Raw genomic sequence first — 435,360 nt, 5'->3', positions numbered from 1 at the left:
AGGGAGGGTGGTTGGGAACGTGTTCAAGACCCAGAAAACCTGGAGGAGGGAAGGAGGCCTGAACGCCAGGGAGAGCTCCTCTCCGTGCACGGGACTCCACGCACAGTCCGGGGTATGATGTGAGGCCAGAGAGAAGGGCAAGTACCAGTGGGGACAGGCCTGCGCTCGCCCCAAGGAGCTGGGCCTCTGCGATTTAAGCAAGGAGGTAACAGGGTCAGATATGCTTTCTCTGCTTCTCTGGCCTCAGTGTGGAGGGGCGCTCTGGTCAGGAGCTGCGGCCCAGACCAGTGGCCAGGGCTCCACCTGGATGGACAGAGGCAAGGGATGGGGGGTGGGGTAAGTTTATGGTGAGGGAGAGAGTCTACGTGGGCTTCCAGGGCCACCCCATCTACAATGTGAACATGTTGGGACCTCTTCTGTCCCCTTCCCCAGCTTTATCTTTTTTCTCTTTAGCAACTATCACAGATCTTTTTTTTTAATTTAATTTTATTTATTTTTTTATACAGCAGGTTCTTATTAGTCATCAATTTTATACACATCAGTGTATACATGTCAATCCCAATCGCCCAATTCATCACAGCACCATCCCCACCCCCCTGCGGCTTTCCCCCCTTGGTGTCCATACGTTTGTTCTCTACATCTGTGTCTCAACTTGTGCCCTGCAAACCGGTTCATCTGTACCATTTTTCTAGGTTCCACATACATGCGTTAATAAATGATATTTGTTTTTCTCTTTCTGACTTACTTCACTCTGTATGACAGTCTCTAGATCCAACCACGTCTCAACAAATGACCCAATTTCGTTCCTTTTTATGGCTGAGTAATATTCCACTGTATAGATGTACCACAACTTCTTTATCCATTCATCTGTCGATGGGCATTTAGGTTGCTTCCATGTCCTGGCTATTGTAAATAGTGCTGCAACGAACACTGGGGTGCATGTGTCTTTTTGAATTACGGTTTTCACCCACTTCAGACCTAGGGACACATACAGACTGAAAGTGAGGGGATGGAAAAAGGTATTCCATGCAAAGGAAATCAAAAGGAAGCTGGAGTAGCAATACTCATATCAGATAAAATAGACTTTAAAATAAAGAATGTTACAAGAGACAAGGAAGGACACTACATAATGATCAAGGGATCAATCCAAAAAGAAGATATAACAATTATAAATATATATGCACCCAACATAGGAGCACCTTAATACATAAGGCAACTGCTAAAAGCTATAAAAGAGGAAATCAACAGTAACACAATAATAGTGGGGGACTTTAACACCTCACTTACGCCAATGGACAGATCATCCAAAATGGAAATAAATAAGGAAACAGAATCTTTAAATGACACAATAGACCAGATAGATTTAATTGATATTTACAGGACATTCCACCCAAAAACAACAGATTACACTTTCTTCTCAAGTGCGCACTGAACATTCTCCAGGATAGATCACATCTTGGGTCACAAATCAAGCCTCAGTAAATTTAAGAAAATTGAAATCATATCAAGCATCTTTTCCGACCACAACGCTATGAGATTAGAAATCAATTACAGGGAAAAAACCGTAAAAAACACAAACACATGGTGCCTAAACAAAACACTACTAAATAACCAAGAGATCACTGAAGAAATCAAAGAGGAAATCAAAAAATACCTAGAGACAAATGACAACGAAAACACTACGATCCAAAACCCATGGGATGCAGCAAAAGCAGTTCTAAGAGGGAAGTTTATAGCTATACAAGCCTACCTCAAGAAACAAGAAAAATCTCAAATAAATAATATATCCTTACACCTAAATGAACTAGAGAAAGAGGAACAAACAATATCACAGATTTCATTAGCAGATTTTTTCATTGTGTTTTGCTGTCTCCTCAGCTAGAGTATGAGCCTCCCGAGGGCAGGGATTCTTTCTTATTTGTAGTTGTATTTCCAGCACCTAGAAGGCACCTGACTTGCAGTGGCCACTCAGCAAACCTCTGTAAATGAGTGAAGGGCTGAGGGCGGAAGGACACCGGTGCTGGGGGCCTGGGGGTGGACAGAGCATGGCAGGAAGAGGCCACCCTCCTCAGGGCTGCAGGGATGGGGTGGTGGGCAGGGTGTCTTTTTGTCCCCACTTTGGCACAGTGTTTAGACCTCAGGGGATCAGGGAAGCCCGAAGGAACGGGGGAAACAGAAACCCTGCCTCTCAACCCCAGATGCCTCCTCCTCCAGACACGCCCCATTCCAGCCTTTCTCCTGAAGGCCTTGCCTGGTCGAGGCCCCGGCCCCAGGAAGCCTTCAGAGAGGGGTACACTTGCTGGCCTGCTAGAGCTCATTCTGTCAACAAAGTGAGGAGGGTACAGACCCCAAAAGCTGGGCCCACAGTTGGAGGGACCTGGTTTAAACTTGGGAACAGGATGTCCCAACCATGAGGACTGGCTAGGAATGGACAGTAGGGAGGGACCCGCGGTGAGGGGTTTAGAGCTGGCCAGCCCAGCCTGAGTATCCTGAGGAGGGGGAGCCAGCAAGGGGACCAAGGCCTAGTTGGGACGACAGTGACAGCGGTAGCAATTAAAGCCCTAAATCCACGTGCTCCTCCTGTATTTCTTGCCCACTGTCTACATGCCAGGCACTGTGCTGAGTACTGGGGACACCACCGTGACCAACGTGGTCCATTTCCTCAGGGACCTCCCCCTCCCCTGTCTGCCCCACATTGGTCCCCAAATCACACTGGTGACAAACTCCACGAAAAGATGTGAACCATACACAGAAACTCCTGTGGGGGCAGGGAGTTTCCTGCGGGCTTCACAGATTCACTCTGTCATTCAGCAAGTATTTACTGAGCACCTACTATGTGCCGGGCCTGCAGGATAGAGACAAAACTCCTGCTGTTGTGGAGTGTACAGTTAATGAGGGCAGAGTGAAATAAACATAAACAAAATTCATGAGTAAAATATATAATGTCAGAGGTGAAATATAACAATAAGGCAGGGAAGGTGGATGGCAAGTGCTGGGGTGGGAGCTGTGAGATGTTTACTGGCAGGGAGCCCTCACTGAAGAGGTGCTATTTGAACAAGGACCTGAAGGAGGGGGATGCCCTGCAGTGGAGCCTGGTGGCCTGTGTGTGGCCTGGAAGGGGCGCAGCAAGGTGGGGCTTAGAGAGTGAGGCAGAGATGGGAGATGAGGTCAGACTCAGGGATCTGTTGGTACTTAGCCGGATCCCTGGGCTGCTGCACACTGACTCCAGGCAGGTGGGGTGGAAACAGGGGCCCTTGGGAGGTCACAGCACCATCAGCTGGGGCGGTGGTGGCCGGGTCCAGTGTGGCAGCGAGGACGTAGAGAGAACTGGTTAGACTCGGTTATATTTTGAAGGCAGAGACGGCAGGATACCTGAATGGATTGGGTAGGGGTGTGAGACAAAGAAAGAAGGGAATCAAGGCCAAGGATTTTGACCTGAGCCACTGGGAGAATGGTTTCCATTTGCCACCGTGCGGAGTGGCCAGGTTTGCAGACGGAAAGAGCAGGAGTCCAGCTCTGGATGTGTGAGGTATGGGAGGCTTATTAGACATCCAAGTGGAGATGCCGAAGAGGCAGGTGACACAGGCGCCTGGAGTTCACGGACAGGTCCAGGCTGCAGGGGTCAGCTGGGGGGTCATCCTGGCAGAGATGGAATTGAAAACCCTGCAACGGGATAAGGTCACTAAGGGAATGTATAGATATATAGGAGCTGGTCGGGCAAGGCTGGGCAGAGTGTTCCGGGCCCCCATGACGTGGGGAGAGCATGTGGGAAGGTGCTGGGACTTGGGGCCAGCCTTACCCTCTTTCCTGACCTGGATTTCAGCCCAAAGGGTCCCTGCCAACATCCAAATACCTTATCCCGAGCCACCCCGGACTAAGCGCTCAGATCCACTCTCTGATACCCGCGTCGTTCTGAGAGCACTGGTTCTGGGTCTTTCTGCCACAAGAATTTGGTGTTTTACGGTGAAGAAAAATGTGCAGCCAGGCTTCAAGCCAGGGTTTCACGACCAGATTCCCACTTTCAGAGGCTCCTTCTGGCTGCTGTGGATTGGAGGGGACAGAGTCAAAGCCCAGAGGCCGGTGAAGAGCCAGGGAGTTTGAGTGACAACTGATTAGATGGGGGTTGGGGGGATGAGAGAGAGGAAGGGACCGAATGGATCCCTGGTGGAGGGGGTGGAGGGGGAGGGAGAGCCTGGCAAGGAGCAGGTCATAAACCAGTGCGCACAGAATAATTGAATTAGCTCCATATACCTATGTGGAAAGCAGTCTGAAGGGTACACCTCCAGGGTGTTACAGCAATCGCTACCAGTATATGTGGGATTATAGGTCACTTTATTTTCTTCTCTCATCTGTATTTTTCCTCGTGTTTTAAAAAATTGGGATGGGACTTCCTTGGCGGTCCTATGGTTAGGAGTCAGTGCTTTCACTGCTGTGGCCCCGGGTTCAATCCCTGGTCGGAGAACTAAGATCCAGCAAGCCACTCAGCGGAAAAAAAAAAAAGGGATGTAATTCACATAATATAAATTTACCATTTTAAAGTATATAATTCAGTAGTTTTAGTATATTCACTATGTTCTTCAGCCATTCTCACTACCTAACTCGAGAATCTCCTCTGTGTCTTATATAGACTGTTTTCTACAACTAAATGCATTGCTTTTGAATAAGAAAAGTATTTGACAAATCATTTTGCTCAGCTGCCGGTAGCCCCAGGAATACGCCTTCCTGAGTCAGCTGCTAGGGCTTGTGGATGACCTGGATGCCCAGCCCCCTTCCAGACGTGGTGAATCTGAAGGAGGTGGCATCAGGCCTGGGAATCTGCATTTTAACCCAGCATCTGGTCTCCATCTCTCGCCTTTCAGCTGAGAGTCCCATCCCTTGTGTTATAAGCTCACCTGGGAGAGTGACCCCAGATGCTTGCTTGGTAGTTCTTTCAGAAAGCTTTGTGGGGGGGAGGGAGAAATGACACACATGTGGTGGGCAGAGTCAGGATTAAAGATTCCCCCAGGTCACTGCATCCTGGGTGTCGGTTACGTCTTCTGCCTGATCAACAGCTCCATCCTGATCTCTTCCAGGTCTCAGTCCACATATCCAGTGCCTTACGGGGTGTGTCCATTTGGACGTCTCGCTAGCATCTCAGACTCATCACGACAGAAACATAACTTATCTCCTCCCTCCCAAAAAGAATCTTCTCCCCTTGGGCACATGGAGCCCCCCATACTCAGTGGCTCCATCCAGAAATCTGAAACATCTTAGGCTCCTCCCTCTCCCCAGGAACCCCCTCTCTAGATCCATCAACCTGGTCCATGGGATTTCACTGCCTAAAGAGCCCTCAAGGCATAAGGCTTTCCTCCACTCCTCCCCAACCCACAACCGGTCTAAGCCAGCCACTGCCCTTTCTCAAAGCCACCGTCTCCTGCCTCATCTCTTGGTCCCCCTAACAAGTTGTTACCCCGCCGGGGCTGCCCTCCCACCCCCTCCCATATTGCAGTGACTGCCTAGACCTTCAAGCTCCAACATGGAAACCCCTCCCACAGTCTGGGAGCACCTGAGACGTGGCCGATCCAATGGAGACGTGCTCTCTGCACAAAGTACACATTGGATTTCGAAGGGTCATACAAAATAAAAATAATGAAAACTATCTCATTCATATATTTTAAAAATTTGATTACACATTGAACCGATAATATTTTGGCTATAACGGGTGAAATATATTATTAAAATTAATTCCATCTGTTTCTTTTAGTTTTTTTTAAATGAGCCTACTAGAAAATATAAACTTCCACCAGTGGCCACATTCTATTCCTAACAGACAGTGCTGTCTTGGACGTCCCTTCTAGTCTCCATTTAAGCATCGCCTCCACAGAGCCTTCCCGAGGTCCCACAGGTGACCTCATGCCCCTGTAGTGTGCACCTACGCCCCACGGCACCTGGTCCTGGGCTTTGCAGCACTTTATGTGATTTAAGGAGGTGTGTCCCGAGGAAGACCTTTCCGTTCCGTCGTTCCATCGGTCAGGTGGGTGCAAATGGGGGCTGCCCAGGTACAGCCAGCTGCTAGGAGTGGGGGGAGGGGTGTGCTGGAATTTGGCCCAGTGGTGGGAGGGGGAGGAGGGGACCCACTGAATCCCCAGCGTGGAGCATGCATCCTGAGGCCCAGGTTCAGGCCTGGTTCTGTTCCTCTTGCACTGTGTGGCTTTGGGCAAATCATTTCCCATCTCATGGACGAATCTGATCTTCTCATGAGGGGAGGGTTTATAAGCATCAAAGAGGCTGGGCACAAACGCACGGCAAACTGTTAACATCTTTAACCTATTAAGAACTTTCAAAGCTAAGAAGCAAACGGTGAGCCCTCAATAGAAACGGGGAAAGGACTCAAGGAGGTGATACCGGAGCAAATGCAAGCCTCCCGTCAGCACAAAAGCTGTCCCTGACAACTCATCAGAGGAGCACAAAACAAACTGGAAAGAAAAAGAGTCAGTGACCATAACCCAGTGTTGGCAAAGAAGTGAGAAAACGGGCAACCAGCCACTGCCAGGCAGGTTGAGTTGGTACAACCTTTCTGAAGAACATTTTGACAGTAAATACCCATATTCTCTGACTCAGCAATTCCACTTCTAGGAAATTATCCGAAGCCAACAATTGGAGCTCTATACAAGTGTTTAGCTTCAAGGATGTTACTGTAGCGGCACTTATAACAACAACAACAAAAATGGAAACAACCTACATATCCAAAACCGAGGGATTCCATTATCCATACCATGGAATGCTGTCCAACAGTATTAAATTACAGCATGGACAGAAATCTACCTACATGAGACAGATCCGTTAACAGCACAAAAAAGTTTCAAAAATCCTAGGATGATGCCAACTGTGGGATGAAAAAGAAATCTGTGCTCTTCATTGTGAGTGTGTGTGGGGTTTTTCTGGCCACACCAGGCGGCATGCAGGATCTTAGTTCCCAGACCAGGGATAGAACCCATGCCCCCTGCAGTGGAGGCACAGAGTCTTAACCACTGGACCGCCAGGGAAGTCCCTGTGTTTTTTAATTAAGTAGTTTTTAATCATATTTTTTCTCCAAGTTATAAAAAGATTATCAAAAGTATATAATCCAGTATCTCCTGAAGAAAAACCAGTCTCAGTGGTACACATGTCCTGTGGGGAAAAGGGTTCCCTGGTCAAATGCTTTAGGGGGATATCCCATCTAAGAGTCAGGCACATTTGCATACTAAAGGCTCTGAGAAATCCTGCGGGAAAGAAATTTGTTTTATTTCAGTATTTCTACTCTTATTTTTTCCTTAACTCCAGATAGCATTTGAAGAACTGATGTCCTGTGGAATACACAGACATGAGGAACCCACTGTTTTATGGGTTCTCCCGTGGGAGAAATGATGTAATGAAGAGGTGAAATGGATGGAGGCGAAGCACTGAGTCTTTAGTTGTCATATTCACAGGGTCGGCACTGCTAGAGAGAGCCCACCCAGCGGCCAGCTGCCTCCCCATCTCAGATGTCCTGCAGGTACCTGGCCCAAAGTGGGAGCTGCATGACCATAGGCTGGGTCCAGCTGAGCTGATTCACCCTGTCCCCAAAACATGCTGCAGTGGGCTGCCGACCCCAGCCCGTGGGCAGTGGCTGCTGTAGCGCTGTGTTGGGCAGGGGCTTGGCTGGAGAGAGACGCATGAACCACTGCGCTGTGGGTCATGGTCATCACGGAGGAAGAGGCAGCACTTGTATCTCCGTGTTCCCTTGGGAAGAATTCTGTGGTCTTTCCCATCCTTCTTTCCTGTGGGGCAGGCTACACCATTCAGCCCGAGTGAATTACCACCCAGTCAGGACAAATGGCGACTGGAGAGGACCAGGGGCTCTGGGGTCAGAGAGGACCAGGGGCTGGTCCTCCATCCATGATGTCAGAACTGCCCACCACAGTCACATCCTCACTAGGCCCTCTGGCCAGCAGCAGTTATAGGGGCCTGTGGAAGTGGCCAGTGGGACAGTGGTTAGCACAGGCCCTGGAGCCAGACTGTGCTTACTGGTTGTGTGGCCTTAGGTAAGTTACTTAAACTCCTTAAGCCTCAGTTTCCATATCTGGAAAGTGGACATAATAAAAATACTACCTCCCCACAGAATCGTTATGAGAATTAAGTGATGTATGGAAATACTTAGCACTCCTTAGTAAAGACTGGCTATTATTATTATTGATGAATAATAACATAGGTTTTAATAATATTATTGTTATTGACAAAGGAAAAGAGATCATTTAATGACATCATCTGGGGGGCGCCCAGGCATGTGACGACACGAGCACGTGATGTGGTCAGCGCCGAGATCCTCACGGGAGAAAAGAAGAACAAAAAGAAAAACAGCTGGGCAGGTCTTCAAGACGGCGGAGGAGTAAGACGTGGAGATCACCTTCCTCCCCACAAATACATCAAAACTACATCTACATGTGGAACAACTCCTACAGAACACCTACTGAACACTGGCAGAAGACCTCAGACTTCCCAAAAGATGCCTTCAGGTGACCTACACGCAGAGGCGGGGCCAAATCCGAAGCTGAACCCCAGAAGCTGTGCGAACAAAGAAGGGAAAGGGAAACCTCTCCCAGCAGCCTCAGGAGCAGCGGATTAAATCTCCACAATCAACTTGATGTACCTGCACCTGTGGATTACCTGAACAGACAACGAATCATCACAAAATTGAGGTGGTGGACTTTGGGAGCAACTAGAGACTTCGGGTTTGCTCTCTGCATCGAATTTGTTTCTGGTTATCTTAGTTTAGTATTTAGAGCTTATTATCATTGGTAGATTCATTTATCGATTTGGTTGCTCTCTTCCTTTTATATATATGTGTGTGTGTATGTGGCGTTTTTTTTTCCTTCTTTTCTTTTTGGGAGTGTGTATGTGTATGCTTCTTTGTGTGATTTTGTCTGTATAGCTTGGCTTTTGCCATTTGTTCTAGGGTTCTGACTGTCCGTTTCTGTTTTTTCTGTGTTTTTTTTTTTTTTCTGTAAGTGTAGTTTTTAGTGCTGGTTATCATTAGTGGATTTGTTGTTTGGTTTGGTTGCTCTCTTCTTTCTTTCTCTCTTTCTTTTTTCTTTATTACTTTTTAATTTTTTTATTTTTCATAATTTTTGCCTATTTTAATAACTTAATTTTTTTCTTTCTTTCTTTCTCTCTCTCTCTCTCTCTTTCTTTCATTCCCTTTTCTTCTGAGCTGTGTGGAAGACAGGGTCTTGGTGCTCTGGCCAGTTGTCAGACCTGAGCCTCTGAGGTGGTAGAGCCAAGTTCAGGACACTGGTCCACCAGAGACCTCCCGGCCCCACGTAATATCAAATGGCAAAAGCTCTCCCAGAGATCTCCATCTCAACGTAAGACCCAGCTCCACTCAACGACCAGCAAGCTACAGTGCTGGACACCCTATGCCAAACAACTAGCAAGACAGGAACACAACCCCACCCATTAGCAGAGAGGCTGCCTAAAATCATAATAAGGTCACAGACACCCCAAAGCACACCACCAGACGTGGTCCTGCAAACCAGAAAGACAAGATCCAGCCTCATCCACCAGAACACCAGTCCTCTCCACCAGGAATCCTACACAACCCACTGAACCAAACTTACCCATTGGGAGCAGACACCAAAAACAATGGGAACTACGAACCTGTAGCCTGTGAAAAGGAGACCCCAAACACAGTAAGTTAAGCAAAATGAGAAGACAGAGCAACACACAGCAGATGAAGGAGGTAAAAACCCACCAGACCTAACAAATGCAGAGGAAATAGGCAGTTTACCTGAAAAAGAATTCAGAGTAATGATAGTAAAGATGATCCAAAATCTTGGAAACAGAATGCAGAAAATACAAGAAACGTTTAACAATGACCTAGAAGAACTAAAGAGCAAACAAACAATGATGAACAACACAATAAATGAAATTAAAAATTCTCTAGAAGGAATCAATAGCAGAATAAACGAGACAGAAGAACGGATAAGTGACCTGGAAGATAAAATAGTGGAAATAACTACCGCAGAGTAGAATAAAGAAAAAAGAATGAAAAGAATTGAGGACAGTCTCAGAGACCTCTGGGACAACACTAAACGCACCAACATTCGAATTATAGGGGTCGCAGCAGAAGAAGAGAAAAAAAAGGGACTGAGAAAATATTTGAAGAGATTATAGTTGAAAACTTCCCTAATATGGGAAAGGAAATAGTCAATCAAGTCCAGGAAGCACAGAGAGTCCCATACAGGATAAATCCAAGGAGAAACACACCAAGACACATATTAATCAAACTATCAAAAATTAAATACAAAGAAAAAATATTAAAAGCAGCAAGGGAAAAGCAACAATTAACATACAAGGGAATCCCCATAAGGTTAACAGCTGATCTTTCAGCAGAAACTCTGCAAGCCAGAAGGGAGTGGCAGGACATATTTAAAGTGATGAAAGGGAAAAAACCGACAACCAAGATTACTCTACCGAGCAAGGATCTCATTCAGATTCGAGGGAGAAATTAAAACCTTTACAGACAAGCAAAAGCTAAGAGAATTCAATACCACCAAACCAGCTTTACAACAAATGCTAAAGGAACTTCTGTAGGCAGGAAACACAAGAGAAGGAAAAGACTTACAATAACAAATCCCAAGCAATTAAGAAAATGGTAATAGGAACATACATATCGATAACAACCTTAAATGTAAATGGATTAAATGCTCCAACCAAAACACAAACACTGGCTGAATGGATACCAAAACAAGACCTGTATATATGCTGTCTACAAGAGACCCACTTCAGACCTAGGGACACATACAGGCCAAAAGTGAGGGGATGGAAAAAATATTCCATGCAATGGAAATCAAAAGAAAGCTGGAGTAGCAATTCTTATATCAGACGAAATAGACTTTAAAATAAAGACTATTACAAGAGACAAAGAAGCACACTACATAATGATCAAGGGATCAATCCAAGAAGATATAACAATTGTGAATATTTATGCACCCAACATAGGAGCACCTCAGTACATAAGGCAAATGCTAACAGCCATAAAAGGGGAAATCGACAGTAACACAATCATAGTAGGGGACTTTAACACCCCACTTTCACCAATGGACAGATCATCCAAAATGAAAATAAATAAGGAAACACAAGCTTTAAATGATACATTAAACAAGATGGACTTAATTGATATTTATAGGACATTCCAACGAAAAACTACAGAATACACTTTCTTCTCAAGTGCTCATGGAACATTCTCCAGGATAGATCATATCTTGGGTCATAAGTCAAGCCTTGGTAAATTTAAGAAAATTGAAATCGTATCAAGTGTCTTTTCCGACTACAATGCTATGAGACTAGATATCAATTACAGAACAAAATCTGTAAAAACTACAAACACATGGAGGCTAAACAAAACACTACTAAATAACCAAGAGATCACTGAAAAAATCAAAGAGGAAATCAAAAAATACCTAGAAACAAATGACAATGTAAACACGACAACCCAAAACCTATGGGATGCAGCAAAAGCAGTTCTAAGAGGGAAGAATACTAGCAAACAGAATCCAACAGCACATTAAAAGCATCATACACCATGAACAAGTCGGGTTTATCCCAGGAATGCAAGGATTCTTCAATATATGCAAATCAATCAATGTGATAAACCATATTAACAAATTGGAGGAGAAAAACCATATGATCATCTCAATAGATGCAGAAAAAGTTTTTGACAAAATTCAACACCCATTTATGATAAAAACCCTCCAGAAAGTAGGAATAGAGGAAACTTACCTCAACATAATAAAGGTCATATATGACAAACCCACAGCCAACATCGTTCTCAATGATGAAAAACTGAAAGTATATCCACTAAGATCAGGAACAAGACTCTCACCACTCTCACCACTATTATTCAACATAGTTTTGGAACTTTTAGTCACAGCAATCAGAAAAGGAAAAGAAATAAAAGGAATCCAAATCAGAAAAGAAGAAGTAAAACTGTCACTGTTTGCAGATGACATGATACTATACATAGAGAATCCTAAAGATGCTACCAGAAAACTACTAGAGCTAATCAATGAAATTGGTAAAGTAGCAGGATACAAAATTAATGCACAGAAAATCTCTTGCATTCCTATCCACTAATGATGAAAAACCTGAAAGAGAAATTAAGGAAACATTCACATTTACCACTGCAACAAAAATAATAAAATACCTAGGAATAAACCTACCTAAGGAGACAAAAGACCTGTATGCCGAAAACTATAAGACTCTCATGAAAGAAATTAAAGATGATACAAACAGATGGAGAGATATACCATGTTCCTGGCTTGGAAGAATCAACATTGTGAAAATGACTATACTACCCAAAGCAATCTACAGATTCAATGCGATCCCTATCAAACTACCAATGCCATTTTTCACAGAACTAGAACAAAAAGTTTCACAATTTGTATGGAAACACAAAAGATCCCAAATAGCCAAAGCAATCTTGAGAAAGAAAAACAGAGCCGGAGGAATCAGGTTCCCTGACTTCAGACTATACTACAAAGCTACCATCATCAAGACAGTATGGTACTGGCACAAACAGAAATACAGATCAATGGAACAGGATAGAAAGCCCAGAGATAAACCCACGCACATATGGTCCACTTACCTTTGATAAAGGAGGCAAGAATATACAATGGAGAAAAGACAGCCTCTTCAATAAATGGTGATGGGAAAACTGGACAGCTACATGTAAAAGAATGAAATTGGAGCACTCTCTAACACCATACACAAAAATAAACTCAAAATGGATTAAAGACCTAAATGTAAGGCCAGACACTATCAAACTCTTAGAGGGAAACATAGGCAGAACACTCCATGACATAAATCACAGCAAGATCCTTTTTGACCCACCTCCTAGAGAAATGGAAATAAAAACAAAAATAAACAAATGGGACCTAATGAAACTTAAAAGCTTTTGCAGCGCAAAGGAAACCATAAACAAGATGAAAAGACAACCCTCAGAATGGGAGAAAATATTTGCAAACGAAGCAACTGACAAAGGATTAATCTCCAAAATATACAAGCAGCTCATGCAGCTCAATATCAAAAAAAAAACCCAACACAATCCAAAACTGGGCAGAAGACCTAAATAGACATTTCTCCAAAGAAGATACACAGACTGCCAACAAACACATGAAAGGACGCTCAACATCACTAATCACTAGAGAAACGCAAATCAAACCTACAGTGAGGTGTCACCTCACACCAGTCAGAATGGCCATCATCAAAAAATCTACAAACAATAAATGCTGGAGAGGGTGTGGAGAAAAGAACCCTCTTGCACTGTTGGTGGGAATGTAAATTGATACAGCCACTATGGAGAACAGTATGGAGGTTCCTTAAAAAACTAAAAATAGAACTACCATACGACCTAGCAACCCCACTACTGGGCATATACCCTGAGAAAACCATAATTCAAAAAGAGTCATGTACCACAATGTTCACTGCAGCTCTATTTACAATAACCAGGACATGGAAGCAACCTAAGTGTCCATCAACAGATGAATGGACAAAGAAGATGTGGCACATATATACAATGGAATATTACTCAGCCATAAAAAGAAACGAAATTGAGTTATTTGTAGTGAGGTGGATGGACCTAGACTCTGTGTCATACAGAGTGACGTAAGTCAGAAGGAGAAAAACAAATACCGTACACTAACACATATACATGGAAGAACATAGGGGCAGGACAGGAATAAAGATTCAGACATAGAGAATGGACTTGAGGACACAGAGAGGGGGAAGGGTAAGCTGGGACGAAGCGAGAGAGTGGCATGGACATATATACACTACCAAATGTAAAATAGATAGCTAGTGGGAAGCAGCCACATAGCACAGGGAGATCAGCTCGGTGCTTTGTGACCACCTAGAGGGGTGGGATAGGGAGGGTGGGAGGGAGATGCAAGAGGGAGGAGATCTGGGGATATATGTACATGTATAGCTGATTCTTTTTTTTTTTTTTGCGGTACGCAGGTCTCTCACTGTTGTGGCCTTTCCCGTTGTGGAGCGCAGGCTCAGCGGCCATGGCTCACGGACCCAGGCGCTCCGCGGCATGTGGGATCTTTCCGGACCGGGGCACAAACCCGTGTCCCCTGCATCGGCAGGCGGACTCTCAATCACTGCGCCACCAGGGAAGTCCTGATTCATTTTTTTATACAGCAGAAACTAACACACCATTGTAAAGCAATTATACTCTAAAAAAAAAGAAAAAAATGACATCATCTGTGGAAAGGATCCTGAACCAATATTGTGAGGGCTGGTCCTAGGGTCAGGCATGGGGCCTCCTGAGCCTCCGTCTCCTCACTTGTAAGTTGGGATCGTGGTGCCCTGGGGAGCCTGCTGCCTCACAGGGCTGCTTATGGGCCTTGACAGTGGGGCTTCCCCATCGCAGAAGGAGCAGATATCCCAGGGAGCCGCTGAGCGAGTTGGTCTGTGAATGAGAAGCAGGTGGAAACCCCATCGGCCTGGGGACACACGCTTCCCTCCTTCGTTCTCTCGGGCACCTGGGGAAGTGAGAAGGGATCTCTTTGCTCCTGAGTCCATGACCATCACGGCCACCCACCATTAACAGGCAGTGTTCTGGTCCTCAAAGTCTCTCTGCCCGGTGCGCTTGCGAGATGTACCGTCTCTGAACCTCACCTTCCCAGGAAGCCTTTCACGAGGGTCTCGAGTGAGCTGGAGCTGGCCACACACACACACACACACACACACACACACACACACACACTCCTGCTGCCCCAAGCCCCACACAGGAGCAAAGGGGAACGGGCTGTCGGCTAGTGTTCCCCTGTCCTTGCCAACCCCACTAAGGCTTATTCTCTGGGTCTGGGGAAGGGTCAGGGAACCATGCTTGCCCCTGGCCCAGCTGAAGCGAAAGGGAGATTTATTAGAAGGTCAGGAGGAGCAAGGGGGCAGCCCTGGGACAGTGCCTGTTCCTCCCTGACATCCCGGCTCCCGGTGGCCCGCAAAAGAGAGACCAAAGCTGGCTAACGGTAGCAGAACTGGCAATGTTTGTACGCACAGAACTGCTCAGGGGACTGATGGAACAGCCGGAGGACGGGCTGAGGAGGGGCAGGACCCAGGAATCTCTGGAATGTGGAATCTACTGGCAGAGGCAAGGAGACAGTGTCTTCAGGATGAGATGGGCTCTGGCCTCTTCCTCCTTCTCTGCAGCCCTTTGCCCAAAATCCAGTCCCGAGAGAGACTGTGTGATGGGCCACGCCACACTGGGGTCTGAGGACTACACCGGATGGGGACAGGGCAGCTCGGTGGACAGCTTCCCCAAGGTTGATCCCAGTGGAGGAGTTGGAGGAGTCTCCCTCCAAAGTAAACTGCATGTTCTTTTCCAGAAGAATGGGGAATGAATGTTGGGGAGGAACGGGGTGCAGCGGGGCAAAATCTAGTACATGATGCCCAGGACCCTGCTTCTTGGGGGCAGTTTCTGCCTTTGCAGACAGCTTCCCCTGTGCCTCCTGCCCCAGCTCCGCCTTACAGTCCCTCCAGGTCACCTGCCCACCAGACCGGCCGGTGAGTCACAAAGCCCAATCCTGGGGAAGAGGATCTGATTGGCTCACATGAGTCAGGTGTTTGCCTGGTCCAATCAGCCCCGGCCAACGAGGTTAGGTCACACAATGCCAGCTTCAGAGGTCCACCCTCTGGAAACGGGAGCTGGACAGACACCCCGAATACCGATGACCACAGAATTTGAGAATCCTCAAAGCTGGTAGCCAGTATTTGAAGGCCCCAAGTCCAACGTGCCCGACTTGCAGACAGGAGAAAGGAAGACAGAGGCTTGCTTCTCTCTGAGGGGCGGGTGCTGGACCCCCTCCCTAGGGACCAGTGGGCTCTCCCAGGGTCAAGCTCAGACATGCTCAGGAGTGGGGAAAAGGAGCAGCTTTCTTGGAGGCCCAAGCCCTGGAGCCCATGACCACCCTGGGTGCTGGGGAGCTGCACACCACCCGCCCCCCAGCTCATCACAGAGATGTCTGTTGGTTTCCAAGCCAGGCCCAGCCCCTCCTCATCCCAGGGAGTGCCAGAACCAGAGTTAGGGGCCAGAATACAGTCTCTTCCGGGCAGATGCAAGGGTTGGCTCCTAGGAGAGGTCCTGACGGCTGCTGGGGCCCAGATCAGCTCTCCCAGGCTCCCGGGCCCCATATGTCTGTTATCTCTGAGCCAACCCAGCAGCCCCATGAGGGCAGGACTCCATGTGTCTTGTCACTGCTGCCTGGCCAGGGCCCAACCCAGAGTGGAAGCTCAGACAACACTGATGAATATGGGTGGTGACCCTTCAGCCCCTTGACTCCTCTCTGACCATGACCTTAAGTCTGTCTCCTTGAGGTCAGCCATGCAGTGAATACAATAACGCCCAGGCCACTGTCCTGGACTCCAGGCCCACTAACCTCCTTCTGGTACAGACTTGGACAACTGCTCTCACCCTCTGGACCTCAGTTTCGCCGTCTGTACAATGAGGGGCTTCAATGTTCCTTCCAGTTCGGACATTGTATGCTGTAACAGTTCCAAGCTGGGGTTCAGTCTTGAAGCAGTCAGAGCTGACCAGCATTCAGGTGGGACGCCTTGCCTTCTCTTGGAGTCCTTCAGCTTCTCTTGCTTTCAGACTTGAACTTGGTAAAGAGCAAGTCCACAGTAACAGCAGCAGCTACCACTCTGCACCCTTGCTGTGTGCCAGGCAGTGCGCCAAGCGCTTCCTGAGCCCCAGCTCACTGAGCCTTTGCAGGATGCTATGAATTAGGCAGCCAGGCCCAGAGAGGTTGAGGAGCTGGGCCTGGGTCACACAGCTGCTGACCAGCCATAGGGATTCAAGTCAGGCTTGCCTGATCCCCAGCCTGTGAGTTCACTGTATGGTGCAAAAGCATCCTGAAATCTGAGTACAAAGAGATGTGTGGTCTGCTGAGACCCATCTTCATGTAACCGCTTGGTTTCACAGCTCACCAACGCTGGCAGAAGGCAGGGTATCCACATGATTTGGGGCTACTTACTGCTGCATGGATAGGTCTGCAAAGCCCCTTCCTCCTAACAGCTCTGGGGAGCCTGAAGGGCTGCACCTGCTTGGCCTCTGAAGTTTTGCGGAGGGAGCCTGACAGCACCCCCTGGGTCCAGCAAACAGTGGACAGCCATCAACTGTGCATCTTTAAAGCCCTCACTGTCGGGACTTCCCTGGTGGTCCAGTGGTTAAGACTCCGAACTCCCAATGCAGGGGGCCCGGGTTCGACCCCCGGTCAGGGAACTAGATCCCACATGCCGCAACTAAAGATCCCACATGCCGCAACGAAGACCCGGCGCAGCCAAATAAATAAATAAATATTAAAAAATAAAATAAAGCCCTCATTCTCAACGGCCGCTGGGCCATCACTAACATACTGATGTGCAGACCTCACACCCACTCCCCCAGCCCAGGGAAATTCACGCTCCCTCACTGACTGCTGGCCAAGGATGCCTGACCCAGGGCTCCATGCCCAGTGTGGGATCCCTGCCCGCCCTACGAAGCCCAACCCACTGCAGGGGACTCAGACGGGGTCTTCGTGTAGATTCTGGGAATACAGAGGCAGAATGCTGCAAAGTAGGGTGTAGGAAAAGCTCCTCTGGTAGGTGAGGGCACAGGGCTGAGAGTTTGGAAGAGGAGTTCTAGAAGTGTCTTTCCTGGAGTCCCCAGCCCCCATCTCTCTGCCCCTTCATTTATAAAAGAATGGCCTCTGCTCCTCCTGTGAAATGCTTCTAGAGCTAGCACAGCCACATGCCCCCTCTCGCCCCACAACAGGTTAAGTATGGGCTGGGGGCTGGAGAGGGGACGTCCTTCCCCCCCTCACTCCCACTCTGAGAGCCCATCCAGCAGCACACCTGACCCAAGTCCCAAGTCGCTCCCAGGCTGGGGGCGGGAAGGGCAGATAGGACCTGAGAGTCCGTGGAACTCGGCCTCTCTCGCCTTCCTGCCCAGCCCACCAGTTCCTGCTCCTCGTGGCTCTCTGCCCCACTCCATCTGAAGGACACCTGCCAAACAGCAAGCTGACAACAGGGCCCTGCAGGTGACAGAGTGCCCCTTGGGGCCTGGGGCCAGACTGAAAACAACAAACCAGAGGGAGAGACAGGCATAGCTTTTGGCTCCTTCCAAACAGGCTGGTGGCTCAGGGGTGATTTAAGGGCCAGCTTGTCTCCAGGGGTGAGGATGGGCTCTGAGCCTGGAAGGCCGTGGGAGGCAGTGCAGGCAGTGGGGTGGGGGAGGCCCTGTGATGACTTGGCCCCTTATTGCCCGTGTGACCCTAGGTTCTCCCCTGTTCTGCTGCATGGCCAGGTTTCCCGGCAGTTCCCTCCGGAGAAGTAAATACAGCCTTGTTAATAATTCTGTCTGAATCACCCGGCCTCTGGCTGCTCTGTGCTAAGTGGTTCATAGGGGCCTGGAGAGACTCATAACGGGGAGGTTAAACACGACTGAAAATCAATGAGGCCACCCTCTAATGGGTTTTATGAGGCCTGGACCAGGAAAAGGCAGGAGCCACCATAGTCGGGGCCACCAATATGCAGGGCGGGCAAAGGAGCCCGCATGCGAATTCCAGAAGGGGTAAACAAGTTTTCTCTCAAAACCAACAAAATCAGCTTTCATCCCAGGCTCAGCCCTGGAAGGCTTGTTGCTTCCAGTCAAAACGCAGAGCGGTGGGTAGGAAGGACTCGCCCCAGGATACAGCACAGCTGGGCTCCAAGTCCGGCACTTGCTGTGTGGCCGTGCGCAGGTCAGTTGCCCCCTGGGACCTCACCTTGGCTGCCTGGTCTATGGAACTGGGCGGGCCCCCTTTCGTGCTCAGTGTTGGGTCTGGGGTCAGGGTTGCTGAAATCCCACCTGGCTGCCTGCCCTCAGGGCACCGGTGACGAATGAATGTCATTAGCAGATTCTCAGGAAGGACACTGTATAAACCATCCCCTCCCTTCCCATGACAGCCCTTCCACCTCTGCTAACTATCCCCTTCTCGTCTCAGAATTCTGCCCCAACATTTTCCAGGGAGCCTTCCAGAACCCTCCAAGGAGACCGCAAAGGTTCCTCAGGGCTTCCTGATCCCTTGTGCGTCCCTTCTGTCAGAGTGTCTCCCTGCTGGAACACTGCAGAGTAACAGAAAACCTGACCTAACCTGGCTAGAGCATAAAGGGAAATCTGACGCATGTAACTCAGGAATCCAGCAGTACCTGCCTTCAGGCAAGGCTTGATCCCGGCTTACAGGTTATGAGAGGATCTGGGTTTCCTCTCTCCATTTCTGGCTCTGCATCCTCAGCGTTAGGGCCATTCTCAGGAAGGCTCTCCAGCTTGCTGCAGGCGGCAGTTTAGGTGTCCCACCTGGTGTTCACATCTTGCTGAAAGTGACCCACTTCCTCCCCACCCTCATCCTGCCAACCATCAATGTAGTGGGGTGAGGAGACAAGCGATGTGCTGATCAGTTTCAATCACTTGAGGTTCAAGCCTAGAGCTAGGAGTATGGGGTCAGTCTCCTCCAAAACACAAGCCTGAGAAATCTGAGGTCCAGTTTGGGATAGAGAAGAAGAGATAAAAGTGCGAGAGGCAGCCAGGCCATGTCCCCCACATCACTCCTTTGTGCTGTAATTACCAGTGTGCTGGATGCTCAGGGTGCAGTCTGACCACATCACTTCCCTGTTAAAACTTGCCAGTGCCTTCCCACTGCCTTCATGGTAAAGGCCAGCCTCCTTAGCAGAGGGCCTCTTGACACAGCCCACATCTGCTTTTCTAGTCTCATCCCTCTCTGCTCCCGACTTCCCACTCATGATTCCAGCTCTACAGGATCCATCCCAATGTGCCAGGATCTCATCACTGGCCTTAGCACATGCCATTCCCCCCATCCAAACACCTTTCCATCGCTGCCTGCTTCATTGAGCTAATCCATACAAAATGGTACTTCCTCCATGAAGCCCTCCTTGACCTACCCAGGGTTGGGTGCACAGGCTCTGTGTTCCCACAGACACCTCTCAGTTTGGATCACTATTTTTTTAACAGCTTTTGTCAGCTATGATTCACATACCATACAATTCACACATGTAAACTGTACATTTAATGGTTTTTAGTATATTCATAGTGTTGTACAACCATCACCAAAATTTTAGAACATTTTCATCAGTTCAAACAAAAAACACCTCTTCTAAAAAAAAAAAGTGGATATATGTATAACTGATTCACTTTGCTGTACACCTGAAACTAACACAACACTGCAAATCAACTGTACCCCAATAAAAATTAAAAACAGCAGCAGCAAAACTCACTCTTTAGCAGTCACCCCTTGTGAGCCCCCTCCCCCTGCCCCTGGCAACCACTAATCTATTTTCAGTCTCTTCAGACTTACCTATTCTGGACATATTATATACATGGAATCGTACGATATGCGGCCTTTGTGTTTTCTTTCATTTAGCAAAATGTTGTCAAGTTTCATCCATGTCGTAACATGTATCAGTACTTCACGCTTTTTTTATTGCTGAATAATATTCCTTTGTATAGATAGGCCACTTTTATTTATCCATTCATCAGTGATGGACATTTGGGTTATTTCCAATTTTAGGCTATCAGGAGTAATGTTTCTATGGATATTTGTATCCAAGTTTTTATGTGGACCTGTGTCTTCATTTCTCTTGGCTGTGTACCTAAGAGCGGAATTGCTGAGTCACATGGTAACTCTACACGTCGTCTTTGGAGGAACCGCCAAACTTTTCCAAAGCAGCTGCAGCATTTTATACATTCCCATCAGCAAGTGTGTAAGGATTTCAATTTCTCCACAACCTCACCAACACTTGTTATTATATATTTTTTATGATAGCCACCCTAGTAGTGTGAAGTAGTATCTCACTAATTTTGATTCACTTTTCTCTGGATGTTGAGAGTCTTTTCAGGTGCTTGCTGGCCATCTGTCTATCTTCTTTATAGAAATGGCTATTCAGATGCCAAGACCATTTCAGTGGGGTAAGGACAGTCTTATCAACTAACGGTACTGGGAAAACTGGGTATCCACACGCAAGAGAATGAAGCTGGACCCTCATCCTTACACTATACACAAAAATGAACTCAAAGTGGGTCAAACTAAACCTAAGACCTAAAACTCTTAGAAAAAAAAAAAAAAAGCTTCATGGCATTGGATTTGGCAGTGATTTCTTGGCAACAACAAAATAAATAAATTGGACTTAATCAAAATTTTAAAATTTTGTGCAAAGGACACTATCAAGAGTGAAAATTCATTTGTTATAAAGCAGAAACTAACACACCATTGTAAAGCAATTATACCCCAATAAAGATGTTAAAAAAAAAAAAGACAAAAATAGGGCTAATTCCTTGGTTCTGGAGCCAAAGAAGAGATAAATCCAAGAGGAACTGGTGAAAGCCATACTCCCATCACATAGTCCCATGTGTATTCTAGTATCATAACCTTTGTTACTGTGTATGTAATCACCAGTTTACTTGTCAGTCTCCTAGATTGTCAGCAACTTCAGAGCAGGGACCACACTTTATTGTCATTATTATTCCTGTGCCTGACATAGTGGCTAATATTTACTAGGTATTTAATAAATGTTTGCTGAATAAAAAAAAAAAAGAGTGAAAATTCAACCCACAGAGTGGGAGAAAATACTGCAAACCATATATCTGATAAAAGATTAGTATCCAGGGTATATAAAGAACTCCTACAACTCAACAACAAAAAAACCCAATCCAAAAATGGGCAAAGAGAACTTTGAGGACACGACGCTAAGTGAAATAGGCCAGTCACAATAGACAAATACTGTGTGATTCCATTTATACGAGGTGTCTAGAGTAGTCAGATTCATAGACAAAGTAGAATGGGGGCGGTGCCAGGGATTTGTGGGGTAGGGGAGAATAAGGAGTTGTGGTTTAGTGGGTGTAGAGTTTCAGCTTTGCAAGATGAAAAGAGTTCCGGAGATTGGTTGCAGAACAACGTGAATGTATTTAACGCGACTGAACCGTACACTTAAAAATGGTTGAGATGATAAATTTATGTATATTTTACCATAATTAAAACTAAACTAAAACTGAAATGAGCTAAGGACTTGAATGGACATTTCTCTGAAGAAGATAAACAAATGGCCAAGAAACACAGAAAAGATGCTCAACATCACTATTCATGAGGGACAAGGAAATCAAGACCACAATGAGATACCAAATCACAGCCACTATGATGGCTATGATAAAAACAAAATAACCTACAAAATAACAAGTGTTGGCAAAGAACGCTTGTGGAGAAACTGGAATCCTTGGGCACTGCTAGTGGGAATGTAAAATGGTACACCTGCTGTGGAAAATGGTATGGCAGTTCCTCCAAAATTTAAATACAAAACTACCATATGATCCAGCAATCCACTTCTGGGCATGTACTCAAAAGAGCTGAAAACAGAGACTTGAATAGATATTTGTACACCTACGTTTACAGCAGCACTACTCACAATAACCAAAAAGTGGAAGCAATCCAAGTATTCATCAATGGATGAATGGATAAACAAAATATGGTATGTCTACATATACATGAAATGGAATATTGTTCAGCCTTAAAAAGGAATGAAATTCTGATACATATCACAGATGAACCTTGAAATTATTATGCTAAGTGAAACACCTATTCAGATCCTTTGCCCATTTAAAAAATGGATTATCTTTTTATTGAGTTGTAAGAGTTCTTCATATATCCTGGAGACAAGACCATTCTCGGATATACAGTTTGCAAGTATTTGGGTTGTCTTTTCACTTTCCTGATGATGTCCTTTGAAGCACGGAAGTTTTAATTTTCATCAACTCCAGTTTATCTTTTTTCTTTATTGCTTGTCTTTGGTGTCTCATCTAAGAAACCACTGCCTAATAATACAAGGTCACAAAGATTTACTCCTGTGTTTTCTTCTAAGAGTTTTATAGCTTTAAGTGTATGGTTCATTTTGAGGTAGTTTTGGTATATGGTGTGAGGTAGGGCTACAAACTTACTTTTTGCATGTGGATGTCCAGTTGTCCTTAGCAGCGTTGGTTGGGAAAAAAAATTCTTTCCAGATTGCATGGTTTTGGAACACTTGCCGAAAATCAATTGACCATAGATGTATGGGCTTATTTCAGGACTTTCTATTTTATCTCATTGAGCTCTACATTTATGCTTCTATCACTACCACATTCTCTCCATCACTACAGTTTTTTAGTAAGTTCTGAAACTGAGAAGGGGGAATCCATCAGCTTTGTCCCTCTTTTTCAAGATTGTTCTGGCTACTCCGGATCCCTTGCATTTGCATATGAATTTTAAGATCAGCTTGTGAATTTCTGCAAAGAAACCAGCTGGGATTTGGGTAGGGATTACACTGAATTTGGAGATCAATTTGGGGAGTACTGTCATCTCTAACAATATTGTTTCCTGATCCATGAATATGAGATGGCTATTTATTTAGATGGTCTTTCAGTGTTTTTGTTTTCAGAATATTAATTTTACTCTTCTTCTGTTAAATGTTTTATTCTTTTTGATGCTATTTGTAAATGGAAATGCTTTAATTTCATTTTTTGGACTGTTCGTTGCAAGTACATAGAAATATTGATTTCTGTATATTGACCATGCATCCTCCTTGCTTGCTTCTGCACCTCTATGCTTAACACAGCAGGCAGGCACTCGGCCCAGGCATGGCAAAGGCTGGGAGTGGGGCAAGACTGGAGGTCAGGCCACCAGCTGCAAGGCGGCAGCTGTTGTTGTAATCCGGGTCACGGGTGAGTGCGGCTGGCCTGGCTAGTGGCAGTGGGGAGAGAGAAGTGGGTAGGCTTGAGCCACAGGACTGGGATGGGGTGAGGGAAAGGGAGTGTCAAGGATAAGGCCCAAGTTTTTGGCCTGGATCACATTTACTAGGATTGGGGAGGGGACGTGGTCATTTCATTTTGAAAGTGTAGCTTTGAAGTGCCTTTAAAACAGTCCAGGGACTTTCCTGGCGGGCCAGTGGTTAAGACTCCATGCTTCCACTGCAGGGGGCACGGGTTCGATCCCTGGTCAGGGAATTAAGATCCCGCGTGCCACGCGGCGCTGCCAAAAAAACAAAAAGCAAAACAGTCCAGGAGGCAGCTGGATAAACCGTAAGTAGCTCAGGACAGTTCTAGGCTGGGAATACGATCCTGGGTGTCAGAGAGCAGAAGAGAGCTGGGGCAGTGCCGAGGAGCCCAACACCGAAGGGCTGCGCGCAGGAAGCCGACTGTGGCCAAGCAGCTGGAGAGAGAAGGAAAACTACCGGAAGTCTAACCTGGCTGGCGTGGAATTCCGAGGAGGGAGGCAGTGGGTGCAAGGTGATGTGGCCAAGGGTGAAAGGGGAGGGGTCCCACCGTGCCACAGGCTGCTACAGTCACGACAGGTAATAACCAAGCCCCAGAGGCTGCAGGAGACTTTGGCCGGTGGAACCCAGACCGCAGTGAGTTGCGGGTGCTGGAGGGGAAAGAGGCAGACCAGAGAAGTTCGCCCTGTAAGTAGGGGGCGGGGGCTGCAGCTTGGCCTAGGGAGATTTGTTTTTTTAATGGGAAGAAAACTTGACCAAGCAGTACTGCTGATGCGAAGGGGACAGTTAAAATGGAAAGGGTGGGAGGAAGGAGGAGAGGAAGCGGGGGCAGCAGTCATGCGCTCAACCCTCCCCCACGCACCCCCCTTATTGCTCTCCCATCATGCGGTGGAAACCAGGCTCGCATCATTTTACGCTGTGGTCCTGCAAATACTAGTGCGTTGAGGAGTGCTTTCAGCCCTCGGTGAGGCTTGCAGCCTAGAGCCCGGGACCTGAATGAGACACGTGCTAAGCGCATAAACAAGACTTAAGCTCGGTTGGTTCTGCAGGTGTTTCCATGAGCAGATTCCTTGTTTTTTATGAAAGTCAGCAACCCTGGCAAACTGGGAAGGAGCAGTGCAGGGTGCAGCTCCTGCAAGGGGCACAATGACCCCCTAAAATCCAGCCCCCAAACCGCTGAGGCAGCTTCTCCCCACGTGGTGGGGGCCAGGCCAGCTCTAGGGCTGGATGGATGCTCGGAAACGCCTGTTGTGCACGCAGCTCGGGCGCAGATCTGCGGGAAGAAAGTCCAGCACTTTCTCACCCCACTTACCAGCCTCACTGTCGAGTAGCCTGAGGGACCGCGCAGCTCTCAACCTGCCGACCTGACAGATCCCTGGGGAAGGGCAGGGCGCCCGAAGGCGGCTGCCACAGGGAAGGAGCCCACGTGGGCGTCGGGAGGACTCCACAGGGTCCCAAGGGCGGTCGGCCGCTCTCAGCAGGTAGATCTGGGTCAGCTGTCTGCTGCCCACTTGGTCTGCTCTTCCGGCTCATTAGAGAAACCAGAAGGCGAGTGAGCTGTGGTCGGACCCACTGGCACAGGCCTTCCTGACCCTGAGCGGCACTGGAGGTGCAGGGTCCTCGGCCCGCGAAGTTCACAGGTTGTCAGCCCGGACGGCTGCATTTCTAACGGGGGAGGAGGAAGCCAAGGCTGATGGAGGGGAGCAGCTCAGCTGGCCCGCTGGCACCCCTCACCGGATTACCACTGCAACCCTGCCAGGCAGGCCCGGAGTCAGGACGCCGTCTCGCTGCTGTGTGACCAGCAGGAGTCTGCACGGGTGGGTGCTCGACGCACCCCCTGAATGACTGGGGCAAGTCTCAAGAAGGGAGCTGGGTTACACCAGCGGTTCTCAAGGTGTGACCTGGGACCAGCCGAGGTGGCATCACCTGGGAGCTTGTTAGCAACGCAACGTCTCAGGCCCCGCAAGAGACCTACTGAATCAGAAGCCCTGGGCCCTCCGGGGACTCTGATGCTTGCTCCAGTTTGTGAAGTACTGGATTAGACGGTCCCCAGGTCCTTCCCACACCTTCCTCAGCTGTCCCCTTCCTGGGTGGCCTCAGCGTCTCTCACCCTTGAGAGTCTCACCCGATTCCTGGGCTCTACTCTTGGAATGCCCTGTCCCCGCTCCTGAGGCTTCTCTCCATGGACACCCTGGGTAACCCAAGGCCTCTGCAGAGGCAGGAAGGAGCTGCGGGTGAGGCATGGCCGGTAACTGGAAAGCCCAGGGGAAACGACATGGACTCTGAGGCCCTTCATTCCGAGCTTCTGGGATGCTGTGAACTGAGGATCATTCTAACATTACTATAAACGCAGCAACAGTACCCGAAGAGCTCCAGGCCAGGCCCCTAACTTAATCCTCATCACCACACCAAGGCTGGAGTCAGGAGACCTGGGTTCTCACCTCAGCTCCGATACTTACTGGCTGGGGGAGGGGGAGGGTGGGGCACAACCCTCTCTACGCCCCCATTTTTTGCAGCTTTAAAGCCAGGGCTTTGGATGGACAAATCACAGACAGTCTCCTGAGTGGAAGAAGCCATACAAGGAAGTGTGATTCCACTCCCGTGAAGTTCTAGAATAAACTAACCTACAGCGTAGAAATCAGAGCAGCGGCTGTGGTAGTTCTGGACAGGGGGTGGTTTTGACTGAGAAGGGGCACAGGGGACTTTATGGGGTGATGGAAATGTTCCATCTCACTTATGGCAGAGGCTACAGAACGGTATATACACTTGTCAAAACTCATCCAACTATAGGCTTAAAGGGTACATTTTACTGTATGTGAGTTACACCTCAATTTAAAACATTCCTAGTAAAATAAGGGGCTTGGGATTGGATGACTTCCAAAAATGCTTTGAGTCTGAAATCTTGGATTTCTCTGATTCTGATGTGGGAACACCAGCAGGGTTATCTGATGACCAACATCATAAGAGGGTGAACCCGAGCCTGTCGCAGGGTGGGCTTTACCCCAAGCCTCCGCCGTCATCTCCCCTCAAATGGCAGCAGTGCCCAGGCCCTGACTCAGAGAGCAACCCCTGTCCCCAGTGGAGGCAGGACACCAGTCAACTACAACTGATCTTCAGTTTGTTCCAAAACAAAGCCTCTGGAGTTGAAGTCACGTCTGAGTTTCAATGGCAGCTGAGACACAGGGAGCTTCTCTAGTAGGTGTCACTCTTGCCAGTGGGAGCGAGTGGGAGGCAATTAACTAATTTAATGAACAAAAATCACAAAGGAAAGAATTATAAGGGGGGAGGGGGGTGGAGAGACAGCAGGCAGGAGTTGGCAACTCCCTCGGATTACAAACATACGTTCCTGTCACAGAATCTTTATTTTACATGTTTGCATCACAGCAGGAGAACCCGTCCCCTACATCACCCGGATCGGAACCTCCACCCGGCAGATGTTCACATAAACACTCTTCAGTGACCATCAGTGTTTAAAGAAAAAGTACTGAAAACTCCTGCTGCATCCCAATCTAACCTGGAAAGCAAAGAATATTTACAGACATTTTCTCCCCCAAATGAAACTTATTTCTGGGTTGGATGTGTCTGAGCTCTTCTGAGGTCACATGACTAGGCAAATCCAATTTATCATCTGGAAAAGCTGCTTAAGGCATCAAGAAACCCCCTTGTGTGGACAGGGTTTTTGGATCCTTTTGTAATAAGTGTCTTAAACGCTAAGAAGGCTGACCGCCTGGCCCCCTGACTGGTTTGGCTGCCCACCCCAAAGCCTCAAACCCCGCCCCAAGATAAGCTTGCTGTCTGGGGGCGAGCTAGCTCTTCTGTCTCACCTTGACCTTTACTGACTTTATCCGCACTCCTTCCCAAACGGCCCGCCTGCAGACTTCCTGCCAGTAGGTCCCAAAGGTCCTTGACACGACACAACCAAATCCTTGCTCCTGCACCTCCCCGCCCCGCCCCACCGAGTGCTTTCTGCACACAGTCTCTCACAGGATGTGCATGTCCATGTCCTAGCAACGAGCCACTGAAAAACATTATATTTCAAGCATAAGCCGTGCAGAGAGGGCAGATGCATCGCCAGGCGACAGAAGGGCCCTGGGGGGAATGTCCGGCTTGCCAATCAGTAACTACATTCCAGGTGGTAGTGACAAGTATTAGCATCAACTCAGGTGGAGCTCTTGTACGACCTCCTGCCAGAAACACCCTAGAGAAAACTGGAGTAAAGGGCAGACCTTCTAGAACGTCTGGTATGGTTTTTGATACACCAAGAGGTATCAAGTTAAAGTCTAACTTAACTTCTTCCATGGGGAATTCTGAAGAGAAAAGAAAGCAGCAGGCCACAGGCGTCCTGGGCTCAGCATGTTGGGAATCTGCTGAAGGTCAGGCGTGGGTCAGGGAAGCAAGGGTGAGGTGTGGAGTGCAGAGCAGGAGGAGGAGGGGGCGAGGACCCGTGTCCTCTGATCAAGCAGCAGGAAGCACCAACAGTCCCACTGCTCTCTACGGGGTGTACAGAGCAGGGCAAATAACCCATCAGACTGTCTCAGGTCCTAGAAGCCTCCCTCGAAGGAAATGCTCCAGGATGGCGGAGATGGCCAGAGCCACTCACAATTAAAACTGGCATCTTTGACACTGTTCCTTGGTCGGTACAGACTAAAATAAGACATACATCTCCGTGCAGGGGCAGAAGATCATATACGGTCCAAAGCAGTAATATGTGCTCTTGGGATAAAATTCTTAGCTTGGAAAATACATCCTTCACACAGCTGCTGGGAGAAAATGCTGCAATGCACCACAGGCTTCAGCCCGTATTCCCAGACTGAGCCCATGTGGAACTGATGGGCGAGGGCCAAGGCGAGGAAAGAGAAGGAGATGGGGGGGGAGGGGGAAGGGGGGGAGGAGGGGGGGGAAGGGGGGAAGAGGGAGGGGGAAGGGGGGAAGAGGGAGGGGGAAGGAGAGCATCCTGTGGTGAGATCACAATGAGGGAGTGGACGCCTTGCCGAGGCAGCCCCGTGGAGTGGACTTATGAAGAGACTGGGTGCCGCCTTGGCTGGCTGGACATGTCCAGGGGAAAAAAAAACTGGAAAATTTACTCTAAAGTGGTTTCTTGAAAGAAAACTGAACAGACTCAGGCTATGATCTGAGAAACCATCTTTTACACCAGAGCAAGCTTCTCTTTACAAGAGGAGCCAGCAGGAGTATTCAGCGGAGGCACTGCTGCTAAAACGTTGAAGTATTGCGGGACCAAGAAACAGGCTGATGGGAGTCTTTGGCCACTGTTAAGAGCCAGGATTAAGAGATCAGTGATTGTTCTTGTGGTCCCAGAAGTAATTTTCTAGCAAAACACACACACTCTATCAAAGGAAAACAGATCCTTTACTTGCTAAAGTTTCACAGCCAGCGGCACCTCCAGTCCACGGCAGGATTCTCAGAGGAAGTACGTATATTTCGCGTAGGCAGAAACAGGGAGCAGCACAAAGCGAAGCTATAAATACCACCGATCGTTCTATGATGTGCACCGATCCTTTCTGCCCAATCCCTGAAATACTGAGAGGGCTTAACCATTCAAACACTGCATCACCGTGAGCCCAAGGGGACTGTGAAAATCAGGCTGCAGGAAGCGGGCTGTCAGCTGGGGAAGCACCTTGGCTTTAGACCCCAATCAGTCATCTTTACTCAAGAGTAGAGCTAAGTGCTGCTTACTGCCATCAAGTCATAGAGAAAGAGAACAAATTTTTGCAGAACAGGATGAAGAGCTTAAATAGTTTTGTAAAAACGTGAACTACCACCTATTTTCCCAATCTTGGGCTGGGGGTTTGATTTCTCTTGATCAGCGGCCTGCCTTTAAATCTTCTGCCAGTTAAAATATAGGACGTGGGCAGACGACCCATTTGCTAGGAAGCCTGCGGCCTGCCTTTATTTCTAATCCACTACCTTATCTCATCTGTACCTTCCAGTTCCAGAAGGGTCAGCACTGTAAAACTGCAGCCTCTCAGCCATTCTGCGAGCCTAGAGGTGCCGCGTGGGATTTGAAGACCACCCGGTACCACAGAGAAGCCCAGCCCTCTGGGTCATGCCCTCCTGTGACCGCTGGGGCCCGGGGACCTCAGAGCAGGAAGGCTGAGCAGGGGCCGGTGCCAGCCCACATGCACACCCTCATCTTCATTTACTCGCTTCCCCGCTTCCAGCACATGAAGTGAGGACACCTCCGTGGAGACCCTTTCGTGTGTGTGTGTGTGTGTGTGTGTGTGTGTGTGTGTGTGTGTGTGTTTCCTCAAACCTTTGGTTCTTGCCAAGAGGTCTACGGCCTAGTCGAGAACATCTGCTTGCAGGACAAACAGCAAACACGTCCCTCGGAGGGAAGCACCAAAGGAAGTTTTGGCCACAGTATGCGACACATTTCTTAATCACTGGGATGGTGTTCACGTCAGGAAAACAAAGTCTGAAAAATACTCCCGTCCTCCCTGCCACTTCCTTCTCCTGTCACACAGCTTCCAGATTACTTAAAAGACAAAAAAAAGGCCCTTAGATGAATACTTGGGGCCTATTTCCTCGCTCCTGAAGATGGGAAGACACACGAACCCTTCCCTAAAATATCTGTGGAGAGGTGGGCAGCAGCAGCCTTGGAAGACGCTGGTCTTCCTCCTCACTCAGCCAGGATCGAGCCCCTGTGGAGGTGGCACTGGGCAGAGCACAGAGGGCTCATCGAAGCGCATAGAAAGGACACTTGCTTCCTCACTGGTCATTTAGGAAGTGACAATGGTACAGGAGAGGGAAAATAACTGTTTTCTGAGTAAAGACACTTCAGGTTCCCAAACCGGGCATACTGAGCGGCACCCCTAAATCTTGTGGTTTCTGATCGACCCTTCCAAGCCAGAGGTAAGAGAATAACCACCAGCCACAGTCACCATCCAGCACCCAGGAGGCAGGCCAGGAGGTCAGGGGGGGCTCGGGCTCCTGACGCACGTGGGCACTGGGAGCTACCCCGCCCGGCCGGGACCCCACGCTCCAGGGAGCTTGCCTGATGCAGTGTTTCAGTCCCCATCTCAGGCTCCGGCAGCCAAAGCCTTAGTAGGAAACGAGCGGAAAGCCCTGCTATGCCCTCTGTCACAGGGAACCTTCTGAGCTTGTCCCAATACTCAGATGGCTTGGCTACGAGCTGCAGTACTGTTCACTCAGGCAATGTATCCGTGCTCCTCTCCAAGCTCTGAAAGTTTGGAAGGGAACCTCACTGAGCTTCTGTGAAAGGTCTCATCATCCCCACACCCCAGAGTAAACCTGCTAATCACCCTCATCTTCTTTGCATACTTACTCTTGGAATACAGGGACAAGGTCTGCTGCATTCCTCCCTTTAGAAGTCCTACCTGGCTACAGGAAAAGCTCTGTCATGATGACGATGTGCCTTAAGGATCTGCTTCGACATGATCCTTTCTGCCCCCAGCTGCTCCTTAAGGAAAAGTCCTTCCCGTTTCCCCGTATTCTGATCACACAAAATAGATGCAGCTGCGAGAAGAGAGGGACGAGAGGGCCGCCAGAGACGGTGCTGCTCTGCGCCGTCGGGGGGACCAGATGTTCAGGGAAATCCTACAGGAGGCGGCTTTTCGAGCTTAAAAACACACTTCCGTCCATCCATTAGGTAACACAGAACACACTTCAGTCAAGAGAGCCATTTGCCACCACCAGGGCCTTGACTCTGACACCGTAGCCCTCGGACGACTGTCGTTCCTGGTCACTTTCAGAATCCGGGATGAAGGTCTGGGGCGACATTCAGGGCCGGAAATCCTGGGGCACTCTCTTAATACTAAATTGGGTTTTGACTTTGCTTTCTAAAATAACCTGATCTCACTCGTTTTTTGTCCCCAAGATGCAGCGATGCTCACCTCTCCCTTCTTTGTGAGCCCCCGTGCCCCACTCGACATCTGCTCGTTTCCTAAAGCCCCTTCCCGTGCCCTGAACGGCTGCAGACACACCACCACCCGCCATGCCCCATCCACCAACATTCCACTGCTACACACTGGGTCACAACTGCACCTACCTGAAGAGTTCCCAATTTAAAATAATAGAGATTAAAAACAAAGTCTTCCTTTTACCCTCCTCCTCTTACACCCCCTACCCAGCACTCCCACCTGAAGGAGAATTCTAGCTGCCTATCACCAGCCACAGATCCGGCTTCCAGAAAAGAGTGAAAAGTTAGGCTTCCGTGGCAATTGCTCACAGCCACATGCTCTGCGGTGTCACCGTCGGGAGGGCCGACCTCTCTCGCCGACCAACAGGACTACGAATAAACCGTTTCCTTTGACAGTGCCGCCTCGGAGCTCCTCCATCACGCGCTGCCTTCCCACTCACCCTGCGGCTCCACCGAGCCGTTGGTCACCTTCTTGACTTTCTTCATATTCTCCATCACCCCTGACGTGGTCACTCTGAATGAGGGAAAAAACGAGGAAAACTTCAGTCTTAAAGTAAAAGGCCGTCTTCACCACAGCACAGTGGCAGCCAGGGGTAAAGGGCGTTGGCTCTGGAATCAGACACACGTGGGTTCAAATCCTGACCCGCCCTTTGCTAGCTGTGTAAGCTTGCCCAAGTCACGTGACCTCCCTGTGCTGCAGGAGAAACACAGTCCCCACTTTCCAGAACTGTCGTGAGGGAAAAACGAGATTCTCTGTCCTGCCCAGTCACTACATACCAGCTGTTATCACAACCAGCATTCATCTCTTTTTGTCACAAATTTTTATGTTACGTATCTACGCTAGTCACAGTTATGACACCAGTATCTGTATCATAATTAACATTCTGAAAAAAGCTCATCAGCTGTAGACGTTTACACCAGCCAGCCTCAGTGGATCATTTCCGAGTCCTGGGACAGAACCACAGGTTTGGAGGAACTTTCTGGGCCCAAAGATTCTTTGACCGTTAGAGACACAGGGTGACTCACGACATCTCCTGAGAAGGTGGGGGTCTATGAGAAGACAGCCTCTTGCCTCACAAAATGTGAGCTAGACAGATTCTAAGGATCTGGGTATCCATGACGCAACTGAGCAGCTCCGTAGCAGGAAACACCAAGCCGATACTGACCTCCACCTGGTAGGCGGAGCACAGGGGATTTTCAGGGCAGCAAAATGACTCTGTATGATTCTATTATATAACGGTGGGCACACATCTGTCCAAACCCACACAGTGTACAGCACCAGGAGTGAGCCTTACTGTAAACTACGGGCTCTGGATGATAATACGTCCATACAGGCTCATCAATTGTAAGGAACGTACTACTGTGGACAGGGGATGCTGATAATGGAGGAAGCTATGCGTGTGTGGGGCGGGGGCATATGCGAAGTATCTGTACCCTCTGTTCAATTTTGTTCAATGTTATGAACCTAAAACTGTTCTACAAAATAAAGTGTTAGAAAAAAACACCCCTGGCCCAGCATCTCCTTAAGGACTCTAGGAAGCAAGGAGGAACCTATGTTCGTCCATCGCGGACAACAGGAATCTCCTAATCAGTAAAATAAATTCAATCACTCATTCCAACAGGCTCTCTCCAAGGACCCTACCTGTCCCCCGCACCAGCTCCCAAGTCCTGTTACTTACAAGTGGCAACTCAGTGGCCCGACATGTGACATCTAGAGTTTGTCCAGCTGGACCTAACAGTAGATAAATTATTTTATTTGAGTAAGGAAAGAAAATTTTTTCTCCCTTCTTTCCTGCCACCAGCTGCTGCTGTGACCAAGCCCCAAAGCCAACCAGTCCTCCCCAGAGTTGGGGCTTTTCTCAAACAAGAGTCCTTTGGACTCATGCGTTATCTGTACTTCTGGTAAAGCCAGGACAAAGTATGCTGCAGGTAGGTGGTTCTTGTGGGAACTGAGGGATCCCTGCAGAGGCTGTGGGTGAGTATAAATGCAGCCCCCAGACAAAGGGAACACCAACTGGGAGAATCTAGCATCACTTCCTGCCAGCCGGTGCCCGTCTCGGGACTGACCTCACCGGGAAGCGCTCACACTTCTCCCAGGAGAAATCCATGCACCCAGGGCGGCTTCTAAAGGGACCTTCTCCAGACTAGGACACGGGCACCACAAGCCTTTCCAGCCCCAGCAGAGCAACCCCTATGCGCCTCCAAACCTGTTGATGTAAGGGAAGAAGTACAACCTCGAGTCTTCCAGAAACACTCCTGGCAACAGCCAGCAGATCGTGTGGCTACTGCCCCAGGTTGAAAAGGACAAGGAGGAGGCCAACCCGCGCGGACGCGGAGGGCAGAGCACAGGCGCCGTGACCCGAGGACGGCTCGGAGAGCGGGCCTGGGAAAACCTTTGCTCCCTTTCCTTCCCTAAGGAAATACTCCTTGCCAGATGGTGGCCCAACTGAGAAAACAACATTCACTCTGTCAGGCCAGGCCTGGGGCAAGGACAGAGAGCTGGAACTGGTGCTCCCAGGGAGCCCACTGCCCAGCAGAAGGGACGGTCTTCCAGACGGACACGCAGAGCCACTTCACACAGACAGGATGGGCGTGCCAGGGTGCAGGTGTGACGATGGCTTGGGGTGAGAAGAGTCACCTCCTGTGTTGAAAGACAGGAGCAGCAGCGAGGTGGAGGAGAGGGGGGAGGGCAGGGGAGTTTCTGAAAAGAAATCTAACAAGAAAAGGCTTGGAGGAAACACAAGAAAGCTCCCCGACAGTCAGGGAGTGCTAAGAAGCTGCGGGTGAAGGAACGTGGCAGGAGAGTCGAGGGTGGGCACGCGGGGCTGTGGACGGCCTTCCGTGCTGTGTCACCGGGGTGGGCGTGACTCTTATACCTGGGTTCTTGGGCCTGGCTCCAGCAGGATCCAGGGGAGTCAAAAAAGCACAGAGACACCTGAACCCCCAACATTCAGAATCTAGTCTCCGGGGAGGAGCCAGGGTATCCTCTTAAAAAACAGTCTACAGGTGATTCGGGTAGCTGAGGAGAATGGACGGGAAGGGAAGAAGATGGGAGGTGAGGACATCGGCCACACGAGGGCAGGGCACCAGGATAAAGTGGGGAGAGGGCGGGAGACACGACGTTAAGCCTCCAAGAAGCGGTCACTCACCCCACACAGGCCGAGGGAGAGGGAGGCATTTAGGCCAAGACCCATATTCTGCTGACAGCGACTGGGTGGATGCCGAAGCCCACAGGGTATGCAGGGGAGAGGCAAGCTTGGGGTGACAGTGGACAGGTGGACAGAGGGACCCGAAGCTCAGGACAGGCAAGGGGGCTGGAGACTGGGAGTGGTGAGTGAGCGGAGTGGAGGCGCCCCGGCTGCGGGGTGAGGGGTGCGTGGGCACAGAAGGGCGGCACGGGCGGACCGGCGATGATGGGATGTGGTGTGAGGCTGGACGGGCGCTGTGCCCTGGCTCCCCAGTGAAACTTCTGGGAAGCGAGAGGGGTGCCAGGTGGAGGAGACAGAGGAGGAGGCCGTGGTCAGACTGACGCCCGGGAGCCTCCCAGGCAGGAGGTGGCGCTTTGGCAACTTCACAGCTCCACACACACCCCCCGCGTGCCCTGGTTTCAGTACAAACACTGAATGGGGACAACAGCCGAAGAGCCGTCCTCGGAGCAGCGCCCCGCACTACACACAACCTGCGCACAGGCCCTCCATGTGGCGCAGAAAGACACCGGACAAAGCTCAGGTCGAGCACCGAGCAGCGGTGATTTTCAGTCTAAACTCAAACCCCAGGGATGCGAATGCAGGCGCAGCCCCCGGAGCCGCCCAGGCGGGGAGAGCCCGGCCCCCAGAGGGCAAGGCCTGCCCTTCCTGCCTCTGCCCATCCCAGCCCTGCCTGACCTCTCGCCCCCACTGCTGAGATGCCTTTCTGTGGCTCCAGACACACACCTCTATCGCAGCGCTGTCTACACTCTGCCATGCTGTTCCCGTAGGAGACTGGGGCACCGGCTGGTGTCCGGAACCACCTGTAGGGCTGACAGAGCGCTCATACCACCACAAGTAGACTCGGTGCCCGGGCCAAGCCAGCCTCTCTGGCTGCCAAGTCCCACGCTGCTTCCAGCAGAAGCTGTCCTGCCCTCAGGGCCTGCTCAACTTTTTTGAGCTGAGGTGGCCACTCCTGACTTCAAGAGGACACTGGCCCAAGGGTCAGCAGCTCCTGAGCCGGTCTGAGGCAAGGGGCAACAGTGCTAAGCCGACAGAGGTGCTCCCGGGGGATGGGTCCAGGGGAGTGTGGAGGATAGAGAAGACAGTGGAGCAGAGAGGTGCCCAGAGGAGGGGAGCTCCAGCGGAGACGGGGGGAGCAGACGGACCCAGCTGCCTCTCGCTTTCCTTCTACCCCTATGTGGTGACGTCTCTTTTCCTTGTAGAGGCCTGAGTCTCGTGTTTGCAACCAACAGGGCCCTAATGAATAAGAGAAAGACGAGAAAGGGGGCTTCGGGTCCCCACTGCTCCTTCTGCCACACGAGACTGCCGTCAACTGTGGCCTGGGCCGAAGTGGCACACGGATGCATCTGTTTCTGTAACCAAACTAAATCTAAATGCTAACCATTTCTGGACTTGAAATGTGGAGAGGTTTGGTTAAGAGACAGTTCTATTAGTCTCCAACCTCTGTTTCTACATTTCCTGGTTACCCACTTGCACGAATGCAGGAAGTAGTAAAAGGTTGCCGGAGACCCTGAAGCCGGCACTTGGGAAGGGGAACTCCAGAGACACAGCTTCTGGAACCCAAACCAGATCTCTTCCCACTCCCGCTTCTCAAGATGGCAGAAATAATTCAGGCCATCGAGGAAACGCATAGCACGTGCGGTGGCTAAAAGTCCGATAACTGAAATTACATCCAATACTTAACTTGCTGATTTTGTTATGATAAATTCTGTTACCAAAATCAGTAAGCCACTCTGAGCTTGAGCCCAAAGAGAGATGTCAAAAGGAACAGAAGGAGAAAAAGATGGAAAGTCAGCATTACTTCTGAAGGCGCCCTCACCCCCCCAGGCCCAGGGGGCGCAGCTGCCTGGACTGCATGCAGGCCTAGGCTGGAGGCGGGGAGGACGCACTACCCTGGGCCAGACTCACTTCCCAATGCACCGCCCTCCCGCAGCTCAGCTTCAGACAGGAGGTAAGAAGAGGTGAATGAGAAGCTACCCAGAACCTCAGTCGGCAAGGTCACTGCGCGGCCCAGGTCAGAGTTCTGGTGCAGAGGGCATATTAGGAAGGGTGTGAATTCGTCTCAGGTGTGCGAGGCATAAACATTATTACTGATACTTTGCACAAAGAGGTGCTTAATGTCCTGGGTGGGGATCAGACCTAGTGCCCTCCTTCAGGAAACACCCTCCAGTGTGCATGACAGAGCACTCAAGACCTTCTAGAAAATACAGGCAAGGCTGTGCTGGTCTCTGGTTTGGGTTATTTCTGGAGGATTTAAGAAGGGCCCTCCAGGAATAGAACTTCCGAGCAGAAGAGGGAGATGACAGTCCGGGCTCGGCGGTCCCAGAAGCTGCTGAGCCTTGACCCTCACCTGCGGCTGAAGCCTCCCCCTCAGGCCTTTTCTGCTGTCACATCTTATAACTTCACAGAACTTTCCCAACAGTCGAGTTCTCAGCTAAAGAGAAATCCCAGCACAACTGCCTTGCTGACTAAAAGGCACCTGGCCTCAACTGGCTCCTCAACTTGTCTTTCACAGGCTCATCGGGGCTGGTGCTCCCGGGAACACCACCACCACTCCTGTAGGCAAACCTTCATTTGGGCCGTCTCCCTCTCTAGGCTGGTACATGTGCAGCCCTCCCGTCACGGAAGAGACGCTCACCTCACCATTACGGGAGGGCCCACACTCAGCCAACCCTGGAAAACAGAGCACAGAGCGCTCTTCCCCGGTAACAGGAGTAGAAGCTGAGGCAACCCAAGGGTCAACCTTGGCTCAAACTGCCCACCCTCCCCAAATCTTGCCAGAAGAAAGAAACACACTCCCCCTAGTCTCCAGCGAACTGCTGGTCTGTCTTCTTCCCTTCCCCCCCCCGATTTTAACACACACACAGGCCCTCTTGCGTTTTCGTTACCACTACCACCAAATACTGTCAGAGAGAAATAAAAACCAAAACAAATTTTTAAAATTTTGCCAAGGAGACAAACATAGCTTAACAAAGCGTCTGCGCTTCTAGATGCAACGGCTGATGGAAAGGATGTGGGGGCAGGAACGCCTGCCTTGCTGGGGAGAACATCAACTGACCACACTTCAGTCAAGCGGAAGATGCTAGGACCCAGCCATTCAGCTTCTCGCTATGACCCCAGAGCAACCCTGCCTCAAACGGTTACGGAATGCTGAGCCACAGGGCTCCCCGCAGGGGAAAGGAAAAATACACCACGTCTCAGGTTACTTTCCAAAGCTGCTGCTTACCAGATGGACTCTATTTTTTAATTTTTTTACCAACAGCTTAAGTATTCTAATTGTTTCCAACTAAGCTTGTTCATTATAAATATATAATAAAAATGTACAAAGAATAACGTTGCACTTTTTGGTTAGATTTAAGTCAAAGGCATTCATCAATAAGGAATCTTCGGATGTGAATATTCCAGAAATTTCTCTAAGCCATCTGATGAGGAAATTGTCTCTGAATATTACCTTACTTTGGAAGGTATTGGCGGACATTTAAATTGAACTCAGACTTCTTCAAAATAAACCTTAATTTAAAAACACTATTCTGGCCAGAGGGTCTGGCTTCCAATCTGCCTGAATCTCGGTGCTGCCTGAGATCCTTCCCTTCGGGACACTGATATTTCTAGGAAAACCCTCAACTACCAGGAGCCACTAAAAATAAAATAGGCCACTTGGATGATCACAAAGGTCTGAGAGACAACCAAGAGTCAGGGCAGGGTTGAAGGAGGAGGCTCATCTCCTCCATGAGGCCCGTCCTTCAAGATTGGGAGAGGGGGCTGTTTATCTAATGCATAGACACCAACACAGAGTCGAGCAAAATGAAGAAATCGAAGACTATGTTCCAAACAAAAGAAAAGCTAGAACCTCAGAAAAAGCCCCTAATGAAATGGAGAATTGACTAGAAAGCTTTTCTGAAAACTAAAATGACTAGTTTAAACAACTTGTATATGAACGTGAAGCATGAAAACAAATTTACACAAATGAGAGACCTAACGGAAGGAATGGCTACCTTGATTTAAGGCAGCCTGGGAGCATGTCTTAAAAAGCAGTTATGCAAGATGATTAAGTTCCATATATACGCTGTAAAACACTGTGGCTATAATTAGCAACACTGTATTATACACTTAAACATTTATTAAGAGGCCACGTGGCTGACAGGGTCTTGGTGCTCCAGCTGGGTGTCAGGCCTGTGCCTCTGAGGTGGGAGAGCCGAGTTCAAGACATTGATCCACCAGAGACCTCCTGGCTCCATGTAATATCAAACAGGAGAAGCTCTCCCAGAGATCTCCATCTCAATGCTAAGACCCAGCTCCACTCAACGACCAGCAAGCTACAGTGCTGGACACCCTATGCCGAACAACTAGCAAGACAGGAACACAACCCCACCCGTTAGCAGAGAGGCTGCCTAAAATCATAATAAGGTCACAGACACCCCAAAACACACCACTGGACGCAGACCTGCACACCAGAAAGACAAGATCCAGCCTCATCCACCAGAACACAGGCACCAGTCCCCTCTACCATGAAGCCTACACAAACCCCTGAACCAACCCCTTAGCCATTGGGAGGAGACACCAAAAACAACAGGAACTACGAACCTGCAGCCTGCGAAAAAGAGACCCCAAACACAGTAAGTTAAGGAAAATGAGAAGACAGAGAAACACACAGCAGATGAAGGAGCAAGGCAAAAACCCACCAGATCTAACAAATGAAGAAGAAGTAGGCAGTCTACCTGAAAAAGAATTCAGAGTAATGATAGTAAAGATGATCCAAAATCTTGGAAACAGAATGCAGAAAATACAAGAAACGTTTAACAATGACCTAGAAGAGCTAAAGAGCAAACAAACAATGATGAACAACACAATAAATGAAATTAAAAATTCTCTAGAAGGAATCAATAGCAGAATAACCGAGACAGAAGAACGGATAAGTGACCTGGAAGATAAAACAGTGGAAATAACTACCGCAGAGTAGAATAAAGAAAAAGGAATGAAGAGAATTGAGGACAATCTCAGAGACCTCTGGGACAACACTAAACGCACCAACATTCGAATTACAGGGGTTGCAGAAGAAGAGAAAAAAAAAGGGACTGAGAAAATATTTGGAGAGATTATAGTTGAAAACTTCCCTAATATGGGAAAGGAAATAGTCAATCAAGTCCAGGAAGCACAGAGAGTCCCATACAGGATAAATCCAAGGAGAAACATGCCAAGACACATATTAATCAAACTATCAAAAATTAAATACAAAGAAAAAATATTAAAAGCAGCAAGGGAAAAACAACAAATAATATACAAGGGAATCCCCGTAAGGTTAACAGCTGATCTTTCAGCAGAAACTCTGCAAGCCAGAAGGGAGTGGCAGGACATATCTAAAGTGATGAAAGGGAAAAACCTACAACCAAGATTACTCTACCAAGCAAGGATCTCATTCAGATTCAATGGAGAAATTAAAACCTATACAGACAAGCAAAAGCTAAGAGAATTCAGCACCCCCAAACAAGCTTTACAATGAATGCTAAAGGAACTTCTCTAGGCAGGAAACACAAGAGAAGGAAAAGACCTACAATAACAAACCCAAAACAATTAAGAAAATGGTAATAGGAACATACATATCAATAATTACCTTAAATGTAAATGGATTAATTGCTCCAACCAAAAGACACAGACTGGCTGAATGGAGACAAAAACAAGACCCGTATATGTGCTGTCTACAAGAGACCCACTTCAGACCTAGGGACACATACAGACTGAAAGTGAGGGGATGGAAAAAGATATTCCATGCAAATGGAAATCAAAAGAAAGCTAGAGTAGCAATTCTTACATCAGACAAAATAGACTTTAAAATAAAGACTATGGGCTTCCTGGTGGCGCAGTGGTTGAGAGTCCGCCTGCCGATGCAGGGGACACAGGTTTGTGCCCTGGTCCGGGAAGATCCCACCTGCCGTGGAGCGGCTGGGCCCGTGAGCCATGGCCGCTGAGCCTGCGCGTCTGGAGCCTGTGCTCCGCAACGGGAGAGGCCACAACAGTGAGAGGCCCGCATACCGCAAAAAAATAAAAATAAAATAAAGACTATTACAAGGGACAAAGAAGGACACTACATAATGATCAAGGGATCAAACCAAGAAGAAGATGTAACAACTGTAAATATTTATGCACCTAACAATGGAGCACCGCAACGCATAAGGCAAATGCTAACAGCCATAAAAGGGGAAATTAACAGTAACACAATAGTAGGGGACTTTAACACCCCACTTTCACCAAGGGACAGATCATCCAAAATGAAAATAAGGAAACACAAGCTTTAAATGATACATTAAACAAGATAGACTTAATTGATATTTATAGGACACTCCAACGAAAAACAACAGAATATACTTTCTTCCCAAGTGCTCATGGAACATTCTCCAGGACAGATCATATCTTGGGTCACAAATCAAGCCTTGGTAAATTTAAGAAAACTGAAATCTTATCAAGCAGCTTTTCCAACCACAACGCTATGAGACAAGGTATCAATTACAGGAAAAGATCTGTAAAAAACAGAAACACATGGAGGTTAAATAAACAAGAGATCACTGAAGAAATCAAAGAGGAAATGAAAAAATACCTAGAAACAAATGACAACGAAAACACGACAACCCAAAACCTATGGGATGCAGCAAAAGCAGTTCTAAGAGGGAAGTTAGCAATACAATCCTACCTCAAGAAACAAGAAACATCTCAAATACACAACCAAACCTTACACCTAAAGCAATCAGAGAAAGAAGAACCAAAAAACCCCAAAGTAAGCAGAAGGAGAGAAATAAAGATCAGATCAGAAATTAATGAAAAAGAAATGAAGGAAACAATAGCAAAGATCAATAAAACTAAAAGCTGATTCTTTGAGAAGATAAACAAAATTGATAAACCATTAGCCAGACTCATCAAGAAAAAAAGAGAGAAGACTCAAATCAACAGAAATAGAAATGAAAAAGAAGTAACAACTGACACTGAAGAAATACAGATGATCATGAGAGATTCTACAAGCAACTATATGTCAATAAAATGGACAACCTGGAAGAAATGGACAAATTCTTAGAAATGCACAACCTTCCGAGACTGAACCAGGAAGAAATAGAAAATATAAACAGACCTATCACAAGTAATGAAATTGAGACTGTGATTAAAAATCTTCCAACAAACAAAAGTCCAGGACCAGAAGGCTTCACAGGCGAATTCTATCAAACATTTAGAGAAGAGCTAACACCTATCCTTCTCAAACTCGTCCAAAATATAGCAGAGGGAGGAACACTCCCAAACTCATTCTATGAGGCCACCATCACCCTGATACCAAAACCAGACAAAGATGTCACAAAGAAAGAAAACTACAGGCCAATATCACTGATGAACATAGATGCAGAAATACTCAACAAAATACTAGGAAACAGAATCCAACAGCACATTAAAAGGATCACACACCATGATCAAGTGGGGTTTATCCCAGGAATGCAAGGATTCTTCAATATAGGCAAATCAACGTGATACACCATATTAACAAACCGAAGGAGAAAAACCATATGATCATCTCAATAGATGCAGAAAAAGCTTTCAACAAAATTCAACACCCATTTATGATAAAAACCCTCCAGAAAGTAGGCATAGAGGGAACTTACCTCAACATAATAAAGGCCATATATGACAAACCCACAGCCAACATTGGTCTCAATGGTGAAAAACTGAAACCATCTCCACTAAGATCAGGAAACAAGACAAGGTTGTCCACTCTCACCACTATTACTCAACATAGTTTTGGAAGTTTTAGTCACAGCAATCAGAAAATAAAAAGAAGTAAAAGGAATCCAAATCGGAAAAGAAGAAGTAAAACTGTCACTGTTTGTAGATGACATGATACTATACATAGAGCATCCTAAAGATGCTACCAGAAAACTACTAGAGCTAATCAATGAATTTGGTAAAGTAGCAGGATACAAAATTAATGCACAGAAAATCTCTTACATTCCTATCCACTAATGATGAAAAATCTGAAAGAGAAATTAAGAAAACACTCCTGTTTACCACTGCAACAAAAAGAATAAAATACCTAGGAATAAACCTACCTAAGGAGACAAAAGACCTGTATGCAGAAAACTGTAAGACACTGATGAAAGAAATTAAATTGGGAGATTGGGATTGATATATATACACTAATATGTATAAAATGGATAACTAATAAGAACCTGCTGTATAAAAAAATAAATAAAATTCAAAAAAAACACCATATGTAAAAAAAAAAAAAAGAAATGAAAGATTATACAAACAGATGGAGAGAGATACCATGTTCTTGGACGGGAAGAATCTACATTGTGAAAATGACTATATTACCCAAAGCAATCTACAGATTCAATGCAATCCCTATCAAACTACCAATGGCATTTTTCACAGAACTAGAACAAAAAGTTTCACAATTTGTATGGAAACACAAAAGAGCCCAAATAGCCAAAGCAATCTTGAGAAAGAAAAACGGAGCAGGAGGAATCAGGCTCCCTGACTTCAGACTATACTACAAAGCTACCATCATCAAGACAGTATGGTACTGGCACAAAAACAGAAATACATATCAATCAAACAGGATAGAAAGCCCAGAGATAAACCCATGCACATATGGTCATCTTATTTTTGATAAAGGAGGCAAAAATATACAATGGAGAAAAGACAGCCTCTTCAATAAGTGGTGCTGGGAAAACTGGACAGCTACATGTAAAAGAATGAAATTGGAGCACTCTCTAACACCATACACAAAAATAAACTCAAAATGGATTAAAGACCTAAATGTAAGGCCAGAAACTATCAAACTCTTAGAGGGAAATATAGGGAGAACACTCCATGACATACATCACAGCAAGATCCTTTTTGACCCACCTCCTAGAGAAATGGAAATAAAAACAAAAATAAACAAATGGGACCTAATGAAACTTAAAAGCTTTTGCACAGCAAAGGAAACCATAAACAACATGAAAAGACAACCCTCAGAATGGGAGAAAATATTTGCAAATGAAGCAACTGACAAAGGATTAATCTCCAAAATTTACAAGCAGCTCATGCAGCTCAATATCAAGAAAACAAACAGCCCAATCCAAAACTGGGCAGAAGACCTAAATAGACATTTCTCCAAAGATGATATACAGACTGCCAACAAACACATGAAAGGATGCTCAACATCACTAATCACTAGAGAAATGCAAATCAAAACTACAGTGAGGGGCTTCCCTGGTGGGCGCAGTGGTTGAGAGTCCGCATGCCAATGCAGGGGACAACGGGTTCGTGCCTCGGTCTGGGAAGATCCCACATGCCGTGGAGCGGCTGGGCCCGTGAGCCATGGCCGCTGAGCCTGCGCGTCCGGAGCGTGTGCTCCGCAACGGGAGAGGCTGCAACAGTGAGAGGTCCACGTACCGCAAAAAAATAAAAAAATAAGAGGGACAACCTCTGGAGCAACAAACTGTGGAGAGCAGCTGCTCCAGTTCATACCACGCTGCTCTTAGTTACGTGAGGGGCGAGGGAGGGAAGGGAAGAAAGGAGATTCTTACACAGATTCCATTTCCAAGTCATCTTCTTCCTGAGAAAGTTGTAGGTAGGGGTTATCTGAAGCTGGACGGAACTTATACCCCGTTAGAACAAAGAACACCAGCGTGGCCATTTCATCCAGGAGCTGCAAATTTTAAAACCACCCCCAAATAAAGGGATTAGAATACTGTTCTTCAGAAAGCAGTGGAACTAAACAAACTGACCCCCTCCCCCCGACCACTCGCAGATCAGTCACTCAAATGCCAGAGCTGACCGCTGGGGAGCACTTTCCTTAGAGGATTTGCTGAAGCCTTAGCTAGGAGCATTCTGCCCAGAGATGACATTTGAGACTCCTTGCTTTAAGTGTCTTCATTGGCACCTTTTAAGAGCTCATTACATACATACATTTTCCTACAGTGTCTAAAGTACCAAGTGAGAGCCTCCAGAAAAAAGTCTCGAAATCATATGGTGGCTACCCTAGTTCTAGTATATTGCAAAGATACTTTATTATTGAAATAGTAATAATGGGCAAGAAAAAGGGAGGTCTGGATTCCAAGCTATTCTAAGCCCTATAACTGACTTCATCTAGATTTTAATTATACAGGGCAAGTCTTTCTCGGCCTGAGGCTTTTCTCTGCAAAAACCTTTAAAATTGAAAACTAAAATCAATAATGCAATTACTTCCAGATTTCTCATGTAATCCAGCAGCTTTCCTGGACAAACATATCGTCTTAGTTGCAGACCGGAAGAGACAAAAAGTCTTAGTGGCCACTGCCAAATAAATTAGTAACGATCTTAAGTTACACCCTAAGACTTCATCCTCAGACACAAATTCTCTGGCACTGTCCCCTGTGAGCAGCATACCTGGTAGAGCCACTTCCACTGGAACGGAACAGCAAGTTTGAGGAGAAATGCAATAATCCTGGTGAAGTATATATAACATACGATCTATATGAGGGGCAAAGAAAACAAGAAATAAAATCAACATAGAAATTATGGCACCCCTTTCTTCCAATGACCTGCTTTCACAAATTAACTATAAAAGAGAAAACAGAATTACCTGAAGATTATTTGACACTTATAGTGCTAATTAGTAAACATGGCAGAGAGACAGATGCTCTGCTAGTTACATTAGAAAGGATTTCTTCTTTTTCTCTAGGTGACCAAGATATTGACTGATCACAGTCACACCCACTGGGAGGACACTTTGCTGTAGTTGCTCTTAATTCCTGAGTAACCCTTTCGTTGCCTAATTCTCATACATAACCCACTGATTTCAAGCCCCAAAGGGTAATAGTTTTTTATTCCCAGGATTTGAGAAATATTTTCCAGCAGTAATAGCGAAATAAAGCCACACAGGGAAAATACTGATTTTTAAGTCTCTTGAGCAGATGCTGCAAATGTTTGAGGTCCACGCTCAGGGGAAGCACCGATAATCCTAAGCATTCCATTAAGAGAGGACGTGAAAAGGATTCAACATGATGACCCCTCGAGAGTGGACGGCTCACTGGGACCGCACCCAGGGCAGACAGGCTTGCAGGGGACTGTGCAAAATGACAGTCAATGCCAAAACCACAGATGAAGATGACTCAGAAGCTTTTGTTTAGTAGTATGGAAGCAAATTCTAGAAGAAATCTATACCTTATATAGTCCAGAAAATTATGACTCTAATAACTTATAGTAAGTCCTGCCTTTGGTGCTACGTTTATATGGACTTTTCATGTTCATTCCAGTCCTGTTTGTAGATATGATCCCATTTTTGTAAATGAATTTTTTAAAAAGCAAGTCAAAGGAACAGCTATGCTTCTAGGCATATGCCTAGAAAGGAATCTAGCGAAATAACCATTGAACTGTTAACCATAATACCTGGGGGAGGAGGAAGAAAAGGGGAAGGGGTATAGAAGGTCGGGGTCATAAGGGGCTTTTGCTGTGTTCCTATAATCCTGCATTTTAAAAATATCAAGCATGTATTACTTTTCTGAGTATTTAAAGCCAAATTTAAAACTAAAATTTAAACAGAAGTAACTCAGATATTTAATTTCCCATGTCCACGGCCCCCATCTGGTTTTGTAAAACGAAGCCCACACACAGCTCCAGGTAGCACACTTCCTGTGCTTCTACCAATGTTTTGGAAGTTCATTAGCTCTACTCCATGAATTGACCTTATTTACAAATTTAGGAATTTTTTACTCACCAAGACGTAGTAATGTCTGAAAAGTTTCAGCTTTGCCAAGTTAATGGCAGCTGGGGAGAAGAAAAGAACAAAATGAGAGGCTACTTCTTTTCTCATTCTTAAAGCCCATCATATTCAGGTACCCTCTCAGTCAAGAGGCCAAGTCTAATGCACATGGGTACCGCCCAAGGGGTCGGGGGCACATCTGTATTTCTGGAAATGCAGTTTGGCAGGGTCTCCCCCAGTCACCAGGAAGAATTTGGGAGCTGTGGCGGCAACATGCTGGGACTCCCAGCTCCAGTAAACCAGTGCACCTCTCCACTCCACGTTCAGAAGCTTTAAACAGCCATGCTGAGAATACAGCGACACCACAGAAATCGGCAGACACTACCAATCAGGACTCTTCCCCCGCCACCCCCAAAGCCATCGTTAAACATTTCAGCTCTGCCACTGTGGCTACAGGGCTGCACCCCCCAATAGGAGCAGTCCCAGACGGGTCCCTGAGCCCCATCCAGGGGAGCCTCCAGCTAACTGAGGGTGTAAATTCAATTAACCCATGGGTGCGTCTTGCAAATTTCACTTAGGTTTTCACTAAGTGTCTTGTAACAGAGCCCTTTAAATACAACCTCCCCAGCTTTGCCCTACCTTCAAGATTGCTCAAGGTCAGGGAGCCAGGACAGCTAACTTCCTGCCACCGCCAACGGCCATGAAATATTGATGACCACAGAGGGTAGCCTGGCTCCCTCCCCGATTAGCAATCCTTTCATTCATCATAAACCTCCCTGCAGGAGGCAAATTAATTTTGCTCAGTAACATTTAATTACTGGTTCCCTTTAGGAATGGAACTGTGGGTGGTGAAGGAGCGACTTCCTTCTGTCTCCCTCCTCTGGCTCATGATTAGTCGGGGGGCAGTCAAGCTTAGGATTCCTGGAATCCTGAATTAATCTTCAAGGTGATTATCAACTAACAGTATCTGCAAGAATCCGCTCTGAGAAACTGAGTGTGTCAATGAGAGAAGGTTCAGAAAATCTGAGAAATTCTAACTCCCCAAATCGAGAGGCTATAATACCCACATATAGAGCTGTGATGGACTCATGCACTCAGGTAACACCTGAAGAAGCTAAATGAAGCAGGCAGATCAGCAAAAGCTTTCTTATCTAGCAACCCCTCTGGCAGTCTTGCTATTTTTTAAATTAAATCTCTCTGGTTCTCCGTCCTTCTTCATCTACTCTGACTCTGGGCCAGGCCCCTGGATGTAGCAGTGACCACGGCACCTGCCCCAGGGGTGGCTGCCATCCCTTAGGGAAGGAGAGGCACTGGATCACTGGCCATCCACTCACAATGCTAAACGCAGAGTACTGGGCGGTGCGGGTGTGGGGTCAGGTTCTCCTCCCCGCCTGGGGGACAGGAGAGGCTTCACGAGGTCAAGATGTTAAAACTGAGAAGTGTCGGATAACTACGTCACCAGATTTCAAACTCTGCACGTTTGCATGAACCAGCGTTCCTTCTGTGTTCCTCTCTGCGTTTGAGTCTCTGCTCACACTGGCGGCAGTCAGCGACATGGCCAGCTGCTCCTGCACTCTGCCCCATAAAACCAGGTGGCCTACGAGAACTGGGCCCCTTCCAAACAAGCAAATCGGTCTTGAATTTGCACGTTCAATCCTCTTCTTTGTGAATAACTGACAAAAAACAGCACCAACAACCAGACCATTTAGACAATAAAAATGCTTTCCAAGTCTCTTCTGAATTTTGCTTGCTGAAATAAATCCTGGCAAATGAATCTCCTGCCTTTGCTTCAACAAGGAACATCAGCCCAACAGAGAGAAGCAGCATGTTTCTATTCCTGGATTTCGTGGTGCTGTGCTGGGATATGCATGGTTGCCATGGCCATGCCCAACTGAAGGGCTCCCAACTCAGACTAAGGGGATAGTGAGGAAAGACAGGATTCCCAAAGGAGGTGGTGTCCAAGCAGAGGCCTGACGGGGGCTCAGGAGGGAGCGAGAGTGGAGAGGCCGAGCAGAGAGAACGTTGGGGAAGAGCAGATACCAAGGTTTGGAGATGCTGGTATCACGTCTCGGTGCAGAGAAAGCAGCTCAGCGCAGCTGGACTGCGGAGAGGCTAGGGACACGGCTGGGCTGAGGACAAAGCCCAAAACTCAGTCAGACGCAGACCACGAGCTGCTCTCCTCGTTGATGCCAAGGCCCCAGGGAGCCTCTGAAGCATCTCAAGCAGGGCAAAGCCTGAATCACATCTACATTTTGGAATAATCTCTCTGGAGAAAAGATGGAAGAGTCAAGAATAAGAGTCCAGGGACTTCCCTGGCGGTCCAGTGGTTAGGACTCGGCACTTCCACTGCCGAGGGCCGGGACTCAATCCCTGGTCGCGGAACTAAGATCCCACAAGCTGTGCAGTGTGGCCACAAAAAAAAAAAAAGAAGAAGAAGAAGAAGAAGAATGAGAGCCCCACTAAGGTCAAAAACCTTGAATTTGACACCTCATTATAGTTTTGATTTGCATTTCTCTAATGATTAGTGATGTTGAGCATCCTTTCATGTGTTTGTTGGCAGTCTGTGTTATCTTCTTTGGAGTAATGTCTATTTAGGTCTTCTGCCCATTTTTGGATCGGGTTGTTTGTTTTTTTGTTATTGAGCTGCATGTGCTGCTTGTAAATTTTGGAGATTAATCCTTTGTCAGTTGCTTCATTTGCAAATATTTTCTCCCATTCTGAGGGTTGTCTTTTCATGTTGTTTATGGTTTCCTTTGCTGTGCAAAAGCTTTAAAGTTTCATTAGGTCCCATTTGTTTATTTTTGTTTTTATTTCCATTTCTCTAGGAGGTGGGTCAGAAAGGATCTTGCTGTGATTTGTGTCAGAGTGTTCTGCCTATGTTTTCCTCTAAGAGTTTTATAGTTTCTGGCCTTACATTTAGGTCTTTAATCCATTTTGAGCTTATTTTTGTGTATGGTGTTAGGGAGTGATCTAATCTCATACTTTTACATGTACCTGTCCAGTTTTCCCAGCACCACTTACTGAAGAGGCTGTCCTTTCTCCACTGTACATTCCTGCCTGAATGGCCATCATCAAAAAATCTAGAAACAATAAACGCTGGAGAAGTTGTGGAGAAAAGGGAACACTCTTGCACTGCTGGTGGGAATGTGAATTGGTTCAGCCACTATGGAGAACAGTATGGAGGTTCCTTAAAAAACTACAAATAGAACTACCATACGACCCAGCAATCCCACTACTGGGCATCTACCCTGAGAAAACCATAATTCAAGAAGAGTCATGCACCACAATGTTCATTGCAGCTCTATTTACAATAGCCCGGAGATGGAAACAACCTAAGTGTCCATCATCGGATGAATGCATAAAGAAGATGTGGCACATATATACAATGGAATATTACTCAGCCATAAAAAGAAACGAAACTGAGCTATTTGTAATGAGGTGGATAGACCCAGAGTCTGTCATACAGAGTGAAGTAAGTCAGAAAGAGAAAGACAAATACCGTATGCTAACACGTATATATGGAATTTAAGAAAAAAAAATGTCATGAAGAACCTAGGGGTAAGACAGGGATAAAGACACAGACCTACTAGAGAATGGACTTGAGGATATGGGGAGGGGGAAGGGTAAGTTGTGACAAAGCGAGAGAGAGGCATGGACATATATACACTACCAAACGTAAGGTGGATAGCTAGTGGGAAGCAGCCGCATAGCACAGGGAGATCAGCTCGGTGCTTTGTGACCGCCTGGAGGGGTGGGACAGGGAGGGTGGGAGGGAGGGAGACTCAAGAGGGAAGAGATATGGGAACATATGTATAACTGATTCACTTTGTTATGAAGCAGAAACTAACACACCATTGTAAAGCAATTATACTCCAATAAAGATTAAAAAAAAAAAAACAACCTTGAATTTGTAGAGGTTCCTCGAAGTGGCAAGGGATCTGTCTGACAGGGCAGAGCGGTGGCGGGCCAGGGAACAAGGTGGATCCTGTCTTAGTGGCTGGGGGAGGGGTGGGATGAAGTTGAGAGTACCAGAGAGAATTCTTCAGGTGAAGTCTGAGCCCCCCGCCATCACAGGAAAGCAAATCAGGGGCAGAGGGAGGGCTGACTGAGAGGAAGCAGAGGGGTCAGGTCACCGCAGGTCTCCATGGGATCAGAGGAAGGCGGGGAGGCACTGCCTCTCCCATCCCCCTGCGATCTGCACCACCACGGCTGCCTGTCAGACACTCCGAGAAGTCAGGCAGGCCAGGAAGCACTCAAAAAACGAGCCTTCACATGACGTCCAGGCAACACGAGGAAACGTCAGCACGGGCACCGATGCTGCGCCATCCCAGGACACGTGCTAGAACAGATAAACGGACCTCGGGAACAACCGGTGTTGACTCTTAAGAAATGCAGCCACAATACGCAGGGCTCAGGGTTGATCCCGAAACCCACCAGTCACGACAGACATCATTTCCAGTCACAAGAAAGACATCCGTTTGCAAGTCTGCTGCTCGTGGGATCAGGCTCCCAGGTCCCACATGGGTGTTCCAGTCACAGCCACGGCTGTGAAGGCAAGAAGCAAGCTCACTTATTGTTGTGAGTGACAGCGTAGGCCCTGCACATCTGAACATCTTGGGTTCTAATTCCAACTGTGCTGTTTACTGGCTGTGTGACCTCAGATAATTCACCTAACTTCTCTGAGCCTCAGTTCCTTCATCTGTAAAACAAGAATAACACCACCTACCACTAGGGTTGGTTGGAGGAATTGACTGACACGGTACGTGGAAGACAAACAGCACACAGTAAGCACCAGATGAACGTCTGATGTTACAGCATTAGGACTGTATTAGGATTACAGCTGATCCTTGAACAACATGGATTTGAACTGCTCAGGTCCACCCTGACGTGGATTTTCTCCCCCAACTGTAAATACTACAGTACTAGGGGACCCGTGGTTTGTGGAATGCAGATACGGAAGAACAGCGGTGACTGTTATACTCACCGATTTTCGACTGCGCAGAGGGTTCGACTGCCCCAAGCCCCGCGCTGTTCAAGGGTCAACTGTTTATAGTTTTCCAATACCAAATGCGTTGTGGTGGCTGCCACATCTGGCAGGAGTCCAGGCTCTAGTAAGTGAAACGGGAACAAGTGGTGGCCCTGGGCTCTCCTGGAAGCAGGGCTGCCATGTGCACATGCTGAGTCAGCACGCTGAGCAGAGGAGGAACCAGCTCCGAGGGTGCAACCTCACCAGTGTCCTGCAATGGGCAGTGATGCAGCACGTCGCAGCCTGGAATCCCAAGCCTCCCCTTGCTTTTCTTCCAAAAAAGCTTTCCCTGCAGCTAAGAGCGCCGAAGGCCTGCGGCTTACTGGACCACGGCAGGGCTGGTCTCCCAAAGGAGTGAGGCTCACCACGTCTGGGCTGGCTATTTTTGACCCCACCACGAGGAACAGCAAATATGGTAAAAGAATGAGCAAGATGAGAGGAAAAATACCTCGGAAGGAGCCAGGAGACCCGAATTCTGGTCGCTGCACCATCGTAACTCAGTGTGCCCTAGCCTGGCCTGCAACTTCCTTCTCTGGGCATCAGTCTCCTTTAGAGGAGAATGTCTTAGTGGTGGGTTAGAATTTCTTTATGGCAATGGCTCTTAACCGGTGAGCACCAGAATCATCTGGAGAGCTTTATTTAAGGACAGATGCCCAGGTTGCCCCTGATTCTTCTGCAATTGGGCCTGGCTATAAGGATTTTGAAAAGCCTCCCAGGGAATGGGGAAGGGCAGGGATTGGGGGCAGGGAGGGAGCAGGGCCACCTGCTTCAGGAGCTCCTACAAGGCTGACCTCTCGTGGGTTCCTCTTCCTCCCACTCACTCAGGGAAACAGCCACGGCTCTGGGTTTTGGCAAAGTGCTTTTTACTGATGAGCCACAGAACAAGTGCCCACGAGGCAGGAAGAACCCAGGTTCTCACATACTTAACAAGTCAGTTCTCTGATGCAGTGGCAAAAGAGCAAACGCGCCCGACCTAGAGGAAACACCACACCTTCCCTAGACTTTCACCTTTCCTCTTTACACCAATGGGTAACTAAACAGGCTGGCAAGAAGGCAGGTCGTCCCCTTCCTCCCAGTGGTCTTCCCTGGGTGGTCTCGGAACTGTGACAATGAAAAGAACAATAGTGCTGGTGGTCACATCTATTGAGTGGTAACCACGCACCAGGCATCTGCCTGGGCACCCCTCATGCTTCATCTCATGTAATCCTCACAACATCCTCTATGAGGGAAGAGGCATTGTTACCACTGCCTCACAGATGAAGGACTCAGGCCTGAAGTTGTTTAGTAAATTACCAAGGTCACATAGCTTGTAAGTGGGGAGCCAGTGCTCAAACCCAAGTCCCTCCCTCCAAGGACCAAGCTCTTAACACCTACACTTTGTGCTAAGAGAAAGGCAATTCATAGCTTTGTAATCCACTGGCAGCTCAGGGATGTGATGGTGGCTCAGAGCGTGGGCAATGCCCAGGAGCTGCCAGCAATCCAGTATTGAGGAGTCAATACTGGATGATCCATGGGACACAGAGGCAAAGGCCCACGACAGCCACTTAAAGGGTGAAAATCCTTCCCGGGGAGTAAGGAAAGCCTCAGGGCTTAAAAACATCCTCATCTACCCATCACCTTTTTCTCCCGCTTCCTCCCTGCCACGCTTCAGAGGGAATTTTGAGTCAAGCACAAAAATTAAAGAAATGAGTGTGATGGCAAAGCCTGGACGGCAGGAGGCTCACTCTGACTCACCCTCAGTAGCACCATTTCCACAACCTGCTTCAGCATCGGGCTCAGGCCCACTCTGTACGGGGGACAGGGCTGCTTCCCCTGTTCACGGTCAAGCACAGACCTGAAAGCCAGGCCACACACTGACCTGGGACCCCACTGTTCTGAAAGGGTCTTTTCTGGGGAGTGATCAGCTCATGGGGTGCCCTATGGCCTCCACTAAGAAGAGATTCCACTAACGCATCTTGCAGAGAAGGTATCAGCAAGTACGAGGAAGGGTGCGCTAATACAAGAAGAACTACTTAGAGAAGGAAACTCTTTGACCTTCAAACTGTTGAGGGTTGTGTGAAAAGTGGTTCAAAATACATTTCCAATATATACTTAAATCAATGACCCAGGAGTGGTCAAAAGTCATGAACTGAACAGTTAATGCATCTTACTGTAAGCAAAGTTTTATCTTAAATGACTAATAAAAAGAAAGAAACAAGAATGGCCCAAGAGAGCGGCTGATGGCCATCCCACACGAGGAAAGTAATTCTATGAAGACGTGCACTGTCAAGTCAAGCAAATTTCTGCCTTTTGCTTCCCTTATACTCCAGAACCACACCAAAGGCCCCGCTAGAGGAGGGGTCCTCAGGGCCAAGCTGATCTCAGACTCGGCTCCTGTCAGCCCCTCCCATCACGTCCCGTCTCTGGAAGTCCGCAATGAGCTGAGCTGAGTAGAGTGTCTGGGACTCCCCCAGCCCCAGGGCCGCCCACTGCACAGATTCAGTCCGTGGCTGTGAGGAAGTCAGACATCCCACTGCTTAAAGACACAGCTGGTTAACAGCGGACAGCACCTTCTCAATAAGAGAACCGGACCTCCCTGAGTACTGCAGTGATGGAGAAGAGCTGGTTTCAACTGTGTCTGTCTCGAGACTCTCAGAGTCAAATGCATGCTGACACCCCTAGACAGAGAACCACGCCCGGAGCCAAGGTGGGCCGCCGACCCAGATTACTGACCAGGCCCGCTGGGTGGCCAAGGGAGGGACCCCTCAGGCAGTTAGGTTCCCAATGTTTTAAAGGCCTAATAAAAAACTGGTAATGTGACCATGATGAGGCTGGTTCTCAGCCTGAGGACATGAGGGGCCCCTTTGCTTTTGGTTGTAGATTATACGAACTCAGGGCGGTATCACTGGCTAAATGATTATTTCAAAATGTTGATTAGAAGCTGTGATTAGGTTCACGACATTGAAGGAATTTTGTGTGATCTGCGGAGGGCAAGTAATGAGAAGGTTTTGGTGTTTAAAGAAATTAAAAATCACTGGGCTTCCCTGGTGGCGCAGTGCTTAAGAATCCGCCTGCCAACGCAGGGGACATGGGTTCGAGCCCTGGTCCAGGAAGATCCCACATGCCGCAGAGCAACTAAGCCCGCAAGCCACAACTACTGAGCCCACGTGCCACAACTACTGAAGCCCACGCGCCTAGAGCCCGTGCTCCGCAGCAAGAGAAGACACCGCAGTGAGAAGCCTGCGCACCGCAACGAAGAGTAGTCCCCGCTTGCTGCAACTACAGAAAGCCCGCGCGCAGCAATGAAGACCCAACGCAGCCAAAAATAAACAAATAAATAAAATTTAAAAAAAAATTAAAAATCACTGTATTAAGCCAGTCTCATAAAATACACTTTTTTCCCTCATTCTCTCTTCATGACAGTCTACTTAGCTATGGTTTTCACTCTTCCTAGGGTCACAGATTTGTTTGAAAATTTGCTGAAGGCCATGCACCCCCTACCCGCACCTGAAGTGCCTAGTGGCACACGCCAGGGTAAGGCACTCCCGGATGCCATGGGAAGAACATCAGAGTCAGAGGGTCGCCACACACTTCAGTGAAGTGGCCCTGAGCACAGGACAGAATCCTTTTGAGAGCTCGACATATGCCCCCTCACCTCAAGCCTTAAGAGAGGTAGGAGGTTTCATGAGTACTTCTATCACACTGCGGGAGAGAAAGTGGTCTGCCTAACACTCCACCCTTCTGGAGCCGAGGACTGTTACAGTGCTCCCGTGGTATGCGTCAGACTGCTGGCACAGAGGTGGATTTACAAGTACATGCTCTAGCTACACACGGACAAAAGGAAGCATGAACATCTTCTGAGGGACCGGATAAAGGGAATCTCATTTCTTCTGCCTCTTCTCTCCTATCATCAGGAAACAGCACTCCACAGCCAGGAGCCCAACAGACTACACTCCACAGTGGGGCAGACACTAGCAGACGGCAGGCAGTTCTGGAGGAAATCAGCCTTGCCCAGGCCGCACCCCGTCCTAGAGCACCGCCCTCAACCCTCACCTCCCGCCCCAGCCCCATGCCGAGAGATGGAATCACGCCAGATGTGCAGCCGGGAGGCTCCCCCTTCTCCTGCCCTCCTTCTTCCCCTCCAGGCTTTTGACCCAGAGTCTCCAAGTTTAACCTAATCACAGTCCTCAGTGCCTAGAGCATCAGTGCATCTGGGGCTACCTTAGTTTCCACTTGGACAAACCTGGAATTATAACCAGGAACTGAAATCAGGAAAAGGTGCTTACTCACATGGGCCAGGCGGAAGGGTGCAACCCAAAGCCCTGCTGGTAAACAGAGGAGATCCATGCGAAAAGCCATCTTGCTAGTTAAAGAAAAGTACCAATTCCCATCAGAGTAAACAGGTCAGGTAAACACCAGAGCAGGTGAAGATGCAAAAGCTATTTTTCCAATCAAACAACAAAGAACACAGTGCTGGATACAAAAGTTGGAGTTCGGCAAATACGTAAAAGCAGTGATTTCTTACATCTATGTGAGCTTAATAGTTTTCAAAGTGCTCAGTATAAATGAAGTCAGTCAACAGCACTACACTGTAGGTACGGTTTTTAAAACGGTATCTCTTAAATGTCTACAACAGTACAACAGCCAGGAGCCGGCAAACTGTTTCTATGCAGGCCTGGAGAGCAGGCGTCTGGCCTTGCGGGCCGGGGAATCTCTGCCACCTCAGCGCAAAAGCAGCCACAAACCACAGGCATACACACTGCACAGCTGTGTTCCAATAAGGCTTTATCTATAAAAACAGACAGGGGTATTTCTCTTCCTTTCTCATCAGTGGGTTTTTCATTAGGCCTGTTTATATGAATACATCCAAATGAAACATTTTTTCCCCCCCTGTGAGTTGCCCAGAATGAACAGACATCTTAAATAGTCATAGAATATGGCCAAGTAAGTCTGAAACGGGCTCAGTAGGCACAGGAGAAGAGAACCAGGCAGGCTTTTCACTCCCCTTCACGGTCATCGTGACCACCAGACTCAAGAAGCCTTGTCCCTAACACACGTTTCTCAAACTTTCAATGTCAGGACCCTTTCACACTTTTTTTTTTTTTTTGTGGTACGCAGGCCTCTCACTGTTGTGGCCTCTCCCGTTGCGGAGCACAGGCTCTGGACGCGCAGGCTCAGCGGCCATGGCTCACAGGCCCAGCCGCTCCGCGGCATGTGGGATCCTCCCGGACCGGGGCACGAACCCACGTCCCCTGCATCGGCAGGCGGACTCTCAACCACTGTGCCACCAGGGAAGCCCAGGACCCCTTCACACTTTAAAAAAATTACTGAGGACCACAAAGAGCTTTTGTTGATGTGGGTAGAGCCTACCAATACTTACCATATTAGAAATTGAAAAAAATTTCAAAAACATTTAATAATTCATTTAAAAGTAACAAAAATAAATAATCCATTACATGTTAATATAAACAATGTTTTCCTTATTAAAAATAACTTTCAAAAGAATTTCACGAGAAGAGTGAAACCGTCCTCCACTTTTGTAAATCCCTGTAACGTCTGACTGAATAGGACACGACTAGATTCTTGTACCTGCTTCTGCCTTCAAATCTGGAGTGAGGGAGTGCTTTGGTTGAAGTCTATAAGGAAAATAGGGCCTAATCAGATGTCGGCCTTCTCAGAGAACTGTGAACAGTCGTCTTTGATTCTGCATTAAAGCTTGACAAATGGTAGCTTCTTAAAGATAGGTGAGGTAGGGAATCTGAAACTGTAGCAATGAACTTTCTTTTCTTTTTTAGATTACTGGGATTTTTAATTAAAAAAAATTTGTTTTTTAATTTTTGGCTGTGTTGGGTCTTCGTTGCTGCACACGGGCTTTCTCTAGCTGTGGTGAGCAGGGTCGCGGGCTTCTCATTGCAGTGGCCTCTCCTGCTGTGGAGCATGGGCCCTAGGTGCACAGGCTTCAGCAGCTGCAGCACACGGGCTCAGTAGTTGCGGCACGTGGGCTTCAGCAGTTGTGGCGCGTGGGCTTCAGCAGTTGTGGCTTGCCGGCTCCAGAGCGCAGGCTTGGTAGTTGTGGCACACGGGCTTAGTTGCTCTGTGGCACGTGGGATCTTCGCGGACCAGGGATCGGACCCATGTCCCCTGCATTGGCAGGCAGATTCTTAACCACTCCACCACCAGGTAAGTCTCTGTAGCAATGAACTTTCGCACTCTGTCACAGTAAAATCCACTGGTCCATCTTAGACTCTGAATGGATCTTTTATTCATGCATGACTGTGTAACATGCACTGATCAGGTAGAAAATATTGTTTCATTGAGTTAAGCAGATCTCTGAAATACTGAAACTTGTATCATAAAATATTTTTAAAGTCACATTTGTTTAATATCACCCCTGCTCACACCAGGTGTCTGTTAAGAACTGGGAAGCCGTCGAGCTTACAGTGGTAGATTATAAGTTTTCCTAAATTAAAATCTGTGCTTTCAAGTGAAAATTAGATCACTGACAGCAAATATTTTTAATTGTTTTCATGAAGTGACACATTCACTTCGTTCATTTTCAGGAAAATGTTTGTCAAAAGCCCAGGTCTGAGTAAACACAGTTCGACTGTCATCATTCTTTCAAATAAAAACAGTGTCCCGAGAGAAAGCAGAGAGTTCGCCTCACAACTCAAACAACTGCACACACGCTTTTCCTCAAGATGACCACCACAGCCCGGTACAATGCACAAGTGCTTCCTGGGTACGTCCCATCCCACACAGGATGGTAAAGACAAATATTCAAGGGTCGAGACTGAATAACATTAGTACTTTCTCCTAATTCATCAAGGTCATTCTTAAGTGAAGTGAGCCTTTTTCACCCCCAGGAAGTAGATGGTAATGAAGAATGCAGCGGCCACTAACAGTTTGGTGCTACCGTCCTGAATCATGCTAAGGCGCCAGCTGTTTTACCCACCTCTGCTTTTGCACCATCAGTGCAAACATCAACAGCAAAGAAGGCTGCTAAAGTCTTATTATGAAAAAAGTTCTGATCCTGAGGACCCTCTTGAGAACGGCTGCCCTCTCAAGGCCACAGCTACTTTCAGAACATAGCGGCAGCTGGGAATGAAGCCCTTCCTCCATAACCTCTTCAACGAGCCAATCACCATTTGTTTAAGTGCTTTTGAAGCTCACATGAAAGCTAAGATTCCGAAGAAGGCTTCCGCTGAAATTTCCTCAGAAACAAAAGGGGAAAAAAGAAGATGCTCAGAAGCAGAGGTTGTTAGTTAGATGTATGGTGTGTCTCCCCAATCCAGTCCTCTGAGGTAATGACACTGGAGGAAGAGAAGGGAACAAGGGTGCAGGCTCAAAGGCAGAAACAGCCAGTGACTCCTGGAAGGCAAAACACAGCGCAGCAGAGCTGGGCGTGCCTGTGAAGACTCAACGAAGCCTCCTCTCAGAGAAAGTGGCACGGCAGTGACGCTAAATGACAGAGCACCTGAGAGAAGCCACCACGTGTGACAGGAGAGACAAAGACACGACTTAAGGACAGTGGGCAGCTTCGCCCTTAATGTTTTCCTTTATACTTTCTCAGCTTCTGTCAAAAGGAATCTAGACACAAAGAAGTAAACAAGTCCAAACCCACATTCTTTGAAAGCTACCTGCCCCCAAATAGCTGGAACACACCTCCCACTCATTACCTATGAAATTATCCGCTCCTATAAAAACTGACAACCCCGTACCCTGGTGCCACTCTCGCCTTCTGAGATGGCCCACACTCTGTGGAGTGTGTTTCTCTCTAAATAAATCCACTTCTTACCTATCAAAAAAGAAAAAAGAAAAAAAGAAAAGAAAAGAAAGCAATATGAATCCCAAGTGCAGGGAGAACAACTGCAAACAGCCCTTCCCCACCTGCAATCAGTCAGCCTCAACTGCACTTAAACTGACATTCTCAAGCCCAAGCCGCGGTCAAGGTCATGTAATGAGTCAGTGGAATAATGAGACTAAGAAGAAAAACCATCCAGCCAAAAGCTTCCAAATCCCGCAGGAGACTTTACTGCCCACGGCCTTTGCTCTGTCAGCTGCCTCCAGGATGGGCTAGATCTCAGGCCGGGAGAACTGAGGAGCAGAGAGGGTCACCCGCAACACTCCAGGACCAGCAGGCGGTGGGCAGTGCGCTCACTCAAGGGCTCCCGTGCTGCCTCACCTCTGTCCTGGGGTAGCCGAGCAGGGCGTGGCCGCTCAGCAGCCGTGCCCGAGGATGGTGTGCCAGCACAGCGTGCTGTCCCTGAGTTCTCTGCGGGGGAGACTTCAACCGTGGGGACGTGGCTGCCCTGGTTCTGGAAGGGTCACAAGCATAACCACTCTTCAAAGTTCAGAGTGAAATATGCGTTCGTGGATTGGCTCCAAAGCACCCCACCGCCTAAACCAGTTCAGTGAAAGAGCACGAATCGAGAAGACACCCTATTCTAATCAACTCTGTCCCTCTTTCAGGGGCTTGTCATATCTGCTGACGACACATGGGTGCTTTCTTAATGGTATGTCCCCGAGAACGGTGGAACGAAAGCCCTGGTGTGCCTGCAGGACTTCCGGTTTTCATATTCGCTCTCTGCTGAAGAGGTCCCATGCTGTCACCTGGTGGAAAAAACAAGAAACTGCCTTGTATGCCCCAGGGGGTGACAAAAGCGTTCCTGTTCCATAAAGTTTCTCTTTACTACAGATGCTGGGGGACAACTGTGACCCCCCCCATCTTGGGCTTCACTTGCTGTGCTGTCCACCACAGGCAGGACACTTTACTAAACAACAATCAATGTCTCATGGAATAAATGGTCACAGAGACAGTTAATTACCACAGTCGCCCCCAAGCCCTCTAAAAGCAAAGTGGAGAAGGCAGAGAGGTGTCAGAGGATCAGAACAATGGAGAAGGGGAGAAGGGAGTGGTGAGGAAGGAATAGAGGAATTCACAAAGGGGTAAGGATGAGGCCAAGAAGAAAAGTACAGATAGGACTTCTCTGGCGGTCCAGCGGTTAAGAATCTACCTTCCAATGCAGCGTACGCGGGTTCGATCCCTGGTCGGGGAACTAAGATCTCATATGCTGCAGGGCAACTAAGCCCGCACACCGCAACTACTGAGCCCGCATGACACAACTAGAGAGCCCATGTGCCGCAACTACCGTGGGACAACTAAGCCTGCACACCACAACTACTGAGCCTGCGTGCTCTGGAGCCCACGCACCACAGCTAGAGAGAAACCCATGCGCCGCAACAAAGACCTGATGCAGCCAAATAAACTAATTAATAAAAAAAAGAAAAGTACAGATAAAACTTATCAACTGGAAAACGTTACCCTTGGGATTTTTGAACATTTTCAGTCAAACAGTCAGTAAAATGAACCCAGAACTACTGAAGTGTAAAAAGATGAAAAAGTTAAAATGTTTCATTTCAATATATTCAAATAAGAGAAAGACCTACTCATTAAGTTACAGAAATAATAAAACCAACTTTTTATATAACATGCACAGAAGAAGGAAAAAAAAAAAAAGGCAAGAACATGCCCAAACAATAAGTTCCCAGAAGGTGGGTTTTTACTTTCTGTTTGTGGCAGCGTCGTGCTTTATCAAGATTCGAATTCATGGTTTATTTTTTGCAGCTTTCCTTTATCCCACACTCCAAGGCAGAACGGCTCTCTGAGATCCGTGACTCAGAAAGCCAGGCTAAAAGCAAAAGATTTCTGCAGACCACGTTCCAGCTTAAACTCACTGAAAAGAATCTATCCCAGGAGTTCCCTGGTGGCACAGTGGTTAAGAATCCGCCTGCCAATGCAGGGGACATGGGTTTGAGCCCTTGTCCGGGAAGATCCCACATGCCGCGGAGCAACTAAGCCCGTGTGCCACAACTACTGAGCCTGTGCTCTAGGGCCCATGAGCCACAACTACTGAAGGCGCAGCGCCTAGAGCCCGTGCTCCGCAATAAGAGAAGCCACAGCAATACAGAGCCCGCACACCGCAACGAAGAGTAGCCCCTGCTCGCCGCAACTAGAGAAAGCCTGCGTGCAGCAGTGAAGACCCAACGCAGCCAAAAATAAATAATAAATAAATTTTTAAAAAAAGTAAAAAAGAATCTATCCCAGAGGGCATTCCAGAGCGAGAAGGGAATCCAGGGCCTTTGAAGGAAGAGAGAGAGAGAGAGAAAAAAAGCTATTTCCTGGGACTAGAAAGAGAGTTGGCACATTCTGCAAGTGGGGCCTTATGGCCACCTGGGAAGCGGGGGGCACCTTGGGAGCCTGGAATCTGAGTACCGGGGCTCCCAGCCTGGCATGACCCTCACACACCAGGCTTCTCACAGCAAGAGCACTTCATGGACCCAGACAGCAGGAATCCCGACAGCAACTACTGTGGACCCCAAACTGGAGATACCCCAGCGAGTACTGTGCTCTCAATAAGAACGCCGGGATCGTGCCTGACACTGGTATGAAGCCTTGAAGTCAGGTTAATTCAATTTAAAGAAAATCATGTGATATTAACTGTATAGCAAATGTGAAGGAAGATTTGTACCTACTATCTATTTTCCAAAATTTCCAAAATGAACCTACATTACTTTTACAATCAGAAAACAGGTCAGCAACAAAATTTTATTTAACAAGAACAAATGAATAATCTGCCTTAAAGAACATTACTACCAGCACTGGGTGTGGGATTTCATGGATCCAGAGGCAGACGGGACCTCTGAGAGAGCGTGCCTCCTCAACCAGCTGTGGCCTGAAATCCCCGCGTGGCCCAAGGCAGCCTGTCGTCATGGACATTATTCAAATAAGCCCAGAAATGCAAAACATTTTCTATGTGGTTTCTTTTCAGACTCAGGAGGCACGGTTCGAAAATCAAGAAGATGCAAAAGGGTTATAATGGCACAACCATTTAAAAATCAGAGAATTTCAGAGGTTCTTTCTGGCATGAGTCTCTTTTTGAATTAATACTGACACAACTATTTTGAAAGCGTGTTAAATCAGCAGGAAGGGATGCTTTACACATAGCCATTCCCAATCCATAACAGCCCCTGTTCTCACAGTGAAGTGTTATCTGGTCCTTCCAAGACAACATTTTCTCCTCCTGACTCAGTTCTGAGAAGGTGAAGATCACACTCACGAGTGGTGATAAGCAGTCACCTCCAGGCCTTACACAACCGCTCTCAGTAATGCTCCCCACCTGCCTCACCGGCAAACCCGGGGCTGCTCTTACAAAGCCCCTAGGGCTCTCCCTTGAGCACCGGCCTTCCTGCTCCACCCTCAGCAGTGCCCAGGCATGTGGCTTTAGGGAACGCTGTCCAGCACCAAAAGGAACTTGCCTTTTCCATCTGTTGCTGATGCTTCTTGTAAATGCCTGATTGACCTAAAAATAAACATTTGGAGAACAAAAAAGTTAGCTAACAAATTTGCATTCCTCTCTATTTTCAGCACTAGTAACTTGAGGCCTTGAATTTCTCGATTATAAACTTAAAAGGCTGGACTAGATGATTTTAGAGCACTCTCCCTAGACAACATGATTGTTGATAATCAACCCTTCAGCATGTATGGCGCCCAAGCCTGAGGGTTAAAGATGCCCTCTGCTGGCTCAAAAAAGCCTGGCAGAGACCTGGCTGTGAGGGGAAAGATCAAAACACAATAACACTCTTCATCTTCTACCTAATCTCTCAGTCCCACAGCTACGCCCCCGCCGCAACACAGCTAGGACAACGGAGCCTCAGTGAGTTCACCTGCTACCTGGAGAGAATGGACCCTATAAGAAGGTCACAGGCCGACTTCTGAAGTCTAGGTCTAGGAGCTGCGAGCACAAGGCTTCATGCAAACTCGATACTTCATCGACCTGAGATTTCTAACTTTGCTGAAAAAATGCCAACCTCCAGGGAATCTTTTCTGGCTGTGAGGTGCTGGTAACTAATTACCAGTCAGACAGGGGAACGTGAACGTTCTTAAAGAAGCTGTAGACCAGCAGTCTAGGCAGAGTTCTCAGGCACCGAGGGAAGGACTGTGTGGGAGGAAGGGCACAGCACAAGCAGACATGGCACAGGGGGAGGAGGGCTGGGGTCTCACAGACCCAGGCTGCAGTCCTGGCACAGCTGCCCACTCTCTACTCAACTGTAAGTAAGTCATTTCTCCTAAAACCTCTGCAGTTTGCCCACCTGTGAGAACTGAATGGCGCAACATGTGAAATTAAGTGGCACAAAGCTGACACTGAACCAAAGCTGGCTGAATCTGAATGTTTAAAAAAAACTTTGATACTGTTTCTTAAATTACCTCTCTAGTACTTGAGTTTTTCATTTTACAGCAATTTTCAGAGTGTTTACCTTGAAGAATCTTGCCATCTGGCATCTGCTCCTTAGTGCTGTAATTAACAAAGGGCAGGAGATGGCCCCTTGTAGCTCCAGAGTGCATCTGGGGCTTCCCCAATCCCCCAGGTCCTTTCTATGTTACTGTGCAAATGTGGCAGTGGGGGCTGAGGCTCTGTTCCCTAATAAGATGCTCTTTCTACCTGAAGACAATGCTGGCCATCCTGTTACAGAAGCCTGGGCAGGATGTGGGGAGGTTGTGGAGATTAAGAAACTCACTCGTGCTCTCTCTCCTATGCTGGCAGCTGTCTGCTCAATTTACCGAGCTGATGCATGTACACATGTGATGCATGACAGAGTTAGGGTTAAGAGTGAATCTAAACAACTGGCCCGAATGAGGATTACACTCCACTGGCACCATGTTCTAAATAATCAGAATAACTGAATGACCTGATCGACCCCAGGAGTCTAAAAATATTGAGTCACTGCAGAGTGGAGCACCTCACTTCTAATAAAAGGTAGGTACATCCGTATTTTTAAACTTTATTCTAAAAGAACTGATTGCTTTCAAGTGGCCACAGAACTAGGTCATTATGAAGGTGAGTGTTTGACTTTTGTTAGCCCTTCTTCCTCTAAGTGCTTCCTACTGAAGCAAGAATTTCCTTCACTTTGATAAGATCTCAAGAGGACATTCTTTCTCATCAACCACTGACTTGGCACTAATGTGTCTTCACACACAACCAAAGCACGACACATACACGCATCTAAAGCCTGCCACTTCCAGGAGTGAAGCAAACCATCCTGAAGGTACCTGCAATGTTTATGAGCTGAGAACTATCACTGGTTTTATGTTAGTAAACTTCCGCACTTTCTACCCAATCTGGCAAGATGAGGCTGTGTATGGGCTTTCTTCAACTCCCTTCCCTTTAAATTCATTCTGCTATTTTATGTTGCTACTAAGTTCTCATCTCAAGAATCTTCTCTAGTGTCTGAACTGCTAAAAGCCTGTGCCAGATGAGCGCTATCACAATCTACCCGGGAACCTGAAAGAGACACAAATTCCAAGGTCCTGCCCCTGGAGACTAATTCAGGTGAGTCTGGGGCCCAGGAAGTTGTCATTTTTAAACAGATGCCCTGTGTGATTCTGACCAGTTTGGGAACGGCGGGTTCAGCCATCGGGCTGGACAGACAAGCCCACGGTGCACACGCGGCCTCCCTCCCCGCAGGCACTCACCATACCACCGGGAAGAGGATGGCTCCACAGCACAGCAGGTCCACCAGAAACAGAGAATCCTTCCACAAGCCATACTCAGTCGTCCCCTCCTCGGTGGACTCTATGATGATATAGGCCACGTTTGCCAGGACCTGCAGGACACAGAAGTTGCTGAGGCCCCAAAGCATGGACAGATCTTTACAAGAGCAGCCCCGAGGCGGGGGGGGTGGGGGAGCACCGGGACCTAGAGGCCCCAACCTGGGACCACAGCGCGGTTTCCAGGTCCATGTGCTCTTGCAGAACATTGCTTCCCTCCAATCAAGAAGTAGTCTCCGTGCCTCGTCGAGCTTGCGACTGCTCTGACCAATAGAGGGTGGCCGTGACTGACACATATCACTTCCAAGGCAGGTCACACAAAGGACACTGCCCCTGCCTGGCTCTCACACACCTTTGGAGCCCCGGTCTTATTAAGAAGTCTGGCTACCCTGAAGCGGCCCTGCCGGAGAACCCAGGCAGAGAGAGAGAAGATGCCCGAGGCGTCCCCACAGTGGACGCGGCTTGGTTCTCCACACTGAGGTGCGTCTGCGTCCACGGCCTGCTTCAATCTCCAAAGTGAAGGACGTGCCTTGTACATTCGGTCCTGTCATTAAGCTCTTAGCATGTTATGAAAAGTCCCTCAGCTGGCTAAACAGAGAGAGCAATATTTTACAAACTGTGACACTACTGAGCATAAGGGAGACATAATTTATGAGATATTCTTTCGAAGATTATCACTAGGTATGAAAGCAGAGATCAGAATCCCACCTCTGTACTCCACGCGAAGTCCATGGTCCCAAATACTCTGCTTCACTGCTCTAAAGGGAATTCTCCACACTTCTACAAAAATGTGAAACCTGTCGTGCAATGACTTGGGAAGGGTAGTTTCTCTTTCCATCTAGGACTTATCAGTTAAATCATTACTGAAGCCATAATTCACTTAATACAAATGCAAAAATTAGCTTGAAATTTCAGTCTCCCACCGACACCCAGCCTCTGGGTCCCTCCTGCAGCCCAGTCCACCTAAACACCTGCATTCGTGGCTCTGTCCATGAAGACAAAGTGGGAAACTAACAGCTTAAACGCTTAAGCCCATTTTGTCCTTAGTTCACACTCTTGACACCAGACAAAATGTTCCCAGAGGTGCTGGTGTGGAACCAAGCGCCAATAATGTTCTCGAAACTCCATTTTTACATCATCACTCCCTACTCAGAAATGCACAGTGGCTCCCCGTGACCAAAAGGAAACAGTTTCAACTTTCCAAGGCTGATGCTCAAGGACTTCCCAGACGAGTCCTTACATTTAAATACTCGTAACTTCCTTACATTTAGTTTTTTAAATGGCCATCTTTCCTCCGAGTGACCTGCCACGTAACCTTGTGGGGAACAAAAGGGGGGAAGCTGGGAAGATGGTCCCTTATATCACAGTTTAGGCTATGTGAGGAAGAGTCAAACTGGAGGGGAAGGCAGCGGCTCCTAGAGGGAAGGCGAGGCGGGGCAGGATGGCAGGGGAGGAGCACCCCGGCTCACCGCCTCCGAGCTCTGAGACCTTGGCAGGCTGGAGAACTCAGCCCGGCAGAGAAGTGGCCCCAGTGGCTCAACAGCCAAGACCTGCCCAGCGCCTCAGCACCTCCTGTACACCAGACAGTCGTGTCATGTTTGCCTCCGTCATGTGTCTTACCTTAAAACCTAGGCAAGGCTCATCTCCACCATAGAGCTCTTCCAGATCATTCGAACTGGGGTGAATACTCTCTCGTTGGAAACCTACAGCAACTGGTCTGTACCATTCACTTGGCACTAGTGTGTGCCCCTTATTATTGACCGTGAAGATGGTTTTGCCGCAAGCATTGCCAAACCGCTAATCACCAGAGTGGAGCAGGCCGACCTGGGTGCCCAGAAAGTTGTCCCTCTCCCACCCTCACCTGCCACACTTACACTGTGCTCCAAAATGATTGGCTGACGAGAACAACTTTATCAGATAGAAGCTCCCTGGTCAAGCAGAGCTGAGGAGCTGTGCATCTCTGCTAGGACCTCTCTGTTTATTACGCGTCCCTTACGTCCAGGTTCTATATCCAATAAGACTGTTATACATAAGACAAGGTTCCTCTCCTGAGGGGCTCACAATTTTATAAAGTTGGCCTCAGTCCGGGGCCCCAAACATATAAAGCATTTAATAAATGTTTGCCCCAATGTCTCATATTCTACCGTGTGGAAACTCACTGATGTCATTCAGTTTTAAAATAATTTGTTGGGAATTCCCTGGCGGTCCAGTGGTTAGGACTTTGCGCTTTCACTGCCATGGGTGGGGAACTAAGATCCTGCAAGCCATGCGGCATGCCGGGGGGAAAAAAAAATTTGTTGGTCAAGTCACCGTGTACCCAAGCTTCTTTGCTAACAGGACCATCTTGTTACAAGGCAAACAGATTCCCTAATTTCTCAGCAGCTCCCTATTCACATGCTGGCTTAAAGACGGTTGATGGTGGAGCAACCCCCAGTGCAATGACCTGAGGTCCAGGTCTGTCAGAATTCAGAAAGAGAGGCCCAGTCTCCAACCCCAGAGGCAGAAGCGGGGGTTTCCAGAAGTGACTCCCTCTTCCCAGGCAGGCCTGGAGCTGAGCCCAGCTAAGTGTCAAGAGAGAACGAGGACAAGCAGGACTAGGGTTCCTTTACCTGAAGCGGGATGACAATCATGAAGATCTTTTTGTCTTTATCAGAAAGGATGTGCTTAATGAAAGCCCAGCCGGTGCCAATGAGTGCGATGGTGATGAACAGCAGGGCCCCTTTCAAGCTGCAAGGGAAAAAAATGAACAGACACCAACGGGTCTCTTTAGCGTCTCACTCTGAGAGTTGGAGTGTACAGCTCGTCCTATGATTTCACGCACTGCCGGCAAAAGACAGGTGGCCAGACTCAGGCAATTCACCGGAAGTGAGGAGCACTTTCAGGCACACGCTAGCTAGCTATGCGCCCCACTATCTGATCGGCAGGAGCACGTCGACAGCCCCGAGCTCTCAGGTCGGGACAGCCACTGCATGCCACACGCCTCAGGCCTGGCAGGAATCCGGCAGGCTGCCCTGGGAGGGCAGGGCCAGTCAGCGCGGGGCAGGTCTCGTCCTACCACGGCTTCCCCAACTTGTCTGGCAAGCCACTTGGCAGGATGGGTGCTTCCTGTGTCGCTCTGCATACTTACAGGTGAGTGATGTAGTACACCACAGCCCACCCTTCGATCGGGAAGCCCTGGGAGGAGATATAGTGGTAGTCGATCTGCAATCAAACAAGTGCATTTCAGGAAGATCATCTACTGCAAGCCTTACACACACAGCAGAACAGGAAATGCCACCAGAGGCCCTGGGGACGGGGGACACCCGCTGCCCGTCCGCAATGCTGAGCTTGCTGATGCACAGTGACGCCTGTAAGCGCGCTACAAATGTCAGGGAACCTGCGTCCTGGCAAGGGACTTGACGCAAGGGTTCCCTAGTCCGGGTCCCTCTCCTTCCGGCCGCGCCACACGGCCTGTGGGATCTTAGTCCCCGACCAGAGATCGCACCCGCACCCCCAGGACTTGAAGCTCAGAGTCTTAAGCACTGGGCCACCAGGGAAGTCCCAGGGCCCCTCTCTTGAGGCAGGTGATTCACTCTGGCAAATGGATGCCTATTCTTTTCTTTAAAATCTCCAAGGGAGTTCCCTCGTGGTTAGGATTCCAGGTTTTCACTGCCGTAGCCCAGGTAAAATAAAATAAGATAAAATGACGTATAAAACCACCAAAAAACAAATAAAAAAAAAAAGACCTCCAAATGCCACAGGTCTTTTCAATGCCCCAGTCAAGAGCTTTACCTTTCATAGCCTTGCTGCTTACATAATAAATCAGTCAGTAAAGTCAGTAAAAAAATCTACACGGGATCACCTAGCTTCAACTATGTTATCTTTGGAAAAAAATCTGTAAATTTAGAGCTACCTGAAATCACCAGTGCATTTTAACTAAAGTGACCAGTTTCAGTGGTGGCCCAAATGCTTCCGGGCAGGACTCCCAAAGCTGACATCAGTTTCTTTATACATCTTTCATTCTCCCACACGTGGCTGTCTAGATATGAAAGTGACTCGAGAACCTTATCATTCGTTATCTACATGGTTCCAGAAAGAATCTTTTACCTTACACCCAAATGGGAAATTATCCAAATAACTGTCATTTCTTGAGATTGTAACTGGCTATATTATTACTTTTTCTGTGACAATATTTTTAAGTGCAATAGGATCTTGTGCACATGTCTGGAGACTGTCACCCTCACGCATAACCCATGGATACCTCGTAGGCCTACAAATCAGGGAAGCTGTGGTCTTACTCCCATGGGCAGGCTCATTTCAATCTGCGTCAGTACTAAATATTCAAAGCTTAAGCTCAATTCTTACGCCTCAACCTTTAGAGCATCAGTTTTCTCTCAAATAAGTATCCTAACGCTGAACTTCATATCAAACGGGAACTGGAGGGAATATGTGGAAAAATAAAGGAAGTCATGGAAACAATTCAGCAGGTGGCACACTAATCTCAAGAAATGACTGGGAAAAAAAACCCAAAAAAACCCACCAACAAGTGTTCTGAGAAAACTCTGAGCCTGAAGGTAACGTCTGAAGATCTCAAGTCTAGTATTAGGGAGATTGTGATGATTTACCTCCGTGACCAGTCCCTCCCAGACCAAAGGAGGCTTCATGACAAAGGTATTCTTTCATCTCTTATTTGATGTGTCCTGTCTTCTACTTTATTTTTCCAGACAGCATAGGCATTGTACATCATTTCATAAATGACCCCAAAATACTAATACGTACTGCGTGGAACACCAAGGAAAGAGACTTGGTGAAAGGAAGGGCGGCCATCAACCAGTGAATTTTAAATACATCATTCCTATGTAAAAACAGAGAGAAAAGAATTAAAGGAATATTTCATACTCCCAAAGAACAGGTGACGCTCCAGGCATCATATACTTATAAGGAGGCAGTAAATATAATCTAAGCAAACCACAAACATGAAGCTTTTTAAACAAGTGGTTGCTGCCAGCAGAAAAGGCCTGGAATGGAGTCCCAAGTCACCTCTACTATATAATTCAATGCTGTGAATGGAGCCGAGTTATGCACAATGGGTTTCCAGGCCTGATAAGATGGAAATCTAAACAGGCTGCCAGCTGCTTCTCCAGAAACCACCTTGGAAAGCCCGCAGAGGCAAGAATGAGGCAGATGGATCTATGAAAATGGCGTGAAATCCCCAAGAAGGCAGAGGTGGTTAGGTACAGCTACAGGGGAAATCTGTAGCCAGGGGAGGAGGATTTGGAGCCAGGCAGCAGGGCTGGTCAAAGAGAAAGCGCTGGGGTTGTGCCCCTCTCTCCCCCCTCACAGCTGGAACCTGCCAAACATACCAGGACAGTGGCGCAAAGCACCCACTGCCCCACCTCCCGCTACGGGCACGAGTCCACCTTCAGGCTGCCAGGCATTCAACTCCTCTCTACCCCTTCCCTCCTCATCCTAGGAATTAACCTAATAAGACAAACAAAACCATGATGGAGAAAAGTCTTAAACTCTATTAAAGAAAGCAAACAACGACTTGAGTAAGAGCTACAGTGGGGACTCCCACTCTCGGATATCAAGACATTCTGCAAAGCCACAGCAGTGAAAAATGGGAAATGGGTGTCGCATCAGACAACTAAACCATCATAACAGACTAGAAGGCTTATAAATAGATTCGTGTGTGTACAGAAGCTTGATAGCTAAGGTGATACCAAGTCAGTGGGAAAAGAACAGCCTGCTTAATGACTGACATTGGGAAAAAATTAGCTCAAACCTATATAAGAAATAAGGAAAGCTGGATCTCTGCTTCACACTTACTTACAAACCAGGTGGAGTCTGCTGCTAAGCATAAAATACACATCTCGTAATCTTGGAGTGGGAATGGGCCTCTTAAGATCCAAGGAGCACTGCTCAAAAGACTAAAATTAGAGAGCTGTGACTCCATTAGTATGAAAGATTTTTACTCAACAATTCAACTGGGAGAAGAAATTCGCAATGTCTAAGACATGCAAGGGATTGAGATCCGAATGTGTGAGGAACTTATGCAAAGCAACAAGAAAAACACAGAAAATCCCACAGAAAAATATGCAAATACAGGCAGTCACAGAGGGAAAACCCAGAAGGTTAACATGTCTCTGCTAAGATAATTCATATCACTGATATTCAGAGAAATGCAGAAGAAAATGAGGTACCAGTTTATACCCGTCACACTGGCAAAACATAAGGTGTCAGTGTTGGCACACGTGTAGTAGGAGCATAAGCCGGCACAGGCACGCATCCTGGCGGGCAACCAGTGGCACTTAGCGAAATTAAAGGAGAGCTCCCTGACACCCAGGGCACCTCCTTCCGAGAATGTACTTCAGAGGCTGCAGACCCCTCCGGGGACAGGAAGGAGGGTGGATCATGACAGTATGGGGAAGCAGGGAAATGAAGGCAACCTAGGGGTCCACCATTAAGGGAGTGGGTGAGTGGAATGGGGACGCTCACTGTGGATGACATGGAGTAGCTGGACAGTGATGAACTGGATGTGCACGCAGCCATGTGACTAGATCTTAAAAGAGGATATTCTGAGTGAAAAATGTACAAAAACAATACCTACAGATGGAACAGTTTATATAAATTAAAAATACATGCAGGGCTTCCCTGGTGGCACAGTGGTTAAGAATCCGCCTGCCAATGCAGGGGACACGGGTTCGAGCCCTGGTCCAGGAAGATCCCACATGCCACGGAGCAACTAAGCCCGTGTGGCACAACTACTGAGCCTGCGCTCTAGAGCCTGCGCGCCATAACTACTGAAGCCCGTGCACCACAACTACTGAAGCCCGCGCACCTAGAGCCTATGCTCTGCAACGAGAGAAGCTACCGCAGTGAGAAGCCCGCGCACTGCAACAAAGAGTAGTCCCTGCTCGGTGCAACTAGAGAAAGCCCACGTGCTGCAACGAAGACCCAACACAGCCAAAAATAATAAATAAATTAAATAAATAAATTTATATAAAAAATACATGCAATACCAATAAACATTATTTGTTTACAAGAATACACAAATATCCCCAAAACACATACTAAACGCATCTGAGTGGCTGGCCGTGCGAGGAAGGAACAGGAGAGGGGACAGGAAATAAAACAGGAGAGGGCCTTGCACAGAACGATAAGGAGGGCGTGTCGTGAGCTGACGCACACCCAGTTTCCGGACTGGTTTCCTCCCTGGTACTTTCCTGCTCCAGTGCCTACCTACTTGAAGGTCGAAAGGGGAGTCAAGGCCAGAGTAGTCTGTCCCTCCTGAATAGTAATGAGATTTACCCAGAGTGCAGAACCGTCAAGGGCTGTGCTCACCACACACCCTGGCCACCAAGACTCGCAGTCCAAGTTACAGCACTGATGGCTGGGCCGTTATGTGAATGAAGGAAAGACCTCGGGAGCCACATCGACCTGGCTCACGTGCGGGTTCCACCCTGACGACCTTTATCTCTCTAGGCCTCAGAAACCTCTGCTGAAAATGGGCCAACAATGGCCTCAAGGAGCTATGACATTCAGTGCCTGGCTGGGCAGAGAGCAGGTACCAAACCGATCAGCTGCCCGCGTTCCCTTCCCACTTCCCCGTGCTCTGGGGCCCACAACAGAACCACAAAGGCACAGCAAGCCACTCTGGGTCCCAGGGCCAGCTCTGTTGGGGGATGCTAGCCATGTCTCTCACTTCCCCGCTCAAGGCCTCAATAAGACGAGGCAAAAAATCTCTCAGTTCCCTCCAGCACTAAGGGGCTACAAGTCTCTGAAATGTGCTGGCAGCCCTGGAGTCACATCTGTGACGTGACTCACATGGCTGTCTGTGAGACTCCTGGAAAAACACGGGGATGGGGGCTTCCCTGGTGGCGCAGTGGTTGGGAGTCCACCTGCTGGTGCAGGGGACACAGGTTCGTGCCCCAGTCTGGGAGGATCCCACGTGCCGCGGAGCGGCTGGGCCCGTGGGCCATGGCCGCTGGGCCTGTGCGTCCAGAGCCTGTGCTCCGCAAAGAAAGAGGCCACGGCAGTGGGAGGCCTGCGTACCGCAAAAAAAAAAAAAAAAAAAAAACACGGGGATGGGGCAGAGGGCTGAAATGATACGTTTCTGTATATACGCTATACTTCAACAAGAAGTTTAAAATACGTTGTACAAAGTAGGTCAGCCTCGTTTAATCACAGATTTTAAGCTGCTGCCACGATTTTATAAGTGAACCAGCGACAATGACTGCTGCATCGCTAACTAAAAGGAAATTAAAACACCACTGAACGTCTGGCTAAACTATTTTGTATGTCCCTCATCTTTGCATAGCACCCTGATCTGCAAAACACTCTCGTACACATCATTTCAGGGGGAATCACATAAGAAAACTAAGGATCTAAGACTTTGAGGGGAAGGCAGGGCAGTTATGACTGTCCCAGTTCTGTAGCCGAGGAGAAAGAGGCTTAGAGTGAAGGAAGGCACACAGGCAGTAAGAGTCACAGCATTTACACCTGAAATCAGGTCTCCGACTCCTAGTTCTTACTTTTCTAATAATGGCAAAAGCAAAACTTTCTTTAAAAGAAACAAAGCAGGGCTTCCCTGGTGGCGCAGTGGTTGAGAGTCCGCCTGCCGATGCAGGGGACGCGGGTTCGTGCCCCGGTCCGGGAAGGTCCCACGTGCCGCGGAGCGGCTGGGCCTGTGAGCCATGGCCGCTGAGCCTGCGCCTGTGGAGACTGTGCTCCGCAGCGGGAGAGGCCACAACAGTGAGAGGCCCGCGTACCGCAAAAACAAACAAACAAAAAAAACAAACCAAACACCGCCCCCCAACCACCTTTTATGGCCTGAATTTGTAGGATTCTTTTTTTCTTATTAATGGCTGCCTGACCTCCAGTCCAAACATGATTATGTCGGGTTCTTCACAAGTAAACAAGACACAGTTCCATCCAGCGGATGTAAAAGATTTATAACAAACAGGAACCAGCAACCACATCCAGCAGGGCCCAGTACCCGAGCTGAACATGTCCACTAGAAGACAATCTGGCCACCAGAGGTTAAAGAGATCTCAATCTGTCCCACTGCTCCAGAGAAAGAGGTATCTGGTACTTGGGGGTGCTTAATTATTGTCTGAATTTAAATCCATATTATAATACCATATTCACATACCATCACTTACACAGTTCATGGGCCTTACACTATAACAAACACTTCACACTATTTTCTAACTGAAAATTAGTATTGTTTTCCATTTAGGGGGAGGGACACAAACACTAGCCGCATACATACGCTGCTGCTACCCTCAAGTACCAAGAACAGGAAGTTAAAGCCTCAGGGATTTCAGAAGAAAGGCCAAGAGTCAGGCAGGTGGGCTCTGAAGAGCTTTTCTCGAGTGATGATCCCCTGGAGGTCAGTATCTACCCCGCCCAGGCTCTGCGCTGGGGCCTTCAGTGCTCAGCAGCAACTCCATGCTCCCACCAGGCACTGGGCTGTCGTCACTCATCTTTTAAGAACAAAGAGCCCCTGAATGGGACCAATGTGTTCACTCTGAGTCCTGGACTCCAGTGTCCTCGCTATGGAAATGTTTTGCTTATACATTTTATTTGGCTTGTGTATTACTGAAATATTTGGATTTGCTTTTTAAACAAAGCAATGGGAAGTGAACAAACACCAAGGCATGCAAAGGCCTCCCAGGCGGCAAGGCTCCTGCACGGTCTCCCTTTGTTTCGGGGAACATGCCCTTTGGAGAGAACAGGATCGCTAGTGCCAAGTCCTCTAGGTTCAGAAGACAGCAAAAGGTGAAATTATATAAATCCCCGAACACTCTTGGATGAAGGGCTCAAGGAGGTGATAATTTACCGTCGTTTTCGAAGGATGTGAATCCAGATGGTCCCAGAGAGCAAAAAGAAAAAGGCCATAGAAATGTATAATTTGGGGAGAGGAATTTCTCCTGCTGAGAGGTAGCTGTCAGGATTCTTCTCTGTGATCTCGATCTGAAACCAACATGACATTAATATTTACTTTTCAGAAACAGATCATCCCATATTCAGCAATCTGGAATCTTAGCTGTTTCATGGAAGTTCAAGAAAGTGAGTACCAGCAGATAACAACCACATTCTTAATGCATAGGCTGAAAGCGTAAACACACCCTAAATTGCTTTATATTTTCTTTTTTATGAACCCTCTGCTGAAGTATCCTGCCCACTGGCAGAAATGTTATTTTGACCACATGTTTCTCTTACTCTGGCTTAAGTGTTCTTAAAACTACTCTCCTAAAGAAATAACTGTCTCCCATTTTACACGGCTGACAACACCCACATGTGAGTTTATGTATGGTACTCACATCGAGGCTGAATGAAAACTTGTCGTTAGACCGTACTTCACTTCCAGGGCATTTATGAAAATAAAGACTGTAGAGGCCTTCTTGGTCTTCAGTGCTGATGTTAAAGAAAAACTGAAAGTGAAGAAGAAAAAAATTTAAGGGTACCCAAATCCTCGGCTAAATTTTTAAATCTTAGAAATAAATTGTGAATACCATGAACAGAAGAAAGCAGACTGCTTACTTAGATAATCAAACTCTCCCAGAGCAGTGTCTAAACAGACATTTTCTTATTCTGTGATACCCTCCTAATATTTTGTTATAACAATTTTCAAGCTAACAGAAAGGTTACCAGAATTATACCTATGTACCCCCTACCTAGATCCTACAATTAACAATTTACTACACTTGCTTTATCACATATCTATCCATCAGTGATGGGTTTTTGCAGAAGTCTGCAGAGCTAACCTAAGATACAGTTTTCTAGTTTTCAAGCCAACATATTGTTGTTTTGCTCTTTGGTAAAAAGTACTTCTGAGAAAGAAAGGAGGTTCATCTGATACTTGAAAAGGTAAAGGACCAGTATTCCCTCATCAAAATTTACCCCTATGATCTTAAACAACAGTAACAGAGGCTACATTTTCTACATTTAGACATTTTTCTTTGCTTTCAACATTATTTCATGTATTCAAATGAAGTTTAATGTAAATTTAAAAATGTATATATATAAAAAGATCACAGAATGTGACACTTTAATCAATTCCAGAGAACATTTTACTAAAAGCCTAAAATACACTGACTAGGGTTACATATATAGGTGGTAAACTATGAAGAAAAGTGAGGAAATGGTTATGATAACATCTTTCACGACAGGGGCTACTCTAGAGTTGAGAGGAGCACGAGGGCCACAAGGGGGCTCTGGGGTGTTGGCGCTGTTCTAGCTCTCGTCCCAAGTGATGGTTACAAAGGGGATTATTTACAATTACTTGCACTCAACCTAAGTACTATGCACTGTTCTGTAGGCACTATACCTCAAAATGTAAAAGAATGGGGGGAAGAAAGAGACATCTCACAAGAAGACGAAAAGAAAAGACCAAGAATTATTCAAGCTGAAATTATTAGCGTTAAACCATGTCCCAAACTCTGCACTGTAAAGTGAGAGCATGTATTCCCGTCCACCCAAGGTAGCCACAAAAAGAAAACTTTTCTAAACATGTAATTTTAATTACAAAAGTAAGACTCTCATGAAATTTCTAAAAAATATTTTTTAAAAAAATCAATAGGGGGCTTCCCTGGTGGCGCAGTGGTTGAGAGTCCACCTGCCGATGCAGGGAACACAAGTTCGTGCCCCGGTCCGGGAAGATCCCACATGCCGCGGAGTGGCTGGGCCCGTGAGCCATGGCCGCTGAACCTGCGCGTCCAGAGCCTGTGCTCCGCAACAGGAGAGGCCACAACAGAGAAAGGCCCGCGAACCGCAAAAAAAAAAAAAAAAATCAATAGAACCATCATGGTGGATCAGAGTAGACATCTGACACTTGAAGGGAAAAAAACAAAACAAAATAAAGCAAAAATGAAAATTTTAGGGTTGGGGTAAGCCCTGACAGTCCCTTTCCAGCTCTAGGTAGATAAACTATCAGACCTCCTCTGTGGATGGAGCAGAAAAGCTCAGAATGACTGTACTGTCCAAAACTGGGAGGACACTGGGTAGCAGAACACTAAGGAGCCACCTGCCGGCTTCTTTACAAGGAGAGGGGAAGCCAGGGAGAAAGCGAGCTGCCCATTCTGTGTGCTGCCTGTTCTATGCATCCCAAGAACCCTATGAACTGGCTGTTTGAAGCAATTGTTCTGAATCACCACAAATGCTGCTTTCCCCTTAGTACTCACCTTGACACAAAGCACTAGTAACTGACAAATGTGTATCCTATAAATGCTTTCCTTTTGTGACTTAAAAAAGAAACATTCAAAATACTTATTTTATTAACAAACATTTTAAAGTGAGGGAAAGAAGACAGAAAAGTACCTTTTGTATTTTCTTAAGAAGGTAGTAAAGCAAAGTGATTAAACACATGGGCCTTGGAGTCAGACAAACCTGGGTTTGAACCCTCCCATTGGGCAAGTTACTTAACCTCTCTGAGCCTCAGTTTCCTCATCTGTAAAAGGAGAATAATAACAGTACCTAATTCACAGACTGTTGGGAGGATGAACTGAGATAATGATGACATGTAAGTACTTAGCACGATGTTTGACTCACTCATTCATCTCCATAATGACTAATGCGCAGCCTGTTATGGGCCAGGCCCAAGATGAGGAATTTCATATACAGCAGCAATAAAGCAGATAGAGGGCTTCCCTGGTGGCACAGCGGTTGAGAGTCCGCCTGCCGATGCAGGGGACACGGGTTCGTGCCCCGGTCCGGGAGGATCCTGCATGCTGCAGAGCGGCTGGGCCCGTGAGCCATGGCCGCTGAGCCTGCGTGTCCGGGGCCTGTGCTCCACAACGGGAGAGGCCACAACAGTGAGAGGCCCGCATAATGCAAAAAAAAAGCAGATAGAAATCCCTGCCCTTATGGCTACCTTCTAAAGGGAGAGACAGATAATAAATACAGTAAATAAGTACAAGTATACCGTATGTTGGAAAGAAGCACTAAGGGAAAAAACAGAGCCAGGGGTGGGGCGGGGGGTGCTGCATTTAGAACAGGGCGATTGGAGGAAGCTTTGTTGAAAAGGTGACATTTGAGCAGAGACTTGAAGGAGGAAGAAATTGATCACACAGATTCTGAGGGATGAATGTCCCTCCAGCAGGTACAGCTAGAGCAAAGCCCAAGGCCTGATCTTTTCTAGGAGCAGCAAGGTGGCCTGTGTAGCTGGAAGAGAGTAATAAGCAGGGGGTGGGGAGGAAACAGGAGCTGAGGCAAAAAAGTTGACAGCAGCTGGACCATGTAGGTTTGCAGACCACGTGGAAGGACTTGGGATTTTACTCTGAGACAGAAGGGAAGCTGTTGAGGATTCAGAGCAGATGAGCACCCCAAAAGCTCTCAGTTAGCTGTTAATACCGACGGTCACTAAACTTAAAAGAACATATAAAAATTGTTAGATAGGCAAAAGAATCTATGGTGAAAGAACTCAGAATAGCAGAGGCAGGGGTGGGGGACTTTCGGAGATGGTAAAAATACAGAGAATCTTGAGAGTGGGTTATGTGGGTGCATGCAGTTGTCAGAATTGATTGAACCATACACGTAAGACCTGGGCATTTCCCTCTAAGCAAATTATACCTCAATTAATGAAAACTGGTTAGGAAAGAGACAGTGATCCTTACAAATTAATGATAAAAGATTATTTGTATAGTGCTTTACAAAGCACTTTTATTTTTGAAGAATGATACGCCTAACAACCCTATGAGACACGCGCCCTCATTTTCCATTTTCAGATCATTCAAGAGCGAGGTTCAGAAGGTGAGTGAGCTGTCCAAGGTCACCAGCTAGCACATGTGCTCTGAGATCCAGTCCAGTGTCCTCCCCCGGACCCCACACACGGGCTGTGATGCTGCCATAAACACTCATGTGCTGTTAACAATGGTGACAGCTGAGCAGCTCACTCAGGCCTCTAAGGCTCAGTGAACTCATCTCTGAAATGACAACATCACCCTAAAAGATCACAATGGTCCTTTCAGGTACAGAAGTTTGTGTTTCTGACACACTCTGAATGGGAGGCAGCATGGGATTGGAGAGGCAGAGGTGTGGGGACAGCCAGGGAGAACTGGGTTGGAATCCGGGCCTTCTCACTCACACTGAACATAGCACTCTGAGTTATTCTCTCTCAGAGATTTATGATTTGATAAGTGGTGGGTAACAATACCCACCTTGTAGGTTTGTTATGGAGAGAGCTACTGTATTCAAGTGACTGACACATAGCATACCTAAATTACTACTCCTAAATTCAAAATTTCTATAAAAATTCACCCTTTTACATGGTAGAGAGAAATTCTACGAAGCTTGACTGAAAGAGAATACATACCTGAAATGAAACTGCCCCATCATTATTACGAACAGAAAAGGATTTCTCTCCTGTTGCCTAAAAAAGACATTAACGACCTATTTTAGAATGAGACTGGTGGAAAAAGCATGCTAATAAAAATAAAAATTTTAAAACTCCAAAACATGCTTTTCTTAAACCCAAGCTTTCTTCAAAAGCTCACTGAAAAAGAAATTCACCATTTTTTCAAGATGTATGAAATTACCTTTCACAGAGAATGGTAATTCTTTACCCATTTCCTTTTCTCATCTACCTCTTGTCTCTTCAAGCTAGTCTTAAAGCTTCCGCTAGACAACGGATGCCAACCCAGGTCACACCCTGACACAGCACCTGGGCTCCATCCCCGACTTCAAATGATCTACAAACTGCCACCAGTATGACAGACTGAAGGTAAGTAACAAAAAGAAGGAACTACTGATCCACGGAACAGCATGGGCGAACCTAAAATAATTATGCTAAATGAGAGAAGACAAAAAAGAGCAGGTATTGCATAATTCATTTATAGCAGCTTCTGTAAAACTAATCTATAGTTACAGATCAGTTGTTACTTAGGGACAGGAAGGTGACAAAGGGACAGGAGAAACCTTTGGGGTGATGGACATGTTCACTCTCTTGTTGTGGTGGTGGTTTCATAGGTGTACACACAAGCCAAAACTTATCCAATTGTCACTTTAAATATATGCAGTTTATTATATATCAATTATACTTCAATAAAGCTGTTAAAATAAAACAAAATAAAATACCGCCATTTGGATGTCCCATCACTGAAAAATCAAGATATCCCAAACCAAAACTTTCCCGTTTTTCCTTCTGCTATTTCTACTTCCTACACCTCTGGGGGGGAAAAAAAAAATCTACCTCTTCTCCTACCCTCCCACCAGCCCCAAATGACCTCCCAGACTGATTGCAAAGCTCTGCTCTAGTTCAGATCCTCATCACCCTAAACCTGTATTATCACAACAGCATTCCTCCTGGTCCCTCTAGTTTCACTGTCTCCCTCTCCAAGGCTACCCTGCACATTCCTTCAGAACTATGACCTTCCCTTAACACCTTCTGCATCACATTCCATCCTTGTCAAGAACACACGATGACTTCCTGTTTTCTGTGCATCGATGCCTTCAACTTTCCAGCCCTCTGTTAACTAAGACACCTCTCTCTGCTCCCAAATAGGTAGCTTTTACTTCCAATAGGCCAGTGCCCAGCACCTGCCATGCTCATCTCCACTTCCGGTCTTTGCTCATGATGGCCTTCACCTCCTTCGCTCTCTTCTTCCCCAAACAATCTACCAAACTTCAAGCCCTGGTGACGCCTCCCTCCAGAGGGCTCTCCGAGAGCCCACTTCCCTCTCCTCTCACTATCTGAGCCTCTATCGTGTAAGTGCTGTATAGCTCAGCACTCAGTCTTACTTTGAAATTGTTTCCGAGTGCCTGAGTTATCTCCCCAAACAGAAAGCAACCCCCTGTAGATCAGGCATGCAGATGTATGTGTGCGCACCTGTGTGTGTACATATATACATATGTATATACATTCCTATATGCACACACATACACAGACATACATATTACACCCAGGAAAGCTGAGAGCTTAAGTCAGGTTATTTCTTACCTTTGAATCCACTGTACTTCTTTCAGACTTTCCACTGTCTAGAAGCAGAACCATTTAAGAGTTATTATTGCATGATTCAGCTCATATGTATATTACAGTATCATTTTATGAGACTCTAGCTCGTCTAATATCAAATAATTGCAACAATCAAAACGGTGAGGCCACGTGCCATCTTGTGAAATGCCATCTGCTTAGAACCCCAAACACTCCTGAGCTGTAGAAGCCGCAAATGGCAACCTGTTCTATTATAAATGCAATCTAATAAATGAGAATATTCAGTACAGACGAGGGAAATCATCTCTAAATAACCTAGTGCATGTTACTGTCAGAGATACCACGTGGAATGACTTCCTTATCTTCTAAGTAATTACATTTGAAAACAGATCATTGTTTAAAATACATATATAATATATAAGATTTATTTATATACATGGAAAAATAGGAAATAATATTAGCATAAAGCATACTATTTTTATTTCCACAGCAAGGAGTGTAGAAATTGCTAATGACTTCTTTCAATGAACAGAGAGGGCAGCTGTGTCTTATTTTTACTTAAGACCCTCTTCATGAGGAAGACAGCATCTCAAATTCCCTGCAGGAAGGGAGAGAGTTTCAGAAAAAAAAGAAGGAAAAGAAGATTTTCTGCCCAGGGAATGGTTATGTGAGCCTGAGGAACCTGGACGAGGAGGAGATGGTGCACATACGTGAAACTACATCATCACACAAATGTAACATTGCTGCACATCTTTTAATCTGGGTCAGAATTTTGACAAACCGAGAAAAAGACACATAAATAATACAATAAATAGTTATCTTTAAAGCACTCATATAAATTATTAGATAAACCTAACGGTTAATGAAAGAGGTGACAAATATAAATTGGTTAATCAACATATGGAGGAAAAGAGCAGCCTCAGTAATAAGAGTGACTTCAGGGCTTCCCTGGTGGCGCAGTGGTTGAGAATCTGCCTGCCAATGCAGGGGACACGGGTTCGAGCCCTGGTCTGGGAGGATCCCACATGCCGCGGAGCAACTAGGCCCGTGAGCCACAACTACTGAGCCTGCGCGTCTGGGGCCTGTGCTCTGCAACAAGAGAGGCCGCGACAGTGAGAGGCCTGTGCACCGCGATGAAGAATGGTCCCCGCTTGCCACAACTAGAGAAAGCCCTCACACAGAAACGAAGACCCAACACAGCCAAAAATTAATTAATTAAAAAAAAAAAAAGTGACTTCAAAATCAAGAATACCTTTTTGCCTTTCACTTTAGAATTTAAAAAACAAAACAAAACCAAAAACCCAGTATTGTCTAGGACATGGTGACGTGGGCACTATTCTTATATATTTCCCAATAGGAGTATAAATTCACACCACTCATGTGAAGAGGAATGAAAATATGTATCAATATTCTCAAAAGTATTCATATCCTTTGAACCAGAAATTCCAATTCTGGGAACCCATCCTAAAGAAAGTTCTACATATGAAAAAAAATCTACAAATAACAATGTCTGATGTAGCAATGTTTTAATATAATAGCATCAAGGTTGAAATATGTCTCTTTAAGGGGAAAGGCTGAGCAAATTACAGTATCCATTTAATGGGATATCTGATAAGTATGAAATAACTTAAAGTTGAGTGAACAGGGATGCTTATAAAATTATAAACGTGTATGAGTTTTAAAAATCAAATATTCTAGACTTAGGAAACAAGTTTAGAAGGAAATATAAATTACTAAAATTCTAACACAGGGAGTAAGGAGAAATGACATTTCTTCTCCCATATTTTCCACATTTTTCTTTGTTACATATTTTTATATCACCTCAAAAATAAAATAATGCTAAGATTGTATGTGTTTTTACTCAGGAACAAAACAGAATCTACAGATCAGGGTAGTGAAGAAAATGCTCGCTTCTACCTCACAGTTTACCTTGTTTTTTCTGAGTCTGGCTCCCTGCTGAAACAGCGTTAACACCAGGCTCCTGGCTCTGACCAAGGACTTTCTCATCCTTGCTGAAGATGATCTTTGGTAACTGGGTACCAGCTTCTGGTGGAGATCTTATTCGCACTCTGTATTCAAACAAGACAGAAGAAAAAGAGTTCAAAGTACTGCTTATGGCCAGTAAGTGTTGTAAGTTAGGTGTTATTTCCAGCTCTAAATCCATCATCTCATGCAGTCCCATGATGTCCTATGATGCAGATTCTATTATCCGCATTTTACAGGTGTTGAAATGAAAGCTCAGAAAGGTTAAAGAACCTGCCCAAGAGTAGTAAGCCAGTGAGCAGCTGGGTGAGGACCTGGGCAGTCTCACTCTAAAGCTTAAGTTCGTAGCAACCATACAATTCTGAGGTACACATTCCCCCCTAAGTATGTGCAATGTGTTCAACAAATTGGTGTACAAGGGAAAAGGAACAAGAGGTAAAAAAAACCCCAGTAAGATGTTAAGGTGAAGCCGTGGGGAGCACGCGAGGGGCAGTGAGCATTATTAGTAGCCCGCCTAATATGCATTTCCTCCCTTCTCCCTGCTTACCAGACCGCAATTTTGTTTGCCCCATCCCGCCTGAGGAGGAACCAGCAAGTTTCCATGCCTGAGTGGACACGCAACCTCAGCTGGCACCATCACTCGTACCAAGGGGCCCATGTCTAGCACTGAACGGGGAGGAGCCTTCCTCTCTTCCCCTTAGCTGGATGCAGACAACGCATTCACTTCACTGAACACACCATGTTATTTCACACCACTCTGCGTTTGTATATCACGTTCCCTTTGCCTAAAATGCTCTTCCCTTTCTTACTCATCTGTAAAGTCTATTCATGAGAAGGGTGGTCGCACCAACACTTCTCTGAAGCTTTCCCTTCTCTTCTGCAATCCTCAGTCTCTCTGCTCTACTACTTCTCTAGTTTGCTGTGGTCGTTTGTATTGCTCTTCTGTCTCCCTCATCCATCAAGAAGCTCCTCCAGGACTGGACCTCTGTCTTCCTCATCTTGTTTTTAATCTCCAGCACTCAGCAAAATATTTGGCATGTAGCAGACAATAAATGGTAACTTAACTACCAAATTCCCCCTAACTTTACTCTAGGATTGAACTGAAGGATTAGTAGAATTACTTACTCACTTCTGGAGATGTCTAGGATTAGAAGGGTGACAGAGGCAGACTGTTTCTTTAAAATACAGTAATTCACATCTTCATCCTGAGAAAGGAAGACCCAATTACACACCACCTTATTCATTCACACTGGAGTAAGAACAAAACGTTTTCAGGAACTAAGCAAATAAGTGGCCCAGACTCCATTCAAATAACACAACTGTGGGTGCTCAGAGATGCTTGCAAGTCAAAGCTGCTACCACCTCAAGAAAACAGCACTGACGGAAGCAGGGTGTTTCCACCCAGCCCAGCGTCTTGGGTTCGAGTGAAGGGAGTGATCAGGTCATGCATTTGATGCTCACCAGATAAGAAGAAAATCCATCATTCTTTGTGCGGTCTAGGCTGAATCCAATCTAAGAGGAGGTAAAAACAATGGAAGTAAAGAACCACATGATGCCCGGGCGCCCTTACCTTCATTACTCCAAGAGCAGAAAGGTGACTCTTTTGGCCTGGCCACCTCTTGGTTTCCTTAGCATTCATTTTGTAAGAAGGATCAGTTGTTACTAAAATTATTCAAGAATTACAACTTAACTGTTAAGAATAAAACTATCTGACGCCCGCTCACAAGTTTAATTTTCTCTACATTCTGATACTTCATATTTAAGTATGGGGTGAAGCTTTCACCTAAGCAACAGAAAAGATGTCCTGGAAAGGCACTTACAGTTGCGTCCTTGTCTGTGGCTCCTTCAGGCTCATTCACTGAAAGGCTACTGACATTCACCATCATGTACCCATTCTTGAAGAATCCAAAGGTGTTCAGATGAACCTTATGCCTCACATCATCCTAAAAGGATTTGCAGTGGTGGAATTAGTAACACGGAGAAGTTAACTTGATTAGTTAACCTATTCATTTGCTTGGAAAACTATGGTTACCTAGTTCCCTGCTACCTAACCAACGTTTCTATATATTCAGTAATACAGACAGCTGTGTTCTTGCTCCAAAAGCTGAAGAAGACTCATCAGATACGCATAATATAGCAACAATTTTGCAGAAGGAAACGCACAATAGATTCAATTCATTCCAGTGTATTTGTAAGGGTCCCGGGGGCAGACTCGATGGCCTGTGGAATGTGGATTCCAGGAAAGGAGGAACAGTGTTTTAGTCATCCTCCCATGCTCCCTTCAAGTACAAGGCCTGGCATCCAGTAGGCACTCAAAACATGGAGGCGGGGGAGAAGAGGCCAAAGCTGCTCCAAGAATACACTCATTTATATAAACCTTCTTAGGCGTTTTAGTGTAACCGGCTCCTCCCACTGCAGGACAACAGGAATATCTGAATGTTACTTGAACCTATCTCAAAATGGTGATTCCAATGTCAACTCAGTCAACAAATTTTAGGGCCAACGGAGCAATGATATTAGTGAGTACTTCTAAGTTGAGGTTCCACAAAGACGCTTCACATTGTGCAGTCATGAGTTTTATACTGAGAATTATTTGCCCAAATGTGCACAGTTATTAAGTAGCTCCTGAATGCAAGGCATTATGCTAAGCACTTTTCTAAAGCTCGGATTTGGTTCTTCCTCAAATCCGCAGAGCCATTAATGGTAGTGTTTGTTTCTTGCTCATGTTTTAGAACTCTATCCGTTGTTTCTTTCATTTTAAATATAGCTCTCTTACAACATATTGAGGAGCTCTGAAACCCCTAATTCTGTTCTTGGTCATCTCTGCTGACTTTCCTAGCAGTTTGTTTCTTTGTGTGAGGGGTAACTTTTTATTTCTAGACTTGGAGCTTCTGGACTTCAGAGGTAGTCTAATTGCAAACACCAAACGCCTGTGATGAGAGGCTAAGGATCAGATCTTCAGCAGAAAAATCAAACTGACTCCTCCCATAGCTAAGACACGTTTTACTGCCGTTAGGAGGGCTCTATTTCCTAGCCCACTCTTTCACTCGAGGAACAGAGCTTTGGAGAGGCTGCTGTTACCAGCCGAGCAGAGGGGCACAGTCCCGGCGGCCCTCCAGGCCTGGGTCTAGGGCTTTGGCTCCTGCTCTCCCTCACCGGCTGCTCAAAATCCAAGGCTCTGGGTCCAGATTTCTACGCCTTGGGGCAGCCCTGGCTTGTGTTATTTTGCCTCTGGGGTTTCAGCTCCTTCTTCTCCCTCTCCCCTTTATCTGGCCCTGGGACTTTCCCTCCTCTTTCTAGGAGCCCAGCTATGCATTTGCTAGACTTCCTTCCACCTCCAGGTGGGATGGAGGAGCTTGCAGCTAACCAGCACTCCCCGGGAGAAAAAAAAAAAAAAAGCCAGATAAGATAACTTAACTGCTATCTTCCGGAAGTCATCCGCTAGAAGACACTGGAGAGCTGCTAGACCACAAAAACCAGAAAAGCTGGGCTTCCCTGGTGGTGCAGTGGTTGAGAGTCCGCCGGTTCCTGCCCCGGTCTGGGAAGATCCCACATGCCACGGAGCGGCTGGGCCCGTGAGCCATGGCCGCTGAGCCTGCGCGTCCGCAACAGGAGAGGCCACAACAGTGAGAGGCCCGACCTCACTGTACCGGGGTGGGGGGTGGGGCGGTGCGGGGGGACAAAAAAACAGAAAAGCTAAAGCTCCCAGTCTTTCCTGGGACTCTAAGAGAGATGAACCTCCACGGAACATGATTTGAGCGGGCATCTTCTCAGTTCTCCCGAAGGTATTACAAGGCTACTACCATCCTAGACTCACAGGACAGAAATTAATTCAGCTACATATGATGGATCACTTTGGACTTTAGGGCTTAATACTCCGGCAAAATCCATAGATGAGAAGGGCTACAGAGGGACAATGAAGGAAAATGAAAAAATTCCTGCCCCATGCAACGTGGATGGATCTCACAGACATAACACTAAGCAAAACAAGCCATATGCCCCATAGGTATAACAAATTCAAATTCAAACGTTGGGGGAAATCCGCTAAAGGCAATAGAGCTCAGGACGGTGGTTGGTTATTCTTGGTAGGGAGAGGCTTTCCAGTCACTGGGGGGATGCGGCCTTTAGGAGCTTCTGGAAATGCTTGGTAACATTGTTGCTGGCTGCACAAGTATTCTTACACAGTGGAAATTCATTGAGTTGTATGCTTACGATGAGTATTTTCTTTAGCGTGTATATTATACTTCAATAAGTTTAAATTTTGAAAAGTATGTTTGTTCTAATTTATCACGCATTTAGATGCTGTGTAGCAAAAATGGAAGCCTGTTAATCGATTTTTATATTCACATAGTCCACCACAGTGTCTATTTTCTAGGTTTTGGGGGGAAAATGTTTCAATTGTAACCTTATAACAGTGATTTTTTTCCATACAAACTCTATTCCTTTACTGTTTTTTTTTCACTTTTGTATAGCATTTCACTTGATAATACAATGCCATTAAAAACATGTTTTTGAATATTTTAAACAATCACAACAGCATCACAACTCCCTGTTTTCAGCACTTACCAAGAACTGGGTTATGTGCCAAGGGCTTTCCTATGATGTCTAATCCTCACTCAGCCCAGTGTGGTTAAAAGCAGTATCCCCATGACAGGGATGAAGACACAAGTTCAGAGATGAAACGCTACCCAAGACTATGGACACTCTAAGTGGTAAAGCTGGGATTTCAACACAGATCTGACGTGAAAGCCATTTTCACACCACTATCCCCTAATATTGCAAAGTAGTAACAATATAATATTAAACGCAGGTTGGAGTACCTAGAAGAAATGGACAAATTCCTAGAAACATATAACTTACCAAGACTCAATCTGAAGAAACAGAAAAGCTGAATAAGGAGACTGAATCAGTATTCAAACAGTTAAGGAAAAATTAACACCAGTGTTTCTCAAACTCTTCCAAAAAATTGAAGAGGAGGGAACACTTCCAAACTTATTCTACAAGGCCAGAATCATCCTGATACCAAGCCTATAAGGACACTACAAGAAAAGAAAATTACAAGCCAATATCCCTGATGAACAAAGATGCAAAAATCCTCAACAAAATACTAGCAAACCAAATTCAACAGCACATTAAAAGCCTCATACACCATGATCAAGTAAAATTTATCCCTGGGATGCAAGGATGGTTCAACATACGTAAATCAATAAATGTGATACACCACATTAACAAAGTGAAGGAAAAAATCCTATGATTATCTCGGTAAATGCAGAAAAGGCATTTGACAAATACAACATCCTTTCATGATAAAGACGCTCAACAGATCAGGTATGGAAGGAATGTACCTCAGCATGATACAGGCTGTAATATGACAAGTCCACAGCTAACATCATACTCAACAGTGAAAAGGTGTAAACTTTCCCCCTAAGATCAGGAACAAGGCAAGGATGCCTACTCTCACTATTCAACACAGTACTAGAAGTTCTAGCCAGAGCAATCAGACAAGAAAAAGAAATAACAGGTATCCAAATTGGAAAGGGAAAAGTAAAATTGTCTCTGTTCAGAGATGACATGATGTTATATATAGAAAACACTAAAGACTCCTCCAAGAAACTATTAAAACTAATAAATTCATGGGACTTCCCTGGTGGTGCAGTGGTTAAGACTCCGCACTTCCAATGCAGGAGGCCCGGGTTCAAACCGTGGTCAGGGAACTAGACCCCACAAGCATGCCACAACTAAAGAGTTCCCATGCCACAACTAAGGAGCCCACCAGCCGCAACTAAGACCTGGCACAACCAAATAAATAAATAAATATTTTTTAAAACCTAATAAACAAATTCAGTAAAGTTGCAAGACAAAATCAACATACAAAAATTAGTGGCATTTCTTATACAATAACGAAATATCTGAAAGAGAAATAAAGAAAACAATTCTATTTTCAATAGCATAAAAAAAACAACAGGAACCTCCCTGGTAGTCCAGCAGATAAGACTCTGCACTCCCAATGCAGGGGGCCCAGGTCTGATCCCTGGTCAGGGAACTAGATCCCGCATGCATGCCGCAACTAAAAGTTCACATGCTGCAACTAAGAAGTCCACGCGCCACAACTAAAGATCCTGCATGCCGCAATGACGATCCCGCATGCTGCAACTAAGACCCAGTGTAGCCAAAATAAATAAATAAAAAATAAATAAATAAATATTTTTTAAACTTTGGAATAAATTTTACCAAGGAGAAGGAAGAACTATACAATGAAAACGACAAAAACACTGATGAAAGAAATTAAAGAAGACACAAATAAATGGAGAGATAAGCTGTATTCATGGATTGGAAGAATTAACATTGCTAAAATGTCCATTCTATCCATATCATTCAGTGTAATCCCTATCAAAATTCCAGTGGCATTTTTCACAGAACTAGAACAATCCTAAATTCACATGGTACCACAAAGACCTTAAAGCAATCTTGAGTAACAAGAACAATGCTGAAGGCATCACACTGACTGATTTCAAAATGTATTACAAAGTTATAGTAATCAAAATAGTATGGTACTAGCATAAAGATATATAGACCAATGGAACAGAATATAGAGCCCAGAAATAAATCCACTGATTTATGTTCAACTGATCTTTGACAAAGGTGCCAAGAACACACAGTGGGGAAAGGATAGTCTCTTCAATAAACGGTGTTGGGAAAACTGTATATCCACATGCAGAAGAATGAAACTGGACCCTTTTCTCACACCATATACAAAAATCAGCTCAAAATGGATTAATGACTTAAATGTGAGACCTGAAACTGTAAAACTACTACAAGAAAACATAGGAAAACAGCTTCTTAACAATGGTCTGGGCAATAACTTTTTGGATAGTAACCAAAAGCACAGGCAACAAAAGAAAAATAGACAAATGTGACTGCATCAAACAAAAAAGCTTCTGCACAGCAAAGAAAACAATCAACAGAGTGAAGAGACAACCTACAGAATTAAGAAAAATATTTGCAAACCATGTATCTGATAAGGGGTTAGTTAATATCCAAAATATACAGGGAACTAAAACAACTCAATAGCAAGAAAACAAATATCCTGATTTAAAAATGGATAAAGGGGCTTCCCTGGTGGCACAGTGCTTAAGAATCTGCCTGCCAATGCAGGGGACACGGGTTCAAGCCCTGGCCCGGGAAGATCCCATATGCCGTGGAGCAACTAAGCCCATGCTCCACAACTACTGAGCCTGAGCTCTAGAGCCCGTGAGCCACAACTACTGAAGCCCGCGTGCCACAACCACTGGAGCCTGCGTGCCACAACCACTGAAGCCTGTGCGCCTAGAGCCTGTGCTCCGCAACAAGAGAAGCCACGACAATGAGAAGCCCGCTCACTGCAACTAGAGAAAGCCCGCGCGCAGTAACAAGACACAACACAGCCAAAAATAAATAAATAATTTTTAAAAAAAGGATAAAGGATCTGAATAGACATTTCTCAAAAGAAGACATAAAAGGTGCTCAATATCACTAATCATCAGGGAAATGTAAATTAAAGCCACAATGAAATATCACCTCACACATGTTAGAATGGCTATTATCAAAAAGTCAAAGGACAACAAGCATTGATGAGGGAGTGGAGACAAGGGAACTCTTGTACACTGTTGGTGGGAATGTAAATTAGAAGAGTCATTATGGAAAACAGTATGAAGGTTCCTCAAAAAATTAAAATTAGAACTCTAGGGAATTCCCTGGCAGTCCAGTGGTTAGGACTCACTGCTTTCAAAGCCGTGGCCCGGGTTCAATCCCTGGTCAGGGAACTAAGATCCCATAAGATGCGGGCGCGGCCAAAAAAAAAACCTCTATATGATGCAGCAATCCCACTTCTGGGAATAAATCCAAAGGAAGTAAAATCACTATCTTGAAGAGATAGCTGTAACATTATTCACAATAGCCAAGATATGGAAACAATCTGAGTAGCTGTCAGCAGATAAATGGATAAAGAAAATGTGCGTTTATGTATGGACTATTTTTCAGCCTTAAAAAAGAAGGAAACCTTGTCATCTGCAACAACACAGATGAACCTGGAAGATATTACGCTAAGTTAAATAAGCCAGACACACAAAGACAAATACGGCACAGTCTCACTTATACGTGGAACCTAAAAAAGTTGAATTCTAAGAAGCAAAGAGCAGAATGGTGGTTACCAAGGCTGGGGGTAGAGGGAAATGGAAAGATGTTGGTCAAAGGGTACAAAGTTTCAGATACGCAGGATGAGTAAATTCTGCAGATTTAATGTACAACGTGGTGACTACAGTTAACAATACTGTATTCCTGGGGCTTCCCTGGTGACACAGTGGTTAAGAATCCGCCTGCCAATGCAGAGGACACGGGTTCAAGCCCTGGTCCGGGAAGATCCCACGTGCCACAGAGGAACTAAGCCCGCGAGCCACAACTACTGAGCCCGTGTGCCACAATTACTTAAGTCCGCACACTCTAGGGCCTGTGCTCCACAACAAGAAAAGCCACTGCAATGAGAGGCCCATGCACCACGACGAAGAGTAGCCCCCGCTCACCGGAACTAGAGAAAGCCCGCGCGCAGCAACAAAGACCCAACGCAGCCAAAATAAATAAATAAATTTATTTATTAAAAAAAACCAATACTGTATACTTGAAATCTGCTAAGAGAGTAAATCTTAACTATTCACAAACATACAATCAATTTTTTTTTTTTTTTTGCCTTACGCGGGCCTCTCACTGTTGTGGCCTCTCCCGTTGCGGAGCACAGGCTCCAGACGCGCAGGCTCAGCGGCCATGGCTCACGGGCCTAGCCGCTCCGCGCCATGTGGGATCTTCCTGGACCGGGGCACGAACCCGTGTCCCCTGCATCGGCAGGCGGACTCTTAACCACTGCGCCACCAGGGAAGCCCATATACATACAATTTTTATTTGTCAATTATATCTCAATAAAGCTAGAAAAAATATTAAATGCAAAGAACAGAAACAAACTATATACAGTTAAGAGCTAAATTTGTTTTTAAAAATTGAAAGGTATACATATTTACAATTATTTATAAAGGATTTGAAAGAAATTCATCAAACCATGAAAAGGTTAGTACCAGTGGGATGGTGGGTAGCAATATTTTCTTTATACTTTTCTATATTTTCTAAATTTCTAACAAAGACCGTGTGTTAATCTGTAATTACAAAAAAAAAAATCAATCGTTATTTCTAAGTATTACCATTTGCCAGTAATAACTGCAGGACCCTCGCCTAACCTAACCTCTGACACTCCATTTTAAGCTATTATGTCACCATATCAAATAAGATACGTATGGAAGTGACTCTGTAAACTGTATTTCACTATACAAATCATAGAGACACAAACTTTGAGATTGAAAGTAAACAGTAAGGTCAAACATTCTAACCACTCATTCAACTTTGATTTAATTCAATGTAATTAAACCAATATTTACAAAACACCCCTAAGGGCTGAGGCCCAAGAAGTGATAAACACTCAGTCTCAAAAAAAATCTCCAACAGCCAGGCCTAACTGTCCAGGAACAAGGAAACCTCTCCTTCTACCACAAGGAAGCCAGAGATCTGGGGGCCCTGGGATGAACATCCTGCCCACTGTAAGTGCTACAGCCAGAGTGCTACAGGCAACATCTGGGGATGGGGTGTGAGAGGGGAAGAGAGAAGCCTCAGCACTCACATCTGTCCCTCCAGATACTCTCCCAGGTAAGAGGCAGCAATGTCAGTGTCTTGGCAGAGTGACAGAGTAAAAGGAGGCAAGGCAAGGAGTTGCCAAAGTGGGGTAAAGATGACAATATCTGACACAAGCCATGAAGATTTAATTACATTTTCAAAGCCCACTCAAATCATTTCCATTAGCACTGAACCAGCAGTAAGGTTTGCCTGTTTCTCCAAGGATCACAGAGATCGCAAACATTTGACCTTGTACCCAGTACTGTGCTAGGAAGAACTCTATCACCATTCACTCTTATTACAACACTGTGAGACAGGTGTTGTTATGCCCATTTTACAGATGAGGCTCAGAGTGGTAAAACTTGCTTAAAATCGTAATGTTAGTAGGTGGCAAAGCCAGTATTCTAACTCAGGTTTGTTTAAAACCCAAACCTGTGCTCTTATCCATCTCATACTTTTTACAGGGACTCCCCTCGTGGTCCAGTGGTAAAGAATCTGTCTTCCAACGCAGGAGATGCGGGTTCAATCCCTAGTCGGGGAACTAAGATCCCACATGCCACATGGTGCAGCCAAAAAAGAAAATTAATACTTTTTACAACCAAATAAATGGTATATGTTTTGCTTGTTTTAAAATTTTTTTATTATAGAAAATTTCAAGCCATCAACTTGTGATCAATTTTGTTCCCTTACATTCCTCCCCATATAGGGGAGGAATAAAAAAATAACCATAAAAACAAGTTATATTCCTAATCACAGTAAACTGCTCATCAAGTTAATTAAATGAATTTGTTCACTCATGAGAAGTCAAGGCTACCAGAACATAAACAAAATAGAGGACTGTCCCCAGGTACATATTTATACGGTTGGTTGTAAAAACTTATATTTTTTCGTGGCCTTCCTTAGTAGATTTATATTATCTGAAGTTGGTGGAAACATAACTGGCCCACAGTTATAGTCTCAAAAGTACTAGTTCAAACCAAGACATGAGCATTAGTTTGATGATGACGGTGAAGCCATCTGAATTAATGTATACTTAACTTATCATAGAGGATCTCAGAAAAATGCAGCATCAGATTATTCTGGATTATTTCAGACTATTCTGAAAGGTTTTCTGGTAAACAAATAAATAAATTTATTTATTCATTTATGCAGGCATGCTGTGCCGGGTCTTAGTTGCAGCACGCCAGATCCTAGTTGCAGCATACATGCAGGATTTAGTTCCCCGACCAGGGATCCAACCTGGGCCCCTTGCATTGGGAGTGCAGAGTCTTACCCACTGGACCACCAAGGAAGTCCCCTGAAAGGTTTGTTCTTATTTGCAATAAACTACTTTGTAAAATTAAAACTTTAATATTATTGAAATTCTAAGCCAAAATTTTACCCAAAAAGTTTATTTAAAATGTGAAGTTTTGGGGCTTCCCTAGTGGCGCAGTGGTTAAGAATCCACCTGCCGGGCTTCCCTGGTGGCGCAGTGGTGGAGAGTCCGCCTGCCGATGCAGGGGACACGGGTTCGTGCCCCGGTCCGGGAGGATCCCACATGCCGCGGAGAGGCTGGGCCCGTGAGCCATGGCCGCTGAGCCTGCGCGTCCGGAGCCTGTGCTCCGCAACGGGAGAGGCCACAACAGTGAGAGGCCCGCGTACCGCAAAAAAACAAAGAACAAAAAAAAAGAATCCACCTGCCAATGCAGGGGACATGGGTTTGAGCCCTGGTCCAGGAAGATCCCACATGCTGCGGAGCAACTAAGCCCGTGTGCCACAACTACTGAGCCTGTGCTCTAGAGCCTGCAAGCCACAACTACTGAGCCCGCGTGCCACAACTGTTGAAGTCCATGCGCCTAGAGCCCGTGCTCTGCAACAAGAGAAGCCACCGCAACGAGAAGCCCGCGCACTGCAACTAAGAGTAGCTCCCGCTCGCCGCAACTAGAGAAAGCCCACGCGCAGTAATGAAGACACAACACAGCCAAAAATAAATTAAATTAATAAATTTATTTTTTAAAAAGTGAAGTTTTGGTTCTTAATTATGGGTGCAATTTTTTTTCTCTTTTTCATGTTTTCTGTTTGCATGCAACTTTATTTTTCCCACCACAAATGCTTTACCAGCATTTAAGAACATATATACACTGAAAAGTATACTCTTACTGAAATAAGTTTTCCTAAATTTTCTGGTCTACAGAGAAGATCTGAAATTAAAGGCCAGCAGGGGGCTAATAAACATGCTGAGATCCTGAACCTCACCAACAGTCAACTTAAAATAAGATGTCACCTTTTCCCTATCAGGTTGGCATAAGCTAAGACATAATGTGTTGTGGAGTATGTGGGTAAATGAACACCCTGAACATGCTCATACTCTACTGGTGGAGTGTCAATTGATAAAACCTTCATAGAGGGCTATTTGGTACCTTTCCTAGGAATCTACTCCATAGAAATACACAAAGATATATGACAAGAATATTCATAGCAGCTTTGTTTATAATAGCTAAAATCAAGCAATAAAAATACACTATAAATTTCCATCAACAAAAGAATGATTTTTAGAAATGGTGAGTCCCTCTTACAATGAAGTATTATTGCAGTAGTTAAATAGAAGGAAGTAGACCCATATATACACTAACATTTTTTAAATGTCCACAACTAATAAATGAAAAAGTTCATTCATTTGACAAGTATTTATTGCGTACCTACGGGCACTGCTCTAGGTTTTGAGAACAAAACACTGAAAAAATGAACAAAAAGGCCTCTCTCACTGAGCTTACATTCTAGTAGAGACAGACAGGTAAGAACAAATAAACAGTATGAACCATCGTCTGCTCAACGGTGATGAGCACGACAGAGAAACACAGCAGGGAAGGGAGAGGAGGAGGGCGTGCAGCACTGCCAGCTAAGCGAGGCTGGTCAGAGAAAACTTCACTCGGAAGGCATCTTTGAGCAGGGACTGAGAGGAGCTGGACATCAGCCTGCAGGCGTAAAGAGGAAGGGCACTTGGGCCTCGGCATCCAGGAGTACCACCCTCAGGTGAACCTCTGCTTTGTGGACGGAGGGCTGCAAGAGGCCAGGATGGCTGGACATTGGCTTAGAAGTCATCGAAGAGCTCTGCACACACCCTGACCTGACTTAGATGTTATAAAGTGATTACACCAAAAAAAGGAAAGAAGGAAACAGACGTGTGGGGAATGTGTATACAAAGACCTTAAACGTGGAAGGGACACACCAAATGGTACCAGTGGTCAACTCGGAAGAATCCAACTAAGGGGATGGGCAACAGGAAGGACTGGACTCATAATAGAAAAGCTCTTAGGTCACCAAAAAGCAAACTTACTTGTCATATAACAAATACTATTTGACTCCTTCAAATGTTTTACGAAAGGTAATTACAACTTCTGCTGTTCTAATCTACATTCTACCCAAGCAAAAACATTTTTGGTTGTCTGTAAACTACGCCTCTCAAAATGAAGTACTGTATTCAAAAAAGTCATTTTTATTTGACTTTAAGAGTGAATAGGATAGTTTTTGTAATCAAATTTAATTTTTAAAAATTACAAATGGGGAATTTCCTGGCAGTCCAGTGGATAGGACTCCGTGCTTCCACCACAGGGGGCACGGGTTAGATCCCTGGTCAGGGAACTAAGATTCCACATGCTGTGGCCAAAAAAAAAAAAAAAAAAAAGACAACTATATTAGGGAAAAAAGAATCAAAGCTCTCCCCTGCCCCCGAGTCACTACTATTTCACCACCTTGTGAATATTCAGAATTTGGAGATTTCCCTCTAATCTCTGTTTTATTTTAATATCATTTATTTTCAATTATAAAACTTGCACATGCTCACAGAAAATGTAATTGAAAAAGTACAGAAAAGTAGCTGCAACCTTACCACTCAGGTATAAACTAATAATAATAGGTTGGTGTTTTCCTTTTACATCTAAGAATATTTAAAACACATTTTTCAGTCATTGTAGCTTTTCAGTGGTACTAACCAAACAAAACAGAAAGGTACAGAGCCATAATTTATAATCTTGCTGTTTGGTGGCATCTATAACAAGATCAGCCACGTACTAAGCACTCACAAGCCCACCACCCAGGTGCAAAGAATTTCTATTTTTATAAACATTGGCAACCATACTTTTTCCAGTAGTAAGCGCTCATCCTAGAAAATCTGGAACACAGACACACATTCATTTCCTCATTCAACATACTCTTCCTGAATCCTCATGTGTGTCAGGCCCTGCGCAATCAATGGTCAGCGAGACAAGTGAGCCCTTGCCCTCATAAGACTCACAATACCCCTCACTGTAGAACAGTAAAAGGAATAGCGACAAATATCCAACTCCCCACTCCCCACAATTACCAAATGTCTGTATTGTAGTTGCTTCAGAGCCACAGGAAGGGAGGGCGGGAAGGAGGAAAAGAACAGAACTTCATTGACAAAGTTAAGCGCCTTTGTACCTCTACTGAATCCTATTCCCCTCCACCATCGCTTCCCAAGCTCATGAATTGGTTAAGTGCGCTTCTATTTTTCACTGGACGTATCCATAACCATAAACATCATATAGCATTGCTATGTTTTTAAAATTTGGATAAACTGTGTCACGATGTATGTGTATGTCTGGCAACTTGCATTTTCAGACAACACTGTATTCTCTGAGCACCTAACTGTGTTGATACATTGAATATGCTCTAGTTCCTCACTTTGTCTGCTTGTGTTCCATCATTATGTACATCACAGTATATCCATTTCCCCAAAGCATTACTTGTGCATTCAGGTTAATTCCCAATCTTCTGCTGTGACAATGCTGTTATGAACACTCCCTGCACATATCTTATGCATTATGTGTGTGGGGATTGAGGGTATATATATATATATCTAGATGGCACATTTTCAATTTTACTAGAAATTGCCAAATGGATCCCCAAAGTATATGAAAGTTTCCTTACATCCTTAATGAAACTTGATGTCATCAAACATTTCATTTTTCCCAGTTTGGGGGAAAATCAAGGCTGATGTTGACTGAATTTGCATTTCCTGGTACTTCATGAGTTTGAGCACCTCATCTAGGTTTATCAGCCATTTGGGTTTTTCCTCTGTGAAATGCTTTTTTTAAAATATCACATGTCCGGGCTTCCCTGGTGGCACAGTGGTTAAGAATCCGCCTGCCAATGCAGGGGACAAGGGTTCGAGCCCTGGTCCAGGGAAATCCCACATGCAACTAAGCCCATGTGCCACAACTACTGAGCCTGCGCTCTAGAGCCCGCGAGCCACAACTACTGAAGCCCGCGCGCCTAGAGCCTGTGCTCTGCAACAAGAGGAGCCACCGCAATGAGAAGCCCGTGCACCACAATGAAGAGTAGCCCCCACTCTGATTTTTCAAAAGTTTAAATCCATTTATGACCAATGGAAATTTGAACCTGATTTGGTATTTCATGATATTAAAGATTAACTTTTTTCTTTGTTATAATAGCATTGTAGTTACGTTTTTGAAAGAGTCCCTGTTTCTTAAAGGTACATACTGAAATATTTATGGATCAAACAACATGATGACTTTGATTCATTCTAAAATAACAACAGTGATAGGCCCGCGTACCGGGGGAAAAAAAAAAATCACCAAGCTTCACACACATGAACTAAGAAACTAAAGAAAGGAAGGGCAATGAGACTAGAGAGGAGGCTGGCTAACAGAAAGACTGGCAGTCTAAGAGTTGTGAGTTCCCCCTAAGGGGAACAGGGTGCCACTGATGGGCTTAAAAGGGGAGTGACATGACTGGCTTTGGCTTTTAGGAAGATCATTCCAGCTACAAAACAAAATACAAATTGGAGTAATGCTAGGGCACCAGGTATGAGGAGACCGCCCTGGTCCAAGAGATATAAGGATGGCCTAGACCCAACAGTCACAGTGGTGATGACAGAGAGCAGTGAATGGATTGGAGATCTATTTATTTAGAACACACATCTATGGAACTTGATGATGAGAAGATAAGAATAAAAGATTTCTGACTTGAGAAAATGAGCAGCTGGTGGTCCCAGATACTAAGAAAAGAAAAACTAGAGAAGGAGTACATACAGGTTGAGGGTGAAGGGAGTGGGAGGACAGGTTGGTTTCTAACATACAGAGGCGCTTATGAGCCATCTGAGTGGAAACAGGGGTTAAGAAATCCGATATACTTGTCCAGAGCTCAGAAGAAAGGTCAGATCTGGAGATGAAATAAGAAAAAAAATTCCCATAATTCCTAAAGACAACTACCATTTCGGTGTTTTTTTCTCCTTTTTTTAAAAAGTTGTTTTAAACTTTTCACTAAATACTAGAATACAATTCTGCTCTTTTCACTAAATATTAGAACACAAGTGTCTTATGTTCCTCAATAACTTCATATTTTAAACTGTTTTCAAATATAAAGCAAGTGGAGTAATGATACTTCAATTTAGTTTTTCTCACAAACTGAATTTAGAAAATAAATACAGTAACATTTAACTGAGCTAGCTGATGGTCACCTACCTAGCCACTTCTATATTTTAAACAGCTCTCCAACTGGCAGTCCGCTGACTAGACTGGCCCACAAATGTGTTACACTTGGCCAACACCGTGTTTTGTTTTCGTTTTTAAATTTGAGTTAGTTGCTGGCTAATTTCACATAAAAGCCTGAATTTCTAGCTTTTCTTAAACACACACACACACACACACACACACACACACACACACACACACACACACGATCCAGCATATCCAGGCCACATAGGATGAAGGATAGATGAACATACTAAATTACACCACAAGGAAATAATCAGCAAAATCCAGTACGGGGGTGCTTGGAGGAATGAGATCCCCTAGATCAAGAGAGACTTAAGAGACATATTGGGCTTCCCTGGTGGCGCAGTGGTTGAGAGTCCGCCTACTGATGCAGGGGACACGGGTTTGTGCCCCAGCCCGGGAGGATCCCACATGCCACGGAGCGGCTGGGCCGGGGAGCCATGGCCGCTGAGCCTGCGCGTCGGGAGCCTGTGCTCCACAACGGGAGAGGCCGCAACAGTGAGCGGCCCGTGTACCGCAAAAAAAAAAAAAAAAAGTAAGAGACATATTAACCAATCATAATGTAAGGACAATATTTAGATTCTGATTTTTAAAAAGTTTAAATCCATTTATGACCAATGGAAATTTGAACCTGATTTGGTATTTCATGATATTAAAGATTAACTTTTTTCTTTGTTATAATGGCATTGTAGTTATGTTTTTGAAAGAGTCCCTGTTTCTTATAGGTACATACTGAAATATTTATGGATCAAACAACATGGTGACTTTGATTCACTCTAAAATAACATAAGAAGTACTAATGTTGGCACAATATGTAGAAAGGAGAGCCCTCACAGTTTCTGGCGGGACTGGAAAATGGTACAGTCACTGTGAAAGTGCTTTGGCAGTTTCTTTAGAAGTTAAATACATATCTTCCATATGACCCAGCAATTCTACTCCACTCCTAGCTATCACCCCGCAAAATGAAAACATATGTCCCCACAAAGACCTGCATGTGAATGTCTGCAGCAATATTATTCACAATAGCCAAAAAAGGAAACCCAAATGTCCATCACTGGTGAATGGCTGAGCATAAGGTGGTATATGCATACAATGGAACAGTAGTCAGCCATTGAAAGGAATGAATTACTAATACACAGTACAACATCAACAACATAAATAAAAGAAGCCACACACAAAAGATCACATACTGTGTGATTCCATTTACATGAAATATCCAGAAAGGGCAAATCTACAGAGACAGAAAGTACATTAGTGGTTGTCTGGGGCTGGAGGTGGGAATAGGAGTTAACTGTAAACCAACACAAGGGATCTTACAGAGGTGATGGAAATGTTCTATGGCTGAACAGTGGTGATAGATGCACAACTCAGTAAATTTACTAACAAATCACTGAATTGTACACTTAAAATGGGTGAATTTTAATGTATATAAACTATGCCTCAATAAAGTTGTTTCAAAAAGTTAAGGAATCTAAAGAAAGAACAAAAGAGAAGAAATTTGAGAAGACTGAGAAAACCAGAAGAATGATGGAAAATGTAGCATGTGATGAGAAAACTGAATAAAAAATGAAAAGGCTTGTTTCTAATTAAAAAATAAAGAATCCAAGTGAGAAGTGATTTGTGTGGGGAAGGGGCAGAATTAGCCACTGGTTAATGGTTACTGAGGCTGGGTGACAGCTACATGGGAGTTCACTATACTATTCTGTCTATTTGGTGTATGGTTGAAATTCTCCTATTTCTCTCAGTCTCAAGCAAAAGAAGATAATCTAATGTTGCTGCTCTGACAGGCTCTCTTCAGGTGATTTCCATTTCCTTGGGCAAAACGCCATACTGTTTACTTTAAGGAAAAGGAGCAACTACAGTACTGACTATGGAAAGGGCACCACAGTACTTGAGAAACAATTACAAAGATGAAAAATATTAATTAATTTAGCACAATATGGAGAAATCAATCACCAGAATTACACCAACTCGGGTTGCTTCTACCACTGAGGATAGTATACTTTTTCCTCTATACCAATATGGTCAGTATTTATTTACCTACTGATGCTGGCCATCCGATACTTTAATTTTAGAAATGCCCAAAACCAAGAGACATGATCCAGTGTGTCCTAGTATTAGCTTTGTCTCTAATTTATAAACTACATAAGCTCAGTTGCATGACTTCATCTAAGACTCATGATCCCAAACTATAAAGTGAAAGAATTTTAGGAGTTCATCTCTTGGAGTCGTAAACCTGGGGACTAGGGCCTATGGATAAGCTTCTGCAGGATTATAAAGCCCTAGAAATTCCAAGAAAGTTTTGCCTACATTTCTACTTGCATTTTCTGGGGAGAGATTCAATACCTTTCAGCAGATTCTCAAAAGGAGCCAAGACTCACTTGGCTTCCTGCGGTTGAGAACAATTTTAATCAGGATACATTTTATTTACAAACAACTGGTAGCCAAGGTATGGAGTATGGGTCTGGGCAGGTTTTTTAATCCAGATTCTGTATTCTTTAAACTGTACATTCACAAAATACAATGCTTTGTTAAAGTACTGTTTTAATAAGGCAAACTTTCTACAATCCCACACTTCTAAGAAAATTGTATATTATGAAAACAATGCACAAGGTTTTGAGTCATAACGATTTAGTTTTCTACTTTCCAGATATATTAACCTGCTGAATCGCCTGGAGGCATGTTTTGAGTTATAAAGCAAGATCCAAGGGATCATTCTAGGCCTATCATAAATCCCTTCCCTAGACAGACAATGACAGGAGCGAGAGATAAAAAGGCAAACCCTCTAATTAGAAACATATTTTAAATGTTGGGTCTAAATTTCCGGTCACGTATTTCAAGCGAGATTTGAAATTCCTCCTGGAAATTCCCGCTTTGATCAGTCCAGAGTGCGCCCGAAGCCGAACCGGGAAATTGAGGCAAAGGTTCTGCCAAGTACAAGGGCATGGACAAGTGGAGACCGCGGACAAGCGAAGTGGGGCATAAAAGTTGGAGGTGAGAATAGAGGAGGAAAAGCAGGTTGCTGTCGGCAAGGAAGCTAGGGAAACCAGCAGGGACTGCAAGCGCGGCCTCCGGAGTCCTTCGGGGTTACGCCGCAGTTCAGCCCCTTCCCCTCTCTCAGCCCGAATCTTCCTGCCCCTTCCAGACAGACCGGGGACTCCCGCCATCCCCACAGTTCCCAACAGACCCCTCTCGGAGAGAGGCCGCGCCCGGGAAAAAGGGCGGGAACCCAAACGCTCACAGACAACCCCCCCTCCACTGGGCCAAAGTTGCCCCCAGCTCCCGGGAGCGGCCGCGGCCTCCGGCCCCCGGCCTGCTCCTACCCGGCCCCGGTCGGCCTTACCTTGAGCGCCAGGTGGTGGACGCGGCCCAGGCCAGGCTCGACCAGCAGCTGCAGCAGCCCCAGTAGTGGGAACAGCCGAAGGCCGGCGGCCAGCCGAGGACTGCGGGAGCCCGAAGGGCCGACGGGCGCCGGGGCGGCCATATTTGTTCCAGCATCACCAGCCGCTTCCTCTCCCGCCCACTTCCGGGGGTTAAAGGGCGGCGGCCGCCGGAAGGGCCTGGTAGGGGGGTCAGGGGCTCCGCGGCCAGCGGCGCAGGGTCTGTGGCTTTTTTCCTGGAGTGTGGGGCCCGGGAAGTCGCCGAGAGGCCTAAGCTGGCCACTTCGAGGCCGTTCAGTCGGCTTCCGCTGTGAGGACCTTAGGTTTAGCCAGAAGAGGTGGCGCCTCCAGTGGGGACCCTGTGGCGGTTGCCATGGCAGCAGTCGCTGGGCAGGACCAGCCCGGTCGTCGCCTCAGCCCGGCGGAGCTTGGAAAGCGACCTTGGGCCTGCGCGACCCGGCCCACCGAGTCACCCCGCTTTCCAAAGGGTGGGGGTACCGCCAGGGTGCCTGGCCGTTGATGGGACTGATTTCCCGAGCAGCGTTGACTCGGTGGAAAATGCCAAGTTCGTGGCTTGTCTTTAGTCCTTTGGTTTTTTTGAGGCTCTTCACACTGAAATTTTTGACGAAGTGGTTGTAGTGATAGGAATTTATTGAGCCCTTATTAGGGACTTCATTAGACCTTTTGTGTGCATTTTTGCATTTAATCCTTGGAACAATCTGATGAGATAGGAGGTAGGTATAAGCATTATCCCCCTTTACCGGTAAGCAAACTGAAGCTCTAAGAAATTAAGTCATTTGTTCCAGGTTGAACTGGGAATCACGTGGAAACTACTAAATACTATGTTATATTGCTTCATGCTAGTTTATCCGACCACTGGAGTATGAATCTTTTAATTCTGTGTGGAAACTTCCTTTGCCTCTTATCTTTGGAATTTGTAGGGAGACCTTTTTCCTTTATTATTTATTATTATTTTTTAAATTTATGTAAGGAGATCTTTAGGGGAAGGATTCAGTAGCTGGTTGCCTTCAACTCACTATTTTTTATCAAGGAGTTGTAGAGAGGAACGTGCTTATTAAAATTGCCAACAGACTAGCTAGGTTTATTTAGTTTTTAGTTTTTTGAGGTTTTTTTGGTTGTTTTTTGTTTTGTTTTGTTTTTCTTACCACACAAATAATGCATGCTCTTTGTGTGCAATCATTTAAGCAAAAGAGGAGAAAATAAAAACCACCAGGAATCGCAATACTGAGTGACTATCAATGTACTAATGTGTTTTATGACAGAATCAGATTCTTCGTTTTTAACTGGACCTAGAAACTGAAATTAACACGATGCATTTAAATGGAGCTAAAGTGCTGCGCTCAGGTTAGAAAGAATCAGTTGGGAAAGTACAGAATAGAGGAGGGAGAGTCCTAGATCTTTTAGCTGTGCAATCATAGTAGTAAAAGTCATGAATCTATGAATTCTTCCCTTGAGTCAAAAACCAGTACAGGTTCTGTCACACCCTCTGCAAGAACAAAAACAGGGTACTGAGGTGTAGCCGAGAAGCTAGAAAGGCAATGTTTACTATTTGGTGGTTTACTTCTTTCTCCAACCTCATATCCTTAGCCATCTATTGTGAATATGCAACCTTACTTCTTTGAACAGAATTCTCATCTGATCTTACTACCCCATCTTACAGGAAACTGAGAAGAAGAAACTTTATTGTTTTGGAAATCCACAAAGGAGATAATAGTTAATCTATTTATTGAGCAATTAAGTTTGCCAAATATTCTGCTAAGTACTTCATATGTACATTTTATAATTTAAGACCCAAATCTTTATAAGATCTATATTTTTGTTCCTTTTTTAAAGATAAGACTTGGTTAGATAAATTAATTTATTCAGGGTGGTCTGATCATTTATAAATGACTCTCATTCAGGCCTCTCCCATAAAGCCCAGCACTTAATCCCTGTCCTGCAATTGTTTCAAAAATTTCATTTCATATGAGGCTGGAAGGGTCCTTAGATAATCAACAGATCCTTTCACCTTATTTAACAGATGTGAAAACAAATCCAAGGAACTCAAGTGATTTGCTCAAGATCACACAATGAGTTGGGTAATTTTTGGCAAGCATCTTTAGAACCAGGACTGGAGCCTCATCTGCTTCAGAACAGGGTCTGCGCTTCTTGCACTATGCCGTACACGGCTTTCTAATTCTTATAATTTTATTATTATTCTTTTTAATTCTTATAATTTTAAATTTTCAAAAAAATAAAATCCCAGAATCTGAGTAACCAGTGTGTTATCAAGTGAAATGCAAGAGAAATTTTCAGAAAGTATTTTAACAATCAGCTGTATGAAAGAACATAGAAGAAATGTACAATAGTTGATACTTTCTTTTAGGTATCTAGAGGAAATACCAAAGGCAGTTAGCTGATTCTCACTTCACTATGAAACTAATTGTTAAAAGAAATGGGGATTTTCAAGTGCAGTTTCATTTTTAAGGGCAATTTACAGTGTTGGAGTATTATTATAGTTCACTTTTTAAAGTGAGGTACCATGTTTGAGAATCTCTGGTTTTAAATTTGAATATAATAGGCTTCTAAAAACGGATTGATCAGGAAGAATATTAATTTTATTTAATATTATAATAACTAGTTTATAAAGTAGAAGACGTTTGTCTTTTAGTCTCTGGAAAACAGTTTTACGAGGGCTCAAAGCTGGGTTCTTATTCCTTGCTCCTTTTCACTTGGGAATTATTATGTGACCTTCACAGGGTCACATACCAATGGCATCTGTCCAGACGTTTATGAGGAATAGTTTCTTCAGGTATTTGAGAACTATATTGTGCCAGTCATTAGCTTGGAATTGAGAGAAGTAAGAAAGGGAACACAAATTACAAAGACTTAAGTGAAGTATTGATTAGACAGTTACTTCTCAAATTCTGTGAAAACTGCTATCTTGGCAATTTTATATTTATTTATATATTTTTATATTTAAACACATGATTTCAGAGTTTCAAGAACAGATTATTTGCATAATCATGGTACTGTAACTGGGAACAGACCTGTTGAGTAACAGAACAAGTTAGGCCTGCCTCTCCCTGGCAACATTTTCAAAGGGGCATTAAACTTTGAGGTACTGACTGAAAAGGCCTGGAGGGGCTGGAAATACTATCTCCTAAACCTGACTTTCAGCCTTACCCTCTTAGTCAAGTGGATTTTATTTTTCTGTTTCCTCTAACCTTGCAAGATCCACTGAAGTTTGCCACTAGTAGCAGAATTGGTAGTTTGAACCTAGTGTGATTCATAATGTTTAGCAACAGTTTAGAAATTTCCAGAGATGTTTAATGTAATTATTGGGTTAATATTCTCCAGTTATGATTGCCATTTGTCTTTCTTATCAAAAGAGATGACATTTCAGACCAAAACCTTCTATAAACACAGTATAGCGAACCAAAAGTCAAATTGGGGTCTGGCAACACATTCAGAAGTCAAATGTCACTTTCGTTCTTCAGCTTGAAATGTCATTTCTTGGGGCATGGGGGAAGCCCACGGCCTCTCCTTGCAGAGTGATCTTGGAAAAGCTAGGCCCTGATCCATCTTGAATCCTGCAGGCTGCAGAAAAATTTCCAATTCACTACTCCTCAGTTTGGTGGCACAGTGTGTAACTTGCTCAGCCACATACAGCTGGTTTTTCCTGATTTTATGCACATCTTTCTAGAACTTCAGGGGAATTCCACTATCAGGTACAAAAATTGGTTTCAGTTTTAAGATTCTACTCACCACAGAGTTCCTACTTTTATCCCACTTTAGCTTTTTCCACTAGAGTTTGAATGATAAGCAAATGGAGAATTTAAAGCTAGAAACTGATGGAAGCTATTTTAACGGAAAAAAAGATCTTGAGAATTTCATTAGGAAGAGTACTTCACCAATAGACAACCGCCAATCAATTGTAGTTCAGGCAGTCTGTCTTGCTGCATCAGAAGTGCTTTAAAGGATTGCTTTACTTGATAGAGGAAGTAAAAATCCTCCAGAAAACAAGAGGAAAGGAAAGGGAACCAATACATGTGCCCTCACGTGCTAAGCATTTTACATGTATTCTTTTTTTTTTTTTTTTTTTTGCGGTACGCGGTCCTCTCACTGCTGTGGCCCCTCCCGTTGCGGAGCACAGGCTCCGGACGCGCAGGCTCAGCGGCCATGGCTCACGGGCCCAGCCGCTCCGCGGCATGTGGGATCCTCCCGTGCATGAACACGTGTCCCCTGCATCGGCAGGCGGACTCTCAACCACTGGGCCACCAGGGAAGCCCAAAAGGTTTCCTTTTAATATGGTCTCTCTCTTTTTTTTTCTGCCGTCCCTTCCTCTTTGTCCCTCTTCTTTCACTTCTTTAGAGCAGCAGGTTGCTTTTCCTCCTGATTAGCATCTTTTCACAAGTGGTCACTCTGGTTTTGAGAAGTCTTCTAGAAGGCAGTCAAGTGTACTTGAAAAAATATTAAACCTTGGCAGGAAGGGAAATTGAGGTGAATACTGAGGCAGGGTCTCGTTAGATGATCTGCATTTCACTTACCATTTCCAAATAGCCAACTAAACCGTGCAGTATTGTTTGCATTTCTAACCCCTCCAACTCACTCTGGCTATTAATCTACCTTGGGAGATAAGTGGATGGTAGTTCTGATGGTTACACATCTAGCAGGCTTGGGTAAAGAGTTCCCAGACCTGGTAACTGAGAACAAAATATTTAAATACACACACTAAAAACAAGGGGATGGAGGGAACTTGTAACTGAAGACAGACCAAAACAGTTTTGACAGTTTAAATTTATTGTAATTCTGTCCAACAAAGGAAGTAGAACTTGGTTTATCTGCAAGAGTAAAACACCACCCTTGCTCCACCCTCTCGTGGAGAGTAAGCTGGTTGAGGCTGGGTATAGTGGGACTGGAGAGATGCACCACTGTGAAATATTTCTAAAATGGAGCCCATTTTAGGAGTCCACAGTTATTCAGAAAAGTCAGTAACATTAGCTGAGGAAGAAAGAAAAGTTGGGGAGAAAAGGCCTAGTGATTCAGAGGAAGGAGTTGGAACTCAAGCAACTCTCCATTCCTGGAATGTTATTTGTGTAGACCCTCCAAATACAGAGAAAAAGGAGTCCGTATCTACTGAAAAATGAGCTCGGTTTACCAACAACAGGCCAGGTAACAGGTGCTCATTTCCTTGATCCTCGCCAGCACATGGCAAGATGGCTACGTTATTAAATAACTCCATTTGTCAGGCGAGGGCTCTGAGCTTCTAGAGGTGGAGGCATTGTCGGAGGCCACCCAGCTAGTAAGTGCGGGAGGCTGGATTGGAACCAAACGCGTTATCTGTGGACCCAGCGACTTTCCTTTTACCCACTAAGCGGCAACGTCATTTCACGTCTGAGAGTTTCTTGGCCGAACAAGTTGGAAATCACTGGTTTCAGAGATTAGAAATCACTGGTTGTGCGCCCCTGGATTCCTTCCCCAGGAATCAAACTCTAAGCTGTTTGGTCGCTCTTTGCCTCGACGTCCCTCTGTGTGCAGTACACACACAGCACCGTACCAGGCCCCACTCCTACCGCGCAAGGCTGCAAGGCTCCTCGGGCCTCCACGGTTCCCGAGCGGTGGGGAAACACCACGCGAGCGAACTCCTGTCGGTGTGAATGGCTGCCAGGGAAAAGTATGGTCCTGAAATTCAAAGCGGCGGTCGGCGCCGGGGAGCAACCTCAGGCCTCTGCAGAGCACCCGTAATAACAGGGGCCGGCTATGTTCAAAGGCGAGTGGTTGTCCTAAGAGCAGAGAGTGTGGTTGCTAATAAGTAATAAAAAAAACCGGGGGGCTGGGGGGGAAGGTCCGGGCCTCCAAGTCCCGGCGGTCCCCCCTCCTCCCTCCGGGTCCTTCCGGACCCCCGGGCCACGTGGGCGGGGCGGAGGGCGCCTAGGGGGAGGTGGGGCCGGGGCCGGGGGCGGGGCGCGCGCGTGCGCGAGCTGTCAGGCCGACCCCGCCCCCGGCGTGCAGTCCCGCCCCCTCCCGCCCCTCCCCCTCCCCTTGCTCTCCGGCTGTGGGGCGGGCGGGCTGGCGGGCGCTGCGGCGGCCGCGGCTGCTGCTTCCTCGGGCCATTTTGCTGAGGAGCGAAGGGGAGGAGGAGCCGCCGAGGAGACTCAAGGCGAAGAGCGGCGAGCCGGAGGAGGCGGCGACCGCGCGGGCACGGGCTTTCCTCGATCGCGGGGATCTCGAGGGGCGAAGGGATCGCTTGGGAGGGGACCGGAGAGCCGCGCCTGCCGCGCGGCGCGCCCCTTCCCGCCCCCTGCACCATGAGCTGGGGCACCGAGCTCTGGGTGAGTGAGGGGCTGGGCCCGCCGGGATGCTGGGGAAGGTGCCTGGCGCGCCTGGGCGCGGGGCGCGGGCCGGGCTGCCCGGGTGGAGGCGACCGCGCGCTGGTCGGGGTCCCGGCGGCCTGGGGGTAGGCGCTGGTCCGGGAGCCTCTCGTCGGCCTTGGCTTGAGCAGGAGGTGCGAGCCAGATTCGCCCTTCGGAGGTGAGGGGCGCTGGGGTGGGTCCCCGGCGGCCCGAGCAGGGGCTTCGGATCTGGGTCCCCCCCGCGGCCTGAGCCGGAGGCGCGGGCGGGACTCCCTCTCCTCGGCGCCCCGAGGCCAGCGGTGTGTGTTGGGAAGAGCCGTAATCCCCCGGAGCGAGTAACCGATGCGTCGCTGGCCGACCCAATGGGGGCGTGGAGGCCCGGGGATTTTCAGGGCTGCGTTCGGTGTTCGGCGCCCAGACCCGAGGTCCTAGGCTGCTTTCTCTTCGTGGAGGTGCGGGAGGGTCGGGCGCTCCTCCGGGGGGCGGGGCGGCCCAGGCGGGGCCGGTCCCGGGTCTTGGGTTTTGGAGCGCAGGGGCGAGAACTGGTGTCTTCCTCCTAGTGGCGAGGACGTTTGCCCTGTGGTGGTCTAGGGGTGCACTTGTGATTTTTTGAGGGGCAGCTCAGTTCCTCGATTTGATGTGGGGACTGCGGCGTTTGGCCTGGAGAGGAAAGTAGTCGGAGTTAGAGGGAGATCTGGTGTTATCACCTTCAGGAAGAGGCATTCGCGGGGTAGATTTTATATTTTTTAACTGCTCAGAGGAGAGAGTCTAAACTGGGGTAGGGAGCGCCCCGCCGGGATTCTTAACCTGGGGCGCGGATGGATAAACAAGTAGCGTGCCGTCTGGAAGCTCCTCTCCCCGGACCAAGGCGACAGGAGGATGCCAAGGCGGTGCACAGGCCGTCCTCGGGGAGGAGAGGCAGAGGCTTGTGGACTGGAGCTTGTTTCCCTGCCTTCCTCTGGATTCCTGAGGCAATCACTAGGCAAGGGATGGGCAGAGCAGAGTCCAGAGGGAGGAGTAGATGAAATCTCAATTATCGCCCTGAAGTATTCTCAAGATGAGCCGTTTCCCTTGATGAACTCGAAAGTGCCTCCCATCGGAATCCCATTTGTAAAGGGCGTGGAGGAGAAAGCGTGGGGTGGTGGCTGCTCTCTGAGCTGAGGCGAGGAAATCTCACGTCAAAATAAAACAAGGTTAGAGCAGCTATAGAAACAGCGCATCCTCCCTTAATTTTTTTTTTTTTGCTTTAATTGTTTTTACATAACCATTTCTTAGGCTCAGAAGCAGCCACTGGTATTAAAACCAAAATCCTGAAGGCAATAGCTCCCTTACATGAAGATAACTCATTTTATAAACATCCTCTATCAAAACGGACTCCAATTTTCGACTGATGTTTACAAATATTCATTTTAAAAATAAAGTAACAGATGGTTTTAAGTATTTACACACGGCCAATTAGGCGGAATCTACCATTTTAAGTGTTGAATTTCTTTCTTCTTCTATTCCTTCTCCACTCCCTTTGGCTCTTTTTACCTTTTCTGGGATGAGGGGAACAAATCAGAAGTAATTTTTCATCAAGAGAATAGAAAATTTGGCACGATTTTTTTTTCACTTGTTCAAACTAGAGAAAGGAATTATTGGGGTGGGGGGAATACAATATATTTCTGAGTGAAATAGGCTGTAGTTAAAGGAACTGAACACAATGGTGAGCACTTCACGGTGATGTTGGTGAACGTTATAGAAGGTGATCCAGAGGGGGGGGTAGCTAAGAGAAGAAAACCAGTTAAATAGCTACAATCACCTGTATTCTGTACACTTCTTTTTGGAGGTAGAGGGTGGGAAGGAAGGCAAAGACAGGGAGTTGTTGAAAATCAGTGGGAACTGGAATATATATGAATGAAAGGAAATCTTGGATTTGCTTCAAAAGAATTTGGGGTGGTAGTGGATGGGGATGTCGATGAAGGGAACTTGCTTGGGAGTTGGTCATTGTTGAAGCTGGGTGATGGGTACAGGAGGACTTGTGATACTATGCTTTCTACTGTCTATGCTTGAAATTTCCTACAGTGAAAATAATTGGAAAAGACTTTTAAGGGAGAAGTTGTGTAAGCTAATTGAGAATTTTTTTCACTTGTTTTTAAGTTTATGAGGAAGAATGACTCATCCGTTGTCTCTATACAAGTATATGTCAGCGAAGAGTTAAAAAAAAGAAAAAGGCATTCCAGTAGAGTATTGCCCTTTGCCCTTGAGTGGCTTGGAGGTTAATAGAGGGAAAAGAATGATCACATAATTTGTGCTAAGAGAAGTGCAAAATCTGAGTTTAAATTCCAAGAAGTAGAAGGGGAACGAAATGTCTGTTTCCAGTTGCCTTGTTTTATTAATATTTGAGATTTTTAAAAAATTAGAATAATGAAGGATTCTGAAAAATAAACCTCCAGTTCTCTGGTGGTGAGAGACTCAGTGTTGTGTGGTGTGTTGGGCAGCAATGGGCAGCCTGGCAGGGCTGTGATTGAGGGTTTTCCTTGAATGGTGGCTGTGGGGATCATGCACATAGGTAATGAGATAATGATGGGGCGCTCAGGCCTAACTTGGCAGAATGATGCTTCCATATGGAGAGAGAAGGAGCTCTGGTTCGGGTAGCCACGAGTTCTTTGTAATAGGTGTTTGCAGCTTTCATAGACCTTCACAAATGCCATCAAGTTTCACACACATTTTAGGATGCCAGCCAATGTGCATGCAGGCTTTTCAAAACGACAGGTTTCTAACATGCACTTTACATTAAAGGCCTGTTCTTAGCCACATCCTGCTTTGTAGACAGAGTAAAACCGTTCTCTTTTCTCCTTTTTTTTTTTTTTTTAACCTCTCCATAGGCATAAACTTTGATATCCTAGGACATTTTTGAGAAATCATGAAATGTCAGGAAGTTATCAGGCAATCATAAAAATGGACTCAAAACCCATAATTTGTAATAACTTTATTGGATTAGATTGTATTAAAATAGGGGCTTTCTGTTTTATATCAGAAGTTATAACAAAGTATAAACGGCTGATTTAAAGTGATTAGGGTAAAATTGTTTCTGTACCAAAATTAACCAAAATGCATTTACTCAAGACTTTGTTTAAAAAGTCATGTTAATAGGCTGAATAGTTTTCACTGACTTGTTGAAATTGTGACTGGTCATTAGAGAAATGGCAAAGCAAGAATTTCTTACATTTGAATTTTTTTTTTTTTTTTGGTTTTGTACCTACATGTTAGAAAGAAGTGAGAAGTTACTGAAGTGTCAGCTCAGCTTTTTTTAAGCTTGATCATTAATGTGAAGTAAGAAAAAGTCCATTGGAAATTTTAGCTTTCCTTATAACTGTTCTACTCTTTGTGGCTAAAAATTTACTCAGTGATATAATCTACCTTTATCTCCTAGTGTCCTCTCTGCCATCTTTCTTTTGGTGCTAATAAGAAATGGAGTAGCCCAAAATAATAACAGCAAGAAAGCAAACAGAGAGACCCGAATAATATATATTGGTTAACATATTACTATGTTAAGCCACCTGTGTTGATTGTACTTAATTTTTTTTCTTAAACCTATGTTTTTAGGACAGTGTCAGGCATATAATGTGCATTCCACAATTTGTTGAATATAATGACATTGATTGTGGTGTGCACCTTTAAGAGGCAGCAGTGAAAGAGTTGTCTACCAACTGGACCAGGAACAATGCCTGCCTCACAGTCGGGAGTTCAAGAAATATTTATTGAGGGACTGGAGCAACTAAGGGACTGGACCAATTGAGGGACTGGAGCAACTAAGCCCGTGCGCCACAACTACTGAGCCTGCAAGCCACAACTACTAAGCCCGCGTGCCACAACTACTGAAGCCCGCCTGCCACAACTACTGAAGCCTATGCGCCTAGAGCCCATGCTCCACAATAAGAAAAGCCACCATAATGAGAAGCCCGCGCACCACAACAAAGAGTAGCCCCCGCTCACTGCAGCTAGAGAAAGCCCGCGGGCAGCAACGAAGACCCAGCACAGCCAAAAATAAAAATATATATTAAAAAAAAAGAAAGAAAGAAATATTTATTGAATAAATGAATGAATCCTTTTTTTTTCATTTTGTTTTAACATTTGCTGTTTTAAAGTAATGGGAGCGTAGTTTTAATGCCTTTCTGCACTTTGGCAGTTGTAAACATTTTTTAAAAAATAATTCTAGGCACCGTTTTTTTTTAAATAGACTATTTTTTAGAGCAGTTATAGTTTCACAGCAAAATTGAGCAGAAGGTCCAGAGACTTATACTGCTTCCTCACAAATACACAGTCTAGATCTCTGTTTGGGGGGCAGAGGGGCACACTGCATGGCCTGTGGGATCTTAGTTCAGAAGTGAGGAGTCGTAACCACTGGACCGCCAGGGAAGTCCCTCTAGACCTTTTTTAAAAATAATTTTTAAAATTAATTAATTAATCTATTTATTTTTGGCTGTGTTGGGTCTTCGTTGCCCAGTTGCAGTGTGCGGGCTTCTCATTGCGGTGGCTTCTCTTGTTGCGGAGCGCGGACTCTAGGCGTGCAGGCTTCACTAGTTGTGGATCTCAGGCTTCAGTAGTTGTGTCCCGTGGGCTCTAGAGCACAGGCTCAGTAGTTGTGGCACACGGGCTTAGTTGCTCCGCAGCATGTGGGATCTTCCTGGACCAGGGCTCGAGCCTGTGTCCCCTACATTGGCAGGCGGATTCTTAACCAGTGCGCCACCAGGGAAGCCCTAATGGACTGTTAATAGTTGCAGGATTTGGAGAATTAGTACCTCTTCTTACTGCCCAGTACTAAATGGAGTAGAGTACTAACAACAGTTCATAGCTCTTCTTCTGCTCTTTCTTCTTTAATCCTTTAGAGATTTCTGTTTGGGATAAACATGGCAAGACCAACAGGGGAGACATCACTCTTGGAACTTCAGTGAGCAGAGCAGAACTGCCTCAAAAAATAGACCAAATCAAGTTTAATTCTGTCATCCCTGCCTCTCTATTAAAACAGGGTTTGCACAGTCTTTTCTGGTTAGTAGATTTTTTTTTAAATTAGTTTATTTTTTATCTTTATTTTCTGTAATCGAAGTGTAGTTGATTTATAATGTTTCAGGGGCTTCCCTGGTGGCGCAGTGGTTGAGAGTCCGCCTGCCGATGCAGGGGACGCGGGTTCGTGCCCCAGTCTGGGAGGATCCCACATGCCACGGAGCGGCTGGGCCCGTGAGCCATGGCCGCTGAGCCTGCGCGTCCGGAGCCTGTGCTCCGCAGCGGGAGAGGCCACAACAGTGAGAGGCCCGCATACCGCCAAAAAAAAAAAAACAAGCCCCAAAACAAACAAAAAATAATGTTTCAGGTGTACAGCAAAGTGATTCAGTCATATATATATATATATTGTTTTTCACATTTTTTTCATTATAAGTTATTACAAGATATTGAATATAGTTCCCTGTGCTATACAGTAGGTCCTTCTTGTTTATCTTTTTTGTGGATATATAGTGGTTTGTATCTGCTAATCCCAAACTCCTAATTTATCCCTCCCCGCCCCCCCTTTCCCTTTTGGTAACCAGAAGTTTGTCTTCTATGTCTGTGTCTGTTTTTGTTTGTCTTTATTTATTTATTGTGCCGTGCAGCTCGGGACATGCGTGATCTTCGTTCCCCGACCAGGGATTGAACCCGGGCCCACAGTATTGAAAGCACCAAGTCCTAACCACTGGACCACCAGGGAATCCCCAGTCTATTTCTGTTTTGTAAATAAGTTCATCTGTATCATTTTTTTAGATTCCACGTGTAAGCGATATGATATTTGTCTCTCTGGTTAGTAGATATTAAACAAAACAGGGGTGGTCAGGTGATTCTATGGTTGGAAATTTACCCATCAGCTTGTTGCCTTCACTTTATACATTAGATATCATCCTGAACATTGCATTTTTGGTAGGTAAAACTGTGTTTCAAGCACCGTAAGGGGTTTTGTCTGTGCTTACCATGTGACCACATTAGAACTCTTGCTTTACATTGGTGTGACATGGAAAGTGCCTCTTTGAAGGACTATTCAAATATCACCCACTTCCTTGCTAAAGCTAATATTGTGTTTCCTGCAAGTATTACTCATGCTTGTTTCATCAACACCACCCACATTTAAAAATAAGGCTTTATTTTGACACTTAAAAATTGCAAGCTACCAAGAATACACGTATGCCCTGGGAAATTAATCTAATTAGATTTTGGAATGTGGGTGTGAAGTCTTCTGGAATTAGTGTTTGTAATGCAATATTTGTTTCCTGATTTAGTAATACATAGTCATACTAGCTTGAGCCTGGTGATGTGTCTAGGTAAAAAAAATTAAAAAGTCATAAAGGGCCAAATATGTATATTGTATTAAAGGGTTAGTTGGGAATATAAAAGTTTTTAATATTGATTCTTTTTTTTTTTAATATTGATTCGTTTAACTCATAAGCCTCATCTGTAAAGTTTATGCTAAATTTATGTAACTCAGGACTTCCGTGGTGGCGCAGTGGTTAAGAATCTGCTTACCAATGCAGGAGACACGGGTTTGAGCCCTGGTCCGGGAAGATCCCACATGCCATGGAGCAGCTAAGCCTGTGTGCCAAAACTACTGAGCCTGTGCTCTAGAGCCTGTGTGCCACAACTACTGAAACCCTTGTGCCTAGAGCCCGTGCTCCACAACAAGAGAAGCCACTGCAATGGGAAACCCATGCACAGCAATGAAGACCCAACACAGCCATAAAAAAAAGAAAAAAAAATTTATGTAATTCTTTTTTTAATTTGAATTTTTAAAATTTATTTATTTTTATGCAGCAGGTTCTTATTAGTTATCTATTTTATACATATTAGTGTATATAGGTCAATCCCAATCTCCCAATTCATCCCACCACCAGCCCCCCGCCTTCCCCCCCTTGGTGTCTATACATTTGTTCTCTACATCTGTGTCTCTATTTCTGCCTTGCAAACCGGTTCGTCTGTACCATTTTTCTAGATTCCACATATATGCGTTAATATACAATATTTGTTTTTCTCTTTCTGACTTACTTCATTCTGTATGACAGTCTCTAGGTCCATCCATGTCTCTACCAATGACCCAATTTCATTCCTTTTTATGGCTGAGTAATATTCCATTGTATATATGTACCACATCTTCTTTATTCATTTGTCTGTCGATGGGCTATGTAAATCTTAACAACTTCAATTGTTTAATACTAGCACTGTATTCATACCACCACTGCCAATGGCAAAATAGATGAAACTTCCAATTTCTTCCTGCAAAAGTTATTAAAACCTGTTCACATTTAAGCTATAATATCACATTAGCTATATTGTGGTTTCTTTTTAAAACTTTGAACACACCATTCTAATCATTGGCATGAAGTTTTTAATAAGAATTATTTCTTAGGACTTCCCTGGTGGCACAGTGATTAAGAATCTGCCCTCCAGTGCAGGGGACATGGGTTCGATCCCTGGTCTGGGAAGATCCCACATGCCGTGGAGCAACTGAGCCCGTGCACCACAACTACTGAGTCTGCGTGACACAACTATGAAACCCGCGCACCCTAGAACCCGTGCTCCGCAACAAGAGAAGCCACTGCAGTGAGAAGCCCACGCACCACAATGAAGAGTAGCCCCTGCTCGCTGCAACTAGAGAAAGCCCGCGCGCAGCAATGAAAACCCAATGCAGCCAAAAATAAATAAATAAAATAAATAGCAGACCGTACCCTAAAGGAGGCTGTCCGCTAACTAGCTGGGCAGGGAGTCCTTTCTGGAAGAAGGATCTGAGCGGCACATCTCTGCACTGGCCACATCCTCATTATCCCCTTTTACAAGAGAGGAAATCGAAGCACAGAACGGTAAAATAACTTATCAAGTTCACAGAGTAGAAAGCAGAGATGCAATCCCATGTCTGGGACTCTAGAGCTCTCCTTCTCGTCCTTTTTTTTTAAGTTAATACCATCAAAATGTATTTTTATTGTTTGTAGTTTTTATTATAGGAATTTTCACACATACTTAGAATATGATGAACCCCTACGTACTCATCACCCAACTTCAATATTATCAATATCTTTGGCATTCTTGTTTCATCTTTTTGCCGCCACATGGTTTTTTAGAGCCCTCAGTCTCCCCCGCCACACACTGTAATAAATACTATTCTGCTCCCTCCCTTTCTGAGGAATCATGCATAGAACCCAAATTCTCCCTCCATCTTTTAAAGTATGAAAACGGAAGAGAACCAACTTGTTAAGTGCTTGACACACCTTGATTAGGGTATTTAAATGCATCCTTTCATAACCTAACAAGGACCCTGTGAGTTTATTTCCACTTTATAGACCAGACCCACCCAAACAATGAATGCTAGTGCTAGAATTTAAATATTTTTTTCCCAACACTAAACAAATGTTGTTTTAAAAAAATTCGTCTTCTGTATTAGTAGCTCACAATCCCTCTTCTCCCCATTACTCATATTTCCCCTATCACTGATGGAGGTTTTGCTTTCTAAAACATTTCATCTTACTCACACTGAGAATCATTAAGAACCAATGACTCACAGTACCGTGCTGTAAACGCAACAGAAACTATTATGAATGAAGCGTCTGTTCTAGCAGGTGTTTCATATATGTCTAGTGATTTCCCCCCCTTCCTTTAAGTCCGGAGTTTTTTTTTCTTTTTAATTTAAATAAATTAATTTGTAAAGGTATTAAATAGTAAGAGTAATATCAATTTTCTGATTTGGGGGTCTAACAAAATTATGTCTTGGTGAAAAGTATTTTTAATGAAATTGAGACGAAACAAAGAGAATTAGATATTGACCACTTTGGGGGTGCTCTGGCTGTCCCATGCAGGGCTTCAAACTTTCGGTTCTTGAGAAACAGGAAACTAAATATTTCCTTTCATATCAATAGCAAAAGAAAACTTGGCACGTTTACAGGAAGCTATTCCCCTTGTACTTCTATTTGCACAACCAAAACTGAGAGTGGGTTCCTGAAATGCATTAAAATACCTGACCGGTCCTTGGGAGAAATGGCGTGGGCCCACGCAGGTGGATGAGACAGCCTGGAAGGGCTAAGCCGGGGCCGTATGGCTTGCCTCATCCAGCATTTATTAGTGTCCCGCAAGTCTTCATTTCTGCTCCTCCTTTTTCCCGATCTATAAAGTGGTGTGGTGATGCTTGCCTTCGGCTCCACAGAAAGCATAAAGATCAGTGCTTGTTTGTGAAGTGCTTTGAGACTGTTGGATGAGAGGTGATGGGGAAGTACTTAGGAGAGTCTAGGGGAGGGTTCAAAGGAAAAAAAAAAATCCCGTTCCTTGAGAACAAATTGCAGAGCTCTCCTGCTGGAACTGGGACTTGTGAAAAATGAGCAATTCTAGTTTGCACAGTGCAGTCTGTCCTTTGATTTAAAATTCTGTTTTCATGTTAACCATAAAATAAAATAACATAATAGTAGGAAAGTGCCTGGAAATCAGTGCTTTGGAAAGGAAATCTGGATTATAGGACACTATGCATGTTTATCTCTTTTCTTTTTCCTTTTTTAAAAAATATAAAATGCACTGCAAAACCCTAACCATACTAATTTTTTAGCAATATACTTGGGTCTACTTAAGGGATAATTTAAATGTTATCCCTCAGAGGGAGATAGTTCTCTTTGGCTATTAATACCATTTAAAAAAAAAAAATCTACCGAAGTCACATTATTTCCCCCCAAAAGCTGGATATTTGCTGCTTGAGACAGCTAATGAATTATTCTACATATCAGCTTAGTTTGAGATTGTTTTCTTCTTAGCAAAGAGAACCAAGAAGTTTTAAAATATTTGTGTTAGGACAGATATATATGGAAATGCCTGGCAATGGTTGTTTGGGCAAAGACATTTGTATTTCATGAGTGTGTATATGTATGTAAACTGTATTTTTCAGCATGACTGAATTTTTTTTTTTAGTTTTTATTTTATTTATTTTATTTTTGGCTGCGTTGGGTCTTCATTGTTGCACGTGGGCTTCCTCTAGTTGTGGTGAGTGGGGGCTACTCTTCATTGAGGTGCGCGGGCTTCTCATTGCGGTGGCTTCTCTTGTGGAGCACGGCCTCTAGGCACGTGGGCTTCAGTAGTTGTGGCACACGGGCTCCGTAGTTGTGGCTCACGGGGCTATTTGCTCCGCGGCATGTGGGATCCTCCCGGACCAGGGCTCGAACCACTGAGCCACCAGGGAAGCCCAGCATGACTGAATTTTTAAATTTAAAATTTACTTATCTTTGGTGGTGCAGTGGTTAAGAATCCGCCTGCCAATGCAGGAGACATGGGTTCGAGCCCTGGTCCGGGAAGATCCCACATGCCGCGGAGCAACTAAGCCCGTGTGCCACAACTACTGAGACTGCGCTCCAGAGCCTGCGAGCCACAACTACTGAGCCCACGCGCCTAGAGCCCGTGCTCCGCAACAAAGAGAAGCCACCGTAATGAGAAGCCCACACACCACAACGAAGAGTAGCCCTAGCTCGCCACAACTAGAGAAAAGCCCAGTCACAGCAGCAAAGACCCAGTGCAGCCCAAAATAAATTAATAAATAAATAAATTTTAAAAAATAAAATAAAATTTACTTATTTTTAAAACTAGCAAGGCAATCTGCATTGTTCAATTTTCAAACAATACTAGAGTGTACATGAAAAGTCTCCCTATCATCTTAGGATAGATGTAATTTTTTGTTTTGTTTTGTTTTTTGGCTGCTCTGCTCAGCTTGTGGGATCTTATTAGTTCCCCGACCAGGAACTGAACCCCAGCCATGGCAGTGAAAGCATAGAGTCCTAACCACTGGACTGCAGGGAATTCCCAGGATACATGTAATTCTTAATTGCCATTACCGTTTTTGGCAGAGGGATAGGTGATGTTGGTGGCAAGTAATGTGACTTTAGTACATAAAAGAAGAGACCAAAATTATAAAAATTATATCAGACAAGAGAGATGAGAATGATTGAGATGTCCATATTTTTGTCCAAAGTATCTATTTATTCTTTGAGCATCTACTAAGTGCCCAGACATGGTTCTTGCCTACAAGTAGCTTATAGTCTAGTTGGGGGGGGGCAGAAACATAGATAGGAAATTGCAGTACAGTGTGACAAGGACTAAGGTAGGGTAACTACATGGAAACTTGTACACAGGAGTATAACTCAGTTGGGGAAGAAATGACATCTCTATGGTGTCCTGAAGGACTGATAAGTTACACAGGTGAAGGGAGGCGGTCAGGTTGGGAGGGTGATCTAGACGGTCTTTCTGGAGGAGGGAGTAGATGCCATGTCCAAAGGCTTATAAGTGTAACAGGACACAGAGCTCCAGAATGAGCCGAGCACGTGAAGAGGAGCCTGGAAAGGTAGACTGTAGCTGAAACCAGGTGACTATGGCTTTACCTTGAGGGCATACAAGGCACCCACGCTTGAACTGCTGAAAGCAGTTGCTATGGGGCTAGATTGTCAGTCTCCTTACTGCCGTGTGGAGAGGACTGGAAAGGAGGGAGATAGCTTTGGGCTAGACTAGGCTAATTGGCTGATTGGATTAATCCTGTGAGTTAGAGCAGAGAGTACCCCTCCACATTTTTACAAGGGTAGAATTGATGAAAATGAATTGCTAAGGAGTCTTGGATGCCGAGAGAAGACCTGGCAGTGTACATCGTGAGTGGTGAGCCAGGGCATCGGCAGGATGAGGTCAATTCACTGCTCTGGCTAGTGGGTTAAGTATAAGTAGTAAGTATATCAGCCTCGGGTTTTTTTGTTCTCCAGTTGGATACAAAACCAAAACCTACAGTCACTTCTTTCTTTCTTGCCCTCTCTTTGTTTCTGCTCAGTACAACCTTGATAGGGCTACCAGTGTCTGTTCCTCAGCTCTTCTAAGCTAACAGGGTTGGTATTGTCAGTATGCCTTGGAGGTGACTCACATTAACCGAACTCCCAAGACTGATGCACAAACCAGAATGCAAGTTTCAAATTTATAATGAGAAGTATATACATAAGGAGACTAGCTATTCATATTTGCTGAAGTGCACATTTTTTCCCTGAAGGCTAAATTCTATACACAGTTACTTGGAGAGCATAAAATGAAAATCGAGTTGGAGGAATTTAATGGATTGTGACACCAAGCTATGGAAGCCTGAGGCATCTATCTCTTCTAGAGGGATAGATCTACATTAAGGATAGAATAGAGTCTGTTTTTACAGATGCTATGTAGTGATTCCCTTTCCTTTTTTTTTTTTTTTTTTTTTTGCTGTACGCGGGCCTCTCACTCTTGTGGCCTCTCCCGTTGCGGAGCACAGGCTCCGGACGCACAGGCTCAGTGGCCACGTGGCTCCGCAGCATGTGGGATCCTCCCGGACCGGGGCACGAACCCATGTCCCCTGCATTGGCAGGCGGGCCCTCAACCACTGCGCCACCAGGGAAGCCCTCCCTTTCCTTTTAATCTATCCTTTCTTTAGACAGACTACGGGGTATTCGGTTATACAGCTAGATAGATAGATAGACAGACAGACAGACAGATAGTTTGACTGCATTGGGTCTTCGTTGCTGCGAACAGTCTTTCTCTAGTTGAGGCGAGTGGGGGCTACTCTCCTTGCGGTGCGGAGCTTCTCACTGTGGTGGCTTCTCTTGTTGTGGAGCATGGGCTCTAGGTGCACAGGCTTCAGTAGTTGCGGCACACGGGCTCTGTAGTTGTGGCTCGCAGGCTCTAGAGTGCAGGCTCAGTAGTTGTGGTGCACGGACTTCGTTGCTCTGCTGGCATGTGGGATCTTCCCAGACCAGGGATCAAACCCGTGTCCCCTGCAGGCGGATTCTTAACCACTGCGCCACCAGGGAGGTCCCTTTGGTTATGTTTAGACCTTCTAAATTCTAATCTCTATTCCATCTTGCATCCCTGAGATTCCATCCAACATTTCCCAAACTGGCAAGAATGAGCATCTATAAATTTAAAAGCTCTCCTCGGTAATTCTGATGTGGCTTAGGTAGCATGATTTAACACTAAGATTCCTAAGCATACATTCTCAGCTTTTGCTCATTTTTATTCTTTACAAAAAATTTAAAATCTAGCAATATTTTGGAGCTACTTTCTCACCCTGTCAACCACTTACAAGCATAATCGCTCTAAGGTACCCTTTATTCCTTTATCCCTTCATTCCTTGGTTCTCTCCTTGTGATTTACTCAGGGACCCAAATAAGTCATAATTCATTCAACAATATTATTGACCACCTGCTGTATGCCAGGCATATTTCCCTTTGCTCTAGGCGAAGGGAAAATGGCAGTAAACCACAGAAAAAAAATTTTTGCCTTAATATATGTGATCTAAAGGCAAGTATAAGGGTATAGCTAATGTATCCAATAATGATAAATGCTATGGAGAAAAATAAGGCTTTGAGAGACTGAAAACAGTAGGATTAGGGTTGATGGGGAAAAGAACAGAATTTTAGTGCTGGACATTTTGCAAGATGCCTATTAGCTATCTAAGTATCTTGTATCTAGTAGCTGGTTAAATGTATGCATCTGGAGCTCCGGGAACAGATCCAAGCTGTTTGGGTCTGTTTGGATCTGATTACCCAATGTAAGTAGGAAAAGCTAGAATTATAATGGTAAAGTTCTAAGCTCTTGCCATAGTTATATTCCTGCAAGCACTCTTATTTAACCTTAGAACTCTGTCACTTGGAAAAACTGTCATAATATGTTGCCCTTTTGGACAGTGGCTGTGCTCCCTGTTTGCCGAACTGTTTGCCTTACTGAGAATCATGATGGGAAACTTGGTTTAGGTTAGGAGGGGCATAGACTATTAAGAGTTGATTGGTTTTGTAAATTGGGATATGAGCATAATCAACAGATCTTGAAGCTTCGATAGGTGTAGAAATAACACTAATGTACCAACTTGTAAATGAAAAAATAAAAATAAATGGCCACTGATGGGTAGTGAGTTTTGGGTAATAATTAGAAATTAATGTCACACATGCATCATTTTAATAGGTTTTTGCAGACGGTCTAAGATTTTCAATTTTACTTCTTTGAAAGCTGCCTATTTGCTTTGGAGATGATTAGCAAATGTTTAGAATTATTCAGTTTACACCGCGTTGACTTAGATCTCTGTCGTACCTGATATATTGCTTACTTTTCCTCTTTACATTTCTCGGAGATAGTTTAAAACCGGCAATACTAGATCACCAAATTGATCTGATTTTGCGGGGAGCTCTACTTCATACGTGTGACAGATTCTGTTTTGCAAGGATGGCCACGGCAGTATCTCCAATTCCACGTGCTCTTCTAGTGTGACATTGAGACTCCTCCTACTGAGGGGAAGGGGAGGGCTTACATCCATTCCCCTTGAACCTAGGCAGATCTTTGTGACTTCCTTGACGGGTAGAATATGGTGAAATGGTGCCATGTGATGCCATGTGATCCTTTCTGAAGCAGGTTCATAAATAGGCCATGCACTTTTGCCTTGCTCTTTTGGGATGCTTCCGCTTAGAACTCAAGCACCATATTGTTAGGAAGCCCAAGCAGCCCACATAGAGAATCCATATGGAGAAGTCAACTGTAGGGGTTCCAGCTGACAACCCAATTGAGGTTTCGGCGAACAGATGTAATCAGTGGCCAGCCTGAGTGAAGGGTGTCCAGATGACCGTACCCCCTCGCAATCAAGCCCCCACAGCCTTCAAGCCTTTCCAGCTGGGGCCCCAGCCACGGAGGAGCAGAGACAAATTGTCCCTGTCAAATCGCTGACCTATAATTAAATGGTTCTCTCCAGCTAAGTTTTGGGGCTGATTTCTTATACAATAACAACTAGAGTAATATCTTTGGATGTCAGGCTAGATAATACTACTACTATCCTTGTTTATTTATTTAAGAATAGGGCTACCATGTGTCCTTTTCTTAAAAATAAAATAAAATCACTTTCTCTCTGAAGAAATCCCTTCAAATAAGAAATTGAAAAGTTGGGGAACATTCAAGAAGTATCTATATTTACTTTCTCTGAAGATGATAAGAATAGGAAAGTGAGAAGCTCTGACATGAAGACTTATAGGAGAAAGTAAACTCCTCAAACTAAGTTTGTCCTAAGCTCCTTGTCACAAGATTGTACACTTTGACTATGATGATGCTGTGTCATTCTTTACAAAATCTCAAGAATTTCTACATTATTGTCATAGCCGTTTACCCACAGAAGAGGACATTTCATTGCCCATCCTTTTTGTAAGAAATGGTTTTTCTAGTTTTTTCCCCCTAAAATTCATCTTCTCTCCTTTGAAATGTAAGCCATGCTGATCCACTAAAGAAGTGTTTTTTAAGAAATATCAAAGAAAACACAATAATTTCTGTAGCTTTAGTTGTGAAATAGGATCAATATTCTGGAGGCAGTGAATCTGTCAGACTAAAGCTAAGCATATGGATCTCGTTGTCTCTGCTACTCACTCTGTCTTCACTCTCTGAGTGGAACACTTGGGCTTCTAGTCTCTAATGGCTGCTTATTTTTAAATTCTTTTGTTTTATTCTTAGAAGATTTCTACAGTTTAGTCAGTGCCATATTGTTCAAGAGCATGGGTTTGGATGCCGACTGCTTGGTTCATAGTCTGATGAACCTAGCTGAGTAATTTGGGACAAGTCATCTAACCTCAGTTCCTTCATCTGTAAAATGGGGATAATAATAGTGCCTGCTTTACGGGATTATTGAGAACATTAAATGAGTTAATGAATACTTAGAGCTCTAAATGTCCGGCACAATAAGCTTTATGAGCATTGGCTATTGTTATCCACCTTCGTATGTTGCTGGTTGTGGTGATATTTGGGTTCACGTCTTGGGTTCCATGTTGAGAAGAAACTGAATGAATACTTCTTTGTTGGGGGTTTTGTAGACATGACCAGTGAATTGGGTGTAAATTAGACTGCATGACCTCAAGCCTCTTCAACTCAAGTGTTCTAGGGTAATCCGAGTTCCAGGATCAACTGACACTGGAAGTGGTTGTCCCGGGAGTACTGATTCATAATACACGGAGAATACATCAAGGTCAATTATGGTAGAGTAACTACTTCCAAGGCTAGAAATTCTATTTAGAAATTTTATGTAGAGTTCCCACACTGTAGCCCAAAGAAATGCCAATAATGTTAATAGGAGGTTTGTAAAAGTTTCAACAATTCAAGAAGTGACACAGAAATAGAATCATTAGGCACATTCCTTAAGTTGTCAGGCACTCTGTACATGGATTGAATGTCTTGGGTATGACACTATAAGCAGAAATATCAGGGACTGTTTTGCTGAACAAAAGCTTTTTGGCTGAGAAACCTGAAAGGCTTGATGTTTAATTTATTTTGTCACTTTGGTAGATCAGTAGGTAAATAAGGTAGATAAATAAGACCATTCCAGAAAAACTTTAGGCACGTGCTTCATTTCTAGATAAAAATATTCAAGCACATGATGGAAATGAAATGCAGGTTGATGACTTCTTTCTTTACTTTCTGGATTATTTTTGGATTATGAAGTGCTGGTAATTGAGAAAGTGGAAGGAAAAGCTAGTTAGATGAGAAGGAAACCCTCAGTTAGATGAAAGACATTGGAAACAGTTGGCTGGGATAAAGAATGTTTCTGATAATTTCAAGCAGATCTATACATTCTTTGATTATGACCAAAGAAGCAGAAGAAGAAGAAGATTAAAAACTTTAATCAATTGCAGAGTCAGTTGCAGAATTGGGCAAAGGATTACCTCTATCAGCAGTGCTCAGTTAGGTGTTACCCATGTCCGGTAGTCTGTAAAAAGATCTGTTTGTTTACAAATAAATCGTGTTTGTTTGAGGTATAGACCACACTCAGGTCACATGCTTGGAGTGTGGGGCTGGCTGTTAAATTATTGCAAATGTAGGCCAAGCTGAAGATTATACTTAACTTGGTTTTTCAATGTGGCAGAGACTAGGGTATCTCAAAGGGAGATTAAAGGATTTTCTACACTATTTGCTTGGTCATCTTTGAATTGTGGGCCCGTGCTAGGGACCAGGCAATCTCATATGGGATGAAAGTAAAGAAAGAAAGGGAGAAAAGAGAGACTAGCTAGGGGGAATGTAAGATTTGCTGATGTCAGTAGAAGGTTGAGCTCAGAGAAACTGAGTAAATGCTAAATGCCCAGATTTAAAAAGATGACCCATCCTTTGGATCCTGTAGGCAACTCCAAGGGGTACTGTGGGGAGAACATATAGGAACCTGGGTTACCTCCTATGCAGTGGGTGAAGGGCGGACCTGAGCCCAAACCTAAGGAGGCCTTTACCATCTCAGAGTAAAAGCTGAATTTAGACAGTCCTTTACCTTGTCTGCCTACCCGGTGCCCCTAGACACTCTCTTCCAGCCACATCTGCCTTTTCAGTCCATCCTGCGCACCAGCCTGCTTCTCCCCCAGGGCTCTGTACTGCTTTGTCCCAGCTTTGCCCTCCACCAGGAATACCCTTGCCCGGGGTAGCTTCGTGCCCCTTCACCTCCTCCCGCCAACCCTACTTGTGTGTCGTTTTGTCCCCGTAATATACTTCACGCATTTCCACACTTAAATGAACTCTGAGAGCTCAGCCATGAGAGAAGACTCTGTTAAAGCAGCCAAACTGGGGAGAAGTCATGATTTCAAAAGCACGATTTCTTTCTTATTTACGTCTTGAATTTATTTATGTATTTGAATAGACGATATACCTCTTTTCCTCCCTGGGGGCAACCACTGCTACCAGTTTTTTGTGAATTCTTCCAGAGAGCTATCAGGCATTTATAAACAGATGCCCCTCCCCCCACACAAATGTTAGTATACTATTCGCACGTTTTTTTAACCTTACGTTTATCGCTTATAGTATCTTGGTGTTTTGTTTTGTTTTGTTTTCCTTAGCTGCCTCATTCTTCTTCTTTTTTTCCCCTTTTTTCCTTTTTTAAAAAAAATTCAAGTATAGTTGATTTACAATGTTGTGTTAGTTTCAGGTGTACAGCAAAGTGATGTAGTTATACATATATGTATATAATATATATTTTTTCAGATTCTTTTCCCTTATAGGTTATTACAAAATATTGAGTATAATTTCCCATGCTATGCATGCCTCATTCTTCTTAATGTAACTTAATTCTTATTTAATAAATAAAATTCTATCCTATGGGTATATTGAAATTTGCTATGGTCACTAAATTGTCTTCAATATATTTTCCTATTAAACATAGTACAGATTAATAGTTTTATATGTGTTATTTTACATCCGTGTAAGTATATTTGGAGGATAAATACCAAGAACTTAGATAAGTATCACCAAACCACCCTCCAAAGAGGGTCTAACAATTGTGCTCTCCCAGCCATGTATTAGAGGTTTCCCTAACTGTGTAATCAAACGTTTTGATATCCACTCAACAATCGAGTGCTGTTAATTTTATGTTATGTGAATTTCACCTCAATTTAAAAGAAAAAAAGATAAAAAAACAGACTGGCACTGGGCATATTTGTTATCTCTAAGATGGCAAACAGCTCATCTGGGAAGCTCCTTGGTCTTTAAAATCCATTGTGAACACCGTATAAAACAATTGAGTTTAGGCTTCTCAGAAGGGTTCTAGAAATTTTTTCCAAATAATTAAAGGATTGCTGTGTCGTGTTTGAAGTCTCCTTAGTGACTAAGAACTCTTGTTGCAAAAAAGGTTCTAAGGGTATATTAGGTGCTATTTAAAAATACACCCACAACATCAGACTGAACTCAAAAAATTAATTGGTAACTGTTCTCTCTGCAAAATTAATTTTTCACCAAATCAGTTGTTAAGCTATCTACCCAAACCAGTATTTAGTGGCTTTCAGTTAAATTGGCTAATGATAGTGTTCTGAAGTAGAAGAGAATAGAACTGAGAGTGAGCTGTCAAGGTTGACTTTTTTACACCTTACTGTAATTGCAGCATGGGACCGAAAATAACTATTTGGTTCTCTCTTTTTCTAAAGCCACTGTAGCTAGATTGACTGTAAACACCATTCAGTTTACCTGTGTTATGACTCACTTCCACAAGCATGCATTGTGCAAGGCACCGAGCGAGGTGCCGAGGGGCTGGGTATGAAAAGACCTGACAGCTGTCCTTAAGTTGAATAGGTATGAGATTTCTAGAAATTGCTATCATAATTTTTCAACACCTAAAAACCCATCTGTTCTGAATGACCAGTTTTATGTTAGGTCAGAAGCACTTTGGAAAAGTAGCCAGCAATTTGAGATTATTTTGGAGAAGTCTTTTTTTTTTTTTTTTTTTAAACAGAGGTGGGAATCTATGGGTATCTATTTAACAGTGATTTTAATTCATCTCAGTAATAGAGGATGTTAGAACTAACTCTGGCTGTATGCTGACACCCATGATCTGCAGGGGCCAGTGGGTTTTATATTCTCTGTTGTTCCTGCAGTGGGAATGAAGGGCTGAAGGCTGCCTGCCACTTGAGAAAATGGCAGCTTTTCAAAGTTCTGGAGTGCTAACCTCCCTTGAATCTGTTAAGGCATTCAGAGCAGAGTACAAGAAACTTAAGGTTTGAATTGGACTCTATCTCTGCTGAGTTGGCATAGCATAGTAATGCTCTCTTCCTGTTGGTAATTTTTGGTGTTGTTACTAAATTCTTAGTACCCTTTGGTTTTATGTTGACGTGAGGTAGTTTGTGTTACAGAAACAGTCGTTTTAAAGTTATTATTGCACTAATAGTCTGAAATAGACAACACCTAGTAAACCAAAAAGGGGGAAAAATGCCTAACACAAGAAAAGTTAGAGGGCATTTCTAAAGTACCCCCGATTAAATGAGAAAATCTGTGTTCGTGTATATTGCTGATGTGAAAATAAGCACATGTGACATTGTCTCCTAGGCAGAATCACTGCTGTTCGTGGCATGTGTGTCATGCTAGGGTTTTGACAGCCAACGGGAATTTCCCCTTTAGTATCCACATGGAGAAATATGATTAAAACACAGTTCTGTTGCCTAAATGGCAAATCATCAGAACAGCTTTATAAGGGACTTGTAGTGGTTACTTTCAAGTTCTGTAGTCTTTTTTGTTTTGTTTTTAATCTAATGGGGTCCTGTTAAAATAGTGTAGTGTTTATAGAGATAAAATCAGCATTGTGCATTTGACCACTTGAAAAATTTGAGGTTCCTTCCTGGCCAGCCATCATTCAGAAAACCAAAACAAACAACAAAACAAGCAGGGGTGATATTGTTTATTTCTTTCCAGTTAATTACTGTCAGATTTGAATTTGTGTGGCAGTTTGGGCTCCAGATGGCGCAGTCATAATGATCTCTTTTGGAACTTTACTCATTGATTTTAGTAAACATCAGAGCAAATTAAAAAATTGGTATTCCAAAATATTTTCTTAAATCACTCCATGGGTGTATCTTTCATCCAAAATCACTATTAAACTCATAAAGACTTTTTATGAAACCAATGCAATCTGATTGTCAGTTCAATCCAAAAAATCAGCTTTTGTCTGGGGAAAAACAGGATGATTTGATTGTCTTTTTTAATGTATTATTTTACTATTTCTAGCTAGCAAAAGATGATTCTTACTTGCTTGAAATAAAGTCCGTACTTCAGATTTTCAGGGGGCAGAATTTTCAGTTAGTAGAAATTCTTCTGGTACAATTCAGCTACATTATGTTCTTCTTTACCTGAGCTTTATTGAAATATAATTGACATATAATATTGTATATGTTTAAGATGTACAACTTGTTGATTTGATACACATATATTACAGAGTGATTACCACCTTAGTGTTACCTAACACCTCCATCCTGTCACATAATTACCATCTCTTTTTTTGTGGTGAGAACATTTAAGATCTACTCTCTTAGCGACTTTTAAGTATATAATATAGCATTATTAACTATAATCACCACGCTGTACATTAGAACTTGTTCATCTTCTAACTGGAAGGTTGTACCCTTTCACCAACATCTTCCCAGTTCCATATTCTCCCCTGGTGCTTGTTAACCACCATTCTACTCTCTGTTTCTCTGGGTTTGGCTTTTTTAGATTCCACATATAAGTGATACCCTACAGAATTTGTCTTTCTCTGTCTGACTTCCTTCACTTAGCATAATACCCTCCAAGTCTATCCATGTGTCACAAATGGTGGTGTTTCCTTCTTTCTCTTGATGAATAGTATTCCATTGTTTATGCAGACCACATTTCTTTATTCATATATTCTTATTTTACTAAGCGGTAACTGTATATAAAAGTGGACTCTTGACTGCATTTGAAATAATCCAGGTATTCTCTATATGCTATATGGCAGGTCTAAAAACAAAATTTTGAGATAGTGAAAATTGCAGTGAACCTTAGTAATTCTTTTGTTTTTTCTTTCTACAATAATTTTTAATTAGCCATGAATGTGATGCCATTTAAATCTTCCCAAAACCAGAAATATGTTTTTAAGTTTAAGAAATTTCTCACTAACACTGGCTCTTTTGATATTATTAAAATAGTACTTTTGGGGCTTCCCTGGTGGCGCAGTGGTTGAGAGTCCGCCTGCTGATGCAGGGGACACGGGTTCGTGCCCCAGCCCGGGAAGATCCCACATGCGGCGGAGCGGCTGGGCCCGTGAGCCATGGCCGCTGAGCCTGCGCGTCCGGAGCCTGTGCTCCGCAGCGGGAGAGGCCACAACAGTGAGAGGCCCGCGTACCGCCAAAAAAAAAAAAAAAAAAAGTACTTTTGCCAAGATATTCATTCTGTTATGTCCTGCGGGAATACAGGGGTGAGCACCCAGAGGGTGTCTGCCCTCATAGAGCTTACTAATTAAATAACTTCCCAGGTAGATGTGGATTTATACTCTGATCAATGTCGCAAGAGAAAGGTACATAATATTATGAGACTGTGATTGGGGAGCCAGCTAAGTCCAGGTAATTTCAAGAGGCTTCCCTGGAGAAGTAAATATTGTCTTGCTAGTTTATGCTATCTTTACAAATACTGCCTGAAAAAAGAAATTGCACAGCATTCTTACAATTTGCCCCACCTTAAATTATTCATAATTCTTAAAGGCGCCATGTCCATTTTTGTTCATTAGAATTTCTTTTTTATTTTATTTTATTTTTGTTTATTATTTTTTTTAGAATTTCTTATAAATGCCTAATAGTGCTGAGAGAACCATCCAAGAGAAAGTTTTCTTAATTTGAGGAAATCCTGACTTTTCTGTGCAGTGGGCTTTTTAAATAATACTGTCATTCTTTTGTTATCCATGTTGCTTTTTAAAATAAAGAAATAAAGAGAACAACTCCAGAACAAAAAAGAATGTTTTTGGAAGGGAAAATATCAGTCAGACCGGCACACTGATGTTTATAGCTTTTTTCATAATTGCCAGAACTCAGAAACAACTGTGATGTCTTTCAGTAGGTGAATGGTAAAGCAAACTGGTACATCCAGACAATGGAATATTATTCAGCAATAAAGAGAAATGAACTATCAAGTCACAGAAAGACATGGAGGAACTTTTTTAAAAAAATCTTTTAATTGAAGTATAGTTGATTTACAAAATTGTGTAAGTTTCAGGTGTACAGCACAGGGATTCAGTTATACATACCCCATATATATATATATATATATATATATTTATATATATATATCCTTTTTCAGATTCTTTTCTCTTATAGGTTATTATATAATATTGAGTATAGTTCCCTGTGCTATACAGTAGGTCCTTGTAAGACATGGAGAAACTTTAAATGCACATTGCTAAGTGAAAGAGCTGGTCTGAAAAAGCTACCCACTGTCTGATTCCAACTGTATTACATTCTGGAAAAGGCAAAACTATGCAGAGAGTAAAAAAATCACAGGTTGCCAGGGTTTAGGATGGAGGGAGGGATGAATAGGTGGAGCATAGGGGGTTCTTTGGACAGTGAAACGATGCTGTATGATACTGTAATGGTGGATACGTGCCATTATTCATTTGGCGAAACCCATAAAATGTACAATACCAAGAGTGAACCCTAATGTAAACTATGGACTTTAGTTAATAATGTGTCAATATTGGCTAATGATTCATAGCAAGTGTACCACACTGATGCAAGATGTTAATAATAGTAGAAACTGGGATGGGGAGAGCAGTATATGGGAACTCTGTACATTCTGCTCAATTTTCCTGTAAACCTGAAACTGCTGGGGAAAAAAAAGTCTATTAATTAAAAAGTAAAAAAAAAAATCAGTGCAGTAAACCAAGATCATTAAATAATCTATTAACCTATTAGCTCTTGTGAAGGAAAAAAATTGTCAATTTTTATTTTAAACTTAAAAGCATCTGCATTGGTTCTTTCCTTTCCTTTTCTTTAAATTAATTTTTATTGGAGTATGGTTGCTTTACAATGTTGTTCCTTTCTTTTAAAAAGACATTTTCCGCCCCCAGAGGCTAATGTTTTAATTTAAAAAATAATAAATTTATTTATTTATTTATTTATTTTCGGCTATGTTGGGTCTTTGTTGCTGCGCGCGGGCTTTCTCTCTAGTTGCAGCGAGAGGGGGCTACTCTTTGTTGTGGTGTGCTGGCTTCTCACTGTGGAGACTTCTCTTGTTCGGGAGCACAGGCTCTAGGAGCACGGGCTTCAGTAGTTGTGGCATGCGGGCTCAGTAGTTGTGGCACACGGGTTTAGTTGTTGTGGCTCATGGGCTTAGTTGCTCCACGGCATGTGGGATCTTCCCAGACCACGGATCAAACCTGTGTCCCCTGCATTGGCAGGCAGATTCTTAACCACTGCACCACCAGGGAAGTCCCCTAATGTTTTATTGATGTATGATTTCATAGAATAAGATGTTTCTGAAGATTCCATTTTTAAAAAAAATTATTTTATTGAAGTATAGTTGATTTACAATGTTGTGTTAATTTCTGCTGTACAGAAAAGTGATTCAGTTTTATATACGTATGTACATATATATACGTACATATGTACATATATATACATATATATATATATTCTTTTTCATACTCTTTTCCATTATGGTTTATCACAGTATACTGAATACAGTTCCCTGTGCTATGCAGTAGGATCTTGTTGTTTATCCATCTTACATAGAGTAGTTTACATCTGCTAGTCCCAAACTCCCAATCCACCCCTCCCCCACCTCCCTACCCCTTGGCAACCACAAGTCTGTTCTCTATGTCTGTGAGTCTGTTTCTATTTCGTAGATAAGTTCAGTTGTGTCATATTTTAGATTCCACACATAACTGATATTATATGGTATTTGTCTTTCTCTTTCTGACTTACTTCAATTAGTGTGATAATCTCTAGGTCCATCCACGTTGCTGCAAATGGCATTATTTCATTCTTTTTTATGGCTGAATGGTATTCCATTGTATATATGTATCATATCTTCTTTATCCATTCATCGGTAGATGGATGACCATGCAGATTAACTTGAGTTGTTAACATCTTCTGCACCTTTGTGTTTGCATAATTCTTTGAAGAATTCCTGAAATATGGGCACTTCCCACTGAATTAGAGGTTTCCTATGGTCCTACCCCAAATCCCTGGAACACTGGGATTTCTGCTCTTAGACTCAGGATTACGGTCATAACCACTAGCAATGTTGGATTCCTTACTAGCTCACACTGTGAGTAACCCACGTGCAGAAAGTGGGAATGGAATCTAGTGTTAAAGATAGTTTTACCTAGTCTTTTAATTTTTTATTTTAATTTTTTATTTTTTGGCCACACTACTTGGCATGAGGTATCTTAGTTCCCTGACCGGGTATCCATCCCGTGCCCCCTGCAGTGGAAGCATGGATTCTTAACCACTGGATGGCCAGGGAAATCCCTTACCTGTCTTTTAGGGCACATAATTTAACCATTTGACCTGTGTTATTATATCGCTATGATGTTTAATTTGTCAGTAAGCTATTATTTAGCTACTTAATTACTTGGTGCCAATTCTCAGCACTTTACTCCATATTCACTCATTTTATGTCCCAACCACTTTACCAGGTTGGTACTTTTTTTCCACACTGCCTCATTTTCGCTTTTCAGATCTCATGAGCATTATCTCGCTTGTGAAACCTAAACACAGATCCCTACGTACAAGAGAGTCTGAGAAATGTAGTTTTTAGCCTTCTAGTCTTTATGGTAAAGTAGAAACTTTGAAGGGGTGAAAAATGAATACTGAAAGTCAATAAGCAATATCAGAACAAATTCACTATTCTCAAAGTATTTCAGTGACTCCCCAACCTACTCTAAAATTCCTTTGAATGGCCAGTGTGGCCCTATGTTGTCTAGTCTAATGTGATCTTTCTGACTTCTCTTAATAGTCTTTTTCATAAACTTTTTTATTGTAAAATATACATAATATAAAATTTGCCATTTTAGACACTTTTAAGTATACAGTTCAATGACTCTAAGTGTGGTATTATTATTTTCACTTACAGATGAGGAAACTGTAACACAGAAGTTATGCAACTTCACACTGCTAGTGCAGTGAGGCGCCGAGACTGGAGTCTCATGTCGCCGAGTCCACAAACATTCCCCCTGTCCTGCAATAAAACACTTAGCCTGGGCTTCCCTGGTGGCGCAGTGGTTGAGAGTCCGCCTGCCGATGCAGGGGACACGGGTTTGTGCCCCGGTCCGGGAAGATCCCACGTGCCGCGGAGCGGCTGGGTCCGTGAGCCATGGCCGCTGAGCCTGCGTGTTTGGAGCCTGTGCTCCGCAGCGGGGGAGGCCACAACAGTGAGAGGCCCGCGTACCTCAAAAAAACAAAACAAAACAAAAACTGAAACACTTAGCCTGACCAACAGCGCTGTATGTTTTTAGTTTACTCATTTTAGTTTGTTTTTAAAGCATTACTATAGTGTATTCGTTATATTAGCATTTGCCCAAAAGAAATCTGTAACACAGAAATAGCTCAAAAGAATGAAATAAGATGCAGCTAGAAATAATTTACAACCACTCAAAAACAGAACCAAACATGTGGGTTTTCTTTGAACCATCTATTCATGTTTATTTTTAAAACTTGAATAGCTTTTAAGAAAACTGACTATCCGTGTATAATTAATGAAAAGAAAACACTTGTGCCAGGATTATAGGTATCTAAACATTTAGCTGTCTCACATTCTTTGGCAACAGCTTAGGGAAAGCAGCCATGTACTAGAATTTTTTTTTTAAGCTTTTTTTTTGCATCCGAGCTCAGGGACTTAAGTGCTCCTAATGGTATGATTGGAGGTTTAAGAAACAAGGCCAAAAAAAAAGAAAGCAACCCTATATGTGTAAAATCTCAGGTTACTGCAGGCTCTTCAAAAGTAACGTTTTTAATAGCTTCATGAGAGCAGGGTACTTTTCTGTTCACAGTTGCATCCCTAGCTCTTGAGAGGCTGGCTCACATTATCCTGAAATCCAGGAAAATAAACGACATATGTGAACTAAACTGACTCTGATAATGGGCTTGAAGGAATTAAATAGCAGAAGAATTACAGTGATGGCTGAAGGAGTTTCCACTGACTCATTCATTCATTCCACAAATATTTAACAAGGGCCCGCAGGTGGTATGTGCCATGTTAGTCTTGACTGATGGTGCAAGATGTAGTGAGTCAGGCTCAGATGAGGTCGTGCTCAGTGAAAGAGGTAACTAGTGCTGGGATTACAGGTAAGAGTGCCTGGTGCACCTTCGGTAAACTGATTAGTATGGAGGTGGCAGCACTTGGCAGTAGATTTAGAAATTTAGAGGAAAAGACATTTGAAAGTGAACCCTGGATTTCTATTTAATGTTACATGATATGTCAGTAGAGATGTTTTTCCTTTTAGTAAAAGCATCAGACTTGAGTAAAATGGCAACATTTATGTTATTTTATCATGAATTACTACCTGGAAGGAAGTGGTAATACAATAAAGTGAAGGTAAAAGTTACTTCCAGAATAGATACTTCCTTATGTTATTTCCTTGGGTGTCTTTAAAATAATAACTTGTTAACTAAATTAGCATTGTACTATATTGATAATCAGGAAAAATGCTCATTGGAGAAAATTTGGAACGCACAGAGAAGTGGAAAATAGTCACAGTTCTAACCCCCTAGATAAACGTACATTTATATTTCTCTGTGTCAAAAATACATATCAAATTTTAAATCCAACATTTATACCAAATATGACACTCTAAGATATGATGAGCTTATGCAGAAAAATAAGATAATTTCAAAATTTCTAACAGAGAAGTGAATAAGGATTAAGAAGAGAACCATTATAAGAGGAAATTCCAAATGCTAATGAACATGTCTAAAAAAGGTTAATTCCACGAATAATCAAAGAAATTAATAATAAAGCACTTTCCTTACCAAATAAGCAAAATGGGTTTTTTGGTTTTGTTTTTGTTCATTTGTTCTTTGTTTTACAAATGGTAATATTCAATAGTCTTGGATTTTTTAAAAGTTTTTTCTTTCTAAGCGTGAAGTCTTTTTTTGCAATCAATAATCAGTCCATACTTGGGTACTAAATGATGCCCATCTTCTGAAGAACGTTTTATATTTTTTATGGGAACAAAATAAGCACATCAATCAAGGGAAAAAGTAATAGTTCAATACTTTATGTAATGTTTCTATTGACTTCATTTTTTTCTTTCATAAATGTATCTTCATTTTTGATCTCCAGTTGGCAGAGGTTCAAGTGATCTTAAGTCCCTCTTATACTGAAGATTTCCCTATCAATCCAACTGTAAACTAGCAGTTAAATATTAATTATGGTATATTACAAATGAATGTATGAAACTGTATAGATAGAATGATGTGTACAGAAATAGCAGTGAGATGAACATCCATGTGCATTTCACCCAGGGAAAGAAATAGAACTTTACTCCACTCCAGAAGCCCCCTATGAGCCTGATCACATCTCCACCTTCATACTCTCCTGCCCTAATTGAGTATTATTCAAAATTTTGTATTAAAAATATTATTTTGTTTTTCTTTGTAGTTTTTCATTACTTATGAATATATCGATAAACAATACATTGTTTAGTTTTGTCTCTTTTTATATAGACTTTATATAAATGGAATCAGATGGACAGTTGGGTTGTTTGCATTTTGCTGCTGTGAATTATGCTGCTGTAAACATTCCTTTGCATGTCCCTTGGTGCACATGAGCAAGAGTTTATTGTTTTGGTCCTAGACCTTAAGATACGTCTCCAGCAGAAGAATTGCTGGGTCATACAGGGGCAAATGCTCACCTTTACTAGGTAAACCAATCTGTGTACCAAGGTCCCCAGCGGTATATGAGCATTCACCTAGCAACACATCCTTGTTAACGCTTGGTGTTTTCCGAGTTAAAATTTTGCCAGGCAGGTGGGTATAATTTTAATATGCATTTTCTTGATTACTTATAAAGCTAAATATCATTTCATTCTTAAAATTATTATGATTTTTGCCCCCTTTCCTATTGGGTTATTTCCTCTTTTTGAGAAATGATTTAGTTCTCATCACAAGAAAAACATTTTTTTGTAACTGTGTATGGTGACTGATGTTAAATAGACTTACTGTGGCAATCATTTCACAATATAAATATCAAATAATTATTTTGTACACCTGAAACTAATATAATGTTATATGTCAATTATACCTCAGTTAAAAAAAGAAAATTGATTTAAAGGAGTTCCTTCTATATTCTAGATACTTACTAACCCTTTGGTGATCATGTGTTACAAATATCTTCTCCCAGTTTGTCCTGTATCGTTTCACTTTCCTCGTGGTATCTTTTCATGAACAGAAGTTTTTAGTTTTGTTTTGTTTTTTAAAATTTATTTATTTATTTATTTTTGGCTGTGTTGGGTCTTCACTGCGGTGAGCGGGCTTTTCATTGCAGTGGCCTCTCTTTGTTGCGGAACACGGGCTCCAGGCACGCGGGCTTCAGCAGTCGTGGCTTGCGGGCTCTAGAGCGCAGGCTCAGTAGTTGTGGCGCACGGGCTCAGTTGCTCCGCGGCACTTGGGATCTTCCCGGACCAGGGCTCGAACCCGTGTCCCCTGCATTGGCAGGCAGATTCTCAACCACTGCGCCACCAGGGAAGTCCCCTAGAAGTTTTTAGTTTTTATACAGTCAGGTTTATCAATCTATTTTTCTCTACAGTGAATGCTTTTTTGTATCTTTTTAAAAAATCCTTTCCTACAAGGTCAGAAGAGCATTCTCCTATATTGTCTCCTGAGAATGTTACAGTCTTGCCCTTTCCATTTAGGTCCTTAATCTACCTGGAATTAGTTTGTGTATGTATTGTAAGAGATAGAGTTTTGATTTCATTTTTTTCAACAGATGTACAATTATCCCAGCACCTTTATTTTATTTTATTTGAAGTTTTGAATTTTATTTATTTTTTTATACAGCAGGTTCTTATTAGTTATCCATTTTATATATATCAGTGTATATATGTCAATCCCAATCTCCCAGTTCATCCCACCAGCACCCACCCCCCGCCGCTTCCAGCACCTTTTATTGAACAGCTTGTTTTTTCCCCATTGGCCTTTGATGATGGTGGTGGTGGTGGTGGTGGTGATGTTGGTGGTGATGACGCCAGTATTCACACTTACTGAGGGCTTACCATGTACCAAGCAGCGTTCTAAGCATGAGATAACTTATTTAAACCTTACAGTAACCCTACAAATAGATCCTGCTATTATGCCCACGTTTTTAGACAAGAAGCAGAAACACAGAGAAGTTAAGTAACTTGCTCCATGTGACATAGCTGGTATGTCAAAGAGCCAGCGTTCAAACCAATTCATTCTAGCTCCAGACCCCAGGTCCTGCCATCAGGTTCGCTGTCTTTTCTATACGGCTACCTGTTTTCTATACAAAGTCTTTTTTGGCATGGGTCTGTTCCTGGCCTTTCTGTCCTTTGCATTCACCTATTTTTCTGTCCCTGGCCAATACCACACAGCCTCTTAATTAACTTCATAATAAGTCAATATCCGGTGTGGCTAGTACCCACCCCTGCCTTGTTCTTCAAGAGTGTTTTTGGCTATTGATTTACCTTTTCAACTCCTTTTTAAAAAAATTATTTATTTTTTACCTTTGGCTGCGTTGGGTCTTCGTTGCTGCACGTGGGCTTTCTCTAGTTGCGGGCGAGCGGGGTCTACTCTTTGTTGCGGTGCGCGGGCTTCTCACTGCAGTAGCTTCTCTTTGTTGTGGAACACAGGCTCTAGGCGAGCATGTTTCAGTAGTTGTGGCACTTGGGCTCCGTAGTTGTGGCTTGTGGGCTCTAGAGCGCAGGCTCAGTAGTTGTGGCACACGGGCTTAGTTGCTCTGTGGCATGTGGGATCTTCCCGGACCAGGGCTCGAACGCGTGTCCCCTGCATTGGCAGGAGGATTCTTAACCACTGCGCCACCAGGGAAGTCCCTCAACTCCTTTTAATCTTTGAATTATATTCTCCAAAAACTTGTTGAGATTTTAATTGAAACTGCATTGGATCTATAGATAGTTTGGGGGAGATTTGATACATTTACAGTATAGAGCCTTCCAATCCATGAACATGGCTTGTATCTCTCCACTTATTCTGGTTTTCTTTAATGTCTCTTAAGAAAGTTTTATCATTTTCTCCATGAGGATCTCACACATTTTCTATTAAGTTCATTTCTATCTACTTGCAACTTTTCATGCTATTGTAAATGAAATTGTTTCTAAAATTTCATGTTCTGTTTGTTGCTGGTTTATAGAAAAGCAATTGTGTCCTGTATGTTGATTTTATATCCAGCAATCATGTTAAACTCTTAATTCTAAAAAATTATCACTGGATTCTTTTGTCTATGCTGCATAGTTAATCGTATAATCTGTGAATGACATATTTCTTCCTTTCCAATCCTTGTACCTTTTATTTTTCCTATCTTGTCTTATTGAGCAACTGATTTCCCCAAATTACGTTCAACATCTATTGATATTATCCAAAACCTTTGGAGCCAGATGTGTTTGGAATTTCAGATTTTTTAGAATTTAGAAAGGGGACTTCCTGTAACCAGGAGGAGGAAGCATCACTGATGTGCTGGGAATGGCAGAAACAAGAGATGAAAAACATCTGGCTCTTTAATGAAATTACTGACCATCAACACCAATCCTGAAACATCCCTGCCCCTGGACTCTTTGTAATGTGAGATAGTATGTGTCCTTATCATCTAAGCCTCTTTGCTTTGTGTCTTTTGTTACTTTCAATCTAACCCACACCCCTTGTTTCTTTTCCAAAATTGCAAACATTCAACCATTTCTTACTGAGCGCTGACCATAGGCACTGGAATTATAGTGGAAACACTAGAGTTGTAGTGGGGGTTAAAATAAAAAGGCAGTGGGAGCCTGGAAGTATGGGACTCAATCTAGATGTGGGATTAGAGAAAGCCTTTCAGAGGAAGTGATGTTTAAACTGAAACAAGAAGGATCAGTAAAAGGCAGCTGGGCAAATCGGGGAGAGAGGGTGCAGTTCCAAGCACCACAGGCAGCTATGACCAAGTCAAGTCAAGAAGGGGAGGAGTTTAATAGGGAGGATAATCTTTCTCAGAAGCCACCTGTAGATATCCCATACACCTCACTAGCCAGGGTGATGTCACATGTTCATGTCCTAGCTGCAAGGGAGATGGGAAAAGTGATCTTGTATCAGGAGAGCTGCTCGACCCACAGAATGGGGAGCAGGCAACTGCTTCGTTGCCAGCCAAGAGGGTCTGTTCCAAGGGATATCTTACAGAACCAGGGGCTGGAAGAACAGGCCAGTCTCCCAAAGGACTTGAGTCAGCCAGTGGAAAGCTCGCCATACACCCATTTTGAGTGCCCAGAGTAATGTGGTCTGGCATCTCTGCTTTATTCTCCATCTCTGCAGACTCACGTTTTTGTCTCTAACTTCTCACAGGAACAATTTTCACCTCTTACCTCCAGCACCTATTTCCAGAGACTTTCTGATGGGTCCAACTAGCCTGTCATGTGGGTTCTTTGGGTCAGACACTGGGTTGTGGCAGCGGGATTGAGACTCGGTATCCCCTGTCTTGGAAAGGGACAGCCTGTATTTGCTTAACCTTCTTTACTTAAACTTGGAAGTGAGTAAATTGCTGTTTAGATAATCTTTTTCATCGACGCTAACTAAGTTTCAGGTGCCAGGGCTTAAAAAAATTTTTCCCTGTGATATTTCTATAATATTTTGCCCAACGCCCCACACACACCTGGAAATATTTTTATTGAGTTTAGAAATAAGTCAGACTCTTAAAATCTGGCTTTTCCTTTTCATTAAAAATTTACTTATATACTTTGCTCTTCATTAGTCTTTGGACTGCCTTCAAAGTTCTTCCTGGTATTTAGAGTGTGGTTTCCTCCTCTTCCTCTCCTTCTTTTCTTCTGCCCTTGGGTTGGTCTTGAACATGCTTCCTGGAGGAGAGAATCACCCGTGGAGGACAGTGTGGGATGTTTGAGAGGTACAGCGAGTTCTCCAGGGCTCAGAGGAATGCTGGACAGCTGGAGGAGGGGAAGAGGACTGAACTCTTGCACCTGCTGATGGAGCAGGCTCGGGAAAGGAACCAGGTCATATGTAGACAACCTTCAATATTCCAAGCTGATGCACAGAAACCAGGAAATGAATGAGGAGATTCCGTGCCAGGTCGAAGCCAGACAGTAACGATTCTGGGTGTTTGTGTTACAGATGTTCATCTTACAGTCATGAGCTGACTAAGCAAAGCCCCCCTTGTGTGCCGTCACAATGAGACAGAGCGCTTTATCTTACAAAGGGCAAGATTTTGTTCTCTGACTAGTTTCTATCTTCAATTAGCATTGATTCAGCCCACTACTTACAAGCTAGACCCAGCTTTCTGAAACTAGTTTTTATAGCTTCATCATCCTTTTTTCTTTCTTCCTTCCTTTCTTTCTTTCTTTCTTTGAAGTATAGCTGATTTACAATGTTGTGTTTCAGGTGTACAGCAAAGTGAATTGGTTGTACAGCAAAGTGAATCAGTTGTACATGTACATATATCCACTCGTTTTTAGATTCTTTTCCCATATACATCATTATGGAGTACCGAGTAGAGTTCCCTGTGCTATACAGTAGGTCCTTGTTGTTTATCTACTTTATATACAGTAGTGTGTATCTGTTAATCCGAAACTCCCTAATTTACCCCTCCCCCCTGACCCCATCATCCTTAATTCTTCACCTCCTCTGCTTAAGGTATTTGATACTGCCTATCTGGAAGAATACTGTTAAAAATATCATTTACAAAGTTAGTGGGTTTGTTTGTTTGTTTGTTTGTTTTAATGAAAGAAAGTAAGCGCTCTTTGAAATATTTTTTCCTTGAAAATCTTATCCTTTGCAGTCTCTTTCACTCAGTCTGTTTGGGACAGTTACAGATGTTTGTTTGTTGCTTTTACTGTATCCAAAGGAGCAGAGATGGGGGTGGAAAGTGACTAAGATGTTCTAAGAACATTGAAATAGACCAGAAGCTCATTGTGGCTTCTTTTTTTTTTTCTTTTAATTTTACTTTATTGATTTTTGGCTGCGTTGGGTCTTCGTTGCTGTGCGCAGGCTTTCTCTAGTTGCAGCAAGCGGGGGCTACTCTTCGTTGCAGTGTGTGGGCTTCTCATTGCGGTGGCTTCTCTTGTTGTGGAGCACGGGCTCTAGGCACGTGGGCTTCAGTAGTTGTGGCACTCGGGCTCCGTAGTTGTGGCTCACGGACTCTAGAGCGCAGGCTCAGTAGTTGTGACACACGGGCTTAGTTGCTCCGCGGCATGTGGGATCTTCCTGGACCGGGGCTCAAACCTGTGTCCCCTGTATTGACAGGCAGATTCTTAACCACTGCGCCACCAGGGAAGCCCCCATTGTGGCTTCTTAAAGGAATACGTTCCATAGCAATTTCCCCTCCAAATCTCATCTGCTTGGACTCTGGTAGAGTCAAAATTCTGGTGCTTTTTCTCCATGTTATAGTCGTTACCTTCTCTTTTCACTTCAGGATGCAATGTAAAATCACATCACGTTTGGCTGAGGGCACCCCCACATTCATTAGCCCCAAGTCTTCTGCTTTCTGGGGCCTCTCATTTGTTGTGCATCCAACATCAGCCTCTTTATTGCCCTTCTTACACAATATAATTATCGTTAGAAAAATTCCAAAATGCAGCTTTTCATGTTCTGTGTGCCTTTCCACATTCTTCACGTCGCTAACTTCATCCATATGCTGTTGCCTCAAACTTCAGCGAAAGTTTGTTTTTTTTTTTGACTCATACATGTATTTTCATCTTGTGTTTGTATATGTTCTTACCTCTCATGTTTCCAATGCAATGGCTGGAAAGAACCATGAACATGGACTAATTCTTTAGTATTTTCATTTTCACAACAGAAAGAGTGTTCGATGGTGACTGGTTACAGCAAATATACCTGAATTTGTATACCTATTTTTATGACATGTTGCAGACTTGCTTTTTAAAGAGATTCTGAGATCAGGAAAACCTTTCATTTTGCGTGCATTCCCTTCCTAATTAAAATCCATTGTACTAACTTGACTGTCCAGCCATGACCCTATGATATCAGAGCCCCTATTTTGTCAATTATGTCACAGGCTCTCGCTTGAGTAGGCATTTTCAACCCAAGGAGCACACCACACTAATTCACAGGACCCATTTCAGAATCAGTAGATGTATTGTGTATATGGTTTGACAGAATCTGCCTCTACTTGTATTGCCAAAACACAAGGATTTCTGGCTGCTTGAAAGAAACACTCTAATGCTGCCTTTCACATTTTATCTACTTTGGTCAAACATTGAAGTCACTTTGGGTAATGGTTTTTCATCACTTTTAAGGTTTGACAACTTTTATGTTGAACCTATATTTGGGGGTATTTCTGCTTTTAATGTAATGTATAAGGACAAGTCTTCTTTTGTCCATGAAAATGAATTGAAGTCTTTGTTAAACATTCAAGAAATAGAATTGCAGGTGCTATTTGGGATGACACATTTTTGTTTATTAAGTTTTTAAAAATTAATTAATTTGGCTGCGTCGGGTCTTAGTTGCAGCACATGGGATCTTCACTGTGGCGCACGGGCGTCTTGCTAGTTGTGGTGCGCGGGCTCAGTAGTTGCGGTGCGAGGGCTTAGTTGCCCTGCGGCATGTGGGATCTTCATTCCCTGACCAGGGATCGGACCGTGTCCCCTTCATCGGAAGGTGGATTCTTAACCACTGGACTACCAGGGAGGTCCCTTGTTTATAAAGTTTTATAAAACTTTTTTTGTTCCTGTAGATGCAGCCACTTGACTATTCAGACTCAAATGGATTTTTTTAAACTTTTTTTTTTTTTTTTTTTTTTTTGTGGTACGCAGGCCTCTCACTGTTGCGGCCTCTCCCGTTGCGGAGCACAGGCTCCGGACGCGCAGGCTCAGCGGCCATGGCTCACGGGCCCAGCTGCTCCACAGGAATGTGGGATCCTCCCGGCCTGGGACATGAACCCGCGTCCCCTGCATCGGCAGGCAGACTCTCAACCACGAGGGAAGCCCTTAAAACATTTTTTTAAAATTTATTTGGTTGCACCGGGTCTTAGTTGCAGCACGTGGGCTCCTTAGTTGTGGCATGTGAACTCTTAGTTGCGGCACGCATATGGGATCTCGTTCCCTGACCAGGGATTGAACCTGAGGCCCCTGCATTGCGAGTGTGGAGTCTTATCCACTGACTGCACCACCAGGGACGTCCCTAAAAACACTTTAAATGGAGGTTTTGTTCCATTTACTGAGGATAAATCTATGCCTTCTGACACTCTTATTTTTTAATTTTTATTTTACATTGAAGTATAGTTGATTAACAATGTTGTGTTAGTTTCAGGTGTACAGCAAAGTGATTCAGTTATACATATACCTGTATCTATTCTTTTTCAAATTCCTTCTGACACTCTTCCCGCAAAGAGAAGAGGAAGCCAACACCGGTAATTGCATTCCAAGTGATTCTGTTGAAATGGAGCCATTTAAGGTCTGCCACTTTATAAAGTGCCCAAGTCCTTAGGAAAGTGGATTTTTACAGAATTAGAGTATCCTAACATGGTGGTTTGATAGCACAGATGGAAGTGCCCCAGTGATATGGTGGGGATAATTCCCTTCCCTGAGTAACTTGCTGCAGAGGGACGGATTTAAGTGGAGAAGAGCTACCCTCAGTATACCCTTCCTCTGAGTCTGAGCCATTTACACAGAGGTAACTTTAGCAACTTAGTTTCTTACTAGATTGGCTTTTTCCAGGGATTTTGAATGTATCTGTTTAGCATACTTTATTTATTTGGTTGTGCTGGGTCTTAGTTGCAGCAGGCGGGCTCCTTAGTTGTGGCAGGCGGGCTCCTCAGTTTTGGCATGCATGTGGGATCTAGTTCCCTGACCAGGGATCGAACCCAAGCCCCCTGCATTGGGAGCACAGAGTATTAACCACTGCGCCACCAGGGAAGTCCCTAGAATACTTTTTGATTACAGGAAGTATTGTGTTAAAAATTGACGTACACTTTGGAGAAAACTTCCTTGTGGCTGATTTGGTCTCCTCATCTTAAAGTAAATAGCTTTTGTGCATGTAGTTCCTGTGTTAGTTCTTTTGCATCATTTGAAAAAAAAAAATAAGATTTCAGAAGTCTTCCTAAATAACCAAGAATAATCATTGTATGCTGACCTACAGAGACCAGTCTCAACCCTGACTGATGGGTTTATATTGTAGGTATATAGGAAGGCAAAATTTGTTTGTATTCAGCTTCATGATTTTTTAAAAAAATAAATTTATTTATTAGTTTATTTTGGCTTCATTGGGTCTTCGTTGCTGCGTGTGGGCTTTCTCTAGCTGCAGTGAGCAGGGGCTACTCTTCATTGCAGTGCAAGGGCTTCTCTTTGCGGTGGCTTCTCTTGTTGCTGAGCACGGGCTCTAGGCACGTGGGCTTCAGTAGTTGTGGCACGCGGGCTCAGTAGTTGTGGTGCACGGGCTTAGTTGCTCCGTGGCATGTGGGATCTTCGTGGACCAGGGATCTAACCAGTGTCCCCTGCACTGGCAGGCGGATTCTTAACCACTGTGCCACCAGGGAAGTCCCAGCTTCATGACTTTTTAGAAACTGATGGAGATATAATGAGCCAAACAAATGCCAGAGTTCATGCTTATTTCGGTTCAGTCTTCAGTGTATAAAGGAGCTTAGTCACAGTCTAGGACAGAAAACCACACCTGAAAAATAATACAGCAATTGTATGCTGATTAAAACAATTGCAACTCATTTGTCTCTTCAGCTTACTCAGCCCCTTACAGCTGAAAGCTCCTGGCAGGAGACTTTGGTTGGTTGGAATTCAGGGAGCAATGAGAATTCAAGAGGAGGCTCTGGGGGAGGGGGGAGATTCTGGAAAGGTACCTGTCAGGTTGTAACCAGCTACTTGGACACATCCATTTGCAGTCCTTTTGGCAATTTTGGAGTTACTTGTTGAGTATATATATAGTATGCTTTTATAAATTAAACATTTTCCATTAGGTCATACATTATCTGACTTTCTTCATCTTTGGCAATATGAAGCTTTCAAGGAGAAATTTTAGAGTATGTGTCATATGACAGCGGTTCCTAAAGTGTGGTCCCTGGACCTCTGGAGGTTCCAGAAACCCTCTCATGGAGTCCATGAGGTCAAAACTATTTTCATAATGATAGTAAGACATTGTCTTTTTCACTGTGTTGGCATTTTTACTGATGGTGCAAAAGCAGTGGTGGGTAAGATGGCTGGTGCCTTAGCAGGAATCAGGGTGGTGGCTCCAAACTGTAGTAGAAGTTACTGAATTCTTCACCATTCGTTGTTAAAAAAAAAAATCAGTTTTATTTTTAAATGTCCTTGATGAAACAGTAAAGATTATTAATTTTATTAAATCTCAACCTTTGAATATACATCATACATCTTTTTAATAGTGTGTGTGACAAGACAGACAGGAAGTATGCTTAAACCAAAATACTTAAGTGATTGTTTTGAGCTGGTCTAGCTGCTTTTATCATAGGACACCGTTTTTACTTCAAAGAACGATCGACAGACAAACACTTGAGCATTTGTCAAACATTTTCTCAAAAATGAATGAAGTGAGCCTGTTACCTCAAGGAAACAACTGACAACATTTGTTGCCAACGATAAAATTCCAGCTTTTAAGTGGAAATTAGAATTTTGGAAAATGTGTACATGGCACTGTGAGCTTGACAGTTTCCAGATATTTAAAGACTCATCAGATAAGATAGGTAGTGAAATAAACATGGAATTTTAAAATATTTTATACGGAAATGTGTCAACACTTGGAAGATCTGCATATATCAGTGAAATAATATTTTCCAAATGACCAATGCATAGCGCATTCATGCATAGGTGAAAGATCCATTCAAAGTGCAAGACAGACTAGTGCATTTTATTGTAACCAGTATGAAAAATTCATTGCCATGGTTTCAGATTTCACATTGCAGCTAACCTCTAAGAAACTACTATTTGTTAAGTTTGGGTGTGGTGTCAAATAAGAACATCTGCAATTACCTAGAAAAGGCATTGAAATACTCCTCCATTTTCTAACTACATATCTGTGTGAAGTTGTATTTTTTTGATGTACTTCCACCAAAGTAAAGACTCATAACAGACTAAATGTAAAAGAATATGAGAATCCAGCTGTCTTCTATTAAACCAGACATTAAAGAGATTTACAGAAATGTAAAACAGTGCCATTCTTCTCATTTTCTTTTTGTTTTGTTTTGGAAAGTAAATTCCTAAAAATAAACAAAAAATTTAAAAAAATATGCTAGTTACATTAATATATAATGGATTTATTATTGTCTTTTAAAATGAATTGATAGGTATTTAAAAAATCTTTTAGTTTTTAATTTCTGATAGAGTAAATATTGATAGCTATAAACCATGTAAACAAAAGCTCTTTGGGGTCCTCAACGATATTTAAAAAAATCTATTTATTTATTTATTTATGGCTGCGTTGGGTCTTCGTTGCTGTGCGCAGTCTCTAGTTGCGGCGAGTGAGGGCTACTCTTTGTTGTGTTGCGCGGGCTTCTCATTGTGGTGGCTTTTCTTGTTGCGGAGCACGGGCTCTAGGCACGCGGGCTTCAGTAGTTGTGGCTTGTGGGCTCAGGAGTTGTGGCGCGTGGGCTCTAGAGCACAGGCTCAGTAGTTGTGGCGCACGGGCTTAGTTGCTCCGCGGCATGTGGGATCTTCCCGGACCAGGGCTCGAACCCGTGTCCCCTGCATTGGCAGGCGAATTCTTAACCACTGCGCCACCAGGGAAGCCCTCCTCAACAATTTTTAAGAGGGCAAAGGAGTCTTCAAAAGTGTCATCATGTGACATTAAACAGGAAGGGATGCATTTCTCTGTCTCTTTCTCTCCCTCCCCATTCCTCCCTCCCTCCCTGTCTTTAATTGAGGTATAATTCACAGATAATGGATAGGACTCATTTTTGATAATGGTACCATCCCCAAAGTAGCAAAGGCTATTTTTAAAAACACCACTTAAAATATTTGCTTACAAAAGAGTCTTTTTAAGATTTGGAGGTTTTTTTCCATTAAGTTTTCCACATTTTAGTGAAGAATGTAAGTGGGTTGATTAGTTTTTCATCTGTTTTGAATTTTCTCGTAGCTGCTGTCAAGAAAGTCCATGTTGTGGCCATCCATGTGACAGCAGCAGTAGAGTCTGGCGTCACTGGAGATGTTTTAATGTAGCATAAAAAAGAACTATGCTATATCCACAAGCAAGTACTAGTTTATTTGTTACTGAGTCAGGTTTTTTATTATTAATATCTTCTATCTCACTTGGACCCTGTTATTTTAGTAAGTGCTTTATTATAGCTTGCAGAATGTTCTTGAATACAGATAACTTTATTGGAAACATATTGTTGGTTTGAGGCCTGTAATTTTTAAGGTGGACTCAATTCAAATGTAGAGTTTTTAAAAAAAGTGTTTTGATCTCAGAAGCTGTTGCTTTATATTATACATATTAGGGCTAAAAAGAATTGCAAAGTAATATAATAAGGAAAAATATGAACTTAGGTTGTTAGCAGGACAAGGGTGAAATCTAAGAGCAGACTATCTTAGTAAGTCTTCAAGGAAACATCTATAAACATCTGTAGATGTTTATAACATCTATAAACATCTATAACTGCTAAAAATAGTAAGGCTCTGGAGATAGGAAATTATGCAGAGAGAGGGCTCTCAAATGGAGGGAAGTGTGTGAAAAGGAATTTTAAATAAATAAGGTCAATATGAAACTATATTAACAAAGGGTTACTGATTAGCAGAGAGCTTTAAAGAAGACTTGCTCTAATTAACTAGGAATGATTGTAATCATTACTTGAACTGTTTGTATATTTGCTCTCTCAAGTAGTTTAAAGAGATCTACAGTCTTGTTTACACTATAAATTTGCCTGACAACCCTTGACCTTATAGGTAACATAAATAAATAACATTCTTGAGCAGTGTTTCCTGAAATGAAATCTCAGAGTTTGTGGAATATGTTATTGAGGACCAAGAATCAATGAAAATCTTAAATGGTCTCTGATTTTTTATGATAATATTAGAACTTATTAGGTATAAAGGTAAACATTGTACAGTGATTACTTTCAATTAGAAAATATATTTGTAAAAGAAAGCCTGAATTTCTTTTCTTTTTTTTTTTTTTTTTTCCGGTACGCGGGCCTCTCACTGCTGTGGCCTCTCCCGTTGCGGAGCACAGGCTCCGGACGCGCAGGCTCAGCGGCCATGGCTCATGGGCCCAGCCGCTCCGCGGCATGTGGGATCTTCCCGGACGGGGGCATGAACCCGCGTCCCCTGCATCGGCAGGCGGACTCTCAACCACTGCGCCACCAGGGAAGCCCCTGAATTTCTTAAGTTGAGGTTTCTCAAATTGTTCTGTGGGCCTGGGCGGGAGTAAGGTTGAGGAAATTATTTTTCTTCAGAAGAGGGTTTCTCTTGTGTAGCTTGCAGGATCTTAGTTCCCCGACCAGGGATGGAACCCATGCCCCCTGCAGTGGAAGCGCAGAATCCTAAGCAGTGGACCGCCAGGGAATTCCCAGGGTTTCTCAAGTTTGAGAAAAAAAGTGTCTTGACTCTGCCACCCTCCTGCTCTAAGTCAAGTATATGGAACGTTTTCTTATGTTACAGTTTGCACTGCTTTGAATGGAAAATAGAATCAAAGCACAATGATAGATTTAAAATTGAAGATGCTGGATCTAAAAAATAAGCTGAAGGACGATGCCGAATGTATATTGTAAGATTGCACGCGCCTGGGATAGGGTTACACGGTGGCTTTGTGTTTTTGTATTTGACTTGGCATTTTTCCATTTTACATGATCCTCACGACCGATTTCTCAAATTAGGCAGGGATTCTATCTTCATCTTGTAGGTGGATGACTAAAACCTTGAGATGTTCCATGGCCTTTCTCTGCGAAGTCCCAGAGCCTGGGCTAGAACCTCATCCTCTATTACTGTTACCTCTCATGAGCAGACTTTCACCTTTGCAAATTCTCTCTTCCCCAATGTTGTGCTAACACCCCACCTTCGTAGGTCTTTCTGGGCTCTCCTCCCTGGGTTTGGCCCTCTTTATGAATTCAGTGCAGAGCTGCAGCCGACTCTGGGGTTCTGATCCTTGGCTATTGTTTCAGATCTACCAGCTCCCTGGCCTCCGTACTTGAGCCCCGAATACATCTGCGTTTCCAACTCTCTTCTGGACATGTCAGTCCCTGACTCCACATGTCACTTCACCCCAAACTGCTGTCCCTCCGCCTGTGTACTCACAGGAAACAGAACCAAGGAGTCGCCTTAGAATCCTCCCCTTTCCAGCATATCCTTTCCAGCCTCCCCATCCAGTCACTAAGACTAGCTGATTCTTTGTTCATGGTCTATAAAATCCTCCCCTCTGCTCCCAGTTTCTCTGCTTTGGATATTGATGTCCCCTGACATCCAGCTCCTGGTGATGCTAAACATGTCTCTGGTGTGCCACTCCCTTTGCGAACCCTTCAGTGGCTCACTTGTGCCCACCAGAGAGTCTAGACACCTTAACTCGGCATTCAAGGCCCTGGGTGATCAGGCCCAGACCCTCTAGTTCCGTCACCCACCACCACTCATTCCCTTGTGCCCTACCCCCACCTTGAGCTCCAGCAGGACCGGTCCCCCTGATTCCTGGGCCTCTCCCTGCCTTTGCATTAGGGGTGGCTGGAATACCTACCCGCTCCCTTCCAGACTAGGAATCTTAAGGCAGCCTGTACATCGTGGCTATAATTCTCTTCTTTCTTGTTCCCCAGCCCCAAGCACCATTCCTGGCAAATAGTGTAGGCTTGATGCATGGTTGAATGTTGGAATGAAGTCCGCATGAGTCATTTGTTTGAAGAAAGCAAGTATTTTGTAACTCTTCTCCCTGCCATTTCCTTGCCCCAAATTTCAGTGAGCTTATCCTGAATGCTAACTCAGAGATAACAGTTAAGGTGCTAATAGTGTGACTGAGTTGACACGGGAGTGTGTTTCATCTCTCAGTTTTTGGTATCTGCAGAAGACACTTTGCTTTGCGCTAGGACATTAAATACATCCAAACACCATGTTTCTAACAGGAATAGGGGACGTGAACAGAGGGGTCAGAGTTCAATATCTCAGGCAGTTTTCAAACCAAATTTGGTAATGTTGATTTAAAATTTGCTCAGCGAAAAAGCACCCAAGTACAATCATGGAAAATGTTAGAACTGCTTTCTACGTACTGATTTATTGTTGAGAGAATTGTTCACTGAAGTTACGTTAATCACGGAGAAAGATTATAAGCTCTCCCTTTGTTTTTTATTAACAGGATCAATTTGACAACTTAGAAAAACACACACAGTGGGGAATTGATATTCTTGAGAAATACATCAAATTTGTAAAGGAAAGGACAGAGATTGAACTCAGCTATGCAAAGCAACTCAGGTAAGTTGATATTGAGAAAGGTTGTTTGTTAACTGCAGAATGGATGTAAAGATAATTTATATCCTCATTTTATACTATAAATGTATAATCCTTTAAATATTTATTTTCCCTTTTCATGTAAGCTTATATTTCAGTAGAAGCAGTTGTTTTTTTTAATATTGAAAATTATTTTTTAGAGGACAGTAAACATAAAAACCAAGTTATTGCTTTTAGGCTCTGTTTCTTTTCTTTAGAATTTTTAAATTTAATTTTATTTATTTTTTTATACAGTAGGTTCTTACTGGTCATCAATTTTATACACATCAGTGTATACATGTCAATCCCAGTCGTCCAATTCAGCACACCACCATCCCCACTCCCCCGTGGCTTTCCCCCCTTGGTGTCCATACATTTGTTCTCTACATCTGTGTCTCAACTTCTACCCTGCAAACCGGTTCATCTCTACCATTTTTCTAGGTTCCACATACATGCGTTAATATACGATATTTGTTTTTCTCTTTCTGACTTACTTCACTCTGTATGACAGTCTCTAGATCCATCCACGTCTCAACAAATGACTCAATTTCATTCCTTTTTATGGCTGAGTAATAGTCCATTGTATTTATGTACCACAACTTCTTTATCCATTCGTCTGTCGATGGGCATTTAGGTTGCTTCCATGACCTGGCTATTGTAAATAGTGCTGCAATGAACATTGGGGTGCGTGTGTCTTTTTGAATTATGGTTTTCTCAGGGTATGTGCCCAGTAGTGGGATTGCTGGATCATATGGTAATTCTATTTTTAGTTTTTTAAGGAACCCCCATACTATTCTCCATAGTGCCTGTATCAATCTACATTCCCACCAACAGTGCAAGAGGGTTCCCTTTTCTCCACACCCTCTCCAGCATTTGTTGTTTGTAGATTTTCTGATGATGCCCATTCTAACTGGTGTGAGGTGATACCTGATTGTAGTTTTGATTTGCATTTCTCTAATAATTAGGGATGTTGAGCAGCTTTTCATGTGCTTCTTGGCCATCTCTATGTCTTCTTTGGAGAAATGTCTGTTTAGGTCTTCTGCCCATTTTTGGATTGGGTTGTTTGTTTTTTTAATATTGAGCTGCATGAGCTGTTTATATATTTTGGAGATTAATCCTTTGTCTGTTGATTCGTTTGCAAATATTTTCTCCCATTCTGAGGGTTGTCTTTCCATCTTGTTTATGGTTTCCTTTGCTGTGCAAAAGCTTTTAAGTTTCATTAGGTCTCATTTGTTTATTTTTGTTTCTATTTCCATTATTCTAAGAGGTGGATCAAAAAAGATCTTGCTGTGATTTATGTCAAAGAGTGTTCCTCCTATCTTTTCCTCTAAGAGTTTTATAGTGTCTGGTCTTACATTTAGGTCTCGAATCCATTTTGAGTTTATTTTTGTGTGTGGTGTTAGGGAGTATTCTAATTTCATTCTTTTACATGTAGCTGTCCAGTTTTCCCAGCACCACTTATTGAAGAGACTGTCTTGTCTCCATTGTATATCCTTGCCTCCTTTGTCATAGATTAGTTGACCACAGGTGCGTGGGTTTATCTCTGGGCTTTCTATCTTGTTCCATTGATCTATGTTTCTGTTTTTGTGCATTCTTTTACATGTAGCTGTCCAGTTTTCCCAGCACCACTTATTGAAGAGACTGTCTTGTCTCCATTGTATATCCTTGCCTCCTTTGTCATAGATTAGTTGACCACAGGTGCGTGGGTTTATCTCTGGGCTTTCTATCTTGTTCCATTGATCTATGTTTCTGTTTTTGTGCCAGTACCATATTGTCTTGATTAATGTAGCTTTGTAGTATAGTCTGAAGTCAGGGAGTCTGATACCTCCAGCTCTGTTTTTTTCCCTCAAGACTGCTTTGGCTATTCGGAATCTTTTGTGTCTCCATACAAATTTTAAGATTTTTTGCTCTAGTTCCATAAAAAATGCCATTGGTAATTTGATAGGGATTGAATTGAATCTGTAGATTGCTTTGGGTAGTATAGTCATTTTCACAATATTGATTCTTCCAAGCTAAGAACATGGTATATCTCTCCATCTGTTGGTATCATCTTTAATTTCTTTCATCAGTGTCTTATAGTTTTCTGCATACAGGTCTTTTGTCTCCCTAGGTAGGTTTATTCCTAGGTATTTTATTCTTTTTGTTGCAGTGGTAAACGGGAGTGTTTCCTTAATTTCTCTTGCAGATTTTTCATCATTAGCGTATAGGAATGCAAGAGATTTCTGTGCATTAATTTTGTATCCTGCAACTTTACCAAATTCATTGATTAGCTCTAGCAGTTTTCTGTTGGCATCTTTAGGATTCTCTATGTATAGTATCATGTCATCTGCAAACAGTGACAGTTTTACTTCTTCTTTTCCAATTTGTATTCCTTTTATTTCTTTTTCTTCTCTGATTGCCATGACTAGGACTTCCAAAGCTATGGTGAGTAAGAGTGGTAAGAGTGGACATCCTTGTCTCTTTCCTGATCTTAGAGGAAATGCTTTCAGTTTTTCACCATTGAGAATGATGTTTACTGTGGGTTTGTCGTATATGGCCTTTATTATGTTGAGGTAGGTTCCCTCTATGACCACTGTCTTGAGAGTTTTTATCATAAATGGGTGTTGAATTTTGTCAGAAGCTTTTTCTTCATCTATTGAGATGATCATATAGTTTTTCTCCTTCAATTTGTTAATATGGTTTATCACATTGATTGATTTGCCTATATTGAAGAATCCTTGCATCCCTGGGATGAATCCCACTTGATCATGGTGTATGATCCTTTTAATGTGTTGTTGGATTCTGTTTGCTAGTATTTTGTTGAGGATTTTTGCATCTATATTCATAAGTGATATTGGTCTGTAATTTTCTTGTTTTGTAGTATCTTTGTCTGGTTTTGGTATCAGGGTGATGGTGGCCTCATAGAATGAGTTTGGGAGTGTTCTTCCTCTGCAGTTTTTTGGAAGAGCTTGAGAAGGATAGGTGTTAGCTCTTCTCTAAATGTTTGGTAGAATTCACCTGTGAAGCCATCTGGTCCTGGACTTTTGTTTGTTGGAAAATTTTTAATCACAGTTTCAATTTCAGTGCTTGTGATAGGTCTGTTTATATTTTCTATTTCTTCCTGGTTCAGTCTCGGAAGGTTGTGCATTTCTAAGAATTTGTCCATTTCTTCCAGGTTTTCCATTTTGTTGGCATAGAGTTGCTTGTAGTAGTCTCTTAGGATGCTTTGTATTTCTGCGGTGTCTGTTGTAAACTTCTCCTTTTTCATTTCTAATTGTATTGATTTGAGTCCTCTCCCTCTTTTTCTTGATGAGTCTGGCTAATGGTTTATCAATTTTGTTTATCTTCTTAAAGAACCAGTTTTTAGTTTTATTGATCTTTGCTGTTGTTTTCTTTGTTTCTATTTCATTTATTTCTGCTCTGATCTTTATGATTTCTTTTCTTCTGCTAACTTTGGGTTTTGTTTGTTCTTCTTTCTCTAGTTCCTTTAGGTGTAAGGATATATTGTTTATTTGAGATTTTTCTTGTTTCTTGAGGTAGGCTTGTATAGCTATAAACTTCCCTCTTAGAACTGCTTTTGCTGCATCCCACAGGTTTTGGATCATCATGTTTTCATTGTCATTTGTCTCTAGGTATTTTTTGATATCCTCTTTGATTTCTTCAATGATCTCTTGGTTATTTATTAACGTATTGTTTAGCCTCCATGTGTTTGTGTTTTTTATGTTTTTTTCCCTGCAGTTCATTTCTAATCTCATAGCACTGTGGTCAGAAAAGATGCTTGATATGATTTCAATTTTCTTAAATTTACCGAGGCTTGATTTGTGACCCAAGATGTGATCTATCCTGGCGAATGTCCCTTGTGCACTTGAGAAGAAAGTGTAATCTGCTGTTTTTGGATGGAATGTCCTACAAATATCAATTAAATCTATCTGGTCTATTGTGTCATTTAAAGCTTCTGTTTCCTTATTAATTTTCTGTTTGGATGATCTGTCCATTGGTGTAAGTGAGGTGTTAAAGTCCCCCACTATTATTGTGTTTCTGTCGATTTCCTCTTTTATAGCTGTTAGCAGTTGCCTTATGTATTGAGGTGCTCCTATGTTGGGTGCATATATATTTATAAGTGTTATATCTTCTTCTTGGATTGATCCCTGATCATTATGTAGTGTCCTTCCTTGTCTCTTGTAACATTCTTTATTTTAAAGTCTATTTTATCTGATACGAGTATTGCTACTCCAGCTTTCTTTTGATTTCCATTTGCATGGAATACCTTTTTCCATCCCCTCACTTTCAGTCTGTATGTGTCCCTAGGTCTGAAGTGGGTCTGTTGTAGACAGCATATATATGGGTCTTGTTTTTGTATCCATTCAGCAAGCCTGTGTCTTTTGGCTGGAGCATTTAATCCATTCACATTTAAGGTAATTATCGATATGTATGTTCCTATGACCATTTTCTTAATTGTTTTGGGTTTGTTTTTATAGGTCCTTTTCTTCTCTTGTGTTTCCCACTTAGAGAAGTTCCTTTAGCATTTGTAGAGCTGGTTTGGTGGTGCTGAATTCTCTTAGCTTTTGCTTGTCTGTAAAGCTTTTGATTTCTCCATTGAATCTGAATGAGATCCTTGCTGGGTAGAGTAATCTTGGTTTTAGGTTCTTCCCTTTCATCACTTGAAGTATATCATGGGACTCCCTTCTGGCTTGTAGAGTTTCTGATGAGAAATCAGCTGTTAACCTTATGGGAGTTCCCTTGTATGTTATTTGTCATTTTTCCCTTGCTGCTTTCAATAATTTTTCTTTGTCTTTAATTTTTTCCAATTTGATTACTATGTGTCTTGGTGTGTTTCTCCTTGGGTTTATCCTGTATGGGACTCGCTGTGTTTCCTGGACTTGGGTGGCTATTTCCTTTCCGATGTTAGGGAAGTTTTCAACTATAATCTCTTCAAATATTTTCTCTGGTCCTTTCTCTCTCTCTTCTTCTGGGACCCCTGTAATGCGAATGTTGTTGCGTTTAATGTTGTCCCAGAGGTCTCTTAGGCTGTCTTCATTTCTTTTCATTCTTGGTTCTTTATTCTGTTCCACAGCAGTGAATTCCACCATTCTGTCTTCCAGGTCACTTATCCGTTCTTCTGCCTCAGTTATTCTGCTATTGATTCCTTCTAGTGTAGTTTTCATTTCAGTTATTGTATTGCTCATCTCTGTTTGTTTGTTCTTCAGTTCTTCTAGGTCTTTGTTAAACATTTCTTACATCTTCTTGATCTTTGCCTTCATTCCTTTTCTGAGGTCCTGCATCATCTTCACTATCATTATTCTGAATTCTTTTTCTGGAAGGTTGCCTATCTCCACTTCATTTAGTTGTTTTTCTGAGGTTTTATCTTGTTCCTTCATCTGGTACATAGCCCTCTGCCTTTTCATCTTGTCTTTCTGTGAATGTGGTTTTTGTTCCACAGGCTGCAGGATGTAGTTCTTCTTGCTTCTGCTGTCTGCCCTCTAGGCTCTGTTTCTTAAAAGGATTCTGCTGAATTTTGGAGCACCATTTTTTTTTCCCCAGAAAACATTTTTGAAATATAATATATATACAGAAAAGTGCACAGATCATAAATGTAAAGCCCCGGAAATTTTCAGAGTGAATACCACTATGTGACCACACCCAGGTCAAGAAACAGGAAATTCCCAGCCTCAGAGGCCCCCCATCGCCCCAGCCCTTTCTGGTTCATCCCCCTCCCCCCCATAGTTGACCACCTTCCTGATCTCTGACAGCTTGGATTAGTCTTGCTTATTTTTGAACCTTATGCAAATGTAATAATTTATTATGCACTGTTTATATTTGGCTTCCTTTGTTCCTCATTATGTCTATGAGATTCAGTTGTGTTGTTGCATGTGGTGGTGCTTTTCTTTTGATTGGTGTTTAGTATTTTGGTATATGGATGTATCATAGTTTGTCCAGTCTACTGTCACTAGGCTATTGCTTGTTTCCAATTTGGGGATATAAAGTATATACCCAGGAGTGGAATTCCTGGGTCATAGGCTTCGTGTATGTTTAGCTTTAGTAGATGGAGTCAAACAATTTTCCAGACAGTTTGTCTGATTCACAATCCCTCCAGCAGCACGTGAGAGGTCCTGTGGAGGCCCTTCTTATAACAATTTAACAATGATGAAATTATCCAAGAAAGTTGTGTTTTTATGTAAAATGTTTAAAAGTGGCTGGTAAAACTAAGCTTGAACTTGAAGTGGCAAAATCTTTAATGATTTCTTTTTTTTAAAATTTATTTATTTATTTGTGTATTTATTCATTTTTGGCTGCATTGGGTCTTCGTTGCAGTGCGTGGGCTTCTCATTGTAGTGTCTTCTCTTGTTGAGGAGCACAGGCTATAGGCACGCGGGCTCTAGAGCGCAGTTGCTCTGCGGCATGTGGGATCTTCCCGGACCAGGGCTCGAACATGTGTCCCCTGCATTGGCAGGAGGATTCTTAGCCACTGTACCACCAGGGAAGTCCCTTTAATGATTTCTTGTTTGGCTGGTTTGCACAGATTGTGAAATGTCTAGATGACTTTTGGTTTAGAAATATTTCATTTTAATCCAAAGAGCATCTGGATAAGGTGTATGTCATGTATCTTTGAAAGAACGTGGCTTCTCAGAGGGCTGTTGTTGTTGTTTGTAAATAAGCACCTAAGTGGTAGTACATGTGGTATACTTTTATGGATGATAAGTTTTGTTTCCATTGAGTAAATAAAATGTAAAACAGATTGCTCAATGAAATAATTTTTATAAATAATTTATTTAATGTATTTAATAATAAATAAATTTATTTAAGAATAATTTAATAAATAAATTATTCTTAAAATTACTTAATAAGAATTTAATAAGTAAATTAATTTTATAAATAAATTTTATTCCAGATGAATTTCTGGTGCCCTGTATGTGTATCAGCCTCATTAGCACTTTAAGGCTTTTAAAACTGAAAGTGTGAATGGAGAATGAGCTGCTTTGTGTTGATTATTTAAACATTGCGCTGTCATAAAATGTTGTCTCTCATGTGGAAATGGGTTACCTAACAGCTTTAGGCGAAGTAAGGTCTCATCTAATGGATTTCCCTACATTTGTTGTATTCTTTTTCTCTTAGCCTATTCTTTTCTTTCCTGATGCCTTATCCACTGTCTTGTTTTGCTTTGGAGGTTTGTCATGGGATGTCATTAAGTCAGTTCTCAGCAAATTTCTCCATCAGTTCTATGTCATGAAGGGAAGGTGCTTTCTTTTTCCCTCTGGGAAGCACCTGGCTCCCTGCCCTTTCTCATCCCCCTCTATGAGGGAAGTGCTGATTTAGGTAACAAAATTGGAGGCTATTGGAAAAGACTCCAAATCCCAATAATAGGTTTGGGATAACATTTAATAGCTCTCCATCGACCGTTTTACCCTGTTCTGGATCATGTTTCATGACTTGAACTAGAGTAGCGGTATTACTGCTATGATGGTAATCTCTTAGGAAGTCCTTTTCCTGAGATTTAAATGTTAACATTTGTTTCATCACATCCCTGCAAAGTATCTAAATTTGTGCTTATTGGGAGAAGTTGATAAAAAAAGATTATGAGTAATTGGAGACAATTCAAGACAGTTACTGATCCTCTGGAGGTGTTCTCTAAGCCTTCGGACCGAGATCTGGGCCGGGCCCGTGAGGCTGATGGGCAATCCTACTACCTGCCCTCTGTTGGTTTGCTTTCCCGCCTGCCTGCGTCTTTCATAGCTTCTCTTTCCACAAACCCCAACACCTCCCTTCCCATCCTCACCACTTGCTTCCTACTTCACTGAGAAAATTGAAGCAGATAGAGGAAAACACCCTCAGGCTCTCAGGCCCTGTAACCCATCTGTTAGCATCTGTTCCCACACCTGGATGCCCCCTCCCTCTGATGCTCCTGGCTGAACCCAAGCCCTCCTCTTGCACACTAGATCTTCCCCCATCTCTCCGACTCTGGAGCTCTGTCCCCACTAGTTTTCCTCTGTCTCCTATGTTATCAAGGCTTTACTTTCTACTGGATTATTCCCATGGTCACAAAAATGTACCACTGTCTCCCATCATTAAAAAACAAACAAGAAAACAAAACTTCTCTTGAGCTCACTTCCCCCACCAGCTGCCACCATTTCTTTGCCTTCCTTTGCAGCAAACCTTCACAACAATGTCTCTCCAGTTCCCCTCCTCTCCCTATTTAGCTCACCTGCACCTGTGCACCAGAACAGCTCCTCGGGGCACCAGTGACCTTCATCCTGTCCCACCCAGTCGCCTGTCCTCAGTCCTCACCACCCTTGACCCCTCAGCATCTTTGAAGGGGTGGGTGCTCCCTCCTCGAAACACTTTCCTCGCTTGGCCTCTGAAACCCCAGTCTCTTGGCTTCATTCCTATCTCACCAGAAGCTCTTCAGAAGCTCTGCTCAACCCCCTTCGCGGTTCCTCCTCTCCTTCTGCCACTTCACCCCGATGTGCCCTGGTGCCCAGTCCTCCGTCATCTTCCCTTCTCTATTTATACTCTCCTGGTGATGGCTTTAAGTACGATCTCTACGGCAACAGATGTCTCCAAGCTTGACCTCTGTCCTGAACTCCAGAAACAGGTTACTCAGAATCTCCGTTTGGATGTCTGAAACAGAATATCCACTCAAAATCTGCATTTCCGGGGCCTCCCTGGTGGCGCAGTGGTTGTGAGTCCACCTGCCAATGCTAGGGACATGGGTTCGAGCCCTGGTCCAGGAAGATCCCACATGCCGTGGAGCAGTTGAGCCTGTGTGCCACAACTACTGAGCCTGCGTGCTACAATTACTGAAGCCTGTGCGCCTAGAGCCCGTGCTCCACAACAAGAGAAGCCACCACAATGAGAAGCCCGTGCACGGCAACGAAGAGTAGCCCCCACTCGCCGCAGCTAGAGAAAGCCTGCATGCAGCAACGAAGACCCAACGCAGCCAAAAAACAAACAAAAAAATCCCAACAAAATCTGCATCTCCACAGCCCGGCTCCCCGCAACCCCCCGGCTCGGCTCGAGGGCAGCTGCATCCTTCCTTGCTTGGGTCAAAAACTCCAGAGTCATCTTTGGCTTTTGTCTTTCTCCCACACTCCCCCGCCCCCATCGGGAAGTCCTGGTACCTCTGCTTTCCAGATTGATCCAGGATCCCTGCCCTTCTCAGCACCTCCACTGCTGGCACTGTGGTCCAAGCCCCCATCACCTCTTACCTGGCTTACTATGAGTCTTCTAACTGGTTTCTTATTCCTCCCTTATTTCCTACTGTCTGTCTTTTCCACAAGACAGCCAGATCACAGTACTCCTCATTCAAAACACCAACGTCTCCCCATTTCCCTCGAAGTTAATCAAATATCCTTACAGTGGATGTCCTACAAAGCCCTACATGAACGGGTCTCTCTACCTATCAGACGTTATATCTTTCTCTCTCTCCCTTCGTATCTCTGCTCTAACAGAATTGGCCTCCGTGCTGTATCTTGTACGTGCCAGGCATGCTCACCCCAGGGATGCTGCATTGGCCTTTCATATAGATGTCACCTAGAGGTCCATCCCCCAGGATCCACGTGGCCAACTCCCTCACCTCCTTCAAGTCTTTGCTCAGATGTCACCTCCTCAGTAAGGGCCTCCCTGCCTCCCTGCTGGACTTTTCGGTTTTTCCAAAGCGCTGATAACTTTCTAACATTATGTAATTTTCTTACATATTTTGTTGTTCGTTGTCTTCTGCTCCCTCCCTGCTAGAATATAAGCCTCTCAAGGGCAGAGGGCTCTTTGCGTTGTGTTCACTAATGAATCCCCGTAGTATGGAACAGTGCATAAAATAGGTGCTTAGTAAATAGCTGTAGAAAGAGTGAATCAACAGGGAACAGGTCTACAATATTTGGTCAGCACTGCTTCAAGGAGAATTATGTGTCTGCACAGGCCTATGGGAGCTGGTGAAGGTTTAAAAACAAACAGAACAACTAATAATGTGTCAACAGAGTTGGGGGCGGGGGGACTCTAGTGAATGAGACACAGGAAGTGCCTGAGCCTGAGGGACTCACCTTCTCACTATGGAAAAAAGACTGCATGCAAATAAGCAAGGCAGTAAATCATTTACAGATAGCATTTATCACCCCGAATAAGTAAAACCAGTGATGCATTAGAGCATGATGCGGGGGCAAGGCTTACTTAGCCTGACTGGCCAGGGAAATCCATTGCTTGAGAACTGACAGACAAGGAGAAAGCAGGCATGCAAAGATCTGAGAGCAGTTCTTCCAGGCCAAGGAATCAGCGAGTGCAAAGGTCCTGAGGTGGGGACATGTTCAAAGAATGGAAAGACCAGTGTGACTGGAGCATATTCAACAAAGACTTGCTTAAAACATCAATATGATATTGAAAAACCATCATGGTCTCTTTGGGGAGTTGTCTGTCGTTAAATAATTTCTTTTCTGCATTAGAGGAAAAAAGACTCTAACTTATCTTAGACATGGAAGATGATAATTAGGGCTTTGATTTCTGTAGGTCAGTGGTTAACAAACTACTGGCCATGGCCATGGCCAAACCCATCACTGCCTGGTTTTGTAAACAAAGCTTTACTGGAATACAGGTGGATCCATTCATTTATGTATTGTCCATGGCTGCTTTGGCAGCCCCGTGACCATGGGGCTGCAAGTCTAAAATATTTACAAGTCTAAAATATTTACTGTCTGGCCCTTTATAAATGTGCTTTTATGTATAAGCATATACATATATATGTGCTTATATATAAGTTTGCTGGCCCCTGCTATAGTTATTATCCATTCAAGGCAGCATAGGGAGGGTCAAATTCTTAATATAATCTTTTTTTTTAATAAAAAGATTTATTTATTATTTATTTTATTTATTTTTGGCTGCATCGGGTCTTAGTTGCAGCACACAGACTCTTCGTTGAAGCACGCGGGATCTTTCATTGTGGTGTGTGGGCTTCTCTCTAGTTGTGACGTGTGGGTTTTCTCTTCTCTAGTTGTGGCGCTCAGGCTCCAGGGCGCGTGTAATCTGTAGTTGTGGTGCGCAGGTTCTAGAGCACGTGGGCTCTGTAGTTTGGGCTCACGGGCTCTAGTTGAGGTGCATGAGCTCAGTAGTTGTGGCACCGGAGCCTAGTTGCCCCGTGGCCTGTGGGATCTTAGTTCCCTGACCAGGGACTGAACCCACGTTCCCTGCATTGGAAGGCGGACTCTTTACCACTGGACCACCAGGAAAGTCCCAAATTCTTAATATAATCTTTTAAAAAATTTTTATTTTCTATTTATGGCTGCATTGGGTCTTCGTTGCTGCGTGCAGGCTTTCTCTAGTTGTGGCGAGTGGGGGCTACTCTTCATTGCGGTGCATGGGCTTCTCATTGCGGTGGCTTCTCTTGTTGTGGAGCATGGGCTCTAGGTTCGCGGGCTTCAGTAGTTGTGGCTCACGGGCTCTAGAGCGCAGGCTCAGTAGTTGTGGCGCATGGGCTTAATTGCTCCGTGGCATGTGGGATCTTCCCGGACCAGGGCTTGAACCCATGTCCCCTACATTGGCAGGTGGCTTCTTAACCACTGTGCCGCCAGGGAAGTCCCCTTAATATAATCTTAAAACATCTTACATGACCTATATAAGAGAACCAACTATTGATTGCCCCTTAGCAAGTGTTTCTTTAAAAATAAACAAAAAGGACTTCTGTAGTGGCGCAGTGGCTAAAAATATGCCTGCCAATGCAGGGGGCATGAGTTCGATCCCTGGTCCAGGAAGATCCCACATGCCTCAGAGCAGCTAAGCCCGTGCACCACAACTACTGAGCCCACTCACCACAACTGCTGAAGGCCATGCACCCTAGAGCCTGTGCTCTGCAACAAGAGAAGCCACCGCAATGAGAAGCCCGCACACCGCAAGGAACAGTAGCCCCCGCTCACTGCAACTACAGAAAGCCTGCCCTCAGCAACGAAGACCCAACGCAGCCAAAACAAACAAAAACAAAACAAACTAAATTATTTGTTATGACCAGGTAATGAATTCATATGATTAAAACTTCTAAAGGTACAAAATGGTTTACAGTGGAGTGTCCCTTCTCTTACCCCTGTTCCCAGGGACAATAAATGTTATCTGTCTCTTACGTATCCTTCCAGAGAGATATTATGGATACACAGGCAAGGAAGTGTGTTTTCTTCCTTGCTTCCCCAGCAGTTCAGTGTGCCCTTGCCTTTCTGCATCCTGGAAATTATTCCGAGAGTTTATTTTTACTTTTTACAGCTATACAGTGTTGCATTGAATTGGTGGATATGTTGTTTCCAGTTGTTTGCAACTCTGAACAAAGTTGCACTGGATAACCTTGCATGATACACTTGGGCAAGCATATCTAGAGAATAAGTTCCTAAAAGCAGCACTTTGGTTCTGGTAGAATTTGCCAAGTTGCCCTTCTCGGAGGCTGTGACCCTCATCACCACTTCAGAGTTCGTGGCGGTGCTACTCACCTTGACCCTCAGTGCTTCTTGTTACCCATCTTTTTTATCTTTGCCGATTTGATAAGTAAAAATTGCTAAGTCTGAAAGGTAATTTGTCTCTTAGCATGAATGAGGTTGAGTATGTTTTTATACATTTGAGCCGTTTGTACTTTCTTCTTGATGAACCATTCTTGTCCTGGTCAATTTTTTTTTTTTTAATTGGATCTCATTGTAAATGAAAGGTAACTGTGTAAAAGTCATTTTATAAAATATGTTGCATATTGTATATGCAAGGTATTAAATTTAAATTTACTTGTACAATTAAAAAGATTTTATTAAAGTGAAACTGAAGGATTTAGCAAACTTGAAATATTAAATTCTTATAAGATTTAGCAAAAAGATTATGAAAAATGTGTAGGGTGTCATTCCTGTTTTTTGTTTGTTTTTGTTTTTGCTTTAACTCATGTTGTAATTTTAAACAGGCTCAATTGACTCACTGCTAGGAAAGATAAAGAAAATAGTATTTACCTGTTTTACTTCCTCTCCTAATTGAGTTATATAATTTAGTCTGTAACATGAGTCTCACAGTTAATTTGTCTTAATTATAGATTTATGCTCATCACCATTCCTTCTACCACAGCCTCTCTACTTGTTTGTTGGCCTCAAGAAAAATAGGGTTATTTTCCCCCTATAGGAGCCTGTGGCATAATCCTCCAGTTCTTTCTTGTTTGAGAATGCCACTATCCAGTCATCCCTCAGAATCCGTGGGGGATTGGTTCCAGGAACACCACCCCCTGCCCCCGCCCGCCTCGGATACCAAAATCTGAAGATGCTCAAGTCCCTTATATAACATGGCATAGTATTTGTGTATAATCTACACACATCCTTCTGTATACTTTAAATCATCTCTTGATTACTTATAATACCTAATACAATGTAAATGCTGTGTAAACAGTTGCCATCATGAAGTAATTCACGTGTTGCTTTTTGGAACTTTCTGGAATTTTCCCCCCAATATTTTTGATCACAGTTGGTTGACTCTGTGGATGTAGACCCCACAGATGTGGAAGGTAGACTGCACTTAACAACAATTTGACTTGATTATTCTCTGGTCATACTTTTCTCTCCAAACTTTGTTGCTGCATTGTCTTCTGGTTGAAAAGTCTGGGGCCAGCCAAATTTTTATTCTTTGTAGGTGACTTGCTTTTTTGACTCTGTATGTGAAGAATTTTTTGTTCCACTTTAGCAGTTTGATAACCTTACCAAGCAATGCCTTGTGGTTGATCACTCGTTGTCAATTTCCCTTTCATATGAAAAGTCAATAATTTATTTCAGGGGAACTTTCTTCAATTATATCTGAATTTTTTTCTGTTCTGCTTATTGGGTCATATGCTTCAGAGATCCATTTTCCTTACGTTACAGCATCTTGTTCTTCAGATCTTTTTTCTTTTTCTGATTATGAGAGTTGCTTTCCACGTTATGATTGTCTTAAAACTTTCCTCTCTTAAATTTGATATCCAGCCTAATTTATTTATTAGCTCTGGAGTTGTGTGTTTTAGTTCCTAGTTCATTTCCTTAGCTTTGCAGCCTCCCAGTTTCATCCCATTCTGTTTTATCCTGTAGGCTGGGGATTCTTGCTTTATTGGCTTTGTGTTTTTATTAAATTTGTTTATAGTGTAAGATATTCTGGAGGAGTTAGGATTTGCGTCATTTCCTTGTATGTTTTCTTCCAGATTTTGGGTTTTTCTCTGTCATTTTCTTCCTTCCTTTTCTTCTTCTTTTTTATTTTTATTTTTTTAAATTTTTGGCCACATTGGGTCTTCGTTGCCGTGCGCAGGCTTTCTCTAGTTGCAGTGAGTGGGGGCTACTCTTCGTTGCGGTGCGTGGGCTTCTCATTGCGGTGGCTTCTCTTGTTGCAGAGCGCGGGCTCAGTAGTTGTGGCGCACGGGTTTTGTTGCTCCACGGCATGTGGGATCTTCTCGGACCAGGGATCGAACCTGCGTCCCCTGCATTGACAGGCAGATGCTTAAGCACTGCGCCACCGGGGAAGTCCCTTCCTTTTCTTCCGTATTACATACTACATCCCTTCACCTTGCTTATATTTAATAGAGGCAGTTTAGTGAAGTGGTTACAAGTAACAGACTCTAAGAGTCCCAATGCCTGGGATGTTCTTCCACTTAATTGTAATATGATTTGGGACAAATTACCCTCTGTGCTTTGTCTTTTTCATCTGTAATATGTCAATAATAATGATGATGATAATTCTCACCTTATAAGGCTCTTGAGGGGACTTAATGAGATAAAACATGTAAACGTCTTAGGTTGATGCCTAAGCATGTTTTTGTTATTAACACAAGCAACACCAGTGCCCCTGTTTGATCTGATAGAATGTGAATGATCACTGCTGTGCTTCCGGTGCCATTGGTCTTTCCCTCTGAGCTCCCTTATAGGGTCAGCGTGGAGGAAAGTGTTACCAAACCAGGTTCGTTTGCCAACATGCAACAAGCCAAACACTGAGACGCCGAGGTTTGCAGGAGGGAAAGGGTTTATTCACAAGGCAGCCAAGCGAGGAGATAGGAGAACAAGTCTCAGATCCACCTCCCTGAAGGTGAGAGACTTGGGGTATTTATGGGATAAAGAAGCAGGGTAGTCTTAGGCGTGGGGAAAGGTGATTGCAGGTAGGGAAAAGGTGAGGTAATGAGTGTTCTGTGTGGCGTATCTGAGTTACTTGCTTCTTCATGGGATGCATGTTCAAAAATGGAGGCGCTTAGCATGAACTGAGGGTGGGGTTTTTGGCCCTCTGGTGTCAAAATGTCATTTACCAGACACCTGTGCAGGCCCTGTTTTAGGTAGTCCCGACCAGTCTTAGCTGGCTTGAGCTTGAGCTAGACACAGCTAGCTCTAAGTTCCTGGAAAACAACCCAGGCAAACATCTTATTGTGTCGGCTGTGTGATGCTTGGAGGACAGCTAAGCCTTTTGTAGCAACAATTACAGCATCGGCTTGATCGGTGAAGGCAGGTTACACGTGAAGGGGTTTTTAATATACTGGAAGGCAAGCTCAAGAATTTCTGTTAGTCACCAGTTTTTATTAACCCCATGGGGCATGGTCTCAAAAGCACTTGTTTTTGTACATCTTGTCTTTGAGGCTCTGAGTTTTGTTGTCTGTTCTGAAACTTTGTTAGAGGTTCTGTTTTAACATTCACTCCATTAGGTCAAAGGCGTTCACCCCTATTCCTTGGGAATCCCTAGGTTTTGTGGTAATCTTCCCCAGGCATTCAGCCTGCAGCCCTGGGAAGTAGAGACCCAGGTGGCCAGCCCCAGCTCCTGCCAAGTCCTGGCATCTGGGTGGTCAGCCTGCATGTCTTCCTCTCAGATCTTTTCTGTCACTGTTCCCTGAGTGCTTACTCACCCCTCAGTTTACTTCTGTCTGAATCGGTTTTCAGGGTTCTGTGGACTTGTTTCCCTCCCTGTGACTGTGAGGGTGGGGGTCAAGCATCTGTTCTACACTGTTCCAGAAATTTCTGTCCCTCACGCTGGTCACCACTCCTCAGAGTGTGTAGACTGGGGTGACGTGCCTTTCTTCATTGGTTTATTTTCTGCTGTTGAAAATTTCCTGGCTTTTATTTCGCCTCTTGTTGGAAAAGCACAGTCCTCTGATCAGCTTTTATTGTGCCATCTTTATCTGGCAGTCTGTGGTGAGCTTTTAAAATATAAAAGACAGATTAAAAAAAAAATAACAACACAAAACATTCCTGTGTCCAGCCTTGGACCTTCCATTTCAGAGGGTCTGGAATGAGGCCCAAGTTTTTCCTTTTTAGAAGCCTCACCGCAGTTCTTAGGACCAACCAAATTTAAATCCAGTATCTTTATTAAAAGATGTATATTTTCCTTTTACCTTTTAATTAGCCTATCTGAAGAGCAAGTGTATAAAACAATTTAAATTTCTCAGAAAGATGCCATAAATTTAAAGGTGCTTTTGGTGTTTATTTGCTTGCTCATTTTTAAAGTAACCTCATACAAATAGGGCGAGAAAGCCCACCTCCAGAGAATGGAAATGCAAGTTGCTCTTTTTTTTGTAGTGGTCCCTGAGAGAAATACCCTTATCCCTTCTAGACCTCTTAAGCTTTTAGTTTTCTGCTGGTGTCTATAGAGTGAATTATTCATTGATGGTTTTTGTTTTTTTTGTTTTGCCGTACGCGGGCCTCTCACTGCCGTGGCCTCTCCCGTTGCGGAGCACAGGCTCCGGATGCGCAGGCTCCGCGGCCACGGCCCACGGGCCCAGCCGCTCCGGGGCACGAACCCGCGTCCCCTGCATCGGCAGGCGGACTCTCAACCACTGCTCCACCAGGGAAGCCCCATTGATGCTTTTAAGAAGCATTTTGAATGCTATATATGCTAACATCATCAAAGTGATAATCATTCTTCAGTACTGGAGCGTCTTTACTGGAGATCACCCACAACAGGTCTTTAATCCTGGTTAGGATTTGACTGGTAAAATGGAACTATAAAAAGTACTGGTTTCACCTGGATCTCTTCAAGCTATGGTCCCTTCAACTAGATATAAAGTTTAAGTTATTTTTACATCTGCTAATGACTGAAAGCTAAAAAGAAAATGTAGATTTAAATCAACCTCTAAAATAACAGTTTTGAATGAGTTTTTATATAAGATGTGAATTTAGAAGTGACATTTTCCATTTGTAATTTATAGTTAGCAGAAGAAATGGTCAGTATTTAAAACCATGCACTAAAAATATCTCACATGCAACCTCTAGGCTTTTCAATACTGCAGGTCCCATATATGCTGCTTTAAATATATTTGGAAAATAACCTATTGATTAGTCATCTGCTTTCCATGGCTCCCCTTTTATTCCTGGTACATGTAAGTCGGAGCTATTGTTTTTATTAAATCTACCTTTTTAAGGACTAAATGTGGTAGGCAACTCAAAGAATTCTACCATGCTTTCAATATATAAGATTCATCTCTTTTAACAAAGTGAATCAGCTATGTATAGCTGATTCACTTTGTTATAAAGCAGAAACTAACACACCATTGTAAAGCAATTATACTCCAATAAAGATGTTAAAAAAATTAAATTAAAAACAAAAATTTCTCTCTTTTGCATTAATTTTTCTCTAAGGCACCTGCTTCAAGGAAGTACTGCTTTTTCACATTCTTTCAAATCTAGATCTATTAGATAATCTTTACTGTGTATCCAGAGTATCAGTAGAGAAAACACAATGTAGTTTGTTTAAGCATAGCTCACGTGATAGCAACCTCCAAGTCAGTAGATTTTTCTTTCATCAGTTTGTCTAATTATAATTTTTAAATTGTTATATACCCATGACTTCTTTTTTTTTTTTTTGTGGTACGCGGCCCTCTCTCTGTTGTGGCCTCTCCCGTTGTGGAGCACAGGCTCTGGACGCGCAGGCTCAGCGGCCATGGCTCACAGGCCCAGCCGCTCCACGGCACGTGGGATCTTCCCGGACCGGGGCACGAACCCGCATCCCCTGCATCGGCAGGCGGACTCTCAACCACTGTGCCACCAGGGAAACCCCATGACTTCTTTTTAAAGTAATTGCAACAATCACTATTCTATTGGGTGATATATATTCCCTGGGAATTTCCAAACTTTAAGGGACAATAGAGGTCATTTCACCCACCTGACTCAGGCTTACAGATGAGGAACTGGAAGCACAGGCTTGCCCATTGCTTTGTCTGAGGTTACACCATCTAGTCACATGGCCTCTGGGTTCCCAGAGCAACGTCCTTTTTACTAAAGTCCTCTGCCTCTCATGTCACCTAGTAACACCTGTTAGAGGTGAACTCACATTTCGCTTTGTCTGTAAAACGTACCATGATCAAAATTGTAAACTTATTATTGCACACTTTTCTAGGCATATCTGTAGATTCAGGGGAAATGAAAGAAATAGAATGTGAAATAATGAAAGTAGCTACTATGAAAGAGGAATAGCAACATGGAATAAACAGGGAAGTGAATACTGAGATGCTGTCATATGGAGTCCCACTGTGGACCACTAGTCCACTCCTAGGGCTGTTGTTCTGCTTCTTCTTTTTTTTTTTTTTTTTTTTTGCGGTACGCGGGCCTCTCACGGTTGTGGCTTTTCCCGCTGCGGAGCACAGGCTCCGGACGCGCAGGCTCAGCAGCCATGGCTCACGGGCCCCAGCCGCTCCGCGGCATGTGGGATCTTCCCAGACCGGGGCACGAACCCGCGTCCCTTGCATCGGCAGGCGGACTCTAAACCACTGTGCCACCAGGGAAGCCCTCTTTTTTTAAAAATTGAAGTATAGTTGATGTTAATTTCTGCTGTACAGCAAAGTGACTCAGCTCTCTCCCTCTCTCCCTCTCTCTCTCTCTCTCTCTCTCTCTCTCTCTCTCTCTCTCTCTATATATATATATATATATATACACACACACGCACACAGACACAGACACAGACACACACACACATTCTTTTTCATATTCTTTTCGATTATGGTTTATCCCAGGACATTGAATATAGTTCCCTGTGCTATATTGTAGGACCTTGTTGTCCATCCATTCTATATGTAATAGTTTGCATCTACTAACCCCAAACTCTCAGTCCATCCCTCCTCCAGCCCTCTCCCCCTTGGCAACCACAAGTCTGTTCTCTATGTCTGTGAGTCTGTTTCTGTTTTGTAGATAGGTTTATTTGTGCCATATTTTAGATTCCACATATAAGTGATATCATATGGTATTTGTCTTTCTCTTTCTGACTTACTTCACTTAGTAAGGTCCATCCTTACTCCAGGTCCATCCATGTTGCTGCAAATGGCATTATTTCATTCTTTTTAATGGCTGAGTAGTATTCCATTGTATATATGTACCACATCCTCTTTATCTATGGCTGTTCTTCTTCCTTTTTTCTTTTTCAATATTTATTTATTTATTTATTGGCTGCATCAGGTCTTAGTTGCAGCTCATGGGATCTTTCGTTGCATCGCGCAGGCTTCTCTCTAGTTGTGGCGCATGGGCTTAGTTGCCCTCCCGCATGTGGGATCTTAGTTCCCCGACCAGGGTTCGAACTGGTGTCCCCTGCATTGCAAGATGGATTCTTAACCACTGGACCGCCAGGGAAGTCCCTTTATGGCTGTTCTTCTAACTACAGAAGCCAAAATCAGGACCCAAAAGAAATCAATCAGTGGAACAAATGTTAGTGAGTTTTCTTTTTTCAAGATTACCTCTTAGTTTTTGTGTAACTTGAAGCATGCAGAATGTAGAGGGGAGTATCTGGATTCTTGACCTGGAGATGGGATTAGGAAGATAGATTAGAGCAATTTTGACTAATCTGAGTGTGTTCAGTGCAAGCCTGCTAGGCAGGTTAAAAGTTCTCCTTGCTAAATGTCTTAGCATAAACATCCCCCCAAATATTGTCTCTACCTCCTTCAAGAAGACTTATTCACAAGTAGTTTTCATTAGGTTTTGGGAGAGCGGCACACAGCCTTGAAAACCTGCCCTTGACACTTTGATTTTTCATTCAAACATCTGGACTCAGTCCATATGCTTGCCTTGGATTTAGAGCAATAATGGTTGCATAGAAACACATGGTCTGCCCTCTCCGGTTAAATAATGTCAGGTCTTCACATCCAGGTAAACGACCAGTTGGCGACCATTTCTGTTCTTATTTGCTCTACCTTTAGGTAAAAGAGTCAAAGCTATGCAAGCCTTTCACGCTGAAAGATGGAAGGAAACAAATGGATTTCAGCTGTGGACACTTTGTGACTTTTCTTTTTTTAACTTGTAAACAAAAGCACTGACTTCTTTCATTCCTGATTTCTCAGTTATCTTTCTGTGTAAGGTGACATGTCTGCCTTTTTGTTTTAGGAATCTTTCGAAGAAATACCAACCTAAAAAGAACTCGAAGGAGGAAGAAGAATACAGGTGTGTTTATCATTGATTGTTATGTGGTAATATCTATATGGCATTGGTGATGATTATAAAGGAAATCTACATATATTTTGTAGAGATAATACATCTACAGAAACAAGTTGCCTTCCTCATTCATATCTGTGCCAGTTTTTAAATTGGGGGAAAGACAATAAAAACCTACTCAAATAACTTATACTGAGTCACTAGACCCATTCCAGATTGTTTCAGTTAAGGTAATTAGGAAAAGCTTAGACTATAATCTAAGCAAATACAGGAAGTGTGGATTATGCACTCTACATCTTGATTTGGTTTTGTAATATCAGGTGTCTCATTCATCCAAGAAGTATGTCTGTTTCAGACAGCAGTTAAGACATCTTAACATGAAAAGTCCAAAAGTATTATCTATAATTTAGATCTAAATATCCATGATATTAGTACCTATAGTACGTATATGTATTTTGGGTTATATGTGGGCTATTAACAAAGCCAAATATTGCCTTATGTAGGGCAATTCGGCTTTACACAATGAAAAATGTTTCAGTTGTAATTTATTCTGCACCATTTTGATGAGAACCCTCTTATGTGTAATGAATTGTCAAGACCCTATGGGAGCTGTATGCAAATTAACCTGATTTTAATTACTATTTCGCTGGTGGGAAGCAACATGAGAGATGATGTGCCTTGTTTGAAAAGGAGTGGTGTGCGTTCTGTTCTGTAGGTATACAGCATGTAAAGCCTTCCTTTCCACCCTGAATGAGATGAACGATTATGCTGGACAGCATGAAGTCATCTCCGAGAACATGACCTCCCAGATCACCGTGGAGTTAGCACGCTACGTCCAGGAATTGAAGCAGGAGAGGAAATCGGTAACTAAAATTTGTTTTTTCTTCCTACGAGATGGACCAAAGATGATGGGAATATCCCTACAAGTTTTAAAATTATCAATAAATGGAATCATATGAGATGGTGGCTCTTAAATTGCCACCTTTGAGACACGTATAAACATTCCTGACCCTGTTCGTAGAAAGTGTTTCTATGAACACTGGAGTAATTTAATGAGTAAATTATATAGTAATTTAATGAGTAAATTCCTAGTCTTTACATCCGATTTCAAGCATCCCTCAGACTTTCTGAAACTCATTTGTGGATCCCAGAATACTAACCCCTTTGAGGAATTTAAATATATTTGCGGCTATCAGATATACAAGAGTAAGCAATACAATATGATGTATGCTGTGTGGAATAAACTGTGTTAAAATAAATGTTATAAGGAGTTCAAAAGAGCCAGAAGGATGACCTCAGTTACAGCCACTCCGTTCCGTGGCTCATTCATTGTCATCTAATGAAGAGGGCCTTTTTGTTCCTCTTGTCATCATTACAGTCTTTTCATAGCTTTTGTTGTTAACAAAAGGGAAAAATGTACCCTCAAGTAAAATATATTCATAGTCAAGATTTTGCCCTAAGAGATTTATCATTAAGCCATGGTGGTCTGTATCATTGTACTTTGATCGCCTATGAGGTGCATAATAATTTGTTAGTAATAAAGTACCAAAGTTGGCCAGTGATATGCTTTTCTATATAAATTTGAGTCCACAGTAATTCTTTTAGTGCTCTGGAGATACATGAGACAAGATTGATAGGTTTCTTGCTGAAATGGTGGAGATATTAAATAATAATGACCAAAATAATTATTTAATTGCAGTTGTGATAGTTTCAACAAAGTACGAGTACATATGTGAGAACATATAAAAAATGGGAACACCTAACATGCTTATGCTCTGGATCATGGGAAAGCTTCCTGGGGGGCTTGACAGTTAAGGCTTTAACAGGACTTGAGGGACAAGTAGGAGTTGCATGGGACAAACATTCAATAGAGGGAGCAGCTGTGCAAAGGCCCTGAGACAGGAAGGTGTTTGGAACATCTGAGGAGTTTAGTTCTTTCTGAACTATAAATATGTAGCAAATAGCTTTGGGTATGTTTAGAAGTTAGGAAGAGATATATGCCTTAGGATCAACCCATTGAATTACAAAAAGAGTTAATACACTGAGCTGATGTTTTTATCTATTCACATTAAAGCAGTGATTACCAAGCAGGCACAATTTTGCTCCCCGCCCCAGCAAACATTTGTCAATGTCTGGAGACATTTTTGGTTGTTAGGGGCATTATAGCTGGGGGGTTGCTACTGGCATCTAGTGGGTAGAACCCAAAGGTGCTGCTAAACATCCTATAACACAAAGAACAGCCTCCATGACAAAGAATTACCTGGTCCAAAATGTCCATAGGGGCTGAGAAACCCTGCACCAGAGCTCCAATTCAGTGACAGTATCTATAGACCGTGGAGATTGGTCTTTTATAAGAAAAGGAGAGCTTTTCTTTTATATGATGGAAAGGAAGAAGTGAAACAGAATATTAAGGTTTGGAATTAAGCAAAATACCTAATATAATCATAAAGTAAACACAGTAAATCTGAACACGATGCTGGACTACTTCCCTGGTTCCTGACTTTCCCTTGACCTTGCAAAGTTTATACCTTCTTCTTATTTGTTACTTTGGTCAGTGGCTTGTGTCTCTTGCTGACCTTCCTTCACTCATACAGTTTAGCATTTTAGCCAACACCCTAAACAAAAACTCTGTGTATTTACCTTAGTAGCAATCATTAATTGTATTTCTGGAGTGAATCATGAAATGTGAAGCCCACATAACTTGGCCTCCTCCTACTTTTTTTGAATTCTCCCCCTCCAACCACGTGGCCTTCTTACCCTGTGCGATCCTGCCCCAGGGCCTTTGCACTGGCCTTTCTCGCCTTGGTAAGCTTTTCCCCCAGGTATCTGCAGAACTCACTTCCTGACTTCTTTCTCAGGAATATCATCTCATGGAGGTCTATCTTGTTTACCTTATTTAAAATTACAAAGTCCCCCCACCTTCTCCACCCCATTTCTACCACGTCCCCCTGCTTTATTTTTCTTTAGTACTTAACCAGCATCTAACATTTTATGTATTTACTTGTTTGTTTTTCTTTCACCCCACGCTGTAAGCTCCACTAGGGCAAGAATTTTCTTGTCCACTGTTGTATTCTCAGTCCCTGGAACGGTGCCCAGTGTGGCACAAAGCAGGCTCTCGATCAATACTCTTGGAGTGAAAGAAAGAATTGAGAAGTAGAAGCAGCCTTCTTCGACATAGCTTAGCTCTCAGTTAGACTTTGTTTTACTAGTTGCAGAGCCTTGTATTTCTTTGCTGTGTTATGATTGTGTCCTTCTGTTTTATTTACTCACTGGTAATCATGTCTTTTTTACAGTCTGTCATGTCTGTACTTTGAATTCTTTTTCTTTTTTAATTAAAAATTATAGAAATTTAATGAGTAAATTATAGGTGGTGCAGACACAGGTTAAATAATACCTTGCGATGCATAGTGTTCCTTTTGTTTTAAGGGGAATTACACGTACACTTCTCTGAGTCAGATGTTCTGTTGAGAGGAGCTGTAAACAGTATGCTGTCTTAAAGCCTTTTGTAATTCTATTGAGATGAAAATTTAAGAAATTGTGAAACCTTTTAAAATTCTAGAAAGAATATCAGTAAGTACATTTGTGGTGATTTAATATCACGCATCATGAACATTTCTGCTTTGCTTATTATGTGGGTAATAGCTACCGTTATTTTGAATGACTGCATGATGTGGCGTTGTGTTGATGTTCTCTGATTTCTAAAATTACTCTCATAATATTGGATATTTAACTGTTTGGCCTCAAGTGTTCGTTTTTGTTTTTTTGTTTTTTTTTTGTGGTACGCGGGCCTCTCACTGTTGTGGCCTCTCCCGTTGCGGAGCACAGGCTCCGGACGTGCAGGCTCAGCGGCCATGGCTCACGGGCCCAGCCGCTCTGCGGCATGTGGGATCTTCCCGGACCGGGGCACAAACCCGTGTCCCCTGCATCGGCAGGCGGACTCTCAACCACTGCGCCACCAGGGAAGCCCCTCAAGTGTTCGTTTTTACAGGTTATAATAACTGACTTCTATCCTCACAGCATCCCTGGGGGAGGGGGAGGGCCGTTATCTTATACATTGTGCTCATTACCTTACATTTTGCTAGCAGGCAGCCCACGTCTCAGGGCAGCGCGCATTCACACACATGCTCTGGTTCCCACTGAGTTATTTTCTGGATCTTACACCCCAGGATGCTGGGCTGACTGGTGTGAAGGTCTCCATCAGCAGTCAGCTGTAGAAAGGGCTCCTTGAGATCATCTCATACTATGCAGTGTTTCTCCTTGCAACCTTTCACCTTTGGCTACCCTGACTTTTCTTAGTAAGTGATCTAATTTTCATAAGGATGATTGTCAAAACCACAGTAGAATGTGATGGCTTCCACTTTCTGGTGATGGTAATTATCAGCAGAAGTGCCACAACAGAGCGAGAGCCCAAATCCAGCTCTTCTGGGGTCAAATCCAGTTGCTGCTTCGATGCGGGACCATGAAGGGCTGACAGTGAACTTCAGATCTTCTTTAGAGGAGAGGAGAGCCTCAATCAGCAGTATGTCCAGAGAGCCGCAGCTCCCGGCCGTCAGGGAGGAGAGGAAAGGACCCAGGCTCTGCAGTCAACAAACCCACTCAGGACTCCGGCAGCCCCACCAGCTAGGAAACCTTAGGCAGGTTATATAACTCTCTGAGCATCCAGTTCTGCATCTGTAACTGAGGCTGATTATAATAAACCACCTTCCCGAGTTCAGGGGAGGATCGCAAGAAGCCAGGTGCAAACCGCCTAGCACCACATTCTGTGTATTGATGTATAGGCACTGCATATCTGGTACCTTCCATCAGGTCATTCTGTTTCTCAGTACAGAATCTCCTTTCTACTCCAGAAAGGGTTTGATCAGGGTTTATTACAGAAAACAGGAGCAGATACAGGTCTCCTTGTGACCATATGTCATAACAATATTGTCCATAACAGGACCAGTCTAAAAAATGTTGAATTGGCTGACGGCATTGAAAACAAGCCGCTTTTAAAATTTTAGGTCGAGTTACTGTTTCTCATGGCTGACTAGAAATAGTGTCTTGCTTAAGTACCATTCTTAACCATCAGCCTAATACATTTTGGGCCATTTGATACAGTGGCGAAATCCTCCCTGCCCAAAGGGACGATTTAGAATTTACAGGATTACTGCTGGATCTCGTTACTGCATATAGAGAGGATTTCCAAGTTCAGTTCAGAATACTAGTAGAAAATTATTTTTCATATAGATTTTGCGATATTTCGTTAGATGAATCTCTAACAAGAGTGCCTGGTGAGAAATAGCTCACCATGCAAAAGATGAGGTTTCCTTCCTTTTTTGAATGGATTTGAAAGGAAGTAGAAGACAGTGACATAGTGGGAGAGATGGATATTCTCCTTGCCTCAGAGGCCATATCATGCTCCTGGGCCAGCTGTTTGATCGTAAACAAAAGCTTAAAGTCTTAAAGGTATAACTGATTCACTTTCCTGTACAGCAGAAGCTAACACAAGATTGTAAATCAACTGTACTCCAATAAAAATTAATTTTAAAAACTCTTGAAGTCTTAAAAGTAAAGTAGGATAGTACTTGTTGTTCATGTTTTTGGGAGAAAGGATGATTTTTTAAATTTATTTTATTTTTTATTGAAGTGTAGTTGATTTACAATGTTATGCCAATCTCTGCTGTACAACAAAGTGACTCAGTTACACACACGTATATATACATTGCTTTTGGGACTTCCCTGGCGGTCCAGTGGTTAAGGCTCTGCGCTTCCGCAGCAGGGGGCACAGGTTTGACCCCTGGTCGGGGAACTAAGATCCCACATGCCGCGCGGTGAGGCCAAAAAAAAAAAGCATGAAAAGACTTTGTCAACATAAAAAAAAAATTCTTTTCCACTATGGTTTATCCCAGGAGATTGGATATAGTTCCCTGTGCTATACAGTAGGACCTTGTTGTTCATCCATTCTAAATGTAATAGTTTGCACCTACTAAACCCCAAACTCCCAGTCCATCCCTCTCCCTCCCCACCACACCACCCCTGCCCCCCCATCCCTGGCTTCATTCTCTATGTCTGTGAGTCTGTTTCTGTTTTGTAGATAGGTTCACTTGTGCCGTATTTTAGATTCTACACGTAAGTGATATCATATGGTATTTGTCTTTCTCTTTCTGACTTACTTCACATAGTACGATAATCTCTAGGTCCATCCATGCTGCTGCAGATGGCATTATTTCGTTCTTTTTTTATGGCTGAGTAGTATTCCATTGTATATATGTATCACATCTTCTTTATCCATTCATCTGCTGATGGACATTTAGGTTGTTTCCATGTTTTGGCTATTGTGAATAGTGTTGCTGTGAACATAGGGGTGCGTGTATCTTTTTGAATTACAGTTTTGTCCCGGTATATGCCCAGGAGTGGAATTGCTGGATCATATGGTAGTTCTATTTTTAGTTTTCTGAGGAACTTCCATACTGTTTTCCATAATGGCTGCACCAACTTACATTCCCACCAGCAGAGTAGGAGGGTTCCCTTTTCTCCACACCCTCTCCAGCGTTTGTTATTTGTAGACTTGAGAAAATATGACTTTTGTGCAGCAGTTTCCACATATGCTATGTTCTCCTATTACAATGCAGCTCACTCACATAATATTATAAATAACCAGTGTTGGTCCTGACACACAAAAATCCGTTTGCTCGTTTTGATGAGAATATGTTGATTTTGTAAAAGGAAATTCTTTAAAAGAGAGCTCTGACTTGCCATTTGCAAGAGCACAGCCGTTGAGGCTCTTTCCAAAGCCTGGTGTTCAAGCCAGCAGCAGTTCTCATTAGGAAACACCAACACTCCTGGAAGCCTGAGAGGAGGGGGGCTCTTAATTTCTTCACCTCATGGGCTCCACTTAAGGCAACTGTATTTTTGGCAAGATGCTCACCTTCTCTTTAGAGGTAATGGACTCAGTGGCCAGTCCTTGGGGTGAATATAAGTCAAAGTACACAGTGACCGTTCTTACAGGAAGTACAAGATTCCTCATCTCTTTAAGCTGACCACATACAATAAGAACGTCTGTTTCTTTTATTTACTTTCCCTTTTTAAGGGGAGTTGCTGTGATTCATTGATTAGTTACCAAAGTTTTTAAAGAATGTTACTAAAACTCTGAATTAAAGAACAAAAACTCACAATCCTTATCAGTCAAAAGCATCATTTTTCCAAGTTTCCTTCTGGATGTCATTTATAGATATATAGATAGTTATTTATATAGAGAAGTACTGATATCCTCTATATATGGATATAATACACATATAACATTTAAGAGTATTAGTCCTAGTATAGGTATAATCTGTTTTTCTTTATTCCCCATTCAATATCATAAACACTTTATATGTTTCTACATGAAAATATATAGTTTTCATAATTAGAATTTTAGTGGCTATGTATTATTCTAACACATAATTCACTTAACTAATTATTGTTTGATCATAGGCTATTAGTGGTTTCTGATTATTTATTTAGTTATTTAGTTGGTTATATAAATCATACTGCCATGAATTCTTTACTTCTGTAGCTGTTTTCTTTGTGTGTGGGGTGGGGATTATTTCTCCAAGCTAAATTCCCAGAAATGAGACTATGAGGTCAAAGCAGACCAGATTCATGGCTCTTGGTTAAACTTTGGCCATTTGTGAGATTGATGGTCTTTAAAAGAAGAAAAGATGAGATTCCCAAATTGCTGAAAGGATCAACGTGGGTGTGAATTGGCTTATCTGAGATGTGGGTAATTCAGAGTTGCTATCAGATAGATTCCTCTGAAAGAACTATTATAAATATGCTCTTACTAGCAATTTTTGCACTCTGAATCAAGTTATTAAAGAATTTTAGAGAGAGAGGTTCAGCTCCAACCTTTGAGTCTGTGTAGGGTTATCTGCAGTGGTCACCACTAACTACATATGAGGGGTTTATGGGGATTTATAGCTCCAGGAGGGGAATGCGGAGGTTCCAGCCAACATTTACTGGAACCTCCAACTACATATCTCCTGGCAGGTGGAAGGAACGCTTGATTACGAAATGTTGGCCAGGAGCAGAATCACTTTTTGGCAATGGTTATCTGAAGAGTTCTGGAGGAAATAATTATACCTTCAGTGACTCACTAAAAATTTTTATGAATCTCAGATAATGCTTGCAAGACCCCACATTACTGAGAATTCACAATATGAAAATTTCCCCCAAGGTTTTGGAAATGTTTAAAAGTGGATACTAAAAGCCACACATTTACACAGTGGTTAAGAATCTGCCTGCCAATGCAGGGGACCCGAGTTCGAGCCCTGGTCCCGGAAGATCCCACGTGCCGCGGAGCAACTAAGCCCGTGCGCCACAGCTACTGAGCCCGCGAGCCACAACTACTGAAGCCCGTGTGCCTAGCGCCCGTGCTCCACAACAAGAGAAGCCACTGCAATGAGAAGCCCGCGCACCGCAACGAAGAGTAGCCCCTGCTTGCTGCAACTAGAGAAGGCCCATGTGCAGCAACAAAGACCCAACTCAGCCACAAATAAATAAATAAATAAATAAATAAAATTTTTAAATAAATAAAATAAAAGCCACACATTTAAAAGTTTAGGTATTGGCTATATCCTATTTATGAAACTTACGAAGGGGCTTAATTTCCTACGAGGCAGTTCTGCGCCCAGACTGACTCTAATATGTTTAGAACATGTTTTGGTTTTTTGGTTGGTCTTTGTTGGTTTGTTTGTTTTTTGGCTGCACTGTGCCATGCAGCTTGTGGGATCTCAGTTTCCTGACCTGGGCCACGGCAGTGAAAGTGCTGAATCCTAACCACTGGACCACCAGGGCACTCCCTAGAACATGTTTTTATAAGAGATGATAGCAAAGAGACAAAACTTAGCATGAAGGAAAGCAAAAAGTAAAAGGAGCTTATCTATATGACCAAGCTAATTACAAATCTGTTTTTGATTTATTCAGTCCTATTGAGATTCAACTGTGGATACTCTGTTATAAAGCCAGAACCTGTAGGAAGAAAACACAGGAAAGCAAGGCAGATCTTAGATTTCATGATCTGGAAAAGAAGCAGCGGGTCTAAAGAGCTGTTCTTCCTTACTGGTGTTACAGCATTTATTTAAATAAATCAAAAAGCGGGAAACCCTATAAAAGTTGTTGGTCTTCTGTGTGTCACGCTTATACAGCACCCACTAATATCCCCTGGTTTAATGTATGTCTAGGAGGTGTATTTTGTTTTGTTCTGTTCTCTTTGTTTTCAAAGAACATGTGATAGCGGCAATCAATTAATTAACACCCTGTCCCCACTGTGGTTCTGTCACTGCAAAACCATTGGCCTGGTGAACCAAAGAAATTTTATTTTCTCATTTATGGGGTAACATACTTAATTATCAGGGTCCTTAAATTCTGTCCTTGATTTCATGGATTTGAAATGTGACTTTGGGTTTTGTATTTCCCCCTTGTAAGTTAGAATGAGACCTTCTTTTTCTTCTAAAAAGTATGAGAATTTCTTCACTACTGTGGTGTATCTCACCTGACTCTCCTATATCCAGTCATCTCCCCTTAAATGTCTGATATAGCATCACCCATCACCCATGTCTACACCGCTGTCAGCAGAGGCCCTGGAGCCCGGCAATAGTGTGAAAGATGCCCCAGAGTTGTGCAATGCGGTGGCCCTGTCAACCTGTCCAAAACAAACTTTGGATTCCCCAAAGTTTATCCTTTATCATGCCCCATTCCAAACTGCAATTCCTGCCATCTGTGAATGGCAGTCCTTTTTAACCCAGTTGGTCTGGTCAAAAACGTGGGGCACCCAGGACTTACTTTTCCCTTATGCCCCATCTTCTGTCTAATGTCAAGTCCTGTCGGCTCCCCCTTCAGTAATTGTTCTGAATCCAAATACTTCTCACCACATCTAGTCTCTCATCATCTCTCATCTGGAGGACTGTCCTAAGCCTTTTATTTTTAACTCATCTCTGCTTCCAGGCTTGCCCCATGGTCCATGATCCAGCCTCCCATCTCCATCTCCACCACCAGCTCATCCTTAGGCAGGTGGTCCCCATCCTCCTGCCTGGTCCCCCTGCACCTCCTGCCCCCATTCAGTCCATTCTCCATACAGCAGCCAGCGCAACCTTGTGATCGTGCAAATCAGACCATGTCCCTTCCCTTCTTAAAACTTCCAGTAGCTTTCCATTGTGCTCATGTGGCTTGGGAGGCTGTCCACGGTCTAGCCCTTGCCTTCTTCTGCCTTATCCTTCCTTTCAGTCTCATTGCACTGGCTTCTAGCTGTTCCTTGGATACACCAAGCCCTTTCCCACTTCAGAGCATCTGCATTAGCCGTTCCTGCTGCTTGGAAGGGTGTTTCCGAGAACTTTGCAATTTCACTCCTACACTTTATTCAAGTCTCTGCTCAAGCATCCTCCCAGACCGCCCTATCTAAATGCTGCCTGCACCCACCCATTCCTCTTTAGTTCCTTACCCTCTTTCTCTTACTGCTGTGTCCACTATGTCACTAGGAAAGGGGCTTTGTTTCATTCACAAGTAAAGCAACACCCTGCACACGTGGGTGTGGAATTAACACCTGTCGAGTGAACGATTTGAGTTAGATTTTAAGATCTTTCAGCCCAAGGAAGGATTACTGTCCCGAAAATTTCACCCATCAGCCTCGCACTCTACCTAAAATCCTTATTAAGGGCGATTTTCCTTGTTTTGGTTTAGAAGAACAGTTTCATACCCTTGGAAGAGGTCAAGGGAGGAACCTGAGTCATTTGCTGCTTAATACTGATCATTTGAAGATCCTTTCATCCTGAGTTAATCGGGATTCTTCAGAGGAATTAGAATTTTAAGGGATGTGAAAGAAGGGATCCTTTTGAAGAACAGTTTAAAAAAGACTACTGGAGTCTAGGTAAAAAGTGTGGATGTGGGGAATTCCCTGGCGGTCCAGTGGTTAGGACTCAGTGCTCTCACTGCCGAGGCCTGGGGTTCTGTCCCTGGTCGGGGAACTAAGATCCCACAAGCTGCACGGCAAAGCCAAGAAAAAAAAAAGTGTGGATGTGGGGAGAGTTCTGGGGACTAAAAGCCAGCATGAGAGTAAGAGGGTCGGTGGGGTAAGGGCACAGCAGGAGAGGGGATGAAGGAAACTTGGCCGGGGCTGCTGGACCTGGACCTGGACTCGGCGGGGGGGTGGGGGTGGGGGGGTGGGGGGGTTGCCCAGTGCCTGGATGGTCAGTGTTACGGGGGAAGTTAAATAACTGAAAACATGGCACGGGGAGACAGGCAGTTTTAGGAACTTTAAACAAGTTCATTGAGAAGATATTTTTATTATAAATGAATTTGGGGGAAACAGGCCTTACTGAAGAAAAGCAGAATGCAACTCCTGTCAGGAACGTTTCTGGGTTTATGGTTTGGGACTTCAGTGAGGTGACAGAATGCTCCCTTGAGGAGGTCTGAAGATGCTTCACAGCTTTCCTACACGGTCCACATAAAGATCTACACACACAGATTTATCGCTACGTTAATTAATCCTGAGTCAGGCTTAGAAGCTGCTAGTACTCAAACTCACCACATTGTAGGTTTTGAGGAAATTCTAATATTTGTCACAGACATATTTTCTGGAAGCTCCTTTTCTCTTGGCCTTTTCAAGTTTTTGTGTTCCTTTGTTTTCATCTGTGGAATCTGAGTTTTATTTAAAATTCCAGATGGCTGACTGTCCTTAGTTGAGTGTTTATTCTTTTTTTTTTTTCCACTTTTTTTTTTGAAGTGGCTGTTCTCGACATCAATGCCACATTTTGCTTTTTTAAATGTAGTTTTAAAAATTAATGATATATTATATAGTAAAATGAGCAGCTGTTGTACCTGATTGTAACATGTGAATAATAAACATTCTCACCGTTTGTCTATTCAGCCTAAATATGATTTCTTGCAGTGCAGAAAAATCTCCTTGGAAGCTTTGTCATTGTCATTTTACTTTAAGTTAATGCTTGCCTATTTTAGGTTCCCTGTGATTTTTTATCTCAGCTACCCCTGGTCCCCAGGAAATTTCTAAAGAATTTTTCAAGGCTGATTTTATTTGTATAGATTTTACCTGTATATTTTTAAGGTTCAACCAAAAAGTTGAAATGAAAGTAAGTTTAGCTGTCACCCCAGATATCATCAGGCATTTTTAAAAGGTCTATTATTATGTTTGAAGAGAAGCTAAAGTATCTTATTACAGGAGAAAGCAAAGAGCATTTTTCTGGGTCTCTAGAGATGGCATTTCCTGTCTCTCCTCTGATAGGAGAAAAGAGCTGTGATGACTTCACTCCGTGCCTCCGAAAGAAGTGCTTATTATCTTTTTCTAGAGGACAATTCCTCTTTATTTAGAGCTTGGAGACACACTTTTTAGATCCACACTTGCTATCTGCCCAGCGAAGAAATGTTTGACCATTGTTTGTTAATAAACAACAAACACATCTGGCAAGCTGGTTGGTTTGTTTAACTTTGTGACTGTTACGATAGCTTTTCCGATTAAAGGAGGGAAGATGGAGCTGGTTACAAAGGGCCGCTGCTATTTAGGTCACGGGATGCTCAGAACTGTCAGAAGGGCTTTTGTTCCATCCATTAGTTTCCTAAAGGATCAGGCAGTACAAGGTTGTTTTTGTGTGTTGTAGGCAAATCCATTTTGGAGGAACACATACTAGGCAAGAAAGACTGGAAGGAAAATCAGTGACATCTAGATTTTTTTTTTTTAACTACACGAAATGCAATCACAGGTGTAGTTCTCAGATAATTGTTTCGGTCCCACCGAATTGTGGTGTCATGGGGTGTGTTGTGACAGGAGTCCGTCCTGGCAAAAAGCTCACCAGTAACGTCAAGCAAGGTCCACACCGTGCTTGAAAAATAAATTCATATTTATTTTTGAACCTTGGAATGAAGAAGTGACAAGAGAGTTTACTATGCAGTAGATTTTCAATAAAAATATCCTTCATGCTTCCAAAAACATGACCTTTTTTGGAACGCTATTGTCTTCAGAGAAGATTCCTTTGCTAGTAAAGCCCAGTCCACCTTTCCTGTGCCGTGTCCGTCACTTCTCCATGTTCTTTGTGTGCGTTTCCTCTCCATCAGGACGGCCCTGGCTGTGAGGGAGCTTTCGTTTTGTGAAAACATTCATTTCAGAGTTGCTGTCGAGTTGGAGCGGAAGCTTAGAGCCCAGCTCTGAATTGGGTGCCGAGCTTTTCTTTTTCTTTTTGTGTCTGCCTTTGAATCTCTAAGTAAGATTTGGGGGAATGGAGGTATCTTTTCTGCAAACTGCAGAACACAGGGGACCTGCTTAGGAAATGGGGCTGGTCCTCTGGACTGTTTGGGACAATGACGAGGGACTCTCAGGGCCGAGGGGCACAGCTAAGCCTTGGTCTCCCTCCGGAGCCTCCTGCCCCCCTACCTCCCCAGGCCCTCCCTCCCTCCTTCCTTCCATCCTTCTTTAAAACGATACATGTGGCTTTCAGAAAACCTGTACTTCCTCCAAAGCTCCCTAACTCTGCTCTCAGCTTACCTTACTCCTCCCGAAGCCCAATCCTTTCTTGCTTGTTTATTCCTACCTTCGACTCCATTTCTTTTCGGTCCTATCCCTGTGTCTATTATGAGACTTGAAAAATGAAGCCCCATGGGGCTCCTCTAGACCAAAAAATTGCTAGATGGATAAACCTTGCTGTCAAGAGGTGCTTAAAATGGTGAAACATGACCTCAGAAGAGAGACAAGAAAACATTCCCTTATAAAGGAGCACTGTTCTTAAAAAAAAAAAAAATCTGATTTTGTCTCCTCCTCCCTGGCCTCCCAGGAGTCAGCTACCTTTTGTGACTCGGCTAAGCCATAGGCGCTGACGATTGAGAGAGAAGGCTCTGAGGCTGTACCGAGGGGACCCGTCTGTGCCTGTCCCCCTTTCACCGTGCACACCCTTCCCAGCCGTGCTTACCTCGGCGGCCAGAAAACAGACAGCACATTCAAGCCTAGTCATTGAGGGAAGGCCATTTATTAAAAGGAGCATTTACCACTTGTGGAAAGGGCTCAGGAAAAGCAGTGAGGGATGGAGCGGTACCCCCAGGCTAATCATTGGTGGGGAGCTGCCGTGGCCCTGGGTCTCAAAGGGCAAGGCAGCCTTGAAGGAACTTCAGAGATCAGCTGCAGAGGTGCTGCCTGACCGGAGCTGTGGCCTTTGGTCAAAGGACCTGGCCAGCCCCTGGCATCCTAGCAAGGGAAAGCTGCAGATAGAAATTCACGCCCTCTGATATGCCAGAATCCTCTCCGTGGCAAATCTAACAGAACCAGAGGGCAAGGGCTTCTGTCCACGTAGTCCGTGCAAGTCTGAACAACCTTGGAATCACTCGGACCCCTCCGTATCTCACAGCCCACCTCTGATCTGATTCGCCAGCAAATCCTAGTCGTTTTCCTGATCAAAGGACAGCCAGAATCTGAGCCTCTGTCACCACCTGCACTGCTACCCCATGGTCCAAATCTCCATCATTTCCAGGGTTGGAGAGAGACTCCCACCTGGAACCTTCCTTTACGGCATTTACGGATCCCCCGCTCATTCATACAAAAACCCTACGAGACCCTGCACAGGCTGCCCCTTTCTTCTCTGACCCCATCTCCTCATTCTTGAGGCTCACTTTGGTCTGGCCCTCTGGTGTCCTTGATGGTCAACACCAAGCGCATACCTGCCTCAGGGCCTTTGCAGATGGCAGGGAGATGAATTTTAAGCTTTAAGAAAATCTAAGTAATGGAAACATCTATCCACACAAAACTTATACAAATGTTTGCAGCTGCATTATTCATAATAGCCCCAAACTGGGAACAACCAAATGCCCATTAGCTGGTGAATGGACCAACAAAATGTGGTATAGTCACCCAAAGAAATATCACGCCGCAATAAAAAGGAATAAAGTACTGATGCATGTGATCACGTGGATAAACCTTGAAAACATTAGGCTAAGTGAACATTATGAAATAATGAAGGCGTGATGTCAGTCACAAAAGACATCATATTGTACAATTCCATTCATATGAAACTTCCAGAATAAGCGAATCTATACAGACAGGAAGTGGTGTGGTGGTTGCCTAGGGCTGGGGAGGATGGCGGGTGACAGCTAAGAGGCATGACGTTTCTTTTTGGTGGTTGATAAAAATGTTCTAAAATTGACTGGTGAGGGTTGCCTATTTTGTGACTATACTAAAATCCATTGAATTGAACAATGTCAATGGGTGAATCTTTTGGTATATGAATTACTTCTCAAAGCAATTAAAAATAAAGATCAAAGTGATTGCCGTCTTAATAAAGCATTCCTGTCATTTTTACAAGTGGTGTATGTAAGTCTTAGCATTCAGTATTATTATAGCTAAAGTTTGAAATTCAACTCTTGACTATTACTGTTTTCATTTCCCGTTTATTTTTTAACTCTTAAATTTCTCTGGCATGCACATGCTAGATATTCAATATTTAAATATCATTGAAGTTGGGCTTCCCTGGTGGCGCAGTGGTTGAGAGTCCGCCTGCCGATGCAGGGGACACGGGTTCGTGCCCCGGTCCGGGAAGATCCCACATGCCGCGGAGCGGCTGGGCCCGTGAGCCATGGCCGCTGAGCCTGCGCGTCCGGAGCCTGTGCTCTGCAGCGGGAGAGGCCACAGCAGTGAGAGGCCCGCGTACCGCAAAAAAAATAATAAAAATAAAAATAAATAAATAAATATCATTGAAGTGGATGAATTTTTCTTTTCTAAAGTGTTAATATGAGAAAGAGGGGGTACTAATTATGGGTGTGTTCCCCCCTCCAGCACTTTCATGACGGACGGAAGGCACAGCAGCACATAGAGACTTGCTGGAAGCAACTAGAATCGGTAAGTGAAAACCCAACCTCTCAAGAAATGTCTTTATAGATTTTCTCGTTTGAATTTAACTTAAGCTTGAATCAACCAGTAGTACAAAACAAACAGAGACACTATTTATTGTCTTGAGAGATTTTTATAATTTGAATTTAACTGGTTTCTAGAAATCATTACTGAAAGTAAAATGTTAAGCCCAAAGGAGTTCAAGCAGAGTCTTTTTCTAAAAATCATACGGAAAGAACAAAGATTAGACAGTTTGGATGGAAATAAATGTGGATTTTAAAATAACTTCCTGAAATGATGACACGGAACAAATCAGTTTGGAGAAGAAAGCTTTCGGTGGAGGGGGTGGGGGCGGGCGGATATCGATAAAATTACATCTTCTCATAAGACTCTCATGGTTTCATTAAAAATTACTTTCCCCGCAACCATCTTCCTCTGCTTTTAGAGTAAAAGACGTTTTGAGCGGGATTGCAAAGAGGCTGACCGAGCCCAGCAGTACTTTGAGAAAATGGATGCTGACATAAATGTTACAAAAGCAGATGTTGAAAAGGTAAGGTGAAAGCGAGGGTCTTTCTTTCATTTCCCTTTTTAACGTTCATCACGTATCCTCCCAGACTGCTGGTCCCCAAGTTCTCCTTTCTGCTGCAACCACAAAAGGCCACTTTACTTGGGATCATTTTCATTTTGTGTCAACGGAGGGATGTTGGCGGTGGGGTGGCAGGGGGAGAATCTAAAATTTGGGGAGTCTCCGGTGGTAATGATTTGAGCAGTTTGTTGATTTATTTAGTCATCAGGATGATAACACGGAGACTTAGACCATGAACATACCTTAGGGGGTGGTTTCCGCAGACCGTGGTTCTCTCTTAATGGCTTTTCAAAGAAAAAGTCAACCTCTTAAAAGCTGGAGCAGACTGTCCAGTGCCATCTGGAAGAGCTCGGCCACCTACAGTGCTTATGTTAAAAAGGTAAAGAGATTCACACGAGTGGCCTGTGTTCTAACGGATTCATTCAGGTTGATAACAGGTTGTACTTGAAGGCTTGCATTGGAAAGTCCTCCCAAAAGCTTTTCCCGAAATGGACTTGTATTGGCAATTAGGAATATTATTATAAAGCTTGTACTGTGTCTTCCTGTGGTTCCCTCTGTGTTTTTTCCCTGGAAGTTAAAGTTTCTTTTTATAAAAGTCATCAATGTTAGTGTAAACAAAACTGGGCTATTAAATAACAGTATTCATTCGTGACTGCCCAGGGCTACTTTGGCATTCACAGACTCATGCTTTAAGTGGGGTAAAACCCTGCTTTTTCACAGATTTCTTTCACTTTTGCCAGATTATTTGGAGTTGAATTTGCTCAGAAAATAGTGTGAATTAGTTATTCATTGCCCAATTCTGCCAGATTCCTTGCTTAAAGCCTAGGTATATATTAGCATGCCTTCCTCTAAAATTATCTAATATATTAGAAAACACATTCTTAATGTCTATATTTGATCTTGAGTGGAGACATTTACTTTACCAAAAGATATATTAATTTGCTGGTAAAGTTACCCATAAATTACCATAAATTTGTTATAAGTTCTCATAAAATATTAATTCCCTGAAGTATTTAATATGTTATTCCATTAAAATAGATTGACCCAAAGTTTATCAAAAAAACATTTGTGGTTAAAGGAGGTAAAATCAGTATATGTGTCCCAGAAACATGCCTGGCACAAAGGTATGCATTCTGTAGCAAATATTTTATTACCCTAAATGTAAAATTGGAGTGATTTTTATTTATTGAAAGACTTTTTTAAAGCCATTACTATTATGACCTTGTCTTAGAAAAAAAGCTATCTATCCTTGCTCATTGTAGAAATACCTGAAAATACAACCAAATGAAGTGGGAGAAAAAAATTAAAACACCCAACTATGGTTAATAAAATACCTTTCAGAGCCTCCACCATTCATTCCTGGTTTCTAAACAAAGGTACTTCACTTTTTTTTTTTTTTTTGGCCGCGCCGCGTGGCTTGCGAGATCTTAGTTCCCTGACCAGGGATCGAACCCGTGTCCCCTGAAGTGGAAGCACAGAGTCCTAACCACTAGACCACCAGGGAATTCCCTCAGAGCCTTTTCTTTAAAAAAGATTATGTATACTACACATGTACAGTGTAAAGAATAGTAACAAAGGGAACAGCTGCTAATCCACAGCCTATCTTAAGAAATAAAAATCTTATTGTTGCCTTTCAAGTCTCCCTTCCCAACTTCATCCTTCTCTTCGCTCTAGAGGTAAACTTTATCCTTAATTTGGTGTTAATCATCTCCTCGCTTCTTCATAGCTTTATCGTAGGTGTCTGTATCTCCAAAGAGTTTATTTCATAATTTTGTGCGCTTTTCACCTTTATAGAAAGAAAATCATACTTTCATTTCTTTTCTTGTGACTTGACTGTTTTTCATTTGATATTATGTTTTTCACTTAATTCATGTGGACTATAGAACACATAACTTTTATATATTAATTTTAGAGCCAGATGCTTGCTAAACTCTCTTTTGATTTCTCTTTTGGGGTTTTCCGTAGAGACAGTCATAACAGCAGCAAATAATGACAGTCTTATATCTTCTGTTTCAATCTTTATGTCTTTTATTTATTTCTCTTATCTTGCTCTGCTGGTTACGACCTCTTTTATGCTGGCAGTAGCAGTTATTGTGGACTTCCTTATCTCGTTCTAGATTATAAAGAGCGTGCTTCAAATGTTTCCCCATTAAGCATGATTATAATATACCCTTTATCGGGCTAAGGGATTTCCCTTCTTTTTCTATTTTGCCAATAAGTTTTTTTTTGTTTTTTGGGGGTTTTTTTTTTGCGGTACGCGGGCCTCTCACTGTTGTGGCCTCTCCCGTTGCGGAGCACAGCCTCCGGACGCTCAGGCTCAGCGGCCATGGCTCACGGGCCCAGCCGCTCCGCGGCATGTGGGATCTTCCCAGACCAGGGCACGAACCTGCGTCCCCTGCATCAGCAGACGGACTCTCAACCACTGCTCTACCAGGGAAGCCCCAACAAGTTTTTTTTTAAAGCTTGACTTAATATTGAACATCATCAAATACCTTTTCTGCTTCCTTTAATCCATTAACGGGTAGATTACATTATTAAATTTTCTTGTATTGAACCAAATTAGCGTTCCTCGGACGAATATAACTAGGTTATGATGTATTTTTTTTTTATACAGAGCTGAATTTATTTTGTTAACATTTTAAGATTTTGCATCTATAGTCATTGAAATTGATCTGTAATTTTTCTTTCTTGGCTGTTCTAGTTTGCTTTACTTCTTTTTTTTTTTTTTGCGGTACGCGGGCCTCTCACTGTTGTGGCCTCTCCCGTTGCGGAGGTCAGGCTCCGGACATGCAGGCTCAGCGGCCACAGCTTACGGCCGCCGGCCCCAGCCGCTCCACGGCATGTGGGATCTTCCCGGACCGGGGAACAAACCCGCGTCCCCTGCATCGGCAGGCGGACTCTCAACCACTGCGCCACCAGGGAAGCCCTGCTTTACATCTTTTTAGTTGTGGAGTGTTGCTCTTTATTCTCTGGATAATATATGTGAGATGAAATTAACTGTTCCTTAAATATTTTGTAATCCTTTATTGTGGGAGAGTTTCTAACTGCTGATCCAATTCCTTTATTGTCTTTTTCTTTGGTTGATCTTGGCATGTTATATTTTTCTAGAAATATACCCATCTCATCCCAGGTTTTCAAATTTAGTGGCCAAAAGTTGCCCATAATATTCTCACCTTAATTTTTTGCTGCATATATTGTGTGTCCCCCTTATTTATTCCTAATATTATTTATTTATACTTTTTGGGGAGGGCCTTTTTTTTAAAATCAATTCTTATTTATTTATTGATCTACTTGGCTGCATTTGGTCTTAAATGTGGCACCTGAGATCATCATTGTGGCATGCAGGATCTTTCAATGCGGCGTGGGCGTCTCTCTAGTTGTGGCACGTGGGCTCCAAAGTGCACAGGCTCAGTAGTTGTGGCGTGCAGGATTAGTTGCCCCACGGCGTGTGGGATCTTAATTCCCCGACCAGGAATCGAACCCACGTCCCCTGAATTGGAAGGCGATTCTTAACCACTGAACCACCAGCAAAGTACTGGGAAGGGTCTGTTTTGCTTTGATTTGTTTTAATAATGTATATATATTTTAATTTTATTTACTTATTTATTTTCGGCTGTGTTGGGTATTTGCTGCTGCGCGCGGTCCTTCTCTAGCTGCGGTGAGTGAGGGATACTCCTCTGCGATGCGCGGGCTTCTCACTGCGGTGGCTTCTCTTTGTTGCAGAGCACGGACTCTAGGCGCACGGGCTTCAGTAGTTGCGGCACATGGGCTCAGCAGCTGTGGCTCACGGGCTCCAGAGCACAGGCTCAGTAGCTGTGGCACACGGGCCTAGTCGCTCCACGGCATGTGGGATCTTCCCCGACCAGGGCTCGAACCCGTGTCCCCTGCACCAGCAAGCAGACTCCCAAACACTGTGCCACCAGGGAAGTCCGAGGGTCTGTTTGTTTTCTTTTAAAGGACATTAATGGTCTTCATCTTTTATTTATTTGTTTGTTTGTTTTTGGCCACGCCGTGCAACATGTGGGATCTTAGTTCCCCGACCAGGTATCGAACCGTGCTCCCTTCAGTGGAAGCGCAGAGTCTTAACCATTGGACCGCCAGGGAAGTCTCGAGGGTTTGTTTTTTAAAATCATTTTTTATTAGTATTTTACAAAAACCAAAAGTTATCTTTATGGAATTTCTTTTTACTTTCTATTTTATTTATTTTCTTTTTCTTCTTCTTCCTCCTCTTCCTCTTCTGTCAGTATCTTTGGATTTATTTTATTGCCCTTTTAAAAATTTCTTTCTTCAGATGCTTTCCTCATTTCAACTTTTCTTCTTTTCAAATATAAGCATTTAATGAACAAAGTTCTCATTTAACTACTGTTTTATTTGCAACCCATGGATTTTGGTATGCAGTAGTAGTATTATGGTTCATTTCCTGATATATTTCTTTTACTATTTAGTCTCTCCAGTAATTTATTTGGAAGCATATTTTTAAATTTCCAATTGTATGACTTTTTAAACTTATCTTTTTGTTAATGATTTCTAATTTAATTGCATTGTGGTTATAGAAAGTCTGAGTTTGAGACTTTTACATTTGTTGAGACTTGTCTTATAGCCTAGTACAGGGTCAGTTTTTATAAATGTTCTCTAAGTAATTGAAAAGAATGTGTATTTTCCATTTCTTGGTTGCAGAGCTCTACATTTTTTCATTAGAGCAAACTTGCTGATTACCCACACCTTCCCATCATTAAGGATTTTTTTGTCTGCTTGTTGTAATGTATTTTGATAGAGATATGTCACTTCTTTGTGCCTCACTTTCCTTGTCTGTAAAATGGGAACACAGAAGGAAACGATTGATGCGAGTGTTGGTTGAGATAATCTGTACAAGATACTCGAAGCCATTTATGGCAGTGGCCAGTGATCATTACATTAACTATTGCGATGATAACGATGGAAGATTTGTCATTTTCTGTCCATTTTGCTCTTCCATTGTAAAGCTGTTTTATTAAAGAATAAAGTTTAGAATTGTAATGTCTTCAATGTGATTTAATTTTTCACTGATTTCCACAGTCATGCTTTATGCCTTGAAGTCTATTTTACCCAACATAAACCAGCCTTTTCTTTGGGTCAGCATTTGCCTGGCAAGTCTTTCCCATAGTTTTAGTCTACATGTTTCTTTGTTCCCATATTTAGATGTGTCTTTTGTAAATGGCATATAGCTGGATTTCTTTTTAATACAGTCTGATGGCCTTTACCTTTCACCTGGAGAGTTTGGATGGATGTATACCATCTCATTTTATTTCTATTTGTTTCACTTTTTCTGTTTCCTTCCCCCTTTCCCTGACTCACTGTTTCTTGCCTTCTTGGATTTTTGAAAATTGTGTTTTGTTTTCCTCATTCCGTTTTCTCCTCTACTGCTTTGGACATTATGTATTCTATTTCTGTGCTTTATTTGGTAAACCTAGACTGTTGTTTTTTTTTTTTTTTTTTGTCTGCATTGGGTCTTTGTTGCTGTGCGTGGGCTTTCTCTAGTTGTGGCAAGTGGGGGCTACTCTTTGCTGCAGTGTGCGGGCTTCTCATTGTGGTAGCTTCTCTTGTTGCAGAGCACGGGCTCTAGGCACACGGGCTTCAGTTGCTGTGGCAAGTGGGCTCAGTAGTTGTGTCTCATGGGCTCTAGAACGCAGGCTCAGTAGTTGTGGCGCACGGGCTTAGTTGCTCCGTGGCATGTGGGATCTTCCTGGAGCAGGGCTCAAACCCGTGTCTCCTGCATTGGCAGGCGGATTCTTAACCACTGCGCCACCAGGGAAGTCCTAGACATTTTAACATATATGTTCAGCCTAACTATAAAGTAAATTAGGGTCTTTACTAATGTCCACCCAAACAACTTTAACTAAAACCAGCTCCCTCTTAACATTGCAATGTATTTGTGAATATTTTTGGTTCAACTGCATTATTTATTTATTTTTTTATAGTTCTGTAAGTATATTTTCTTTGTTCACCATTTCTTTTTGTAGATGGGGTCTTATTCCTTCTTCCCAAAGGACACCTTTAGAAGTTCCCTTAGCAGAGATTTATTACAGTAAAATCTCAGTTTTTGTTTGATTGGAACTTTTTTTCACTTTCATTCTTGAAACATGATTTCTCCATGTGTACAGCCCTAGGGTGATTGTATTGCACCTGGAGGGTCTTATGCTGCCATCTTTTGACTCCCGTTTGTAGTTGAGAAGTCACAGTGTGTGAGAAGCCAGTATAATTGTTAATCCTTTGAAGATAATGTCTCTTCTTTTTAATAACTATAAAGATCTATTTCTTGTCTTTTTGTCTTTAAAATAGGGGTGACTTTCTTTATCTTCCTTTTGATTCATTGGGCTTATTGCCTCCAGATTGGGATTTTCTGATGCTTGCCTATTCCTCATTCTATTGTTTCCATTGGAACTCTGATTATAAGGCATTAGTTAAAATATCTACTCTATCCTCCATGCCTATTAAGCTATATTTGTATTTTTCATCTGTTTGTCTCTCTCTTTCTCTGCTGTGTTCCATGTAATTCCTTTAGATATAACTTTCATTTCAGTAATTCTCTCTTAAGCTGTGTCTGATCTGTGGTTTAACATGTCCATTGAGTTTCTAATTTCAGTTGTTACATTTTCATTTCTAGAAGTTCTTTATAGTTCTCTTTAAAATCTATAGTCATTTGTTATTTTCTTGTTGCTTTGTCACACCCTTGTACCATATTTTACTTCTTTAAACATACCAAACACACTGACTTTATATTCTCTATTTGATTAATTTTAGTATCTACAATTTATGTGGGCCTGTTTCTTCAGTTTGTTGTGTCTGCTGACTTGTTTCCTCCTATATTTATGTCCTTTCTTCTATAATGCCATAAATGCGTTGCCGAAAAACTTTATGTTCTGCAAAAAAAAAAAGGTGCTAAAGATAATGAACAGGACTTAGGGGAAAATAGGCTTAGAAATAGATCACTCAGTACTTACAGAACTTTGTAACCAGAGAACCAACAAAACAACAATCCTAGTAAAACAACTAGCATTTGAATTGAGTATCACAGCCCTTGTCCTTTAAGATGTAGGTCCTTCTGAGTATTCGGGCCTTAAGACACGTAGGTCCTTGGAAGCATTCACGTTCAGCAAAATGAAAAATCTGATCCTGGATAAATACTTCCTGCACTTATCTGTTGTTCTGCCACAGGTGGAAATATCTTTCCAGATTTTGCGTACGTAGCTTTACCAGGTAGTTCAACAGAATGAGTATTGTAGCAGTTCTTGAAGCCACTGAAGCAGCCACTAGTTGCAATTCTGTAGATTTTTAGCCTTTTTTCTTTCTTTTTTTTTTTAAATTGAAGTATAATTGATGTACAATATTATATTAGTTTCAGGCGTACTTAGGCTTTTTCTTAAAATCTGCATGACGTTGCTAAGGCTTACCTGTGATTGCTTCCAAACATTAATTTACTGTGAAAAATTGCATATAGACTGGCAAGGCTTCTGTGTTATACCAACATCATTGCCTTGTATTTCAGTCACAGAAGAAAGTATGTCACAGCAGAAAAACATGTGAGATTCAAAACAGAGTGTGTGTGATTATAAATGTGCGTTTCTTGGAATTTCATCTCTGGCCTACATTTAAAGTGGGTTCTCCAGGGAGCTGGCATTACCTGGGGTCACTACCAGGCCAGGACTGCATCAGTCTGAATTTCCAACTTGGGGTTGGGGATCCACACACGCTGTGTGAGTTCTAGTCCTTTGTGATTGAAAAACTTCCAGGATGACTTTTTAATTTTCCTCCCTCAGGTCAGATCCAAGGTAGTTAACTTAACAAACGTGCAGTTGCTGGGTCCAGTTGCAGCTTTAGGACTTTTGGAAGGTACTACCAAATTGAACTGCTCTCCTCAACTATTTTAATATTTCCAAGGATGTATTATTATTTCTTATACATAGAGTCATTTTGTTATTTTTATGGAAGTACTATTTACCTCCTCCCTAAAGATGTGATAAATTACTGGATTTTAGCATCACAAATGTTGAAGCTCATAGAGCAATGTCTAAACATTGGAATTCTTAAGTTATTCTTAAGTTATTTTGCTTATGAGTATCACTTGAAGCACTGTAATTTCCCCAAAACAAACTGTGATTTGATTGTTATATCAGTTCTTGCATTATCAGCAGTGAAGCCTCTTGTCAGTAACAAGCTGAAAGGATGCAGTGTTTCAGTTCTTATGGATACTTAATGTAATTTCCCATTTTGACTTCTAATAGCCTTCAGATCTAATATAAATGTCTTTTCCTCCAGTTTCTGCCCATGATTAAATTATCCAATTGTATTCAAGATCACTCCCCCTCCTTTTTCCAGCAGTCAGCCCCACGACACTTGGAATGCCATGCCTGTGTTTATAAAGACATTGTAGCTGCTCCCACCATGAGTAGGATGGACTTTCCTAAACTACGCTTGTGTTTGATGACACAGCTCATGGGAACTATATGTGCATGCATCTTCTAAGCTGCGTAGGATCTGGGTAGGAGCCTGATTTTCTTCTTCTCCTTTTGGGAAGTTAAATGTTCCACAGAGGGATTGGCTCTGTGTGTTCAAATTGCCTAAATCTGCTCGAGTCCACGTTTTTGCTTTGTGTTCAGCATCAGTGTGTGGCCAGATGTTTAGTCATTTGCTTACAAGAGGGTATTTGTTAGCCTTGAGGCACCCAGTTTAACTAAATGTAAATTTATACGTTGAAAGTAGGCATAAGAAGAAAAACTGACAGTTTTACCTCTGGGCCAGTGAACATATTTGGATGTTGTGAGGATGCCATGTGCCTTAGAAGAACGATGGAGAAAGAAAATAAGTTCAATGGAATGGTTTTTATGCCACTGTCAGAAAGCTTTGGATTTGAAGACTTGGAATGAGTTGTAGTGATTTGAAATTAGTGAAGCTGGCTATGTCAAAGAACCAATAGAGGTTGGAATAGGTCATCTCATGGCTCGTGACCCATACGCTCAAGTTGAAGGTAAAACCAGACTTTTTTCCTCCTTTTTAAGGAGATGGAAAAGATAGTCCTTACTACCTGTCTTGTAATATTGAACAGTCGAAGGACTGCAAGGGAACATGGAAAAATCAAACCATATTATGTCTTACTCAAATATAGGAGTCTCTTGTAAAAAAATTAAAGCACTGAGGATAAGGTGGAAGTATTCTCTGCTGTCCAGCCCTCCACCTCCCAGACCCTCCTCAGAGGTGGTCACTCTCGCCATTGGTATGTGTCCTTATAGACCTTTTAAAATAGGTTTTTATTGAGGTGTAATATACATACCATAACGTGGCCACATGTTACGTGGACAACTCAATGAGTTTTTACATATATATGAAATCGTGTGCCACCACCCCAGATAAGGGACATTTCTAGGACCCCAGCAGGCTCCCTGGAACCCTCCCCCCACCCCAAAGTTATTGTAATAATAATAATAACTGTTATTCTGACCTCTGACATATATTCGTTTAGCCTATTTCTGTACTTCATACAAATTATATAATATGCATTCTTCTGTTTGACTTCTCTAACTCAATATGATGTCTGTGAGATTCATATTTTTGTCATGCGGGGGTGGTTTGTGTTGCCGTGTGGTGCCCATTGTGTGGATGTACCACAATTTAGCCATTCTCAGGTTGGTAGATGTTTGGACTGTTTCCATATTGAGACTAAATTAAGAATAAAGCTCCTAAAAAAGAATAAAACTCCTGTGAACATTTTTATACATGTCAGTTGGTGGCCATGGTCTCTCCACCATGGGCGTGTACCTGAGGTGAGGTGGAACCCTGGGTCACAGGTGCGAATTTGGCGCAGTGCACTGTCAGAGCTTTGACAAAGTGGCTGTACCAACCGACACACAGCAGCAGCTGCTCCTCGCCCTCATGGACGGTTGGTATTCTCAGTCCTTTTATTTTAGCCGAGAAGACGCCGCAATGAGAAGCCCGCGCACCACATCGAATAGCAGCTCCCGCTCGTGGCAACTAGAAGAAAGTCCGTGTACAGCAATGCAGCCAAAAATAAATAAATAAAAATAAAATAATAAAACATTTAAAAAAAAGAAAAAATAAAGTGCAGTGATTTAACTGCATTCAAGGTCAACATTAAAATTTATTTATTTGGCTGTGCCAGGTCTTAGTTGCGGTATGTGTGATTTTTAGTTGCGGCATGGGGGATCTTTAGTTGTGGCATGCGGGATCTAGTTCCCTGCCCAGGTATCGAACCCGGGCCCCTTGCATTGGGAATGTGGAGTCTTAACTGCTGGACCTCCAGGAAAGTCCTTTAGCTCATTTTAAAAGTAGATTTTCTTCTTTCTGGCATACAGGTGCTCTTTATACACTTCGTATATGAGTGTGTATGTATATATGTGTGTGTGTGTGTGTGTGTGTGAGAGAGTGTGTACATATATACATTTGTATGTATGTATATACTAATACAGTTATCTTTACTTACCCCCAATAAAGCCTTCTCTATGCCTTTAATCGATATGTGGGTCATCTTTTATTTAAAAATTTTCATCATTGCTATTAAAATATTGTTGTGTGATGGAAAAAGCCTAGACAACCAGGATATTATCATTTCCAAGTTACACATTTTTAAGGATCAGGCTTAGAAATACAGAGAACCCAGCTCTCTGTGGCCCCATCTCTCAGAAGACCAGTGCCATCAGATTGGACATGGTGCCAAAGGACCATTTGAACTCTTGACGTATTCTCGATTTGGGGGGCTGGGGGTAGAGTATAGTGTGTAAAGAGGTGAGCCAGAGACTACTTTTTAATGGAGTCAGTATTTCAAGCTTTATAGAGTTTGGAGATTACTTGTGGAGAATCAGAATGCTAAGTAGCCATTAATTTATTTTATTAAAATGTTTCTAGTAATTTTTTTCTTGCAGTTTGCTTCTGCTTGGTATAGCTTTTCATCCAACTGAATTCCAAATTTGTCTTTTTCTATTTAAACATGGGCCCCCAAATGAGTTACCGTAGATATATATTTTTTAATTTAAGGGAATTCTAATGGAATCATGATTTCATGGCCTTATTGTCATTTTTCAAAAGCATCTAACTTGTTGACAGAATTCCTGAGTTGTGAAGTGTTCCCATCCATTCATTCCCTCACCCATTATTTGTTGCCTGTGTGCCGGTGAAGTGTGGTGGTGGCATAGATACCGTCGTGGAATCACACAATCCTTGACTTTAAGGAATTTGCCTTTCATTTTCTTCCTAATACTTAGTGACTGTATGGTGAATTTTCCCACGTGCTCCCTACATACTTCTTGAATGCCATTTTGGTGACAAACACTTTAAAGTGGGGTTTGATCTGTCGCTGTGCTTTGGAATAATAACATGCTAGACAAATGGGTGAGAGGCAGCGCCTAATCTCTGCTTTTTTCTGATAATGCTGCAGCTGGCTAGTGCGGTGCTGGGATGAAAAAGGAAAAGGTTATCAAAATGAATGGAATGTGAACTAATATTTCCGAACAGAGAGAACAGTGTTTTCTAAATGCATGCATTAAACTGAGTTCATCCATGTCAGGCAATGAATAATTCCCTTTCTCTAATTCGCCCTTGCCTTGTGACTGTCGGCTCTTACATAATTTCTAAATGCAAAATAGGGTATTGTTTAACAGAAACTGCAGTTCGTGGTTACAAGTAGCCGCAGAAATTGTTAGTGAGCTCAAGTTATGGTTTTTAAACTCTGGCATTCATTTCTCCTTTTCTTACACGTCTAGTTTCATTTAACTTGTGTGATTCTTTGACTGCTAACGTCTTCATTTTCTGGGCAGTTGTTTGCCATCAAACGGTTAACTTGGATTCTTAATTCAAATTCAGTGCCGTTCTGAGTGTTGACTAACCAGAAGAATTCTCTGTACACTGTGAGAAGTTGCCCTATTTGGCCTAATCATGAGTTTTACTGTACAACCCGATTTAAGGAAATGTTTTAAAAGTTAAATTAATTTAAAATGCTGACCATGAGCCCTTAGAACTGTGTATCCATTTCTTAGGGAGTTTGCATTCCATTTTTGTGTGATATTACGGCTTCCAAACATATTTGGCTTTGAGCATTATTAGCTTTTAAATTCTACATAGATGCCCCTATCGTGAAGTAGAATAGGACATTCTGAGTCATTTATGAATTAAGGTAGAATTTTAAGAAGTATGTGATGAAACTTCACGTTTCTAATGACAATAAAATATGCATGCACTCTTTTTATGTGTCATATATTACATAATAGAATCTTTTAAAGAGAAAAATACAATTTTAGTAAAGAATCTATGTCAGTGTTAAGCAAGAATGAAGGAATTTACTTTGAGCGATTATCAGTTTGATAATTATCTTGATAAAACAAATGAAATTTACTAGTTTAGGAGGTTGTCCTCAGTTGGAATCAGGGATGCCTGCTCTGTGAAGCACAGGCAGGACAAACTTGGTTCTGTTCTAACTGAAGCCAGCTGAGTAGCAGAGTGTTAAATTTTTTTACCATTTGGGGAAACATTCTCTAGCAAGATGACTACTTTAGTTATTGTACGTATAAGGATTTGTACTATTAAGTTTTTTTCTCTGCCCTTGCTGTAACCACGAGGTTGACATCTTTATTAAACATGTTAATATCTTTGGGGCTTTCCCCAAATTTGATTCATATCAAATGTCTGACTGGTTATCTGAAGGAATTGTTCGCTGTAACAATTTAGAAAACAATTTTTTTTTTCAAAAGAGGAAGTGGTTTGTACGAATGCAGGAAGTAAATTTCTCAACGGCAGCTTGATCTTTTAGTTTAAAATTGCTTTTGTTTGCAACAAGAGAAAAATGTATAGAATAATGGATATCGTTGCTGCGACTACTCTTTAAAAGTGGATCGGTGTTCAAGTCAAAGATTCTAGAAAAGTCATCTTTGTTATCCTCTTGTTTATATCTGTCCTGTAAGCAGTCATATCTGTAGACTTTATGTTTTGTTTATTTTGCTCCTCAGCGTGCCTGTATTAAATGAACATCGTGAATGGTTTCAGTTGTTTTGATGCTTAATGTTTGTCCTGAGTAATACGGATATGTTTTCTTCTTTTTTGATGCTTCATATGGGAAATGGAATTTAATGGAAATTTTTCCCAATTATCAAATGTGGAATAAATGTATTTATATTTGGAAACAGGACACAACTTTGAATATTAGTAGGATGCGTTTGTTTTTTTTTAAGGCTGTGCCACTCGATATTTAAACAATGAATTTGTGATAGGAATGTTGAAACATAAAATTATTTACTCTGGGGCTTCTCTGGTGGCGCAGTCGTTGAGAGTCCGCCTGCTGATGCAGGGGACACGGGTTCGTGCCCCGGTCCGGGAGGGTCCCACATGCCGCGGAGCGGCTGGGCCCATGAGCCATGGCCACTGAGCCTGCGCGTCTGGAGCCTGTGCTCCGCAACGGGAGAGGCCACAGCAGGGAGAGGCCCACATAGCACCCAAAAAAAAAAAAATTATTTACTCTGGTTAGATGTTTCACATACACGTATTCTTAACGTTGCATTCAGCTCCCAGTTTTAGTTCATTTGCTAGCAATTACTACAGCCTCTATGTTGTTGGCCTTAATTTTTGCTTCTTTGCTTTGGAAATAAGTGGTTTTTACACAGCAAATGGGGTTTGGGTAAACAAACATTTAAAAAGTAACAAGGGGGCTTCCCTGGTGGGGCAGTGGTTGAGAGTCTGTCTGCCGATGCAGGGGACACGGGTTCGTGCCCCGGTCCGGGAGGGTCCCACATGCCGTGGAGCGGCTAGGCCCCTGAGCCATGGCCGCTGAGCCTGCGCGTCCAGAGCCTGTGCTCCGCAACGGGAGAGGCCGCAACGGTGAGAGGCCCGCGTACCGCAAAAAAAAGTAACAGGAATGTCAAAATCTCAGAGCATCAGAAATGTTGGGGGGTGGGGTGCTCCCCAAAGTGAATGTATATAAAGACCAAATACTTTTAAAAGCCTCTTCAGTGAACTATTTCCAGTACGCATTATGTTACTTACATGAAAATGCTAACGCGAGAATCTATCTTAGCTTTGCTTTAGTACTCCTACAACAAGCCTCTAAGTGAATGTTCAAGATAGCAACAGAATGAAATAAGATGATAGGTCATTCCCATACCCTAGATCTGAAAATAAAAGTGAACTGAATAAAACATGAATACAAATATTCATATTATATGAATATATGAACTTGAATATAAAATAAAATAAATAAATGATATTTACTTATTTGAGTGTGTGTGTTTGTGTTTGTGTGTGTGTGTGGCTTCAATACTTGGCATTTCCTTTGTGCCCCTCATTGTTCTAAAGGCTTTTGTACGGCAACTCATTTAATAAAATATTTTAATTTTTACTTATAGTAAATGGTCTATCTTGGCCAGGAGCTGGTTCTTAATATATTTTTTTAATTAATTCGTTTTAGTTTTTGGCTGCAGTGGGTCTTCGTTGCTACGCGTGGACTTTCTCTAGTTGCAGCGAGCAGGGGCTACTCTTTGTTGCAGTGCACGGGCTTCTCATTGCGGTGGCTTCTCTTGTTGCGGAGCACGGGCTCTAGGTGCGGGGGCTAGAATCGCGTGCCCCCTGCAGTGGAAGCCCAGAGTCTTAACCACTGGACCGCCAGGGAAGTCCCCGATTAAGTATATTTTAAACATCCTAGACATTCTATTAGAGTATTTATTGAGCAAATAGTTCAGAGCATCAGTAAGATTATAATGAATACCTTTCTCGAGGGCCTTGGTTAGCAGATAACAAAGAGACAGAGAGACAAGGAAAACTCGAGTCAATTGCAGAATCAGATAATGTGTATAACATGCTAAGCTGCGGGGTGAAGATATTCAGAGCAGCAGTAGTTTAAAAATGATTAATGAGGTACATCATATGTGAAATCACCTGGTCTTATGACCAGCAAATACTAGGAGCTTAAGAGTTGCTCATAGATTCTGCAGCTGAAAAAGCTCCATGTGGATTACAGGTTGTTGGGATAGGGCTGAAGGAAGAATCAGGACTTGAGTATGATGGATGGGTAGAAATTGAATGGATAGAGCAGAGAGGGAGCATCTGAGATGGAGAGAACTTCGTCCCAGGCATTGCGGGAAGCATGCTGCTGATGTTGACAGAACGGGGAGTTGAGTAGGATCTCCCAGAGAGGTGACATGAGAACGGATTGTGAAGGATATTAAGAGTGAAATGGGAGAATGAATGTGATCCGCATGAAATGGTATTGAACCTACTTCTCAAAAAACTTACACTGGGAACGTGTTTTATTTTTTTCGAAGAGGGTTTCAGTCCTTGCCATAATTCTTTTATCCCTTTATAGATAAAAAAAGGTAAGGCTATACAGTGTTAAATTTCCATTAACCTGGGACTTCCCTGGTGGTTCAGTGGTAAAGATTCCACTTTCCACTGCAGGGGATGCGGGTTCCACCCCTGGTCCGGGAACTAAGGTCCCACATGCCGCGGGGCAACTAAGCCCGTGCACCGCAACTACTGAGCTCGCGCACCGCAACTACTGAGCTCGCGCACCGCAACTAGAGAGCCTGCGTGCCCCAAACTGCGGAGCCCACGCTCTCTGGAGCCTGTGTGCCACAACTAGAGAAGAGAAAACCCGCACACCACAACTAGAGAAAAGCCTGCACTTCACAACTAGAGAGAAGCCTGCATGCCACAACGAAGAGCTTGCACACCTGAAAGAAAATCCCACGTGCCACAAATAAGACTTGACACAGCCATAAAAATAAAATTTAAAAAAATTTTAAAAATTACCATTAACCTAAAATGGCCATGCTGGATGTGGGAGAGCTAAGACTGAAGCACATTTCTATGAATTCTTTGTGAATTCAGTGTCCTTGCCAGTGTACCGTATGATTTCACTCCTGGTTTATATTAAACGAGCTCTTAATTGTTAGCCACTGCTCTTGCCTGCAGAACTAGGCTGGTGATAATGGGTTGGGATAAGGTGATAAATAGCAATTGACATGAAGCCTCAATATATACTAGGGGCCCAATAAGGAGAGGTGGGCCCAGGGACCATCTCAAGGGGGCAGCCATGTCTTCACCATCTATCCACACAGCCAGAGACATGTACTAAGGCAGGCCAAGTGTTGTTACTTCTTGCATATTCCTCCTTTCTGGGTTAAATTCCCTCCTTTCTGAATGATAGGTTGTTTTTATTTTCTTCCATAAGGGTTTGTGAGTAGTAAGTTCTTTATTTGTCTGAAATGTTTTTATTTTGTCCTCACTCGAATGTGATGGTTTAGTTAGGTATAGAATTCTAAGCTGACAATGATTTTCTCTAAACATTTTGAAAACCTCATTCCATTGTCTTTTATCATTGATTGTTCCTTTGGGAAGTTGGCTAATAACTTAACTGTGTTCCTTTTGTGGGTATTTGACTGTCCTCCCTAGCTCTTAAGACCTTATCATTGCCTTTGGTGTTCCGTGGCATCACTGTGATATTTCCAAGTACAGACTTTTTGTTTCTTATTTACTCTGCTTGGGGTTCACTGGGGATTTGTTCCTTTCATAAATGTAGGAAAACTCTCAGGTGTTAACTCTTCAAATATGCCTTTCTTTCATTCTCTTGAATTGTTGGTTCTGGGGCTCAGATATGTATGAAACTTCTCATTCTATTCCCCATGCTTCTTAACTTCTTTTTCCTTCATTTCATTTCTTTATCTCTATATATTACACTTTGTGTAACTTTCTCAGCTACTTCATGAGTCCTCTTCAATTATTCTATTATTTAACTGATTTATTAAGTTTTTAAATTTCAATGAGTGCATTTTTTATTTCTGGAAGTTCCATTTGCTTCTTTCTCAGATATACTTCATCTTTACAATGTCTTTCATTTTCTTGTGATTTCTGTTGCTTCTTTTATTTCTTTAACCCTTTTAAATGTTCTTGTTTTATATGTTCTTTAAATTTTTCTTTTAGCTCAGGTTTTTAAAAAATTAATTAATTAATTTGTTTGTTTATGGCTGCGTTGGGTCTTCTTTGTTGCACACGGGCTTTCTTTAGTTGTGGCGAGGGGGGCTACTCCTCAGTGCGGTGCGCGTGCTTCTCATTGCAGTGGTTTCTCTTGTTGCGGAGCATGGGCTCTAGGCACGTGGGCTTCATTAGTTGTGGCTCGCGGGCTCTAGGCACGCGGGCTTCAGTAGTTGTGGTGCACAGGCTTAGTTGCTCTGCAGCATGTGGGATCTTCCCAGACCAGGGCTTGAACCCATGTCGCCTGCATTGGCAGGCAGATTCTTAACCACTGTACCACGAGGGAAGTCCCTAGCTCAAGTTTTTATGGTGATAGTTTTTCTCTCTACTGTGTCAGCTCTCACAGTATTTTATTTCCTTGTGCATTTATGATTGTTAATATTGTTATTTTTTGTATGAGCATACCTTCAACAGGGATGGGTTTTTCCTCTGGGAATCCCTTAAAAGCAGGATTGTGGGTGTATCCCCACTACCATTAGGGTTTTGTATTTATTTTGGCCAGACAACCTGGGGCCGATTTTTATGTTAATTTCTTGTGGTGGAGATTCTTGCAACACCTTTATGTTATACACAGGCTTAAGGTTTTGTTTCTCAGAGGACACTCTTACCCCACTTCATCCCATAGCCTGATACCTAATCAAACTTCTTTGCTGTCTTCTTTGACCACTAGAAGTTTTGCTAGGTGTTGCCCAGCTTAAAGAATGCAGAGAAAAGTAGTACTGTGGTCAAAATTCAGGAAGGGCCTGTAATCTTTTATCTTGACCTATTAAGAATATATTACTGAAAATAACATCTGTAAGGTTTTTAGTATTAAACATTCCTGATTAAACATCTATTGTGACTTGGTACTAAGGATGAACAGCTTCTCACCAAAAACCTCAGATTTCTCTCTTTTTTTTAAAACTGAAGTGTAGTTTTTTTAATAATGTTTCATGTGTACAGCAAAGTGATTCAGCCATAAATATATATATATATATATATATATACTTTTTCAGATTCTTTTCCATTATAGGTTATTACAAGATATTGAATATAGTTCCCTGCGCTATCTAGTAGGTACTTGTTGTTTATTTTATATATAGTAGTGTGTATCTGTTAACCCCAAATTCCTAATTTATCCCCCTCCCCTTTCCCCCTTTTGTAACCATAAGTTTGTTTTGTGAGTCTATTTCTGTTTTGTAGATAAGTTCACGTCTCCTTTTTTTTTAGATTCCACATATAAGTGATATCATATGGTATTTGTCTTTCTCTGACTTACTTCATTTAATGTGATAATATCTAGGTCCATCCATGTTGCTGCAAACAGCATTATTTCATTATTTTTAATGGCTGAGTCATATTCCAGTGTGTGTGTGTGTGTGTGTGTACATATATATACCTCAGATTTCGTGGTATTTCATTTCTTTCTCTGGGGTATATAACATGATTAATTTTTTTTACTCTTCTAAGGAATATATATGTTTTGTAGAACTGCATTCCAGAGTGCTTTCAGTATTTTTGCTCTTCACAATAATGCCACAGCCGTAGAGAATGGTGATCATATAGGCATCAACTTTCCAGAATCCAGGCTGTTCTCTTCAACTGTGCATATATGGAACCTTGTGGTATTAACCTTGTGCATGTCATATTTTGGGGTGACGTTACTTATTAAGGGGAGAAAGGGAAGAGAAAGAGATCATCAATCTCAACCTACTATAACTAAAAACTCAAGACCCTCGCCAAGAATAATGTGTTAGAAGCCAGGGAGGAGGAGGGGGCAAGTCTTGGAGACCATGATTTATATTTTACCAAGATCTCTGAGCTCATACCAAGTTCGTTTTCACCAGCTTAACTTGGAGGTATGCCAGCATTAAGAGCAGCCATATCAGCAGTGGCTTCTGTTTCAGCAGAAATTGTCACTCACCTTCTAATTCTACTTTTTAAATAAGGCAACTAGGGTGTAGGGAAACAGAAGGCCTTTTCTTAAAACTGTTTAGCAAGTGAATGGCCCCTGAGGGATTGAGATGCTGGTCTCATTTGCTATCTTTCCATATTCTCTCCTTCTATTTCAGCACTAAAGTAACCTACAATGCTGGGGCTAGAAGTTGTAAGCCTGTTTCAAAAAAAAAAAGAAATCAGGAAATTGCTGGAATATTTCAAGCATATTTCTTTGGTTAACTTATTTTGAAGTTTTTCTGTGTTCTGTATTTTAGCTGCCCTTATAATTTATCAAAGACAGACTCATTGTTTTGGCAAGTCCCGGCCTGGAAGTCTCCAACAAAAACTCACGGTGCTCTGTCTGAATAGGAATTTTTAGATGCATTTTAGTCTTGAACTTGAAAATGTATTCTAGATGCAACAGTTTGCTGGGAAATTGAAACAATGCCATTTATCATACAACAACATTACTCCAGACAGAGAGCTTTTCCATCTCTTCCTTTGTTAATATCCCTCCTACTATATCTTTCAGAGCTGTGTGTGTGTGTGTGTGTGTGTGTGTGTGTGTGTGTGTGTGTGTGTGTACCTCAAAGGCAAGCCATAACTCTTCAATCTTTCACTGTTGTTTCTGGAATTCTACATTAGAATTTGTCTCTTTCACTAAGCTTTTTGGCAAAATAAACTAACTTCATCACTCTTTTCAGAAGTGATCATTATTAATGTTTTATTTTTATAATAATGAGATTATACTGTAAATATTGTTTTAGAAACTTGAAAAAAATTAAATTATATATAGCTTTCACTTTCCCTTATTAAATACTCTTTCACATTATTTTTCTTCCAGGCTACACAATAGCCCATCAAGGGTATGACATATAATTAACCAATCACATTACTGGACATTGTCTCAAATTATTAGCTATTATAAACAATATTGTGTGGATATCTTTTGTGAACACTGAAAATTATTTCATTAGGATAAATTCCCAGAAGTAGAATTGCTGGGTCAAAGACTAGGGTGAAATCAGTTTTACTCCTAATCATTGACAAATCATAGAGAAATTCAGTTTACCAGTTAGAAATTCAGGGATTCTCAATAGATTGCTGTTTTTCTGGTCTCAAAAATACGTAGAGGAGGACTTGGTGGCGCAATGGTTAAGAATCCGCCTGCCAATGCAGGGACACGGGTTCAATCCCTGGTCCGGGAAGATCCCACATGCCGCAGAGCAGCTTAACCCGCGCACCACAACTACTGAGCCTGCGCACCTGGAGCCCGTGATCCGCAACAAGAGAAGCCACCGCAATGAGAAGCCTGTGCGCAGCAACGAAGAGTAGCCCCCGCTCACTGCAACTGGAGAAAGCCCGCGCGCAGCAACGAAGACCCAACGCAGCCATAAATAAATAAATAAATTACTTAAAAAAAAAAAAAAAAGTACATCCTTTATTAAAAAAAAAAACAACAAACCTAGAGGGACTTCCCTGGTGGTCCAGTGGTTAAGATTTCATGCTTCTCCTGCAGGGGGTGTGGGTTTGATCCCTGGTCAGGGAACTAAGATCCCACATGCTGTGTGCTGCTGCATGGGGGGTGGGGGGGGGGACGACACACCTAGAGAATAGGTCACAATATCCAGTGGCCCCTACCTCTCTTGTATGCTGTGAAAATGTGTGCATTTCTTCTCTTTAAACTGGCCACGTCCAAAAGGAAAGGTGCTCCAATCGTTGGAGCTACTGGTGACTCTGAGACTCACCATCTTTGCCAGCTGTTGATTGGGGATCATTGTAATGTGGTGGTGTCATTTAATGATGTCCTTGCAGCTGTGTTCTTGGAACTTTCTGGTGAATTTCCCAAGGCTGCTCTACCTCCTCTCAGTGTTATCTCAGATCCCACTCCACCAGGGAAAGACACTAGGTTGTCACTATTACCAGTGTTTACCAGAGGGTGGGATGTGCAGGGACTTTTACTTTTTAACCTTACAATTCTGTAAATTTGAATTATTTACAGCAAGCATATTTTTGTAATTGGGTGAAAAAAGAACTAAGATGGAGAGAGGCCAGATAACCCAGGTTATTAAATTCGTAAGTTTGATTTTATGCACCATATTAAGTCTGCAGCTCAGGTAGTTGCAGAGGGGTGAATCGAGAGCCAGGGGCCCTGCTGGATTCTTGCTGTGTCTCCAGCCCAGGCTCTGTGCCCTTTTGGCTGGGTTTCGGGGCTGGTGGTCAGGCCATCTGCCCCCTAAGTGGAGCTGTTGCAGGTCACGGGCTATTGGATAATAAATATGGACAGCCTAGCTGTGGTTCAGAATAGTAAATTCAGAATAAGATCTCAATTTAGCCCTCCTTTCCCCTCTGGCCTAAAATACAATTGATCTCTTCTTATAATAATGATGAAATAAAATATTGAAAGTCCAGCTGCTCCAGAGAACATTTACTGCTGTTGGAACTACCAGTGATGAAACATTTTTCATTGTGCTCCCCCAATTTTTGGTAATCAAGCGGGGCCTTTCTAAGTTGTTATATTCACATACTTCTAATCAAGGAAAAATTTGACTTTCCAAGCGCTAGGAATGCTGCTGCAATAAATAGTTCATCATTTAAGGAACAGCAGTGTACACAGTCCTGAGAAGCCTGAGGTCATGTTCAAAAATTAATACATCTCGGGCTTCCCAGGTGGCGCAGTGGTTGAGAGTCCGCCTGCCGATGCAGGGGACGTGGGTTCGTGCCCCGGTCCGGGAAGATCCCACATGCCGCGGAGCGGCTGGGCCCGTGAGCCATGGCCGCTGAGCCTGCGCGTCCGGAGCCTGTGCTCTGCAACGGGAGAGGCCACAACAGCGAGAGGCCCGCGTACCGCAAAAAAAAAAAAAAAAAAAAAAATACATCTCATTATGTATTTAACAATAAATATATAAATAGAACCAGTCCATATTTGCTCATTTTGTTAAAAAGTCAAAAGCTATAAGCAGCCCTGATAAAAGATGTGAGGGTATAACCTAGTAAGTATAACCCCATTCCCTGTGTGAAAGTAAACACATTCCTTAGTATAGCTCATTTTCTCTGTTTATGACAATTGGGACTCAGCCAGCGGTGTTTTCTTCTTAATATTGGAAATATTAAGGAAAAAGTAATAGCGAATTGAACAGGAAATACACATTTTGGCCATGCTAATCATCTAAATTTAACTAACTAAATGGATTTTAGTATTTTTGTCTTTAAACCTGTGAGGATTTAGAAGCATTGGGCTGCAGCTCAGTTTCTAAAATCTTGTTTTCTTTATTTAGAAACTGTAACTCTGACGTTTTAGGCAGCACAACTTTATTTCCATAGGATGTTGAGTTAGAGGTGTTAAGAATTACTAAGCAGTGAAGTAGCGCTTAAGCAATACATACTTAGGCCTATTTGGATTTCTTTGGGGAGATTCCCAAGGATTTGTCAAAGAAATTCTAAAATTTAAATTCAGTCTTTCTGATTGACAGTGAAACTGGTGTAGTTCTTATTTAAAGATGTCTGTGAATTACAGCCTCAGGCAGTTGTGGTCATTCTGGACTTTTTTAGAATGTTATCTCTAAATTCTGTAACTCTGAGTCATTAAAAAAAAAAAAAATCCTCTGACCTTCTCTCTGCCCTACAGTAATATTGCTATAAGATGCTGTATCTTTTAGAATGAGAACATGAATGAAAAGAAATAGCTAATGGTCTGGCTGAGAATAGAAATACTATACCTCTTTAAGATAATAGTTGCTATTTTCAGATGGACTTAAAAAGGGAGGAGAAGTGATGCTTCTAATCTTCATGTAGCCTTAGTCATTAGGAGATACACTCTCGAAAATATCTAGTTACTTAGCGGTTACTCCAAATAAGTTTTTGAAAATACTTTTAAAGATATTTTTAAAAACATATTTGTAGTAATGAGTAACTGACTCAGCACTAGTTTTAGAGAGAGAGTCTTGAAGTTCCATCGCAAAATAAACACAGCAGCTTACGAAACAAAAATAGATTTCCATAGTAAATCTTGGTCAGAACAATGGCACATTCCTGGGCCTGGATTCAACAGTGGGTATTAATTCAAAGCAGCTGGATGCTGGGATTGAGAGTAAGATGGTCCCGTCTTCCTGCGGTGGCCTTGCAGAATCTGATGTGCGACAATATTTTGCTGCTTTTAAATGTTGCTTTATCCTTTTAGTGAGTCAGAGAGAATCTGCAGAGGTACAGCGGCTTTTGCAACCTCAGGTCCAAACTTTTCCTTTCAAGAAAACTCCCAGAGAGATCATGCTTCCTTTACAAAAGGTAGACCCATTCCCTCTGGAGTCTGTTTGTTTTCTTCTACTCAGCTCACTTTCCAGGCTGGATTTTATCCATGTTCTTCCTTATCTCAGTTTCTTCCATAGTTTACTGGTCACCTAGTTACATTTCAGGAATGCATTGTGCAGGGCACTGTGAAACTATTATGAATTAATTATTATGAATTAATATTAATAGTTTAATTAATATTAAACTATTATGAATTTATATTAATAAAAGCAGTTATATAGCCAAAGCAAAAACATGATTAGAGATTCTGGGGAGTTCAGAGGTTAGAGGATGACGACCACTTCCAGTCAGATGGTGCTGGGGTACCTCTGGCAGGCTCACCTGCAGTTCTCATGAGTAAAATATTCCATGGTCATTATGATGGCTTGATTGTCAGGAAACATTAATCTGCTTATGTGGGGTGTGTGTGTGTGTGTGTATACACACATAAGTGCATATTTAATGATGACATTCTGATCTCTGTTTCAGAACTAAGCTATTTTAAGTTTTCACCAAATTAGAATCATTTCTGCAAAATAAATAAGGAGACTGTCCATCTTGCTACTCTCCTTAGAAAAGAGATGACGGAACCTCCCTCCCCTGGGATTTCTCTGAGACTTGTTTTCTGAGGAAATTTTGTAAATGAAAGAGAGAATTTTTTAGAAGTGGGAGGTTACCTGGGAATTTCCTTGTATGTTTTTTTTTTTTTCCCCATCGTCATAATAGAATGAGAAATGATAAAATTCTAGGTAATTGAAAGAGTTAAAAGGATTTTTGAGTTGGTTGCATCAGGGGAACAGATGGAGTGCACGTAGGTGGGGAGGCTACTATTCAAGTGGAGGAGGGTTACTGTGTGTTGGAAAGGCACGGATTTTGCGGGGTAGCTGGGGACTAGCTTATGTATTTGCTAGTGAACATAGTAAAGCGGAAGCCAGAGTGCATGGTCAGGAAGGGAGTTAACAGTCCGCTGACAAAGAGGAAGAATGCGGCAGCTGAACTAACTGAGGGGAGGTGAGAAGTTGGTAAATTGGTTTTGAGGTACCTAAAGGTCTTAAGAAACTAAGAAGCCTCAGGTAATAAGGAAATCAGTTTGGAAATATTAATATTGTTCCCTGCATTTGGGAAGTGTTTACGTATGAACAGAGAAGAAAATAAAGGAAGCAGCTCTGAATGACCACCTCGGGCTTTCACGGATACACAGATGAGCGAAGCATATCAAGGAAGTGAAATCAGGTTAAGCCTTCAAGTCACAGAGGCAGGAAACCAACGAAGGACATGGAGGTGCGAAGAAACCGATCTGGTACCAGTGATCAGACAGAGTGGGACAAACGACTCCAGCCTTTCTTCTTCGTGTTGGCATTTGAACGGTTCTTTGTTTTTTCTTTTTCTTTTTTTAAGCAGTTAGGTTCAGTAAAACAAGACAAAACAACAAACAAAAGTTGCCTTGGGTATGTTGGAACAAGGCCCTTTTCCTGTTGTGTTCTTGGTTCAGTGTGGTAAGTTTGCCCAGTATACAGGCCAAGCCATCTCTTCATCTGGCAGGGGGTAGTTGTTGCCCTGCACGGACCTCAGATTGTCTTAGAGATTCATGAGATTGTATTTATCAAGGCGCCTCCAAGGTGCTGGAGGAATCTGAGGAGCTGTTACCAGCATAACAATCTGCTATTTGTGGAGGACTTTCGATGTTACAGACATTCTTGTTTGAACTTTCAAATCGATTCTGCAACTTGTCACTAAGAGCCCCTTTCTTGCCTGTGTGTAATTAGCCAAAAAATGAATGAGAAGAGAGAGACAAATGTATGAATTCTATTATTATTTAGGAGAAAAGCAATTCAGTAAAACACAAAATAGCATGCACGCGTGCACACACACACATAAAAAGCACAAAGAGAGCACCGTACTTACTGCTTCTTTAAAGTATATTCTGAAAATAAACATAGTGGAGAGTTTTAGAAAGGTCCCTTTAGATCAGTGGTTCATGTACCTTTTTTAAAAATATTTATTTATTTATTTTTAGCTGCTTTGGGTCTTCACTGCTGTGCACAGGCTTTCTCTAGTTGCGGTGAGCGGGGGCTACTCTTCGTTGCGGTGCGCGGGCTTCTCATTGCGGCGGGCTTCTCTTGTTGCAGAGCACGGGCTCTAGGCGCGCGGGCTTCAGTAGTTGTGGCTCGTGGGCTTAGTTGCTCCGCGATATGTGGGATCTTCCTGGACCAGGGATCACACTCGTGTCCCCTGCATTGGCAGGTGAATTCTCAACCACTGCACCACCAGGGAAGCCCCCGATATGCCTTTTTAATTCATGAACTCTGTTGAGAATTGGATTAAAAAATTTATAGATCGCCTGTCCCCTCCTCAGGATATAAAAAATATGATCAGCGGTTCCCATAAGGGAACCTAAATCTAGGTAACATAAATGTGCGAATTGGGCCAAGTGCAGACAATAAAGAATGTTGGCATATGTGTCAAACTAGAAAGTAATGCCAAGTTAAGACAATAGAGAATGTTGATGTTTGTGAAAAATTAGGGTGCACATCCTTGCCTAAAGTAAATTCAAATTCTAAATAATTTCTTTCTCCTTTTTCTTTTTTTTTTAAATTGAATTGCAGTTGATTTATAATATTATGTTAGTTTCAGGTGTACAGCATAGTGATTCAGTATTTTTGCAGACTATACTCCACTATAGGTTATTACAAGATAATGGCCATAATTCCCTGTGCTATACAGTATATCCTTGTTGCTTATCTATTATAAATATAGTAGCTTGTATCGTTAATCCCATACCCCTAATTTGTCCCTTTCCCCTTTGGTAACCACAAGTTTGTTTTCCAGCTGTGAGTCTGATATTCATTTGTACTATTTTTTTTAGATTCCACGTGTAAGTGATCTCATACAGTATTTGTCTTTCTCCGTCTGACTTATTTCACTAAGCATAATATTTTCTAGGGTCATCCATGTTGCCACAAATGTCAGTATTTCATTCTTTTTTATATCTTAGTAATATTCCATTGTGTGTGTATGTGTGTGTGTGTGTGTGTGTGCGTGTGTGTGTGTATGTCACATCTTCCTAATCCAGTCATCTGTTGATAGACACCTGGGTTGCTTCCATGTCTTGGCTATTGTAAATAGTGCTGCTATGAACATTGGGGTGCATGTATCTTTTCGAATTAATGTTTCCATTTTTTTTCTGGATATATACCCAAGAGTGGAATTGCTGGATCATATGGTAGTTTTATTTTTAGTTTTTTGAGGAACCTCTATATTGTTTTCCATAGGGGCTGCACCAATAGTGTACAAGGGTTCACTTTTCTCTACATCCTAACCAACATTTGTTATTTGTAGACTTTTTCCTGATAGCCATTTTGACAGATGCGAGGTGATATTTCACTGTTGTTTTGACTTGCATTTCTGTAATAATTAGTGATGTCGAGCATCTTTTCATGTGCCTGTTGGCCATCTATGTGTCTTCTTTGGAGTAATGTCTTTTCAGGTCTTCTGCCCGTTTTTGGATTGGATTGTTTAAACATTTTTTTTTTAAAACAGCACCTGCTAAATACAACAAATGGGAGGTAAATTTGATCCCCCAGTTCCTCCAGTTTGCAATCCTAGGCTTTTACTTATTATGTGTAAACATGGGGGTATTCTCATTTTTTGCCCTAAGGCACGACAACAAGCTCAAATGCGTCACCAAATGGCAGAGGACAGCAAAGCAGATTACTCATCAATTCTTCAGAAATTCAACCACGAGCAGCATGAATATTACCATACTCACATTCCCAATATCTTTCAGGTAAGGAGTTCAGATCTCTCAGATTTGCTTTGCTTAGAAAAATGTAGCCTTGGAATCATGATTTCTGGGCTTATATTCTAAGTATTTATATAATTCTAAGTTTCCTCTAATTCAAGTCATTTTTTAAAACATTCAGATCAAGCACTGACTGACATTAAGATGAAATATAACATGAATCTCAAGATTAATCGATAGCCTTTGCAAACTTCCTTGGCTTGCCCCTGCAGCCATTCTTGGTCAGTCTTAGAACTGTGATCCTCAGATGAACACTCTTTTTGCTAAAAGGACCATTCTGGTTACAAAAATTCCAAATTAACCTTTAGGAATCTAAGCAGCATTGAGACAGGTGTAGGATTTAAATAGATGACAGTTCTTTCCTTTGGATTGTTTTTCTTTTGGCTACTTTAGGTTGTCAAAAATCGTATGAGAAAAGATACATACATTCCCACTCTGGGAATTTTTTACAAATTAAAGTCCAACTGTAGAAAAAATAATAAATATTTGTGTCATAGTGTCTACATGGCAGACAAGAACCTCCAGCTTGTAGAAGGCAAGTATACTACTAGTTAATGTACGTCTGTGTTGGGTCAAGGCAGTTAACCAAATACCATACTTTTGGTAAAGGACAAAGCAGTGCCTCAAAGATGGAGGAGATGTTTAAAATCTAATACCAAATGGTGTTAATAGTAAAACTACTTGAGTTTCGGGTTCTTACTGAAATTGGAATGGAATTGGGTAAAGTGTACATTTAGGCAGCCCAGCAATTCATAAAATAGGTGTCCAGCTGGCTAAGGTAGAGGCACAAGAAATTTACGGTTGCTGTAACTCTAACCTTTTTATAGGCCTACTTCCCGCCTAGAGAATTTTTTAGAGGTAGCAGTGCTGCCAAAAAACAACTTCCTTAAGTAACAGTGGACCAAATTGGGGCTTCCTTGGTGGCGTAGTGGTTAAGAATCTGCCTGCCAATGCAGGGGACACGGGTTCGAGCCCTGCTCTGGGAAGATCCCACATGTCACAGAGCAACTAAGCCTGAGTGCCACAACTACTGAGCCTGCACTCTAGAGCCCACGAGCCACAACTACTGAGCCCGTGCACCTAGAGCCCATGCTCCGCAACCAGAGAAGCCACCGCAATGAGAAGCCCGCGCATCACAACGAAGAGTAGCCCCCACTCGCCACAACTAGAGAAAGCCCGCGCACAGCAACAAAGACCCAACGCAGCCAAAATTTAATTAATTTTTTAAAAACCCAGAAAACAGTGGACCAAATTAATTTTATGCAAATTCTAATGTTTCAGAAAATACAAGAGATGGAGGAGAGGAGGATAGTGAGAATTGGAGAATCAGTGAAGACGTATGCAGAGCTGGATCGGCAGGTGATTCCAATCATCGGGAAGTGCTTGGATGGAATAGTAAAGGCAGCCGAGTCAATTGATCCGAAAAATGTAAGTACTGTAGTTTGGACTTAATTTATAACTAAGAGTTTGCTGTCCCATTATTTCCCTGCCCCTTTCCACAGTGACCATATTTAATCACCTGAAAGTAGTTGCTTTCAGTGGTCACAAATACTTTTCAACAGTAGCAGCACCACTTGAGAGTTTTTTAATTCGGCCTTCTGTGTTTTGGGTTAGTATAGTCACTGGCACACTTAGGACTGAACAGCTGAATCTGCTAGTATAGGTTTAGGTTCATATAACAATGGCAATAGTGTCTTAAGGTGGTTTATTTTTCCTTCCATGTAAAAATGTCTAGAGGCAAGAGGGTCCAACCATGGTATGGGCAGATGGTCTGCAACTTCTCAGCGACCCAGGCTTCTCCTAGTTCACAGCTTTTGATGATATGACTTTCAAACTCAATATGGCTTCTGTAGCTCCAACCATCACATCCAAATTCCAGAAAATGTTATATAGAGAAGGGCCCATGCCATCTCTTTAAAGAGGCTTCCAAAATTGCTCCCTGTACTTCTGCCTACATCTCAAGAGATCTCAGAGGTCAAAACTTAGGGGCCACCTCCTGCTGTACAGAAGACTGGGGAGTGAAGCCTTTTTGCTGGGTGGCCATGTGCCTGACTTAAAATCAGGGTTCTTGTTACTAAGAAGGAAGGGTGATTGGCTATTGCAAGACAATTGACACCTATGGCACACCTACAAAATCGGTGTCCACTGAAATAGCTACGGCAAATTAAAATGTGGGCTCACTGTAGGAAGTTGAGATTTTTCCAAATTGTCTTCTCTAGTAGTTGTTTTTTTTTCTTTAAGATTTATTTATTTATTTATTTTGTATTTATTTTTGGCTGCATTGGGTCTTTGTTGCTGCACGTGGGCTTTCTCTAGTTGCGGCAAGCGGGGGCTACTCTTCATTGCAGTGCGTGGGCTTCTCATCGCGGCGGCTTTTCTTGTTGCGGAACACGGGCTCTAGGCACGTGGGCTCAGTAGTTGTGGCTCGCAGGCTCTAGAGCGCAGGCTCAGTAGTTGTGGTGCACGGGCTTAGTTGTTTCACGGCATGGGGGATCTTCCCGGACCAAGGCTCGAACCCATGTCCCCTGCCTTGGCAGGCGGATTCTTAGCCACTGCACCACAAGGGAAGTGCCATCTAGTAGATTTTTTAAATCAGATGATCATTGAGTTAGAAAGTTATTACAAATCACATGTGCTTTTGTAACAGTTTAACTATACATCTATCTATCTATCTTTGGCACGATAGTTGCCATTTCCTTACACATTGGTCTTCACCACCTAACCCCAAGAAGATTCTGAACTCAAAGTTCCTAGCAGGGTGCACACCACAGAGTAGGCAATCAGTTCACTGATTTATTCAGCAAACATTTATTGCACCATTATCACCAGACACCATCTAGGTACTAGGGACACAGTGGAGGAAAAACAGAAGGGAGCTTACATTCTAGTAGAGGAGAGACTGTGAACAAATATATACATAAAGAAAAAGTATTCAATAAATTCATATCTTTGAACCACAATTAACCAAAGAAATCAGAGAGATTATATACTCTTTGCTTTGACTTTGTGTATGCCAAATTGCTTTAAGACCTTCTGATGAGACCAGTGTTTGTACTACTGTATTTTTCAAGGGAATCGCATAATAAATGGCCCAATTTTTCTGCTGTTAGCAAAGTCATTCTTAATTAATATTTGTTTCTGTAAATGTAGAAAAATGGTTAATTATTAAAAGTATCTTCAAATCTCAGCTAGACATGTAGCTTTACAAATTATTCTTTCTAATGATAAAAATATTACTAGAAAATCTATTATTAATCAATATAACTTATTTAGAATATCACCTGTATGAGGTCATCATAGTTCATTGTGTATAAGGTATTTGCATGCATTTGAACGTATTGGTGTGTGATGGGTGTAATTTCAGGATTCACAGCTGGCCATAGAAGCTTATAAGTCCGGTTTTGAGCCGCCTGGAGACATTGAATTTGAGGATTACACTCAGCCGATGAAGCGCACTGTGTCAGATAACAGCCTTTCGAATTCCAGAGGAGAAGGCAAATCAGAGCTCAAATTTGGTGGCAAATCCAAAGGAAAGTTATGGCCGTTCATCAAAAAAAATAAGGTACTGATGGCTGGACCCAGTGTGAAATGAGTGTTACAAAGTGTGGAGACGTTCACTTTATCTTTTAGTCTTAAAGGAACGAAGATTTTAAGCTTGTTTCAGAATGCAAAAAAAAAAGCTAGTGTGCTATTTTATTTTAAGACAGTATCTCTCTTTGGTGATGGTACCTTGGCCATGGCCATGTGTCTTATTTCAGACGCGTTATCACCTGCACCGTGTCACCCACACTAACAGATTACTGACCTCTGGCTTTTGCATCATGCCTTTCACTCCTAAGTCTCCTAGATTGCTGGTTACCTGGGCTGGGAGAAGGGAAATTGTACAACATTTCTATAACCATGTATCAGCATATCTAACTGAAATTGTTTCCATGGGTTAATATCTTGGTTTCCAACTCATGTTAACATATGTATCCATGAACATTTTTCATTTTCTTTTTATAGTGTGATACGTAAGTGCATGACAGCATTAACATAGGCATAAAGTATGATCAAGGCGACGTGACTCCTGTAACCTTAGAATAATTTAATATTTCAAGACTGTCTGTGCTGTTTTCACAACCTTAGCATTTAAGGACTTTCATTTTCTCCCATCAAGCTGTGTTAGTTTAGGTGGTTTAGAAATATTTACCCTTCTGGCTTACACTGGTTTAGAGTAACTAATTAGAACGGTAGTTTGCATGTGAAAGTCTGCATGAGCTTCTTGTCAGACATTTCTTGCTATTCTTCTGTTGCTTTACTTACTAAAACTCCCACTTTCATCATATTCCCATTTAACATATCCTTACATATTTTCTTTTGGACCATGGCCTAAATATTTAATTGTTTGTGTTTGACTTGCTTTGGGTTTTCAAATATTATTTGATGCTTATTTTTGTTTTGTGTCTTATCTTCTTGTTTCTGATTTTTTACTCTGTCACTGCTCCGTCTCTTACACGTAGCTTATGTCCCTTTTAACATCCCCCCATCAGCCTCCCCCACCTCCCCCTGCCTCTGCCTCACCCTCTGCTGTTCCCAACGGCCCCCAGTCTCCCAAGCAGCAAAAGGAACCCCTCTCCCATCGCTTCAACGAGTTCATGACCTCCAAACCCAAAATCCACTGCTTCAGGAGTCTAAAGCGTGGGGTAAGTTCTGCTCTGGAATCCTGTCTCTCTTGTGCACTTTGGTTGCATGTTTTGTTCTGCATAACTTATTTTGTTTGTGAATGACTCCATTGTGTTTTCCCATAACGTAAAACAATAAGAACCTATGATTCATTATAGCCGGAAAGAAGAAGCGCCACAGAGAGGAAAGAAGGAAGGAAGCAGGATGGGTGGGGGAGGGGTGGGGAGCCAGCCACCCCAGAGTTCTTTTTGTCTGTAGCACAGTTTGGATGGATCTTTCTCCGTTTCCCTTTTGAAACATCTAAGCCGTTAATATTTTACCTTGATTTTACCAAAGAAGGAAACTTAGATTTCGTTTCTAAAGCTAGCAACATTTGAGGCGTTGGAAATCACTGTATAGTCAGAAAATATTTGCTTAATAATTACTGAAACAATGTGTAGTGAGGGTCCTTTTCTCTGAGCTATGCCTCAGGGTTTGAGGCGAAATGGTATGGGTTACAGCGGTTTCTTTAGCTATTTTGGTGATGTACAAGGTGTTGATTAAATATCTGATAACAGACTGACTGCAAAAAGGCCTAATGCAGTATTTATCTTAAAGGGGGAAGTACTAGCGGCTCACATTTACTGAGTGCTCGTCGTTTGCCAGACTGTTCTATGCGCTCATTTACTTTTTTCAACCACCCTATGAACCTAGGTACTAAGAGTTCTTTATTTTACTGATAAGAAAACTGGTGCATACAAAGATGAAGTTAGGAAGATACAGAGCCAGGATTTAAAGCCAGGGAGCCTGCTTATGATCTGAGATTCTATGAGTCCATACTCAGGGGGAATCTCTTACACCATGATTGACTCATAAGTGGTTGTTATTTAGACTCAGGTTTGCCATCCTAACTAAGATCGCATGTGCTTAAGTCACAGGGTTTTATGGAATTGATCAGCAATCCAAAGTAGATACCAGTTCGGTTTTTTAGAAAAAGATTGGAACAAGGTCATTCCTAGCCTCCTGAATAAACCTAAATGGTCAGTCTAGTCTAAGCCATCCCCAGATATTCTTTATAATGAATAATGAGTAAACAAACATTAAGTGCATTAACATATCCAGTAAGGTTTTCTTTTGTCCTGTCCTGTGGGAGCTGAAATATAGTTGTAGTGGGATGTGTTCTTGTACAAATATAATTTTTACTTTTCCCTTCCTCTGTGTGAAAAAGTTGTAAATAGAGTAGATAGCTACATTGTTACCTTTTAAAATAAGGGACAAAAACCTCATTTCTTTATATGCAGAGTTCCTTTAATAATGGAATCTCAAAGTTTTATGCAAAGAATGCAGTTGGTGGAATTATCCTGTTTTAAGGTTACCCAGCATATCCAGGTTAAGAATTCGAATTTAATTTCCTAAAGATTTCAAGAGAGGCCTTGTTGGAAGGCAGAATATAGCTTCAAAAGTGGATCATGAATGGTATTGAGTTCTATAATTAGGTCTCCATTATGCTGGCTTTTAGAATTCTCCATCCATCTCTGCTCCTTGTTCATCGAAGAATTTTCAACATATGACTATGTGTCGCTATACTAGACTATAGACTATAAAATTTTACATTAACTGTAAATCAGTTACCCCATCTCTGCTGCTTCCAAAACCTTCACACAGCACTCATTTATTATATTTATAAAAATATCTCTGCATTGTCTTTTGGAATCTCGTAATGAAGGATGTTGAGTATTCATGACTGTTTACCATTTGTGTATGTATCTATTCCACTCTTCTCTCAACATCACAGTCTGTTGGTTGCAAATGGTTTCTGAATCATGTTTCATGGTGTTCTCTAAATGTTTAGGAAGAGACCAAGAATGTCAGTAATCAATAAGTGTAAGAAAAGATGGCTAGGAAAAAATTAACACTTGAAAACAAAAACAGTGAAATGAGAAACAGGTTATTCTGATTAATTAAGGGAACCCTATCCCATTTAAAAAAAATAATTAGCAAAAATAAATTTTATTTCTTATACCTCAAATCTGTGCTCAGCAAACTTCTATTTTTTTAAAAAAATTTCCTAAACGGTGAGTGTGTTTTTAAGAATAAACACACACACACACACACACACACACACACACACTAGAAGCATCAGTAAATAAATAGAAACATATTTTTGCTTCCCTCATTTTTCGTTGATCTGTTTTTAGGATCAGATTTGATGTACTTTTCTTCAGGAAGTAGCAGTGCAGAAAAAAAAAAGGAAAGGAAATACATCATAGAAGTAAATGAGGAAGTTTAAAAAAATCTGAAGTTTGGGGAAATAAATTTGATTTTAAAGCAATTTCAAAACTGAAGGTACAGGATCCGTGACTAAAATGCTGCAGTCCTTGCTATTTCATTTATTCTACTTTTTAACTTTAAGACTGTTGCACCAAAGATAGGAAAAGGATTCTAGGAGAATAACATGTTTCAGATCCAGATTTTAATCATTTGTTTCTATTATCAGAATGTATAAATCCTATGCAAACGTTTCTTCGCATAAATAATTTCATTTCTGAAGAGCTAAGTAGGATAAATCTTTTTTGTTGTAAATCATTCACATTTGTAAGCAAATGTCTCATTGAACATCTTTAAAGATTGGCATGCCACCATTATTTCACCTTTACTGAAGTCAAAGAAAAATGAAGCTAGATTGTGTGTTCTCAATTTGCAGTCTACAGAGTAACTTTATTGTCTTAACATTTCTTTTTCTGGTGTGAGCAAGGGGCTTCTAAATCTACAATATGGACATATTTTCCCCACGTTTTAGAGTTAATTGTACGGAAAAATACCATCATCGTTGATCAAAAGATTTTGAAAATCCCTACCAATTGTTTGTCAGATGTAACTACCTTCTGGTTACTTTCATTTTATTTATTTTACCTTGTTCTCTTGCTGATTATTGGCAGACTCAGTCTCTCTGTTTTCACAAAGAACTCGTGAAGAGGACGATAGGGAAACCCACGTATGCTTTTGAAGCTAGGGATTATGTTGTAAGTTAACCTGTGACGACTAGGTCATACGGTCACGGCACAGGCACTAACCCCTGTGACAGCACCAAGACTGGGGACCCAGATGCTCTCTGACCCGGACACTGGGAAAAGCCTCACTGTATCGATCCAACCACACAGGCTTCTTCTTCCGGAAAAGTTACATGGAAAAAGGAACCAAACTATCAAACTTCCTAAAAATGTCAGTGAGCTGATCTTGTGTTTTTCCCCTTTTCATTGATTGGGATTGCCGTCTGAGCTGTTGTCACTGGGTATGATTTTACGGCAGAATTTCACCCCTAAAAGGCAGCTGGTCACGGGAGAATGACACTCTCGCAGACGGCAGCGTGTAGCACGCTTACCCACACCCACGTCTGAAACAGATGGATCCGTGGATCCGTAAGGGACAACCAAAAAAATCAGTGAAGCCTGAGTAAGGTCATAGAGCAGTGAAATGACTTTCCGTGGGCCTTAAACCAGATACTTATATATTCGTGTTCACTGTCCCCTTTCTTTGTACTTGAGGTTAGTACCTGTGACGGCCCAATAACACATGGATCCGCCAGCTCTGTGTGCCCTCATGTGTTATTGACACTCGTGGCTCCCCAGGCTCCGTAATTGTTGCCTGGAACTGACAGCTTTTTAGTTCTTCAGGTGTCTTGCAATGCACTTAATGCAACCTTTAAAAGTGTTCTCTTGGCAGATGATTCAGTTTCTAATTTGAAATGATCTAACTGGCTGGCTTACAGCTTAAGACCAAACACCAGTTTATAATTGTTAAAAAGGATACCATATACTATGATGGCACTTCTTGTAGATTATCCATCACTGTTCACTTCAGAAAAGTGAATTTGTCTGAGAATTCGATATTGCCTATCTCTAATTGGGATTTGTTCTCAATCCTAATGACTTGCTTTTATTATGAAGTGGTTATATTCCTATGCTTAGTTTTGATGTTAGAATTCTGTTTTTGGAATGCTTAAGAAAGAATATATTACTTTAAGCAATGGAAGTAGCAAATAGAAAGCAGATAGAGTGCCGAGTTCAAATTAGCGACATTTACACAGTAATGTCTGAGAAACATTTGTATGTGGTCGTATGCTTCGCAGGGAAGATATTTGCAAAGTTTTCTGCTGTGCACCATAAGTGTTGTCTGTAAAGAACTCAAATTGTGATGAACAGATCTGTGCTAAAGTTTACAGGAGGGGCTCAAGGCATTCATGTAGGTTGCCTACGTGAGAGCGGTCATGAATATGACTGTACCTGTTTCCCCCAAAGTCCTGTCTTGCTACTTCTTTCCTTAAAAGTCCTTTTCCCCATAGGGACAATTTCTTTAAAAGCTTAATGCTTGTTCACAAAGAAGTATCAACTTTGAGTTAATCTGAAGAATAAGATTTTTAAAATCTAGTTAAGGAATTTTTAACTCCCCTCCCAATTTAAAATCAAAGGACACTTTCTTTGGTACTTTGTCTCTGACATATTTTTGGATCCTACTACCAATTGCCTAAACTTTAGGGTTGATAACAGCTAAGTAAGTGTGCACCGAGCTCTCAAAATACTGCTTTATAGCCAAAAAGCATGTTTCACCTGTTTCTGAAGAACCAATATTTCTTTTCCTAGTTTTGAGATGCCTTTTAATCTGGTTTGGATCCAGTAATTAGTACAGTTTTGCCAGTCTCCGGGCCTAGCAGAATTGCAGCTGCTGTGTCCTGATAATTAACAGGAAATGCATAGCAAGGAGTAAGTACACCTCAGTAGTTGAGACAGTTGGCTATCTATTTCCTAAAGGTAACTTGTAAGAGCAGCAGCTTCTGTTAACTCCCCAGATGCTCTATAGAACCCCTGTGGGTAGGGCTCTGAGTTCGATAGAAAGCCCCAGAAGACACCTTCTGCAGAGCAAAAGGTGCATGCAGTCCACAGGTGGGAGAGAGCATCATGCTTCCACCTCCAGCCAGGCGCTGAAAGGCTCCCTGGAGGTTGGTTCTTAGAGCATCTTCCAGTCCTTTGTTCCCATTTACCAGTTTGAGACTTTGCCTTAATACCTTTAGGAAATGCCACTGTTCGTATTTATTAGATCTCCTTAAGATAAAAATATTACTGGGATGTTGTGGAACTAATTGCTTTCCCAGCGCTTTTAGTCTGTGTGAAACTTTCCATGGGAAATTTGGTGAACAAAAGGCTATGTGATTATTTCCATTTTTTATAATCATGCTATTTCACCGACTGCAAACTTATATTGGTTTATACTCAGGCTGATGTGACCAATCCAATGTAAATGGAAACTCTCCTTTTCTATCTTTATACTTTGCTCTGGCAACGTGGCAGCTAAAGAAAGGTTTTGGTCGATCAGCCCCTCTTGGGAACTTTGGCACAGAACCGCTACAAATCATTTTCACAAAGCGCTAGGTGAATTGATGTGTTATGTTAATTCAGTGTAATGGACCAAGTTCCTCTTCTTCTCATGTGTTGTTGTTTCTCTCTCTCTCTCTCTCTCTCTCTCTCTCGCTTTCTTTTTTTTTCCCTGTTACCCCTTCAATTTTTACACGAAGCTTTCTCTCAAGCTGGTAAGCACAATTCCTCCATGCATGTCCTGAATCTAATCAGGTTTTTTGGTGTATGTTTTGTGGGTGCTGTGCCATTGTGCAACAAATCTTCAGAGTCAACTGTTGATTTGTGTTTCTCTTGTGTGTGCTTTTGTTGGTGTTTCTTTATTAGACCTCTGGAATACAAAGGTCCAGAGTCTAACAGAGGTGACTGTAATCTTTTCAAGTTGCTAAGAAAATTAACGCTTAACTCATGATTTGGTTTTCTTTACCACTGGAGTCTTAAGAGGATGACAGGTGTTGATAAACTTTATTTAAATATGAACATAAACATGAATATTAGATATGAGGGAGTTTATGTATTGGATCATTCGGAATAAAAGCAAATATAATCGTTGAAAATTGCTCCTCCCCGGGAGCCACAGAAGCAGATGAAAAATGCTGGGGACCTGAGGGAGACATGCAGGAATGATGCCGGGCTCCAACTCAGGTCTCAGGCACCTTCGAGAATTGGAGGTCACGAAATCTTTAAGTTGCTACATGAATACATTGGTGCCTTGTGCATAGCTGATTTAAGAAATCAAAGACGATTTTATGGACAATGAAAAGAGCCTCCTAAGCCTTTCTAAAACGATTTCTTTAGTGTTCGGTGTTGTTTCTACTTTTAATTCCATAGCCCTAGTAAATAGTCAAACTAATCATTAAATCTATTAAAAGAAACTCTTAACCACATAACCCATTACTGTACTTCAAATATGTGTAAGTTACGTAATAGTCTCCAACACCACAGCTGAGAATATCCTAAAATTACGGACAGTGATGAACTGTGACACTTCAACCAGGGATAAGACCAGCATTTTATGCGCTGCTGTTGAGAAAGTATGACAATATTTTATGGTTATCCTTATACATACTTCTATATGTGTTTCAGTACATACATAAACATATATATACATAATTTTTCGACCTGACTCAGTATTTGGCAACTGTTCCAGCCCTCAGGAAAAGGAATATTTTATTAAATTAAACATTTCTTAGATGGCAAAATAAAATCCTGAGAAGAGTTCTACAAGAAGGAAAGATCTTAAATGAACATCAGTCATTAGCAGCAGTATGAATTTGGGAGAAATTGGATCCATTAACTGGGAGCCTCTCAGATGCCAGGATTTCTTTTTTGCCCTTTATTTGTTCTTTCGCTCACGTGCTAGCAGCTAAAGATAACATTATCGGGCAGTCTTTCTGTTTGAGATAAATCATTTTACCAACCTTGTATTGAACTGCTGCTCGATGCCCTTACTTTGAAGCTAATAGAGAAGTTACACACAGATGGTTTGGGTGTAAAAATAATAAAACTCAAGAAGCAGCTCGTGCCATTGCCCAGGAGCAAGTGTTTGATTCCAGTAGCAGGTAAAACGAGATCCTCTTAGAGCCACAGCCATTGAAAATATACGTATTTTGGCCCCTTTTCCAAACCCTGGTACTGCCAGTATACTAGGGGCCCCTCCAAAGAGTTCAGAAAATCTATTCTGCCTCGAAGGTAGAAATAAAAATTCCTTTGTGGCAAAATGAATCATAGGTGAGAGTATTGTTCGAAAGAATTCAAGCTTCAAAAGGTGAATAGGACAAAATGAACCTTTGAAGGTACTTTCCAGAAACCTTGAGTTTCTTTGGATCTAGAAGAAGCTGTTGACCTGAATCTCCAATGGTAACATGAAGTTTGTTTGAGGCATAGTTACTGGGATGAGTTTTTAAATAACAACACAGAAATATAGAATATCTATTGAAAGGGACCTAACTGGTCAGTTAGACTAACTCCTGATCAAGTGAAGGGGATCATTTATTATTTAATTGCTTTCGTTTTTGTAGGTAATCAGGGTTGCGTTTGTTGTTGTTGTTTGGGCCATCTATTTATAAGTCATAAGTTAGAGTGTTGTTTACTACAGTTTTTTTTGCACCTGTTTATCCAGTGCAAACCTTATACCTGTTCACAGTCTAGACCTATGTGGTACAATGTGGTATCCACTCACCACAGGTAACTTAATTAAATTTAACTTAATTTAAATGAAAAGTAACTAAAATTTTAAAATTCAGTTCCACAGTTGTACTGGGCACACTTCAAGGGCTCAACAGCCATATGTGGCTACAATATTGGACGGTGCAGATGTGAGAACATTTCCATCACTGAGAAAGTTCTTTTGGGTCTCATAGCACATAGCGAGGCTCAATAAATATGTGTGAATGAACACTGACTGCTTACTAGGTTTGCCGACCTCTGCAGCAGTGTATCTCACGCTGTGTTTTGTCGCATTCTAGCATTAAAACAAAAATGAAAACAAAACCAAAATCTCTGTTCTAGAAAACATGCTGATCTGTTTTAAGTCAATTCAGCATGAGAACAAAGTACTGAGCTTTCAGGCTCAGTGATTGAGTTGAGAAAATTGAAAAGCACTTAATTAAGGTTTCAAGTGTTATAGCACAATAGTATATGGAAAAGGGAAAACAAGTCTGCTTTATTTTTATATTGAAGATTACTTGGCTTCATCTTAGTTTTAGAAGCAAGTTGAACTTCCTTGGTTTGGCATTAGGGAATAATCGCTTCTGTTTTGCTTTTCACTCACACACACACACACACACACACACACGCACACGCACACAAGTCTTTGAGACTATTAGCTGAAAGGTCTTTGGTGGCCTTAGTGGTGAACTATTTGCTGAATCACAAACTTCCAGCCCAGCAGCCTGGCGTTTTCTCATAAGCAGCCTAGGAACTTTAGTCACAAGCCCCCGTGTAAGCTGCTTGGCAAACTCAAGCTAATTTTGCAATTACATTATCCGGGTCCCTTCTTTTCCACCCACTCCCAGGCAAGCCTGTCTTGCCTTTGTTTAATTGGTTCTAAAGCAAAATCCCTTTTCTAAATTCCCTGGCTTATCCCTGGCTATTGATAAATTTCTCTTTCTTTATGAAAATAGCCTCATTTAAGGAAAAGCACTTGATGGCCACAACTTAGGTACAGCTTCTGACGTGTAAGCGTAGGTAGGAGTCTAGAAACTCACGGTTGATATTTTCTACTTAAATCACATGCACAGAGGAGAGAGAGCAATTTTTTTGAAAGGGAATCAAGATATCAAAGTACACTTCTTCTGATGAATTAGAAACAGCTGAGGCTGACTTCATACGCTGTGGGAAGTTGGGTTTGAATTTGGGGCTGGGGGCGGTGTTCTCTATGAATTCTCTGAGATGATCCTAAAGATGATGAAAAAGAACCGACCAGATTTTTAGAGGCAGCAGAGGCAAGAAGAGTGCATGGGAGGGAGGTGGGGGGGGGATTTTTTTTTTAATGTCCCTTTTACCCACATTCTCTGAGGAACTAGACGTCCCATCTGTCACTTCACGGGGATGGAAACTTTCGGCCTCAGCCTGTGTGAAGAGACGGGAAGGAATACTCAGACTGGGTGGGGTGGGGGGAAGCAGTGCCATCGAAATGAAACAGTTGGCGGGGGCACTTATCACTGTTTTATGTGAAGAAACAAACCTAAAGCTTCAGTGTTGCCACCGACACTGACACTAAAGTGCAGAATCAGTCTCCAAATTTGTTTTTCATTGATCCTCTCTGGAGTCAAAAGTATATCTTCCTGTCTCGGTGCTCCCTGCCTTGTCAGAGGTGTCTGGGCCGGCATGAAAATGGTTTGCGGGCCTTTTGCAGTTTGCATGCACTGATTTTTGCATCTCAGCTGGGTGTCGTGGGAAAGAGCTTAATTTAGTTCATGAAAACACATGCAGACGTCTGCATTGCCCTGTTGTCTGGGGACTCTTTCCCGCAGGCTTCCCTCGGTGTCTTTTTGTCAAGGAGTGCCGTGAGGTTTCTATTTCTTTTTGCATCTGCAGGGTGCGACTCCAGAAGATTTCAGCAACCTCCCACCTGAACAGAGAAGGAAAAAGCTACAACAGAAAGTCGATGAACTAAATAAAGAAATTCAAAAGGAGATGGATCAAAGGTAGAGTGGATCAATACGACTTATTAAGACATTTGAGTTCGGTTTGGAAAGATGGGAGGCCCTACATCAGATTTTAATCCAAGTGATTATTTCAGTCGTGTGTTTGGTTGTAGTCTACTGGATTGCTTTAGTAAAGACAGGGAGGATTCTTTTAACAAATAGGTATTATTCTGAGTTTGGACAACAAAATACATATGATTATCTTCTTCATTTTTGTATGTGTTCACTTACTTTAATAATGCTACATTTACCATGTTATCACCATGGAATGTAAATTCAGGTTAGACAAGAAAATTTCACAAGTACAGCAGAGCACTCTGTAGCATACCGAAGTTTGTATAATGTCTGACCAAACCAGTTTGCTCATAAATCACTTCCATTATAGGTGATCTATTTAGTTTAATATTTATGATTCTTATAGAGAAAATAAACATACTATACACATTTAAAAAAGTGTTTTCATTTACCTCTGCATTAGCACTTAAAAAACACATTTCTGTTTCAAAATGCATATTAGCCACAAAAAGGAACAACATTGGAACAACATTGGAACAAAAGGAACAACATCTCATTTGTAGAGATGTAGATGGACCTAGAGACTGTCATACAGAGTGAAGTAAGCCAGAAAGAGAAAAACAAATATCGTATATTAACGCATATATGTGGAATCTAGAAAAATGGTACAGATGAACCCATTTGTAGGGCAGGAATAGAGACGTAGATGTAGAGAACAGACATGTGGACACGGGGGGGAACGGGAGGATGGGACGAATTGGGAGATTAGGTTTGACATAAATACACTACCATGTGTAAACTAGATGGCTAGTGGGAACCTGCTGTATAGCACAGGGAGCTCAGCTTGGTGCTCTGTGATGACCTAGATGCGGGGGCAGGGGGGAGGTCCACGAGGGAGGGGATATATGTACACATATAGCTGATTCACTTCATTGTACAGTAGAAACTAACACAACACTGTAAAGCAATTTTACTCCAATAAAAAAAAATATTCTAATATAACAGCAGCAAAATATAGCCCTGCAATTACAAAAGTGCTAAACGGGGATCTACAATTATTTTCTTTTTTTAAATTAATTAATTTCTTTATGGCTGCGTTGGGTCTTCATTGCTGCGTGTGGTTTTTCTCTAGTTGCGGCGAGCAGGGGCTACTCTTCGTTGCTGTGCGCGGGCTTCTCATTGCGGTGGCTTCTCTTTGTTGTGGAGCACGGGCTCTAGGCACGCGGGCTTCAGTAGTTGTGGCTCACGGGCTTAGTTGCTCTGCGGCACGTGGGATCTTCCCAGACCGGGGATCGAACCCATGTCCCCTGCATTGGCAGGTAGATTCTCAACCACTGCACCACCAGGGAAGTCCCTTAAGTTATTTTCATATTTACAACTATGATTCTGAAATAAATACTACTTCTAAGCAGCTCTGTTATCAGCTTTTTAGGTTTGGTTTAAAAACATACATATAATTGCTAGGAGGTTTATAATGTTGTATTCCGTTCCTGAAAGCGTTCCTCAAAAGCCAACCAGCCCTCAAAACAGTGCTCAGTCCACAAGGCAGTCAGAAAGAGTTAAATTAACTGGGGTAAATAAGAGTCCTGCGTTACATCAAAAGCATGTGATATTCTGCAGCAACTAACTGGGAGCATTTCAGGATTGATTGGCGTGTTGTCCTCTTTAGAACTAATTTCATCAGAAGAGTTTAAGAAGGTGGACATTGGGGACTTCCCTGGTGGTCCAGTGGTAAAGAATCCGCCTGACAATGCAGGGGACCGCGGGTTCGATCCCTGGTCGGGGAACTAAGATCCCACATGCCGCGGGGCAACTAAGCCTACGTGCCACAACTACTGAGCTTGCGCGCCTCAGCGAGAGAGCCTGCATGCCACAAACTACAGAGCCCACGCACCCTGGAGACTGTGCGCCACAACTAGCGAAGAGAAAACCCGCACGCCACGACTAGAGAAGAGAAAACCCACGCGCCACAACTAGAGAGAAGCCCGCGCGTCACAACGAAGATCCCCCATGCCGCAACTAAGACCTGACACAGTCAAAAATAAATAAAATAAATTAATGATAAATAAATCTTAAAAAAAAAAATAAGGTGGACATTGTACCACTACCAAGTGCATTTAAAAGTGACATGTTTCTTCTGTGCTAATTTGACACCCCTGAATGACCTAGCTAGTGAACTAGTCACGGTAACTTGGTCACCAGGCAAACCAAACCTGCAAGAAAGGACGCCAGTGTTCAAATTACCATGTTATTGTCTGACCCAGTTTATTTTCAACATAAACATACAATCTCAATATGAGATGTCTAACTAAGTAAGCAAGCACCGCCAACAAGACCAAGACAGCATCTCCTGTTCCAAGGTTTAGGTTTTGCCCAGAATTCTCGGTACGTGGAATAGCCCACACCAAGAGTCATTGCTCCCATAACAAAGCCTTGGGCTGCCACGCGCATGTGGATCAAATAAACAGACATTTTAGTATTTCCCCTGCTCTTCAATCTATATAATCCATATGCAACGATTGCTGCAAAAACCTGCCATTCCAATGGGGACAAATGGTGCCTCTCTAGCTTTCTGGATAGAGAGGCACATGTAGTGATTGAAGAATCTTCAGACAATGACAAGACATCTCAGGCTCCAACTGGCTTCAAAAAGATTTTCTGGTGGTTTTTGCTTGTTTGTTTTTGTTTAGTTTGGCCGTACCACGTGGCTTGTAGGATCTTAGTTCCCTGACCAGGGATTGAACCTGGGTTGTGGCAGTGAAAGCCCGGAATCCTAACCACTAGGCCACCAGGGAACTCCTGTTTTCTCTCTATCATGAGTGTAGAGGTGAAGTTTTTGTACAAATGAGGAAGAGCAAAGTGGCATGACCCCCACCCTATCCCTAGCCCCACGTCGGAGCTTTGGATACAAAATGTACTTGTCTTTCTATTTGAGGGTAAGTAAAAATCAGCCTTCCTATAGATTCTCATGTCTTCTTGTCTTTTTATAGAGTGTGTTGATGGTATCTAGAAAACAAGTCACAGTATGTCTTATACACATCACCAGCCATTAGAGGTATAAATATTTGCTTGTTCTTGACAAGCACCTGCCCATCTGCCCAGGCTCCCACTGTGAGAGTCCCCTGGTTTCTGAGCTGTTCTATAAGTTTGATCCTAGGGATGGTAGGTTGGTACATATGCAAAAAAAGAAAAGAAAAAATTAGGAAAAGATTCAGTATCTCTTCCCATTTGCACTTCCTTCCCACATTTATAACGAATAATACCTTCACATCATTTAGGGGATACTTGCTAATAATCCTGATTGAAAAGCCACTTTAGGGAACTATACTCAATATTTTATAATAACCTATAAGGGAAAAGAATCTGGAAAGAAAAAGATATGTGTATGTATAACTGAATCACTTTGCTGTACACCTGAAACTAACACAACATTGTAAATCAACTGTACTCCAGTTAAAAAAAAGAAAAAGGAAAAGAACAGCCACTTTTTATTCTCTCACCTTCTATATTCTCACTGACGGAATTAAGTGAATCATCATTAATGGCGATTTGAACTTAAAAGATAACTTGAGATTTTGTGCTCTATAAGTAGGCCAAATTGTAGTCCTACATAAATTTAGTTATATTGAAGCTGGGGTTAAAACTTGGTTGTGCAAAAAATAAACAAACTTGGTAAGGCAGTCAGTTTAAGTACATGCAAAAGAAAAGAGGGTTTTGATTTTTTTTTAATCTCTGGGAGAGCAACTCCTGAAAAATAGATCGTTTTATAAACATTGTTGCAGTATGTTAAAAAGAGGAACACATATGATGAACTTTGTTCTAGTTTTATATTAAAAATATATTTTATGAAATAAAAATTTTTTGTACTTTTTATAAATAAAAGTCTCTGTATGTTTTATAACATCTGGGACCAAATATAAAAGGGTTTATAAATGTATTATAAACCTCCTGCTGTTTACTAAGTGAGCACTTATATTTTGCACAGGAGTAACAAGTTATGACTCAAATATCTGAAATGACATTTTATAGGCTGTTGACAGACTCTAATTGTTTGATATCATTCAGGAAAGTTTCTCTGTCACTTGGGTTGTGGCCGTGGAACTTGGTTAACATTTGAAACCCCAGAGCAGCGCTTGCTGGTAATAAGGCAAATCACGTTCAACCATTCACTTCACCTCTGTTTATCGAGCATTTACTGTGTACAAGGAAATATTCTAGCTATAGCAATGAGGATAAAGCAATGAACAAAACATCAAAAACATCTGTTCTCATGCAACTTACATTCTGTGCAGGAGGAACAGAAAATAAAAGGTTTTGAGCAGAGGTGGCACGATCTGGAAAAGCCTGGATTTTTGTTTGTTTTCGGTTTTGTTTTTTTTTAATAATCCAAAAAGGCAAGAAAGGAGAGAAAAAATATTAATATGTAGAATAGGCAGGACAAATCAAAAGCACAAAATAGAGTGGAAGATTTAAAATACCAAGCACACTAGACACCCCGGATTCCAATCTGGTTCCACCCGTTTCTTTTGCAAACTTTGGACAAGATTCTTAACCTCTCAGCACCTCGGTTTCCTCACCTTGGAAAGGGAGTTAATACGCCTGTCTATGAGGATTAAGTGTGTCAGGGTATGTCGCGTGCTGAGGACACTGCCTGGCATATCGTGTTCGTAAAATAAAACGAAGCAGTATGGTAAATGTGAACAGACTACATGTTCCAACTAAGATTTTCAGACTGGACAAAAAACTAAAATCCACACGTATGCTAGTTACAAAAGACACGTCCAACTCCTAAAGTGCAGAAAGGTTGAAAGCAAAGACTGGAAAAAGATGGGGCTTCCCTGGTGGCGCAGTGGTTGAGAATCCGCCTGCCAGGGCTTCCCTGGTGGCGCAGTGGTTGAGAATCTGCCTGCCAATGCAGGGGACACGGGTTCGAGCCCTGGTCTGGGAAGATCCCACATGCCGCGGAGCAACTAGGCCTGTGAGCCACATCTACTGAGCATGCGTGTCTGGAGCTTGTGCTCCGCGACAAGAGAGGCTGCGACATTGAGAGGCCCACGCACCGTGATGAAGAGTGGCCCCTGCTCGCCGCAACTAGAGAAAGCCCTCGCACAGAAACGAAGACCCAACACAGCCAAAAATAAATAAATAATTAGTTAATTTTAAAAAAAGAAAAAAAAGAATCCGCCTGCCAATGCAGGGGTCAGGGGTTCGAGCCCTGGTCTGGGAAGGTCCCACATGCCGCAGAGCAACTAAGCCCGTGAGCCGCAACTACTGAGCCCACGTGCCACAACTACTGAAGCCCGCATGCCTATAGTCCGTGCTCCGCAACAAGAGAAGCCACTGCAATGAGAAGCCTGCGCGCAATGACGAAGACCCAGTGCAGCCAAAAATTAATTAATTAATTATTTTTTAAAAAGAATGGAAAAAGACAGACCATGCAGGTACCGACCAGAAGGAAAACTGGTGTGAGAAGACTGACTTGCAGGCCAAAAAACACCCCAAACTATTCAGCTCAAAAGGATCAACTTCATAAAATAAATGATTCAAATAACAAATGGCTCAATTCACCAAGAAGAGATACAATTTTAAATCTGTAGAACCATACTAGCGTCACCTCAAAATATAGAAAAGGTTATGCTATTAACCTTCTGGCCTAAGTACAAGAAATACGAATACATCATTATAGTGGGAGATTCTTCACGCACTTTTCTTGGTAATTGATAGAATAGATTAGCAGACAGTCAGGATAGAGGATTTGAACAAAATAATTAACAAAATTGACCTAATACACAGATATCCAATAACTGCATGCTACACATTCTTTTCAAGCACACATAGAACATTTCCAAAAATTGGGCATATCCTGGTTTTATAAAATGAATCTCAACAACCATCAAAGGATAGACATCATTCAAAGTACGTTCTCTGAAGGCTGCAATTAAGCTGGATATCAATAACAAAAATTTAGAAATTAAGAAATGTGGGGCTTCCCTGGTGGCGCAGTGGTTGAGAGTCTGCCTGCCGATGCAGGGGACACGGGTTCGTGCCCCGGTCCGGGAAGATCCCACATGCCGCGGAGCGGCTGGGCCCGTGAGCCATGGCCGCTGAGCCTGCGTGTCCGGAGCCTGTGCTCCACAGCCGGAGAGGCCACAACAGTGAGAGGCCCGCATACCAAAAAAGAAAGAAAGAAAGAAATGTGGCTCTCAACTAACAACATTGTAAAACAACTATACCCCCTTAAAAAATAAAATAAAATAAAATGTGGCTCTCCGCAGGGCTCAGTTACAGCAAGAAGCCTGCTCAGTCAAGTTAGAAAGGCTCCCCACCCTTCTTATCACTCTGGCATGAAGTCAGGAAGGATCCTGTTAAGTTGGTTTAGCAGGAATCATTCCATTCACCTTTGATTTTCCATCCACCGAGTCCCTCATTCTGCTTATTGGCTAAAAATCCCCAGCTGTCTTTACTATATTAGGAATTGAGCCCAGCTCTAAACTGAGGTGTCTTTTCCCCGATTGCGATTGTTTTTTGTTTTTTTAAAGGAAAATCTGTTTTTACTACTTAAAAAAAAAAAAGAAAGAAATGTGGCTCTAAGTAACACATAGATTAAGGAAGAAGTCATCATAGATACTAGAAAATATATGAAACAGAACTGAGCCTTAACCTTAACGTACATTCTCCATCTCCGTTTTGGGGATGTCACTAAAGCCATGCTTATAAAAGAAAATTTAAAGCTTCCAATACATATTAGAAACAAAGAAGGCTGCAAATCATATGAGCTAAGCATCCCTCTTAAGAAGTTAGAAAAAGAGTAGCAAATTGAACCAAAGAAAATAGAAGAAAGGGAACGATAAAGGAAACTATCAATTAATGACATAGAATCACACATTCAACAGAGAGGATGAACAGAGCCAAAAGCTGCTTCCTTGAAATGATTAACAAAATTGAAAAACCTGCAGAGATTCATTAGGAGAGACCTGGATGAGAGGAATGCGAGATAGTGATTTTAAACAACTCTTCTGAGAAGTTTTGCTGAGAAATAGGGTACCGGAGGTATAGGCCATGAAGTCGAGAGAAGACTTGTGTACATGTGGATGACCTTGCAGTTTGTTTGCTGTAGGGACATTTATTCATGTAACAAATACTTAGTGAGATCTATAGTGCACCAGGCGTGGTCCGGTCACTGGGGGTTTATCATGGTCATAAAGGGCTTGAGCCCAGAGAGCTCCTTGGAGAGCTGCTGTTCTAGGTGGGAGAGACAGACAATAAACAAGCATAATAACAAGTCATATAATGTTGGGAAGAGATACATGCAGTGGAAATAAAAGAAAGTAGAGCGAGGTAAGTGGGCTGGGAGGGCAAGTGGGTGGAGGGCTCCCGTGGAGACCTGGTCTTAGGGAAGAACAGAGGGTTCATTGTGCCCACCAAGGGGCAATACGGGCTCAGAGGCAAGGGGGCAGGTGGGGGGGGGGTGAGGACTTGTGGAAATTCTCTGCCACTTATTTCTGTATTTTTGATTAAACTATTTCCCGTGACTCAAAATACAGTTTGTGTTGTTGGTCTTATGCTGGGTGATTGGTGTAGAGTTTCTTTTGCTGAAGCTCATTAAAGTTAGCCCCTCACCCTCGGCAGGGAGCCATTTGCTCTAAATTTAACTCGAATGCTCCTGAAGTGCCTTGAAGCCAGGGTTCCAGTTAGCAGAGCTCTCTGGTCCTAGAAACAACCTTCAGAGGGCTGCTATGGGCGGCCTTCCAGACAGGATTGCAGGAGGGGTGTGGGATCTTGCAGTGTGTAGCTTTAAGGCTCTGTTGCCCACCCACCTGTCACGGATCCCGACTGTGGGTTCCGTTTCTTAATAGTTGAAATCGTTGAAATCGAACTGTTTAACTTAATCTTTAGAATTCCCAAAGCAATGACCTGCGCTTCTTCATGAGGTAAACATTGCAGCCCACGAGACCCAGGGTTTGCATGCAAAACATGTACATGGAAATACTGGGGTTTTGTCTCTTGTTATGTAGGGCAAAGTGATGTGCAGGATTAACTTACGTTTCTCAATCGCTAAAGACAAGAGGGAGATTTCGTTCAGAAAAGGCAACTGGAATTTAAATATGGGTCTCTGGATCATACAGACCTTGGTAGCAGAATCCTTATAGAGACGTTTTAGAAGGGAGGCTGACCCAGTATCCCCCTCCAATCCACACCGCGGTGCAGTCTCGCCACGCCCTCATTGCCGTAGTTTTCATGGTGGTGGGAGAATATGACTGGCTGACGACAGCATTAACATTTACCACGCTCTGCCCCTTCTTTTCAGAGATGCCATCACAAAAATGAAAGATGTCTACCTAAAGAATCCGCAAATGGGAGACCCCGCCAGTTTGGATCACAAATTAGCAGAAGTCAGCCAAAATATAGAAAAACTGAGACTGGAGGCCCAGAAATTTGAGGTAGGAAGAAGCTGTTGTGGAAAAGCTTTGTTGGAAAAAAAAGAAATAGAAGTGGGTGTAGGGGGTCACGAGACGCACATGGTTGTAAATCGCCATTGTTTCTTTCCCCGCGAGAGATGCAGCTGGAAAAATCAGGTGTCTCACGAGTTACGATAAAAGGAAAAAGACACTGTCATCCACTGGGTGTTCAGCTTTTCAGCATATCCTATTTTAATGGTGTCCCTTAAAAGGGACACTATTTAAGGTTATATTTGTATACAGTGTTCGTTGTTTTTTTTTTCATCTAAGTGTTTCACTTAAGTTGTTCTACTTCATCTCCTGTTGACAGTGGGTATAATTGGGAATATACGGTCGTCCATCATCTCAGTGAATCCAAAAGACAATTTTTAAAAAGCCATTGATATTTGTAATTTTCTTGTAATGTCCTTGCCTGGCTTTGGTATCGGTGTAAAAGTTTTCAAAATATACTCTGGATGCAAATTCCTTTTCAGATCTAGGATTTACAAATATTTTCTCCCATTCGGTGGATTGTTGTTTTACTCTCTTCAAGGTGTCCTTTGAAACACAAAAGTTTTATTTATGTTTTTGTTTTTTTGGCCATGCCACACGGCTTGCAGGATCTTGGTTCCCCGACCAGGGATTGAACCCGGGCCACGGCAGTTAAAGCACCGAGTCCTAAACACTGGACTGCCAGGGAAGTCCCCAAAAGTCTTAATTTTGATGGAATCAATTTTTTTTTTCTTCTGTCACTTGTGCTTTTGGTGTCATAGCTAAGTTACCAGTGCCTAACCCAAGATCACAAACATTTATGCTTATGTTTTCTTCTAAGTTTTATAGTTTTAGCTTTTACATTTAGGTCTACGGTTCGTTTTGAGTTAATTTTTGTATATGGTTAAAGGTAGAGGTCCACCTTCATTCTTTTTCATGTTGTCCCAGCACCATTTGTTGAAAAGGCCTTTTCCTCCTTGAATTGTCTTGGCCCCTTTGTCGCAAATCAATTGATCATAAATACAAGGGTTTAATTCTGGGGGGGGGGACCATTGAAATATGTTACTGTTCTTTCAAAGGATCCAGTATCAAAAGATGATATATGTGAAAAACAACAGGAAACACACATAAGAAATGAGAAAGAAACACAAATAATAAATCTTTTAAGGAGGGAGTAGGGCACTCAAAAGCTGTGGGCAGGCCTTCCCTGGTGGCGCAGTGGTTGAGAGTCCGCCTGCCGATGCAGGGGACACGGGTTCGTGCCCCGGTCTGGGAAGATCCCACATGCCATGGAGCGGCTGGGCCCGTGAGCCATGGCCGCTGAGCCTGCGCGTCCGGAGCCTGTGCTCCGCAACGAGAGAGGCCGCAACAGTGAGAGGCCCGCGTACTGCAAAAAAAAAAAAAAAACAAAAAAAAAACGCTGTGGGCAGAAGGCTTCTTTTACCCCTCGAAATGTAAAGACTACAAAGACTGGAAAGACTACAAAGACTGGAAAAATAAATTAGTAACTGAGTGTTCCAACCAGAATAGATTATTTCTAGCAATAAAAGGTCAAATATGGCTTTTTTCATTCTTTCTAGAATCAATAAGGTATTAGCATTTGAGGTTTTAGAACCTAGAAATGTCCTTTTCGGATCATTTTGATTCTTTGCCTCTTTTACACTATTTCCAATGTTGCTGAAGATACTCTGATCTACTTTGATTTCCTATGTATGAGTTTTCTTCACTATTTAAAAAAAAAACACGTTACACTCCTTAACAAAAATGGGAAGTGTGGCTTTCAAACTGAGTCATGGCTTAAGTGTGGCAGGAACCCTCATGTTTCCCAGTGTGACCTCATGGTCACAGAATTTCTGGAACCAGAAGGAACTAGAAATGACTTAACCAAAATCACACAGCTGCTGAAAAAGCCCAGGAGTATAACGGAGGCCAGTGTCTTTCTGCCACATTATGAGCAGTGGCTAAATATGTTTGCCTGTACTTCTCCAACTTTGCCTTTGAGTACATTTATACAGTCAAGGCACACAAACTGGAGACTCTGCCCCCACGGGGTCCTTCTCCAGTCTGCTTCAATGACCAGCGAGCAGCCCCGATTTGGGGCCTGAAGCCTGCACGGTCAGGCCCTCAGCTGAGCTCAGACCATGCTTTCATGCCTTCTGTTTGCAGGCCTGGCTGGCCGAGGTTGAAGGCAGACTCCCAGCACGCAGCGAACAGGCCCGTCGGCAGAGCGGCATGTACGATGTGCAGAACCCCCCAGCCGTCAACAACTGTGCACAGGATCGGGAGAGGTACAGTATCTGTACGGCGCCTGGTTTTTTTTGACTTTGTATTTTTTTGTCAATTCTGGAATCAGAGACGAGCACAAGGTACTTGTTAGATCCCAAGCGTCTGGGATGATTGGCCTGTGATGTTTCCCACGGTGCAGGTGTCTAAGTCCCCGTGGATGGTGCCCGAGCCTGTGGGGTGATTGAAGATGGTCCTAGTTACAACAATCGGGGGATGGGGACGGGGGCGGGTTGCAAGCAGTTTGCTGTCGCGGGGGGCTGATTTCAAGCCCTCGCTGGGGTCAGTGGCTATAGTTGCTGTGTGTTTTGCTTTCTTGAGCAGCCCGGATGGCAGTTACACAGAGGAGCAGAGTCAGGAGAGTGAGGTCAAGGTGCTGGCCACGGATTTCGACGATGAGTTTGATGACGAGGAATCCCTCCCCGCCATAGGGACGTGTAAAGCTCTCTACACGTTCGAAGGTAACACCGCGTCTCACCTAATTCCCCCCACTTCTCGTGAACTGTCTGAGTCACTCTTCTCTTTCTGTGATCAGGCTTTCTTTTGAAGTCACCCAGAGCTTTCCCTCATCGCTCTTTTGCTCTGCTCGTGGTATTTGTGTTTACGATTATGTACAGTCGATGGCTGTACATTCGAGCAACTTTCAGTGAGCTTAACTGAAGCAGACAGTGTGGAATAATGATTATTTCATCCATTCATTCAATACTTATAGAACTTCTGTCTTGTAAAGACCCCTGAAAGGGTGGCAGGCAGATGGTATGTTCTGGCATCCACCTTTGGAGGAAATAAAGCAGACACACGTAGAGAGAGGGCCGCCTGCAATATTCACCAGAGGAGGTGTACAGAGTGACGGGGGATTCACGCGAGGAAGAGACCACTTCCTTAAGGGGGTTTGGAGAACTCTCCGTGCTGAAGTGTGTCAGAGGCACGGGCACTGTCAAGCGTGGAGCGAGGAAGGTATGGGGTTCGTATGGCTGGCGCTCAGATGTCCTAGGTGGTAAGATGAGGGGGTAGGCGGTGCCAGTGGGGGGGTATGGGTAACAGAAACATCTGGATTTTATTTGGCAAACGTCGAGAAGCTACTGAAAGTATTTGAGCGGGTTGCTGACACGAGCAGAGCTGTACCTTGAGACATTTACTGTATGTGTCGGATCGGTTAGAAGACAGGGAAATTGGTTAGAAAGACTAGCCTGGTGTTTCCTAAACTGTGAGCCTTGAAACGGCATCTTGCAGGATGCTGATAAGGACGATGTGAAAGAAGCAATCAGAGCTCAGATCATTTTCAGAAGCCCTGGGATAAATGAATTTCTTTACTGTAGGACTTTTTGTTTTTTTTTTTCTTCTGGCCACACCACACAGCTTGCAGGATCTTAGTTCTCTTGACTAGGGATTGAACCTGGGCCCCCTGCAGTGGAAGTACGGAGTCCTAACCACTGGACCACCAGGGAATTCCCTTTACTCTAGGACTTTTAGAGCCTTTAATAAACTAAATATTCATTATGACAAAATAAGAAAGGGAAGTACCAGGTTAAATGTTCCCGGTTTTACTTCACGGCCACACCATCCCTCTCCCCCCCGCGCCCACAGTACCGCTATTAACAGCCCCCTAAACAGTCTGCCTTTCAGGACACTGCTTGGGCGATGGCGGCTAGTCTTTTGAAATTATCTTAGCAAATGGTGTTCGGGGCCTTGATTAAGGAATGGACGCAGAGATGCTGCAGCCAGTATACAAAGAGGGGAGGAAATCACAGATGATCCCTGAAGTTGCATTCCTGGGATGATGGAGATGTCCACTGAAATGGGAAAGTGGGAGGAAAAACAGTGAGTCCGGGTTCACCCCTATCGCGTTCCAGGTGCCCGGGTACCATCAAGGTGGAAACGGGCTTCAGGCAGAAGGCGAAGTGGAACCTTGCCTCAGACGAGAACCAGAACAGGAGAAAGAAAAGTCGGGGTGCTGTGTAAAGAGATGTAATTGACGCCATAGGAGTACCTTCAGGGAAGAGTAGAGAAGCAGACCCAAGATTTCCTCTGCGGAAAATACCTCCTGTTCTGGGAGGGAGGAACGAGAGGGCTCCCAGGAGGAGTTAGAAGAGGGTCCTAGAGAGACGCCAGGTGAGGACCTGGAAGCTTCTGTGTGGGAGGAGAGCAGAAGGGTCAGTGCGTCCATCTTTCCCTACACTTGCTTCGTCGTTGCAAAGCTGTGCTCTCAACCCGGATTTGACAAGAAACCTAAAGTACTCTGATATTGCTTTTTCAGGTCAGAACGAAGGAACCATTTCAGTAGTTGAAGGAGAAACATTGTACGTTATAGAGGAAGACAAAGGTGACGGGTGGACCCGCATCCGGAGAAGTGAAGACGAAGAGGGTTACGTCCCCACTTCATACGTCGAAGTCTATTTGGACAAAAATGCCAAAGGTGCTAAGACTTATATTTAATACAACTTAAAAACCAAACACAAAAAACTTTAAAACATTGGAGTTGTTTCTCCCCACAACTATGACTGTTACAGGCAGTTCTTCAAAAGACTGCATGGGGAGCGTCGCAGTTTCTTTTAGGGACGAGGTGGACTTTCAGGCATCTTACACCTGAATTTCCTGGGCTGGTTTTGACGATAATCAAGTTTCACTTGCTAATGACATTTTACTTGGAAAGCTGCCAGCTGCCAATGTACGACTGTGTCCTTTGAAATCTGATAAACATTTCTTCTTGGGCAGCATCTGTAGATAACCAAAAAGTTGCCTTCTAGCTTCTAATCCGTATTTCTGAATCTAAAAGTGCATGCACATCCTAGGGGTGCAGAAGACTTCAGTTCTCTTATTTATATGTAGTACCTGCCAGAAATTGAACTACCTTAGAATGTTACATTTTGTAACTTCATAAACTGAACTACGCTAGTTTGTTCAATTTTACAGTCATTTACTTCGAAGGAAGTCATCAATGAAGTACAGAATAAGTAAAGAATAAGATTGGTACCAAAAGTGTGTATATTTCCTTAAACATGTTTAAGATAATTGTTAGATCACCGTGTTTTCAGGTTACGTCTACATGATCCTAAGCAACCAATTGAAATATGGAAAACTTTGGTCGATCAACCAGTTGATTTTTACATATGACTACTGATCTTCCTTCCTTCTGCCAGTTGACAGAGCTGATCAGACGGGCTAGTGCTGTTTAGATAAACTTACATAAAAACAGCTCACTTCATTCTGTTCTGTTGGAGGTTTTGTGGGAGGTGGAGCTGTATTCCGTTCATACTTGCCCAGGTGGGGCTGTGAATAGACCCCTGTAAGCAACTGCTTCTACACACAGACCCCAGCACGTCACTTTTCAAGGGTTTTTTGGTTTGTTTTTTAATCATTGGCATCTTTAAGACCCAAAGTGTGAATTTACTGAAAACTGTTTTAGAATTCCTAGCTCGTTTTATGGTTCACCATCTTCAAAGAATCTGGGTCACATGGGGATTTGCATTTTTAAATTGGCAGGATAGGTAGTGAAATTGGTGACATGCCCAATGGCTGTGCTCATTTCTAGAATCTTCCCTGAGATCACAGAGAACCAGCTAAAAGTGAGTCAGAATAAAGGTATGGGGTTGAGATTCTCTTTTTATTTGGCTTTGAAAATTACTTATTCATGTCCTTCCTACTCTTAAACAGGATATTAGCTCCTTGCTTCTACACTGTGGGCTCCTTTTAGAATGTCAGATCAACTTAAAGCTGATTTTAAGACTGACAGCGGCATATCAGGGGTCTAGGAGCTGGCAGGAGCTATGGGCGACTGCTGCAGCGTCTAGCAGAGAGCTCTCTTACATTTCCCGACGGCCGCCAAGATGGAATTTAGTAACCTTTACTTAATGACTGTCTGATTTTTGTTTTGTTTTGTTTTTTTGAGGTACGCGGGCCTCTCAGTGCTGTGGCCTCTCCCGTTGCGGAGCACAGGCTCCGGACGCGCAGGCTCAGCGGCCATGGCTCACGGGCCCAGCCGCTCCGTGGCATGTGGGATCTTCCCGGACCGGGGCACGAACCCACGTCCCCTGCATCGGCAGGCGGACTCCCAACCACTGCGCCACCAGGGAAGCTGTGACTGTCTGATTTTTAAAACATTATTTATTTTGAAATAATTATGGATTCTCAGGGAGTTGCAAAGATAAAGCAGAGAGATCCCCTACATCCAGCTTCCCCCAGTGGTTGCATCTGACACAACTGTGGTCCAATATCAAAAGCGGGAAACCGACCCTGGCCAGCCTGATTTTATTTTAAATATAATTTTGTAATTCAGATTTCTTTTGCTTTATTATACCTTTGCTGCCGTAATATTGATAAAGCCACTGACCCTGACCCCAGACCTCTCAGGAGAGTCATTTCAGTTCTTCCTTTTAACTACTGCAGCAAGAAAACCAGCTGACCGTGGGGATTTGACGGGCAGTAGGTGGTCACAGCTTTGGGCAGGTAACCAAGTGAATCCCTAAGATATTAAAACCTAACCTTTCTATCCTGCGATGAACTCATTTCCAGACTGTGAATTATTGGAGACAGCAAACCAAGCACTGAAAAAGTCTTAAAATGAGGCAGGATAACATGAGTCTTTTAAAAGCCTGACTTGAAAAGTACGGCACTCCACCAAGTTGGTTGGTGGTGTTTCTTTTGTTTTCCCCTCCTCCTCTTTAGAGTTGTGCAAATCTGATTCAGGAAAGAGCTCAGCTGGCTTTCGGGGGTGGGAGGGGCGATTTGGGCTCATAAATGATGATCATTATTTTAGGCTGTATGCCTCAGTACCTTTACCAGCTATGTACTAGCGACTCAACGGTGAAAGATATCTTGTAGTTTCAGGTCCATCTAGTCAATGCGCAGAGGATTAGCAGAAGTCTTGATTCCCAGAGAATCACAAATTTCCATTTCCACCCGAAGTATACTTTGTGTTCTTCCAACAGTTATCTGTTAAAATGAAAGTAGCAAAGTCTCAGCTTGTGTATAAATTTTTCTCCTTTTGTTTAGAGATACACTTAGAGGTTAATAATGTATGTCGAAGCCTTCCTTCCCTGCCTTGTTTATAAATCCGTTCCGCCTGCTCCATAAACACTGCCCTCTCCTTAAGCCCGTCCCAGGTGGGCGGGGCTGCTGCTTTCCGATGCCCGTAACTCAAAAGGAGTTTTTTATTGTCAGTAATGCCAGAGCACTTTTGTGTGTGTGTGGTGTCTACCATGTGACTATTTAATAATTGCCAAAATAGTTAGACTAGAGTAAGTTCCAACTGGTCAACTGAATTGTGACTGTCCTCTTTTATGGTTTTGTTTTTGTTTTTTTAAATTGCTCTCTGTGAAATATACCCATAACCGCCCCCTGCCCCAATAGATTTGTATATACTGCAATAGAAAAACTAAAACGATTACTTGAATTCGTTGTTTTAATGTTTTACTCTTCTTTGTGTTTGTTTTATTGGTGATTCTGATGCCTAATGACCTTTTTGTTTTTGTAACCGCTGGGGGAGCCGGAAGGACGGTTACAGTGGTAGCTAGGTCCCCTGCCAGCTGATCCACACTTGAGTTTATTGTAGACACTTGGGTTCTGAGTAAGTTCTGTTTGAATATGGCCAACATGACTGTTTCTCTCTCTCCTTATCTTACAAGAAAAGAATCTGTCTGGCTCCTTTTAGTTGTACCCTCGTATCTGCCTCTCTAATAAACGTTATATTTTTCTCAGTGTTGTGTATTTTAAATGATTTTTCCCCTCTCCGAGAAAATTATTCTGTGTAATCCGAGTATTTAACTCTTTCGTCTTCAATAATGGGGAATTTTCTAAACAAATGCTTTTCAAAAAAAAAAAAAAAAAATTCCTGCCCTTTCCCCCTTTTATATGATGACACCTTCTCTGTTTCTCACCCTGTGTTCACCTCCGGGCTTGAGGAGTCTGTCTCCTGTTTCTCTTCTGTCCCCTCAAGATGAAGAACTTTCACTGTTTATTGCTGAGTAAACGCTGAGTGACAGGTTTTCCTTTTCACCAAAGATGTTGCCTTTTACTGCCAAGGAACTGAGAGTGTCAGTCGGAGAGAGAACCAGGCCTTTGGGCTCCCGGCATCATTCTGGGAAGCTGGTTTCTTTCTCTGTCTCAGAACTCAATTTATGAGAAAGATGAGTTCGGGTGCATGGGTGCATCATCTCCTGGGCGGCTTCTCTTACCCCTGAAGGAAAGACTAGCTGCTCTGATTGCAGATAAAACCGTGAAAGTTCCTTATCTCAGACTCGCCCTGTGGTAACCCATTGCTCTAAATGTGCTCCCTCCCCTCCCCCCTCCCCAGGGCGGTGCAGTTTGCACTGAGCTGCAGAGCGCCCGCCCCTGACCTGCTGCCCGCCACTCTAACAGCCTTTTCCTTTCTCTGTCTTTTGTGTTGTAGATTCCTAAAGATGGTTCCGGGAGCCAGAGCCTCGGGAGAGCCTTCCCAGGAGAAACCCTTCGGTCTGCTTGTCTCCACAGGCCTGGGTGTCCGCCAGCGCCTTGGGGCTCTGCTGGTGTGTGGCCCTCGGAACCTAAGCCTGAAGCGACATCCATCCCCACGTGCAGCGGCTTGCCTTTTTCTTTCTTTTCTTTTTACAGCATGTTCCTCGTAGCCTGGTTCCTCCCCTGGCCCAGCCTGGCTGCCTCTTGCGGGGAGGTCTGTCCCTGTCTTGGTCCCCGTCCAACTCGGGGCCACAGAAGGCGGCTTGACGCGTGGTCCCTCCTTCCCGGGCCTCGGCCCTCAGTCCATCTGGCGCATCCCGGCCCGTCCACAATTCACACTGTGCCTTTCGTGAAAACTTTGCCACTGGTCTCCCGGGGAGACGAACCGCATCTGAACCAGGAGGGTCAGGCTTGCACCAGGTGGACTGGGCGCCCGAATGTCACTCATGTGTCCCTGTGTCCTTTACGTTAGAAAATACTCATCTTTTCCCCAGTCCATTGGGTATTCGGTGGTCCTTTCCTGACTGTGCGTCCTCACCTCATACTAAACAATTGGCCCTTGAAACGTTTCACAGCCTCAGAGTGTCCGTGGCGGGCACTGGGGCATGTACACGCACACTCACATACACACACGTACACACGTTTTTGTTTGGGGCCCTGTCTTCAGTGGCCTGGAAAAGTCCACAGCGAAAGTCAAATTCCAGCTCTTGGGCCAGCCCTGCTGTCCTGCCTGTGTCCACCTTTCATGGGGTCAAGGAAGGCCCCAGCCCACCTTCTCCCCGTTGGCCGCCTGTTAATGAGAACTGCAGACCGTGAACGAGGGTCTCACCTCTGCGTTAGCTCATTGCCACGGGAAGACTCTCCCCTTTCCGTGAAGTCCGAGCTCCGCATCTTAGGGATTCTAGCGCTTTCGTCACCAAAGACCCTGTGCTTCATCAAGTGATCCCGTGGCTACAGCTGCCACATTTTCCCACCTGCTCTCCAGGCCAAGTGGAATTAATCAAGTTTGTTTTTTGAGCTAAATTTCCTTCCTCTTATGGGTCTTTGAGGAAGACGTGAGGTCATGTACCCTGTGGTCACTCATGCCTTAGAGCAGCATAGCTTCTGTACTTATTCGGTGCAGAAAAAGCCCAGAGAAATCATTGGCTGTGAGTTTCTGTGAGCGAGGATGCCGTCAGAAGCCCAAGGCATGATGCCACCAGGCATCTTTCCTCTTTTGTTTGGCTTTTGGTAACCAGGAGGTCACCTTGAGCATCCTCATTGCTTCTCAACCCTTATGAATCAAGACAAGGAAATCTTACAGGAGCCGAAGGGACAAGGACAGAAAGGACAGGTCCTGAGGGTTGGGCCTTTGTTCAGTGGTAGGAAAACGGTTCCTCTCCGCAAACCAGGGTTGACCACACACCAGCCTCTGAGAGTGGCTGAGGCAACCCTTGGTGACAAGAAACCAAGAGGGAGCAAATACCAAGGGCAAAAAGCAGGGGAAGAGGAAGTGGCTTCAGGTTTGAGCAAGCGTGAGTCACCCCCTCGCTCTTTCTTCCCCCAGAGGGAGCCTCTGCAGCTGCGGGCATCTGGGGGCCGCTCCGTTAACACCCAAGGGGCGGCCCCACTGTCACACACTCCTCAGTCTCATGAGGGGACTGTCTTGGCAGATGACGGTGAAGCCAGGATGCCAAAGGGCGAGAAGAGTCAGGGCCTCACCCGTGTCCCTGCAAACCAGCAGGTGCGTGGTTCCTATGGACAGTCCCAGTGGCAGGGTGACCGGGTGTCTCCAGCAACTTCTGAATCTCACCAAGTCCAGCTGCCCACTCTTCACTCTACAAGGATGCTACACATTTTTTTAAAATCTGACTTTAGAGCCTTGGGAATGCATGTGCATTGCATCTTTCATATTAGGGGCCAGGATAGATTAATTTCTTACAACCTAGGGGAAAAGGCATAAAGTGCAGTAATTTGTTCTTTTAATGTCTGTTAAACCCGAAATAGAATATGCTGGTATCCTCTTGTATCCCCTGTGCCTTTTTTTTTCTCTGTACCACCTGTGTCCAAAAAAGAATGGATAAATGAGTGCTTTTCAATGTTAACCTTGGTGTTTGCTTCTCTGACAGTCTGTGTGGCTATGGGGAAAGGGCAAAGCTGTACCAGCTGGGCTTAGTAAAGGAAGTAAGTTATTATAGGATAGTTGAGATATATCACTTACTCTGGGAGTCCTACTGTGAAATCATCTATATATTACTATAGAGCAGTTCACATAGAGTAGAAACGTGGTATTTCCCATGTGCTTCTTTCTCAGCCTTCCCTCGTATCCACTGCCCGTCACTTCTCCACCAATGCTAGGATATTGCTGTGCTGTAAGAATAACTCATTTTTAAAGAAGCTACCCTGAAAATAACTTAAAATGAAAGAGAGGAACCTGTCGTTTACCCAATTTTTCATTTGCAGGATAGGAAAGAATATAAAGGCATGGAAAGCTGTAATGGGATTGCCCTTTGGGTTTATATCACGATCTTCCTGAAGCTTTTGGGTGCCAGCAGCCTGTCTCTCCAGCAGTAGCGCAGAGGCCTCTGATGCCTTTTGGTAACATCTGTAATTACTGGGGAAAAGTTTACTGAACATGAAAAAGTTATGTTGATGCTAAGTATTTTTGCAGAAATGTCGATTTCATACTTCCTAAGGGGTCTGCCTCCTGTGCTTACATCAAAAAAAACTTTAAAAAGTGATCCAAAATTTTATTTTAACCTGGTGTCAGCACCTTTAAACTTCTTGGTTTATCTGTGTGTGTTGCAGTAATTTTAAACTTTGGAGGCATTTCAGTGTTGTAAGTGGCCCGTCGCCATTGTAAAGGTTATGGAACTGCCCATTTGTCTCTGGAGATGGAATTAAACCAAATAAAGTGCTTCCACTGGAAGGCTTATATTGACCTTGTAACTATATGTTAATCCTCTAAATGTTAAATAAAAGTGTAACTTCTGGCACGGTATCGCGGGGCTGTTTGTTGCGCAAACAGGAGACCCTGGTCACAGAAGCAGTCAGAGTCCCCTGGGCTGGAGCCTGGGCTCCGATCTGCATGTCACTGATTTATTGGTGTCAACCCAACACCAGTCCCGGTGCCATCTGCTTGGGGAGGGGCCTGAGACCCAGGGAGCTCCAAATTCCAGCCCTGCCCACTGGGGGAAGCCGTCAGAGACCTCAGTGATGTGGGATCCCGTTGATTCAGTGCAGGGATTTGGGGAGGCTCCTTAGGTCCAGCCCATTTTATGCAAATTCAGCTGGCAGCTACTCTGGGGTTTCGGGGACCCTACTGTGGGGACTGAGGGGCCGGGAAGTCGCAGCGGGTTTGCGTTTCATTGGCGGTCTGGTGTCACGAGTGCTCAAGCCCACCCTCTCCTTGGCAGCTTGTCTGGAATAATCACTGGTTTCTGTGATGCCGCGGACAGTGTGCAGCGTTTAAGGGTGAGGGCCTCGTGCCTGCACCAAGCGGCTGCACGTGCAGCCGGAGGGAGGCCCTTTCCATACCCTGCATTGAAAATCTCACCCTGGGCTTTGGGGGGAAGACTGGTTCGTGCCCACACCTCTTTGTTTCCTAAGGCTCTTTAGAGCCGATTTAGGAAGACAGTTGTTGAGGGAGTGAAATATTAAGTGAGCAGGGCGGCCTAATGCCAAGTGCCACTCGCTTGCTGAGGGGTGGGAGGTGAGGCCACCCGTACGAGGCCAGGCCTCGCTGCGGCCGCGGCCTCCTCCCACAGACGCGTGTGACTGGCCTTTCAAGCAAGAGCTTCGCCAAGTTCTCAGCCAAGTCTGCTGCCGTCGGTCCTGGGGAGGATGGTGTCCGGAGCCAAGGCCTCCGAACAATCAAGTCGGGGTTCTCAGCAAGAGACGGGATGGTCAAGGGAACTAGGTGGCTCTACGACTGTCCTACTGAGGCCCCCTTGTCCAGGTTGTCAGCAAAAGGTTAATCTGGGAAGAATGTCTCCAGCATGTTCTTTCTGGGCTTTTATCATATTTGGGGACTAGTCTCTAACAGTCGGTGAGAGACAGAATGTCTCCCTCTGTCTCACGTAGAACCTTCTCCCCTGCAGGACCCCACCATCGTGAGGGGCTGGAAGCCGGGTCTGAATGGGGCGCGTGTCCCCATCTCCCTGGGCCTCAGTTTCCCCGGTAGTGGGGAAAACACTTGGTGGACGCCACCTCCACAGCCGTTCTTAGCTGTCAGCTCTGATTCCGAGCTCCCTCCCGGCTCCGTGATGGAGCCTGTGTTATTCTGATTCGGCGACAGAGTTCACGGCTGGCAGCTCTGTGACCTTACACTGCGCTCGCGGGTCTGAAACACTGAACCGCCTCCCAGCTTGGCCCGTCTTTACGCACCTACTTGGTTCAAGCGTTTGGGGAGGTGACGCCTCACCCCATCGCACACGGAAACCAGCGGCGGCAGCGCAATACGTGCTGCGGGCAGTTAGTTGGTTTCCCGGTGTGCTCCCGAAGGCAGCCCCTGCAAGCGCAGAAACCCCTGACTCAGACCCGTCGGTCAGGCTCCTCCGGTGGGTCTGGGAATCTCAGCATCCGCCCTGCTCGGCCCCGCCTCTCCCCGCCTCTCCCCGCTCCCCACCTGCCGGCCACGCCCCGCGCCGCCGCCGCCGCCGCCGCCGCCGCCGCGCAGAGGCGCTGGCGACCCCTAGTGGGAGAGAAGCCGGCGGGCGAGGAGGGAAGGACGAGGGTCCCCAGCAGGGTGACCAGGTAGGAAATGGAAGTGAGCAGAGGCAGGGGGATTCGAGTATGCCGTCACTTTTTTAACTAAAGCAAAAGAGATCTCTGGAATTGTGCGATCCACGGGACAGCAAGAGATGGATGGTGTGGGTCTGAGTGAGGGCCCACCTGGCCTGGAGGGCGCCTCTCTTCCTCTTCCCTGGCCTCTGCCGGCCTTTTCTGAGAAGGGGAGGCATAAGCCTTGTTGCCAGCGCCCTCTGAGACCGGAGATTAACGCGCAAACGCTGCAAATGGCACTTCGCAGCCTCTTTGAGAGTGCCAGGGGCCGTTTCTCCGGAGTTGCGTGCATTAGGCCCTGACTTAAACGCTGTCTCTGTCCAGACGGTACGGTGAGTGCCATTTACTTAAATGACCTCCCATTAGCTGGAGACGTCGCTGGGCCACCGAAGGTACAGCATAAACTGAGAACGGCCCCCAACGTGGCTCTGTCCTCAGAGCTAAGGGACCAAAAGCCGCGGGAGGAAACGGGGATTTCCTCATTTTCCTCTGTTGGTCCCCGGAAGCAGCGGGGGCGGGGAGGATTCCCCTGGGTGCTGCGGCATTCTGCCCCGGGAGCCTCGTGCCCCTCACGGCGTGCACATCCTCCCACACGCCAGGCCAAGAGCCCTGCCCGCAGTTGGGGCTCTCCAAACAGCCCTCAGCTGGGCTGCTCGCTGGTGTCAGGTCCAAGCAACGCCTGGAGGCTTCCAGGACACACGTTGTCCAAAATGAGGACGGCGCTTTCTCACAGCTCTTCCCAAGGCCATCAGTTGCTTCTGCACCCTATGCCTTTGCTACGACGACCAACGGGGCCTCTCTCTGCTGTAGGTAAAGGTGTCGTAGGGAAGAGAGCCAGAGGGAGGTATGATTCCAAAACACCATTTGCTTCCCCAGAGGCTCTCTGGGGCTCAAACTCAGGTCGTGAAGGACTCGCAGGATAATTTACGTTTGCACAGAATTCCAACTAGAACAAAGGTAGGAAGCTATACTTCTGGGGTGGCTGCACCTTGCAAATGTTTTTTGTTTTGTTTTGTTTTCTCCCCGCCACACCACGCAGCACGTGGGATCCTAGTTCCCCCACCAGGGACTGAACCCGTGCCCCCTGCCTTGGAAGCGCGGAGTCTTATCCACTGGACCACCAGGGAATGTACCTTCTGATGCAGCTTTGTCAGCAGAAGCACAGACAGGTGGAAAGGGCTGCAGACACAGGTGGCAGTTGGCCTACGAACTCCCCAGTCTGCCGGCTGGCTTGTGACTCTAAAAGGTGTCGCTGGAGCGAGGCCCGGGCCAGCCTGGAGGAGAGGCCCGACCACGGGATGGCACGTGGGAGAGAGGACACAGAGACGGCCTCCCCTGCCGCCCAGCACTGCCTGTCTCCGCTCATCTGTGCGTGGAGGTGAACCACCACATGCTCCTGTCCTGTCTTCACATGCCAGCATCTCGGCCGAGCCACTGAAAAGCCTGGTATTTCAAGGGAAAGTATAGAGGAAACATCTTAAGGCCAACTGGTGCCTACCTCTCTCTCTCACCTTCCTGCAGTACATAGAACAAATGAATGTCTCCAAACCTCCGGATCAAACAACCCTCCAGACAAAACTCTCCCATTCCCATCTTCCATGTTTAACAGGAAAAGCCAATCACAAAATTTGTACCATGGAATCCAACATTCGAATGTGAGCAAAGCTAAAATGATGCTCAGACACACACGTATGTGGTGAAACTATAAAGAAAAGTGAGGGCTGAAAGAAACGCAGGGAAGGAGCTTCCTCTGGGGTGGGCGGGGGGTCAGTGATCAGGAGGCCCCGAAGGGGCTTCAGTGGAACTGCTAGCAGTCCTACCTGGGGGCGGGTATCTGTCACCTGTTTTATCACTCTGTGTTGAACCTGTTTCTGCACATGCATGTCTGATGGGATTTCACAAGCGACTGTTTAAAGTCATACATAAAATCTCAAGTTCTCCTCTCCCCTCCAAACCCCCAAAGCATAAACAGAACCAACCAAAACCACAGAGACTATAAACCACTATAGCATCACTAAATGTGAGGGAGCTCCCGATGCCAGACACCAGCAACCACGATGCTGTGGCGGAGGTGCCAACATCAGCCGTCGGGGGAGGAAAGGGAAAGGGTACCCTCAGTGCAGCCCTTGTAGGGTCCAGGGAGGGGAACACCTGCTCTGAGGCTGCTCTGAGCAGCCGGGAGGCACCAAGTCCGTGGTGTGATGCCAGGCGGGGAGCGGCCTGTGGGCTGTGCTGGCCTCATCCCCCGAGCACACCTGGCCCCCCTTCTCTGGGGCCGGGGCTGGTTCCAGGAAAGGAAAGACACAGGCCGATGGGTGTTTAAAGCAGCTCGGCCTCCACTTTCTCCCTGAAGCCTCTGGATGCGCTGGCTCTCGGGGAGCCATGCAAAGCCCCCGGGGTATCTGGTCACTTGTCACATTAATTTTATTTTATTTTTGGTCCATTGTACTTATTTGGCTTCTGAACAATGACGATCTGAAAGTTCCTCTGAGTTCGTGATTTATCTGAGTCCTTTTTACAATTTATATTTTTCTTAAGTAACTGAGACTAAACAAATGCCTTCATTTTAGAAATTTTAGTAACACTGTCATCTAGAAACAGGTAAAAATATTGCTCCTGCATTGACATTAGTTAGCACAGCCATCTTCAAGCAGTATTTTAAAACTTGATTCCTGTTCATAGGACAGTAAAAACGTCAGGCAAGCGACAACTTTTCAATATCACTAATGCAATGTAATATGTATAAACCAGATGCTTTAAGCCATGAAACAAATGCAGACTTTCTTTTCCCTGGAATGTAAACAGGATTCTAGGCTTACTCTATTCAGTAGTAAGAGTTTAAGTGATTCTTTTTCAAAGCCCTGAAAAGAAACCATACTCTTTATCTTCATCATCTGTAACTTGTTTTGTGTGTCTAGTTTTCAGTGCCAGGAGGCTGTAAACTTTGCATCAGCAAAATCTAACTCGATGAGAGCTTTCTAAGCACTGGAAATAGAGTGAGAGACTAATTCTTCTCTGATATCACTGGGTTGTACTCTACATGGTTCCATATAAGTTAAACAAGAAATCTGACCCTTCTAAAAATGCTTAAGTGTAAAGAGGAGGGTTTAAATAAGAAATACACATCAAGGTCTGTCATGATTAAGCTACATTCTAAAAAGGCACCAACAGATTACAATAGGGTGACATGATTTTCATTTTTAAGTTCAGTGAAAACTGTATATACTGTTTTTACTCTTAAACACAAGTGGTTTATACTGTATCAGGGCTGCTAGCCCCAAGAAAGACATGAACATAGAGAGGTCTTATCCAACTTCAGTATTATTTCTGTAGTAATGTGAATAAAATCCAACCACTGCTTGGGCAACCTTAGGAGAAAGCAAGCCTAAGAGATGAAGACATTTACACCTTTTAATTATACTGTTACCTTATAAAAAGGTGAGGTTCAACATCTGTTTCCCTAAAAGCAAAGCACTAAACGGTCTCCAGTACAGCAACCTAGCTAATAGTTGAGACGTGTTTAAAATGTATGCAGGACCTTTAAGGCTAGAACACGTCAAGGAGTTTTTCTGAATTACGTATATTCAAAGGATGGCGTTATAATCCAAGCTGAACGACAACAACAAAATCTTGACAAAACAGGAAATGGGAGAAATAACTGGTTTCTGAACCAAACGTGTTCCATCTCACAGTAGAGTGAATCGCTGGGAAACGTAGGCACGGAGTAGATAAGCTCCATGTGAAGAAAGCTGCACACAGAAATTCAAAGGAGTTACAGTACACACTCTTGTTTTGTTTTTTAAATATATAGGCTCAAAAAGCTGTTTTATCAGGTTTTTTTAATAGCACATCTTTTGGGGCTTCCCTGGTGGCGCAGTGGTTGGGAATCTGCCTGCCAATGCAGGGGACACGGGTTCGAGCCCTGGTCTGGGAGGATCCCACATGCCGCGGAGCAACTAAGCCCGTGAGCCACAACTACTGAGCCTGCGCGTCTGGAGCCTGTGCTCCGCAGCAAGAGAGGCCACGACAGTGAGAGGCCCGCACACCGCGATGAAGAGTGGCCCCCGCTCGCCGCAACTGGAGAAAGCCCTCGCACAGAAACGAAGACCCAACACAGCCAAAAATACATAAATAAATTTATAAAAAAAACAAAAGAAAAGAATCTGCCTGCCAGTGCAGGGGACACAGGTTCGAGCCCTGGTCCAGGAAGATCCCACATGCCGCGGAACAACCAAGCCCGTGTGCCACAACTACTGAGCCTGCGCTCTAGAGCCAGCAAGCCACAACTACTGAGCCCTCGCTCCTAGAGCCCGTGCTCTGCAACAAGAGAAGCCACTGCAATGAGAAGCCTGTGCACTGCAATGAAGAGTAGCCCCCACTCGCCACAACTAGAGAAAGTCCGTGTGCAGCAACGAAGACACAATGCAGCCAAAGATAAATAAATAAATAAATTTATATATATATATATATATAAAAAAGCATATCTTTTAAAAATAAATTCTCACTTTTCATTCCAGAAAATGTAAGAAGCAGTTTGCAAGAATTCATGCAAACATGTTTCTCTAAGGCCATGAACTGGTTTGCTCAGTTGCATTGTTTTGTTCAAGTAACAAAAGCCCTTCTAGAATAGGGGTCTGTAAAGGAAGCCAATCACCTTCAACTCCAGGGCCTGCACACTTGTAAGGATCTCTATCACTCTGAAAGCCAAAAGGGAGCATGCTCATTTGAGCATTAGCAATATGGTTTCTATCTACGTTTTTAAAAATCTAATGCATGTTAAGTTTTTCTGGCAGATTCTTTTTGTATGTTACAAAACGAAAAAGCAAAAGCTTAGAATACGAATCCTTTTTTCTTAGAAAGGTCAAACATTAATCACCGTGGCTCCACCGCCCTCCCCCATGACCCTCCCCCACGGCAGCCAGCTTCCCTCTCCCTCCAGTAACAGAATTAACTGCGGCGGGTGCAGAGACGAGAGCACGGGCTGTGGGGAACGTTACATGTTTATTACGACATTCTGAGCACAAACTAGACGGCGCAGACGTGGGGCGAGATTACAACCTGCACAGCGGAGTCTACGTCACAAACAGTGCAACATGCAACCGCCGGGCTCTGCAGGGGGGTCGCCGCGGGCGGCAGCAGCAACTTCCAAAGGACTGTGGCAAATGTCCAGAAACTCCAACAGTGCCTTGTTCTTTGATCTTATGCTGCCTCGGTGGAGAAGGAAACAGATCCGGGTGAAACGAGATCACAGAAGTGAGTGACACGTAAGAGCTGCAGGGGCTCCGCCAGACCGCCTGCTGCAAGTTCATCTGCTTCTATGGAGGCCGAGGGCCACGGGATCTCGGGGGCTTGGTCCCGGGACCCCTTTCCCACCCACCATGCGCTTTGGCCCTGACGGGCTGAGCACTGGCCACGGCCGTTTCGTCCAGGGGCTTCAGCGCCACCTTGCTGTGCTCGGAGGTCCCAGCCCCCCAGCAGTGGCCTCGCTCAGCACCCAGAAGGCGCACTTCCGGGACCCGCGCGTACGAGCCGGCCCAGGGGCCCCGTGCAGCTCGGTGTCGGGGAGAGATGTCAGGCCCCCGGGGAAGCTGCAGCAGCAGCAAACATAGCAACGCGAGGTGTTTCTGTTTCATCATCTGGGTCCCTGGCAGGGGCTAATGACAGCCAATCCACAGGGCCAGCTCAGCAACACAGGGTGCGAGGGGACCAGCTGCCTCCAGAAATGAGCCCCACTGACAGAAAGCCAACCCCGCCCTCGGGTCCCAATCGCAAACGTGTCGGGCGTCATTAGTCTGCATGAAAAACATCGAGAGCCGCCCAGCATTCAGGAGACTTCCGTGACGACCGGGAGGTGCGGGGGCGGAGCGGGGCCTCGGGAGGACCTGGCCCAGGGACCAGCAGCAGCGCCCTTACTGCCGAGGGCTCGGCACCTGCTCGCGGCTCTGACCGTCGACCCGTGACTCAGGCGCTGGACCAGCAGCCAGTGGGAAACGCCTGCGGAGCGGCAGCCGCTCCCCGACCCTCTGTGCCAAGGCCATGGCCCCTGACTGAGGGTCCAGGGACAAAAGCTGGGCCCGAGCTAGCAAGAGGGCAGGTTTGGGGACACAACGACAGCAGTGACACGAGGGCACTGCCGAGACAAAGACCCAAGTTAACGTCGCAGAGCCTTGGTCGTTTAACAAGCCTGAAGTGGATATATTTCCTAGTTGCAGCATTACTCACTGTGAACCAAAACAACTTTTCTGCCTCTTAACACATCTGGGTTTCCAGAGCAGCCGGCCTCTCTTCCGGGTACAGACGCCCCCTCCGCAAGGAGGAGGGCAAAGGCGGGGGCCTCTGGGGACACCTGGGTCATCAGCCAGCGGGGGCCTCGTGAAGGTCCTTCCAAGCAGCCTCAGGGCGCTCTTCCAACACGTGAGGGACACGAGAGGGTCTCCGTGGAGGGAGGAGAGGACTTACAGACTGGCCCACTGAGTCACACGGCCCGGGTCTCGGCTTCGATTTTCTGCTCCCCGTGCAAGCTCTCCGGGTCCTGGAGCTGGGCCACACTCTGGCGGAGGGCGATCTCGGGGCCGCCGCCATACAGGTTATTCAGGTACACCCAGGTCTCCTCTGAGATCTGCCCGTAGTCAGCTCCTGCAGGGCCCAAGAGGCTACTGGTCAGGCTGGGCTCGCCCTCGCCCCCTCGCTGAAGCCACCGTCTTGGCAGTGGGGGGTCTGGGAGGGCCAGGCCCCAATGGGGACGGAGGGCAACCACGGGCTTCCGTGCACAGCTGTAAATAGGAATCTTGGGATTTTCCAGGGGAATGTCCATTCTCTGAGGACCCGAGAGGGCACTACGATGGCTGCAGCCCCTCATTTCCCAGGGGGTGGGGTTCACGCAAAAGGGCAGGCAGGTGAGGTGGCGGAGTGGCGAGAGGGCGTGGGTAGGGGCAGAGGGGCCGTGGGAACCACACAGAGGCCAGGCACCTTGGCCCATCCGCTCGAGTCTTGGACCTGGACACGGACAGATGTCACAGCCCGACTCAGACAGGTGGCAAGGGGGTACCTGGTGAGACCTGCAAGCCAGGAGGGGCAGAGGGGAGCCGGGCTGGGGCTGGTGAGACTCTCACCCTGCTTCAGTTGGATGTGGCCGCTTCCTTTGACTTGTGCGATCCTGCTGTTGTCAATGGGCCCGGGGGGCTCTGGAACAGACAGGGCTCAGGCTCAGTGCCTCTGGTCCTCTGCAGCAACGGGAAGAAAGCCCAGTCCCCTCCTCCGCCACAGCCTTCCACCCCTCAACAGATACGAGCCATTCTCAAAGTACGCCGCCGACACCTGTGATCCCAGAGAGGCTGTCCTGGGCCCAAGGGGTCAGCGTGAAGCTCTTACGGGCCGAGGTGCTTAGGGCATCAAATGCTCATCTCCACAAGTGTGAGAGCCAGAAGGGACTGTGGCATCCCTGGACCCAGCAGAGGGAGTTTTGAGGACTCGCACCCTAGTTTCAGACCTTAGCATGGAGTGGGGGGGGGCGGGGGGGGTAGGGTAGATGTCCAGTGCCGGGTGGACATTGTCCTAATCTGATGGCGGCCGTGTTTGCTGAGCACCCTTCCCATGCAGCCCACTAGCTCAACCCTCGACAACTGGGTGAGGTGAGGCAGGCGACGTGACCGCCCAGCTCAGCGCTGGCAGGAGGCAGAGCCAGGGCCCGAGGTGGGGCTGCGACTCTGGAGGCGGGTTCTTGACCGAGCGCAGCCACTAGGGAGGCCCCTCCCCCTTCCCGCGTCCTGGTGCTTATGCTGCAAAGGGCAGATGTCCAGGGCGCGGAAGCTCCTGGCTCTGCTGACCCCGCCAGGCTCTGAAGCCTGGCCTGGGAGCCGAGTGTGGGACTCGGGGGCGGTGAGGGTGGCCGCGTGCAGGCCACGGCTCAGGCTCAGCTGTTCCCTGCCGGGGACCGTGAGGGACTCTGGGAGCGGCCCTCTGCTGGGGCCTGCTTCCACCTCTGTAAATCGAGCGATCAGAGGACATGGCGTCCAAGTCCTTTCCTAAGAGTCTGAAGCCATCTGTCAACTAAAATCTATTATTTAGGCCAACAGAGTCCCCAAGGGAAAGGGCCTGGCAGGAGGGAAGAGCAGCCACCCCCGGGCACCTGCACACAGAGGGTAAGGGAGGGAAGGGGCAGAGCCAGATGGCTTCTGTCCTGCTGCAGTGAGAAGGCCTGGCCAGGGTGAGGACGGCGATCCCAGCACTCAGTGGGGAGGGGCGGGGCAGGGGGGCGCCCAGGATCTGTGCCTGCCCGGCAGGTTTTTGGTGTTACCCCTTCAGGCACGTGCCCTCTGGGCAGGCGCCCTCCGCCTCCTGGGACGCTCCCAGCAGGTCAGCAGCCCCAGGCCCCTCCTGGTGTGGGGAGTGGCGGGCACGTGCCGTCTGACTCGCTCACCGTTGTCCTTGCCCTTGACGAAGGCCTCCCACTCCCGGAACCACTGCATGCTGATGCAGTAGATGACACTGGGCGACTCCTCGGCCTGGAACGCCTTGTTCAGCTGGGTGGGGCGGGGCCGAGGGGAAGGTCGGCGTGAATATCCAACACCCCACTGGTCAGTCCCCACCCCGGACTCTTACCAAACACTAGATACTCAGAGAAAGTTTCGAACGCCCAGACAAGTTCAAAGAAAAGAAACATCTCCCACGATCCCACCACTCAGATGACTGCTGCTAGCATTTGGGTGAATCTCCTGTTAATAACTTTTCAAAAAGCCACTTGAGATCAGACGGTAGATGCTGTTCCCCCACCACTTAATAGAACGTGTCCCCTGCTCACTCCTTCACCGGTCTGATGTCTCATATATAATGACCACAAAGCAGGGTATCTAACAGTCCAACCCTGGACTGTTGAACGATGGAGGGTCCCCGAGTCCCCCTGCTTTGAGCAGCACGAGGGGCCTCAGTCCTCATACACCCCCGTGTCCGCTGCAGAAGTCCCCTTCCTTAAAATGGGATCATGCTGGGTCCTACCTTGCAACTTGCTTTTTTCACTTAATGCACCTTTCCGTGTCAGTTTGTAGAGCCCAGTGGTTCCCAAAGGGTGGCGGCGGGGGGACTCTGCCCCCAGGGGGCACCTGCCCGTGTCTGGAGGTACTTTTTGTTGTCACGGGCATCGAGTGGGTAGAGGTCAGGGATGCTGCTAAACATCCCACAACCCGCACAATAGAGAACCGTCCGGCCCCTTATTCCTTTACCAGCTGCTTGGCAGCCTCCCGGCAGAGGGACCTGAACTCGCTAAACCCACCCCTCTTCCGCCGGTGAAAATCTTCAATGTCAGGCCAGGCCTCTGGCCACCCTGGTCTCCCACAGAGCAGGTCTTCCAAACAGAGCCTGACTGCACTCAGCTCCCCCGACTCAGGGGCCCGGCTCTCCCGCGCCCCACCCCCTTCCCCAGGCACCTTGATGAAGGTGTCGATCTCAATCCGCCTGCGCTTGGCCAGCGCCTCGATCTCCACCTGGCAGATGGAGCACACGTACAGATGGTTCACGGCAGGGCCGCCCCCAAACCTGCACCAGGGCGGGAGGTGCAGAGAGAGAGGGAGTCATGAACCCTGAGGGGAGGGCCCCATGGGGAAGGCAGCAGAGAACCTGCTGGAGAGTGAGGCTTCCTGATGCCGCCCTGGCCCGGCCACTGGGCCCCTGGGCACCCTGTGCGCGGCCTGTTTACTTGTCTCGTCTTCCCCACTCGACTGGCACGGCTACCTGCGCACCTGAGAGCCCACAGCACCCAGGAGAGCGCCCGCCGCAGAGCAGGTGCCTCACAAATACGTGCCTAATGGCCGAAGGACAGCTGAATGCTTTCGCTTCCTGTCCTGGCCACTGGGCAGGAGCCATGGGAGCCAAAGCCCGCCTGGCCTGACTCTAAGGACGACATCAAAGGGAGGCTGCACATCCTTCTGCGGGGGGGCGGGGGGGATCCCCCCACAGGACCTGGGATGCCGCTCCCTGTGGGGTTCTGACCCATCCACCAACCGCAGGGCACGGGCCGTGCCTGAGCTGTGAGTGGGTGAAGCAAAGCCAGTCCAGCGAGTCTCCCCAGCCTCTCCTTCCCCGCCCGTCTGACCACCCCCTCGGCCGCGGCACAGCCGGCCTCCCGGATCCGGAGTGACCCGAGCCCGGCCAGGGGCTCTCCCCTCAACGACAGAGTCACACACTCTGGGTCTTGACGGATTTGAACCTGGAAGGCCCGAGGCAGCACACGCCCCCGGCCCCCTGAGCCAGGCACGGGGCTGGGGAGACACCGGCCCGGCTGCCCGGCGGCCTGCAGCCCCACGACTGTCTGCGAGAGGAGCCAATACCACACTTTGGCTTGACCAGTTTTCCGTCCCCTGTGACTGGGAGGGTCCGGCTGGATGCCCCCAAAGGCGGGCATCTTTTTCGATGCAGACAAGGCTGCCAGGGGCGCCCCACAACTGGTTGCGTGTTGTCCTGCTGCCTGAGTGAGCGCGGCGTGGGGTCACGGAGGCATGCCCCCGCCTGCCCCCGCCTCCCGCCCAGCTGAGTGCCCGGCCTGGACGGCAGAGGCCGGCCGCGGCCGCGGGTACCTGTTGTAGAGGTGCTCCCAGACGTTCTGGGGCAGGATCACCACCAGGTCGTCGATGTAGTGGTATTTGTTGGGCGGGATGCCTGCGGAGGAAGGCACAGGATGGAGAGCGGGGCTCGGCCCACCCGCCTCGCGGCCCATCGCAGAGAAGGCAACCTCACCTCCGTGGGAGCAGAGGAAGGTATGGTTGGTGATGGGCCCCGGCTCGGCGAAGGTGTTGAACTTGTTGAGCCATTCCCGGGACACGTAGAACCGCAGCAGGCTGGGCTCCCGCATGGCGGCCAGGGACACCACCTGCTGCCGCTCCCGCACGGCCTCCTCGCTGCTCTTCCTGGGGTGGCGGCGGGGTGGGGTCAGATCAGGAGCCGCAGCCACGCCCCATGAAGGAAAGCCCCGCCTCCCGGACCCCGCAGCATCCCTCCACCGCCCCTGCCGGAGTCGCGGCCGCCATCACCTCCCACCGGGACCACCGGAGAAAACCCAACTCAACTACTTGGGTTTCCAGCTTTCCCACCAGCAGCCAGCGGGCTCTTTCTTAAAAACCCAAATCCTTACTCCTCCCTGGCCTAAAGCCCTCGCAGGCGCCACCACCCCGACATGCACCGGCTGAAGTCCTGGGGCGCAGGCGCGGTCCCTCAGCCCCCCATGCGCTGCCCGGGCCCCACCTGTAGAAGAGCACGTAGGCCTCGGCGTTCTGCACCACTGTCTCGTGAACCTCGGTGACGTACTGGTCGTCGAACTCATACCACTGCCCGTTGATCACGTTCTGGCAGTAGGCGATGTAGTGGCCACCTGCGGCGGGAGAGGCAGGGGTGACAAACACCCTAGGGCCGGGGTGGGGCCGGGGTGGGGCCGGGTGGTCGGACTCACTGCCTGCCGTGCCGTGGTGGCAGATGACCGAGAGGAGGTCGTAGGTGGTGATCTGGGACGTGCACTCCTTGGCGAGGAAGGGGCGCAGGTCAAGTCCCTCCAGGGGGAAGGAGACGTGGCTGCTGATTTTGAACGAGTACATCACCTCGTGTCGAAAGCGCTTCAGGTGAATGCACAGGATCTGGGGGGAAGGAGGGGAGGTGCCCGTCACTCCGGGGCTGGCCAGGGCCCTGGGACCACTGGTAACCCGACGGGGGCCTCGGAGCAGGGCTCTGGGACACCCACTAGTCCGCTGTTTGACCCACTCAGGCCCTGTCACCCAGGGGAAGACAAGAAACGTAGTGGCTAGAGCCTTCCAGAGACCCAGGCGAACTGATGGCCCCGCCCTTGACTCTGAAGAACCATGCGTGGGAGCCGGGCCAGGCCAGCTTTCAGGGATAAAGGCAGATGTGACAGCAGAGCTGAGCTGCACTAACAGGACTGGCGGTCAGGATGGGCTGTCCCCGAGCACTGGGCTGGTCTGCACAGGAAGCTGTCACTGGCCCATCGAGTGGACCACCCAAAGAACTCTGGCCACCAGTTCTGTGGGCGCCGACTTGTAGAAGGCTTCTCCACCAAGGCTCCCCAGACCTGCTCAGCCCGGCCTGGCACCCGCGTCGGGCCATGCTCCTCTCGTTACAGCCACAACCCTCGGCCAAGCCCGCTTCCGCTTTGGGGTTTTGCCCACCTGTTCTTTCCCCACTCTCCTTCCACCAGGCCAACCCCCGCCTATGTCCTCAGGCCCCACTCAGATGCCACTTCCTCGGAAAGGCATTCCCAACAGCCCCCCCTATGCCTTACTCCAGACGGTGCCCTCGTCGCCCCACACCTGCCTCCCGCCCGCACGAGACGTGCTGAGGGACGAAGGAGCCGGGCTCCAAGCTACACACCGAGCAACGAGCCTCCCCACCGGCCAGACCCTCCCGGGGGGTCGCCCAGCCAGAGCAGCAGTCTCCACGGGCCTCCTGAGTCCGGGAGGGGGTCGGCCTCTGCCCTGCACGGCACCGCCCGGGGTGGAGAAGGCCCGGCAGGCAGAGTGGCGGGAGGCTGCCCACTCACCTCTGGCAGCCGCAGGACCTTACAGTACTTCACGCCGTTGCGCAACCTGGGAGCAGAGAGTGGGGGACGTGAGCGTCCCAGGGAGGGGGCCGGCAGGCTGGGGAGCACCCCTCCCACCCAGCTCACTCTGTGAGGTCAAGCTATCTGGGGGAGCCCGGGGGAAGTACGTGGAACACAGATGGACCACAGATGGAAACAGGAAGTCGGGGAGAAGCCTCTAGAACGCACACACTTACTTTTTACACCGTTCACAGCTATACATGTTGTCACCTAGGGCAGTAAAATACAGAGACGAAGGTTAGCAGGGATGGAAAATGGGGGAGAACGGCACATAGTGACTTATGCTTTAGAAGTAAAACCACAACGTGCTGACTACAAGAGACTCGCTTTAGCTTCAAGGACACACAGAGGCTGAAAGTGAAGGGATGGAAAAATATATTCCATGCAGTGGTGACCAAGAGAGAACAGGAGTGGCTGTACTTACATCAGATAAAGTACACTGTCAGCCAAGATCAGTTACAAGAGACAAAGAGGGTCCCCTACAGTGATAAAGGGATCAATTCATCAAGAGGATGTAACCATTGTGAATATACAGGCAGCCGACATTGCAGCACCTGAATAATTAAAGCACAACTGAAGGGAGGAATGGACAGCAGTACAGTAATAGTGGGAACGTCAACAGTCCAGCCTCAATACTGGATAGGTCATCCAGACAGAAAATTAACAAGGGAACAGCAGGCCTGAATAACACTATGGCCCCAATGAACCCAACAGACATAAACAGAACATTCCATCCAACAGCACCAAAATACACGTTCTTCAGAAGTGCACACACGCGTTCTCCAGAGCAGATGGTATGTTGGCCCACCAAGCAAGCCTTAACAAATTTAAGAAGACTGAAATCGTATCTCATATCTTTTCCAAACACAGTGGTATGAAACTAGAAACCAGCAACACGAGGAAACCTAAAAATTCACAAATAGGTGGAAATTAAACAACACATTCCTGAACAACTGATGGGTCAAAGAAGGAATCAAAAGGAAATCAGAAAGTATCCTGAGACAAAACTGAAAATACAACACACTAGCACCTATGGGATACAGCAAAAGCAGTTCTAAGAGGGAATTTTATAGCAATAAATGCCTACATCTAGAAAAAAGAAAGCTCTCAAACGATCTGATTTTACACCTCGAGGAATCAGAAGAAGAACAAACTAAATCCAAAGTTAACAGAAGGAAGGAGATAATAAAGATTAGAGCAGAAATAAAACAGAGACTAGAAAGACCACAGGAAAAAAAAATCAATGAAACTAAGAGTTGTTTTTTGGGAAAGAGAAAAAAAATTAACAAATCTTTAGCTAGATTAACCAAGAAAAAAAGAGGACTCAAACAAAATTATAAGTGAAAGAAGAGACATACAACAGACACTACAGAAGTATAAAGGATCAAAGGAGACTCCCATGACCAACTATACACCAACACAACAAATTGGATAACCTAGAAGAAACGGATAAATACTTAGAAACATACAACCTACCCAGACTGAATTATGAAGATATGGAAAATCTGAAAACACCAATGACTAAGGAGATTGAAGCAGTAATAAAAAAAAACCTCCTAACAAAGAGAAGCCCAGGACCAGACGGTTTCACCAGTGAATTCTCCCAAACATTTAAAGAAGAATTAACAATTCTTCTCAAACTCTTCCAAAAAATTGAAGAGGAAGGAGGACTCCCAAACTCATTTTATACTGATGGCAAAGCCAGATAAGGACACTACAAGAAAAGGAAACTACAGGCCAATATCCCTGATGAATATAGACGGGAAAATTCTCAACAAATACTAGCAAACTGGGCTTCCCTGGTGGCGCAGTGGTTGAGAATCCGCCTGCCGATGCAGTGGACGCGGGTTCGTGCCCCGGTCCGGGAAGATCCCACATGCCGCGGAGCGGCTGGGCCCGTGAGCCATGGCCACTGAGCCTGCGCATCCAGAGCCTGTGCTCTGCAACGGGAGAGGCCACAGCAGTGAGAGGCCCGCGTACCGCAAAAAAAAAAAAAAAAAAATACCAGCAAACTGACTTCAACAGCATATTAAAAGGATCATACACCATGATCAAGTGAAATTTATCTCTGGGTTGTAAAGGATGGTTTATCATACGCAAATCAATGAACATGATACACTACATTAATAGAATGAAGGATAAAAATCATATGATCCTCTCAATAGATACAGAAAAAGCATGTGACAAATTTCAATTACCCTTTCATGATAAAAGGTCTCAACAAATTGGGTGCGGAAGGAATGCATTCAACATCATCAAGGCCATATATGATAAACCCATAGCTAATATCATACTCAACAGTGAAAAGATAAAAGCTTTTCCTCTAAAATCAGGAACGAGGCAAAGATGCCCAATCTCACCACTTCTATTGAACATAGTACTGGAAGTCAGAGAAAGGCAAGAAAAAGAAAAGGCATCCAAATAGGAAAAGAGGAAGTAAAACTGTCTCTGTAGATGACACGATCTTTTACATAAAAAACCTTAAGACGCCACAAAAACTCTTAGAACTGACAAACTAATTTGGTAAAGTTGCAAGACACAAAATCAACATATGAAAATCAGCTGCATTTCTATACACTAATGATAAAATGCCTGAATGAGAAATAAACAATCCCATCTACAAAAGCATCAGAAACAATAAAACATATAGGAGTAAACTTAACCAAGGAAGTGAAAGATTTGTACACTGAGAACTAGGAGACGCTGATGAAAGGAATTGAAGGTGGATGTGAGATAATAGAAAATATACATAGTGGGCTCTCCCCGAGGTTCCTGGCACAGAGCTCTTAAAGTCCTTGTAATTTCCCAAGTGATAAGAGCACTGGGAGCATCTTTTGTTCTAATATTTGGTCTTTGACCAGGGTTTCTAATACAGAGCTCCTAAATCCCTTGCAATTTCCTGAGTGATGGCAGGGTCTTTTGTTCTGACGAGGTGACTCTGGGTGGGCTTCTGGATTGGGGCTGGCCACCCGGAAGACCAAGCCATAACTGGAAGTTTGGAAGTTTCAGCACCACCTGGCATTCTTCAGAGAGGGGAGAGGGGCTAGAGATGGAGCTAATAATTGATCATACCTACATGAAGAAGCCTCCATTAAATACCAACAGTATGGGCTTTGGAAAGCTTCTGGGCTGGTGAACATGGGGAAGTTTGGGGAAAGGGTCATGCCCAGAGCAAATGAAAGCTCCAGGCCCCTTCCCACATGCCTTGCCCGATGCGCCCCTTCCATCTGGCTCTTCCTGAGTTATATCCTTTTATCGTAAACCAGTCACCTAGTAACAAAATGTTTCTCTGAGTTCTGCGAGCCGAGCCGCTCTAGCTGCTCTAATTGAAGCCAAGGAGGGGGCCGCTGGAACCTCCCGTCTATAGCCAGCCAGTCAGAAGCCCAGGGGACAACCTGCACTGGCGTCTGAAGTTGGGGAGGGGGAGGTCTTGTAGGACTGAGTCCTTAACCTGTGGGATCTGATGCTATCTCCAGGTAGATAGTGTCGGAATCAAGTGAAACTGTAGGATCCCTGGCTGGTGTTGCATAATTGCTTGGCGTGGGAAAACCACCAGACACCTGGTGTCCAAAGTGCTGTGTGGTAGTAGTGTGAGAGTAGAGGAGAGACACACAGGAGGAAGACTGAGTTGTTCCCACACAATGACACAAATAAAGAGATAGCCTGTGGTCATGGAGCAGAAGAAATATTGTTAAAATGTCCATCTTACCCAAAGTCATCTATAGATTCAAAGCAATCCAATGATGTTTTCATAGATATAGAAAAAAAAAATCCTGAAATTCATATGTAACTACAAAAGATCCCAAATAACCAAAACAATCTTGAGAAAGAAGAACAAAGCTGGAGGCATCACATTTCCTGATTTCAAACTCTCCTACAAAACTACAGTTATCAGAAGAGTACGGTACTGGGACTTCCCTGGCGGTCCAGTGGTTAAGACTCTGCCCTCCCACTGCAGGGGACACAGGTTTGATTCCTGGTCGGGGAACTAAGATTCTGCATGCGGTGTGACCAAATTAAAAACAAAACAAAACAGTATGGTACTGGCATAAAAACAGACACATAGAACAATGAACAGAATTGAGAGGCCAGAGATAAACCCATGCATATATGGTCCACTAATATTTGGCAAGGGAGCCAAGAATCCTCAATAGGGAAAAGATAATCTTTTCAATAAACAGTGTTGGGAAAACTGGATGTTCACATGCAAAAGAATGAAATTTTACCCCTATCTCACCTCACTCACAAATATCGACTTGAAATCAGTTAAAGACTTAAATGTAAGACCTGACACCATAACACTTAGAAGAAAACATAGGGAAAAACTCCTTGACATTGGTCTTGGCAATGATTCTTTGGATATGACACCAAAAGCACAAGCAACAAAAGCAAAAGTAAACACGTGGGACTACATCAAACTAAAAAGCTTCTGCACAGCAAAAGAAACAATCAACAAAATGAGGAGGCAACCTACAGCATGGTAGGAAATAGTTTAGAAACCATATATCAGATTAGGGGTTAACATCCAAAATATATAAAGAATTCATACAAGCCAATAGCAAAACACAAATAGTACAGTTTAAAAATGGGCCGAGAATCTAAATAGGCATTTCTCCAGAGAAGATGTACCGATGGCCAACAGGCACATGAAAAGATGCTCCACATCACTAATCATCAGGGAAATGCAGATCAAAACCACAGTGAGACACCACCTCACACCTGTCAGAATGGCTACTGTCAAAAAGAAAGAGATTTAAAAAAAATTATTTATTTGTTTGTTTGTTTATTTTTGGCTGTGCCACGTGGCTTGTGGGATCTTAGTTCCCCTACCAGGCACTGAAGCCGGGCCCTTGGCAGTGAAAGTGCGGAGTCCTAACACTGGACCGCCAGGGAATTCCCAGGAAGAGATTTTTTTTAAAAGACAAGAGAGTACAAGTGTTGGCAAGGATGTAGAGAAAAGGGAACCCTTGTGCACTATTAGTGGGAATGTAAATTGGTACAGCTATCAAGGAAAACGGTATGGCGGTTCCTCAAAAAATTAAAAATAGATCGATCATATAATCCAGCAGTGCCACTTCTGGGTATATAACCAAAGGAAATGAAATCACTATCTTGAAGAGATATCTGTGCATCCACGGCTCATCACAGCATTATTCACAAGAGCCAAAAGGTGGGAGCAGCCCAAGTGTCCATTGACAGATGACAAATAAACAAAATGTGGCCCATTTACACGATGGAATATTATTCAGCCTTCAAAAAGGAAGGAGGGGCTTCCCCTGGTGGTGCAGTGGTTGGGAATCCACCTGCCAATGCAGGGGACACGGGTTCGATTGCTGGTCCGGGAAGTTTCCACATGCCGCGGAGCAACTAAGCCTGTGCGCCACAACTACTGAGCCCGCGCGCCACAACTACTGAAGCCCGCGTGCCTAAAGCCCATGCTCCGCCACAAGAGAAGCCACCACAATGAGAAGCCCGCGCACCGCGACGAAGAGTAGCCCCCGCTCGCCGCAACTAGAGAAAGGCCGTGCGTAGCAACCAAGCCCCAATGCAGCCAAAAATAAATAAATTTATTAAAAAAAAAAAAAAAAGTAAGGAAATCCTTCACTTGCTACAACATGGATGAGCCCTGAGGACATTACGCTAATAGATGTAGACTAGTCACAGAAGGACAATCACCGTATGATTTGACTTAGATGAGGAACCTAGAATAGTCAAATTCATAGAGACAGAAAGTAGGATGGTGGGTGCCTGGGGGTGGGTGGAAGGGGGAATAGGGAGTTGCTATTTAAGGGATAGTTTCAGTTCTGCAAGATGAGAACATTCTGGAGATTGGTTGCACAATAGTATGAATATAGTTAATACAACTGAACTGAACACTTAAAAACGGCTGTGATGGTTCATTTTATGTTATGTATATCTTACCACAATTAAAAATTAAACAAAAAGAGTTTTCCCAAAGGTTAGTGTGATGCCAATCACTGAACAGAAAAACAGGAAAGGGACAGGAATGGGAAATTTTAAAATAAGAAGTACAGCCAATACACTTAAAAAAAAAAAAGTTCAAGCTCATCAATAATCAAGGAAAATTAAAGACTGTTCTCCTTTTCGTCCACCGAGCAGGTAAAGGAAGGAAAACAGGTGAACCCCTAAGAGCTACAGGCGGCGGGGCTGCGGGAGTGTGCGGTCCCAGGCCCAGCCTGGCAGGCGGGGGTGGGACTCTGACAGTGCGTCCCAGAATCCCTGCACGGTGTGCTGACCCAGCCAGCCGGGTCCACTCACCCTTCAGCTCATCAGCGGCGAAGAAGGCGGCAAGGCAGTCTTCCAGGGTGACCACCGGACCCCAAAACCAGCTGGGGGTACAGGATACCACGAACCTACAGAGACAGAAAGGGGTTGGCGGGGGTGCTGCCGGGGCCTCGGCGAGAGTAAGACGTGGGGGCCTTTGGGTTGGGGTCCGTTTGGGCCCAGACGGGCAGCTTGGCCCCGGTGGGTGGAATGGGCGGAAGTCTGGAGCCGGAAGCCTGGGACCGCCAGCCAGCAGCTCCGTGTCCTTGGGAGGGCGACATCACTTCCCCCCGAGTCTCGCCTTCCTTATCTGTGAAGGGGCCCCAATCACGCTGGCCTGTCTTCTGGGCAGAGTACAGGTTCCTGACATCAGGCAGGTAAAGCCGGCCTTGGGGCACACAGTGGGGACTCCGGAAGGCCACCACGGCGCTCCCTACAGGGCCAGGCCTGCACTCCAGCCGCTGCCCCCCTTTCCGGCTGCCCCTTGGTCACACTCTTTCCGATCCAGAGGCCCACCCGAACCAGGCCACCCCAGAACGGCTGAGGAGCACTCCCACCCCACTTGGCAAACCCCCGAGCCCCCTTCAGCCTCAAGCTCCCTTCCGAACTACACCCTCAGCCCTGCAAAAGCTTGTACTTTGCTGTTAAAGGTCTGTCGCCTGTCAGCCTGCGAGTTCCAGAAAGGCCAGGCCTGGGTGGTCTTGTGTCTCTAGCAGGCGGGAAGGTGGCGTACCGTCGGATATACTCCACGATAAAGGCCAGCCAGCCCTGGGCGGTGGAGCTGTCCCCACAGGAACCCGGCTTGGCTGGCACATTCTGGTAGATGGCCGAGTGGAGCTTGGCCAGGTCTTCCTTGCCAGGAATGGGCAGCGACAGGTCCTGGAATGTCTCCACCGTGGTGGACACCTGTGGGGTCGAAGGTCAGCCTGGGTCTCCACTTCCCAGCGTTCCGCCCTGCCCAGACCAACCAGAGTTTGCACCCCAAACCCCAGCCACCAGAGGGCAGGTGTGGGGCAGAGAGCCTGCTCCCGAGCCCAGGACACGGGAGGCCCACAACCGGGGCCCACCCCCAGAGAAAGGCAGGGGGCACCAGGCAGAGAACCAGCGCCCAACCCCCAAGCTGCGTGAGGACCCCGGTGCGTCCCTCCCCTCCCCCAGGGCGCCCACCCGGTCACAGGTGAGACACTGCACGAGGCTGAGGATGGAGCCGTCGAAGATGTCTGAGATGACGCTGCGGTAGCGCTGCTCCTTCCGCCGCCGGCTGCCGGAGCTCGGTACCTGGGCTGGGGGCACAGCACAGGGCTAGGCCCAGCCCCCACTGGCCTGTCTGGGGCAAGGGGTGGGTGCTAGGACTTGGAGTCAAATCTGTATGAGTCATGTGACTGGCTGTCTCTTCACCTTCCGGCGCCTCACTCATCGTCTGTGGGATGGGGCCCCACTCGTGTCCCAGCCGTGTTAGAGGGTTCAGAGACACTGCGTGAGGAGTTCGGCAGCCCAACCCCTGGTAAAGAGCGCTCCAAACCCAAAAACGGCAGCCAGAGGTGCGACTTCCACCCCAGCCCCGAGCTCCATGCGGGGATGCCCTGCCCACCTTCCCTGCCCGCCCGCTCCCCCGAACCTTTCTTGAGCACGTAGGACGGCCCCATCCTCACGGGGCTCGCACGAGGAGGGCTGCTGGCCAGCTTGGCGTGGCCCTCGTGGAGGTGGACAGGGCTGCAGGGGCGAGAGGCGCTGCGCATGTGGGCCTCGTTGTCCGGCTCTGGGGGCAAAGGGGGGACCGTGCTGGGGCAGGGCAGCCGAGCCAGCCCCGGGCCTGGTCAGGAAGACCTGCCAGCGCCTCCTAAGGGGACTGAGGCCTGAACCCACCACACCTCCTCTGTCCTGGGCCCACCCCAACCCTCCAGCCCCACGCAGAACGCACTGTCCACACCCTTCCCGTTCCCAGCGGAGGGCTCAGGCGGGCGCTGAGTCCAAGTGAGTCTGGACACATCATTTACCCGATTTCTCACCATTAAGTCGGGTCTCGTGGGAGAGCCCCCCAGGGTGGGGCGGAGCTGAGCAGGCTGTGGGTGCTCTGCCCCCCAGCAGGAGCTGGACAAACGGGGCCGCGATGCCCCGAGGGGCTTGGCTGGTACCTGGTGTCCGGCAGGGGCTGGTGGACCGCGGTGACGGCGGCTGCGTGTCCGTGGGCTGCTGGTTCAGGGCGGCCATGGCGGTGTCCACGTCGGCGTCCTCGTCCACCTGCTCCGAGTTGGTGCGCTGCTGGCCCCACGAGAACTTGCGGTCCTTCATGCGCTCCTTCTCGGAGATGGCGCGGCCCGCCTCGTCCGCGACCAGCAGCTCCGTCTCAGCCTGGGGGCCGCCCCCGCCGCGCCCCTGCCCGTCGCCCTCACCGCGGTCGCTGCTGGAGTCGCAGGACAGGAACTCGTCCTCTGATGGGCTCCGGTCGCCCTCCCGCTTCTCATCCGTGTCGCTCGAGTCTGAGTCCCGAGCCTCGGTCAGCGCTGCCGCCGCGGCCACCACGGGCTCCTTGAGCTCCTCGTGCAGCTGGTCCATCAGGCAGCGCAGGAACTCTTGGGTGTCCTGGAACCAGGGGCGGCGTCGACACGGATGCTGGGGGGCCCATACGGGCACCCTTCACAGTGGCCTCCTCAACACGGCTGTCCTAAGCCCCCTCCTACTGAGGAGGACGTTGAGCCTCGAGAGGCTGCCCGACCCCTCCCAGGTCTCGCGCTGTGAAGCGGCAGAGCAGAGGTGGTGAGCCAGGTCCACCTGACTCCCAGCTCCTGCTCTCCATCACCTGCGGCCCTGCTCCCAACTCAGCATGGGAGAGAGTGGACATATCGCGTTCAGCCATTAAAGTCGCCTTGCTCCCTAAAGGAGGGGACAGTGATGGTGGGCAGGGAGCCCGAGTAGGACAAAGGTGACACTGTGAGTGTGTCTGCAGGTGAGCGCTCAGCTGAGTTCCACAGGGAGGGAGCAATGCCACCCAGCAGGCCGGGCTGCCTGCATCCTTGACCTGCCTCTTCTCTCTGCCCTTCCAGTCCTTCGCCAGCCCCCGTGCCCACGCCTTCCCCTGCCATTGTGACTGGTGCAGGAGAACAGGCTTCGCGCAGGCCTGGGCATGACTCGGACTAAGGTGCCTCTTCGGGTTGGCCAGGTCTCAAATCCCAGCAGTGACGTTGTTATTCTGGCTACACTGTGGCTACGTCATAACCCAGAGGAAGCCAGGGCAGCGAGGCCTCTGGCCCAGCCGTGAGCAGTGCACACAGGAGGCGCTTTAAAAGGTCAGAAGCTGATGGTGGCCGGCCTCTGACAGCTGGGGACACTTGGTGCTGTGTGGGGCCACTGGGTTCAAAGTCCAGTCCTGTCCCTCACAGTACCTGCCCTGGATGTCAGAAGCAGCTCCCGAGCCCAACTCCTGCCCAATGAGGCGGGGATCACACAGTGGCCAGACCCAGCCAAGCACCCAAAGCCTCAGGTCACCGATATGGAGAGAAAGGCCTCGCTTTCTCAATTCTAGCAGAGGGAGGAGAGGGCTCTGGCTGGATTACATCGAGCATCAGGGAGGGGGTAGGAGACGTGTGTCCTGTGTGTCAGGGACACTGAAAGGTTCTTTTAAGAAACAGGCCCTCAATACGTCATCTACTTTTCTTTCTGCTTCTTCCTTTTAACAAAAGTACCCTGTGTTCATTGCTAAAATCTCAAGCCATGTGGAAGCATGACAGCATCCTCTGGCCATTAAGAGAGGCCTACAGCTACCTGTATGTTTCAGACTCAAAAACGTCCCCTGTGCTACGTCCAAGATCCACAGAAAGGGATGCTTTGGAGTCGAGTGCATGTTGGGCAACAGCCGAGCAGCCCTGCTCCCCGGTGTCCTCACCGAGAGCCTGAGGGCCAGCAGGGGTCCTTGTACAGGGAGGGCAGCGCTGCGGTGAGGGACGGCTCAGGTAAGCCTAAATCCCGTCCCTGCCGCTGTGCACTGTGTGACCTGAGCCACTCGTAGAACCTCTCTCAGCCTCAGCTCCTTACCTATAACGTGAAGGTGATGACGGGGCCCACTTCATGAGAGTTCTGTGAGTAGAAACAGGGCTGACCTTATGTGGCAGGAACTGACCACTTAATAAACGGTGCATGGTGGATTCTGATCACCGTGGGTATTATCACCCCCCAGAAAGGGCGGTGTGGAGGCAACGCTGGGCTTCTCAGGCAGAGGCCAAGTGTTCAACCAACTGAGGGTGTGAGCAGAGAAAGGCCCAGCAGCCCTCACCCTGGGGAGAGTGGGGGCCGAAGGAGGGGGGCCAAGGGCATCCCTCGGTGACCGCTGCTCTGTTCCTGGGCCCCCCACGCAGGCAGCAGCATCGGCAGTGCAAACAGGTTCAGGCCAGCAGCGAAACCCCACTCTGGGGCAGGACTTGGACCACTTGAACGGTCAGCCTGGGGCAGGGGGAGGTGTGTGGCTGCATTCTGCTTCATCTTGGGCCCATGATTTTACACCATAGAAAGATATCACTGGTTTCAGAGGGATTCTCTAGATTTACAAAAACTTGTCATCAAAATGTTTACTTTAATAAAAGTGAAATTCTGCCTGCGACTTGGGGAACAAGAAACCACATGCCGATTTGAGTGAGTGCTGAGGTGCACGCGCCTGGAGATAAGGCAGCCTGAGCTCAACTTTCCCCTCTGCCATGTACCAGCTGTGTAACCGGTACGTGGTGAGCGGGTGAGGACTTGGCCGCTGAGCCTCAGTCTCCCCAGCTGTTGAGTGGGGAAAACACCAGGTTGCCGGGAGGCCCCCACGTCCCCACACAGGTGAAGGGCTCAGGCAGCAGGTCTGATCCAGGAGCCCTGCCTGGCAAAGCAGAGCTGCTGCTGCCGATTTCCACACTGGTCTTGGCTTCAAAGCCAGGCCTGGTAAGTTACAGCCCTGGGTGTGTCCCCCGGGCAGCTCGGACGGCCTACCTGCTGGGCATAGCCTCGGAACATCGGGTTGACCAACTTGATCCCATGGGACAGGCTGGTGGGAACCACGTAGCTGGGGCTGTAGGAAGACCAGACCCGTTAGTACAGGTGGCCTGCTCTGAGCTGCTCAAGCCCATGAGGGCAGCCGGGCAGCCAGTACAACCAGAGCAGACTCAGTGATGCGTTTAGTACAACTTTGGGAGGTGCTAACCCGGCCAGCAGCCCCAGCAGGTTTGCACATCTCTAAGGTCAAGAAGGAAAACGTCAAGTCATGGTTCAGTGAGGCAAAACGCTCCTGCCTGGGATGGCATCGTGTCCCACCAGCCCGTGACAAGCTACCCTAAAACTGTTCTCATTATAAAATGTTTATTGTGGTTTTCTAATTTCAAAAGTAATACATGGGGACATCCCTGGTGGTCCAGTGGTTAAGACTGTGTGCTTCCACTGCAGGGCGCATGGGTCTAAACCCTAGTCGGGGAACTAAGATCCTGCACGCGGCGTGGCGTGGCTAAATAAATAAATAAAAATAAATAAAAATGACAGCTGCTTTAAAAAAAAAATACATGTTCATGATTGAAAAACAGAAAATCTCAGAAAAGCACAACAAAGAATCATCAACACTAACAGCCCCACCCAGCGATAACTACCATTAAGATTTCCAGATTTTTCCACGAAAATACAGATGCATATACAAAATTACATGCAGGTAAACACTTAAATGTGGCTTCTTAAAATTGGAATTATATTGCATCACACTGTTTAATAATCTGCTTTTACACTTAATATGTTTCTACGCGCTCACAGTTTTTGTTGTTGTTGTTTTGTTTTGTTTTGGGTTTTTTTGGCCGCACCGCGCAGCTTGCAGGATCTTAGTTCCCCGAACAGGGATTGAACCCGGATCACAGCAGTGAAAGTCCTAACCACTGGACTGCCAGGGAATTCCCAGCACTCCCTTTAAATTAGTCCCAATTTTAACTTTTCCTGGAGAAACAGATCTAACCCAGGCTTCTGGTCTTTAAAGTCCTTTTTCACTGAGCTAAAGCCCCTGAACGTCAGTGCCAGCCACTTCTGAAATCCTTTCCTACATGCACAGATGTGGCTGAGACCTAGGAGTGGTCACCACACAACTCTGGACCTCAGCACACACGCTGCAAAATGCTGCCATCTTCAATCAGCACCAGGCTCAAATTCTAGCTCCACCTTTCACAAGACGTGCTATCTTGAGCGAGATCCTTAAATCTTCTGAACCTCAGTTCCCCAATTTGTGAAACAGAGTTGGCTATGACCTACAGCTCGAAGGGCTGATGTAAGCATGGCACAGGGTAAAACACAGCAAGTGATGGTGAGAGGCTGAAGGCACAGGAAGTGCTCTCTCAAGGGGCCGACAGAAAACCCATCCCCACACCCCTGCCCCAGGTTAGGGACTTGGTCAACTCACCGTTTCCTGTGCCAGACCTCAGAGACCAGCTTCTGGTAACTTTTGCACAGGGCTGGCTTCTTGTCTGTACGCACCAGGCCTCCACACTCCAAGAAGAACTGGGTCAGTGGGGGGCTGGGGGACGGGGCAGGGAGCCAGGTCAGAAGAGAAAAGAAGGGGAGCGTGGCATTGTTTACAAAGAGCCGGGTGGAGAAGCAAAAGCATCTTATGTGGGATGTACTGTGGCCCCCTGGAGCCAGAAATGCCTGCAGAAGGCATTGAAGGACACCACCTATTATGGGCTGAATTGTATCCCCCCAAATTCATACACTGAGGGCTTCCTGATGGCGCAGTGGTTGAGAATCCACCTGCCAATGCAGGGGAGATGGGTTCGAGCCCTGGTGAGGGAAGATCCCACATGCCGTGGAGCAACTAAGCCCGTGTGCCACAACTACCGAGCCTACGCTCTAGAGCCCACGTGCCACAACTCCTGAAGCCCACGCGCCTAGAGCCCGTGCTCCATAATGAGAGGCCACCGCAATGAGGAGCCCGCGCACCACAACCAAGAGCGGCCCCCGCTCACCGCAACTAGAGAAAGCCCGCATGCAGCCACGAAGACCCCAAAGCAGCCAAAAATAAATAAATAAAAATTTAAAAACAAAAAAAAATTCATACACTGAAGTCCTAACCCCCGTACCTTAGAATGTGATTGTGTTTGGAAATAGGGTCTTTCTTTAAAGACTGTTGTGTGAACGAGAGGAACCACTGCCTGTCCTCCCGTCAGCCCCTTCTTGGAAACCTTCCTGAGCCCAAAAGCATCTCCCCCACTCCCCTTTTCTTTGTTTTTGTTATCTTATTACATAAGAAATACTCATTTACTGTAGAAAAACTTAAAAAATACTAAGCAAACAATAATAACTGACCTTAATCCTACTACGTGAGGATAGCTACTCTGTAGATCTGGGGGCATGTCCTTCTAGACTTTTCTATGTATGCGTATCCCCCATCCCTCCCTCCTTCTCTCTCACACGTACACACGTACACACACACACACACACACACACACACACACACACACATTGAACCCCTACTAGGTGGGAGACCCTGAGTGCCAGGAATAAGAGATGTCCCAGCCTCAGGGAGTGGACACCCTATCCTAGATGGAAAATAATATTTTCCCTCCAAAATGGGATTGCACCAAACAAAGGTTTATAACCTCCTTTTTCCTACTTATCATATTCTGAGCTCCTCCTCTTTTTAATAAATATTGTCCTGCACCATTTTCCCCGAACTCACTGTAAGGCTGCCCCACACATTTATGATATTATCGGCCTTTAAGCTGTTCCCAGTAAACGGCAGAATGATGAACCTCATTGCACAGACAGCTTTCTCAATATCTCAGGGTACCTCCTTAGGATAAATTCCAACAGGAGGGATTGCTGGGTCAGAGGGCATGTGTGGTTTGGGGCATTTTGATGTGTATCCACATACAGGCTTCTGTGGGCAACAGAGAACCCGGCTTGGGGGCCCCAACTCCCAGATGAGGCGCAACCTACCAATTGGACAGGGCCTGCAGGGCCGCGTTCATGTAGCAGGAGTTGCCAAGGTTCTTCATGCCCGTGAGGCCTGGGAGACCAGTGCACACAGAGGAAGGGGAAGGTGAGCATCTCGACACGGCAGGAACCCATAGAGGATGGTTCTGAGTCCCCGGGACCCAGCCCGGAAACCTGCTGGGTCCGCTGACGTGGCCCCACTCCCAGCAGCTCTGGTTACCGCAGTGTACGGAACCTATGGACCCCTCCGCCGTCCACCCAGCCCAGCCCACCGTCAGCACCGAGCAGGGGCAGTGGCCTGGGTGCAGAGGGGCCGGCCCGCCCAGGGGTACATGGCTGTACAGGGCTGAGGGCGGCGGCTGGCGCCCCAGGGAAGCCCTCGTGCCCCACAGGCCACCCCGCCCTGCCCAGGCAGCGCAGCGCGTGGGGCCGTCACCTCGCGGCTTGAGGTCATCGTCCTCCGACTCGGACTCTCCTTCGTCAGCCACAGCAATGGGGACAGCTTTCAGAGGGTGGGAGGGCGGTGCAGAGTCCTGTGTTCGAGAACCAGAGTGAGGAAAACTAGGGGGGTGAGGAGGGAGAGGGGTTGGGGTCAGGGGCCCGTGTGCCTCCCCCGCTGGGGTTCAGGGTAGGGGGAGAAGCCCAGGCCCCCAGCCTGCACTGAGCCAGCCCATCTGAGCAGAGGACGCCGTGGAAAGAGAGGGCATTGGTGGCCTTGCCCTGGGAACTCCGTGACTTGTATTTTACTTACAATAATGAGTAGTAATAATTTAATTTATTTATAATAAATTTGGGAAAAAACAGGAACACAGAAAAAACAACAGGCAATCCAACTTTCCTGAGACAACCACTGTTGATAGTCTATCTTATCTATGTAGCGTTTTAACTGTTAATACACATACACCCTCAAAACAGGATTTGTATATACTTCTTCAGAGCCTTTTTTGTAAAAAATCATAAATATCTACCATGTCCACAAATGTATTCTATATACACTTATCAAGCACCCATTATGTGGTGGTCGCTGTCCAACGTGGAGAAGACAGCACTGCACACACATACACGCACGCAGACACGCCTGGCCTCCACACACACACACACACGCACGCAGACACGCCTGGCCTCCACACACACACACACACGCACGCAGACACGCCTGGCCTCCACACACACACACACATGCACACACAGAGACATGCCTGGCCTACACACACACACACACACACACACACACACACACACACACATGCATGCACACACAGAGACATGCCTGGCCTATACACACACGCACGCAGACACGCCTGGCCTCCACACACACACACATGCATGCACACACAGAGACATGCCTGGCCTATACACACACGCACGCAGACACGCCTAGCCTACACACACACACACACACATACATGCACACACAGAGACATGCCTGGCCTATACACACACGCACACAGACACGCCTGGCCTCCACACACACACACACATGCATGCACACACAGAGACATGCCTGGCCTATACACACACGCACGCAGACACGCCTAGCCTACACACACACACACACACACACACGCATGCACACACAGAGACATGCCTGGCCTATACACACACGCACGCAGACACGCCTGGCCTCCACACACACACACATGCATGCACACACAGAGACATGCCTGGCCTATACACACACGCACGCAGACACGCCTAGCCTACACACACACACACGCAGACACGCCTGGCCTCCACACACACACACACACATGCATGCACACACAGAGACATGCCTGGCCTACACACACACACACACACACGCAGACACGCCTGGCCTCCACACACACACACACACATGCACACACAGAGACATGCCTGGCCTATACACACACGCACGCAGACACGCCTGGCCTCCACACACACACACATGCATGCACACACAGAGACATGCCTGGCCTACACACACACGCACGCAGACACGCCTAGCCTACACACACACACACACACATGCATGCACACACAGAGACATGCCTGGCCTATACACACACGCACACAGACACGCCTGGCCTCCACACACACACACATGCATGCACACACAGAGACATGCCTGGCCTATACACACACGCACGCAGACACGCCTAGCCTACACACACACACACACACGCATGCACACACAGAGACATGCCTGGCCTATACACACACGCACGCAGACACGCCTGGCCTCCACACACACACACATGCATGCACACACAGAGACATGCCTGGCCTATACACACACGCACACAGACACGCCTGGCCTCCACACACACACACATGCATGCACACACAGAGACATGCCTGGCCTATACACACACGCACGCAGACACGCCTAGCCTACACACACACACACACACGCAGACACGCCTGGCCTCCACACACACACACACACACACACATGCATGCACACACAGAGACATGCCTGGCCTACACACACACACACACACACACACACACGCAGACACGCCTGGCCTCCACACACACACACATGCATGCACACACAGAGACATGCCTGGCCTATACACACACGCACGCAGACACGCCTAGCCTACACACACACACACACACACACACATGCATGCACACACAGAGACATGCCTGGCCTATACACACACGCACGCAGACACGCCTAGCCTCCACACACACACACACGCCTGGCCTCCACACACACACACACACACGCATGCATGCACACACAGAGACATGCCTGGCCTATACACACATGCATGCAGACATGCCTGGCCTCCACACACACACACACACACACACACACACACGCAGACACGCCTGGCCTCCACACACACACACACACACACATGCATGCACACACAGAGACATGCCTGGCCTATACACACACGCACGCAGACACGCCTAGCCTACACACACACACACACATGCATGCACACACAGAGACACGCCTGGCCTATACACACACGCACGCAGACACGCCTAGCCTACACACACACACACACGCACACACAGAGACACGCCTGGCCTACACACACACACACACACGCAAACACGCCTGGCCTACACACACACACATGCATGCACACACAGAGACACGCCTGGCCTACACACACACACACACACACACACGCAGACACGCCTGGCCTACATACACACACACATACTCCTGGCCTACACACGCACGTGCGCACACGCACACGCACGCACGCGCGCACACGCGCCTGGCCTCCCGGGGCTCCAGGGCCGGCTCTCTGACTGCTCCCCGAGGCCAGCTCTGGGCTGGGCTCACCTGCCTGCCTCCTTTAAGGGCTGCTCGGCGCCCTGCGTGTGCCTTGCCTGGTTGGAGGGCGGGAGGTTTCCGGGCGTTTCCCCCAGAGAGGTGGCTGCAGGACCATCACCAGGGGCTCTCCACAGGCCAGGGAGGGTGTGCCCCGCCCCACGGCCCTGGACTCACCCGAGGCCTACAAACTCCCTGCGGGAGGGCCGCCCTCGTTCCAGGCACCTCCGTGTTGTCGGGCCCTGACACAGGGCTGGGGCTCAGCGGGCGTTCGCTGACATGAGCTCCTCAAAGCCAGCTGGCAACGCTGAGCAGGAACGGACGCCGTCGGGGACCCACCGCCCTGCCCTCCTGGGCGTCTCCTCGGCTGACGCCCGCACCCGCTCACCTGCTCTGAGAACTTGGGTGAGGGGCCTGGCGGCTGGGCCGCCAGCCGAGGCTCCAGGAACACCTCCTTCTCACAGGCGTAGCACCACACCCGGAACGTGGTCAGGTTCACTGTCAGGTTGTGCTTTTTGGCCTAGAGGGCAAGATGCAAAATCAGAAGGATACAGTGGCCTAATGGGTGCCCCAGGCCTGCCTCAGGGCTGCGTGAGCTCTCCGGCCTCAGGAAAAAGCCCCATCGGGTCAGAGGCCTAGAAGCTCAGGATCCGCTCCCCCCCCACAGGCCAGGAGTGCCAGGGGCTGCAGCAGCATTCTCTCTTGCTTCTTCGCCGTGATTCTTCCCATTTTACACATATAACCACTGAAGCCCAGAGCGGTAGATGGCGCTGGGGGCGGCCGAAGCTGGGGTTTGAACTCTGGGCTGTCGGACCACAGCGCCCATGCTCCCAGCCACCACGCTCACCTGCGCATGGATGGTGCTGTGGTCAGCAAAGGATTCTCCGCAGCCAACGTAGGAGCAGGAGACCTGGGGAGGGGGGTAGAGAGGAAAGGAGAGCAGAAGGATGGGGCGGCTAAGAGGATGCTGCCAGCACAGCGAGCCAGTGCCCGTCTCCACCCAGCAGGATCCACAGGCACCGAGGCCCTGCCGCCCTGCAGGAACACAGGTTTGCACAGCCAAGGTCCGCGCTGGGCAGGGATGGCCACCACACAGCCGCCCCCGCCTCTGAGCGAGACGGGCAGCATGCCCCGAGCTGCTGCTCTCCTGCAAGAAGGCAGGCAGGGTCGCAGCCAGATCTGGGCAAAGCTGAGGCCCGGCTGCTTGGCGCCCAGACCCTCTCCCCGTCCACTTGTCCCTTTTTCACCGAAACCCCACCTCCTGAGGGGCCAGTTATCGGGACTCACACTTTGGGTGGGGAGACTGGGCCTCACGGCCGCTTTCTAACGGGGAACACTGAATCGGGCAGAGGCGGATGGGGCCCGGTGCGGACCCCATGCCCCTCAGTGTCCCCGGTGACCTGCCTCTGGCCTCGCGCTCTCCTCTCCCAAATCCACCCAGCACCCAAGGCCCAGCTCAAGTGTCTCTCCTCTGCGGGCCTCCGCCCCAGCGATCAGCCTGCTTCTCCGTAGGAGTGCTTTGGTGTCATTTCCAGCTGTGGTCAACACTGCACAGGCTGGTGAGGACCTTTCAAGGAAACAACCTTTGGGCTGCGTCATAAAGGATGTGCCACTTTCTGCATCAGGTCCGTCTCTATCTCTCTGGGGGGCCTGTGGGCTCCCAGGAGGTAAGACCACGCCTCACACTTCTTGCTGTCCTCTGGGGGCCCAGATGGTGTCTTGCAGTGTATTTTACACTGAGCAACAGGCCCCAAAGGAGGCGGCCAAAGCCCCGTGGGGGGTCCTAAGTCTTCTGAAAAGACAGACTTGAACTATGGTATTTTCACCCCTGTGGGCTTTTTTGTTTCTCCTTGTATTTGTTTTCAAAGAAATTTTAAGTAACAGCCATTTTCAGTATGACTATAAAATGCAATACATACTTGTAGAAAAATTGGAAAACACTACAAAGTTACAAAGAAAAATGAATTACCCATAATTCTACCCCCCAGAGAAAACTGTCACGTGTTGATACATCTACTGTTACTCTTTTTGGTAAGCAGTAATAATCATGACCAGATTTTCCTGGACACTGTCTACCGGCCACACACCCTGTTAAGACCATCACAGGCATCATCTCTTCAAATTCTACCATAAGGTGGGTCTGCAAGGAGGGGGCAGTTATCAGTGTTGTGGCCTCTACTTTATAGATGGGGAAACAAAGGCCTGGGCCAAGGCTCAGAGCCAAGATGCTACAGCATCTCTCTCTCTCTCTCTCTCTCTCTCTCTCTCTCTCTCTCTCTCTCTCGCACGCGCGCGCGCGCAAGGACAGAACTTTGCCTTTAATGCTGATGGGATCATTCAGTCCAGAGTCTTCTCCAACTTGCTTTCTCCTCTTGGCATCTTTAATGGCTGCCAGCGCAGCCAGGCCAGGGGCTCGCAGACTCTGGGGCCCTCTTGGCTTGGGCTTGGGAACCACACCCGAGACATCCATACCCTGTGTCCCTGCCCAAGGTTCCCAGCCGTGCCCATGGGGGACGGATGTTCCCACCCCAGAGTCTGGACCCAGCTCCCCACCCCAGACATCTGCAAGGATACTTTACCTGGAGACAGGCCCACAGGTTGGGTCCGGAAACACCGCATGACTGACAGGTGCCCTGTGTGAGGTGCGGAGAGAGAGGAAGAGAAGGGTGTGAGCGGCCTGTTGGATGTGCACTGACGGACGCACCTGAAGGTCTCAGCTTAGAGGCTTTGCCTCAGAAAGACCCTCGCTGGCCCACAGGGGCACTTTAAATTTTAATGTTTGAATTTTGTTTTATCATGTGCCTGTAAAAACATTTTCAACACAATCATTTAAAGGCTAAATCAACTGACGCCATGACATGCTCCCTCGACACACCTTCTACTCTTCCTTCGTTGCATTTATTTATTTAAGCCTTTCTCCCCACCTAGGCTATGGGCTCCATGAAAGAAGGATGGTCTGTTTTACCTACCCCTGCGACTTCACAGAGAGCCTGGTACAAATCAGGAGATAATATATTTGTTGACCACAGAAAACACCCAGGTTTCTGGTGGTCTGGATGACAAAGCCTGCTTCTTGTCTACCAATCTCTCTCCTCCCTGCTTTAATAAAAGAATCCATGGATTTAGGCTGAGCACATGGCCAGCCAGCTGCAGACTATGTGTCCCAGCCCCCGCTGTGATCATGGGGCTCCATTCTAGTCAATGGTATGACAGCGAAAAGCGACATGTGCCACTTCTGAGTTTTGCATAACCCTTGCTCTTTCTTTTTCCATTGGCTGGAATGCAGATGTGATGGCAGGAAGTGAAGCAACCACTTTGGACCTGGAGATGAAAGCCATGTGTTGAGAATGGCAGAGCCACTCTATCAGTGCTACCTACGTCTGGACTGTTCAGTGAGAGAAAAGTAAACTTCTATCTCATTTAAGCCACCGTATCTCAGGGTCTCTTTGTTATAATTTAAACTGTCCTAAGTAATTTTGTCTGTGCCTGTCTAGAACAGCAATTCCCAACTGAGCCTCCACAATACTCAACGTGTCTCTGCCAGTTGTGAGATGAATTCTAAGCGCTGGTAGCAGTTACAGAGTACTTAATCAGAGTGAGAGCTGACCTCTGGTGACGGATCACAACAGTCCAAGCAACCAGCTAAGTTTTTTACACCTTGCTCATGTAATCCCCACCACAGTCTGTGCAGCAGGTCCCATCAAGATCCCCTTCATAAGATGAGAAACTGAGGCTCAGAGAGGTCATGACCCTACAGAGCAGAGTCAGAAGGGGAAGCTGAGGAGCCGCGGTCATCAAACTTCCCAGTTTCCTCCCAAGGGTGACCATGTCGACCCCCAGGCCTCCAGGGGAACTTCTTCGCCTTACTAAGCCCAGATTTTGGCTGTTTGTAAAGAGCCTGAATGTGGGACTCTCACTAGGGTGGAGGTGACACAGCTCATCCCATACAACAGGGCAGAGATTTGCAATCTGTGATTTAGGGTCTCTTGCTAAGGATGCTACGGCTGGCTAGAGATCAGCCTGCTTAGTGGACTCAAAGTCACAGCTCTTGACCTTTCCAAATCTGTCATCTCTTTTGTGATTTTCTGATTTCACAGTTCACTCCCATCTTCCCAAGTTTTTTTTTTTTCATTTCAGTCATTTGAATGATAAAAGTATTGTATGTTTAACAATTTAAATGATACACATACACTGTATATAATGTGTAGTATATTATATACAATATATATATTCTGTATATAATGTGTAGTAGATTATATGCAATACATATATTCTGTATATAATGTGTAGTATATTATATGCAATACATATATGCTGTAATAATTTGAAGTATACCCCTCCATATCTTCTTCTTATATAAACATATATGCATAGATGGGGGGTGATTTCTAGTAAAAATAAGATCATACTCTATACAAATTTTTCGATAACAGGCTTTTGTCACCTATTTGTGGTCATCCTTCTAGTCTGTACACAGAGACCACGTCTCATTCTTTGCAGTAAGTGCATGGTGGCACACACTGTGGGCACAGCACAGACAACCACAATCTGTTCGCTCATTCCCTTCTTTTTTTTTTTTTTGCGGTACGCGGGCCTCTCACTGTCGTGGCCTCTCCCGTTGCGGAGCAACAGGCTCCGGACGCGCAGGCTCGGCGGCCATGACTCACGGGCCCAGCCGCTCCGCGGCATGTGGGATCTTCCCGGACCGGGGCACGAACCCGCGTCCCCTGCAGCGGCAGGCGGACTCCCAACCACTGCGCCACCAGGGCAGCCCCATTCCCTTCTTGATGAATATGCAGACTGCCACCAGTATTTTCCTTTTACAAATAATGCTCAATAAATACTGCTGTATTTGTAACTGCTACTACACTTCCACTAGATAAACTCCCAGAGGTGGCACTGCACCCCTAAAGTCACAGTAATGCCTAACCCCACTACCACGCCTGGTCTACTTCCCTCCCTTTGTCAGCTCTGAGTGAGAGCAGCTTCTGCTTTGCCCGTCTGAAAATGGTGTCATGCTGCTTTCTCTGGCAAAATCCTTAACCATCAGGGAAGTCAGGCATGTTTTTTCAAGAGTTTCTCGGCCATTTGCATTTCCTCCATTTTGAGCTACCTGTTCAATCCTTGCCCCTCCTGGGTATTTTATTTTATTTTATACATTTTATTTATTTGTTTGTTTATTGTTTATTTATTTATGTCTGCGTTGGGCATGCAGGCTTCAGTAGTTGTGGCTCGCGGGCTCTAGAGCACAGGGTCAGTAGTTGTGGCACATGGGCTTAGTTGCTCCGCAGCACGTGGGATCTTCCCGGACCAGGGCTCGAACCCGTGTCCCCTGCATTGGCGGGTGGATTCTTAACCACTGCGCCACCAGGGAAGCCCCTTCTGCGTATTTTAAAACAATACTGGTTTCATTTTGTAGATTTCCAAAAGGCTGCCACGTCCCAGCCCAGTCTTTCCACGTTCTGCCTCCTTCTTCCCACCTCGTTTATTTCCTCCCTGCTCTCAGATTCCCTGAGAAATCCTCTCAGTTTGTCTCACTTATTCCTTTGTGCAGACTCAGGAAGAGACCCAGCATTAGACCGTGCAAATGCACCAGAGCCTCGCTCTGCCCCTCCTCCTGACCACACTGAAACCGTGCCCCTTAGGGTTAACAGAAATTGGTGATTAACAGAAATTGAACTTGTCTTACAGGAATAGCAGCTAAGGAAACAGCTCCTTAAAAAGCCCCTCTGCTTTGAGCCTGCCTTCACTGAGCAAGCTTGTCTTAATTATTTTTCTCAAACTGCATACCCTCCAAGCTTCGTGTAGCCTGTATATCACAAGGCTCCTTAACAACCCCTATAGATAACAGCTCTAACAGCTCTGATGTATGGGTCACTATAGGAATAGGGGCTTAAGCTGTTTTTCAGAAACTTGGTGTCAGCTCTTGTCCAGTTTGAGCTGGCTTAGACTGGTTGGGACCACTGACCCTAAAACTGGGCCTACAGAGGTGTCCGATGAATGACCTTTTGTCATCAGAGGGCCAAAAACTCCACCCTCAGATCATGCTAGGCGCCTCCATTTTTGAACACGCATCCCAGGAAGAAGGATGTAACTCAGATAACACCTGCGCAGAACACGGATTACCTCACCTTTCCCCACGCCTAAGACCACCCTGCTTCTTTAACCCATAAATACCCCAAGCCCCTCGCCTTTGGGGAGGTGGACCTGAGACTTGTTCTCTCGTCTCCTCGCTTGGCTGCCTTGTGAAAAAAATCCTTTCTCTGCTGCAAACCTCGGTGTCTCAGTGTTTGGCTTGATGCATGCTGGGCAAACAAACTTGGTTCAGTAACAGCCAGTGAAACTACTTCGAAAGAAGCCATGGGTACTTTGAAGAATCGCGCCCTCATGCGGGCCCAGACTAAACCAGCTCAGGCCAAAAGCCACCCAGAACCTGCTGGTGCAGGGAGGCTGAACGACCAGCATTAGGTGTCTGGAAAGAAGACAAGGAAATATGTCTAGGAATCTGACCCACCCCCACTTCTGGGAATGACCCCTACACGTGGCTCTTCCCCTGAACACAACGACACTGTATTGGCAGAAGGCTGCAAAGGGCCCAGATGTCCACCCACAGAGGATCAGCTATGGAGTCCACACAACGAATATGATGCAACTTCAAGATAAACCATGAGATCTATGTGCCGAGGCCAAAGAGCTCCAAGATATACTGCCCTGTGAATAAGGTACGTTACAAAAATAGCTACGGTACACTACCTTTTATGTAATAAAGGGGAAAATGAAAAAGAAGTATTCCCATAAAGAAACTCTGAAAAGATACAAAAGCAACTAATGTCCCTGGTTACATGAGGGTGGAATGGAGAAGATGGACACAGGGCAGGTGAGGGGGGGTACTTCTTGACACTTTTCTTCTTACATTGTTTCATTTTTGAACCACATGTTACCTATTTAAAAAAATTTAACTTAACAAACAGACAACACATCTTCCCTATTCAAAGTGGCCCACCTTCTCTCTTTGAGGCTCCCTGAGCCCTTCACAGGTCACGTGCGCAAAAATGCTCGTGGACTCTCAGAGTCTGACTCACTCCCTGCCTTGCACCTGCTCCAACCACTAATGGGCAGAGCATCAGTGTTCCCACATGGACTGGTCTACATGGTAACTAATGGCTGTTAGGACACGGCCCCCGGAAGGCCTCCTAAACAGTCGCCAGCTTTTCCATTTACAGAAAAGGCCAGACAGAGACTGTCAGGGGCCAGTTCTTCCGCTGCTTCAGAAATGTTTGTACCCCAGGAATGTGGTGGCCCTGGCTGTGGGCCTCAGCCCCGTAAGGTCTGACCCTTTACCTTGGATTTGAGCAGCAAGTCCTCTTTGGTCACCTCCCCTATAGAGTCAAGATGAGGGCAAAGGTCCCTGGAGTCCCCCATGCTGGCCTGGGCTTACCTACAAGAAAACACAAGGAATCCTGGGTTAATGGCAGCCGCTGCTGGCCAGAGGCAGGGGAGGCTTGTGGTGAAGTGCACACTTTGGTCTGTAGTCCCAGCTCTGCCACATACCAGCTGGTGACCCAGGGAAGCTGCTTAACTTCTCTGAGCCTCACCCTCCTTGCCTGAGAACTGGGGAGGGAGATAACACCCACCCTGATGTGTTGCTCAGAGGACTCATGAAGATAATATACGTCAAATGCCTGGCACAGGGCTGGCACAGGGCTGGCGCAGGGCTGGCACAGGAAAGCAGGTGCTGGGATGATGATTCGGATTCAAGTGCTGGCTGTGATGATTAAAAGTGTCTTCCGGGGCTTCCCTGGTGGCGCAGTGGTTGAGAGTCCGCCTGCCGATGCAGGGGACGCGGGTTCGTGCCCCGGTCCGGGAAGATCCCACATGCCGCGGAGCGGCTGGGCCCGTGAGCCATGGCCGCCGAGCCTGCGCGTCTGGAGCCTGTGCTCCGCAGCGGGAGAGGCCACAACGGTGAGAGGCCCGCGTACCACACACACACACAAAAAAAGTGTCAACAGGAAAGATGCAAGGGTCCTGCCTACGCTGGGGAAGCTGCATGTCAAGGAATCTAAAACAGTGGTACTTTTATTAAAAGAGACCAGACCCATGACCGGGAGACTACTCTACCCAAGGGGGCAGCAGAGGGCTGGGTGGAGAGGCTGGATCTCAAAACCAAGTAGAAAGGCAAGAAGCAGATGTTGGCCTCAGTCTTCTCTAAGCAAGCAAGACCACTCTTCTCAAGAGCTTCTGAGAAGCCAGGTGCCCCACAGGCCACTTATCTCACTTCCTATGAGAAACCCCACTTAGACAAGAATCCTTCAACGTCACCATACTAGAGGAGGCAATCAGAGCAGCAGCTCCTAGAGAAAATGTTTCCTGAGAAGGAGCAAATCAGAGAGAAGGGCGGGCAAACCAACCCAGGAAGAGGCCTGAGAGATGTTCACTAAAGAGCCACGTGGCGGGGTATCTGGGTGACAGATTTCACAATAGCTCTGTTGTCTTTTTACAATGATACATGCTTATCACAAAAACAAAACTCAGATGATGTTTAAAAAAAAGTATAAAGTAAAATTGCTGATGATACTGTGGCAAACTTCCTTCCTGACACTCTTCTGTGTATAATTTCTCTCTTTTTTTAAATCAGAAGGAAAAAAGCTATTTCTGTTTTGAAAAACAAATGCTTCCTTTGAGGGAACTCCTTGGTGGTGATAGGTAGTTCTGTATTTTGACTGTGGTGGTAGTTACATGGCTCTACGTGTGTGTAAAACTGCTCAGAACTGAACACACACACACACACACACACACACACACACACAAATGGGTGCAGGTAAAACTGGTGAAATCTGAGTAAGCTCCCTGGGTTGTACCAGTCACTTTGCTGGTCATGACACTGTGTTACAGATACACCAGAGATGTGTGACCACTGGGGGACACTTGTGAAAGGTACATGGAACCTCCCAGCACATTCCTGGCAACTTACTGTGAATCTATAATTATTTCAAAAGAAAATGTTTAAAAAGAAATAACTAAGTAAGTGCTTCCACAACCCAATATTTTAGCAGAAATTGTACCCAGGAACCTGGCTTTTGATTCTAGCTCCAAACTATTACCAAGAAAGGTCCAACCAATCAAAGATGTAGGTGGAGCCAAAAGTGCTTTAATCAAAGGCAGAGGCTGTGCATCCACCAGGGGGAGGTGGACACGCCCAGGCACCCTTCTGTAAGCCCCCTCCTCACTCCAAATGGTCAGCCGGGGGTGAACTGGCCCAGACTCCCAGCCAGAACAGGAGTGACTGGGACTGATTAGGGGCCAGGACCCAGACTAAGTGCTTTCCGTGTATTCTTTCATTGAAAACTTCCCCCGGCAATCTTTGAGGCAGCTGTGTTTTGCCCCATTTTGTAGATGAGGAAACGGGACACTTCTGGTCTCAGGTCTTGCAAACAGGAGCACCAGGGCTAAGGCCGAAACCCAAGCTGGTCAGACTCCTAAGGCTCTCTCTTTGGAACTTACGGAAAATGTAAACATATGCAGATGCAGACGGAAGTGTGTTTCCAACACACCCCCATGTACCCATCACCTGGCTTCACAATTAATCCATGGCCAACCTTGCTTCATCTCAACCTCCCACTTCCTCTTTTTTTGCACCAAATCCCAGATATCACGTCATTTCATCCGTGTATGTTTTTCTATGAGACTTGAAAAAAGAAAAAGTAAAAACAAACAAACATAACCACAATTCCATTATTTCACCTAAAAAGAAAACTCCAAACTTCCTCCTTGATCTGTGCATAAGGGCTACACCTGAGTGGAGCAGGCTGTGGGCCTACCTTTGGGCAAAGCGACGGCCCCAGGAAGCTGCCAGCATCCGCATTCTCCGGTGACAGCCGACACTGCTGGGCTGCAGTGGGCCGGGGTGAGTGCAGGCCTCTGGCAGGGAACCTAGAGGGACAAACCAGCACACCTCATGTAGCCCCGTTACGTTAAAATCACTCTTAGCACCAACCAGGGGCTAAAAACAGCCCAGAATTCCTCCTGGGAGAGGAAAGTGAATTTCTGGACATTTGGGGTATCCACAGGCTGGACACACTCCCCAGTCCATCCACAGGGACAATAAAAACACACCACTGAAGGGACAGTTGAAGAAGGCTTGGGTGGAGCTGGCAAACAGGGCCAGCCCCTCCTGGGGGGTGTTGGACCCTTCACTAGTCACTGCTGGGCATTACCTTCGTGATCCCCGAGAGAGGGATCTGCAGGAGAGGGCCACGGGGCCTCTCCAACTATTGCTCCCCATGGACAGAAGGATCCGCCCCTTCCAGGAGTGCCACTAAGACCCTCAGATCATCCTTTGAGCCTCCCACTCAGAACCCCCGACCCTAGGCGATAGACACAATCAGGTTCGTCCGCATGTCACCAATGCTCCTTCTTCCTTGGTGGGCCACAGTTTCCTAGGTGTGGGCAGTTCACAGAGGGAGAGGCAGTTAGACGCTATCATTTAAAACGGTCACATGCCAATGACGGGGTTCAGGGTTCTAAATTCCAGTCCTCCTCCCTTGAACCCAGATTTTTAGTTTCTCGTTTCCACTGAGGCCAAGTACGCTGGGTTAGTGGCAGCCCCACATTATTTTAAGCTGCAGTGTGTGGGTTTTTTGAGCACCTTTGGCATGTGCCCCACCTCTCCAGCTGGATGGCTGAGCCAGGTTATGAGCTTGATGCCCAGTGCCGTGAACACTGCTCCAGACAAGGATGACAGTGACAGGCGCCCTCTTGACTCACACGTGCAATCAGACTACTTACGTTCCTGCAACTTCAGACAGAAAAAAAAGCCCTGTGGCTGACAACCCTCTGTGCACTCTCACTGCCCGTTTTACAGATGAAGAAACAGAACTGGAGCTAATGAGCTAGGAACTAGGCCACGGTCGATCCTGGGCTAGTACGTGGTGGGCGGAGACCTGATCAGGCCTGTCCAGTGCAGAGCCTTGCTCTAAGTCAGGGGTCAGCAACATTTTTCTGTAAGGGCCCAGGTAGTAAGTATTTAGGCTTTGCTGCCCACAGTGATCTTCATCACATATTCTTCTTTGTCTCTGTTTTGTTTTATAATCCATTAAAAATATATTTTAAAAAACTTCTTAGCTCGGGACTTCCCTGGTGGCGCAGTGGTTAAGAATCCTCCTGCCAGGGGTTTCCCTGGTGGCGCAGTGGTTGAGAGTCCGCCTGCCGATGCAGGGGACACGGGTTCGTGCCCCGGTCCGGGAAGATCCCACATGCTGTGGAGTGGCTGCGCCCGTGAGCGATGGCCGCTGAGCCTGCACGTCTGGAGCCTATGCTCCACGACGGGAGAGGCCACAACAGTGAGAGGCCCGCGTACTGCAAAAAAGAATCCTCCTGCCAGTGCAGGGGGCATGGGTTCAAGCCCTGGTCCGGGAAGATCCCACATGCCACGGAGCAACTAAGCCCGTGCGCCACAACTACTGAGACTGCACTCTAGAGCCCGTGAGCCACAACTACTGAGCCCACGTGCCACAACTACTTAAGCCCACACGCCTGGAGCCCATGCTCTGCAACAAGAGAAGCCACCGCATTGAGAAGCCCGCACATCGCAACAAAGAGTGGACCCCGCTCACCGCAACTAGAGAAAGCCTGCGTGCAGCAACTAAGACCCAATGCAGCCAAAAATAAATTAATTTAAAAAAAAAAAATCTTGGGCTTCCCTGGTGGCACAGTGGTTGAGAGTCTGCCTGCCGATGCAGGGGACACGGGTTCGTGCCCCGGTCCAGGAAGATCCCACATGCCACGGAGCGGCTGGGCCCGTGAGCCATGGCCGCTGAGCCTGCGCTCCGCAACGGGAGAGGCCACAACAGTGAGAGGCCCGCGTACCGCAAAAAAAAAAAAAAAAAAAAAAAAAAAAAAAAATTCTTAGCTCGAGGGCCTGACAAAACAATCCCAGCCTGCTGTCACAGTTAGCCAACCCCTGTTCTAAGTCACTGTGCACTAGGTCTCACCAAAAGCAAGCCCGATCACTGGCGTTCCACATTCCACCGCACACAAATGCCCACCAGTTTAAGTAAGGCAGAGAGCAAAGAACAGTCAAGAGGGTTGACTTGGCTCCAGATTTCCTCTAAGTCAGTCATCAGGGGTGTGTGCAAAGACAGAATGACAAAGACATCCACTGTAGCGCTGTTTATAATGGGGGGAAACCGGACATAATCCAAGTGAACAACAGGGAACTGGTTAAATAGTACCACAACCGTACACTGTTGCATTACGTTGCCATTGAAAATGACGATGAATGTTGAGTCTTCCTATCCATGGAATTAAATTAGATCTAAATAAATGGAGAGGTACACCACGTCCACGGACTAGCACACTTAATATGGTTAAGATGTCCGTTCTCCCCAAATTGATCTACAGATTCAATGTAATCTCAATCAAAATCCCAGCAGCCTTGTTTGTAGAAATTGCCGAGCTGATTCTAAAATTTATAAGGGGACTTCCCTGGTGGTGCAGTGGTTAAGAATCCTCCTGCCAATGCGGGGGACACAGGTTCAATCCCTGGTCCAGGAAGATCCCACATGCCACGAAGCAACTAAGCCCGTGCACCACAACTACTGAGCCTGTGCTCTAGAGCCCGCAAGCCACAGCTACTGAGCCCGTGTGCCACAACTACTGAAGCCCGTGTGCCCTAGAGCCCGTGTGCCGCCACTACTGAAGCCCCTGCACCCTAGGGTCCGCGTGCCACAACTACTGAAGCCCCTACGCCTAGAGCCTGTGCTCCACAGAAGCCACCGCAATGAGAAGCCCACACGTTGCAATGAAGAGTAGCCCCTGCTCGCCGCAACAAGAGAAAGCCCGTGCACAGCAATGAAGACCCAACACAGTCTAAATAAATAAATAAATAAATTTTTTCATTAAAAAAAATAAAATTTATAGGGAAAAACAAAAGACCTAGAATAGCCAAAACAATTTTTGAAAAGAACAAAGTTGGAAGATTTATACCACTTGACTTAAGACTTTCTATAAAGCTACAGTAATCAAGTCAGTGTGGCATGGGCTCAAACAAAGACATACAGCTCAAGGGAATAGAGTAGAGAGTCTAGACCCACACATTTGTTGTCAATTGATTTCCAACAAAGGTACTGATATAATTCATTATTATTATTATTTTTAATTTTGGCCGTGCCAAGTCTTAGTTGTGGCATGCAGACTTCCTAGCCGCGGCAATGCAGACTCTTAGTTGTGGTGTGTGGACTTCTTAGCTGCGGCATGCAGACTCTTAGTTGTGGCATGAGGGATGTAGTTCCCTGACCAGGGATAGAACCTGCTCCCCCTGCATTGGGAGCGTGGAGTCTTACCCACTAGACCACCAGGGAAATCCCAAGGTACTGATATAATTCAATGGGCAAAAGATGGTCTTTTCAACAAATGGTACTGGAACAATGATATCCATATGGTAAAAAAAATGAATTTTAACCCCTACCCTACATATCATATACAAAAATTATTTAGAAATGAATCACAGACTTTATGTAATTGGTGGTCAGTAGAGGGTTTAAAAGACATTCCCTTTCTTCTCATTTTTTTCCATGGTTCTCAAAGAGTTTGGTTGTTCGAAAGTACACTGTTGAGCTTTTCCAGTTTGATTTCTCATCTTCAAATTGATGACATTTTTCCTCCAATTCTTTGTGCAGTGCTTCCAAATTCTTTTTCATCTGCTCATGGCGCCGCTGGAGCTCAGCTTCAGAGTCCTTCAGCTTTCGAACTTTTTCTTTGGCCTTCATCTCCAACACCTGCTCCATCTCCAGCGTCATCTTAGCTACACGCTCCCTTCTTTCTTCTTCCATTTGTGCCAGGGGGCTCTTAGGAAGCTGCCTTTTGTTCTCGTTGTTATCAACTCCATCGTAAGTCACAGCTGCAGGTTTTCTGCTTCTGTAGTTCTCATAGCGCACGTTACCAATAACACCTTTCAAGTCCTGCATGTGTGTTCTTAGCAACATATTTCTTAGAATTGTCAAATCCCAATGTTCACCACTTTTAACTTCAGCAATACCCCAAGGATACCGCCTTCCTCTGACCCTTTTGCCATTAACCTTGATGACAGTATTTCTACCTTCCACAGCAAGAGGGACACGGTCCTCCATGTTTTTAACAAGTTTTTATTTTTCATCGTCATCTGTTTCTGGAAATTCACGTATTTTAATTTTATAGTTTTGGGTTTCTTTCATCACCTGTTTTCTGAACTGTTGGCACTTCTCTGGTGTGAGCTTTGGCAACAAGTGGGATAATACTCACTTTTTCATGCAAACACTTCATAAACTCGATATCCAGTGGCACTATGGATATCCATGGTATCCATGTCTTGAAGGAGCAACGAAGTGTAAACGACACTGCATCTTGTTGTCCAGCGTCTAACGTCTGTTCACTCGAGATTCTGCACTTAGGTGGTCCTCGCATGTGCTATCAATGCAGTCAGTAACAGGCTGTCTATGACCAACTGCATCGCCAAACCCCAGGACATCAACTATTGTGTTCTTTGAAGAAAACTTTGGATTGTTCCATCTATACGGTCTTTTTTATTCTATGGAAGGACCTGGATGCTCTGGAGAATACAAATCCGTGAGGAATAACGAGTTGGTTAATGTAGAACCCTAAGTGTGAATTCAACCGCTCTCTTCACTGATTGCTGTATACTTGATGTGGGAGATCTGCAAACCCCACGGAGCCCTCAAGGTCCGTCTGCTGAGCCACCACCGCAGCCCCGGACCTCACCCTGACCCTCCCGTTGACCAACAGCCCCTCCAGGACCAGCCTGGGCACGGAACAGCCCACCAGTTCTCCAGATCACAGACTTTAGACAAACAAATTACAGCTTTGAAACTTCTAGAGGAAAAAACAGAGAAAATCTTGGCGACTTTGAAGCTGGCGAAGGTCTCAGGGCACAAAAGGCATTAATCATAAAAGGAAACATTGATGAACCGGACTTTTTCAAAATTAAAACTTTTTCTTTTCAAAAGATGCTGTTAAGAAAATGAAAAGACAAGCTACAGGCTGGGAGAAAATGTTCACGAAACCTGTATCTGACAAATACCCAAAATATATAAAGAACTCTTACAACTCCCAAAAGGGTAAATGGTCTAATTTTGTTAAACGGACAAATGATTGAACAGATACTTCACCAAGTAAGAACGGCCAACGAGCCCATGAAAACACGCTCAACATCACCTGCCATCAGAGACATGCAAGTTAAAACCATGAGATAACATCTCACACACCCAAGAATATCTAAAACTAATAACATACGTTACCAGCTGTTGCTGAATTTGTAAAGGAATTCTCATATATTCTGATAGGAGTGTTAAGTGGTATAAAAACCTTTGGAAATACTTTAGCAGTTTCCTACAAAGTTAAGCTTATACTTATCATAGGATCCTGCAATTCCTCTCTTAGATATCGTCCCAGGAGAAATGAAAACATGCATCTACACAAAGACTTGTACACAGACACCCATAATAGCTTTACACATCATAGCCAAAAACTGGAAAGACCCTAAATGTCCAACGAACAGGGGACTGAAGCAAACTCTTGGTATTTTCATATCATAGAATAATACATGGCATTAGAAAGACCTACTGATACCCACAGCAACATGAATCAATTCCAGAAACATTAAGCTGAGGAAAAGAAGTCCAAGAAACAAAAAAGCACACATTATATGATTCTACTTTTATGAAATTTCAAAACAGACGAAACTAATCTGCAGTGATAGAAACTGGATCAGTAGTTGCCTGGGGCAGAAGGTAAGGCTACACTGCAAAGAGGCAAGAGAGAACTTTCTATGGTCTTGGAACGTTTTAGATGACATCATGCGAAATGAGATAAGCCGGACACTAAAGGACAAATACTGTACGATTCTACCTATATGAGGTCCCTAGAGGAGTCAGATCCATAGAGACAGACAGTAGCATGATGGCTGTCAGGGGTAGGGGGAATGGGGAGTTGATTTGTGGGTGCAGAGTTTCCGCTTGGGGAGACGGAAAAGTTCTGGAGATGGACGGTGGTGACGGTTGCCTAACATTGTGTAGCTGTACACTAAAAGATGATTAAGATGGTACATTTTATGTTATATGTATTCTACTGACGTTTTAAAACTACAATAAAATACAATAACTTTTAAATAAGTTGCATAAGAATACATATAGTATGACACCATTAAAACAAATCTGAAAAAGCTGGGACGGGGTATAATGAAGTAAACTGCTCAATGACCAGGAAAGACACTGGTCCCCACTGGTGCCCTGCCGTGCTGCTCAATGTAGCTCTCCCTCTCTCATCCTTCAGTTCTCGGTTTCACTGTCCCCTGACCAGGTCCCCTGGCCACCCTGATGAAGGCAGTCCCACCCTACTCCACTACTCTCTTTCGAGAAAGGCCCTCTGTCCATCCTGGCTCATACTTGGCATGCTCTATAATCATTTTGGTCATTTATCCTTTTTTTTTTTTTTTTGGCCACGCTGTACAGCAGGCAGGATCTTAGTTCCCTAACAGGGATCGAACCCGGGTCCCCTGCAGTGGAAGTGCAGAGTCCTAACCACTAGACTGCCGGGATTTTTTGTTTGTTTGTCTAATTCCTATCTTTCCTCAAGAATGTGAGTCCCCTAAGGGCAGGGATCTGTTTTATGCACTGTTGTATCCCAAATACCTAAAACAGCACCTGGAACACAGTAACTTCTCAGTAAATATTAGCTGAATGAATCGGAAGTCAAAAAGCTATACAGATGTAAACTATTATACATAGAATGGATAAATAAGGTCCTACTGTATAGCACAGAAAGGATATTCAATATCCTGTAATAAACCATAAAAGAAAAGGAAAAAAAAGTCAAAAAGTTATAAAGCGCTGTTATAGTAAAATTCCATTTTGGTAAAATAATTTTGTTTTTGCACCTACAGAAAGGGTGCCCTCCTCATCTCTGGGAGGATGGAGTCAAGTGATTTCTTTTCCTCCTTTTTTGCTTGTCTGCATTTTCTGCAACAAATTTGTGTTGCTTTTGTAACACAGACCCTAATTGGTTACTTTTAAGTATAATTTTTAAAGTTTCGAAAATAAGGGCTTCCCTGGTGGCGCAGTGGTTGAGAGTCTGCCTGCTGATGCAGGGGACACGGGTTCGTGCCCCGGTCGGGGAAGATCCCACATGCTGCGGAGCGGCTGGGCCCGTGAGCCATGGCCGCTGAGCCTGCGCGTCCTGAGCCTGTGCTCCACAACGGGAGAGGCCACAACAGTGAGAGGCCTGCGTACTGCAAAAAAAAAAAAAAAAAGTTTCGAAAATAAGAGGAGCACGTGTCCAGCCTCTTCGGTATGTGGGGTTGCCCCTCTTGCGTCTGTCCGTGCTTCTCTGCAGACTCCTGAGAGCACCCTGGGGAGGAGAACCTCATCCCTTGGAGCTCTCCAGGCCCAGAGAGTGTGAACGGGACACTTGAGGGCCATTTCAGAGAGGGGCAGCAGCACCTGAGTCGTCCCGGAAGCCCCAAGAACTGCCTCAGCCGCTACCTGGATGGCTTGAAAAGTACAACTCTTCACCTTGTGAGTCGTTCGGAAGAAGATTTGCTCTTAACACCTTTGTTTTTGCCTCATTAACTTCTGTGCTGGATTAAAAATTTTCATCTTCTCCTACCTATCCTGCAAAGAGAAAATGGCGTTTTTGTTTGGTTTTAATGAAATTAATATTCACCTCCATAGAAGCTGGAAAACACAGACAAACATAAACTGAAATAAAAATCACCTGTAATCCTTCTGTACAGAAAAAAATTTGGTTACTGCTTTGGTAAGTCTTATTCATATGTATGAATATATAAATTTTAAAACTAAACCAGACTATGACAGATATAGTTTGTATACAGATTTTTTTGGTTTATATTATATACATTTCCCACATCACTAGACTTCTTTTTAACAACTTCATTTCTAATGGCTGAATAACATTACACCACATACAATTTAAGCTCTACAATACCTTACTTAGCCATTCTCCTATTGTCGGACATTTAGGATATTTGTGTGTGTGTGTGTATGTGTTGTTATTAGATATATGGCAGTGAGGAATATTTTAGAATAGAAATCTTTGACTACATCTTTGACCACAGGAAAAATTACTGGGTCAAAATGTTTGTTTTGAAGGCACTAGATATATATTGACAAATTTTCCTCCAGAAAGATTATATAAATTTATCTGCCTCCCAACAGTGTATGAGCAACATAGAAAGTTTAAGGTTTACTAACATTAGTTAAAAAGTTAATGGTTAAAAATCATTTTATACAAATAGACCCACAAACATAGAAAACAAACTTGTGGTTACCAAAGGGGAAATTAGGAGGCTGGGATTAACATACACACCCTACTATATAAAATAGATAACCAACAAGGACCTACTGTATAGCACAGGGAACTATACTCAATATTTTGTAGTAACCTATAAAGGAAAAGAATCTGAAAAAATACATATATATATATATAAACACACCTATATATATACACCTATATATACCTACATACACACATATATATACCTATGCACACCTATATATGTATGTATGTATAACTGAATCACTGTGCTATACACCTGAAACTAACATGACATTGTAAATCAACTATACTTCAAGTTTTAAAAAATCAGTTTACACACAGGGAAATGTCGAGTGGTAGGGACCTGAAACATCTGAAGTGCATGAGTCTGCAAGGATCATACTTTACTGATCCCAGCCATCTAAAATTTTTCATTTTGTTTTATCTTGGTCCCCAACCAACACTGATCTCCTTAGGGTGATGGGAAAGAAGCCAGGCCCGGGCCCTGCCCTCATGGGGCACAGAGTTCCCTGTTTCAACACCAGGGCACCTGTGTGCAGCCACAAAGGATGCTATAATTACTAACGGGAGCCACCTTCCACTGCGCTCTTACTACATGTCAGTTGCTCCACACCCATCATCCCCGGAGTTGTCTGTAGTCACACAAGGCAATTATGGAGACGGCTAGCCCTGAGTTCGGCTCCTTGCTCTTGTCACTTGCAAGCTGTGTATCTTTAGCTAAATCACCCAACCCTCAGTTTCCTCAACCAGGAAAATGGGGACAAAGACAGCAACTAGGGTAACTGAGAGGATGAAGTGGGGCAATGCATGGGATTTTTTTTTTTTTTTTTTTTTTTGCGGTACGAGGGCATCTCACTGTTGTGGCCTCTCCCGTTGCAGAGCACAGGCTCCAGACGCACAGGCTCCGGACGCGCAGGCTCAGCGGCCATGGCTCACGGGCCCAGCCGCCCCGCGGCATGTGGGATCCTCCCGGACCAGGGCACGAACCCGTGTCCCCCGCATCGGCAGGCGAACCCCCAACCACTGCGCCACCAGGGAAGCCCCACGGGAAGGATTTAATGACTTCTGATCACTTGGACTTGCAGGGAGGTCAGAGTTTGTATTTATCTGCACAGCAACAAAGTTCAAAAAATGCTTAGTACTATAAATTGTGTTACTGGCCATGTTTTATAGATCTGGAAACTGAGATTGGTAGGAACATAAGTCGCATGTCCTGCATCAGCTTTTCACTCAGGGCTCCATTGCCCAGGACAGGGCAGGCCAAGCAGCCCAGCCGAGAAATGTATAATGTCCACCAAGCATGACACACAGCAGGTGGCTAACGCAGTTCTGGCTCTCCGTGACACTTTTAAAGATCCAAGCTCACCTCCTAGTGCTTTTGACATGAAAGTAAAGCCCTGAAAAGAGACCCAAGGGAATGGTGCAAATCCTTAAATAGGGCTCCTGTCCCAAGGCGGCCAGCACCTCTGCTTCTAGGCAAATCAATTCCCTTTCTCAACACAGGCTGAGAAACTGTTCCAGAGAAAAGGCACTAAAAAGACTTGACAAAATTGGATCCTGGATCAACGGGGGAAAAGGACGTTAGTGGAACAACTGACACATTTGAATATGGACTACATATTAGATAACAGTATTTGTTATGGACCCAGTTGAGTCCCCCCCACCAATTCATATGTTGAAGTCCTAACCTCCAGTACCGCAGAATGTAATCTTATTGGGAGATAAGGTCTTTAAAGAGGTAATTAAGTTCAGTGAGGTCTTTAGGGTGGGCCTTAATCCAACCTGTCTTTAAAGAGGTAATTAAGTTCAGTGAGGTCTTTAGGGTGGGCCTTAATCCAACCTGACTGGTGTCCTTATAAGAGGAGGAAATTTGGATACACAAGGAGGCACCAAGGATGCACCCAGAGAAAAGACCATGTGAGGACACAGCAAGGAGGTCACTGTCTACCAAGTCAAGGAGAGGCCTCAGAAGAAACCAAATCTGCTGACATCTTTATCTTGGACCTCCAGCCTCCAGAACTGTGAGAAAATAAATTTCTGTTGTTTAAGCCACCCAGTCTGTGGACTTTGGCAGCCCTGGGAAACTGATATAGTATTATATCAATGTTAAAGCTTCTGAAGATGAAAAACATTTTCTGGTTATGTATTACAGTGTCCTTGTTCTTAGATAATTCCTCCTGAAATATTTAGGGGCAAAGGGTCATGATATCTGCAACTTACTCTTAAATAGATCGGCAATAATGATTCTGGTGATAATGAGTGTATAAATATACAGACAGTAAAACAGGGCAAACATAATAATCGGTGAATACAGGTGAAGGGTATAAATGGGATTTCATTTTATTATTCTTTTCGCTTTTCTATAAGTTTGATGTTTTTCAAAACAGACACTTTTGAAAGAGTCCCTTTAATTCACTTAAGGTGGGAGCAGGGAGGGGTCTTTCGGAAAAGGTAACCCTAACTCAACAGCAGAAGCTCGAGTGCCTACTCTGAGCTAGGCACGATGCCCGGCACTTCACTACACACTCTTGGGTAAGGACCGCTGTTTCTCATCTTATGGAGGAAGAACGGAGGCTCCGAGATGGGAAGCCACTTGCCTGAGACCACAGAGCAAGGAAGCGGTGCAGTGGGAAGTGAGCCAGGTGGGGTCCGCCTTCACAGCCCTTCCCACCCTTCCCTCTGTGCAAATAAATGGAGTGCACACAGCAGGTGTTTAATAAAGACTGAAAGGGAAAGATACCTGTGCTGCTGAGAGGCCTGGATGCGGGAATGGGCCCTCTTGAGAGCCGCGGCTCTGCTGTGCTGTTGGAAATCACCGCCTCACAGCCTGCGCCCGAGATGCCAGCCAGAGGGGTTGCGCCTCCACTACAGCGACCCCGGGGCACCTCTCCCTCCTGACCCACCAGACCCACCTCGTCTCTCGGGGACGAGAAAGCAGGAAGAAAGGAGGCAGGCCGGTAGGTCTGGCACTGAGCCCACCGGTTGCAGGCCCCGGATGAGACTTCCAAGATGCTTCATCCTGAATAGGGGCAGGCACGTTCCCCCTCCCCGGGGCCTGCTCGGAGTGACGGGGAAAGTAACCCACCTCAACCCCGTGCAGGAGCGCAGGCAGTGAGGCAGCACATCTGGGCCTGGCAGAGCTGTTGCGACCAGGCCTCAGGTGACCATTACTCATCACTTTCCTAGGGGTTCTGGCTACATCCTCCTGCCACCTAAGAGCCCAGCTCCTCAGGATGCGAAGGTGACGCTACCAACCCCGCCCCCAACACAAGGACCCCACCTGCCCTGATCCCCACCACACTGGCCACCCCACACCCCTCCATGCTGCCCTCCGCCCCACAGAACACGTACCTCTTCCCTCCCTCGTGCCTTCTCTCCATTCTACTTCCAAGCAACCCCATTTTCCCCAAATCCCAGATACATCCCTTCCTTTAACCAGTCTTAATTCACTGAGTCAACCATCTTTCCGACTCTCAAAGCAGGACCCTCAAACCTCCTTCCCTGCCAAGCCCTGCCTGCCGCCGCCCGGAGTGGGCCGGTGTGCTGGAACAGGTACTACTAGACCTCACTAAATCCTCACAACCACTCCGGAGGTCGGGCAACATTGAGAACTAAATCCATCTCCACCTCCATCACTAAAGGAGGAAAGACGGAGGCTCAGAGAGGCGAACTGACTGGCAGGGGGCCACACAGCTACCGAGTAGCTGAGCCAGGATTCACACCCAGGACGGCCTGCCCCAAAGTCAGTGCTCTGAACTGTCGGCTCTACCAGCTCCCAAATAGCCCTGGCCCGACTGGAGTGGGGATGACCTTTACATCCTTGAACCTACACCCCCACACCCCCAGAGTAGCTTCCCCTGGCCTCCCTCACGAGTACCTCTTCTGAGTCATTCTTCACATAGCACTTTTCTGCTCAACTTAAATTCCTTAAGTTTAGGATAACATCTCTTCATGGCCCGAAACCTGGTACTGCACTCTGTTCCGGGATCCAAAAGAGTCTGTTAATGGGGTTTGTGGCTGCCCCACGCTGGCAGTCCCTGGGGCTTAACAGGCGGGAGGCAGTGACTGGCCACGGTCACTGGGAAGCTGCAAACCCTGGAGTAGGTCTAAGCAGAAACTCAGACTAGGACCCCTAAAACCACCAAGCAGGAAAGGATCAGAGAGGTTCATGCCAAGGTCACACAGCCAGTAAACGGCACAGCAGGGACTCTGGTGGGGAAACTGGCTCAGAGAAGGGAAGTTTCCTGGCCAGACTCACACAGCAAGCGTGCAGAACTGGGACTTGAACCCAGGGCCTAGAATTCAGTCCGCTGCTTTGTCATGTTACCCACCAAACCTCAAACCAGAACACCAACTGAAATTAGCAAGTCAACCCTCCCTCCCACCCCTGATTCCCTTGTCTTGCTCTATTTTTTTTCTATTTCCATGGCATCACCTTCTAACATACTTACATACTTATCATGTTATCAGAATATAAAGTCCACTAGTTCAGGGGTCTTTAGTCTCTTTTGCTCCCTGACATGCTTCAAGCACCTAAAACAGTGCCTGCTCCATATACTGAAAGCTCAGTAAATAGCCGCTGAGTAAGTAAACCCGTCTAACAAACATTCACTGAATACGTGCTATGGCCAGGCTGTGAACTGCAATCATTTTGCTGGATCCCAAAGACATGGATGCTCACTGACACAAGCCCACGTTTCACCTGGCTCCACAAAGGAGCCGGCACACTAACCCAAACTCAAGCCAAACCTGGACATTTCCTTCGGGAACCAAGCTCTCAAACCAAACGAAGACATGGTCTATCTCTGAACTGAAGAGAACCCAGGTTTCCCACAGGCTCCCTCTGAGAAGCAGTTTCATCCCATCCCCAAAAAGGCCCAGCAAAGCTCAGAGGATCTGCAGCCCCTCAGTCCAGCCACACGCTGCCAGATTCACAGCTGCCGCTTTACAGCATTACTTTTGCTAAACAAGTCTCAATTAGATCTGCCACAGCCCAGGAGGTTATCAGTGGGCACTCTGGTCTTGGCCAGCGGGGACAGTGCATCTGTACCAGATGGTCCTCCCTGGGATGTCAGATGAGGGGGATCCAGAAATGTCCTTGGCCTTGTGGCCCTCTCCTTAGTGCTGTCCAGTACCCCCGGTGGGAGCACGGCTGCAAGGGCAAAATTGGAGCCAACTCTGGGAGCGTGAGAGCTGCAGACGTCGACTCCCTGGGTTCCTGCAGCAATTCCCAAGGAGCCTCTCCTTCAGCCACCACGGACAAGGTGCCCAGTGATTCCATGTGCCTCTGGGTTTGGCTGAACCAGGCTGCAGAGGGCAAGACTTGGAGGCTTTTAAACTATGGCTTTTTATCAAAGCCAAAAGGCTGTTCCAACAAGTCCTGAGTCTACTATTTGTCTCAGTCCAAGGAAGAGAACAAAACAACCTCCAAGGAGACTGTTCCAGAGAAAAGTAAGGCATTCCAGAAATGCTGCCCTGCTTCAGAACGGTCTTCCGGAACAGGGAACCTGCAGTAAACATTTACTGAACTCTTATGTGCACAAGGTGCAGCAGAGGTAGGCCTGTGACTGATTCCTGCTCCACCTTCCAGCTGTGCTACCTGAGGCACATACTGCCTCTCTGAGCCTTGGTGTCTTCGTTTGCAAAATGAAAAACAGTAACTGAATCTACTTCCTAGGATTGCTGGGTGAGTTCAATGAAATAATCCTGAGTCCAGTGCCTGCCACATAAGAAGCGCTTAATAAGAGGTAGTTCTTGTAAAGGAAAGGACAGGCAGTATATTGAGAAAAGAAAAACTAATAAGGGCTTTCTAGACGTCCCGTAAGCCATTATTTATGCATTTAGGTATATCCTAAGCGTTTGTTGATGCCTGTTTTTTCAAACAAACTTAATCCTCACAGCATCCTCGGGTAGAAGGGGCGGAGGCCGGAGAGACAGTCCTCGTGACAAAGGACGAAAACAAGGCCCCCAGAAGGTCCCGGGAAGCGGCCAGCAAGCACCCTCTACCCTCAAACCCTCCCGGGTGGGTTCAAAATACCAGAGGCGACTCTCCTCGGGGAGAAGTGGCTGGAAGTGATCATTAGCGGGGCGGTCGGGACTGGGACTTTAATTCATCATCGCCAAGAAGTGGTGATCTTTTGTCCCTAAAGAAAAAAGTGCCCGTCAGGGCCCAGACCCCGGGGAAATACAAGTCAGCGCTCCGAGACGCCACACACGTGCTTTAAACGCTGGGTCAGGCCCAGGCAGAAATAAAAGAGATAGCGGCTCCCGTTCCGGAGAAGCAACGAGCCCCTGGAGGCTCGAAGTGGGCTGCTGGGGCCCGAGAGGATCTCCTGGGCGCCGGCTGGAGGAGGGGACAGGGCGGTGGCGGCCAGGGTGTGGGGGGGGTCCCAGGCTCAGCTCACCTGGCCGCGGCGTTCTGCGTACCAGGCAGGGCCAGGCCCCGCCGGCCCGTAGCTGGACTGGGCTCGCCCCTTCTCGGAGAGACCCGGCCCCCTGAAGCAGCTGGCTGCTGCCCGGAACTCACCTGCCGTAGCAACCGCGCCACCTCCGCCTGTCAGTCAAGCGCGCCTTCCGCGGCTCGGCGCAGCGCAGGGTCATGAGGCCCGGCCGGCCGCGCCCCGCCTCCTCCCCCTCGGCTGCCCAATCGGGAGAGGCCGACGCCAGGGGTAGGGGCGTGGTCAGATGAACGGTGTGGGCCGAGGGCGGGGCCTGAGGGCTTGGGGCCGGACCGAGCCGGGCCGGGCCGGGTCGGGTAGGAGCCGGCGCTCTGATCTCACTGCTGAGCGCCGGAAGTATCCTAGATCTCAGCGCAGGGGCTCGGCGGCCAGACCGCGGGGCTGGCGCGACTATGCCGGTCACCGGGAAGACTTTCCGCCAGCGCAGGGCCGACTCGGAGTCGGAGGAAGATGAGCAGGACTCAGAGGAAGTTCGGTGCGTTTGGGGCGGGCTTCCACGGGGCAGGAAGAGAGAGGCAGCCTAGGGGGACTCACCACCGGCCAGGTACCTTGTTGACAACGTTGCTAATTATGAGCCGGGTTGTTATCCCCTTCTGTGAAGAAATTGAGGCCCCTAGGGATGAGACCGCCGCCCCAAGGTCTCATGGTTGGGAGAGGTGCCCCTGCGCAGAACCGCATGCGCAGCGGTTCTGACTCCCGTTGGTGGGTCCAGACGCAGAGTCACCCTCTGGACCACTGCGGGCAGGCAGCGAGGCAGGGATGTCCCTCGAAGCTGCCTTTTGACTCTGAGTTCCGTGGAGGGTCTCTCAGCCTGTGCATTGCCTTTTTTTTTTTTAGATTAAAACTGGAAGAGACCCGAGAGGTGCAGAACTTGAGGAAGAGGCCCAACGGGGTGAGGTGGGTACTGCGTGGGAGAGAGGACCCGGAGGAGGAGGGCATGACCGACACACCACCTACCCCGACTCCCCCATCCCCACCCGGTCGCTGTCACAAATATCTCCTGAGACATAGCCCCTTCCCTTGACACACTTGACACCTTGTACTGCCTGGGGGGGGGGGGTCCAAGCGTTTTTTGCGGTACGTGGGCCTTTCACTGCTGTGGCCTCTCCCGTTGCGGAGCACAGGCTCCGGACGTGCAGGCTCAGCGGCCATGGCTCACGGGCCCAGCCGCTCTGCGGCATGTGGGATCCTCCCAGGCCGGGGCACGAACCCGCGTCCCCTGCATCGGCAGGCGGACTCTCAACCACTGCGCCACCAGGGAAGCCCAGCCTTGTGATCTTGAAGTTTGCTCCAGAGGTACAGAAACAGGTCATTGATCAGTGTTTTTATTGTCAAATGCACACTGTGATTAACTGTGAAATGCACACTGATTGTTAAGAGTTTGGGAAAATTTAGAAAAGTATAATCATGAAAATAAACAGTACCATAATTCTCCCATACAGAGGTGATCAGTGTTAACATTTAATGTTCTTTTCCTGTCTGTTTTCTCTCTTTTTTGTAAAGACAATGAGCAGCTTTACTTTTATTCTGTTGTTCTTCGGTAGTCCCCTCTTATCCACGGGGGCTATGTTCTGAGACCCCCAGTGGATACCTGAAGACTGGGTAGTACTGAACCTTATGTAGATTATTTTTTCCTATACTGATGGGTGGGTAGTGTATACGGTGTGGACACTCAGGGCAAAGGGATGATTCACCTCCTCTGTGGGACGGGGCAGGATGGCAGAGATTCATCACACCATTCAGAACAGCTGGTAATTTAAAACTTACGAATTTTTTATTTCTGGAATTTTCCATTTAATATTTTTGGACCGCAGATAACTGACACTGTGGAAAGTGAAACCACAGATAAAGGGGGACTACTGTACTTTCAACTTATGATATTGTGGGCGTTCAACCACATTGTGGGTAATTTTTCCGAAAACCTTTTTGATATCTGCATAATATTCTATCAGATGTACATATCATAATTTAACTTAGCCCTTATTTTGGGACCTGTAGATCATTTTTTAAAATTTCACCATCAAATAAGGCTGCAATAGTATTTTTCTGCATTTGTCTTTAGCTTCATTTTCCCTGAAGGCATAATCTTAGAAATGAGATTTCTAAGCCAAGATAATGCTAAATGACTTTGCAGGAAAATGTACCACTGACGTCACCACTACCCCCACCTCCAGCATCTAGAGTGTTTCTTGGACCCTGTTATTCTTGTAGGCTTTTCCAGCCAGCTTCAGTGTTCACCCCGCAAATCTCACCCTTGCCCTAATGTTGCAACCTAAAGACTTCCTAAATGTTTCTCCTTATCTCTGAATTGTGCCCTTTCTCTCTCTCTCTCCCCCACTTTTTGGCTTTTCTCAGTGCTGTAGCCCTGCTGGTGGGAGAGAAGGTACAAGAAGAGACCACTCTAGTGGTGAGTTGTGGGGTCCTCCCTGGGCAGTGGGAAGATGTGGCTGCTCTTCAGTGGATGATTGTGTTTTCTTAAAAGAAAACAAGAAAAAAATCCACTGCAAGTTATATAAATGCTTCTTCTCGGCTGTGTTTGCTCTCTGCAGGATGATCCCTTTCAGATGAAGACAGGTGGGATGGTAGACATGAAGAAACTAAAGGAAAGGGGCAAAGATAAGTAAGTGCAAAACTGGCTGAGAGGCAAATTCACCGCAGCCCCTGCCTGGGTCTGTGTTGCCCCAGGGAGCTGGGTCCTGCCACAGCTTTAATGAGACATCTTGGAGTACCCTTTGTGCTTTGTAAACGGTATGTTGTTTAAAAACAAAGAAAACAAAAACTCTTCAAAAGTTAACTTAGGGTGATGTGGGTAGGCACCTCTTGTAAAGGTGCATTGTATATTAACTTTTTTTTTTTTTTTTTTATCCTTGGTTGCGTTGGGTCTTCGCTGCTGCGCGTGGGCTTTCTGTAGTTGCGGCGAGCGGGGGCCACTCCTCGTTGCGGTGCGCAAGCTTCTCATTGCAGTGGCCTCTCCCGTTGCAGAGCACAGGCTCCAGGCGCATGGGCTTCAGTAGTTGTGGCGCACGGGCTCAGTAGTTGTGGCTCGCGGGCTCTAGAGCGCAGGCTCAGCAGCTGTGGCGCACGGGCTTAGTTGCTCTGCGGTACGTGGGACCCTCCTGGACCAGGCCTCGAACCCATGTCCCCTGCACTGGCAGGCGGACTCCCAACCACTGCGCCACCTCGGAAGCCGCTATATATTGTCTCTCAAACCCATGTGGAAGTTGTTTTTCTTTTTTGAGGAAAACATAGAAACAATTACAAAAATAATACAAACAATACAAAAGTGAAATATAAACGAATCTACTCATTCCCCCGAGATATCTCCAGAGGCCGTCAGGGTGCTTGCATATATTCCTAGAGTTCCTTCTGTTTGCGTATCATATATATGTGTATATTTCTTGGCCATAAGCAGGACGTTGTGCATTTCGTTGCCTACTTGTTTTATTCATGTGACATCACACTCGGCCTCACTTAGCTGTGACCCTAAGGCCCTGCTTCACTGTTCTCTCTCTCTCTTTAGGATCAGTGAAGAGGAAGACCTCCATCTGGGGACGTCATTTTCTGCAGAAACCAACCGAAGGGACGAGGACGCTGACATGTAGGTGTCAGTCTGTTCATCACTAAGAGACTGGGGGAGGGCTCCAGCCAGACAGAGTCCAAGATATTTTGTCACGGATGACATTTCTAGACTTATCCAAAGGCAGCAAATTGGCCCCTCTCGCGCCCCTGCCTCCCCTTTCCCCACCGCCTGAGGCTTGAGAACTTTGAAAAACTCAAAAAATTCTTTAAAAGTGTGGTTCTTGGAATCTTAGATTCCTTGACTAGTAGTGTTCCATCCTCCCAAAATTGCAGGGCTAAACAATGGACTTGCCTATTTTTCATTCTGCCAACAAGGCTGTTAAACAAACTACCATCTACCATTATCTTTTTGTCTTCAAAGAACCTTACACACGGTGTGGTAGGACAGAATCTCATAATATATGTTGGTGCTTTAAGTTGAAAATTTTTAGCTTGACTTAAAAACTCAAGTTATTTTTATTTTTCTCCTTCTCCATGGAACGATGGCAACTTCATCATCAACCATCACGGCTCCGTGAGCCAGTGTTGGGGACCACTCACTTAAAAGACACCAGTTGTGAGCTTTCCTGCCCCTTTTTGAGGCCTTTGGGTATCTCATTTCAGGATGAAGTACATTGAGACGGAGCTGAAGAAGCGGAAAGGGATCGTGGAACACGAGGAACAGAAAGTTAAGCCAAAGAATGCAGAGGACTGCCTTTACGAACTGCCGGAAAACATCCGGGTTTCCTCAGCAAAGAAGACTGAGGAGATGCTGTCCAACCAGATGCTGAGCGGCATCCCGGAGGTGGACCTCGGCATCGAGTGCGTTTCAGACCCACGGTCGTGCCTCTCTCCCGCCCCTAGGCAGAAAAGACGAGCTCTCTGCTTTCCAGTTAAAAGTTAAGGGACTGTTTCTTAACCTGTCTCCTTGGAAACCCACAGATACAAACTGTCTTCTGTGGCAGGCTGACGTGGTTGTTGCCAGGAGTTTCTCTGAAGGGTTGGTCAGAAGTAGTTAAAGAGACAAGGGACTCTGACTGCCGAAAACAAGAATGTTTTTATTTAGTCTTTGTTCACAGCCCTTCAGCCCTTCTCTTCAGGTCCGTGTATTCTGCTGCTTTATTCTAGCAGGAGCAATGATAAAGGCTCCCGCACCCCGTGATCCTTCTTCCATTTTTACTACAAAGCATCTGCTCCAAAAGCGGATTTTTATGGAGGAAATACAGTGGTCATAATCGTTTTCGGGTGCGGTAGAAAGTTGGGAGACTTCTGGGTTCTCGCTTCCTTTTTGGCCTTACTAGCTTTGAGCCTTAGTCAGTTCACCTGACCTCCAGCTCAATTTCCTCTTGATCAGAAGAGAGGAACTCCTGCATCTCCGATGCTGGGAGAGCTCCGTGACAGTCTGGCCGCAGGGGAGTTGGTAAATTGTAGAGAGCTGTGCCCCAAGAAAGATGACGTCCTTATGCAGTGGGGGGGGGGGGGGGGCGGCTGCCAGCCCCTTTAGTCAGTTCCACCTGAGGCCCAGAGGTGTGATGATCTCACTGTGGTGTGGCTCCTTTCTCCCCATAGTGCTAAAATAAAAAATATCATTTCCACGGAGGATGCCAAGGCCCGTCTGCTGGCAGAGCAGCAGAACAAGAAGAAAGACAGTGAGACATCCTTTGTGCCCACCAACATGGCTGTGAATTACGTGCAGCACAACCGATGTAAGTGTCGCGTCTCTGGGGAAGCAGCTCCAGCCCACGCCATTGGGTTGAGGTCCCTGGGTTCCCAAAGTCTGTCTGACCCGTCCCCTGGTCTCTTTTGGTCCAGTTTATCACGAGGAGCTCAATGCTCCCATACGGAGAAACAAAGAAGAGCCCAAAGCCCGACCGTTGAGAGTGGGCGACACAGAGAAGCCGGAGCCTGAGCGTAAGTACAGCAGAGGCCTCGGGCTGCCTGGCGTGACCGTTGCCCAGGGCCCGTGGAGGTGGGGAGGGACTCGGCAGGGGCGGCGCTTGAGCTTTGGGGTCAGGGCATCTGGGTTCTAGTCTATTTTCTGTGCCATGGTCATGTGCCTTCCCCTTTCCAAGCCTCAGTTTCTTTACCTCTAAGATGGGGATAGTAATAAAACTTACCACTTGGGGTTGCTCTAAGGATTCACTGGGCTGTCAAATATAACAGAGACTCAAAAAATTAGAAAATTTCAATAAGCAAAAGTAAATTAAAAGTTAATCATAATTTCACCACCCGAAGACGGCCCCTGTTAACATTTTTATATATTGTTATCCCTCAGTATCCGTGGGGGACTGGTTCCCGGACCCGCTGCAGACACCAAAATCTGTGGATGCTCAAGTCCCACAGTCAGCCCTCCGTATCCATGGATGCGGAGCCCAGGGATACCAAGGGCTGACTGTGTATAACCTTGCCCACTTTTAAAAAATATACATACGCTGTATACATACTTAATAGGATCTCACAGCTTTTTAGTGTGCTCTGCCTGTCTCTCCGTGACAGTAAATACATTTTCCCCTTCAATGGCCGTATCACGTTCTGCTGTGTAGACAGATGTCCTATAGTCTAACCATTTCCCTCTGGCGGGACACTTAGGTTGTTTCCCAGTTTTCCCTATTTAATGATGATCATTCTTGCCTATGTCATGTCCTTAAGCTGCCTTGTGAGAACTCACCAGATGATCCTAATTTGTTCTCCCGCCAGCAACATCCAGCAGTGCCCCTTTCCCACGTGCTCACCAGCACCAGACGGTGTCATCTTTCTCATCAACAATGGGATGATTCTAAGGAAATGCTAAATTTGCTGAGGCTTCTGAAAATCCAGCCTGTTGCTCTGTTTCTTCCTTCCTACTTGAGAAATTATTTTCTGTAACACCTTAGCTGTGTAGTCTTTGATTCCCAAAGAGCTTCCTCTTATTAATACCTAGGAAGCAGGGACTTTGGAGGCACCAAAGGGTTCACCTCAGCCTACCTTCACTTCCTGAGTGACCTTGAGCAAATCAGCTAACCTCTCTGAGCAGAGATGGTAACATGCCCCTGCTAGGATTGCTGGGTGGGTGAAAGGAAGTCTTGTCTAAAAAGATTTAGTGCCACGCCTGGTACGTTGTCAAGCTCTCAATGAAGCGTAGCTACTGCTCTTCACCTGGTCTAACACTGAAGTCAGCATATATTGGTCGGCACCTGACTCCACCATGTTTATTGCTATTCACCCCAAAACAGGTACTTACTGAGGCCCTACTATGTTCCTGTTCACTAGAGTAGGCACTGGGGCTCCTGTAGGGAGTGAGACAGGCATGGTCGTCCTTGCCTACGTGGAGCTACGCCTGTTGTTGGCTTCCAGCATGGCAAACAGCTTTTCCTCTTTTCCTTCTCAGGGTCCCCTCCCAACCGCAAGCGTCCTGCCAACGAGAAGGCCACAGATGACTACCACTACGAGAAGTTCAAGAAGATGAACAGGCGGTACTGAGGGAGGCTAAAGGGGAGAGGTGCAAAGTGGGGTATAAACAGTGTCGTTCACTCCCTTTATTCCCCCTGATAAAAGGCTTCCTGGACAGAAGCCTGCTCATTGGCTAGCAGACAGTTCCCAAAACAGACTCTATCCGTCCTGCTGCTTACCTGCTGGATTTTTCAGGCACTGAATTTGTAACCTTTTGAAACAATGTGTAGTTTTCCTATTTGGGGACAAACTCTATTCTTGAGAGCATTATTAAATCTCGTTTGTAAATATGTTGACTCTCTCCTAATATTTGCCCTGGGTCAGGAGGAAACAGTTGTGTGTTTCAGGGTGAGATAATACCCTTTAGATTGTGGTTTTATTATTATTATATATGCAATCATGTCTCCTGTTTTCAAGTATCTGGAGTGGGGTTCAGAAACGCATCCGTCACTCTTTACAGTGGATCCAGCTGACAGCAGAAAAATCTAGCTTGAGATCAAAGGAACACTGGTATTTTCTGACTTTTACAAAGTTATCTGTTTCTTTTCATTATGAAAGAAAAAGCAATTTCTATCACTTTTAGCACTTAAGTATTAAATATGAAATGGACCCAGCCTTATTGTTTGTATTGCGTCTTCTTATACCAACGCTAGGTAATGTGTTCAGAGTCTGGGGGTTGGGCAGCTCAAAAGCAAAATTCAGTCACTGAGAGGGGTTTTCTCATTTAGTTTAAGAGAGGTGGACAGGCTCCAGTCTCTGAGCTGTCAGGTATGGCCCACCTGTGCCATTTTTCCTGAGGTAGTTACCCAGGTTGTGACGAGGAAAGAACAGGTCGGTTGACTCCTGGGCTGATTTAAAGCAGGTATTGTGTGATTAGAGAAGTGTGGCTTTGGAGTCAGATCTGAGCCCTGCTCACAGCTTCCTTAAATCGTTGGACAAATCCGTTTGCCTCGGAGCCTGTTTTCTCATCTGTAAACTAGATTTTCTTCTTGCTTTTTTTCCCCTTCACTCGAATGAATGCAAGGTCACTGAAGGCAGGAATCACGTGTGCCTCGTTTTCTTCTTGAATCCCCAGGATCGAGTCCATAGGCGATCCTCAAAATTATGAATGAATGAGTGGAAGTATCGTTACCTGGGAGAGACCCGACCAGCACTACCTTATCCAGGTGATGAAGGTCAGCATCAACAGTCATAAATCATGTTGACTGTATGTTCCTTTGATATGAGGTTATAAAAGTAGCACTTTATCTCTGTAAAGTATATTCCTCCCCAAAACCCGTAACTCCAGTCTAATCATAAGGAAAGCATCAGACAAATTCCAGTAGTTGGGGATCCTCCAGAAGATTTGACCAGTACTCCCCCCAAACTCTCAAGGTCATCAAAACCAAGGAAAGTTTGAGAAACAGCCACAGCCAAGGGGAGCTAAAGAGACGTGACAACTAAATATATTGTGGTATCTTGGATGGGATCCCGGATCACAAATAGGACGTTAGGTAAAACCTAAGGAAATATGAAGAAACTTCAGTTAGTTACAATCTAGCAATATAAGTTCATTAATTTTAACAAATGTAACATACTAATGTAAGATGTTAATAATAGGGGAAACTGTGCGGGCGGAGGTGTGGTAATATGGAACCTCTCTGTACTGTCCTGTCAACTTTTCTATAAATGTAAAACTGTTCCCAAAGAAGTTTTATTAAAAACAAAATTGGCCCCTCCAGCGGCCCCAGCGCGCAAAGCAGGCAAGGGCCGTGCCCCTCACAAAGATGGCGGCCGCCGGCGTCGGAGGAGGTCCGCCCGCTACAAAGATGGCGACCCCGGCGGGAGGGACCGGAAGTGCAGTCTGGCGGTAGCGCCGGTCTGCGGTAGGCGTGAGAACGCGCGGGACGGCGCGGGTCCGGGCATGAAGCTGGGCCGGGCCGCACTGGCCCTGGTGCTGCTGGCGCCGTTGGTGGTGCGGGCGGTGGAGCCCATCAGCCTGGGACTGGCCCTGGCCGGCGTCCTCACCGGCTACATGTCCTACCCGCGCCTCTACTGCCTGTTCGCCGAGTGCTGCAGCCAGAAGCAGAGCCTCAGCCGGGACGGTAGGATGGGGAAGGGGCTGGGGGCTGGGGGCTGGTGCTAGGGCTGGGGCGGGGGTCAGAGGCTGGGGTCCAGGAGGCCCGGAAGCCCGGGCAGCGCTGAGGCCGGCGGGGGCTGGACCCGGAACCGGAGTGCGGGATGGGGCCTGGCTCCTGGGCCACGGCCACAGGCAGACCGGACTTTGGTCGGAGAGCTGCGGAGGCCAGCTGCTGTTTGGGCACCTTCGCTCAGAAACTGGGAGTGTGGACGATTGGAAACTAACTCCAGAGAGTCTTTACTCTTTCCTTGCCGGAGACGGGAAGGCTGGTGGGGAGTCTTCCGGCGCGGAGCAGTGGGGGCCGAACCGCCGCCCTTTTCCTGCCGGGCGTGGGGTGGGAGGGACCGAGCGGGGATGAGGGGCTCACGCAGTGTCGGAGGCACTGGAGCCAAGGGTCTCTTCAGGAAGGAGGGCTCGGGAACGGGCAGGACTAGCAGACAGAGGGCCTGCTGGACCCGCCGGTCACCTGGGCCAAGTGCTTACGTACATCCGCGTCTCACTAGACGCTTGAAGAGCTTAGCGGGCTTTGCTGGCTTTCACATGAGCCTGTAAACTGGGCTGCATTTTGCCACGTGTGTCCCCCTCCACCCCGCCTGACTGGCTTTGTTTTTCCCAGCGCTGCAGAAGGATCTGGACAGCAAGCTCTTTGGACAGCATCTTGCAAAGAAAGTCATCTTAAATGCTGTGTCTGGCTTCATAAGCAACCCGAAGCCCAAGAAACCTCTAACCCTCTCCCTACACGGGTGGACGGGCACCGGCAAAAATTTTGTCAGCAAGATCATCGCAGAGAATATTTACGAGGGTGGTCTGAACAGTGACTACGTCCACCTGTTTGTGGCCACACTGCACTTCCCTCACATCTCCAACATCACCCTGTATAAGGCAAGGGCCAAATTTCGGGATCCTTCCTGGATGATGCTGGGTTTGGGGTTTCTTTGTTGGGGAACGGGATTTGGAAATTCCGTGTTGAAATGAGTGAGCCCTGAAAATGCATCAGTTCCCCTTTGAAAAGTGTGGAACTTACAGAGGGTTGGAGATGCAGGAAGCAATTATACCATCAAAGCTCATGGTGGTTTCTGAAAACAGGCTCAGTGTGATAGTAAGTGGGGTCATAGGATTTGAGAGATGGACATAATCAAATCCAGTTTAAAGAGCGTCAAATCCGACATGTTTTATAAAAGAGGAAATGTTTCTAGGGAGGCCTAAGTTTGCTTTTACAGTTTAACTCCCTATTGAACAGTCTGGCTTTGTTGGCAGGCACACCTGGATTTGAGCCCTAAGGCTCCTTACAGCTGTGTAATTGTGGGAACGTCACAAGACCTCCCTGAGACTCAGGTTCTTCATCTGTCAAATGGCAGTTGTGAGGATTTCTTGAGCTCTGTGTGTCAAGTATGTAACGTGATGCCTGGCACATAAGCGTTCAAATCAATGTTAACTATTGCCTTTTTTAATCCTCACTTGTGCGAACACATTTTTCCCTTTGGCTTGGGAGAGCATCAGGGTCACCGACTGTCCAGGAGTTTCTGGGATGTGGGACTTTCAGTGCTACAACTGAGAAAGTTCCAGGCAAATAGAGATGAGTTAGTCATCCTAGTTAGCATTCTGTCGTCACTGTTTAAAAGCTGTGTGACTTTGAGCAAGTTGCTTAACCTCTCTACACCTCAGTTTCCTCATCTGTGAAATAGGGAACACAGTAGCAACTACTTTGATGGGTTTGGAAGGTCACAATAAAACGCTGTACGACCAGTGCTTAGAACAGCATCTTACCCGTAGTGAGTGCTCGATACATGGGCTCTGTTGTTGTCTGTAAGTGGGAGGAGCAGAATGGGAAGACCTTGGTTGCTGGAGCCTGCCAGACATGAAGGAATCCTTGTTTAAAAGGTGGTTCGCGGGGCTTCCCTGGTGGCGCAGTGGTTGGGAGTCCGCCTGCCGATGCGGAGGACACGGGTTCGTGCCCCGGTCCGGGAGGATCCCACATGCCGCGGAGCGGCTGGGCCCGTGAGCCATGGCCGCTGAGCCTGCGCGTCCAGAGCCTGTGCTCCACAACGGGAGAGGCCACAACAGTGAGAGGCCCGCGTATCGCAAGAAAAAAAAAAAAAAGGTGGTTCGCTTTGTGGACTCGGGCAAGTCACTTCAGCTCCCCTAAGGTTCTCATTCTGTAAATAGAGGTTAGTCCATACCTACAGAGCAGAGTTACTGCTTAAGTTAAATATGTACCCATGGAACGTGGTAACCATGGTCCGAGTAGCCAAGCAAAACGCCAAATCATAAGAAGCCAAGTCATTGTAACTTACAGATTTTTCCTCAGAAACAGATAGCTAATTCTTTCTCCTTACATCTGGGAAAGAACTGTATAGAACCATAGTTCAAATTTCTGATGTAAAGAGTCCTTTCTCCTTCTTATCTTGATTGTTTAATGTAAGAAGTACCTAAATAAGTTCTTAGGGAATGTTCCACTTAAGCAAATTTATTTCAGCAACCTCCAGGCGTTGTTCCAGAAACTCAGGAGTGTTGCCTCACCACAGTCATCCCCAAGTGTGTGTGCTCTGGAGTTCTCCTCACTTCCCCCATTGGAAAGCTAGAGCCCCTTCTCCAGGCTGATCTAAGGACTGAATGAGAAAAGAGGTTACTTGGTCTCGGACTTCTTCCAAGAAGGCTGGTGTACACAGGATACGTATTAACATTGCCATTTTGATGACAAAGGCCCAGCAACTCAGTGACACAGCATCGACGTGACATGTTGCAGGACAAGAATTACAATCAGAGTGTGGGGCCTTGGAATCAGGCAGGGTGGGATTCAGATCTTAGCTCTGTCTCATACTAATTTTGTAATCTTGGGCAAATTTTGTAATCTCAGTTGACTATGCTCTCTGTGCTTCAGTTTCCTCATCTGTACAATGGGTATGATAATGCCCACTATGTGGCGTTGTGGTGAGAAACAAAAGAGCTTATATAAAGTTCTTAGCACAGTGGGGAGCACACAGTAAGCAGTCCCTAAATGCAGCCTTTGTAGAGGCATTTGTAGCGTTAATAATGCCCACTCTGGTAGTGTCAGTCGCACTTCTGAGCATCTGTATTGGCTCTTCCCCCTTGTCACTCAGGATCAGTTACAGTCGTGGATTCGCGGCAACGTGAGTGCCTGTGCGAGGTCCATCTTCATATTTGATGAGATGGACAAGATGCATGCTGGCCTCATAGATGCCATCAAGCCTTACCTAGACTATTATGACAACTTGGATGGGGTCTCCTATCAGAAAGCCGTCTTCATATTTCTCAGGTAAAGTCGGGGCTGGGACATGGTTTGAAGAGCTCTGAGCCCCAGCCTGGGGGCTTCGGGGAAAAAACACCAGTCCTTATTCACTAGAATTCTTTTGCAGCAATGCTGGAGCAGAAAGGATCACAGACGTGGCTTTAGATTTCTGGAGAAGTGGAAAGCAGAGGGAAGAAATCAAGCTCAGAGACATGGAGCATGCCTTGTCTGTGTCGGCCTTCAATAACAAGAACAGTAAGTGGGGGGACTTCCCTGGTGGTCCAGTGGTTAAGACTCCGTACTTCCAATGCAGAGGCCGTGGGTTCGATCCCTGGTTGGGGAACTAAGACCCCACATGCAGTGCAGTGTGGCCAAAAAAAAAAAAAAACAACAGTAAGCGAGGCCATCCATTCCCAGCACAACATCCCCCTACTTGATGATCCCGCGCCCCTCACCATCACCTGGGGGCTGGTTAGAAATACCAGTTCTCAGTCCTTTCCCCAGGCCTACTGAGTCCAAATTCCTGAGGGAATCTGTGTTAACAAACTCCAGGTGACTTTTACACATACACAAGTTTGGGAGATGCTGTTTTAAAGAGATAGGGACATTGTTGATCATCAAGATCTCGAAAATTCGTTTCCTGGTTTTTTCAGCCAAATCATTTTCCCTTGTAAAAGCGGGTGGTGGAACAAGGAAGGCTGCTGGGGAGCCTCTGATGGAGGAGATGGGCCCGCTAGGTCCCTTTCTTTCTGCACATTAACCTAGAACCCTGAGGGTCTGTGCCCGAGAGTGACAACCAAGCAGTGGTTGGGCCCCTGTTCTGTACTGTGCACTGTGTGAAACTCGCTACCTGCCTGTTTCCTTTAATCTCCGTGATATCCTCCTGGGGTAGAAACTATTATTGTCCTCATTTTATAGATGAGGACACTGAGGCTCAGAGAGAGAGAGCCCCTTGCCCAAGGACACACAGCCTGTTAGGTATCTCTATTCCAGAGCGTGAGCTTTTACTACCAAGCTCATTGCTCTGCCAGTGACCTGACACATTCCCTTTTGGCCTTGAACCCTTGGATGTGGAAAGACAGCATGTTGGAGGCTCACTCACTGGGTCAGATCCGTGAGCCCTGTGGGTCGATTGCCACCATTTGCTCAGGTTCGTTCCTGAAATTGTAAATCAGAAGGTCTCCTCTGAAACAGACTCGCCGAGAAATGCATAGCACTTCAGAGTTAACATGAACAGTAATGGGGTATTTTATGTCAATTCACGCAAGTGGAATGTTAGCGGTGAAAGACAAAATATTTTGTAGCATGTTGAGTAGGTTCTTGGCATGCCAGAAGTATGAACACATGCAGTAGAAGTCTCAGCCCCGGAATACCACAGCAAGTGGCTCTGGCCTAGAACCCACGCTGCAGGTTCCAGAGGGTTCCAGAGGATGAGCTTCGGATCTGGGCAGGCCTGGCTCAGCCACGTCCTGACTCCGGCCTTAGGCAGGTGGCTGAACTCTTTCATTCTTTCACTCAACGTATTTGTTGAGCACCTACTAGGTGTCAGGCACTGGTCCAAGAACTGGGGACACAGCAGTGAGCCAAAACAGAAATCCTTACTCTCTATCCTAATGATAACAAGTGAGGAAACGTGTCAGATGCTGGGACCCACGTCTACGTCGAGGTAGAGATTTATCTTCCCCTTTTCCCACAATAGGGAAAAAGTAAACCAATAAATAGGGGTTGTGGGGTGTGGGACGGGGGTGAGCTGCAGTTTTATTTATTTTTAAATGTTTTAAATTAATTAATTAACCTTTGGCTGTGTTGGGTCTTCGTTGCTATGTGCAGGCTTTCTCTAGCTGCGGTGAGCGGGGGCTACTCTTCGTTGTGGTGCACGGGCTTCTCACTGCGGTGGCTTCTCTTGTTGCAGAGCACGGGCTCTAGGCGCATGGGCTTCAGTAAGTTGTGGCACGTGGGCTTCAGTAGTTGTGGCTCGCGGGCTCTAGAGCACAGGCTCAGTAGTTGTAGCGCATGGGCTTAGTGGCTCCGCGGCATGTGGGATCTTCCCAGACCAGGGGTCGAACCTGTGTCCCCTGCACTGGCAGGCGGATTCTTAACCACTGCGCCACCACGGAAGTCCCTGCAGTTTTAAATACAGTGGTCAGGGAAGGCTTACTGTGAGGGTGACATCTGGGCTGACCTGAGGAGTGAGGGAGCCATGTGGACATGGGAGGGAAAAGCATTCCATGGGAGGGAACAGCACACACGAGAGCCCTGAGGCAGGAGTGTGCCTGGGCCCGGATGAACGCAGGGGACAGGAGGTCAGATGAGAGGTGGAGCTTGGGGTGGGGTGCAGATTGTGGAAGGCCTGGGGAACCACAGGAGGGCCTTGGGCTTGGCTCCAAGTGGAAGACGGAGCCCCTGGAGGGTTTTGAGCAGACAGTTCCCTGATTGGACCTAGTTTTAACAGGACCACCTGGCTGCCGGGTGGCGAACAGACTGAAGGCAGCAGGGACGGGGAGGCCAGCAAGGAGTGGCTGCAACAACCTGGGGGGAGATGCTGGCGGCTCAGCCCAGCGTGGCAGCCGTGGGGGAGGTGGGACAGGGTCTGACTGGGATGTATTTTGAAGATGGAAACAATAAGATTTCCTAAGGGACTGTGTGTGGGAATGAGAGAGACGAATCGAGAATCTGGCCTGAGCACTTGGCAGGGTGGCACTGCCGTTTAAGGGACGGCCTGCAGGAGGAGGAGGTTTGCAGAGAGGGTGGGAGATGAAGAGGGGCGCCTCCGGCAAGGGATGACTCGTCTGAAGGCAGAGATGCAGAGCAGGCGGCTGACGTTCCAGCGCAGTTCCGGGGCGGGGGGTCAGGCTGAGGATGCAGACTGCGGAGTGGTCGGTTGGTGGTTTGTAAAGTCACTCGGTCTACCTGGGCACCCTTCGGGGCCTCTGTGTGGCGGGTCCTTGTCGTCCTGACTCCCTGGCCGATTAGCTTTCTGCTCTCCTTGCCTGATGGCCCCAGCTCAGTGCTCACAGGCCCCGGCACTACCCGGGATCGTCTGTTTACTGGGTGGCCAGTCCACGTCTGCTCCCTCCCCTGCCTCGGGCCTCCGGCGCACCCGGCACAGGGCAGGCCTGCCGGCAACGAGCTGGCCAGGGCTGTCCGGCTCGCCGCTGCTCCGCTGCTGCTTGGCGCTCCGTGTGCGGCTTTCCCACGGCCGCAGACGCCACCGCCTCCAGGCAGTCAGATGTTTATTGAGCACCAGCTGTGTGCAAAGCACCGTTGGGCAAGAAAAGAATAAACCCCAGATGTGATTGATGGTAAGAAAAGTATATTTGGTCTTCATCCGCGTTTTCTGGCACAGAGCTCCTAACACCCTTGGAGTTTCAAAGTGATGAGAGCCATAATGGTGTCTTTGCTATTCCTAACAAACCCCTTTCAACCACATCAGAGTTTGTGTTAATGAGGTGACCTTTGGAAAATACCAGGGTGGGGGGGTGGCTTCCAGGGGAACCAACCCTTGATTGGAGGGTTGGAACTTTCAGTCTCCAGCCCTTGTAGCCCTCCCAGGAGGGAAGAGGGGCTGAAGGTTGAATCAGTCGCCAGTGGCCAGTGATTTAATCAACTGTGCCTATGTAAAGCATTTTCCATAAAACCCCTAAAGGACAGGGTTTGGAGAGCTTCCAGGTTGGTGAGCACGTGGAGAGCTGGGGCGAGTGATGTGCTCAGAGGTCATGGACGGGTCACGCCCCTTCCCACATACTTTGCCCTGTGCATCTCTTCCAGTTGGCTGTTTCTGAGTTATATCCTTTTATAATCAACCGGTAAGCTAGTAAGAAAATGTTTCTCTGAGTTTCTGTGAGCTGCTCTAGCAAATTAATTGAACCCAAGGAGGGGGTCATTGGAACCTCAGAAGCACTGGTGACAACCCGAACTTTTGGTTGGTGGCTGAAGGAGGGGACGGTCTTGTGGGGCTGCGTCCTTAACCTGTGGGATCTGACGGAGTCTCCAGGTAGAGAGTGTCAGAATTGAGCTGAAAGCAGGTGGGCTCAGAGAACTGCTTGGTGGTGTGGGGGAAAAATACAGGATGGACTTGGTGTCAGAGGCAGACCAGGGTTAAGGCACAGAGGTGAAGCGGCAAGGCGGAAGGGAAACCGTCCTCATGAAGAAACGCCGAGTGTGGTCCAATGGGTGCTGCGTCGTCTCCGAAGGGGAAGTGGGAGGGTCAAGAGGCCGGGAATCTCAGAGGACCCGAGACTGGGCAGAGGCAGGCCTCATCCAGGGAAAGTGCGAGCCCTGTGGCCGTAACAGAGCACTGTCTTCACACATTACTGAGGATTCTAGCTTTTGGTCCCGCAGACGCTCTGGAGGGTTGGGACATGCCGGCAGCCGCAGTGGGTCTCTACCCTGTTGCCAATCCCAGCCGCCGGAACCCCAGCCAGTCGCAACTTTCCAAGATTCCGGAGTGCTGGTCCTTCCCTGGGGACTCTTCTTCTCACCTTTCACTTTCTGTGAACCTGCTCCCTTTCCTACTCGGCCTGCCTGCTTGCTTTTTCCAGGGTGGGTGGTGAGCCCCTTTCCCACTTCAGATCCTTTATTTATTTTCATATCTAAAAATTTTAATAAATGCATAGGAAGGGTACCTGCCTGAGATCTTAGCGGTCACATCTCGAGAGGCCTCCCTGCCCACTGCGGCATCACCCTGCCCTTGGCTCTCACAGGAGCGTCACCCCTCGCGGTTGCCCTGGGTGAGCTCACTGGCTAGTCTGCTCGTTAGGCCGTGAGCCCCACGAGGGCAGGCGCGGGGCTCCACTCATGGCTGACACCCAGCAGATGTGTGTGGACAGGTGGACGGGTGGGCGGACAATGGATGAACAGCACCTTTTTCTTTTCCCCAGGTGGCTTCTGGCACAGCAGCTTAATTGACCGAAATCTCATTGATTATTTTGTTCCCTTCCTCCCCCTGGAATATAAACACCTAAAAATGTGCATCCGAGTCGAAATGCAGTCCCGAGGCTACAAAGTTGATGAGGACATTGTAAGCAGAGTGGCCGAGGAGATGACATTTTTCCCCAAAGAGGAGAGAGTTTTCTCTGACAAAGGCTGCAAAACTGTGTTCACCAAGTTAGATTATTACTACGATGACTGATGGCACCAGAGATGTCGCTTCCCGCATCCCCGCTCTGGTCCCGGAAGAGGAGTAAAATGAATTATTCTGGTGTGACAGGACAGGCATTTTCCTGGGCGTTATTTTCATCGGGCAGGGCCTGCTGGCCGTCGGTGACGCATCACAGGTGGAAACAGCCCCAGAGCCTGCAGAAGCGGGAGCAGCCAGCCCCCAGCCCACCTGTGCCAGGCCTCATGGTTTTGTAAAAAAATCATGTTTTAATTTCAGGTGTTTCTGTTTCAAGGAAGGATGAATCAGTTTTACTGAAAATGTGATAATTTTATTTAAAATGGTTTTTAACATTATGAAGAAACTTTTCAGACTCTTAAGTTGTTGGCTTTGTGTGTGTTTTTAAGTTCCTGTCATTACAGCATACACTGTGATGTCTTTACTTCTAAAAAGCCTGAGTCCTCGGCCTGTCTTCTGTAGGATGGTGTCACTGTACTGGGGACGGAGGCTCTAGCAGCGAGCCAATCTGTCCCAGGATGACCATCGCAAGGGCAGTAAGTGTTTATAGAAGGACAGGTGTGTAAGGGGACACACTCAGGCCCATCACAGACAAGACCTAAATGTCCTCCCCCGAGAATTTTCATCCCAGTAGCATTGTGAACTGTGGGAATGATCTTAGTAACGTCGTGAACAATTTGTTAGAAACAGAATTTCCTCGAAAGAAAAGCACCTGCAGCTCGTCACTGGCCGGTCGGTCAGCTTTGCAGAGGCCCTTCTCTGCTCCCCATTCCTAAATGAGCCGCACGCTCGGTACCGGGTTTTGCCACATCTCCCTAAGACCTTCCTCACTGATTACTAATTGTCATTGTCTCATCAGAACTCCCCAAACCTCGAGGAAAAGCTCAGCTGCCCCCCGGATGCCGAGAGCAGTGCTTTTATTTATTAATGCAGACAGCTACCATTTTACAATAAAATTGTGTATGATTTGTGAATACATCTTGTAATTTTTTTTTTTTTTGGCCGCATTGGGTCTTCGTTGCTGTGTGCGGGCTTTCTCTAGTTGCAACGAGCGGGGGCTACTCGTCGTTGCGGTGTGCAGGCGTCTCGTGGTGGTGGGTTCTCTTTGTTGTGAAGCACAGGCTCTAGGCACGTGGGCTTCAGTAGTTGTGGCACTCGGGCTCAGAAGTTGTGGCTCGCAGGCTCAGTAGTTGTGGCGCACGGGCTTAGTTGCTTTGCGACACGTGGGATCTTCCCGGACCAGGGCTCGAGCCCGCGTCCCCTGTGTTGGTAGGCAGATTCTTTTTTTTTTTTTTTTTTTTTTTTTTTTAATATTTATTTATTTATTCGTTTATTTATTTTTAAACATTCATGTGACTTGCTTTTGTTTTTAATTAAAAAATTTTTTTTATTTTATACTTTTGGCTGCATTGGGTCTTCATTGCAGTGCGTGGGCTTCTCATTGCAGTGGCTTTTCTTGTTGTGGAACACAGACTCTAGGCGTGCAGGCTTCAGTAGTTGTGGCACGCAGGCTCAGTAGTTGTGGCTCGCAGGCTCTAGAGCACAGGCTTAGTAGCTGTGGTGTATGGGCTTAGTTGCTCCGTAGCATGTGGGATCTTCCCAGACCAGGGCTCAAACCCGTGTCCCCTGCCTTGGCAGGCGAAGTCTTAACCACTGCACCACCAGGGAAGTCCCTAAGCTGTGAATTTAGACCTAACTGTGCAGCCCAGGCTGGAATGGAGGGGAGTGTGACACGGACTCCGAGGACCTTGGCAGCTCCGGCTCCTTGCTCAGCTGCCCATGGGGTCACACTCCGTCAAGGGGGGCCCTGGAGCTCCCGACACTCAGCTGTGTAGTTCATTCAAGTCTACAGACATACCTCCCGCTGAGAAGCCGGGCAGGAGTACAGAGCAGTGTCGGAACGTAAACACGCCTTGTTTTGTGCAACACACCTATGTGCCTACGAGGGCTGCTGTGGGATATGAGCGTCTGCACAGTGCTTGCAGGGGCAGTTATTAGCTGGCACAGAAGACGGGTTGGACCCCTCTGCTTCATGACTACCCACCCGCCCAGGCCCCCTAAGGCAGCACTGAACGTAGGAAGGTGCTTGATGTTGACCTGAAGCTGGCCTGTTGTCACGGCCCGGGATTAGGGCTAACCATTCATCTGAAAATGGCAGCCCCAGCACCTGGGAGTCCCTAATTAGGGAACACAGGGGTCCCCTGACGCCCCTTGGAAAGTTCAGTCTTTGAGATGAGGCAGCATGGGGTGAAGCAGAAGAGACATTAGCCTGAGACCCAGACGGAGAAGGGCAGCCTCACGGGATGAACACCTCCAACTGGGAAATTACAGGAGTGGGTGACGTGATGGAGAAGAGGGTCTCAGCTTTCTAGAAAGGGCTCCATCCTCAGTCCTGGGAAGAGTTGGTGTTAACAAATCACTGTCAAAAATAAGAGCCCAGGTTAAGGGATTAAGCTGAAATCTGGTTAACATAACAAGGATTTCATTATTTACCGCTTCGGGGCAGGCAAGACCAGGCAAGTAGGTTTCCTGGTCTGAGCTCGGCCTTGCTCAGGTTCAGAATGGCAGCCGTGAGTCGCGTTTGAGTGCCTCAGTTTCCTTCCTATGTTAATTTTAGGAGAATGTATTTGTTAGGGAGGCGACCAGCTCTTTCTGATATTTTCATCCATGAAAATTCGATGGAGCAGAACCCATCATCTAACCCAATTTAACTTTGTATTTGTTTGGGGATAACAGCCTTTAAGTTAAATTTTTTTTTAAGGTCTAATACTTTTTTTTTTTTTTAATTTATTTTATTTATTTTTGGCTGCGTCGGGTCTTTAGTTCCAGCGTGCGGGCTTTTCTTTGATTGTGGAACGTGGGCTTAGTTGTCCTGCGGCATGTGGGATCTTAGTTCCCCAACTAAGGATCAAACCCACGTCCCCTGCACTAGAAGGTAGATTCTCCACCACTGGACCACCAGGGAAGTCCCTAAGGTAAATACTGATGCTTTATGAGGTAAAGAATGCCAACCAGCGTGTCCCGGGTACGGTGAGCCTAAAGACACCTGAGTTATCGAAGAGCCTTTATTCTAAGCTCAAACTTTTCAGAGCTACCAAATAAACCAGAAGAAAAATCTGCAAGTGGCATCTCACGTGATAAAATTTAGGCTTTATTATTTGACATTCAGTAGGTCAATTTAAGTTCGTCTACATCTTACGTGGGGTGGGGAGACTGGGCCATGAGCAACTGTGGCCTTTTCAAGTTACAAATCAGTAACAGCAGTCCAAAGGTAACCAACATGTGTTGAGTTTATTGCATCATAACAAAAAATCTTATCTCCTCCTGACCAGACACCCAAAAGGTGACAAAAGAAACATAACTTAGCTCCAACTTGAGAACATGTACTAAAAATTTTAAGCCTCACCTTGGCTTTTTTGTGTGTGTGTGTGTGTGTGGTATGCGGGCCTCTCACCGTTGTGGCCTCTCCCGCTGTGGAGCACAGGCTCCGGACGCGCAGTCTCAGCGGCCATGGCTCACGGGCCCAGCCGCTCTGCGGCACATGGGATCCTCCCGGACCAGGGCACGAACCCGTGTCCCCTGCGTCGGCAGGCGGACTCTCAACCACTGTGCCACCAGGGAAGCCCCACCTTGGCATTTTTTAAAGACTAAGTGTGATCCTCTATAAGGCATTGCCATATGGGAGGAACATTCATTCTGCCACGTCTTATATAGAAAAAAGCTGCATGTTCTCATTACATGTCTGCAGTTGCATTGCAGCTACAAGATAAAACGATTCACACTGGCTGGAGTGGAAGTCGTATTTCCCAGTGGCCAGGGCAGCCCAGCCTGACACTGCCATACAGGGTATCATTCTCAGATGACACCAGGATCAGGCGCAACCTTACGAGTATCTGATAAAGGAATAGGCAATTATCCCTTCCCATTTTTAAAATGAGCAATGTCCCATATTTCTATTATCTAAGATTCAGAAGTAAGAACATTATAAAAAATATACATATCCTTGAAAACTCGAGCACTTCTAGTGTCCAATACTTCCACTTTGGCAACGAGAACCTGCAAGCTGACCGTTCAGTCGGCACGTGTCATCCGTGGAGAATGACTCTGTCCTACGGGTTTCAAATGGTTCTGTGCAGTCAAGTGAGAGACTGACCCACGTGTAAACTGGAACAGACAAACATCTCACCGTGGGAACCAAGGACTCAAAGCCAACAGTCGCGTTCTGATCCGACTCTAGGGATGATATGGCTGGCGGGACATCTAGCCGGGGCTGAAGTTAAGGAGTAGAGGTGATACAAGGAAGGCTGCGATAAGTACCAAGTGAGAGTTGGGAGAAGGAATTCCATGACCAGGGCTGTCAGCAGCAAAGCCACGGACAGACGGAGAGGTCCTGCCCGTCCCGCCTGGCTGCAGGGCCCTGGCGTGGAGCCCCCATGCCACACACAGGCGGTTCCTCCAGCTGCGTGCTCGGCCTGTGGGCCCACGTCCTTCCACACGACACTGTGCCTGAAGGTGCCACCGATTTTACCTGAAAATACTTCAAGTCGGTGAACGCGCTCTGTAAAGAAAAAGAACTAGAGCAGAAGAATGTTTCTGGCAGGTGAAAACCCAGTGCTCCCCGGACTGCAGCGGGGCCCTCGAACTCCTTCAGTTCAGCTTCTGAGGTGTGGGTACCGTTGGGTCGGAAAGAGTCCTTGGTCTCACTCACACAGCTGTTTTCAAGGCACTCCTGTCATTCTGTCAAGGTCAGTTAAGTGGTAGTGGCAGGGGAGGGGAGGGACTTCAAAAGTTCATCTTCAACCACAACGAACAGCTGGGTTGCTGTGCTGTTGCAAAATGACAAGTACCCTTAACAGATGAGCATTTCGAAAATCAACCCTTAGAACCTTCCAGATCCCGCAAGTCCACAGGTGCAAATGTGCAAACCCTGAAGAGGTCTTCAAAGTGCTTGGAAAGGCCAGGCCCCGAGTTCCCTGGGCTCCCAGCCGCGTCTCACCCCATCTGGATAAGCGTTCAGTGAAAATCCAGCCGTGACTGCACAGTCTTGCAGCCCTTGTCTGAGTAGATTTTCTCGTCTTTAGGGAAAAACGTCATTTCCTCTGCCACTCTGGTGACGACATCTTCGTCGATGGCAGAGCCGCGGGCCTTCATTTCTGCCCGCACGCACATCTTCACATGGCTATACTCCAGGGGCAGGAAGGGGATGAAGTAGTCGATGAGGTTTCTGTCTATCAGTCCGCTGTGCCACAGGCCACCTGGGAAACAAGGCACAGCTGGGTCTCTCGCCTGTTACTGTCCCTGTCACCCGGCCAACCTCGCTGCTCTAACAGGGCCCAGCACATTCTTCACGTCTGTAGCCCTCAAGATTCTCTTTTGGTCAAGCCTCACGTAAGGATCGGTTGGCTACCCCTGCTAACTAGCTTGTAGAATAGAATGCCCTCCGAAAAAGTCCCTACTTCAACCAAGGCACGGAGGCGAGCGGATTCTGTGGTTTCGCGAAAGGCTTAAAGAGAGACACGGTGACTGCGGGCAGGGTGAGGGCTCCTCGCCAGGGGCACTCACTGTGTTTGTTATTGAAGACTCCGACAGACAGCGCGGGCTCCAGGTCCTTCAGCTGGATGCCTTCCCTCCTCCTCCCTGCCCGCCAAAAGTCAAGGGCCGTCTTAGTTATGAGGTCCCCGCCTGCATTGCTGAGTTTGCCAAAGAAACGAAGATTAAAGTCACACATTAAGACTTCTCTGTCTATGACATGTACACACGACTATACATAAAATAGATAACTAATAAGAACCTACTGTATAGCACAGGAACTCTACTCAGTACTCTGTAATGACCTATATGGGAAAAGAATCTAAAAAAGAGGGGATATATGTATACGTAAAACTGATTCACTTTGCTGTACAGCAGAAACACAACATTGTAAATCAACTATACTCCAATAAAAATTAATTAAAAATAAAGACTTCTCTAATCAGGAAACGTACCTGCTCTAAGTTTATTCTTTTTTTTTTGTTTCTATGCAGCTTTTTTTTTTTTTAAATGTGGACCATTTTTAAAGTCTTTATTGAATTTGTTACAATACTGCTTCTTTTTTCTTATGTTTTGGTTTTTTGGCCACGAGGCATGTGGGATCTTAGCTCTCCAATCAGGGATCGAACCCGCGCCCCGTGCATTGGAAGGCGAAGTCTTAACCACTGGACCGCCAGGGAGGTCCCTATACAGCTTGTTTCAAAGTCAAATATAGGGCTTCCCTGGTGGCGCAGTGGTTGAGAGTCCGCCTGCCAATGCAGGGGACGCGGGTTCGTGCCCCGGTCCGGGAAGATCCCACATGCCGCGGAGCGGCTGGGCCCGTGAGCCATGGCCGCGGAGCCTGCGCGTCCGGAGCGTGTGCTCCGCAACGGGAGAGGCCTCAACAGTGAGAGGCCCGTGTACCGCAAAAAAAAAAAAAAAAAGTCAACTATATAAGCCAGTCTCTATGTATTAAAGGGTTGTAATGACTTCTTACAAATGTCACGTATCATCAGGAAACACTGAGTTTTCTGATATGGAATCAGATTGTGATATTCCTCTAAGGTTTATTCTCAACCAAGGAATGTTTACTAAGTGCTACTAGACAAACAAAAATAGCACCTGCCCTCAGGAACTGAAAATCTTTTTCAGAACTTGTTGTGTCATGCTACAACTTTTTTTTTTTTAATATATATTTATTTTTGGTTGCGTTGGGTCTTCGTTGCTGTGCGCGGGCTTCTCATTGCGGCGGCTTCTCTTGTTGCGGAGCATGGGCTCTAGGTGCGTGGGCTTCAGAAGCTGTGGCTCGAAGGCTCTAGGGCACAGGCTCAGTAGTTGTGGCGCACGGGCTTAGTTGCTCCGTGGCATGTGGGATCTTCCCGGACCAGGGCTCGAACCCGTGTCTCCTGCATTGGCAGGCGGGTTCTTGACCACTGCGCCACCAGGGAAGCCCGCTACAACTTTTTATAACCCTCAGAGGCAACATGTGCAAGTAATGAAATTACCTGTTATCTACTATTTCCTTCATTCGTTTCCCCCTTCCCCTGCCCTGTGCCGTGCTGACACTAGCAACCCCAAAGTAAAAGCAGTCCGTTAGTCACTTTTGCCAGGCCGGCACTTTTGTCCCTGGGACCTGCTGAGGTTGCCGGGACCTCCTTCTAGCCCTGGCAGAATGAAGGGCTGTGTGCCCTCGGAGAAACACCTCCCACTGACCTGAGGAAGATGAAGATGGCCTTCCGGTAAGACACACCATCAATCTGCTCGTAGTAATCTAGGAATGGCTTGATTGCATCAATGACCCCCGGGTGCAATTTATCCATCTCGTCAAATATGAACACGGAGCTCGCACATGCACTCACGTTACCCCGAATCCACCTCTGTAACTGGTCCTAGACCAACCATAAGAGAAGAAATAGGATGCAGGGACTCAAAAGATATGTCCAGGGGAGCAGAAGCGCTCCACTGTTCCTCATACTCAGGAAGGTGAAAAATCAGAGCTCTCTGGGGTTTAACAAAGAAAAATCGCACCCTAACCTCCACTCACTGTCTGAGAGCTTTTCCAAAACTTCATCTATAAGAAGTGGAAACTGGCAGAGAGATAGGTGCTAGAATGCAAATGACGTGTCAAATGTGACTTTTTAACGGTATCGGGGTCTAAGATACGTGAATATTGATCATTTCACTGTTAACCAACCCGTAATTTTCATCTCCCTGTGGCTGGGAATCTCACGTTAATTTTACCAGACATACTGAGGAATAAGAAACTAGGCTAAGACCGGCACAGCATCCCGAGGCCAGTGCCTTTTACTGGTGCAGTGAACAAAGGTGCTGACCTAGATGACATTTCACGAAAAGCGTTTGTTCCTGTATTTCTAGGGATTTATGACAGAATTTGGTAAATAAGAAAATCATTCTCTCTTTTTGGTAGTCTTCCCTGTCTTACAGTTTATGGGGCAAATATCCACTTTCACTTCCTTGTTCAGTTTCTATTCCTTATTTCAGTCCACACCTAACAGTAGGAACGCGAACTTTCACAAGGACGTCCATTTAAATGAGAGCCTTACAGGACGACTTAACATAGCAACGCCAAGAATGTGGGCCAAGCTGAAGCTGCATCACAGAAAGAGCCTTAAATGAAGTCGTGTCCAAGCAAATCATGTGACCTGCTCCACTTAACCAAGGGCTGTGATGGGGATACTGAACATACTCACTGCGCCACACAGCTACCCTGCGGACTGCGAGTCAGGAGATTTGGGTCCCAGTTTCTGATTTGCACGAAAATTCTAAGGAGCGAGTCGCCTTGCCGCTCTTGCCTCCATCTTTTAATGGAAATAACATCACCTACCCAGCTGTATTATTTTGGAATCAGCGAGAAAAAAAAGTTGCAGGAGAGTTCTGCAAATGGCAAAGGGTTGCCAGGGCGGGGGAAGTGTGCAGGGGCCTGGGGCTACTGGAGTGCAAAGGAAAGAAGCGGAGGCCGGAGTCAGGGAGCAGGTCGCCCTGACGGGTCCGAGAGGCCAGGGGATGGGATAACAGAATTCCTTGCCTGGTACAGTTTTATGTGCTGCTCGTGAGGGAAGTGCAGGGTCGACACAAACAGGTGGACAAAGTTGCTCTTGAGACCTTTTGGGTGAAGATTTTCAGCCGCAATTTGGCTGACAAGATTCTTGCCCGTGCCGGCCCAGCCGTGTAAGGAAAGAGTCAGTGGTTTCTTGGGATTTTTGTTGTTCTTGAAGCCAGTCAGCGCCTTGAGAATCACCTCTGTGGCCAGATGCTGCCCAAAGAGCTTCTCCTCCAAATTCAGCTTGAGGGCTGCAGAAGCCAGCCCGGGAAGAAGAGAGAAAAATACACATTAAACGTGCACCAGAAAAGCAGCGCTCTCCCCAGCTGGCCAAAGCGAGAGGCACAGGTTAGCAAGCGGTCCAGCAGGGTCTCTGCCAAACCCCAGGGTTAGCGCTGAGGCAGAACCACACGGGCTGCAGTCACACGACGCCACTTCCAAGGAAATGGACTAGAAAAGGAAACTAAATGTGTTCGTTCATCCAAGGATTGGCCCTCTCTTCACTCAGCTGCTTGCTATTTCCCCAGCCACCCCTTCCGGCTTGTAAGAAAACCGAGGGCCAAATGTGGGCTTTCTGGGCAGACGCTGCACATCTGAAAACTACTTAACAGGGGTGACATGGCGCCGAAGGGCTGCTGCTTTCAGTTTCTTCTTACTGTCATCCCAAGGAATCCAAGCTTTTAGAAAGGAACTTGGGCAGAGCCCCACGATCCGGAGAATCTGTCTCCGAAGACACGGCTTCCGAGGCTGGAGTCCGGGCCGAGACCCCACCCCTCCTCCTTCCCACCCCACCTCAGGGTAAGCGCGGGGTGCCGGGCAGTGACGCCCGCGCGGGGCTGACCCCGCGCCCCTCGAGCCCCTCCGGGGCAGACCCGCCATACCCGACGCGTTGAGCGGCTGCTCTCGGCAGCACTCGGCGAAGCGGCAGTACAGGTCCCTGTACGACAGGTAGCCGGTGAGGGCCGACGCGGCCCCGACGGCGATGCCCAAGCTGATAGGCTCGAACGCCGCCGCCACGTGGGCCGCCAGCAGCAGCCGCAACGCCGCGGCGACCCAGAACAGCCCAGCCGGATGCATCCCCAGCTCGCGGCCAGCCACAGACGCTGCTAGGGCCGCCCGGGCGGCCGAGCTTGGGGACGGACTTCCGATCCATGCGTCACCTCCGCCCGCAGCCCCCCACCCCCCACCGTGGGAAGGCCTTGTTGGCGAGGGGCGTGGCTCTGCGCCACCATCTTTGTGAGAGCCACGGAAAGGGGCAGTGACTCTCAGCTTCGGGTGAAACGCACGGCTACCTTTTACGGTTTCTTTTTCTTAAGAGCTTCTCAGATCCTTCACACTTTGCTTTGTCATCCCTCCCTTCACTTCCCCTGGAGCTATCGTGAGCGTTTCTCAAGTCTCCCCACCCTGCCTGCCTTCCTGAAACAGTTGCAGGGTGCCCTGGGCGCCTGGCCCCAGGCTGAACACTGGGGCTGCACCAAGGCAGACGTGCCCTGGTGTGCACGGTCAAACCCAGAAGCGCATTCTTTCACTGAGCATGCTACAAGGCAGGCCCCTTGCTGGATGCTGGGAGACAGCAGGGAAGGAGATGGGGTTGCCCGCCCCCGCCTCGAGCTTCTAGGCTCTGGGGGAGGCAGTCAGTGGGCAAGGGCCAATAGTGAGCGGTCAGAGAAGCACCGAGGCCATGGAGCAGGGAACGCCGTCAGTCTGAACTGAGAATTAAAGGAGTTAGACAAGCAAAAATAGAGTAGTAGGATGTTCTATGCAGAGAACAGGATATGCAGGATGTGCAGTTTGGGGAATTGAAAGTATTTCACATGGTGGAGGCTGGTGAGAATGATGATGGAGAGCTAGGCAGAGACTGGAAGGGGAAGGCCTCTGTCTGGGGGGCAATAGGGAGCCACAGAAGGTTTCACACAGGGAATGACATGGTCAGATCAAAGATCACGATGGCTGCTGGGTTTGTCCAGGTAACGCTGGCCCAGGCTTTGCCAAAGTTGGTTGAGTTCACTCATCAGCCAGCGTATCAACAAATATTTAACAAACGCTGGCTGTGTCAGATCCAGTGCCGCATGCTGAGGATGAAGCAGGGCACAGGGGAATTTCCTGGCGGTCCAGGGTTAGGACTCCTCGCTTGCACCGCAGGAGCACGGGTTCCGTCCCTGGTCAGGGAACTAAGATCCTGCATGCCACAGCACAGCCAAAAACGTTTTTTAAATAAATAAATAAAGCGGGGCATAGGACAGGCACCGTCTCTGCCCTCACAGAGTTGCCAGTCTAGTGAGGGAGAAAAATGGGCAAACGGACAGTTTATGACCAGCATGGTCAGTGCTGTGATGTGAGATGCACAGAGGAGGCACCTCACCCAATGGGCGGGTCGGGGAAGGCTCTCCTCCTCCATGTCTCAGTTTTGACCTGAAGAATGGGTAAAAATTACCCAAGGGGATTGGGGCAAGTGAGGAGGGGAGAGGTGAAGGTGGTCTGCGTGAACGCTCCAGGCAGGGGGTAGTACGCGCTGTGGCTGGTGGTAAGTGGGAGCTGGGCACACAGGGAGCCCCAGGTGCTCAGGCAGCTGGATTGTGAAGACAGGAGAGACTGGAATGGCAGCCAGGGGCCAAATCATCAAGGCCTTTTGCGCCATGCTTTATCCTGGGACCAGAAGGGAGCCCCAGGGGGGCTTTGGGCAGTGATGGTTCAGACCACTCTGGCCCTGTATTGGGGTTGGAGAGGCCAGCATTGTGGTAGGGAGACTGGGTCCAAGGCTGGGCAGTATTTCAGGAGAGAAGACAGTGGCCTGAACTGGAGCAGGGGCAGCAGGAGGGAGGGAAAGGAATCTGAGAATGGGTTGTGGGGGGATGCGCCGCTGTGGCTGGGGAGGCGAGGGTCCTGTTGGGGAAGGAACAGGAGGAGGGTGGGCATGGGGGATGGTGAGGACTCTGATGAACTTCCATTGTTCAGTGCCAACCTTCTCATTTATTGCAGGACGTTGTATTTTGTGTTATCTTTTTTTGTTTGTTTCTGCGGTATGTGGGCCTCTCACTGTTGTGGCCTCTCCCATCGCGGAGCACAGGCTCCGGACTCGCGGGCTCAGCGGCCATGGCTCACGGGCCCAGCCGCTCCGCGGCACGTGGGATCTTCCCGGACCGGGGCACGAACCCGTGTCCCCTGCATCGGCAGGCGGGCTCTCAACCACTGCGCTGCCAGGGAAGCCCTGTGTTATCTTTAGAGTCATAAATACCAGCTACTGAGCTTTTGTAATTCCAGATCCAAATGCCATCGATTCCTTCCAGCACCATGTACAATCCTTAAAGACACAAACGTTTCCTTTCAAACACTAGTGGTCTAAACAGTCTCTCCTGGTACTTCCCTGGTGGTCCAGTGGTTAAAAACTTTGCCTTCCAGTGCAGGGAGTGCGGGTTCGATCCCTGGTCGGGGAGCTAAGATCCCACATGCCTTGCAGCCAAAAAACCAAAACGCAAAACAGAAGCAATATTGTAACAAATTCATTAAAGACTTTAAAAATGGTCCACATTGGGCTTCCCTGGTGGCACAGTGGTTGAGAGTCCGCCTGCCGATGCAGGGGACGAGGGTTCGTGCCCCGGTCCAGGAAGATCCCACATGCCGCGGAGCGGCTGGGCCCGTGAGCCATGGCCGCTGAGCCTGCGCGTCCGGAGCCTGAGCTCCACAATGGGAGAGGGCACAGCAGTGAGAGGCCCGCGTACCGCAATAAAAAAAAAAAAGCGGTGACAGTCACAGTAAGAGGTCTTCCTGACCTCTTACTGTCTGCAGCGGTAAGGACTCTATATGCGTCAGCCCATTGGTATGCCCAACGACTTCAAAGAGGAAGAGACTGTTGTGATCCCCGCTTTACAGATAGGGAAACTGAGACCCAGAGAAGTGAGGTCACATGTCCAGAACCACTCCGCTAGGAACAGAAGGAATGAACCAGTTTCTGTAACTTTGATGGTCTCAACCTCCAGCTCTCCGCACACCCGCCCCAGCCCGTGTTGCAAATCCCCTGGAGGCCACAGAGGTGCTCCTCCATCCCTCACAGCTGCACCCCAGGGGACGCGCTGGACTTGACCAACTGCATGCCCGAGGCGGCCTCTGTCCCAGAGCCAGCAGGAAACCCGATTAGATTCAACAGATAACGTGGGCCTGGCAGCCAGGCCGCCTGCTCACACCAGCCCTGGTGGAGAAAGCTTGTCAGGCGTCCCTGGAGAGGTGCTTTGAGCCCCAACTTTCTGGAGGTAGGGTGGCAGCCCTTGTGGTGAGCCTTACCCTGTCTTAAGCTGGCCACCTTCACCCTGGGGTATGTGAACACCTGGAGGTAGGTGAAGACTTCCCAAGGACATGTGGGATAGATCACTGTAAGGGTGCCAATCCTAGAAACTCAGCCTCTTTCTTTTCTTTCTTTCTTTCTTTCTTTCTTTCTTTCTTTCTTTCTTTCTTTCTTTCTTTCTTTCTTTCTTTTTCCTTCCTTCCTTCCTTCCTTCCTTTCTTTCTTCCTTCCTTTCTTTCTCTTTCTTTCTTTCTTTCTTTCTTTTTAATTAAAGTATAGTTGACTTACAAGGTTTTGTTAGTTTCAGGTGTACAGCAAAGTGATTCCGTTTTTCAGATTTTTTTCATTATAGGTTATTACCAGATATTGAATATGGTTCCCTGTGCTCTACAGTGGAAACATAGCCTCTTTCCTCTTTCCTCCCTGAGCAAGACCCCAGTGGCCCAGCTTCCTGCAGGTTCCTTTCTCACCTCCCCTGTCTTACCTCTGGCCCCCGGAAAGAAGAAAAATCACTCAGTAATTTTCCCCAGTGGATACACGAAGTAAATGGAAAAAGAAAAGGGAGAGAACCCCATCCATCTCATTAATAGATTTTCCATAAAATCTTAATTCTTGGTTTAATAAGTATTTATGGAAAAAATTGTAACCCACTTATGTCGGTTTGATTGACCATGTACTAATACACAGCGATCCAACAGAAATATTTTAACACTTAGAGCTTTGTGGTCGCCAGAAAAGACTTTTATGTGAAGTTTTAATTTGTACTATATACATACCTTTGTTGCAGAGAAATAAGGTAGAATGATTGATAAGCGACTTTTAGGCAGAAAGTACACTTCATTAGGGTGACATCTGATGGGAGAAGTGTGAGCTGAAGTACCGAAAACCGATTGTACACATCTGACTTGTTCATGCATTTTATAAATGGATGATGGCAGGTAAGGCTGCTATGGCGTTCAGATTCCATTGAGCAGACCTAGAAGAACAGAGTAACAATGTTACCCTAAAATGTCCATGCTTACAACAGACAGGAAATTGCGTCTTTTGCAACCCCTTAAACTTATAATGAGAAGTTTCTATGTTAATATATGTTAATCTAAAAACGTGCAAAGGGATGTGTGAGCATTTTTTTATTTGAGCAAAAATTTTTTTAAAAAGTGTGAGCCCCCTTACCCCAAAGCAGAGCCTGCCCAGTAAGCATTTATTCTTCAGCCTTCGTGTCCCCCTCTGAATTTACTGTAAGGAGTTGACGCCTCCCTTCTGGATTCTCAGCTGCCGGGGAAGGACTCGTGTATTGACCTGGAGCTCAGTCCCCTGGCTAGATGGCCTCCTACCTCTCCAGCGTTAGCCTCTTTGGTTGCCACGTCTTCCCTGTCACGCCCTCTGCAATCCTGATCGACCCCAAGTCTCCGTTCTAGACCCCCTCGCTCTCTGTCCTCTCTCCCTGAGTGAGAGGGCCCCGGGTGACTTTCTCTGGCCCCGGATGACTTTCTCTCTCCAGCCCCTGCATCTGGCTCCACATTGGACATCTCCACTTGGCTGTTGACCAGACGTCTCAGCACCTACACGGTCAAAGCCGAAGTCTGGACTGTTTTCTCCAAATGTGTTCCTCCCCCAGGGTCCCTATCTCAGGAAGTGGAACCATCCTCCACCAGCTGCTTGTCCTGTATTCCTTTTTCCCTCAGCCTCCACTTCTGACCCATCAACAGGCTGCCGGCCCCATCTCCAAAACACACTCAAGAACTCTTCAGCTGTCTTCCTCTCCTTGGCCACCCCCTAATCCAAGCCACCATCACCTATCACATGGATGACCACAGCAGCCCCCAGGGAGTCCTCTGCATCCACCCTGGTCCTCCCTGATCCGTTCTCCCCACAACAGAGACAGGTGGTCTTTTCACAGCAGACTGGATCATGTTGGTCTTGCTTTGAACCTGTCAATGGCTCCTAAAGCCCTTAGGAAAAAATCTACCCTTTTCACTCTGACCTCAAAGCCCTATGTGCTGTGCTCCTACCTTCCTCTTGGACCTTTTCCCATCCTATTCTCCTGCCTCGACTCTTTTTTTTTTTTAATTGAAGTATAGTTGATTTACAATGTTGCATTAGTTTTTAGGTGTACAGCAAAGTGATTCAGATACACATATAATTTTTCAGATTCTTTTCCATTATAGGTTATTACAAGATACCGAATACAGTTCCCTGTGCTACACAGTAGGTCCTCGTTGTTTATTTTATATATAGTGGTGTGTATATGTTAATCCCAAACTCCTAATGTACCCCTCCCTCCCCCTTCTTTCCCCTTTGGTAACCATAAGTTTGTTTTCTATGTCTGTGAATCTATTTCTGTTTTGTAAATAAGTTCATTTTGTAACCTTTTTTTTAGATTCCATGCATACGTGATGTCATATGGCATTTGTCTTTCTCTGTCTGACTTACTTCACTTAGTATGATCATCTCTAGGTCCAACCACGTTGCTGCAAATGGCATTATTCCATTCTTTTTTATGGCTGAGTAGTATTCCATTGTGTGTGTGTGTGTGTGTGTGTGTGTGTGTGTGTGTGTGTGTATATACCACATCTTCTTTATCCATTCATCTGTCAATGGACATTTAGATCGCTTCCATCTCTGCCTGAACTCTTGCTAAGAATGTTCAGACCTCAGCTTGAAGCCCACCCAACCTATCTAAAGTAGCCCTTCTTCCTCCCACCCGGTCACCTACTCTGTTGTCACCCTGTTGGTTTCCCTGTCTATTGTCCATCTCTCCTGCCGGCCTGAGAGCTTCAGGAGGACTGGGGCCTTGTCTACTGTGTTCAGTATCTCTAATTCCTAGAACTGTGCCACATACACAGCAGGCACTCCATAAATATGCATTTAATGTTCAAGTATAGAACATTCTCCAGGAGGATGGACTTTGATCTGGGGGCCAGCGATGCTGCTATGGACTGTATGTTCTCACTCCCCAAATTCATATGCTGAAGCCTAACTCCTGATGTGATGGTGTTAGGAGGTGGGGCCTCTGGGAGGTGATTAGGTGTGAGGGAATTGAGCCCTTTACGCTAAGACGTTAATAACATGAAAAACTGGGTGTGGGCTATATGGAAACTGTCTGTACTATCTTTGCAAATTTTCTATAAATCTAAAACCATTCTCAAATAAAAGGTTTCTTTTGTTAAAAAAAGGCGGTTTTGTATGTGCTACTATCTGACCTTCGGTGATACTGTAAAAACCATAACCACGTAAACTTTACTTCCTCTAAACTGAAATTGGTTTGTGGAAGTGTATAAACTGCACTTGATGGGCAGAAATGCTCAAATGGTTGAACGCAGTGGATGTGAAATGGGCAAATTATTCTATATCCATGAAAACAATTATTAAGTGTTAAAACACGCTTTTACTGATTACCTATCATATGTGTCTGCAACAAAAGTAGAAATACACACTGAAATTTTAAAGTGTATGAGGGTTTCTCTGAAAATTATGCTGAGTGACATAAGCCATAAGACAAATACTGTATGGCTCCACTCATATGAGGTCCCTAGAGTAGGCGAATTCACAGAGACGGACAGCAGAATGCTGGTTGCCAGGGGCTGGGGGAGGGGCCGTGGGGAGTTCATGTTTATTGGGTGTAGAGTTTCAGTTTTGCAAGCTGAAAAGAGTTTTGGATGTTGGAATGTACTTAACACTACTGAACTGTACACTTAAACATGGTTAAGATGGCAAGTTTTATGTGTACTTTACCACAACTAAAACCTTTTTTAAAATGTTAAGTTCCGGGACTTCACTGGTGGCACAGTGGTTAAGAATCCACCTGCCAATGCAAGGGACACGGATTTGATCCCTAGTCCGGGAAGATCCCACATGCCGCAGAGCAACTAAGCCCACGAGCCACAACTACTGAAGCCCGTGCGCTCTAGGGCCCGCATGCCACAACTACTGAGCCTGCGTGCTGCAGCTACTGAAACCCGCGCACCTAGAGCCCGTGCTCCGCAACGAGAAGCCACCGCAATGAGAAACCCACACACCGCAATGAAGAGTAGCTCCCTGCTCGCCACAATTAGAGAAAGCCTGCACGCAGCAACAAAGACCCAACACAACTAAAAATTAAAAAAAAAAAATTAAGTTCCTCTGATTCTAACCCTCTGAATATTGAAAATTTTCTTCTTGCTTGAGTCATCCTTGTAATAATCATTAAGCCACAATCGCCAACATAACATGAATATGAATGTTTTAATTTTTTTGATAAGTAATCAGTATGTCAGTGGTGGCGTCCTTGGTTGAAGGAGCCTTCGTTGATACCTGCAGCTTCAATTTCTTGTCTGGTATCAGAGATGGGGTGGCCGAAAGCTGGCTTTTCCTTCTGTACAATGAGGGAAGGGCAGGTTGAGAAACGGAGGCAAATCAATTTTAGGAGAGAGTACAGTGGAAGTTGAGGATCTAGAAATTGATTCCCTTGCCATTATTCATGCTTAGGACTCCTTGGAAAGTCTGTGGTACCCAGGGTATGCATCCTGCAGTCTGGGGCGCCTACCCTTCTTATGCCCTTTGATGTCATGTGACAGAGCCTGTGTTTGGTCCAGGTTTGCATTAATCAGCCCACAAAGCTGCCTGACCCCTGGCCGCCAGGTCTCCCGAGCTGGCCCCCCAGTGCAGAGTCTCCAGTGTGTCCCCACCGTCCTCAGTTCTGCCTGCCCTCCTTGGTCAGATAACCTTCAAAATCTATAGCTCTTGGGCTTCCCTGGTGGTGCAGTGGTTGAGAGTCCGCCAGCCGATGCAGGGGACACGGGTTCGTGCCCCGGTCCGGGAAGATCCCACATGCCACAGAGCGGCTGGGCCTGTGAGCCATGGCCGCTGAGCCTGCGCGTCCGGAACCTGTGCTCCACAATGGGAGAGGCCACAGCAGTGAGAGGCCCGCGTACCACACACACACACACACACAAAATCTATAGCTCTTACATCCCCCTAGATTGCCTGATTATCTAAAATAGCGGATTCCCACAGTACCTTCTGGAGGTGGCTCCTCTTTCCTACTGAGATCCAGCAGGGCTGTGCTGAGGTTGAAGGGAGGATGGGGAGAGCAGCCTCAGGCTGGGGGGCGGGGGGGATGCAGAACTTTGCTCTGTGGGGCAGGCACAGCTGTGGAGCCATTTCTGAGGGTCTGGAGTTCCAGCGCTGCCACGTCCTCCAGATGCCCCCAGTGCCCTCTGCTCAACTGCCCTCATCCCACTTTTTCTCTAGCAAAGACCAGGAAAAATGGAATCAAACCACGATGTGGTTTAGCATCCATAGAATCCATGTCTGAACTCAACTCTCCAGAAGTCCTGGCCCTTTGGTTGCTGTAGGAGATTTTTCCAGACGATGCTTCACAGAAAGGCCTGGGAGTCTCGGAGGCAAGATGTTGACATTTGCAACTGCTTTCGACTTTCCAGTTTTGTCAGGACTCAGCCCTATCCTGGTGCTGGTGGTGGAAGGGGTCTTGGCCTCAGCTTCTCAGGGTCCTGGAGCTCTTCCCCTCGGTGGGCATGTGGTCCCGAGGGGAGTCTGGGTGACACTTGCTTCTCTGTTTTGTCACTGCGGGCTCTGGGGCTCCCCTTTCCTGGAAGATGGAGATCGGGGAAGGAGGTGCCTCCTGCAGCATCCTCCATGTGGGTTCAGTAATCAAGTCCTGAGCTTCTGCGGCCTGTCTCCCCCTCTCTGTTACCAACTGTTTTATCAGATGAGGTTCTTTGCTTCCAAACAATAGACTGACACTGACTGGCTTGGGCTTCTTAGAAGAACCCAGGGTGGCCCGTGGAAATGTAAAAAACGCTGAGCGACCCCGACTTGGGAGAGAGGATCCCAGAGGTGGGGTGTGGAGGCCTCGGTGGCAGGAGCTCTGGGGCCCTGTTGCTCCGGCACTGCCCTCAGAGAGAGAAGCTGATGGGCCCAACCAGGGTCTGGTATCTTGACCTTGTATCAACAAGCCATGGGCAAGGGTGTTGTGCCTGGGTAACCCCCACAGTTTGCGCTGTACATACTCAAATGACATTTTGTTTCCTTGAAAATGTGACTATTTCCTGATTTGTCATTTGGTCACTTATCTTAAAGTTGGCCACTGGAATTTAGGGAGGGTGGGAAGATGACCACAAGAGTAGAGGGCCTCAAAACCCCTCACAAAGAGCTCTCTGGACAACCCAAACATATCTGAGCCCCAGGAATGGATATAAATGGGCCCCCGCAAGTGCCCCCCAACTACATAATGATCCTGACACTGCATTGTGCCCCATTTCCCCTCTTTTAAGAAAGTTTTAAAAAGTGTAAAACAACTTATATATTTCCAGTACCAGTGAGTATCTTAAGATAAAAACTAGTTCATTTAGCACATCTTAAGAGAAATTGCCTTTGAATGGGAACTTCCAGTACTCTGAGATCTGCAAGGTGTACCTAGAAAATTTGCTGCTGTGGAAAATGAAGAAATTGGATTGGGAGGCGGGTGGTGGAGAGCCTGTGGTTTATCTTTTTTTATTAATTGCTGTAATACTGTCCTTCCGGCAGCTGAGGGAGTTTCATATTTTCTTTAGGCAACGTTAGGAGCTGAAGCTGTCTTTGGACAAGTTTGATGCTACATGAATTCTGCTGATTTCGCTACTGGGTGACCACTCCATTAGTACTATTAACTCCATTCATATTAATTTTTGTTATAAATCTTACAAAAGGGAGTGCTTCTGGGTATTTATATCCACATTTTGTTTTCAAAAATTGTCCAAAGCCCGGGCTTCCCTGGTGGCGCAGCGGTTGAGAGTCCGCCTGCCAATGCAGGGGACACGGGTTCGTGCCCCGGTCCGGGAGGATCCCACATGCCGCGGAGCGGCTGGGCCCGTGAGCCATGGCCGCTGAGCCTGCGCGTCCGGAGCCTGTGCTCCGCGATGGGAGAGGCCACAACAGTGAGAGGCCCGCGTACCGCAAAAAAAAAAAAAAAAAAAAAAAAAAAAAAAAAAAATTGTCCAAAGCCCATGGTAGCTGCCGTCTTGCATCACTGTCTCTGGGAGGCTGGTCACCTCACCTCCCACCCATCCTCTTGTCCCTACATTATCCCCTTCCCCTTTACTCTTTCTATCATTTCTCTCTTGGAAGTGTTTAAATTGTTAATAAAAAACATTCAAAACCACCAACTTGACTCCTTAAGGCCGTCATAACTTGAAAGACCAACCAGGAAGGTCTTGGAAGGGAGCTGCAGATAGGGCTCTGCCCTTTGGTTCGAGGTGGGCAGAGATTTTCAGGACCAGAGACAGCGACCCCCTGGTCCACACCTGTTTCCAGGGAAGTTTCGGAGTTGACTGTAACTAGAGGTGTGACCACGCTGATAGAATGGGAAACTGCTCAAGGCTGGAGAGACCTACTCTCACCGAGCGAAGCACTAGAGGGTACTGGTGAGCTGCTGGTCTGAGGACTCAGAGACATGGGTTCATATCCTGCTCTCACTACCTCTGTGACCTCCAGAAAAAAATGACAACAGAAGTTCAAACCCCTAGATTATATAAAAAACCAACTGTCGGACTTCCCTGGTGGCACAGTGGTTAAGAATCCGCCTGTCAATGCAGGGGACAGGGGTTCAGTCCCTGGTCTGGGAAGATCCCACATGCCGTGAAGCAACTAAGCCCATGCACCACAACTACTGAGCCCACGTGCTGCAACTACTGAAGCCCATGCGCCTAGAGCCTGTGCTCCGCAACAAGAGAAGCCACTGCACTGAGAAGCCCGCACACCGCAACAAAGAGTAGCCCCTGCTCGCTGCAACTAGAGAAAGCCTGTGCACAGTAATGAAGACCCAACACAGTCAAAAATAAATAAATAAAAATAAAAAGCCAACTGTCAGCCCGAAGACCTGTTCTCATCTAAGTCTTATCAGTGTCTATTTTATACAGAGGGGCTCTGCTGGGGCACATGGTATTTGGTGTTCTTCTTGTTATCGTTTATACAGGGATACACACTTTATTTCTATGAAATCCTAATGGCTATAGAATATTACATATGCCTTCAAACAGTTTTATTGAGGTAAGTTTGACATACAACAAAATGCACACATTTAAAGTGTACAGGGCTTCCCTGGTGTCACAGTGGTTAAGAATCTGCCTGCCAATGCAGGGCACACGGGTTCGAGCCCTGGTCCGGGAAGATCCCACATACCGTGGAGCAACTAAGCCCGTGTGCCACAACTACTGAGCCCACGAGCCACAATTACTGAGGCCACGTGCCACAACTACTGAAGCCCGTGCACCTAGAGCCAGTGCTCCGCAAAAAGAGAAGCCACTACAATGAGAAGCCCGCGCACTGCAACAAAGAGTAGCCCCTGCTCACCGCAACTAGAGAAAGCCCGCGTGCAGCAACGAAGACCCGACCCAGCCATCAATTAATTAATTGATTAAAAAATGTACAATTTGTTAAGTTTTGACATATTTATACACTCACAAAAGTATCCTCACAATCAGGGTAGTGAACATAGCCATCACCCCCCAGAAGATTCCTCTTGCCATCTTGTAATCCTCACCTCTCCCCTGACGCCCCCTCCCCTGTCCATCGACCACAGATTTGCTTTCTATCACTGCAGATTCGGACACTTTTTATAGACTAGCATATGTTTTTAAAATCACATCATTATGTATTGTTTTATTTATTAAGTGCTTGCTAAGGATCAGGTTCTGGGTGCACTAGCGTCATTATCTCATTTAATTCTAAGGCAACCCTGTGAAGTGGCAAATCTTTATTTTACAGGTTAATATCCAGAGAGGTTAAATAATGTGCCCAGGGAACTTGTCACACGAGTAGAAAGTGGTGGAGTCAGGATGGGCACTCGGGCCCTTCGGAGGCCCCACCTGAGCTCTTCCCCCACTGACCTGCCTCTCTCCTCCAACAGGCAGGAAACAAACTGCGTGGGTTCAAATTCTGCCTCTGCTGTGACCACGCATATGACCCTGGGCAGGTTACTCACGCTCTCTAGGCCCTGGTTCCTCATTTGTAGACTGGCCCTAACGATAGTCCCTGCCTTATAAGGTTGCCCTGAGGGTCACTTGACGAGATGAGTGTAGGGGCACCTTAGCGGAGGGCTCAGGGAAGACAAATGAGTAGACATGTGGTCACAGTGTGGGAGGTGAGTGCAGTGAGACGGACATTCAGGACATGTTGGGAACCTAGGAGGTAGGAAGGGGGCAGTTGGTATGGGATGCAAGACTTCTGGAAAGTTCTCTCCTTGAACTCCTGGATGACCTTTGTCGGTTCTACTTGTGTTGGAAATGCACTCATCCATCTTCTAGCAGTCCAAGGCTTCCTCTGTGTCAGGCACTGTATCTGTCCACCTGGGGATTTACAATGAGTAAGAGAGACTTGGTGCCGCCCAACAGGGCGCCCATCTGGCCGGGGGTGGCGCCTGGGAAGGGGTCTCAGCAATTACCATCCAATGTCATCAGAGCTGTCGGGGGGGGTGTTAATATTCTTCCATTTCACTTTTACAATCCCTCCAAGTTCTACCAACATCACCTGAGACTGACCAGCTGCCCCATGGAGAATTCTTTGTAAATGCATTATTGTTGGGAAACACCCCAAGGTGTTGTTACTGTTGCTGTTGAAAACCCTCCTGAAAAGGTTTCCTGTTCTATGCGCTTTTACACACCACTCAGGTCTCTCACTGTTGTTCCTTAAACAAATGTCACCTCCAGTCCCCAAGTCAATCACAAATGGATGGCCAGGAGCTGGGCTCAGGAATGACTGAACTGGCTTCTCTGAGGAACGTGTTTAACCCAAAGCTGGCTTCTTTTCCCCCTGGGACCTAGCCACCCTCTTTGACCTCTCGATGGGCGTGGGCTCAGGGCTGCCAACCCACTTCATAGGCAAAACACAAAGGGGAAAGAAATCTGCCTCCCAGATGGATCATACACCCAAGGTTGGACAAGGCAGTTAACGCATTGCATCCATAGAGACTGTGGGTTTCAAGCTAAAGAAAACACCAGGGACTTCCCTGGTGGTCCAGTGGCTAAGACTCCATGCTCCCAATGCAGGGGACCCGGGTTCGATCCCTGGTCAGGGAACTATATCCCATATGCCGCAACTAAAAAATTCCCGCCTACCTCAACTAAAAGATCCTGCGTGCAGCAAAGAAGATCCTGCATGCTGCAACCAAGACCTGGCACAGCCAAATAAATAAATATTAAAAAAGAAAAAATTTGAAATAAGTGTTAAAAAAGCAAACACCAGAACTGAATTAAGCGGCAAAAGGAACTGGTTACCAGGCCTGGGGGGCGGGGGCGTCTCACAGGGCCCACGTGCAAGTGCCCGCAGCCACTTGAGCAAGGACCTGAGTCAGGTCCAGAGTGCCTGCCTCTCTCCTTCCTTCTCTCTCATCACCTCCCCTGTGTGGACCTGCTCCATTCTTCTCTACACAACACCTGGCTTTATGTGTCTGGGTCCAGACACCCACAGAGACCAAGTACTCACTCTTTTTTTTCTCCCTGGTGGCTCTCAGCCCCAATTCCAAACTCCCAGGGAAGGGATTTGATTGGCCCAGCCTGGGCCAATCCTTGAGCCAATCAGCTCCTTGAGCCAATCAGCTGTGGCCTGGAGTGGGGGCAGCATCCCCTGGCATGAACATGGCTGCCCCCACTGTAACTATGGGATGAGGAAAGGGCCGCTCCCACAAAGGGAACTTAATACACATCCACCTCCCCTGTGTTGGCTTTTGAGCACCACGACTCCCCTCCCTCCACTAGTGTGGGCAACTCTGTGATGACTACTTGTAGGGACATCACGAATGCTCAGAATCTGCAGAGTAGGCAATCTTATCTCCCACCCTCCTCCAAGTACAAAGTCTCCAGGGACTCCCTTGGTGGTCCAGTGGTTAAGACTCTGTGCTCCCACTGCAGGGGCACGGGTTCGATCCCTCGTCGGGGAACTAAGAACCCACATGCCACGCGGTGCAGCCAAAACAAAACAAACAAAAAACAACAAAAGTAACAGAAACAAACAAAAAAGCACAAAGTCTCCATGCCTGCTACGCCATTCTCACTGCCCAACAACCCTGCTCAGCCCTGGTTCCAATAACTAAATTTGTTCAGTCACTCAACCAGGATTCTTTGAGCATCACCCATATGCCAGGCTCTGTGTAAGGGTGAACAAGACAGACCAGGGACCTCTTCTCATGGGGCTGTGGTGGATGGATAATAAGCAAAGAAACAAAACCACTGCTCTGCTGTGGGGACTTCCCCGGTGGCACGGTGGTTAAGAATCCGCCTGCCAATGCAGGGGACACAGGTTCGATCCCTGGTCTGGGAAGATCCCACATGCCGCGGAGCAACTAAGCCCGTGCGCCACAACTACTGAGTCCACGTGCCACAACTACTGAGCCCCGCATGCCACAACTACTGAAGCCCGTGAGCCTAGAACCTGTGCTCCGCAACAAGAAAAGCCACCACAATGAGAAGCCCATGGGCCACAACAAAGAGTAGCCCCGCTCACTGCAACTAGAGAAAGCCCGCACACAACAAGGAAGACCCAACACAGCCAAAAAAAACAGAAAAAACAAAAAACACTGCTGTGATCACCAGATGGTAATAAATGCTATTAAGAAAAAAAAAACGGTGTGTTGGGAAGTTCCTTTCTTAACTGTGAGCCCCTTGTAGTAGTCAGGGTTCTCCGGAGAAATGGACCAATAGGATGTACTATATATATATATATATATATATATATATATATATATAGAGAGAGAGAGAGAGAGAGAGAGAGAGAGAGAGATTTATTATAAGGAATTGGCTCACATGATGATGGAGGCTGAGACATCTAAAGTCAGAAGAACTAAAGGTATAGCTCCAGTCTGAGTCTGAGTTCTAGGACAGGAGAAGTCCAATGTCACACCTTGAAATCAGTGAGGCAGAGAGATTTCTTTCCTACTCAGCCTTTTATTCTATTCAGACCTTCAATGGATTGCATGAGGACCACCCATATTGGGAAGGGCAATCTGCTTTACTCAGTTTACCAATTTAAATGTTGATCTTGGGAATTCCCTGGCGGTCCAGTGGTTAGGACTCAGCGCTTTCACTGCCAGGGCCCAAGTTTGATCCCTGGTCATGGGACTAAGACCCCTGAAGCTTCACAGTGTGGCTAAATAAAAAAAAGTAGAAAAGGGCTTCCCTGGTGGTGCAGTGGTTGAGAGTCCGCCTGCCGATGCAGGGGACACGGGTTCATGCCCCGGTCCGGGAGGATCCCACATGCCGCGGAGCGGCTGGGCCTGTGAGCCATGGCCGCTGAGCCTGCGCATCCGGAGCCTGTGCTCCGCAACGGGAGAGGCCACAGCAGTGAGAGGCCCGCGTACCGCAAAAAAAAAAAAAAATGTTGATTTCACCCAGAAACACCCTCGAAGACACACCCAGATATAACATTTAACCAAATGTATGGACACCCCATGACCCAGTCAAGCTGGTGGATAAAATTAACCATCATACCCTTCAAAACAGGCCAAGGGGACCCTTCTCTTTGAGCCCTTCAGGTTTGTGATAGTGCTTTGTACATGGTAGAAAGGGGATCGTCTCGTGAAGAATGGTGAAGTGTCTCAGGTTTTGCCCTGCTTGCAAGTTCACAAGTTAGCCTGCCGGTTTCACAGAGGCTATCAAAGACATGAGCTTCCTGGGTCAGAGACAGGGATGTTATTACTCGTGGCACAGCAGATGTCCATACATATCTGTGACGTAAGCAGATGGTTGCACGCGCTCCAGTCCTAAGCTACATACCCAGGAAATGGCAATCACCCAGATCTTTTGGGTGAACAAGGGTCCCCTGATGTCGCTTAAAGCGACATTGAAGACAAGACCAATTTGGCAATACCTGGCAAAGTTGAAGATGTACATGCCCTGTGACCCAGAAATTCCATCTTCAAGCCTTTATCACGTTATGATGCACGAAGAAAATGAAAGTATGGGTACAGCCCACTGGTGTTAGTGGAGGGGCTACTGGACAAGGTGACTGAGCCCAGGGCCCTGGCTGCCTTGGGCCCTTTCCGTCTGCCCACCTGTAACCCATTCATGGCAAAGCCCACTCCTAGAAGGACCCATGTACACAAGGAGACACATTCAAGGATGTTTGTTGAGGTGCTATTTGTAGTATTAAAAATTGGAATCAAAGCTAATTTTCCATCACCAGAGGAATGGATAAACAAACCACTGTTTAGTCCTAAAATGGAATATTATACAGAAGATAAAAATGGATTCACTAGAACTATGTGTATCAATGTCAATAAGTCTCATGAACCAGAATTGAGTGAAAAAGAAAAAGTAGCCAAAGGAGATGTACAGTATACCATTTATGTGTTTACATATTATTTGTTTTTTTGTTTTGTTTTCTTTTTGGCCATGCCACACAGCTTGCAGGATCTTGGTTCCCTGAACCTGAGCCCTGGCAGTGAAAGCACGCAGTCCTAACCACTGGACTGCCAGGGAATTCCTTCTGTTCACATATTTAAAATGCACATTGTGGGACTTCCCTAGTGGTCCAGTGGGTAAGACTCCTCGCTCCCAGTGCAGGGGGCTTGGGTTCGATCCCTGGTCGGGGAACTAGATCCCACATGCATGCCACAACTAAGATCCCGTGTGCCACAACTAAGACCTGGAGCAGCCAAAATAAATAAATAAATATTTTTTTAAAATGCACATTGTATGCGGATACATAACATGTGTAGTTAAAATAAAAACAAAACATAACAAGGAATTGATACACTTCAGTTTGGGCATGGAGATGACTTTTGGGGAGGAAGGCCAAAGGGATGGGATTAGAGCTCTACTTTTTTTTTTTGCGGTACGCGGGCCTCTCACTGTTGTGGCCTCTCCCATTGCGGAGCACAGGCTCCAGACGCGCAGGCTCAGCGGCCATGGCTCACGGGCCTAGCCACTCCGCGGCATGTGGGATCTTCAGGGACCGGGGCACGAACCCGCGTCCCCTGCATCGGCAGGCGGACTCTCAACCACTGCGCCACGAGGGAAGCCCTGGAGCTCTACTTTTATTAAAGGTACTTTTATTAAAGAGAGCTGAAGGAAATACAGCAAAATGTAACATCTATTAAATCTGGGATGTTATATTGTTTCTTTTGATTAAATAGTTTATAATTAAATAAAAGAGTTAAGGTGGCCTCCAGAGAGGTAGCTAGAACGCATCTGGAGAACCTGGCCTCTGGTAACCTGAAGACTGTTGCTATTTTTGTCCTGGACAGAAGGGCTCAAGGCATTCATTCCCCCAAACCTTGCCTCACCCTGCGGCTTCTCAGAAGGAGGATAGTGTAATTCCCAAGTCTTACCACTAGATGGCGCGAGCACGCAGGATTAGAAAGGGAGAAACGGGCTCACCCGAGCAACTTGAAACAAGGAAGAAATTCTGCGAAAGAAGCAGAGGCAGAGACTTTGAGACCATGAGAGACGAGTAGAGGTAAAAAAAAACAGCATCCAAGTAACAAAAGGACCCCTATTTGAAGTAGCAAACCATTCACTGGTGTTGATAAAGTATCTATTTTCTAGTCCTTAAAATCACCCAAGGTGCAGTTCTTAGGCCTTAAAACAGATGTCAACAAGGGGTTCAGGGAAACTCTGGTTCCCACCCCTGGGTCTGACTGATACCATTCCATTGAACGACCCAGAGGTATGTTTAGTTTCAAGTGCCTGGACTTTGAAGGCCTTGAGTTCACATCCTGACACTGCTTCTGACCAGCTGTGTAACCTTGGGTGACTGCCTTAACCTTTCTGGGCCTCAGTTTTCTGATCTGCAAACTAGGGGAAATAATAACACCTGGCCCACAGGACTGTTGCAAGGGTTGGATGCGATTACACACGTGAAGTCCCCGGCACATAGTAAGCCTTTGGTAAATGGTAGAAGCATTAGACCGTAACACCCAAATCACTCTAAAGTAAGCAATTCCAGGGAACAAGGACAAGGTTTCAAACTGCAACATGAGGGCTTTCCTGGTGGCGCAGTGGTTGAGAGTCTGCCTGCCCATGCAGGGGACACGGGTTCGAGCCCTGGTCTGGGAAGATCCCACATGCCGCGGAGCAACTAGGCCCGTGAGCCACAGTTACTGAGCCTGCGCGTCTGGAGCCTGTGCTCCGCAGCAAGAGAGGCCGTGACAGTGAGAGGCCCGCGCACCGCGATGAAGAGTGGCCCCCACTTGCCGCAACTAGAGAAAGCCCTCACACAGAAACAAGGACCCAACACAGCCATAAATAAATAAATAAATAAAATTTAAAAAAAAAACAAACTGCAACATGATGAACAGAATTTAATGCTCTCCTGAGGGGTAAAGATATTCCCACGTACCCAGCCATGGGAAAGGATAATGGTGAGATATTTGATGACCCTATAAAAGGAGCAGCTAGAGGGACTTCCCTGGAGGTCCAGTGGTTAAGACTCCTTGCTTCCAATACAGGGGGCGCAGGTTCAATCCCTGGTCAGGGAACTAAGATCCCACATGTTGCATGCTGTGGTCAAAAACTAAAAATTAAAAAAAAAGAAGAAGAAGAATAAACAAGACTGAATTGTTTTAAAAAAAAAACTAAAATACCCTAAAAGTTAAAAAACAAAAAGGAGCTTCTAGGAACCCTGCCACTTTCCCAAGGAGAGAATGACACCATCCCTTCCTTCTTTCACTCATTAGACAAATATTTAGAGAGCAGCTTCCTAGAGCAGGCCCTGGGATGCAGTGTGCGCAAGACACACACTGCCCCTCCCTCCCCTGGGGATGCACAGCCCAGTTGGGGCAGAAAAATATGTGGTGAGGACTAGAGGGCAAAGGAGATGGAGGCAGGGATAAGATCACACAAGTAAGAATGATGGGGCCCTGTGTGTCTGAGACCCCAAAACCGTTGTCAGTATGTTCCAGCCCAGTGACATTCCAAAACAGCATTACTGAGGCATATTTGCATACCGGATTGTTCACACTTTTCGTGTGCGCAATTGAGTGGTTTTTAGTAAATTTACCAAGTTATGCAACCATCACCATAAATCAGTTTTCCAACATTTCAACGTCCCATTATGAACCCTTGTGCACATTGAATGTTAGCGCCTGTCCTTGCCCCAGGAAACCACTAATCTTCTTTCTGTCCGTAGCTTTGCCTTTTCTGGACATTTCCTATAAATAGACCATACAATATGTGGTCTCTCGTGTCCGGGTTCTTTTCCTGAGCATACTTTTGAGGTTCATCCATGTCATAGCATGTGTCTGTAGCTGCCTCATTTTTATTGCTGGGTAGTGCTCCATTATAAGGATTTGTCGCATCTTGTCTCTCCATTTGCCAGTTGATGGACATTCAGGTTGTTTCCTGTTTCTGTCTAGCCCATTCAAATTTTAATTCTAGGGCCAGTGGATGGACATCACAGCTTCTGTCAGCTCCTTGACATGACATCTAAAATGTGTGTGTGTTTTAGGGGAATTTTGTCATTTTCAGAGTCTCAAAGTGAAACCATGCGCCTCAGATAGGGACTTGAAGCCAAGTGCCTAAGCCCAGATTGGGACTTGAAGCCACAGTCTCTAAATTGACATCACACACCTGGTTTCAGGACTTGATGAAGCTCAGGTTCTTGATGTCTCCTCACAGAAAGAATTCAGTGAGAGACAAAGTGAGAGGTAAGAAGTGGACTTATTAAGAGAGAAACACTCTCCACAGACAGAGTGTGGGCCATCTCAGAAGGCGAGAGGCTCTGAAATATGGCGTGGTTAGTTTTTATGGGCTGGGTAATTTCATAGGCTAATGAGTGGGAGGATTATTCCAATTATTTTGGGGAAGGGGGCAGAGATTTCCAGGATGGGCCACCGCCCACTTTTCATCTTTGATGGTTGGCCTTGGAACTGTCATGGTGCTAGTGGGTGTGTCACTTAGTAGATGCGAATGTATTACAATGAGTATATAACGAGGCTCAAGGTCCACTGGAAGTCAAATCTTCCACCATCTTGGATCTAGCTGGTTCTAACCAGTTTTGTTTTGTTTTGTTTTGTTTTGTTCTGGGTGCATTGGGTCTTCGTTGCTGCGCACGGGCTTTCTCTAAGTTGCGTTGAGCGGGGGCTACTCTTCGTTGCGATGGCTTCTCTTGTTGCAGAGCACAGGCTCTTAGGCGCACGGGCTTCAGTAGTTGTGGCACATGGGCTCAGTAGTTGTGGCTCGTGGGCCTAGAGCTCAGGCTCAGGAGTTGTGGCGCACGGGCTTAGTTGCTCCACAGCATGTGGGATCTAACCAGTTTTTGTCATGTCCTATGGCTCTGCCATTCTTTTAAAGGTTGTGTGTGACCGTTGTCCCATATATTGAGAAGCATGACTCTAGACTAAACGAAGTTTGGTTTGGTGAAGTCCAAATTAGGTGGAGTTATTTATTGTTCTGGTCAAAGGGCCTTTGCTTGGGGGTGTGGCTGCAATGGCCAAACTGACATGATTCGGGACTAATGTCCAGGATGTACCAGCCCAGCAAGGATGGGGACAGGGGTTCTGAAAGTTTGCTAGTAGCACTTCTCCCTGGGGACAGCATTAAGAAGAGTGGTGAGGCTCCCTGGCTGGCCCAAAACATCTGTTTGACACACAACAGCACACCTTAGTCGGGGACCCTTGCAGCGATACGGAGGAAGAGAGAGAGAAGAGGGAGAAAGTTCCCAACACTTCTCCTAATGCAACAAGAAAGCAAGACCCTCTTTCTTAGAAAGTTGATAGCATTTCAGTTTGGAAAAAAAAACTGTTTTAAACTTTCAGATAAGTAGAAAGAATACTACGATGAATGCCCACATTTGCTCACCTGGATCCAGCAAGTGTGAACACTCTCCCATTGGCCTCCTCTTTCTCTTCTTTTACTGACCCATCTGAAAGCGCTTTGCAGCCATCATTGAACTCCAGCCCTAAACTCTTCAAGTGTCTCCTAAGGTTAAGGACAATGCCTGTAAAACCACAATACCATCATCTTACTCAATTTAATTTCAACACGGCGTTATCGGTCATTTCGTCCACATTCAAATTTCCCCAATTATCTCAATAATGTCCTTCAGGGTTTTTTGTTCGTCCATTTGTTGTTTTTAATTCAAGAGCTAATGAAGGATTAAGCCTTGCCTTTGGTTGTCATTGGAAGCCAGACTTTGAATTGAACCAAAATGAATGGAAATTGCTAAACCATGTGAGAAGTTGAACGGGCCAGGCTCCTGAGGGAAGTATATGCCAACAGCAATCACCCGGTCCTCAGAACAGCCAGGCAGGGGCTACTACCCACATTCCCAGAGGAGAGGTGGTAGGTGATGTCACACCTCGCCCGCGTCCACCTACTTGAGCCTGGAGGAGTCAGAATTTGAACCCACGTCTGATCGACTCTGAGCGCCTAGACGCTGAAGCACCTGCTCTCCGGCTGGCTTTGCTGACCCCGCGCCTCCCTCCCGTCCCATCCCAGGCCCTGTGCTGGCGCCCACCTTGCTCCAAATCGTGCTCCGAGTTCCCACTGAGCCGACTCGGCTGCAGCGGGAGGCCCCCGGGTTGGGGAACTCACCCCAGGCGCCAGAGGCTCCGGGTGTGCGCGCACATCAACGCCTATGCGATGGGCGGCATCCGGCCGCGCCAGGGGGTCCCAGTCGGGGAGATCACAAGGGGAGCGCAGGTGGGACGCCAAAGTGGAGAGAAAAGGACACGCACAATCGGCCAGACGGGTCTCTGGGCCGAAACCCGAGCTCACGGCCAGGGGGGCGCACAGCTCGGGGCCCCCTCCCTGCGGGGTTTCTAATTTCTCTGGTGGGCACCTCTCCCCCACCTCAGACCTCGCATAGGCTTTGAAAGGCCCTGAGCAACCGAGTGAAGGGTCTAACCGAGGCGGGTAGGGAGCCTTGGGCCGCCACCCAGCATTTTTTGGACTGGAGAGGTGTTTTTTTTTAATAAAATAAAAATCATCTGTAATATGTGTGTGTATATTTAAATACATATTTTAAAATATATAATATATATTATATAATGTATTATATATCTAAGTATATATTATTTAGATATATTAATATATTTTAAAATTACAGAAACAGTACATGTGCATGAAGAAAATTAGAAACATGAACAATCAAAAATAAACACAGGGACTTTCCTGGTGGTGCAGTGGTTAAGAATCCTCCTGTCAATGCAGGGGACAAGGGTTCGATCTCTGGTCTGGGAAGATCCCACATGCCGCGAAGCAACTAAGCCCGTGCGCCACAACTGCTGAGCCTGCGCTCTAGAGCCCGCGAGCCACAACTACTGAGCCCGCATGCCACAACTACTGAAGCCCGCGTGCCTAGAGCCTGTGCTCTGCAACAAGAGAAGCCACGGCAATGAGAAGCCCGCACACCACAACGTAGAGTAGCCCCCACTCGCTGCAACTAGAGAAAGCCCGCACACAGCAACGAAGACCCAACGTAGCTAAAAGTAAATAAAATAAATAAATTTATTTAAAAAAGCAATCCTCCTGTGGTTCCCATCGCTCTTGGGATGAAGCTCTAACCTCCTGCCTGGCCCTGCAGCCCTGTCCTGCACTCCTCAGTGCAGGACCTTCGCACATTCTGTGCCCTTTTCTGGAATGCTTTTCCCCCTCTGGAGCGCTTTTCCTCTAGAGCTCTGGTCACTCTGGCTGTCTAATATATCTTTCTCTGACTACAGAGGAAAAAAAATGTCACTAAAAATAGCTGGTTTCGGGCCAGCGTTCTGGGCAAGTGTTTCACCCCTTTAGGGTTGAATAGACCTCTCTGAACAAGAGGGTCCCTCTTCCTACATTGCCCCCACCCCAGACTGGGCGCTCCAGGAAGCGGGTGGCAGCAATCTCCCTGTCTGGTTTGCCACTGTGTCCCTAGTACCCAGGACAAGTCCTGGCACAGAGATGGCGCTCAGCGATGGAATGAATGAACAAATGAATGAATGTGGGAGGGAACGCAGATTGATAAAGCCTTATTGACAATGTGAGTCAAAAGTCTTAAAGACATGCTTGTACACTTGGATCCAGAAATCCCACTTGTAGGAATTTACCTGAATGGACACCGACATTCATCTTGGCATTGTTTATACCAGGGAAAGCATTGAGAACAACTTAAATGCAAAACCAGGTTCTTGATCTTTTCTCTCAAGTCAGCATTTCTTCCAGTCTTCCCATGTCAGTAAATGACATCCCCATCTACTCAGCTATTCAAGCTATTCAAGTCAGAGACCTGGGCATTGGGATTTTATTCTGTTTTTTTATTTAAAAAAAAAATTTTTTTTTTTTTTGGTCACGCCACGCAGCTTGCGGGATCTTAGTTCCCCAACCAGGGATTGAACCCGGGCCCCAGCAGTGAAAGCGCTGAGCCCTAACCACCGGACCACCAAGGGATTCCCTTTATTTTTTTTATTGAGGTACCATTTACCTAAGTAAAATACACAAATCTTAAGCGACAGCTCAAAAAGAAAAAAAAATTTAACCTATGTAGACATCCCTAAGTTAAAAAAATTTTTAACTGCCACCCAGATGGAGACATGGAAATTTCTCAGCACCCAGGGAATTCCCTTGTGTCCCATCACAGTCAATACACCCCCTGCACACAGAGGTAACCACCCTTCTGACTTCTGCTGACATTCTCTCTCTAACACCTAACAGCCAGCCTATCGCTGAGGCCTGCCAGTCCTTGTGCCATATCTTTCTCAGGCCGTGTCACCTCTCATCCGGGCAGTAGCACCTGCCTTCTCACGTGTCCCCTCTCCTCTGGCACCCCCTCCTCCCCAGCAGCCAGGGACCTGAGCAGTCGCCAACCTGCCTGAGACTTCCCAAAGGCTCCTAGCGCCCTCAGGGAAGTGACAGCTGCCTCTGTGCTCAGCACCAAGACTAATCACTTTGCCCCGGGCACCCTGCCTGCACCACCCCCTGAGTCCTCACCACACCCCAGATAAGGGAATGGAGGCACGACGGGGATGCCACTGGTCCGCGATTGCAAAGGTAGCAAGCAGTGGAGCTGGACACACCTGCAGGATGACTCCCAAACCCACGGTGTTAATAGTCCTACTGCCACTCCATGAACGAATGAAGAATGAATGAGTGAATGATCTATTCATCTATTCAGGTTTTCTTTTGCAGAAATACAGCTACCCTTAGGAAAAATCATATGTCCCACTGCTAACGGGTTGGATTTGAGATCACTTTGCTGGCTGCGGAACAGGAAAAGGAGGAGAAGGGAGGGGGAGAAGAGAGAAGGAGGAGGACGGAGGGAGGAGGTCCCTGCAGTGCCGGGCAGAGCACGTCTCTGGAGTGGAGGCTTTCCTCCACTGTGGCACTTTCCTGAGGACTGGCCTTGACCCCCAGCAGAGGAGAGGCTCTTTATTTACCCAATGTCTGAACCCTGACAGTCACTGGGTTGCGAGGCAGGGGAGGGGGCGTCCCTTACAAGGCCTGTGGTTTGAGTGAAGAAAACAATTGCGTAAAAATGGAGAGCCTTACCACATTCCAGGTCCTGTCCCCGCCTGAGTCATGCTTGAGGAGGGGGAGGATAAAGCCAGAAAGCCGGAGCCGGAAGCCCCTGGGATTGCAGGCTGGCCAGGGCCTCCGGTGTGATGTCACCCAAGTCATCGCCTGTGAGCTCAGGCAGAGGGGTCTGGGGCCAGGGTGAGAGGCAGGACGAAGGGCTGAGGCTGGCTCAGAGGAACTCCAGGCTTGGGTTGGAGAGAGGTCACTGGGTCGAGCGTCTGCCTTGGAGAGAGCCCCAAACCCCTCCCAATGTTGGGGCGCCTCTGACATGACCCCTGTGTCCCCAGCACCCGGCACAGTTCCTGGCACACTTAAGCACTCAGGGTTCAGGGGCTGAATGGACGAATCAATGAATGAATGAATGAATGAGGGAGCAAGGAACCTCTGCTGTGGACCCTGGTCTCCCGCTTTAATTCTGCAAACTTCAGAAGTGACTGCTCTTGGGGTACTTCCCTGGCGGCCCAGTGGTTAGGACTCCGTGCTTCCAATTCAGGGGACACGGGTTCAATCCCTGTTCGGGGAACTTAGATCCCACAAGCCTTGTGGCACGGCCAAAAATATAAATTAAAAAAAAAAAAAATGACTGTTCTTGGGAATTCACCGGGGTTCCAGTGGTTAGGACTCCACGCTCTCACTGCCGAGGGCCCAGGTTCAATCCCGGGTCGGGGAACTAATATCTCATAAGCCACATGGCACAGCCAAAAAAAAAAAAAAAAAACACTGTTCTTGGGCTTTACGTGTCCCTGGTTCCCATGATGGCTGGTCTGGCATTCTGGTCACAGGCCAGCATTTTCACCAGCTCCGTACACAGCTGGGGAATGACAGACAACTGGGTGCAGAATGGCCTCTGGCCAGGAGGAAGCTGCACTTTTTCCCTTAGCGCCAAAACTGTGTCATTCCCAGGGCTGGAGGGCATCGCTCATGATGAGACAGGAGGGGCAGGGCCCCCCAAGGTGGTTAAAACGGAGAAGCCTGGGTCCCTGGCTGCAGGTTGTGCGGGGACAATGGGAGTGGAGGCAGCAAGGGACATTTCTGGTCCTTTCCTGGCTCCAAACTCAGAAGCTTCTGGAACACCACCCCTCAGTGCTCTGGGCTGAGCAGTCGATAATAGCACATGTGCTACCTGCCTGCAGTTCTGAGACACACAGTCCAGATTGGAAACTGGAGATTGGGGGGAAGGTCAGAGGATCCAGCTGGGCCCGTGGAAGATCAGCTTCGTGTGGGTATCAGCCCCTTCTCAGCCAAGTCCTTTGCTCCCCCCGGGCTCTCTGAAGGGTCTTTTTCACATACCAGTGCAGTGACGTGTATATATCACTGTGGTTTAGCATGGAAATTGATCAAATCACTTCACTCCTCTGAACCTCAACTTCCTCATCTCTAAAATGGGGACAAGGAAGACAGTGGACGGATATTGGGCACAGTATCTGGCAGCTAAAGTTAGCTCTTATTCGTGGATGGATCTAGAAACTGTCCTACAGAGTGAAGCAAGTCAGAAAGAGAAAAACAAATATCGTATATTAACGCATGTATGTGGAACCTAGAAAAATGGTACAGATGAACCGGTTTGCAGGGCAGAAACTGAGACACAGATGTAGGGAACAAACGAACATATGGACACCAAGGGGGGAAAGCAGCGCGGGGGGGGGGGATGGTGGTGTGCTGAATTGGGAGATTGGGATTGACATGTATACACTGATGTGTATAAAATGGATAACTAATAAGAACCTGCTGTATAAAAAAATAAAATTAAATTTAAAATTAAAAAAATAAATAAAAATAAAGTTAGCTCTTATTATTGTTAATCTTGTTATATAATGATTATTATTTTGTCACTTAGTTTACTGCCCTGCTTGTGTTCCCAGCCCAAGCTGAAGCTCTGTCTCTCAGCCGCCCTGTCCGGGAGGGAGGAGCCTGTTCTCTTTGCCAGGTCTTACTCTTGTCTCGGAGCCAAATTGTGTCTGTTCATCCCCGGGGTCTCACCCCCTCCCACAGTGCTGGTCGGTCTCATCTCTCAGCTGCTGCCGCCAACATGCTTAACAGTGACACACTGTTGAGCCCTAGTGGCCCTAGTGGCCTTTGATGGGTCCACATGGCCAGAATCTTGCCCAGAGAATGGCCTGGCAGGAAAAATGCAGTGAGGAGGGGGCTGCTGGCTGCGAGAGGCTGGTCTGGGTCAAGTCTGTGCTCTTCTGTGTTAGGGAGGATCTGACTCTTGGGACGAGGTGAGAGCAGGGAGGCCTTCACGGTGGAGGAGTTAGGGTCGGGTGGTGGGCAGGGAAGCAGTGAGAGGCTTACATAGAAAATGTCGTCTAACCCTACTATACCCAGAGGACAAGCAGGATCTGAAATGGGCTTCTGTGGGGCCTTGGCTTCCCGTGGACACCGGCGCCCAGTAGAGCAGGTGGCCGACCAGTGCTAACTAGCTTGGGTTGGTGGTAGGTTGTTTTCTCGTTGCTAGGGCAGAGCCGCACTGAGGATTCTGGGATAGAGGGACTTACGGCGAGGATGCTGCGGTACAAGGGGAACTTCTCAGGCGGGACACGGAAACACAGGTTTCCCAGGATCCCAGGGCTGGATAGGACCCGAAGCAGATTCATGGAGGGGCCTGGTTGTCAACGTTCTTTGATCTGTTCCTGCTGCTTGCATCCCACTCCTCGGGCGCTGAGTTCAGACTCCTCTCAGTGGTCTGGGCTCCTGCACCATGCCCACCTTTCTATCTCTCTCGGTATCTTCTGTTCACACCTGGGAAGCACCTGTTTGAGCGGAGCTACCCCAGCAGCGGATTTCATTGGCTGTTGGCTAGCTTCCCATTGGCTGCCTGTGGTCGGGTGCTCTCTGCCGTCCAATCAGCTATGGCCATGGTGGCCCTACCTCAGGAATTGCCTGGGACTGCCTCCCTGCGGGAGATGTCTCTACCTGTGTGTGTGTGGACGGGAGGTGGGAAGGACCCCTTGCAGGGGCTCAGTGAAGTCCCGCATTCTGGGCTTGTCAAGTACACCCACTGGCTTCCAACCAGTCAATCAGGTTCCTGGGCAATCCAGCAAACCCCCAAGGCTCCCCCACCCCGACCACCTGTTTTCTTCTTCACCTGGTACACACACATCATTATGCATGGTTCTTATCCTGTTGTAAAGTAATTAGTTTAATACCAGTCTCGACCCCCACTGGACTGACAACTGGAGAGCAGGTGGCCCTTCACACACACATCCCCGGCCCCTGGGCTCTGCCTCTGGAATTAGACTGGCTCAGTTGAATAAACCAATATGAACACCACCAGCAGCAGTGACAGTTTATATTTAATGCCAGTCACAATGCTACATGCTACATGGATTACCTCAGTAATCCTCGGAGGAAGGTCTGTTCTCACACCCATTTTAGAGATGGGGAAAGCGAGGCTTGGAGAGGGGAAGTATGTTGCTCAGAGAGGAAGCAGTGGTGCCCAACAGTGACCAGCACTGGCTCAGACCTGTGCTCCTTCAGCCGCTGAGCCCTGGTGGCAGGTTACTTGGCATCTCCAGGCCTCAGTTTTACTTTCTCCAAAAGTAGGATAAGAGGATTTAACATACGAAGTGGTCACAGAAAATCAGCGCTTTTCAAACTAAAACTCAACCCGTGGGTTGGCATTATTGTCACAGATAGGAAGTGGATTTTTGCTGTTCTCTTGGTAATAAATTGGGGTTTTCAGAGTTAAATTTTAAGTCCAGCTTGCTTGAAATCATCCCCAGATTTGGGCACATACCTCACAGGCAGCTTCGACAGCTTGATTCACAGGTCTTCGGGTCTGAACTGAAAGGCTCAAGTTTCACCCGAGATTCTAATCACATCTGTGACCTTTGTACCACGTGCCTTAAAGAAATAAAAAACCAGAAAGACAAGTTCTAGAACATTTTATGTAGAGATAAAGTGAATCTCCTTTATGCACTGTCCATATGGCAGTCTCAAGCCAGATATGGTCCTTGAGCTCCTGAAATGTGGAGCTCCAAACTTAGTTGTGCCATGAGTGTAGAATTCATAGCTAATTTTGAAGACCTAATGTGAAAAAAGTTAAATATCTAATTAATAATTTTAAAATATTAATGACGTTAAAATGATGATATTTTGGATCTAGTGGGTTAAGTAAAATATATTATTAGAGTAGACTGAACAATGTCCCCCAAAGATATCAAGTCCTAACCCCTGGAACCTGTAAATGTTACCGTAATGGAAAAGGTGTCTTTCTTTGCAATTGTGATTCAGTTAAAGATCTTGAGATGACGAGATTATCCTGGATTATCCAGGTAAACCCTAAATGTAATCACATGTATCCTCATAAGTGGGAGAAAGAGGGAGGTGTGACATAGACACACAGAGGAGGGGAGGAGAAGGCAGTGAGGTTGGTCGTGGTCATGAAGACAGAGACCGGAGTGATGCTGCCACAAGCCAAGAAATGCCAGCAGCCACCAGAAGCTGGAAGGCGCAAGGAGCAGATTCTCTCCTTGAGGCTGTGGTGGGGAGCGCAGCCCTGCTGACACCTTGGTTTCAGATTTCTTGCCTCCAGAACCGTAAGAGAATAAATTTCTGTTAAGTCACCAAGTTTCTGGTGATTTGTTAGTGTCCTCAGGGAACTCAAAGAATTGTTGAAATTAATTTCATTGTTTCATTTTATTGTTTTTAACACAGCTACTAGAAAAATTTTAATTACGTATGTGGCTTGCACTTGTGGTGACCTTGGACCTTTCTCACTCTTCTTTAACCATAAGGGGAGGAAGCCACCTTGTCTGTAAACAAGGCATTGAACCGGGACAGCACTTCTCATCCACAGTCCTTGGGTCTTTGGGGGTCCAGGAAGGTGTCTGTAGATTTATTTTCAGGTTGGCAGTACCAGTTAAATAAATCTTTAGTTTTGGGCTGGATTATATGAGATCCAACCAGCAGTTACACGTGTCCTGTGGACATGCAAACACTTTTAAAAACACAGAAAGGCATTTTATTAGTTTCCTGGAGCTTCTGTGACAAATTACCACCAACTGGGTGGCTTAAACAACGGAATTTTATTCTCTCATAGTTCTGGAAGCCAGAGGTCTGAAATCCAGGTGTTGGCAGGGTTGGTTCCCTCTGGGGGAATCTCTTCCAGGCCTCTCTCCCAGCTTCTGGTGTCCCTGGCAGCCCTTGGCGTTCCTTGGCTTGTGGCCGCACCCCTACAATCTCTGCGTCCACCAGAGACGCAGAGATTGGCCTTTCCCTCTGAGTCTGAATCTCCCTCTCTGTTTTCTTATAAGGACACCAGCCATTGACTTGATTACGTGTGCAAAGACGCTCTATGTCTTAATTTTATGTGTCAACTTGGCTAGCCACTGGGAGCCCAGATTAAACATTATTTCTGAGTGGATCTGTGGCACTGTTTCCGAATGAGATTAGCATTAGAATCAGTGGACTCAGTAAAGTAGGACACCCCCCCCAGCGTAGGTGGGCTTCATCCAATCCTCAGGGCTTGAATAGAATCAAAGACAGAGGAAGGAGGAATTCACCCCATTTTTCCTGCCTCACTGCCTCACTAATCTCCCCCAGCCCTTGGACTGAGATTTTCACCATTGACTTCCCTGGTTCTCAGGCCTTTGGGCTTGGGCTGAACTACACCACCCGCTTTCCCAAGTCTCAAGCTTGCAGATGGCAGGCCGTGGGACTTCTCAGCCTCTATAATCATATGAACTAATTTCTCATAAAGAAAAATCCCTCTAGATGGATAGATAGATAGACAATCTCTCTCTCTATATAGATTATATATAGATGGATTATATCTATATCTATCTAGTCATATAATCTCTCTCTCAATCAAATCAATAGGATTTGATTGATTCTGTTTTTGATTTTGTTTTTCTCTGGAAAACCCTGACTAATACAGACCCTATTTCCAAGTAAGGTCACATTCACAGGTGGGTTAGGACTCGGACATCTTTTGTGGGGACACTATCCAACACACTACAGACATGTTACCTCTGTCTTTGATAGAGGCTGGACTGCAAAGGGAATTAGAGCAGGAGCTCTGCAACTGCGTGGTTCTGGATTTGAATCCTCCACCTGTGTTCTCATTGCTATGGTTGTTTTTTGGCCCTGGAGCCTCAGGAATCCTCTATGATAATCGGGGGTCATGGTGTTATGAGTCATCACCCCCAAAAGATTGTTGTGAGACCTCTCATCAGCTCTTTTTAAAAAATTACATTATTTATTTACTTATTTTTGGTTGTGCCGGGTCTTAGTTGCCACAGGAGGGCTCCTTAGTTGCGGCTCCAGGGCTCCTTAGTTGTGGCCTGTGAACTCTTAGTTACGGCATGCATGTGGGATCTAGTTCCCTGACCAGGGATCGAAACGGGGCCCCCTGCATTGGGAGCACTGAGTCTTATCCACTGCGCCACCAGAGAAGTCCCTCTCATTAGCTCTTAGGGTAAGTTACTCAGATGGTCCATACCTCAATTTTCTCATCTGTAAAATGGGAATAACAGTACCTACCTCAACGGGTTGTTTTGAATTTGTTGTTATGAATTTTAAATAAGTTTAATATTTCCCGGGCACATGGTGAATGTCAGATAATAGCATTTAATAATGCTATTATTAAAAAGTAATCATGATGCCTGGCTCAGGGGAAGTACTAAACAATGCTAGCTGCTATTATGGTTCACGTTATTTATCATGAGATGTTGGCATCCTGAAAGGCCCTATCAAGTTCTGATGTTATCCTTTCTCTGGCTTTCATGAGGACATGCCCTCTTCCCTCAGCTAAGTCACCCTGAGCTCAGAACCAGGGCCGGCTTCATACAGTCACACAGGCTCAGTTTAATGCTCTTAAAGTCTGAGGCATACAGCGTTTCCTTTGGGGAAGATGAAAAAGTTTTAGAGAGGGTTGGTGGTGATGGTTGCACGACAATATGAATGTACTTGGTGCCACTGAATTGTACACTTTAAGATGGCTAGTTTTACGTTAAAAAGAAAAGCCGTCTCATTTACGTTAAAAAGGGTGGCTGTCTCATTCACGGCTGTATTGAAAATCGTAATAACGTCTGATCAAGGGGCTTTGCGTTGTCATTTTGCACTGGGCCCCCGCAAACTGTGCAGCCAGACCTACTTGGAGTCACAGCGCTTCCCGTGTTTGTAGCAGTGAGGGGTGAATTTCCCACTCTGGTCTGAGCTGGCTCAGCGGCACAGGGGATGATGGCCCCTCTAAGAGGGACCTTTCCGAACTGGGTCGTGGCGGCTGGAAAACATGGGCTCCAAGGATGAGCTGACAGGGCAGCCGTTGTTTCACCTGGAAGAGTGGATTTGGCGTGGACCCTGCGTATCCTCCAATTTCTGAAAGGCAGTGGGGAAAAGAAGGGAACGCGAGTATTCTCTGTGGCCCCAGAGGGCAGATCTAGCATAAGGTAGGAATTTTAAACAAGGAGAGTTGTGCAAGAAGGGGATGGCTGGCTTCAGTTCAAACCTCAGCTCTGCCTGGGGGCTAAGGCATGGGCTCTGTCTTCGGGCAGCTCCACCTCTGCCCAGATCCGTGACCATAGAGAAGGTCATTTGTAGCCCTGAGCCAATTTTCCCACCTAGGAAATGGGGCTGATAACGCTCCCTAATACAGGGTGAGATGCTAAAGATAAAACAAGGCAAGTTTACAGGTACAGCTGTTGTTGCTATTGTTATTAGTATTGGAAGGTAGTGAGTTCCCCAGACTGGCAGGGTTCTAGCTGAGATGGATCAACAGGGAGCTGCAGGGCCGACCCTTGCATCAGAGCTAAAGGAAGAAGTTCCCACTTCGCCCCCTTTCGGCATCTGGTGTATTTGGATGAGTAGTTTAAAAACCTGCAGTCGTAAAATACTGTCATGGTGACAAAGGCAGCGAGGGAAAGGGGGTGGTGTTTTTTGTGGAGCAGAGGAAGGTTTGGGTCCTGGAGGCTGCTTAAGAAGTGGGAGGGGGTCCCGTTGTACTTGACTTTGAAAACCTCAGCCAGCTGTCCCCGGAGCCATCCCACGCTGAACACGATCCCAGGAATGCAAGAGCTCCCCTCCAAGGGCCTCCTAGGAAATGGGTTCCTGATGTGTCTGAGAGCAAGACACCGGAAACAGCGTCAGTGGGTGGCGTGCGTGTGAGAGCGAGGTTGCTTGTGCCACTTGATGTGCGGACAGCCCGGGCAGGTGAGGGTCTTGGCCCTCGCTGATCCCGGAGCCTCTGCCTAGAGTCACACTTGGGGTGACTGCTGCTTCCCTGGAAATGCCTTGGCAGGGATTTGTGCTGAGACAGACGTTCCTCCTCTCCCTCCTCCCCCATCTGCCTCTCCTGTTGTTTGTGTCATGTCCCCAAACTGTATCCAGGAAATACTCCTGCCTGACCGCAGCTCTGCTCACCAGTAACAGGATCTGAGACCCAGAGGCCGAGGAGCGGCGAGCAGATGGGCTCCATCAAGGGCCACGCTTCGTCAGAGCTTGGAATGGCCAGAAGGGTGTTTCTCTCCCCTGAGAAGGGAGGAGAGGACGGGCACCACAGCTAGCCCCAGAATTCACCAGCATCTCACACGCACATTCAGGTGGTCCAACTTTTGACAAATATTCACCCAGCACAGCTTTATGCAGACACCCCGTTAGGTGTGTAAACATAGCCGTGAACGAGACAGCTGCCCTGGCTTTTCTTTTTCTTTTTAACGTAAAACTAGCCATCTTAAAATGTGCAATTCAGTGGCATCAAGTACATTCATACTGTTGTGCAAACATCACCACCAACCCTCTCTAAAACTTTTTCATCTTCCCCAAAGGAAACCCTGTATGCCTCAAGCCATCACTGCCATTCCCCCCTCCGCCTACACCCTGGCCACCGTCAATCTGCTTTCTGTTTCTATGGATTTGCCTATTCCGGACATTTCATATAAATAGAATCATACGATAGATGGATTTTTGTGAGTGGCTTCTTTCTCTTAGCTTGATGTTTTTCAGGTTCATCCACATGTAGCCGGTATCAGTATGTCATTCCTTTTTGTTTGTTTGTGTTTTTTTTTTTCTTTTTGCCCATGCCACACGGCACGTGGAATCTTAGTTCCCCGACCAGGGATCGAACCCACACCCCCTGCAATGGAGGCGCGGAGACCTAACCACTGGACCGCCAGGAAGTTCCCCCCAGGCTCCACATCTCTAAAATGCGTCTAACAGTCATCTCTCCTCAGGACTGAATACCATGGCGTCTGTGATTAGGCCAGTGTTGGGTATGAGGGCAATGCCCCAACGACCTTGGGGCCATCATCCCACGTGACTGCTGTCCTTAGTGGGATGGCATCATCCCTGAAGGGAGTCTTAGCTGCCTCAGGAATGGGTTTCAGGGTCAGGCTGGGCTTGGGAGCCCAGGCAGACAGCTTGGCAAGAAGCCTCAAATCAGCCTGGTTCACTGATGGGCAGCTTCCAGTCTTAACCATTTATCCTTGTCAGTAAATGTCAGCATCTGTGTTTCTACACTGCTGGGTGAGTGTCTGTGCTGTTAAGGTGCAAACTAACCAAATTTAAAATCATGCCTTCTTTTCCTGTCCTAACTGAATGGTTATCAAAGGCAGGTACCCTGGGGCAATGCCCCAGTTACCTTGTTCTGGTCCCAACCTGCCTGGCAGCCAGTGCCACTCAGAGACACAGAGTCCTCTTCCCTGGCTCTCCCGCTCGTTAGGCAGGAGAGACAGCCAGGCTCCCCCAGGGGAATTCCAAGAAGTAAGCAGGCGGCAGTCAGAATACAAAACCAAACTCTGGAGCTTTTTACTCATCTTGGGCTAGACTCTTTGGGTTACAAAAAAAAGAAATCCAAGTCAAATGAGCTTAATTCAGTTCAATTCAACAAATTACAGTTGCGTCTGTATGTCAGGCATGGGACCAATGCTTGTGGTCCATCAGTAAACAAAAGAGACCCCGGCCCCGGAAAGCCAGGCATTGGTAAGGATGCGAAATAAATTATACGATGTGTCAGTGAGTGACATGTGCTATGGAAAGAAGAGAGAAAGTGAAGGCAGGGAAGCGGCACCGGAGTGCTGGGGGTGGGGACAGGTTGCAGAACTGATTTAAGGTGATCAGGGTTGGGCCGCATCAGGAAGCTGAGATTTGAGTAAAGACTCGAAGATGAGTTGTCAACCCAGTGGATGGCTGGGGGAAGAGAATTCCAGGCAGAGGGATCAGAGAAAGGACAGTGTCTGGCATGTTTGAGGACCAGCAAGGAGGGCGGTGTGGCTGGGCTGAATGAATGAGGGGAGGAAGGAGAAGAGGGGTTCCGAGAGAACCAGATGGGGACCAGATGGGATAGGGCCGTGGGCCGTGGGCCAAACTCTGGCTTTTGCTCTGAGTGAGATGGGAGCCGCCGCGGAGTTTGGAGCAGAGGAGGAATGTGATTTAGTTTTGTTGAAGCTTAAAAGGAAATGCCTAGACTCCTGGGCCTGGGTGAGTCAGAGATTGGGGCCTCTTTGTTTCCTTGAGAATACAGCCTCCTCTATGCGGGGAGAGGGAAAGGCTGCACACTGCTTCAGGCAAACAGCAGGCCAGGGTCCCGTCCTGGAGCCTAGAGGGATTTCTCCATCAGTGTCAGAACGTAAACTCCCAGGGAAGTTCTCTGCTTGGCTCTGCTTGGACCAATCGCAGTGCCCAGATGTCAGGAACATTGTGATTGGCTGGTCTGTGTCACATGGCTGCCCCACACTAAGAAGATGCAGTAGTCTGGCTGCCCCACCAGGGTTACAGGCAATCGGGGTGCAAGGAAAGGAAAGGAAGGTTGTGATTTCCCACAGGAAGGTAGAAAGGAGAGCTGAGGTGGCAGACAAAAACAACAGTCCTTCCTTGAATTGCTCATCCCAAGGGGAGCCCAGGGTCCCCACCTGGTGGACCTCTGACCCAGGAGGGTCTGCAGAGCCATCAGAAAGCACTCACTCATCTCCATTTGCCTCTCCCATAGACCACATACCACATTTCTCAAACATTGCTTCTCTGAGGAGGCTTGATGCCACGGTGATGCCTACAACACAAATCTGACCTAAAAGGTCACTTCAGTGACAGTGATTTTTATCACCGCGTTTCCTCATCCCTGGCTGGAGAGAGCCCCAGCAGTATTCACTGAGGTCAGGAACCGGTGGCGAGGTGGAGCAACTTCCTCCTCTCTCTAAGCCTCCTCTGAAGTCACAGACAATTAAACAGCGTGCAGAGCCGGGTCTCTGATCCTCAGGAAATGCTGAGGAGGGTGAGCTGGAAGAAGGCTCAGGCATGGCAGCTGCTCTCTGCTCAGGGTGGTAGAATTGGGACGGGAGAAATTTGTGGGGTTTTTTTTTACTACAGTATAGTAACGCATTCTGATTATACGGCTCGGTGAATTTTTATGTGCATATCCACCTGTGTAACTGTCACCCGGGTCAAGACATAAAACATTTCCAACGTCCAGGAGGCCTCCTCCCGGGGTGGTCTCAGGGCCTTCTCTTGTCCTCTTTCTTTTTTTTAATTTTTTTTTAAAATTTGGCCACACCTCTTGGCTTGCTGGATCTTAGTTCCCTAACCAGGGATTGAACCAGAGCCCTAAGTAGTGAAAGCTCGGAGTCCTAACCACTGGACCACCAGGGAATTCCCTCTCTTGCCGTCATTTCTGTGCAGGCACCAGTGTATTTTCTGGGGGACTTGGGGCCAGGCCCACAGTGAGCACTCCCATCCCCGACACTGTCCCCGCCCCTGCCCTGCAAGGCAGGGCAGGGGTGGGGGCACCGATCCCATTTTACATGCAAAGAACGTTACTGGAGCTCAGAGAAAAGTAACACCACCGTCACCATCTCCACCAAAAACAACAAGGGAAGCTCCACTGACTGAGGAAGGCTGTAGGGAAATTCTTGGCGGAAGATCAGAGAAGGGTTTGTTATCCTTACCGGGCCCTGGCTTAGCTGGTTCATTTCAGCAGACGATGAAGAAAAGATTCCTATCACAAAGTCACACACACGGGTCAGAAGGGCCTCCCTACGAAGTCCCTCTTATTCTCCGCTGTGGGTAACAGTAGGTAATCATGTGATCCTTGCCCGTACTGGTTTTCCCAGCCTCTGCTGGGGAGGTTTCTATCTTGCTGTTTTAGAAGACCAAACAGAGCAGAGCACGCCCCCTGGTCCAAGGAGGGATGAACACAAGCGTCCCCTCTCGTTTGTCTCTGGTCCACGATTCTGGGGGTGGTGCAGAGATCCCAGCCCCGCAACTGAGCTTTTTGACAAGGAAGACAGCCCCCTGCAGTGGTTCCCCTGAGTTGGGGGCAAGAGAAGCGGGAGTCCTCTGTTCTCAGACAAAAATATCGGCAAGGAGCGAGCCAGCACAGTCCCTCCCAATCTAGTGTCAGAGATAAAACGCGTTTCAGGACATCCAATGCCTTCTATGTTCGTCCGTGATCGTGACCTACCATTTATCTCATGGGGCTGGGACAACACAGCCCGGCAGCCCCATGCTGCAGAGACATGGGTATCGGTTTACAAGCTCATCTTTTGTCCAGATAAAGGAAGGCTTGGCACATATAAATGGACAAGAAGCCATCCTTCACCTCACGTCCCCCACCCCCAACCTACTGCCCCCAGCCTCAGCGGCGGGGGGTCTCCAAGAGTCTCCCTCCTGGCAACCCTGCTAGGTAGGCATCATTATTCCCGTTTTGAGGAAGGGGAAACTGAGGCTCAGAGGCTTCTGCAGATGAAGGGCCGACTATGTGCCAGGTGCCTGATAATTAGACATGATTCTTCCTAGTTCCCACAGCTGCTGTGGGCAGTGACTGACTGTCGGCTGCATTTGACAGTTGAAGAAGTGGGTTCAGAGAGGGAAGTTGCTTGCCCAAAGCCACACAGCTGCCACCGAGGGCTGGCTCTGGGGTTTGATGCCAGCTGAGTCTGGCTCTAGAGTTCACAGCAAGTGTCTTTGCCCTCTGGCCAGGTCTCTCCTTGGTCTCTGCTGCTTTGGGGCACAAGCCAGGCTGTAAGCAGTTAAGGTAGGGGGTGCCCGGAGGAAAAGAACCAGGTATAGTTTTTTGACGTAAGAGAAGCCGTTTTGGCCTAAGCCATTTTGTGATCTAAGCTGTGGCCACAATGCTAGTCCTTGAACAGATCTCAGTAATAAGGAGCTTAAGGGAACAAAAAAACAAACTGTTATCAGGAGGGAGGAATAACAATAACAAAGATAATTTATCAGTTGTTACAACTCCTGGTTCTGTTTCAGTGATGCTTCAAAAGCCTGAAGCACTTTCCCGAGATGTTTTGCAGAATTTAAACAACCCCCTCAGGCGCCCGACCACCAGATCTACTGAAACCTAGGGGACGGAGACTCTAACATTTTCTGACCCTCCTGACTTCAATCACCTAAAGCTTGGATGCGGTTGACCTCTGCCCCAATTCTGCGCTGAATTCTCCTCTGCTCGAGCCCCTCTATGAATACGCATATACCCTCACCTTAAAACTTCCCCGCTTTTGCTGTTAACAGACACTGCTTTGGGAAAGCTCCCCGGTGTCCGCCTTACTTGCTGCAAGTAATAAATCCTTCCTTCTCCCCATCTTTGGCTCGTGTGTCTTTCGGCTCAACACCCACCAAGAGGCGAACCCAGTTTTCAGGTAACAAGACTGACACTGCTGTCCCTCCGGGCAGGTCCAAGTTTGGAGTGGGCACCGGAAGCCGAGTTTTCCCTCTTCCCCACTTCCCCAGGGTGCCCCTGCAAGCAGGAGCAAGCCGTGTTGGCAAAACTAAAGGGATAAGATCCCTGCCTCTACCGAGGTCCCACCCCAAACCTGGGGAAGGGGGCCAAGGGGAGGGGAGGACACAGCAGGGTGAGGATTTTGAAGCAGGGGATTCACAGGGGTCACAAGCTGTTGATGCTTTCTATCGAAGAACTGGCTCTTTTGGGAAGTTCCTGTGATGAACAATGAAACCATTTGCCTTGAAAAAGACAGTAGACCACTGTGCTAGTTTCCTACAGTTGCTGTAACAAATGAACACAAATTTAGTGGCATAAAACAACACACATCTGCCATCTCACAGCTCTGGAGGCCAGAAGTCCAAAATCGATTTCGGTGGCTAAAGTCGAGGTGTCCACAAGGCTGATTCCGGGGGAGAATTTGTCTCCTTGTCTTGTCCGGCTTCTAGAGGCCACCTGTGTTTTATGGTGCACCTTCCTTTCACCTTCAAGGCTAGCAGTGTAGCATCTTCTCTCCTCTCTGACCTCTGCTGTCTTCACATCTTTTCTCCCCCTAATTCTACCGCCTCTCTCTTAGGAGGACCCTTCTGATTCAACTGCATTCACAGAGAATCCAGGATAATCTCTCCATTTTAAGACATTTACTTGCAAAAGCCCTTTGCCACGTTCTGTAACATATTCACAGGCTCTGGAGACTGGGATGTGGACATCTTTGGGGGCGGGGGTAGGAGGAGCACAATTCAGCAAAGTCACGTCAATGTAGGTCTGGCTGTGGCTCAAGTGTCCAGGCTGAACGTGGGGACAGATAGCTTGGTTCTCACACCCTGACCCTCAGGGCGGTGGCCACAGATCAGTGACTCTGTCACCTGTGGAAGTCCTGCCAGGCTCCTGGCTTTGCTGCACGCCCTGAAGACAGGCACTGCCATCCACCCCCCACTTGACAGATTGAGGAAACGGATTAGAAAGTGTTTAAGGATTTGCCAGGGAGGGGTGGGGCGGGGCCAGGGGCCCGATCGGGAGCCCCCCTGCCTCTCTGCTTCTCCCGGCATCTGGGGGCAGAAGTTGCAGGCTGCTGGGAGGTGGGCGGGTGCCGAGTGCAGACAAGCCTCCCGCGTGCTCTCCCCGCCCCTCCCTGCTCTCGGAGACAGAGCCACGCGCCCGAGCTCGCAGCCGCTCGTTGTCTCTCCCGGAGCTGCCGCCGCTGCTGCCACCGCCGAGATGCCTCCCCCCGGCCTGGAGCTGATGAGTGGCCGGGTGCTCCCGGCCTTCCTGCTCTGCAGCACGCTGCTAGTCATCAAGATGTACGTGGTGGCCATCATCACGGGCCAAGTGAGGCTTCGGAAGAAGGTACGTGCCGCCCTCGGGGACCCCAGCCCCGCGTGCGCTCCCTTCTCCCACCGCCGGGAAGGTTGGGGACGGGACCCTTGGCCCAGATGTTTTCGGGGCCAGAGTTTGAGCGAGCGGGCTCGGGATCAGGTGCCTCTCCCAGCCCTTTGGGATGGCTTCTCTGCGGCCCTTGGTTTCAGCGGGGCCCGCACCTCCTTTTCCTCTGTTTTAAGAGCATTTACCATTTGCTGTGCCACCAGGTGAGTTCTCGGCACAGCAGGACTCCACGAGTCCCACTGAGCTAGGCCGGCGGCTCAGAGAGAAGCAGGTCCCAGAGGGTGGAGTGAGGCAGCATTCAGCCTCCGTCCGACCTGGCGGCTTCCCGCACCGGAGATCTGATGTTTGGGTGGGGTGGGAACCGGCAGAACAGGAGGCCAGAGAAGCCTTTAAGTGGAAATTCCCAACTCGCCCGGCAAGGTCGCTCCCAAACCCACCGCAGCCTCCCTCCAGAGGCCAGGTCTCAGCCAGGCTGCGCTGAAGTTCTCGGGGAGGAATTTCCCCCACCGATCCGCCAATCCGAATCCTGGAGCCAAAACAGCAATAAAGACGCCAAGATCTGAGCCGGTGGGGGCGGGCGGGGCGGGGGGGGAGCAAGGGGGCGGGTGGACCTGTTCCAGGGCGGCCGCTAGCCCGCGGGGCAGCCAGGGCCAGGGAAGTGGCAGCAGCCGTCCTGTTAGACAAAGAGAAGCCCAGGGGTACCTCTGATCATCCCCCCAGGTATTTCAGAGAGGAGCTGTTTCCGACCGTGCCCCTTCGTCCAGTTCCGAGGCGAGGCAAGGCCGGCGCCCACGTCGTGCCGTGCCGGGGGTGGACACTGGGGAGAGGAAAGTTGCTCAGCAGCAGGGCTTAGCAGGTACGGGCAGGACCGAAGGCAGGGCAGCTCCCCGGGTGAACGAACTCCCAAAGCAGAGGCGCACGGATCGTGCTGACTTCTCCCTGCCCCGGCCCATCCTGGGATGCAAGATACAGGCACCAAGCGGGGACAGCCGCGTTCACCCATTGAGTCCTTCCGTGGAGCGTTTAATCCCCACCACCGCCCGGGGGGCGGGGGGAGTCGGGGTGGGGGCGTATTCAGCTTGTCATCCAGTTGAGGAACTTGAACTCAGAGAGGAGACATCTCTTGTGAAGGCCACACAGCGGGGTTGGAGCCCAGGTGCCCAGCTCCGGAGCCCACTCCCTGCCATGGCGGGGATGGGGTTCTCACCAGGGCCGTGCGGGGCCCAGAGCTTTTCTTTTAATGTGAATTAGGGAAGGAAGAGGCAAACCTGTTGGGGTGCCTGTCTACCGGGTCAGTAGGGAGTGGCAGAAGGAAACCTCCCCTTGGGCTGTCTCCGGTTCTCCCTACACTACAAATTTCCCTCTCATTCAGTCAGTCAGGGAGGAGCTGGGGGAGCCACACCGTGGGGAGGTGACGGATGCCTGGGGAGGTGACGGATGCCGGCTCTGGCTCCTCCACCCATTAGCCTCGGGACCATGGGCAAGTCTGAGAGCTTGATTTCCTCATTTGTAAACTGAGGATGGTCACAGCAGTGCCAGGAGAATACAGCTCCTGGCACGGAGCAAATGCCCCACCAGTGTTAAGTCTTCATTACTTATTAACAGTTGGAATTGACATGACAGGCCAGAGACCTCTTGGTGGGAGTGCATCCCGAGGCCTGACCCTGACCCCAGCTAGAGGCAGTGCTTATGCTTCTGACGCTGGGGCTCTATCCCTGTCTGCTCTGCCGCTGGCTCCTGGCCAGGCCAACTTGTATTCATGCTGTCTTCAGGGGTGAGCAAACCCATGGACTGTGGACACCCAAGACAGCTGCCCACTGAATGCCGAGACCCTGAGAAAGGTGTCACAGGCCCACGGACTCTGCAGGACCATCAGAATTGGTGATTCCATGACTTAAGGGCCAGCAGAGAAGAATTCTGGGCGTTGGGGAATCCTGATGGTGACAAGCGCTGCATTCACCTCTGGGCTGGAGCAGGGGCAGACCCACCAGGCAGGACAAAAAAAAACCCCCAGCACTTGGGAACAGATATCTCAAGGACTCATGAATCAGAAGCAGCAGGATATGCAATTTAGAAAACATGCTACAGAGATTCAGGTTTGCTGTGGGGTTGGTGGGGCTGGCTGGCTGGATGCCCGCAGGGAACAGTGCAGCAAGAGCGATGGGTGTGACCTCCAATGACCTGAGTGTGACCTCAAGTCCCTCTTTTGCACTGACAATTCACCGAGCGAGCGCCCTCCTGGCGCTGTGCTGGGGCGTCTCCACTTCTCTCCTTTGCTCTTCATGTGGTAGATGAACCTCATTTGATCTGGAATTCACAGATGAGGAAGCTGAGACCCAGGGAAGTTCAGAAACCTGCAGTTAGTCGGTGTGGAGCTGAGTTTCTCACCGGGACCTGTCAAGACCCTCTCATTGCTCTTAGTTCCAAGTTTAAATGCTTAGGCTCCTGCCCCCAGGACCCCTGCTGACCCCTGCAACTTTATCTTGGAACTCTGTCCCTTGCTGTCTATGCTCCAGCCATGCTGGTTTTTCATTCTTCATACATGCTCTTCTTCTGACCCCAGGGCCTTTGCACATGCTGTTCCGTATGCTATTGCTATAACCCTCCCTTCTTCTGGTTAAGGTTGATGCATCCTTCAAGCCTCAGCTTTACTGTCACTGCCTCAGAGAAGCCTTCTCTGATCCCCAGCCTTGGTTGGGTCTCCTGTGAACATTCTCAAAGCAAACCCAGTCTTCTGTTTCTCAACACTCACCACCTGGTCTTCCCTGGTTCATTGGCAATTCCCTCATTACACTGTGGGCTTCACAAGAGCAGAGATAGGAGGGCCTTTTTCTTAGTCTTTTCCGGCTGCTATACAACAAAATGCCAGAGACTGGGTGGCTTATCAGCCACAAAAATTTACTTCTCACCGTTCTGGAAGCTGGGAAGTCCGAGGTCAAGGAACCGGCAGAGGTGGTGCCTGATGAGGGCCTACTTTCTGGTCCATAGATGGCTATCTTCTTGCTGTGTCCTCACTTGGCAAAGGGGTGAGGCAGCTCTCTGGGGTCTCTTATAAGAGTGCTAATCTCATTCAAGAGAGCCCCACCCTTATGACCTAACTGCCTCCTTAAAGGCATCACACTGGGGGTTAGGCTTCAACATAGGAAATTTGCAGGGACAGAAACATTTAGTCCATAGCAGCCTTGTTCACGGTGAGTCTCCAGCACTTCACACGCAGTAAGAGTTCATGGATGCTGGTGAATGGACACGTATGTGCCTGCCTGCATCGCCGCGGACCTAGTCGACTGGGCCGTCCATCTCATGAACAGTAATTCTCTGCTGATGTATTCCAGGCTTTTGCCAACCCTGAGGATGCTCAGAGACACGGAGGCCTCCAGTATTGCCGGAGCGACCCAGATGTGGAACGTTGTCTCAGGCAAGTACCACTGGCCCTCAGCCTGATCGTGGCCTGTCCTTTCGGGCCCTCTTCTGAACACGGCGGCTTGGAGGATGCCCAGGGGGCCTAGGTCTTCTGCCTTCCAGATCCTCTTAGACTGTTTTCATTTATTCATTACTTTAAGTTCTAGTTACTCGTGGAAAAGTAATATGTGCTCGTGGCTCAGGATGACAAAGTTAGAAAAGGATATTCAGTGCAATTTCAGTCTCTCTCCCACCTCTGACCTGCAGGTCCTGCCCAGATCTGCTCACCAGGGGCCAGTGCTGTTACCAATGTCTTATGCAGCTTCTCCGAGACACTTTTCCTGCATTCACTACACACACGCTATGCTTTTTCCTTTTTACCCCCAAAGGATCACTCTTTACCCACTGATTTATACTGTCCTTTTTTCACATAACAGAAATTGTTTCATATCAGCCCATAGAGGGGCCTCGTTCATTTCACCGGCACTGTAGTATTTACACCAATTCTCTGTTAAATAGATGGTCTGTAGCTGATCCAACCACTTACCCTCCGATGGCATTTAGGCTGTTCTAAGTCTTTCTGTGTTATGAGCAGAGTGCATCGAAACTTCTTTCATTTTCCTTTGTGCGTCAGTGTGAGCAAAACTGCAGGCTGCAATCAAATGGTAAGAAATACTGTCAAATGGTACACAAATCTAGTCCCACAACTGGTGTGTGAGATGTGTCTCCGACCCTGCTAACTCTGTATCCACTTTTGGGTGGATCCTTGCCAACATGATGGGTGAAAATGTACATCACATTTCAATTTTACTTTGCATTTCTCTCTTTTTTTTTTTTTTTTGGCTGTGCTGTGCACCTTATGGGATTTTAGTTCCCTGACCAGGGATCGAACTCAGGCCCTCAGCAGTGAGAGCACGGAGTCCAAACCACTGGACTGCCAGGGAATTCCCTACTTCGCATTTCTGAGTGAAGTTGAACAGTTTTTCATATGCTTAGCATCCCCCAGTCAATCTAAAGCAATTTTTCTTATTATAAAACTCAGAACTATTCATTGCAAACAATTTGGTTAATACTGAAAATACATAGAGCAAAAAGGGGAAAACCACTCACAATTCTTGTCACTGTTAACATGTTCATCTATCTCCTCTTTGTCGTCTAAATATTTTTCATAACACTAGGTGTGCATGGTACACCCAACTGGGCGTTCTGATTTTTTTTCAGTTAATTATTTCATGAGCACTTTCCATGTCAGTAAATACTACTCGAAAAGTGATTCTTACAAAAGGGATGCAGAGGGAGTTCCCTGGCGGTGCAGTGCCTGGGACTCAGCGCTTTCACTGACGTGGCCCAGGTTCAATCCCTCATCAGGGAACTGAGATCCACAAGCCACATGTGGGGCCATAAATACATAAATAAATAAAGGCTGTGTAAGATTCCATCAGAGACTAAAGGTTAATTTCACGTAGCCAGTCTCAGTGGTGGGTATTTTAGCAGTTTCCTCTCTGCAGTTTTACACCAATGGGCTGGAGAGCCAGGAGGAAGCACTCCCAGGGGATGGGGGTTGTCAGCAGGCGTGGGATGGGTGTGGGGAGGATGGGTAGCTGGACAGGAGTGAGACAGACACAAGCCCTCACCTAGTTCTTGTCGCATTCCCATGAATCACCGGCAGAAATGGGTGGGAGCAAGTGGTATAAATAATAGAGATTCTTTTATTTTTCTTGGCCATTGAAAATAACATGTACTTGTGGTTTTTAAAAATTACAGAAATGTGTAATGTAGAAAGTGAAATTCATTGCTATTTCATCCTTTCTAATGTAACTACAGTATATAGTCCTTCATACGAGGTCCATCCATCCATCCATCTATCCGTTCATTCAACATTCCACGAGCACTGACCATGCGCTAGCTACCGCGCTAAGCACTTGTGGTGCTTGGTGAACAAAAGCCTCACCCATACACGAATCCATACCGGTGACCCTCATGCCACCCGGTTGGCGTGACTCTCCTGGGCAGTGGAGAAGGGTGTGATGAGTAGCAGGGGCAGCCGGTTGCCAAGCCAGCTCAGAGCAGCCACCCAGAGGAGTGCTTGGCTTCTCCCAAGGGGTGAGAGGTCTGTGTAGCAAAACTTGTGTTACTTGTGGCACAGGGGTGGTTACATAGGGTCATGAACACTGTTTTTATTGGCTGCAACCATGCCAGGGAGAGACCACAGACCCGTGTGGTGCCACGATGTCTCCACCCACCCAACACAATTTTCATTTCTGAACAAAAGGACACGTCATCTACAGTGCTCATACTCAAGTAGCTGAAATTCAATTCAGCACTTTTTTTTTTTTTTTGGCTGTACCGCATAACTTGTGGGATCTTAGTTCCCCAACCAGGGATCAAAACCGGGCCCCCCAGCAGTGAAAACACCCCAGTCTTAACCACTGGACCACCAGGGAATTCCCCAATTCAACACTTTTATTTTTTAAATTAATTAATTTATTATTATTATTATTTTTGGCTGTGTTGGGTCCTCGTTGCTGCGTGCGGGCTTTCTCTAGTTGCGGTGAGCGGGCGCTACTCTTCCTTGCAGTGCGCGCGCTTCTCATTGCAGTGGCTTCTCTTGTGGCGGAGCACGAGCTTTAGGCACGCGGGCTTCAGTAGTTGTGGCGCGCGGGCTTAGCTGCTCCGCGGCATGTGGAATCTTCCTGGACCAGGGCTCGAACCTGTGTCCCCTGCATTGGCAGGCGGATTCTATCTATCTATCTATTTATTTATTTATGGCTGCGTTGGGTCTTCATTGCTGCGCGCGGGCTTTCTCTAGTTGCAGCAAGAGGGGGCTACTCTTCGATGCGGTGCATGGGCTTCTCATTGCGGTGGCTTCTCTTGTTGCGGAGCATGGGCTCTAGGCGCGCAGGCTCAATAGTTGTGGCGCACAGGCTTAGCTGCTCCGCAGCATGTGGGATCTTCTCGGACCAGGGCTCAAACCTGTGCCCCCGCATTGGCAGGCAGATTCTTAACCACTCTGCCACCAGGGAAGTCCCTGAATTTTATTTATTTATTTTTTATTATTATTATTTTTTTGCGGTATGCGGGCCTCTCACTGTTGTGGCCTCTCCCATTGCGGAGCACAGGCTCCAGACGCGCAGGCTCAGCGGCCATGGCTCACGGGCCCAGCCGCTCCGCGGCATGTGGGATCCTCCCGGACCAGTGCACGAACCTGCGTCCCCTGCATCGGCAGGCAGACTCTCGACCACTGCGCCACAAGGGAAGCCCTATTTTATTTATTTTTTATACAGCAGGTTCTTGTTAGTTATCCATTTTATACATATTAGTGTATACATGTCAATCTCTATCACCCAATTCATCCACCCCCCCCACCCCCCCGCCGCTTTCCACCCTGGTGTCCATACGTTTGTTCTCTACATCTGTGTCTCTATTTCTGCCTTGCCAACCGGTTCATCTGTACCATTTTTCTAGGTTCCACATATATGCGTTAATACACGATATTTGTTTTTCTCTTTCTGACTTACTTCACTCTGTATGACAGTCTCTAGATCCATCCACGTCTCTACAAATGACCCAATTTCATTCCTTTTTATGGCTGAGTAATATTCCATTGTATATATGTACCACATCTTCTTTATCCATTCGTCTGTCGATGGGCATTTAGGTTGCTTGCATAACCTGGCTCTCATAAATAGTGCCCAATTCAGCACCCTTTGAGCACCTCTTAGCTAATAATGTCATATTCATTTGGTGAGTGTTGTTGGTGACCTTCCATGTACTGTCATTTACTGGGGCTTACTATGCCGGACCTGGGGGTTCCTGGGGCCCCAGGGCTCCTGCTGACTTTACATAACATCATGGAACCTCGAGGGTGCAGAGAATCACACATCCTGCCATCCGCTACCGGAGAACTGGCTGGAACCTGACAGGAGACGCCCTGGAAGCAAAAGTGAGTTAAATATTAGACCAGAGGTTTTAGTGCAACCAGGGCCGCCTTCTGCACAAACAGGAAAGCACTTTGGTCTCAGTTCTTGGAGCACAGATCTGCCTTGCAGATTTGCACAGGCTGGAGCCCAAATGTGAGACCAGCTCTGGGAGAGCGTCAGGAACCAGGTTTCAAGGAAAATGATGAAACCCAGCCACGTCCTTTTAGTGATTCCTGTTGAAGTCTCCCGGCAATGTAGGTTTGGGCCAGATTCTGAGTTTATGTGAATATGCAACTTCATTGGGGCCGGTGGGGGCGTGTGTCTCTGCGTGGTCCCGAGGAAGGAAGACAAACACTTGACCCAAACTCTGAGATATTTCTGATTATTTGGAGCGTGGTGCGGAGACTTAATCTGAGTGAACTGGTTTGTCAGGAGATTGGGTCACACAATCTCAGCCCTAGAAGTCCTTTAAGACCCCAACCAAACACATTATTTTGTGGATGGTGAACAGAGGTCCAGAGACAGAGACTTGCCCGAGGCCGGGGGTCTAACGAGCACCCTTGGGGAGGTGCGAGGCTGCTAGCCTCGCACCGTAAAATGTTTATTAATATGGCCTGGGCGTCTGAGGGTGCTGGGATTCTGGCAAAACCAAGAGCTGAAATTAGCTTTAGCAATCATGTCCGGGACAGGGCTGGTGGTGATGGTGACAATGACAAAGAAGATGGCAGCTAAGTTGGGGCAAAACTACTCCGTGCCAGGCAATGTTCTAAGCACTTTATAGGAACCAACCCACTCTGCCTCCCGATAGGCTTCCAAGGGCGGTACTGGCATCTATAGAGGAGGAAGCGGGTTTGCCAAGGCCGCATCGCTCCTGACGGCTGAGCTGCCGCTGAGCCCAGGCCATCGATATGGGCTCTGCTCTCCTTTCAAGAAGGCGGTTTAACTCTATTTTATAACCTGCCTTTAAAACTAAGCAGGCTTCACCTCATATCAAACCTGAATTCAAGGAAATCACCTGTGCAGATGGAGAGCCTGGGGAGGGAAGAGGAGAGAGCTAGCGGGGCTGCCAGCAGCTGTCCCTGCCCAGGAGGCCTGGGGGGAACTGTAGGGCTCTCTCCGCAGTCCTGTCATCTGATGCAATAAAAGGCAGCCGGTGTTGCAGTGTCTGTTCACGGGAGAGGCAGGCCTGATGCTGCAGGGAGTCATGCAAGTCCAGTCTAGCGGGAATTTGCTCTGAGTGGTTTTTACCTTAAAAAACTGGTCATTAGTGGAATGACACATTTTGCCCAAGCATCTCTCTGGTACGTGACTCCCTCCATGTCTCTCAATTCGGATGCTGGGGTAGGGGTGGCGGGGAGGAGAGGAGTGAGTTTTCTTGGCATCACGCCTGTCCTCGGCACCACTTGTGGCTTCGTGGGGGCCCCGTGGCAGTTTCCGTGGGGACTGGGCACCCCAGGGGCTGAGGGGCTTTCTCAGCTCCCAGCCACCTCTCCTCCCTCAAGGGTGACCTCTGAATCCTCTAGTCCCAGTTGCTGGAGCCTGGAGGGAGGGCTGCCCCTCCCATATTTATTCCTCTTCTCTGCCTGGTGTCCCCCGACTTCTTTCCCTCACCTGTGCTGTGGGGTTTGGCCGACGATCCTCTTAACAGCTTTCTAAAAAGTGACTCACTCTTAGAATATAAATACATACTTTAAGGAGAAGTGTCTCATTGAATGGGTTTCAGGCCCTAGTTACGCTTTTCCTGAAACTTGCCGAGAAATATACAACATGACAAAAATACTCCCAGCTGGTACCATCTCACGAGTCAACCTGTGGGAGGAAGACCACCTTCTAGGACACCCTGACTTAACGTAAAATAGGTTTTCCAAGGTGTCTGTCTCATAGCATGTTAGGGGATGTTGGTGTACACAGATGTATCTCCATAGCATGGGGATAAATAGCATGATTTTAGAGCAACAGTTGCTGCCTCTTCCCCAGTAAGGTAAGGGACTTGCTCGATCGAGGAATTGAAATGGCCCCAGTCCTCAGCTTCCCCCTCTTCATCGCTGTAGCCAAGATCCGGCCACGGCCTGCTTCTCTCACATGGGCATCCAGCAGTATTTCCCCCAGCTGGTGAGACCTGCCCTGCTGTAGACTTGCTTTCCCTGGGGCTGTGTCCCAAGGTCAAGCTTTGGGAATAAAGGAGAAGGAAGACTCATGTTGGCTCCAGGATACGGGGACAGAGACACCAACTGCTGTGTCCTGAGTTTGACCTAAGATCCAGGCCCTGCTGGGTTTATGGGAGCTTTTGTACACTCAGATTGAATTCCAGACCCCTTACCCTGCTTCATGAGCCCCCTCTCCCCCTCTTATCCTGTCTCCCTCCCTCTTACGTGCCACACTTCAGCCACTTGGGTCACTTTTCTGAGCCTTGAACACGCAATGCTCATTCCCACCTCAGGGCCTTTGCACATGCCCATGCTTCTCCCTGGAGAGTTCTTCCCCTGCACAGATGGCCCCTCATCATTCAGGCTTCAGTACAACGTCTCCTTCCCTGACTACACCCACCCTAGTCATGCCACAGAGACCCCTCTCAGCCCTGGGTTGCTGAGTGCTTCTCCCCTCTGCCCTGCCCAATTCCTAGCGTCCACATACCCTGGCCCTTGCCTGAGGTCCTTGCAAGTGGCAGGGAAGAGGAGGACTCCGCGGCAGGTCCCCACACAGGGGCTGCTGGGCTGGGCTTGGCCCGTTAGTGCAGCGTTGGTGAAATGCACTCCAGCTGGAAGGCTTGGAGAAGGGGCTTCAGTTCTAGAAGCGTGCCCGTGCCTCACACACGTGGCCTGTCCTTGGGGGAGGTCACAGCCCAGGCACCGCGTTCCTGTTTATTTGCGCTTCCAACATGCCATCTCTGGCTTTGGTCATTTGCTCAGTGTCTAATTTATGGGACTTGACCTCCCCACCCTCCACAGAGGAAGCTGCCCATTAGTAGGAATCATGGAAGATGTGAACCAACTCTGAGCAGAAGTGGATGAGTTTTCTTTGTCGGTCATTTTTTTATGGCAGGGTTATACACAGCCGCCCCTCCCCCCCACCACATATACTCACACACTTGATATTTTAAACAAAGGAAGAAACAGGATAGGGCGGATGAAACAGAGCTTCGCCGCTGTCCGGCGATTGGCTGGCTCCAGTGAGTGCAAGTTGTCCTTATTATCCCTGAGAAGAGGAAGGGTTTGCTTAGATTTAGGGGCAGAAGAAGACAGAGCCAGGCGTGGATTTCAGATGCATGTTCTCAGCCCATCCCGCTGGGGAGGGCCCAGGAAACTGCATTTGGAAGGAGGACGGCCTCAGAAAAGCCCTGCCTTGGTGGTAAAGAGCACGGGCTGGGGAGCTTCCTGGCGGTCTAGTGGTTAAGACTTGGTGCTTTCACTACTGTGGCCCGGGTTCAATTCCTGGTCAGGGAACTGAGATCCTGCAAGCTGCGCGGCGTGGCCAAAATTTAAAAAAAATAAATAAAAGAGCAGGGGCTGGAGGCAGACCTAGGCTCCACCCCAGCTTTCACTCAACCCCACTGAGCCCCACTGTTCCTGCCTGGTGTCCAAGGCCAGAGGGGAAGATAGGGGAGACCATGGCAGGGGCTGCGTCTTGGCGAGCCCTGGGGTTGGTAAGAAAACCAACCAGCAGCCCTTCGTGGCTCCCGGTCTGCTAACAGGGTTCACTTTCTGAGCTGCTCACCGGCACAAGCTTGGAGTCACCGTCGCCCCTGCCTCTGGGGTATCTCCTTGTCTTGGCCATGACGGACGTGAGTCTGGCACCCCCGAGATGGTCCCCAGGGGTGTGGGGCCTTTCGGGGCAGAGGGTCTCAGCTTCCAGGACATTCTCAAAGCCGACTCCTGGCTGACTGCACCCCCTTGCCTTCCTAGAGCCCACCGGAATGACATGGAGACCATCTACCCCTTCCTGTTCCTGGGCTTCGTCTACTCCTTCTTGGGGCCTGACCCCTTCGTTGCCTGGGTGCACTTCCTGGTCGTCTTCCTGGGCCGCATGGTGCACACCGTGGCCTACCTGGGGAAGCTGCGGGCGCCCACCCGCTCTCTGGCCTACACCCTGGCCCAGCTTCCCTGCGCCTCCATGGCCCTGCAGATCGTCTGGGAAGCAGCTCGCCACCTGTGACCAGCCGCTGACACTTCCTCGGCCGCCAGACCCCTGGCCACGAGCCACCGGGAGACCAGGTGCCCCTCTGAGATTGTGATAGGCCCCGGGACCTGGTATCCTGGCAACCAGCTGGATTCCTGGGTGAAGCCACCGATTGGAACTGTTTAGAGACTGGTTGTCACGACTGATAGAAAATCCTTCCACTTAAAGAACAGAGCATGAAAAGTATCCCTCCCTCTTCCTCCCCAAGTCTGGGAAGGGTGAGCAGAGACTCAGTTCAGGTTTCTGAACCTAACGACCCTCTGAATCCAGGGCTGTAATAAATAAGGACTTCTCACCTGCACCCCAGAGATGCTGATTTAGCTGCTCTAGAGGGGAGCCTGAGCATCTGAGCATCTGCATTTTTAGAAAGTTCCTGTGAGCCCAGCAATGGCCGGTCCTGGGGCCCACTGCCAGTTCCCTCTAGGGGAGGGCCCAGGACCGGCAGGCTGGGAGTTTCTCCCCCGGTGGGAGAAGGGTTGTGCTCCTTTGTGCCCTGTTGACGCTTCCCTGTGCCGCATTCCTTTGCTGCATCCTTCTGTCTTTGGCACAGGTGCCGATGGGAAGGGCCCACAGTAGGGTCGGCCTTCTCTTCCCGAGGCTTTAGTTGCTCCGAAGGGCTGTCATTCAAGGACAACGGGCTTTGAAGGACCAACCGCTAAAAGGAAATTTTGACTCCTTCGGTATTTGCGAGGCTTGAAAACCGCTAATGTGCATCCCTGCTGGGAATCATGTGTCTCTCCTGGACTCTTGCTGTTAAGAGCATGTGGCTTTAGTCATTAATGAAGTGTCTGACCAGCTTGGCCCCCTGGCGGCTGGTTCCTGGCATCCACCACCGCCCAGGCTGGCTGGGGATCCGGCTCGCCCGACACTCTTGCGGGTCTGTGTCTGGGGCGAAACTGACAAGACACAGTCTCTGGCAAACACACAAAGCCACCCAGACGAGGGTGCTGAATCATGCAGAAAGCAAGCAGGCTGCTGGGAGACACCCTCCCGCCTCCTGCCGTGGGCCAGTAAGATGGTCAGTCAAGCCCATTTTTACACATGAGGAAACCGAGGCTCAAGGTGGACTCCCTGCAGTGTGGGATCAGCTCTGAACCCCGCCTGTCTGGCTCCCCCAAACTGCTCTAACCATTGTGCGGTCCTGCCTTTCCCCAGACCCCCTCCCCAGCGCTGCCCCTTTCCTCCAGGATCTAGGGAAGCCCCCCTCGCACCTGGGCATGGCCTCCTCTCACAGCCCTGCAGCCCCCGAGCTTCTGCCCCCGCGGACTGATGGGTCTGCCTAGTGGGGGCCTCACTGGGGACCCAGGGTTCCCCAGGCCTCACTAGAAATCCGAGTCGGCCCCCCTGCCCGGCTGTGCTAGGAGGTGGGATGGGTAGCATTGCTTCCTGGTGGTGAGATGAGCCTCTGTTCTGGGGCGGCAGCTGCACATCTGGAAACAGAAAGCGCATGTCCCTGTGTTCAGTGTCTGCTGTTTGCTAAGCATTGGCTGAGCACGGTGTTCACAATTTTTTTTCCACTTGATCCTCCACCCCAGGAAGGAGGTATTTCTGCTTTTTGATGAGGAAAGTAAGGCTCAGGAAGGAGCTGTAACTTGCCCAACATCCCTGAGCTGGGATGCGATAAAAGAGGAGTAGACCCAGGATGTGTGCTTGCGTTTTAATACTTTCCCTTCCCGGACCGTGGGCTCTTCCCGGACCAGGGAAGGAGGGACTGAGAGGGCAAAGTGCCCAGCTCAGACCCGGGTGAGGAGGGCATCCGATACCCACAGGGACCATGTGACCCTGGGACCGAGGGAGGGGGCAGCTCCTCGGAACTGCAGAGACAGCAGCCCCTTGTGCACTGGCCCATCATTCACTCCCTGCCCCGGCCCCCGGGACCCCTCAGATGCTGAGCCGCAAACAGGGTCGGGGGACGGCAGGACATCAGACAGTGACAACTCCAAGTACTCAGTGCCCTAAGGGGGGGTGGGCAGTGGGAGCACAGGGAGGGCCTCTAACCCCTGCTGGGGAGGGGCTTCCTAGGGGACGTGACAGCTCGCCTGCCATGGGCGTAAGTCAGAGCGGCTTTGGGGGCGTGTCCAATCCAGCTGAGGAAAGATGAGCAGAGCTCAGCCCCCTGGGGTCTTGTGCCTGGGAAGTGGCGGGGGGCGTGTGGGAGGGGGGGGTGGGCGGAAAGGGGCTCATTCAAGGCCTTGGGGCCTTGTGGGGTGGGTTCAGAGCCAGGGTGAGGAGAAGTGGGCGAGGGGTTAGTGACGTGGGTCTGTGTCCCAAGAGGACTTCCGAGAAGCCACATGGAAGGCAGCATGGTGAGGTTGACAGCTGGGCACTGGCTCTTGTTCCCAAACTGACGCAGACAGTGCCCAGCTGTCCCTCCAGTTTCTGGAGGGGCCGGGAAGACGCAGGCGCAGCCTGACGGCAGGGAGGGGCAGCTGGCAGGAGCCGGGCGATGTTTCCAGGGTAGACCCGGAACCCTCCAGGATGGGGAAGGGCTGGGGGCCGCTTCCCGGAGCAGCTGCCCCTGGGGCTGAGCCACAGCGCCCCTTTCTTGGGCAGCGGCAAAGTGAGCACAGCAGGTGAGACGATGCGGGTGGGCTGGCCTGGCCAGAAGCCCCACCCACACCCCGCCCCAGGCCATCCTGGGCGCCGGTGAGTTCCTCTGACTTCGCCTCGATCGCACCCCATCCAGATGCGGGGCGCCCTCTTGGGCTGCCTCCTCCTGACCCTGGGCTGTGGGTGGTGCGAAGTGTGGGTAGTGCTGGGGGGCAGGGCAGTGCTGAGCAGCAGCCTGGGGGCTCCGGAACCACAGCCCTGGGGGCAGGCAAGGACTTTGAGGCCCAGCCCAGGCTTGGGAAACCGGAGCTGCCCCTGACTGGAGCCTGGTGGCTGGGGGCAACTTCTTCTGGGCTCTGAGTGATCAGGAAAGCCCAGAGCCAGCCTGGGGTATCACACAGACCCCAGGGTCAGGGCCCTGGTCTGTGAGTTAGGGGCCCTCTCCTCAAAATGTTGCCAGTTTGGCCCTAATGCTATAGAACCTTTCACCCCCACCCGGGTACACACACTTCTTTTTTTTTTTTTTTTAAATAAACTTTATTTTTGGCTGCGTGGGGTCTTCGTTGCTACACGCGGGCTTTCTCTAGTTGCGGCGAGTGGGAGCTATTCTTTGTTGTGGTGCGCGGGCTTCTCATTGCGGTGGCTTCTCTTTTTGCGGAGCACGGGCTCTAGGTGCGCGGGCTTCGGTAGTTGTGGCACGCGGGCTCAGTAGTTGTGGCGCGTGGGCTCTAGAGCACAGGCTCAGTAGCTGTGGCGCACGGGGTTAGTTGCTCCACAGCACGTGGGATCTTCCCGGACCAGGGCTCGAACCCCTGTCCACTGCATTGGCAGGTGGATTCTTAACCACTGCACCATCAGGGAAGTCCTAAGTACACACACTTCTAAGGAGGAAGGCCAAGACAGGTGATGGCTGGTGTGCCCTGTCCACCTGGGCTCCCCAGTCTCCTATGAGGGCCCCTCTGGGGAACCACTGGGGCTCCCTCGTTTAATGGATTCCTTGTCTCCAGGCTTCCAAGAGCCTCCCTGGTATGTGACAGACTTGGAGGAACAGGCAAAGATGAGAGGACAAAGGGGCCTGGTTTTAGTCCTGGAGGCGGGGACAGAACCTGGGGACCCCCTTAATTCCCACAGAATTAAGGGCTCCTGGGGTTTCTGTGTGTGTCCCTGGGAGGCCATTGGCCTCAGGAATGGGCTTCCAGGCTGGCTAGGGCGGAAAGATGGACCCCTTCTTATTCCAGGTGCGCTGGGCCTTGGGCAGTCACAGAACAGGGGTGTGTGTCCGGGTGGCTGGGAACCCAGGCAGGATTCCCTGGAGAGGCATCCTTTGAGTTGGAAGCTGAAAGGTGGATGAGATTTTAAACTGTTAATTACAGGTACCCACAAGTAATGGTCACTATCAGAGGTTTAGAAACTATAGAAAAGCTCAAAGAAGAAAATAAAAGCTTCCTGTATTCTCACCATGCAGTTGTCCTGGTCACGCTCCAGGTCATTGCAACAGCTCCCAACTGGATACCTGCATCCACCATCCACCCTTGGTCCCCACCGTCTACTCCCCACCCAGGGCCAGAGGCTTCTGTGTGCCAGTCCTCCGGTGGCTTCCCCCTACCCAGTCGAGGCTGGCAAGGCCCTGTGCCATCTTCCCGCACCTTCTTCACCGTGCCATCTTCCCGCACCTTCTTCACTCTCCATCTCTCCCTCTAGAATGTGCACTCCAGAGGGACAGGGATTTGGGTCTGTGTTATTCTTGCCATGCCTGTGTCCCCAGGTCTTGGAAGAGCACCTGGCTTCTAAGGCGTTTCTATTAAGTGAATGAATGATGTGTAAAATGTATGAGTGTGTGTGTACACATAGTGTAGAGATAGGGATTCCGAACTGTTTCTATCCAGGATGGAATTCCACAACAAAAAATATGGATCGAGTCTTTGGGGAGATGTCGTCGGTGTGTCACAGATGTGGGTGGCATCTGTGCTCAGGGTCTCACAGCCTGGCCCTTTTATCATCACTTGAGATTTTCCCTAATAATACATCTGCCCTTCCTCCCAGGGCTTTTGATGGTCAATACCATGAATTTTAACAGCTCCCTGGCACTCCATCATCCCGGGTACCCTCATCGTTTATTTAATCTGCCCTTATTGTTGGATAATTAATTTCCCAGTCTGCATCAGCGCAAGCAATGCTTTCATGGGCACCTTTGTACATAAATCTCAGTGCAGATCTATTACTTTCAGGTACGTTACTAGAAGTAAAATCACTGGTCCAAAAGGCATGCCTGTTTTTAAGACTTGTGGTAATATACTGTTTTCCAAAAAGATGGTTCCAATTTGGATAGAGCTCTAAAAAGTTTTGTCAATTTTTAGAACCCAAGTAGGGAAATTTACAAGTGTGTATATAAAGAATAGAGACCACCCACAATCCCACATTCCTGAGAAAACAACTGTTCACGCTATGGTTTATGACTTTCCAGATTTTTAAACTATGCATATTAAATACACATACAAATTATATGCAATATACGTAATATGTATATATCTATGCCTATTAAATATATAATATTTATATTTTATATATTACCTCTCCTCCCTGGGGATCCTGCCGTGTGGCCACTCATGAGACAGTGGTTGCTTCTCTTGGTATGTGTGCCCGCCAAGAACATGTTGAGTAGCTTCACTTTTTAAAGTTTGAATTATGAAAATAATAGGGTTTTTCTTTTCATTTTCCAAATATAAAATTACAACGTTGAATTATTCTTTTTCAAGCAACACACATCTCCCCAGACATGCCAATGCATCTTCTGTCTAGAATTTAACTTTCTTTTTTAAAAAAGTTGACACTACATTGTAACCCTCTGGGGAATACATTTTCACTGGCAGAGTGGGACTGGGTGGGCAGGATGTTGCTGCAGGGGGACAGTAGGAGGAGGGGACTGAGTTGTCAGGATTGTCTGAATAATCTGGAGTAGGGGACAAGGCGGGTTTAAGGGGTGGATGCTAGGACCTCAAACACCTGGCCTGGGTGATGGTACTTTGTTGGGAGGGCCTTGGGGAGCCCCAGAAGGCTTTAGGCAGGAGAGGGACATGATCAAGGCTGTGTTTTTTTTGTTTGTTTTTTAATTTGTTTTTATTTTTGGCTGCCTTGGGCCTTCGTTGCTGCGCACGGGCTTTCTCTAGTTGTGGCGAGAGGGGGCCGCTCTTCGTCGCGGTGCGCGGGCTTCTCATTGCAGTGGCTTTTCTTGTTGCAGAGCACGGGCTCTAGGCACATGGGCTTCAGTAGCTGTGGCACACAGGCTCAGTAGTTGTGGCTCACGGGCTCTAGAGCGCAGGCTCAGTAGTTGTGGCGCACTGGCTTAGTTGCTCCGCAGCATGTGGGATCTTCCCAGACCAGGGCTCGAACCTGTGTCCCCTGCATTGACAGGCAGATTCTTAGCCACAGCGCCACCATGGAAGTCCCAAAGCTGTGTTTTAGGGCAACTAATCTGTTGGCTTATGCAGAATGGCCTGGAAAGTGATAAGATGGCAGAAAATTTGAGCAGAGGCGTCAAGTCTCCTCTGTCATGGGTCCCGAGGTTCTTTGGGTGTGCTGTGCGCAAGAGGGAGGCCAAGCTCAAGAGGACTTCCAAGCTCCATCTCCATCTGCATTGGTTTTCTACGCTGGGTAACAAGTTGCCACGAACATAGCAGCGGAAAACAACACCCAGGGAATTCCCTGGTGGTCCAGTGGTTAGGACTCTGTGCTTCCACATCAGGTGGCATGGGTTCCATCCCTGGTTTCCTGGTCAGGGAACTAAGATCCTGCAAGCTGCTCGGTGCAGCCAAAAGAGAAAAAAAGAAAGAGAGAAAACAACACCTATTTATGGTCTTACGGTTTCTATAGGTCAGGAGTCTGGGCACAGCTTAACTGGGTTCTCTGCTCAGGGTCTCACAGGCTGCAGTCAAGGAGTCCTCAGCTGATGTCTCATCTGGAGCTCAGTATCCTATTCTGAGCTCATTCAGATTGCAGGCAGGATTGGGTTCCTTGTGGCGGTAAGAATGAGGCCCTTGGCTGCTGGGGGCCACCTCCTCCACAGGCAGGTCACAGCACAGCTGTTTGTTTCTCAAGGCTGGTGGGAATGCATCTCTCTGCTCCGGATCTCTTTCAGGGAAGACCTGGACTCTCTTTTAAAGGTTTCACCTGGTTAAGTTAGGCCCACCAAGGATAATCTCCCTTCGGATTAGTCAAAGTCCACTGATTAGGGACCTTAATCACATCTGCTAAATCCCTTCATCTTCACCATATTCTATTGGTTAGAAGCAAGTCAGAGGTTCCACCCCTACCCAAGGAGAGGGGATTACAAAGTGCATGTCTCCCTGGGGGGGGGGGGAATCATGGGACCATCTTAGAATTATGTCATCCACACCACTTTATCAAGTGCACCTTCCAGTTTCAAGGTGCCCACTCCTGACTCCTTATATCCCAAGCTTGATCCATTCCCACTTCTTCTAAGGTGTGAACTAAGAGCTTAAGAAGTTCTCAAACATGCTCTTTCCAGCACTTGCAATAGAGAAGGGAATTCCTGACGACCACAAAGCTTCAAGACCTGAAGGACTAATGGTGGGATAACAGGAGCAGAGAGGAGAGCTTTGGATGGGGGACTCACTTACCAAGAGGTATGGAAAAGACAAGTCCAGCTCTGACTGAGGCACCAAGGGGGACATAAAAGGGAAGAAAGCACGTTTTTTTCATTTCAAAGAGCTTCTCATGTAGTTGAGATGATCACATGGGCCTGCTTGTTCTGCTTCCCTAGGAGGTTATTAGTCTCATTACAGAAAACATAGAGACAAGCGGATTGTGAGCCATTATCAAATTTAAAGTATTTACAACTTGCTTTGGGTCTTCCCAGAATTTTTACACTGCATCTATGAAAATATATGATAAACATCCATCTTGGCACACGTTGCTTCCACCCCCCACCCCACTGTGGATTATTTTTTGAAGTGTGGCTTAGAGGTAGAATTACTGCGTGAAAGCATGCAACGTTTTCGTGGCTGTTGGTACATTTCCCAAAAGGCTTGTGCTGATTTTTATGCTGTGACCCCTGCTGGTGATTTGGGATTTGCTTGTTTCTTTGTCTTTGGGTCAGGAACCTGCGGCCGTCTCTGGCGATCTGTGTGGGAGAGGGCCCTTGTTCTCCCAGCTCTGTGCCGGGCGGGGACCCCACAGCGCCCTCCAGTGGCAGGCAGCAGAGGTGCATGAGCTTTGGTCCCCAGCTGGTGCCCAAGGAGTGTGGGCTTGGAAGGGACAAGGGGAGGAGCCAGGTTCTCTGAGGAGGGAATGTGCAATTTCACCCCAGAACAGGGAGTATTTTGAATTCCCTAAACTCCACCGCTCGCTCTGTGTTTTTCCAGCGTATACACCACAGCGCTCATTTATGGAGGGTAACTCTGCCAATAACCCTGTGAGGTGGCTTCTGTTATCACCCCATGTTACAGAGGAGAAAACTGAGGCCCGGAGAAGTACCTTGCCCAAGGTAAAACTCTGGTCTTAATTTCTCAGGTTTTGGGTTTTGCAAGAGCCAGACTGCCTTTCCTTCAATTTCTCTCTCTTTCTCTTGACTCAAGTTTCTTTATTTCAAACAAAAAAACAGAAGCAGATCAGTGCCCTGTCGCATGGTTGCTTGGCCAAAAGGGGAAAGAGAATCAGAGGGAGAAGGATTCCAAGTTCTCCCAGCCCGGGACGGGGCCTCGGGTACCTTATCCTCATGGAAAATTATATCCCGGGACGGGTGCCCAGGAAGCTGCCTACACAGCCCTGCAATTAGGGCTACAGTCGTGACAGCAATGTTGGAATATATTTTCTTTCACAAGGAGGGCCGCTGTGGCCCCCCCCTCAGCTCCCCAGAGCAGCATGTGTAAATGATTAGGCCAGTCTGTTTTTTCTTGAGCGCTTGAGAGGAAGTGACATTGACATCCTTGTGGCCCGATGGCGGGGCCAGCGCCTCTATGGGAAGCGGGCCCATGGCTTTTTCTGAAGCTGGTGTTCTTGGGACCCACCTTCCAGGCCCTAGTGGGAGCCCCCGGCCAGTGTGACCCCATCTCTGCTGCAGGCAGCCCCAACCTGGCGATGCTTCATGGCCCCTCCCTCTGGACTGAAAATAGAAAGACCAGATGCACCTCCATCTGGGTTCTGGGGCACTGCCCAGGGCCTGGCTGGGCTCGTCCACGTGCTCACAAAAAGGCCGCTCTTCCTGGCTGCCCGTGAGGGCACAGCTCTGGGCCCTGTGGGCCGGCCCTTCGCTGGTGCAAATCCTTGGGGTGGGTGTCAGCTCCTTGTGAGGGAGGACCCTGCTCAGACCAGGACGGCCCCAGTGCTTGTCTGGGTGGAAGGGCAGGCCAGCATCTTCCCAACCCCTCTACCAGGTGGGTCCTATTGCCAGGGTCTCTTCCTCCCAGGCATCCACGTGCTTAAGCCAAGTCCTGGCCCCCTGGGCAACCCCTTGTTCCCCAGCCCAACACCTAGTCATCAACCCCTGTCCCTGCTGTGTCTGGGACACCTCCCAGATTGCCCACTCTGTCCCCATCTGGTCTAGGCTGCCACTTCTCCTGCCTGGACATCCAGCCCAGCCTCTGCAGGGGTCTCTCTGCTTCCAACAGGGTCCAAGGGGCGGGTCCCTCCACCAAGCAAATCCCCTCCATGGCTCCTCACTGCCAGGGTGACATCCAAACTTTATTTTTTAATTTAAAAAACAATTTTTTTGGCTGTGCCATGCAGCATGTGGAATCTTAGTTCCCCGACCAGGGATAGAACCCATGTCCCCTGCAGTGGAAGCACAGAGTCCCAACCACTGGACCGCCAGGGAAGTCCTGACATCCAGACTTTAGATCTGGCCACACAAGCCCCACGTGAGCTGTCCCTGCTTCTCTCCATCTTCATCCTGCAGGAGATCCAGGCCCAGAACTGTCCCCACTGGCCCAAAGAGGCAGCTTCTGGCCTACCCCAGGGCCTTTACACATGCTGTTCCCTTAGCCAGAAACACTGTTCTCGCTCCCCTCTTTGTCTGGTGGACTCTTCATCCTTCCAGGACACTTCCTCCAGGAAGCCTGCCTGGATGCCTTAGACTAGGTTTGGGGCTCCTTGGGCTTGGTGTGGCCTCTGAAGCCAGGGACCCCATGTCAATTCTCTGCTTTCTCCTCAGGGCCCAGTGTAGGGCCCTGCACACATATAGTATTTCATAATATTTGTTCAGTGAATGAATGGCAAATAGAAGCCCAGAAATCACTTACCCAAGGCAGAGGCCAAACTGAGCAAGAAAACACAGCTCTGGCTGTACCCACCTTCCCCCTTCCCCCGCCATACACACACACAGTACAGGGCACAGGCCAACCCTTTGCTCTGGCCGCCGTAGTCAGGCCGGCAGAGCCAGCTCCACATATCAGCAGAATGCCCCCTCCCCACGCCTTCAGCTGGAGCCTGTGCCTCACCTCATCATTCCCCCCCACCCCAAGGACCAGAGTCCCAACTGCCCAGCCACAGGGAAGTCACATGGCGATGGTCCCCAGGGCCTGTTGGCCCATCTGAAGGGGACAAAGCTCACCCCACAAGAACCGTGTTTTCTTGTTTGTTTTGTTTTCTTATTTATTTGTTTATTGGCTGCATTGGGTCTTCGTTGCTGCACGCGGGCTTTCTCTAGTTGCGGCGAGCCGGGGCTACTCTTCGTTGCGGTGCGTGGGCTTCTCATTGCGGTGGCTTCTCTTGTTGCGGGGCGCGGGCTCTAGGTGCGCGGGCTTCAGAAGTTGCAGCACACGGGCTCAGTAGTTGTGGCTCGCGGGCTCTAGAGCACATGCTCAGTGGTTGTGGCACACGGGCTTAGTTGCTCCGCGGCATGTGGGATCTTCCTGGACCAGGGCTCAAACCCGTGTCCCCTGCATTGGCGGGTGGATTCTTAACCACTGCACCACCAGGGAAGCCCAGAACTGTGTTTTCATGGTGGAATTCCCGATGGAGGATGGGGAAGAATCTCTGGGGGTAAATTGGGGGAGATGGGGAGGGTCCTCACCTCACTCAGGGGTTAGTTACACCTTCTAAAACAAAAATGGGGACCATCCCTCGCGTTAGGATTGTCACATGGCTTTGACCTATTCAAGGTCACCTAGAAGATGCAGCCTGTGGCTGGTGGGGGGGGACACTGGCCCTTTGGGGGGGCTTTGATGTGGTGTGGGTGGGGCAGACTAGAGAAACGGGGTCCATCCATGGAGTCCAGAGGTGTGATGGCTGTGTCACTGTGAGGGCCACCCCGCCGGAGGGGCCTAGCATCTTTGCGCCCTCTGGGGGTCAGGAAGTGTTGTCTTACTTCCTGGGGGCTGGTTGCAGAAATGATCGCTTTATTATATTTTATTTTTTCCGGCCGCATGGCTTTTGGGATATTAGTTCCCCAACCAGGGATGGAATCCGGGCCCTGGCAGTGAAAGCAGCGAGTCCTAACCACCGGATGGATCACCAGGGAATTCCCAGAAATTATCTCTTAACTTCCCTGGAGGGTGCGCCCATCAGCAGGCATGGCACGGGGCCAGGTGGAGAGGGCTGGCTTCAGACCATTCCCCTCACCCCCCAGTTTTCTGCACACTCCTCATAAGTGATGTCAGTGCTGGTGGCACATGTGTCCTCTGTCACCCCCAGTGACCATCTCTGAAACGGTAGGTTGGAGGACTTGGAAGAAGGTCTCTGGTGGCCCTGTCTGTTAGGACCACCCGCCTGTCCTGTGAGCCCACCTGGGTCCTCCACTCTGCACCCCGACATTCTGGGCCATCTGCCCGGGTCCCCCACAGTCAAATGCCCAGGGGACCCCCAGCTTCTGCATGCCCAGCAGCAAGGGATTTAATTCTAGCGTCTGCCTCCACACACCCTCTGCTCCTGCCATCGGGCAGGGGAGACACTCCCTGCACAGAGACGGTTCGGGTCCTGGCCAGGGTCACACATCGGGGTTTCTCCCAAACACCCGGGTGTCAGGGGTTCCAGGGCAGGTCTCTGTCTTCCTACCCGGCTCCCCACCCCTGGGGCTCTACAGGGTGATGGAGGACTTCCTGCAGAAAGAGGCACACAGACGAGGGCAGCTGGCCCCAAAAGGCCGTCCCTTCATTGGTTTGCTGCCCTTGTCCGCCCTCCCGCAGTCTTTTGGGGCTTAAAATTTTTTTTTTTATTTCTTAAAGACAACAGCTTTTTGGCTTTAATACACAAAGTAAGTGAGGTCCTTGGTGAGCCGCTGCTCCAACCTTCCAGCCCAACACCTCCAGGGTCAGGGGCCGCAGTCTCCAGCGGCCGTGGATGAAGGGCTGAGCCAGGCTCTGGGCATCTCAGCAGCCTCTTGGGCTCAGAAGTCCGGGCTGAAGAGAGGGGCCAGGAGAGCCCACCCAGCCTGCCCAGGGAGGCAGCGGGGAGGCAGCCAGGGAGGCAGCGGGGTCCTGGCGGGGCTGGCTGTCAGTTCACCGTGGGCACCTGGCTATGATGCAGGCTGAACTCCTTGGCCTTGAGACGGAGGCTGGCGATGCTGTTGGCCATGTTGACCCCCGGGGTCGCAGGGCCTGAGCCTCCTGGGCTGTATGGCGGCACCGTGCTGGGGGTGACATAAGACACAAGGACATATTGCTGTGGCTGGAAGACCGCCGGGGGCTGGCCACCTCTGGCGGCCAGTCTTGGACCCCAGCCTCTGGTCCTCCTGCCTCCCCTCCTCAGCTCACTCGGCTGGGAAGCCTTCCCCTGGGGCTACAAGACTGGGGGGAAGAGGCAGAAGTGCCCACAGTCAGCCCTAGGACATGGAGCCGCCCCCGTAGGCTTGTGGTCCTTCCTCGCTGGACCAGGAGCTTCCTGAGAGCGGAAGCTCCTGTTCACCCCTAGCGCCTGCCCTAGGCCTGGCACACAGCAGGATGAGGCTGGGATGAACGCACACCTCTATGGAAGGAGGCCTCTTGGAGGTTCTCCCGCCCCAGGTAAGAGCATGGCAGGGGGGGAGCTGGGAGAGCTGTGAGGCTAGCGTGGGCATCACTAGGACTCAGATCCCACGACCCACCGGCTCTTGCCTCTCATGAGACCATGGCTCTAGCAGAGCTGCTCGCACAGACTCAGGGGTGGATGGTACTCCCTGGAGTTGTGGGGTGCAGAAACCCAACTTGCCAGCACCTCCTTCCTCTCCCTTCCTGCCCTGCCACCTTTCCCCAGCTTTGACCGGGACAAAACTGCCCCAGACTTTGACTCTGGGGCCCAGCCAGGCCCCTGGGACAGGGAACCACTCCCTCGGCCCCCCGGCCTCTCTCCGGGATGGTTGACGAAGGGTGCTGGGGCGCTTGTGCCAGCCTAGGAATCTGCAGGTTTTCAGCTCCCTCAGGATGATGTGGGTTCTCCACTTCTTCCAAACAGGCCTCATTTTCTCGCCCCTCCACACGCTCACACGCTTGCCCACATACCCCTTGGTGCCCCCCAGGTCCACGGGGCACCTGGGCAACTTTCCCAGCTCTCTTCAGATCCTCAAAGGAGTCTGGGCCCCTAAAACACCCCACGGGGTCCCCTGGTTGCTCGCGCCCTCCCGACCCAAAAGGGTTCCCGCTCTCACCTGTAGGGGGATGAAGCCGTCCAGGAGAGATAATCGGGGCTCAGGGCAGTGGGCCGGGGAGCCACAGGCTGCTCGATGGCGGCTTCCTGGCTGTAGGACTTGAGCAGCGAGGCTGAGCGGTTGGCCAGCATGGCCCGCTCGTTTCGGCGGAACTTGGCCCGGCGGTTCTGAAACCAGACCTGGGGGCAGGAAGGAGGGGTGAGCGGGCTGCTGAGGGGACCCAAGTCCTTTTGCACCTAGTATGTGCCTGTTCTGCCACCCACCCTGCACTGGCAGCTTCACCTCTCTGAGCCTCAATTTTCTCATCTGTAAAATGGGGGTGATAAATGGTGCCTGCCGCTGGGTAAGTATGTGTTGGAGAATGTGCAAGTGGATGAATGAAAGAATGAATAGATGAGCATTTAGCTGCTGTGAGGTTGTAATGCGAGAGGTGCATGCTGGGCACTCAGCTCAGGACTGGCACGGAACAAGCACTGAACACTTTTTTTTTTTTTTTTTTGTCGTACTCGGGCCTCTCAGTGTTGTGGCCTTTCCCGTTGCGGAGCACAGGCTCCGGACGCGCAGGCTCAGTGGCCATGGCTCACGGGCCCAGCTGCTCCGCGGCATGTGGGATTTTCCCGGACCGGGGCACGAACCCGTGTCCCCTGCATCGGCAGGCGGACTCTCAACCACTGTGCCACCAGGGAAGCCCAGCACTGAACACTTTAAAACGACTTTTATTTATCCAAATCCCATGTGCCAGGCACTGCTCTAAGCTACAAAGATATCAACTTCTTTCATTCTCGTAAGAACCCTATAAAACAGACCCACGTGATCCTCATTTTACAGGGAGGTACCTAAGGCACAGAGAGGCTGAGTAACTTGCTCAAAGTCACACAGCTGGTCAGTGGCAGGGCTTGGATTTGAACCTCAGCCCTCCTGGCCTCAGATGGTCCTGCTCTGAAACACCTCACCTTGGCAACTCCTTAACCCTGGGTGAGTGGTGGCTGCACTCTCCCCCGGGGGGCCCACGGATGGGCAGCACTCACCTGGACACGCGCCTCGCTGAGGTTGACGCGCCGGGCTAGCTCCTCCCGCACGAAGGCGTCGGGGTAGTGCGTGCGCTCGAACACGCGCTCCAGCGCCTGCAGCTGGCTGCTGTTGAACGTGGTGCGGTTCCGCCGCTGCTTCTTCTTCCGCTTGGCGGCGCCTCCGCGCCCGGGGCTGGGACACTCACCTGCGGAGGGGCCCGAGGGTCAGCGGGGCGGCGGACAGCGCGCAGTGAGTGCCCGCAGGGCCCCCAGCCCGGAGCTGCCGAGATGATCACGACTCAGGCACCAGCTCAGCGATGTGCTCTGAACCTTTTACCTGTGTCTCCCTCTGCTGATGGATGGTGCAGCCCGAGAACAGGAGCAGCTCCCTTTAATTCACTCCTTCATCCATTCCTTCACCCATCCATCCATCCATCCATCCAACCATTCTGCAACACATTTACTGAGTACCTACTGGGTGGCAGGCACAGGGTTAGGGCCCTGGGGACATAATGGTGAACAAAAGCAGCCAGGTCCCCATCCTGTGGAGCCCGGGGACAAGCACCCACGCCATGAGGGACAACTGACCTGGTGTGTGGGGGGGGGGGCCGCTGGAGATATCTACGTGTCCTCGGCTCCTAGCTCAGGCTCTGGGGCATGGTAAACCCTCCATGGGTATTTGTTGTTGAATTATATTAATATATTAAAAATGAGCAGTGAGAGTCACAGTTCCAAGGGTCCACTGCAGGCACCCACAGGTCAATGGATGCTCACAGGAATCCTATAGACAGGTGCTCTTCATGCCCCATTTACAGAGGGAGAAGGGAGGGGGGATGTTCAGCTACTATTTATTTCCACATTTCAATTTTACCCAAGGGCTGAACTGCTGACCCTTCCTCCTGCAGGGTCTAGCTCATTGTTCACTCCTCCAAGGAGCCCTCCCTGACCACCTGAGTCCACATGGAATCCCCTCTCCTCCACTGCACTCACCCAGCACTTAGGACCAACCCTGTCCAGTTCAGGGTCTGGTGTACCTTAATAAAAAATGTATATTTTATGGATAAATAGCAAGGTCTTACTATATAGCACAGGGAACTATATTCAATATCTTGTAATAAACAATAATGGAAAAATATATATATATATTTAACTGAATCACTTTGCTGTGCACCAGAAATTAGCACAACATTGTAAATCAACTATACTTCAAAAAAAAAAGAATATTTAATCAAACATTAAAAAATCTGGATCCTTAAAATTTGTACGGAGACACAATAGACCCCGAATAGCCAAAGCAGTCTTGAGGGAAAAAAACGGAGCTGGAGGAATCAGACTCCCTGACTTCAGATTACAATACAAAGCTACAATAATCAAGACAATATGGTACTGACACAAAAACAGAAATATAGATCAATGGAACAGGATAGAAAGCCCAGAGGTAAACCCACGCACCTATGGTCAACTAATCTATGACAAAGGAGGCAAGGATATACAATGAAGACAAGACAGTCTCTTCAATAAGTGGTGCTGGGAAAACTAGACAGCTACGTGTAAAAGAATGAAATTAGAACACTCCCTAACACCACACACAAAAATAAACTCAAAATGGATTAAAGACCTAAATGTAAGACCAGACACTATAAAACTCTTAGAGGAAAACATAGGAAGAACACTCTTTGACATAAATCACAGCAAGATCTTTTTTGATCCACCTCCCAGAGTAATGGAAATAAAAACAAAAATAAACAAATGGGACCTAATGAAACTTAAAAGCTTTTGCAAAGCAAAGGAAACTACAAACAAGACGAAAAGACTTGTTTGTTGTTTCCAAATGGGAGAAAATATTTGCAAACGAATCAACGGACAAAGGATTAATCTCCAAAATATATAAACAGCTCATGCAGCTCAAAAAATGGGCAGAAAACCTAAATAGGCATCTCTCCAAAGAAGACATACAGATGACCAAGAGGCACATGAAAAGCTGCTCAACATCCCTAATCATTAGAGAAATGCAAATCAAAACTACAATGAGGTGTCACCCCACACCAGTTAGAATGGGCATCATCAGAACATCTACAAACAACAAATGCTGGAGAGGGTGTGGAGAAAAGGGAACCCTCTTGCACTGTTGGTGGGAATGTAAATTGATACAGCCACTATGGAGAACAGTATGGAGGTTCCTTAAAAAACTAAAAATAAAATTACCATATGACCCAGCAATCCCACTACTGGGCCTATACCCAGAGAAAACCGTAATTCAGAAAGACACACGCACCCCAATGTTCATTGCAGCACTATTTACAATATCCAGGTGATGGAAGCAACCTAAATGTCCACTGACAGACGAATGGATAAAAAAGATGTGATACATATATACAATGGAATACTACTCGGCCATAAAAAGGAACTAAATTGGGTCACTTGTAGAGATGTGGATGGACCTAGAGACTGTCATACAGAGTAAAGTAAGTCAGAAAGAGAAAAACAAGTATTGTATATTAACACATATATGTGGAACCTAGAAAAATGGTACAGATGAACTGGTTTGCAAGGCAGAAATAGAGACACAGATGTAGAGAACAAACGTATGGACACCAAGGGGGGAAAGTGGGGCGGGGGGTGGCGGGATGAATTGGGAAATTGGGATTGACATATATACACTAATATGTATAAAATAGATAACTAATAAGAACCCGCTGTATAAAAAAAAAGAAAACAAAAAAAATGAAGAAGAAAAAAACCCTCAGTGAAGGGTCCACTTAAGATTTCTACGCTATTGTATGCACACTTTACCTCAAAATTCAAAAGTAAGAGAGAAACATAAATAAATATTAAATTTAATTTTTTAAAAATCTGGAGATTTCATGTAAGGAAAAAAAAAGTATATTTTAATAACCAAATAATGTCACTGCTTGTCACAGTAACAGATTCAAGCAAAAAGTAAAACAAACTACTCCCTTCTCCCGACTCTGCTCCCCAAGATTTACAAAGTTACAAATGTGTATTTAAAAAAATTTACAAGCATGAGATCACGCTGAACACATTGGTGCTGCAACTTGTCTCTCTCTCTCTCTATTTTTTTTAAAAATATTTATTTATTTATTTAGGCTGCACCAGGTCTTAGTTGCTGCGTGCGTGCGGGATCTAGTTCCCCGACCAGGGATTGAACCCAGGCCCCCTGCATTGGGAGCTTGCATTCTTACCCACTGGACCACCAGGGAAGTCCCCAAACTGAAGCTTGCCTCTTCCTATTTAATTTGCTCCAGAGATCACTCCACCTGGCCCAACAAACCCAGCCCTCTTTATTTGCATTAATTTCCATATTATATTTTCCCTCTTGTTCTCTCCCTCCGCATATCAGAACAATTTTTAAATTAGCCTTTGCTCTATCCTTCCAGCATTGCTTTTTAGAAAAATATATTATTTATTTATTTATTTATTATTTATATTGGCTGTGCCGGGTCTTAGCTGCTGCATGCGGGATCTTTGGTTATGGCATGTGGACTTCTAGGTTGCAGCATGTGGACTCTTAGCTGTGGCATGCATGCGGGGTCTAGTTCCCAGAGCAGGGATCGAACCCAGGCCCCCAGCATTGGGAGTGTGGAGTCTTACTCACTGAACCATGAGGGAAGTCCCCAGCATTGCTTTTTGCAAATATTTTTTTCAAGTATAATATTTTCTCCCCCTCTTCTATTGAAAGATAGCAGACCATGTACTGTTGTGTATCTCCCTTTTTTCCCACTGAGCAATACATCCCAGGGATTCCTCCATCCAGTGCAGAGAAGTCCTGCATGTACCTTCTCACAGCTCTGTACCACTCGGTTGTGCGAATGTACCGTGGTTTAGTCAACTAAAACCAGAGCCCTGTGGATGGGCACGTAGTGTGTTTCCAACCTTTTGCAATTAAAGAATGCCACAATTAATAACCTCGTGCAAACATGATTTTCTACTTTTGCCAGTGAATATTTGGGACAGATTCCTAGAAGTGGGATTGCTTGGCCAGTGAGTAAAATGCTAGATGTGGCCAAATCCCCCATAACGCTTCCCAGCAGCGGTGGATAGGAAGGTCAGTTTTGCCCACAGTTGGGCCAACAGGATGCATTGTGAACCTTTTGGATTTGGGGCCACACCTTGTATTTTTGCTTCCTCAGTTACACATTCCCTTTATACGTGCTATGTTCTTCACACGATGCTGAGAAGTTGTTCAGCTGAGCATCTAGAACATTCCAGGCCCAGCCACGGATACCACTCAATCCTGGCTTTTGAATGAGCTCCCAGGTTAGCAGGGTTTATTGACTCTTGAGCAACCGGCTGATTCGATCGGAGGCTAAATTGTTCCATGAGCCTGGTAAGTAATTGCATCGGGGGGTAGGGTGGGGGGTTGTCAGGCAGGAATCAGGCAGGATGCCCGGAAAAAGATGACCTTACTTGGTTTGGACCAGTGGTTCTCAGCAGAGGGCAATGTAGCCTCCAGGGGACATCTGGCAATGTCTGGAGACGTTTCTGGTGGCCTGGGAGAGGGGGCGCTCCTAGGATCGAGGCAGAGGCTGGGGATTCTGCTCAGCACACTTCGATGCACAAGGAAGGCCCCGCGTCAGGGAATTCTCTGGTTCACCGTGTCCATAGTGCTGAGAGAGAGAGAGGCCCTGGTTTGGAGGGAGGGCCAGTACGTTTCCCCTTTGGGAAGTACTGCAAACGTGGGACACATCTGGGGGTGGGGTAGGCAATGGCAGGGAACACGGAGCGGCCCCGGGCGAGCTGGCCTCTTCTCCTGGACCCGCTTCAGTCTTCACTCCTCACCCCTTTCCTCCAAGAAAAGGTGAAGATGGATGAGAATGTCTGGTGCCAGTGAACGTCTCTCCACCCCCGGCTCCCCACCCCCTTGAGCTGGAAGAAACCTTAAACTGAAATAACAAGGGCTTAGCGCTGAAAACCTGTGTGATCAAGAGCCTGAGAGCGGACAGAAGCTTCTGGAACACCAGCCATCGCGAGCCGATTTCCGCCCCCCTTCAGGCAATGCTTCTTGGGCACAAACCCAATGCAGGAGGCATTTCAGCCAAAAAAGGAGAATTTTTCAGGAAATTTAGCAATTCAAAACTGAGGGTGTTGAAATGAAAATCATTTTGCGGCCTCGGCCCCCTCCAAGTGGGCGCCGGAAGGAACAACTCTGCTCTTTGGCCAAACTGCGTGGTGCCTTGGAGCTGAAACCCTCACACAAGGGCGCTTAACACCCCTCCCAACAACCCCAGACTCTCGCCACCCCTGATACCAGCTAGTCTCCACTGGTCTGGAGTCACATCTCCCTGGGGGTTCCCATCAAGGCAGCTATGATGGGATGCGCTCAACAAAAGTTGGTTTGGGGGCTTCCCTGGTGGCGCAGTGGATAGAAGTCTGCCTGCCAATGCAGGGGACACGGGTTTGATCCCTGGTCCGGGAAGACCCCACGTGCCACGGAGAAACTGGGACCACACGCCACAACTCCTGAGCCTGCGCTCTATAGGCTGCATGCCACAACTACTGAGCCCACACGCCTGGAGCCTGTTGCTCCACAACAGAAGCCCCCGCTCAACTAGAGAAGGCCCATGCGCAGCAATGAAGACCCAATGCAGCCAAAAATTAAAATTAAAATTAAATCTTTAAAAAAAAAGGGCTTCCCCGGTGGCGCAGTGGTTGAGAGTCCCCCTGCCGATGCAGGGAACAGGGGTTCGTGCCCCAGTCCAGGAAGATCCCACATGCCGCAGAGCAGCTAGGCCCGTGAGCCATGGCCGCTGTGCCTGCGCGTCCGGAGCCTGTGCTCCGCAACGGGAGAGGCCACAACAGTGAGAGGCCCGCATACCGCAAAAAAAAAAAAAGAAAAAGTTGGTTTGGGCAGGAGGGATGCCAAGCGCTCTGTCTGCTTCCATCCACTGGATCCTGGCATCTGCCCTATGAGGCACTGGCCCATTTCACACACTGGGAAACTGAGAGGTTCACCCAAGATCACACAGCGGGGACTGGAGTCCGTGTCTGTGGGAAGGCTCAGGCAGCCCGGGTTGTGAGCCTGTCTCCGAGGGGGCCGCCTCCCGCGGTTCCCAGGGAAGGTGATGTGGGGGTCTGTCACACTCTCCGCCCCAGCCCTGGGAGACACCATGGATCATGTCATCTCACTGGTGCGGAAATGCCCCCGAGTCTCCATCCTACAGCCCCGGGAGGAAGACCTCACCTCTGGGAGCCTTGAGGGACAGCAGCTTGCCCAAGGTCACACAAAGTTCCTGGAGGACCTGAATTTAACTCAGTGCCAAGAGCATAGTAATCGCTTGATATATGTTCACCGCTCTTGGCATTCTTCCTTGTGTGCAACCCTCTTCCCGCCTGAAGACAAAGATCTTTCTCCCTCAGCCCCGCCCACAGTAGAAAGATGGTTCCAGTCCCTGCTGTGGGCAGAGGCTGAGGAGAGGCAGCCGAGGTTCAGGAAGATTCACGCAGCGTCTTGGAGGTGACCCAGGACTCGAACCCACAGCTTGGACTCAGCCAGGGCTCTTGGGCTGGACTCTGCTTCCCAGCAGATGTGCTGGATACTCGTTACCATGAGTTCCTGAATCACCCCCTGAGAAGTGGATTGGGGTAGGCGTGTGTCCTCTGGGGGTTCCACGCCTGAGCTTAAAGCATTTGGAAAATAAATACTCTTGAAGCCTCAGGCCAGCGAGTACTGGGACCAGCTCCGTCCAAGTCAGGGCTGTGCCCAAAGTTTCCTTTTGTTCCGTAAAAGTTCTGCTTTCCTCTGGGATTGAAAATAAAGCCTGAAACCACCTCCATTTACGTGGGCTGTTTAGGGGCTATTGTGAGGGGCGGGGATCAGGGTAGAGCAAAACAGCCTCACGTAGGGGAGGCCAGCCATGCTCTCTCCCGTATTACATTACAGTGAAAAAGAAGTGACTGGCGCACAGTTTTCTGCCATTAAATTATTTCACACATACAATTTACTTGGCTGACTTCAGGCCAAAGACATTTAAAAACTCTGCTCTCGGCCAAATGATCAAGTGTTCCTGGCTCCCTCTCCTGCACCCATGGTTTTTCTTATTCCGTGTAATTTAAGGGTCTAAATAGTCTGGAGGGAATTAACTGCAAATTCTTCCTAAGACAAATAAATCCGGCCTCTTCGTTTCTGCCTTTCTCAAGCTGTTGAGAGACACTCTCTGTTTGTTTTTGCTTCAAATAGTCAGTTTGTGCCTGACCCTGGGGCCACGGCAAGCTCCAACCCAAATAAATAACTTTTATTAATTAGCATTTATTCTGACCGAATAAGCAGCCTCCCCCCACCCCAAATGTGATCTCTGCCAACACGTTCACAAAAATAAACAACGCGTCCCCAGGACCTTGACGTGGATTTAACAAATTAACACTGTGCCTTGGTCAAAGGAGCTTCGAAGCTGCAGAAATATTTACAGCCAGAAAAGTCTGAGGAAGGAAGTGGAGGTGGGGGGCACAGAGAGGCTGCCCCCCTCCCCAAACACCCGGGTCTCTTGGTAGAGACTTGGGTTCCTTTGAAAGACCCCTGGGAGAAGGGCTCCGACAGGAATTCCGGAAACAGTGTTCCTAGCTTCTGCGAGGCAGCATCCCTGGCTCAAATGCCACCAGGAGAGACTTGGGGGAGAATCTCACCTCCTCAGATAGGAAATGAGAGGCAGTACAGGCAGTAAAGAAGCCGGGGTCCTGGTTTAGGACCTTAGGCTGGCCCTGGCGCACCAGCAGCGTGGCAGTGGATGAAGGCTTTATTCTGTCCCAGCCTCAGGAATTGCGCTGAGAAATGGAAGTAACAGGAACCACCTCATCGAACCCTCACAACCGTCAGACCTGCGTGCTCCTAGCCTGATTTTACAGATGAGGAAACTGAGGCACGGGGTTAAGCAACCTGCCAAATCCATGTGGCCAGTCAAGGCTGGAGCTGGGACTTAAACCTGCGGATTGGCATGGAGCCCAGGCTTTTAACCAGTTTGGCATGGGCGGCCGGCCCTAAGAGTACCCCCAGGTCTTCATGCAGTGAGATTCTGGGGGTCTCTCCAGGGGCTTAGGGTGAATGGGTCAGCCAGGAAGAGGGGGGCTTAAGGCAACAGGAGCATCTCTAGAGCTGGGGTCTGTGCTGGAGTCCCCGGCACACAGGGCAGGGGTCTGTCAACAGCATGCAGGGTCGGGTGGCGTCGAGGGGGTGGGGCATGTGAGACCTGTGAGGACAGAGCCAGGGTCACACCTGGCACCAAGTGTGTCACCCACATTGGAAGGAAGAAAGGAAGGCTGGACAGAAGGGAGGAGGAAGGAGAAGCAGCATGGAGCCTGCAGCCATCTGGAGAAGGGCGCCTGGGCTTCCAGGGAGCTTCCCCAGGAGGCCAGCTCTGCCCCAGCCAGAAACTCAAACAAGGAGCTAAGAGCTGCTTTCATGTTTGGACAGGCCGGCCTCGGTCCAGGACACTCAGGGACCAGGGCTAAGGCACAAAGGGGGGTGAGATCACACAGGTGGACTTCCCAGTATCACCTCCCTGGAGGCCCCCAGCAACCTCAAGATGGGCGGCAGGGATGCCTCTGCCTCACAGAGGAGAAGAGGGAGAGAGGCCCAGAGAGGGGCTAGGACCTACCCAGGGTCACACAGCGAGTGAGAATCCTCCCCCTGCCAACCCCAGGTCCTTTCTTCTCTCCCCACTTGTCAGAGAGAACCGAGGGAGGAGATAGCCCCAGCCTCCAGCCCAGCCCTGGACAAACTGATGGTGAACATGACAGAAGGATGGGGTCTTTGTCTTGAGGGTTTTTGGGCTCTGTCCACTGGATGGGGCCCCTCAGGCCCCCTGGGTGGGCAGTGGCAGGTCAGGGGGGCTGGGGTGGTCTCAGAGCTGCTGTCCCAGGTTCGCAGCCTCCCTGAGGTCAGGATTTACATTGGACATGCACATCCTCTCCCCTGAGGACCTCTGCCCGCTCCGTTCGTGGGCTTGCGACTTCTCTCTGCCTCCCTAGCTCACCTTCAGGTCTCAGCAGAATGCCGCTTCCTCCAGGAAGCCATCCCAGACCCCCCATCATAGCTCTGTCACGTTGCAGCGTATATGTAGGGTCATTTGTCTGGCAGGGACCGGAACTTACTGTTTTCTGTCTCTCTGGGACCTGTCACAGGGCCTGGCCCAGGGTAAACTCTCCACAAATATTTGTTGAGTGTTGAGTGAGTGAATGAATGAAGAGATGCACAGACAAATGAGGAGGCCCTGAAAGAGCGTGGGAAGACTTCAGAGTCTGCCCCGGTCCCGGCCTGTCTCCAGGGTCCAGGTTCTTCCTTATGGAGCCATAGAGACCTGGCCAGGGCTGAGTCATGACAGCATGTGTCACAGGGTAGGAGGGAGGGGCTTGGGGCAGTGGGGGAGGGGAGTCAGCCACCAACACCCACTGTCCAGCTGCCCCTCCAAGGATGTTTCATCTCACTCATTTTGAACAAAAACCCAAGGTGCTGATACATTTTTATAGCTACCAGTCTAGAGAAGGAGAAAATGTCTCAGGAAGGAAGGTGAGGAAGGAAGACACAGCGGGGCCCAGGGAGTCAGAGAGGGTCCCCTGGGGCCCTATCCATGTCCCCATGATCTCACAGGCCTCAGACAGCACGTAACAACCCAGGGTCACGGGCCACCTCAGCCTGGGACTGCTGCGTCCCCCACCCCCTCCCAGCCCGAGGCCAGTAACCAGCATGGCTATGAGGAGGCCTCTGCAGGCTTGGGCTTACCCTGGAGTCTGGAGGAGGCCGGGGGAGGCCCCTGCATGTCCTCTCGAATCCTCAGCAGGGTCCTGGAGGGAGCCGCAATGCATCTGGGTCTCTCTGGGGTCTAGAACCTCTTCCGTACACACACTAAGGACGTGGCATGCTGCACACACTTCCCTCAGGCCACTGGACCCCCCCAAGAGACCTCAGTGGAGGGGCCAGTGTGCCAAGGTGATTTGCCTTACCGGAGAGCAAGAGTTCCTGCCACCTCAGGGCCTTTGCACATGCTGTTCCTGGCCTAGAGCACTGCACCCCTTTTGCCTGGCTAATGTTTCCCGGCCTTTAATCTCAGACTAAATGCCCTGTCCTGGAGGGGTCTTTCCCAGCCCTCAGACCAGGACAGATCTCCTTGTTACAGGCTCCCGGGCCCTCCTCCCTCCCCAGTACATCTGTAATTAAGTCATTCTTCTGTTTTGGTTTTCTGCTTCATGCTTGTCTCTTCCATTCCATTCTAAGCTCTAGGAAGGTGGGGGCTGGGTTTGCCTTGTCACTGCTGTATCCCCAGGACTGGGCAAGTAGTTTGTTTTCAGAAATATTTCTGAATGAATGACTATATAGATGAAGGAAGCCCTCATTCCAAAAAAGGGATGAAAGTCTCAACTTCCAAAGCCAGTTCCCTTTACCCTCAAAAGGGCCAGACAATGGTTTCTTGGATATGACAGAAAAAGCACAAGCAATTAAACAACAAAAAAAAGAGAAATCGGACTTCTTCAGATTTAAAACTTTTGTGAACACCATCAAGAAAGTAAAAAGACAGCCCACAGAATGGGAAAACTATTTACAAATCATATATTTGATAAGAGACTTGTATTTAGAAAATATCAAGAACTCTTGTAACTCAACAATAAAAAGACAAATAGTCCAATTTAAAAATGAGCAAATGATCTGAATAGACATTTCTCCAAAGAAGATACACAAATGACCAATAAGCACATGAAAAGATGCTCAACCATTATTAGCCATCAGGGAGATGCAAAGCAAAATCACTGTGAGATACAACTTCACACCTACTAGGATGTCTAGAATCAAAAGGCAAATAATAACAAGTGGTGGAAAGAATGTGGAGAAATCAGAACCCCCAGGCACTGCTGATAGGAATGAAAAGTGATGCAGCCACTTTGGAAAACAGCCTGGCAGTTCCTCAAAATGTTAAAAATAGAGTTAGCATATGACCCAGCAATTCCACTCCCAGTTGTATACTCAAGAGAAATGAAAACATATGTCCACACAAAAACTTGGATACGAATGAATGCTCAGAGCAGCAACACTCATAAGAGCCCAGAAGTCGAAACCACCCAAATGCCAATCCGCTGATGAGTGGGTACCCCAAGTATCCATACAATGGAATATTATTCGACTGTAAACAGGAACGAAGTCCTAATCCATGCCACACCAGGGATGACCCCTGAAAACATTACGCTGAGTGAAAGAAGACGGTGCCATTGACAAAAGGGCACCTAATGTGCAATTCCACTCATATGAACTGTCCGGAACAGGCAAATCTATAGAGACAGAAAGTAGATTAGTGGTTGCCAGGGACCGGGGGAGGGTGATGGGGGTGGGGTGAGGGGGTGAGGACTAAAGGGTGCAGGGTTTACTTCTGGGGTGATGAAAATGTTCTAAAATCGATTGTGGTGATGGTCGTACAACTGAACAGACTAGAAATCACTGGATTGTATGCTTTAAATGGGTGAATTGTATGTTATGTGAATTAAATCTCAATAAAGTCGTCATACAAGAACACAGAAAAAAAGGGAGGGGGTAGAGAGAAATACTGGGATTGGCTGAGAATAGCAAGGAAAGGAGATCCCCGGAACGCTTGGTGGGGATGTGACCGGGAGTGGGGAGGACAGAGTCTCTAAGGCCCAGATAGTGGCTCAGTGCTGCCTGGGAAGCCCCAAAGCCACTCTGGGTCAGGGTCTTTGGGGAAATGCTCAGTAAGACAGCTGCCACAAGGGGGGGGGGCGGTTCTCCGGACAGAATATCTCCACGTGGGGGCCGCCACAAGGGGATGCATGAGGCCAAAACTTCTTCAGAGACCCAGGAGCCTTTGAAAAATGTGATCATTGGGCCCAAGCAGGGAAAATGGGATGAAGCTACCAGGCAGAGAACATGTGTGTCCTATTCTTAGGCACAGAGAAGGGTGGGAGGTCAAAAGCCAGATACCCCTGACCATCTCAAAGGCTCTGGAGTCCCCGGAACCTCCCCTGCTGCCCCCAAAACCTCTGGGTCTGGGGCCTGATCAGCTCCCACCTCAGCATTCCAGGACCCAGAAGTTCACGTCTGTGGTCAGCCCTGTCTTCTCTGTTCCCGACACCCGCAAACCGAGCTCCAGAAAGTGGGGGCACAGGGCTGGAACGGGGGTACAGGGGATTGGGAGCCCGGGAACCAATCTGGAGGAAGAGCAGCCCTTTGCTTAAAATTTGGCCTAAGAAGAGGGCTAGCGTCTGTCCCGTCTGGTTTTAATCTAAGGTTGGTGGCCAAATGCCAGATTTATTGTAAAACCTACATTTTAATAAGGGGCTGGTATCTGGAGGAAAGTTCATTAACCATTTCCAGACCAGGGTGAAGTTGCTGCTCAGGGCTCATTGTGGGGTTTCCTCTCCCAGCTCTGAGCTCCTGGGCCTCTCCAAGCCCACCGCCAGCACCTGCTGGGAGTCAGGGCGAGGGCTGGGGGTCGGGCGCAGAGAAGGTCCGATTTCGTGTGGCTTGGTTCTGAAACAAAGCTGCAGATGGCTCCGGGGATCTCAAGCCTCTTACGCTTGTCTTCCCAGGACTCAGTCCTGAAGGATCCTTACAGATTATCTGTCAAAGACCCTCACTTAAAAACAAAAAATTTTTTTATTACTATTATTATTTTTGGCCGCGCTGCGTGGCATGCGGGGATCTTACTTCCCCAACCAAGGATCGAGCCGTGCCCCCTGCAGTGGAAGTGCAGAGTCTTAACCACTGGACCACCAGGGAAGTCCCCAAAGCCCCTCATTTTTGCCGATGGGGAAACTGAGCCATGAGGAGGGGCAGCGGCTTAGCCAAGGGCTCCCAGCAAGGCAGTGGGACCCCAAGTTCTGTCCACTGACGTCCAACCCCCTGAGAACACACATTTTTCTCCTTCCTGCTCTCTCTCTGTTTTGGGGTTCCCTGGGGAGGGGCGTGCAGGAGCGCATCCCTGACCCAGCAATTGGGCACGGTTGGCAGGGGGCGGGGCAAACCAGCAGCCCAGCAAGAGAGCCAATGGTTGCCTCTCCTGAGCACCTGAGCTTGAGGAAAACGTTACCCTGTGTGTCCTCAGTCAAGAGAGTTCCCTTCTTGGGCCCTCGGTTTCACCATCTGTGCACTGGGGCAAGTACAGTATCTATGCCTCCCTCTCAAGCTGACACAGAGGATGGAACAGTCCAGGGCTTTCCCAAGAACATGCTAAACGCGGTGGGCCACACAGATGCCCACTACCCTATTACTTTTCTTTCTTTTTTTTTTGTGGCCACACTGCACGGCATGCGGGATCTTAGTTCTCTGACCAGGGATCAAGCCCGTGCCCCTTGCAGTGGAAGTGTGGAGTCTTAACCACTGGACTGCCAGGGAAGTCCCCTCACTATTACTTTTCCAAAATGAAACCTAGGCCGTGACTCATTGGTTCTCCCTCCATTTCAGTCATGAACCCCTTGAGGAATCTGAGGAATGCTATGGACCCTTCCCCAGAAAAACACAGGTGCACACAGAAGTTTGCATGTAACTTTGTTGGCTGGGGGGAGGGGGGGCGGTGGTTCACAGACTTTCTGAATCGTGTGCACAGACCGCCACACTAAAAAGTCAGTTTGATGGAGAGTCAGCTTTTGTGCCCCAGGAGAACCTGTCCCTTTGCCCCTGTTTCACCTTGGGGTCCCTTGCACAGCTCCCCACAGATAGCAGCTGAGATAAAGGCAGTGCCCATCGGTCCCTCTTCCGAGGTTGGCGGGACCTCCCCTGACCCCAGCTCTGGGTTGATGCTGTAACTCCCAGAGAGGCTGACCTTTAAAGCATCACCGCAGGTTTTTATGACCCATCTGAGTTCCAGGCACGCTGGAAGATGTGAGTTTGAGGTTCAGCTCAGAGAAGCTCCAGGCTGTCTTAGTGTTTCTGCTGCCCTGCTCACCACAGTGTGGGCATGTGGTGAGGACAGGACCCCCACTTCCCACCCTTTTTTTGGGGCTTCCATTTACTGAACTTTTATTGTGTGCCTGGCACTGGGTTACAAAGCCCTGCCTTCTCCAATGCAGAAGGCGCTGTTGGTAAGCCTTGCTCTCAGTCGGGGCCAATGAGGTTCAGAGAGGTGAAGTAGCTGACTCAGGTCACACAGCCAGGCAGTGATGAAGCGGGAGCTTATGTCCAGTCTGTCTGTCCCCTAAGAGGCTGGCATCTGGCAGTGGAAGCTGCCCTCATTAATCATTTCCAGACCAGGATGAAGTTGCTGCTAAGGACCCACTGTGGGTTTTCCTTCTTCCATTTAAGAGCTCCGGACCTCTCACAGCCCACAACCAGCACTTGCTGGGAGTCAGGATGAGGGCTGGTGGCTGGGTGCAGAGAGAGACCACTCCAATTTCCTGTGGCTTAGCTGGCCCCTCTGTTCTACTTGAGCAAATCTGAGTGTTCTGCCCACCCACCCCCACAGGCTCATGGACCCTGGTGCCTTCAAGGCTGGCTATCCTCTGCTGTGTGTCAGCGGGGTGGGCGCCTGTCTGTGTTCCCGGCCTCCACCAGCCTCACCGGCAGGGTGCACCCAGAGCTTGGGCACAGTGCCATCTGTGACATCTCTAACTGGTTCCAGTCACACCCTCAGACGACAGTCAACCCTGACTCCAGAAAATTCTCTATTGCAGCGAGTCATAATCCCTTTCCCTGTGGGTCCCCCAGTTTATGCTCCAAGTGAGGGACAGCACAGGGGACTCTTCCCCAGGGCCACCTTGCTAATGTTTGAAGGCAGCTTTTCCAATGCCTCTCCTGTGATTTTGGGAGCCTGCCCTGTCCCCTCACCACTCCAGTGGCCTCCAGGGGAGGGGCTGATACCAGATCTTCCAGATTTCTCAAAGGGTGACCACTGACCCTTTGCTTCAAGACTCCCTGGGAAGCTCATTAAAAAGGGACATTGTGGGACTTTCCTGGCGGTCCGGTGGTTAGTACTCCGTACTTCCACTGCAGGGGGCGCGGGTTCGATCCCTGGTCAGGAGCTAAGATCCCACATCCCACGCAGCGCGGCCACTAAAAAAAAAAAAAAAAAAGGGACGTTCCCATCCCATCTCCAGGGATTCCGATCCAGCAGGCCCAGGGTCAGCTGAGAGTCTGCAGCCCAGTCTCCCTCACCTGCAAGGTTAGGAACCACAGGCTTCAGTGCAGCAAACAGAGGATGTCATGACTCGACACGAAAAGTGCTGATCCACCAGCTAGCTCTACACTGGTCCATGCAGCTATCTAAAGTCAAATTTACATTGATTAAAGTGAAATAAAAACATAAATCCTGTTCCTTGGTCACACCCGGCACACTTCAAGGACTCAATAATAGCCACTGTGGCCAGTGGCTGCCAGACCGAAAAGCACAGATAGGGAGTATCTTCCTCATTACAGAAAGTTGTATCAGATAGAGCTGCTCTAGATATTCTAATTTTTCTTCTTCTTTTTCCTTTTAAAGGACGGGGAAGAACAACAAAGCCCAGCACTGAAGGACTTTTTAAAAATTTTATTTATTATTTTTTTTAAGAAGCAGGTTCTTGGGCTTCCCTGGTGGTGCAGTGGTTGAGAGTCCGCCTGCCGATGCAGGGGACACGGGTTCGTGCCCCGGTCCGGGAAGATCCCACATGCCGTGGAGCGGCTGGGCCCATGAGCCATGGCCCCTGAGCCTGCGCGTCCGGAGCCTGCACATCCGGAGCCTGTGCTCCGCAACGGGAGAGGCCACAACAGTGAGAGGCCCACATACCGCAAAAAAAAAAAAAAAAAAAAAGAAGCAGGTTCTTATTAGTTATCCATTTTATACATATTAGTGTATACATGTCAATCCCAATCACCCAATTCATCCCACCACCACCAGCCCCCCCTTTCCCCCCTTGGTGTCTATATGTTTGACCTCTACAACTGCGTCTCTATTTCTGCCTTGCAAACCGGTTCATCTGTACCATTTTTCTAGATTCCACATATATGCGTTAAATATACGATATTTGTTTTTCTCTGTCTGACTTACTGAAGGACATTTGAAAGGAAAAAATCATCCCTAAACCCCACCATGCCAGCATATCTATTAAATTTTTGGCAGACTTTTGGACCCATGTCCACATGTTTGCAGTTCACACATGAGTCCACTTACAGTGTGCATGAATATCATTTCCTTTTTTGGATGGGGCATTAAGAGGCCACCATTAAGATCAGACACACCCAGGGACAGCATGTTTGGTTGAGCAGGTTGTGCACTGCACAATTCCATGGCAGCATCCCTAGAGACTACAGTGTGACTGGTGCCCCCTATAGCTATGCAGTGGATAACCTGCTCAATTGTACCTCTCTTTCCTGGAAATAGCCGCATTCAAGTCCTGGCTTCACCACACACCAGCTACATGAGCTCTCTGGACAAGTGGCTTCACCTTTCCGAGACTGGGTTTCCTCACTGCAAATGGGGCTGGCAGTACCTAAAGTGCTTAGACAATGTCTGGCACCTAGTAAGTGCTCAAGTAACATTAGCTATTATGTGGGTGACCGGTATTACCTCACCATTTCACGGAGCAGATTCAATGTGACAGTTCAGATAAAGTGTTTCTTGCTGTGGGTGGCATGGACCAGGGCTGAGCGTGTGGTGGATGCTCACTTAACCTCCACCCAAACCCCAGCTGCTTCAGTGGAAGGTCTTACAGCCACACCCTCCCCTGTGCCAGGACTTTCTGGGTTCTTTCTCAGCACCAGGTCAGTCAGAACAGGCTCCCCAACAAAAGCATAAAAGGTGATTCACCCAGCACAGTGTTACACACCAGACTCCGGAGTTAACTTTCCCGGGTTCATATCCCAGCGTCACTGCTGTGTGATCCTGAGAAAGTTACTCCTTTTCTGTGCTTCTGTTTTCCCATCTAGAAAATGGAGCTAATGATATCTCCTTATAGGGTTTTTGTGGGGATTAAATGAGTTACCATATGTAAGGTTCTTAAAAGAGTGACTGGGACACGGTAAGTGCTGAACCACCTTAGCCATTGGTACATTTACTTGGAGTCAGATGGGTCTAGGTTTGAGTCCCAGACTTGCCATATTGTGGCTGTGCCACCTACTGGCAAGTTCCTTAACCTCTCTAAAACTCATGTTTGTATCTGTTGAGCGGACACTCTGACTATTAAGAGGATCAAGGATGCACTGAAGCCTTGCTCCTAAACAACAGCTTGTAGGACACTTTTTCCCCAGAGCTGTCCCGAATGTACCCGAGGAATCCGTCCTTCACGGATGCTTCTGGAGAAGCTGGGCTGGATCAGGTAGGAAGCCCTGCCACAGTCACAGACTGAACTCGCCTCTTTAGTATCAGTGCCTGGCACATAGTAGGTGTTCAATAAATACTCAACAAATACATATATGGTTGACTGAACGGAACTTGGGTCCCAATGGGGAGGTAATTTCAATTCTCTGTCCATCCAAACATGTGAAGACCTCCATGCACTATAGACTGGGTGAACTGTTACAAGCTTTCCCACTTCCCTGACCCTCTTATCTGCAGAAATATATTTACTTACTTTTTTTTTTTTTTTTTTAATTTAGGGGTCAGAACATGAGCCAGAGAAATCCCCTCTGGAAGGGAAAGGCTTCAGCCTGGTGCTCAAGGCCAGAGGAATGGGGGCATCATTCTACCCCTGGAGGGGGAGGAAGGGGAGAGTCGGGTGGGGGGAGGGGGAGGGGGGAGCCTGGGCTGGAGCCACAACCGCTGAGACTGCTTGGAAGGAAATGGATGGCTGGACTGGACTAGAGGGGCAGGCGCCAGGCTACCCTGATCCCCTCTCCAACTGGGGCCACCACCCTCCCTCTTCCTTGAGCCCCCAAACGCTGAGGGAATTTGATCCCAAGCCCAGTTTTGTCTCCAGAGCCCAACAGCCTGGGTTGGAATCCCACCTCCTCCACTTGCCAGCCCTGTGACCTCGAGCCTGTCACTGCTCCTCTCTGGGCCTCAGTTTCCTCCTCAAGAGGGCGGGTGATGGTCCCCATAGGATGCCAGCGATGTCAGAGGGTGCATCCATCGCAGCACTGACAAAGAGCCAGAGCTCTGGCCGCCCAGGGCTGAGCCCTCTCCATCCTGAGCCCCTGGAGACGGCGCAGGCGTCTAGGGGAGACTAGTCTTTCAGTGTCTGATGTTTACGAGGCTGACCTCCTCTCCCCCCACTCAGCATCTCAGCTCCTCATTTCCAGAACAAGGAAGGCTGGCAGGGCTGGGAAAGCCCAGTCTTTCCACAAATCTTCAGAGGTTTTCTATGAGACACTCTTCTAGAAAACACGGGGCAGAGCTGCAAACCCAGGGAACCGCCCCCAACGCGAAGGCCCTGCGTGAGGCCCCCTCCGCTGCAGCCAGAAAGGGCTGGCCCAGCCTGACAGCACCGCCCTGCCCTCTGCCTTCCTTCTGCTCTCAATTCCGCCTCCATCTAGTGGTACTAAACCGTCCCCTTTCCATGCCCCCACCCCCCTTCTTCCTAACCTCTCCTGCTGAGAGTCCAGGCACTGAGACCGGGGAGCTCTGGGGGCCCAGCTCCCGTTGCTCCCTTTACAGGACCCTGAGGGAGGCCCAGAGGGGAAAGCAGAGCACCCCAAGGCTGCCGCGGCGTGAGGTGGGGCAAGCGGCTGCCCCGCAACCAGGGCTGGGGACCATCCTGTGGTTGACGCAGATCTGGGGCCAGGCTGGGACAGGCCTCAATGAAATCCTTGTATTTCACCCGCCGTGGGTGAAAAGCCCCCTTCCGAACCCAGGCGTTAAAAAGCGGCCAACCCCTACTTTTCCTTTGCCCTATTTCCTGCTCCCCTCCCCCCATTCTGGCATTTCTCGGTATGGCCCGAGCTCCTCATCTTAGGGGAAGCTCTGACTCAGAACTTTAAAAAATCTTACACACAAACTTAAGAAAACAAACTCGGGGGCGAGGCTGGAAGAGTCCCCGGCCCTTGTAGGGGGCGTGGAGGGGCTGGGCTTTCCGAGAGGGATCCTGCCCTCGGGGGACCCCACCCGCGGGAGCCCAGCGTGCCGGGGCACTGTCGGCGCTGGCTAGTGGGCGGGGGTGGGCGCTTTTCCGCACCCGCGGGTCTGGGGTCGGCCCCGGAACCCCGGGGGTGCCCGGCGCGGCGCGCCAGCCGCCGCCCGCCCCGCCTGGCCATGTGCGCTCCAGCCCGTGCGTGCGAGCGCGCCGCGCCGGTGGCGGCCAGAGCGGCGCCGCGGCACATCTGGTTCCAGGCGAGCCTCTGGCGCCTGCCTCGCCGCAGACCCGCGGCCCAGACACACAGACGTTAATAGATCGGCGCGCCCAGCCCCGCGCGGCCCGCGCCCGCCGCCGCCAAGCCGCTCAGCGCGAGTGAGAGGCGGCCGCCCGCACGGGAGGGTGGGCGCGGTCGGAGGGGTGGGCGCGCGGCGGGTGGAGGCGGGGGCGCAGTGCCCACCCTCCATTCCCCCTTCCAGCTGCCTCCTTCCCCAGCCCACCCCTCCCCCAGGCTCCGCTAGGTCCCGGGCTGGAGCTAGCACTGGCCTTTCCCAAACTGGGAAGCCAAGTTCTAGGAAATCCAACGCCAGTTAGTAACAGAGGCAGTTCCTGTTTACCCGGCGCGTACCACTGGCTCAGGGTTGGGCTGGGCACTGCCCGGCGCGTCTCCGCATAATAACCCTATGCGACAGGTACCCTATGCGATGGCTGCTACCATCTCCGGTTCCCATTTCACACTCGGGGAAACTGAGGCTGCAGAGGTCCCTCGCCCAAGATCGCACAGCGAGAAGGCAACAGCAGAGCTGGCGTTCAGCTGCACTGTTGGACTCCAGCCCCCAGGCAGATCCACACACCTGGGACCCAAGGCCTCCCAAAGCTGACAGCAACACACGCCTTCGTCTGGGGCGCCCCTCCCCTCCTTTTCTCGGAGAACCTCTCGTCATCTGCACCCCTGGTCCCCTTAGCTGAGGTCCTCCGACCCAGGCACTTGGGGGCAGTGAGGCTTCCAAGGGACTCCCAGGAATCTGGGTGGATGCTTTCCCTTCAAAAGGTTCCAAGATGGCTGCTTATTCCCAATCGCACCCCACATCAAACCCTGAATCTAGAGGGTAAACTCCAAACCTACTCTTTTTTTTTTTGCGGTACGCGGGCCTCTCAGTATTGTGGCCTCTCCCGCTGCGGAGCACAGGCTCCGGACGCGCAGGCTCAGCGGCCATGGCTCACGGGCCCAGCCGCTCCGCGGCATGTGGGATCTTCCCGGACCGGGGCACGAACCCGTGTCCCCTGCATCGGCAGGCGGACTCTCAACCACTGCGCCACCAGGGAAGCCCCAGGTTTACTCTTGATCCAGAAAGAGCTGCTCTGTGGTAGAAACTCCTTTTTATTATTCAAGGCTATATGATGTGTTCTACTTCTAAAGGGGGCTATGATCTTTAGGAACAGTCCGCATACCAGAATAAAGGGTTATTGGTCTGAGGGAGCTAAAGTGGGTTGGTGAGCCCAGGTGGGTTTTGTCTTTCTTGTTACTTTCTTTCTTTTTTTTTTGTTACTTTCTTTCTTTGTTTGTTTATTTTAACCACAGCCTTTAGCCCCTAAGGGCTAAGCATGTGTACTTGCAAATTGCAAGTACTGTGTTGGGTCCAGGTTAAGTTTTAGCCTACCCCTCCTCGGAGGGGACTTTATAAGGACAGGGGCCCACATCAAAAGTGCCACACTCAGCCTTAAACCGAAAGAAGAGGCTTCTTCTGAGATGCTTATATTACAGCGGAGGAGTCCTGTTCAGAACTTTCCCATTCATACCCTCTGAATTCACTTGGGGGGCTTATTAACTCGGGCTGTCAGAAACCCTGGGTTTTAGAACAAAACCACACTTTTAAAATTCCCAGGCCGAAGGTAATAAGCTCTGTAATGGCCTCTATGGACATGCCCAGGCACTGGAAACCAACGGGGAAAGGAGTATTTTTACTTACCAGCCAAGTCGCAAAGTAAAGGTTGCCGACTGGGAGGTGGGGGTCTGGGGAAGAGCAGCACGGTGCAGGAAGGGGCGGATCAAGCAAACTGGGGGCTCCTGACCCAGCTCCCAGCTCTCAGCCCCCGATCATGGTGAGACCGGCCCCTTCCCCCGGCGGGCTCGGGAGGGGGTGAAGGCCAGGCCACTGGCCAGGACTGACACTGGCTCTGATGTGTGAAAACTAAACCAAAGAAGCACACTGCTCAAGCGGAGCCTGGAGCAAGTGACTGAATTTGGAGGGAAGCCGGTTCTACAAGGCAGCTGTCACTTCTGCATCCCTTCTCCCTACAGAGACAGTTTCTTCAGTTCCTAGAGAGGGCTTGTGGCAATTTCTGGGCACAGAACTCAGTCTCCTTGTCTTTCCTTCCCCCTCGCTCCCCCTGAGTCAGAAACTTCTGCAGGGGGTGCTGATTGCAGGCACTCTGTCCACACTCCAGGGCTGGCGGTGGGGGAGGGAATCCTGGAACTTCTAGAGCAGCCCTGATCTCCATGAGGCCCATGAGACACTGAAGCTTCCAGGCCAAAGGCCTGGCCCAGCCCCGAGGGCTTTGCTTGACCACACAGCCACGTGCAGACACCACAAGTGTTATCAAGATCTGAAAGGGGCTCCCGCAGCTGCCCTCCACGGAGCCCCCTATGGGCCAGGCACTTTACACGCATGACTTTGTGGAATCCTCACACCTGCAACCTTAGGAAGCAGGTATCATCAACCCACCAGACAGAAGAAGACACAGGATCTGAGAGGTCTAGTAACTTCTCTAAGGTCACACATCCTACTGGCGGAGGAACTGGGACTCACCCACACCCTGATGCACCAGATTGCAGCGCCTGAGCTCCTAACTACTGAAACATACTACCTCCTGTTGGGAAGCTCTCTGCCACGCATGGGTAAGTCTGTGCTCACCTCCTCCCAGGCAGCACCCAGCACAGGGTCAGAGTCGCAAGGGACTTTAGAGGGTGCTTAGACCACGGCTGGCTCACAGCGTCTTTTCCCCCCCGCTCCATCCCCCCCATCACTCAGAATAATAGCCTGGTAATAGCTGCTTGGAACACTGTGTTAAGGAGGATTCTGAGGGGCGCTGGTTGATTAGTATTGTCTGCCAGGGGCTCAGGAAGGGGATTCTGACAAGGAGGCAACTATTTGCCAATCCTGCCCCTGGTTCCGATGTGCTCATTCTACACATCTGGAAGATGGAGCCCAGAGAGGAGGCATGACTCGTTCAAGGGCACAGAGAGAGTTCTGGCTAGAGCCAGGTAGGGGACGTGGGCTTCACTCACTGATCAGGGCTCTTTCCACCTTAAGGGACAGAGCAAACAGCGTCACATGTGCCACCATCTCACCACCCCTTGTCCCCAACATGTTCATTTTGGGAAGCTCCACATAGGTCACGAGAGTACATTTGAAGAGACCTAAGTTAGTTCTGCCTCTTTAAGGAAATTAATGAGTAGCACTCTGGTGTTGCCAAGAGGCAAACCCTTGTCCAGGGACTTGGTGGTGCAGGAAGAATTATCCAGCCTCCTTCAACATTTAAAAACACTGCTGGGGGCTTCCCTGGTGGCGCAGCGGTTGAGAGTCCGCCTGCCGATGCAGGGGACACGGGTTCATGCCCCGGTCTGGGAGGATCCCACATGCCGCAGGGCAGCTGGGCCCGTGAGCCATGGCCACTAAGCCTGTGCTCCGCAATGGGAGAGGCCACAATACTGAGAGGCCCGCGTACCGCAAAAAAAAATAACCCCCCCCCAAAAAAACCAACAAAAAAACCCACTGCTGTATGTTATATATGAAAGTTGAGAGAGTAAATTCTAAGAGTTCTCATCACAAGAAAAAATTATTTTTCCATTTCTTTAATTTTGCATCTATATGAGATGATGGATGTTCATTAAACTTACTGTGATAATCGTTTCATGATGTATGTAAGTCAAACCATTATGCTGTACACCTTAAACTTACGCAGTGCTGTATGTCAATTATATCTCAATAAAACTAGAAAGAAAAAATAGGGACAATATTCTACCTCCTGCACGGAAATACCACATTGCTAGGTTTTGCCACAAGGGAACTTTTTTTTTTTTTTTTTTGCGGTACGCGGGCCTCTCACTGTTGTGGCCTCTCCCGTCGCAGAGCACAGGCTCCAGACGCGCAGGCTCAGCAGCCATGGCTCACGGGCCCAGCCGCTCCGCAGCATGTGGGATCTTCCCGGACCGGGGCACGAACCCGCGGCCCCTGCATCGGCAGGCGGACTCTCAACCACTGCGCCACCAGGGAAGCCCAAGGGGACATTTTTTTAAAGACTATCTACCGTGACAAAGCTCTTTGCAAAATTAAATTATAAACAACCCGATTAAAAAATTGGCTAGAGATCTTAACAGACACCTCATCAAAGAAGATATACAGATGGCAAATAAGCATATGAAAAGATGCTCCGCAAGACAGGTCATTAGGGAAAACGCAAATGAAAACAACAGTGAGATACCATTACACACCTACTAAAATAGCCAAAATCTAGAAGACTGACAATATCTAGTTCTGGCAAGGACGTGGAGCAACAGGAACTCTTATTCGTTGCTGGTGGGAATGCAAAATGATACGTACACTGTAAAAAAACGGTTCAGCGGTTTCTTACAAAATGAAACCAACTCTTCCCATACAATCCAGCAAGCATACTTCTTGGTATTTGCCTAAAGGAGTTGAAAACTCAACGTCCACACAAAAAGCTACACATAGATGTTTACAGCAGCTTTATTCATAATTGCCAAAACTTGGAAGCAACCATTCACCTTCAGTAGGTGAACCGGCACGTAAACAGTGGTACATCCAGACGATGGAATGTTATTCAACGATAAAAAGAAATGAACTGTAAAGCCATGAGAAGATATGAAGGAAGGTTAAATGCATATTACTAAGTGAAAGAAGCCAGTCTCCGAAGGCTCCGTACTGTATGATTGTGGAAAAGGCAAAAGTATGCAGACAGTGAAAAGATAAGTGGTTGCCAGGAGTTGGAGGCACGGGGGGTGGGGAGGGATGAATGGGTAGAGCACAGAAGATTATTAGGGCAGTGAAACTTTTCTGCGTGATACTATAATGGTGAATATCTGTCATTATCTATTTGTCCAAACCCTGTGGATTTTGGGTGATAATGACGTGTCAATTTAGGTTCATGGATTGTAACAAACATACCACTCTGGCAGGGGAATGTTGATAGTGGGGGGGGTGTGTATGTATGATGGGGGCAAGGGGTATGTGGAAACTCTCTGTACTTCCTGCTCAATATTGTATGAACTTGAAATTGCCCTTAAAAATAAAATCTACTTAAAAGGGAAAAAGAGAAAATAAAAAATTAATATATAGCCTATGGTGTTCTAGTAAATGTTTTCACAACTGGACCTCTGGGAAAGGGGACCCTAATTTATAGTGTTTGCCAATTTCCGGGGTATAGATACTTCCACCATGGTCAATTTCTAGCTACGCTGTGACATCAGTTAGGGGGTGCAGAGGCACACCAGTATATAGTGTTTCTACTATCCAGATACATATAATCCCAAGAACATAAGTAATAGTAAAATGTAGTAAAATCACTAGAGAGAGGTAAGTTTGGAGTATATATTGCCTTTGTTTTAAATATAATTTGTGTAATTGTAAGTTTATATAATTTAACTTTGCTAGCATCTGTATTTGACAGCCAGCTTCCAAAATTCTGGAAATTTAGGGCTTCCCTAGTGGCGCAGTGGTTAAGAATCCGCCTGCCAGCGCAGGGGACATGGGTTCGAGCCCTGGTCCGGGAAGATTCCACATGCCACAGAGCAACTAAGCCCTCGTGCCACAACTATTGAAGCCCGTGCTCCACAATGAGAGAAGCCACCGCAATGAGAAGCCCGCACACCGCAACGAAGAGTAGCCCCCACTCACCGCAACTAGAGAAAGCCCGCATGCAGCAACGAAGACACAACGCAGCCAAAAATAAATAATTTTTTTTTTTAAATTCTGGAAATTTAACAGTTGGTTCTCATGAGCCAGCACCAGCCGGTGCTAGAACACTACTATGATTTCTAGCCCATCTAAGGGAAATGGTCTGTTTTTGTTTTGTTTTGGCCGTGCCACACAGCTTGTAGGATCTTCTTCTTTTTTTTAAAATTTATTTATTCTTGACTGCGTTGGGTCTTCGTTGCTGCACGCGGGCTTTCTCTAATTGGTGCGCAGACTTCTCATTGCGTTGGAATGAGAAGCATTCCACCTTCTCTTGTTGCAGAGCGCGGGCTCTAGGTGCGCGGGCTTCAGTAGTTGTGGCACGCAGCCTCAGTACTTGTGGCGCACGGGCTTAGTTGCTCCGCAGCACGTGGGCTCTTCCCGGACCAGGGCTCGAACCCGTGTCCCCTGAATTGGCAGGCGGATTCTTAACCACTGCGACACCAGGGAAGCCCAGCTTGCGGGATCTTAGTTCCCCAACCAGGGAATGAACCCAGGACCCTTCCGTGAAAGTGCCGAGTCCTAACCACTGGACCACCAGGAAATTCTCAGAAGCGGTCTCAGTTTTGCCTATTTCCTCCCGTCCTTAACCATGTGCAGGCGTCTTTTGTCAGAGCTGGCATCATGGTGTACAGCCTGTTTTGCATCTGGAAACCAGTATTGTGGTGATGGTCATTAGCAGCCCCCCCCCCCCCCCCCCGAGGATGGGGAGTAAGGTGGGAGGGATGGAGGTGGCAAGGTGGAACGGGGTCCTCAGCCCTAGCTGCTCAGTGCAATCACTGGGTGGGGGTGGGGGGGGTAGGTGGAGCTTTTAAAAATAGAATGCCAAGCTCCACCCTTCCATGTTCCAGAGTCTGACTCAACAGGTTTTGGGTGGGGCCTGGACATCGCATTCACTGACCGCTCTCCAGGTCATGCTGCCCTGTAGTCAGGGTTGAGAACCACTGACAATGCCAAGTGCGTGATATTTGTTTATTAGACAGGCCTAGAGTCAAGTCCCAGCAACAGGCCACTTAGCCAAAATGAGCCAAAAGGAATTTCTTCATCTGCAAAATGGAGGTCTACCTCCAGGGTTGTCACAGGTGATAACTCAGGTAACCAAGCACAGTGAATTGTACAAGGAGGGAGAACGGGAAATAATGATGGATCCTGCAAGCACGTGTTGAGTGATGCCTGTGCGCAGGGCACTGAGCCGGATGCGTCACCCCGGCAATAAGCACTACTGTTTACGCCTCTTTTACAGATGGAGCCAAGTGTCAGGGAGGAGGACTTGCCCGAGCTCCTCCAGCAAGCTGGGGGGCAGGCTCATTGCTCAGCACGTGAGTGCCTTGGGTGCTCAGAGAAGAGTGGCGGGGCGGGGGCGGAGATGGCAGGAAAGCTGGAAAGAGGAGGGCTTTGGAAAGGAGACGGGAGTGTGTTAAGGAGCACAGGAGTGTCTCCTTGTGCCACGGGACCAGCACGCCTAAGCCAGGAGCATCTTAAAAACCAACACACGGAGCATTCCTGGCCTCATGCATACTTCACCTCTTTCCTCTGCAACCCTACTTACCCGTAACTTATGGGAAGTCTTAGCACAGTAGGCACTTTCCATTCCATCCTATGAATGAGAAGGTAGGGATGCTAGGCCCAAAGTCACACAGGCCGTGGGGTGGGGTGGCATGAGCTGGTAAACAATGGACCCCTACTCATCCCACAAAACCCCACTTGAAAAGCCCTCCCCTGATGCCCAGAACCCCTTGTGCACATGTCTGATTCCACCTCCTCACACTGGCTTCTGGGCTTGGTCCTCTATCTCAAGCCCTACTAGGCCATGAGCTCCCAGGTGCCTCTTTGGACGTAGTATAACTGAACAGAGGTAGAAAGAGTGACAGAAATGTGGACCCAGGGAATCCTCCTGGCCTTTCCCCTTCAGAATCAAATAGACCTTGTCCTGACATTGATGGTGCTTCTTGGAGAAAATGTGAGATGGACGTGCTATTAAACGTGTTGGGGAGGGGGGAGGAAGCTCCAGAGACAGGGACAGACACTGAGGTGGGCAGCTCATGGTCAGTGCCGATACCACAAAGTCTGGGTACAGGGTGGCTCTTCAGACAACCCCCTTTCACGTCATGGGACACTTCCAGTCCTCAAAGCCTTTCTCATCCACGCAGAGGGGATTCTGTCATTAACTTGCTTTACAGAAGGAGAAACAGGTGCAGAGGGTTTGGTGCCCTTGCCCAAGCTTTGCCCAGCTGGGATCTGAGCTAGAGTGTGATTATCTGCTCTTACTTCCTGGTTCCTGGGCCATGCTACCTTTCTGCTCCCCAGATCTCACGTGTGTATAATGAGAGTAGCCATCCCCACCGGGTTCTTATCATGACTGCGTGGACTCAGGTACAGTGACCAAAAGGGGCTTCGAGTCAGGCCGCTGATTCTGTGACCCCGGCAAGTCACTGTGCTGCTTCGTGCCTCAGTTTCCCTGTCTGTATAGCACTTCACTCATGGATTGTGTGGGGATTCCACGGGGTGATACCTGGAAAGTGGTCAAGACAGAGAACCCACAAGTGTCGCTGCGGCTGACATGCACTCGTTCGGCCTCTGTACACCTCGCCTAGCGGGAGGGGACGGGCTGTACAGGCCAAGCTCCTGCCAGCCATCTTTGCCCCTTCCCTTCCATGAAGCATCCCTGAAGGCCAAATGTAGCCCATGTCTCAGGCTCCGAGGACTGAAGGAGCAACCCCTCTCCCACTCCCCATTATATCCTCCCATCCCCCTCTGCGGGGGGCGGGGGCTGCACCGCAGGGGGCTGTCCCTCAGCCAGCACCAATCAAATATGGTAAAAAGCCTGCAGCAGGCTGGGTGTATTTGCTTAATTCTCCTCTACCCGGGGCCTGGCCCCCACCTGGGTGCCTCTGATTTCATTAGCATTCTGCCCTGGCCCCCCACCGCTGGCCCCCAACCAGACCCACCAATCCCCCTACTTAAAAAATCAGGAAGGTGGAGTTTTTTCAGAGGGGAGGGGAGGGGGCCCAGGGTGGAGGAGGGGCAGCTAATTGTGAAGACAAATTCCAAGGCTCCTGATGAGTAGACACTGCTTTCTGAGGTGGCCCTGCCATCGAGGGAGCCAAAGGGAGGGAGGCGCGGTCTCAGATGCCCCCCAGCACTTGCACGGCCCCAGCAGTGAGCACTTCCTTACGGTTTGCACCCTTAGTGCCTCATCCCCTTCACCCTAGTCCTGACCCAGAGAAGGGCCAACACGCTGGACTGGAGTCTAGATCCCAGACTTAGGATCCACCGCCCCTCCCCCGGGCTCAGCTGGGTCCCCTACCCCACCACAAATGTCGCACCAGCCGCACTCTGTCATTTCTGTCTTTGCACGTGCTGTTCCCTCTGGCTGGAATACTTTTCCCACCTTGTCACGAAGCCCAACCTACTCTTCACCTCTCACCTTAGGCACCACACCCTGTAAGGAACTCTCCCCTCACAGCCCCAGCAAGGCTCAGGGTCTCATCTGCCCCCCCAGCTGCTTCACTATCATGAACTAAACTCACTTGGACCACACCAGCCTGTTTCCCTCCATCCCTCTCCAGGGCTCTCTGTGTTGACAGTGGTGCCCGGCACTGGATGAATGAACGAATGACTCCCAGCCCAGCTCAGTTTAGCCTTTAGGCCCCTAATGCCTAAGGCCCAGGAGCTTTTCAAAGGCTGACCTTTGGGACACCTGAAATACAATTTCTTATTGCCTCCAAACTACGAGCAGAAGGGTAATGACATGTTGACCGCACATGATGGCACGTCAACTGGACACCGAAAGTCCTCCACGCTCTTGGCTGTGGATAAAGTGTATTAGCCATGGAGTGCTTGACGGAATGGGAGGGGGACACTGCTACTTAATGGGGGGCAGCAAGACATTCAGTCGATAATACATGTGAAGGACATAAAGCAGGGCTAGCCCTGTTTAGGAAACTCTTCCTTATAAATGTGAGCTCTGCTGTGTCCAGAAACAGCGCTTCGGAGGCAACCTCCCTCCATTTCTGGTCCAAGGGATTCGAGTGAAGCACCGCCCCCCCCCAACACACAGTCCACTTCTGGCCAATCAGCACGGAGCTTCTCTGCGGCCGCTATGATTGGCTCAGAGGTGGGCAGGGACCAGATGTGGTACGGCAAGATTCCGGTAGAGAGACTAGGGCTGCTCGATTGTTTAAGCCCTGGATCGAGCGGTGCCTGAAGTCCCACCCTGGATGTTTCAGTTTCGCACACATTATCTTAGTCCTGCTTAAGCCACTTGGGGCCGGTTTTCTATCCGTCGTAGGTATAACAAGCCCGACTAGAACACTGCCCAAGCCGCACGTATACACGGGCCCTGGCAGAACTAGAGTACTGTGCCCCCCACTCGGGGAATCCCTACCCCCAAGTTTGTGGAGAATACAGCACCAGAGGGATGTGTATAATCTCTCCTCTGCTCCCAGCCTCGCCCCTGCCACTTGGGCTGGTCGTGGGTCCCTCTCCCAAATGATTTGGGATGAAAGTCTTTGCAGCCTGTTCAGAGGGGCTCCCATTAGCCACAGCACTGTGTCGTCGTGGGGACAGTTAGGATGGAAGGGCTCTGGGGTTTGATCCCACCTCTGCCAGGTGCTGACGGCTGTGCAGCCTTGGGATGGTGACTCCTGTCTCTAAGCCCCAGAGGCCCTGTGCTTCTCAACTTGGAATTTACCAGTACTGCAGTTATCAGTTAATTCCCTGTCTCCTGTTACTTGGAAGCTCCTAAGGGGTGATGGGTGGATGTCTGCCCAGTGCCCGCACATAGTATGAGCTCAGGAAATACATGTGGAGTGGAGGAGCCTCTGTTTCTCACCCGTAAGATTTTTTTTTTTGGTCCCACCACGTGGCATGCAGGATCTTAGTTCCCCGACCAGGGATCAAACCTGTGCTCCCTGCAGGGGAAGCGGGGAGTCTTAACCACTGGACTGCCAGGGAAGTCCCAAAAATGGACATTTTGATAGCCTTTTGTAAAGATGAGGGGTTAGCATGTACACCCTGGGATTAGTGGGGGCCTCTTCAGTGAAATGATGTGTTACTGCTATGAAGGGGGTCCCGGCAAGGGCTCCCTGTGGACAGTGACTTCAACCAAAGAAGTGACAATAAAGGTGGCACGGCAGGCACCGGGACAGCTGGGGGAGCGGTGGGGAGGGAGGGAGGCAATGGTCTGAGGCCTCCACGACAGAGCTGGAAGCCCCTCCCCTGGGCTGTTCCTGACCCTGCTCTAGGGACAGAGCCTTCTCTTTGTCTGCTGTGCCCAAGACTGGGTAGCGCTGAAGACACCCGAGCAGTCCTCCAGGATGGATACAGCTGCTGCTGAAAGAGGGGTGGAGACACTGTCTGCGCCCCTCCCCTCCATCTCACCCTGAACATGCCAACAGACAACGGGAATAAACAAGCCCCACTCACACTGCCCGCCCCAGGGTGGGGCTGGGGGTGGAGGCAGCAGGAGAGCTAGTGTGGGTGGGGACAGTTCCCATCCTCATGCTGGGGAGATGACGGACCCTGGGGACCAGCAGCTGCCAGAGGTGTGCCTGGGTCCTCGGCCTGCCCTCTCGCAGGGACCCACCTGTGAGTTGCTAATAACAGCAATGGCAGTAATGATAACAGCAGCGGCTGGCCCTGTGCTACTACTATGTGAAAGTACTGCTGCCTATCTGCACCCTCACGGTTCACTCGCCATTATCCCCACTTTACAGATGAAGAAACTGAGGCTCAGAAGGGGGAAGCCCCTGGCCCCAGGGAGCCAGCTGGGGTCGGTCAGACTCACTGGCCCCACTCTGGCCCCCCTCTCCCTGGGGCCCTTGGGAGCATTAGTGGGCCACTGGACTCCCACCCTTGGCTACCGACTCCCTGGAGCTGCTGCCCTTCTGCCAGGACCCGTGGGAAGGTGGGGAGAGGAAAATCTGCAGTGCAGAGGGCAGCCCCACTCTCCCAACCTCTGCTGTTATGGTTTTAAGAAAGGAGCGAACATTTGCCACCATCCCCACGGAGCCCAAGAAGCTGCCTCGGAGCTCTCCAGAGCCCCGACGTTCTTCTGTGCAGGCTGGGATCTGGCCCGTGGGTGCCAAAGGGGACACACCCTGCCCCTGGCCTCCTTGGAATGGGGCTCACCCAGTTTGCCTCCCTCCTCTCTGATCAGGGCTCCATCCCACGCTGTCTGCCCTGTCCGCAGACCCACTATTCACTGAGATTTCCATCTGGTTTTGGTTTTACGGGGTGGAGGAAGGGGAGGGTTTAGGGAGAATCTGAGAGCTGGCACCCAATGGAGGTTAACCCGATACATTCGCTTCTTTTCTTGGCGCCCCAAGTTCTGTCAATTTCCCCCTGCCATCCGCCTCCACAAAACCCAGGGCCGTTTGATTATCATGTAACCTGCTTCTGATGGACACTTGGGACATCAGAGTCCTGGGCCGAGAAAGGAGCCAGTATCGAGACCAGCTTTCCTAGGAGTGCAAACACCGTGTCTAAACCAGCTTTGCTCAAGCCAGAGATCAGTTGAGTGAAACCGTGCGTGTGTGTGTGTGTGTGTGTGTGTGTGTGCATGTTCTAGACATGTGATGAGAACCCATCTGCCTGAGGGAGCATATCTGAATATCTCAGCCTTCTTCCCCAAGCCATCTTATCCACAGACCTTCTAGAAGTTGCAATTAATCTCTAATTTGAATTTTTAACCTCAAACGCCACATTATAAAAATAGTTGTGTTGTGTTTTATAGACAGTATTTGTCATGAAATTATACATGGTTATAATTTATGCCGTGGAAAATAAAGCAAGATGCTCATGCCACACGGGAGCAGGGGTCAGTTCCAGCCAGGCTGGGGCTGCAGCAAACTCACCATCCTTCCACAGAGGGCACCCTCGGTCACCAGGCAGGGCTGGGCAGGGGCAGAGGGGTCTTGGTCCTGTGTGTGTGTCGGATAACTTGTCTCCTTTCTGGAAAGCATAGTTAGGAACACGCAAAGGCCACTGGAGTCAGCTTCCGGGGCCAAGAACTCTGTTCCTAATCTCAGCTCCTCTTCCTGTGGGACCATGGGAAACCTTTCCCTCCTCGGTTTTTCCATCTGTGAAAGGGGCTTGACAGTCCTAAACTGTGCATCTGCCTCCTCCTCCCAAGTGTCAGGGAGAGTGAAAGACAAAACAGATTGGTGTTTACTGTGCACCTACCTGAGGCCAGGTGGGCCTAGAGCTGAGCCCTACCTGCTTGACTTTATCAACTCTTCTGAACAACCCAGGCCTCAGGTACTAGCGATGTGCCCATTTTGCAGATGAGAAATTTGAGGCTCAGAGAAACAAGACACTTTCTCAAGATCATCCAGGAAGTGGGGGTGTGGATGGAGCTGGAATCTCACAGCTAAGCTGGGTCCCCGCCAGCAGCACATCCTGCCCCTGAGAAGGCGGGGGACCCACTGGGACTCTGGAACCAGCTCTCCACTTCTATGCCTGTGTCACCATCGAGCTGCATGGGAAAAATGGGGGCCGTCCCTGTCCCAGGGTCCTGGCCTGCCTGCCTGGGTCAAGGAGCAGCTCTGGTTTCTGTCCAGCAGCCCTGTGCCCCGCGTTATCACCTCTCTCACGCATCCCTTTCTAAACAAACCCGGAGAGGCTGGGCGAGGTCAGGGTGAGCACAGCCAGGGGCTCCGGGCCGGCAGGGGTGGGGAACACGCCAAAAACAAGGGCCTAAGGCCTGGAGCCCCCGTGTCCTCCATACATAGCCCACCTTTCTGGGCCTTAGCTTCCTCATCTGGAAAATGGGGCCATAAGACTGCCTACCTCCTAGAGTATCTGGGAGGAATTAATGAGACGATTTACACAGAGGGTTGAGCACGTAGTAGGTGCACAATAAACAGTCCTGACTGTTGGGATCTCGGGAATGACGACAGTGATGAAGATGAACACACTCCAGTGCCACTCAGCACAGCCCAGTCACCCAGCCCTCGACTCAGCCACAAGCACCCCGAACTCCCTCCACTCCCCCTGGGAGGCAGGATTTGCCGTCAGACAGCCGGGGCGACCTTCTTCATCTTGCTAATGGGTCTGCTAAGGAAACTGCCATGTCAGAGTCGTTGTGCACCTATGGCGCAAAGCCCTAGTGTTGGATCCATGTCTTGGGTAGAGCCATCCCACAGACGGATCTGCGAGCCCCATGTTGGGCATGGGGACCCGCCCTGCGTCGGGTTCTGCACGGCTCCTGGACCCACCCCTCTCTGACTTGGGATGTCAGATCTCACAGCAGCTGGGCCGGAGCAGACAGTTCGGGCTTTTGATCTGCTCCTTTGGAGATGGGGCACCCAGGAGGCTCTGAGCAGCCAGGACACAAGAGCTGCTCCCAAGTCAGCCATTCACTTCCCACAGGACACAGAACACCCACTCAGCAAGAGCGCTACCGGGGAGGGCCTGGGTGCTCTGGGCACTCCAAACGCCCACAGGCGCACAGAAAGCATTCCCACCCCGCCTAACACAAAAATTGCAAATCTTTCTTTTTTTTTTTTGCAGTACACGGGCGTCTCACTGTTGTGGCCTCTCCCGTTGCGGAGCACAGGCTCCGCACGCGCAGGCAGACTCAGCGGCCATGGCCCGCATGTGGGATCCTCCCAGACCGGGGCACAAACCCGTGTCCCCTGCATCGGCAGGCGGACTCTCAACCACTGCGCCACCAGGGAAGCCCCAAAATTGCAAATCTTGAAGTAGGCCTTGCTCGTTGGTCTTCTCCACCGGGCTCCCTCCCACCCCCTCTGCTCCTGGAACAGCCAATCTCCTCACCTCTGAGCCTCTGCATCTGCTGTTCCCTCCACCTGGAGCATCCTTCCCAACCTCTTCTTCTGGCTAACTTCACTCATCCCTTTAGGTCCCTTCTGAAAATCCACTTCCTCCAGGAAGCCTCCCCCTGAACCTCCAGGCCAGATAGGGGGCCCCATTATCTGTTCCTACCGCCTTCATGGTAGGGAGACCACACGCCCTTATTTCCTGATGGGACCCCAGGATCCAGCCCTCGGTCTGGTACGGAGTAGATGCTCAACAAATATTTGTGGAAAGAAGGATGGAGGGAAGCCTTCCCCATTTTCCCCCCTTGGAGCTCTGATCTGCTCCCACCTTGAATCCTCTGCAACAGTAATAATTTTCTTCAAATAACGATCCCACTTTCAGCCACTTTAGATCTTTGCCTTTTCTTTTTTCCTTCCCAGTGAAACCAGAGTAGTTCGTTTTTACTTCTTGTCTCCAGCAATTTCCCACTTTGAGCCCTGACACTCTCCTCGCCTCGGGGTGAGGTGGCAGGGCAGCCAGCTCTGCAGGAGAGGCTGGCCTTCCAATAAGAACATGATGTCTCTCGGAAATACGAGATTCCCAAAGGCTGGGGTCCCTCCCCAGCCCCAGCCCCTCGGTCACAGCACAGCCCAGAGCCCTCCCGCCTGGGTCAGCTATGGGTCAGGCTCTGCACAGTGGTGTCCCTGGAAAAGTGGCACCTTGCTCAGGCACTGTGGAGGTTTGGGGTGAGAACCAAGGAGATGGGTGGCACAGTCCCTCCTTGGCAGGGCCTGGGATGCTTCCAGCAAGAGGACACTGTGGCTGCTTGGCCATCTGGGAGCCCAGCATGGGGTAGCCAGCGCTGTACCTGGGCTCTGGGGATCATAGCGTATTTCCTGGGTGACCTTGGGCAAGTCACTTTGCCTTTCTGAGCCTCAGTTTCCTCATCCGTAAGATGGGGATAATACTGCACCTGCCTCAAAAGGCTGCTGAGAGGACTCAGCGTGAGGCTGCTTGTGAAGCACTGAGCTCGGGCCCAGACAGAGGTGAAGAGCTGGGCGTCAGGGAGCTGCCTCCGTGCTCTGCTCCCTGGTTAGGGACCACGTCTTGCCTGTCCACTGATGCCTCAAACAGCACGCATGTGCACCAAATGAATGAATGAATGAATGAATGGGTGAATGAATGAATGGACGAGTGAACGGGTGAATTAATGAATGGAACCAAGTAGCAAGGCATCTCTTGGAGGGGGACAGGGAGGCATGGTGTTTCACATACAGTCTCTTGGGGGAAGGGGAAAAGGCCTGTTTTCTCTAGCTTCTTCATGAGGGAAACAGGGAACAAAGGGCCAATTTGTCTTTTCTCCCACTTCTGGGATGTCTTCCTGGACTTTCCTCCCTAGTCTGGGATGCAGTCCTTCCTCCTCCCGGTTTGAGCTGTGGGGATGGTGCTTTAGATCCTGGGGAGGCATCCAGTCTCTTGCCACACAGGGAGGATGTCACATCTGGAGGCCCCTGTGGCTTCCTAGCCCACGGGGTTAGTGGCGGGAGTGCTGGGGCGGGGGCGCCTGGCCTCAGTGAGGACAGGGCCAACCTGCTCTCTCTCAAAGGTGAGTTCATCCTCTGCCATCAGCTACCGACTGGACATTCCCTGAGGGCAGGGGCCGTGGCAGGTGCATTTCTGAACGTCCGCCTCACTCAGCACAACAACTGGCTCCTCACTCCGTGTTTCACGGGGCCGTGTAAAGGGTGTAAACTCCGAGGCTCCAAACCTCGCTTCTCCACCCACTGTGGAACCATGGGCGGGTCACGTAACTGCTCTGAGCCTGTTTCCCAACTGTAATCATGATAGCGGGCACATTTTCTGAGCTTCTTATGTGATTAGCTACTCAGCTTCCATCACTCCCCTAAATGCTTTTTGTTTGTTTGTTTTGGGTTTTTTTGTTTGTTTGTTTTTAATTTATTTTTTGGCTGCATTGGGTCTTCGTTGCTGCGCGCTGGCTTTCTCTAGTTGCGGCAAGCCAGGGCTACTCTTCGTTGCTGGTGCGCGGGCTTCTCATTGCGGCGGCTTCTCTCGTTGCGGAGCACGGGCTCTAGGTGTGCGGGCTCAGTAGCTGTGGCTTGTGGGCTCTAGAGCACAGGCTCAGTAGTTGTGGCGCACGGGCCTAGTTGCTCCGCGGCATGTGGGATTCTCCCAGACCATGGATCAAACCCGTGTCCCCTGCATTGGCAGGGGGACTCCTAACCACTGCGCCACCAGGGAAGTCCCTCCCCTAAATTCTTAAAACCACCCTGCAAGGAGGCACGATTCTTCTCCTCATATGACAAACGAGGTGCTCAGAAAAAAGAAGACACTTGCCAAGGTCACACGACTGGTCAAGGCCCACTCCCCCCGCCGTCGAGTGGATGGCTGTGATGCCCTGTCCAGGGCACTGTCTCCATGCAAACAGACCCTCGGATTACTGGTTCTCATCCGCAAGAAGAGAGGGCTGAAGACTGAGCTGGAGGAAGATGGAGAGGTGGAGGAGGAGGCCCCCAGGTCCACAGGGTGCCAGGGGGAG

At 46.9% G+C, this 435,360-nt stretch overlaps 8 protein-coding genes and 2 pseudogenes across 28 annotated transcripts; 5 read left to right on the top strand and 5 right to left on the bottom strand.

The window, feature by feature from the left end:
* Positions 1-218: 218 nt before the first annotated feature.
* On the bottom strand, positions 219-102,981 carry GPR107 (G protein-coupled receptor 107). 3 transcript variants are annotated; one of them, XM_089913855.1, is made up of 19 exons: positions 102,701-102,981; positions 84,970-85,092; positions 84,611-84,661; positions 84,275-84,354; positions 83,096-83,235; positions 81,173-81,210; positions 79,550-79,606; positions 75,561-75,671; positions 75,077-75,210; positions 70,012-70,087; positions 68,381-68,454; positions 67,863-67,980; positions 65,179-65,309; positions 62,964-63,007; positions 46,658-46,707; positions 45,328-45,411; positions 44,487-44,608; positions 32,170-32,243; positions 219-978 (listed from the first exon to the last, which is right to left on the bottom strand). In XM_089913855.1, exons 1-19 carry the CDS (start codon positions 102,839-102,841, stop codon positions 689-691), a joined length of 1,938 nt encoding a protein of 645 aa, XP_089769981.1. In that variant the 5' UTR covers positions 102,842-102,981; the 3' UTR covers positions 219-688. The 3 variants fall into 3 exon arrangements, with proteins under 3 accessions (XP_089769981.1, XP_022434160.1, XP_089769982.1); XM_022578452.2 differs by lacking the exon at positions 219-978 and having other exon boundaries at positions 29,181-32,243; positions 102,701-102,883; XM_089913856.1 differs by lacking the exons at positions 219-978; positions 32,170-32,243 and adding an exon at positions 33,404-33,461 and having other exon boundaries at positions 102,701-102,883.
* Positions 102,982-108,837: 5,856 nt separating this feature from the next.
* FNBP1 (formin binding protein 1) lies at positions 108,838-250,013 on the top strand. 15 transcript variants are annotated; one of them, XM_089913858.1, is made up of 17 exons: positions 108,839-109,072; positions 151,798-151,913; positions 172,193-172,249; positions 172,956-173,103; positions 188,025-188,087; positions 188,524-188,628; positions 215,528-215,656; positions 216,953-217,099; positions 219,036-219,233; positions 220,174-220,356; positions 225,885-225,899; positions 229,765-229,874; positions 238,198-238,330; positions 240,485-240,606; positions 240,923-241,062; positions 242,859-243,017; positions 246,990-250,013. In XM_089913858.1, exons 1-17 carry the CDS (start codon positions 109,049-109,051, stop codon positions 246,995-246,997), a joined length of 1,857 nt encoding a protein of 618 aa, XP_089769984.1. In that variant the 5' UTR covers positions 108,839-109,048; the 3' UTR covers positions 246,998-250,013. The 15 variants fall into 15 exon arrangements, with proteins under 15 accessions (XP_089769987.1, XP_089769983.1, XP_089769993.1 ...); XM_089913861.1 differs by lacking the exon at positions 246,990-250,013 and having other exon boundaries at positions 108,838-109,072; positions 220,204-220,356; positions 242,859-246,297; XM_089913857.1 differs by lacking the exon at positions 246,990-250,013 and having other exon boundaries at positions 108,838-109,072; positions 242,859-246,297.
* USP20 (ubiquitin specific peptidase 20) lies at positions 241,924-306,867 on the bottom strand. Of its 5 annotated transcripts, none has more exons than XM_022578473.3 (26): positions 306,743-306,867; positions 291,690-291,801; positions 289,213-289,309; positions 284,451-284,504; positions 282,719-282,781; positions 282,260-282,391; positions 279,043-279,139; positions 278,610-278,679; positions 277,075-277,188; positions 275,637-275,715; positions 272,810-273,257; positions 272,293-272,433; positions 271,842-271,957; positions 271,408-271,580; positions 270,669-270,763; positions 264,566-264,599; positions 264,330-264,375; positions 263,232-263,412; positions 263,027-263,153; positions 262,523-262,692; positions 262,363-262,444; positions 261,217-261,325; positions 260,214-260,316; positions 258,907-258,978; positions 258,254-258,430; positions 241,924-245,533 (listed from the first exon to the last, which is right to left on the bottom strand). In XM_022578473.3, the coding sequence occupies exons 3-25, from the start codon at positions 289,291-289,293 to the stop codon at positions 258,270-258,272; spliced, it is 2,748 nt and encodes a 915-aa protein (XP_022434181.2). In that variant the 5' UTR covers positions 289,294-289,309; positions 291,690-291,801; positions 306,743-306,867; the 3' UTR covers positions 241,924-245,533; positions 258,254-258,269. The 5 variants fall into 5 exon arrangements, 4 of the variants coding, with proteins under 4 accessions (XP_022434181.2, XP_022434182.2, XP_089769979.1 ...); XM_022578474.3 differs by lacking the exon at positions 241,924-245,533 and having other exon boundaries at positions 251,706-258,430; positions 272,293-272,387; positions 272,810-272,933; positions 273,068-273,257; XM_089913853.1 differs by lacking the exons at positions 241,924-245,533; positions 306,743-306,867 and adding an exon at positions 306,621-306,736 and having other exon boundaries at positions 251,707-258,430.
* Positions 291,809-303,234, bottom strand: LOC111176954 (septin-7 pseudogene; annotated as a pseudogene).
* A 119-nt stretch (positions 306,868-306,986) lies between the features above and the next one.
* Positions 306,987-313,949, top strand: C6H9orf78 (chromosome 6 C9orf78 homolog). Its single transcript, XM_022578476.3, has 9 exons — positions 306,987-307,149; positions 307,512-307,571; positions 309,030-309,081; positions 309,224-309,294; positions 310,195-310,272; positions 310,857-311,054; positions 311,802-311,938; positions 312,045-312,143; positions 313,600-313,949. Exons 1-9 carry the CDS (start codon positions 307,067-307,069, stop codon positions 313,689-313,691), a joined length of 870 nt encoding a protein of 289 aa, XP_022434184.1. The 5' UTR covers positions 306,987-307,066; the 3' UTR covers positions 313,692-313,949.
* Positions 313,950-314,058: 109 nt separating this feature from the next.
* Positions 314,059-328,371, top strand: TOR1A (torsin family 1 member A). The gene is made up of 7 exons (XM_022578475.3): positions 314,059-314,171; positions 314,737-314,836; positions 315,383-315,745; positions 316,397-316,662; positions 318,882-319,057; positions 319,158-319,285; positions 323,911-328,371. The coding sequence occupies exons 2-7, from the start codon at positions 314,770-314,772 to the stop codon at positions 324,159-324,161; spliced, it is 1,251 nt and encodes a 416-aa protein (XP_022434183.1). The 5' UTR covers positions 314,059-314,171; positions 314,737-314,769; the 3' UTR covers positions 324,162-328,371.
* Positions 327,277-333,872, bottom strand: TOR1B (torsin family 1 member B). The gene is made up of 5 exons (XM_022578477.3): positions 333,597-333,872; positions 332,701-332,966; positions 331,368-331,543; positions 329,709-329,836; positions 327,277-329,401 (listed from the first exon to the last, which is right to left on the bottom strand). The coding sequence occupies exons 1-5, from the start codon at positions 333,790-333,792 to the stop codon at positions 329,160-329,162; spliced, it is 1,008 nt and encodes a 335-aa protein (XP_022434185.1). The 5' UTR covers positions 333,793-333,872; the 3' UTR covers positions 327,277-329,159.
* Positions 333,873-373,212: 39,340 nt separating this feature from the next.
* On the top strand, positions 373,213-392,684 carry PTGES (prostaglandin E synthase). The gene is made up of 3 exons (XM_022578480.2): positions 373,213-373,465; positions 376,834-376,916; positions 384,723-392,684. Exons 1-3 carry the CDS (start codon positions 373,337-373,339, stop codon positions 384,970-384,972), a joined length of 462 nt encoding a protein of 153 aa, XP_022434188.1. The 5' UTR covers positions 373,213-373,336; the 3' UTR covers positions 384,973-392,684.
* Positions 392,597-397,037, top strand: LOC149749061 (uncharacterized; annotated as a pseudogene).
* PRRX2 (paired related homeobox 2) lies at positions 396,645-418,312 on the bottom strand. Its single transcript, XM_089912656.1, has 5 exons — positions 418,098-418,312; positions 405,106-405,248; positions 399,151-399,338; positions 398,123-398,301; positions 396,645-397,129 (listed from the first exon to the last, which is right to left on the bottom strand). Exons 1-5 carry the CDS (start codon positions 418,310-418,312, stop codon positions 396,994-396,996), a joined length of 861 nt encoding a protein of 286 aa, XP_089768782.1. The 3' UTR covers positions 396,645-396,993.
* Between the last annotated feature and the right edge of the window lie 17,048 nt (positions 418,313-435,360).

This window comes from Delphinapterus leucas, chromosome 6 (genome assembly GCF_059928025.1).
Source record: "Delphinapterus leucas isolate spDelLeu-1000000601 "Yukka" chromosome 6, BTC_Dleu_Yukka2, whole genome shotgun sequence".
In the NCBI taxonomy this organism is placed as follows: domain Eukaryota; kingdom Metazoa; phylum Chordata; class Mammalia; order Artiodactyla; family Monodontidae; genus Delphinapterus; species Delphinapterus leucas.
This window is presented reverse-complemented; position numbering and strand designations above follow the sequence as displayed.

Excerpts from the sequence above, each read along its gene's own strand:
- GPR107 (XM_089913855.1), bottom strand. The coding sequence starts at position 102,841 with ATGGCCGCCCCGGCGCCCGTCGGCCCTTCGGGCTCCCGCAGTCCTCGG. Across the intron at positions 85,093-102,700 it reads TCCACCACCTGGCGCTCAAG|GATGATGTGAGGCATAAGGT; the intron begins GTAAGGCCGACC and ends AAATCCTTTTAG. Across the intron at positions 65,310-67,862 it reads TGATTGTCATCCCGCTTCAG|GTCCTGGCAAACGTGGCCTA; the intron begins GTAAAGGAACCC and ends TGTGTCCTGCAG.
- FNBP1 (XM_089913857.1), top strand. The coding sequence starts at position 109,049 with ATGAGCTGGGGCACCGAGCTCTGG. Across the intron at positions 173,104-188,024 it reads TGAAGCAGGAGAGGAAATCG|CACTTTCATGACGGACGGAA; the intron begins GTAACTAAAATT and ends TCCCCCCTCCAG. Across the intron at positions 217,100-219,035 it reads AGTCAATTGATCCGAAAAAT|GATTCACAGCTGGCCATAGA; the intron begins GTAAGTACTGTA and ends GTGTAATTTCAG.
- USP20 (XM_022578473.3), bottom strand. The coding sequence starts at position 289,293 with ATGGGGGACTCCAGGGACCTTTGCCCTCATCTTGACTCTATAGGGGAG. Across the intron at positions 272,434-272,809 it reads CAGCCCCTGCCGGACACCAG|AGCCGGACAACGAGGCCCAC; the intron begins GTACCAGCCAAG and ends CTTTGCCCCCAG. Across the intron at positions 271,958-272,292 it reads GTCCTACGTGCTCAAGAAAG|CCCAGGTACCGAGCTCCGGC; the intron begins GTTCGGGGGAGC and ends CTGTGCCCCCAG.
- C6H9orf78 (XM_022578476.3), top strand. The coding sequence starts at position 307,067 with ATGCCGGTCACCGGGAAGACTTTCCGCCAGCGCAGGGCCGACTCGGAG. Across the intron at positions 307,572-309,029 it reads AAGAGGCCCAACGGGGTGAG|TGCTGTAGCCCTGCTGGTGG; the intron begins GTGGGTACTGCG and ends GGCTTTTCTCAG. Across the intron at positions 312,144-313,599 it reads AGAGAAGCCGGAGCCTGAGC|GGTCCCCTCCCAACCGCAAG; the intron begins GTAAGTACAGCA and ends TTTCCTTCTCAG.
- TOR1A (XM_022578475.3), top strand. The coding sequence starts at position 314,770 with ATGAATGAGTGGAAGTATCGTTACCTGGGAGAGACCCGACCAGCACTA. Across the intron at positions 315,746-316,396 it reads GCAGAGCCTCAGCCGGGACG|CGCTGCAGAAGGATCTGGAC; the intron begins GTAGGATGGGGA and ends TGTTTTTCCCAG. Across the intron at positions 319,286-323,910 it reads GGCCTTCAATAACAAGAACA|GTGGCTTCTGGCACAGCAGC; the intron begins GTAAGTGGGGGG and ends TCTTTTCCCCAG.
- TOR1B (XM_022578477.3), bottom strand. The coding sequence starts at position 333,792 with ATGCATCCGGCTGGGCTGTTCTGGGTCGCCGCGGCGTTGCGGCTGCTG. Across the intron at positions 331,544-332,700 it reads AGCACATAAAACTGTACCAG|GACCAGTTACAGAGGTGGAT; the intron begins GCAAGGAATTCT and ends TGGTTGGTCTAG. Across the intron at positions 329,837-331,367 it reads GCCATCTTCATCTTCCTCAG|CAATGCAGGCGGGGACCTCA; the intron begins GTCAGTGGGAGG and ends TGGCAAACTCAG.
- PTGES (XM_022578480.2), top strand. The coding sequence starts at position 373,337 with ATGCCTCCCCCCGGCCTGGAGCTGATGAGTGGCCGGGTGCTCCCGGCC. Across the intron at positions 373,466-376,833 it reads AAGTGAGGCTTCGGAAGAAG|GCTTTTGCCAACCCTGAGGA; the intron begins GTACGTGCCGCC and ends GATGTATTCCAG. Across the intron at positions 376,917-384,722 it reads GATGTGGAACGTTGTCTCAG|AGCCCACCGGAATGACATGG; the intron begins GCAAGTACCACT and ends TTGCCTTCCTAG.
- PRRX2 (XM_089912656.1), bottom strand. The coding sequence starts at position 418,312 with ATGTGCCGCGGCGCCGCTCTGGCCGCCACCGGCGCGGCGCGCTCGCAC. Across the intron at positions 398,302-399,150 it reads TCAGCGAGGCGCGTGTCCAG|GTCTGGTTTCAGAACCGCCG; the intron begins GTGAGTGCTGCC and ends TCCTGCCCCCAG. Across the intron at positions 397,130-398,122 it reads ACGGCTTCATCCCCCTACAG|CACGGTGCCGCCATACAGCC; the intron begins GTGAGAGCGGGA and ends TGTCACCCCCAG.